This window comes from Astatotilapia calliptera, chromosome 14 (genome assembly GCF_964374335.1).
Source record: "Astatotilapia calliptera chromosome 14, fAstCal68.1, whole genome shotgun sequence".
In the NCBI taxonomy this organism is placed as follows: Eukaryota; Metazoa; Chordata; class Actinopteri; order Cichliformes; family Cichlidae; genus Astatotilapia; species Astatotilapia calliptera.
The window spans coordinates 15,298,774-15,745,418 of NC_137435.1; the positions used below are offsets into that span (position 1 = coordinate 15,298,774).

At 40.6% G+C, this 446,645-nt stretch overlaps 11 protein-coding genes and 1 long non-coding RNA gene across 30 annotated transcripts; 8 read left to right on the plus strand and 4 right to left on the minus strand.

Moving 5' to 3' along the window:
- Positions 1-452: 452 nt before the first annotated feature.
- Positions 453-67,677, minus strand: LOC113036528 (muscleblind-like protein 1). Of its 12 annotated transcripts, XM_026192931.2 has the most exons (11): positions 67,412-67,672; positions 44,283-45,293; positions 22,336-22,506; positions 15,329-15,553; positions 12,389-12,628; positions 10,407-10,460; positions 9,440-9,590; positions 7,603-7,638; positions 6,689-6,780; positions 6,304-6,373; positions 453-4,166 (listed from the first exon to the last, which is right to left on the minus strand). In XM_026192931.2, the coding sequence occupies exons 2-10, from the start codon at positions 44,454-44,456 to the stop codon at positions 6,317-6,319; spliced, it is 1,200 nt and encodes a 399-aa protein (XP_026048716.1). In that variant the 5' UTR covers positions 44,457-45,293; positions 67,412-67,672; the 3' UTR covers positions 453-4,166; positions 6,304-6,316. The 12 variants fall into 12 exon arrangements, with proteins under 12 accessions (XP_026048716.1, XP_080144463.1, XP_080144460.1 ...); XM_080288337.1 differs by lacking the exon at positions 7,603-7,638 and having other exon boundaries at positions 67,412-67,675; XM_080288334.1 differs by lacking the exon at positions 6,304-6,373 and having other exon boundaries at positions 67,412-67,674.
- A 32,294-nt stretch (positions 67,678-99,971) lies between these two features.
- Positions 99,972-102,678, plus strand: LOC113036846 (succinate receptor 1). Its single transcript, XM_080288457.1, has 3 exons — positions 99,972-100,188; positions 101,363-101,442; positions 101,684-102,678. Exons 2-3 carry the CDS (start codon positions 101,440-101,442, stop codon positions 102,635-102,637), a joined length of 957 nt encoding a protein of 318 aa, XP_080144583.1. The 5' UTR covers positions 99,972-100,188; positions 101,363-101,439; the 3' UTR covers positions 102,638-102,678.
- A 1,306-nt stretch (positions 102,679-103,984) lies between these two features.
- aadac (arylacetamide deacetylase) lies at positions 103,985-116,757 on the minus strand. 2 transcript variants are annotated; one of them, XM_080288458.1, is made up of 5 exons: positions 116,171-116,757; positions 114,602-114,830; positions 113,985-114,054; positions 111,976-112,147; positions 103,985-106,364 (listed from the first exon to the last, which is right to left on the minus strand). In XM_080288458.1, the coding sequence occupies exons 1-5, from the start codon at positions 116,309-116,311 to the stop codon at positions 105,750-105,752; spliced, it is 1,227 nt and encodes a 408-aa protein (XP_080144584.1). In that variant the 5' UTR covers positions 116,312-116,757; the 3' UTR covers positions 103,985-105,749. The 2 variants fall into 2 exon arrangements, with proteins under 2 accessions (XP_080144584.1, XP_080144585.1); XM_080288459.1 differs by lacking the exons at positions 111,976-112,147; positions 113,985-114,054; positions 114,602-114,830; positions 116,171-116,757 and adding an exon at positions 108,678-109,216.
- A 19,467-nt stretch (positions 116,758-136,224) lies between these two features.
- On the plus strand, positions 136,225-147,847 carry igsf10 (immunoglobulin superfamily, member 10). The gene is made up of 8 exons (XM_026193445.2): positions 136,225-136,349; positions 137,475-137,865; positions 138,467-139,231; positions 139,466-141,244; positions 141,353-142,918; positions 143,184-144,087; positions 145,086-145,452; positions 145,542-147,847. Exons 1-8 carry the CDS (start codon positions 136,299-136,301, stop codon positions 147,090-147,092), a joined length of 7,374 nt encoding a protein of 2,457 aa, XP_026049230.2. The 5' UTR covers positions 136,225-136,298; the 3' UTR covers positions 147,093-147,847.
- Positions 147,848-161,624: 13,777 nt separating this feature from the next.
- On the plus strand, positions 161,625-164,471 carry p2ry12 (purinergic receptor P2Y12). Its single transcript, XM_026192506.2, has 3 exons — positions 161,625-161,771; positions 162,087-162,343; positions 162,804-164,471. Exons 2-3 carry the CDS (start codon positions 162,092-162,094, stop codon positions 163,647-163,649), a joined length of 1,098 nt encoding a protein of 365 aa, XP_026048291.1. The 5' UTR covers positions 161,625-161,771; positions 162,087-162,091; the 3' UTR covers positions 163,650-164,471.
- Positions 164,472-173,861: 9,390 nt separating this feature from the next.
- Positions 173,862-177,064, plus strand: p2ry13 (purinergic receptor P2Y13). Of its 4 annotated transcripts, XM_026192356.2 has the most exons (5): positions 173,862-174,133; positions 174,434-174,455; positions 175,058-175,261; positions 175,378-175,767; positions 176,111-177,064. In XM_026192356.2, the coding sequence occupies exons 3-5, from the start codon at positions 175,076-175,078 to the stop codon at positions 176,603-176,605; spliced, it is 1,071 nt and encodes a 356-aa protein (XP_026048141.1). In that variant the 5' UTR covers positions 173,862-174,133; positions 174,434-174,455; positions 175,058-175,075; the 3' UTR covers positions 176,606-177,064. The 4 variants fall into 4 exon arrangements, with proteins under 4 accessions (XP_026048141.1, XP_080144846.1, XP_026048142.1 ...); XM_080288720.1 differs by having other exon boundaries at positions 173,862-174,455; XM_026192357.2 differs by lacking the exon at positions 174,434-174,455.
- A 3,620-nt stretch (positions 177,065-180,684) lies between these two features.
- On the plus strand, positions 180,685-189,414 carry mfsd1 (major facilitator superfamily domain containing 1). 3 transcript variants are annotated; one of them, XR_003274484.2, is made up of 18 exons: positions 180,685-180,884; positions 181,061-181,113; positions 181,443-181,555; positions 181,702-181,744; positions 181,880-181,947; positions 182,309-182,417; positions 182,548-182,650; positions 183,035-183,133; positions 183,990-184,101; positions 184,764-184,820; positions 185,013-185,169; positions 185,384-185,481; positions 185,606-185,718; positions 185,842-185,889; positions 186,077-186,143; positions 188,523-188,628; positions 188,834-189,025; positions 189,166-189,414. XR_003274484.2 is itself a non-coding variant. In XM_026193137.2 (17 exons), exons 1-17 carry the CDS (start codon positions 180,740-180,742, stop codon positions 188,891-188,893), a joined length of 1,551 nt encoding a protein of 516 aa, XP_026048922.1. In that variant the 5' UTR covers positions 180,685-180,739; the 3' UTR covers positions 188,894-189,414. The 3 variants fall into 3 exon arrangements, 2 of the variants coding, with proteins under 2 accessions (XP_026048922.1, XP_080145048.1); XM_026193137.2 differs by having other exon boundaries at positions 188,834-189,414; XM_080288922.1 differs by lacking the exons at positions 188,523-188,628; positions 188,834-189,025; positions 189,166-189,414 and adding an exon at positions 186,991-187,800.
- On the minus strand, positions 189,330-190,589 carry LOC113036646 (P2Y purinoceptor 3-like). Its single transcript, XM_026193057.2, has one exon. It carries the CDS (start codon positions 190,456-190,458, stop codon positions 189,469-189,471), a length of 990 nt encoding a protein of 329 aa, XP_026048842.1. The 5' UTR covers positions 190,459-190,589; the 3' UTR covers positions 189,330-189,468.
- Positions 190,590-190,985: 396 nt separating this feature from the next.
- Positions 190,986-422,432, plus strand: schip1 (schwannomin interacting protein 1). Its single transcript, XM_026191808.2, has 15 exons — positions 190,986-191,040; positions 191,270-191,357; positions 201,041-201,108; positions 202,158-202,244; positions 204,645-204,786; positions 273,221-273,285; positions 274,083-274,154; positions 274,385-274,520; positions 382,967-383,743; positions 411,227-411,345; positions 412,653-412,770; positions 413,391-413,588; positions 419,448-419,571; positions 420,248-420,341; positions 421,419-422,432. The coding sequence occupies exons 1-15, from the start codon at positions 191,018-191,020 to the stop codon at positions 421,468-421,470; spliced, it is 2,163 nt and encodes a 720-aa protein (XP_026047593.1). The 5' UTR covers positions 190,986-191,017; the 3' UTR covers positions 421,471-422,432.
- A 2,688-nt stretch (positions 422,433-425,120) lies between these two features.
- On the plus strand, positions 425,121-426,915 carry il12a (interleukin 12a). The gene is made up of 7 exons (XM_080288925.1): positions 425,121-425,191; positions 425,305-425,450; positions 425,577-425,666; positions 425,823-425,864; positions 425,973-426,116; positions 426,231-426,272; positions 426,409-426,915. Exons 1-7 carry the CDS (start codon positions 425,173-425,175, stop codon positions 426,550-426,552), a joined length of 627 nt encoding a protein of 208 aa, XP_080145051.1. The 5' UTR covers positions 425,121-425,172; the 3' UTR covers positions 426,553-426,915.
- A 428-nt stretch (positions 426,916-427,343) lies between these two features.
- Positions 427,344-443,558, minus strand: LOC113036647 (uncharacterized). Of its 2 annotated transcripts, none has more exons than XM_080288924.1 (17): positions 443,084-443,558; positions 440,758-440,789; positions 438,154-438,186; positions 436,873-436,944; positions 436,320-436,349; positions 436,121-436,156; positions 435,663-435,704; positions 435,519-435,568; positions 434,528-434,580; positions 434,207-434,433; positions 433,829-434,082; positions 432,257-432,382; positions 431,442-431,577; positions 431,267-431,314; positions 431,099-431,170; positions 430,664-430,951; positions 427,344-428,586 (listed from the first exon to the last, which is right to left on the minus strand). In XM_080288924.1, exons 1-17 carry the CDS (start codon positions 443,131-443,133, stop codon positions 428,558-428,560), a joined length of 1,578 nt encoding a protein of 525 aa, XP_080145050.1. In that variant the 5' UTR covers positions 443,134-443,558; the 3' UTR covers positions 427,344-428,557. The 2 variants fall into 2 exon arrangements, with proteins under 2 accessions (XP_080145050.1, XP_080145049.1); XM_080288923.1 differs by lacking the exon at positions 427,344-428,586 and adding an exon at positions 430,007-430,183.
- LOC145420134 (uncharacterized) lies at positions 441,018-442,021 on the plus strand. Its single transcript, XR_013901430.1, has 2 exons — positions 441,018-441,104; positions 441,871-442,021. It is a non-coding gene; the product is annotated as an uncharacterized LOC145420134 (long non-coding RNA).
- Positions 443,559-446,645: the final 3,087 nt, after the last annotated feature.

Genomic DNA, 446,645 nt, shown 5'->3' on the forward strand with positions numbered 1-446,645 from the left:
AAATTATTACTACTCACAATTCAGTCCCAAAGAGTCATTCTGACAGATTTCTTTATCGTTTACTGTAGAAAAACAGAGACATGTTGTTGAAATAGTGCTTATTTTTTCTTGAAGATATAACTGAGGGTTTCAGTGTGCGGTTAAACTTCTTAACAATGACAGAAAGGGAGGTTTCACTGGTGTGGCTCACAAAGGTCAAAGTGGCCTGTACGTGGCCAACAATGTAAAATAAGTTCGACATCCCTGGTTTAATACAAAAACAAAGATGAATATGTTGCGTTAAGCTTCATTTAACGCTTGTGCTACACACAGCCAGGACAGCCGCTCGCTGCTTGTTGTGCACAGAAACGAGCTCTAGCATTGTAATTTGTGTTCCCTTAAATTACCCAGAACATCCCAACCTTGAGCTCAAATGAAACGAGACATTTTAAACAAATTCTCCTTTACTTGAGTTCATTTGTAAATTTTTATTACATTTTTTTTATTCATAACAGCAAGAATCAAATATAGCAATGCAGGCCCCGTGAATAAAATGGGTCACGTACTTTTCTCTTAACTCCACACATCCATCAGTGTTGGCACAGCACACCACAAGCTATACTAACTACCTCCATGACTGGAATTATTGCATGATGCTATAGTTAATCAAAACCAAGGCAAACACAATCCTGTGAGATCCAGAACATACCACACCCCAACTCTTTATAATTTTTCTCATATTTCATTCAGATGATTGGATTTTATGGCTTTAGACTGTTGCAATCAGTAGTTTTCTCTACACACGCTTTCCAGACGAGGTGGCTGGTATGCAAACATGACGCATCCTTTCAGGGGGCCCGGAACAGTAAAACAAGCAGAAACAAACTGCAGCAGAAGACAGAATACATCATCTTAGCACTACAAGCAGAGAAAACAAACGACAAACCAAAAAAAGTTCAGTTTACATTATATCATAAATGTAAGCATGCGTGCTTGTAGAAGATGAGAGGTGACTAAGATGATCAGGACAAAATTTGAAACTAACTGGTTAATAACCAAACTACGAAGCAGTATATCATTCTGCAGTTATTCTTAAATTCTGACCTGATGTTGAACTACGATCGGGTTCGGTCAGTTTCATCTACTAGAAGCACAGCTTACATAAACATAAAGAACATACTTATAGCTATGGTGTTTGTGTTGCATGTATTTTAACTCTCCAAGTGGTGAAACTTTAGTGAGTATATTCTCAGGAATCTTTTTTTTTTAAATAAACCACTATTCTATTTTTATATTTTTTAATATATATTTTATTCCATTACATTGATAGAATATTGTATACTGTAAATACATCTTTCTGTGTAAATGTTTTCTTAATCAATAGTACTGTGTTGTGATTTCTTTTTTTAAACTGTATATGTATTTCCTTTAACATGCATTCCTCTCTGAGTACAGTAAAGAGACAGGACGTGTTGTGATTGGTTGGGCCTGGGCGGGCGTGGCCATGACACACACCTGTGCAGTACAGGCGGGTTGGGGGACCAGACAAACCCAGTCAGGCCCTTACCCTGGAGGGTAGTGGACGCCTCCTCCGGAAGGTTACCTGGCAAACTACAAGCTGCTGACAAAAAAGAAGAGCAACACTTGGCCTTTTCTGAAAGGGGTAGGAGAGTGAGAACTCGGTGCCCTTTTGATGCAAGCAATTTTGTTCAGCCTTTCATAAGATTTTTTTTTGTTATCCTAGCAAAATTCCTTGTCTTGATAGACATTATTTTTTTTATTCAAAATAAGATCTCAATATACATGATTCTTTCTTTTTTGACTATGTACAGAAGTGCAAAAAAGTCAACCATTATCACCTCAAGATTCCCCACCCCACCCTTGTTGTTTGCAGATGGCTGGGTAAGAAACGAGAGTTCAGACTCGGTTTCCTACTCGCCACATTCACCTGACCCCGCCAGCAACGCCCCCAAAAGTGATCAAATATGCAGCTTGTTTTCCAACATGGCCCAATTTCCAGGGAGAGTAAAAACATTAAAACAATAGTTACTATTTGAAATGGATACAGTAGAAAATAACATCTTTACTCTAAACATCTAAGAACTAGATTTTTATAATAGTCTTTTTTTTTTCTTATATGACTAGTTACAAACCTTACAATCATTAAAATATTACTCGTTTATTGGCGACGGTTGCCACAGCGACAACCTGGGCCTCTCTGTTCTATTATTTCATTACTGTTAGATACTCATATAAAACATCTTTGTTCAAAGAAGACAAAACAAAAAGACTAGCGAAATGAACAATATGCATACAGTTCAACAATATGCATAACATAGAAAATATTGAGTTTACAATTGTAATCATACGAAAATTAACATTACATGGAATTTTAGGGAACTGTGCATGAGGAACACGCAAACACACACACTGAACCTTATATTCATTATAAGAAAGATAAATATAATAAGCCAAACTGAAAATCTGAACTAATATCAAAAAAATCATCCAAACAAAACAATAAAACAATTGTTGTTGTCTAACAAAGAAAACCGCAAGAGAGTTAAGAAAACACAGACAAAAAAAAGTGACAGTTACATAGTGCTCTCTCTGTGTGTTAATATGGCGTGGATTAGGCAACTGGATGGTTCAAAATGGCATGTTGCATTGTGCTGACCCGATAATACATTCTAAGGCTTTGGATGAGTTATACAATCGTTTATATTCTTGCCACTTTCCCTGTACTATCCACCAATTGACTATGCCTGAAAAAACACCCAGAATATTAAAAAATAAAATAACATAAAGAGTTCTAGAGATCTACTCCAAACACTCGATCCTTCTTTGGGCTACATATTTTTAAGAATTTAGCCCCACTAGTCTATCCACAACACCTAACAACAGTGACACGAAAAGACTTTGGCTGACTATCTGAAAAACAGTTCTCAGGTAGACATAAGAACAAATACTCTTAAATATGTCTGACTTTATATACACTACACTGAATTTACTTTAACCTGTCTTAAAATATGAATAACGATACCAATGAAAAACAAAATCGGGTCGTACAGGTCGCGTATTTGCCAGTCGCACTGTCGATTTTGACTTCTGTCTCACAGCAGCGTGGACATCATCTGATCCTGACCCTGTGGTGTCATGATAACAGTTTCATCGCTGAGAGAGCTTCTTTGGTCTCTCACCCAGGCTGAGATCTCACAGTCTACTCGTCTGACGTTTAGAGTCAACAGACTTAATGGCCGCACAGAGCTCGGATTACGAGTCAAGTCATTTCACGTCTAAACAACTGACATCAACAACAAAGTTGAAGAAAATAAAATTAAAAGCTAATCAGTAGAAGATTTATGTAAAGCACACGATCCGGGGACGGTCATCTAATCAATGGGGCGATGGTGCTCTTAGGGAATCACGGACAATGACGGGCTATGACATTGGACACTTCATGCTGTCCAAAAGAGAAAAGAGACGTATTAAAGGGAGTCGTTGAGTTGCAACACTTTGTAACACTGTTTCTATACCATTCATGTAGTTTGAGATGTATGGCACTTTACAGGGATGCCTGCAACATTAAAGACATGTGCTTAAGAGATAGAAAGGTAGGCTACAAAGGTTTGAAAGACACCTCACAGACATTCAGTTGCTATTTTGCCTCTGAGTGCACTCATGTAATTTCCCTTATATCAGGTTTAACAAAATCAAATCATTAACAAAATCATCGTGCATGCATATGTGATTCAGTCAGATTATTTCGTTTTTCCTCAAATGAAATACAAGGTGCACCTTTGTGTAAACAAAAGACCAACAACCGATGAATAAACACACACAACGTAAGTCATGATTCTTGGTCAACAGACGTACCGATTCAGTCGACCTGTTCAGCGACTGCTCCACACATTTACCTTATGTTAACATTCAAAGTGTGTCTGGTGAATAAAGGTCAGTTGCCTCTACAGAACGCAAGGCAGTCTTTGATGCGATGTTGTTCTTTTCTCTTGTTGTGTAATAGTGTGCATGAAGTACACATGAAAACGCTTCTAACAAACTGTGCCTCCTATGTTAACATGCAGATTTATTCCAAACCAGTTCGGTCCTCCGTTTCGCTCCTGATGTTACGAGCATGGAGGGTGACCACTAATCTTGGACTTGACACCAGCACGCTCCAGCTCCATCTGAAAAGAAGTGCGTGAAGTACAGGAGGTCAGTTGTGAGCAACGGCAAAATGGCGAAGCAAAGCTAGTGAGTTTACTGCTGACTTAGAGTTCAATCAGACAAGAATGCTGATAATAAGCCTCAAAGTTTCTTTCTAAAATTTCTGTCTAAAACAAATGAATGTATGGTTTCCATAGTAACTGTGAATTACAAACTGTACTTGAACCACTCATTTGTTTTATTTATTTGTTTATATATACATATAAAGCACTGATTTTTTTAATGTGCAATCATATATAGAAATACAGCATGTAAGGCAAAAACTGATAATTTATCATTTTAACAACCTTGAAAGTCAATACTTGGTATGACCACCTTTATTCTTCAACGCTCTAAGGGAAGCTTACTTGCAGTTTCTTCAAGTAATAATAATAATAATAATAATAATAATAATAATAATAATAATAAATTTTATTTATAAAGCGCCTTTCAAGACACCCAAGGACACTGTACAATAGATAAAAACACATAATAAAGTAGTGTTCAGGAGTAGTTGTACAAGATTCCTGAAGGACAATAATGTGATCCAGGCTTTGGAAAACCACTGAATAACTGGAAAATGTTCCACTTGTTTTTCTATCTGTTGTTACTGCAGTGTGTTTGCGATCACTGCCCTGCTGAAAAGTGAGGCGGATGGTGTTGCACGGTGGATCAAAACGATGATAATTTCATCAGTTATGTTCTCCAACACCACAGGCTGAAATACACCTCTAAACTTTGACAGAGCCTCAACACTGTTTTACAGGTCCGTAGATGCTCACTGCTGTACTTGTCTTCTGACCTCCTCTTTGCATATTGATGATGATTTGAATCAAAAATTCAAATTTACTTTATAACAGCTTCTTGAAAACAATTCAGCAGATCCATTTATGATGGATCAGCTGAAGTGCAGCAGCTGTGTCAAACTCCTTGAAAACAAAATCTAATGAATGAGGGGTGGCTCGAAACTTTTGTACAATAATGTACGAAGTTATAGTTAGCGAAAATCAAGGCAAACAAAAAGGTTAAATGAAGATCTCTGAGGGGAGGCAGACTATTTCATGCACTGTTACTGAATATTAGAACCCATTAGCTGCACAATTGTCCAATATGAACATATTTCTTAGAAGCACAAGCTGCTTTAGAACAAGATGTGATATTTGACATTTTTGATGTTACTTATCTGTCATCAACATTATTAGTATTTTATTATTTCATATATTTTATTAACTATTTTTAGAGCTTTATATCGACACAGGTTATATCAATCAATTCTATAATACATTGTTTATGTTCTACTTTACTAAAACGCTTAAAGAGCTGAGATATTCACAGCTGTATTAAAAACAAAAGATTTTTTTTTTACGATTTTCATACTGATCTTAAAAAAATATGTAAAAGTATGCAAACACTGAGCGGCTGAAATTAATTTGATCTAGTTCAGCTGTATGATGACTATCATATCGTAAATCTCATCAGCGGGGAATCAGGAGCGCAAGAAAATCTGATGGATCACTGTGAAAACTTCCACAGTGGCCAAGTCATACAAGACAAACAGGATATTAATTCATCTCTGTTGGCTTGTGCTGTTTGATAGTGTGGAAGCTTATTTGCTATTCCTGGCATGTTGTAGCTGCTGGCAGCTTACAAGCTAGTTAATGTTTCCAGCAACCATTTAGAATCACAACTTTAAATATTGGCAAACATTACTGTATAAATTTCAACATGCAGGGAGGGAATGTAAACAGATAAGCACTAGACGCTCTACTTGGCAGCTTTTAATATATTTATTTATTTATATTTCATTTAGTTTTTTTTAATTCTACCTGTTTTGCTGTGTTTCTGTTGATTATTCTAAGCTAAGTTAAGCAGCTCCTGACTCCAGCTTCATCTCTAACGTTCAAATATGAGCGAAGACGTAATCTTCTCTTCTAACTGCTACCAAGTAAGTGAACAATTTTATTTTGTAAAAAAACATTTCTCCCACAACTCCCCCAAAAAACAAACAAAAAAAAGCTTTTGTAACTCTGTCACATCGGAGGTTTGGAGGTCTTTTTCAGAGAAAAAAGATTTATTGTTCGAATGCATTGTGTGAGGTGCTGGAGGTGCAGTACATACTGTTCTGAGACTTCTACATCTGGGTCACATACTTGTGACTAGTCAGATGGTCTGCAGATATTATTGGAATCTGATTGGGAGGAGAAAAGACAAATAGGGGAGGAGGGGGGAATGGGAAGACAGAGGGAAATAAACAGAAGGGTCTACTGCAATGAGGACAAAACACACTGGAACCACAACCGCTAACAAGCATAAGCATAGCGATCATGTCTATAATCACAAATTGAGATATTTAGAAATAACTAGCAAAGACCAGAGGTGATCCTTGTGCACCACTCATGCACTTTTCATTTCATTCACATTGAAATCGTACGATTAGAGGAGAAAAAGTCAGAGGTGATAGCAGAGGTGAAAGACTGTGAAAGAAGGCAGGAGAGGAGCAAACCTGATTGGCTGTTGCTGTTGCAAAGGGAACACTTGTGGCAGATGTGGTGGCTGCAGACACAGTGGCTGGGGTAGCACCGTGCATCATGGGTACTTTGAGGGGGAAAGATCACACAGGCAGTTGAACCAGAGCAGATTTAAAGCTTTTAATGCTTGACACTTCATTTGTATGTCTGTGTATAGAATGCTGATAAACATGAGATCTAAACAGCTTCAGATTTATTGTCTGCTTTCTAGCAATCTTTAACGTTTTATCTACAAACATCCCAGCAATTTGCGTAAACTCATAGCAACTCACCTGCTGTGGAAAAAGAAAAGAAACGTCAGGGAAATTATTTAAATAGCGGCTAATTGAAAATTGGACGAGCATATCATATCAGGAGGCAGCGTGTTATTTTCTTGGCGGGGAGCATTCAAAACTGAATAAGAGACTTCACTGGGTTTTGCAAAAATTACAGTACAATCAGGATTGCATAAACTTCACACAACATCTCTATCCTTTCTTCTGCTACCACTGATAAATCCTCATGTTTATATGGCATTTATAACCAGACAGTATAATGAGGCGCTCAAGAGGTTAAAGAGCTTGAAATGTAAGTTAAACAAAGCAGGGGTCAGGGGATTTTGAACTGCAACAAGCATTAGGTGACAGACAGATCTGTGGTGAAGCAAAAAGGTCTACAGTACAGAATAGTAAAGCACATCATTTCCAATTGAAATTACACAAGTATGCTCACAATCAAAATTTGCAGTTTACATTTGAATAGCCTGTGTTGAAAAGACACTGAATATCATTTTGAGTACATTTCAAAGTCTAAATTAAAAAAAAACAACTGTGCTCACTTTATGTGGTGAGTTAAATGAGAGTGACTACAATGGGTTCAAAGATCATCAATAAGGAAAGCTGGCACCTACCAACACTTGTTGCAGGTGTCATGCACAATATCGAGCCTGCCCATCATGCATTGCAACAGGGAGTGGAGTGAATAGGGGGGAGAAGAAATCAGCAAAATGCATTACAAGTGTTACAAAGTCAGACAATATTGGATTCATTCTGGATGTAAACATGTGAACTCTTTCATAGAGTGGCCACAGCTTATTATATGACAGCATTGGTTATTATTACGTTCATGGCTTGCAGTTGCTGTAACTGCACATACTGCATATTTAAGAAAACATATGCATGAAAGGTCTGAGTGGGAAGAGGTGGGAAAAACTGAAAAGAAAACAAAACTTGCTGGCCAACCCCAGTTTACTGTTCAACTTATCCATTAAACTGAAGGGCAAATTAAACGCTACCACTACCCCAATTTTCCTGTCAGGGCCATGGCAGCTGTTTGTACGGTGACAGGTTTGAATGGCTTGCTTTTTAAGCCCTCAAACAGTGTAGCTGTAGTGATCTGACAGTCCAATAGAGTGGGACATATGAAGATCTGAGGATCTGAATGTCTCACAGATGGGAATCGATGGCAGGCTATTCTTAGGCTGTCACAGGAGAATATGGGGCACAGTTAACGATGACTATGCAGTGCCCAAAGAAGAACATTTAAAAAAGCTGTCTGTGTGTGCGTGCATTTTGTGCATGCACATGTAGTGTACACCTTGGGTATAATTTAAACTGGCAGAGAGTGAAGAAGTGCCCCTCATGTTCCAGCAGTCGTGGATTGTCTTGCCCCATTTTTCAGAATTTCAGTTCAATTAAAGTCATATCTGTTTATGTTTTTGTTTTTATACCACACAAAACATTTTGAGCCCAAAATGTTGATTTGTAACTAATTTAATTAAATGTATATTTCCCATGTAAATGTAACATCAAATGTTCAACTTAATGAACATTTTAATAAATACTTAAATAAATAAAAACTTTGATTTATTTATCTCAGTTGCATCTTATTCAAAATTACTGCTTCCTGTTTATTAGAATGATCTTTTGAGCATGGTTTATATGTAATACTAAGGGTGTTTTCACACCTGCAGTGCTTAGTTCATTTAAACTCTGGTTTGTTTTTTCCCTCAGTGCGATCATTTGGGCAGATGGGAAAACAGTAATTGGACTCGGGTGTAAAACAATCGCACCAAGACCCTTTGGTTCCAAATGGACTCCAGAGCAGTTCGTTTTTCATGTGAACATGATCCGACCCAACTGCGTTCCAAGTTTGAGCTCAAAAAGTTCCCGTTACCATGTATGCTTTGTATTCTGAATGCAGCAAGGTACTATAAATGTGCCAAAGTCTGTGCAGGCAAACAACTAACCGTGAAATGAATATAAACTCTCCACTAGTCTAGAATGCAGCACCTTCTTCCTGTATTTACTGTTGTTTGTCCAGCCCCAGACTCATCTGGCCAATAAGCAGCCAGAATATTTTCACGTGGTTTATAGTGAAACATTTTGGTTCACTTGGATTTCTCCGTGTGTGAAAACAAACCAAACCACCGGGAAAAGCTACAAGTTTACAAACTCATGAACTGACTCGGGCCAGAGAAAACAAATATAGGTGTGAAGACATCCTAGCACTGCCTGCCTGCCTATAAATGAAAAAAAATAAACCTTTTGACTATTTCTCTTCCCACTTGTGACACCAAAGTTATGACCATGCAGTACATATATGTGCAAATAACACTGTGCAAGTTTTTCCCCCATCATTTCACACATTCAGCCAGACAGTGCAGATACCAAAACATAATCAAAGGAGTGTGGAATGTGAATAGGATAACTGCCACAAACACCAGTTAAAGAAGACTCGGACCTTACCTGATGGTATGAAGGCAGCCTGCTGCTGAAACTGCATGTTGGCCAGGGCCTGTTGGTACGGGAATACACCAGCATTGAACATAGTGGTGGCACCGTTGGCTTTTTCAAGTGCAGGTCTCTTTGGTAAAGGAGGCAAGACGGGAGGGAGCCCCTGAAGAGGGGACAACATCAAAACAAAAGGATGGGAGTGAGGGAAATCAAAGTATGGTAGCAGTGACATTCAGGACAGAGAGAAGAAAGAAATTCATTAGAAGATTAAATTGCCCATCAAAACAGCAATCAAATATATTGGCAAGCAAGCAGTGGACTACATTACTTCTGTCAGAGCAGGCGGACAGAGGTGCTAGCTGACAAAAAAATGTGTGACGTATATCTTACGACAAGCATAAAAGTACTCAAGATATTGTCATGAACCTTTTTACATGATTTTAGAATATTACAGTAGATACAGTCAATATTTTGCTGGCTGAGAACTCGAATTTTCCGTAAAGAGAACTTAGCAGCTGCTTAATATAAGCTGAAGCACAGATTGCTGGACCACCAATGGAAATGATGTAGTTAGGGAAAGTTGCGCTGTCAGCTCCATGATAATAGTAAACTATACGCCATGTTAAGACTGTCATGACACCTCTTTACCAGTTATGCATGCAGTATGGGAAATGACCAAGACATGCAAAGACTACCATAGCTTATACCACAATAAACTTTTGCATTTTCATGCTTTGAGATTCACTTAAGGTGATGAACTGACATTGGAAAATGTAGTGCATTTCCAGTTTTGAGCCACTGTCCTTATTCTTCACTAATGTGATTGGAATCTGTTTTTAATCTTAAAACGTCAAACCAAAGGTTACAATCAGTTCATCACCCTTAAGTGCTTTCTCATTTAGTTAGTTAAACACAGCTTCAAACTATATCTATCACACCACAGCTGCATGCCAAGCTAAAAGGTGAAAGGTCATAGTACCAGATCAAAAGTTGCGTCGAGGGGTCGCTTCATTGATTTGACAGCCGACTGAGTCTTAATTAGCAGGCAGCGAGCACATGATGGCAATGGGCCAATGGGGTTCAAGCGCATTAACAAAAACCAGCAAGCGAAGGTGCGTCATGGGGGCAGCAGTGCAGTGTGGGTTGGTGAGGAAAAAACAAAAACAAAAAAAACAAAAAAACAAACAAAAACAAATCATTGGAATGCAATATACAACAATTACAAGACTTGTGCATGCACATTAATGGCTTTAGGGTTACTGAAAAGAATTACAGCCCATAGCAAACTTTGCTGTCAGAAAAAAGTTTTTATTTTCATGAATGCGAAAATTCTATGCCAGAAAAGATTATTAGCCAATGAATGAGCTTTGATCAAATACATTCATTTGAAACAGATTATAAATATTATCTAATGTGATTCTGCCCTCTGCTCCAGATGCACTGCTTTCTTAAAGCCTGTGGTGGCTGGACCATGGCAACTGTACTGAAACTAATTTCCTAAAGTGTCACTTGACTTTTGGTCCTAGGCCCGTTTTAAGGGTCTTAAACGACTGCAGTTTCCAGTACTTGTGTGATTCTCCTCTTCCTGTGTTTTCTGTTTCATTCACATGATTTGAATATACCATAAAAAATCATTGACATCTTCAGATGTGTTTGTTCCTAAATTGATCCTAGGGTACATGTATGTATCCTATGTCCTCTTTAACAGGTGGGCCAATCTGAACAAAACTTTTGTATCACATACACTGATTATGAAATTGTAGATACATTTTAAAATGTTTTATTACTAAATCCTTTGTCCTGTCTCTGTCCCATCACCCCCAGCCGATCATAGCAGATGGCTGCCCCAGATGCTGCTTCTGCTGGAGGTTTCTTCCTCTTCAAAAGGATTTTTTCCTTCCCACTGTCGCCAAGTGCTTGCTCATACAGGGTTATCTTATTGTTGGAGTTTTCTTTCTAATATTATAGGGTCTTTACCTTACAATATAAAGCTAGAAAACACCTTGAGGTGCTTGTTGTGTTCTCTGTTTGAGTTTGTTTCATGTGTCACAACTAAATACTCAATGAAGACTTTGAAAAAGCGTCACAGGTCTGGCTATTTGTAATAAAAGAAAAAAAGAGGACAATCATTTAGTCTAATTCTATAGATACACTCTAGTAATAATTATCATTGTGCCATTATATTCATACTAATTGCCATTTTATATCCCAGGAAGTTACTACATTTTATTTGGAAAAGATGAGATTGGACATGATAAATGGCAGGCCTGCTCAAATTGTGCTGAATCAATTGAAATAAACAGAAATGAAAGGTTAACTGATATAAAGCTGACCCATATTTTTGAATTCAGTGAAGCACAATATTATCTACTGTACAGCACTTGGCGGAGCACGACCTTTTTACTGTCTCTTTAGAGAAACCGATCGCTGCATTGCGGAAACAAGATCCAAAATATGCCGCAGTCTACACAATTGTCTTCTCAGCAAAAAATGTTACACATCTATCGACTGTGAAAAAGCAAAATGTAAAACTAACAAAGCAGCAAAACAAGGAGGAGCAGGCGAGGGGAGGCTCAGTCACATACTAGCACGATTACTGCTGCTGCTAACAAAGCACACATTGACACAAGCTACATCTGTATCATTTTAGGGCGTACTGAGTCAGAGCTGCAGAGGCACAACGGAGACTAAAGGTTGAGGTTAAAAGCAGGGTAAAATGTACTGGCTCAAGCAACGCTGTCGATACATAGAAAATTATCTCCAGATTAGAGTATTTGTGGTGCAATGCTTCTGCTCCAAACGAAAAAAGAAATTATTTTTGGAAAAACTATACATTTTAAACTTTAATGTACATTAAATGACATTTAGCTTTAATTGCTAACAGCAGGTTGTGAGATTGTAATACTTGAATGTTTCTTAGTTTGATTTGCTTTTGGAGGTGTAATGTAAACAGATACCTACCATGGCTGCAGCAGCTGCAGCTTGGTTGACTTGGTGTTGGGCGGCTTTGATTTTGGCCTGCAGGTGAGCCGGAGGGTGAAAGTACTTGCACTTCTCCCTCGAGCAGCGGCCCTTTATGTAGTCCATACACACGGTGACTGTGTTGTCGTTGGTGTCGATCATGGTGCTATCTGCAGGATGGGCAAAGCGACAGTCGTTCTCCCCACGCGTGCAGTTACCCCTCTGATATTCCCGGCATACCTGGGGCAATGGTAAGGATTTGATCATAAACCTAACACACATACACAGTTACACACATAAGTTACAAAGTTACTGGTGAGTCCACGTGATAAAGCAATCCATCTGCTCTGTCATTTCAGATGGTATCAGACAAGGTAACCGATCTTAATGATGGGTTCGGCCATTAATGTTGATTGATAAGCAGAACAGATCCTAACCAACGTTTACAGACTCATTAATCACACCGCATTCATCCATTATTTAAATGAGAACTGTTTTTGTTCTTCCTGAGTCTGACAGAAGGGGGCAGCACTTGCATGAACAATTGGGAAAATGCCTTCTTCATTCTGAACGTACAGACTCAATGAGGCTCATGGGAAATATGAAGCTGGTTACCCTCGAGGGAGGCTGTAGCTGACGTAATTGTCAGCCGCTGGAACACAGTAGCAAACACACGCGCGCACACACACACACACACAAAAGGTGGGTGTATATATATTATAAGGCAGCACTGTTTTTTTTTTAATTTAGGCACTCAAAGAGCCTTGCAATAACTTCAGATCTCTGCTCTCGGCGCTCCATCAGACCGTTGAGTCTGAACTGGATTCGAGATGCAATCCTCCACCAAAAGAAATGCAATTTCATGGTGCGTTGTATTGATCTATCAGTTACTGTGATGGAACAAGCCATTTACTAAGTCTGTTTACCAGTCTCCCTGTCTGCGTGCATAAAGGATTTGATTTGTGGTGGACCGGCTGCCAGACAAAAGGCCACCAGCACAGTTATCTGCAAACTGCTCTGTCTCCAGTCCTGACAGCTCATCATCTACGTTCACTGACTGCTGTGAGTGATAGCGTTTCTCTCTTTGCCTGTCCCTTGTTTCTCGTGGGTACCTCTCCCTTTCTCAGATATGTATGCCTACACGTGCACACCACCCCACCACTGCTAACCAGTAACTACTGCTACTTGTCTTATTTTTTTTTAAACGAGAGACTGCCTTGTTGTCAGGCAGATATTGTAGAGGCGGGTGAGGGAGGGAGAAAACTTGGAGAGAAGGGAAATGTAAGCGTGGTTGACGAATATAGAGTAAAAAGACAAGGATGGAGATGGAGGAGAAAGTGAGAGCCTTTGGTGATGAGGTGTATGTAGGCTGTCATAGGAAAAAAAAAACAGGGGAGGACTGAATGATAGGATTTGATGTTCTCGGGACCAGATGTCTAACTATCCCCCTGAGCTACTTGCATCACCATGGTTGCAGGTGACCAACATATGACTTTATGCATGCTGACATGTTGCAGCATACCGTATGTAAGGAAAAGACAGCAAGACTTCTGGAGCATATTTTCTCAGGAAAACTGTCTGGGGCATTGTCTTCTAAAATTGGAATTTCTCACAGCCTAAAGGAAACAGTCCGTAACACATCAACTGAGCGGTATGTGTGTCGCTCCACAGAATTCCAGCTATGTTTACTTTGAACGACACACACTGGAAACTGAAATATGACTGGCCCCTTTCTCTAAGATATTTTTAGCAAACCTAGTTCCTTTCAAATTAAGAAACTAGGATATGAAATCTCCTCATCAAAAAGTTTCACCCACACATGCAGCCTCACTACGTCTCCTGCAGCCTGACCACCACAGATGCCGTTGACCAACAGGCCTCTCTATCTAAAAGGAAAACAGTGGAATGAGGAGAGTATTTCTGATTTGGTTGATAAATATTTCATATCCCTTTGCTATCGATCTTTTGCAGGACAAATCGTTTTAATCCTTAGTCTGAATCGAGAGGTGCATGCTCTCCTGCTCGCAGCGTCTTGCCTCCACTTATCCTTAACCTCTACAGCATGACTTGTACTAACGCCTCCATAAAATTCAGTCAGCGGCCTTTGCTTTGTTTCTGGTATCTCTGTCTCTGCCTGCTCCAACCCCTCCCCTGATGACCACAACAGGTCTACAAATTGATTTCCTATCTTCCGCCTCCATCTCTCTTTCCTGTCAGTAACCTGTTCTGTCGCTCTGCATGTTGTCCATTCATTCACTTGGTCCAAAGACTTACTCAGCCTCACCCCCATTAATTACCCAGCTACCCAACATTACATCTTAAATGTAACCTTCCTGCATTCTTGCACGCCTCCTGCCTGCCTCCAACGATTTCCCCATTATTCCGCTGCCACTGTTTCTCGGGTGGGGCTACATAATGGATGAGATTGACTTACTGTCCAATTAATGATTATCTGAACGCAGCTGGAGGAGGGGCGCTCATCAGGTTTCAAAGAACTAATTGCTTTCCGAGAAGAAGTAAAGATTTTTCTGAAAATGACATATGTACATTATAACCCGAGCTTGTGCCAGACAAAGTTATCCCCTTCGTATCGATAGTGTCAGCAATGGTAATGTTTGTGGATGCTTTCATTAACATCTCATTCTCTTGCTTAAGTCTGAGAAATAACTCTGTCTTGGTAATGGCATGTAGTTAGTGTAACAGAAATGGTGTAGATACACAGACGTACAAACAAGACTGTTAATATTGAATAGACAGATCCTACATCTGAAAAGCTTCTGTTAGAAAGGAGTGAAAAAGGTATTTCTCCCAATCGTTTTTTATAATCTGCGAGCGGCAAAGGAATCACAAAAAATTATGCAAATCCTCCCGATGTGCTTTCATATATTTTTTCCCCACTTTTTCTTGCGAATGTGTGTAAATGTTTGTGTTCCTCCTCACCTCCAGTCTGTCTGTCCTCATGAGTTTCTGTGCAGCAGCGGCGGCAGCAGCAGCAGCGGGTATGGGAACGCTGGGGTTGCTGGTGACCAGTACGGGGGCACTGGGCAAGATGTCAGCGGGCATCAGGCCGGGCGACACAGGGCCAAGGTAGGGGTTAAATGCAGCAGCCGCTGCTGCAGCAGCATTGGCATTGGTTGCAAGGCTGGGTGTGACTGAAAACATGGGCTGAGAGCACATGCAAAATAAGAGAGTTGGTCAAAATTGATCCACAATGATTTCTCACAGTCTATGTATAAAGATGCTACATATATAATCACATTGTTTCTTCCTCATATAATTATTACCTCTGGTGGATATACAGCATATGATGCAGAAGATTATCAGTAGCAAAGCAAAAAATAGGAACTCTGATTGTGGATGTGGAAGGAAAGATGCAAAAACAGATAATTAACAGGCTTACATCTGAGGAAAAAGAACATGGCTGCTCGTCTTTCATTTGCACTAACGCGCAGAGCAAGCGTCAGTATGTGGTGTCACCTTCTTCCATTGATCAGATTGAATCACATGCTTCATACCCCAGATAACACACAGTTAGCAGTACTGATGAAGGACGTCAAGCTGTGTGAGCATGTGAGTGGGGAGAGAGGCTTCACTGTAAGATAAAGTACTGCCTGTATGCGTTGTACTGGAGTTTGACAGAGAGAGGAGTATGCACTGCAAAGTTTTCCCTGCCTGATCCTGACCTCAGCCCCAGTCTAAGGATTGTCTTTTGAGCCCCTGCCAACAGGACACAGTGAGTAATAGAGGAGCGGCAGCCAGGGCTGTACTGATACATTCTTCCTAAAACCTCCTCACTGCTCAGCGATGACTCAGAAAATCAGAAATAATTCTTTCGGCACTGCCCTCTGGAATGTCTGAAGAGTTGTTTGCAATCATAAGGTGCTCTGGAAAAGCAGATGTGTCTCACTCCAGGTGCTCAGATATCAGTTTGAGATATTTGCAGCTTGGGGTTTGGATGGAATAAGCATGATGTCATCTAAAACATTTGCGGTCATGGGGTTTTAACTATGCAGTGATATCATCTTGCGAAGAGTTTGAAAGCTTACTAATAGGCCTTTTTTGGAACACGTCAAAGTTTCAGTATCGATATGAAATTGAATATTCGCATTAATTAACAAAAATGCTATAACAGAAACATCTATAATTGCATGCAGGGCTTAATTACAGTTCAGCAGTATTTGTTTTCACTATTCCCAGTAAAATGTGTTATCCTCTCTTTTTCAGGGCATGTTTGCTGTTGTTGTTTTTTGCATAACGGTGGAAAACCTAAAGTTAAGTTTTGCTGAAAAGTCCCCACTACAATTATAATGATCATGATGGTAAAATGTGACGTAACAGTCATTGCACAACTTTATTTATCTAAATTGCGGTTTTACCAATTAGCCACTGAACTGGTTATAATGGACTAAGAAACATACTATATAAAGACATTCAATACATATTGAAACTCTTTGTAAACAAGCTTAAATTCAGATTTGAATATTCTAAGATTTGTACGTCAGACGCACTGACCTAGTTTGACCTTTCTTTGTTGTAGTGCAAACACTTTGCCACATGAGCCATAACTTCAGCTCCTAAATATTTAAACACAGAGATGTGGCCAATTACACCCAGCCACTGGAATGTCATTGGATTGTGGCTTCATGCTTTGACTTATTTTATTTTCAAAGAGGATCTGTACTAAACAGGTCCTTTCCTACTGTGAGTGAGTGACAACCAGCTGTGACAGACCCGAACCACTTCACTGTGTTCATGGTCCAATGCATGAAATTAAAGTAGGTTACCTACATACACTGAGGAAGGATGGATAGCTGCAGATAAAAGAAAAAAAGGGAAATAAAATGTGGTAGAGATACTAAGGGTGGAAGAAGGAGACTGAGCTACAAACACAAGGTGAGGTTAGGAAGAATAAAGTCTGATTCTTAGAAAGGTAAGTACCCGGTTTTACCCTTTGATCCCTGTGCACAGAACATGCTCTATTTTCTTGACTTTTCTTTGTAGTGGAGGTCTAAAGCCATCTCTCCTCACTGCTGTCATCCTATCTCCTTCACTTTACCTACCTGTCTTACCCTGCCCATTTATCTATTTCGGCTGCATTCCCTTCTCCCTTTCTTCTTCTGCTGTGTCCTTCTTTGTCAGCTTGTCTTCCTGCTTCTTCTCTCGTCTTGCTTTCTCTCACCCCATGACATAAACAGAAAGGAAGGCTTTGCTGTTCCAGGGAGACCTATGCTTCTTTAAACCCCCATCCCTCCCAATGGGGCTCTCAACTCAGCCTCTCTTTTCTAGATAGGGTTGATAAGCCATCAGCTAAGTGTGCACTTGCAGATGTGCGTCAAAGCACACTGCATCTTTTGAACTCCTTTGAATAGTGTTAGACAAATTCACTCCAGTGCTCTCACTTAAACATAAAGGAACAGTGGAGATGACAGAGGAATTACTTCAAGCCTGACTGGCAGTTATCATTGTTTCTGTAAGGTTTCTGGATCGGTCATGGAAGGATTCATTTGGCTGAACGGGGCTGTGGCTATCACCTTGAACATCCTTGGAGCATGCTGCGCATACATAGAGCAACATCTTAACTCAATTTTGTGTGTGTATGTTACATGGCTTTATGGATGTGCTGTTAATCATTTAAAATAATTCCCTTCATTGCCTTATACCAGGACTGGCTATCCATCCATCCATCCACCCATCCATAGTTAGAACCTAACCCAACTGCCTATTTAATCCATTCATCCATCCATTAGTTTTCTATATTATGCAATGTACAAACGAAAGGAAAAGTAAGAATAAACTTTCATCAAATTAACTAATTCTGTCAATTTTCTTTAAGCTAAACATTTTTTTCAAACTCAGTCACAGAACTGTTTTTCATGGCTTTCATGTTTGTCAAGTTCATTTAAAGAACACTGAACAGACAAACAACCCTACCCACCGGCAGTCCTATGATCGGCCCGAGTGCTGATCATATGATTGCCCTTATGATCGGTTTACATTGGACAAATGCTACAAATATTTTTAGGGGGGTTTAAAATCGGGAAAAAAACAATGTTTTCAATAACCCTTACACACTGTTTATACTTCATACCTTTGTAATATGGTCCTATTTGGAATGTATTTGTTTTATTGAATGTGAAACTGGCAAGAACATTCTGGAACTGCTGGGATTTATTATATAACCACTAAACCTATAAACACTGTCTTTATTGTTGTCATTAAGCAAATCCTAGGAAATTACCAAGTATAATTATGAATGTTAATTTAGCAATAATAAACCGTTAGATGACAAAGCACACAAAATTGCTTATTGCAAATTGGTCTGTGCATTCACAGCAGTGGTAGGAAACTTTGTGTATGTGTCACACATGTATTCTACATGTGTGACTGTTTTTCCTATACTCACTGAAATGGCATGGATTCTGGTCCTTATGAGCGTCATGTCTGATCAATCTTGTGCTATTTCACATACAGTGCTTAACAAATTATCAGAACACCCAGTATAAAGTCTGTGTCACAGATGATCTTAATTACACAGCATAATTACCAAAATCACTGCTATCATGGTTTCTGTAGTGATTATTCCACCAGTAAACATCAGCTAATCAAAACTATGCTCCTAATGTTAAAATATAATTGCTGCTGTTATCCATAAATTTTCAAATGTAATGTTTTACAAAAGAGTTGAAAAAATAACTAGAATGTCATTAATTAAGATTAAGACGCAACATTTCAATTATTTACTTGCTGGACAAACAAAAATGTATGTTATGCTTGATTCATTTCTGACTTCTCAGAGAGAAGTCCAGTGTGCCGACTATTTGGGTCTAAAATGTGAATTCAGTTTGTTAGCTGTTCAATAAATACCAATAAAACAAGACAGCTTTCTGAAATATTTGTGTCTTTTTGTTGTTTTAATGACAAGTCGTCAAATAAATTTGTTAAGATCTGTAAAGTGGTAAGCACTATGTGCTGCACTGACACTCGATCGAGCCAAAGTTTATATTGTGCTGGCTACTGTGCCAAATCTGTACTGTGTAATTTTTTTGTGCCTGCTCACTGTCTTCATATAGAGTATGTGTGTCTGCTTCCCATCATTCATTGTTTCTACTGGTCATGTCAATGCAGAAGCTTCCGAGACAGCATGTTTGCATTGCACCTTGCCAAACCATTCACGCACAGTACAAACCACAGGAAATAATGGTTTTCAGAGGGCAGCGGTGCTGATGCTGATGTTACATTTCGGGCCCTCTACAGGAACCTGGGCAAATATGGTGGGAACGCAGCTCTCGTGACAGTGTCAGGTCTCATTTGAGCTGTCACTACTGTCCCATAAAAAATTCACACTGACATCATGTGTGCAGTTACACAGTTTCAAAATTCACTAAAACCACCATATTGACTCAGACTAGTGGACATAAAATCCATCTAAATGGATATGGGCCAAACAGAGCCCTCAACTCATTACCACCAAAGGACTGACAAACACAAAACACCTTACAATACTCATCAAAAGACTCAAAAACAAAAAAACTTACACAAATCCACTACAAACTGTATCTGGGAACAATATGCTTATTTGCACACTCAGTCACATAGTTACTGAACACACATCTAAATTATACTATATTTGCAGATTTTGCATCTTGCACATCTTCGTCTTGTCTCGTCTACAATATCTTGACAATAACTTGAACCAAAGGAAAAAATGGAGTCAAGCTAAGTTCAATGGATATAACTTTTTAGGAAAATTTAAACAAGAGTTTGTGCTGGCCTTTAATTCACTAAAATCTAACTTCTATCCTTTTTAAACCCTCATATAATTGTGAGTATTTTTCCGATATCAAGCAACATTTTAGACCCACTGCTATAAATGACTAAATTCAATTAACATTTCGCAGTTAAATATTTTTTACCTGTTGAAAACAGAACATTTTAGACATATGGTCATTGGTATGGGTATTTATTGTAATAATTATCCATAATTAAGCCCGGAATGTTCAAACCGTTATATTAATAGGTAAGTAACCGTAAGTACTCTGTCCACTGACAAGGTCCAGCAAATCAAGCCAACTTGCATATTAAAAATGGATGGCTATAGAGTGGTTATTCGTTTTTTAGACGTGTATTTCAATAGAATGTTTTATATGCAATGTGCAGTTAATTGCCACTTTATTAGGTACATAATTATTAATAGCTTTAGGCCCCATTTTGCCTTTAAAACATCTTTAATTCAACAAGGTCTTGCTCAGAGACTGTTTTGAAAAGTGCTTTGTTGGATTAAGATCTTGTGACTGAAGCCCATTGGAGTACTGTGGCACTTTAGTCTGTTTAAAGCGGGCATCAGCAGGTGGGTACACTGTGCTCATAAAAAGATATATTCAGGTAGGCTGTGGTATTTAAATGATGCTCAGTTAGTATGATGGGGCGCCAAGAAATTATTCGCTACATCATTAAATCACCACCACTGGCAGCTTGAAAGGTTGATAGAAGGGATAACGGATCTATGCTTTCTTGTTGTTTTCGCCAAATTCTGACCTTACTACCTGAAGGTCACACTAGATATTGAGATTCATCACACTGGGCAAAGTTTTTCCAATCTTCTGTTGCCCACAAGATTGGAAAAACTTGAACTTTGAAGCAGTACCCCATCTACTTCAAGGTTCAAAAGGTTGTGCATTCAGAGAAGCTCTTCTGCGTACTTTGGCTGTAGCAAGTGGTTAGTGGAGTTACTGCTGGATTCCTATCGGCTCAAAGAAGTCTGTCCATTCTCCTCCGACCTCAGGCATCAACAAGGCATTTTGCTGCTCAGTGGACATTTTTCACCCGGCACACAATGCACCCGACCCCTATGGCGCCTCCTGCGGGTGGTGGGCCTGCGGGAGGATGGGCCCATGTCTCCTCTTCGGGCTGTGCCCGGCCGGGCCCCATGGACTAAGGCCCGGCCATCAGACGCTCGCCCTCGGGCACCCTCCCCGGGCCTGGCTCCAGGGCGGGGCCCCGGTAACCCAGGGTAAACTGTTCCCTCAATATTCTTTTCATAAGGGTCTTCTGAATCGCTCTTTGTCTGGTCCCTCACCCAGGACCAATTTGCCATGGGAGACCCTACCAGGGGGCAAAAGTCCCCAGACAACATAGCCCTTGGGATCCCTGGGACACACAAACCCCTCCACCACGATAAGGTAGCGATTCAAGGAGGAGCCTCCTAGGTGAGGTGTTCCAGGCATGTCCCACCGGGAGGAGGCCCCGGGGCAGACCCAGGACATGCTGGAGAGATTATATCTCTCGGCTGGCCTGGGAACGCCTTGGTATTCCCCGGGATAAGCTGGAGGAGGTGGCTGGGGAGAGGGAGGTCTGGGCCTCTTTGCTTAGGCTGCTGCCCCCGCGACCCGGCCTCGGATAAAGCGGATGAAGATGGATGGATGGATGGATGGATGGATGGACATTTTTCAGAGAATTCTCTACAAACCTCCAGGGTTTGTAGAGAGGTGTAGAAAGGTGGACAAGAATATACCTGCTGCTCGGTCTGTGGCTTTTTGTCTGACTCAGGGACCACGGCGTTGTTCTTTGTAGACATATTTTCCTCATTGCCTTGTTTAAACCGCCAAAAATGGTGGTTTAAATTTCGTGACTCACTGACGAACCATTTTGTGGCATGCAGTCTAACGACATCGTATTTTGGTGCCTGCTCGGATCACTTGGAACCTCAGGCGAGCAGGTACTAAAAAAGGTACCTGGTACCAGGCACTATGACCTAATGGAAAACCCTGAAAATGTGGCGAACCGTGCCAAGTCGATCTGAGTAGGTACTAATGGAAAACTGACTTTTGACCATGTCTACATGCCAAAATGCACTCAGTTGATGCTATGTGATTGGCTGATTAGACATTTTTGTTAATGGGCAGTTGAACAGGTGTACCTAATAAAGTGTCTGGTGAGTGACTACTCACCACTGGTTGTAGCTGTGTGCCGGGCATCATGGCGTTAGCGAGCTGCATCTGCTGGGCCAGCATGGCCATGTTTTTCTGTTGGATGAGGTTGTTTCTTCCATTGATCTCTAGCTGGGTCTTTAGGTGAGGAGGAGGATGCAGGTACTTACAGTTCTCTCTGGAACAGCGGCCCTGATGGGATGAGAGACGAAGAGAAAGGAGGAGACAAGGAGGGCAAAATCAAGGGAGGGGGGTGGGGAAGAAAGACACATGGGAAGTGGTGGATTAGAATCCTGTTCCCTTTAACCACAGCCTAATGTATAGAAGTAATGAGCCTTGAATTAAGTCGCTTCCCTCCTATTTAACCGGTGCTGACCTCACATCCTTGACATCTGGGCCTGCCACTCTTTTTGCCATAAAGCAGACCAATCAGTTCTGCAGAAGATGTAGGCTTACTACCTTCTCTATTTTCTCAAGGTCCCATTGGGAGACAAATTAGCTCCAAGAGCAGAGATAAAGAGGATTAACTGTCTATCTGCTCCTTCTAAGAGATTGCTTTACACAAAGCAAACATTAAACAAACACAATGTTTCCGTGTGTCTGTGATAAAAGGAACACTTCATTGTCTGGAAATTATTTTTTTGGTTTCATTTGTTTATTATTTGATCAAAATCATGAACTTTGTGATCATAATTTCTTCAATGCTGAAATAACATCTTTAAATTAAGTCTAATTTTAAAAGTAAAAACAATTGCGTTGAATTGATTCAGCATTGTTGGTCTAACCCCAAAGAAAATTTGTTTTGGGAATCTAAATTAGCAAAAGCTCCCCAGTCTCCTCCATCCTACCACCTAAGAAGCTGTTCAACTTGATGCTCGATGTTTTAAAAAGCCCTGTGAATCACCATTGATCTCCACTCAATTCAAACAAATGAGCCATGTGTCAATATGGGACATAATTTCAGTAAAGATGAGGCGGGAGAACTGATGTAGGATCGATACGTGATTGGAGACTCCTGTGACACGAAACATAAACACATTATGGCAATCTAATGCTGTATTATGCTACTATGCTAGAGACTGTGGTCTGTGTCTGTGCGGACTCACTGCTGTGGGTGCTTATATTCATTCTGCAGCCAGCAGCCCAAAGGGAGGAGAGAATGTAATTTACACTCTCATAATGCCTGCTCCACTGAACACTCCCCTGGCTAGGTGTAATATCTTAGATATCTCCACCTCTCTTTCACTCCCCCTTTCTTCCTCATTCTCTGCCTTTCACATCAATCCCCATACATCCTGAGCCCCGTGCTGATATTTGCTCTCCTCATCATGAATACAGAGCAGCGCAAGTACCGACGTACTGCTGTGATCTGTGTATATATTCATGTATGTGTGCAGCATTTGTACTACTCCTTGCCTTTGTCAGCTTCTCTCTCTGTCTTCTTCTTGTGCCTCAACCACCTCATCAAAATGCATCCTCAATCCATCTATTCCCATTACTGCTTTATGTAAAAAAATTTTCAGGGGGATTGGGAAACCAGCCCTGCGACAACTCCACAGTGTCCCCTCCCATGGGGAATTAAAGGTTGGCTGTCATGCGACTGCTTATCTCAGTGAGATTACCTGCTGCTCACTGTGGCCTACTATGACACCTTCCTTCACAGCCTAACACATACACTCTCCCACTCTGGCTTTATGCTTAACACCTCCCTTCTTTCTCCTCCTTTCACTTCCTGGTCTTGCTCTGTCTCTGCCTCTTTCCCATTTATTCTGCCTAGCTACAGCATGAAAGGTACTTTGCATTGGAGAGCAGCAGAATGTCAAGACTTCATCCAGCATTTTGATTGGCTAAAAGCTGTGAGGACTAGCATTCCTAGCCTGACCATTGGCCCAAAGGCCCACATTGACAATGCTCCAAGTCATCCCTCCCGGTTCATCCCTATGTGGCTGTAAACTATTGATCAGTGTTAATTGGTTAATGTCTTTTGATTTTCAGGGTACATTCCCTCTGGACTCAAGCATGTCAAATCCAGCCGTGTGTGTGTGTGTGTGTGTGTGTGTGTGTGTGTGTGTGTGTGTGTGTGTGTGTGTGTGTGTGTGTGCAATCAACTGTGACAATGCAGCCCCTCAATTACATAAATTACAGCTCTATCTGAGGGCTGTAATTTATTTAAGCTCTTTTTCAGCGGGGTTCCCTGCATCAGTTTTCAGTGGTCAAAGCTCAAAAGGTTTTAAACACTTACACATTTTAACAAGCCATACTGGGAATAAGCTGCAAAATAATTACTTCAAGAATAAGAAACTTTTGTAAAGGTTTTTAAAGAAGAAAAGGTTTAAGCTTCTGGTAAACAGGTGGTGGAAGTGCTTTTCTATGACGAGCAAGAATGTAGATGATCTCATGTTGCCAGTTTTTTATCGAAATATTTATATAAAAAACAACTACCTGACATTCTGGTGCTTTTAACTGGCACCACTCAATCGTTCACTGCAGTCAAACAGTGTTATTTTCAAAATAACATGGACAAAATTCTTAGGTTATGTTTTCGAAAAAGGTATTTTCTTTCTCGAAGATGAACAATATCAGCAAATTACGTGGATCCTGATAAAGACAGAATCTGAATTATCGTTTATTGGCTACATTCAGAAAGGTCAGCGCCCTAATATATTCATCCCCCTCTATTTTCACCAGCAGGGCCATTATCTATAGCAGCGTTGTTGTTCTCCAAACAATGCCATGCATGAGCCCGTGGTCCTTGCCAATCATTGTCTGTGATGTTAATGTTTTGGCTTCTCTCTTGTGCCTTTTCACCTGTCTGCCTGTCCTCCATGGAGACGTTAATATGCTAACAGACTACCAGCATCTGTCTCTCAAGCACTCTCCCTACTGTTCCATCTTCTTCTCCTCTCATCTTATTTTTGTCTCTTCTGTCTTTTTCCAATTCTTCAGGTCCAGTTCTCTGCAACTCCCTGCCCCATTCTTTCTTCTTAAGAATTAAGCAAGTTTCACACGTTTGGTTCACTCTCCAAATAATGGAGGTAGCTATTCCTCAAATCCAGATTCTAACACTTGAACCAATTTACCTTCCCAATATTTTAGTTGAAGCAAAGAATAGTTAAATGGTTAGCACTTTAAAGACAGGAAATCACTTTTCACTATTAAGGTGTATGGAGAATAGAGCAATCTGTTGTTAAAAATCACCTTAGCCTCATTAAACCAGATTTCTCCCATGTTTATTATAGTTCCACACATGCAGGTTATTCTGGTTCGGCACCCAGTACCAACTTTCCAGCTGGTCTCCAACTTGACTATATAAAGGGGAGAAATCTCATTAGCTTTATCATGCACACCTGTCCGTTGAACCTCCCTGACACTGCCCCTTGAGCTCACAGTACCAAACCTCCCCTGCAGCTGAGCCAGCGACCGAACCTCCGCCACAGTAAGTAACAAGGAAGTCTTGGCCAAGATGTTCGACAGCTACACTGAGAGTTTCTGAAACCCACAGAGGCAATAAGTCATAAGTAATAATAAGTTATAAGTCAGTAGATAAACTGATTGATTTCCAGATTGTGAGTTTAACCCAGAAAATTGGAGTTTTGGTCGAGAGTGCAACATCCTCGACGTCTGGGCAACCACCTTCGGTTGCAAGGTGCAATCGGAATCCTTGTAGAAACTGCAGTTCCTCTCACACAGATTGGAAAATGTTTACAAATAATTGCTTACTAAAATGCTTGCTGACTTAATAAATACAACAAATTGTTACCAGATTCCAATCAATCTGCTCAAATGAGCAAAACTCGCCTGTGATGAGTCTCTTTCGAACAGTGGACTTAATTCATTTAAATGCAAGGTTCTGGTTATATTCCTATATAATAGCATGGCTGCCAAGTACCTATGTAGTTTCAGAGCAACAGAGACAGTCAGCAGACTGACTGTCTCTGTTGTTTTATCACCATCTTGACGTACCAAATTCTCTCTGAAAACGGCACATGACTGTGAGTCGTCATACACCAGGTCCCTAACTTTAACATGGCCATTTCAAGATCGCAAGTTTATTGCACACCGTTGTAATAATTCTGTGACTGAAGCCGGTACAAAGATTAACATATCAATTTGTGTCAGCATACAGTGATAGATAAGTGAGTGGATATAAAAAGATTTTATTCTGAAATCTTTAATCTTAAGGAGACCCTTGGTTGTGACTTGTGGGGCACAGAATTGATAATTATCTGCTTTTTGTTTTTTCCTAATAAGTGTGTCATGTATTTATAAGAAGGAATAAAACAATTTAATTTCAGGAATTATACAAACTATTACTGCTGTAGTAGTAGTAGTTGTTGTTGTTGTTGTTGTTGTTGTTGTTGTTGTTGTTGTTGTATTATTAATACCACTATTCCATAGCAGTAATTACTGTCAATATGTTTTTTTAACTGCTGCTTTATTTTGTCATCAAATGTAAGTGTATTTTTTGTCATGTCTCGCTCCCATCATCCCCTGGTTCTGAGGTTTCTTCCTGTTAAAGGGAAGATTTTTCTCCCCTTTGTTGCCAAGTGTTTGCTCAAAGTGAATCATTTGATCATTTTATTGTAGAGGATTTACCTTCAAATATAAAGTGTCTTGAGGCGACAGCTGTTGTGATTTGGCACTATATAAATAAAATTTAATTGAACTTAAAATGTATTATATACATAAAGGGATCAAGGGTCAAGACACTGACCCACATGTTTACGAAGTCATCGAATCACTATTTTTGCGTACATGTAAATGTTTCGGGGCGCTGTGATCTGAAACTCGCAATGTCGGTCTTACTTGTTGCCTGCGGTGCTTTGACAGCTCTCTGAAAGATGTGCCTGAGGAATTCCAGTGAATAAAACCTGTGGCAGAACTCCTCTCAGAGATTGGCAACAGAGGCAAAGACAAGAACAGAAGAAGTAGAAGGCAGACAGTCAGAGAGAGCTACAGAAAAGCAAAAGGGAGTGAGACAGACAGAGACACAGATGCAGAGTGTGCTTTTCATATTAATATTAATCAAAGTGGTCTGTGCAAGTGATTTCGGCTGTGCCTTTGTTGGCATGTATCTACAGTATATCCTCCAAAGGGCTGAATGGCACATTGCTTTCCACAAAGTCCTTCTGCGCGTTCACTCCCGTAATCACACACTGATTCTGAATGATCTTTTAATCTACCCATCCAGAATGACTCATTCCAACTTAACCACACATAATCCAACAGCATCTGATCTTTTCCGCATTTTCACTCTGTCTCTCCTCTCGGTGTGCCTGAGCTCCCCTCAAACCACGGCTGCACAGTGAACACCGTGACCAGTGTGACAACTGTAGAGCTTAAGTCTGGACGGCCACCGTTCCAAGTCCCTTTGCATTATTAATTCTCTCTCAGTGGAACTGCCTTTCCCTCCTGCTCCCAAAGACATGCATCAATCAAGAAAGTGCCGTCTGGTTGAGGGCTGTGGTGAGAATACACAAGCTCACATGCACACGCAGACACGCACTCTGGGGCATGTGCTTTCCTGACCAAAGGGTCCTGTTGGCAAGCATACGTCAGACAAAATATGACATCAGATACGGTACAAAGAACAGCCTGTCTGAGGACTCAGAGTGCTGCCAGACAAGCCAATGTTGTTAGTACGCACACACATACACCCCGCGCACACAGACACACGTACACACTCTAAAACAGAATTTTTATTAAGCAATACAGCTCAGCTGCAAACCACTGGCAAATCAGGCAGTATGTTAGTAGGTAAACCCGATGAGAAACATGTTTTTCGGAGACAAAAAACATCCTGTTTTCATTGCCTTCCCTTTTTCCACCTCTCCCTGTTCCATAGCTAATACCAGCCGGCTATATAAGTCTCATTATCTCGATCCAATCATTTATTAAATCTGGAACACCCCAGGTGCATTAGTATATTAGCCTGGATCAGTTAATGACCTTAAAATCTCATTTAACTGGGCAGAGGGATAAGCCGTTGAGACAACGACAAAGATAGACGTGTGGACAAAAGAATCACAGACAATGATAGACGAGGTGACGCAACACACCTGGTAGAAACTAGTAATGGAACATTACAGCGGACGAATACCGCCGAACGTCACGGCTGACGTAGAATCCGAGGAAAGCTTTTAGCTGCAGTGCTCAATTAGCCAAAACACCAATTACATTGCCCAATAGCACACAGAGTGTTAGCATGTTTTGGGTGGACGTTGGTACAAAATCATTAGCACAGGAAGTTAATGACGGGGCAAAATCATTAGCCCCCGTGGCTAATGACAACACTCTGCTGCTGCTGAGCTGAACTGCTCTTGTGATCTATTACCATACACGACGGACACATCTAACTCAAGCAGCTCATGTCAAAGGAGCATTTGACATTTTGATTCTTTTATTACTGGCTATCATTCTCCTTTTTTAAAAAAAAAATTAATATTATGCTCTGCATTAATCAGTCCTTTTTCAAGGTAAGATACAGAGAGAGCTCACAAATCCCAGTGCTTCTTTTATTTGCTCTGAATACACTGGCTAAATCACATCAATCAAAATATCAAAAAATAATGATAAAAGCCTAGAATTAGAATTTGGTAGGATTTTTTTGTTAAGATTGTCTGGATTTAATCGTGAAAAAAAACCCAGATCCCATGCAGGACAGATTTTGAAATTCTTTCCATTTTGCTGTGAGGAAATGAATGAAAGCCTCCAAACAGATGATCAAGAAACAGGTACTTGCTGAAATCACATGAAGTGGACAGAAATGTCTGAGGAATTACAGTGGCATTGCTATTTTACCACCAGTACTGACTTATTTCACAGTGGGCCACCCGACAACTAAAGGAGTGCACTGGAATTGGTTCAGAGAGTGTATACCATGTAATCATTAGACTCCCTTGAGGCCGGGCAAATGAGGATAAGGCATACCTTCTGTATCTGCTGCTGACCGGTCTGAAAGTGAACACCAGCATGGTTAAAAAAAGTCAGCATTAGCACCCAAGAAATAAAAAAAAGGATTAAATGAAACGTCAAAGTGACCAAGTCAGCAGCAGAGCCTTTTTTCATCTTTGCTCACTATGCTCCTTTACTAAAGTCACACAGCTCAGACTTCTTCATTTTATTTTTCACTTGCTTATAGGGCTGTTCGATATAACCATATATATCAGATGACGATATGAAAACGTCTATCGTTTCATTTTACGCTATCGTTTGTTTCGTGGTATCGCAAAATAAACTGTTTACGGCTATATTTTTTCATTATTTTGATGGTCACTGTAGTGGCTATATTAATTTCTTAAAGTTCTCTCTTTCTCTTATATTTAATATAACCACACTACAGACAAGCGCTTGTTTTTATGCGTTGTTGTTATTTCCACATAAACCTTTCACAATAAAGCTCAAGATCCTGTTGAGACTTTTCAAAATACACAGAATCACGTGAAAGATCTAGAGCAGGGGTCCCCAATCTCAGTCCACGAGGGCCGGTGTGCATGCAGGTTTTAGATCTCACCCTGGGTCAACACACCTGAATCACATGATTAGTTCATTACCGGGCCTCTGGAGAACTTCAAGACACGTTGAAAAGGTAATTTATCCATTTAAATCAGCTGTGATGCATCAAGGACACATCTAAAACCTGCAGGGACACCAGCCCTCGTGGACTGAGATTGGGGACCCCTGATCTAGAGTATTTGCGGATAAGAAGCAAAAAAGAGCCGTCAGGTGCTAAAAAGTAAACCTTAGACTCAAACAGAACAGGCTTTCCCCCGCAGCACGCTGTGTAATAAATACTCACAAAGAAAATGGCGGCCGTTACAATCTATGTCTAAAAATGTATAATTTCATGCATCGGTTAAAACACTCGACGCCCAGCTGGAAACACTTCCCGCAAGACGAGCTGCCCGAGATTCACAGAATTTACAGAAAATGTTACATTTTTGTGATTTATATCGTTATCGGACGATATATGTCTTAATATCGGGATATGAGATTTTGGTCATATCGCACAGCCCTACTTGCTTATAGAATCTGCTTTAAAATGCGGGATGAAAACGTTCAAATAAAAAAAAGTCTCTGTGGCGTCTGACCCTCTCGGCTGCATTATAGGTGGGAAGTGTTATCTTGGCTCCAGCGGGAACGTCATTGTAGAGTTGGGTAAGGCAAAGTCCCTAATTAGCTTTGTTCTCATTTAGTCTACAACGCTATCTCCCCTCAGACAGACAAATACACACATTTTCAAACACATATACACACATATAGACAGCAATGCAGAGAGAGGCGAGAGAGACCACCCCACAGCCCCTGAGATCTGGCCCTTCTTCTCTATTCCTCTTTCAATTAACCCTCTTCCTCCATCCTCTATCCGTTCATCTTTTTCTCTCGGCCTTTATCTCTCCTTCACTCTCTGTCTGAGCGTTCCCTATTCACAATCTTTAAAGTTTAGTCTAATTCAGTTTTATCTCCCATTCACTCTGTCAAAAAGGCAGGCAAAGAGCAGACCCATTAAAACAGGCTTAATGGAAGACTGTTGAACAGGCAGACAGGATTCAACAGCTTTTAGACCTAATTATTTCCTGCCCATCGTTGTAACGCTCGTTCTGCAGTTATACTGTATGGGCGTCACTGGCTGCTGGGGACAGACCTCTGTTCTTTTTTTGGATTTTCTTCATCTAAACCTTCCCCCTCTTTTCATATCTTGCTCTCCATCAATTTTCACTCTGCTTAAATTGCTTTACACTTATTGTCATTAAGTGTTCATTAAGAGGTGGGCTAAAGAGTTTTTGTTTTGTTTTTTAATTGTTTGCTTATGACTCTATTTCAAGGCGGGGCGAAAAAGATGGAGTTGTCCTTGTAAATGAACAAAAGATGCTTGCTGACAAAGAATGGCAGCTGCCTTTGGTTTGTGCTGTGATCTTTAGCAGCTACATAAAGTGGCTCCGAAGTGAAAACAAAAGATGCTGTTGGCAACAGGAGACGGGCAACAGAGAGCGCTGCTCTCAGCCAATGAAAACTGCATTTGACGTGGTCGCTGGAGAGCAAGAAAAACAGTTCGATGCCTTCTCTGCATAATGACCTGAAGAAGGCCTTAATATCAAATGACTGTTATTTTTTTATGAGTCAAGATCAGATGCAGTAAAGTCAGCTGGCTGGAATGTTTTATTCAGCTCTTCTGATGAGTCATGGGGGACATGGCAGATAATCACAAGACCACAACCTAAAGCTTCAGAGTGTGAAAAACTGAGGGCAAGTTGTCAAATGCTAGTAGAGACATCTCTTCTTACATCCATGTGTGGCACATCTTCATTCACGCTCACACATACTCCTTCAACAAAGGGTGTCACTGTACTGGCATCAGCAGCTAGTGTCATTGCCTTGAGGTTAAAGCAGATAAGAGAGGATTAGCATTCATTACTCCACGGAGTGATGATACACCCACTGCAAGCACACACAAAATGATGCACAGGCATTCTTAAAGCACACACACTCGAGGAGCGTAGCCAAATGCTTTTCTCCAAAGATTATATTAATAATAGAAGGGAAGTACAAAGGAAACAACAGTAATACAGCATGTAATCCTTTGTATCATCAACAACTGCAGAGCTGGAAATCCTTAAACTGAAGCCTTTGGGATACATGACGAGTTTTGGCATTGTTGGGGGAAAAGAAAAAGAAAATAAGCACAACAGTAAAAAGGAATTAGCTATTCAGTGCAAGATTCTTCTATTTCCATGATGGTTTCATGATGAAGTTACCCGTTTCCCATGTGCACTACCCAAGAGCACTCAGAACAAAAGTAAGAATTGTTTAAAAAAACAGATAGATAGGCGTCTTTCCCCCCCTCAGAATCTTGTCTTCTCTACAGGAAAGGAGCATTCAGCACAGAGTGTCTTTTTCCTGTAAAGAGCCAAAAGGGAGCAAAAGTAAAAGACGGACAGAAAGAATAGAAACAAAGACTGAGATGGAGTCACGGGTTAAGGATGTATTCTGTTGGGGTGATATATCATGTAGAAAAGCATGACACAATGTGTCTTAATTCTCTCCCTCACACACTGTGCACAGCAGAGCAAAGGGCCATCACCCCCCTCCGTCTTCACATAGCGCCTTCCGGCTGCACACTCATCCACATCGATCCACATTGATCAAAGTCGGCTTGTACCACTTCAGCAAAGAGCGGGGAAACGCTGGACAGGGTGATCACCTTCCCTAAGCCTCTCTCACAATGGACTCATCTTGTCAGAGCTGCCACTGCCACGTATTGTATCCCGCTGTAGTCGCAACACGTAATGTTGTCCATCCACAAAGCCAATTAGAAAGAAAAAAGTATGAACAAATTCTAAAACTGAACAGAATTTATAGAGGAGCTTACATGAAAAAGCTTGCTTGAGAAAATAAGGATCTGACTGCACTCTAGATGTCATTCAGATCAAATATTTGTGAGGACATGTAGTCCAGTCTAGACTTAAAATACCAGCAGGGAAGCTGCGGTGGTAGACACGGGGGTGACAGACAGCAAGCTGTCGGCAGACCCAACACAACACAGCTGCTGTAGCCCTTCTGATGGCTGAGCCTGATACCGATGTAATCCAGTTAAAGCCTCCTGAAGAATCACAATGTCTAACAGCAAGCCCTGCAGCATGCACTATAACAATAAAGGGATATTACAGACATTCTTCAATATTGCACATGCCGAAGAGCTGGCTGGCACCACTCCCGTTCACTTCCGCACTCCCTTTCTCTGTTATTACTTTCCTTCCATCTACACACCATCTTCCTGCACTTCCCTTTTCTCGACCTGTCCATCATTGTCCATGTGACATAATTTGATTTCTGTCCATCACTCTTTCATTGTCTTTCACTTTATTTCGTTGCTACACAGTCTCTTTTCCTTTCTGACGCCACCCTCGTGCCTCATCTGTGTCTCTGCAGGGATTACACTCTCGGTGTCTTTTATGTCACGATGATGCAACTGGTGATGCAGACATTTTCTGCAAATGACACCGTCTCATTGCGTCATCTCACCTTGTTCTATTTGTCACTGTTTACTTGTTTTATTTCATGTGTTCATTTGCTCAGGTTTGCATGAGTTGCATGTTTCCGGGTGGGTTTTACAGGTAGTCTTTGTAGGAAGAAAAGGAGAGAAGAGCCGTGCTGAAAGCAGCCAAACATCCGCTCCATAATGGTCATGAAGGATCAATACTGCATGGCGACAAAGTGCTGATAAACAGTGTGGTTTCTGTTAATTAGCACTTCTCTAACGATCTCTCTCTCTCTCACACATTTTCTCCTCCTCTTTTCCCTACTCTTTCACTTTCTGTACTTCCCTCCCACCCTCTTCATTCCCTTCCATTAAAACCCTTTGTTTCTCTGACTTGATCGCTTGGTCACTCCTCTAAGTCTGCTGACGCTGTCCTCCCAACCAACACTCTATCTCCGAGCAAAGAAAACAAAGTGAGGGGAGGAATCCGAGTTCTTTTCACAAGCGTGATGAATATCCCACTCCTGTGTTTGTGGCTGACGGCTCTCAAGGATGAGATTTAATGAAGCTCTCATCCAACTCTGATTATTTTCTAATTAAAGGAAGGAGTGATGAGGGCAATGAGTAAATTCATGAATGCATGTTTATAAATGCGAGGCAAAAAAACCCCAAAAAACAAAACGACAAATACGCCAATGACAGATGCCAAAGACAGTAATCACACTCAGCTGAATCTTGTTTACTGCGCTACATTGGGAATGGAGGTCATTTGGCAGGAATACATGATCGTAGCACTTAAACAAATTACAAATCTAGCACAGAAGTATGTTTAACATGTTCAGCAAAATGCGCATGCAGCTGCTGTAACTATTTTTTCTTACTTGCATTAATCCGGCTGGACTTCATGGCTAAGAAACTGGATATCTGCAAACATTTTTTTTAGGATGCTCGGGAGTTAGGAAACTTTAGAGGCAGTTTTTCATACCTCTTGTATTTTGCCATTCAGTGCTTATAGTTATTTGTCAAATGTGTTGCTTAGTTGGCCTTTTCAGAAGGTGAAAAAATAAAACCCTAATTAATATCTATGCTGTTTAATGTAAATGTGTTTAAAAGTCGTTGTTGTATTTCAGAACTGAAGGTTGTACAGAGAGCACAGCTAAGGTTTGGTTCTGCTAAGAGTAGTCACCAAGCGTAGCTGGTCAGTAAATCCCTTCAAAATATCAGGCTTAACCATTTCTAATTTAATATGTCTTCACATTAAGGATGTTAACCATTAGGGTTTTTTTGTCAAATGTTTGTGAAGATAATAATAATATGAATAACAATCAAAAAATACCTTTTTAATGAGTAATGCATATGTTGTTTTTATAAGTTATTTTTTTGATATCAACACTGATTGTTAGGATCTGAGGTTTGCTTACACAAATACATTTCTTGTCTTTCAGCGAGGCTTTGAAGTTTTTAGCAATTAGCCTAATTAGCCAAGACACTGTTTTGTTTTCATCCTGTAATCAAATGAGTCTATACTCCCTAAGCGTAACAATAAGAGAGCAACAGTATGCAGTATGGGCTCGATGTTAACACCAGCTGTTTAGAAGTAAAATGTTAATAATGACAATGATCCCAAACATAATGCCATGCATGCATGTTTGCAAACCTTGATAGAAAAACATATAACGGAACACTATGAGTTACGGATTGGCCTCCCCAGAACCTCAACATTATTGAAGCACTGTGGGATCATCTTGACCCTAGAATGAAATAAGAGGCAGCCAACATCCAAAGAGGAGTTTTGAATGTCCTTCAAGAAGCCTGGAAAATGAGAAAGCTTTGCTAAAAGAGTTCAGGATGTGTTAACTACTACACAACTGGAGAATAAAACTGTTCACACCAAATATTGACTTGTTAAAATTGTATAACCTCTGTTTTTGCCTTATATACTATGTCTTAATCTGTGTTTTTACATGTTTCATGTGACCCGGGAGCAGCTAAAAGCAGTTTGTTTCAATCACTGCACCTATTTCTCATTGTCCTGGAAAATGCACAGTACTGTAGATGAAAAACAATTTTCAAAGACACAACAGTTTGTCGTGTGGAGACATTCATTTCAATCCAGTTTGGTTTCACACAACACCACAACTATCAGCCTCTTATTGGAAGCAGTGCTGCAGACTGCCCGCACAACACGTCTGCCTTTGTTTCCACTTTGATCATCCATGATTCTAATTTCTCTGTTCCAATGCGTTGTGATTTGCGAGCTATCCTGCCGTGGCTTCCATGACGACACATAATCGCTTCAAAATGTCCAATGACACAACAGCGTGCGACTTGCCCAGCCTCCAGTTTCCTGCCTGCTCTAGCCTGCAATATCATTAACCAGGCACCAAAGCCACTCTATCGTGATCACCTACCTGAGGTGAATACTTATTATTTTTCAGGACCCTTTGTGCTTTACTGAGATCAGCGAGTGTGCTTGTGTCATTGTGTGAGTGGGTGTCTGCAGGCGAGAGTAAGTCTTTGTTGCTCATGTCAGTTTGTGTGTTTATGTGTTGGAACCTGAAAGTGAATGATTACACTTCAGAAGAGCTACTGCACGATGCCCGCACTGGTGCGATCGGATGAAGAGTGCGGGGTCAGTGACGGATAGAGAGAAGCGGAGATGGAGCAAAGACGGGGGTAGGCAGAATTACGGTGCAGCCAATCGACAGAAGCAGGAAAACAAGTTGGCAGATGACTCTCTGTCCTGGGGTGAATTAATGTTCTGTTGCTTCCGCTCTCCATTTACTTCACCCTCCACCCCCGTACACCTTACTTGTCTGCAGTCTAATTTAAATGTTTGTTTTATTACATTAACCTGAAAGAATTACAAATGGAGAGCTTTGAAAGGAGCCCGAAGATAGCGAGAGGTGAGGTCAAAAAAGGGGAGGAGGTGGAGGCGGAGGAGGGACAGCGATCAGCACACGCGGAGAAAGGCGATGAGTTAGTTTGGTGAGACGGGGGACGGGGATGGGGGGAGTCGAGACAGGCTAACAGGAATGGATCGCGCCATAACTGATTAGATATTCTATCCACAACAGCACTAGCAGCAGGAGCAGCAATAGCAATGGGACATCACGACTCAGCACGCAGATATCCTGATATTACCTTCAGACTCTCTAAATGTCCAGGGCCCTCCAGTTTGTTAAGAAAACACATGCAGAAGTAAGCATACGCAAGAATGACACACATATTTGTAGAGAAATACGCACAGAAAGCTCACAAGTTGAAAAATGAAGGGTACCAAAAGGTGAAAGAGGGAAGTTTCCATGAGCTGGGAGGCTATCCCTGAATGCCCTTGTATATATTTTGGCTCTGGTGTTGTTGTGTCATGTCTCCATGCTGATGCAGCATGTTTAAAGATGGATGTGTGTGTGTGCGTACGTGCGTCTATGCTGATGCAGTGTATCCACAGATGGATGTAATGGTGGCCTCTCTGAGGACAGAGAGACATTTAGAGGAGACGTTTCAAGGGAGGACCTGCTCATGAATATAGCCAGACAAAGTTAATAGCTGCTGGCTGCGTGTTTTCACTCCTCAGTTCATGGCAATGTGCTAATAAAAGTCTCTCTTAGGCCAATTTGTGTGAAAGATTATATATAGTATATCCTGCTTAGGAAGACCAGACAATATAAAAATGGATCTACAGAAATCATAAGAAACAAACAGAAGTATAAAAGTACTGATCCCACAGTGAGCAAAAGGGGACTTTGGGGTCAAACTGAAATATGTATCAGCTAGAAAATTAGCAAATACTCTCTGGTATGTAACTTGTTCTGCACACTTACTTGGTAAAAAAATAAATAAATACAGTCTAATTTATTTCACTCTAATTTTCTGCAGTGAAGCAGCCCTTGACATAAGTGTTTTTGCCACAGAGTGTAAAGTCTAATGGGAATCACTGCTAATTTTAGCAATCTAGGCTAACTAGCTTTCACTTCCTTAATTTTTCAAAGTGTAATGGGAGCTCCCAAATGCCAGGACACAGCATCTGCTAACAATGCTCACCTGTGACTGCCCAGCAACTGATTACTCAAAAAAAGAAGCTCGTTTACTAAAATATGTTAAATATGCAAAAAAGCATAATGATTGTAGACTACTGAAGTAATTACAGTGAAATGAGCAAACAGCCTGGAAACGAACTAAAAACTGCACTCTAATTAAAAAAATATATATAAAATGAATAAAACTTGTGTAAAAATATTACACCATAACTCTGGTCCCCGGAAGGCCAAAGATAACATTACAAAGACGCTTAAATTTTGTCCATCGTCTAACTAATAAAGCCCCAGACAAACAAATGTCTCACCAAAATATGATGAAAAGTGATAAAAGATAAAATCGCTGAGTGTGAAATGGAAATGAAAGTGTCTGGGATGCCTGTAAGGTAAAAAAAAAAAAAGAAGAAGAAGAAAGGGGAGAAAGAGGGACGGAGGGCGGGATGGGTTGAGTAGAGACAGATTAACAGAGGTAATGAGAGGAGAGGATGAGAGCGAAGAGCATGGCAGGAGAATACAGATACAGAGCAGATTAACTCTGTCGGAGTACGTTTCCTTTTCAAAGAGTTCTTATTCAATATACTGCATCCCTCTGTGGACTACACACTAACACACACTCACAGCTCTACTTCTGTTTTCTGCCAGGCTCTGATCTCAATATATATTGCCTAGCCTATTCTGCTGTTATCTGTTCTTGGTGCTTTCCTCTCGCCTGCTCTTGCTCACCCCTTACATTTTTGAAAACGTTTTCAAGGACTTTGAGGTATACAGTATAGCTATGTAGGTCACTATACCTTCCCAATGCTGCTGGCTTGTGTGTCTCCGCAATGTGGCGATGTATGTGTGACTGTTGAGTGTAGCTTTTAAACACTGATCACTGCGACAGGGACACCAGGTGATCATTGCGTAAATATATTTGTATATCGCAAACTAAGCATACAGTATTGATTCAAACACTTTACAACACAAATACATCAGCGTTGTTGGTTCAGAGGATAATGAGTTTACCAAAGCTGAAAAGTGGGGGGGTTTTTTCCCTCTGACTATCTTGCATGAATTATTAAGGTCCTTTGGGCAACTTTAAACAAACATAATAATACTCCATCTTATTTGATTAGAATGTGCCTCTTAGTCCCCACCAGTTGGTACATCAAAGTCTGTTTTTTTAAGTAAGGATTCAGCAGAAATAAGACCTTGTTGTAGACTACAGCCACATCCCAGCGACTCTGATAACAGCTGACCTTTTTTTAATTTTAACATGAGCTTCTGTGGGGGTTTTTCAGTGCCTACGAAGCTTTTGCTTTTTACAAGAAAATATTGTAATAACCTCACTTGTTGCTTGCGCCACTCTATCACTTCCTTAATGCACTTGAACAGGCACTCTGGTGTTTATGGCGGTAATAACACACATCACCATTGGTGTGATGATTGCAAGGGATTCTCTGTGTTATTGCAATAATACAGTCACCATATCTCAAGTACACGTGGAATCACTGGTATAATCTTGAATGCAAAATGTGTGCGTGGAACATTTAATTTGCTTAAACAGTGGCAGGACTTTATTAAGCTCAGACAATAACAGCACATTTACAGGCCAAACTTTCAGTTAAGAACTTGGCTGCGTTGGGTCTGACAAACAGCATCTTGGAAAATATACTTCATGCTCTGCTGAATGAAAAGATCCAGGAAGGAACGGCACTTGTATGCTCAGCTGTAGGCCGTCCGGTTCTCCGGTGCTTTATGTGACACATCACTGGGGTTTGGCTCGAGTGTGAAATGAACATCCCCTGGATTGCCAAATCTAAATATGTCCTTACCTAATAAAAGTCAGACCCCACACTGGCCATAAAACTTGGGACAAAGGGATTGCAGGACTTCAAACAGTGTTTGATCTTTCATTGCTGAACTTTCTCTTTGTCTATGTTAGTTTTCTTTTGCCTTTTTCTTTCTGGCAACTATAGTTTTGAACACAATGAGCAAGTCAAATTAAATCAAACCAGCGCCCCTCTATAAACACATTCTTTATAAGATGTTTTTTCTGGCTTTGTACAAAGAGGCAGAATTGAAACCCCTGCTGCCTGATTGGTTAATTACCATAAATCCTCTAACAGCCCATTATTCAACATTACATCAGAACAAAATTGCTGACAGACTGTTAAAATTGTGATATACTATATTTACACCATACGTTTGACCAACTTGAATGTAGGCCACCAAAATACTTGTAGCTCAGTGTAACATGCAAGTATTTTTACTTAACCAAAACTATTAATAATAAAAAGAAAAATATTAAATTGTGCAAGAAAGAGAGAACAACTTGACAGCACGCACTGCTGTTTTTCACATTTATTCACCACATTCAGGACACAATGCCCTTGAAGTTTACTCAGTGAAAAGGTGAGGAACAATTACAAATACACTCAATATAAATATAACTTTTTCTCTTCATAATCTTTCATGTAACATTTTTTTTCTGCCAAACCTCAAGTTCCACCAGCATAAATAAGAGAAGGGCAGAGAAAATGCATTACTTATACAACATTTAATGCTCCCTTCTTATCACAGAATTTCCTTTAAAAACTACTAATATATGTCTGTGAGGACTTTGAAGTTTGTGTGTGTGTTTGTGTAATGTTGTTTTCTTTGAAACAAATAATTTGATCATCCTCAGCGGGCTTGTTAGAATTCATGTTAATACGGAATAACAATATATTCCGTACAAGATGAAAAAAATCTTCGTAGTGAAATTGTGATTATAAAAACTCCCGCTCCCCAAAGAGCAAAACTAAACTTCCTCATGTTTCCTGTTAAAATAATGTATTTTTAAGAATAGAACACATTTTCAACAATGTATCATTTTGTAACTTTGAAAGTAGCTATTCAACACACACAAGCTTTAAAGGGTTCTAAACTTCTTATAGAAAAAAGAAGTTTTAATGAGAAAAAATTGCTGAGGAAGTCAACTCGCTGTCAGATAATTTTAGCACAGTCATCAGTAGCCAGTCGGAACCCCTTTGGCTTTTTTGGCTCACTCTCACCTGTTTCCCATCACAGTCCAATGGTAAGTTTATTGTATTTCGTCAGCTTAAATGCCCCCAGATTTGCTTTTTATTCACTTGCAGTGAAACCAGCTTTCTGTCCATCTGCTAATAGCAACAAGCTGTTGAATTCCTTCAGCAGGAGACAAAAGGAAGAGCATATCCCACTGTTTTCCATTCTCTCAAACAGTTACAAAAATACATTGTTTGTTCAAATCTTCTGAAACGGACTCTTTAGCACACGTGAGTACATCCTGATCTGGCATCTCTTTCTGTTTAAATGTAAATAATTTTAAGAGTAGAGATTATACAAGGTCACTCCAATGCCATGACATCTAAAGGGGAATTTCTGCACCAGGACATGGCATCAAGCTACTTCTGTGCTTGGCAGGCTGAACGGAGAAATTTTTCAATACGACACAACTGCACGCAAAGTCAAAAGTGAACACCAACTCACAGAAACTCACTGTTAAAAATGAGAACTCGGGTTGTAGACACGTCTGGTTCATTTGGAAAAACTTGAAAAAATGACCTACGTATTAGAGAAGAGTTTTGAGTATTTGAACAAAGTGGTAGATGCTGTTTGATTTATTATCGTAGACAACCTCTAAACAGAATGACGGCTGAAAACATTTGAAGACTGGTAAAGAAGCAATGCATTACATTATCAGTACTTCTTCCAATGGCAAATTAAAACTAAATAAAATCATTTTGAAGTTGTGCTGTGTACCTAGACAGATTCCTCATGTCTTTGTAAACATCGTATTCTTCGTTACTTGAGTCCAGGCCATGAGGGTCAGTCTCACTGTAATATTGGCCAATCATAAAGAGCCTCTGCCTCATTTCCTGTCTGCTTTTATCAGTCCATCCTCTGTTATACGCCCCGTAAATGGAACTTTCCACCATATTCACCACTGACAAAAACCTATTTTTGTGACATTGCTGAATGGCTGAACGAAGTTTGGGTATAAATAGGTATAAATAAAGGTATTATCATAAGAGACCAACTGGTAAGAATTCACAAGGCTCTGATGTGAAAATAAAATGTGCATTTACGGAATCTGAGAAAGACTTGATTCAATACATAAAGAAGATAAAATTAAGGAAGCTATCCATGCGTCTTTCTATTTCTCCTGCTACAAGTCCTCCTTTCCTTTGCTAGCCTGCATTGTAAAAGCACCGAAGGGCAGGTGGTGTGAAAAATTATCCAGGGGTGGGAAGCCACGTTTAGCACCATCCATCCCTTTACTCCTATTTTTCTATCCACATTCTCCTGCCTGTCCTTCCCTTATCCCCTTGCCCCTTCTCCATGCCTGGCTATGTATTATGAATTCATCTGCAGATAAAGCAGATCTATCATTCTGTCATGAAGGCAGGGAAGGGAGGTAGACTGTGGAATGCCCTGGCACTGAGAGCAGGGAAGGGCTGTGTGCATAGTGCTATGCTTCCTTGCGCATTCCCTGCTGCGCCTGCTCTTGCCCTCTCCAGCTCTGTCTGTCTGTCTGTTCTCATGATCCATACAAGGCCCCAGCTGCCCCCCTTATCCATTCTTGCCTTACCTGTACCAACTAAACCCACACAAGCCACCTTAGCTTCAGCCAAACAGCCCATAACTGTAATAACACAGTGCCTGGCTTAACAAGAAATCCATCCCCAGGTATAAACCAAGGCCTGCACTGCTTGACTAACTCTCAGCTCAAGTCTCCAGTTACACAGAATAACACCCTGCTTGCCAATCAGATAGGGGACAAATTACAAGACGTGCACAAGAGAGTACACAGAGCTCTAGGATCCAGAACGATTGTGCCCACTGGAGCCAAAATATAGAGATGTATCTCACCGATAGCTCTGCATTCAGCACATATAAAACATATGAAGTAATGAGAAAGCAGTTAGAGGCATGTGTGTGCATGTTGTACATTTGTCTTGTGTTTATCCCGTGTACGTTCACTTTTATGATCTTTCGATGCAAAACCTCTCAGCCATCATGTTTGGCTCTCAGCCACTGGACAGCCTTTACACCCAATCTCGTTAATGTTGATCAAATAAAAAATGAACTGCATATTCGATGTGTATGAGTGTTTATAACATTTTGCAGCATCAAATTTAAGAATACATCCATCCAATTTTCTTAACCAATTGAATTCCTATCCCAGCTGTCATTGGGGTAGAGCGTGGATAGAAACAATCATTCGCTCTCACAGTCACACTTAGAATCATATTTAACCTAACATGTTTTTTGACTGCAAGAGGAAGAACCCAGCAAACCGGCAGAACCAAACCCAGGACGTTCTTGCTTTGAGACGGTGCTAATCACTGCACTGCTGTTCCACCTACATATGTGTGTTATCAAAATGTACCTCCTTGACTGTCTTATTTTCTCTTCTTTTTCTTTAACTAAGTTCACACCTGACTTTGTCTCCTTTATATCAAAAGAAAAATGCCTGAATTAAATTACGTCAGCATCTCCTTATCAAATTAATAACATCTGAGATATCAAAATGTTTATGTTGGCATTTGTTCCCCTAGAGTATCTGCATTTCAGTATACAGAGTATAATGTCAGGATGAGGTGTTTATTCTTTAACTATGCTAACACTATGGTGGTAGGGTAAGTTTTGTGTCTTCTTAGTGATTTCCTCCAGAATCACCAAGAAGCAGATGTTTCTAGTTTGGACTGAACATTGTTTAGACTGATTTTGTTCTATTTGTAAAAGTATTAACATTCCCATCAGTCTCAGCTAAACTTTGTGTTTAGCTGGCAAACATTTGTATGCTAACATGCTAAACAATGATGGGGGCAGCTGTAAAGCAGACACATTAAACATTATCACTAATCTTAGCATGGCTCTAGATTCAGTTCTGCTCAAAACTGGCTCAAAATCAGAAAACTCTCCAACCACAGTGGTTAGCTGCCGTGAGCTAACACTCATGAGTCAAGATGCAAAACCTCTCCAATGTCTCCAGTCGCCAGAATCAAACCTTTGTCCTCTGTCCACCTTTCGTACCACTTACACTGACAACAAAAGCAGTTAAGCTTATTGCAAAATGTATTAAATAAAATTGGTTGAAAGCCTATAAACAGATTTGGTGACAAGCTACACTGCGACATAAATATCTGTGTCATTTCTTCTGGAAGTTTTAATCAAAACTTTACTCGCGCCTAGGGCGTTTTAATCTCTTTTAAGCATTGGATAAATAATTCTCGCCCCATTTATTATACCTTAATATATGTATTTGTGTTTTCTTCACAACATCTCAGCTCAGTCCATTTTCCTCCCTCTTTCCATCCACTCTGCCGTTTGATTTTTCTTCCCCTGTCTCGGAGAGAGGAGTTGCATAGTGGGAGTGTGTTGTCTCAGTGCCAGGGCAAAAATAGACAGTAAATTACAGAGCCTTCTGAGAACACCCCACTGTGCTGCATGACCTCAAAATAACACACACAGACATATACCCACAGACTTACATACAAACGTGAATTACACAGTATGCTGTCCTACTTCTCTATTTCCCATGCAGCCCGTTGATGTGACGATCACACAAAATCCTTTGCAACTTTGTGCCAACCAACAGTCCTGCACCAGAGTTATGTGCCTGCAAAGGAAACTCTGAGTCTGATTCACAGATGTTAATGCGATTATGGCCTCATCTCAGCTTACCCTGACACACAAACATACTTTTAAAAGTATTTATGCAGATCTATATACATTCTATTGCCAAAGTATAACCAAATGTAGTCATAAGAAGCACAGCAATAAAATAATATTTTGTGTCGATTTTGTAGACGAGTTAAACAAACTGATAAATTCTCAGACCACCCTTGTCAGCAGCATAAGCTCAAAAATAAAAATAAAAACTCCACAAAAACAAAAAAACAGGGCAGTGCTGATTGAACATCACAGGTGTTTGTCATACTCACCTTGAGAGAGTCAAAACAGGCAATGACTCTGCCATTTTCCACTTGACAGCTCTTGGCAGGGTGGGCGAACTTGCACTCACTGTCTGGTCGTGAACAAGTTCCTCTCTGGAATTCCCGACAAACCTCCAGTGTCAGCCACTTTGTGTCCCGGATCGGTGTCACATTCACCGCCATTTTAAACCAGGAAGGAGGGGTCGATTAAGAGTAATAGATATCCAGCAAATGCAGTTATGTCTATTTCTGTATGTTTCTAATAACACTGAGGCAAATGATGAGAAAGTACAAATAAAGGACATGGGAAAAAGGCAGACTTTACAGGTTTTCTCCCCAGGGTCTGACTCTGAATTTAAGCCTAAGAGGCCTTGCTGTCGTCTACCACCTGTGGCCCATCCTAAGAGTTTGTTTGGGGCTCCTTCAGCACCTGTCACCCAGGGCTTAGGCTGCTGACAGCCAGAGAGACCTGCTTTGTAATCGCTCTCTTTCAAACACCCACACCATGCACACCAGTTCTCCCTGTGCCTTGCTTGCTCCTCAGCTGAACTGTCAGGTGAGATGAATGGCAAAACACATTATCGATCGAGTTGGCCCATGATGAAAAGATGCATGGCTGGAGGAGAGAAGAAAGCAGGAGAGGAGGAGGAGGGGGAGAGGGGCCGGTGGAGGGGAGAGCAAAGAGACAATCTTCTTCTGCTAAAACGAGCCGATAAAAACGCTGTGTCTTCAGTATCGGCCTCTGTCTGCGGAGAAAGGTGGCGTGTTTGACTTCCACAGAGGAGGGCTGAGTGGCATGGGTGGAGAGAGGTCTGGCTGGCAGACAGAGGAAGGGATGGAGGGGAGGAGGGAGGTGTCAGTGATGTGGAGACAGCCTCAGCGGACAAGGCTGGCAATCATGGCAGTCCTGGTGCTCGTGGTGTGGCTGGCAGCTCCAGCAGACATGGACAGGCGCAGAGGCACAGGCGGCTTCAGCGGAGCCAAACAGCCACAGGGGTCAGCGAATGAAGGCACTTCTCTCTGTGGAGAAGGAGGGAAGAGTATCAGGGTAACAGCGCTTATTGCACATACATGCTCACAAACACAAGGCTAATACTCTTCCTCTCAAACACACACAATTGGATTCAGACACAAAGCCTCATTTGAACTTGCCTCCCATTCATTTTGTCGCGCACGCTCTCCCACAGTAGCTCTCGCAGACACTACCAGGCTCTCAGCTGGAAAATCAAACACCACATTGCTAACAGGAAAGCTCAGCAAAGCTCAAGCATTCAGGCACAGACAATTTATTTCAAAAGTCGACCATGAAGAAGAGAGAGGGGGGAGACAGAAAGTGGAAGAGGGACAATTATGTTATGCATCTTCGTCTGCATCAGTATTAATTAACATTTAGAATTAGCGCCGTAAACAAACAGAAAATAATGAATGACAAGTGAACAATAACAAGACAATACAAAGAAAAAAAAGAAACACAATAAACAAAAATCAAGTAACTATACTCTAAAATACTGCAGCCAGTATTTACACGCAGCTAATGGCGAGCACTCAAGTATCAAAGTATTGATTTGTGATTTAACAATCGGCCCATCCCCAGTAAGATTAAAAGTAGCCTATCAGCAAGCTAGACGGTCCCAGCGTCACTGCTGGAAGGTTGCCGGGTAGGACAAATGAGGCAATGACTTGATAAAGGTCGCTACAGAAGAGGGAAATATTTGGGACGTGCTTCTTTGTTTTACTTTTGTTAGACTCTTTTCTGCGATAGTTAAAGCATTTCATCTGAGAAAAAGTGGTTGCTGAAAGAACATGACTGTCCCTCAAATCTCCAACAGCTTACAGGAAGTGCCCAAAAACCGACATCCCACCAGTGATTACATCACTTCTAAGTCTCCCACACTTTAAGAGATGAAATATTTCTGTGACAGTGCTATCATGAAACAGTGGTATGATGTTTATATAAAGCATCCAACTCGATAGGAGTCCTCTGGTAACTTCAAAATGACCTTATTTAGAGTGACCTCTCAGTCAATCTCACCGTGGCCTGTGATTCACACAGAGGCTCTATTCCTAAATATGTATTCCTGGTATTAGGTAACGCCTCTTTAACTCCAAAACATGGTATAGTTTCAGTGGGGTTAAATTAGCATTTAAAGTGTGTAGAGGAAGAAAACTAAGTCAGAAAAAAACCAAGCAAATCAACTCACCAAAGTCTGTGTGGATAGATATCAAGTCTTAAGCATGACTTTAAAACTTGCTCTCAGGTGGTTGTATTAAATCAAAGCATTTATCTCACTGGGCTGTCACAAAAAAAACCCTTAATGATGCCAGATATTTAACAGTAGAGGAGTATCAAGGACCAACTTTTTTCAGATTTTTAATCAGTAGTCTAGCAATGTGGCCAAGAGTTAAAAATGACAGTTTGAAGAAAAATGAAGAGGTACATGACTTAGGAAGGGAAAAAGCATAATAAAATGAAAGTACTTGGTCAAGCATTGATTGCTCCTATTTGGGCCAGTCACTTCGTGAACTACTTTTTCAGCCCAAAGCTGATATTTTGGGCAGCGCGGATATGTGCAAGTGGCAGCAGAGTGAATAGAGAGATGACTACTGCTTGCCAAAATTAGTCTTCTACATCACCCACTCTTTCTTCCTGACCTTTCTGGTATCAACATATATTCAAACATTGTTTTTATTTATGCTGAAATCTCTAAGACACACATGTCAAGATGTGAGTCAACACTTCCTGTATGCAGACAGAAGTACAGGAAGTACAAATTAAGCATCAACAACTAACAAGTCAGGAAAACCACCGGTTACATTCAGGAACAGGAAGCCGTGCACCGAAAAAAGAAAAACAACTCTTTGGACAGATGAAATCAAGATTAACTGTTAACAGAGCGATGGGAGAAGAAAAGCTCAGAGATGGAGAGAAACGGTTTATGACCTGAAGCATACTGTAACATCTGTCAAACACAGTGGAGGCACTGTTATGGATGCTACTGGAATCGAGTCACTAGTGTTTATAGATCATGTGATTGCTGATAAAAGCAGCAGGATGAGCAGTGAAGTGTACAGGGATATACTCTCTGCTCAGATTCAGCCAAATGCTGCAAAACTAGTCAGTGCAAATGGATAACCCTTAACAAGAGTTTTCCAAGAGTTTTCCCAAGAAACCCAAGAGTTTCTTAAGGCAAAGACATGATATATTCCTTGGTGTCCTAATCAGTCACCTGATTTCAGTACATCAGAGCATGTTTTTCAATTATTAAAAGTAAAACTAAATGCAGAAACCCACAAGCAAACAGCATCTGAAGGTGGGTGCAGTAAAGGCCTGCAAAGCATCTCCAGAGAGGAAACACAGCAATTACTGATGTCCATGGGTTCAAGACTGGACATTCATTGACAGCAAAGGATTTTCTTTGAAATGATATAAAATGATGTCCGCCCAGTTACTTTTGATCATCTAAATATGTGATATAAATGTATAAAATGGCTCTAATTCCTAAGCATTTATTGCAAAACTTTTGTTAAACCCCTTAAATTAAAACAGAAAGTCTGCACTTCCATCACATCTTGACTGCTTGATTTAAAATTCAAAGCATCACGAGGTCAAGCAAAGGCTTAAAAGAGAATTCGTAACGACTTTGGAAAAAAGAACCAGAAAATCGAAGGACCCAACTAAATGGTACTTACTGACTTGGCAGCAAATGTCGTGGGTACGTTGTAGCTGCTGGAGCTGAAACGAAAATATTGTGAAGATGAACTAGAAAAAGCACATCCATGATACTTTAACTTGTTGTTTGTCTTTGTTTGTTTGTTGTTTTGCAGGCTATATAAATGTGGACATCTGAAAAAGATTACCTCATTACCACCGTTGTAATTTTAAAACGCTGAATCTAAAACATTTAAAATAGAAGAAAATGCTTGTCACACTGAGATTAGTTGCTCATCCTGTAGATTTATATTTCCCCTTCCCGCTGTGGAGATGATCCAGTGTACCTCAAGTCTTTATTAAGGCATTCGGCATCTGTGACTGAATTAAAATTAATTAATGATAATCCTGAAGTCTGGCAATACAGCAATGCTGAAACTGATGGTAAACCTTAAATTTATTGTACTGATGTATGTATTCACGCTATTTATTTATAGCACACTCTCTAAACCTGTCATGGTCCCTGTGCCTCACCATGTGTTTTTGTTGTTTTTGCTCTGTCTCTCTCTCTCTCTCTCCTGCCGGGGCGGTGCTCATTATGGGCTCCCGCCCCTGGCCCACGCACCTGCTATCTCCACACCTGCTGCCTATCGTCGCAATCCCGAGCCCTACTTAAGATGGCAGCACGGTGCTACTCGTCGCTGTATCGTTGAGCAATCAGTCTGTTTCTAACCGGAGTTTCTGTGTACAGATCTTTCCCGGACCCGGGAAAGTAAATAAATTCACTGTCTTCCTTGCAAGGATCCCTGGTCTGCGTGTGAGTCCGTTTACACCCCGTGACAAAACCTATTAAACCTTGGTATTAACTAATGCAGATTCTAATAAAACAGCATGATATCCATAGCTCACCCACGAGAATAACAAACTGTTGTATGTCTAAAACATATCATCAAATCTACAAGTTATAGTAGGAAATGCACCGGTAATTAACATTTATACGATTTGTGTAATCATTTTTTTCCTCGAACAGCTTCGAATTCTCCGAACTAAAGCCATTATCTTCTTTCCTCTTATTAAAGATGCACTAGTGCATCCGATGGTAAGCAGTGTGACAAAGTAGGCACCAAAGTACCTTTCCTTAGTATTTACAGAAGTCATCTGTCTCGTGTTATGGCTGCCATACAGACGCTTTCAGTTTGAACCTTTGCAGAGCAAAACCTTCACTTTCATACAAAGCAGCATACGTTTCTCCGAAAACATGTATTATATAACATGTATGTGCCTGTGCCAGCTATCCCATGTGCTCTGATTATATTTGAACTGTGAGCCAAGTGGCTATGATGTCATATTTAAACTTGATTTGCCAGACTACAGGACAGTGTTCTTCATAGGACAGTTCCTAAGCCTTGCAAACATTTCCATTGCAGAATCATACCCTATGAGTTAACCACCATAGCTGTGCAGCATTCCTACCACCATTTTTAAAGGACACATAACATTTTTGTTTTTCAAAATCCACATTAAAAATTCAAAGTTTCAACATTTTTTATTGTTTTCATTTATTAAAAGTAGTTTCAAAAGTGTAAATGTCTCACATGCACTATATTATGTTTATAATTTTTCAAAGTGTTGATCAGCATGACCAGAAAATGGACAACAGTTGTACTTTTCTGTAACCTAAGTAAACAATGTAACACAAAACAATGGAATCATAACTGAAGTGCATCAAAAACTATATTCCCACGTGGGGGATGATCCTGGGTCTCCTGGTTAAAAGTCTTGTTTTATTTGGTCTAAGCACAAAGGACATGAGACATCAGAGCATAACCCCACAGTTCAGTTGCACTGAACTCTCGCATATGCTCATATAAAAGGGAATATGCCTCATTTGCAAGGCTGCATGGTTAAAAAGAAAACAAACAGAGAATGTACATGGATTTGATTAGACAAACTTACCCTTGAGTCCTAAGGCAATGGCATGCTAGTTTTCTGTTAAGAGTTATGCTTTCTGCGGGTTCTGGAATATCCTAAATGAAACAGCTATGACAAAATAATATAGATGTAATGGGGCTCCACGTTTACATGCATTATTAGTGCCAGTTCCACATGGGGGAGGGAGTGAGGCACCTTAGTCGACTCTCACCTCAAAGCAGGATTAAAACTAAGAAGTAACAAATGTGAGAAATGACTCTGGCACAGAGGAAATATATAAATAAAGAAGTCATCAATAAACATCTTACCACGTGTGAATAATGCATGTGGCCATTTCCCATAGCCTGAGGCAGAAGATATTATTACACCATCAGATCAACTAGCCAAAGTAATAAGTTGGAGTGCAGAAACCTGGGGATGTTACACTCCCACAAAACACCCCGATTTCTTCAAACCCCAAACAGACACATGCACCCCTACACACACACACACACACACACACACACACATAGAGTTCATTAAAAAGAATAAAATATTGGCTGAATATTCTGTCTCATTCCAGGCCAACCCCAGCTGTTGACATGTGGTCAGCACAAAGCAGACTGTAATGCCGAGTGTCACCAGGGTTCACGTATCTCCTCGTTTAAAGAGAGCCATCTGATCTTGTGTTAATCTGTCTGGTAAAACGGTGCCATTCATTTGGCCCAACTCTACATTATTTCATGCATATGACAACTGACCAGGAAAAACACACTGATTTAGCTCAGAGTGACACCCCTGCTGTGGAAGTACTGACTACTAAGACCCTCTTACTAACATATCTGCAACACCTTTATAATATTGCAAAAGTAACACTGATTTGGCAACTTCTTTGAACAAAAATAAGACTCAACAAAAATAATATCATGTTATGTCTGTGAGAAGCTGCATGTAATGCTCAAAATTGAGAAATCTGTGACCCCATGAGCGACTCAGCCTAATTTGCCTCTGGGGACAACAGCCAATGTTTTTGTGGCTTTCTGTTATCCAAATATTTGAGTCAAGATTTCCATTTTTGTCCTCTGGTCATTGTTTCCACATCCAGATAAAGAACAAGAAGGTAATAAAAAGTTACAGCTCATGGTTTCTGGACGCTATATCCAATTTGCTTGCCACACGCAGCTTTTATCTGCATGCAACCACAGCCTGCTCACACATGAAAAACTCAAGGTAGGCTACAAAAACCTGAAAATATTCATGTAGCAAAAAGATTAATTTGTTAAGTAGCTATTGGTAGTAGTAGAGACTTATCCACTATTAGCTAGAATTGAATGAAAAGATCACCAAATTTTTTGTAAGTCATTCTGAGCTGCACACCAATATCAACTAGCAGTTGTGGCATTTCACATAAAAATGCAAATGTCACACTGCAGGTGGCACCACTGAAAAAGTCAGCAGGGTTCATCCTCTGGGCACCATGAATGTCCACGTAAAATGTCATGAGACTTAAATCAGGAGTTGGCCAGGATGTCTGAGCCAAAATGGCAAGCCAGCCAATAAAACAGAAAGACAGGCCAAACAGAAAAACAACACTGCCATTTGTAGCATAGATATAATTAATTATACATTAGTTGCTCAGAATGATGTCAGTGTTATTTTTTATATAGTTGCATACCATAATATTAATTTGGACTGTTGAGCATAACACACATGAAACTGAGCTGTTAACTAAAGCAACATGCAGCCCTGCATCTGAGAGTAAAGAACAGACAAAAAGAGGAAGAATGAGGAAGATTTTTGTGAACGCAGGCCAGAGATCTGAGTCATTTATTCACTTTGAATGACTTCCAGAAAAGGGGAAAAAAAATAAAACCAAAGGTGAAGAAAAGAAAGCTAGAAAGCAGGTTCCTTCATGTTTGATTTCCTACGGATGATCTACCAAACACAGTTCACTGAGAAACAGAAGCTTGCTGGAAACTAAGAGAAAATAATATGCTTGAAAACATAACTCCCCAAGAGAGTCACAGGATAAACTCTGATCTATTAAAGTGCCTTCGGAGTTGCTGTCTAGCATTTGAAAAGTCTTGTGTGTTCATGCAGTATAAGTTGATGGTTCAGCCACTCTCTAAGTGTTACAAATTCAGCCAAGAGTTCAGAATCTGTTTTTTATGCTCTTTCTCTCTGGATTTTGGGAATACAGCAGGTTAGAAACAGGGATTTTTATCTTCTGGCTCCAATTTAATTGTTCAGTAAGTTTACACTGCAGGTATTAAGGAAGAAGTTGGTGGCGTAAGAGGCGAGGACTGGGAAAAAAGAGAAGGGGAAATTCAGTAATGTGAGAGGTTAAAGGGCGCTGACTGCAGCAGCAGCAAAAAGCAGATGCTGGACGCTTCATATTACACCGCATCACCGGCTGACCAGGATATCATCTATAAACGACCTGAGCTGCCCTTTATACTGATAGGCACATCAGGGAGAGCCTGTATGGGGTGGGGAGGCTGCGAGAGACAAATAGAGTAAAGGAGACCAAAGGTGGTGACAGGAAAAGGCTAGAAGCTGGAAAGGGATTGATAAGAGGCAAACAGGAGCAATTAGTACAAGTCTGTAAGAGACAGAGGTCGGTGTCTGGTAGTAAGACAGGAAAATCAAGGTGTGAACTGGCAGGTACGCAAGAGGAGGAATCAAAAGGGAAAGCTGGGAGGGCAAAAAGCAGAGTTTTAAAAAGCACGCCTGGCATTCTGCTGTGATATCATTTCAACATTTCTCATCTCTCTTCATTTCTCGTACCCTAATCTCCACCTGTTCTCCTTTTCTGTTTCTTTACACATGCATGCTTCAGTGTTTCACTTATTTTTCTCTCCCCAAGTCTTTATTCTTCAAACAAATCTGCTCGCCTTCTGCTAAGTTGCACTCGCAGTATCATGTGACATAAACAACTCTGTGAACGTGGCTAGTCTTTTAATAGTAGCTGTCCTCGTTTTATTCGCCCACTGTCTCAGCCCCCTCTATCTCTCCTTCTCGCTGTCTCTATACTCATTCCTTGTTCACACAACACCTTATGCTGCAGTACCACCAGTAATGTGCTGCAAGGTCACCATCGCCACGGCAACTAGATAAACCATGCTTAAAGCAAGGACAAAGTGGTTAATGGTGTCAGGTCCAGCCTCATATCATAGCAATATAAGGGAAAGACACAGAGTTTTCAAATGACACTGTGACATCGGGAACGGCCACTGGGCTGTCCATTAATGAGGCTGCAGTGGTTAGGAGCAGGGGTAGCGCAACGGCAGGAGACAACGCCTGTATATATGCATATAGCTTTGCCGCAGGAGTGTCAAGCATAAGGTCCGGGAGCCAGAATCGGCCCGGCAAAGACTCCAATAAGGACCATTGGATGTGAAGGACATTGATTTTGGACTGGTAACTGCAACTTTTTGATATAAAAGTTTTAGACAAAGTTATTAACTTACAGATTTCTGTCATTTTACTTCTTACGATACATGTTGACAGAGTTCTTTAATTTAATACAACAGCATTTCAGCATCCATACATTCTCTTCCGCTTATCCTTTTTAGGGAGCCAATCCCAGCTACCATATGGCAAGAGGCAGTGTACACCCTGGACAAGTTGCCAGTTTGTCATAAGTCTAACAACCACTCGCACTCAGATTCCCACCTCACATTCACACCTAATTTGGAATGACCACTAACTGCATGTCTGTGGACTGTGGGAGGAGGCCATAGTTTCCGGAAAGAACCCAAACAAACAAAGGGAAAACATGCAAACTCCACACAGAAAGGCCAGGTGGTGGAACCGAACTCAGGACCTTCTTGCAGTGAGGCAACACTGGTCTGGTCTTTAAACCACACATCTATTCAAGCAGTTTCAAAAGTTGGTTTGGTTATTTCCTCCCCCAGAATGGTGCATACTATTTAAATACATTTTAATAATGGAAATAACAGATACACTGTGCTGCAAAATTGAAATTTAATGTGCTATGACTTAACACACTTGATTAATGGTGTCGTTTCTGACCTGTTTTGAAATATTGCATGAGGGATTTTGTTTTCTGAATACAAGTTATATTGAAGGTTTACATGCAGTCCTAATTAGAGAGGAAACTAATTTCCTCTATATGAAAACATCAAATGTCACAGTGACAACAAAAAATGGATTGTTGCCTTCAGATGATCTGCAGTTCTGCAGTGAGAATGCTGACAGGGAATGGAAAGAGAGAGTATATTTTTCCCATATTAGCTTCTCTTCATCGCCTCTATATAAGGTCTTGAATAATCAGGTCAAATCTTATTTTAAAGACCTGATAGTACCTCGCTCTCAGACTGCTGGCTTACTTGTGGTTCGTAGGATATTTAAAAGTTAAATGGGAGGCAGAGCCTTTAGCTTTCAGGCCTCTTAAGTTTGGATTTGGGAGACAAACACCCTCTCTACTTTTAAGATTACACTTAAAAACTTTCCTTTTTGATATAGCTTAGAGTTAGGGCTGGATAAGGTAACTCTATAAGCCAAGTCTGCTGGGGACTTCCTATGATCACTGAACTTTTTTTTTTCACTTTTATTATTTGCTATTAGATTAACTATTACATTAGTTATTATTGATTGATTGATTGATTGATTGAATCTTTATTTTGAACATGTTGAAAAAGTACAACAAAATAGAATTAAGAGACAAATGAACAAAGCAAAACAAAAGGAAAATGATCAACCACAGCTCCAAATAACTTTCATGTTCAAAAAGGAGCAGGAAGAAGCATAAGCTTATTTAATCCCACCCCTTTTCCACTATCTAGTATCAATAGACTACAGAAATACCTCCTTGCAATTACATTATATGACATGTGTATTTTTTTTAAATATATATACATATATGTTTCTATCTATCCATACATACGTATATACACATACGCACATATACACATTTTCAATAACCCCATTAACACCTCAAGGATACACAACCTACAAATATATACATATACCCATACCAACATACCCGTGCACCCGCACACACATGAAAATATTAGACAAGAACACCCTATCAAATCTCTACCTTTTCCCTGTACCCTGTAAAAACCATATCCTTAAACCGCTTTTTAAACTGCGCCATGCTTGGACATTGCTTCATATCTTTACTTAGTCTGTTCCACAGCTTCACTCTACACACAGAGATGCAAAAACTTTTTAATGTTGTACGGATACGAGGATGTTTTAAATTTAATTCCTCCCTCAAATTGTATCCCCGTTCCCTTTTAGAAAACATTTTTAGAATATTGTCAGGAAGCAGGTTATTTATTGCTTTATATATATAATTTGTGCAGTGAGAAAATGAACCAGATCTGTGAATTTTAGAATTTTTGATTTTAAGAATAGTGGATTTGTATGATCTCTGTAACCAGTTTTATGGATTATCCTTATGGCCCTTTTTTGTAATATAAAGATTGATGATAGCGAACATTTGTAAGTATTGCCCCAAACCTCTGCACAGTAATTCAAATACGGTGCAATCAGGGAACAATAGAGAATGTGGAGTGATTTGTGGTCCAGAATGTGTTTTACTTTACTCAAGATTGAGACACTTCTTGAAATTTTGTTATGTATATGATTTATATGAGACTTCCAGTTTAATTTATCATCTATAATCATGCCAAGAAACTTATGCTCAAGTACTCTTTCAATTTCCACACCATCTAAATGAATCTGCACTTCTGCATTTCTAAGGGAATTCCCAAATAAGATTATTTTAGTTTTACTTAGATTTAGCGATAGTTTGTTCCTGTTAAACCATTTTTTAATTTTGCACATTTCTGAAGTAATTGTATCCAGCAGCTCCTTTAGATTCCCCCCAGAACAAAAAATATTTGTGTCATCTGCAAATAATACTAATTTTAATATATCAGATGCCTTACAAATATCATTTATATAAATAATAAATAATTTTGGACCCAGTACAGAGCCTTGTGGAACACCACAAGCAATGTCCAAGCATGATGAGGAATGGACACCCAGCTTCACAAATTGTTTCCTGTCACTTAAATAATTTTTCACCCATTGCAGTACAACCCCCCTAATCCCATACCGTTCCAGTTTATTAATTAATATGTCATGATTGATTGTGTCGAATGCTTTCTTGAGATCCAGAAATACTCCAGCTGCATACTGTTTCTGATCTATAGCATTCGTAATCTCCTCAATTGATTCGATTAATGCCAGAGATGTTGATCTTTTTGATCTGAATCCATATTGACTGTCAGAGAGTAATTTATATTTATCTAAGAATTTGTCTAATCGTTTATTAAACAGGTTTTCTAGGATTTTGGAGAATTGTGGTAGTAAAGAAACAGGCCTGTAATTTGTGAAGTGGCGTCTATCCCCAGTTTTATGCAGCGGCACAACTTTAGCTATTTTCATTTTGTATGCCACTTTTCCCGTCTGAAATGATAAGTTCCAAATATATGTTAGAGGTCCTACAATTCCTTCAATGACCTTCTTGACGATTTTCATGTCAATATCATTACAATCAGTGGATGTTTTATATTTACACATGTGTACAATGTCAATTATTTCTTTTTCCTCCACTGATGTGAGGAACATTGAGTTAGGGTTCCTATCAATCAGGTTTTCACTACATTCTACTGATGGCAGTGACTCAGGAATTTGTTCTGCCAGTTTTGGTCCAATATTTACAAAATAATGATTAAAGCTGTTGACCTTATCAGCAGTGTTTTCCATAATATTGCCATTGTCGATAAAGTATTGAGGATAACTTTGTTGTCCAGAATTATTTTTAATGATACAGTTTAAAACATCCCATATTCCCTTCATATTATGTTTATTGTTGTTCAATATTTTACTATAATACTCCTTTCTACATACACGTATAATATTGGTCAACTTATTTTTGTATTTTTCATATTTATTTTCAGCATCTTTTGTTCTTTGTTTTAGGAATTCCCTATAGAGTGTATTTTTCTTTTTACATGCGTTTTGTAAACCCTTGGTGATCCATGGTCTATCTGAATATTTGTGCTTTCTGTTGTATTTTATTGTTGGACAGTTTTTATCGTACAACTCCATGAATATTCTTAAAAATATGCCATATGCAATATCAATATCAGTTTCTTTGTACACATTGTCCCAGTCCTGATTTAATAGATCGTTCTTAAATGCATTCATAGTTTCTTCTGTCCTTACGTCTGTATCTCAGTTGTTCTTCATGCTGATTTTTCTTATAATTAGTGTCATAAACTGCAAAAACTGGTAGGTGATCACTGATGTCAGTAATTAATATTCCACTCACAATGTTGTTTTCCATATTGTTAGTGAAAACATTGTCAAGTAAGGTGGCACAATGTGGTGTAATTCTGCTAGGCCTGGTTATTTTAGGATGTAAACTCAAACTGTACATAGTGTTTAGGAATTCGTCGGTCATTTTATGCTTTTTCGGATTCAACAGGTCAATATTAAAATCACCACAGATAAACATAACTTTTTGATTTGTTTTAGAGAATATTTCCTCTATGAAGTCATTAAATACTATATTAATGTCTGGTTCTCTTCCACACTGTGTCTTCTGTCCTCTGTCCCTCCCCTCGTTGCCCCTCCCTGCGCCTGGTTCTTGAGGTTTCTTAAACCTCAAAGGAAGTTTTTTCTTCCCAACTTTTGCCAAGTGCTTGCTTTGGATCGTTTAATGGTTGGGGTTTTCTCTGTATTATTTTAGGGTCTTTACCTTACAATATGAAGTGTCTTGAGGCTACTGTTGTTTTGATTTGGTGCTATATAAATAAAACTGAAAACTGTGCATTAGTTTGATTTTAGGCAATTTTCTCTTGAATCTACAGTACCTCAGGAAAAATAAAGCCTTTGCTTGGTTTCCTCCCTCTCAAGCTGCTAGAGGAACAGTGATGGGCATCTTAGTCATGGCACAAGTTAACTCAAATACCTTGCCGGGGTTTAACTGAAATTATAGGGCTCACACATGAACCCTGTCAAACAAACGCAAGCTGGAGATTTGATCCGACAGTCTTCAGCTGAGTGTTAGTCATTGTGGAATGATACTCCATTATGATGACGGTTAGACAGATTGTACCATCAGGGTAATCTTATACCTCATTCTGATGCTGAGTTTGCGACACTCATACACACACACATATTAGCACTGCAACAGCAGGCCTGCATCAGCTAGAGGAAACACAATTGTAGTGATAAACGTAAGGTCACCAAGTGCATTTATAATCAGGATACTACCATATGAGTGATACGTATGCATATGCACATCAACGATCTCTCGTGCACTCTCTCTAATTCACACACACACACATTAACCACACAGTCTGTGACTCCCTCCTTTAGCTGTAAGACAAACAGAGGGGAGGGGAGATGACAAGGGGCAGTCAAGTGGCACGTGTGCAAGCTGTCGTCTGCACTGTGGTATCAGCACAAGTGTTTAAAGAGCCTGACATGCACATAGACAGAAGGGGTGAGGCACTTGTAGCACACTCATATGACTTGGGATGTGTGCGATCATATAGATTTCATGGTTAAGATATGTGGTTTGATATGCTACACAGGGAGAGGGGATTACATGCAGTCCCCATGTACACATACATTGTGTGGATGTACACATTGTCTTCCTCCTTTACTGCAGTACGGCTACTTTGCTGTGGTGATGCCAGCCTGGTGTAATGCAGCGGCAGCAAGGGTGTCACTGAGTTCATGGACATAAACCAACCCACTGCCAGACCAGTCTGCTCCTCTCAGGAATAGCAATGGAGGTGGTGCGTGTGTGAGTATATGTGTGCAAAAAAGTATGGGTGGGAGGGTAGATTTTGAAAGATTGGAAAATGCTGAGAATGAGAGGAAGAGTCACAGACCGAAAGACTGATAGAGACAGTGAGTGATAGAAGAAGATGTCCAGGGGATATAGATTTAATGGCTGGAAAGGTGGAAGACAGATGCTCATGAAAAAGGAAAAAACACCTAAATTGTAAATTCACTTGGCATCTCAGCATGTGTCATTTCAAGCACAGGGCCATTTTCAGCAAATGCACAAACACAATTGATGTCACTGACATGACTGTTCAGTTTAACAATGTCTGTTTCGCTTTGAGACATGTCAGCCTCGAAAGACAATACAGGCAGACAAGTGAATGCAAAAGTTATAATAAAGAAAAGCAGCACAGTTAAAGTGACAGACAGATGGAAAGACAGGGAAGGGAAAGGTGGCATGGCCTGAGAAACAGAACAGATATTTTGCAAATAATGAGAGGAGTGAGGAAAATAAGCAAAAGGTAGAAAAGGTAGAGCAAAATGAGAATTATTTATGAGCTACTTGGCTGTGGAATTCCTTTACAGAAAAAAAAAAAAAAAGATTAGTAACTGTGAGATGATCCCCGATTAGGAATGGAGGTCTGAAAAAGCTTAATAACATAACGTAAAGTTCAGTAGATGAAGATTATTAATGCTAATGATTTGACCTTCTGGGACTTTTTTCCACATCCAAGAGTCTGGCATTTTTGATCAAATGAGGAAATACCAAAGAAGTGCCCCTCTCAGAAGAAAATATCACCACCACACCCACATGCGAAATGCAGGATCCATGGCTTGTCATCAGATCTATATAAAGATCTAGTAAAGCGCTATATAAATACAGGCCATTTACCATTTACCAGATCAGCAAATCGGCCAAACATGGGGATAATCTGTACTCTTCAGCTGTCTCTGACCAGTGATTCTGTTTGACACCTTAATCTGTAGAAACCACAGAGGGCTGCTCTATGGAGCCAACTGTATTTACTATAGATTACATCTTCCACTAGTGTGCATTAGTCCGGTGACAGCTTTGCAGACTGCAGGGAAAACAGCAATCATACACCATTGACTGACTCACTGTGACTTTGCCACTCGCCAAATGGCCTCGTAGGACTTCCCCAACCATTTGTCTGAGTGGCTGTCTATCTGCCACTTACACGCTCTGTGTCGAATATCTGAGGCTTGGAATTCAAAGTCGTGTCCGCTCACGTTCTTTTGCTTTCACCTTGATCAAAGCATCCACACTATTTTCTTATTTTCTGGTAACTGAATAATGCAAATAAGAGTAAGGGTGAGTTCATGTTGTTATGCACATACACTTTAGCTTTTTCAAACAAACACACTGCTCATCTGCATTCAACAGACTGCCCCGTGGCTGCTGAAGACAGCAGGGAGATGACATCACTTCGAAAGGACAGAAGAGGTGGTGGATGAAACTAGAAGGTGGGGGAGGATGAGAAATGAGGACAGACCTTTTCTACATTTTTTTTTTAAATTGCAAAGAAATTCACAAACGCAGGTAATCAAGCATTCTCTCACTCTCCCTATTAGAGCATCTTCTTGTCTTACACACTCCTAGTTGATCAGTCAGAGTTATGCGTGCTGTGTAATTCAGTATGTATCTGAGTGCCTCCACACGCCGCTGTTCTATACCCTAATGACCTTGTAGATCTGCAGAGAAGTTCTTTCAACCGACTCAGACACTGAAAGAGAAGCAAAGCGAGAGCCACAAAAAAAGCAGGCAGACAGAATAAAACTGAAAGCTGCAGGGAGAGACAGAGACAGAGATGTGCAATATGAGAAAGTAGAACTGTGAAAGAGAGTGGCAGGTGTGGAGATAATGATTGATAACAAGCAGCAAGGAGTGTGAGTTTGGTAAATAACAAAAATGTGCATGTGAGCTCAAATATGGTACTCGTTTTACTTCTACCACTATACATAGCGGTAGGTGTGCCGCCCACAAACAATCAACATTCAGGCATCATTGCATTTTTTCTTCTTCTAAATTTTAAACCTGTATTTTCAATTTTGTGAGTCACTATCAATTGCCATGACACCGGAGCAAGATACCATTAAGGGAAAATCACCTCGCAGCATCAAAATAAGTCTTTTACCGGTAAACCACCGCAATGCTTTTATTGTGTTTTTATTGCTCTGGAAAGTGAAGGTATAGTTCTAAATGTGAGCAGCTATAAGCTGTGCCTTTGATAAATTAATATTTTACCTTCTTTTTGATAAGTGGGTTGGTGTTTAAAAAAAAAAATCAGAAAGTTCGAAAGATTTCACAGAGAATTTTAGGTGCGAGGCACTCATGAAGCTTAAAATGAAACCCTCCATTCTGTCATCGAAGAGACATCATGCACCACAACCCCTTTTTGTGCAGTGTGGAAAATGTATGTAGATGAGTGGCAAATGAGATGTGCATGAAGATAAACTGGGAATCACATTTTTTAACAGAAATTATGCACATGTAATAATCATAATTTCATCACGATTGCTCCTCGTTTCCTAACCAATCCTGGTGCAAAGATAACAGCATTTAATGTACTTTTCTTAACGGATATTGTGAATATTTTACATTACACACAATATTCAACAGATTTTTTTTTTTTCTTTTTTGCACGTGCGTTTGTGTGTCAGTCTGAGTAACGTTCAGGTCATTTCCTGAGGGCAGCTGCACTGTAAACACCAGTAGCCTTGCTTTTGTACAGAAGTGCAGGACTGTTCTCGAGTCAGAGATTGAGTTGGTGTGCGTGTGCGCGTGTATTTATGTTTCTCATTCAGGTATCCATCAGGGTGAGAGCATATTTAGCATTAGTGTTACCAGCAGTTTTCACACAACAGGGACTTTATTGCAGTCCAAAAATAAGACAGACACAGTGTAAACGAAAAGGGAATGTGTGTCAGTGTGAGTGTGTGCTAACTACTCTGCGAAACATTAAACACCAACCTTACCCATTCTTTTTTGTCTGCTCAGCTCTTTTCCACATTTATGCTCTCGCAAATCAAAACTACCACACATTAGCAGTGAGGCGCAGTGTCAATCTGCACATGTACACACATAATTAGAAACACTCATAAAACTCACTCAAACACCCATCAACACATCAACACACTCAACGTCCAGATGGCGAATAAAAATTTTCAAAAGCGAGTCACGGCAGAACAAAGGAGAAAAAGTAAGAATGGACAACTCGGTCTTGTTAACGCAGAGTAGCACGCAACCCACACAAACACACACACTCACACAGACACACACACACATATAAACTGAGTAAACAGCAAGACTTACTGTATCTCTGCATGGACTCATCTGACTGCTGCTGAGGGGAGAATGGAAAGCGAAAACCTCATGCTTGCTTCGCGGCACTCCTCTCTTTCACTCCCTCTGCCACCGCCCCCTCCTCCTTCCTTTTTCCTTCGCTTTCTCTCTCCCTTGCCTCTTTTCCTTCCTCCTCCTCCTCCTCCTTTTCTTCTTTCCCTCTCTCCCTCCTTCCTTCTTGGCAGAGCCTTACAGTATTCAGATACACCAGTCTCCATATAAGGCAGCACAGCTAAACATGTCACACATAATTTATCCACAGCAGGCTGCAAGTTCACCTTTCACAGCCCGTGCTTGGATCGTATGCAATGGAGGGAGGGAAGGAGAGAGGGAGGGCAACGCAGGGGAACAGACAAACTTCTGCTGTCAACAGCCACGTTCCTACGATTTGGCAGCGCGAGGGAGAGTGCACGCATCCGTGTGCACGTGTGTATGTTAACAAATGCTGACAATCAGACCGTGAAAGTGCTACCGGAGACCGAAATGCAATTCACCTGCACTGTTCCGACACCTCCCTCTCTGTCTCTCCACCATCTGTATCTGCAGTCAGTTAATCTTATACAGATGATGTTTGCGAGACCTGTCCACCCGCACGCCCCCTCCTCCACCACCACCCTGCTCTCAGGAAAAGAGAGAGAACTGCAAAGGAGGAATACACAGAGACTTGAAAAAAAAGACAGGAAGAGTTATAGTCTGAAAGAGGGAGAGGCAGCAAGTGAGAAGGGTGAGATAAAAATAATATGTCAACAAATAAGATGCTATCCGGAATGCTGTCTGGTTGCAGCAGGGAGAATCAGCGCAATTCCCTCTGATGATGTGTCAGGTTTTGCAATCGATGGCTTCAAAAATACATAGTTCCTGACCTCTCTTCTGCCTCTCTCGGTTGAGTTTTTCTCTTTTTTTTCTTTTTTGAACCTCATAGTCTTTCTAACGGTCTTGAAGAAAAACAAAAGCACCATAAAGATAGCTGCTGTGAAAGGCAAGAAGAGGAAAAAGCAAGGAATAAGAGAATGGGAATAATAATAGCTGCACTTGAGAAGCCGTGTTGGCTGTTAGCTTTTTCCTCCCTCCTCCACAGCTTCAGTCCACTCACAGGACAGCAAGAGTCACAGCTCTGTTGCCATGGCTTCTAACTCCATCAAACACTACGTCAGGTGCATGTGTGTATGTGTGTGAGCATGTGTGAATATCTGGCTTTGTTATTGCAGAGGTGCGTGTGTGTGCGTTCATGCATGTGTGTGTGCGTGTGAGGTGGGTGTTACCGAGTGACTCAGAGCCACATCACTGACTTATAGCAGCAGTATTTCATCCTGTATATTATTTATTTGTGCATGTGTGTTGGTGTGTGCGTGTAAGACAGTAAGTGAAAGGTGTTGACTGAACAGCAAGCTAAAGCCCGCCTTCAAAGGCACCTATGATGGATCTCTGCACTGCTCTAAGTGTTTAGCTCCAGCTTCTATAAATATTTATCGGTTCGTTCATAGAGTCAAAGCAACACAATACAGACACCAGCAATATGGAATTCAGATTTTAGAGATGGCAAGTCATTGTTCTGTGCCCAAAAAAGGTCCTGTAGTTGGCTTAGAGGACTATGCTCAACTGTGTCTCCAAATGTGTACATGTTGCACTGTGATCTTTTATAAATCAGGTGAACTCTAAAACACTAGGAGTTTTAGAGTTCACCATTTTTGCACTGGAAAAAGCATCATCTGTAGTCGGACTATGCATGCTGGAATAGTGTACTTATGATAACAGTGAGGAAGTTCAGTTTGGAATGATGCGCACTTCTTGCCCTTAATTATGAAGCAGCATGGGAAGGACAACCAACCCTGATCAGCAATTACATCACTGCTAGTCAGGTAATATTAACAGCCGCTGATGTTGTGGCTGCGTTTGGTGTTAATGTGCATAAAACAGTCATTTTCATCACAGAAGAATTTAGTACTTGATGTGTTTCAGAGGCTCGGCGAGTTGTAAATGTCCAATAAATGCAACAGTTAATGTGACACATTCAAATGCAGCGGTGTTACTTCAAATAAGTGCACAACTTGCCATATTTGATTTGAAACTATCCTGTCAAAATTACGCAAGTGTACATAGTGTAACTACTCATCTACCTCATTCAGAACACTCATCAACACTTCTGCAGGCAACATGGCAAATATTACAATGTTAAAATGATCCTTTCAAATGGAAGAAGAGTATTGTAGTTAGAATTGCTGCTTCACAGCAAGAAGGTTCATGAGTTCAAATCCAGGCTGGGGCCTTTCTGTGTTCTCCCCATGTCTGCGTGAGATCTCCTCCCACAGTTTAAACACATCTATGGGGTTAGGTTAAGTGCATGTGTGCACTTGTGTGTTAATGTGTTTCTGAAGTAACCGTGGGTATGGATGTTTGTTTGTCTCTATATATTAGCCCTGCATGAGATTAGCGACCTGTCTAGGGTGTACCTAGATGGATGGATGGATGGATGGATGGATGGACGGATGAATGAATGGATGGTTAATATTCATCTCGGTAAATTAGAGACACATAAAATAACTTAATATGTATACTTTGTCTACTCCCACATGCTCAAAAAATATTTGTCTCCTTAACAGCAAAATATTCTGTGTTCATTAGTCTTCAACTAGGATCTCACTGCCCCTTGCTGTTGGCTGGGTAGTGTAGCAATAGCTCTTGAAACAGCTTCCCAGTGCAGTGTGTTCAGTGTCAACCCAAGCAGTAACACAAGCTTCAGTGGAAGGCAGAGCTAAGTCTGTAACTGCAGGTTGAGGTGATAATGTTTTGTGGATATGTCATTAGGGGTGACATGTTTTACACTATTTTTGCAGCTTGTCTCTTTGCTAACAGAAAACTATTGATTAGTCTTATAAAAAGCTACTCAAACTTCAAATGTAAAACTGCATTTCTTACTTCAGAAAATCAACGGCTGTGCAAGTGTTACAGTGCAGCTATTTTATTTGTTCTTTAAAATGCAAGATGTCTGACTGAACCCTATTTGTAAGGAGCTGATGTACTCTGATTACCAGCTCCAAGGTATGAATCTCAACTGCATATGTTCCATCTGAGACAAAGTGTAAGTAGTATGAAATGGAAATAATCAAGTAAAACGCCGTTCTTTTAGAATTGTTTGAGTAAAAGGACTTTGCACAAGCAGCCTTCTAGTCAAAAGGGATAAATACAGTGATGAAAAAACAAGGCAGAGTGAAAGGTCTTGGACTTGCAGATAATTGCTGCAATTGCAGATAATTTATTGCACACTAAGGTTCCTGCTCACCACTCTGCTGATGTCTGTGTATGGAAGAGAGAACGACAAAAGACTTTTGAGTCACTGCTTTCGAACATAAGCCGTTACACGTTCAATCCTCTCTCATGCTGATCATATCAAAATGAGGTCATGGACTCGTGAACATGTGGAACTTGTGTTCCAGGTCAATAAAGGCAGGAATGAGGGAAAATCTTAAGCAGAACACCAGAGACAGCATCAATTGTAGTTGAACGAGCAGATCTGGACCCATATATCACTTTTGAGCCATGCTGCTGAGCAAAGCCAGGGTTGGGCCCAGACCAAAAGCCTTAAACCTTAAAAATTTTGCAGAAGCGAAAATCATACAGGGACAACCTGACATAGCAAGTCTGTTGTTAACCATTCCAGGTCCAATCGCAAATACTTAACCTTCCAGAAGTTCATCCTCAATCCGAACAGCTCTGTGTACAGGTACCAACATATTTCGGGGCCCTGCTAGTGTGACTGTACTGAAAATGAGGGAATCTTTCAACACAGAGCTTTATAACAGACCAGTAGTAGAATATTTGAATATCATTTGTTTTAAAACCTCTTAAACTCACCACTGAAATAGTTCTGGTATAACCACTGTTATTCAGAGAAATTTTGGATTTACTCTCACGATCTGAAACCACTATTCTTCAAGCCCCCCGCAAACTTTTAACGAAGCAGCTACGCAGATACATACATGAACAAACCTGGAAATAATCAAGTACATCTTTAAGCACCAACACAGCTACAGAGAAGATTAAGAGGTAAAGAGGATACAGTCAGCAACAGATAACATGGAGGGAGACAATTAATGAAAGCAACCATTATGAAAAAGAGAATCAACTCCATTTTGAATGTGACAGGTGGATTTTTTGCAGTGGCACAGCAAAGAGACTGGTTTTTGGCCAGTGCTAAATGGAGACAAGCTGAATATTCACAAGACATTTTTGTGCGATCTGCATTGTAGTTTCTTTTTTTCTGTTCTTTTTCCTTTTTTTAAATTTTATTTGCAAAATCTCTTTGCATAGCCTGTTAATGTTGAGCAAAAACAGATCCCATACCTACATAATTGTTTCCAAAAGGTGCAAGATACACAAATATAGTTCCTCGTGTCATAGCTCCTTTGAGGGCTCTTTTGTGATAAAGAGCACTATAAATAAAACTACTTTCAGCCATATTTCATTTAAACACAGAATTTGTATTTCTTCAGAAAACACATTCAAAAGTCTTTCTGAAATTATGATTTAATCCAAAATAACCAGTTTTACTGACTGATTTGGGGTTTTTTTGTCTTTCTACTTAACATTGTTGAAACATGATTTTACACTTGAGTCCCAGAGGGGAGACTTCCCAGTTGAGCCTGGAGGTAATAAAGTTTAAGAGTGTGTGCGCTAAGCTGATGCAATTGCGCTTTTCAGGTTGCCTCAGTCTCTGGCGCAAGAGATACGGTCACAAGCCTCTGTGACAGTTAAACCGCAAAATGAATACAAAAGCTACCCTTTTACCTGTCAGCTTACACCAGTGTCATTTAGGGCATGTATAGTAGACTACCTTAAAAACGTATACGTTTTACAACGTTGTATAATTGTTGTCTTTTTTATAGATAAATATATTTTTTGTCCAATAAAAAGATATGTTTTAGTATGAAATGAACATGTTACGCTGTTTCTGATGAATTTAACTGTCCAGAATGACAGTGCTTTACAATTTGTAATTTCCTGAAAGTTTCATCATGTTAACCAGCACTATCTGAACAGAAGCGCGCACAAAAATCGCATCCAGTGTATTGAAACTGGCTACAGTTAAACAAACCTGCTAGATCAAAGGAAAAAAGCATGCAAATACCAAGCCAAGTAACAACCAAAAACTGACATGAATATATCACAGGCATATCAACTATTTTGATTCCGCTCTATTTAATATACTCTTCCTCTTGAATAATCCAAGTTTCAGGTTTTTTTGAGACAGAATTTAGCAGCAGTCACAAGCAACAGGTAAAGAAGTTGTCGGGATCATAACATGTCAAATATTAATCACACCCTGGCATCTGTATAGAGCCACTCTTCTCTTCTCACTTGGCAGGGGCGAACAGAGAAACAGACGATCTCGAAAAACTCGGCGCTATCTGTGCGGTCAGAGCAAAGCTGTCTTACCTGCCTGGACGTCCGTGTATTTTCTTGCTTCGGTCTGGGTGTATGAGTGCGTGTGCGCTCACAGACAACCCCTCGAACAGGAACTGATGAATCTGCACGACTTCAGCCCTGCAGCGTGCGGTGCATTATGGGGTTTCAGTCAGGCTCTCTCTCTGCTCTCGCTCGCTCTCTCTCTTCCTCTCTGGCACAGTGTTAGAGGGGGATGTCCTCGCCTCCTGCCTGAAGAGAGGAGGGTGAACTCACACACGCTGTGTCCATACACACACACGCAAACACACACACACACAATGCAGAAGAAGCCTCGTGATGACGATTGCCGCGGCTTTGGTTGCCATGGCAACAGCTCCCCCCCCCCTTTGCTGTTGTAGTTCGGACTGAATATTCTGATAAAATACTGATAAAGAGTCAAACAAGAAAATACTTCACATGCTGAAATCTCCCTACATGCCTCGATTTCACATCTGCTTGGAGCCAGCTGACGCTGAAATGAGGAAAGACTCTTGTGGTCATGTGACCACTAACTGTTGCTTCTGCCTTCTTACGTTAAGAAAGAGTTGTGGAAATGAGTGTCTGCCTCGCTGTGTGTGTGTCTGTGTTCTGAGCATGCGGGTTGATGTAATGGTTACTGGAAGCAGGCTTCCTGTTTGCGGTCTCTTTCCTTTTCTTCATTGCTACTGCCAGTCCACTGAGGCCTGCTGCCCTTTGATAACACATTTCAGTCACATTATAAACAAGGGAAGTACAGCTGGATAGCCCAGTTAAATGACTGGGTGGCTACACATGTTCATGCAGGCATACAGACAGACATACAAAAAGACTAACGGTTCCCTCCACTATTCACTTTTCTGGAAGTTGGTTAGTTATTTAGTGCACAGATTTATCAACAACTGTAGACTGATAGACAGAAAATGAGCAGAAACAGAGGGCGAGCAAAGGAGCAGTATAAAGAATGAGAAGTAGAGGGAATGAGACTGAGGAAGAAAAAGAGACGAGGTCTCCTCTCTACCGTTGCCCATGGAGACAGAGTGGGTGGAAGGTCGTGGCTGTCCTTCAGGCCCTATAAATCAGCATATCACAGCTGAGTCCTGCAGCGCAACCATCACGCTGGTAACCCCCAACGCTCAGTCTTTAAACGTCTAGCTTCGCTTTTCGTTTATTTTGCATCTTCCACCGCACTCTCTGCCCCTCAATATCTCAGTCTTGGAGCAAACCACTCTGCGTCTAATCCATTTGACCCCAAATTAATTTTTGCATGTTCCAAAAACTTAGTAGACAACATTTAGAACAGAAACATCCCCACTATGTTCTCTGTCTTTTCGGTAGCCATGGGAACAGATAAGAACTGGGATCAGTGAGCATCGATTGCTGAAATTGTTTTGACAATAATTTAATCAGCAAGTTTGGCAGCAAAAGGCAGAAATCCAGGGTAAAGTCGAGGTCAGAGGCAACAGGTCAAAGTGAATTTAAGCATGCCAAGATAACTATATTGATTGAATTTAGAGATTTTTAGTTTAATGATATAAACTTTATATTTATTAACTCTACAGGTCCTTGTTAGAGCTGCATGATAATAAGACCTGTTCTTGGATTTTGGCAACAAAACTTTACACTTATGAATGCAGATGAAACCCTCAAGGGGGGAAACATAAACTAAGAGCGTTAGTATACTAAGGATTTATGAGATGTAAATGTTTATGATCAAATCATTATTTAAGTCCTTTTGTGCCTGTGTCATTTAGCTTTAACAACTTGGTGTGACCTAGGCCGAGCTAGCAATGCTCGACCATGAGAGTGACTCCTGGAGTAATTAATCACATGTGACTAATGTTTATCTTTATTAACTATGCGGTACATGGAGTAGGGAAATTATGACAAAACCTGAAGACAGGATACATGTACAATGGTATGCAGTTAAATTTGACAGTATAATGGATACCTAAATTACTACCAGCATTACATAGGATCCATACTTTGGTGTTAAATTTGTGGTGTAGAAATGTAATTACATGTAACTTCTATGTAGGCCATAATGATTGTGATTGGCCTGTTTAGTATCATCATTTTCTCTTATGCATTCCTGAATACTTTTTGATATACCTTTTGAATGGATCAGTGACAGAATAATAACCCCAGCCTCACTATAAGAACTCACAGACGGCACCAAATTCTCAAAACTAACAGAAAGGATGTGAGACAACATACAAATGAGTGAAAAAACACGAGGGATGCAAAAACGTTTGCTCTAAATCCACGAGAGAAAAATTCTCAGCATTTTATTGCCACTGCATATTCACTACAGAAGTTTAAATCAACAATTATAGTGTAAAGCTCTTATTCTATATACAACTATATACTCACGGGTTACCATGCTTCTCTGAGCTGCCAACTCAAACTCACCACTCTACTTTTTTCTTTAAGTATGCAGAGAACATGCCACTAAGTTGCAAGCTGCTCCTGCAGGCAATTCTCTGAGGGGCAGAAAACTAAATTAAATACACTGGGCTTTTCCATGGGTTTTCCATTTTTGCCTCTAGAAGAAGCACGTATCAGTACAAGCATTATTGCTAAACACTCAGGTGGTCTGTGTAATGAAGGGTCCTTGAAATTGAGGGACACTGAATCACCTGCTCAGATTTGAAAGCCAGGATGATTAGTCTGCTCTCTGGGACTAATGGTAGTAGCAGGTGTCCACAGACTCTGGGTGCCACATCTATTCATTAGAGACATTAACACTAACCCCACACACACAGAGAGAGCAGGAGTGAGTGAGAGAGAGGCAGAGAACTCACTGCTCATTGGAACGATTCATTAACAACACTTTAGCTCCCCTTAAGCGCAATAGCCATTGATTAGGTTTATGCATAATGAAGGTGGTGAAACTGTTTAATTATTGCAGCTCTTAGATTTTTGTCCACTTTGGTTTAGATTTTTATGGCACATCTGCACTGTAAACATCGTGCACCTGTCTACACTATACTTTGGGAGTATTCCTGTATACATTAGAGAGACTAATGTGTACAGGAACTACAACTTCATCAATTGCTCCTGATCTGTGCAAGCAATTTTTCTCCGTGCAGTATTGTTGCAGGGTGGGGAGGTGGGACTCTGTGGCAAGTAGCCTACTGCTTTAGATAATTCACAAATATAATACACCCACAGACTTTATATAAATCATGAATGTAGCCACTGTGATATCCCCCAAAGGCTTAACATTGGTGGTTTGGCTACAAGTTCGTTTTAGTTACTCTTTTTAAGCCAGAAGCCACCTCCTTTGGATAAAATGTCAAAGTTATTAGCTAACGCCAGTGAGCTTGGTTAGCAAGGTGTTTCCAGAAAACCAATGGCACAGACAAACATATTTGCTAATTAGTACTAAGTAGTGATGGCCCGCTTGAAGCTGACGCTCCGGAGCGTGTGTCGAAAAAAACAACACACTGGTTCAGAAGCACTGTGTCGAGGCTTGCTTCGTTTGGCAAAAGTCACGTGACCAGTGACGTCCGAAGCTTCATTACGCACGTAACTGCTTCGGTACCTGATTCAAACGGATATAAGGAAGTGAATCATCCACGGGATTCGTGGAGTGTGTTGATGGTGACAGAGAGCGAAGAGGTGATCATTCCACTGACAGATATGAGCGAGGAAGAGAGGACGTTCTGGCGTGTGGGAATATTTTGAGTTGATTTTGCTCAATTCATTTTATCTGCCGAAGTGAAAAACTTGAAATGTCCAAAATCATGTTTTCATAATGTAAATATCATTACAGCATATGACTTTAGGAACACTTCCATGTGAATTAAAGCTAATGAAGACTACAACAATGTATTTGACACTATACGTACATGACATTGCTACAGTTTAGAAAATCATTTTGTTTATTGTTTTTAGGTGATAGTCTGCAGGACCCAGGAATACCTGCATATCTACCTGCTTGCAGTGTGGTTCCTGCACTCCACAGCCTCTTCTGTTCCATGCAAGTGGATTTTCTCCAGGGCAGGAGAAACTATTTCTAAGAAAAGAAACAGACTCAGCCAGCGCACAGTAACACTAATCCTCTTTTTAACTGTAAATAACAAAAGGGCTACCTGACATAGATCATGTTTTTACTTTGCAAGTTCTTGATTAGGGATGGGTTTTGATTATCGCCTTTCTGATTACAATCCATGCTAAATTGAATAAAGTGATATTGATTCATTACAATCCTGTGTCGATTTGTAAATTAACGCCAGCATATCAGGTTAAACCCCACAACATGTCGTCAAACACCATGCAGCTAAAACAGTAACTGCGAGCAGGTTTACTGATTCTGCATACAAACGTGAACACAGAGCGCGGACCCGACGCGTCAGAGTCAGATTTTGATGTGTCGTCAGGTCCGCGCTGTGTTTGCCTCTTTTTTCTTCGCTGGCTTCTGCAGCTGCAGGTTTCATAACTCTCTGTTTACATCTCTAATTAAGTCTCACATGTGTCAGCTTTCTTTTAATAGATACGAAATTATGGATATATACTGATACATGACCAGAATTGTAATATTTCTGACTGAGGCAAAACTTTCAAGATTCCAATCAAATTGAATCGGATCCTGTATCGAATCAAAAATGATTCTACAAATCAGTAACGATGCAGCCGTACTCAGCCCCCTAAGCATTTTCCCTTTCCAGTTCACAATCAGTCTCCCCCCTATGTCAAAAATATGTATAGGACAATTGGCCTCGTCTAATATTTTGTATGAACCTGTCCAGCTGTCCAGTGATTAAATGACAAGTAGATGGAGGCAGGACTCCACAGCAGGGGCATACTCCATAATGTGCTGTGCGTTATCATATGTATATTATATATATTACTCACTTATTGTATTTACCAACATCAAGGAGTTATGAGCAAATAAAGGCCACACCATAGTGCATGTTTAAATAGGGAAAGTTTATTGATCAAAATGTATTACGCAAATACGCATTACATTTTTGTCAGCCCCCCAATCGAGAAAACAAAACCAATTACATGTTCAAAGCAATGGAACGGTGGCCCAATATCAGAGAGAACTCCACTCTTGAGTGAGCAGTGATGCTTGAGCAGTCCGTTTTATTTTGCAGATTCAAGCTGCTCTTCAAAATATTCGCCACCAGATGTCACCGGAGAGGACTGTGTTGAAAAGCTTCGAGTAATGAACCATTTTTCAATACAAGCTTCAGTGCTTCGGAAAGCTTCATTTGGCCATCACTAGTACTAAGTAAAAGCCTATTAAAAAATATCACTCACCCACACTGAAGGACGTTGAAGCGCTAACTTTCTAGATGGGTTGAACCACTTTGTCACACGATTCCATTAAACATGGTAGGTAGGGCCAGGTCAGTGATTGGCTAGCTGAGCAGCCCTAGCCAGGAACTAACTGGCTTCAGCTGCCTGGGTTGGGACATCTGTCAATCAAATTGATGAAATCCCTAAATTCAGTTTAGAGATGGATGAGTAATTAAGTATCTATAATAATAATTAAATATTATTTAATACTGTAAAGTTGGGCAGTTTAACGTGGAAGTCTGTGGAGATTTCTGATCTAATGGAGGCCACTGGAGGATCTGCAGTTTTTGACATTTCCTCGTTAGCTACATTTTTCATTTCGACATTTTATATTTCCTTGGAGATTACTGGGTACCCTGCGGACAACAATTTAGAATCATCCAGCTAATGCAAAAACTAAACAAAACTGGTGTTAACATTAAGTTATCACCAGTGTGTTAACTTTGCACAATTTGGATTGCAAATTTGCCTAACTTGTGAAGTCCATTTGGGCTTGTATCAGGATGGGCATCTAATATAAAAATCTTCCAAATTAAATATGTGGCATTATCTGCTGGATAGAAAAAGTGTCAGGGTTCTGGGTCAGGTTCGACCCAGCATTTTGAGTTCTTATGTTTTGGTTTATTTTTGAATGATTGTTTTGTTTCTCTGATACTATGATGATGATTATTATTAGAGTTCCATGTTTCTGTTTATCCGTGTTTAAGGATTTGTTGTTTCATGTATTGTTTGAGTTGCATGTGTTATATTCTGTCTGCGTCTTTGTTTAGTGGTTTCTTGTTTCCTGTTTTATTGTGAAGGTCTGTGTCTCATGTGAGTGTGTTCAGTTCTACTGCTCCCCTGTCTCGTTAGTCCAATTTCTCCCAGCTGTGTCTCCCTCCTGTTGCTCATTCCCTGATTACCACCCTGTGTATATTAGCCCTGTGTTTTCCTGTGCTCATTGTCGCGTCATACCATCAGATTATGCCTGTGTGTTTCTGGTCTCAGTATTCAGTGTTCACTTCATGTTTTGTCTTCATGCCAGCAATAAAGCTGAGGTTTTGAGTTGTATTACGTGTCCGAGTCTCGCATTTGGATCCTCCTCTCCATCCGCCTGCACACAGAGCCCTGACAAAAAGGTTTTGCTCATGGAAGTTAGAAGGTAACGTTAGCTTGCATAGTTGAGTGCCAGTCTGCTACCAGACAAAATAAACAAGTCTGGTTATATATCTGTACTGTGCAAACAATTTGAAAGCAAAAGGCTGCTCACAGAGCAGAAACTTACCTCTCATAATAAATGCGGAAAGAGTTGTAGTTAGTATTACAATAAACAAATATATTTTAAAAAGCTCCAGGGAACAAAAAAATGAGACCTAGGGTCAAAAAAATCCCTTTTAAGTTCCAGTTACTGAGGGCATTTTTTGTTCTTATGTTTGTGTTATGTCACACCTTTATTCTATTCAATGATGCTCTGATATGTCATTTCATATCAATGATATGACACATCAGTGTGTCACCTTGGCCCCAGCTAGCTGTGATTACCTGTGGAGTAGGTCATCTACCAATTAGAAAATTGGTGGATCCGTCACCGACTCCTCCAGTCCACATGTCGAAATATTCTTGGGCAAAATAGCGAAACCAGAGTTGCCCCCTGTTCATCCATCAGACTGTGAGTGTATGCTTAGGTGCAGATAAAAGTGCTGAATGTGTGCGTGACTGGGCTAATGAGACTTGTAGCCAAAAGCGCTTTGAGCACTCAAGTTGAATAAAAAAAGTGAACCAGACCATCACCTCAAGAAGAGTTTCAACTGACACGATCTTCAAGTGTGCAAAAAATTAAATCAGTCAACTAACTAATTAATCAAAAACCACAACCTGAGAGGTTGTTTGGATTTCATCTATTATTTTAAGTTTATAGTTGAATCCTATAGGTGCTGTCACTCTCAGCCCATTACGCTGGGGTTGACAATAAATATAAACACACAGGAACCGCAATTACAGGACTGTGGACATCATATGATAAAAAAAAAAAAGTTTGACGTCATGGTCATAGCAGAAGGGAAGTCATTATAGGAGTTTGGGATAATAATGGTCTGAGGTAATTACGGTAACACCATCGAGGCACCCCATCTGGGAATCTGGTAATGATGAATGGACTCATCACTGATGTGATGGACTCATTTTGTGGCTCTCTATGATATGTCACAAACTTTCACTGAGGCAGTTCCAGGAGTATTATGCTAATATTTCTCTCACCTCTTTCTATATGAAGACCTTTATAGACAGTGTTTGAGCGGTATCTGCATAGATGTTATTTCAAGCACATCTTTTTATGTATTTATGTCATTCAGGATGATGGGGGGAATTCTTATGCACATATATTTTCTATCTTTATTCTCAGCAATATTACACTTAAATGGATGATCTTGCAAAGGTTGATCAAAGTTTAAAAAATGAGAAATTTTGACACCGTTCATCATGGATCCAAATACACCAAGGTAGCGAGAAGGAACAAAAACATTACATGCAAATTTATTTAGGAAGCCTCCACTAAAACCATAGTTTATTCTGACAAACTCCAGGACATTTATATTTTAATTCTTTCCCTGCTATCAGGGGATGTAGAGGCTGTGCTGGACAGTTGCCATTTGATTTAGTCATCAGGGTGCTTTATTATATTGCTTGCAAAATGAAAAGACCCCTTTTTGTGATTACACCCGTAGAAGCAGAACAAAAATATTTTATATCATACATCTAAATAACACTGAACCTGTGATTAAATAGTGAGCGCTTAGATTAATCTGTAAACAGCAGAACGTCTAGTCAAGACTTGAGTTCCAGTTGCTGATGACAGTCTGAGCAGGCTTTTTAAACAATATATCTGACAGCAAAATAATATTTACCCATTTATTTTTAAACACATCTTCCCTCGTCTCTCTCAGAGAAATGGAGCGGGGATGGGCGAGGGGTTCGATGTCTGCCTCTGTATTAATCAGACTCTTCCCGCTGAGACAAACTCACACCAAACAGAATGAACAAGCATCACTGGGATGAATTCTTTTAAAAATTCATTTACATGCAGATTATCAACAGTGCCACTGCTGTATCATCCAAACAATATGAAGGAGGCTATTGTAGAACAATCACAAATCAAAACCAAATAAATACAATTATGTTTTGTGAAGTCTACAACAAAACTGTTTTAAAACTGTTTAAAAGAGACACAAATGCACAAATACCGACTGCTAATCAGTCTTTTTCCTGCCAGAAACTCAAAGAGAATACCAGAATGTTGTCATCACCCTTAAATTAAAGGTTGTTGAACCTGAGTAAGTTCTGCTTACACCAGTGAAATGTCAAGAAGAAAAAAGCAGCAACTCTCAAGAGTTTGGCAAGAGTCAAACTTCAAATTACCAGTAATTCTTTCAAAATTAGCAACACATTTTCACAAAAGCAATTTTTTTTCAGAGCTGATATTTTCATTACTTTTTGTTTTTATCTGACAAATGGTACTTTAGTTTAGTGTGGGTATAAATTATTCAAAATCTGAGAAGTTGCTGAAAATACATAAGCGCACTATATATCCCTGTATGAAAAAGAAATGGAAAAGTGCATAGCAAATGTTTATATGAATCGTACCTACTGAAAACATTAACGTGGGCCCTTTTGTCAGTAAACCATGAGCCACTTTCACATAGGAATTCATCAGGACAGCAAGTTTTCCAGTTTTTTTGGAGGGGTAAGGGAGTTGGTTGTTTTGTTTGTAGAAAACTTAACTAACACACGTGATGCCCACTCAATGTATATATTACAAATAACTGGAAGTGCATTCTTCCAGAACTGACAGTGTTCAGTGTCACAATACTAATGCCTAGATTCTTTCCCCCCAAGAGTTGCACGCATTTTGTGTGAAGGTTTTTAAAACTTTTAGTGGGTAGTTCATTTCACTATTGTGAGTATGTTGACCACAAGGACCATCAACCACACTGTAACTAAAGGACAACAAAGATAAATAATGGGTTAACTATGCAATCAGAAACATAAGCATTGAGTAGACAAATAACCCTGCTTGTTCCAGTTATTCAGTCAGATCTGCTCACCTGGTTGGAGTGCTACTCAAACAGAATAATGTAATCTTGTTGCAACCTTGCTTGTTGCTGCTTAACTCGGAAAAAAATGTGGAGACACAGAATTATCAGTTACCTAACAATGCTGTTAGAAAATGCTCTGCAACAAATTTAGACTCAAGCTAACCTCAAAATAAATAATGAAATGGGGCTCTTAAAAAGCTTTGTGTATGGGGTACAGTAGGAAAGGCGCTGTATGCGAAGGAGGCCTTGATGTCTCAGATAACGTAGGTTACTCTTCGGTTTGATCGAAGTATACCTAAGGCTACTGAGAGAAGAGTTAGAATTCTGAAAAATAAAACACACCCGGGCAAGCACAGTCTGAAGCACACAGAAGAATGGATGCATGCACATAAAATATGGTGGGAGTGAACAAATCTCAGCAGATTGCCCTTGGTAACTTGGTGTTGGTAAATATTAATAAGGGCAATCTCTAGACTTATTGCAAGTAGCAGAAAGATGTGTAAATGTGTGAGATGGCAAGGGAAGGACAGGGAGACATAATGAATACTGAATAGAATGCTGAAGAAAGAGAACAGATGCTAAGACACAGAGACAGACAGGTGAAGGATAACAGAGGAAAAACAAAGCTTTGGTTTCATGACAGTTTAGAAATAGTTGAGAAAGAAAAGAAATGCTTTGGTCTAAGAGATGCACATACCTTTTTCAACTAACTGGCTATTATAGTATGTTACAATGATACAAAAAACTTTGTTTATGTGCAGATTTTATCTGATTAGTAATGCGTGAACAAACACTGACTTTCTCTACTAATGGGCTTGAATTTGAAACCCCAATTCTAGAAGCTTTTCAAAACATGTGAGTTTTTATTGCTTCATTTATTTCATACTTTGAAATGTGGCCAAATTTCCAAGAATTCCAAGTGAATTTGCAGATAGTAGTTTGAATGCATAAATAGCCTGTGCTAATAAATAGATGATTTATTCTGCTCGTTTCAGAGGGGGTGGGGTGGGGGGGATTTGGGATTCTGTTTGCAATACCACCTATTTAATATGAGATAAAAACCCAACAGGCACAATGAGTTTAAGTATATTCTACAAAAAGTGAAAATGGCAGGAACATACTGGAGCTGATGGGATTTATTATAAAATCTTGTGTAAACATTACAGCAGTGAAACACTCGTCATAGAATCTCACCATAAAAAAATGTCATAACTACCAACTATAATTATTAATACTAATTCAACATTAATTAATATTTAGAATACAAAGCATAAAAATTATAAGGTAATTGGTAGGAAAGCTGTGTTGCATTTGTGTTTTCCACACTCATTGAAATGGCACTGATTCAAGCTTCTCAAAAATCACCATTGTCCTTGAACTGACTTACATAGGTGGATCTAAAATGAATCTGAACAGATATGGGTTCAATTTGACCCAGAACAGTCTTGGTTTATAAAAATTAGTAGCAACTGTACAACTATGTCCAATTTGTTTCAAAATTTTCTTTTATTTCTGTGTTTTGGGTAACTTCAGGATAATTCATCTAATTTGAGGCTAAAAGAATAAGATTTTATTGTCAAAACAGGCCAAATTTGACTTAAACTGTATGTAAGAGTTAAACTGTTAGCTCTGTTGTAATCAGAAAAACCTAAGAAAATCATCTCCAGCAGCAGCAGGCAGTATAAAAGATGTTCTGTTTTATTGGACAAACAAATGTGTTGTGAAATAATTTTGCCATGGATAATTGTGAGTTCTTGATACACACTGCACACATTTGTAATGCTATGATATTTACCAAATGAGGTGATTAGTGATTTAGAACACTTATTATTTTTTTATTTTTGCATTTATTTTACATTACTCAATCCGAGCAGCTTACCCGGAAGGCATGCATTCTTAGTTAACAGCTGGTTTATAACTATGGGGAAAGCCTGATGGACAATCAAGAGCATGCCTCCTTTGTGTAACATGTACTGTATACTGAAATCCGCTGATCTTCCACATGTTCTTTTTCAGTAGTGATTTACTGTTGCCTTTAGGGTCTCTGAGAAAGACTGTTTTATCATCCCTTTGAACATCATGCATATTTAAACATTCTCATGTATGCACTGTAGTGTATGCCTGCTACCAGAGGAGCACAGGCACATTATATAGATAGATAGATAGATAGATAGATAGATAGATAGGTAGGTGTGTGTGTGTGTGTGTGTGTGTGTGTGTGTGTGTGTGTGTGTGTGTGTGTGTGTGTGTGTGTGTGTGTGTGTGTGAGAAAGCAATGCTTTCTTTCTTGGCATCCTGCAAAATATTCTAACAGACAAATAGGTGAAAAGCCAATAATCTGTGCACAATACAGTCACAACATGTATATATGTCTCTTTTAGCTAAAAATAAGTCTGCTTCTCAGAGGTGCTGGCCAGCCTAATAGACTAATTAACTCAAATCTCTGGAGTACTTTGATAGTCAAAAGAAATGTAAAAATAAATAAATAAATCACACAACACTTTGCATTGAAACCATGGACTTGCTGTCTTTGATGGTGTGCATCGGTTTATGTGGATTTCCTTAAAAAAAAAAAAAAATTCTTTCAACATGGATCCAAACATGCAAATTTCTGTCACACACACATTCCCTGACGGAATGATTTCTCACTTTTCACACCCTTTTCCCCTTTCCTTTGGAGACAGTAATCCCCAGCTGCAGCACTAATAGCATTAGCAGAGCATATCCAATCCCCTTATAGTACTCTGCCAGGGAGCTCAGACCTACCCTGAGACAGACACTCTGCGAGACTACATTACCCATACTCCTCAGGAGTTACCTGGTTACCTAGTCCAGTTTGGTTTGTAAACTAAGACAAATATTAAACACAAAGTAGAAGGCATTTTATACAAGCTACTGTCTACTCTCAGTTCTACCACAGAGGCACAGAGCACCAGCTTTAGTATCACACAGTTACTGCAGTTGTCACAAGTTAGGAACACTATGGAAAAAGACAGCACAGGATAAAGAGGGCTAAGTGTAAAATAAGGTAAGCCCTACATGTTTAAGTTTAGTCATTATGCAGCTGTGTGAAAAATGATACTGAAAGGCTGCAGCGCGTTAAAATCAATCAGTGTTTTTTTAAATGTAGGTCCAGGGATGGAACAGTCAAAAAGCTGCTTAAGGCTAAAGAATCTCAACAATTTTAACACCGGTACAACATTTTGCACATTTATGGATCCAATCCCTATTATTACTCATAAGCAATACAGTTGCATCATTTGAGACATGTTTGCTGCAGCAGTGAAGCACAGCTTTTACTTTAACATTGAATGATCTCCTTTTCTCATTTGTGGTGCACTCCTCTTAGTTTTGCAACCACTTGGGAAGTAGCAAATCAGCATGTTACATATAAACAACAGGTGACTGTGGCAATCTGCTAGAATCCAAGGCAATCTCAAGGAGCTTTTTAGTTCAACAACATATTTCCCATTTGCAAGCCATTACATGCAGCGACAGCAAGCGACACTCACCAGCTAGCTGGAGAAAATAATTTTTTTTCTGTATCCACTGGTGGCTACTAGGGGGTCATGGGCTGGTCTCCTGGCTGGTATGACTGGAGCTAATATAAAGGGTTGGAAAATGTGTGTAAGAAAGAGCAAGAGAGCCCTTTTGGACATGATCATTTTCCAGTGAGACAAGTTTAAACTCTCATGGATTTAGCACCGAGATTTTTAAATTACGGTTCTTTGTCTAATCAAACTAATTGTTAGTATGGGGTCTTATTTGTAAGCAACTCACATATTATTACATATACATATTTATTTGATTTCGCATGCATGACAGACCAGATTTTTTAAAAAAGATTATGAAAAACACGCCTTGCATATTCATGTGTTTTGAATGAACAAATGGTATGAAATAATTTGAATATAAAATTCCAGACCGGCATTAACAACAGCATCATTCCTGAATTATTCATGTGCACGCAAACAACACAAAGCACTGTATGCACATTTCTGCGCAGACATACTTTTACTCACAAGTGCTCTTTTTTGTGCTAAGAGAAAATAAAAGCAGACAAATAGGAGAGGATGCTGAAAACAAACCCTGTTCCCAGACACAGCCATCTAAGGCAGAGCAGCACCAAGCCAAACAGCAGAGAACTTGTCTTCCTTCATCCCAGCCTCTGTAAGCCAGCTCTCAGCTTCTTGACTGCAGCTCCATCTCTCAGTCCTTAACCATTGCTCACAGTGAGTCATTGACTTAAAAACAGGCTGCAGTCTGCCACGGCATCAGCTCATAAGTAATCATTCTACTGTGCAGTGTAAATATTGGTGTTTATAAGTGTTCTTTCTTACTTTTTTTTTGCATGTGTCCAAGGAAGGATAAAGAAAACTAAGCAGATATGGGAAGGGAACACGGAAGATACAAAGGGGTTAGAAATGAAAGAAAGATTGGGAAAAAAACGAGGGTTGTGTGTCAGGCCTAAGAATGAGCTGTAACCTAATGAGTCTAAATGAAAGCTGACTGTCTGAGCTAACTCAATTCTTTGCTCTGCTAGTCACAGTTCTTAGCTTAATGATGTTTGCTGCAGACTACTGATGCAAGAGCCAATGGTGGATTGTCTTTTTTGGTCATATGTTTTCCTGCGTGTGGCATCCCTCTTCGCCACTTGCATGTGTAGAATGTTGAACTTGGCTCAGGGAGCACACGTGATGACATCACCCACACTGTGGAGCAGACATCCATTTAAGATATGTTTACCGTGCTTAAACCATTGGCATGCCTCTGTCCCTGCTCGTGTAAACACAGAATGCGGCTGACCATGTGCCCGCTTGCGTACCATGTGTATACAGCGTTTACACAAAACAGATAAAGAAATAAAAACCAGAGTGGGGAGTGCGGGTAGAGGAGGCAAGGCTGCAATCTGTGGCGATTTGGTTAAATATGGAACAAAGAGGAAGCAGCGCAGGGGTGAGGATGTTCCAGGGAGGTCTCTCTGCAAAGGGTATAACAGATTTGGAAAAGGAAATGTGTAGTGTGTACACAGAGGTGAAGAGAAGACATAGTTCATGCTCAAGAATGCTATAAAGCTGTTTGTATAGTCAGCAGGCCAGCCCAGCCTAGGTGTTGAAGCTTTTTTGTACAGAACGTTGGCAAAAAAAAGAGAGCAAACGCAAAAGAAATTGTGGGAATTGAATAAAAGAAAAATAAAGGATCTATAGAGAGAAATATGTCATGTTATAAGTCAGAGAGAGTTTTTAACTCAGCGAGAATCCAGGCTCAGATTAGTGGAATCTGGGAAGCTTTCTTTAGAATGACATGTAAACCTCCTCCTGCCCTACTGCGCCATTTCTACCCGTTCAATAGTCTTTGTTTCAGTGTGCTTATCAGCAGCACATCTGTTTCACATGTCATGTGATTCCAGAGCAAATTTACTATATCTTTCAGAGCCAGGTTTGTGTGTGTGTGTGTGTGTGTGTGTGTGTGTGTGTGTGTGTGTGTGTGTGTGTGTGTGTGTGTGTGTGTGTGTGTGTGTGTGTGTGTGTGTGTGCTCGTGGATGTATGTATGTGCGTCTCCTGGCCCAATATCACAAAGACAGAGAGCAATTAAGTCATGCACACACTGGAGGGGGACACAATTTATGGCTCTCCCCTGACTTTTTATTGCTTGAATTCTTCTCCTTCTCAGCTCAGCTTGTTAGCAAAAATAAATAAATAATTGAAAAAGCCTAAAACCTGGTTGGATGTGCTACCAACAGGGTAATGAACCCATAACTAGCATTTCATAAGATTCAAGACTGGAAAAAGGAGATAAAATTGGATACAGATGTGAGAAACGATGAACTCTGCAAACTTTTTTTTTTTTTAGGTTACTGTATTTCTGTGACATAAGCTAAAGCACTTTGACAGTGTGCGTCTTGTAGTAGAAAGTGGAGGTGGGCTCTGCTACCAGAGGGCCATGAGTAATGTTATTTCCTTGTACCATAGCTACAGTGGCTTACTAACCCAAGCTTAACGATACGCGAGGAGCCAGAGCAAACCTCTGACATAGGGAGGTCTTGTGTTTTTGTGAAAGTTTCACCCCTCAGTTCATATTAGTGGATTTTCTTCTCCTGTGACCAAGGTCTAAGGAGAATTTGGTTTTTAAAAAAATACACAAAGCTAAGTAATGTGTGAATGTGGTAATATACAGGTGATGCAGGTAAACAAACTGGCTTTTTCATGGTAAAGAAACTCGTTTTAATAGGAAATATATTTCATATCTTTGGATTTTTTCACTGGAAGCAATACTGCATGTAGCTGGTTTTTGTGTCTGCAAACACAAAAGAGCAAAATGTCCATTATCTTGAATTAACAGATTGAATTTCATGACTATTTCATAAAACTGCCATGAAACTGTGCTGGTGTTCCACTACAGAGGCAAAGGGACAGAGCATATATATATCGTACAAATTGTGCTTGTGAAGAAAAATGAGTGCAGTGCCACTGTGGTAAAAGCACGCTATCCAAAATCTAATAATCTGAAGTTGACGTTTGAAGGTTTGCAACCTTTAAACAGAGCCAGGTTTTAGGAAAAAGTACTGCTCCCTATACAGATAGACTGAACATTAAACCTAAAGTGAGTCTACAGTTGTACTGTTATCTACAGATGTACAGTAGTGTGCAGAAATCTTCAGCCACACTTCATTTCTTTATTTTGTTTCCAAACTTGTATTTTTTTAAAATGGTCTTGAACGATTTGTTCACCAGGCTTTCTGAACGTTTGTACATTGGACATTGGCCAGTTGGCTTTCTCCTGTTCATTATCAGAGGTTCCTTTTTCCTTTTTGTTAAGGTACTTTATAAAGCATAAAAAGGCACTTAACACAGAACACAAAGGCTACCAACAACATACAACTATGGGCACTATGCACGTTTCAGTTCAATTTTCTTTTATTTATATAGATTAAGTTTATATAGTAAGATTTTACTTGCGCAACAGCTGTTGCCTCAAGGCACTTTCCATTGTAAATATCATGCAGAGAAAACACCAACAATCAAACAAACCCCTTTGAGCGAGCCCTCGGCGACAGTGGGGAGGAAAAACTCTTTTAACATGAAGGAACCTTTGGCAGAACCAGGGAGGGGCAGCCATCTGAAACAAACAGTTGGGGTTGATGGCAGAAAGACAAGCGAGGCAGAGATTAACAATAACAATAACATTTGAAATTGAAAATTTTGATTCAATTCATCGTCATCAATATGTATGGACAAAGTCAGGAGAGAGATACAACAGTGAGTGTCTAAAGTTATCTGTATAATACATGAACACATTCATACTTTGGTGCACCATGAAATACCATCTGGATTGGCACCAGCTTTATACCAGCCTGGAGATCTATTCCCAAAGACTACTCTATTTTACATTTTCCTAGAAAAGCATAAAGGGGTGAGGGGTGACTCAAGACTTTTGCATCTTTTGAATCTGCTCAATACCCTAACTTTCAGGTCTTTCAGACATTTCAGGCAGTCATGCATTGCTTCTCCCCTATATCTTCACCTTTTGAGGATTGTCCAGGGTTTTTCTTCAAGTTTACTTTATGTCTGGTTTATTCTGCTCCACGATCACGACTGTCTAAACCAACTCTGACAGGATGCAGTCACTATCTCGCAGTGAGATATGTGATCTATGATGTTGCTTCTCATCAGTCAGACAACCAAAAATATTTCAGTTTTGCATATTTTTTGCAGTAAAACTTTGCTCTTTATTCCAAATTGTCTCACTTTAACAAAACGCAGGGACTAAAGCTCCACCGGGACAAATGTCACAGCTACTGTAGTGTTGACAAAGACTAGTCTGGCTAAGTCTATGTCAACAAAACCTAGTAAGTTTTTCATCTCAAGATAAAAAAAACAAAACAATAAAAATAAAGAATTCATTCAAAGGATTAAAGACTTAAAATGTAAGCGTTTATGTGAAATGTAAGCAACATAAAATTATCCCAATGCCACTTTTCCCCATTGGAGACATTGGGGGTATGTATCATAACCATCTGTATACAATGTTTGTGTAATTATTTTCATTACAAGCAGAGACAAAAGTTCCACGCTGGAAGATTTAAGCAGTCAGTGTTTGCCATGTCCCCCATCTGTTAGCAGCAAGCTAATATTGCAAATGTGCCCTTAGGTAAACTTTACTGACTTCTATTTTTTCCTTTATTTTCTAGGTATTTACTCGTGAACTGTTTTGACCTGATATTTGTATGAGAGTCAAGGAACCTTGCAGTTCATCTGAAATGGCAATATAAATATTTCAGTTATGAATAGAAATGCGTGCTGACAGACGTACCCAACGTTGCCATTCACAGAGAGGTGCGGCGTGTGGAAAATTTAAAACAAAAGTACTGTTTGTATGATTTTTCTAAAGACAAGGTCGTGTTTTGAATTACAAATCGAGTGAGGAATTGTGGCACTGACAGAGCAGAGATTCTGCGCGGGGTTATTTTAGTTTTCCATCTGAGCAAAAATCTAATTTAGCTCCATCTCTCCTTGACCACATACCCATGCAGACTCTCTCTTCACAGTGCAACATAACTCAAGGACAGTGAGTCAGCCGGCCAATATGAGCCTAATCAAATCCACGGTCCCGAAATGTGAGCCACCGTGAGACTAGCAGAGAGTTGGGATGTCACAGGGCAAGACCTTCGCCCCATCTACCTGCTGACAGAGGCAATGACAGAGGGCGCACGAGCAGAAATGGGAGAGATGGCTTCCGTTTGTTCTGTTACCATTTTTTCTATGTATGTGTGCATTATACATATCTAAGTATAATAAAAGAAACCGAATAACTGTTCCTGACCACAGCACAACCATTGAAAATCTTAATGGTTTCGTTTCTCCTGGTGAGCACCTCCAAACATCATCTCTCTCCATATTTCCTGTATTTATTTTCTTAGAGCCAAGCAGACCAAGAGAAATTCCTGTGGGTGTGCTATTTAGGAGAACTTTTGACCACTTCAACAATGGCTGGCAAAGTGAGCCCCGTCATCAAGTGCCAACACATACAAACCAGGAAGTCAAAGACCCCACAGAGGAAAGTCGTAATTCTTCACCTCTGACACGGATGCCTTTTATAGTAAGATATTTAGACTTTAAGCTGTCAGGCTTCATATTGTGAATTCGGCTAAGTGTGAAACCTTAGTTCCTCATGTTACTTTTTATCTTGTCAAACTGATGTGAGAATACCATCCACCTTCTGCTCAATGCAATATTTTCCTCCAAGCGCCTGTTGCGAGCTCTGTGTTCTTAAGCGTGGAGACAGATTTCAGTGAAGTTCTCTGTGGAGCCTAAAAATTTCCTCATCCCCTGTCACTTTGTGACACCAATTAGGAGGTTGCTGGTATGACAAGCCATTGGTCCATTGACAAAAAACCCTCTCTAGCTGTGTTTATGTGAGCTATGATTGATTTTATACTATAGCATAGTGAGGGAACGAAAGAACAAAAGTAAAGACCGTTGCAATGATGACGACAGAGAAACAAGAAGAATCCAGACAGGAGGAAAAAGGAAACAAGCTGAAAGTTAAAAACTTCTGATGTCATTTTCGGAAATAGACGTGGGTTTTTTTGGTTTTTTTGTCGGCCCACTTGACTGTCAGCTGACAGAGACACTGGTCTCCAGTGAAAGAGTGATAAGAGAGCTGGTGTGCTCATTGAATACTCCTGTTATGAGCACCTGCTGTCTAGAGCAATGTACATGGCTTCAGAGTCATCACAGCAGTTTACAAGACACTCGCTGTTCTAAACCATTACAGTGGGCTTTACATAATGTAACCTGTTTCACGGCTCCCAGGTTCCCCATCACCAGCAGCAGCATGATGTCATCAAGTCAAGATGCATAACAGGAGGACCATTATTTTGTGTGCACTGTGGATATGTTCACATCAGTAAAACTTGCGATGCCAGTAATGAAACAAGAGAAGATCCTTAAGAGTGTGTGTGTGCATGTGCTTGGAAATCCTCCACAGAAAACTCACACCTGCCAAATGAATGATAACAATTCATGTGGACTCTGAGCACGAGGAGGCAAATCATAGACAGATGCTGCCATTTAGAGTGCACCCCTGTGTGTGTGTCACAGTAACTGGCAGCTTAATATGGGGAACAAGTTTCGTAGCTAGTGAAAAATCTACAAGCTACTGTTGAGGATAATTGAAAGCAGGTTGCTGCTGACAGTCCTGACAGTTCACCGTCAGAGAACATATGTGCAACCTAACCAAATGTTATCTGAAGCTGTACTGTAGGCCATGAGCACAGCAGGACAGCATTAAAGCGGAGAGCTCGCATGACCGTAACAGCATACAACCATAAAGCGTCTGGATATAGCCACAACTTAACCTTGTGCTTGACTAACTCTAAGGGCTGCCGATAAGAGATTGAAGTGAAAATGTGTAAAGGTTATACGCAGCACTTAGCTGAGGCTGAGAAATTTAGCTTTCAGCAACGTTTTCAGTGACTAGCGAAGCGATTAGCAGACAGTTAGCTGACCTGATGGTGGTTTTGAATTTATGAGTCCCAGTAGACAGAAGAGGCAATCATATCAGTAACGCTGAGAAAGCCTTACACCAGCATACACCACAAGCTTCTGGAACTGCAGTGACTGAAAATGAAATAGATGCACAGCACAGCAAAGAATGCCAAACGTTATCAAAGGAGATCGCGGTTCGCACTAAGAGCGTCTGCAGGTCTCATAAAAGATAGATATGGCAATCGTGCTTATTTAATTATGTTCTGTGTGAAAGCAAACCTACAAAAGTAATTAGCATATTAGCTTATTAGCATAGCATATTATTACACATTTTCATACAGATTTTAAATATAAAAAAGCATAAAAAGTAATAGTGATCTATATCTAAGAGAAAGCTGTCCAGTTGTGGCATCAATATGGCTTCTTATACAAAAAATAAAAATGTGCATTAAATTACTTTTTTTTTACTGCTTATGCGTAAAACTATAATTTTCAAAAATATCATTTTGATTAAACAGCTTGTGCATAGAGCTGGATTATCCATTACAGAAACATTTTTTTAAAAGTGTTAATTTAGAGCAGCTGTGGCATAAAGCTTACATTGGGTGGTGGGCTAATAAATTACATTAATAAATGGTAAGCGTCTGACATGGATAAAACATCCTGAGTCTAAACAGCTCTGAAACTGCCCCCATTCTGTCGCTGTGGATTCCCACTTGAACAATTAAAACAAGAAGTGTTTGGAGGCTTTGAACATTTTTAAAATTAGCTTGCGTAGCTGGACCTGCCTGTGACCCCAACAAGGGGACAGGAGCAGGTGAAGCCCCCAATCTCCCCTCTGTCTGTGAAGGCCAATTTGTGTGCTGCTCAGACAAACACTGAATGAATTACTGAAACACGGCCTGATCGTGCCTCTGAGAACATTTTGGAAATTGAGGACTGGAAGAAAATGAAGGACATGATTTAAAAAAAAGAGTTAGGTAAGGCTGAAATGATGATAGAGGAGAAACATTGAAATAAGACAAAAAGGATTCAAAAGCGCATTTATGTAGAGAAAAGTTTATGACAAACTCAAAGGTTTTGGACATATTTCAAGAATTGAGGTAATTTATCTCTCATCCTCACCTCTGTAATTTCATACATGTTAAACCTTTACGAGACAATTTGCTGTGTCGAATTGTGATCCAATTAACCCACTGTCAAATGTGAACCATGTCGATAATTAGTGCAGACTTGTAGTGATAAAGCTCTAAGTGTGTCACCTTCCAGAACTAGGACAGCCGTGTAAGTTGCAGAGACTAATGGGAACACTCACTGAGAATCAGCCTGCATGAAGCAGACATTCACTCACCTCACTCATGTTTTACTGCACCGTGAAAATGTCCTTAAAATTATACCAATTGTTGTCAGACCAAACAATATGGCCTTATTCTATCAACAGATGTGATTTTTTTTCCTTTTGGGCCACCCACTCCTTTCTCTTCCCTTTAGTCATTCTTGTTTTCTTCATCTTTGTGTTTCTTTGTGTACACACAAATACCTCAGGGTACATTTGGGACTAATTGGTCGTCTCAGGTGGAGAGCGTTCGTCTAAGCAGATTAAGTTTGTCTCAAACAGAGATCAACTAACACAAGCATACACACAAATACAAATTATGAGAGCGCTATGACATTGCAGGCAGATGCACCCTCTGCTCTGTTATCTATATTCTTACTGACTCTCATTCTGTCTCCTTCTGCATTATTTTACTGTCATTCACTATCCCACAAAAACGCATCTTTATGATTCTTAACTTGTTCATTTTTAGCTACAAATGTTGATACTTTTTTAAAACTAAGTTCTTTGTCTATTTCATTGTTGTTCTATCTACACAATTCTATCTATGTATTTCTTTATAAACTAAGGTAGGACACTTGGAATTTCAGCCCGATATATGAGTATTGACTTAATGCTGCCCTCTGCTGCAAAAAATTGGCATCATACAATGTTTGCTGAGGCTGGTACACAAAATTTACAAATGTAATTAAACAATGTTATGGTTTGTACACAGTTCCTGTGAATATGAACACAGTCTGCTTATCAGTGGATCTCATTTATATAACTTACAACATGCAGCTTGTCTTTTGATGTCCTGTAAACAACAAACACAACATGAAGCACATATTTACACTTTCATGGTTTCATTTTACTCTGCTTCAAAAGCACGTACACGGCAGGTTTGAAGGGGACAGATGCATTTTGTTGTAACTGCATTCAGCATTCAATAACATCCAGTTAGTGCAGCAGCTGCACAGAGTTGGCAGGCCAACAAGAGGGGCAAACAACAATAAAACTAATGTAAACCATATAAAACAATTATGCTACAAGAAATTCAATTAAATTGTTTCTCTTTTTCCCGTTTCTTGTAGCAAAATGTCTTATTTCACTCCAGGATACTACAGAGCACCAAGTTGTGCATTGGAGAGTCACTTTGAACTGTTCAAATCACAAAAATCCCAATTCGTGGTCAACGTAAAAACACAAAAAGTTTGTCATACAGACTGCATTTGCATGAGATGTCAAAAACCCTTCAGCTGCACATGCTGTCATGAAGATACGCAAGACTTACGTTTGCTTAGGCCTGCCACCAGAGAGCACTCTTCTCCTACACAAAACAGCAAATAAAAAGATCTTGAACTATATTAAATATAAGAAAAGCATTATTGTAAAAATAATAATGTGACTGTTTCATTATGCTATTTAAACAAAGGCTTGCACGCAACAATGTAAAAGAGATGAGAAGGGGAAAAATTATTTTCATTAATATGACTTAATTAACTTTAAGAAAACTAAGTAAAGCATATTTTATGCGTATCATTATTTAAAGAAATAAATAATTTAAATAAATTAAACTAAAAAGAAAAGCAAGCGGGGGGGGGGGGGGTCTGTTTTCTCATGGTTGACTTTGGATAACCATGTCTTTTATGTAATCTGGAGAATAAAAATGAATTCATAATTCAAAGATGATTATATAGCCACTGTAAATATAGGCAAAACATAACGTGATTTTTCTCACGTGAGAATTAAAACAGACTTACATCTTTGCCCTAGCGCTGGCCTCCGCTAGAACAAACTGAACACTATTAAAGACAGGAATGCTGAAAGATTACTTTTGATCCCGTAACCAAACAAACCCCTCACAGTCCCTGCCTGGGTTTCATAAGGACATGCCAGCTGTATTATGTCTGGCTTGCTTTATCTGGAGTTAAAGGTTTTCAATAAAGGCCCAACCTGACTTTGTCTCACACGAATGTGTCTTATGATCTCTCAGCACTATGTCATGTGCTTTCAAAAGGCTGCTAAACATTGTAAGCTCTGTTGCCAAAATATACTGTAGACTCACCATCAGGCTCAACATAATCACGATTAGTGTGTTATGTAACCACAGGACAGGTGTTGAATACAATATGCTGGAAAATGAACAAACCAACAATGTCGCATTAACATATTAGCCATTTGATTTACTCTTACTGATGATGAGAAGTGTTTTTCTTGATGTGTAGACAGCATTTTCATATAGGCTTATTTACATTGTGCCAAGTCACAAAAACAGTCATCTTAAAGCACTTTATATAGTAAGATTAATAAACTACAATATTAGACATAGACAGACGAATGGATTGGAGAAGTCCCCTAGCAGCTTAATCTTTAAGCGTTAGCTGATCCAGACCTAACTGAACTCAAACTGAAAACTGGTTCCACAGGAAAAGAGCCTGTGAACTGAAAACTATGACGTGCTCTGCTGGGATAATATCATACTATGAAGTCTTTAAGATATGAAAGAAGCTGATTTTTTGGGAGACGGATCTTGCCAGTAAAGAAACAGGATCTCCCTTTTTAGACCCTGCTAAGCACTTTTGCTGCAGCGTTTTGGATCAGCTAATGACTTATCAAGCTACAATAGTCCTGCATAGAACAAATGAATGAACTAGTTTTCAGCATCAGTCTGAGACACGATGTTTCTAATTATGGCAATACTGTGTAGATGAAAGAAGGAAGCCCTAGATTTGTTTAATGTGCAGATTATAGGACATATTCTAATCAAAAAGACACACACAGCAGTATTGGAGGCCAAGTCTGAGTTTTTATGGACAAAAATAATATAACTTCACTATTTGTTTTTTGTTTGTTTTAGTTTTTGATGTGTTGTTGTTCTGGATGAAAACATTTTTAAACACTGCATATGTGCCACGCAGTGAAAAAGAACATTATCACATGAAAGTATACCTATACTGCTTCCTTGTGAATTAAGAGTCTGAGTAGCTGCTAATGAAATGCACTTGTGAGCAAGTGTGAGCACAAGTGTGAGTCAGGTGGAGCTCCTCTCTTACTGTCTTTGCAACTTTGTACTGAGTACTGAGGTCTTCGCGAATAAACTCTGAATTCATTTCAATCAGGCAGTGCTCGGGCAACCCCACTGGCCTCTGGCCCCAAGGAGAGGTGCCGCTTGTCACCAAAGTAATCTCAAGTCAGATGTTAAGCCAACAGCTGAAGTTTGGCCCAAATTGTGTCATGCAGCAGGCATTGATCCCACAACAGCAAATCTACAACAGAATGGCTGAAAAAAAGAAAAGTATCAAGGTGTTGGAATGGAGCCCTGCATCAGACTGGTGGCCTGTCCAGTGTACCCACACTGCAATGAAAAAACAAGACTTAATTTCTCATGCACTGCAGCCCTGAAGCTTTCTTGATATTGCCTATGTAGCGGCGCCAGGAGGGGAGGAAAGGATTTGGCTGAGGCAGGTTAAAGCCGAACTTACATCCCGTCGACACACACCAAATGTAGTGGCGCAAGGGATTGCAGAGGAGCGAAACACCACCAACCTAAATGCTATTGTTTTCGTGGGGTGTAAAAAAAGATGATTAATAGATGTACCAATTTTCACAATCACGCAGGTTTGTTATCTGGAGCACCGGTGGGGCAAAGAAACAAACAAAATTACTAAAAATACTTTATTTGATAATCATCAATAGAAGTAAAAAGGTTAATTAAAAGGACTGCCTTTGTACAGTAACAGCCTGACAAACAGGTAAACTAAATATAAAGGGGGAATACCGCCCACTTGGAGGCAGACTACAGGGAGGAGTGCCCAGTGTGCCACCCGCTACTCACCCGTGCGACCTCACCGCAATCCTCACTGCAATCTAACCGGTGTGTTATACCTATACCCCAGTGTACACACATGCATTCTTTGGAGGAAGGGAAACCACCACACGTGCCTAGTCTCCCACAAACGGCCGGACCTTCTCAAAAGAAAAGGACAGAAGAGTTACACAAAGTAAACAACTAAAATAAACAACAAATACAGATTCTATCCTAGAGTCTCCTTTAAACACACTTTAAAACATCACCATCAAGCGTAAAATACCATCACACAAGGGGCAAATAAATGCCGACCCTAGTTGGAATAAACCGAATTAAAAGTAGAAACAGGACAACAAGTAAACAAGACCATAAGACAAGACAGCAGTGGTTTAGCATGATCCTGTAATGAAACAGAGAGAAGCAGTAGTCAGGGTCCACCCTACTATGCCACATTATAACAAGCCCGTAAGTGTCAGGGTCCTGGGACATGGCGACCCAGGATCCCTGAGCAGTTATGTATTATATTATTATTATCATTATTATATGTATTTTGGTGTTGCTGCTGCTCTTCTCCATGCCTGTAGATGTGTGTGTGTGTGTGTGTGTGTGTGTGTGCGTGTGTGTGTACGTCTGCGGGTATGCTTGGAGGATGGAGCTCAGCCACCTGCAGGCCTGAGGGGTGTGGCCCTGTGGAAGGACTGGCCACACCCGAAGCCACACACCTGCCGCTGATCAGGGCTCGTCGGGGGAGCTACTTAGGAGAGTCTTGGAGCTCCCACCGACGCGGGATCATTGCATGAGACTCCACGTTAGTCGTCCTGTTATTGAGTTAGTGTGTGTGCGCATGCCCGCAGTTGTATGTGTCCTGACGGCTGCGTCTTATGTTTCCCGCAGGAGCAGTGTGGAAGACACGAGAGCAGCGAGCACCGGGGGGTGCTGACACGGGAGCGGAGAGAGCACAGAAACACGGACTATTCACGGGGAGACACGACACTGGAGTCTGGGAGAACACGGGGATTTATTGTTACGTTGTTTCACTTTGTAAATAAACACTGTCTATACATAGAGCACCGCGCCTGGGTCCTCCTTCCCCACTCCTTCCACGGTGTGCCATGCCACACCGTGACAGAATGATCCCGCCACGTATGGACCCAGCGGTCTCCGAGGAGAGGCTCAAGAGGGAGGTGATGGACAAGATTTACCGCATGTGTGAGTTATGGTGGGAGAAGCCTGCGGAAGATTTGCGTCGCGCCGTGGAGAGGCGGCTGCAGGAGATGCTTTTTAAATTCCCCTGGCTGGTGGACTCTCTTAATTCAGTAGTCCTGGACTTTCTGCTTTCCACCCTCCACCTCCACTCTCCTCCTCAGGCTGCTCACCTGCTCGGACAGCTGGTGGATTCACTGCCTGAGACGCCGGCCCCGACGTCAACACGGAAACGACGTTCGCGCCGTCAGCGTTCCTCACCGCAGCCGACTTCTCAAGAGCCGGCTGAGGTGAGTAATAAGGACACTTTTCCATTTCCCTCACCATCTGTTTGTTTTTCTGCAGTGGACGATGACGCTGCCGTAAGCCTTCCGACGGTGCAAGCAACATCACCTCGGTCAGAAGGCTCCACGCCACTCGCTGCTTCACCATCTGCAGCTGTAGCACCGCCATCGTTTCATCTGCCTGAAGCCACCATTTCAACATCTTTTTCACTGCCAGCCGGCGAGCCGGAGGAGCCCGCACCGCCAGCTGAGGAGCTCGGCGAGCCGGAGGAGCCCGCACCGCCAGCTGAGGAGCTCGGCGAGCCGGAGGAGCCCGCACTGCCAGCTGAGGAGCTCGGCGAGCCGGAGGAGCCCGCACCGCCAGCTGAGGAGCAGCCCGGCGTGCCGGAGGAGCAGCCCGGTGTGCCGGAGGAGCAGCCCGGCGTGCCGGAGGAGCAGCCCGGCCGCCACGTCCTGCAGCCCGGCCGCCACGTCGGGAATCGTGGGTTGTGCTGAGGCGGGTGCTGCAACGCCGCCGCCACCGGACCCGTGGCCGTCCGCCGGAGCTGCTTCGTCGCCGCCGTCGGACCCGTGGCAGGCCGCCTGGGGAGCAGCGCCGCCGCCGTCGGACCCGGGGCAGGCTGCCGGAGGAGCTGCAGCGCCGCCACCGCCACTGGATCCCGGGCAGGCCGCCTGGGGAGCAGCGCCGCCGCTACTGGGCCCAGGGCTCGCCACCGGAGGGGCAGCAGTGCCGCCGCTACTGGAGCAGTGGCAGGCCCCCAGAACTGTTTTTCTGCTGTTGCCGGACCCGTGGCCGTCCGCCGGAGTTGCAATGTCGCCGCCTTTGGACTCGAGGTAGGCCCCCTGAACTCTTTTTGTTATGTTGATGGGCCGCCTGTGACTGTTTTGTGGCGTTTTTTTTTTTTTTTTTCGTTTTGTTGCTCCGCTGCTGGCTGGGACTGTGACCTTGGGGGGGTTGTTTTCTTTGGTTGTTTTTGCTTGTTTTGGTTCTGGCCCTCCGTCCTGGTTCCCCCCGCCGCCCGCCCTGGGTTGGTTGTGCTGTTTTTTGTTTTGGTTTTGGGGTCGTCGGGAGCCGACCCTTAGAGGGGGGGTACTGTCAGGGTCCTGGGACTGGGCGACCCAGGATCCCTGAGCAGTTATGTGTTATATTATTATTATCATTATTATATGTATTTTGGTGTTGCTGCTGCTCTTCTCCATGCTTTTGTGTGTGTGTGTGTGTGTGTGCTTGGAGGATGGAGCTCAGCCACCTGCAGGCCTGAGGGGTGTGGCCCTGTGGAAGGACTGGCCACACACCTGCCGCTGATCAGGGCTCGTCGGGGGAGCTACTTAGGAGAGTCTTGGAGCTCCCACCGACGCGGGATCATTGCATGAGACTCCACGTTAGTCGTCCTGTTATTGAGTTAGTGTGTGTGTGCGCATGCCCGCAGTTGTATGTGTCCTGACGGCTGCGTCTTATGTTTCCCGCAGGAGCAGTGTGGAAGACACGGGAGCGGAGAGAGCACAGAAACACGGACTATTCACGGGGAGACACGACACTGGAGTCTGGGAGAACACGGGGATTTATTGTTACGTTGTTTCACTTTGTAAATAAACACTGTCTATACATAGAGCACCGCGCCTGGGTCCTCCTTCCCCACTCCTTCCACGGTGTGCCATGCCACACCGTGACAGTAAGAGTCTTGTTACCACTCTCTAAGGGTGTTACTAAATGAGCAGCTTTCCTGCAGTGCTTCCTGCGACCTGGGGAAGATGATGTGGATTTGAGGGCATCCCAGCATTAGCCCGAGTAGTCCTATGTAAAGGGGCCACACCATTCTGGACATCAGCAATACCTGGCAGCGGATCTGTGCAAACCACAGGGGACATTGAGGGTTCTCCAAACATCCTGAATTTTATGACTGCCTCTAAGCCCAACTTCCTTCAGATAAACCAACTGACCTTCTCGCAGGGGAACTTCCTTTACACGCTGGTCGTGGCATGTCTTACACCAATTAGCTTCAGGGATTTGCGGGCAAATGACCCATATAAACATTAGGATGGGTTTGCGCATCTTTAGCCGACCGTCATCGCTCACACTCCTGGCACCACTGTTGGGTGTTTCCATACATCCCTATCCATTGAGAAAATGACAGGCCATTGAGCACCATTGAGAAACCACATCTACTGTTCTCTGAACACCCTGATAACCATGCTCCTGGTGCAGCTGCTGCAAAACCTGACCCTGATGGGACTTGGGTAACAATACCTGCAGCGTCTCTTCTCTCCCAGGATGACAGACCATCCAATATAACATGTCATCCCGCTCCACTAACCTATGCCATTGCCTGACCAACCCAAGGGTCAGCCTTGAAGTGCAACCACATTCCTTGGCATCAGGCCCCTGTCTCCAAAACTGCAGAAACTCCCAGATCATGGGGTCAGTCACCTGCAAAACATGAAGGTCAGACAATGCATACCCAGGGAAGACTGAGGTAGTGGCTTGGACAACGGGTGTTACTGGTTTCCTACCAATAACCTGGGGCAAAGGGTCAGGTACTACAGACTCTGAGCCTAAGTGAACGGCGAATATGTTTCACATGACTCAGGTTAAACATTAACCTTAACCTCGGCTCAATGGTTCAGGGGGCGGAAGTTTTCCTGAATGGAAGAACAAACAACATTACTTGAACTGGCTTGCGGTGCTGTACCAGCTGACTGAGCAGGCATGACTGTGGGCTCACCAGGGCACTCTCTGGCAAAATGCTCAACCTTCTGGCACTGTCTGCAAATTATGGCCTTATTACGTGAGGCAGGATATGGTTTGGAAGCACTATTCAAAGCAGCAAGACCCCTTGCGAGCTGATTCAACTGCTCTTGCTGACTTTTAAGAATCTCTTTCAACTCCTGTATTTTAGATTCATAGGGTGCAATACCTGCCAGACTACCTCTAAAAGGGACCTCCTGGACACTGTGCTGAAATCCTAACACCGGGGGAACCGAGTAACTTCTATTCCTACTGCCCCTTGGCATACCTCCACGCTCCCATAATATAGCCTCCCGACGAACATCCATCAAGGTGGCAGTAGGGTGGCCGCGGACATACTGCTTTAATTCTCTTTGCAAGAAACAATCATTTTCAACAAACTGATCTTTAAGCAAGACATCTTTGTTCAGCAGATCACGAGGGGACTGTTTCACAACCCTATGCATGAGACACATAAGAACATGTGAAAATTCCTGTAATGTCTCTCTCTCCTGCTGTCATCTTGAAAAGAAATCCTCCTGCAGAGAAACATATGACTTAGTACACCCATACAGTTCCTGTAAAATAGTCAAAATCTTTTCACGACCATCTTTCTCCTCTGGAAGCTGATATTTAATCTCTTCTCTGGGCTCGCCTTCCAGGTGATCATAGATAAACAGGGTTTGGTCGGCTGGTGAAAGATGTCGTACCCTCAAACAGGCCTGCACCTCTTCCACCCACTTGGCAATACCTATTCCAGTCTTACCGTTGAACCATGGGCACTACCTCTCCCGAGGAAGATAAATCAGTCTCTCAGTCACGGGAGCTTAAATAGCAGAATACCCATGGGTTAATGAACCCGTAGAAGCAGCACTGGTTCCAGGTTGCTCCGATTCTCGCTTTTGCCGCATCTGCCGATTTTCTGCTTGCAGCTGAGCAACCAAGTCCTTTAGCTGTGTGAGCTCTTCCAGATTGTGGTGGCATGAAGGAGGATAGCGCGAACATCCACTCCTCCCCAGCTGATAATTAGAGGCCGTTGTAAGAAACAGCCATGCTTCACTACACCTACATACAAATGCATTTGCAGTGTCAGACATTGCATAGTCTACCAGCTGTAGGGTTGCCAACTCCCTGAAAAATAAATAAGGGACACCTCGTGGCCAGGGCCGGGCGACCCAGTTGTCTTCACCCTTCCCAGTGTGGTGAATTTTCTAGCTCTTTTTTTGTGTGTGAAATTATTTTTTTAACCATTTGACTTGAAGTTGATTTAAGTAGATGCATATTCTATTTTTTGTGATATGAACACATGTGAAACAAATGATCATTTAGCCATTTATTTTTAGCTCAAAATGACAACATTAACACAGTAAAACAGGTCTCCTTCTTAAACAGAAGCCTGTCATGCTTAACTTTTGAGAATATAAGTAAATCTTTCTTTAAAAGCTCTCTGTCCTGCTTAACTTAAAATAATAGAAAACAATAGAAAGAAAAATATTCTTGTAACAGTGCACATTTAGTGCATTTAGTACAATTGGCTTCAGTTGAGGTATTATTTCAGCTTTTCTAATGCTAATCAGCTGCTCCTGTTTGTAAACCCACTTGCTCCCATGATTACGCATCATAACTCATCATCATTATTCATCTATGTATTACTTTTATGTATTAGTCATCAATTTGTTGTAATCATCTATCCTTGCAGTTGTTTATTACACAAAATAAATTATATTATCACACTTCTGGCCACATAGCGCAGATATTCACTGCACATGCCCATATTAACGTTTTCCAGCCAGGTGTTTTCCTTTTCCCATTCTTCCCTTTCTCTGAGGGGAACAAACATTGCTGCTCTAATGCTGGGCTCACACTGTGCGGTTTTTGGCCCATTTTGAGCCGATTTTTGAGTGATCGGACCGATTTTGGCCTTCATCGTGCGTCGTGTAGTATACGTGGGGTAACGAGAAGTGATTAACACCTCACGACCAGCTCCCGATCATCAATCGCTCGTGAGGGTGTCACCACAGGCGCTCACACTGCTCACGCGCAAACGTAAACGTTGGTGAAAAAGACGGCGCAGCACGGCTGTGCAGCGTGTGATCTGGACACAAGCGATGGAGGCACAACTTGTAGAACTTTGGAAAGCTCATCCGAGCCTTTTCGATGTGGCACCACAAAATTATCACGACCACAACAACCGTGAAAATAGTTGGATCTACACTGCTGCTCAATCACAGCTGCCTGATCAATGTTTTTCATTAGCAATTTAGCAAAGTTGATGGTAGTGGTGTGTCTGTGTGAGTGAAAGACAGAGAGAGCGAGCGACAGATTTTCTGTTATAACCTTCATTTTATGGACGCACAGTGTGAGCACTCAGGTCAGGCATCAGAGCATCGGGCCGTATAGTGTGAGACCTGCATCGTGACCTATGAACGTCTAACCCCTGTGAGTCAATCGTGCAGTTTGAGCAGGAGCTGAATAACGTGACTGAAAAAATCGCACAGTGTTTGCCCAGCTTTAGGTGTACTGTCGTCCGAGACTTGCACCGCAGTGTCGGCGTTTGTTCCCCTGTTGACCATGCTTCTTGTTGTGGTCATCTGTTGTCTTCCGGTATTTTCTCCGCAAGCGACCTTTCCTCGACCAATGAGATGAGCGGTAATCTGAATTGTCATACTCGAATTGTCATAAGTGTGCTGTCAGCTCATTGGTCACAAAGCAGGAGAGGGGCTGGGAATTATGTTTTCAAACAAAGCGTTAATTCCATAAACATTTATAGACTACTTTTGATTCTCACTGTATTACGGGACAAAGTGCGTCCCTTATTAGCTCAATACGGGACGTGTACTTTTGTTTCGAAATACGGGACGATTCCGTATTTTAAGGGACGGTTGGCAACCCTAACCAGCTGCCTTGTAGAAAATCGTTGTGATGCCCACTAGCAAGAATTTGAGCCAATATTGTATTAGCACAGGTAATAGTCCCATGAATTCATGCCTCCAACATGGCCTACTCAAGTAGCACACTTGCTCAAACTGCATACAATTTATTTAGAAGTGAGAATGTGGCATTTTCAACATGTGCAAAACCATGCCACTTTATTAATAAAGTGCTTGAGGATGTCATGCTAAAATTATCCACACTACTGATTGAGTGACTGATAGTGGAGAAGAAAAATTATTTTGGGTTCTACATAACACATTATAATACAGAAAGAGGAAGTGTGAGTTTACTCTGAAGTGAGTAAAGAGTTATTTTGAAAATCATGCTCTAACTAAAAAGGAACTCAACTATTGGTTGATGCAAGATGTACGTGACTGAAATTTTTGCAGCTTCTTATGAACAAGTATAACCATACAGTGACTCAAAAATACCTTCTAGAAAACATTTCAGTGCTCTTAGAACTTACGCCTTTAACGTTTGAACAACAAATTCCAGGGAAATAGCTCTGTATACTAAAATAAAGTAGCATTGGATGACTAGACAAAAAACAATGAAATAAAAACATTTTTGATTAATTTTTTATGAATTTTGCCATTTTAGTCAGGACTGCCAGAAGCCACCAAGCAAGACCATCAGCTCAAAGGAGACTGTAAGTAAAATTATAGAATCATGCAATGAGTGTGATTTCACATTTTAACACATTGTTGCTGTTTTAACATAAAATGCATATAGCTTCAACTTTTATTAAATGGATGAAAATATCTTCTTTATACACTGATGCTGTGCTTTAACCAAATCCACTGATGATGTGTTTTTCAGATTTAAACACATTGTTGCTTTGTTTACATATAAAGAAGACAGTCTCAACTTTAGTTAGGCGTGGCTGAGAAAGGGTGAAAAAAATCTTATTTTCACACTTCTATTGATATTGTGGTTTAACCAAGACACACACACATGATGTGTTCTAAAATTATAATTTTTCAATATGGGAAAATAAGACCTTCAGTAACTAACTTTTGAGCATCAATAACATTGGAGAATGTACTGTCGGATAATCCGGTGGAACTCAGTGAACCTGCTCTGTAACTGTATGCGGTCTGTCACATCATGGCTGAGTCACTGTGGGTCATAAATGATTCACTTTGCAATAATTTTATTTAGAAATTATCATTACGAATGTCGGAAAGGGAAAAAAAACAGTTGCACAAACTGACATGTTGCAACAGTGGTTTCCTTTTCCCACACTTGAGTTCAGTGAGCTCTTCAGAACAACTTATTATTTTACAAATGTTTGTAAAGGCAGCCTATGGGATCAATTCATAGATAATAATAATATTGAATATATTACAGTGATGCAAGCAGTCGTGCATTGTAATCAGACAATATAAATATTCAAGCAGAAATATGTGTTGACAAAATAGACTCAAATATGTTTATTTTATTATTCAGATTAGGAAAGATTTCAAATAAAACTATACGAGTCTTCATCAATTGAATGCAAATGTTTACATTTTTTTCGAAAATTCAGAAGAATTTAAACACTCGATTTGGTTGAAAATTTGAAAAATAAAATTTAAAAAATTCGTTTTTTCCAACCCTTGTTTCAATATCATGCTGGTAATAATGGAGGAGAGCTCATCTGAGCTTTTGATAAGAAAATTATATTCTATATAGTCATGTTTTCTTGGGCGTCCATCATATTTCCACGCTGTAAATGCAAATAACTCGCAAAGTGTTTGTGTACTTAAACCATAAATGAAATGGCTATTTATGTCATATTCGTGGCACCAGTACCCTGACTACTCTGTGTTTACTGTTTCCAGTGTACAGAGGGAGGTTGCACCTGCTCACTACCGCACATCATATCCTCGCTAACAGCAGCTTTCAAAACAACTACACCATGGTAAGTCTTATCTTTACAAATATAATGTGTATTGTGCTCAATGTGTTCAGTTTGAGTTAAGGAGATCTCCTTAAAGTTTTCTTTTCCAGAATGTAAGACTTTGATATAACTGACTGGATAAATTAGTTTGAATAAATAATTTACTTTGTTTTTTCTCTCATTTTGCCCCAATCCTCGCCTTTGTCCTCTTCCTTTCTCCTTCTTTCACTCCTGTCTTCTCTGTATTCCTCTTTTGCTACAGGTGCTTAATTGTACGCAGATAGTTGAGGCACTGGAGACCTATTACCTGCCAACATTTTATGGAATTGAGTTCTCTGTTGGTTTCCTTGGCAACCTGCTGGTTGTACTTGGTTATATATTTTGTTTACAACAGTGGCAGAGCTGCAATATTTACCTCTTCAGTCTTGCGGTTTCAGACCTTATTTTCCTCTCCACATTGCCACGCCTCTGCTACCTTTATTCAAATCACAAGGAAGAGAGCAATCTCTATGTTTGTGTTATCAACCGCTACGTCCTGCATGTAAATCTTTACTCCTCCATACTCTTTATGGTTTGGCTCAGCATGGACCGCTTCCTGCTCATAAAGTATCCAATGAGGAACCATTATCTGCTCAGGCCACGAACAGCTCTGATTGTTACAGGGTTGAGCTGGATAGCTGTCAGCATTGAAGTTGCCCCAATGATAACGCTGATGGTGCAGGACCTAAAAGAAAAAAATTGGACCATGTGCCGAGATTTTGGCAGTCTGAAGGGAGATATCAGTGTGCTTGGCTACAGCTTGGGGCTGACAGTGACAGGTTATATTCTCCCTCTGTTTGGACTTTGTGTTTTTTCCTACCAAATAGCACACCTACTGCGTGTCCAGGAAAGGGCTCTGCAGCGCAGCACGGCATCATCATACAAGCGGCCTCTAAAGGTGGTTGCATCAGCGGCAGCGCTATTTCTGGTTCTCTACACTCCCTACCATGTGCTTAGAAATGTGTCAATAGCAACTATGCAAGGCTGGGCAGGACTGGAGATTTGCACACGGATGCACATAAAGAGTATCTATATCTTGACCCGACCTATAGCCTTTTTTCACAGCGTAATCAACCCCATCTTCTACTTCCTCATGGGTGACAAGTTCAGAGACCTCCTAGAATCTAAGATTAGAAATATAGTCAGCAAAACAGTGGTGCAAAGAAACCCTTCATGAGTAAACTACAAACTTACTGTACGTAAAAAAAAAAAAAAGAATATCAGCATAGCATCCATGTACATCAATGAGACCTACTTTGTAGTTTCTTTATTTTATTTTCTATATTTCTTTTTGTATTTTCCTCATATCACTGCTTCCTTTAGTGATGCACAAATATATATATATATATATATATATATGTGTGTGTGTGTGTGTACACACATATATATATTATATTATTATTAAGTAATAAAAAGTTGTAATAGCATATTCTTGAAGTAAAAGTATGAATGAAAGTTTGTCACATTTGCTGAAACTCTTAACTTTGCATTGCTTCATCATTGTTACATCTTATTTGGGAATGTTTGCACATTATAGTGCCATATAGCTTCTTAAGCTAATAAAGACTATTAAAAACTGTCTGCTCTTTTATTATTACCTAGACTTCAACATTTTCTCCACAAATCATTAAAGGGAGTATTGGTTAAATTAATATATATTTAAATGAATTTTGATTAAATAACTGGACAAAAGTTACAAAAAGGAAAAAAAAATTTGCACGATCTACTAGAAGCAAATGCCGTAGTCTGAGATGAGCTGGGTGTGGAATGACACAATGAGTATCAATTACACAGTTTCAGTTCCTGTATTCACTTAATAAACCATAGTATGTAAACATCTGGCTGACATAGTCTAAATCAACAAGAATGATTTAAATTCGAACAATTTTGGTCTGGTCAAGTTGGTCTTTCCCATGTAAATGCTGCATGTTCTCCATGTGCCAAAGAAATGCATGTTAGGTAACTTGATTATCAAACCTAACACGATAAAATCCAACTAGAAAAATTGAATCATAGAGGCGTCTCATGCAAGGATTTTATGCCCATCACGACTAACCACACCATGCTTGACCTATCATTTTATTTAGCCTGGACTACCTTCCTGATATTGAGACAGAGCAAACAGGAAAAAAAGAGATGAAAGTATGCCAGGACAAATATAACGCCTGAAGCTCTATATTACTTATAATATGATTTGGTGATATACTAAAACAGTAAATTCTCTGGGAATATTACATTTCAGACCACCAACGTCACAGAGGCATCATGGGTATCATTTACAAAGGTTTTATCCTGATTTCTGTATGTTGAGTACAGTTATTTAATTTAAATGCCGGAATGCATTTCAAACATTTACTCTCAAAATCCTAAAATCAATGTTGTATTTGACATTTGAAATTACAGATTAAGCTATTAAGCTTCATGAAAGTTTGATTCTTGCAACATTTAATTACTGGAACATTTTGTCATTGGTGAAGATGGTGTTAGTGCTAGCAAATCAAGTACAATTAACCAGGAGCCAAAGTAAGGATCAAGTAAATTTATTGTCATATAGCTTTAAAAAAAAAATGCACCTAACAAAGGAAACCCAGGACAAATAATAGAAACTGTTATATTGACAATTGAGCAAGTGGAGCTGTTTGAGGAAATAAGCTAGCTTTGTCTGTTAACTTGAAATGTTGCAATGTGTTTTTTTTTTTTTACCAACAATGTTGGTAAGAAAAAAAAAAAAGAAGCTAAAAATCAATGAAGACATACTGTGCCCAGTTTCATACACATTTCAAAACTTTCAGACCAGAAAGGCATAGTGTTAACTGCAGCTTGTTATTTGGATATCTCCCATATGTACAGAAGTCACAGAGGTGGTGTCACTCAAGAGAGAGGAAACAGTAATGCTCTAATGACAGGTGATCAGTCTAAAGTCACCTCACCATTGCTAAAAGAAAAAGCAACTCAACTTCTTGTGTATGTTAGAGATAAAAACAAAAGTCAAAGACAAACAAACAACTGTCATAAAAACACAATCAGACGTGCATAGAAAGCCAAATTACCAACTCTTTAATCGCACCTACATACTGTTCACCAAACTGGCAAATGGTCTTGTACTTACAACTCCAGCTAAGTGCCCTAGCCTTTGAACCATTGCTTATTGCGTATGAAGCAAAAACAACTCTACATGCTACATTCCTGATATGGCGACTTTATATTTATGACTCTATGTTCCCAAATGAGAGCACTTTCTGGTTTTCCAAATGTAAAGTAGTTTATTTACATAATGTACTACCATAAAAAATTATCAGCTCATATTATAGGAAGTGAGACTTGTAATAATCGGTAAAGGTTAAGGCTCCAGATATTTTTCCTCTTTTTTTGCCATATTGCTTCTTTACACTGAGCTAAGCTTTATAGCAAAAATGTGTTTATGCGTATGGCGAAGCTTTTCTTTGCAGCATGCTCTTTATATACAGATGCCAATATTCTTCATGGAATGTGGATTATTTTATTTCACTGCCTGTAGCCTTGAAATGAAAATATTTTAAAGCACAAAGCAAGTAGATGAGTTTCTGATGAGGATTTGAAGTTGTTTTTTTCCCCCTTTTATTAGATTAAAATGCCATTCATTCTGCAGTTTAAATTAAGGGTATTGCCATAAGCAACTCTATGTGCACCATTTACATGTAAGGGATACACAACAAAAGGAGTCATTCTTTTTTGTTTTAAACATGTTGCGATTATGCAAGCCAGTGTTTTTGATATTTTCTAACATCACCTCAGGCTTCAGTGACCTGCAGCTTGGATAAATGTTAACTTTGGCTAAACAGACTGTTGTGAAAATTCTTTTCTGCTGTGTCAAAACTTACACTGGATTCTTTAAACCTCTAATGGAATATTTCAGAATTCTCAGTGGTATGCATTACTTATTAAAGCCATAAGATCAAACTAGATATGAGGTGCTGTGGATGGAAAACCATAACAGGCCAAAGAAAGTCCACAGATATTTTTACCCTCATATTTGCCTGTTGAGCCAAACACAACACTATTATTGTACTTTTGTGATGCCGTCATGTGTTGTGCTGCATTCAAGCCACCCTATTTGGAAAGAAAATGTTCTATCCTCTCAAAATTTTGCTCCCTACTCCTATCAATTGCAACAAAACGTACAAGTTTCTCAATAAATACACACAAAAACAGAAAAGGAGACACGGCCAAGAAACAAAAGTCTACACCCAATCAAAACATTCTTGCATTGTGAAGAAATGCTGGAATAACTACTACTGATCCTCAACCTTTTACAAATTTTCCTTGAGCCATTTAATATAGTTGTCTGTCATGCGACGTGCAATCAGGAAGTCAGTTGGCCACACGGTGAACATCAATGCTCCGTGAAATCCTGTGTCATAATGTTCATGTGTCACCTCAACGCCAGCAGCACGGAGCCGTGTGGCATACATGATCCCATCATCTCGGAGAACATCATACTCGCACGTCAGAATGTAGGCCTTCGGCAAAGAGCGTAAAGCTGCGTCAGGAACAAGCAGAGGCGACGCCCTCGGATCAGCAAGAGATCGAGATGGTCCATCCATTGCAACTGTTCCCTTGGTAACTGCGGGAGCACTGTAGTTGTACTTCCTATGATACGTTTCTGGCAGAAAAGCACTCCAGTTGACAAACTTCAGCAGGCTTGAAGACTCTGGGTTGTTGTGGGTGTTGGCCATCATTGCTCTAAAAAAAGCTTTGTCGCTGGTGAAGTACTCACTCCAGAAACGCACCATAAGAGTGCGGGGCAGAATGGGCATGTACTGATTCTGCTGATATGAAGGTGTGTAAAGGTCCAGAGCCTGCAACACAGGATAGATGAGTGCTTGGGCCTTTAACTGAATCTGCTGAGTCGGCTCCTTTTGTAACTGTTTTGACAGAAAGAGAGAACGAAAGAAGGATTAAAATGTTAGCCCAGAAATGCATGTGTCATTGTGGTTGACTCAGTTCACTTCAGTATTTTCTCTTGGGCTTCAAGTGTAATGACCTGTTAACTTCAGTGTTGTAATACCTACAAACCTAAATAGCGGAAGTAGCAAGCATGTTGGATTAACACAGCTGCCCACAAAAACAGGTCCTTGACCAGCCTTCATGCCTTTCAAAGAAATAACACTTCTGTTATTTATAAGCCTAAGAGCCATTTTTGATAATACAGTTTCACACTCAGTGCTTTTTCTATACTTAAGCACCTTCGCATACACACTCACTCAGGGTTCAGTTTCTTGCCCGGAGATACTTTGAGTGACATTTCAAAGTAACTTGGTATTGAGCCACCACGCTACAGCCGCCCAAAAGACACTGCTTTGCAGCGGACGCATTAGATGTAACAGTTCTTATTTATCAGTTAACCACTTCAATTGTTTTTAAAGGCCAAATGATATACAGGGTACAGGTCGTATGATGGTTGTATTTTAGGTGTTTTTAAGAACCAAGGTTCCTTGGTTGTTTTTTCCTAAAAACAAAACAGTGATGGTATTTGTAAGGTATGTGAACTGTACGAAAGTTGAAATAAAGTATCTAAGAATTGATTCGCAATTGTCAGGGTTCCTGGGTCGGTGACCCAGTGTTTTCAGTTTTGTTCATGTTCAGTTTATTTTGCCACTTCCATGTGCTCACTTCCTGCTTTTCCTGTGTCAGCTCGTCTAGTGTCATTAGCCAGATTATGTTCAGCTGTGTACTCATCGGTCTCTCATTATCATCCTCATCAGTCTGTGTATTTAAGCCCTCTGTTTCTACTCGTTCACTGTCGTGTCATTGATGTTATGTTGTCCTTCCTGTGTGTTCCCTCAGTTCAGTCCGCCATTCAGTTGTCCAGCCAGTCAGTGTCCGTTCACCCACTCCTTATAATAAACCTCACCTACCTGCCAGTCCTGCATTTGGGTTCCTTCTTCCTCGCCTCCACGCAACGCCTGACAGAATGACACGACCCGTGCCATGAAGACACGATTGGAACCCAGCGGACTCGGACCTCTACGAGCGGCAGGAGGTAGCGCTCTCCTTGTGGGCGGAAAAGCTCAAGGAGAGACAGCGGCTCTTCGCGGAGCGAGAGCACGTCTTCGAGGGTACTCGCTTGGCTCTGGGCGGGCCTCGGAGACGCCGCGTTCACCCACCTGCTACCTCCCATGCACCGGAGCATCTGCCGCAGAGTGTGGGCGTTTCATGCCGCGCTTCGGCCGCTCCCTCTCTCGCCACTCCGCTCCTCGTTCACACACCCGCCGCCTCATTTGCCGGACCTCCACCATCGCCACGGCACAGCGGCTACGCCTCCCACCTTGGGTCAACGGAGGCTACCGCGCCAGAGGCTCTGCTGTTTACCCCGGCCGCTTCCTCTTCCCGGAGAAAGCGGCGCACACGCCGCCATAAAACTGACTACTTTCAGCCACTCCCGATGGTGAGCTCCAGTGCCTGTTTTTCGCACTCACCATCTGATTATTCACTTAAAACGCACAATAGACTCACTTCTGATTCATGGGGAGTCTCCCTCCTAGACGAGGACGTGGACTGGGAAGAGTTTTTCTGCTCTGCTCCAAAGACTGTAAATAGTGGTGGCATAAAAACCAGAACAATCCCCAATAAACCTGCCAGTAACACACACACCGTCACTATTTCCACACCCGTTACTCAGCCATTTCCCACCAGCATGGCGGCCCAGATTCGGCCTTCCCCTTCAGCCGTTTCACCTCCTCTGATGGCTAGGGCCCAGTCTACACCCACACCAGTGCCAGCTCCCAGGAGGAGGGCAGCTGCGACCCAGTCTACCTCCACACCCGCTTCTGTTTCTCAGGTGGGGGTGAGTGGTGTCCAGCCACCTCCCGTGCCTGTCCCAGCACCCAGGCTGAGGGCAGCCCGAATCCAACCTGACCATCCCAGAGGCCCAGCCGAAGCTCTCCAGCCAGTGCCCTCATGCTCCGGAGGCTCGGAAGAGCTAGCCTGCTTACTCATCAGCCCACCACTTCATCCACCACCTGATCCAGCCTTTCACGCACTAGCTTTATCCCTGGTTAGGCTGGCTGAAGTGTCCCCTGCTCAGGCACCAGCTTTACTAGCCCAGGCTATAGCTTTATCTCCCTCATTAGCTCAGTCTATAGCTCAGCCATCAGCTGTACCAACCTCAGCTCAGCCATTAGCCTCACCGACCTCTGTTTATCCGTTAGTCTCCTCAGTCCAGTCAGTTCACTCACCTGCCCTCCAGTCCCCTGTAGTTCAGTCTCCTCCTGTCCTCCAGTCTGCTCCTGTCCAGTCTGTAGTCCAGTCAGTCCAGTCTGCTCCTGTCCAGTCTGTAGTCCAGTCGCCTCCTGTCTCCCAGTCGCCCGTCCACCATCCCGTTCAGTTCCCGGACCTGCAGCCACAGCACCCAGAGCCAGCTGTGAGCTCTCCCGCTCTTCAGCCAGGGGTTTCCGCGCCCGCTGGCCCGGCCGCTCCTCAGCCAGAGGCTTCTGCGCCGCCTGGTCCGGCATCAGACTCAGCCGCTGCCTCGCCTGGTCCGGCCTCAGCCTCGGCTTCTGCTTCGCCCGGTCCGGCCTCGGCTTCTGCTTTGCCTGGTCCTGCCTCGGCTTCTGCTTTGCCTGGTCCTGCGGCTGCCGCGTCGTCGCGCCAGCCATGTTCTGGACGTCATCGCCGGCGTCTTCCTTGCGGCCGCCCACCGGACCTGCTCAGTGGCCGTCATCGCCGGCGTCTTCCTCGCGGCCGCCCACCGGAACAGTCTCATCTCGACCGCCGCGGCCACCCACCGGACCGGCTTAGTGGTCGCTGCCGCCTTCCACGTGGCCGCCCATCTGAACTGTCTCGTCTCGGCCACGGGCCACGTGGCCGCCCACCGGTGCTGTCTCGGTGTGGCCTCCGAGACAGTAAATAAATACAGTTTTTAAAACAGTTGAAATTCCCATAAATGTTAACAGCACAGTTAATCTTCAATCAGGTTGGAGGTAGAGCATGTGACAGCCTGTGGGTAGAAACCTTTGAGTCTGTTTGCCTTTGATCTGATCGACCTGTAGTGTTTACCAGAGGGGAGGATGGAAAAAAACGTGAGTGTCCAGGGTGCGAGGGGTCCTTGATGATGATACTGGCTTTCACTGAAGTCTGCCAGTATAAATTTCTCTGAGGGGGGTTAGTGAAGTGCCAATTGCCCGCTCTTCCGCCATCACCACCTGCTGCAGTTTCCTCTTATCCTCCACATTACAGCAGTAGGTCAGAAGGCTCTCGATGGTGAGCGGTAGAAGATCTCAGATCGCTTTGTTCTTCTGAAGTCGATTACCATCTCCTTGGTCTTGGCTGTGTTCAGATGTAGGTTCTTGATATAAGGCTCATTTGTGCTGGAGGTTTCTTTCTGTTAAAAGTTTTCTTTTTCTTCCCACTGTTGCCAAAGTGCTTGCTCGTAGGGGGTTATATGATTGCTGAGTTATTCTCTGTTTTCTTTGTATTAGTGAACTTACCTTACAATATAAAGCTCCTTGTTGTGATTTGGCACTATCTATCTATATCTATATATATATATATATATATATATATATATATATATATATATATATATATATATTAGGGGTGCAACGATACACAAAATTCACGGTTCGGTTCGGTTCGATACTTTGGTGTCACGGTTCGATATTTTTTCGATACAAAAAAAATGTTCATGCCTTTTTAATTTTTCATTTATTAAAATTATAAATTTATATTTTAACTCAAAAGTACAGTTTTTAAATTTAAGCCTAACCCTTGTGCGTGTTTTTTATTTTGACAGCGAATGCGCACCTGCGGACCACTTATGTGCAGCCCTGGTTATATAGTTCGTCATATTGCAGCCACAGAAATTATTTTGTCCATGAAACCATAAAGCTGCACTTTCTTTTTGCCTTATAGTCTGATTTGTCATAACTTCTCCGTTTTGTGGTAAGCTTTTCTTTGGCTGTCACTTCTTCACCCTGACCTGTCTTATTTGGCTCAGCAGAACTAAAATATATATCTGTCTGTGAAGGTTCTCAGTCATCCAGGTCATCGTAGTCAAATATAAATCCTGCTGCTTTTACACACGCACTCACATAAGCTCAGCGATTCTCTGCGCAATCAACCTCTCACATGTTTAAGCTGCGGGAGATTTCACTTGTCATGTTTGCATAGTAAGCTAACGATTAATAAGACGATGTCAGAGGAATTGGTGCACAAATTATCATCACTCACAGATCAGTGCTGTCGCTCTCTATACACAGTTCGCACGATTGCAAAGTGAAAGCAAAAAAACAAGCGCAAATTCAAACGCGATTTCAATATGTCACATATTGACAGTGGCTCACAGATGCCAATGACATAATTACCCAGCTACATTTCTGAAAGAATGCAAAAGCATTGACATATATTTTTCCTTCCTACAATAGCCCGACGGGCAGGGCAGAGATAGATTTTGGTAGCCCGACTGAAAAAAATCGCTAGCTCCAGGACGTCGGGCTAGCGATATTGCGAGCCCTGTATCTGATTGAGGAATCACTCATCTTTGGAAAAGAGAGTTTATTACAGAGAAATGTCTCTTTCCAAAATAAAAGCTATACTATCCGCTTCTTCTGGGCTATATTCTCAGCAGCATAAGGAGAATCATGTGCTAACAGCTGTCTAAATGACTCGGCTAAAGTTAGTAGCATGCTTGTTGTTTTGGTCTTTGCACTAGGATGATGTCGGTGTAAATGTGCAGTCATATTCGTTGTGTTCCCACTAGTGCTTTCAGGTTAATCTCGTTGAAATGACCTTAACGCCACAACACGGCAAATCTCCGTTAACGAGCTACCGCCGATCGCCCCGTGTGTGGGGCTAGACAGCCAACACGTTAACGAGCTAACTGCGCTAACACACTAGCTCCCACCCATGTAATTGAGCATTGCATGGCACATCCAACATACTGTTTTACTTTAGTCCATGACTCGCTTACCTTCAGGGTCATACGTCACATGAAAACCATAATAATTCCAAACGCCAGATCTGAATGAGGGTGGGGGAGGTCCATGTGTCTTGCTAGCTTGCCCTGCGCTCTTCCTTCTGACTATGCTGTCTGTGTTGAGTGCTCAGTGGATCTGCGCTCGACAGTGCAGCCTAGGCGGAGTAGTCGAACGCAGATTCACTGAGCGCTCAACACAGACAGCATCGTCGGAAGGAAAGTTGATAAAATAAATTACAAATGTTGTATTGTTCGATACATATGCGTACCGAACCGAAAGCACTGTATCGAACGGTTCAATATCGATACGAATATCGTTGCACCCCTAATACATATATATATATATATATATATATATATATATATATATAGAAAGAATTGAAAAACTTGAATTGAATATAAAGATGCCAATACTTAGATCGAAGACAGGAACAGTCTTCTGTTTCAGGGTAAGAGAATACTATTTATCACACAGTCACTCAATAACCTATTCTTCTGCCACTTCATGAACAGGAAAACAGATTCGATGTTAGAAACAAAAGTAAAAAAAAAAACAGTACCTGTTGGGTGACTGCAGCTGCCAGGTTCCCCCCAGCACTATCCCCAGACACAGCAATGCGTCCAGGGTGCACATAATACTGGGCCAGCACCCCCTTCTGGAGGAAATGTTTGACCACACGGTAAACATCCTCATAGGGGATTGGGAAGTGGTGCGCTGGAGCAAGGCGATACCTGAGCAGAGTTAACTATTTAAGTCATGTTTACAGACAATATTTGAGCAAACAAAACACGTTGGAAAAAAAATTTAATTATTTTTAATTATTTAATTATTTTTAAGACAAACAGACATCTTTTAAACTGAATAGGCAATAAAGAGACAGAGTATAGAAAGGTTATAAAAATGAAACGAACTTATTGCCATTTAGTTATTAACTTGAACTATAACTTACATAATGTGCAATGGATATAATATTTATGTAATGAAAAACTCAAGGAAAAGGAAAAATAATAATAAAAAAAGTATATATCTGGTTGCATAAGCGTGCACAGTGTGGAGATACAGAAATTCTTTTATTGCTGCCATATAATCTGCATCATTATAATTGCATTAATAACATTCTTTACAGCATTATTTCATCTAATATTTCTGACAGTATTGATACTGCATTACAGTTGTTTATTGAAGATGTCCATTTGAGGATCCTTCCATTGTGTTAACTTTTATTACAAGTACGGTTAGAAGTATTTTATACACATTGCATATCTGTGCTTATTTTGAGTTGATGTTCGGTTCATTAAGGCTCTTAAGCTTCACTGGCGTGACTGTCCAGGTGATACATGCTGAGGGAAACTAGAACATAGAAGGATAACTGCAATGCATGCTTACAGTACATATAATACATATAATCTAGGAATGTGTCCGGCCTGAGGCCTTAACTCATTTGGTGTCTTACTATATTTTATTCTACTTGGTAACAGATGATCAGAGTCGATAATTAGCCTCAGAGACCCTGAGGGCTTGAAGTTTATTACCTTGTATGGAAGGTGTTATAGAAAAGAGAAGCTCTATGTCTGCTTATAGCTATTAAAAATGTACGATTAACTGTGACTAATGTCTGGAACCTATTTTAATCTGTCATTGACGCCATGGGGGGGCGTGTACCCACAACATGTATTTTGGTCAGAAGACATATGTTGATGTTTTCTCCGGGCTGTTAATAAACTCAACGTTTGATTGCACTTTTCTGGGGCCTCCGTGGTTTGTGACACTGCTCTACATTGATTGATTTCGCGACAACAGCCAGCTATAAATAGCCCATGTCCAGAATCAAACAATCACTTCACAACTACAGCTGCTGCAAACTGCTTCTACGATGCTGAAATATGGTTGACACAATAAACGGTTTTGTTTTGCTCTGACCTTTGCAGTGCTGGTGTCATCTCTACAAGTATTTTAATCTATTTACCAAATGTTACGCATGGCTGACCCTGAGACTCACTAATGCTTCAATTACGCATTGAACCACTGGCAAAAAGCAGAAAGGAATTCAGATGAGCCAGATAAGGAAATACCCTACACACCCCAAACCCATACGCTGTCCACTTTACTACACAGTGGGTTGGTTTCATGACTATGAAAATCTACATTTTAAGAGGTAGAAATACCCATATCTAAAAAGATGTTTAAAAGGTGAAAAAAATTATTTAGCGGATAATGTTAGTATTAGCAAACACACACACAGACAAGGAGCCGGGTGTGCCAAAGAATAGCAGTGGAAGTGCTATGATGGGGAAAAGGCTTACAGAGTCCCAAACAAAAAGAAAAATGGAGAGCTTAACAGCATCATCACTTCAATCTAGCCTGTGACTAATGAGGGATGACGGGGACGTGACAAAAGAAAATTGTGTATGAGCAACAGGGGAAAATTCGGGGGAAGAGGATGAGATCTATTAATACCACAAACAAAAAAGAATTTAAATAATGCCATAAAAAACAAAAAACATGCTGCTTCAGCAATACCTCTTTTTTCACAACAATATACATGACTATAAAATACGAAATACTTACTCCACTGAAAGAACCACAGCATCGAGCTCAGTGACGACTTTTCTGGCCAGGAGATCATATGGACTCATTCCTAAGTAGATAGTAGAAAAGCAGGATGAAAAAGACTTAAGTAATACAATACATCGCATTAAATTTCATAAATTTGATGCTACAGTAAGAGAGATGAACCTGGCATTCAGCTTAGCAATACTTCCTGGAAAGATTCATGTTACTGTAATTGTGAAAGGCCTTTAACAGATTGCACGAGCAGCGTGAGATGTGTCAAACTGCATGTCTCGTCTTTGGATTAGCAAGGGTAACCACCCCCTGAGGTCCCCACCGATCTTGCAGAAGGCATGTTATTTCCTCAGGAAACTGAAAGCTTTGTGATTTGTGATTCACAGTTTGTTCATTATTTATGATCCTGTCACAGTCCAGCCACTGGGAGTCGATATGAAGCTGTAATGTCATGAACCGCAATCAATCAATCAGAGAATATCACCACTACTCTCTTGAAATAACAATGGTAATATTCTGAGATGAACACACAATGTGTTCATCTTTCAGTTCACCTTTAAAAGCCACAGAGTCATTATTCAGTGTGATAAAGGAGAACAGAGCCCAGCCCAACTACTTACTGGAACTCCCCAGACACCATCCTCCACCGTGCAGGTATATGATCGCTCTCCTGAGGTCTGTGTCACTACCTCGGTGCTTTGGCTGATATAACACCACCTCTACTCCATCAAACTTTTCTTCTGTCACCTTGACATGCTCATCAGAAACAGGTGCAATCTTCTCTAAAAGAGTAATGAAGTACATTACCCCCATGTAGTCCTTCAGGCCCAGTAATTCGCTTATGTCTGCCTGGAAATGGAGAAAGGCAAATGTAAGGTGTAGAGAAAAACACATCACATAATTTGTTAGTGTTTGTGAAACATGACCCATCTCTACTACCTTTTGTACAAATGATAATGTTAGGATAAACAGGCTTATACTATGTACACTTATGCCAGCCTAACATCCATAATATTCAAAACAGAAAAGGTCAAATATGCCAAACTTGTGACCATGATAAGGAGGAAGCGAGAGAAACAAGGAGTCACAAGAACGCTGTCTGGCAAAATGTCAAGTCCCCTAAAGTTAACCGTTGAAAGAAGTCATATCTAAATGAAATAAAAGCATGACTGGTACTCCATTATGTCTGCTTGCTGAAGCAGTAGAAAGCTGGCTTCAGGGTAATCAGCTGATGTGCCCACAATAACCTAATCAGAGTCATCTAGGACGAGTACCATCAGGAGCTCCTGTCAGGCAGTAGTTTTATTAAAAAAAAACAAAGAAAGAAAAAGAAAGAAAAAAAAAACACAAGAGGGGTCCCTTTCTTGACATTACAAAGACCAAAGTGATGTGTACTAAACATTTTAGTATTAAATCAAAATTCAGGATTTTGTTACAAAATGGTCATTACATCTCCAAAACAGATGATTTTTTGTAACTCTCATGTTCTCATGTTAAAAGGGAAAAATGAGATACCACTATCTCTAGTTTAATAACAGAATTGTCCTGTGGTGTTCGAGGTAGTAGACTGCACCTTTTTTCTAACTGCATAATAATCAATATTAAAAACAAGTGCAGCACTAAGATTTACTTAATACTTAGGATGTTAATAAGAAAAAAAGGTGTTCCAAAATAAATCCACTAACCATTATATTAAAACTACACTACTACTGATGATATGGTGCAACACTAATCTATGCAAACCGCATTTGAAGACAATAAAAAAAAAATCCACCTCTATTAGCCGTAGCACAATGGGCTACAGTAAACCACGGGCGTCTTATCCGTCATAAACGCAGACGGGTTCCCTTGATAGGTTCTATTATTAGAACAGGTGAGCAGGACTATACAAAACATGGATTAGCATCTGACATAATCTGGTGTAACCAGCATGTGCATCTACATCAGCAAAAAAACAAAACGTTTAACCTGCCACCTTAGCTGCTCAGAGAACAAAGGCAGTTTACCTACCGTTTCTCAGCTTATGGCTACATGACATACATACAGTGCATTAAAGTGATCAGAAAGGTGTGTTCATACATCCACAATACTGAAGAGCCTACACTCTTTGGGCTTGTATTTCAGTAACAGCAGAGCAGATTATCAAGATAGACGGCAAGAATAGTTCTTTTATTTTTTATTTTTCTTACCAGATGGCTGAGACTTCTAAAGAAAGAGTTGGTCAGCATGAGTTTCCATCTCTCTTCTATCTCCTCAGGAATGGGCTCGTAAACGTAATAAGCGGTGAAAGAGCAGAAAGCGACGAATAAAATTATGCTTCCCAGCCTCATTTTCCAGCGTGGGTCCCTGGCCACAAACTGCGGGGTGCAAAACAAACGGGCTGTTGCGCTTGTTTTAAGTCACTTCGCTTCGCGACTAAGCTTACTCACGGAATCAATTCTTGGATCCACGCGAGCTAAATTCTACAGCGAGCGCTCGGTGTCATTTTGTGGTCATCTGTGCGCAAATTCTGAGCTTTTCTCGATGCTCCAGTGGGCTCCTTAGTGCGTGTCTGTCTCGTGGAGCAGCAGAATTAATTGAAGTGTCAGTGATATGGAGACAGGAGCGCGCACGCTGTGTGCTCACGAGGCAGGAACCGTCCCACCTTGGCCTACAACTCAAATTCCTCAGGTGCCTTCTAATCGCTAGATTACACGGGGCGCGCGACTAAACTTTATGCTAAGATGCACCTGATGCACGAATGTCGTGGCTTGTACCTCAAACATGGCTGGTGGATTCAGATTTCCCCTTTTTTTTTCATTTTCCCTTTCACTCTTTCCATTCCCCGGCTACAAGTTTTCCAGTTGACTTTATATGAGGAGAAAGTCTGTGTAGCTTCTATATGGACACAGCTAAAGTCTGTTGCAGATTTGGTTGCAAGGCTGTCCAAGCTAATTATATAATTGGTGACGGAGCCAACTCTGTCTGCTTTCTTGGTAGGACTGTCAAAAGCAACATGACTCTCTGATGCACTCACGTTTGCAAACGCTGCAGGAGGGACGATTTGGTGCTTGCTGCAGCAATGGGAAGAAAAATGTGCAGATGCAGGACTTTTTGGTTTAGTTTATCTTATTTTCATGGGTATATCTTTGTGTAGAAAAAGTGACAAACTGGTTCAACAGAAGTGGGGCGTCACAAGAGATGTACTCGAGACAGATGGAATTTATTAAAACAAAACCGTTCAAACCAACACTGGAGCAATGCCAGTAGTGAAGGCTACCCTAGCATGTGCACTGTCAAGTTTTCTGAACACAAAAGAAGGCTGATGCCAGCTGGATCATCCTGGATCAAGATGAGAAAAAGAAGATGAGGGCCAGCCTTCATTACATTACTTCATTGCATTTGGTCAAATAAGAGACACGGGGAAGCTGAGGTCAGTAAATAATGAGGAGCCCCTTTGCTGTCAAAGTTGCAAACTCTAGCTGTTTATGTTTTTAAATGAAATGATCCATATAATAAATCCATATCCTAAAGCCTTGGTCTGAAATAGTTTGATTTCTCTATAGGGTTCATCTGAGAAATTATGAACTATATACCTCCCCATGACTTAGAGTTGACCTCTCTGTTATGATCTTTTTAATTTCTTTTAGTTGAACTGGAATTTAAAGTTGGCTGGTGTTAAGGTGCAGGTATGTGTCTCCTTCCATCAGCCGTCAAACTCAATTGAGATAGAATCTGCACGATGCAGGGCGTGACAGTGGGTGAAAGCATCCATGAGACCGCTCACTGCTGAGCAGTGGAATACTAAATCTCTTCTCTGAATACAAAATCACACTTCAGACACTCAGGGATTCTCCCTGGAATTCCCTCCCTCTCGTTCGCCTCCAACAACTGGCCTCATCTCTGCTTCTGATGGAGACCACCTCAGATCACTTGTAAATCTTTCATGGAGCTCTCTCCACTCTTTGCATCTTGTTAATGGGGAGGATGGGTGTCAGATGATGTGGGGGTGGGTATGTTGTCTTCATCTACGTATAGTCATGCTGTGCAGTGCTATGCCACGTGACTCTCCAACACCCTGCTGCGTGTATGGGTAGCTTAAGCAGATATGTACTGAAGTGTAGGAATATGTGTTCATGTGCTTGCTGGTGTAATCAGTGTAAACTCACATAAATACATATGAATGTGTGTACACACACAGATGGGCACATTCTTGGGATTACCAAATCTACAGAGGCACTTCAAATAGTTATAATTAAGGAACTCAATCCAGACCTCCCCTGCTTATAAGTATGAGTGGCAAACTTTGTAACTTTTTAAATTGCAGAGCCCCTGCTGAGGCAAAGCAGCTGCCCTGCATGACAAGAGGCGTCTGAAGGCACTTCATTCCAGAGTCCAGAGTGAGATGAGTGGAAGGAACATTTATTTGATATAATAATCAAAAAATAGGTCAGGTTGCATGGCCAACTTTAAGCAACTAACCTCAAACAAAACCCAAATCCACAAGATTTTTCCAATCTCATTAAATGAAATCATCATATATAAACATACCTGAACACAAATATTAAACACAGATATTAAACTTGGGCTCTGCTAACTCTTAATTCGAGCTTCCAAAGTTGTTTTCATGCAAAACAATTGTTTTCAAAGTGTGTTACTTAGAAATGTAATGCCCAGAAAAACACAAAAAGCTTTTTGGACTGTGCTCTTGATTTTGTTTTCTTGCAGTTAGTTTTACTGCATATATTATTTTACACACACACACACACACACACACACACACACACACACACACACACACACACACACACACACACACACACACACAGCTGTCATATGTAGTTAAACTGTACCCAATAAACTTTGATTTTTATTGTTCATTTCACCAAATGTGTCTTATTCAGGTTCATACGTGTCATGAATGTTTTTCCATGGAAGACTGAATTGAAGTTGGACAGAACAGAAGTTGGAGGCAATCTTGAAAGAAACGATGGCCAATTTTAAACCAAGATTTTTCTTTCTTCAAAATGTGGCTTTGCTAAACATTTATTTTAGCTAGGAAACTGAACATTTGACTGATCATAAAACAAAATAAATAGTATCTGCTTGTACAAGTAGAGCAGTGGTACTAGGCACTACATGTCTGGGCAATATCTTAAATATTTGTTAGTGTCTGGAGTAACGTACAATAAAATTGTGTTTTTTCATTATGTGTATTCGTCTAAACACATGCAAAAATGCATCTATTCTTAGCCAACAGGCTCAACAGGGTCAAATAACTGTCTCTGATTTCAAGCTTTAGGCCAAAAGCAGAGGCACAACCTTGGGAGGTTGCTTTGTGTTGTTGATCCACCCTAGTCACATAGTTATCATTTATGGATTGCTGGCTTCATATGTGAAGGGCTGAAAGAGCTGTAACTTGTCAGTAAAGACTGACCTACAAAAGCCATGCTTGCATAATCTATCTAGAGGAATGGAAGAAGTATTTTGCCACAGAGTGAATAAGATAATCAGCATCTGACTTGAGTGAAGTGAATAAAACGATAATATTTACATGGAACGTATGCTCTGTCAAAGGTTGTGAGGAGTTAAACGTTTGCCCCTGTTTCACATTAGAAATAATAAACAGTGCATTCCAAAACAAACTCATTGTTTTTTTCCAAAGCTCATTTTGTTTGCACCATAATACACAGTTCCACTATGGTTTTCTTTTGTTTTGTTTTTTGGGGAAGCAGCATCTACACAAACACTTTCTTACTAAATCCTTGCATGGCAATATTTGAAATATTTCTTATTTTAAACAAATCCAGAGAAAGGATCAAAATCGGGAACAGAATTATCCTCCTGACGAGCAGACCTCTATTGCTGCCAAAAAGAAAAAAGTTACTAAAACAGTTACAACTAAAAACTTCCCTAAGCAATTTTCTGTCATTACAGTAAACATGAACAATGACATTTAATTTAATACAATTGTTACGGCCCCTGGCCTCAGGTGGCCCCACCTTCCTCTATGGAAATCAAAGCGTTCCAGGACTCACGGGTGATTGGCTGGTCAGGGACTTATGCCCGCCCAACTTCATGCAGATCAGTGTGCCAGACCACTCACACCATTGGCTGCTGCAGGAGCATCATCAACCATCAAATGCTCAGCAACCCAAAGGGGTGGGTTTTGTGAAAGCTGAGGCCTGTAATGAGGTCCATGGTTGTGGTGGTAAGGTGCCGGACCCCTGTTTCGAACCATTCATTTTTGATGGCTCAGTATCGCTAACCGACAATCCCTCTGATTTAAAACCTGTGCGTATTTTAAGGGACACTGGAGCTTCTCAGACTGTCATCCTCTCGAGTGTTTTACCATTTTATGCTGAAAGTGAATGTGGTTTTAATTCTGTTCTACGGGGGATAGAGATGGGTTACGCTCCCAGACCAGTTCACAGAGTTTTTATCAAATCAAAACTTGTTACAGGATTTTTTCCCCGTTGCTGTTTGCCCGGCCTTGCCAATAGAGGGTGTGGCCATGTTGTTGGGCAATGATATTGCAGGAGGGTTAGTGCTCCCTTGTCGGGAGGTTTTAGACAACCCCCTAAATCAGAAGACTTCTGATGTTTCCGTGCACCCTGGGCTGTATCTAGCCTGTGCGATTACTCGAGCACAAGCTCGTAAAGATACTGATGTTGCCCTCTCTGATTCGGTGTTGATGTCCTCATTTTGCGAGGAGAATGATGTACCAACTAAAAGAAACAATGTTCTGTCAGCCCCAGACTCAGTGAAACCTGAGGAGCCTGATCCATTTCCAAAGGTCTCTTCGCTACCCTTGACTAGAGACCAGCTGTCAGCAGCTCAATTAGCTGATGAAACACTGCAGAGCTGTTTCAAATGTACGGTAAGTGATGAGCAAGTCAATAAAGCGCAACAAGCCTATTTTGTAGAACATGATGTTCTAATGTATCAGTGGTCTCCACCAGGTGCAGAAGGTGCAGAACGGAGTAAAGTCGAGCAGATTGTCGTGCCCTCTGTGTACCGGCAGAAAATCCTGGCTCTTGCCCATGAAAGCCAGTGGTCAGGACACTTGGGCATCACAAAAACATACCAGCTACTATTAAAGCACTTCTTTTGGCCTGGTATGAAGTGTGATGTTTCTAAATTTTGCCGCAGTTGCCATGTATGTCAGATTGCAGGTAAACCTAATCAGGTCATACCCCCAGCTCCGTTTTGTCCCATTCCTGTAGTGGATCAGCCATTTGACCATGTCATAGTAGACTGTGTGGGTCCACTACCTAGAACAAAATCAGGAAAGCAATACGATCATGTGTGCAGCTACCCGTTTCCCCGAGGCTGTCCCATTACATAAGGTTACAGCAAAATCAGTTGTTAAGGCGTTGACAACATTCTTTTCCGTGTTTGGCCTGCCAAAGGTCATACAAACTGACCAGGCCTCAAACTTTCAATCTAAGTTATTCAAACAAGTGGCTAGCACGCTAGGTGTCAAACATATCGTGTTCTCTGCTTATCATCCTGAATCGCAACGTGCATTAGAGCGGTGGCATCAGACCTTAAAGGTGATGCTACGCAAATAAGTCTGAAAAGAGCTGGGATGAGGGAGTTCCATTTGTGTTATTTGCTGCCTGTGACGCTGTTCAGGAGTCACTTGGTTTTAGTCCTTCTGAGCTGGTATTTGGCCATAGGCCACGCGGACCCCTCAAAGCTCTGAAAGAGGCATTTTTGAGCCCACACGGGGCGTCCAACGTAAATGCAAGCAGGTATGTAAAACACTTCCGTGAGCGTTTGAACCAAGCCAACGCTCTGGCTAAACAGCACCTTGCTGTTTCACAGAGGAAAATGAAACGCCATTATGATAAGGCTTCTGTTAGAAGAAGCTTTCAAGTGGGTGACCAGGTTCTTGTACTCTTGCCTGTTCCGGGCTCAGCCTTGTCTGCTAGGTATAGTGGCCCCTTTAAAGTCTGTGAAAAGAGAGAAGGAGACTGATTATGTAATTTGCACTCCCGACCGCAGACGCAAAACACGTGTCTGCCACATAAACATGTTGAAATTATACCATCCTCGGTCGACACCAGAGCCTGATGGCATCTGTGCACCTGTTGTAGCCTCAAGTCACCTAGAGGAAGGAGGGGTGGACGAGGTTGATGGTTTAAAACTAAGTTATCCCACCTGTTCTAGACCCCGTCTGTCTAACTCAGAAATGCTTTCAGCATTGCAGAGTTTGCTTGAGCATCTGTCTTCAGAGCAGCAAGAAGACATAACTGTCTTGATTAATGAATACACCTGTTTATTCGGGGATGTGCCAACTCGCACTACAGTGCTAGAGCATGATATTGATGTCCAGGAAGCTAAACCTATTAAGCAGCATCCTTATCGAGCTCATAAACGCTTCCTCAAGAGACAGGAGGCTGACTATTTGCTGCAACATGGCTTAGCGAAGCCCAGTCAAAGCCCCTGGAGCTAACCTTGTATAGTGGAGTCTAAGCCAGATGGCTCGCCCCTTTTTATTACAGACTTCCGGAAGTTCATGCAGATTAGAGTGTGCCAGACCACTCACACCATTGGCTGCTGCAGGAACCTTGAATACGACGGACCAATGACGCGGCTGCCTGCATTTACCTGGGAGTATAAAAGGCTGAGGAGTCTTTATTTGTGGGGGACTTGTTGATGTGAACAGACTCCGTAGACTGTCCCTCCTGCCTTTGCCTTTGCACTTTGCAACCTTTGTGTTGAGTAACTGCCTGTGAGATGTTTAGGTGATTAGTGTTCTACTGTTGTTATTAGTGTTATTTGAATATATGAGTTGTTATGTTCGTTTAAATCACCCTATTGCCTAGTGAGTTGTTTCACTAACTGTTTTCAGTTGTGTTAATAAACCTTATGTTTTTCTTTTTATGTAACCCTCCTGTCTCTGGGCTCATTTATGTTACATCCCCTGTCGCCTAGCAGAGCCGGGTCGTAACAACAATGCGTAAGGTGGGGTCTTTCTTTTAGTTTTCTCTGAGGTCCCTGATACACATGGTCTTTGGGGACTGTACAGTGACTGTAAATGAGCTGTTTACCTAAAATGTTGAACTTTAGTTTTCATCACTTTTCACCAGATCCTCCCTATGTCTATATCGACCAACGCTGCAGTTTATTATTTCCACACTGCGCCTCATGATCATTGGACTGGGTGTAGGAGAGACCAGTGGATAAGCTCTTTATCAGTGCTTACCTATGCAACACTTCTATCTTCAGGAATGTTGGCCTCTAACCTCAATTCCACGTGAATTTCTCCTGTTATCACCAGACACAAGGATATCCAAGGGGGGTTGCATTCAGCTACACATTGACTAAACAACTCAAAACATAGATAAAAAGCTCTGTATTACAACCCGGCTCGAAATGACCGTAACAAGAGCGGGGCGTCCCGTGACTTCCCACGCCCAAACAGACACAGCCACAGCATCGGACTTTTAACAATAGTTTATTCACAACAATGGCACTCACGGTAGTGGGAGTGTATAATTTGAGGTGAGCTAAGGCCAACACAACAAACAAAACTCAACCTAGGCCCACGTAACACTCTGGAAAACAGAATAACTCAGCCATTGCCTGTTTTAACCAGTTTTGACAAGTTATTTGAACTACAGCCCAAACATGGCGGAACATAAAAGGTTTGGAGTTTACATCATGTCTGACATATTAAAACTGGAGTCTACATCTACATCAGCAGCTTTATGAGGCTGTACTTAAGCACTATCTAAGCCCTGCTAATGTCAGCACACTAACATGCACACACTGATAATGATAATATTTGAATGCGTAACACATTTCTGTCTTCCATTTTCTCCATCTTATCTGTGTATGTTAGAATATGAGCAGGACTAAGCACAAAGTACTTTGCTGAGGACGATGGAAGAACCTTATCCACAAGCATTTGGTGATTAAGCTAAAATATAACAAAACTCGAGTTGTTGATTCCACCAAGTGACAAGTCAAAGATCGCAAAATTGATTATAATTCATCTCAAGCAAGGCATAAATACACTAAAATGAATGACAATACATCCAGTACCTGTAGGAAAGTCACATTCAAAGGCACAAATGTAGACCCAATGGAGCTAGAGGGAAGGTTGAGGAATCATATAAATCATATAAATCATTTAAATCGCAACTCCAGAAAAAAGACAGATGATGTTGCTTAAAATATACTGTTAGTGTGAAAACATCCAGTATAGATTGTAGTCATCAGAGAAAAAAAGTAGGAAAGAAAAGAAATGTCTAAAAAAAAAAAACAACTAATTTCCTGGTAGCTGTCACATAAAATACAAAGCACCATCTGCTATCAGCTATCTTTGTACAACATTGGACAGAAGCCTATTTATAAAAATATTTTATTCCATGTATCGCACTACATAAATGATGGTCATGACTACTCAAGCAATACTTCTTAAATGAACTTTTACAGGAAAATTACAAATAGCTGCAGTGCATTAATACTTAAGGTATAAACCCTGCTTGATTATTGACTTTTACTCTCCAGCAGAGGGTGCTCTGTCCTAAATCAACTACTGCCAGGCTTCAACACATTCACTGAGTAACATTTTGCTTTGCTTGAGTCAAAATCAGCTATTCCCCAAAAGTGTTTTATGAGGAAAAACTTTTAAAACTTCTGCAGGAGGTAAAGCGTGTCCAGAGTGTAGCTCACTTCTCACCGTATAACGTTTGGGATAGACTCCACCCAGCCTGCGACCCTGAACTGGTTAAAGAGTGAAAAAAAAGCACTTTCAATGTGCAAACAGCCACAGGGAGGTGTCTGTGCAATGTGCAAACACATCTGCTGCTAAAGGCACTGTCACCTCTTTGTCAACATATTTAACACTACTGAATGGGCTCCTAGGAGCCCACATGAATAATTAACTGTAAGAAGCAATCAGACTAGCAAAATAAAAGTAATAATACTCTTATTATTTTAATAATACAACAATATTAAAAATAATAATAATATTTCCTGTCTGGATGTTACCATTCAGATGATGAAGGTAACAATGGCATCTGAAATGGTTGAAATGCGATGATATCAACACATGCTATCACAATGATGTAATATCATTAGGAACAAACTGATTGACAAAGTCATACAAAATTGAAATGATTAAAAAAAATACCTGTGAGATATCTCTGCATGGACCCCATTCGGTTGGATAAAACAGGGTTTAAACAGGGTTAAACAGGTGCAGTGTCACATAAAATCCCCCGTTTCAATCATCTTAGTAGTTTCCAAACTTTTACTAAGTCAACAAACTGGATTTTCTGTCGTTCTCCAAGGCAGATGGAAAGATAGGACCATGCTTTTACCGCTGCCTGAAAGTGAATAATATGATCCTGTGACTAATCCCATTAACTGAAATTCTGTTTAGTAAAGTATAAGGTCATGCAGGATAACAGGTTGGCTCATCTCTTCCTCCTTTGGACCTCGGTGCCTTTTAAATGTCAGGATTCCTGGATGTTTCTGGATATTCCTGTTCTTGTGAGAGAAAACTTGGCCATCAGTGAGGACAAAGAGATATTGGAAGAACTACAAGGTCTGGAGGATCAATAAGCCACATGTTCAATTTTTATGTCCTTTTGGCATCCTTGGAGACACAATAAGGCCTTTAACTGTGGATGCGTGATATAATTTACAAGCCCCTCAAACACAGACAATATTTTTAGTATTGTTCTTTCAGAGTTTTGTAAGGTATCCAGAACCTACATTACAGCTTTATTTTGTAGTGTCTCAGACTGTTTTGATTCAGCTGTAGAGCTCTAATCTTGCAAACTCATCAATGATACATCTATGTCTCTTTACAGACTTAACTTCTGAACCTTCCCAGTATTTGTGATGGGTTTATCGATACAGATTGTTATAGGGCATCATTATATATTCAGGAAAGTGTTTGTGTCGTTATCTTTAGTGGCTAGTTAAGTGTTATCTTAAATGTAAACTTATTGTGGAGGCAGGACAGGTACAGTAAGGCAGTACACAGCAAACAGTAATTAGCTATTGAACTGAGTGAATAAAGATAAAAAAAGGACAAAGTGGGGAAACTGCAGATGTTACGGTGAACAAAGCAAACAGGGAAGATGAATGCAAAAATAAACAAATCATGAATCGGAAAACAACCACAAAATTTTGTTTAGTCTGAAGATCAAACCCTGAAACAGACACTCGAAAGAAACTGTTTTTTAAACAGGTGTTGCTTTCACTTGCTGCATGACTCAAACTGGAGAGAGGTTACATTATGTGGACGTTTATATTGTGTAATTTATGGTACAGTTGCTCAGCAAGTTTTCTACTTATTATATAACCTGCAGCATTTTGTAATCCGCGTACTTTTGGTTTCAGCAGTCGTTTAATTCTTTACGTGGCTGTGAAAGACTCACATTTTTGGTCATGGTTTTAATTTTATGCAACTGACAAACTGCAAGCTGTTTTCCATTAATAGCATTCTTATTCAGTGAATTAACTCACACATGTGTTCAGTGTGATGCTTCTCAATATATGCAGATAAAAAAAAAGAAATGTGACCCATACCTAACAGCTTGGCCCTTGATATCCTTTAATGGCTCCAATGGAATGCAGTGGTTTTATTGGGGCCACTAGAGCCCAAAGGACCACTAGGTATGGAAATATAGTGGGATAAGTAAGGTAGCGGGGGTTGTTTTTGTTTTCATAGTCCTGGGGCATTAGATCAAAAACACATGTTGTTACACTTGCTTCACGATTGGTTTAGTTAGTAGCAAAACATTGTACATTAGAATTACTACACGCAAACAAAAGAAGGCAGGATGTGTGCACCACTGGGTCCTGCTACACCAGCACAGGCTGTGTAGTTTTTTTTGCTTGTCTGTGTGACCAAGAGTAAGAAATATGGCATGCTACAATGATTAAGCTGCAGAACTCATGGCGTGCAATACAAAAGAAATACTTCATTTAAATAGGATCGCTAAGGACAACTGATCACTGCAGTCAGAAAGATAATCAAAACCTGAAACACAGAACTTTACAAGTCTGTCAAATAGCAGTTTGTATTGCTTGCATCCTTCTATATATCACAATAAGGTCACACACATTCACACATGCTAACATGCTTGGGCGTCTATATATCAATGATGTCAAGCACATTCATATGCTTGGACATACTGACCATCAATTGCTGGCCACATACACACAGCACAAGCACAAACATAACAGGCATTTTTCACAAGTTTCCAACATCAAACCTCAAAATGATTCAAGGGATGATGTAACATTTTGACTAAATGAGTTTTACCTTGAAAACAAAGTAAAGTGATAAAGGTAAATGGAAAATATCAAAGAGCTAATTATTGCCGATTATTCTTCTTTTCCCTTCAGTAACAAATAACTTGCAGATTATTAGATCCTGACTAAGAAGAAGAAGGAGAATCGAATTACTATTAAGTTAATATGTGATCAGCTCCTGAAGTTCCTGCCATGTATAGCATATATAAACTCCCACATATATAACCTACACTTTATCAGGTAAACCTTACTAGTACCAGGTTAGACCCTGTTTTGCCTTCAGAACTAAGTCTTTGCAGCATAGATTCGTTCCTCAGAGATTTTGGTCCATGTAGCATCACACATGTGCTGTGTGAGATTTGTTGGCTGAAAGGCAGGCAACAAATTTCATTGTCATATTTAAGAAACAAGGTCCAGATGATTCATAACATGGCGCCTTGTCCTGTTGGAAGCAGCCATCAGAAGACGGGTAAACTGTTGTCATCAGACCACACAATGTTTTTCCAGTCCAATTATGGATGAACAAATGTGAACTGTAGCCTGACAGGTGTGGTCTTCAGCTACTGTAGTCCATGTGCTTCAAGGCTCAGTGTGTATTTCAGAGATGGTCTTCTGCACACTTTGGTCTTAAGGGATTGTTTGAGTCACTGCTGCCTTTCTCTCAGCTCAAATCAGGCCGGCTATTCTCCTCCAACGTCTGGCATCAAACAATGTATTTTTATCCAGTGGATTTTCTCTTATTTCCTTGTAAATCCTAGAGATGGTTGTATGGGAAAATCCCAGCAGATCGACAGTTTCTGAAACACTTAAACCAGTCCATCTGGCACCAACAACCATGCCATGTTGAAAATCACTTAAATCACCTTTCTTCCCCATTCTGATGCTCCGTCTGAGCTTCAGCAAAAAACGACACATGGAAAAAACAATAGTAACAATATGTGAAAGATCCTAATCATTTATAACATGACTAATGAAGTTAGTCCAGAGCGGAAGTCTGAGCTACACAAAACTGTTGTCATATTCAATAATAATAATGGATTTTAATTTTTTTTAAAAACCCAGCAAGAGGTCACGGTTTATAATAAAGGGATGCTGACAGAAGATACAAAAGGTCAGCCTGATAGATTAGAATTACGTCTCTGGTAAAATATTGTTTACAGATTTCTGTCTTACGGAAAAAGCAATTTAAAGCTAATTAGCCGCTAGTCTGAGACAAGTACGGATAAACATTACTATGAGGAACAAATAGTTGTTGACTAGCCAACATTAACAAACTGATGACTGATAAAGCTGAAAATAATCAAAAACAGCCACGTGTGTTCATGGTACTATAAATGCTCATCAAAGCATTATTTCAGCAAAGTCCATTTTCAAATAATCATGATAGTCCATGAGGATACAATCCCATGATAAAAGCAGTGCTGCAAAATCATCGAATTTGACGGTGAAATCCTCCATAAACCAATTTTTCAGAAGGAATTTAAGTTTCACATCTGTTCCCTGTTCACTTTTGCAGTTTTACTCGTTTTGATTCCCCTCAGCAGGAATGAGATAGTAGTGGACAGACGAATACAGATGTGCACATAACACAAAAAGGAGTATTAGAAACAGGATAAAGTCCAGCAGAGTTCAAAAACATCCTAATCAGGAGTACAAAAAATGATTCTGACAGCAGAAGCCAGTCCCAAACAGGCTTTTGCAATATTGAATTTAAGACAAAAGGATCTGAGTAAAAAATTATTGTTGAATTGTTGTGCCTCATTATTCTAAAATCTGTTTTTACTCATGAGGCCAAAATCCTTCTGTCTTTGTTTTGCTGTGGTCACAAAGACTAAAATACTCACTAACAGTAATCAAACAATCACAGTGCAGTTGTGAAACGAGAATATACTGCTGATCGTAAAGCAGTAAAACACAGATCCATTAGGAATTTATTGAGCAGCCTGCTAAGAAACTCCAGCATTTTCTTGCTATCGCAAGCATCCTGCTGCGGCTAAAACGCTTTTCATTATCGCTGAGATGTAATTGCTTAGTGTAGATCAGAGCTGGCTAGTTCAATGCCAAACAAAGCAGGATTCTAAGCGTATCAGTGATTAGTAAAGAAATACCACCAAATTATTTTTAAAAAGTGATAGCTGAGCAAAAATGTCAGAGATACATAAGCTGCAAATGTATATCCATCAAACACATCAGGTGTACAAATCTCAGATTTATGAGTTTTTGTAAACAAAACTATGCATTAGACTGAAATTTAAAATCTCCAAATTTAGTCAAACAAGTCATTCTAATTTATCTCTGTGTGTGAGAGAGCGTGAAATACCTGTCAAAGAGACTGTTTGGAAATTCTGTTGCTCTCATACCATAAGGTCATGTGATTTCCTCAGTGCTAGAGTGTGACTGACACTTCAGAGCTAACTTTAGCTACCTGACCCTGGCCTGGAGTCAAAGGCTCAAGGTAAGCGTGCATGTGCACAAGAAGACTAATGTGTTAACAGTGTCAGAGTCTGAATGGCAACAGAGAGCATGTTTCTTCACTCATTATATATCAGCCGCATGAACTTACAATAAACAGAGGATTAAACCATCAACAAAAGGCCCTACTTTACCTTTACCTACTTTATCTTTACAGATAAAGCAGACGGTAAAGATGCTAAGAATAGCCAGAAATCTCAACTTATGTTTGGAAATTGTAAAATACAAAACATTGAGAACTATCAAATCCTGCACTTATCTGTTAAAGCATATCAAGCCAACGTTTGCTTTCTATTTCAGGGAGGATTTCATTTAGCACATCTTGACTCACAAAGGGTAACATACTGAATAAATCTGTGAGCAGATGTTTTAGCTTTAAAATAACACAGTCATTTTTTGCAAAAGAATTCATTCATCATTATCTAATAAAAGGGTGCGGTACAATCACAAGTACTGAGTGTAAAATGTACAATGCTGACAGGAAAGAATGGTTGTTTCTTTGTTTTGGTTTTTTTAAAAATGCTACTGCTGAGGTATCTTTCATCAGACCACTGCACTTAAACTGTTCCAGAAAACCTCATTACAGTAGCAAATGTAGCAAATCACCTTCATGTTATCTATGCAGATGATATGCAAACTTGATTAATAAAGTTGCTATACAACAAGAGACTTTTACAAAACAACAACAAGATATGGGAAACGATAGGGCTCTCCGACTGAGCCAAATATCTTCAAACCTTCCATGTCATGACCCATAAATGCCAAATGTCACGTCAGCTTCACAGCAGACAGCTGTTAACAGTCTGACAAATGTTACATTGGTCAGGCATGTCAGGAGAACTGGGCTCGCTTTCATCAGTGTTGTTGAGAATTTGTGAAACCTGAGTAAAGACCTTGTCCAGGAGTGAAACACAGAACTGAATTCCAGTGCAACAGATTTTCCGAAAACTCAGACAACACACAAACTAATGCACTCTACACCACACACTGTTTTTGTTCTCAAACAGGATATATTTCATTTTCTTACATACATAAACACATTTATCAGCTAATGGAACTGGAATTAGAATTTCACTGTTACCTACTGCTACAAATATAAACATATATCTAGACTTTTCCATAGCTTAAATAAGGCTGGAACGTCATGTCAAGTAGCTAAAGGATAAGATTGAACAAAGTGTATGAGGAATGCCAGAGTAACAGACTGAAAATGACTTAAAATAGTAGATAGCTTACATCTGACAAAGACAGTCAAGGACTCCACAAAAGTGAAATGTCACCCATTTCAAATCATTTTCCTTGTAAATTTATGTAGCAATTTGTTGACAGTATCCAAATAAACTTAAATGACATGGGGATGGATGCCTCCCAACCCACACTGGTCTGGAAGGGTCAGATGAACAGATGAGAAAAAAAAGAAAATGTTCTCCTGCATTGCTCCATCAAAGTAAGAAAAATAACTGGCTATCTGTTCTTATGTCTGCATGGCCTGGATTTTGTAATCCCTCCTTTTGCTAAACTCTAGGTTTATGCAACGATCAATCTTTCCGGTCTCCCTAATATACAAAGCCTGTTTGACACTAAAGCTTTTCAAGACCTCTCGGTGTGTTTACTGCTCTATAAAGCACACCTGCAGATAGATGTGTGGACACATAAACATCAGTTAATTTGCATATCACAGACACACAGATAGACCAGATAATTAGAGAGAGTTTCATTTTTAAAGCAAACTACATGCACAGATGTATCTAAAGTAAACATTTCTTGATACAGAAAAACAGAAAATATGCTGAGTTGTTATGAGGAAAAACATGTCAGGGGTATAGAGAGTGTCTCATGTCAGGCGATATTGTTTTCAAACCACACTATTCCTGTCATTCACCCCCTCAGAGGAGGGCCCCCAGTCAAAACCAAGCATTGAATGAGAAGGACTAAAACCAATGCTGTGTGTTTCCAGAGATTTCTCAGCCACCAGCTACCACAACATTTCTCCACATTCCCTTTAGCCTACACTGAATATTGAGAAAAGACAGCAATATGTCATTAACCATGGTGCTTCTGTGTGTATAAACGGAAATTTTCCATTAGCTGAACATTATTAATTTAAAAAAAACATAGTCTCAAAAAACCACCTTTAAATCTTACTTAGCCTCTCATTTTAAGCACTTCGCTTGGAGAACAATACAGCTGCCCTTGCAGTGCTCCTCATCTGGAGTGAATTAAAGCTCAAGAGAAACAGTTTCCTCAGCCAGAAGAAGGATGGAGTAAGCTCAACTTTCTGATCAGTAGAATCACAAACAAACAAATCCTGTTGTACTGGCCACATGGCTGTCCACATGCAAGCACAGGCTGTTGTAAACTATGCTCTTCCCATCATCTCCCCTATTCAGCCCACTAAGCCTCTTACCACTATCCTTTTCCATGTCTCAGAAGAGGCTTAACTTCTCAGTTCTAATGATGACTTGGATCAAGACATAATTAGCTCAAATATGTGTCTGCCCAAAAGAGAGAATAAGAAATCTGTTCTGTTAGCAGATTAAACACACTTTAACTGGGTTGGACATGAAACTCGACATAATTTAATTAAGTCGTGTTTGTATAAGATTACTTGTGAAAGACGAGAAGAGAGGCTCACTAACTCCAATCGTTACAGCAGTAGGGAAGTAAATCAAAAGTGTAGGGGTCAACAGAGTGGGAGAACACAATATCAGTACAATCTAACCAGTTAGTAAATCAAACGCACACTTACATCTATCACATAGTGACAGTTGCTCGGCACTTTATTTACTTCATTTAAGTTAGATATCACAGAGAGAAGAGAAGAGAAGAGAAGAGAAGAGAAGAGAAGAGAAGAGAAGAGAAGAGAAGAGAAGAGAAGAGAAGAGAAGAGAAGAGAAGAGAAGAGAAGAGAAGAGAAGAGGAGGTGTTTGTGTCCATGTGTGATGGTGTGTTATCCAGATGTACAAGTTAAAAAACAACACCGATGGAATATGCCAACCTTGCCTGTGACCAATGAATGGGAAGCCCTATATCTACACAAATAACTAATCCACAAACACACAATCATCTCTTCGTCCTCTGTGGTTCTAAATGAATCTAAAAGGTTACACAGTGCAGTGACTCATTAGTTAGTTCACAAGTATCTGAAAACGAAAACCAGTCCACTTTGTGTGAGTAGTTTCTGATAAACTGAGCCAGCTGCTGAGTGTCACAACCATAAAAGCTTCTTTTATTGCTCAAGATCTTAAGCCATTCATCATTATTTTATTAGTATGATAATATATTTTATTACATTTTTATTATCCGGTCATTAATTCATTTTGTTTGCCCTATGAGAAAAGATGGTATCTGATACCTGGTGGTTTCTGAGCAGTGGCTACAGAGATAAAAAAGTGGCAAAAAAGCACAATATATCCACTTTATCTTAACAAGAGAACAGATTATAACAGTAAATGAATGACAGTTTGTGTGCATTCTGTATAACTTCAGTGACTTTTGTGATAAAACACACTAGTTAAATGAATGGTATGGGGGGTTTTTTTTGGGTTTTTTTTGCCTTTGCGTGTCAGAATAGTGATTTATGTGTGGAATTTATCATAAGAAAACCCCCCAAAAACACACACAAAACCAATTTATTCAAATGACCCATTTGATAGGAGAGGGGGAAGCGAACCGGCTGCTGCTATAATGTGTAACACATTGTGGCTCAAATGTGTTTTAATCTGACAGAAAGACTTTCACAGAAAAGAGTTTGTGGAGTATGTGTGGACAAGCTTGGGGTACGTTTGGTCCAAATGTAATCACAGAAAAGCAGGATTCAATGAAAATATGAAAGAAATATACAATAAATCATATCAGGAGAGTTTCAGATTCTTCAAAAAGACATATGACCTCCTTCTAAGCTTGGTCATATGAGTCAAAAATTATTGTCTTGGCAGCAGTTAATATTTCCAATATCATCCCGAGTAACTCAAGATGAGGAAGAATTTTGTTGGCCTTTAACTGTCTATGAGATCTTTCAAACAAAGCAACTCCCTGCATTTTTATTTGTAGTTTGTCTAGAACTGCATTACTGCAGTTTATAAAGGAGGAGGAGAAGGAGGAGACTGAAGCGTGTGCTCTGCTGCAGGCGCTCGCAGAGAAATGACTCTAGTCCCTCTGTGCTTACAGAGTGTGCTCATCTAAGAACTCAAACTGGAGAACTACTAAAACTGAATGTGGACTTTAAACAGTTTGACTAGGAATTTCTAATTCGTGCTTCTGCAGCAATTCCGGTTTCTACAGATGTTTTAGTGCGGTGAGAGAAACTGTATACAGGCTATCTTTTTTTCATGGTTTAAATTCTTCTGTCTGCAGATATTTTACTTCTGCAGAGTTATTTTTCTCATTGTTTTTATTTTATTTTGCAACTGCATGGACACATTTTGACTTGAATGCGTATCCTTCCCTAAGTTTTCTGCTTTGATAGCAACGAATAGCAAAGACGGAAATTAAAATATACAAGAATAGAATGGAACGAATGAAGGAAATGGCTTGGAAATTAAAGCTATTTTTTTCTATCTATATATCTTCATCATTCTCTCTTCAGGTGGTTTTCATTAATGGTTCACGACAAAGTTTTGCTCTAATTTCCTGTGCAACTGAAGCCCCCAACTCTGTGCACAATGACTGAGTGTGTGTGCAGCTCTTCATACCTGCAGAGGTGGTTGCTAAAGACTTTGTTGTTCCTGGCTGCTGCGCTGCCTTCAAGTGCTGACTGTCCCAAACCATGCGCCTGCGATGTTACCACTGAAGTGCACTGCACCTTCAGATACCTGACTTTAATACCTGACCACATCCTGCCAGCTGTTGAAAAAATTAACCTCGGGTAAGAGTTGAAGTACACATACTCTTGGTGAAGAATTACTGAGTGATTTAAACTGCAGACTTTGTAAAAGAATAGCATTACAAAAAGTATTTCTACAAGTCAAACAGGTTTAGTCTAATAACTAGACCACATATAATTACTGTCTGGAAAAGAAATAACCTTTCAGAATTGAGATAAAAAATGTTTATTTAAAATGTCATTGACTCAAGAAAACACAACTTTATAGCTTCAATTTGTGAAGCTGGTTAATCAACAAGCAAATATTAGCTCAGGTTAGGTGACAAAGCCAATCTTGCCATTAGCTAACAAGCAATAGCTAGCAAGCATTAGCCATCAACAATCTTAACCGGAGAACTTTAGCAGTGTTTAGTTTTATGTGCTTTGAGAGGCTTAGTTTCTCAAAAAATAACCAACAAAAAAAAAAACAGCAAAGAAGTAAATCACCACTCTAGTCGGCATCCCATTGCCATTGTCATCCAGCTAGTAGCTGTTACCACAGCCACTAAATGAATTCATCATAAAATTAATCATCATTCATCACCAAATCGTCTATTAATGCCTCTGGCTGTTACTATGTTAAAGATTCTGAAATACATGATGCATAAACAGAGCTGCCTTACCTCTATCCTGTCTGTGGTGCCCTGGTGCTACTTCAGCCTGCTTGGAAAGCTATTTGTCAATCAAATGACACACAAGTGCATTCAATTATTGTACCTAATTAGACCTCATTTCAGAATGTGACCAGGCCGGAGCAGAGTATTTACTGCAGACATCCTGAGATGTCGTGGCAGGATTAATACAGGCAGAATTAACAGTTAATTATGTAGTCCTAATTTCCTCTACAAGTGTCATCTCCAAGGGCACGTCATGTTGCCTGCTGACACATACAGAGTGAACTCAAACATTACTCTGTACACACTATAAATTGTTTTCATTAATATGTATCACAATATTAGTAATCAACAACCTTTACTGGCATTGTTTTAAACTTGTCTTCACATGCATGTATGTTTCAACATGGTAAAATGTGGCCCTGACCTAGCATGGCTAGTACTACCATCCATCATGTGTTTGAAGTAGTGTAACATGAGAAAGAGCCAAGGTCCCTTACCCCAACCCCCAAACACAGACACATGCAAAAACCACCTATAAACAGTTAAAAAGTACTTGAAATTTCATGTATACTGGTTCCTGCTACAAGAGCTTTCTCTGAGATGCTTTAGTATGCACACAGCCTCTGTTTGGCAGGATATGGTATCAAAATCTGAATAATTTATTAATCCCAAAGCAATTATATAATTAAAATTATTAAATTAATTATTAAATTAAATTGCCTGAATGAGGAACAGGTAATATAGTCAGCACAATACTAATGTCCAGTATGTCAATACTGAGGGCAATATATACCTATAGTTCACCTAGTGAGGTGTTTTCACTTATTTGTCCGAGTAGACAGGTTCTGGATTAGAATGAATGCTTTTTTTCGCTGAGATCTTTCACCAGCATTGCCCACCTTTTAGGTTATATGTGCAGAACTTCAGTTGCATTTCAGTAATATTTCTGCAAAGTATATTTGAAGGCTCATTCAAAATGATGATCAGTAACCAAAGCTTTTTCATTTCTATGCCGTTAGGTACAACAGCATAACTATCCTGAGAGAAAATGATCTTTCAGGGCTTGAAAACTTGGAACTGTTGTTGCTGCACAGCAACATGATACACACTACTGAAGACAGAGCCTTCAAAGACCTTAAGTCATTACAGGTAAAATCCTTTGTAAACAAATTACTCGCAAACCTCACTGCAACATCCAAAATATATCTTTGTGTGACAACCCTAATTTTTATTTCATTTTGACTTGTTATTATTTTCTAGAGTAGATTTTCTTATTTCAGTTTATATTTTAAATTTGAAAATGTGTTGTTTTAGTTATTTTTAAATAAATTAGTTTACATGTTCGTTTTCATTTTTGAATGGAGGGCATATGTCAAACACAAGATTGGAGAAAATCAATAATGGTACTGCAATAAAAATAAAGAATTTTTTGAAAGCAGTTGAAGACATCTACAGTTTCAATAGACATGACTCATCAGTTGTAGTTGCAAATTGCAGTAAAGGTTGTTTTTAGTTTGGTTTTAGTTTACAAAAATAGCCTTACTGCTGACATCATATAGTTTTAATTCAGTATTTCTGTGATGACATACACACATCAGTAAGTAGAGCATGCCTACATAAATATGTTTTTGTTTGTTTTCTGGTTTGTTTTCTGGTTTTTAGATAATATCTGCTTGGAGGGATGAAAAGTTCACAGCTGATTTTCTTTACTATGACTGTTGTCTCACATTTCCATCCATAATTAGTTCAAAATGACAAAAAATTTCAAAAAGCATAAAAAGACGACACAAATGCGAGGGGAAAACAATAAGAGTTGTCCAATTACAGCACAGGGTTTTCACCATGGCAAAATTGATTAAGAAGTATCACCTTTGCTTTTGCAAATCTAATTATAAAGTAATGAAATTAAAAAAAATAACTCAGGCACAAGTAACTGTGTTTAACCAATAACAGGCAGTATAATTCAATACAGAATTTCAGTGTCACAAGTCCAAACTTGTAAAAACAGAGTTGTATCAACTCTTTTGTGGTTCACAAAAAGTAAATGCCTCATGTTTCACAAAGAATGTTGAGTGATTCACAATAATTTTATATGTCTGTGTGTGTTATGTGAAGGATGGTCCTTGATTCCTTGCACTTTTTCAGACTAAATAAACAGTCTGACAATAATTCATGTTATGTCTATAAAAACAATGTAATTGTGTATTGACATAATAGCTTTCAGTTATCATTGTTTTGACCACCATCTCTATCTTCCTAATTGTGTTTTCCAAGGTCCTGAAGATGTCATACAATAAATTAAAGATTATCAACAAAGAGACTTTCAAAGGCTTGGATAGTCTGCTGAGACTCCACATAGACCACAACCACATCGAATTTATAAACCCTGAGGCTTTCTTTGGGCTTACCAACTTAGAATTGGTTAATCTGGAGGGTAACTACCTCCAGCAGCTCCACCCGGACACATTTATCACACTGAGACACAGCCAGGTTTTCAAGGTATCATCAGTAAGAACCATCCACCTGTCAGACAACCTTCTGACCACTCTGCCAGCAGACATTTTTTCAGGCTGCAGTCAGTTAGAAAATGTCTTCCTCCATGGCAACCCCTGGAAGTGTGATTGCCGTATGAAGTGGTTCTCACTTTGGGCACAAAGAAATACAGGTAAGGAGTGCATCTGTGCTTTGGACAATTCCCAAAGTACTTAGAGGCATATAAAATTGAACCGTGGTTAACAGCTAAGAAAGTCACTTACTGAATCTAAACAGTTTCTTTTTCATTAATGCCAGAGAAACTTTCTCTAAACCTCTGTAAGCCGATATTTGCTACCAGCTTTAATAAGACCCATCTGGTAAAACTGCTAGCAGTATTTGTGGTTGTACTCAGGTTTGAGCATAGTATGTTTTTCTCTTAAAACCTAATAGTGCATGGGATTGTATCCCAAGCAAGACAGGCATATCCAAGAGAAGCATATAAATCTTTGCAGAGACATTACAGGAAGCAGATATCATATAATCTTTTCATCATGAGGACCATAGAAAACAATGAAGACATAGAAGAACTAAAGTTATACATTTTATTTATGACTTGGCAAGCACGAGGGTTAACCGAAATGTCGCAATTCTGTATTGTGATTATGACCTTTTGCGGTTCACAAGTTTTATTAGCCAGTTTTGGTTTGGCTGGAACATAAGTTTGAAAGTGTGATTTTTTTTTTCTTCCATGAATCCATCTAAACATTGCACTGCTTAATAATTCTTTCCAGGTGTGCTGAAATGCTGGCGAGACAGGAGATATCCCAGAGGCCTATGTGCTGTTTGTGAAAATCCTTTGCTTTACCACAAAAGGCCTCTATCCCTTCTACCCAACAATGCTTTTACTTGCACCAAACCTTTGATCCAACCCCATCTAAAGCAGAAAAACATCAGCCTGGATGAAGGGAACTTCTTTCCTGTTTCCCCCAAGGACTTTATTGCCCCATTAGGCTCAATACAAATGAACCTGACCGACCAGTTTTACAATGATGCCAGTCTAACCTGCACTGTACAGCGGCCCACTTCTTTTGAGAACCTGACTCAAACCCTGGAGGAAGGAGAAGGAAACAATGTCACCATGCTTACCACTTGCATAACTACGTATTTGGTGTGTAATATTAACCATGAACACATCCAGCAACTGTGGCAGATCTTAGCCACCTACAGTGACTCTCCTATGAGGCTAGAGAGAGGTTTAATGTTGGCCACAAGCCCAGAAATGGTGTACCGATATGCTCAGATGAAAACAAAGGATCTAGATAAAGAAATAAACACAAACATTAAGGCTGAGATTAAAGCCTCTCCTGCATGGTTAATGCAGGGAGAAGTGAGCTTCCAACTAGACCGCACTGCTACAACCTTCTCTACCCTGCACATTAAGTACCAGTCTGTGGTAAACCTACGTTTGGAAAGCACACCATCTAAGAGGGACCGGTATTCCTGGGCCATGATCAAACGAGATAATCAAACTAAGACTGAGCACACTGTACTTACAGGTGGGAGTCAGAGATTAACGCTTAATATACTAGCTCAGAGATGTGACTTTTACTTAGGTCTGCACATACCAGTAACTGAACTATTTACTTATGTATGAAACTATACTGATCATTGCACTAATAAAATAGGAAGCATTTAAAAAAAATGAATTCAGAATTTCAAAGACTAAAAAGTCTTTTCTTTTTAGCATGAAAACGGTTATGATATTATCAAATGTTTTCCTCCTGACCTAGGTGGTGTGGTACAGTTGAGCTGCCATATCCAGGGTGATCCAAAGCCTCTCTTGGAGTGGATTTTACCAGATGGAAGCAAGGTCAGAGCTCCTTATTCCAGTGAGGACAGGAGAATAATAATTACTGCTGAAGGAAAGCTCACTCTTCGAGGTGCAGATACCTCTGACACAGGCCTCTACTGGTGCATTGCCACAAACTACCTGGATGCAGATATCCTCATCTTTCGAGTGACAGTTCTGTCCACTGATGTGGAAGAGGCTGAGGTCAATGGTGTTCAACTCTCTAGGCCACTGGGTGAAAAGCTTGTTTTTGACTGTAGCTCCTCGGGGAGTCCTGAGGCCTCAGTGTCTTGGATTCTGCCTGACCATTCAGTGCTTGACAAGCCTCATGGGAACAGAAACATTTTTAAGAATGGGACATTGCTGATTCAGGGTATCACAGCAAGGGATCGAGGATTTTATAGGTGTTTAGTTGCTAATCATGTTGGAGTTGACCTACTCGTTTCTCAGGTGACAGTAACAGACAAAGGGTCCGTGACAGCAAGTGTTTTCAACAGTGAGGGATCAGGGATGGTGACGGAGTTTGCAATGGATTCTAGCTTGACACAAAACACAGTCAAACTCAGTGAGATACACCACTCCCAGCATGCTGACAGAACTATCCAGGAGTCCAGGACCATTACTTCAGATCGGCCTTACCCCAGACACAGATCACGTGGCCGAGTAGGTTTTGGAGGTAGACTGGGACAGAGAAGGAGGGGGTCAGTCCGCAACAGCCACATCTGGAGTAGTAGGGTCTTTGATAAAGCTTCCAGGAAAGTAGACCCGCAGAAGTTTGCAGAATTTATGAAAAAGGCTCAGGGTGGCTCAAAAATAAAGAGTGATAGAGAAAATGAGAAAGTAAAATATGAAAACACACATATTGGTTATTCTGGTGACAATGAAATTGGCTCTGGTGAAGCTCAAGATGAAGACCATCTCATTGTTCTCCCAACAATAGTCCAACCAACAACAGATAATCCACAAAGAATATTTGCTCAAGACAGGCAGACTGAGACAGTAACAACCACACAAATTGGTGAGGGACATATTTTAGCAACAAAGGAAAATGGCATGGAAAATAGATTCAGCAATTATATTAATTCAACTAAAATAATGGAAAATAGAGACATGGCAACAACAGAGCCATATATGCAGTCTACATTCACTACAGATCCAAGGTTAGTTGAGACAAACAACTTTTACACCCTTGAAAGAACCAGCATGCCACCTTCGAACCTACAACCAGTCACTCTCCAACCTACTGTGACAGACACTTCACAAGAAACCCAACTAGAGTTATCAGGAGAAGCACCTGCAGAACCAGAGACTTCGACAGAGGGTGCTTTTTCTTCAACTACAGACCCTAATGTTACTCCAATGAGAGATGAACCAGGCCCAGTGGAGCTAGTCCTTCACACAGACCCTGAAAGCCAAACCTCATTTACAGCAATCACAGCTACAGACAGACAGCAAGACAAGATCATTTTCCATACAACCCAGACAATAAAATCCCCGCGCCTGCCTGCAGGATCTACTATCATCTCCCGGCAGCACATCCATATAATCCCACGCCAAAGTAACAGAGGAAAGGTTGGCAGGAGGAACTTTCAAGGCCGCAGAAGAATCATTAAACCAAACAGGATCCATGACATGCAGTCCTTTATTAATAAACTTAAACAATCCACCATGAATAAAGAAGGGAATGCCTCTGTGCCATATCAAATTCAGTTGACCACAGGTAAGAAACCATGTTCTTAAAAACCCTGTTGTTTTGTACTTCTGTGTTGCATAAATAATCAGTCATGAAACAATACGTATGTTTTTAACATGGTTCTTTTTTTCTCAGCCTGTAACTATAATAAGGCAGCAACCACTGATTTGGCAGTGGTCACACCAACAGCATCTTCTAGTCCATGTTTACACAAAACAGAGAAACCTGCTTATATGCAAAAAACCACAAGTCATTACATGACTTCAAATGCCACATTCAACAAAGCAGAGTCTAGATCAGAGACTTCCAATGAGTACATAACGTTTGCAGTTGCCCCTGAACTGGATCCTACAACTAAAGTCCCAACCACAACCACTACTACATCTACTTCTAAGATCATTCGGGGAAAAATTCCATGGAACAAGTTGTTTGGAAACAAAGGAAGGGAAAGGATGCTCAGTAGGCTTAAGAAGCCATTAACTGCGAATAAAACTTCAACTACGACTGAAACAAGAGGCACCCTAACCACAACCATTGCTCCTACGCCCATTACCTCTGCAAACTTATTAGTTAAAGCTGATAGTTTGTCACCATCCAGACACACAACGAGTAGTTCATTAGATGATGATTATGGAGATGCATCCTCTGCTGATTTCCAGTTCACAACACTGGGTCCCAGCTTGGACTTTATACCTGTTACTAGTTATTCTGGTTCCTCACAGTTTTATACCACTGCAGAAACACCACCAGAATTACAGACTCTACCCTCGCCACCCACTGTCAAAACCACCCAGCAGGAAAATCTTGATGTAACCTCATCTGGGTCTGGAAGACTGTCTGACAATTTGCTTATAATCAGACAGAGGCCTGGTGAGACAAGAGGTAGACTAGGGCGGAGAAGGCGGCCCAATAGGAGAAGAAGACCCCTAAGGAAACCTGGAATTCCCAAAGTCCGACAAACTACAACAACTGAGGCAATAACTACAGAGGCAACAACCATGGAATACACAATGGAGGCAACCACACTTTTTCAACAAAGTGTTTCAGAATATAATCCCATTTACACACAAAAAGATGCCAGAACCACAGTATTGGGTACCACTGAAAAAAGATCTGAGGAGAGTGACCTATATGAGGACTTTGACTGGACATCTAGTGGTTCATCCAGCTATCCTACCACCATGACACCTCTATTTTCCTCTGCCACTTATGATCCTGCTACTACACTGATACCGCATACAACTAAGCGGTTTTACACAACTGCTCAGACAAGATTCCACAGCAACATCAAACCACCAACACAAAGGAATGGTGACACCAATCGCAGTTTAGTGTTGGAGAGAATTAGACCTACCGGTACTCGAAAAAGCAGTGGTACTAAAGGCAGTGTAGATAACTCTGATACACTGATCCTTCTAACAGCTCAGCAAGGCTACATGATCAGTACCCCCGTTCCTTACATTACAGACAAGGATTCTGCCACCTCTACTATTTATAATCAAGTCTCGGGATATGATGCTACCAGTGCCGGTAATGCTGGTTTTGAACCCACTACAAAGGTCATGTCAAGCAAACCCAAGATAGTGGGTGGAAATGCAGCTAGCTTTACTGTACTGTCTAACTCTGATGCTTTCCTGCCATGCGTGGCTGTTGGAAACCCACAGCCAGTTATAACATGGAAACGATTCTCCTCCAGCACAGGTAGAAAAATGATTTCATTCATTCTTATCATTAGCAGAACCAAAATGTGATACATATTAAGATATGGGAGTGACAGTATTTTTGGCATCATGTAGAAACAAAATTTGTTGTCAGGTGCAAGTAAAAGCCATTTATAGAAAACGCTGCGATAATAAAGTAACAATACTGTTTAAATTTTGTCAGTTGCTTTAAGTGATTTGTGTAGAATGTTTTAGTGTTTGTAAGGTAAATATTTCATTGTCTCTGTATTTCTTTTGTCCCACAGGAAGAACCATTACCATTAAAGAGAGGATGGGCAAGTATGAGGTGTTGAGCAACGGCACGCTGTCAATCCCAAATGCCAATATTAAAGATCGAGGCCAATACTTCTGTCTAGCTGAGAATGACCATGGATCAGATAAACTTATTATCACCCTCTCAGTGGTAGCCTATCCCTCTCGCATTTTAGAGCCAAAGATGCGCGAGATAAAATCTTATGCAGGAACCACAGTTGAACTGAAATGTAAAGCAGAGGGCCGGCCCATGCCTGTGATATCTTGGATCTTGGCCAACCGTACTCAAGTCATGGGTCAAAACACTGAGAAGGGAAGAGCATCAGTATCTGCTGTGGGGACTCTGGTTATTAAATATGTGTCTGTTTATGACAGAGGTCATTATAAATGCATTGCCAGTAATCCTGCTGGAGCTGATACTGCTACAGTCCGACTGCAGGTGGTGGCAGCTCCACCAGGTATCATGGAGGAGAAGCGGCAGCAGCTACAAGCTATTCTTGGCCACAGTTTACAGTTACCCTGCACTGGTCATGGTACACCTCAGCCTAGTGTTCACTGGGTTCTCCATGATGGGTCAATGATACAATCTAACAGGCCTGTAATCGATACACGGATATCCATGTATGAGAATGGGACGCTTCACATTAAGGATGTGACTCCAGCAGACAGTGGAAAATATGAATGTATTGCTACCAGCTCTACTGGTTCAGAACGAAGAGTCGTGACTCTGACAGTAATACTACAAGAATCTGCTCCTCAGATATTGGAGATATCCAAGCGCTTGACTGAGTTGTCATATGGGGATCAGTTAAGACTAAACTGTTTGGCAACTGGAAACCCTAAACCTAGGATAATCTGGAAACTACCTTCTAAAGCTGTGGTGGACTATTGGTACAGGTAAAAATACGTTCATTGGTAGAACAGGTATTTATTGTATTATCTTTTATATTAAAGTTACAAAATTCTAATAATTCAATGTGCATGATTTGCATAAATATTGCTTAGAAAAACTGTAGTGGTTTAGTGAACATTCTATGGAAGAAAGTGGATAAAAATCACCAAAACAGACTTATTTTTGCCCTTAGCCTCTCATGAAACAGTTAAACTGTTGAAAACAATTCAGTGGCATACTGTTATGCTTACCAAAGTAAGCACTGATTGTGAATAGAGTACATGCATTTATATTTTTTATAGGTTTTGTTGCCTGCACTGATTCATTGAATGTCCCTCATAAGTACACATAAAAACATGTAATTCTCTCTAAATGTAAAGAAATGAGATGCAGATATTGACTATACTTATTCAGAGCATAACTCAGCACAGTCAAATGAAGACTGAAGTGAAAATATTTTCAATACAATGGTTCTCTTTCTATGCTTCTATTAGGATTGAAAAAAAAAACCCGACACAAAAGTCATCATACCGAAGGGAATTGGAGTGTATTTCATTTATATTTTTCCTAATTGTTAGCTTGTTCAGTGTGATAATAATGCAAGCATGTCTTACCTTAATTTTACGTCTTTAAAAAAGCATTGTACGTTTAAACCACATTTCTTATACCCCCAATACCTGTTTATATAAACACTTTGTGTGTTGGTACATTGTCATTTGCAATGTCTAACACCAGAGAGAACAGAAAGACTGAGGCAATGTAAAACAGCTACTGATTTAATTGCTGTATCTCCCCAGTGGCATTCTGTACACATTTGTTTGATGTAAGCAGATAAGACACTTTTCCACTGTTACCGTTTTGATTTTAGCTGTTTGAAAAAATATATGAAACCATACAAATTTATGCGTTTTGCTCTTAATAAGCATAGACAAGGAATTCTGCAAATTATCTTAATGCCAGGTTTGTAACTGTCTCTCTAATTTTCTTTTATTTGTTACTCCAGGGTGGGCAGCAGGATACAGGTCCTTGATAATGGTACTCTTACTGTTAACACTGTGAGTGACAAAGATGCCGGAGATTATCTCTGTGTGGCCCGAAACAAGATTGGTGATGCTCTACAACTCATGAAAGTCAGTGTATCAATGAAGCCAGCCAAGATAGAGACTAAGGTATACAGCAAGAAGCAGGTACCCTATGGAAAGGACTTAAAAGTAGACTGTAAAGCCTCAGGGGCACCAAAGCCAGATATCTCCTGGGGTCTACCAGATGGTACAATGGTCAACAGTGCTTTGCAGTCTGATGCCAGCAGTAGAGGAGGACGAGAACGTCGCTACACTCTGTTTGACAATGGAACTCTTTATCTAAACCAGGTATTGAATTGGATCAAACACAAACTGCACAAACATATATACATATATATCATGTTTATATATCGTGTTTTCATATCATGTTTCTCCAGGTTGGAATGTCAGAGGAAGGCGATTATACCTGCTTTGCTGAGAACCAGGTTGGCAAAGATGAGATGCATGTACATATCACTGTAGTTACAGCATCCCCTAGGATGCGTCCATCCAGCCAGACCTATGCTAGAGTGAAGCCCGGAGGAAGCATCCTCTTTGACTGTGAGGCAGTTGGAGAGCCTAAACCTAAGATATTGTGGATACTTCCCAATAACGATGTAATAGCAGCATCACATGAACGCTACTTAATGCATGTCAATGGTTCTCTGGATATTAGGGATGTCAAGGTAATTGATGCAGGGGAGTATGTTTGCATGGCTCGCAACCCTGGCGGAGAAACCAGAAAAGTCTACAAGCTTGAGATAGGTGGGAATCCACCAGTGATCAATGGCTACCATCAGAACAGAACAGTCATTAAAGAAATAGTGTCTACATATTCCAGGAAACTTATAGATTGTATGGCTGAGGGGACTCCCAGACCTACTATCACTTGGATTATGCCTGATAACATCTTTCTAACAGCACCCTACTTTGGAAGTAGGATTAAAGTCCACCAGAATGGGACACTTGAGATACGTAATGTCCGCCCTTCTGATACAGCAGAGTTTATTTGCTTAGCTAGAAATGATGGAGGAGAGGCAGTAATGGTGGTGCAGTTGACGGTTACAAGTATGCTTCGAAGGCCAATCTTCAATAATCCCTTCAATGAACGTATTGTGTCTGGGAATGGGAAAACCACAGTTCTGAATTGTTCTGCTGATGGGCAGCCAATGCCAGAGATATCATGGACTTTGCCTAATGGAACACGGTTTATTGGTGGAACCAATCATGGTTCTCGCCACCAAATAAACAATGATGGGACTTTGGTCATCCGCAGTACTCACAAAGAAGATGCTGGGAAATACCGCTGTGGTGCCAAGAATCTCATGGGCTACATAGAGAAGCTAATAATTTTGGAGATTGGGCAGAAGCCTTATATCCTGACAAGGCCCAGGGGTATCATACGCAGCATATCAGGGGAGCCCCTCTTCATTCACTGCCTATCTGATGGGAGTCCCAGACCAAGAATCTACTGGACCGTTCCTGGTGGTCACACTCTTACTCGGCCTCAAGTCCTCGGACGCTACCAGTTGCTAGAAAATGGTACTCTTATAATTCAGGACACTACACTCCATGACCGCGGAAACTACATATGCAGAGCTCGAAACGATGCTGGTGAGGCTGTACTTACTGTCCCCGTTATTGTCATTGCCTACCCTCCACGGATCACAATGGGGCCCCCCTCCAATGTGAGGGCAGAGACTGGGAGACCTATTCAGCTCAACTGTGCTGCTACTGGGATCCCCAAGCCAGAGATCACATGGGAGCTTCCAGATCATTCAGTTCTATCAGCAGCAGAAAAGGGGCGGCCTATGGGTAGTGAACTGCTCCACCCTCAGGGTACACTAATCATCCAGAGGCCCACACCCTCAGACTCTGGAACATACAAATGCCTTGTGAAAAACCACTTAGGTACAGATTCAAAGGTCACATATGTACTTGTGCTGTGATTAAAAATAATAGCTGAAGGTTGACAGTATATGCTAATGTAAATATTAACAGACACATATTGTCTGCTCACTACACTACCTATCATCTTGTGGATTAGTGAAGATCAAGGCATGTGTAATACAGAAGCTGATTATGTGAGTAATTAACAAAGCACAAAAAAGGAATTTAAAAAAAGAAACTCCTGCTTGCTTGTAACATTGGAAGCTGGGGTCTGGAAAATCAAAGTACTCATTTAGGGTAGTCCTAACGAGAGCAACAGAGCCAAATCATAGAGCCAAACCTAAAGTAATTTCTCTGACCTGCTGTTGGACATAGTAGCCAAACAGGAAAACAGAAATTAGAAGGGGGGGGGGTTGGTCTTCTCAAGAGGTCATAATTCCCTTTGGACATAACAGCAAATTTAAAAAAAACAACAGAATATGTAGTAAAATGTATTTTATAAGTAATTCAGTGTTTTTAAGTGGGAAAAAGGGTTTATTCAAATATATATATGATACTTGTCTTACACTGGACATGGTATATTGCGTGCGTGCGTGCGTGTGTGTGTGTGTGTGTGTTAATTAAGGTCTATATAGATTCCTATATGTCTATTTGGAACACAATGGAATATAATACATATTACCAATCTGTTGTGTTGTACATGAGAATTTACAGTAATGTTATACATTATGCCAATAATAAAGTCCATGTATATCTATTTGCAGTATCTCCTTAATTAAAGTATGGGGAAAAAACATGAACTTACAAAGTAAAACATGGCTCATGTCTTTTTATGCTACTATTTTCTCAGTTGGGGATAAAAGAAATACAAAAGGTATTAAATTATAGGGCACCAAAAAGTCACAAACAGAAGCATATTCAGCTCTGGAATTTTAAGTGCAGGCCAGCTATGAAAATAATCCTTCACTCTCTTTGTCAGTGGGCAGGATCCACAGGGGAGCCATTGATATTTGCTTGTCATGCACCCTGATTTTACTGTGCTCCTGCAAATTAAACTGGAAGGTGATGAGTAATGTTAAGACAGAGGAGGTGAACTTAACATGAGCCTGCCATCTGAAAATATATATTACATGCTATACACCTTATGCAAGGCTTATTATGCTTGCTCTCTAACCACACTTACTTGGCAAATGTCAGCTGATTCACACCGTCTCCTTTTTCTAAAGAAATAGATACATGGTATTTTAGTCATGCCCTGTACCTTAGGAACAACTGGAAATAATTTCTCAGTGAATTACTCCAATTTTGAATTGCCCATAATGATGCATGCTTTTCAATAGGAAAATCTTAATCTGTACAACACCTCATAAAGAATGCTGTATCTTCTAGTAAGTATACTTCACCATTTGTGTAAAAGTAAAAAGAAAACAAAAACATCAAAGTTAATTATGAATCAGTCTAACATGTTTTGAAATGCTGTATGCAGCTACTGGCCATACCATACCATACCATACCATACCATACCATACCATACCATACCATACCATACCATACCAGCATGGCTGATAATGTTAAACACCACTTTCAACATTGGAATGTTCAGTACCTGCCAATAAATGCAGTTTTTAGATTTCAGAGAAATAAAAAAGGAAAAAATAAAATTCCAAAGTTTAAAGCCAGTCTGCACAAGTGTGATATAACCCGGGCAGATATGGAGGAAAACGGAATTGTCCTCCATAAACTCTGGAATGTGAGGTACTCGCTGTGTGATTTGAGAGAAAAGTGCTTTCATATGTGAGTTTGGTGACAAACAGATACAAATCACAGTAGTTATGAAGGACCACCTATTCTTTACATATGGTACCTCAATGTAAAAGACAGTTCATCATTCACACCGGGTGCCCTGTTGAGATGTGGACGGTGAAAAGTTTATTTGTTCAGTTCTGGTTTTGCAGTTCATGTTCAGGGAATGATGGAGTTTATGTTCCACTGACTTGGATATTTATGAGGATTTTGAACATGTGATTTTCTCATTTTCTCCTTTTCCCTTGGATATTTAAAGGAAGAGGGTGGAAGTCTAACAAGTATCATTTAAAAATAAGGTTTTATGAGAAGCTACTGAGAGGAGGACTGGGGTTTTTTGTGAAATTCACCTTCACCAGGTCAAAGTCACTTTTTGACCCAATTGCTGGCCATAGCTTTTGTAACTAGACTTTTCAAGCATGAAGCGCTACACTACGGTGTTGCGAGAAGATAAGTAGAGCCTGTTTTTACTCTCAGTGGGGTAGGTGGACTTATGGCCACTGCTTGGCCACCTTGAAGACTGTGGAAAAACAGAATATACTCAGAATCAAATGACCTGCTAGAAATGTTGTGGCAACTTGTAACAGTCTACTTATAATACACAACATTAATATACACAGTTAGATTTAAAAGTGTCACGGACTTGCTAACTACCATTTAATGCATTCACAGGTGAACTAGAGCATTTTTCTTATTCTGTACATGTAGTGAATCTCCTTTTGGGATTTTCACCATTCATTTTCTTTTCAAGAACCACCAGTACATATGAGTATCCTACCACAACATCTGTGTGGTAGTTAATCCGTATTGTCATCTTAATATTTAATCAAATTGCACCTTATGTGAAAGCTATTGTTCATATTGTTAAATCCATAAATAACTATGCTCTGACTCTGCTGCCCGTTCTCACAGTGTGGCATTTCCTCTCATCTCGTATCACTTTCACATGATATGATATTGGTTTGATAAGAGATCTAATAGACGGTGTTTCCAACCATCATCACAATCCAACACAGGAATGTATTTTAAAAGAATGATGTTTCATTCCTCAAATATAGTTGCAGAGACTTGGAAAATTGTTATATTGCTCTAAAGCTGGTCTTGCAACATGTGGCAATCCAGAAGCTTAATAACTCGTTACACATCTTTCTGTATGGGAAATCCCTGCAATAGGAACTGACATTTAAAAGCAAGAAAAGGAGCAAGTGAAAAAAAGTGTGAAGGAAAAGGGATGTTTACAGAGTGGGTAGATGAGGGAAACCAGAGAAGGGTGAGACATAGTTTTGGTCTGTGGTATGAATTCCATACTTAAACTAGAATGCTAGCAGCATGAACATGGAAACTGAGATGTCTGGAGAGCCCTGCTGGGTGCTGACCAACAGCGGTTTCAGACAGTACTCTTCTGTTAGCTCACAGTCTGCTTCACTTCTTTGAAGCTGCAAACTTGGCAACAAGTAAAGTCCCCAGAAAAAATGTAGTCACACTCCTGCTGATATTTTGCTGCCTATGGGTGGAAAACCCTTTCAAAACAAAAATGTAAAAAAAATTCTCATTCTGTTACACACACAGCCTTTTTAGCCTTGTGGGAATACACACACACACTTGCTCATACAGTCGATTGGTGTTTCTGTCAGTATCTGAGCTACGACTAGAATTTCACACCAGCAAAGTAGAATCCACACATCCACACCACACCATCCATTTTTGCACCTTTCTTCAAGGTACAATCTGTCATTCTGGGATGGTGGTTCCCTGAGTTATTGCTTTTCAGTGTTGTGTTTAATCATCTTTCAGTTTGAGTTAATATTTAATATGTAATTAAAGATTACAATAAGGTAAGCACCTGTAATTCAGATGAAAAGCTCATATAATTATTCATCTCTACTTTCAAAAGCCCTAAAAGTTTTCTTTTTCTTTTTAAAGTGAGCCTTTAGTCACTACCTAGATGCAAAGTATTTGCACCAGGGAAAGTACATAAATCAGCTTCAACCATAAACTGGCTGAAGTTTTCAGAAAGTGAAATGTTGAAAGCAAGAGGGTCCTAACAAATTTAGAAGTGTCTGGTGTGGTACAGTTTTTATATATAAGAACTTGTATACAGATTTTAATGAGACCATATTCCACAGTGTTTATCTTGAGGGCGGTGGAATCTGATTATGGATGCAGATGTGGTACTTTGGTCCCCAGAGAATAATCAGATGGACCAGTGCAGCCTATTTCTGTTTACCTAAGCATTTTTCTTTCAGTTATACAAACACCCAACTAAAAACATCAAAGTACCTCTAAATTATTAGGTCCCCAAGGGGACATGTTTTCAAACGAGCTCTTTCACCCAATTAGACGGCATCAGCAGTGTGGCACTGCCACTTTACGCCTTAGGCTGATGCTTTTTTTTAACTGGTGGGTGGGTCAGCTACATAAGTCTTACAATGCATAGGGGTATTAGCATATTTTCAATCAATGTGCTGTCATTATGCTACACAGAGCTTAACTGAACCATACCAACTGTATTATTTTAAATTCTTTCATTATTTTCTTATGTTGCTCAATCATTCCTTGAATTTTAAGCCTACTGAATGTTGCCGTTTGACTGGCTTCCCATATTCTTTTTGAACCCTAATTATTTCCAGTAGAAGAAGACCAAGACAAAGCTGGAGGACTGCTGTAAAAGAGTCATATGTTTGCAAATTACGTTCCTTTACTTAGACACATCTCACATCACATGACAGCATTTCCTCGGTGCCTCTGGAGCTAAAGCTTAATTTACCACTCTCCAATAAAGCCAGTGTGTAATTTAGATGCACTCTGGAGGAGCTGGAACACAGCTGAGGAAACATTACACAGCTATAAATTAAAAAAAGAACAGCACCAGCAGAAGCTCATTACAAAACCTGAAACCTGCTCCAGTTTACTGTGACATTGATGGTTTTCTATAAACATCTATTTTCACTGTTATGTAAGGTGTCAATTTTTTAACTAGCTACAGATTCAAACAACCTTGATTTTGTTAGAGAACACGAACAAAAAAGGTTTATTTTCCAGAAACACACTACACCTTCACTGACCAGTTCACCTTCAGTTCTAAATGTGAATTAGAATTCTTTTGCTGTCATTATACAAAGTACAACACAATGATAAAGTGGCTACACCTTGCAAAAAAAAAACAAAAAAAAAACAAAAGAGAAAAGCAAAGAAAAAAACATACAGTAATTTACACAGTAAATATAAAGACATACCACGTATGGTGATGAGATTATGGATAGTGACAAAAAGCAGGTGCATGTATTTTGAAGTTTCACTGTGATTTAATCAATAATGGACAATATTACACAGAGTATTCTAATAATTTAAGATATTGCTCATTGGGAGTTTTCCCTTCCCACAATCTTCTGAGCTGTGTTGATGATCTGCTGAATCCTGCTCCCCTCTGCTTCGGTACAGCCCCTGTACCATGCAGTGATACAGCATGTCAGCACACTCTCTGTGGAGGAGCAAGTCTCTGTTGTGTCTTTCTTGTGACTGCTGAGGTATTTGGAGTTCAGGATAGGTCAACAGAGATGATGGTACCCAGGAATTTGTGGCCATTGCCACAATTGATGTTGAGAAAGCTTCAACTCAGGGCTGTTCCTGAAGTCATAGGTGATTTCCTTTTTTCCCCTTTGCTCAGTGTCAGGTTTTTGGTGAACTCCAAGCTGAAAATTTCAGAATCTCATCTTTGACATGGCTTGGACATGGACATGGCTTCTTCTTGTAATAAGATTAAGCCACATGTTATCTTTTGTCAACCAACCAACAGATGGCATCAATAGACCCAGTTATGAAAATCTATGTCGTTCCAAATAGTGCTGAGAAAATACATGTAAAAATATGTAAAGGATTTAAATCTGAAAATCCTTTGAAAACAAATATAAGTGTCCCAGAAAATGAAATAAATTGGGTTCTTTTTATAAAACATGCAAAATGTCAAGGTTTAGTTATAAACAATTTTACATGACTTCATCCAGCTCACCTACTGTGGCTAGTCTGCCTCACATAAATGGTACCCTAGCAACCTCAGAGAGCACAATGACATCACAGGGAAAACAAACCCTCAACAGCTCTGAGTTCAGCAGTCGCTGGTAAAGTCATCATAAAGGCTGCTTTGGACACTCTCTGAACGTTTTATTGCTTTATATCTCATGTTGAAAATAAATGATAAACTTGTTGGGGTGATTTTGTTTCAAGTACAATGATGAAAATCTGCTTTCTATTTAGTTTGCTTTAAATATCTGGAATCTATGGGCTTTGTAAAGTGTTGTTTAAGGTTTAAAACATATTAGTATCTAATTCGTGTTTGTCTGTGAAGGTTCTCAGTCATCCAGGTCATCGTAGTCAAAGGAGCTTGCAAAGAAAAGCGTCTGGACTTCTTTAAGTTACTTGGAGACGTTTCACCTCTCATCCGAGAAGCTTCTTCAGTTCTAAGGTCAAATGGTGGGGAGTCCCAGATATAAACCTAGTGGGAGTATCCCCCCACAGAGGGACAAAAGGACCCCCTGATGATCCTCTAATCACATGAGCCAATGTGTGAAAACGGGTGTGGGTCCCAATCAGCCAGAGTTTCGGGTGAGCTCATTGTGAAACCTGACCCCACCTTATCATGCAATTTCCTGAGGTCAGATGGCCCAGGATGTGAGTGGGCGTTAAGGCGTCTGGGGAGGGAACTCGAAACTGGATTATAGGTGGCAGACAGTTGGTTTCGTCAACCCCCGCTTCTGTTCAAAGATGGTCGCTCACAGTGGACATAGATGGCTTCTTTCACTCCTCTTTCAAACCATCTGTCCTCTCTGTCCAAAATGTGAACGTTGGCATCCTCGAAAGAGTGACCTTTGTCCTTAAGATGCAGATGGACTGCTGAGTCTTGTCCTGTGGAGGTGGCTCTTCTATGTTGTGCCATGCGCTTGTGAAGTGGCTGTTTGGTCTCTCCGATGTAGAGGTCTGAGCATTCCTCGCTGCACTGTACAGCATACACCACATTGTTAAGTCTGTGTTTAGGCGTTTTGTCTTTCGGGTGAACCAGTTTTTGTCTTAGTGTGTTGCTGGGTCTGAAATACACTGGGATGTCATGCTTGGAGAAAACTCTCCCCACCTTTTGACCTTAGAACTGAAGAAGCTTCTCGGATGAGAGGTGAAACGTCTTCAAGCAACTTAAAGAAGTCCAGACGCTTTTCTTTGCAAGCTCCTTTGACTAATTCATGTTTGTTTGTTACACTGGGCTTTTAGCACATCTAGCCCCCACCTTTGTGGGGACCAGATGTGACACTCTCTGGCCTGCCCCTTGGCCTGCCTGCTGCATTCTTTGTGCACACAGGTCTGTGCTGAGCACACAGAGACACTCTGTCAAATATGCCTGGTATCCCTCACTGGCTAGCTTCTAAAAGAGAGCTGTTGTTCATATTTTTCAAATCTCATGCTATTCACCCTGCTCTCCTGGTCAGTGGGTTTGGAGATTACCAAACAAACTTTAGCACCCTCATGAGACTTTAAAAGTAAAAAAATATGCCACTGCTGACCAGAGATGGGCAGTAACGCGTTACAAGTAGCGCGTTACTGTAATCTGATTACTTTTTTCAAGTAACGAGTAAAGTAAGGGATTACTATTGCAAAAATGGTAATTAGATTACCGTTACTTCCCGTAGGAACGCTGCGTTACTGCGTTACTAAAACCGTGATTCTTTTTGCGAGAATGTCTCATGACAGTGACGTAAGCGAGTGCGCCGTTAGTGACAACAGCTGTGTGCAGATCAACAGTGGATCACATATCGATTGTGGGAGAGAGTATGAGCGTGCAGCGTTTAAAGCGTGGAAGTACTGACCTTACCTTTGAGTTTGATTCTATAAAAAGTGACAAAAACATTAGCGTCCATCATGCGTGGGAAGAAAACTTCTTTTTACAGCGAAAAAAACCCCTAAACTTCCGAGCAAGCACCGAGTGCGCTACGACGTAATGCGCAACTGACCGCGGCACACCTGCACCAAGGTAAACCTCCGCCTACCCTCAGTCCTGCTTTACAGGTGAAAATAGAGCAACAGGACTGCTAGTCTTTGACTTTATTTATTTTCTGCTGTGTTTTACTTGCATCTATTTGAAAGAGTGAGTGTAAACACAAAAAATATTTTATTTTATGCACTGGAATGTGTAGAAAATAGGTTTAAATGTTAAACTAATTTATTCAAGTCAGAGAATGTTGCATATAATAAAATGTTTGCTTGATGCATAAAGTTAAAAGGTTAAAACTAATAAAACAAGTTAAAAAAATCGACTTTTCCATTTGATTACATTTTGTATGATGGAGTATGCAGAAAAAGTAGAATTGGGCTGAAAGCTCTATCGCTTTATCACCTATTCAGGTTGTAAATCGTGTTTTTAAAAAGTAACTAAGTAACTAAGTAATTAATTACTTTTGAAAATAAGTAATCAGTAAAGTAACGGGATTACTTTTTGGGGAAGTAATCAGTAATTAGTTACTGATTACTTTTTTCAAGTAACTTGACCAACACTGCTGCTGACAGGTGCGAGCAGCAAAACACATAACAAGAAATGTAGATATGTGTTACCACTTTGTATTCATAGCAGCTTTTTCCTATTACCTGGCTTATAGCAGGCCTTCTTGCCTCATTAGTACATGTAAGCAGATTGGTTCCTTAAACCGAATCATCAGGAGGTTGCGTAAGTGATAGCTAGTGATGTTGGGTAAATTCAGTTTTGATTTGAGATGAGGCTGCTACATACAACAGCTGAGCTAATTGTCATTTGACTTTCTCCATGCATCTTGCTGTGTAATCACAATGTCAAGTAGTATCAACACAGGAACACACATTAAACCACCACTGATTGTGCTGATTATTATGAATAATCTGGGTAGTTTTTACATAAAAATACTCACCTATATCAGTAATGACAACAGTTACTTGGAATTTTAAAAAACTTAATTGAAGAAACAAACAAAAAATGTTTTAACAATTCAAGACAACACATTGCAATTATAGGTATTGTAACAATTCATAAATGGTTATACTTGTGGTCATGGGAGGCATGAACTAGGCCACATAAGTAAGAACTGTAATACACAGTGTAAGTAAACAGCTGTACTGATGGTTTGAAATATGCATGTAAGCACTTTTAAAGGTATAACTTTACATTGTTATTAATTCTATATGTGACACCGAGCACAGTTACAATCATGTTGCATTTACTCTAAGATATATAGTTACAGTGTCATTACATATGTATTCAAAATCTGGAAAAACTTTTGTTCAGCACTTCTGTTGGTGCATCAGTCCTCATTTATAAGCAGTCGTACGGAGAACAACACTTCCACTAAATTGTGACAAATGGATGGATTTGTGGAAAAATCTGTTGCGCAAGCCAAGTAGTGTTTCTGGGTCATTCAGTGATGCAAATGCCAGACCTCAGACATGAACAGTGATTTGTAGCAATGCAGAGACAAATGCTGTTGCTAGGAAAACATCATAGGAGCAACAAACTGGAGCCTGACATGGAATGAACTACATCATTCACCGGTACAAACTCGGAGCCAGTTGGATCCACTGATGGTCTTGTATTCATGCCATTTCAATGCAGACAGTCAGCACACCTGTACTGGACACATGGGGATAATGAGAAATGAAGAATGTGCTTAAGTTAGCAGTATGACTCTGAGACCATTTCATAAGAGTTTTATCATAAATATGTAATGGCAGCAAATATTGTTTCATCCTTGATAAAAGCTATATATGCTGTAGCTCACTATTTTTAGCTAGACCAGTCTACCTCTATATGATCTCTATATGATCTGTGTCAAGTTGGTCAAGGTGGATAACCATATGGAAGGCAGACCCACGGGAAACTACACAGAGCAGCACACAAGTAGGAGTGGTAGCTAAGAAAAACCTTACACTGTCAAAACAAACTGTAGCCCACACATTTCAACTTTGTGGAGAGAGACCAATTTGAAAGCCAGCCAAAGAAAATGCATACATATACACATGCGCACATAAAGGCAAAAGACTGTGTCAAACAGACCACAAGCAAGGACCACCCCCACTGTTTTTCTTTCTCTCGCGCTGTAGTAAGAAGTTTTTGTCTAACGTCTTTAAACCTGTCATCATGACAAAGTGATCAAACATACAGTAAACTGTTAGCAAAGGTCAGAGGTCAAAGTTCAGCGTCAACTTGCCTGTGCATCAACCAGGCAAGGGGAGCATCTTCACACAGCTTTAAGACCTCGTTGTTAAAAGTTTGATATTTTCCTGAAAACAAGACTTTCTTCCATTCTGTCCAACTCCATTCAAAGTTACCACAACCTCAGAGGTCTTAAGCTTTTGCCTAAAGCAGTTTTTCTCTATCTGCTCTCAAGTTTTTACCACAGGGTGAAAAGAATAGTTTGACGCTGCTGGTATGTTAGCAGTGTTTACGTTTGTGGTTGATCGGAAGACTATGCGAGTGAACAGAGGGGGATAGTGTTGCAAAAAGCTCAAGTCTTGTGTTATGCTTTGTGTTATGCTTTTTCCTCTATTTTAGGTTTTGTTTTCAAATATTTAACTTTTGTAATTATCTATTAATTACTTGATATATTTGAAGACGTGAAATAGTGTCTGTTCAATGGAATTGAATGAATAGTCACTTGAAGCAAACCTCTGATAAAATTCTACAAAGTTTATAAGAAACTGTCAGTTGATCACAACCTACATGCTAAAGACACAAAAGTCGCCATGATCTGTCATATCTGCAGGTGTAGGTGCATGCCAGGTAGAGTTCTGGACCCAAAAATGCTGGACTGAACTAAAAAATTGCAGCTTTAATGCTGGAAAAACAGGCCACCCAAAAATAAAAGGCAAAGGACAAACTAAACAGGCACAAAACATAAAATAAACTGATTCACTGACAGGAAGGAAAACAGGTGGACAGAACAAACACCTGCTATGCATGAGAACATGACAGCGAACATAGACAAGGGAAACACAGACAATATGTACACAAAGAGGATAACGAGGGAAGCAGTCACAGGCGGGAGCACAACTGACACTAATCTGAGTGATGTGACAGGGGAAGCAAAACTGAACATAATACACAGGAAGCAGGAGATTATCAAAATAAAACAGGAAGTACAACCACTGAGACTAAGACACGTGGGTTTGACATGGGACCGGAGAGAACAGAAGGACGTGGGTACATGACTGCGAAGGCTGAAAGACACCGATATGAGACTAGGAAGACTGAGCTCCAGAGACACAAAAACAGACTAGAACATAAACCAAAGCAAACACAAAAACTGGGTTGAGTACCTGGGACCATGTGGCTGTGTTCGGTGGGGATTTTCTCCTCAAGGCTGAGGGGTTTGCTGAATGAGGATTTGAGGCAAAATAATTTGGATTCTGTTTATAGTTTATGCATCTGAAACTGTCCAATAAACATTTTTCAGACATAGTTTTGACCAATATTCGGAGACAGTGAAGTTAAGTTAACCAAAACTGGAAATACTGCAAAGTCTAGTTGTTCTTAATTGTGGTGTGTTTTTGCATAACTGCCATTTTTGGTCTGCATCTTTAACATGTGATTTTGCCCATACAGTTCCCATACAAGGTTACAAAAATGACCTTTCTTGGAAGTAAGCTGTGATTCTTTTAAATAAAACTCTGCAGTGGGTAGTGCTGACTAACTTATGTCAGACCTGAGTTCTAAATTTTACATTTTATATCTATGAAAACCAAAGCCGAAAAAAGTGGGGAAACCAAAGAGACAGACAGATTAGTGTTAAACTGAAAAGAAGCATATGTAGATCCTGGGTCCAATCCAGGAGAACGCATGCTTGATTCAGTCCTGATCAAACCCAGATGTGACGAGAACATAGCTGCAGAAAACATGACTGGATAGAAATATGGCGGATTGGAAAAATGACCTTACATATAATATTTTAGTTTATAGAGAGTTTAGAAAGTTTTATTTGACTCCACATGACTAATAGATGTAGGCAAAACAAATTTAGAAAAGCATTTCTAGGAACTGAATACTGCTGATAATGCCAGTCTTATTCCAGACACAGGAAGTTGCAGCATTGTCATGCTAGCTTCTGGCATTCAGGAAAATGAAGGGCAGAAGGCATCAGAGTAATGTGCTAAACAGAGAAGTAAATATGGGCCTTTATAGCCAGTGCTCATCAGCAAATCATTCATGAAATTATAAAACACACCTTTCTAAATATCGAGCACAATATTCTGAAACTGTAACTGGACTGAACATCATTACTTGTGCTTATTATTTTTTAAATACTAATATTTACAGCTTAGGTTTTAGTGAGTAATTTTCTTATTTACTGTGTTTTTAAGGTACAGAAAATGTTTCTTTTAAAAATGTTGTTGAGCATGTGACATATAATTAAGATTATTAAACTTAGAACCCTTTAAAGTCTTCAAAACCCTTCATGAAAACAAATGCAGGTCACAAAACAGTATGGCAAGGCGGAGATGAGAATGGTTTGTTCTGGGGCGGATTATTGCCATCAAAATGGTAGTTTTGCCCAGATTTTTGTACATCTTTCAGTCAATCCCAGTGTGCATTCCCCAGTCATATTTTAAAAAGCTGGAATCTATTGTATCCTCCTTTGTTTGGTCGGGTAAGGTTCCTAGAATTTCCAAAAAACATCTTGTTAAACATAAGACTTGTGGTGGCCTTGGACTCCCAAATTTTAGATTATATTATATGGCTGCACACTTAAATATTTTTTCATTTTGGCGAAGGTGTACTCCAGGTGCTGATTTGGAAGGACAACCTTCATGGTTGATGATGGAACACCTGTCTTGTAGACAAACTTGTCTTCCAGCCCTGCTTAATAGCCCGATAAAAGTGAAGAATATGGCAGAAATCCTGTGATTCAAAATTCAGTTAAGGTCTGGAACCAACTATTGGGCACAGTAAAGGCTCCTAAAATGTATTTGGATTCTCCAATATGTAACAATCATGCCTTCAGGCCCGGGCTGGAGGACATCACGTTTGTGACATGGCAGGGAAGAGGGATTTGTTCTCTCAAAGATATTTACATTGATGGACATTTTCCATCTTTTCAGCAATTGAGGGTGAAATTTAATCTTCCTAATTCACATTTTTTCAGATTTTTACAGTTAAGACATTTCATCAAGGCATCTATTCCACAATACAATTTGATTCCTCGAAACTCAGTGCTTGACAGCTTCATGTCAGTTGAGCCCTATACTAGAGGTGCTGTGTCTCGCTTTTACAGGGCCTTACTAGATATATACAGTCCTTCATCTAATACTTTTAGGGAGCAGTGGCAGGAAGTCCCATGTACCAGTCATTAGCCTGATGGATAAACTTAAGTGAAATATACTCTGTCTTAACATTCATGTATGCTGTATTACCACCTTGTTGACTTGCTGTCCACCTTCTATTGTGTTCTTTTGAAGGTGATTGTTGTATACTGCTCAATTATAAAATCAATAAAAATATATTGAAAAAAAAGAAGAATGGTTTGTTCTACTATTTATTTATTTACTTATTTGTTTATTTATTAAAAGGGTCGTGATGTTTGTTTGTTTGTTTGTTTGTTTGTTTGTTTGTTTGTTTGTTTGTTTGTTTGTTTGTTTGTTTGTTTGTTTGTTTGTTTGTTTGTTTGTTTGTTGTTTTCTAAAAGGCATTTGGACCAGACTTAAAATATCTCATCACAGATGGCTGGTGTTTCTTCAGGCTCTGACTCCAGAAGAGGGAAGTTAGAAGGTGAGCCTCTCTAAATGGACACGTTTATTTCACATCATGGAACACGGTTATAACCGTTGCAATCAAAATGACATGGGAAGGCACTGAGTTCAAATTCTGAATGGAGCTCTGAGCGGTGGAAAAGTTTTACATCAGTGAAGCAGCTGCCAAAAACCCCTTGATATTGTTTCACAATGGAAGAAAAGGTATTACTGCCATATGCCTCCCAGCCGTTCTTTTTTGTTGTTCTTTTTTATTTTTTCCTGTGTGTGTGTGTGTGTGTGTGTGTGTGTGGGTGTGTGTGTGTGTGTGTGTGTGTGTGAGAGAGAGAGAGAGAGAGAGAGAGAGAGAGAGAGAGAGAGAGAGATTTTCCATTATCAAAATCTAAGCAACGCAAGATATTTTCAATGTTTGCTGAAAAACTGTAAACATGCTATATCATATTTAGGTGGAAGCTAGCGAGCTAACTCCCTGCTAACTTCTAACTCCGTTAAATGCCATAATTGTTACACCTGGTAGAGCAGCCACACTGATCATTTTATTACATACGAAAGAATTTAGACAGTTTTTCAACTCTCAGTGATCAAGCAGTGATCATTTGACTTATGGACCTGCAGCGGAGTTTGGGCCCAGACACAGCTAAAGACCGGATAGTTTTATAGAGAAATGTAAATAGCTATTAATATGTGTTGGTTATAATACAATGTGTTATTTGTCCCCTGACTGCAAAGACTTGGGAGAACAATTTAATAAAAATAAAAATTACTGCCTGAAAAAATGCCTATACAAAGTAGAAGCAGTGAAAGTTACAAAATAGTTGTAATTTAAATTAAAGGAAGCTAAAAAAAAGGGGGGGGGGGGGGGCGGGGGGAAGCTGATTCACTTGTATTATAGTTTTAAAAAATGGATTTATATTCAATTTAATGAATGTTTGTGTCTGATTACATAACTCTGGAAATGACACATGACAGGAAAGTGAAAGAAGAAGGCAACAAGGATAACTTCCTGACCTATACATCACTAGCAACTCACGCCCTGTTTTTCAAAACTTTGAAACTAGGAGGACCAGACAGTCTATATCTGGTAAGAATTGGAAGTATTAAAGAGCGAGGGACCATTAAACCCAAAAGACACCACGCTGGGACTTGATGTGGATTCACTGACAGAACGCAGGAGAACTTGTCAGGTGAAAAACAGAACCTTACAGCCTATTTTTAATAAAGGTGTTTAATTTAATGTTTAGCAAATTTTGAAATAATTCTGTAGCAGTCTTTGCTAAAATATACAAAAAACAGGTGTTAAAAATTGTGCTGGTGTATTGCACAGTGTTTGTTTTCATGAACATTGTGCAAAATGGCATCAGCAAAACAACGCTGTTTATTTCTGATGTTTTTAGCCACTTCCTCCATACAGCATGTGGCTACACAAAGATTCACTTTTTCATGATTAAGATTCTTGAGCAACTTAAAGAAAAACAACTTCCTCTCCCATTTTTTTTCAGGCAACATGGAGAGAAATACAGCTTTCCCCCTGTTCGCTGGCAATCACAGCCACGCCAACAGCACTTGCTCCCGTGACAATGTTTTGAAGAATGTGGTTTTTCCCATTCTCTACTCCTTTCTTTTCCTGGTGGGAATGTCACTCAATGGTATGGCAGTGTGGATATTTCTTCGCATCCCCTCGCAGTCTCACTTCATCATATACTTGAAGAATATTGTGGTTGCAGATGTCATCATGACCTTCACATTCCCTTTCAAGGTTTGCCACGCTTGCATTAGCAAATCTAAATGGGTTAAGGATTCATTGATGGTTAATTATAAAATTATTGGTATTTCATAGGTTATTTGTAAGTATTTTAATGTTTTTTCTCATCGTTTTAAGTTCTAAGAAATGATTATGAGCCTGAGTTGTAAATATAATTAAGCAAACAAATTTGCTGTTGGTAAGTCAGAATCATGAGTTCTGAACTACAAAGAAATCAAGCAAGAAGTGATTAGTTTTAAATTGTAAGCCCCTAATGAATAAACATCTATTAACTCTAAAGATCAGATTTTTAATAAGAGAGTTTCCTGTGAGAGAAAATTAAAAGACAGACAATTTATGAACCATAAATTTCAGGGTAATCCAATGAAAATAGGTTCCATCAAACTTAGAGATAGAATTTGTGGTTTGAATGTGGAATAGGTGTTTGACAGCACAAATGTTTGTGTTTCTGCAGGTGTTGTCAGACTCCAACATGGCGTCCATTGGCCTACGGATATTTGTGTGTCGAGTTTCCTCCGTGCTTTTCTACCTCAGCATGTATATCAGCATCCTCTTCTTTGGCCTGATCAGCATTGATCGCTGCAGAAAGACCCTTAACCCATTTAAGGGCACTAATTCAACTCGGCTGAAACATCGAAAACTCCTTTCGGGGGCCATCTGGACTTTCCTCGTAATTCTCTGTCTTCCCAATGTAATCCTAACAAGTAAAACCCCGACTTCTCGATATTTCCAGTGCAGCAAACTGAAGACAGAGGGGGGGCTACGTTGGCATGAGATAGTAAATCATGTCTGTCAAGTGATTTTCTGGGGCAACCTGTTAACTGTGATAGTTTGCTACACTCTAATCACCAACGAGCTGTACCGTTCCTACTCTCGCACAAAGTCTCACAGCACCGGAGGCTCGATATCTCAAGCTGCAAGTCGGGGAACAGTTAGAAAGCCTCACAAGGCCAAAAGAAAAATGAATGCAAATGTGTTCCTGGTTCTGGCAGTGTTCTTTGTGTGCTTTGTGCCATTCCACTTTGCCCGAGTGCCATACACAATAAGCCAGACCCGAGCCAAAAGCTTTGACTGCAAACTCAAGCTCTTCTTCTTTCAGCTGAAGGAAAGTACACTTTTCCTCTCATCCCTGAATTCTGTCCTGGATCCTCTCATCTACTTCTTTCTCTGTAAGTCCTTCAGGACCACTCTGTTTAATACCCTGCACCTACGTCCTGGTACTTGTAGCTGGCTAACAGGAAGAGGATCAGATACCGACATGTGCAGCTCCCCTCAGGGAAACTCCACTGCTAGTACATAAAATCACTGGACCTGAGAAAGACATGAAGGCATTTATGATGACGTATAGTAAAAAAGTCAACTAAATCCAAATTCAACTGTATGACATGCTGCAAGGGACAGATATAGTGATCTAAAGCCTGTCACTGGCTGTAGAAGAGTAAGCCACGGCCCATATTTGTCTTTATTACCAACTCATAATATTACAAAAATACTAATAGCATTAAACCATATATTTGATTTTACACAGTCTTTGAAAACAATGTGAATCAGCATTACCACAATGAGAAGCTGAAACGAATCAACACATGTTCGCAGTGTTGCCGATGTTTGCTTTTCTAGTCTTCTTCTCTGTCACTTTTTCTTACTTCTTCTTTCTACTTCTGTTGAAGTTGGACATAACATTTTGGGGATTTTTTTTTATTCTCACACTGTCAACAAAAGAAGAATTGAGAAGCAGTCATAATACTAACTTTAAGACTTCCAGAGAATATCTTACTGTGAAACTATAGCAAAAATCTGTATAATGAACCCTAAGTATTATATGCAATCGCCTTTTAATATACTGTGATGTCTTTATGCTGCACGGGGGTGCTTGCTGCTTGCATTAGCACTGAGTGAGATTTAAGGATAAGTAAACCATAGAGCAGATTATGCAGTCTTGTTATTATTGCTATTCTGAAGCATTAAATGAATTACAACGAAACTAAAGTTGGAATGGACATATCAGGGATCTCCAAAAACAAGCGCTGCTTTCTGTCATAACTGCATAGCAAAAAGATAGTTGTTTAAAAGGTTTGCAGAAACACATTATGAAACAAAAATAAAGGAAGTCAAGTGTTGATTACAGCTTTTCTGTGGCTTTTTCTCACACAGGCTACTATTCAACCCTGCATCGCTCTTTTGTAATTATTGTAGGACTGTCTACTTCTATAAAAATCTATTTAATTATTCACATTTCAAAACAATACCCAACTCAATTTTTTAAAAAAAGTCCAAAAGAGATAATACACATTAGTAATAAATGCTTGTAATAAAACAACCTCGATTTCCATCTTCATAAATCACTTCCCTCTGGCCTGAAAACACAAGGCCTACCAATATGTGTCATTTGAATCTGCTCACAGATTTGCATCTCTCTGGTTGAAAAGGCACATAGACACTTTCAATTCATTTTTTACTGCATTAATCTTTCATGTTGTGCAGTTTGGAGTTAAGGACTTGACCATTCCTTGTGGTGAGTGGCTTAACCCTATTTTCACTATTAGCTGAAGCTAAATATATATGTAGGACTGGTTAACATCAGAGTGATAAATCGTTCGTATGCTTAAATGTTGTTTGTTTAAAAAGAGCATAAGGTCTCTTTATGACTTAACAGTGCATTTGTATAGCTTCAGTTTTGTTTACCTGTGTCCCTGCGTGTCTCTGACTGAGAAAAACAATCAGGTCTGCTCACTCACACAGGACACGCGTCGGCTCTTCATGAATTCAAGCTGAAACATATTTACTGACATACATGTGTAACTCACTGAGAACAGAATCATGTTATTGCCATCACCAGGAACCAAACTGTCAGTAAGTACTTGACATGTTAAGGAACCTATGAAGCAAATGGTTTGTATTAGGCTGAAAGGGAAGCGCCTCAGTACACTTCACGAGATAAAGTAAGGTTGTGACTCAATGCATCTATAGGTGATTGCATGTGTTATGTACTGCATTCAGTGAGGCAAAAATAAAACCTTCAGTGGCAAAACAGCCATCATTCAGGATGCATTCAAATAGTGTGGGATAGCATTCAAAAACAAATCCAAGTAACAAATGTCTTCTAAACTATAAAAAATGTAAATCATGTCGAAGTGGGCAAAGTGGAAAAATTTACACTGCTACAAGTAATCTCGTTCCAGCTCATTTCACGCCCCATTCTCCACGTCAGACATGTCGGCCTTTGTGTGTTGTCATATCGCACATGAAATATCGCACTCTTGCATGATTCGCAGCTTATTTGTGTTTGCTTGTTGCACATACTGTAAATGCAGGCGTAGGTCCCCTCTCATGTCCAGTACTGCCATTCACTTAGCATGCACCTGGTGCATCGCATTAGTAATATTATAAGCTCTGAACTTAAAGAGACGCTGTGAGCATATGTCTGCTGCTACTTGCGTCTGTACAATTCATCTTTCAAATCATTGCGAGACAAGCCAATAACCTCTGGAGGGAAACTTCACAGATTTGGGGAAAAGAAGCATACATCTTCCTGTAGACAGCAATGTACTGCAAGTGTATGGAACTCCTCAGCCAAAAAACATCCAGGCTAGACTAGACTGGATTTCGACCAGACTAGAAAGCACTATGAGAGCAACTATGCACACAGTAACTACAGTTAGTCTGCACATCTGCAGTGTAATGAGGCCTTAGTGGGAGAGAAAGGTTGGTTTTGCCAAAAAAAAAAAAACAGACAAATGCTTAGTTTGATTTTGACCCCTATGTATTTTTTACCAGATATTGACGATGTCAAACAGCACAGAACACCTCTCCTCTGACTGTCGCTCTCCCAGCCTGGTGGCCTTCCACATAGTTCTCTTATATCTTTTATTCTTCATGTTTCCTATTGCATTATTACTTAATGGAATAGCAGGTTGGGTGTCTTTACATCTAGACTCCACTTCTACCTTCATAGTGTATCTGAAGAATCTGGTGGCTGCTGACCTTTTCATTACACTCATGATCCCACTAAAGGCAGCCAGCATGCTTCCGGGTGCAACAGTTGAGTTTAGGGCTTTCATCTGCCATTATGCTGGCGTCTCTTTCTACTGCTCTTCGTACACAAACATTGTATTAATGGGTCTCATCAGTTTGGACCACATTGTTCGACTACGTGGAAAAGTCCTGGGGCAAAATATGAAGTTCAGTGTAATAATGTCCACCTTGGTTTGGATTCTGTTGTTTGGTGGTACTGCTATTCCAAATATCTTTCTCACTGACCAGGTTCCTGCTACTCAAACTGATGATTTATGTACGTCTTTGAAACCCCCAGCTGGCAAAAACTTCCATAAATATGTGGTTTTATTTATGGAGATTCTTTTCTGGTGTGTCAACATACTGATTGTGTTTTGCTATATCTGCATTACCATGAAAGTGTTGCAGTCCTTCAGAAACTCTGGGAGCAATAACAGACGGGGAAAGAAGAAAACCAAGCTGCAAGTCTTCTTGATCCTTCTTATTTTTTGGGTGTGCTTTGTGCCACTCCACATAATATTCCTATGACACAAAATGAATTCTCTGACACTGATGTCTGCACTCCAACATGGTTAAAGATAGTCAGTGAATTAGCCACCTGGATGTCTGCTATCAGTGCCTGCCTAGACCCTCTTCTCTACATCTTCCTGTGCAAGGAGTACAGAGGAAAAACTAGTGGAGATGAAGAAAAGTATCTGTGCTGGTGTTCATTCTAGTGACAAAAATGTGATGTCACAGTAAACAAAGTGGGACAAAGGCTATTTTCTGTATTTGTGAACCTTTAAAAACTGAGATATAAGTATTTGATCTTTGGTAAAAAAAAAAATAAAAAAAAATTGGGTGAGTGTTTTATGGTAAATTTATTAAAATCTGACTTACTCAGAAAACAAAACCATAGCACGCACTTTTGATCTTTAAAGTTTGTATTGTACCACCCTCTAGTGCCCCGATAAGGATCAGCATCTATTGAGAGTGAAGGTCCCCCAACAGAAATAAGACAATGCATAGATAGATTAATAAATGTTATGTTGCTTGCAAAATAAGTACAATGCACTGTAAATTTACAGTTCTATTCTAGCTAATCAAAGACTCAGCAAATCTCAATTTGCCTTTTGTTTTAATCAAAGCTGTGTGTTTTTTATACATACATGTGCTGGTTATTCTACATATGTATATAAATATACAGTTCAGATTATTTCGGGACCACTTAAATCACAGACTGGAGCTTTAACAATGAAATATTCAAGTTGAAAATCTTCACTTAGATTAATTTTGAAATTTGTTGAGAACCAAAATCATCAACTCTGGATTCTAAGGGCTGGGTTCAAAATCACACACACACACACACACACACACACACACACACACACACACACACACACACACACACACACACACAATTCAAATTTTTAAAAAAAAATGTTTTACTTACATAAACACGTAAATTCAGTTTCTTATTTTCCCGATATATATAACAATAACAATATATGTTTTTATAAGTTTTTTATAGTTTTCTAAAATATTTGTGTCTTCTTTTTTTGTGACAGCTGGACTAATTAATGTGTTAAGCAATGTACATCTTCTTTGAATGGGTGAATATGTGGATGCTTAGACAGATGGATAGATAGATGTAGTTTATCATTCATTTCAGTGTTTTAACTCAATTATCATCTGTTGCTTTGTTTTTCACACACCATAGAAAGATAACTCGGCTTTATATAAATGCATTTTTGCCGCACAAAAGAATGTAATTGTGTCTTTTATTATAAGAGCTAAAGTGCTACTGCTAAGCGCTAACCACAAGAATTCTCATAAATCTTTTTTCAAGATATAATAAGATTACTGTTAAAGTGCACTATTGAGTTGTCAGAATGTAATTCATGTAATTCTTTTGTTAGAGTTAATTTCTTATTTAGAGACTTTTATAGCCTGTGTAATTTTTTTCAAAATCTTTAATCGTTCTCTAAGGAATAAATGTGTATATGCAACTGTGTCCTCTTTGTTCTTCAGCACAAGTCCGCTCTCAGCACGATGAACTTTCTTGACAGCTGTTGCATTTCCTTTTGTTTAAGAAGACAACAAACTTGGCTGTAGGGCTTTTGTGTTTGCTTTAACATCTGATATCATGCTTTGGTCACTTGCTACATGATTGTCAATTTATTTCTTGAACTAACTAGTGCAATAAACAACCCATCGATGCAAATGCAATCAGTCTATTAAAAACACTGTAATAATATTTTTTCAGAAGAACGCTTATTTCCTACATCGGCAATAAAAGTCAAAACTATGATGAGTGGAGAGTAACTTTGAGGATGACGAGTTACATAAAACACGGGAGTTAGAGGTCTTTTCTATACACACCCATAAATGCTTCAATCTAAAAGTGAGGCAGATGTAGTGATGTGTGAAGTCTATATGCAGGCACTAAAAATCATGGGTCACCCTGACTACACTGGTTCACCCCATTGAATTTCAGGTCTAATCACAGTTTACACTGCGAGCTGGATTTATGGCATCTGTTTTGTTTCTCAGCAGAGAGCAATAAGCTGTTATTGTTTTTGCATGTGCTCTGATAAATTACCAGACTCACAGCTGAATTTGTTTGCCATGAAAATCAACAGTATTTCTTAAGCGCCTGCCATGTCAGTGCATTGTCAAGCATTATCTTGTGCCTTAGAAGAACCACTCAAGTCATCAACTGTAAGTAATTCTCAAGATGTGCTCTTATCTTTATTTAAGACTATAGTGTTCACTTTGGTAGCATAATCAGGGGTGACAAAAATAACCTCTCAACTAATTACTTCTCAAGAGCAGTGTAATAACACTGAATTTAGTCTACAGTTGTACACTGAAAGGATTTTTCTGTTCTAGTTTAGAATAATTCATTAAATATGTCCTGCATAGCAAAGTTAAACAGAGACTTTTCTGTAAGAAATATATATGTTTCTAAACCAACAAACATATTTAACCATTTAAACAATGTATAGAGTATTTCTTGGATTAGTTGTGTTTCTATCAAATCTCCTTTGTAAAGGCTATAAAGAGAATGAATTATCCTGCCAGGATAAGGATGCATATAATCTGTAGCATTTGGATTATAATGTATTTACTTTTTGATTAGCTTTCATAACTGGGAATTCAGAACAGTAATTAACACTGAATACAGTTATTGAAGGACGTCATTTATTTGTAATGGAAAATTGAAAATAAAATACTGGTAATAAATAAATGTATTTAAAACAACATAATAATACACCACTGCTTTTGCCCTGTTTAGCCTGCAGCTTGGACTAAGATAAGCAAGAGATAATGGATGTCACGTGGGATGCAGCCTTTCAGAGTAATCAGAGTGAGTAAAGAACTCAAAATATCAAAGTAATTAAAAAAAAGTCATGAATTGTTGAACATTAAAGTGGACTTGACACTTTACATGTATTAAGGCTAATTTACACCATGGAACCCTGCTCTAAAGACTGTCACTGTGTCACTGTAACAGAATCACTGGGTTGGTTTGTTGATTGGTTGCAGGTAATAGACTTGAATTAGTTTATGTTAGCTAACAGTAACAAAGCCAACAAGTGAGTGGAAAAAAAGAAAACTAAAATTGGAAAGCAGTCTATGCAGGGCTGTAATAAGGAATTTTAAAAAACCTGCAAAAAAAACAAAACAAAAAAGGATGCGCTGTTTACTTTAACTCTGTGTCTTTTAAGCAGTAATTTGTTTTTAGTTGCTGTCTAGCTGCACTGAAATGCAAAAATCTGTCTGTTAAACATGATGTTAGAGTTTGTAGAGCACTTTACAAATGAGGACCCTGTGGAGGAGATCCTGTTTGAGTCAGGTGCACCGAAGTCAGAAACTTGATTTTTCCTGTCATTTTTCCTATCCACTGGTGTACTAAGCACGGCAATACCCTGATGTTCACAACATTCGATCAGTGCTGTTTTATGCAATAACATTTTGTGGAATCTCAAACACATCCAAACAGTTTACAACATATCAGGTTACTACATTCACCACAAATAACCCTATAAGTTTCTTACCAAAGCATGATCAGGAATCCTAACATAAAAAAGTCCAAATCTAATTGAAAGAGAGGATTGTTTCCCTGCGGACACGCTGGTGGATATAAGGATTCCCAATTTTGCTTTGGTAAATGGCCTGTATTTGTATAGCGCTTTACTAGTCCCTAAGGGCCCCAAAGCGCTTTACACAACCAGTCATCCACCCATTCACACACTGGTGATGGCAAGCTACATTGTAGCCACAGCCACCCTGGGGCGCACTGACAGAGGCGAGGCTGCCGGACACTGGCGCCACCGGGCCCTCTGACCACCACCAGTAGGCAACGGGTGAAGTGTCTTGCCCAAGGACACAACGACCGAGACTGTCCAAGCCGGGGCTCGAACCGGCAACCTTCCGATTACAAGGCGAACTCCCAATTGGATCCTGTGCAGTAAATCAGCTGTTCCTAGGACTGCGCTCTTCTGGACAGAGATCTCCGATGTTGTTCCTGGGATCTGCTGGAGCCACTCGCCTAGCTTGGGAGTTTGGGGAACTGACTGCTCCGATTACCCCTGGGACCACTGTTACCTTCACCCTCACATCTTCTCAAGCTCTTCTCTGATCCCTTGGTGCTTCTTCAGCTTCTCGTTTCCCTTTTTCCTGATGTTGCTGTTATTTGGTACACTACGTCGATCACTACGGCTGTCTTCTGCTTCCTGTCTACCACTATCATGTCTGGTTGGTTAGCCACCACTATTTAGTCTGTCTGTATCTGGCAGTCCCACAGAATCTTAGCTCGGTCATTCTCCACCGCCCTAGGCGCGTCTCCTATTTTGACCTTGAGGTTTCCAGGCCATACTCGGCACAGATGCTTCTGTATACTAAGCCAGCTGAAACACCAAACTGAATGTCAGACTCCAGCTTGGCTCTCATCAACACAATCCTCATTTATAAATGCTCTACAAACCATAACATCATGGTTAACCGGTGGATTTTCCCATTTTAGTGCAGCTAGCTAGCAATGAAAAAACAATTAATGCTCAAGAGACAGACAGTGAAAGTGGACTTTTATATATAAATATAAAACTTATTGCTGCAGTCAAGGGCAGCATAAATTTGACCTCCTTACACTGCATATCAGTTCCAGTTTCCTTGTTTTTCACTCAGTTATTGGACCTGTCACTAGTTAACTTACATAAACCTATTTAAGTGTCTTAGCAGCAACTAAACAACTAACTAACCAGTGATGTCACTTTCTGTACTGGCACAAACTGGCACTAAACACATCCTGAAAGCTTTCACTTTAAGCACTTAAATCCAACTACACAGACAGTTTTAAATCTATAACAGTTTTTTTGTTCAGTAGCAATGATACATGTAGTGTTTCATGTCCATTCAAGTTGAATGCATTCAAGGAACAATCTGTTTAAAATTCATACGTTACTAAACAGAGTATATAGGGATTTTCTTTTCTGGAACTATGGCCGTTTAAAACATGTTTTCCTTCTCTAGGTGGAGCGATGCCAACTGAGACAGCTCAAAATGATTCAAAGTGCCAGAGTTTCACTTACAACCCAAATGTTATCCCAGCCCTCTACTATCTGATGTTCCCTTTAGCCTTGTTGCTGAATGGTGTAGCAGCCTGGGTGTCCCTACACCTTAAGTCCACCACCACCTTTGTGGTGTATTTGAAAAATCTGATTGCTGCTGACACTTTAATAACCTTGATTGTCCCATTCAAAATTGCATCTGACTTGTCGGGTGCATCACAAATTATATTCAAACTGTCATGTCGTTATTTCAGCGTCGTTATGTACAGTCTAATGTACATATGTATTGGTTTGTTGGGTTTAATCAGTGTAGACCGTTTCTTCAAAATCATGACACCCCACGTAAACTTTGGCCAGAATGTGACATTTAGCAAAGTGATAGCAGGCTTAGTCTGGATAACAATATTTGGAGTCTCAGGTTTACCAAATATAATTTTAACTAATAAATCACCCAACTCGACACAGGTCATTACTTGTATGCAAATGAAAGGAACAGAAGGAGTTGTATATCATACAAAAACAGTGATTTTTGTCAATATTTTCTTCTGGATTGTCAGTTTGGTCATTGTGGTTTGCTACATCTGCATCACAAACAAAGTCATTGAGTCATTTCGAAACTCCGGCAGCAATAACAACCATGGAAAGCAGAAAATCAAACTACGTGTTTTTCTTGTTATTATTGTCTTTTTTGTGGCGTTTGGACCATATCACATAGTCAGGATCCCATACACGTTTCAGCAAGTCAACTATGCCAGTAATTCCTGCTTGTTTGAACTGAGCAAATTTGCCAAAGATGCCAGCCTTTGGCTTGCCACCACAAACACATGCATAGATCCACTTCTCTATGTCTTTCTGTGCAGAGAGTTCAAAGAGAAACTGGTATCTTTGATGGCAGATGTTGCCATCTCACTTAAATTGGCTTCAGCACCAGACAAACCAGACACCACTTTGCAACAGACTAAATTCTGATAGATCTTACGAAATAGTATCCCCGATTAGATCGGCTCAGATGTTATTGCTGTATTGAACTTAATTATTCCTGTATTTATTAACATTTAATGGCATTATTTACTCTTTTAAATCGTGTAAAATTGTCCTTTTAGTACTAAATGTACCACATGAAGAGTTTGAAAAACTGTAACATGAAACGCAACAGAGTGAAGTGGTATTTTCATGCATATTTTATGTAAAGGTAGCACTTTAATCAGAAGGCGAATGGAGACAACGCAATTATCATGCAAATCATCTGTCTTTCATGTAGATGTTTTGTAATGACTGTGGTTAAAGTAAATAAGGTTCATGGCAATAAAGAGTTTGTCTAAAATACATTTTTGTATGATGTTAAGCATGTATGCAACAAGTTTATGTCCTACTGCATTGCTTACTAATTATTAATCTGCTAAAATATATGTCTGTATAGTCCATCTGATCTCACTGAGCTTTTACTTATATATTTTTCTTTGTGTGTGCCAAACTGACTGTTGGCTCATGGAATTATATTGTGTTTATCTGTCATGATATGTATCTACATGTGTGATGTGTGTTAAGCAACAACATCATTTGGAGACTTGTAATAGAAACATTTCTCAACTTGCTTTTGCAGCTGTCATAATTCTTGGTTCAAATCCAAACAAAATCCCACAGGAAGTTATTTTTGCAATGTTCTCAGAATGTCCTATTTTTAACAAGAAAGTGAGAGTGGAAGGGGATGGTCAATCAGTCAGTTGTTGTTGTAATTTGATACTATTTACAGAAAATACACGCTATTTCAAACAGGGGCAATTTATAATAATATCATTTACTTCCCAATTTTTTTTACATTAATGCATCATGGTAGAGCTTGCTTGCTTTCAAGTGAAGTCAGTCAGAGCAATGTGCAAGCTTTGCATGTTACTGTTGCCCACTAAAACCACAGCTGGTGGAGACTTTTTGAAACAAGGCGTAAGTATTGAACATTAGTTGCGAGGTGGAGCGAAGAGCTGTAGGGTGCAAGAGGTCTGCAAATAAGTCTGTGGCTGTGGTGTTCGCCTCTTAACAGCTACTAAGTCTGACGCAAGCTAGCGGAGGCAGAGGGACTGGCACGGAGTAGAGCAAGCCTCTCAGCAGACAATTGGAACAGGAAGCAAGGAAGGAAAGGGTCTTTCACCCGGAGGAAGACTGGCAAACTCATTGGGATTGTGACAAGACAGCCACACATTAGCTCCAGGGACCACCCATTGTAAGAGCATCAAACACACACACACAAAAACACTTAAAAAGAGAGAGTCAGAAGGGGAGGAAATACCAAGAAAGACATAAAGATTCAAGACTCAAGCCAGAACCAGTATTCCTGGACTGATTAAAGAACTAAAATAACAGCAGGAGGTTTTCAGTTTTATTTATTTTTTTATTTTCCTTCATTATTTCCTGTGGCTAAGAAGAAAAAAGAGGAATTTGATATTTCACTTCTTCCTTTTTATGAAACATTGTATTTTCCGTTGCATTTTGTCATTATTCTTCTCATGCCCCACCTAAACAGACGATAAAGACACAAAAAGAAGGTAAGACTCAATTACTGGCTTGTCATGTACATCTTGCAGATAAATTACTTTGTGAAACTGGGCACAAATACTTAATTTGCCTAACAATGTAACTTGCAGAAAATCTAATTAACATTTGAGTGCACACTAAACCAGACAAAGGTTTGAAAGCAGTGTGTATTAGTTGCCATAGTCCATGTGTATAACCTCAGTGCTATTCTTCAGAGCAAAAAGAAGAGAGGACATAGGGAATATAGAATGAACAGAAGCTCAGACTGTGCATTTAAAGTATATATTAAGTCTGTATCTACATGACTACAACAAACAAAGTATTGGTATTTTTAAGTAGAGGGTAGGAAGCAGCTGTAACATTCAAAATGATCTGATAATTCCTGTTGTCAATTTTTTTGTAACTCTTGTCATATAAATGAATAAACATCTGTCATATAAGTAATTATAATAATAAAGTACTTCAGCTACATTTTCTTAGGGACTTTTGAGAGATAGACACAATAATGCTATAATTATCTCATATTAATTGTAGAAACAGCATATTACAGTGTTTTTATCATTTCTTATGATGTCTCTGTCATCTTTTTTTCACTCTCTCATCCTGTCAAAAGCCAACTAAGGATCACAGTATGAACAACACCCTGTCCAACACCACCTCCTTCAAGTGTGTTCGGGATACCAGCATAACAGCTGTGGTTTTCCCCTGCCTATACAGTGTCCTCTTCATAGTTGCTCTGATACTAAACTCCCTCGCTGCATGGATCTTCTTCAGTATCCGAAGCACTTCAACATTTCTGGTCTTCCTAAAAAATGTGGTAAGACACCAAGGCTTTTGCTTTGTAGGTTTACTCTCCGCTGCAAAGTAAGGAAACAACAACAACAAAAAAAAAACAGCATTACAATAACAAGGTTAAAATTTGCTCAACAACAGGTGGTGGCTGACTTGCTCATGACTCTGACCATCCCTCTGAAAATCTTAACGGATGCAGGTGTGGGTTCCTGGCAGCTACGCGCCTTCCACTGCAGATACTCTGCGGTGCTCTTCTACATCACCATGTACATCAGCATCCTCTTGCTGGGTCTCATTAGCTTGGACCGTTACCTGAAGATTGTCAGGCCCTTTGGGAAGTGTGCCCTTCAGCGGGTCCGTGTTGGTCAGATACTAAGTGCAGCTGTTTGGGTGGTAATGCTATCATTAGCGTTACCCAACGTTATTCTAAGTGACAAGCCGCCACGGCCGTCTGGAAACAGACTGAAGTGCACATCCATGAAGAGCCCGGCTGGCTTGCTGTGGCATGAAGGTTTCAACTACTTCTGTCAGGTAGCTATGAATTAAGGAAACACTTTGAAATTTAAGTAAACATTCATATTCAACCTCCTTCCATAAAATTTCAGAACCAGCTGTTCTCCTTTAAATGTATCCCACAGATGACACTGCTGTCAGCTTTTTAATGTTACTCATAAGCATGTGTGTAAGCAAATTTCGCACAATAGAGAAGTGTTGCTATTAATATATCTGAACTACACAATCAGCTAATTTAAACAGAATACACGATGTCCTTCTGCAGTTATTAGAATCTTACTGCTACTGCTGACCTAAATTAATTGGAGAAAAGCTGTGAGGTGCTCCTCTGATTTCCCCTTTTCTTGTTTTGTTTTTCTAGGTTATTTTTTGGGGGACGCTTGCTTTGATGGTAGTCTGCTACACATTCATCAGCAAGAAGGTTTATGAGTCATACAAAGCCTCAAAGAGTAGATCTCGGGGTGCCAGTCGCAAAACCAAAGCGAAAGTCTTCGTTGTAGTGGGTGTGTTTTTCATCTGCTTTGCACCATTTCACTTCGTCCGGGTTCCCTATACCCTCACCCAAACACGGAGCGCAACAAGTGACTGCAAGGCTCAGAATGCCGTCTACTTTGCCAAGGAAACCACCCTGTGGCTTTCAGCAACAAATGTATGCCTAGACCCGCTTATCTACGTGTTTCTATGCAAGGTGTTCAGGAGAAGACTGACTGCTGCACTCTGTATTAAGTCTCTCCAAAAAGGTTTTGACTCAGCCACATCAACGCAACTTGAGATCTCACAGATAGCCTACAGTAAAAGGCTGTCACACAACGGCACGTCAGAAGCCAGTGAACAGTGCACTCTGGGACACAATTAATAACACCCTGGAAGAATGTTTATTTTGTATATAGTAATTCCTCCTAATAAGACGGTTGTAAAAAAACAAACAAAAAAAAACATGTAAAAACGAATGCAAGTTTATAAGAAACTGATGAGTAGACAATGTGTCAAAGAAGGAAAGCCAAAAAGTCTCTGTGAGCTACGACTACTGCTTTTCATACAGTACTAACCAAGTTTCTTTGTTTTTTGCTAAGTCATCCATCACATTTCCTTGCTTGCACTTGCTGTCATTTACACTTCCTCTTTTCTAATCTTACATAAACTGCACTTTCCCTTTGCAAAAACTTTGACGTGGTGAAGATCTTGACAGCACAAGGATTAATAACAAGGGACTGAATAATCATTGAAAAGAAGAATAATAGACTTTAACACACTCTGCTTCCAGTAATTAAAATGTTACTATCAGTTTAATAAAAATTATATTTTTCATGCTGCAGTTGCACAGTGTTCACTTTTATGTACTTTTCTGAGGCTAACAAAGCTCACACAAGCATCATTGGTGGGTAAGCTAAAAAGCAAGCCAAAACATATACAACAATAGCTACATACAAATAGATGAGGTTTGAAGTTAAGTTTAGGGGGGCTACCATGAGTCATAAATATGTCTTGAACTAGCGTTAGTCATGAAATTGAATTTGTGTATTCTTTATGTTGGCTTCTGAACACAGACGATTCAAGTATGAGAGATCGTGAATAAGAGATCATGATCTTGACAAAATGTTGTGTCTGCATCAGGTGATAAAGTGCGCTGTTTGTTAATCAGAAGGTCAGTGGTATGGTCCTTATCTTTAGTCTGCTTAAACTGAATTGAAAGTGAATATTAAAAATGAAATAAAACCAAACATAATGGCAAATATAAAATTGAAATATCTGTTTTGGGAAACGTAAATACTGGTGTTAGTCAGTCTGTCACATCTGGTACTTAAAGAAAAGATGCCAATTAAATAGAAAGAAAAGGTCAGTGCATTATGAAAGCTTGACAGGAATATGGTTGAGAAACACAGACCTTCAAATAACTTTTCATGGTGTTTAATTATTTGAATTATTTGTTTGTTTGTTTTTTGCTTGCACACTTTACACTAAATGATAGATGACAATATTTACCTATCTAATATCAGTGTTATTTCATATTTGGGACATTTTTTGAAAAAAACAATGAAGGTAAAAAAAAGAACAATGAACAACACCCTGTCCAACATGAGGACAGAAACGCAGACACATAGCGCATTGCAGGAGATCAGCTATTTGATAACAACCACTGCAACCCAACTAGAACAACGCCCAGCAATGCTGCAAGAATTTCCAAGTATAGTATACTGCCTTTCACAATGCTGCAGCAGCTTCTGATGAATTTTCAAATTGAACAAGGGATGGGAAAAAGAATACAGATCTGGAATTAATGGACTTTTCCCCACACTACCACACCCCGAAGATGGGCTTCTGGACATTCACAAACTGGTTCGGCAGAATTAATGTCACTTCCCACCTGATTTATAATCCAGTCTGCATGTGGGTTTGATTAATATAATAATGAAATATGATCTTTCTCCACCCCACCCACTGTCGGTTACGATAGAGGCTGATATTTGGGCAGGAAATTAATGAGCTACTGAGTGGGGAGAGTAGCAACTGCAGCCGGGGGAAGGACCATTCATCACCTTCAGATTAAATCCTCTGACAGATGATAGTAGTGAATTATGAGAAATACTAAATTACATTCATGGAAATTAAATAAACCCCCCAAAGATAATGTTACCTACCCATTTCCACAGAAACAGAATTCTATGACTAGGGATCTATAACATGAGGTAGGGACTGACATTTACTTGCATGGTTGTGTAGCTCACATGTCAGCAAAACCAGTAATGTCAAGGTCTGCACTGACAGACCGTGTGAAGGCTGAAATGTGGACCCAAAAGCAGACATGTGGAAACAAAACTTGATTTCAACTAAACATGAAACACGAAACATGAAACATCTAGTACCTGAGCTAGACGAACAGACGACAAACAAAGGGAAACTCACACAATATATACACAGAGAGGTGACAACAGCTGGGATGAATGGACATGATGACACAGGGGGAGTAAAACTAAACACACTGAACACAGGATGAGAGACTGTCAAAATAAAAAAGGAAGCAGGAAAAATATGGAGCTGAGCGCGAACACACTTGTCAAGTAATGTTTTCATGTTAGAGCTGCCAACAGTTTTAAAACACTCACTGTGATTTTAGGAAGTTTATTAGACAATTAAATATGTTAGGATGATATATTTATATTGCACGGATACATTTGGTTACAATAAAGTAAAAAAAAATCTGAAAAAATATATACATAGAATCAGAATCAATTGAAGTATCTCGGGGTCTTGATCACGAGCGAGGGGAGGAGAGGAGAGCAGGAGATCGCCAGACAGATTGGCGCTGTGGTGCTGCAATGAGAGAGCTGAGCGTAAAACATCGAAAGGAGCCAGTTGAGGTGGTTAGGGCATCTGACAAGGATGCCTCCTGGGTGAGGTGTCGGGGGATGTTCCACTGGGAGAAGGCTCTGGGGCAGACCCAGGATATACTGGAGAGATTATATGTTGCAGCTTGATTGGGAACAGCTTGGTGTTCTGCCACACAACCCGGAATTGGTGGCCAGAGAGAGGGAGGTCTGTGCTTCTCTGCTTCAGGCTGCTGCCCTGAGACCCATCCCCAGATAAACAGAGGAAAATGGATGGATGGATGGATGGATGGATGGATGGATGGATGGATGGATGGATGGATGGATGGATGGAGTGATATAACATTGGGGGTTATTAACAGCATTACTCTGATAAAGAGTGTGATTACATTATCACATCATATGAGAGTTTATTTGCCAAGAGTCTGTGTCCAAAAATGTTATATCCACTTCAAAGACACTGACTCCTCAACCTGTATCTGTCTCCTTTCACAAAACAGTGGACAGTCAGCCTACACTCACTACAGATGAACACCGGGTACAGTTTATGAGGTGACCCGCTTGAGGGTAAAAACATAAAATACCACAAAATATCGAATTGGCACGAGTCATGCCGTTTTCATCAACGTGAGCATTCTGCTCAGCTCTTTCTGATTTGCATAAAAGATTTATAGTCCAAAGTTGGGCTGTTATACAATTGAAACTTCATATATCAAATATGTTTCAAGATGATCGGTTGACCCCCTTTTAGGCTTTTTTTTTTCACGCTATGAAATGTTTAAACATGAAAATCTTGAAAACTATTAAAAGATAAAATCCTGGTCTGTCACTGGTCTGTCTTACCATCAAATCAGCGTCTGTAATTTGAGATAAATGTCTGAGTATTGGTTTTTGAAATACAATTGATCATATTTGCTCAATCTAACGTGTAAGTGTAATGAAAATAGCATTTGTTTATTTTGTGACTATCAGCGCCCCCCACCCACCAAGTTTTTGTAGTTTGTAGTTTTGTATAGTTTTTGACATGTTGATGACATGTTGGGAATCACCTGTCAGGTCACCTGACAATTCAATTCCAATATAGGCGATTTAGCTTTATTGCTTTATTCTTCCATCTCCTATGAAGAAATATAGTCTTTACAATTTTTATTAACCTTTATTCTCACCATCTTTGAATCCGGTGACCAACGAAACTAGCTATCACAATAGTTTAAGCTTTTAAATTAAAGTGACTACTTTATCTGTCCAAAAATACTGCCACACTTTTTACTGTAAAGTTTAAAACCACTTGAATCCGCTTTCGTTTCTTCAAAGAAGAATTTTTAAACGCAAACTCCGCTCTTCTTTTTCAAAACATCCCTAAAAGACCATCTTTCGTTTTTCAGGGAAAGGTGATCTCAACAGTAGCTTTTAGCGTCTAATATTTCATGCTACATCGTGACAAACGTTACTAAACCTTACTAACTAACCGTTTGTGCTCACTGTGTAAGACGAAACCTCGTCTGTTATTTACACTCATCCCACTCCGCTCAGCTGACTGTGCGCGCTCCCGAGGCGTACGCCAGCTTCACTGCGAACATAATGCCACGTGACGTGCATAACGGGTCATATGACTGACACTCTTAGGTCTTCCTCTCTGCTGTGAACCTCACAAATAATCGAACATGGCGGATTTGGAAGAGCGGCAGAGATTGTTGGGAGACGAGGACAGGGGCAGTGGACCCGGCAGGCCCATGCTCGCCATCTGCGACCCCAGCCGCTTACTGCACCGACTGGTTGTCCTTTTTTTTATGTGCTTCCTGGGATTCGGTAAGGAGTAAAAGGCGGCACGGCGAGCTATTTGGGAGATTTGGGACTAACTAAAGTTAAATACTATCAAGCTACTGTAAATAATGCACGTTGTTGTCTGCTTATTATGTATGAAATGTATAATAAATGCAATAGTGTCACGTCTGAGCCCCGCTAATGTGGGTGCTTTGTTCCAGGAAGCTACTTCTGTTACGATAATCCCGCTGCACTCCAAAGTCAAGTCATCCAGGTATTTCACACATAATTCAAACTTTTACACCAGGGCCTTAAAACCAAATGCAGACATTTATTTTAATCCCACACTAACAAGCTTTTGGAGATTTATTTTTATATAGAACAGAGGTTATCTTTTAAAGATCACCATACTCTATGTAAACAAAAAAAATCTACATAATAAACAACAAGAACAGTCAAATAAGATTCCTAGTAAATGGTGTTACACAGATTTATTCAAAAACCTAGAGCCTACTGTGCATTGTGCTCAACACAAAATGATAGCAAAAACTAACACAAAGCGAGAGTCCAATGTCTGTTGTTTTTCTTCTGTGACTCGCCCAGGATTTGCATCTGACGACTGCAGACTTCATGCAGTTGTACGCCTGGTACTCCTGGCCTAATGTAGTCCTCTGCTTCTTTGGGGGATTTCTGCTTGATCGGGTCTTTGGTGTCAGGTAACGAGAAGAACCAGTCGGTTGTATGTTTTTTGCCAACTATGTGTTGTGTATGTATTTTCACCCAAAAGACAAAAGTGAATGCTCCGTATGGATTTTGTACATGTCGTCTTGATTGGTATCTTTCCCCATGTTCTTGTTTACAGGCTGGGAACCATCATCTTTTCCCTTTTTGTCTGTGCTGGACAGGTAATATACTCTTGAAGTTTCAGAAGAATGCAGTTACAGATATACATTCTGTTTAAATCCATATAGCTCAATAGAAAAAATCCTTGGGAAAACTGTGGTGATTAGATTGTTTTTAACTTTTCTACCTCTGCATAGGTGGTCTTTGCTGCTGGAGCATGGACAAATCAATTTTGGCTAATGGAAGCTGGACGATTTATATTTGGGTAATAAAACCAAAACAAACTGTCTTCTAGTTAAACCTTTTTATTTTACTAGCATGTAAAAACGTAAAAAACAAACAAACATTGGTCCTTTTCTTGTTTGAAATAGTAATAAAAAACATGCAGTTTCTTATGACACTGATTCATATCAGCTTACAGAATATGAATGATATAGTCAGAAATACCATATATGGGGGATTCTTAGCGAACCCGAACACACATCAAGTCGCTAAAACAAAGTCAGTGTGGTGTTATTCAGTCACATATATTTATCCGTCAAGAGACATTAAAGTCTGATTCTAGGACTCAGGTTTTCAGTCTTGTTGCTTACATGATCCCTTCTATGTTGTCTTTTCTTGGGTAGTATTGGAGGAGAGTCTTTGGCAGTAGCCCAAAACACATATGCAGTGAACTGGTTCAAAGGCAAGGAGCTCAATCTAGTATTTGGCCTTCAGCTGAGCATGGCTCGCGTGGTAAGAACGCTCCAAATGAAAAAGTGCATTTATACAGGCTTTGAAATACTTGTATTTTTGTTTGTTTTGATATTTTCAATGAGGTAAGCTGTACAAAATGCATGCCACTGACTTCTCTGCTCATCCCAAGGGCAGCACGGTGAACATGAACATAATGGGCTGGATTTATAACAGAGTTACAGATGCTGTTGGCTCGCCTGGACACGCCGTGCTGGGTGCATCACTCTTGATAGGTAAATGTTTTACAGTTGCACTTCACTGAACCTGACTTGTCAGGTGAGTTTTACACTCTCAGACTCCAGTTACACCCCCTTTATTTCCTTGTTTGGTAGAAATGCTACACCCTTTCTTTTTTACTTCTAAGTTCAAGTAACACAGCTAGCACAAACCAACAGAGAGAAGTGATATAGAGAACTAAAAGTGCTGCCGGCTGTTCCAGACGAATCACAAGGAACAGAAGAAGTGCCAGTTCTTGTAACGTTATCCTCTGACATGCAGACGTTTCCACTTTTGCACAACTTGCAGTTTTGTGTTGTTTCCTGCTGCTTCTAATTTCACTGAACATGTTTAGTGGCAATAAAATGATTCTGATTCTCCATTTCTTTTTCTCCCCTTAGCTGCCATAACGTGCGTGTTTTCCCTAGTCTGTGCCTTGGTTTTGGGATTCCTTGACAAAAGAGCCGAGAGGATCCTCAACAAGGAACAAGAAGGAACAGGTAACATCTTCCCATACTTTCTCCCTCAATTTTGTGTTTTCCCTCTTTCACTCACATCAGTGAATGAATACTAGAAGTCCTTCCACAATCGTTGCAGATTGCCCCCGTGTGCAAAGTCAGATTTAGTTTTTGTTTTGTTGAGCTCTAAAACCAACTATCTGGTTTGACTCTACTTTCTCTGTTGTGTTGGACTTTTTGTTGTTGTTGTGTTGGTGGCAGTTATAGCCAGAGGTGATTTTGTGGTTCTAACCCTAGTCACATGACAAAAATAACCTCTTGAATTTATTTACATTTAAAATGTCAAGAATATCCACTTGGTCTTTAGGTTGAAATTACCAGAAGTTAGTTGTCAAAGGTCTCTCTGACCTCTCAAAACCTTTTTTTTTTTTGGTTGCAATGGTTGCATTGTGTGGTTTCATTAGTTAACCCATTTGCTGGCTTGTCAACAGTTTAATTTCTCAAAAATTTTCAGCAGAAGCAACATTAGCAAGTTGAGTTGGCATCGCATGATGTCACCCTATTAAAAGGGAAATGAGAAGTGAGAGCGCTGAAGCCTGAAATGCATCCATGTGTATCCTGCCTAACTCATGAAGTAATTATTAAAAAAAAAAAATCACGCACATCAAATATGATAAAATAATGAACTGATGGCATTTTTGTATTCAAATGGTTTAGTCTGCAGAATCATGGATGAAAACTACTACTCGGCGGGGAAGAAAACGTTTAAATTTGGCATGCTGTAGCATTTGTCAATAAGGAAAAAGGTTGACATGTGTTAAAGAAGCATTTATTCTTTTAGAGTTGGTCAAAGCAAATGGTGTTCTCAGACAGATTTGTTTTTTGTGTTGCATGTTAGCCGAAGTGATCAAGATCACGGATGTGAAGCATTTCCCTGCAGCCCTGTGGCTTATCTTCATCGTTTGTGTAGGCTACTACGTGGCAGTTTTCCCCTTTATTGGACTGGGACAGTGAGTACTCCATACGTCTGCACTCTTCCTCTAACACCATGTTTCCTCCAGTGGTCCTTATATTGCTTTTATAGTATATATACTGTCTGCAGAACGCTGTCTGCTCTGTGCATCCCCTGTTTCTCATGAAATACAGGAAGCAGCACACGGATCCAAACATCCAAGTGCATTATCTTTGTTTGTTACTGGTGTATTTTATATGTTATTCATTTAATGTTAAAAGTGACCTGATTTAGTCTTTCCTAAAGTCAACATATCCTGTGATGTGCCCATAACCATTTAGCTTTGAGTGAAGAAAGAACTCCCACTCTAAATAATGCACTGTTATGGTTAAAATGCTTGATAAGAATTAAATAAAGAACCGTCATGAAGGTAGTTGTTCAACCTCACAATGTTGTGTTGTGATTAAACTACAAAGGGAGTTTTTGACAAATAGATTTGAAGTGAAAGGACACAATTGCAGCCATTACAAAATGAATTTCCTTCACTGAAAGGCGTTCTCAGATCACGTAGCAACTGACATGGATTTGCCACAATGGGTCAGCGCTAACTGAGCGGATGGCTGCTATGAAAATTCAATCTCTCCTTTTGTTGTCATAACAGCCAAAAAGCTAAGCAGTGCTTTGTACTGTGAACGTATCATCTTGTCTTTTCATTCGCAGGGTGTTCTTCATTGAAAAATTCAGCTTCTCCCCAGCTCAAGCCAGAGCTGTCAACAGGTAACTCAGCTTAGGTGTTGCCTGTTGGGCAACTGAGACCAAGCTACCTTAAGATATTAGCACTCTTTATATTCTGCAGTTTTTGTGGCGGGTGAATTTCCTAAAATAGCGTGTTCTTCATTTAATATAAGGATATTCTTTATATAATGTTTTAACATGAATCATTCATTGTCCGTTGTCTATCTTTCCTAGTATTGTGTACATCATATCAGCCCCTGCATCTCCAGTTTTGGGCTTCATGGTTGATAAGACTGGGAGGAACGTGTATTGGGTATTGCTTGCAGTGGCAGCAACACTTGCCGCTCACATGATGCTGGCCTTCACTTTCTGGAACCCATGGATCGCAATGGTGACTTCCCTGGCAACCTTTTACACTGCACTTAAACATTTTGCACATTCATAAACCGTTATAGTATGTCTTGAAAATTGAGTCTGTTCGTGTGGATGAACTAAAACTTTTTTTCAGTTGGAGAATTGTTTTATCTCGTGTCCAGTTAACTTCTTTGGTTTCAGCCAACTGAGAAATTGTAAAGTGAGATTCTGTGCATTTGCTTGATTTCCAGTCCCTGCTTGGCGTGTCATACTCCTTATTGGCCTGTGCACTTTGGCCCATGGTGGCTTTTGTCGTGCCTGAACATCAACTCGGGACAGCCTATGGCTTGTATGTGCCTTTTTTTTTATCATTAAGACTTAAATTATACATATTCTGCTTGTTTGGGCCACCCATTAACATATAAATATTGCTATATTGACACTGATGTGTGTTCTCTGTCTTTGCACATTAGTATGCAGTCCATTCAGAACCTGGGACTCGCTATCATTTCCATAGCGGCAGGGGCGATCCTCGACAGCAAAGGGTACCTGGTTCTGGAAGTGTTTTTTTGCGCCTGCATTTGTGGTCAGTACTTTTATGTCTTTTTGTTTCCCTTTTTTTTTTTTTTCAAAGTCTTGTTAGACACTTGTGAGTGCCATTGTTGGTTATGTCTTTTTTTGCATTGGTTTTCCTTCCACTTTCTTGTAGTTGGACTGATAGCCGCAGTGTTGCTGTACTTTGTGGATTACATTAAAGGTGAGAAAAGACTGGAGTGTTGAATTGTCCCACATTTTCACTCCTCTCTGTTTTGTGTTTCTTTATTGTCTCCGATTTTCTTCATAAGCTTTCTCATATGACATCTTTTCACTTTACTCTCACACTCTTTTCCTTACCATCAGATTCACTCACTGCTTAATCTGCCTATTTCCTTCTCTTGCTCCAGGAGGAGATTTGAACCTGTCAGCCGCAGCCAGAGCCAAACTCAGTAAAGAAGCCAGTTCAGATGCAGAGTGAGTAGCTTTGACCTTCCACACACCGTCAGTGCTTTTCCACCCACTTGCGCATCAATTAGACAAGCATCTCAGAAACGTATTGAACACTTCTCTCATGCAGTCAAGTGACATAAACACATTGTAGGTAGACAGAAACTTCCAATATAGACACAACTAATAGTTTTAACTACAAATAATAGTTAATAATGTATAGAGGTTATAAAACATACCAAAAGTTTTGGTCGATTAAACTTTAATTTGTTCAGAGTGGTTGTTACAGAGAACAGGGTTATGGACTTGCTAGGGATATAATACAGTGTATCAATAATGTTATGATTTCTTATTATCCACGCTTAAAATGCAAGAAACCTGTACAACATGTATTTTGTATGTATTATATATTATACATGTATTACACATATAAAAATGAAGCGGACTGACACAGACTTTGTTGTTGGTTCTGCAACAAAGAGAAATTTTAAAGGTAAAAATCCTTTATTAGGTTTTAGTTCAAAAGTTTTTTTTTTTAATAAACACACACAGGCAAACATGTTTTGAAGCGAGTCTTCTTTAACTTCAGGAAGTCATTTTCTATATTAGCTGGCTGGGTTATGTGCTTCGGCTTTCATATTCATTTGTACTGACACGTGCATGTTAGCTGTGGTTGGTTTATTTTGTACTCGCAGCACTGAATGAAACCAATACTTCTACTTTCAGTTCACAGTTACAATTAGAAAGAACAATGAAAGTCACATGTTTTCTGGACTCATGTAGAACCTGACTAATCTCTATTTTTATGTGTGTGTTATGACTTGTGCAGACTGATTAATATCTCCTGGTTCATGCCTTAATTGATATTTTCCAGATGATGATGATGATGATGAGCGAACACACATGGTCCTGGGCTTCAGAGCCAGAAGGCTGCAGTGTCCACCCCTGAGCTTTCAATCTGCTACCATGGGGCAGGACTGCGGTTCTGACTCCGCCCAGTGATGTCATCTGTGGTTCTTCACACCAGAACTGACTGTCTGGAATTGGGACTGTTGCATAACCTTGCATAAATGTCTAAATGCGATTTTACGGGACACTTGACAAACGACATATCCTACTTAATCCACAGTTACTCTCCAATGTGTCAAAGTTACTTTATTTCTACTTGGATTCACTCACTACTGACTTTTTGTGTGTGTCAAAGTTCAGCATGCTTGAAAAATATTTGAATTATCAAAAGATGACATTTGTACTTACAGCACAGAGTGAAGGGGTCCTTTGATTTTATCATGTACTATTTATTGTTAATTTAGCTTTTTAACATGTAAAATGGGGTAACTGATTTTAAATGTTTGGGGTTTTGTTTTTTTTGTTTTCTTGTTTTTACAAAAAAAAAAACATTTCTGCACAACTGTTATTAGCCTGGTTGCAGAAAGCTCTGCAGTTCATTTATGTACATACCATTTGTCACAATTACTAACCAAAATCAGTCTTTTTGGACTGTGCTTGGGCACAATGGGCTCATAGTCAGTTCTAATATGTTTCATTGACCTTTGTGTGGCAGGTTATCTCAAAAAGAGCAGAGCTTACCCATGTAATGATATTCACAGTCTCAACTTTTATAAACTCTTCCATTAATGTGACCTTTATTTATTTAAAGAGTCAGATCAGTTCCACGCAAAAATTGTGTTTTATCGATTGTCTTTATTGCTCTTTTATCAAGCTCAGGTAATTAATTCTTTCTAAGCACTTCCCCAAATTGATATTTGCTTTATCTTAATGGTGTAACAACATATTCAGCTTAACACTGACCATTCCAGTAATGTGGGAGGAGGATTTTGTGTTAATGGCAGGGTCACGCACTGTGGATGATTAACATTCACTACCTCAGTTGGGCAAATGAACCCTTATTCGAGTCTTAACAAGAATTTCATACATACATAAAGACAGCCAGTACAATTAATAGTACAAAAAGGGAAGAAAAAAAAAAGGTAGTTACACATTTAAATGACTATACTCAGAAATGGCTGCTCGGTCAGCTTGTTTGCTCTGTGGTGTCGGGAACTCACTGCAATTGTTTAACAGAGAAAACTTGTATTAAACTTTAACTGACATTGAACTGTGTACAAGATGACTGTGAAATGGTACAGAAAAATTCAAAGTTATTGAAAAGATCACATTTGATGCCATGAACAATGACATTCAATTAAACATTTTTTTTAAAGCATCCTTTTTTTTAAATTTTTTTTTATTGAAGTAGTTCTGTAATACTTTTGTGTCCTTTTCTCTGTCTTCTGCAGCAGACTGGGTGACTAATCCTATTGTAATATTTGCATAATTGTGTTCATGTTAGTGTTGGCTGCAGAGATGTTCAAAGTGTCTATGTTATTTTATTTTTTCCTGCAGGAAAGAAAGGCAGCCAAGTAAGCCGACACAGGGTGAGCTGGCTAGACTGGCACCCATGTCTGCTTTTGGCTTACGCAACCGCTATCTCTCCAGGCTGGGCGCACAGGTACACAAACACACACACACTTTATGCAATTCATATTCAAAGAGAGCCATTTATTAATCCGTTCAGCCTCTTATCTTTACAGTGATAGAACATTATGTTTTTTCTATTATTGTTCTGTTTGTAGGCTTTGCTTCTTCGCTGTTGTAACTTCCACTGTGGGGGTTTTTCTTCTTCATTTAATCTGTCCTGTCTTCTCTTCGCTCAGATCCCAGACCACTTCTCCAGCCATCTGTCATCACTTGCTTACAGGAGTGTTCTGAAATGATGCCCTTCATTCAGCTGTCTGCTGCTCCAACACTGTCACTCTGTGCCTCGAGACAAGTATATGCTAAAATAGACGATGCTTTAAAAAAATGTCCTATTTTCAATGGAAATTTGAAGCGCTTTTTACCTCCAGGTCATTTTTAATCTTCACTTGAATTACTGTTCCGAGTGTTCGCTGGTGTGTTTGTTTTATGGCTACTTAATGTCACTGTTTGGAATATTTTAGACCTGTCTTATTTTCCATTTTTGAACTGAATATTTCTTCTCTTTTAGAAATAAGATTCTCTACATACGACAGAGGGCACCAGTTCCCACAAATGTTTAATGTCACCTATGATCACAGTGTTGCTGCTTTCTATTGAGCAGTCTGTTGATTGTGGTGTTGCTCCAGTTTTGCAAGTTAATTGCAAGATGACCTTAGTATTTGCATAATAATTGCACAATTAGTGAAATTTTGTATATTGTTTAGTTATGACAAATGCATTTTTTAATTTAAATCAATAAAATGAAGTATAAAACACAGAGAATGCGTTTGTAGGATAATTTAAATCACTGTTGTCTACCGATCACATCCCTTCACGGATTATACCCTTCACACCTCTTGCTGACCAGACACACAGTGGGCTCCACTCTTTTATTCCTCCTCCAGAGCCAGGCTCTGAACTTCAGACGCTTTGGCTGAGAACTACAGAAGTAGATGAGAGGATTTACGCAGCAGTTTAGCACGACAACCGGTTTCCAGACTTTAAACGTGATCATGGCCAGGTTCAGCAGATGACAGTTTCCTGGCATGTAGACTCTGACAAACATGTAGACAGTGCGGACAATATGATACGGCACAAAACAAACGGCAAACATGAGGCACACAGTTAAAAGGGTATACAAGCACTTTTTGCGCACACGCTGTTTCCTGGTATTAGAAATGCAGTCCGCGGCCCCGCAGTACAGCACCTTTATCATGGAGCAGTAACAGGTGACCACGACCAAGAATGGGATCAAAAAGCCCGCTATAACCAAGAACAGCCCATATGGAAAGAACATATCAAATTGCGTCGGGCCGGTCATTTCAAAGCAAACAGTCATGTTGTTGATCACACCCGTGTGCGCAAACACAAATGTCGGTGAAATCTCGGCATTGGCTAGAATCCAAATGGACCCTGACGCAAGGATGGCGAACTTTCTGGTCCTGAGGCGCACAGCAGCGATGGGATAGCACACCCCGATGAACCGGTGAACGCTGACGCAGGTGACAAACATTATGCTACAGTGGAGGTTGACCAGAAAGACAAATCTAACAGTTTTGCAGAAGATGTTGCCGAAGGGCCAGAAGTTTCCCATAGCATCGCTGATGATAAGTGGAGGAAGGGCCAACACGAAGAGGAGGTCCGCGACTGCGAGGTTGGTCAGGTAGATCACCGTGTTGCTCCAGCGGCGCGTCCGACAGATAACGCACCACAGCAGGACGCCGTTTAAACTCAGGCCAAGCAAAAAGACTAGGCTGTAGGACACCGGGATAAGGATCCTTTTATAGTAGGTGGACAGCGGGCAGATTTGGAAGTCCTCCATCCAAAAGGCCAAATCTGATGGTTTGATAGGCCCTACAGCAAAACGACCCTTAAAGGAGGCCTTTTAGTATTTAGGCATCTTTATACCTCACCTCTTCGGTTCTCACCTGAGTCTGTGTAGGGTGGCGTGATATAAAATATCAATCGTGCTGTTTGTTTAACTTGAGTCCAACCCACACCCTGGAAGTTAGTTGCTAAGAGCAAATAGATTGGCACACCGTGAGCAATTCCCAGCAACCTCCCCCCCCGCGCGCGCGCGCGCGCGCGCGCACACACACACACACACACACACACACACACACACACACACACACACACACACACGAGATAAACCGCGCAGAATACAGCGATTAAAGTCGATCGCCAAGTTAAATGACGCCGTGTCAACACACGCGGGGGGGGGGGGGGGGGCGCTGTATTGAAAAGCAGAGGCGGGGGGCACGCGCACACCCTCAGCATCCCATTGGCTGCGAAAATTTTCCAAGTGTGGTCGCTCACCGGCTGCTCCCGACTCTAAGTGTTCACTGCATCTCTGTCTGACTGCGGGTGGAGAGCTCGTCATGCTGAGGAGCGGCACGTACAGGTTAGTAACCCGCGCAGCGACTCGCCTTAGTCCCAAATGTAAAGCAGCAGTGTTTGTTATTTCGGTTAAACGGGAAGCTCCGGTAACGGCTGCTTCAAGCACTGATGAGTGATTTTAAAACCCTACGTATCGGTACTCTCTGCAGCTGGACACAGAGTACAGGCTCCTCGCATGACATATTTCATATTTTTGAGAGTTTTGCATTCTAACTTGAGTGATGTCCTTCCAGAAATGTTCACCAAGGAGAGGAGGTGAGACTGCGCAGCGGGAGTCTGGCTCGGGAGAGGAAGCACCTTGCTCTGTGCATCAATAACCAGGTAAGATGCAGGCTGTTAGTATTGTTGTCATTACTGTAAAATAGATTATATATAATTGTCTGGTGCTGGGAAAGTCATGTCTGTGGATGGATGACAGACTGTTTTTTTTTTTTTCGGTGAGGGAACAGTTCAGTAATGATGTCATTCACTTTGTCATTCTTTTTTGGAGCGCTAAGTTGACGCTTTCACTGCTGGGCACCACACACTTCTAGGAGAGGAGAGAAGACGGTGTATGTTGCAAACATCTATTAAAAATGTCTTTCATTATCCGCTTTTGGACTTCTGTTGCACTTTGGAAAGACATTAGAAAAGCACCAACATTATGCACAATGGAAAATCTTTTCCAAAACTATATTAAAGCCGTTTTTCTCCCTTGCTCTCTAAGTGCTTTGAATTCTGCTTCCCTTATTCACCATTTAAAATGGTAAAACTGACTGAGTTCAGTTTGGTTTAGGAAATTGCTTTTTTTATGTTGGCTCGGGGCCACTCAAAGATTATCGTTGTGGCCGCAACTAAAAAAGGTCTCATTAATACTACATATAGCGCCCTTCATTATAAATGACTTCATTTTCAGAAAGAAATAGTCATATTTCTATAGCCATAGTTGAACTGCTCAGCTGAATGGGGCTGGCATGTGTTCCTCATTTCAATGAGTCCTGAGCTCATGTATAGAGTTTAATAGCTCTGACATCTGGTTTGAAAGGAGCAGTTGTTGCAGTTGACTTGCTAATGTAAATTCTGTTCTGCTCGAGTCATCTTTAACAGACTGTTTCCATTGTGTGCTCGAGGTGAGTGTATAGGTGCACAAGTTCACCTAGGTGTAGCGAGCCCCTGAATATTTAATGTCGGTGATGTAGTGTTGCGCATTATCGGTGGCTGGGGATATTGAGCCTGTGAGATCTGAAAGCAGAGTTCCATCATACATTTTTCACTTACTCTGCAATATAGTATGATGGTGCCCCCCCCCCCCCCCCCTTTTTTTTATTTCACATCCTCCAACACTTGCTCATTTTGACTTCAGATTTTATCCTGATGTGTTTCTACTGCGCGACCTGACAGCTGAATTTCATCATCACTTTTCCAAAAATGACATTTCTAAATTGATCTAGCTCAGCTCTGTGACATGCCACGTCAGGGTGGATTCATGCAAGACTGCTGAGGAGGACGTGAAGAAGCTCGGTGAAGGACCAATCAGTAATTGGCATTAGATATATATGAGTGAGGATACAAATGTGGGTTACTGAGGCTGCTCCACTTGCTCCGTGTGCATGAGTGATTCAGATTCATTGCCGAGGTGAGAACCCCGTGAGAAGCGCATTAATCTATCTAGCTATTACCCCGTAATCAATGGAAAAGCTGAATTTTATGGCTATGGGTCCGTGTTGCTAATCATTTTACAGAGAGATTATTTAAGCAGCATGCCAATGGGGTCACATCTAATGAGGTTAAGTATAAAATATAAAAGGTGGAATATTTGATGCACCACTCACAGTTGGAATTTTGAAATCTGTTACCAGTATCATGCATGAAACTTATAATTCAATAAAAATCAAGAAAAAAATGTCCCAATGTGCAGTCTTTTTAATGAATATATTCAACAGGAGCTGAATATCCATGGATTTCATTCAGATCCTGTATCGCGGTACAGGGCAACAACAGAGTCTTGCATTTTAGGCACAACTGCAGCATTCTGTTATGCAGAGGGTTGTACACAGTACGAGTGTGGTGCCAGGGAAGGGTGTCATATTTCAGAAGTGCATTACTGTATCTCCCTGAGTGGGACAGAGCAGCGCTGAGTGCTGTTTGCGCTAGCTCACTCAAACGCCCCGCGATTGAGTTGTAATGATGTGGACGAGCAGCATGAGCTTGCACGCTGATGGACAGATGTGTTCTTTGCCCACCCCAGTGTTCGTATTCACACTGGAATTTAGTGCCACAGGTAAATAAAAAAAACACCTCTCCCCACCTCACGGTAAAACACACAATTATCTGCCAGTTCTGTGGTGATTTCCATCTCATCCCTTTAAAATGTCCCTGAAGGCTGGTCAGGTCTCAAAGTGTGAGCTTACGGTCTTTGATCACTGAAAGAAGCCCCCTTACCGATGATGGCCTTGTCTATATGCACTCAGAACTTTCCTCACCATATGTTAACCGGAGCAGCTCTCCGCTGGTTAATAGTACCGGCTGGGGAATACTCCCAAGTGCTCCATTTTGCATTTTGATGGGGTGTGTGATCATTTTCTCTCACCTCCTTCATCTCTTTTCATCACACCCCACCCACTTCATATCTTCTTCTTCTATTTTTTTTTGAATAACCCTGTGCTCACTTCTTCTTAATTGATAGGCTCTTGCTTCCCTCATTGTACCTTACCATTTTCAGCTTCTTGAATGTTCTGCATTCTTCACCGCAGTGCCATATGCTCAACACAGGCAGTTTTGAAGGCTCATATCGAATAAAGTATATTCTGAGTGCATCAGTGCGAAGGAGACGAATCTGCCGCCCAACCAAAACAGCTGGTCAGCAGAAAATTGACAAAACTAACAGTTTTGAGATCTGTCATCACGTGTCGAGCAGAATTACCTCGCAGCAGCAAAAGACGGCAGATCAAAAGAGGAACAGATAGTTAAAATATGTGCCTGTTCAGCCTTAGTGTAAATGCTGTGTGATGGCTCTTCCATTAGAGTCATTTCTTTTGATTTATAGATATTAAATCTGTGGATGTCTTTCAAATAAATAGGTATGTATGAGGGTTTTTTTTTTTTACTTTTTAATTACAGCTCTTCATCTACTTTTTTTGTGTTGCTGTACCTGATTTGCTTCTTCTAGCTTTACTAGATCTACTCCAGCCAGATATTGATAGCTGTGTAAGTACAGCAGCCTAGGATTTATGAGAATGTATACATTCAGCTGCACCTGCCAGTTAAAGGTCTCTACATGTTATAATATAATCAACATGTAACTATTTTCACACGACACTTTCATTTGGATTTGTTTGTCTTTTCTTTTTTCTCTCTCCTAGTTTTCTTGTACCCCTTTCTCACCTCTTAAAGGATATAAAGCTTTCTATATAAGGATATTTATTGCCACTCTTTTACTGCATAGCTATAATACTAAGAGAAAACAAGATTTCAAATTACGTAATCACAGAAACACCTCAGTAACACTATCATCTCTCTGAATGCTTTTTTTGTACTTGGGGACTCAGACGAAAGAGTAAATGTTGACTTCCATATTACTCCTCTCATGCACTGCGCATGTAAATTGATTTCCAATGTCACAATTAATGAGCACCTCCAGTGGTACAGCCCTCTTGATTGGGTATTTCCTCGAGCTGATCGGCAAGTCGAGCGACAGCTAAAGAGTCAATAGTGTAATGCAGATGTTTCGGCGCATCAACACACTGTAATGAAATCCTCTGAGATCAGACTGAGGTGTATACGTGCTTGCATACATGCTGCTGTGCACGTATGCAGGTGCATTAACTGTTCTAGTGCAGTGTTTGTGTCCACGGGCTTGTGGAGGGGGGCTTTATCCTGTGGAGAGACAATGCTAGACTGAAGGGCACAAAGGCCCGACCATCTCCCACAAGTGTTTTGTGTACGTGTGCAAGTGTTTTAGTGTGGCCGTTCAGTGGTGCCTGCCATCGATCTTTGTGATAGAACTAGGACGCTGAGAAATAATGATTTTAATAACTCATCAATTAAAGGGAAGCAGACTTTCTGCTATGTGCTGTTGTTTTCTCTCCCCTTTATCCCACTTTTCCATCCATCTCCCATTTTTCAGCAACTTAATGCTTCACTTTACCTTGCATCCAAGTCTATTGATTGCCCTTATTTTGCTATCGAAAATAATGTGATAAACTTGTTTATATGCACAGGAGCAGCAGGTTTCACTAATATCCCCGTTTCTATGCAACCATGTATTCAGGTGTTGATTTAATCGATTGCCCTATAGACTGCAAGCAATATCCCTCCCTTGATATTTCTTATGTAATTGTAGAGCATTTTATCTCGTTCAGAAACCCAAGAGATTACAGTTGGTGGTGAATAAATAGTAGCTGAAAAAACAACAACAACAAAAAAACATAGCTTCAGTAAATATTAGTAACTAATAATTGTCTCTTTAAGCTGTGATTTGTCAGCTGATCTTTATCATAATCAGTATCATGAAGAGTAATTATTTCTGATCTCAGTAGTATCCATATATTTTAGCATATCAAAATTTTTATATTAACAAATATTGTATAAAATATGCTAACACATTCATTCCATTTAACACTGCCATTGCCATTAGTCATGGATTCTTATGTTGGCTAGAGCATCTGGATGGAGTCTTCATTTGATACGGCATAACACTTGTTGACACACTTATATTTTAAATCCTTTGCCTGGTATCTTGAACACTTAATCCATAATTGGCTTTGGTTGGTAGATATGCATAAACATTTAGAAGAGTCAAACTATTACAGTAACAGCACACAATGCCTGTACTACATGTACCGAAATGTGCAAAACATACAGAAAATGAATGTGCTGTGACACAAAATTTTGCTCAAAAGATTTGATTTTGTATGTATTGAATGCAAAAGGCTGCAGTTGAAATTATGAACTTTAGGATGTCTGGCCTGAGAATATGTTCCAAAGTAGTCTTTTTCTTTCCCCAACAAGTATAGTATAAGTTTGTGTGGTGATGTTCAAACTGGGGTAGTTCTGTAACTGGACAATGCCAAGACTACATACTTTAAATAGTTTCTTGTCATCTCAAAGGGCATATTGTCGTCTAGAAAGAATTAAATTTGGAAACACAGGTTTTCCCAGACCTTTCAAATGTACATTTTGTCTTTTAAACTCAACAGAATGAGTTGTATGAGAAACACTGACATATGAAGTTCACACTGCCACAGGTGATCGTGTATTTTAGTGTAATAGAAAAAATATTTGTTGGTTTGTCTGCAAACTACTCCCACACAATCAGTTGTGCAACCAAACTTTTCACACAGGTATCTAAAAGGCCCCTAAAGGTTCTTACATATGTAATCATGTTGCCTAGCAACCACTATCAAGCAATGATCCATTAGTAGTGTTTATGCACCTATAACGCCTTATAAAAGAGTTGTATCATTTTAATTTCCTTGATTTAGCCAGGTTTATTTTTATACTCATTGTTGATATTTCTACATTTTACAATTTAGAGTATGAATATTATGTTACATCATTTGGCACATTAATTTATGAAGTAAGGTTTATTGTATTTAAAGATGAGAACAAAAATGTAAAGTTGGATGAATAACTAGATAAATGTATTTAAGGCGTGTGAATTAGTTCAGCCTACAAAACTCACCATTTTTCCAGATGTATTGCCAGTCCCATGCCCAGATATAAGACGTTTTCATCAGAGCATTCGGCATAAAATCGAAATCAATCAAATCATCAAGAATGAGCTTTCCATACCAAATTGGTCATGGTCTGGTTTAACAACAACTGCCTCCATTGCTGTTAACTATCAGGATGCAAACTGTGGTCCTGTTGGCCAAAGACAAAGGAAGAAGCGAGGCTGAAAGTGTGTTCTGAGCCAGAACAAGAGAAACGAAACGAAAAGAAGAGGCTGGAATATGGAGATGAGACTAGGGATTTTAAATGTAGGAACCAAGACAGGTAAAGGGAGAGAGTTGACTGATATGATGGCGAGGAGGAAGGTAGATGTATTGTGTTTGCAAGAGAAAGGCTCTGGGTAGTGAAGAGTTTCCAGATGACTGGAAAAATACAGATGAAGCCGTAAAGGACACTGCCAAAAAGGTGTTTGATTCTTTACAGAGGAAAGAAGACAAGGAATTGAGGAAAGTATTCAAAGGAAAAGGTTAGAAAAGATAAAGTCTGATAGGCTGGGAGAGGTAACAAAGGAAAAAGCTTATAGTGAAATGTGTATGAGGTTGAACACTAAGGAAGGAAAACTTGTATTGATTGGCGAGATGGCTGGAAAGGATGTTAGGGTGGTTACAGATAGAGATGGGAACTAACAAACGAAGGAAGAGTGTTGAAAACAAGGAAGGAGTACTTTGAGAAGCTGATTAATGAAGAAAATGAAAGAGGGGGACAAATAGAGAAAGGTTAGTGCAGGAAGTGCAGAAGATTTGTAAGGAGGAAGTGAGGACAGCTATGAAGAGATGGAAGGACTGGTGTTCCAGAAGACATACCTGTGGATGTGTGATGGTGTCTAGAAGAGAGTAGAGATGGACCGATCCGATATTACGTATCGGTATCGGTCCGATACTGACCTAAATTACTGGATCGGATAGCGGAGAAAAATAAAAAATGTAATCCGATCCATTAAATATCACGAAAGCACCTCACAAAACTTGCAACACGCCGTAACTCACCTCAGAACGTTAGCATGTCGGAGCAGTATGCATCACGTGATAGAGCGGCTGTGGCATGCGGGACCTGTTGGTGGTCTGGATAGCATTTGGAGCTTCGCTAGCAACCCGGCATTTCATCTCCGACAAAGTTATCCCCGAGAGAAGTAAAGCAAGTGTGTAAGTCCATCTCTGAATGTTTGTAAAGCATTCCTGCGTTAAGCTTAAAAAACGACTGCCTCTTCTTGCTGCTATTTCAATCATGAAACTGCTTAACGATCAGCTGATCGGCTTTTCTGTCGGGAGTCAGTCTCTCTTGTTTGCTTTTGGCCCACTTTGCACCAGAAAGAGGAAACCAGCGGCTGAACAACAGCAGCACGTTTAAGCTCTATAAGCTGTTGTTAGAATGTATTTAATATTACTTTCTACTCGAGGATCTTTTTCTACGTAGCTGACGGCTGGTAACTGTGCAGGGGCGGATCTAGCAAAGTTTAGCCAGGGGGGCCGATAGGGCATTAACAGGGAAAAGGGGGCACAAAGACATACTTTTCTTTCTTATTCTCATTTAAAATGTCTAGCTTTTAATAAATAATTATCTGACAGCCAAAGTTTTAATTTGATGCAAAATGAATAGAAGTCAATTACTGTATATAGTAACTATTAAGTCTAATATAAATACCCTAGTAAGCTATAGTACTTTTTCCTTTGTGAAGGTACCATCTGTGCAGTCTGCAATTTTGTTGAAGAAAGATGTTGAATCTATTTAATATTTCTTGAAAAATAATTGATTTCTGTGCATTTTTTTTTTCCACACTGCATCAAATTAAGGTTGATTACGTCGATTAAGCATCATGAGGTGGAGCGTGAGGGGTGGTTCCCTATTTTTTATTTATTTATTTTTGTTGTTGCTGGGAGTTGGAACCCTATTAGTTAGGTTGCTTAATATTTACGCTAAGTACTCTTTAAAATACCAGAATAGGGAGGATGGTGTAGGTCTAAGTTTATTAGATTGATCAGTATTGCTGAACTATGAAATATTTTTTTTGGATACAGGTATAACAGAATAGCTTTAGTGTAGTTGTTGTTTTAAACTTGAGTATGAACTTATACAAAATGCAGCAAGATATTTAAAAAACAGTTTTGTTGATTAAAAAACACTATATCGGATTCATATCGGTATCGGCAGATATCCAAATTTATGATATCGGTATCGGTATCGGACATAAAAAAGTGGTATCGTGCCATCTCTAGAAGAGAGGTCAACGGACATTTTAACCAGAATGTTTAACACAATCCTGGAGAGTGAGGAAATGCATACGTATTTGCAACAACACTGATAGAAACAGTGCTGTCTTTACTTCCTGTAGCTGACACAGTGAGGCAAAGAGCTCCTCTCCTCACTAACAACTAAAGAAGTTAATGTTTATGACACTGAACGACACTTTAGGAAGAATTTCAGTCGTCAGTAAACCTCCTGTTTCAACAACACTGAAGTTTTAGACAGTTATCATAAATGTTAACCTGTCTGGCACACACAGTAACATTAGCCACTTAGCAATTATCACTTAGCAGTGAGGGAACCATAGCTGAACTTAGCATAGAGTCCAAGACCTAAACAGAGCAAATGAAAGGTGAAAGTCTGGAGCAGAGCAGCGGTTTCAGGACTGATGAGTAGCGCTGAGGATGCAAAGAGCTGCAGAGAGAGAGCAGCAGGCAGCCGCAGGCAAGATGATGAAATGTAACTTTTCTATTTTTACAGTAATTTATTAAAATGTGTCACCTATTTTGATGTAGCAAACTGTGTGGTCAGATTTAAAAGTGAGTGCTCTGTTTTTCACAACTTATTTTATTATTATTATTATTATTATTATTATTATTATTATTATTATTATTATTATTATTATTATTTTAAGTATAAGTAAAAGCACCCTTTATCCATAATGTATTTGTAACTTTTCCATAATGCTCTTCTACAATAATTACATTATTTAGATGTTAGGTATTGTGCTGTTTGCTGAACCCTTAGTTTATTAGTATGTTCTAAAATATATTTTATCTTCAGGGTCTGCAATGAAATTATCTAAATAATTTGTGAACTGGATAAAACCTCCAAACCAACACCTTTAAACTTGATCTTAATCTAATACCTGTTTCAAATTTGTATGGAGTCCTGGCAAAGTCGGTATCGACTTTGCAATTGCAGTATCGTGACAAGCCTAGTAATAACTACAGAGAGATAAAGTTGATGAGTCATACCATGAAACCGTGGGAATAAGTGGTTGAAGGGAAGGTTAAGGACAGGGGTGATGATCAGTGAGCAGCAGTATGGCTTCATGCCATGAGAGTACTATAGATGCAACTTTTGCTTTAAGAATTTTGATAGAGAAGGTGAGAGGGGTTTTTTTTGTGTCTTTGTGTATCTAGCGAAGGCTTATGATAAGGTACTAAGAAAGGAACTGTGATACTAAATGAGAAAATCAAGAGTGGCAAAGTGTGGTGCAGTACAGCAAGACATCAGTGAGGTGTACAGTAGAAGTGTCAGTGAAAGTTCAAGGTGGGGGTGGGTGTAAGCTCAGTGATGAGTGCTGAAGCCCTTCTTGTTTGTGGCAGCGATGGACATGTTGACAGATGATATTTGCAGACAACACTGCCGTGTCTAGTGAGAGTGGGGAGCAGATAAGGAGAGCCTGGAGAGGTGGAGGTATGACCTGGAGAGAAGAGGAATGAAGTCAGTAGAAGCAAGACAAAATACATATGTGAGAATGAAAGGGAGACAGGCAGAGTAGTAAAGAAGTAAGGAGTAGAGGTAGTGAAGGTGGGTGAGTTTAAATGTCTGTGGCAGACCATTCAAAGCAACAGACAGTGCATGAGACAAGTGGAGAAGAGCTGCCAGGGTTGTTTTTTAACAGAATAAAAGCAGCAAGAGTGAAAGGAAATGTTTACAAGATTGTGGTGAGACCTGCTATGACCTACTGTTTAGGAGAGTGGCTCTTCTTAGCGGATACCCGGCTAGTTGGCACCTGCATACGACATATGCTGCTATGCATCAGCATTATTCCAACTTACAAATCTGTGTTAATCAAGTGACTCAAATATGCGCCCTTATTTGAGGTTAGAAGGGACTGATAGCAACAACAAATTATAAATCACCTGATTTGACTCAGTTATGTAGCTATGCCAGGCAGTATGTGTGTAGGTGTTATTAATTACACATACAGATAGATATACTACATATTTATTATCATACAGCTTTTCCACTGTCATATGCGTATTCCATTAACACTGAGAATTATAGACCATGCTGACATATTGATGTTTTTCAACTGCCAGGAAGAAGTGAAAAGGTATCATCGCTACTGCAACCACAGCGGAGGCCAAGCTGTTCAAAAGATAGAAAGGTGAGACCCTGTACAGAAATCTGCCTGTTCATAAATGAGCAAAAAACCCCAAAGCACACGGCATTCTCCACAATAGGAAAATGCAATGTTGGATTTTAAAGCTATCAGAACCATTTTGCCATAACAGCACTTTATTTCACAATTCCAAAAACATTAGGCAGCTGTGTAAGATGTAAATAAAAAAAATGAATGCATGAATCTGCAAACCTTATAAAGCCATATTTTATTCAAAATTGAACACAGATTTAAAAGAATGTACCATGTACCTTTTAGCATTGATGGTACCTTTCCACATATGCAAGCTGCGACTTTCATAGGCACTTGTGCCCCCCCATACCATCAGAGATGCAGGCATTTGAACTGATTGCTGATAACAAGCTGGTTCTTCTTCTGTACGTACACATGTATTCTTCTTTAAATGTTCCTATGTTGGAATTCTGTCATGACTTCCATGACAGAATCATCTGTTTTTAATACAGATCTGCCTGAAGAACCTGAAGCTCATTGACATTCCAATATTGACTTTAGGCTGTGCCTCTTGCACATAGAGATTTCTCCAGATTTTTGGAATGTTTTAATAATATCATATAATGCAGATGATGAGATATTCAATCATTGCAAATGCCGAACATTATTCTAAAACAATTCAACAATTTGTGCATGCATGTTTTTGCAGATTAGTGAGCATCTGCCATCTTTATTTTTGAGAAACTATGGGTCAAATTACTTACCTGTTACGAGTTAGTCTAATTAGTTACATTACCACTTAATTTTCCAACCTTTGTTTGCCCTCATGCCAGCTTTTTGAGGCATTTCCATCAAAGTGGGATATTTTTCTTTAAATGTGGATTTATGACATTTGCAAAACATTGTTTGCTTTTATGTATGTTTTTGAAATTGGGGTTTCACTAGCCTAGTATGTGCAGTAACCCCTGCAGTAACAACTTATCATTTTTTAGATGATTTGCATACACCATGTTCTGTGTTGATGCCAGTATTTATATTTCCAACCTCACAATTATTCTTTATCTGCACTGTTATCGTTGTAGAAGTTGTCCACGTAGGAGTGAGATGGAGGACGACAATAGCCTTCACCGCCGTGATCAACAACAGCACCTAGAGATAAAGGCTGCTGTGTGAGTATCACTTTTGGCTGCTTTATGTATTATTATGATTATTTGTACAATACCCAGTCATAACAATAGATTCTTACAATATGAAAGGCTTTCATTTTGAATGTCATCCATGTTCAGTTCCTTTCAATTCATTCTGTTCTTTGGGGTCATGGACTTGTGGGGTCAAGGGTCACTTTGAAAGCATTAACTCTTGTCAGCTTTCATCTACGCAGTTACACACTTGTAGGTGCGACAGGGAAGAACAGCTCTGGCTTCAGGCTCTCACTTCATTGGAAGCCAAGGATAGAAAAAAAAACAATTTCTCTATAGGATAAAAAAACGTTGACAGATAAGGAAAAAGTGTTTGGATGAACTCAGAGAAAAGTCAATGAAACAGGAATACACGGAAATGGAGAGACTGAAAAAGCAAAGGGAAAAGGAGAAGCGAAGGAAGCGAAGGAAGAAGAAAAGGTAGTGGCTTGGAGCTAGAAGATGTGGTTTAATTCAATTTGTTCCATTTGCCTCAGCTGTCTCTCTGCTCCACTGGAGGTGAATGTGTTTCTCCATCGGGTAATTGATCCTACACTCCATCCTGGAGTCTGCTGTTGAGGTGACTACTGGGATGAAAGTGAGCGGAAAGTGAAAGATGGAGAGAAAGCTGTCTGTAGGTTGGAAACATAGGCTGGGAGAGGACAAGGTAAAAGGAAAACATAGACAAAGTTAAGCAAGAAACTGAGGAGAAAGATGTTTGAGAATGGCCAAGAAGGAGAAGTTGTCTTGGAAATTCAAAGAGCTAAATAAGAAGATGAGTTAAAGAAAGAGAGACAGAAATCTGGTGTGATGCACTTGTTTACTTAATATCTTGCATCTTGGCAATATTCCTTCAGTTTTATGAAGAAACAGAACTGGAAGTGAACTATTTCACTTCCAGTTCTGTGTTCACTGTGTTTGTGCTTTTTTGTTTGTTTGATTTTTTGGTGAGCATTCAAATTTAAGTTAACCTTTATTCATAATGATAGCAAATTAAAAAAAGAAGAAGCAAGAAACCTGTTTTGGCTCAGTCTTACAACTATGCCAGACAGACAGTATATATACTCACACATATACTGCAAATTCATTATTGTATGCTATCATACAAGAACAAGCCCAGCAGTACTGCAGATGTGCTTAAAGCTCTGCACCAAAGCTGTTAAATTTGATAAAAATTAAGTGATCGGAGAATAAAGAATGAGCTGTGTTACATTTCTTTAATGGGTAATTGTTAGACTTACTTCTTTACGCCTTCTTAGGTATTTCTATGCTCTCCAGCCACTTTGTTAAGTAAACTGAATTACTGCCAATCACGTGATACCAACAAAGGTATTTCGAGGTTGGTTGACCTCCTGAAGTACAAACCATGTATCAGAAAAGGTAATAATGTGATTTGATTTGATTCAGAAAATTTTAAACTACTTCACATTTATCTCAGGTTTATGGTCAGACAAAGAGAAAATAGTGAACATCTGTTGATGTTAAAGGAGAATAGACAGACTGTGTTGATCTTACAGTAATGCTACAGTAACAAAAATAAGACATTTATACAAACAAGGTATCAGAAGAGCATTTGTGAATGCACAGCATATCCAACCTTGAAGCAGATGGGCAGCAGAAGACCACACCGGGTGACACTCCTGTTGGCTAAGAACAGGAAGCTGTGGCTACAATTCACACTAGCTCACAAAAATCGGACAATAGACGACTGGAAAAACGTTCTCTGGACTGACTCTTTCTGCTGCATCAATGAGATAGTAGAGTCATAATTTATGTAACACATGAAAGAAACAATTCAGGTGGGTAGTCCTGGTGTAATAGCGTGGGATATGACATTAAGTTTACTGTACTCAAATTGCCTCCACAGTCACCAGATCTCAATCCAGTAGAGGACTTTTTGGATGTGGTAGAATGGGAGATACAAACCATGGATGTAAAGCTGACAAGTTTGTAGCAACTGAACACTATCATGTCAGTATGGACCAAAATGAGGGATGTTTCCAGCTCCTTTGTGAATCTATGCCATGAAAGAGTCAAGAAAATGTTTAAGACAGATTGGTGTCCAACTCTGCACTAGCCATATATCTAATGAAGTGTCCAATGAATGTTGTTGTCTTTTTTACATTATTTTTCTTATTTTTAAAGTGAGTAAGAAAAAACAACACTTGCTTGCCTTTGGTTATGGCAGCACAACATTGTGTATTTTATGCTCAGCAGCTATCACTCCAACAATCGTTCATCAAACATCCTTGAAGCAAATACTTAACATGGCTTCTAAAAAGTTTCAGCAAAACCATTTCCTTTCACGAAGAACTCCAAAATTTAACACCCTTTTTTTAAAAAAAATGCAAGATGTCTCAATAAATACATTTTGCTGACTTATGTCACCAGGATCCAGCGTGCCTGGCGTGCCAGTATGTCCCGTAGAGAGAGCTGGCAAGCACAAGACAAGAACCGAACCAATGATCATTGGAGAGAGACTGTGCCTTCAGAGAGCCTCCAGGAACCTGTGATGACCACCAATATTTCACCGGTGAGACTGCGAAAACAAAATCAGACAGCCATATGGTGTGACATGAGAATGAGCCAAGTGCTCAGAGATGTCTTGAGTGAGTGATCAGCGGTGATCTGTTGTTACAGTAGAGAATGAATAACAAATGGGGGGAGAGGATGCACGGATGGGTAGACTAACAAAGACGAGAGTAAAAAAGAGGGAGCGAGGGAGGGATGTTTACCTCTAGTGTCATTTGGGGGACTGCAGGGGTGTAGGTGGATGGGATGCCAGCTGGCACTGTGCCCAGATCTGTAATTAGCCGTTAATTAGGTAAATTTTCAAAGCTGGTTGATTGATTAATGAAGTGCCTATGCCCTTGTCCTCCCCCATCTTACCCCCACACTCCCCCCAATCTCCTCAGGGAATGTGGGGGTGCATTAAACAATGCTCACAGGGCATGGCAGCCAAACAAAAGCCAGAGAAAAAAAATAACTGCTAAACAGCGAGAAGACAAGGAGAAAAGAACAAAGACAGTCAGAAGCAGATGCAGAGATAAGGAGATGATTGCAGAGATGAAAAAAAGATGCTTTTAGATCGCCTCAACTTCTAAGTGACACATGTGGACGCAGAGGCGCGCACATTAGTCTGCTGCGCTGATTCCCCAGTCTGTGTCGGCTCTCACAGTTTAGTAATCACACTGAGCCACACACACACACAAGCTACCCGCGCACTCCTGCCCACGTTCTTTGCAGAGACTCAGCACAGGGAAAAAATGATGTCATGTCTCCGTACTCACTAGTGTGTGTGGGTTGCATTTGTTTCCCACTCTCTTTTTAAGCAGTGTTAGAGGAAGCAAGAATCCCTTAGCAAACAGATGGGCTAGTATCCTGGTGAGACTCAGTGAGTGTGTGCATGTGCTTTGTTTATTAGGTTGTTTGTTCTGGTTGAAAGAGTTTGTTGTTCATTAAACAGCAGCAAAGTGTCTCGCTAATTAGAAACTTGCTGTAACTTAAAAACCAGGATGACAAAGAATCCCCTCTCTTCTTGAAAAATCAAGTATGTTACTCTTCACTATTGCAATATATTTAATAAATAAATATATTTTTTTATTTGCAAATTTTATGTTAAAATATGCTGGACTCATGAAAACGATGGACTGTATTATGCTGCTAACACTTTAGTCCTATATTATAATAAATTGTTATACAATTAGAGGAGACGTTGAATCGAGTTAAATACTTTTACCTTAATTGTGGCTGTTAATGTTATTTCACATCGACTGAACAATTGAAATACTTGTAATATCACCAAGCAGCCCACACCTATGCACGCTGTTGTTAAGTAACGCTTAGTCAGTCTTTTCCTCCACTACTTCAAATCGAATGGTGTAAAGTTTACCAAAAAAAATCTTTTGAGATTAAACACTTTTGCTGAGAGTGTTTACTGTGAGTCACTCACTCCCCAATCTGCCTTACCTTTTTCAGTTTGAAGCTCTATTTTGGTGGAGTAATGCTGGACAAGCTGTGCTGAACCTTTGCCCTCTGTACCGCCTTGCCTTGCCTTCTCTTGCACCTCCGCCCACAGCACACTACACTCTTAACTCCATTTTTTTTCTTCCCCTCTCTGCCTTGTCACCACTCTCTCTGCATCGTTTTCTCTCTTGCTTCGTCTGTCCTCATTCAGACTGTATCACTCTGCTGTGGCTCTTGTGGTCGCTGAAGGACAGACATTCATCAGCATAAGGCCAGGGTGCCATGCTATGTGTGTGCGTTTGTGAATGTATGTTTGTGTGGTTCTTCATGTTGGCTCATGTGGGCTTGAAGGACCTTGCTGCTGGCCTGTAGGGGAGGGGGAGGTTCAAACATACTTCAATATCATAGTTCCATGAAATATGCATGAACACACACACATAGAGGAGACACTGCAGCACTGTGGTTTTTCCTTCTTTACTTCTTCCAACATTGGAAAACCTCCTAGATTCAAGCTCACCTTCCCAGTACCTCCCAGACCCTCAGCTCTCTCGACCTCCTTGAAACAAGATGTTACATCTCAAGGGGTTTATCCAGATACAACAAATTTCAAGTACTTGTACTACAGTTGAATATTTCCATTTTATGTTTCTTTTTTTTTTTTTAAACTTCTGATTGGCACACAGGCTCACAACTGACTGGTTGCTACACATAGCCCATGCGTCATGTAATGATGACTTCACCTCCACTTAGCCCATACACTTGTATTAATTAAAACATGGACATTTGAGGATCAGTAAATGAACCTTTCCTGCCAAGGATAGTCAGCTGTTTTTAATGAAACACATCTTTTTTTCTCCAGATGATCCCCCTTGGGGGCACCACACACACACACACACACACACACACATTTTTATATATATTTTATTCAAAGTTAAAAAATCTCAGTCTCTGGTTTTCTGCTTCCTGGTCAACTCTACTGACTTCCTTGACCACATGAATTGTCAGGATAAACAACAAACCTTTTTTTTGTTGAGCTGGCCTGAGTGTACTCCATATTAAGCATGCAGTTATCAATCGTCATTTAACTTCCAGAAACAGTACTTAAAACACTGGTGTCCACCAAAGTGCTTAACATGCTGAAGGCAAAATCACACTATTACAAGTCATGTTTCTACCAGCCTTCGGGCTAAACTAACATTCTGTCTGTAGACATATCTGGGCAAATTTGAGAACTTACCTGGGAATTGATTAGCTTCACTTTTGAATGCTGATGAGGTCGTGTGGAGTAGTGAAAGCAGAGATGCTAATTCAGTGATATATAACAGATCATTATCTGCAAGCTGGAAACAAATTATGTCTCTGTGCTCCCGCTTTATTTGACCATAATTGTAGACTAGTATTAGGTACCTTGTACAGTTTGTTCTGCATTTCAAATATGCTTTAAAAAGTTTATGTGTACATTTACATTTGAGCATCTATATGTGCTGACTTGATTGCACGAGTAGATCCCCATGATTCACAGCAGAGTGTGGCCCTCTGGGATGGTTTGGTGAGGTTCGTTCAGTCGCACAAACCGAAGATCAAAGCCAAAGTGTTGAGATGAGAATGGAGATAAAACGCTTCAGCTCGGTTGCTGTCATTGCAGAGAAAAAGATACAGCTGGTGGGCGCCTGATGAAATGATTTAAGTGATGTATAGTTAAGAGGCGAATAGGACTGTGAGGAGAAGGATGAAAAAGAATAAAAAGCACAGAGCTGACTGTATTAAAAAAAAGATAAATTACATAACATCCTCTATGCTTAGCTGCATTCAGCTTGTGCGTCCATGGCTGCTTGTCTGCTAACTGTGTTTGTGGACATTGATCTCCTCCTGGCTCTGTGACATGTTTGCACTTTTCCCCTTCCTTTTGTTCAGCCCAGGTGGAGGGAAAGTGTCACTGTAAGCATTTCTGTAGCCTGCGTGGGAGATCACTCTCTCATCTCTCACCGCCAAGAATCCAAAGCAAAGTGACGTCTTCATCTATGCCTCCACCTCTACCCTACTTAATCCCTTTTCCCCACCCTCACTCTATGTCATCCCTTGCTTTCTCTCCCACTGCCTTTCCATGCACAGTTACACATTCACATTCACAAATGCACCCTATGCCCTCCCCCTGCCGTGCACACACACACACGCGCGCACACACATCCCTTGGTGTTTCTCCTGACAAATTCTAACAAATGTTTTATTGGTGTCAGTTGGTGTCTCATTTGAATTGAATTTATACACCTCTGCTCCAGAGTTGACATCGATCGGGTTTAACTCATTTAATAGCCATGACATTTGCCTATTAGCTTATTTACTGTCAAAACAGGCCCAGGCTCAGCTGGCTTCCTGAGAGACACTAACTCTTGCATTTGTATCCGTTAGGGAAGAAAATGTGATTGCTTGTGCAAAATATAAACTCAAGAAGAATGTTCAGCCCTGAAATACACACAGAGATGGACTAAAATGAATGTGCTTCATCTACAGTTAGGTGCATAATTTGTTGAGAGTTTTGTAGCTTGCATCTGTACACCACCACAGTGCTTCTTAAATCAAGCAGTCTGCATGTGATTGAAGTGCTGACTTTCCTTTTTAATTACAGCCATATTTATACATCATCCTCCATTTTCTGAGGTTCAAAAGTAATCGGACAAGCTAACATAATTTTAAATGCAAGAAATGTTTTTAGTTCTTGAATAAAAATGATTTGTCGTCAATGTTTGCCTTAAGTCTAGAAACTATGCATACTTATAAACAATGTGGGTTGCACAGCATGCACAAGACTAAGCTTATAAGTGAAGCTGTGAAATAGCCACTGATTTTGTGAATGCCCAGCGGGAAGCTATCTTAAAAATTCATCTTGGCTATGTGACAGTGAGATAAAATGAGGAGAAGAGAAGGCTAATTTCTCCAAAGGCAGAAAGAGAATGATGGATGACTGAAAATCTGAAAGGATTAGGAGTTAGAAGGTAGATAAGATGCGGCAGATTTTGGAGTGATTATGACGATAATAACTGTGCCTTTGAAGCCTTTATGACTCTACATTTGCGTGGGTATGAGATCAAGTGTATGCACGGGCACAGGTATGTCAGTCAAAATGTCTGATTCCTTCTTTGTTGCTGTTTCTATGTCTTCATACGAGGTAGATGTTAACTCTTACATCCGTGGACCTGGAAAAGTACTCGTAATTACACGCTCACATCAGCTTGTGTACACACATATAAACACAGCAACAGTCTTCAGTGGCACATTAAAGCCCTTCCAAAACAAATCAATGAAAGCTGTTACACAAATGAGGAAAAAGATGACAAATGAACAAGAGACAGACAGTAAAATGGATGTCGATCCAGAAGTAGGAGAAAAACGCTAAGTATCGTGAGGGAAAAGGGAGTCCTCACTTTTTATTTTTGCATATCCTTTTTTTGTGAGCACATGGTCTTGAATCGCTTGATTGGATATTTAAAGCAGGCTGTGTGCAGCATTTAGATGAGAGCAATGGTTTACAGCTGGTGTATAGCGATTTGATTAGATGCTGTAGCTCACTGCAAACGCCCCACAAGCTTCTAATTGGTTATTTATCTAGAAAACATGCCATTTAGCTGACATTACTTAAACTAAACAAGCATATAGTGGCATGCGTGCTCACATGTAGTCACGCACAGACAGAGATGTGGCACACACACATACACACGCACATATATATATACTATAGCACAACACAAATCTGCTGAAAGCATCTCCAAACCATCTGCAGCAGTAATAACAATCTGGTACCTAAGGCTATATGCTCTACTGTTCATTTCAGCACACTTCTCTTTGCACTCACACCTTTTCTCCGATTGCTCTTTCCCCCCCTCTATTGCAGGTCCCAGTTTTTTTTCCCATCATCACTCTTGCTTACGCTCTTTCTCTTAAGCATGATGTTTTGTCCCCCTCTTTTGTCCCACTCTTTAGCCTATCACATACGCTGTTAGGAGAGGAGGGGGGGGGGGTCGCTGTCTTATTTAATGAATCATTTCAATGTAAGCAGCTATCTCCTGGAAGTTTTCAGTCTTTTGAATATGTGGCTTTACAGCTGAAGGCCCCATCCAAAGTTGGGTTTCTTAATGTTTACAGCCCTCCCAAATACTGCACAGACTTTTTTAATGACCTCAGTGAACTGCTGTCTGTGATCTGTGATGATTTCGACTGTGTAATTATTGTTGGGGATTTTAACATCCATGTGGACAACCCTCAGGACAAAGGGACTAAAGACCTGAGTAACACTCTGGGCAACTTTGGGCTGACTCAGCATGTAACAGAGGCCACACATAATAGAGGACACACTCTTGACCTACTGATCTCCAAGGGCCTGAGCATTTCAAAGGTTACTGTGTCTGATGTGGGCCTGTCTGATCATTACTGTGTTTTCTTTGAAAGTAAAATCTCAGCCCACACAAATATATCAACAGCAGTGATCACAAAACGGTGTATAACTGAATACAGTAGTGCAATTTTTAACCAGGTCTTCCCATTAACACCTGACCTGTCCAGAGGGTCAGTCAATGAGCTCGTCAATATAGCTTCAGTGCTAACATGTTAAATGTAATAGACACTATTGCTCCCATTAAGGTGAAGGTTATCTCTGGAAGGAAAAAGTCTCCCTGGAGAAACTCCAAACTGGTGAAAAATGAAAAAAGAGTGTAGGAAAGCTGAGCGCAGATGGAGAAAAACAAACCTCCAGGTTCATTATGACATCTATAAAGAGAAACTTCACAATTATAATTTACAACTCAGGAGTGCAAGGAGGTCCTACTTCTCTGACATCATCACTAAAAACAGCCATAATGCTCGGGTCTTATTTTCTACAGTTGACAGGCTAACAAACCCTCCTGTGTCAGTGGCAGCTGAACTTCATTCGACCATGGCCTGCAATGACTTTGCCAAATTCTTCACAGAAAAAATCCAAAAGATTAGACAAGCAATTGGTACATCAACAGCAGATCCAGGATATGTACTGTGTCCACCAAAAAACTGTTTAAACACCATGAAACAGTTTCACCCTATTAACAGCAAAGACCTGGAGGACATCTTAGGTCAACTGAACTCCTCCTCTTGCTGTTTAGATGTCCTGCCAACAAGTTTTTTCAAAAAGGTCTCAAAGACTTTAGAGTCAGACCTGTTACAGATCGTCAACTTTTCTTTATTATCAGGTGTGTTTCCAGAATCACTAAAAACTGCTGTAATTAAACCTATACTAAAAAAGGACAATCTTGACAAGACACAAATGAACAACTACAGTCCGATCTCAAATCTCCCATTTTTAAGTAAGATCATTGAAAAAGCAGTTTCTCAACAGTTCAGTTACTTCTTAAAACAGAATAACTGCTATGATGTTTTAGACAGAACCACAGCACTGAAACCGCTCTGACCAAAGTGTTTAATGACATATGTCTGAATACAGACAGTGGAAAAATGTCAGTCTTAGTTTTACTGGATCTCAGTGCAGCATTTGATACAGTTGACCACAACATATTACTCAAACGACTGGAGAACTGGGCAGGTCTTTCAGGAACTGTACTAAACTGGTTCAAAACATACTTAGAAAACAGGAAATACTTTGTATCAATAGGTAACTTCACATCTGAGCAGACAAGTATCACATGTGGAGTTCCCCAAGGTTCCATCTTGGGACCCTCTCTGTTTAACATTTACATGCTCCCACTGGCACAGATTATAAAGAACAACAAAATAAACTATCATAGCTATGCAGATGACACACAAATATATATCACAATGTCACCAGGAGCCCGAGGCCCTGTGCAGGCTCTTGGTAAATGCATTGAGGAAATTAATGGGTGAATGTGTGTGTGAATGGGTGGATGACTGGATATGTAAAGCGCTTTGGGGTCCTTAGGGACTAGTAAAGCGCTATATAAATACAGGCCATTTACCATTTACCATTTAATGACTGGTTGTGCCACAATTTTCTCCAGCTAAACAAAAACAAAACTGAGGTAATAGTCTTTGGCGCCAAAGAAAAACGATTACAGGTCACCAGAGAACTTCAATCTATACATCTAAAAACCACAAACCAGGCGAGAAATTTGGGTGTAGTGATGGATGCAGACCTAAACTTAGAAAAACACATTAAGACAATAACAAAGTCAGCTTACTATCACCTCAAGAATATTTCAAGGATAAAAGATCTGATGTCTCAAAAGGACCTGGAAAAACTAGTCCATGCATTCATTTTTAGTAGGCTTGATTACTGTAACAGCATCTTTACAGGTCTACCTAAAAAATCTGTCAGACAACTACAGCTCATTCAGAATTCTGCTGCTCGAGTCCTCACTAAGACCAAAAAAGTGGACCACATCAGTCCAGCTCTGAGGTCTTTACACTGGCTGCCTGTCTGTCAGAGGATAGACTTTAAAGTTCTGATGCTGGCCTATAAAGCTCTGAATGGTTTAGGACCAAAATACATCAGTGACCTCCTGACCCAGTATGAACCATCCAGATCCCTCAGGTCATCTGGATCCGGTCTTTTATCAGTTCCCAGAGTCAGAACCAGACACGGAGAAGCTGCATTCAGCTTTTATGCTCCTTATATCTGGAACAAACTCCCAGAAAGCCTCAGATCAGCTGAAACACTCAGTTTATTTAAATCCAGGTTGAAGACTCACCTGTTCTCAGCTGCATTTGAATAAAGCACCAAATCCACACTTTAAGCTTAAATTTCAAAACTTACATTTAACTACTGATTTTATCTACTGTTCTGATTTTATCTGTTTTGATTTTATATACTGTTGTTTGTTTGTTTGTTTGTTTGTTAATTAGTTAGTTAGTTTGTTTGATTGTTTTAATCAATTTTAAATCATGCTTTTTATTTGTTTTTGTTTCTAATGTCTCTGTAAAGCACTTTGAATCACCTTGTTGTTGAATTGTGCTATACAAATAAACTTGCCTTGCCTTGCCTTGCCTAGGCTCAGTTCTCAAGGCCAATGAGTCTTCCATAACGAGATCCCCTGAGGAGAGAAGAGTAGTGTAAAGAGCAGCGGGGACAGCAAATGGGAGGGGAAGAGCTGGGGTTTGATCTCCTTTCTGACCTGCACAAATAGTGCAGCCTCTAACTAACCTTTCACTACCACTTCTCTTTCTCTCAGTCTCCCTTAACCCACCATTTACGTGTTCCACTCCCCTCTGTTCAGGAGCCATCTATCATTACTGTCCATTGACCCGATCAGATGCATTATAATCTTCTTCTGACAGCACTCCTGCTGTGTTTGCAATACACTGCACAGCGAGAACGGCTGAGGAGAAGCGCAGACAGTTGTCCTTACAGAGGAGAGGGAGTCTGGGGTAAAAATCAAATGGGTGCATATCTAAAAGTGAGACAAAACGTTCTTAGGAAAAAAGGAGCTTTTACAAACACTTATCCACCCATGTTCTGGAGTTTGTCACAAAACTGATTCTTTAAAGATTGATTTTCTGCTTTCAATAATAATCTCTCTCCTGTTATTTGAGTTCACTACAGATTACCCAAAGTCCTTATTTCATCGACCAAGAAAGTCAAGCAGAAAGGAATGATGTGCCAGTCAATGACTGTTAAACTAGAGTTACCTCCCTGATATCATAAAGTCCGGGCTGTGGCAGCTAGCTGCTGTTTGCCTCATTAGTATGTGCGCTAACAGAGTGGCAAGCTGCTCATCCTTCCTCCGACAGCGTTTTAGCAGTTTAAGCGGGAGTTCAATAAAAGTGACTCTTAATGAAATGCTCTCTGGCCATTTAGGGAGACATGGTCTCTGGCAATTTTGTAATGGTTGTCTTTACACAATCTGTGTACTTTCATTGACTTTTGGCGTATTTGTCAAGGTGCACCTTTCAAAAGAAGTATACAAATGAGCGGCAACCAGCGTAGTCTTGTGTCAGCATGGCATGATGGATATGTTGTAATTATAGAACATATCCATCATGCTCCCTGCTTTATACCTAAACACAATTGGTTTAGGTATAAATGTAAAATGTGTAATTTTATTTCTGTATTGCTAGAGTTAAACTTAAATTGCAGGAGATTTTTTTTGAAGAACTCCTCAAAAGCTTCTCATTCTCCACTTTCTTGCTTCAGGGCTCAGTTGATTCTGTGTCAGTGTTTTCGAGACAAGATAACATACTGAAAAATGTGAGATGGTAGCTTCTGCACAGTTAACAGTTACTGATTCATCCGGTATTGTAACATTGACACTTGTGACAACACACGAATAATATCATAAAAATGTGGCTGGGTGTGTGAAGCTCGCTCAGGTACGCTCAGGCGATGTCCTCTGTGTGAGTTTCTGACAGCTCAGTCTGCCCTTTCTCGTGTTTTTTGATCAGAGAGTTAGGAATGAAGGGGCAAGGTGTTGCCCTTTTATTTGATGCATACATTATGCACCAATAGTTTTCACTGCATCACAAATAAATAAATAAAGCAGCACATTAAAGAAGTCAAAGATCTAAGATTCCTCTGGATCAAACACCTTTTTCTTATGCAGACCATGTGTACGAGTTGATGAATATAAAGTGCTTTAATGTTGTCGGGCTGTAAGCATGCTATTGTTAGGTCAGAAATCTTCTCAGCAAAGAGACTCTGCTTTGAAGTTTTGCATTTGTCTATAATAGTTTATTAAATCTTTGAAGCTTCTGTGAAGACGCTTGTGTTTGCATATGCATTCATACTAACTGTACTGAATAGAGCTGTGTGTATGTGTGGACCGGATCCATACATACATGTGTATGTGCACGTGTATAATGTGCACTCACATACAGAGCACCTGTCTAGTTTCCTCTGTAGCAGTTTAAACATGGGCCAAATGTGTCCTCACAGTTTTCTAGCGTCACCATGGTAACAGTGAACTTGCTCAGAATGTCCTTATTTACTTATGCAAATGACTTCCTGCAGCCCTCCAGCCTGTCAATCAAGATTGCAAGCATATTGGAAAAAATATAGTTAGAAAGGTGAGAACTTTCAGTCTTTGCTACAAGCTTATGTAACCCTCACTTAGCTCCAGTTTGTATAAATCAGTGCCTCCATATTTTTTTGTCTTCTAATGCTGTGGTAAATCTCATATTACCTAACGGACCCTTTGTTGGGTTTCAAGTTGAAGCTTTTCTCTCATTTATCCATTTGCATTTATCCTTTAATCCATCCTGTTCTTTGTTGTGTTTCCTAATGCTGCTTCTTAATGCTACTTAATTGTTAACTGTCTGTGCCAGTTTCATGCTGATTCATCTGCATTATGTAATTTGTTTGCAAGATACAAATAGTGGGAATGTTTTGTGAAATTAAAATTGTCTGTCCCGAGCCAGACTAGCTTACTTTTTCCAATACTTTGCACAAGCTACCAAATATCTTTCCGCTCTCGTTCCCTTTTTTGTCTGTCCTTAGCTTTCGCCCTCCTTGAGGTTTTGCTTGTTTATTTTCTTCTTCTTGTGACTTCTTCCAGCTGCTTCGTCTTTTGCTTTTATTTTTCCATCTGCATTTTGCTCACTAACCCACTATCCTTTGAAATAAGAGAAAGGAGAGTCATTCTGATTCTTTAAATAGTGCCAATTACTTCTTTTATATATGATCTTCTGAAATAATCATATTTCTTGAGCATTTCTTTAACAATATTTATTTGTTAAAATGATTTTTTTTTTAAATGCTGTATTATGGTCAAGGCAATACTAGTATAAGCTACTTACAATCTGACATTAGATTATTTCCAAGTCAGGTGACAGACTGCCCTTTTTGATTTGGGAATGAAGCACTGCCCCAAATGAAGGAATTAAAGATGGATGAGATGGATTTGTGGTATGTCTGAAATGTTAATTGGCTGACTGTAAGCTTGAGCAGTTCAGCAGTCCGATTTTCTGCTTTCAAAAGATCTCTTATTACGCTGGTCAACAATTTTTCAGACGTTATCTGCTTGAGAGGATGAGAGGTGAGCTATTTTTTTTTAAAGATTTTGAGGTGCTCAAATATGACAGTTAAAATAGATGATTGGCTACCATTTCCAAGATTTCCTGCTCTTTTCTCTTTGTACATGTTGCCCTTGGGATTAATTTTTAGTAAATACAACATCTCCTTTCACTGCTATGCCGATGATATCCAGATTTATTTACCTTTGAAATCCGATGTTTGCATGAAGTTAAAATTTGGTTATCACATAATTTTCTTACATTGAACGAGAATAAGACCGAAATCATAGTCTTTGGTAGTCACACTCCGCTAGACCAGTTAGCTGATGCCTTAGGCCCTCTCGCTAGCCATCTTTCGTCCACTGTAAGAAACCTCGGAGTGTTCCTGGATGGCTCTTTTAAACTCGAGAAACAGGTGTCCACTGTGGTAAAAAACAGCTTTTACCAGTTGCGTCAGATTTCCAAAGCAAAGCCGTTCCTTCCTTTAAAGGACCTTGAAAAGCTTATCCACGCATTTATTACATCCAGATTGGACTACTGTAACTCCCTCTACTCGGGCCTCCAACACTCCTCTCTTTGCCGGCTCCAGTTAATTCAAAATGCAGCTGCGCGTCTTTTAACAGGTACGAGAATTCATGAACACATAACTCCAATTTTAGCCAAATTACATTGGCTCCCTGTTAAATATCGTATAGATTTTAAAATTCTTTTGTTCACTTTTAATATTTTGAATAATTTAGCGCCCAGTTATCTTTCTGATTTACTCCATTCATACAATCCCAACAGAGCACTTAGATCGTCCAACCACAGGCTCCTAGCACAACCTAAGACTCGAATGAAGTCGAGAGGCGACCGGGCCTTTGCATCCGTGGCACCCAGACTCTGGAATAACCTCCCCGTTCATATTCGCACTGCTGAGTCTATCCAGTCTTTTAAATTACGTCTTAAAACTTATTTTTTTACTTTGGCTTTTGATTCTGTCTAGTTGGCTGTTTTAGCTTGTTGCGTTGTTACCTATTGTTTGTTGTCCTCTTTTATTGTTTGTTTTAACTGTCTCATGTTTTTATTGACTGTGAAGCACTATGGTCAACACTGTTGTTTTAATATGTGCTATATAAATAAATTTTGATTTGATTTGATTTGATCAAAGTTTTTATTTTAACAACTGTGTTTGTTAAATAGATGAGTTTTAATTCTGAATTGTTAACTTTTTTCATTTGTTTATGGTCAATTCATATGATAATATTTAATCTTTCTTCATTGTGTAACAGTTTAAAAGAGATATATAGTTACACGGAGAGATAAGAGTTAATATGAAACACATATACATCATATTTAATGGAAAGCACAGCAGAGCTATTTCAGTTCACAAAAAAACTGGACTGAAATTATTTAGAGCCCAGCAAGCCCAACCAGGGAGGTCAAGATGTTGTGTCAAGGTGGCATGTTGTGACTTGTGATTTATGTCTGTGGATATCTCCACAAGCAAACTTATTTTATTTGGTAATGTAGTGCACCAGAACAGGAAATGCAAAGGTTATCTGCCTTTTGGTGGTGCAAGTCACGTTATTTTAACAGCATAGTGTGAAAGAAAATGACAAATATTACTTGTGAGACATATACTTATTTAACATTTTGACAGTACAGTGCCATGAAAAATCGTTTTCCCTCTCCATGATATATTTGTTTTTTTGCACACTTACGGTTTGTAAGTCATTAAACTTTCAATATTAGACGAAGATAACCCAAGCAAATACAAAATGCACATTTTGAATGATGATTTTATTTATTATGGGGAAAAAAAACGTTGACTAGTGTAAGCTGATAGCTTGTTCTAATCTTACTCAGTTTTACATGTTGTGGTTCAACATGAGAAAAGCCGTGATATGAAACTGAGTTTCAGGACAGATGTCGTCTGCTCATTGTGAGTGTGTTAGACTTCATTTCATTACCTTTTTCTGGCTTTCCATTTATATTAGAAATATACAAAGTAACATTACCATCTTTCCAGCCAGCATTTGTGAGGACATAGATGACATAAATAAAGGCTGTTCATCAGTAGATAAAACCTGCCAGAGTTTCTGTGCAGTGTGAGCTCCATAGTCATTGATAGTCATTTGATTGTACAGTCAGTGACAGTTTCTAGACCTCTGCAAATAACTCCTTCCATATCTGATCACAGTCACTGTGTCAGCATTTCAGGCCTGTCCAACAGGGATGAGATCCTCAGGCAAACCTAAAACAACATAGAGCAAGTCTTTGTATCCCTTTGCTGACTGATCTAGAGGAGGTGGCTAGGGACATGTCCACTGCTTTGGTGACCCCAAACCAGCAGAAAATGAATCACACTGTGAAATAACAACATGGATTTTTTTTTAATGGCTTGGGAGAAAGATCCTTGACATTTTGGGTTCTTTGACTGGATGATTGCCACCGGTGGTTGTATGTTATCGATTTCTCGAAGCGGAACCAGGTATCCTCTTTGTGGAGCAGTTTCACAAAGCTTGTTTGGCGATAGCAAAAACGAGACACTCTGGGTCTATAGCTGTGTGTGTGGCCAATGACTATTCATGAGTTACTGTTCAGTCTGTGTGATCGTCATGGTGTGGTATGTGTGGAGAGAGGAAGAGAGGTTTACTGTTTACAGTTTTAACATTTACTGCGAGAATGAGCTCATGTTTCTCTTCCTGCTGTCATTTAGCAGATGCTGTTTCTTGTCAACAGTGAACAGAGAGATGAGCAGAATTAGTATCAAACCCACGATACTAAGACAATAATGCAAGTGGCAGAAAGACAGTAAACAAACACTGACAGAAAAGAGACAATGGCATCTGCTCTAACTGAGCTGCAGAGTGAGTGAAACCTCATGTCTCTGATGTACAAAAGATCCTTGTTTTTTAATTATATATGTATTTTTTAAAGTTAAACTTTATTTTCATTTCATATTTTTCCATTTTCTTTTATTTAATAAGGAGCCTATTATTGCACATGTATCATGGCCATATAAAATATAACGTTTCATTTCCTTTTTTTTCTAGCCAACTACAACCTGTCATAATTATGTAATGTATATTTTGACATACAGAGCAGGCCTATTATAAACATATATGTACATATATATATAATCAGTCACACCCCGAGCGCTCACTTTTCTCAGGATCTGTTGTGTATAGCAAGAAAGGCGTGTGTGTGTGTGTGTGTGTGTGTGTGTGTGTGTGTGTGTGTGTGTGTGTGTGTGTGTGTGTGTGTGTGTGAGAGAGAGAGAGAGAGAGAGAGAGAGAAAAAGTGAGAGTAAGTTAATTTCATGCAGTGTTACCTCATTTTGTAGCATAAAAATTAGGATGATACATCATTATACATATTCAATGAGAAGCTATCTTACATGCATAAGAGGTTGTCTGAGGGATGAAGAGATAAAAACCTTTGGTGATAAATTGATTTTTATGCAGTTTTCAGGGAGAAAAATGTTTCAAAGATAAAAAAAAAATTCAATTTCTGGCCACAAAGAACTCTTTTTAAATTGGTTAAGTTGTTACCCTTATACCACGTAGCAGTGTTGAGATTGCATTTTGAGTATCCGGCGTATCCCCTGGAGGAGTTTTATTTGACACCACCCCCCCCCCCCCCTCCCCCCATTATATTGTTTACTCCTTTAACTAAGTCAGTGTTTAGGAAGACAGAAGAATGACAGCTAGCTGCATTTAAAAGCACTGTTACTTCTTATTACACTCATGCACTCATATAAATAGTCATTATCTTTTAGCTTCATTGTTTTTTTGTTTCTTTTACTCAAAAACTGTATTTTAGTGCAAAACAACACATTATTTTTTTTGTAAAAGTGACATCTGCACTTCCAAAATGAAATAACAAATTTAATGCATGAGTAGCCCAAGGCTATTGAAAATGATTAAAGATTTGCAAAACTATTATGTGAAGAGCATGAGATGATGTTTCTTTTTGTGTGCTTTTCCAGCTCTATTTCACATTGTGACTTTTGTAACTTTCATTTCTTTTGCTCTTATACTCTCTTTTATATTTTACTCTGTCATTTTTCTTTTCTCTCTCCAGATTTCAGCCAAAAAGTATGAGACCTTATTAAATCATTTCTGGTGCCTTGTGCACCTTCCGCAGTGGCAATGCTGGACAAGGTCAGAATACTGATAAATGGAGCACACGTGTACTCGGGCAGCCAGACATTTTTTATTTCAGGCCATACAGCTCAGATAGTGTGAGGGAAGCAGATCGGTGATTTCATGTGTTGAAATAGAGTCTGAAATTCAGCGCTGCCCCGCCTGCACAAACCCAAGCATTTATTAACTCCTCGTTAACCTTCAATGAAGAGTGTCTTTTTTGCTTGTGGTACAATAAAGCATCCAGTATCTATCTCTTAGATGTCTTTAATGTCACCTCTGTATTTTCCGCTCTGTCTGACACAAAGAGGACAAACATTGCACACCGAAGCAGAAGCCCCACAATGCTTCACCACCTTAAATGAGAATGATGCTTCGAGATAAGCTCTGAAAGCCGCAGAGACATAAAAGATACAAAACTGGTTCTATAAATAGTAGCAGTCTGCACAGATCCTCAAAGCAGTAGTTTTTTCGGGGAGGAAATATTTTTTTCACTTGCTTATTTTACCACAAAGACTGGAAGCTGCTACCCTGGCTCTGCCAGAAAGTCTACCTGCTGAAACCTCTAAAGCTCACTAAAGCCTTTCTCACACATGGCTCAACATAGCTAGTTTTGTGAATCGGTTAAAGTGACAGCCTTTTGTCATTCAGACTGAGGTCACCTTTACATCCTTGTTCCTCAGTGCTTCATTTATACACAATTCAAAAGGCATGCAGACTCTTGAAAATGTTTTCACTTTCATATTTTTGCTTAAAGGTACTGCCGTATATGCGAGTGCTGACCCTTCCCATCGCCTACAGGCTACAAGAGCGCTCTCTTTTGGGTTGGGTTGAGATAAAATGTTATTAACGTCATATAATTGTTGTTTAAGGCATGCCCCAGAGTTATCCTGTTCTTTGCAAGCTAAACAAAGCATAAGACAGTCATATATTTGTGCCTGCTTATTTGTATCGCTGCTACATGCAGCTCTGAATTGTGCCATGCTGAAAATGAATATGGCTGAGCGTGTATTGCCTGATTACCATCGCAAAGGGATCACATTGCTCATTCATACAAGAAAGGTGCCGACAGCCATATGTAAAGGAATTAATAACACATTATTATATGTTATACCTTTTTATTTAATTCATACAAAAACCTTGAATGTCTTCATTCAAGAAATCATAAAAGTCATTTAAAAGCATTCAAGGATATAAATATCAAAACACACCATTAAAATAGCATGATTCATTTTACTGTTACACCTCACTGTGTAGCCAAATGCACTTGAGCGAAATCAAGATAATTCAGCAGCCTGTTAGAAGTAGGTTGGCTGTATCAGTGACAGCAGGGCTGGTGCCTGTAGTAGCATGTGTAGAAGCTATGTAATGGTTATATTTAGCATCTCATCTCCCAGACGGTTCTCTGAGCACACACTCGACTGGCACAGCAGCCTATTCTGGTGAGAACTGTGAACACTGGGAACAGTTAATGCCGTTCTGGCCCAGACAAAGCGATATCGTCGGGAGTAATCTTTTTTTTTTTTTTTTTGGACAAAAATTTTACTACACATTTCTTGCCTCTGTGTGAATGATGAGTTTTCCAGCATCTATCAGTTCTCAAGCCTCACTTCTAATACAGATACTGATTTCCCTCTTTTCTGTAACTTTTGAATTCCTGTGTGTGCGTGTGTATTGTCTTTTTTACCTTCTTTCATTCACTCCCAAAGCTCGTTTCCCTCAGTAATCTTCCTGCCAGAATGAGAGTTGGAAAACAGGCTTTTTTTTTGTGACAGAGTGTGTGATGTTCCTTGTGATCCCTCCCAGTGTTTGAAGCTCAGACTTTCCATCCTGCCTGCAAATCCTGACTTTCATAGTATTCGTATGTAAGCAGGAAAATGGGTGAACTGAGGCATTGATTCCCCCCCCCCCCCCCCCCAATATATTCTGTATAAACATGAGAAACATTCACATGCACTGCACACAACGAAAATTTACTTGCACATACATAACTCGTATCTGAATGCACGAATGCTGCAGACTTTTTGAGTTACAGGTATGCACACAGGATACAAGCTGACATCTGTACATCCTGCTGCTGCTGTTTGCTGCTGAAACACTGGGGCTTACTCCTCTGCATTATAGATGAGGAAGCTGTGAACAGCTTGTTTGCTTTCTAAATTAAGTTTTTCTCTCCTCTCTTCCTCTGCTTCTGTCTCTCCCTGGGTTGCTGCTCCTTTTGCTTTTTACACCCTGAGATGAGCCAAAGCCTCTGCATGCCAGGGTGTTTTGCTGTTTTCCTGCATTTTTGTAAACGTGTAAGCAGCCTCTCTGCTAACAATGGGTATGAGAAGGTCTCATCTTTAATGTATGTTGCCCTGTGTATAGAAAAGTAACACCCTCAGAGCCAGAGACTTTCCTGCTGGCTAGCCTGTAGTGGATTGGAACTAAGCACATACTCACAAACATTCGTACAGCCATCTATTAGCTATATCCGTTTTAACCCATGGAGGGTAACAGAGCAGCTTGATGGTCAACTATTAACCATAGCCAATTAACCTAGGATGCATGTCTTTGAGCTGTGGGAGGAAGTTGGAGCTCCTTCAGGAAATCTGCAGAGCCACAGGGAGAACATGCAAATTGCACTCGAAAGACCTCAGCAGACCAGCAAGATGTAGCCCAGAACCTGTGAGTGAGGCAACAAGCTCAGCACAGCTGTGCATTCCCACTGCACAGAGCTTTAATTCTCCTGTACAATGCAAGACTGGATCAAGTGTGATCTCTCTCTGACTCTTTTTCTCTCTATATGAGTTTTTCCTACATTTCCTACAATTAGAGTGCACTAAATAAGGGTTCAAAAATTTAGAGCATCCTAAAGTCAGCAGAGAAGCTGAAGTCATTTTATTTGAATATAATGTAAATAACTGCTTCAGCTGTTTGCAGTGGTCTGTCTGGAGTCACTTGTTTCTGATACTTTTGAAATCTTCTTCCCTTGCATCCTCTTTTGTCACATCAGCCCTCTCTCCCTTTCCCATAGTGTCTACATTTAAAGTCCTTACTCTCACCTCCACACTACAGCCTTTCATTCTCGCTTACTGGCCTCTGAAAACACCTCACCTCTTCCTCTGTCTTTAGCTATCAGAGATAGAGGAGGAGAAACATTTCCATCAGCACTCATCCAGTATAGAAATCTTACTGATGATCTGCATGTTAGTTTTCCTGACACTACACTCCCCATTTATCCGGGCTCGATCTCTTTGCCATAACAAACACGTGCCTTGTGTGCTCGCTAGTTGCTTTGCACTTCATCTAAACACATTAGCTCCATCCAAGAACCATATATAAAAAAAACATTGAATCCCAGCTTAAAGAATCACTCATAACATCCATGGACAACATTACACCCACACTTTAAAGCTACAGTACCAGTCAGAAAGTTGGACACTCGTACTTATATCCAAATGAATTCAAGTCTGCTTTTCATCGTCTTTTTTTCTATTTTTCTCTATTTCTCTGTTATTGCTATATTAGATGGCAATCAGATTCATTTAAAACATGAATTGGGTAAACAGAAAACTTTCTTTTTGTACACTCTGTTCGGATTATTTCAGAAAAACTGAATATTGCATAGAATATAATGAACTAACAAAATTAGACCTAAAAACTGCAGAGCTATTCCAGTGACATTTATTAGCGGTAAATCAAATGTTAGACTATATGCTGTTCCACTCTATTATCTGTTTTACTTAGTAATAATAAGTAATAACACTTTCCTGGAAAGTTGACATTTATACTTCTCTCCTGTTGTCAAACAAATTCAATGGCAGGATTACCTTAAATTATGCCTGAGTTTCATAAAAAGAATATTGTAGCTGAAATGATATTCAGACTATGTTCAGTGAGTCGCATCTTTCATTTCAACCACAAACCGCAAACAGATGCCCACTGTGACTAATGGGATACTATCTGATTTCTTAGATACTGTGGCATAAACAAAGCTCTGACGCACAAAAAAGAGATTAGGAGTGTCTGTCTTTCTATCTATCAGCCTTCCTGTCTCTTGAGCCTGTCTCTGTCTCACTGTGGTTTCTGTTCAGCTCTTACTGGGGTCTAGGTGGGCGGATCAGAAGTTCTAGCACTTCTGTACAACCTTTCGCCGGGCTGTCTTTCCATCCTTCTCTGGTTTAATTTTCTCTGTTCAGACTTTGACTGAGCTCGGTCAGAGGCTATTGATTCACAGAGAGACGAAAAGGAAGGTCAATGAAAGGCAGCAGAGTTGCTTGAGAGTTGATGGGAACTGTGAGCATGCACACACACACACACCTGCTGTGCTTTTCCAAGAATGACTTGATTTGTGTTTGCTTGTACTACACATACAAGCACAAATGAAAGCATTGCCTCTTCTTAGATGGATGGCAGTGATTGTGCTGTGCATGCCTCTGGATATATCTCTATCATCAACAGACTTCAACATGAGGTAGAGCTCTAACCTTGCCTGCTCATGTGTCATGTGTTCACCCAAAACAGAGCGAGAGAGTGAGGGAGGGAGAGAGAGGCATAAAATGAGATCCAGTAAACATTATAATTGTGTGTGATATCTCTCTCTTGGAGCATTCTCTTGTTCCCTAATCTGTTCACATGCCAGGCACCTGGACTTCCCTGAATGTCAAGGGGAAATGGCTTATCAGCCCCCCCATCCATTTCTTTTTCTCCCCGTCTCACTCTCATTCCTCTGTCCAGGCAGTCTGTCTGTGTGGCTCCCAGAGGGAGGCTACCCAGAGGTCAGATCTCCCTCTTCACCTTTTCAGTTCCTCTCCAACTTTTTGTCCAGCCTGCCCAGTGGGACGGAGGGTCGCTGGCTGACATTTATCTCCATGGATATGGAGTATGCTCTCAGAATGGGAAATGGGTTTTTCTCCTGCAAGGCAAGAGCCTAGAGAGAAGTATATTTTCATTGGTGTCATTTGGTAAAGAGATGGAGCGTGGACAAAAGGAGAACTCATTTGATTTTGATGTGCATCCAAATTGCTGCTGAAGAATTGGCTTTGCTGAAGCACCGCGCTCTCTCAATGATCTGACTTCATGTTTTCAGTGTGTATGTGCGCAAATTATGTTTCTTTGATGCTCCATGGAATTACTGTAGCTGACTTGTTTGTCAGCACATACAAATGGTGTTTAGTAGCATAGGCAGTGGCAGTTGGTAATAAACTACATCAGTATGACTACTTAAAATATGTTTCAAGATGTCTAGAAATGAGAATATAAATCGAACTGAGGGGATGTCCTCTGTTTTCTTCTGGTTATTCGATTAGAAGGGAACTAGAATGGATTCAAACCTCGAACCTTCTTGCTGTGAGGACACAGCGCTATCCACTGCACCACCACGTCGTCAGAAACATTATTAATAGGCCCATTTGTCACTCAGTGCAACTTGTCAGAATCAGCACCAACAATTCTATACATCTGTAACTTAATTGTAGATATCTATAATGAAAGCTTATAGAAAAGAATGGCAGCTATGTCACCATGATATAGCAAACATAAAAGCAGCAAATCATCACTTTCTGACAAGCTGATATTTTCTTGAAGGAACAGACAACATATTTAATTTTTACTTGAAAAAAATTACAAGGAAGCAGAAGAGACGAACCTCTCATGTGGTGACATATTGTTTGCACTGCTGAATGCTGTAATTAAATTTTTCACAGTGATAGTGTCTTCAAACAGTTACAAAGTTAACACGTTTGAAAAGGGCCTGCTTTGCTCATTAGCAGCTGGGAATGGATCTTCTCACAGCAGGGAGAAGATGAGGGTCTGCCAGATGTAGATTTTGATTATTTGACCTGAGCTCTTCTAGGACTTAGAGGCACTTTGTAAGGCTACGTCCATCGTTTTCTCTCCGTTTTGGCCTCCCGGCCACACTGAGACGCTCATTTTCGTTTTCGCTCATGGAAAACGCTGCGTTTTCAAAACGCTCTTGAAAACGCATACATTTGAAAACAGTGCTTTCGCGTTGCAGTGTGGACAGCGAAAACGCAGACTTTCTAAAACGATGATGCACGTCACATGTCATATGATGCAGTCATGTGACCAATTAAACTAAGATAGCGGAGGGCATTATACAGCAGTTATTTTGTATCCTCTCAATTTTGACAGCCCTATTAAAGATTAATATCAGTCTTTACATGCTCCAAATTCTTTAACTCTAACTCGCTTTTGCAACTTTGTACTTTTGTGTTACTCGCAGCAACAACTCCATCTCATTGTTAGTCCATTTAAAAAACTCGGTGCTTTTCCTCAACATTTTGCTGTTACGTTTTAAAGAACCGGAAAGTAAATAAGTGACAGACTAACTGAGGCAGGTCGAATCTTCTTGCGATTCACGCATGCACAGGACTGGAACGTAAGCGTTTTCGGCCGTTTCAATGTGGACGCACAACTCTGTGAAAACGACTGAAAACGCTAGTGTGGACGCGGAGCATTTTCAGATGAAAACAACGTTTTCGAATCTATCCGGGCTAGTGTGGACGTAGCCTAAATGAGTTGCTGGTGTTGGAGGTAATCTTTCAGAGTATCACTGTGTTTCTATAAATGTGAGCTGTACAAAAAAAGGTGCCTGTTTACTGGTCGTCTTTTCTTTGTGTGCCTGTGTGTGTTAGTATTTTTAGACATGTGGTGCAGAACACAGTGGTAAAACAATTACAGTTCATCATCTAGAGCTTATCCATTGTACTGCTGCAGATGGTAAAGCTGTCAATCTACTGCAGATATGGCGTTTAACATCTACAAAACACATGTGAATTCAGCACGGTCCCCTCCCTTTTTCTACAGGATTGTATTGTTGGCTAATTGAGATTCTATACCAACCTCAGCTCTGTGTGCATTGCTTTTATCAGTGGACTTTCATCTCACCCCGCTTCATCCTCCATCCTCCCGCCTCGACCGAGCAGTCAGATATCACAGCCTGCCCCTGAGCCCTGAGCCCCGCAAGCTGCCGGGGTGGCCAGCTGCTCCCTCTGGCTCTCTAACACCACTAATTGAACCATTTCACTACTGACGATGAGTTGTATGCACAGCAGTATGGGACAAAAGCTTCAACAGGTTTTTATGTGCATTACAGTTCTCGTGTGCAAGCAGGTGTGAACGTACAATCACAGTAGAAAGGGTAGATCAGAGCGACGTTGTTAAGGCTTTGTTTACAATGGAGATAGTCAGAATGGGTTTATCGGGTAGTAAATCAGCAGGCAGCTTGTGTCTGGGGAGCTTTTAATTAGATTTGTCCAATTTTCTCACTTGCACCGACTCCCGTACACGTTCTTTCCTTTTGAATCTCTCGATCTCTTATCGTTCTCATTCACTGCATGACACACTCGCACCTCTTTCATGTGTTACTTGTGCTACGAATGTGTAAATATGGCAGGTACATAAACACTGACAGTTTAAAGGCGGTTGGTTAAAGAGACTGATATGTAAAACGGGTCACGTCGACTAGGACGTGTTCGTATAGCTGAGCGCATAGATCCGTGTGTGTGTATGAATATCTGCTGACATAAGCTATGTGCCCTCCAGCAGTTCTCTTTGCTTACCCAACTCTTATTAAAGCAGTAAATACGGCCAGGACATAAATTTGACCTCATGATTTAATTCCACTCTCTACACTCCCTCTCTCTCTCTTTCTGTTTGTGTGTATGCGGGCATGCTGATGCTCGTTAATATAGCATTAATGCTGCCTTCTAATTACAAGAAGCCAAAAACTGCTGGGGGGCGAAGTTTGATGCAGTCTATTTCAGGGTGCTCTTTTGAAATATGCCCACCTTTCCATTTCTCATCAATCTAGTTTAGAGGGGCTGATATATTGCTACTGTGTGAGTTTTTATGAGTGTGTGCAATTGGAGTTTTATGTAGATGTTCTTGGGCGGTTAAAGAGCCAAACAAGCTGCAGGTGTTAGTGCCTCTTATCCTCCCCAACTTAAAGGCACTCTGGATAGTTGCAGAACAACCTGATATAACAGAGCGCACCAGGTACACAGCCTTCTATTTACAGTACTGGCCCTTTTCCAGAACACTACACCAAAGATGATCAAAAACCTGAAAAAGATGAAGTTGTAAATATAATTCATTCCCTCCTTAATTTTACTTTGAGATATATATCTAGCAACCTTTCACTGCTCCACATAAAACCCCAAATGACACGATGACTTTCCTTGTGGAATGTTATACTGCGTAGAGGGAAAACTATATATTTTGTTTTTGTAATTTTGTGTCTGTGTTATGCCACACATCTGGTGCAGCTCACATGCAGATGCATTTAAGCGTTGTTTGGGCTACTTTTGGTGACTGCAGCTAAATGATGGCTTTGTCCACTGTTGAGTGAGCCATGTGAGCCCCACAAGTCAGGAGCTAGGCTTGACAGGTATCACGGCCAATCCTAGGAGGTTCTGAGGAGAGTGTTTACTCCTTTTACCACCCTGTTTAAGTGTTATCAAGCTGTGGGACCAACATGAACATCAATTTTCTTTTAATTTAAATACCATTATGGAAGTTTTATTGGATTTTATTGGGTGTAATGCAAGTAGAGATAAGACAGGGCCTTGCAAGCGGCGATAAGGGGAGTGGATCGAGAGAGGAAGTAATGACACATGGGATGTATATGAACATCTGGGGGAGGGATGAGGACAAGTTTTAATGTTATGTCAGATTTGTATAAAATATCAGGTTCAACTTTTAATTGGGCTGATGAATGTTATTATGTGGTACCCAAACACATCCTCCTTCTCCATCTCTGCATCATAAACTTTGCCTGACTAAGTCACACACACACAAAACTAGTTTCTTTTGTGAATAGCTGTGAAGGAGGTTTCTGTAACTTGTGAAAAATGCATTTGGGGCAGTGCAGAGAAGAAATGGGATGAAAGCACAAAGGAAAGAACACTTTAGCCACACTCCTAACCCGCCCATCATGCCTTTCTTCTTTCCTTTAGTCTGAGACGGAGTGAGACAGTGAAAGAAAGCATTAGAAGAGGTGTGAAAGGAAGAAAGGGTGAAATCTGGACTCCTCAAGGCTTCAAACAGGAACACGGCTTTCATCACCTTACAGATAGAAAGAACAGAGTGATTGTTCTGTAGAATATGATCATATACTTGCACTGAAATAAGGCCGACCGAGTTTTGTGCAAGAGACATAAAGTTAGCATGTGGTATTAACTTAACCCATGTTTGGTATTCTATTTTGTATCTCTGGATATTACCTATTGAGTTATTACTGATTACAAAAATTACCTTTTTTAAATTTCTGCTTCTACAGCTGTGCTCATTTCACTTCCTGTTCTCTCCTTATCTCTTCTCCATTCCTGTCCCGTGGTTACCTGGGAAACAGTTTCCTTTGCAGTGAGAAAAAGAGTCAAATTTAGTTAATGTTCTCATCCCCTACAGGGCTGACATAAAAAATAAAACAGCATTGAATGGCATCGACATGTTTCCTGCACAAACTGGGGTGGCTGTAGCTCAGGTGGTAGAGCAGGTCATCTACTGAAGGTTGGTGGTTCGATTCCTGGCTTCCCCTAGTCTGCATCCCAAATAACCTTGGGCAAGATACTAACCCCAAATTGCTCTCTGATGCATCCATCTGTGTGTGAATGTTAGCTATAAAGCACTTAGATAAATGTGCTTGGGTGAATGCACAAGTTGTGTAAAGCACTTTGAGTGCACAGATGACTAGAAAAGCGCTATATAAGAACCAGTCCATTTACCATTTACAAACGTGTGCGACTGTGCAGCATTCATTAGGTGCTTTATTAAAATACGGTTTCCCCCCGGTGTCCATAATTTGTAGTGATTTTTAGTTTTTCAATTCCCGACATTTTCTTGGTCATACCTTCCTTGGTTTTATTAATAAGCCACAGTCTTCTATTGGACACATGTCGTCTCTGACCACACATTTTGAGCCCAACCGTACAATTACTTTAGCCTGTCTTCAGTTTCTCACTTTTCATTGTGCCTGTTGAACTGTGATCGGAAGCAGGTAGTTAAAGCTGTGTAAGCATAAATATAGAGAGTTAAAAAGAACAGTTTACCCCAAAATCAAATGTACATGTTTCTTGTAACTTCAGCCAGATCATTGCAGAAAGAGGCATGCACCTTCTTGTGTCAAAAGAAGCTTGTGACATTGTGACAGGATATGAACCTGTATTATTATGCATCTATTCACTTCTTTTGGAAATCAGAAAATATGGCTGGGTTAAGAGATCATCCAATTACACACTGGGAAGGTGTGGTGGGGGAGTGGGCTCATGTCACTGGCAGTAATAGTAGAAAGAGGCTACTCACTGAATAAAGGTATTTTCCTTGTGTGTATGCATGGTTATTCCTATGTTTATATTAGGGCTGCTCAATTAATCGAATTTTAATCACGATTACGATCTGGGCTTTCAACGATCATTAAAAATGACTGAGCCGATTATTAGCCCCTCCCTCATTTATCCGCGACACCTTAAAGGCCGGTCCGTGAAAATATTGTTGGGCATAAACCGGTCCGTGGCGCAAAAAAGGTTGGAGACCGCTGATTAAGAGGACCCGAGGTAAGCTCGGAAAGCTAAGCAGAAGTTATTTGGAGAGTGACTGCCGTTGGTTGAAAAGAGAGTTTAAAAAAAAAAAAAACTTCAGTGGTGTTGCACACCATTTTATATTATTTTTTTAAAGTCATTGTTAACCCTTTAAAGCCGGTCAGAGCAGCACGCTCCGTTTTGCGTAACTATTTTTAAATCCCTGTAGAACCTGAACCGTGTAAGCTAGCGCAATAATTTGTTTTGCATATGAAACCGGAGGAGTTGTACTTACATCTTATGCCATCAGCTTGTCCTCGGTCACGGTTTCCTTCCACATATAGCTTTGCAAAAATTGCATAAAAAGCGCTTGCAGGAACAAAAACATAATATTCCAGAAACACGCTTTGCCGTTCCTATCAGCTGTTCGTAACACTTCCCACAGTGAAATGATGCACATGCTGTTTTCTTTGCAAATTTGCATCATAGGATTGTTTTTTGTTTTTCCTGCAGTATATAAAAATTGCTGTATCTCCAAAATAAAACTATGAAGACACTCAAAATAAATTTCCTGTTGTTGTAAACTATTTTTTGCAACTTTATTGTATTTAAAGTTTTGAGGGATAAACCTCTTAAATTTCTCCAAGTAGAAATATATGTAAACAAAACAAAAGCGATTTTCGATTTTTTTTGTACTTTATTGCACTTTTTTGCAATTTATGTAATTACTATGGACTTAATGCATACATATTATTAAAATATGGGCTATAACAGTTGTATTGATGTATAGCAACTTGAAATGCTCCCACAAATGGCACTACAGCATGTAAAAAAAATAAAATAATATAAGCTCTGGTGGACTTGGTTCTATAGTAGGTCTTAAAGGGTTAAATAAATATCGTCAAATAATCGTGATCTCAATTTCAGTGAAAATAATCGTGATTATCATTTTTGCCATAATCGAGCAGCCCTAGTTTATATTACACAAAGAAGCAAGTGGTATTGATAAATGAATTCCAGTAGCTATTAAAATCATCTAGGTTATTGTTTTTTAGTGCCATTTATCTTTCTTTGCAGATGCATTCGGATAGTAAGCGTTGCCACTGAGATATTGAATTTTTTCTTCCTCTGTTTCCAGTTCAGGAGGATTGTTTTCTTAGAGACTGTCATTGTGATCAATATGGGTTACCCATATTTCAGTGGTGATTCAACTGAAATAGCATTTCCAAGCAGTCAAATTGATGGAGACGGTGCAATGCTTCAACTCATGTATGAAGATAATGTTTTGGTGATGTTTATTCAGAATGTTTAAATAGCTCAGTAGAGCAAAGGTGGCATGTAGGTAATTATGTGCGGTGGTTAATGTGCAATGTGTGGTGCAGAAACTGTGAGATTGTGAGAGTCATAGAAAATATATTATTGCGCATGTGTCCAGAATTAAAATTCCCAGATCTTTTTCATAATTTTAAAATAGTTGTAAAAAAAATGCTAATTTTAAGTAAGAACTGAAATAATTTTGCGAGAGATATCCTTTATTATTACTTTTCAATACAAATAGTTTTTTTTTTTTTTTTTTTTTATCCTTCTGTTTCTCCTGTGTGTGTTTGTTTGTGTATGTACGTGACAGGGACCCAGTGTGTGATAGCTGAGCCCTGTCACCCACTCCCACAGTGAGGTGAAATGCTTTTCACTGCTCGCTGCCTTTCTTTTCCATGCTCCTCGGGCTGCATGAGCATCCAGGTGGGACAGCAAGCAGAGAATATTGAAGCCCCATAGCTATGTGCATGTGTGTGTGTGGCGTGTACAGGTATGCATGTCTGTTTTCCAGCATAGCTGCGTGCACATGTAGTGTGTAGCTGCATGATTTTCAACCAGCGGAGTGTATCCAAAAGCTGAGGCATCCCTGTAGGCAAGCTTTCACTATCCAGCAGTCCCGTCACAAGCCTTTCTCCGTCCTGCTGCTACTTTTACAGGATTAGAGCTGCCACCAGTGGCTCTTCTGTTTGTGTGGCTGTGTGCTTCACAGTGAAGATAGCAAAATGATTGAGCAAAGTTGGAGGCAGCAATATCCATCATTTAAATAATGAAGCTACTTTTTTTTATTGAGGTGATGGCAGAAAAAATTAGCTTTGCAGCATGCTATCCCACATCTATATGACAGTTGTCCTATTGGCCATCATTGAACTGTCTCAGTCGCTACCTTATTAACTGTAGCATGCAGCTGCATGACTAATAGACTAATATTACACTGATAACAATCCTTACTGTGGTGTAATTGCATGAGGCAATTTCCATCCGCATTAGCCCATCTCTCCTGCACTGATAAAGAGCTGGGAAACCTTCCCATTAACTGCCTAGAATTAGTTATTAGATCAACAAATATCAGGCCTCAGAGTTGTTCATGAGATCTGTCAGAAATATATTAAATGCAGATGGGATGTGTCTGGCACCTGATCATCTTTCAGATACAGAGTGTCTCTGTAACAGTTTTTAGAAGAGAGAAAAATAAATTTTATGACACTCTACAAGTGCCGTTAAATCAGTAAAACCCAATTTGTTTATTTAAACAAGTAAGAGTGTGAATACAAGATGTCTTCCACATTTTTACAACACATCATTTAGTCATCCTTTCATCATGATTCATCATTTCACCCAGCTTGAACTGTTCATTCACATGTAGCTTACAGTTACATAGCAACATTGTGTACTAATAATTATCACGGACACCAACATTTCCCCATGCACAAACATATACTTAAACTTAGCAAACTCTTCTGGGAACTTAATATTATAAAGGGTATTATGGTGCATCATGTAGGTTGTATACAAGTGCAACCGTTTTAAATTTGAAGCTTGATTCTTGTTCTCCCCGTGTTTGCGTCGGTTCCCTCCGGGTACTCCGGCTTCCTCCCACCGTCCAAAGACATGCAGCTTGTGGGGATAGGTTAATTGGAAAATCCAAATTGTCACTAGGTGTGAATGTGAGTGCTGTTGTCTGTCCCTGTGTGTTGGCCCTGCGACAGACTGGCGACCTGTCCAGGGTGTACCCCGCCTCTTGCCCTATGACAGCTGGGATAGGCTCCAGCGCCCCCCGCGACCCTGAAAAGGATAAGCGGAAGCGAATGGATGGATAAAACAAAGCCTTAGTTCTCAATCAGCTCTGTGGAATTTAGAAGAGTGGCCAAAATGTGCTCGCTCTCCAAAAGTCTACAGGGCAACCTGATCCTCACAAAGACAGCCAGGCAATTAGACACACACATGCACATGCACACATCACATTTCCTCCCACGGCATGGCGACGTTTGTCCGTTTGGAGAGCAAACATTAGATTCAAATAGTTCTCAGAAAATGGCTGCAAAGCTGTCCAACTTTCACACTCTCTCACACACATTCATACATTTACTGAGATAAGCGATGGAGCTTATCAGTCAGGAGCACAGGCTGAGACATGGTAGCCAAGTAACCTGTCTGCTACCTAACAGGAAACAATAAAGATATTCACAGAGCACAAATGAACACGCAAGTGTGTGCGTGTCCTTCACCGCGAACACAATGACGCAGATACAGTTTGGGAATCATGTCCGTTTTGAATAATGACCCATTCACCAGCGCAGCCAAAGATACATCCCCGATCCAAGTTCATTAACCTTTTAAGGATTTTCCCAAGTGTTTTTTCAGAATTCTCCTACACAATGCTGCAACATATTGGAGACATCATAATGTAGCAGTAACACCAGATCATATTATTTACAGGCAACACATACACACTGCAGGTTGTGCTGCCCATAATCATAATGAAGTGTGGTAGCTGAGGTCAGATGGGCTGCTCTAAATTCTAAGTGAAAGGGCCATGGCAGGCATGGGTGGAAATTTCTCCTCTCTTACTCCAATCCTGATTCAGTTCTTAGTAATAAATTCTAGATGTTGATTTGCGTACACGTCTATCCATAAATCTTAATGAGGCAAAGAGCACTTCTAAATATTAAAGTTCTCACTGTAAGGTTTCAGTATTACCTGCTGTTTGATCTGACTGCTATTTACAAAAAACAGGCAGGTATATAACTTATACTCTTATTATCCTGCCTCATGCATAAAGGGCAGCAGCATATAAAACGAATGTCAGATCATAATACAGATGTTGTAAAGCATAGCACAGAAAGTGTTTTCAGCATTTGCAAACACACTCACATACTCTGTGATGTACCCTGCTCACTGTTCATTACCCTAACAGAACAACACTCTTTTTTTCTGCTCCATCAAATCACATTTTTTCTGCTAATTATTCAATACTATATATAGAGGAATTAGTGTTTTCTTGTATTTTCTACCATCAGATTAGCTTTGAAGCAAATGATTGAATTCAACAACTGCAATCGCATTGAACTCATAATCCTTGTTATGCATATCAGACTAGCAGTCACAGAGACATTTATTATTCGTTTAAAATTCAGGGATTGTCAAAATAAAGCAACAACGCACACACAGACACATTGGAGCTCTTTTAAAGACATCTGATTGGTCAGCCTAGTTTAACTTAAACCTTGAGACCTCATTTGGAAATACCCACAGGCGTGACAGAGAGAGTGCACGCCATATGTAAAAGATTAAAAGATTCTATACCAAGTTAACATGTAACTTGACTGCCCAGTAAAATAATACATCTGGTATAAAACTGCTCTGAAAAAGAACTTAATGCATCTCCTTCCACATTGCCAGCTGCGTGACTTCTCCTTTTTAAACTCTCTCAGCGCTATAAGCTCAGCTGTCCTCTTATCCCCCGAGTGCCACTCTTTCATTTAATGCCTTCTCCATCGCTACGTGGTGATTCATGTATTTTGGCCTTTCATTCAAGTTTTAGGTCACTAAAAATGAACCTTTTTTAAAAACTCCTACCAGGGTGAAGACATCGAGAAACTCGATTGACACTGTACAGACAGGAAAAAGAGTGTGATACTCCAATCTGTTGATATCTTTTTAAACAGGTAATACTGTAGCCCACCTGTTTTTGGACTTTATTTATTGGTTGTTGTATTATCCTAGACATGCTGGATTAATTGAAGATGGCGGGCATGATCACAGCCGGATTGGCGTCCTCGCGGTGGTGCCGTGATGTTTGGCGTTAAAACTCCAAATAATTCTGGTTATAGACCTTGTTTGGTCAAATAAATAAACTAAGATTGACATTTATAAGAGACAAAATGGCAAAGATGAAGAAAGTCGAAGAAGATCTGGAGGAGATTAAGCATTCACTTAACTCGTTGACGTCGGAAATTGAAAAAGTAAATAAGCAACAAGGAATATTAATGTCGATGATGGACCAAATCAAAGAACTAAAAAGCCTGATTAAGGAGAAAGATAAGACAATCCAGTTTTTGGAAAGGAAGGTGGACAATCTAGAACAGCAGGCTCGACTCGAGGAAGTGATTATTACGAGTCTGGAAACTAAACAGGACTTATGTGAGAGTCACCGAGTCTGGGACTGGTGCAAAAAGAGGAGAAGACGCGCCCCCGATGGAGGAGCTACAGTCGTTGCAACGGCAGGTTGTGGAATTCTTTTCGAATAAAAAACTTCCCCTGCATAGTAATAATATATCTGCATGCTATACCCTTCCTAGAAGGCACACTAATGCTCCTCCAGCAATTGTAGCGAGATTTGTAAACCGTAAACACAAAGTTGATTTGTTGAGACGGTCCAGCCTTTTGAAAGGAAGTGGAGTATATTTGAATGAACATCTTACAAAAAGAAATGCAGATATTACTAGACAAGCTCGCATTTTACGGAAGGAGAAAAAGATTCAAGCAACCTGGACCAGGAACTGTAAGGTGATGATTAAACTGAATGGAACTCCAGAAGAAGCCAAGGTTATAACGATTAAGGATCTTGAGGAATTGGACACTTATACGTGATAATATTATAAAGATAGGCAAATGGTTACGACCAATTATGGCTATGAGCCTAAAAACAATTAGTTCATCCTTTACAAGAACAAATGCTACTTCGGGTGGAAAAGGACAAAAGGAAATTGTAAATTGGACATGGAAGAAAACAAGATCAACGGACTTTAAAATATGTCGATAAATGAATGTGCAATTGCTAAGGATCCCTTTCTTTTTTCTTTTTTTTTTTTTTGAGGTTAATAGATAGTTTTAGAAGAATTATGCATAATGCTTGACGACTCAGATCATAAATCATATGATTTTGAAGTAGGTATTGACCCTGAAAGGAATGTGCTTAATACAATTAATGTCACATGTGATTATTTTACAGAGGAGCAATTCAGGGATAAGTTTGATATAGCCAACACATTTTCATTAATTCATATTAATTGCAGAAGTCTTTATAGAAGTTTCGCTTCAATTGAAGATTTTCTGTATAGTTTGAGAGGCAGGTTTCAAATAATTGCTCTGTCTGAAACATGGTTAGATGAGAATATGGGTTGTCATTTCTGTATTGAAGGGTACGATTTATACTTTGTAAATAGAACTAAGAAGAAGGCAGGAGGGGTGGCACTTTTTGTTAATTGTGATTTGAAATGTAAAAAAGTTGAATGTATGTCTGTGGCTATAGACGATTTAATGGAGTCTGTGACAGCGGAATTGGATATAGAAAGAAGAAGTAATATAATTGTAACGTGCATATATAGGAAACCGGGGTCACAGATTGAGTTATTTACAGAAGCAGTAGAAGACTTATTGAGTAAGGCTAAGGGAAATAAGACTTTATGTTTGTGTGGTGATTACAATATTGATCTTTGTAAAGAGGCAAATGATAAGGCTGCGTCAGATTTTTTTGAATTATTATTTGGTAAAGGATTGTATCCTTTAATTATAAAGCCGAGTAGAATAACCGATAAATCAGAAACACTAATTGATCATATTTTAATTAATAGTTTGGAGAGTAATATTATGAGTGGTCTCATCATAAATGATATAAGTGATCATCTAACAGTCTTTTTTACTTTTGATTTAAATATGAAAAGAAAGGAAGAAGTTGGTTTCGTGAGTCATAGAAGGTTAAGAAATAACGAGGCAATTAACAAGTTTAGACAAGATCTCATGGAAGTGGACTGGAAGGAGGTTTATGTTAATGAGGTCAACGTTGCATACGGAGCATTTTTAAATTAAACACAAAACTAAGAATGCGGAAATGAAATATAAAGTTTATAAAAATAAGTTGGTATTAATATTGAGGAAAGCCAAGAAAGACTACTATAATAAACTTTTTCAGGAAAACAAGAATAATATTAAGGGCATTTGGAATATTTTTAGTATTGGGTAACAAGAACACACCCTTAGATCGGCCTAATTATTTTATTAAGAATAATCAAGTTGTCGAAGACAAGACTGAAGTAATAAACAAATTCAATTCCTTTTTTGTAAATGTTGGACCTACTTTAGCAAATTTAATTGGGAAAAATGACGATCCAGAATATGAGGAAGCCTGGAAAGGAGATAATAGAATGGTTAATTCTAGAGATGGACCGATCCGATATTACGTATCGGTATCGGTCCGATACTGACCTAAATTACTGGATCGGATATCGGAGAAAAATAAAAAATGTAATCCGATCCATTAAATATCACGAAAGCACCTCACAAAACTTGCAACACGCCGTAACTCACCTCAGAACGTTAGCACGTCGGAGCAGTATGCATCACGTGATAGAGCGGCTGTGGCATGCGGGACCTGTCGGTGGTCTGGATAGCATGTGGAGCTTCGCTAGCAACCCGGCATTTCATCTCTGACAAAGTTACCCCGAGAGAAGTAAAGCAAGTGTGTAAGTCCATCTCTGAATGTTTGTAAAGCATTCCTGCGTTAAGCTTAACAAACGATATATGGAGCGACTGCCTCTCGCTCTCCGGCTGCTACTTCAATCATGAAACTGCTTAATGATCAGCTGATCGGCTTTTCTGTCGGGAGTACGTCTCTCTTGTTTGCTTTTGGCCCACTTTGCACCAGAAAGAGGAAACCAGCGGCTGAACAACAGCAGCACGTTTAAGCTCTATAAGCTGTTGTTAGAATTTATTTAATATTACTTTCTACTCGAGGATCTTTTTCTACGTAGCTGACGCTGGTAACTGTGCAGGGGCGGATCTAGCAAAGTTTAGCCAGGGGGGCCGATAGGGCATTAACAGGGAAAAGGGGGCACAAAGACATACTTTTCTTTCTTATTCTCATTTAAAATGTCTAGCTTTTAATAAATAATTATCTGACAGCCAAAGTTTTAATTTGATGCAAAATGAATAGAAGTCCATTACTGTATATAGTAACTATTAAGTCTAATATATATATATATATATATATATATATACATACCCTAGTAAGCTATAGTACTTTTTCCTTTGGGAAGGTACCATCTGTGCAGTCTGCAATTTTGTTGAAGAAAGATGTTGAATCTATTTAATATTTCTTGAAAAATAATTGATTTCTGTGCATTTTTTTTTTCCACACTGCATCAAATTAAGGTTGATTACGTCGATTAAGCATCATGAGGTGGAGAGTGAGGGGTGGTTCCCTATTTTTTATTTATTTATTTTTGTTGTTGCTGGGAGTTGGAACCCTATTAGTTAGGTTGCTTAATATATATGCTAAGTACTCTTTAAAATACCAGAATAGGGAGGATGGTGTAGGTTTAAGTTTATTAGATTGATCAGTATTGCTGAACTATGAAATATTTTTTTTGTATACAGGTATAACAGAATAGCTTTAGTGTAGTTGTTGTTTTAAACTTGAGTATGAACTTATACAAAATGCAGCAAGATATTTAAAAAACAGTTTTGTTGATTAAAAAACATTATATCGGATTCATATCGGTATCGGCAGATATCCAAATTTATGATATCGGTATCGGACATAAAAAAGTGGTATCGTGCCATCTCTAGTTAATTCCATATTCTTGGCTGATATTACCATAAAAGAAATAGTAGCAATTGTAGAAAATTTTAAAAATAAAAAATCTACTGACTGTGATGGTATAGACATGGTTATAATTAAAAAGACTTTAGATTGTATAAGTATTCCTCTTTGCTATATTTTTAATCTTTCGCTACAATCAGGAGTATTTCCTGATCGAATGAAAGTGGCAAAAGTGATGCCCTTATATAAATCAGGAGATAAGCATAGTTTTAACAATTATAGGCCAGTGTCTCTTTTTTCACAGTTATCAAAAGTGCTTGAAAAACTCTTTGCGCAAAGACTTGATAGTTTTATTGAAAAATATCAACTAATAAATGAAAATCTATTTGGATTTCGTAAAAATAGATCAACAGCATTAGCATTGTTGACTTTCATTGACGATATTTCATCTGCAACCCATAATAATAAATATACAGTGGGGGTATTTGTTGATTTAAAAAAAGCTTTTGATATGTTACAACATTCTATTTTGATTTCTAAATTGTATAACTATGGTGTGAGAGGAGTGGCATTGAATTGGTTAAGGAGTTATTTAGAAAATAGGTTGCAATATGTACATTATCTCGGCAATACCTCTGAAAGATTGAAGATTGTATGTGGCGTTCCTCAAGGTTCTATTTTGGGACCTAAACTTTTTAATTTATATATTAATGATATCTGTGACGTATCAAAAAGGTTAAATTCTATTTTATTTGCAGATGACACAAATTTTTATTGCTCAGGAGTGAATTTGAAAGATTTGGTTGAAATTATGACTTCTGAGATGTTAAGATTAAAAAAATGGTTTGATGTAAATAAATTATCTTTGAATCTGACAAAAACGCAATTCATGATATTTGGCAATGGTCTAAAGGAGAATGAAGTCATTATGTCCATTGATGGAGAATTGATTGAAAGAGTTACTGAATTTCGTTTTTTGGATGTAATAGTAGATGAAAGTTTGACATGGAAATCACATATTGAGTATATTAGAAAGAAGATGGTTAAAAGCATTTATATTTTGGGAAATGTAAGAGATTTATTAGATTATAAAACAATGCACATTTTATATTTTTCAGTGTTTTTCTCATATTTTAGTTACTGTGTTGAAGTTTGGGGGAATACATATGAGAATACTATAAAACCTCTAAACTTATTACAGAAGAAAGTGATACGAATGATTCATAATGTTAAATATAGAGAACATACAAATAAATTATTTATAAAATCAAAATTATTAAAATTAGGAGATTTAGTGAAATTACGGACACTATTAATTATGTTTAAGGCTAAAAATAATATTTTGCCCTTTAAGTTACAAAGAGTATTTTTAATGTGTTCAGGGGGAGAAGATAGCAGAAGGAAATTTTATTTTAAGCATCAGTTAGCTAGGACTACACAAAGATTAATGAGTCCAACGGTTAGGGGTATACGACTGTGGAACTCTTTTCATTATAATTGAAAGAATTGTATAAGTTTACATTGTTTTAAAAAGTGTTACATGTTTAAAATGATAACTCAATATGAAGAATGCGAATGAAATTGGAGTTCATTGAAAAAGGATCCATTATAATTTTTTGTTTTATTTATTTTAATTTTATGTTTCTCCTTGTTACTATGTGGAGTGGTATATTCTGATTGTAAATTTGTTGTTTGGTTTGGGTTAGGACCGGAGATAAATGTTAATATTAGTTTGTTCCCTGATTTTTGGTGCCCACTTGTAATATAAGTTGGATTGTAGATAGGGGGCAGGGTTTAATAAGAATATTTTCTTCTTCCTGCTCCTTTTCACACATGGTTGTAGTGCTTTATTGATAGAAAGTGTGGTTGGTTTGTTTGATCTGTTGTACCAAGTGTGAAATAAATAAATGAAATGAAATGAAATTCTGTGTGTACCCATCTGGTTTGGCAACTGTATGCACTTCAGATGCCGTCAGATCAAAGCAGGAAATCTTAACAGAAATGGGAAAAAACCCACAAAATTTGAAAATAGATATTTGTCCTTCTTATCAGAAAAATTGCCTTCCAATATGCTGAAGTTACTTTAGGTTTTTTGCTTAATCAAACACTTGTTGCCTACTACAGTTTTAACAGAAAGGGGTACACATCAGAAGTTTGCTTACATTTGCTTTTTGTTAGGGTTTTTTTTGTTGTTGTTATTGTTTTGTATTTTTTAGGGTGGGGGTGTTCCATCATCATATTGAGCTCTTTTGGCCAGTGTATTCTCACTGAGGGTTGTTATCCAGAGCACTGAGCTCTCATTTCATCTGTAACACAGACAGGCACTGAAACATGGCATGGGCTCTGTTAGTGCATGAGCATGGACAGTGTAGGAATATGTGAGCATCTGTATATCCCTCCACCTGCGAGTTGTTGAGTGGAAAGATGCCATACTGCGAATAAGATGGGCTTGTCAGCAGCTGCGTTGTGGCCCATTGAACATCCCCTCTCAATGCAGCCAGCTCATCCCTTCTCTTTCCATCTATCCTTTTCTGGCTTTGCTCATTCCACTTGCCCTCCATTGCCTTATTCACCCTCCCTCTGTTCTCCATAAACCTTTCTTGCAACCAACTCAATGCCCATCATTCTTCATTTCACCTCTTTTCATACATCTTGCAGGCCTTCCCATTGACTCCCTTTTCCTACTGTGATACCTCTTTGTATCCCTTTCCCTTTTCATGATACTGCCCTTATATTATACTCCTTTCTTTCCTGGTCTCTCTTTGTACTTCCCCTCTGGTCCTTGTCTTACAGTTTCTTTATTCTGCTCCATCTGCTTCTACATTCCTTTGGCGTGAACGACGTCTGCCTGTTATTCTTTCTATTTGGTTCTTTTGCTTCTTCCTCTCTTCACTATTTTTCAGCACAGTATTGTTTTCATCTCTCTTTCTTCTCTCTGTGCCTTTAACCATTGTTCCCATTATCCTTTTCCTCTCAATGCTTTACCTGCGTAAAAGAGAAAAAAAGAACCTAGATGTGCAGAAAATCCAAAAAGTGATGTTACAAAACACAGCACAAAATAATAGCAGAACTCAATAGAAAAAAAGAAAAAAAATTACATCAAAAAAGCCTCACACAAGGAAGTCATGTAGTTTTCACCTAAAAACCTGCCTGAAATGGTAAATGGCACTTTACTAGTCTCTAAGTACCCCAAAGCGCTTTACACATCCAGTCATCCACACACTGGTGATGGCAAGCCACCCTGGGGCGCACTGACAGAGGCGAGGCTGCCAGACACTGGCTCCACCACCACCACCAGTAGGCAACGGGTGAAGTGTCTTGCCCAAGGACACAATGACCGAGACTGTCCAAGCCGGGGGCTCGAACCAGCAACCTTCCAATTACAAGGTAAACTCCCAACTCTTGAGCCACAATCGCCCCAAAATTACCCAATCAAGGAAAGAAATAGATTTTTCAGACTTAGGCCCAGTTAACCTGGATCTACAGAGTGGTCAGTGACCCCTGGCAGATTGTTATGGAGAAAAATATATGAAATATGAAAAAATATGCAGGCAGTTGTTAGATAAAAATGTACAGTGCTGTACTGAAAAACCTTCTTACCATTGCTTTGGTTGGTAGCAGGTTGCTGTGATCGCAGCAATATTCACTACTGCTTTTTATTATAGATTTTAAATACTACCTAACTACATACATCACTGACACACGTCCAGAACACCAAACACCTGTTTTGAAAAGAAAAGTGCATGTGCCAAAGTTTCTAGAGAACATGACAGTTTGATAAAGTACATGCAAAGACCAAGGAGAGGATGGAGAATGGTAGAAAAATATATGTATAAATAATAAACTTTAATGGGCGATTAGTGTCATTCAGGTAATTGTCAATACTTTAATGAGCTATTATTATCGGCATTCACGACACCCGTGCTTTCTCAGCTAACGTCAAAATACGTTTTGATTGCAAAGGGCATTAAGTGGGAGGAGAGACCTGTCATAGCATCATAACAAAACAGATGGATGTCTGAAAGGAAAACAGACAGAATATCACAGGGTCTTGTCTTTTTTATCCAGGTCCTATAAGATAAACTGATTTTTGTGGCTGGAACACTGAGCGTTTCCACATCAATAATAATTGTACCAGGTAATGTTTTCAGCATGAATTATTCTACAGTTTTTTTCTGATATTATTAATAATAATAATAGCTAATAATAACTGGCTTGGAACATTAAGCATCACAGTAAACTGAAGTTCCCATTTATTACAACAAATTGTTTGTTTCTTGTGGATAACTAATAATAATATAATTATTTGTTATTCTCTTAGACAGAATCCAGTATATTAAATTGATCTCTAATCGGTGACAGATAACAACTGTCACAAACTGAGAACCTAATCGTTTCTAAGCATTTTCCATGTGACTGATTGCTGTAACATCTTACACCACCACCCCTCCCCCGCTCATCTCAGATCACCTCTTTGCTTCACCTTCTTCATTTCCTTCTCTATCTTTGTTTTATCTCCCTCACTACCACCACCTCTAACCTTCCCTCTGTGTATTGTCTAAGCCGGCCTCTTGGCTCTGCTTTAATCTGCTTCTGCCCTGAACATCAGTCAATCACCAGCAGTCCAGCCTGCCACCTGTCTCAATTTCAGTCAGTACATTGTGTAACACTTTACCTTCAGCTGGTCCTTCATCTTTCATCCTATCTGTTCCCCCATCCGTTCTCTCACCAATCACCCGTCTCTCCTCCTAATTTTCTAATTCTTTTTCATATATATCTTAAGTGTTCTAAGAAAAGCACACACTTTTTAATCACCTTTCTATATGTGTTTCTACAATGTCCACATTCGTCACTTCTGTTAATGAAAGTGCCCGTTAGCTCTGTGTGTTTTTATGCTTAAAGTACATTAATGATTTGTTTAACCTTAACATAGTCCCGCCTTCCAACCTATCTATCTATTTAATCAAGATCAGCATTGACCATAGAGGTGGGTGGTGACTGACTACTTCATCCATGTTATATTATTATTATGCAGGATTGAAAAATTATCTATTCCATATATACTTGACCTTGAAACGAGGCTAGTGAGATCTGAAGCATAAGAAGGGTGCAGACAGCAAATAAAGCTATCCATCAGGGGGGATGGAGGCAAACAGAAGCAGAGCTGTTTGGGGTGAAAAGAGTGATGGGTGGAGATGTGGGGGAAGAGAAATGAGGGGACGAGGGCTGGCGGACATGTGAGAAGACAGAGAGGTCTGGTGATGGGCAGAGGGCAATCCATGGGAAGAAGGAAAGGATGGGAGAAACAAAGAGAGAGGGATGCTTTAAGGAGATTAGCTTTTTTAGATAGAGTAGATGAGACAGAAGGGGATTGATGATGGGGAAGTTGGAGCTATAAAAGCAAGAAAAGAGAAAATGTGAGCGCTCGTGAAGAGCCCGTAAATGCTTACAGGGTTTGTTTTACCCCAATCTGATTAATGAGGTTGTTTACTGGCTGTAAACAGTGCAGGATCTAGAAAGTGCAGATCAATTGAATGTCACCCTTAGAGAAAAAACATAGCATGCTCCATAAAGAGCAATACTAGCCCCACCATCTCTGCTCAATCGCATCCACCTGACAAAAGACACAAATCGAATGACACACAAAGTGTTTCTCGAAACAAGGATTACAGTGTTTGATTTATCAAATTGTGCCTCCTTTAATTATGATGTTTGTGTACAGGTGTAAGTGTGTTGGAGTTCTGGTTGGATGCAACTTGACCTGTTTATGAGGCACCATGACACAGGATTTATTCTAAGGGATAAATGAAAACCTAGCAGGAATGAGGCCTAGGTTGATGTAGGTAAGATGGATGGAGTGATGAAACGGTCAAAAGCAAGGGTCAGTAATCACGCTGTGGTGCACTTTTCCAACATTACCGAAACCCAATATTTACTATGTGTACTGAACGCTTGACATCAATACAGCCGCGTATAAACAAATGTAGATTTCATCTGTGCCACCTTTTGATACACTTGTTCTCAGAGAAATTTAAATCAACACAGAAATCCATTTTACTGCCACTCTCCTCACAGCTTATTGCCATCGGGGTTGTTTGCTGCTTTGCCAAGTAAAGCTTGAAGTGTGTTGCAAGACTATTGACTGCAGTGCAGCCACAACTCGTCAATTGAAAGTATGCCCAAAAGGCGGAGCCGGTCTGCTTAAAATGCACTATTGGGCAACATCTTCAAATCCCAAAGTGATGTGAAGTGGGAGAGGCTATTTCTGACAGCCAGTTGTTGCAGAATATGTTCTGAAAAATAAGTTGTAATTCTCGAAGACTTGTGGTTAGTCTACAGTAAATTTCTCAAATTCAAACAAGGTTTGATTTTTGGTTTTGTTGTTAAAACTGCTAAAAAGAACAAAAGATTTTGAAAAAAAGAAGAATTTAGCACAACTTTTTCACCATTTACTTCAGTATAAAGAACTCAAAAAAATTTCCATATAAAGAACTAATCCGTTGACTGTTGACTATTGACTTGACAGCTCACTAGACATCAAATATCTTGGCTTCAACTAGATTTCAGCAAAGCTAAAATTACATTTGCAATAGCTGCAATCACACTACGACCTTTACCATGAATGTTTTTGGGGGGGAAATTCCGTGGCCAGTGTTGTTTCCGTTTTAAGGCCAGAAGGTGGCACTGTGGTAAACTTAAAAGTATTGTATTTGCTCTTATAATGGACAGTATCATTTCAGGGAAACATCTTAAATCTGCCTAAAATTCTGTCAAGTGAGCTAACTAAGACTAAGCTAATTAAGACATCAGTCATACAGAGTGGTTTCGATTACTAGGGAAATGTTTATTCTGTGACGAGTTGGCAACTAATTGCTGGAGGTTGCTGGATGTCACCAGATAAAATTGGTTGCAAATAGGTTGCTGCACCAAAAAGCTTGTTGTGATTGCTTTGGTTTACAGCAGATTTCTATGGATTGCTGCAAGATTCTGACCTGTAAAGAAAAAAAGTTGTGCCTTTTGAAATGTGCAGGTCACAGTAGTAAGGCACTGTGCAAGTTTGTGTTGCAATTCTTCAAATGTGACTAAATGTTGAGAATACCAGTATTCCTTGGAAACTACTGGCATCTGCAAATCAATCACGGGGAGGTTTTTGGTGCACCACAACTTCATGTCTTTTTGCGACTAATTTCACTCTAGCGACTTTCAGCAACTCCAGAAACCACTTGCCAGCAGGCCGCAGAATACACACTTCTACTACACACAGTCTCTAGTAATGTCTGGATAAGTTCATAGAGACTGCCGCCGGCCTCCAGTAACAATTTTTTTTTTGCCTCATAATTGGTGGTTGCTAGATAGTTGTTGGCAGGTCTCTCGGCGCGTGTGACTTTGGCCTAACTCCGTTGAGAGCTAAAGATGTAGGTGCTTAAAAACTAAAACCACAATCTAAACCTTAAATAGATTTTACTTTAAACTTTCTTTTTCAGTTTTATTTAAAAAAGCAGCTATGACACCATATTTTGTGGTTTGAATTCCCTCCCAAACAAATGATTCACAGTTCATAGCAATAGAGCCCAAGGCTCAGACCTGTATCAAACAACAAACAAAAGACAATTTATCAAGAACTATGTTGGAAAAAAGTTTTATTTTAGTGTTCTTGGGCGAAGTGTGTAAACTATCACAATCAATTTTTGTTTTGGAAGTCAGTACCTCCAAAACAAAAAAGCTAGTCATCAACTTCAGGAGGTCCTGTACCTGCAGAATACACAAAAGCTTCTAAACACCATTTATTTTATCATATTCTATTCTACTCTAATTTAAATTTGAAATGGGAAGATGGACTGGGAAGATACGTCCTACTAGACAAAGCCGCTTTGACTTCATAAACTATACGAGATAGACTGATGTATCAAAAGTGGTCACGGTGGAGTCAGAGGCCAGAATTATACATATTTAAACAGGAGGGTGAAGTACTGATATATCATGGGGCAAACAAAGTACATTGGTTGACTGTATTGATGTGTCTTGTAAACAGAGATAACCTCTAATTAGTGTTAAGTAACATGCTAATGAAAGATTAGAACAATATTCACCAAAACCAGAGGAGAAACTCACTGCATGTGATGTATCATACAGCCAGAGCTGTTATTAGTCAGATAATTGGAGGGATTGTTGCAAAGCAACAATCACACTATATGTTATTGTCATCAACCATTTTTCTTCTTCTCACACCATTTGTCATAGACAGACCGTTCATGCCTTAAAATGACCAGCTCGACTGTGTGCTGCGTGCTTCTATTCAGGATTTTTAAATTACTGTTTCTGAAAAATTCCAGTTTTTCTAGTGACTTCCCTCTAAACTCTCCTTTACTGACATTGTGTCAGAGTTACCACTCGCTCAGTTCTTCCTTGTATTTTGAAGGCTGTGAGTTCAAGTACAGCATAGGCTATTTTTCACAATGATGTGGGGTTTTTCTTTGTATGTATTGTATATTACACATCAACACACTTTTCAGAAAACAACCTCACACTATCATGGTGAGTCACAGCAAAGTGCACTGTGGTACAGTTTGGTTTTTTTACGATAGACACAAACCATTTTTTTCTGTTGGGAAGTTGAGCACTTTAATGTGATGGGACTGTTGGTGGTGTTGAACTTAAAAACAGCATGTTATAATTCATGTTGACCTCGCGTTGCCAGATTCCTCTCCCTCTCTCTTTTCTTTCCTTTAATTGTTCCACCATTGTTTTCAGCCCCTTATCTCTCCAGATACCCTCCTTCTTCATCCTGTATATCTCGCCTAGCTGTTCACTTATCTTGGTCTTCTTTTGAGTGTTGCTATAGTTACTGATGTTAGAGAAAAGGACAACTGGTGTGAGGCAGCAGGGGGCCGTGAGACTGAGCGATTTAAATGAAAGCCAGGTTAGGACCTGCTGGAGTGCTACATGTTGTACCCAAGTTTAACGCACACACGGATGCATCCAAACATTTGGAAACACAAATAAATACAAATAAAGGGAAAGGTCAAATTGTAGAAGACACTAATTAGCACTGCATTAAAATGAGGACTATCTCCTGTCTTGTTACCAGAAATGAGCCATGTCTCTGGAGTAAATTCTCACATGTGTGACCTTGACCTTGTGTGGGTGGAGGCAAAGATGGAACGCTTCATTCTGCTGGTTTCATTGTTTATGGAACTTAAATACTAAACAAAAGTCTTTCATTCTCACTGCCCCATCTGCCCAGGCCTCCTCCTCGCCTGCCTTTCCCTCTCATTTTGATGAAACACAACACTTTTCATTTCTACTCCTCCATTCCACCTATATGCTTTTCCTCCCACTTTGCTGTCCTCACCATCTCTTCTTGACATGCTTTCTCGATTCACTTCGGCTTCATCTGTCTGACCCTTTCCTATCAGTTCTTCTTTTTCTTAACCTCTTTCTATGGTCTGTTGCTGCCTATACATTTTCTCCCTCTTTCTGTAATTTAGATTTTCATCACACTTTGCTCTCTCTCTGTCTCTCTCAGACTGCCTTTCATTTTATTTCTTTTGATGACTATCTCTCTTTTTCACTTCCCCGTCTTTGTCTCACCCCGTCTCTGTCTCTCTGCACCGCTTCAGTCTCTTTCGGGCTCCCTGCCTCACAGACTCACAGTTCTCCTCTATTAGCATTCCCCCAGGGTGGCTAGACTCCACAATGTGTCGTGTGTCACCTCACCAAAAGGCAAACAATAAAGAAAAATGAAATGTGCCTTTGCATGGAGGAGAGAAGTTTTGAAGAAGAATAAGGAGAGACAGACAAGGTGGGGGGGAAAGGCGCTGTAATTGAATGAGACAAAAAAAGACACAGACAAATCTGGTCATCCATATGTATGAATGGTACAGAGACCAGACAAATGGATGCATATGAGCCGTGAGTAACTACCCATTTTCCTCTTTTCCAATAAAAAGCAGCCCTGCACAGGTGTGGTGCAGTGCCGCACATCAGTGTATTCCTGCCCAGCGACACAATTTGCAGAAAATCCACAGAAAAAAGCATTCCCCTCAGCTTTGGTTTGGTTCACAGTTTGTTCTTTTAATATGAGACATGGTTTGGTATTGTTATCAGTGTAAGAGTCGTGGTTCAATATATGAGCGAGACGAGGCAGATTTTTTACAACTCAAAGTTTATCTGAAACAGTTTTGAGTAATTTATCATGATACATTCTCTTAATTATTTTTTGGTCCTTTTCTCTGTTACACATCACAGTAAACTGAATGTCTTTGAACTTTAAAATCAGAAAAACTCAAAGACTTGGAAATCGTGACAGACAAATTTCACTCAAAGAGAAACTGATAACGAAAAGATGAATAAGAATAAGACAAACAATGATGCATATTTATATGCAGTTTTACTGTTGCAAGTCTTCATGTAATTCCCTCTGTATGTGCCATCACACAGTATGCTGTCAGATATATTTTTATCACTATACCATCCCTCACAGCACAAAATGAGCGTAGCAAAGTGTACTTTTCAGATACGCCGTTTGCTAAACAATGGCTGACACTTACAACCCTGAGAAATCCTGTCATCGTGTAGGGTATTCATAAAATGCCCAAGAAACGTATGGAAGCTGTGAATATGAAATGCATGCATTATTCTCTGCGAGTGTGATCTAGTCTCGTATCTGATTTGGACCTCATGCTTGTCTCTTTACAGTAAAACACTGGTGACAGTCGCGCTCCTTTTTCATTTGCTGGAGAAAATATGTGTCCAGCGGGAGAGCAGTGTCCTAACTGTTTGTTGCTAGTATATTCATAAAAGGGTGCACAAATATATGCCTGTTTTCAGGTAATACACATAATCGTGGTGTGCACAGAAGTGGGAATCAATCTTCAAACTCAAAATCAAGCAAGCATTCAAGGTTTCTTTTTCTTACACGCGTACACCTCATCGAACATGAGAAGAGATAAGTCAGACTGTGATATAGAGGGTGTGTCAGCGTGCGTGTCGTGTGATGTAACTCACGAGTGTGAGTTAGTGACAGAGCGAGGAGGAGAACGGAGGTGGGTGACTAAAGGGCGAGATAAAGAGAAGACGGCCTGAAAACACAGCACATGAAAGCAGAGAATTGTCACGCGCCTTCCCCCTCAGGGCCCAGAGATCACCCCCATCTTCCCATCTTGTGACTTGAAAGACACACCATGTCCAAGCGGGTCTATCGGAGATAAACACAAACACACAATGATGCTTTTCCCCAAACTCACACATGCGGCACACAGACCACCCACAGTTTGACAGCCACACGCAGTCTCACAGAGATTGCAGTCATAAGCACGTCTGTCTCACTCATCTTTATACCTGTATGAGGTTTCCAAATTGCAACATCATCATTCGAAATTTTATCTCAAAATGATTCTGAAACATTTGAACAGGAGAGCTCAACCCAGGAGTGACTTTGCAAGACTGGAAAAAGCAATGGGGCAGTCGTTGTGCGTGGTTGTTTGTGTGCTGCACTAAGGTGCCCTCCGACAAATGTTCATGCCCACACAAACACACACACACTGACCTTCAGTGGGTACCTTAGTAGACAGGTGGTGGTGCCATTGCCTGTTGCTAAGCAATTACCAAGTCCATTACCCCTGCAACATGTCCACAATGTACATTTTTTTCCCATCTGTGTGTGTGTGTGTGTGTGCGCTTGTTTATGTGATCTTTCACTAAAACAGATGCAATCTACAAAGTGTTTCTTGCTATAAAACACTGACCCTTCTGTTATGCAATTCCCAATTTACATTTACTCATTCAACGCCTCTTAGGTTCAGTTTTTAAAGCTGTTTTTCGTAGTTGCAAAACAGATTCAGTTGAATTAATGCCACCTCCTGAATTTGGTCCTTTATTTGGTCATATGGTGAGCAAGTCTGTAACACAAAGCCATGAGATGATAATGCACCACAGAGATAAAGCATCTATGGTGCAGTATGAGAGCTGGCTGGTAATTCTCTTTGGGTTTATGTCCAAGTGAAACATTCACATTGCTAATGTGCACATGCATTCAGTATTACAGACTACACGTATCATACACTCACTTTATTAGTTACACCTTGCTAGTGCAAGGCTGGAACTTCTTTTTCCTTCAGAACTGCCTTAAGTCTTTGTGGCAATGATTAAGCAAGGTGCTGGAAACATTATTCAGAGACTTTGGTCGATATTGACATGACAGCATCATATAGTTGCTGCAGATTTGTCAGCTGAAAATCCATAATGGAAATCTTCTGTTACATCACATCCCAAAGGTGCTTTGTTGGTTAGAGCTGTTGGCTTTGCAGGGCATTTGAGTACAGTGAACTCATTGCCATGTTCAAAAAAGAGATGATATGCAGTTTGGTGTGTTTTCCTGCTGGAAGCAGCCATTACAAGATGGGTCCACTGTAGTCATAAAGGGATGGACTTGGTCAGCAGTGATACTGAGGTAGGGTGTTGTGTTTAAATCATGCTCATTTGAAACTAAGAGGACCAGAGTGTGCCAAGAAAATATCCCCCACACCATTACACCACAACTGGCAGCCTGAACCAGTGATAGAAGGCAAGATTTACCACCAGAATGGCAACACAGATTTCAGTACCCATCAGACCACCAACATCTTCCTCTTCTGTAGCTTCGAGGTGCACATGTTGTGCATTCAGAGCTGCTCTTCTATATACCTTGGCTATAACACATGATTATTTGAGTTACTGTTGCCTTCCTGTCAGAGGTCAGAAGCAGTCTCTGACCTCTGACACAAACAAGGTATATTCACCCAAAGAACTGCTGATCTCTGCATATTTTTTTTCTTTTCAGACAATTGGGTTTGAACTTCACCAGGTCATCTTGACCTTAACCTGAATGCATTAAGTTGGTGCCATGTGATTGGCTAATTAGATGCAGCTGTCATGCAAAGTCATTGCACGCCTTTTCTGCATTCTCTGTTGTTTTTTGGTTTTTTTTAAAGCAGTATATTTATAACATCTTCAGTTCATTTTCTTTATTTGTAAGAGGATGGGAATTAGGAAGTGAGATTTATTATTTGCACATTTGGTCCGTGTGTGTGTGTGTGTGTGTGTGTGTGTGTGTGTGTGTGTGTGTGTGTGTGTGTGTGTGTGTGTGTGTGTGTGTGTGTGTGTGTGTGCGCGCGCGCGCGCGTGTGTGTGTGTGTGTGTGTGTGTGTGTGTGTGTGTGTGTGTGTGTGTGAAAGAAAGAAAGATGTACGCAGCCTGATATACAACACACTAGCTAAATGCAGCAGCATGTGTTGGCTGTAAATAACCAGCAAGCTATTATAAAAGGTTAGACAACTGCAGCTGGTGCAACACAGTGCAGACTGAAAGACACAGATATATACAAGAGCCACCTTGATCCGCTGCAGGTACACAGACAGATGAACAGACACCACTAGATGTTAAACAATTCAACCCTTCCTCTTCCCTTCACTCTGCCTGAAAGAGACTGAATGCGATTTGATCTTTAGCATGAGATAGACAGATACCCTCCCCTAACAGTCAGCCTATTCGAGGAACCTATGTTTGCCCCTAATGCAGAAATGATTGGTGCTTGATGTGATTACTTTTCCCCAGTATTCAATTAAAATCACCCCTCTCTGAAAAAGGAAAAAACACATTGAGGGAAAAAGCATTACTTACCCTGTCTGACTGCTTCCTCCTCCCCTCCCACCTCTTTCTTCCGTCAAGTTCATTTCACCTCTGCTCGTTCAGTAAAGGAAAGGGTAATTAAAGTTGAACTTCTCCTGCACTAACATATGCCGAGAAGTGATTGTGTGCACAAATAGTACTATGTGTACTTCAAGAACAATCAAAAGAAAAATGCACATTTAAGAACTTTTTAGGTACTTATGAACTTATTGGCCAATAATTATTATAACTCCCTCCACCCATTTTCACCCCTTTGTTTGTTTTGTTCAGAATTTTGTGTATTTGTTCATTCATTTACACAAGCCAAAGAAAAATAGAAAAAGTAGACGTCTAGCCCTGCCAAGCGAGCAGCGCTTGTCTCAGTCAAGCCTTTTGATGTGATTCTGAGATCCTGAGAGTCGTTTGGGCTCCCTAATCATTCAGTAGATGTCACAGTTGTATTAATCCATAACGATGAGTAGCTGGGATGGCAGTTATATGCATGATTGAAAATCACTGCCTCTGGAAAGCAGTTTATGCATAATGTGTAGTAGTTCCAGTGATGATCTTATTACTTTGTGTCTGATTTATATGTACCCAAATTACAGTAGTATTTTCTTTGAACACGAAACTAAACTAAACCATGCATGAAGAAAATGACTTATAGGAGGTTTTAATGGGTTTCTTGAGAAAATAGAGATTTCTGTAATATGCTTATTGACTTACTTGGTAATAGTAAGAAAAGGAATTTCCAAACCAGTCTCATGTCTGTATGCTAAATACAGCCATTATCTAAGCACAGCACAGAGAGCTAAACTGCCAGTCTATGAATGTTGATTTTTTTTGCACCGATTGAAAAAACACATTAAGAAATCTTAACTGGTGAATTTGTGCTCAGTGGATTTTATTACTTTTGCACGTTCTCCTTCATTTCCATCTTTCTGTGAAAGCTAATTCACTCTCTCCCGGCTATAGCTTCACTCTAAGGCCAGTCCACAGCCTGTACATCTGCCTGGCCACTGTGGTTTTGTAGGGATCGTGTTTTGCGAGCACACAAAGCGGGATGGTTCTTATACTGTAGGCAAGAAAGCTCATTCATGTGTTTAAATCAACATTTTGTATAGCAAGATAATGAACTGGCGATCTGTCCATGTGGTCCCTGCCTCTTGCCCTGTGATCTCTATATAGGATAAGCTTTCCAACTTTGAACTGGATAAATGGACGTTCATTTTATCACTTTTTAGCAAGTTTCAGAGTGTAACCAAACAGTCGAAGTTCACATGACAGAACTTACCTCTGTGTTTTTTTATTAGGTATGTTTCTAACTGTTTGGTGCAGCAAAATAGTTTTCATCGTGATATTTTTTATATTCACGACTATCTTTCACTTCATGCTACGACTTCATTTTACTATTACCTGCGTGTCTTTCTTTTTCATGCTCGTACACATGTACTCATCTTGCTCCTCCCTCTCTCTCTGGGTAAGGGCCCTGTGGTAGAAGTGGTGATTTATGGTTTATGGCTTCTGGCTCCAAATGGGATGTTTTATTCAGTGGTGGGAGGAAGTTGCTGCCTTTCTCCACTGCATTCTGGAGAGTTGCGTTAAAACGGCGTTAACACAAGCACACACACAAACATGCGCAATTTAGAAGGATGATTTACCGCCAACACTGACATTTCTGCTTTAAGTTTAGACATGTTAGACGAGGAAAGATGAACTGAGCAAGATGGACAGATTGACAGCCATTTAGGGAGAAGAGAAACGGAATAGAGGGTAACTTCTGTAGCTACTGTGGAGTTGACCACAGTGTGTGAGTACGGTATGTGCTTAAAGTCAAGGTCACCCCAGCGGGCTGCATTTCCATAGCTGTTGCCAGCTCACATGCTGACAGCTACACATAGATTTGTGGGCAGAAATGGAAATTTTTCAGTTTCTCTGTTTTTTTCTTTCTTTCTTTATTTGCATTCACATGTGCGTCCAAATGTGTTGGCTCGGGTTAGGATGCAAGAATGTAAATGTGCATGTTTATGCATCTGTCGAGTGGATGCAGTGGGAAAGATCATGCTTCTGAAAATAGTGTGAATATTCATCAGCTGTGTACTGGTGACGGTTACCCATGTACCTGTCTCTCAGAGTCTCTGGTGGTTGCAGCTACACATAGACACACATCTATAATTCGGTGACGTTTGCTATATTCTTCTTCTGCGTCGGGATACTTGTTCACTGTCTCGTTTTTATTCACACATTGGATTCATGCATGCTTGAGTTTATATTGATGCCGTGTGTTTGTTTGAGGGTAGGGCATCCACTGATTTATTTATTGCTTCTGTCCCTTAGAGACATCCTGTGAGCAGGATAGACTGCAGCTTGTCTCCACTCTGTGTTTATGACCTCCAGTTGATGTTCTTGTGGCAGAGCTCCCAAACTCTATGCTTTAATTCCAGCAGAGATCCTGCTGGAGAGACAGGTGCACTAAACATGACTTATCCCTCACCTGAGTCCCCTACGATTGGACGCTAATTGAACTTCTGTGTACATCTGTGTGTGTGCATGTGTGTGTTTGCTCGTGCTCCTGTGTATATGGCCATGACTCTGCTATTGAAACGCATGCACTTTCACACACATATATCTCCGGAACTAATTTCAACTTCATTCTCGTTGTGTGATCTGGAGAGCAAAGACAAGTCATGCAATAGCTCAGCATGGAGCCGTAAACACAGCAGGTGAAATGGTGCTCAGGGAGCACACAACTCTCCCTGAGCTCCCCAGGAATATTCAGATAGTTTTCATTTTCCACAAGATTGACTCTGGTTGATGGCCACTCGGTATGAGATTGGAACATAGCAAAATAAAATTAGGGGAGCCACACCAAGAAAGGGAATGTGTGTTTGTGTTTAACATAAACATTCCTCTGTCTCTTGTTGAGGCGAGTTACAAGCAGATGGTTTTTACGAGTGACAATATGGATATTTTCTTTCTGGCTGTATTGCTTTGACAAAGGGGGGGGGGGGTTAACCTGTTGTCCAGCTCATTTGCCAATTATTTTTCGTTATGCCATAATAATGTATTTAGTAACCTGCATTACCTGGCCAGCTTGTGTTTTTTTATATGCACTGCAGGGCAGAATAACAGCGCGTGAGACATGCTGGAATGAAGTCAGCGTTTAAAAAAAAAAAACACAGACAAAAATGTCATAGTTATTTGAAATAATGGCAAGAAGGACAGAATGTCATATAGAAAGCCAACAAAATGAGTGAGTTTTTGATGGAAAGCTGAGGATATGGATAAAAGATAATTGGTTGTTCACAAAGTAAGAGTATGGAAGCTTTGGCTTGCTGTCTAAACTGTAGCTGACCTTTATTGAAGGAAAAATATTACTGAGTCCACCTGTCCTTCAAAATCATTGTGTTTTTCTGTCTTTTCACTTTTCTCCATGCCTTTATGCCCCTAACCTATTTCTGGACATCTGTGTGTTTGCAAGTTCTTTTAATTGTGTGCGGTACGCCTTTTCCCGTGTTGTTACAGCTTCGCTCGTAGTGATAAATCTAGTTATAGTGTTGCCATAGGGGCGGATTGCAGAGAGACAACCCCCCCTATTAAAGCCTACTATTCTTAGCTCAAGCAATCACAGCACTCTCATTATTACTCAATAGGATGGAGGCATGCAACTCATCATCTCTCATCATCTGTACATCCCCGGGCAATAAATGCACACATTAAAACTTTGCACATGCACATTCACATCCTCTGCTTATTATATACTATTGTAGCTGATATGTTTTTGTATTGTTGCAGAAGTGAAAGAAGCAGCAGGGTGGGGGGGGGGAAGGGCTTCATCAATACTCATTGTAACATGAGTCCCAGTGCTCTTATAGTGCCTTAGTTTTTACATTCAGCAGTGTGAAAGTCATTTATCTGTTTTAGATAGTCTGATGCTTTTATTGTGTTGTAATAATAATCTACAATGAGGGAACCTCTGGGGATTATTAAAAACTATGTTAAGATACAAAAATACAGACAACTTGGACTTAGACTTTCCAGCTTGTTCCAACAGCACAAGTAACAGGAAGGAAAGGTAAATCAGGGATGTAATTAGAGATGTAAAAAAAGCCAAAATGTTATACTATGTGCAGATGGTTACTATATACAGTAAATTACAGTAACAGTTTTTTATATGTACATAAATGCAGGGGGGAATGATAGTAATATACCAATATTTTTAGAGAGTTTTCATCCTGTGTCTGTATGTACAGCTTGGATGCTGTTGGAATGAAATACCTATGATAGCCTTCAGTCCTGTAACAGTCTACTGTTAAAGAAGCTGCTCAGAGGTGTTGTCCATAATGAATATTAGCTTGGCTAACATCCTCCTCTCACTAGGGCTGCCACGATTAGTCAACTAGTCACGATTACGTCGACTATCAAAATCGTCGACGACTAATTTAATAGTCGACGTGTCGTTTGAAGCTTTGTAAGATCCCAAAAGATGCAGGAATAAGTAGTAGGATTTAAGAGTGTAATAATGGACTGAAACAGAAGATGGCAGCACTGCACGTACAACGATGCCAGCTGCCGTTAAACCCCGAAGAACAAGAAACTGTGTCCCAGAATCGCGGCCCTGCTCAGTTTCCAACAATGGCGGCAGCTAGTTAGTTTTAATATTACTCTTATTATTCTTTCTGGGTCACAAAATAAACGTTTAACATATTTTCAGGTGAGAATGTAACTGTGTAAGCCTCAAATTTCTGCTCAGTTTATCAAGACACCACATATTTTCAAAAGCGCTCCGATGTTTTCGGAGACGTCTGTTACCCACTAGCTCAAGCTAGCTAGCTAGCTAGCCGGAGTTCAACGCTCACTAGAGCCGGTGAGAACACCGGACTCCCGGCAAATCGTTTTCAAGCCCGTTTTTCGCTACTCAGGTTAAACATGATATATAAGTCACTTAGATACCTTAAAAATGTTATTGTTTGGCTTTTTTCAGTATTTTATTTGTTCCTGAGTAAATCGGTTTGGCTGAGATTAAAGTTATACAGTAGTTTTTACACAACTGATTATCAGAAGTGTGAGATGCTGGAGAATATACTCCGGTGTCCCGTTATATTTGTCATGGTCCTGCGACCATGACTCAGTGACTTTATGTTTATGTTCTTTATTGTTATTACTTTCATTATTATTCATGGCTGTTTTGGGATGGTTTGTGTTTGGGATTTTAGACACTGGGTTCTGGGTTTGTGCTCCCTCTGTTGGTCCCTGGTGTTAGTGTTCCCCTGTCTCGTCAGGTTAATCAGGTCCAGCTGTTTCCCCCACCTGTGTGTGATTTCCCAGTGTCTCTTTGTGTACTTATAGTGTGTGATTTCCTCTGCTCCTCGTCGCGTCGTCTGTGTTCATACCCTGTGAAATCCCCTGCGTGCTCTCCCTGCTGTTCTCCCTTCATGTTCAGGTTTGCCACTCCTTTGTGTAGTTTCACCCAGTTTAGTTCATCCTTAGTTCTGTTTTGCCATCTCCACTTTATGTTTGATATTGTCAATAAATCACCTTCACATCTGAGTAAGTGCTGCATTTGAGTCCTCCTTTCCACTCTTCACACGGCCGCTGCCCCGGACCGTGACAGTACGACGCGACCACAAGATGGACCCAGCAGCGCTTAATCCGTCCAGGGAGCTACGGGAGACGCTCATCGATGCCACACAGGAGCTGATCGACCTGTGGCTGGAAAGCCCGGGTGGCACGTCCCAGCGCGCTATAGAGAGGCGGCTACAGCGTCTGGTGACCGGTCTCCCATGGCTGCTGGACTCGCTCTGTTCGTGGGAGCGGGAGTTTCTCCTTTTGGACCTTGGACTTCACCCCCCGTCTGCATTCACTTTCGAGCAGCCCGATGCGGTGAGTCAGCGGGATGCATTGCTTTCCCCAGTTTCCGGGACTTTGTTTTCTGGGGCTATTCAGAGCGGGATGGGAGACTGTATGGATCGCTTACCTACCTTCGTGGTAACGGATCCTTCCCAAGTGGGCGTGTACAAACCCGCTGCAAAACTGACAGACTGTGTCTCTGCCGCTCCTTCTGAGCCAGGACTTTATTGCCATTCTCCGGCTCAGTTCTGTGTCCAACCACAAGCTTCCCAGTCTGTAGCTCAACCATTAGCCTCCCTTAAGCCACAATTTTCACACTGTTTTTCCACCGCTGTTTCTGAGCAGGGAGACAAACTGTTTCACTACGGACCTGTTCCTCAAAAGCTGGCAACAATAGAGACTATTACTCACTCCGGGGCTTCCCCAGAGGCTGGGTTACTGCCCTCAGCTTACTCTGGACCCCTGGAGGCCAAGATGCCGGCTGTGAACTGCACCGGGCTGTCACTGCCTGAGCAGGGTCAGTGCTCTGCGCAGCTGCAGCCCTCCGTACGTGCGCCAGAGGCCCACGTGCCTACTGGTTTTGTTTCATGTGTGCCGGAGGCCCACGTGCCTCCTGGTTTTGTTTCGTGTGTGCCGGAGGCCCACGTGCCTACTGGTTTTGTTTCGTGTGTGCCGGAGGCCCACGTGCCTGCTGGTTCTGCGGCTGTTTTCGCTGGGGGGCCCAAGGAGCCCGTCCAGCCTCCTGCTCCGCCTGCTGGGGGGCCCGAGGAGCCTGTCCGGCCTCCTGCTTCGCCTGCTGGGGGGCCCGAGGAGCCCGTCCGGCCTCCTGCTTTGCCTGCTGGGGGGCCCGAGGAGCCTGTCCAGCCTCCTGTTTCGCCTGCTGGGGGGCCCGAGGAGCCCGTCCAGCCTCCTGCTTCGCCTGCTGGGGGGCCCGAGGAGCCCGTCCAGCCTCCTGCTTCTCCACCTGTGGCTGCTTCTCCACCTGTGGCTGCTTCTCCACCTGTGACTGCAGCGCCGCCTCCTGCAGTACCACCACCGGCAGTGCTACCGCCTGCTACGGCCACACCTCAGCCTGAGGATGCATCCTCACCTGGTCCGGCTTCATCCTCAGCTTCATCCTCGCCTGATTCTGGTCCAGCTTCATCCTCACCTGGCCCAGCTTCAGCTACAGCTTCGTCCTTGCCCGGCCCGGCTTCAGCTACAGCTTCTTCATCGCCTGGTCCGGTTTCATCCACGCCTGGCCCGGTTTCATCCACGCCTGGCCCGGTTTCATCTCCAGCTTCATCCACGCCTGGTCCAGCCTTCGTGTCTGCATCCTCGTCTGGTCCAGCCTTCGTGCCCGCATCCTCGGCCACAGCATCCTCATCTTCACCCACTGCGCCTGGTCCAGCCTCCGCTTCGGCATCCTCATCAGCCTCGCCTGGTCCAGCCTCCGTGTCTGCATCCTCATCAGCCTCGCCTGGTCCAGCCTCCATGTCTGCATCCTCATCAGCCTCGTCTGGTCCAGCCTCCGTGTCTGCATCCTCATCAGCCTCGTCTGGTCCAGCCTCCGTGTCTGCATCCTCGTCAGCCTCGTCTGGTCCAGCCTCCGTGTCTGCATCCTCGTCTGGTCCAGCCTCCGTGTCTGCATCATCGTCTGGTCCAGCCTCCGTGTCTGCATCATCATCTCCGCCTGCTGCGGTCCCGGCTTCCGTGCCCTCAGCCTCGCCTGGCCCAGCCTCGTTTGGGTCTGGAGCTAAACGGCCGTTTTCTGGACCGCTGGCTAGGCTACTGGCCGGGCGCCGTCACCTGAGCGGCCGCCGTTGCCTTCCGCACGGCCGGCCCCCGGACCCTCTTCGCCTGAGCGGCCGCCGTTGCCTTCCGCACGGCCGGCCTCCTGAACCTTTTGTGCGCCTCCACGGCCTTGTTCGTGGCCGGCCTCCTGAACTGTCCCATCCTGGCCTCCTGTGTTATCGGGCCCCTGGCCCGCCACCTGAACTGTGTTTTGGACTCTGCTCCCCTGTGAGTTTTTTTTTTTTGTGAACATTTGTTTGGGACTCTGGGGCCTCCGTCTTTGGTCTTGGCCCGGTCCCTCCGTCCTGGGCCCCCTGCCGCCCGCCCGGATCTGGTGGTGTGTTTCTGTGGCTGTCGGGGGCCAGCCCTTGAGGGGGGGGTACTGTCATGGTCCTGCGACCATGACTCAGTGACTTTATGTTTATGTTCTTTATTGTTATTACTTTCATTATTATTCATGGCTGTTTTGGGATGGTTTGTGTTTGGGATTTTAGACACTGGGTTCTGGGTTTGTGCTCCCTCTGTTGGTCCCTGGTGTTAGTGTTCCCCTGTCTCGTCAGGTTAATCAGGTCCAGCTGTTTCCCCCACCTGTGTGTGATTTCCCAGTGTCTCTTTGTGTACTTATAGTGTGTGATTTCCTCTGCTCCTCGTCGCGTCGTCTGTGTTCATACCCTGTGAAATCCCCTGCGTGCTCTCCCTGCTGTTCTCCCTTCATGTTCAGGTTTGCCACTCCTTTGTGTAGTTTCACCCAGTTTAGTTCATCCTTAGTTCTGTTTTGCCATCTCCACTTTATGTTTGATATTGTCAATAAATCACCTTCACATCTGAGTAAGTGCTGCATTTGAGTCCTCCTTTCCACTCTTCACACGGCCGCTGCCCCGGACCGTGACAATATTATAGATAGCAAGGAGCAGACGGCTGAGTTTATTAAACTCACAGATCACAATCTGCAAATTTCATTTAAATTTAATAAACTATCATCTTGTCTTTATTTTTAGTTAGCACATACCTTAACCCTTTACAGCCGATCGGAGCGGGCACGCTCTGTTTTGCGTAACTATTTTTAAATCCCGGTAGCTCTGCAACCAAGTAAGCTAGCGCAATAATTTTTTTTGCATATGAAACTGGAGGAGTTGTACTTACATCTTATGCCATCAGCTTGTCCTAGGTCACAGTTTCCTTCCACATATAGCTTTGCAAAAACTGCATAAAAATCACTTGCAGCAACAAAAACATGATATTCCAGAAACACGCTTCGCCGATCCATCAGCTGTTTGTAACACTTCCTATGTCCATCAGCGCGAACTATCACATGACCGCATGACCTGCCCGAAACCGGAAGTGACGTCATTTTGCGGAAATGTAGTTTTTTACGATCGGGGCCTTATGAGCTTGTGTTTTACTTGTTATGTGTTTTAAAAAGTTATGTTTGACTTTATGACTTCCTGTGTCGTTTCTGGGATGCTTAAGACTCATATTGCACTGCTGGAAATAGTTTATTTTGATGCATATGCTGTTATTTTGCAAATTTGCACTATAATATTTATTTTCGTTTTTCCTGCAGTATATAAAAATTGGTGTATTTCAAAAATAAAACTATGAAGACACTCAAAATAAATTTCCTGTGGTGGGAAACTATTTTGTGCAACTTTTTTGTATTTACAGTTTTGAGGGATAAGCCTCTTAAATTTCTCTAACTAGAAATATATGTTAAAAAAACAAAAACGATTTTCAATTTTTTTGTAGTTTATTGCACTTTTTTGCAATTTATGTAATTACTATGCACCTAATGCAGACATATTATTAAAGTTTGGGCTATAATGGTTGTATTGATGTATAGCAACTTGAAATGCTCCCAAAAATGGCTCCACAGCATGTAAAAATATAATATAAGCTCTGGCGAACTTGGTTCTATGGTAGGTCTTAAAGGGTTAAACACTTAAAGCTGTAAGCTAATGATAGTTATATAAGAGCAGATGCACGCTGGTGCAATAAGCTGTACGTTTTACGTTCAATGGATGCATGATCTGATTAGTCGACTAATCGCAAAAATAATCGGTGACTAGTCGACTATCAAAATAATTGTTTGTGGCAGCCCTACCTCACACCAACCTTCTCAGTGGAGTCAAGGGGGCTGTCCAGGACAGAGCTGGGCTTCTTTACCGAGCCTTTTCCTCTCCCTCTCCGTGCTTCCACCTCCCCAGCAGGCAACCACATAAAAGACACCAGAAACCATCACAGTGTCATAGAACGTCCTTTACAGTCTAGTTCAAGGCCATTTGTTTTGTTATGACTAAATTATTTAATGTGTGATAATGGCTAATAAAAAGCATTTGAAGCTTATAGGATGCACACAGTAATTGCACATCACTTCAAATGTGACGGCTGGTCGTTTGCAGACATTCCACTGGTTGCCTAGGTGACCCTCTAACGTGTTTGCTGCCAGCTCATATTTCAATCAACAGTATTCTTCACTCTCATCTGTAGTTACTTCAGTCGTTGCCTGGAAATTGAGAACGTTTGTCTTGGGTTCCGCCCACTTCCTGCCGCCATTGGTTATTTGACCCATAGTAGCTTAAAGTTGCAGAATATCATTTGTTTTCTATAGTCTCTGGTCACAGCATCATTCCAGTCTATATGCAATTTAATGCTTTGGAATATAAAGTATTATTATTATTTTCAGAAGACTAGATTTATTTAAGTTGCATGATGTTATTGATGGGCATCCATCTTTAAGGACAGAGTCAAAGTAATGAAATGCATGATAAAGAGAGATGAATGGTCCTAAACTTTTCAAAAAGCTCTGAGAGAACATCATAGACAGTTCTAAAAAGAAAACATCTGGGCCGTGCTGTCAGTGTATCATTCTGGTGATCTGTAGCAAGTGTGACGTGAGACTTTTTATCCACCTTATCTGAGGCTCATCTCTACAACTTTGCTCTGCAGGATTTAACTAGAAAAAACTTTTTTAGATTTAAAAAAAAACTCTTAAGATCTCTGGATTTGTCTGAGTAGTTCAGAGAAACAGAATGAGACACAGAGAGATAATGAGAAAGAGAGCCGGGAGGAACAAGCGGCACAGCTCCTCACCTCTCCCTCTCCCTGCTCCCACTGTCATGAGAGTGTGTTCGTGGGTGTGTTGGACAGGCGAATGGCTTGTTTATGGGCAGATTAATTGCTTTTATGGCCTTTTTTCACCCCGTGAATGGTGCTGGGTGTTTTAATGAACACCCACACTCCCTGCCTGCCTCATAAGCCTGGTATGCCATTCCCACTGCTGATTTTTAGAGCAAAGCCAAGCTTTAGATAGAGCCCAGCAAAGCTAATTGCCTAATGCTCACTCCACAGTAAGGAGCACAGTTGCGTGTGTGTGTGTGTGTGTGTGTGTGTGTGTGTGTGTGTGTGTGTGTGTGTACGACTGTGCACCGTGCCTTCTTAAGAGGCCCAGCACAGGTGGGTGGTTCAAGCCGAGGCCCACAGGGCTGAGGGTGACCAGCAGCTAACTGGACCGTGACTTTAATAATTTCCTGCTGAGCTGAAGAAAAGTGAGCCAGGCTTTCTGCAAGCTACTGTTAAGCTACTGTCATGGACACAAAGATGTTTAAAAAGACCTTTCAAGAACAAGATACAATGATATCTTTGAGCAGAGGCAAGCATTTAGTAAATACACTGAAGGAATTAAGACGGGATAAAGACATTTAACATGGCAGCTTTACATGGATCAATTAAAAACAGTAATGGAAAGTCTCTACTTGCTAGTTCCCTGCCCCTTTTACTTCTTGCTTCATCACCTCTAACAGTGCAATTTTGGGTTTCTCTTTTCTACTCTGTTCTTTTCTCCTCTCTTCCGCTACCTCTTTCCTCCTCTCATTAATTAGGTTTGCAGGATTTCTCTTGCTTTTGGCTTTCTACTTCATTAAGCCTGAACAGCAGTGGACCATTGCTAATGGACAGTCTCAGCTCTAACTCACAACTAAAGCCCAGCGTTAATTGTTTGCTTTGTGTAAAGTATATGTGTGTGCAGCTGTATTTGCAAGTACTGAACTGTGTGCATGTAGTGTGAGCACAAAGGCTGTAAAGAAAACAGGCTTTATGTGTCATTTATTTGATTATGTGTTTAGAAAGTTGCAAGAAAAACAGCATGTAGACTTAAGCAGCCATGATGGCCCTTGATTTATCTCACCTTTAGAAGTTCAGAATAGCAACTTTTTGTGTTTCAATCACTTTTGTAGTTAAAGAGGTGTCTTGTTAATTAAGTGCGACCTGGTGAAATTACTCCAGTAACATCACCCTGGTATCTCAGCTTTGGCTTGGACTATACAAATTTAAAACATAAAAACCGAACAGTTAACTCTTCAGGCTTTAACTGTTTTAACAAAAGATAAAAGCGAGTTACATTATCAGTCTGGATCCAGTATCTTTATAGTTTCATGTGATGGAGTTAGAGTCACAATGACTTGGTAGAGTTTGCAGCCTTTACTTTAAGTGCTATGCCTAATCATTTTAATGCACTTTAGCGGTCTTTAACATAACGTGTTCCGGCCTTGTTCAGATGCAAAATAAAGATCTGAATAGAACCATATCACCTGAACTAAAAAGCCCTTAGGGAGCTCACATTCCTTACTCTGCATCTCTTTTACTACTCTTTCCACAACTACCTTTACAATCCTATTAAGCAGCAATGCCGATCCTTCCATTTGACCATAATGCCCAATAAAAACAACTTTATGGTTGCATACATTTACCTTCAGCTCTTTGCATATATATTGCTCTTCATCCAACAGTGCAGTCGTTAGTACTGTGGTGTTATGCTCAGCTGCCGTGGAGGACAGGTAGTATTGATTGGTGCTGTAAAAGGAGGAACTGCTTTACAGTGTGTTTGTTCTGGCATGTTAACGGCTGGCTTTACCGCTCTGATTATGGCCCACCGGGAGCCTGTTAACTACACATTGGAAATGCTGCTTGGAAAAAAGGACACAAGGAAGCGACAGTGTACATTTCCTCAGGCTGTGTGTGGCTTCACAGTGAGACAAAATGAGTCCCCTGCCTGTGTCAAAGGATACATTGTTGTACTTTGATCTTTCATATCTGGTTAAAAGTTCAGACCTAACTTTCTGACAATTAAGATCATTTCAAACTTGGCTGATTTCATCAGTCTGTCTGTCACAGGACACCTTCATGTTGTAGTGTTGAAAGTGATGCAGAAATGTTACGAGCTGTGACCTTGTAAGACTGTCATTTCTCCATTAAAAAAGGCATGAGATTAATGCGAAGGAGTCTTAAAGGATCTTTATACGCTATTATATTAGTATGTCAACATGTAAAGGGCACAGTAATATCATATGACTCAACTTGGGTGTGCTGTGTTTTGTTACACTGAAAGTCGTGTTGCCCCTCATTGGTTTGCGCCTGAATGCCTGCATTGCTAACAACATTCTCTCATATGAGTGCAGTTTTTGCAAATAAATTGATTGTTATTCTGGTGCGACAAACCCCCCACAGCTTGTGGTCTGAGTCTGAATTTCTAATTTGATAAGTGCAAAGAAAAAAGATACACTGCATGCACAGAATTATGTTTTTCCACAGTGGACCAGTTCCTGCTCCAATCTGACACCACACAGATGCTCAGTCTGTTGCCTCGACAACTGGGGACCTCTGTGTGTGTCTGTGTCCCTGTGTCTTTGTGCATGTGTGTATGTTTTGCTCTCAACTCTTCTCACCTCCTGCAGCTGGCATTGCTCACGGTGTGGTCCTTATCCACTTAACTGAACTCCTTTGACATTTTAGGTTCAGCTAAATCATTTTAGCTTTTACCCCCTTTAACTCTCTTGCTTATTAACAGCATCATTCCATCTTCATTTATTACTGTTTGTGTTCGCTGGCAGTGATGTGATTTTTCACCTTTTCTCCATGGTATTACATCTTTAGGTTGTCTCCTTGCTCCATTTCCTCCTCTTGCAGTCCGTCCTCTCCGTCTCTGACACCGTCAGTTATTAACCTAACTCCCAAGGCAGAATGAAGGGCTCTGTGTCTGTGTGTGTGTGTGTGTGTGTGCAACAAAGAGTGCCATAGAAAAAGTATAGGCCACCTCTAGTTGCAGGGTCACTCGGGGACGACATTGCCAGTGTTTGGACACCGAATCCCAATGGACACTGGGAAAAATCTGCACATACACACACACACACACACACACACACACACACACACACACACACACACACACACACACACACACATGGAAGCAATAAGACACAGTGCCTTGTCAGGAATAGCTAGAGATAACAGCACCTGTTCTCAGGTTTTGCTATCACTCCCACACACAAATGCAGGGTGTTCCGACAGGTTCTGTGTCCCTGTGGCAGAAGAGAGCGATGAGGATGTGAGCCTGATGGCAGAGATGGCGCCGGCTGGCTGGCTAGGCCAAAGAACCCCAGGGAGGTTTGACTGATAGAAGCTGCCTCCAAGCTCTTTGGCTAGCGTGTCTGTTTGTGTGTGTGTGTGTGTGTGTGTGTGTGTGTGTGTGTGTGTGTGTGTGTGTGTGTGTGTGTGTGTGTGTGTGTGTGTGTGTGTGTGTGTGTGTGTGTGTGTGTGTGTGTGTGTGTGAGAGAGAGAGAGAGAGGGAGGGGTCTGTGTAGCACCGCAGATGGTATGACAGTATTTAAATTAGTTAGGTTACCATCAGTGGAAGACCACATCATGACAGCTTTTTGGCTGAAAGGTGAATGGAATAACTCCTAGCCTCAAGGTTATTAAACTGGGGGAACCTCCAGCTAGATTTAGCAGGAAATAATTTATGCATGTCGTTATTTGTTTGCTTGGTGGCTGACATATTGTTGATAGATACACAGTCATACATCAGTTTCTGGGATTGAATTAATATGAATGTGTGTTCAGTCAAGCACTGGACTAATATTTCAATTACTGTTTTATACCATTACTACACAGCCATTAGAGGGACACAGTCTGCAGTACATCAAAAACAAAAAACATACATCGAGCTTTGACAATATTTTTATTTTTTTTGACAAATTATCCTGTGTAATATACTTAATCTTGGCTTCACTTGAACCAACAGTTTTATGACTTTATCAGTCATAATTAATATAGTACAAAACTGTCTAGCACTCTGAGTTTTTCCTTTTTTATGACAGCAATGAAGCACATTGTTCTATTTATTCTACACAAATGTGTGTTGTCTGTTGTGATTTCATTTAATTGAATATGCTTATCCTGCTTTGTCTTAATTAATTACTTAATTTTGATCTATGATTTGAGCATTTAAACTGACCGTGATTACCTGGTTAAATCACGTGTGTGAATCCCAAAACATTGATTCTATTCATCTGGACGTAGCGTTTTCGTTGTGAAAAGCATTTCGGTACTTATCTAAAGTGACTTCTTCAGTCTCAGAAAGACAATCTCATGCTCCATCTCGTCTTTATGAGACTGAAGAATCAACTTTTTGGGATTTCCTCACCTGGATGATTGAGTTTGCAAGACACGTGTGTAAGTGTTAGTATGTGTTAATGGATCAGTCAAGGTACAAGAGACAGATTTACACTCGTACAGGAGAGATGAAGGCCACTTCCCAGGAAGGCCATTTCTCTCTTCTCCGTGCTGCTCTGGCTAGTTGGCCTTGGTCCAGCTTAATTCTTTCTCAGCACACAGGCCAGTTCTTCCGCCTCCACATCCCTTCTTTCCTTTGCCAAGAAAGAACCTTTCACCAATTTTCTTCTTCTTTAATACCTTCAGCAACTTCCAACTACATCATTTCAAGAGAAAAGTCATGGCTGTCTAGTTTTCTTTCATACAGTGAGAGAGCACGTTTATGCAACATCCAATATAAAAGAGCAAAATATGTAAATTACCTTAAATATACAGCACTTCTGATTGATTAATCTTCTGTTCCCAGTGTGCAAAACAACACAAACATCACCACAAAGCCTTCTATAGTCATTTTTATGTTTCAATTCATGTCAGGTAGAGCCATTCTTTATAGTCCCATTTTAGAAAATGTGATGTGCAGCCAGGTATTAAAGTATTAACAAGATAATAAGGCAGGAACTCCACAGAGAACTGTAACACAGAAAAACAATATTGTAAAAGCAAAACAAAAAACACTAAAATAATTATATAAAAGCAATAAAAAGTATAAAAAACAATGTAATATGTGTAGCATCAGTTACCACAAACCAGCCTGTCAATACCACCTTAAAACACATTTTAACAATTGGTTTTGAGCCCATGATATAATAAGAAGGGTTATGGTAAACTGCCTGTTTAAAAAAAATGTAAACACTCCCAGGTTGTTAATCAGAAATTTTGGATATTACAGAACATGAATCAGCTGTTTGAACATCTTTCAGCCTGTGCAATTTAGTTTGAAACACCAAACTTTGCATGTGGGAAACAAACCATCCATTGAACTAAGAAGAGTTTAATTATAAGTCTTTCCCCTTCATATGGCCAGGATGCACACTCCGCAAGTAGCTGTGGCCAAGCTTTAAAGCCAAATATATAATAAATGTGTAGCCATGTGAGTGACTGGTAACCAGTCCCTTGAGTACCTCTTGGCCTGTGACAGCTGGGATAGGCTCCAGCCCTTTGTAACCCAAAGTTGGATAAGTGCCTGAAAAAGAAAGATAAACGATGAATGGATGGTTGGGTGATTATGAGTAAGTAGTGTTCTGTCATGATAGCTACAATCTGAAGGGCAAGAGCTCAAACTCTTAGTTCAGAGTTGCCAGTAAAGGGTGTCAATATTGAATGCATTTGGCCTTCCTAGACACTTTCTGCCCATCCGTCGTTTTTGACATGTCCTGTCAAGCTTATTCTTAATGGCCCTATGACCAATTCTCAATACCATTTCAGGTGAAGTGTATACCTGTATTTTCATCTATTGATTGATCTTTACATAGATCCGTACACACACGACAAAAAAGACCTCCAAAACAACTACTAGTCCACTGCACTCTGCTTTGTCTGTCCTTATTCCTAATGCCAGTATATTTCTCACAGTGTGATTAAATCGCTGACTTTCCTCTTTATCATCTCCACTAATTGTGTGCTTTCTCTTCTCATTGCCTCCCTGTGCCTGTCTTGTTTTATTTTCATTTATTTTCTCGGAAAGTTGAGTTAAGGAGAAAAGACTGATGAAGGAAGAAAGCAGTGGGGATAGAGAGAGGAGGCGAAGGAAGGGAAGATAATGAAACAGGTCTTGTGGTCTGTATTTGGCTGCCTTTAGCTCTATTTCCTCTGTTGTTATTTCCTGGGAGTTCAAGGTCTCTTCTGCATCAGCATCTCTCCCTGCCTCCCTACTCCATCCTCTCTCTACTGTGCCTGACTTTACCATAAATCCACCAATACACAGGTTCACATATACACAAACACTCACACCAATCAATACAAGCCTGCTTGGCACTGCCAAAGCCTAAAATGACTATAGATTTTCTGTCGACTCTGCCACTAAATTATGCAAACCTCTGGTTTATGTTCCGGTACATTTTTGGTATTCCTTCTCTAAAACTGGGATAGTGGTTTTCCATGCAGATCAGAATGGAAAGATACAGGTACGGATAGCAGGAGAAAATACTCAAACAGGATCTAATAAATTCTTATAATAGCACATTGAGCTTTTGGTTTGGTACACAGTAACTGCAAAATGTTTACTGCTACAGGTCTTAAAATCAATACCATGTATTAAAGTCAATGTAAATGTCCCCCTGAGTTCAGGATTGTGTTTAAGTGATGAATAACGCACTCCTGATGTTTGCGTTGCAGTTTTTGTTTTTCAACCTCCCATACGCACAAGCAAGGATCAAAAAACAGTGATGAGAAAAATGACGTGAAGGATGAGGTACTACAAATACTTAAATGCAATTTACCGTAAATAAACTACACCTTTTTAAATAACTTAATGTTGATCTATTGTTATGCTAAGTACGGAAATAAACTTTAAATCTAAAAATGAAATTCAACAAATTATTGAATGCAAATAAAAAATGGTAATTAGGCATCTTAATAAAAACGTAATAATGTGTTTTACTATCTTTTTAGATGTTTTTAGAAAATACAAATTTTAAAATGAATTCCTAACAAAAATAATTATAGATAAATATCATTTCAATTTAAGAGTTTGCACATACTAGTGTGTGTGTGTGTGTGTGTGTGTGTGTGTGTGTGTGTGTGTGTGTGTGTGTGTGTGTGTGTGTGTGTGTGTATTGTTCAGTATTACTGATGAATGTGTGAGAAGCTGTATGTTTCTATGGACATTTACAGTGTAAGGCAAACACATGTTTTTACTGTTTAGTGTCATTCTCTATGTTTTGAGTGAGGTTACGACCCATTTAACACGACTATTCTTGCACTAAACTTTTCAGTTTGCATGCTGATTAATTAGTTTTAGTTGTACTTTCTTCTTTTCAGTAAAACAATAAATAAGGATTCAATTCTGTGTGTCAGCTTGTGTTAATGTTTGTGACGCGTGTCTCTATGTTAGTGCCTCCTTGTGTGCTTGTAAGTGTGTGCGTGGATGCGTGTGTGCGTATGTGTGTGTGCTGAAGTAGGCTAACAGTTTGTCTGGTCAGGCTTGTGACAGTACCATCAGTAACTCGAAGGGGAAATTGAAATGATCGCCTCATTCAGTCTCCCAGCACCTCTATTACTCAAAACCACACACACACACACACACACACACACACACACACACACACACACACACACACACACACACACACACACACACACACACACACACACACACATCTCTACTCATTTATACTCTGCTTATCTCTACATCATGTTGTTTAATTCTCTGGTATCTCTTTCTCTAGAGAGAGAAAGTGTTTAATTGGATTTCTATCTGTGAAACTGGTGGATTCTATAGCATAAAACCTACTGTCTTTCCAGGGAATTTGGAAATGCAAAGGTGACTTCACTGGCTCTCAAAACAAATGACAGTTCAGGGAGGTCTGGGTTCAGTGGAGCTGCAGTTGTGCTTTCAGTGAACCTTATTTCATTTGAGTAAACGGAGAGGAAAAGACAATGTGGGAAAAAAAGAGAAGGGGAGGAAAAAGCTTCTTGAAACAGTCATTGATCACTAGTCAAAGTCCTTGATTCTGCCTAATGAGCTGCTTGTTCCTTCTGGGAGGCAGAGAAATGAGAAAAAAACAACACTGCCTGTCACACTGAAATTAAGCAAACAGCCAAACAAGATATTTTTATAAGCCTAGTTCTATAATATAGTAAGACAGTGGTTCCTACACTGTTTTAAATGCACTATTTATGTACTACGTTTGTGTAAGTAACACTTCAGAAGGACAGGACACTTGCATAGTTATTAAGTGGGGAACTTATATATCAACACATATAATGAATATTAAACACCTTGAACCAAAGCATCAGCTAACCACTTGAGTGTGGTGATTTGTCTTAGTGTGGTCATACATGTGCGAGCTGCAAAAATATTTCTTTGTGCAGGTTTCTTTACAGCCCACTTTGCTATTTAATAGATGCAATATATTCTTTCGTGCATAGGTCATTATGCAGTAATGAATTAATAACAATAATAGCCAAATAAAATTGAAGTTTGCCCATAAACACACATCCACAAATACATTGGGATGACGCTGATAGATGCTTGGTGCCCTGATGCGACTCGCTTGGCTCATCAGGAAGAAATGCTCCACTTAAACATTGTTGCTCCTTTGTAATTGAATTAGTATGTTCAATTATGTAGAGGCAGGCCTGTCCTCATTATAAAGCACTATTAAAACTCAAGAATGGAGCCAAGGGGAGGAGAGCAGCTGGCGAGGACTGGAGGATGGAGCTAAAAGTAATTTTAGTAGAGGAGTAAAGTTTTACTGCTCTAATCTCCAATGTGATTGGCACATCTGTACAGCTGTGCCATTGCTACATCAATGATGTCCTTTGCGACTTATTTGCTCTGCCCTGGTCTCTCTCTCTTTCTCTCTGTGTGCTTCTGATCCAAATGCCTGGAAAATGCTGAGCCAGCTCAGATGGCCGAATTTTTTCAAAGCTTACTTTACTAACTTCTCAAGAAAACATTTAAGTGAACCAAAATGCTGCCAAACCGCATCCCTCAGGGGTCCCTGATCTCAGCACAATGATCACACATCTGGCACACATTCATTCATAATTGTGCACGCACACACAAAATGCTGGGATCTCCTCTCATCTTTCTCATCTCATCGCCTCCTCCTCCTCCTGTTCCCAGCTGCTTGACTCTGTATTTGTCCCTCTTGTGTATCTCTTACACAGATTCATCTCAAGAGCCTCCAGAGTGGATACAAGCATGTTAATAATGAAGGCTTCCAGCTGCACAGGTGAGTTTGGTTATATGTGCACACATAACCGACCCAGAGTAGTCCTATATATTTATATTTATGACTTAAAGTCATAAATATGACTTTAACTCATAAATATGATACGAGAGTATCATGGTGTGTTTTTAATGCACAGTATTCTCAGTCGCATGTTTTCCTCTTCAGATACACTAACTTGTGAATGATTCAGCAAATGACGATCAGGTTACGGTTGATATTTTCAATCGAGACTGTGGCTGCTTCTGTTTACTCACTCATCCCAGCAGCTCCACCATCACATGCAAACCCATGAAACTGTGCTCAGAATTTCTTCAGAAACTCCTCCATCGCAAGATTTTCTAACTGCAGGATGTTGCAGACAGCAGCCCTGGTGCAGACCTGCAATTTAACATATTGAAAGAAGAAGCTGCATAAGCCACCTGTGTAAGGAATTCTGATGTCAGCGATCAGCAAGGGGCTAATCCAGTTAATTTCTGTTTTATTTATTTCACTCTGAAACAGTTGCAGATTAATGGAAAGAAGAAGAAGAAGCATCGGGGGGGGGGGGGGGGGGGTGTATCTCTATCCCCTTTGCAGCATCAAATCACACCTTAGGTAAACCTTATAGTAATAAGCACAGAGACAGAATGATTATCCTGCTCTTGTTCTGCTGCAGTTTCCCTATAGGAGTGATTTACCACTGTTTAATTACTGATAACGTAGACTGGACCTGTATGGATGTATGTGTGTGTCTTTGTGTGTGTGCTGTTTGTTGTTCTTTGAATGTCTTTACCCCTTTCCCCTTTTCTTCTGCTCAGTAATCACCTGACTATGAACCTAGACAACAACATCAATGTCAACCTGCCACCAATTGAGAACAAGGTGTTGATGTGAGTATTTCTTTTATCTGTCTAAAAAAGGACCATTTGCAGACTTTTGTTTTAATTGCAGTCATTAAAAAAACATTTAATAAAGTGCTTCATTTCTTGTGTATAACTACTATTATGTTAATTTCCATCATTGCGTTCATGAGATTTGAACATTTTTGTGCCTGTTTACCTCTCTGTAGCTTTCAGTGAGTCACAGGTCAAATGAATCTTTCTTTATCTTTTACATGCAGTATTCAGCGGGCTTGGCGTGACTTCCTGCAGCGACAGGAAGTGGAGAAAAGGAGCCCTTCCCCACCGTCCCTCTCCTCCTCCGATAAGATGAGCATGTCAATCAGCATGTTGACCCTGTCAGACGGCAGCACCCCAGTAAGTCACGCCCATGTCAAGCAAATGTTCTATTACAAATGTATGGCTTTAAACAACATGCTACGTGTGTGATAGCATTTGAGGAGGCTGCGTGTCTGAGCGTGTGTGTGTGACAAATGACTAGAAATGACTGCCGTTAGTCACGTGTTGGTTGGTGCAGTAGTTTTGTGTTGTATGTTAACAATATGTAATACTATATGCAGGCTTATGTTAGAAGTGTGTGACAGTACAGTGGCAAAAGAAAATCCTTTTGATTTACCTGTTTGTTCTGCACTACTTGTTCATAAGATCTTATCTGAGCTTCAGAAGTGCAGTCAAACAGACACATTACACATTTCCATTAACAGCTTGGATTTAATAACTGATAACAGAAACTTTTTGGAAGCGCTAACTTCAACCTAGCATCTGTAGATTGGTAGGGTAGGGTCTTTACTTTACAACATGTTGGAGGGGACTGCTGCAGTAATTTGGTGCTGTATAAATAAAACTGAATTGAATTGATTAAAGCTCGACAATGTTTTCATTCAGCTCAGCTAGTTTTGCTTTTTGTTCATATATATTTTTATGAAGGCAAAATGTCTGGCCTCTAATTTGGTCGCACTTCAATGTGGAACTTAGTTGTTTAAACCTTTGTTGTTTTACTTGAGTTTTAGGGATATTCCATTGCTGCATTACCAAACCTTTCCTTAGGAGGGACCGTGACATGTAGGATTTCATTTCCCCTTTAACATGGTGAGCAGCAAAGTAACTCATAATTACTAGGCTCCCTCTACTGTACTACTCTGGGATGAATGCCAGATGTTGTGTGTTCTCTACAGTGTAGTTGTGTAAAGGTTTCTTTCTTTGGTTTCTTTGTGCCGTCTTGTTAAAGACACACGAGCAGAGATGTTAGTTAGCTTATCTGGCTGCTTTAAGCCTTTGGGTGTGACTTTGGGGTGTGTGGTTTACCTCGTTTAGTATTTTGTGTCATTTTAGCAGCGTGAGTAAAAGCAGTCACTGTGTTGACTTTCTGATGCTTTCCAGCTATATGCAACCAAATCAGTCGACAAGTCAAAGTCAAAGTCAAAATAGCTTTGACCTACACATTCCTGTTTTGTTTTATTGAATGGTGTTGATTGTTTTTCTTTCTGCTTTAATTTGCTGTGTAGAAACAAACAGTATATTTTAATTTTATTAGATAAAATACAACAGTGTTTTGGATTTCTTCTTTTTCTCACATGAGACTTTATTTTTACATAAATACAGAAAGTTCACAAATTTTTCTCACTTTTCTTGTCAGTGTTTTAATATGTTGCTCCAAGTTATGACAAGCCTTTTGTAGAGACTGTGAAACTGTGCTCGTAGTCCCACTTATGTCCACAAGGGGGCAGTATCTTAAAGCCAGTTTATTTGCTCCGCAAACTTAGAACCAGCCGCTATCAAAGAGTAAATATACGGGGATGTGGTCTCTCTTAAACACACTCTCAGAGCAAGCGCACGCTGAGAATAGAGAGCAGCCGAAATGCCATTCTCATTCAGCACATCTTCCGATCTTCCATTTAACCAGACCACAGTAAATCCCTGGGATTTTCTCTACTGCTTCTGTTGTGGTCATTATAATTCTGTACTGACGTCGTCTTCAGGCTTCTGGCTGAATAGCAAGTGTGTGTACACTCCTCTACTAATCTCTGAGCCTGAAGTCAACAGGCAGGTTAAATCTCAGAGACGGCTGGGAGAGTTCTGCATTTGAGCACACTTAGGTGGTACTTGTCCACTCAGTCACTACAGAGAAAAGCTTTTACACTGAAGAAGATTTGGATTTGGATTCTTGAGGACAAAAGGGGGTCGAGTGGGTTATGAGTGAAGAGAATACAGAGTGCTGTGGAACAGAAATACAATCTGCTGGCTTAGAAGCTGTCAGGCGACCTATAAGATTCGCAGCTGGTGGTTGATGACGTTATACGCGCGCATCCATCCTGAATGTTTGCGTATAATGCCATCAGCCAAGTTTGTACACACGACAACAGCACACAAACACACACAAAAGAGACATCGTTTATGTGGTGTGGAAATGCTTAGCTCAGTGACTTCAACCTGCTGACAAGGCCAGATGATCATCACCAAGAGAGAAAGACAGCGCGGGAGCGTGCGTGTAATAGACCCTAAGGTCACGGGAGACGGAGGAGAGTGGCGGAGAGGAAAGGCGGATGAAAAACAGACGTTGCTTCACCGGTTGAATGTGCTGATGTTGTAGATCTGCCCTCCTCTGTGAGAAAGGAAGAGTCAGCTTTTGCTCTCTTGTGATTTCAAGAGAATTGATCGCAATAGCCCAGCGAAATCTGCGCTATTATGTTGAAGCTGTCTCGCTTCACACAGGTTCTCTCGCTTTTTGACCTTTCCCTCCCTTTGTTTAGTCGTCCTGTCTTTACGGTAATGTTTTAGCTGGTTGTGACATCTCCGCCCTGTTACATTTCTGTTGACCCAGCTAATCATTCTCAGCACACATTGGTGTTTGTACATTCATGGATAAACACACACGCACACACATATGCGGGATGGAGTCTTGAGACACGGTGACGTGGAAGCCATCGCTAAAGTGATTGAGTTTCTAACCTTTGTGACTACAACATCAGTCTTTGACAAAACCTTGCTGCATTACTCTGCAGCCTGTGTGGGTGGGTGTTTTTCTTTTTTTTCCCCACCCTTGTGTGTGTTTAAGAGAGATGAGTGTACTGTTCTCAGCCGAAAGATGTGGTTGACATGTGACTTTACTGTGTAAATTACTTTTCGCACTGCAACTTGGCTCACTAATTGCCATGGCAATCCTGCAAAATCGAGCAGCTCTAGATATCTCTCTTTATGATCGATCCCTCTGCTGTGTGGCAACGCCATCGAGGGTGGCAGAAATTATAGGTTTCATTAAAGGGGAACCTAACAAAACTCTGGCTTTTATGCTGAGACATGAATCAGCTGTCTACATTTTATTGTTTCATAATATTGTGCTGCATCAACACGGCTAGCCAGACCACCAGCAAGTACACACACACACACGCACACACACACAGGCACGGGCACATGAACACACAGTCCAGTGCAGCTTCAATTTTAGACTGTCTAGATGATAGATGTCTTTTTATAACCAGACATCAATCAATACTGTTTTGGGACTGGCTGAATCTGTTTTTTATGCCTCTAGCAGTGTTGTTGCTCAATTACTGGAGAAATGAGAATGAAAACAAACATCCAGAGATCTTAAAAATTAAACAAGAGGTTTGTTATTTTTAAGTTTAAAAATTTAAGGGCTTTGATAGAGGTTCTAGTTCAGTTTTCTTCCTTGTTTTTTTTTTTTTTTTAAGGTAATTTGTGGGACTGTTTTGGAGTGTGGGAGCTGTCCTTTACTTTGGTGCTGATCCATGCTCTTTAATGTAGTAGCAGAGTTTTGACAGTAGAGGGAGGGCCTGTATCACAGTCGAGTTTATTGGGTTTTCTTTTTAATACATACTAGATTAATACAACATCTTTAAGATCTAGCAGAAATATAATAAGTCAAATACTGCAACAGTAATTAACTGCTCGGTAATTACTCTGTAAGTACATAGAGGCCTAATACTTTTACATAAATTCAACATCACAGTGTGAAACCAGCATATTATAGTACAATGCCACTTGGCAGAGAATAGTCATTTACCTTAATAGACGAAATAAGCTAGTGTTCCCGAAAAATATAACTAAATATATAAACTCTGTGTGTGTGTGTGTGTGTGTGTGTGTGTGTGTGTGTGTGTGTGTGTGTGTGTGTGTGTGTGTGTGTGTGTGTGTGTGTGTGTGTGTGTGTGTGTTGGCTTATGAAGGGCACAGAGGGCCAACTCAGTCCATCTGGCCTGCTAAGGTGCAGGGAAACTGAGCAGAGGAGTGCCGCCTTCTCTGTCTGCCAGCTGTCATATGTCTCCATCTCTGCCCCCTCCATCAGTGCTCTCTTAACACTCTCCTCCTCCTTTCATGTGATAGTTTATTTAGTTCTTAGAGTATTTTATGTCTTTCTCTTTTTCCATCTCAGTCTTAATGGCTCTCTCAGAGCGTCCCTGCATCTTTCTCAGTTTCAGTGTCTGTTTTTATCATTTGCTCACCCACATACTGTTCTCTTGGCTTTATCAGACCAGGCAGCAGCAGCAGCTGTGGAGGCCTGGAAGTAGAGATAAAAGAGGTTAGGCAAAGTTTAGGGAACTTTTGTGAGCTTACTGTACTGTCTGCTCTTTATGTACAGCATGAAGTAGGAGATGGCTTCAAAGAGAGATTAATCTTTCAGCAATATAGCACTACCTATTTAGGTCTTCGGTTTAACCTCTTGCATGTTTGTAGCTGTCCTTAAATAACCCCGACTGCTCTGCAGATGACTCAAATTCAATATTACACAAAGCACAAGAACTTCAGCAGATTACTGAGCCAGCAGGCTGCACAGTCTGTACCCTGTGTCAAAGCATTTAACCCCTCACATTTGTTTCACCCATTTAATCCAGTGCAGGATACAAATAGTTTCCCCGTCAGTGAGCTCACATAGTTTTAATGACGGATCCTTTAGTTTACTGCACAAGTCAACCTTTCTTTACTGTATGTAGAGGAAAGCAGCAAAGATCACCTACTGTGTTACACAGGTAGAATGGTGATTACCCAAAGACCTCAGTATTGTTATTGTATAAATGGCTCTCCCTCGTGTTTACTGCGGCTTCATTCTGCTGTATTTACTGTATATTAAGCTCATAGTGCAGCATTCCCTAAAAGGTACCTTCATGCTGCATGAAGTATGAATATTTTTAAAGCATTACTGAAACTGTTGCCACAAAGTCAATTAAATCAAATCTGTTTCTTTGAAGCCAAATATCCCCAATTTATCTTGAAGAGCATCAAAGTTTAGCGCATCACCTGCAATGTTAAACTCTTTGAACAGGTGAAAAAAACGTTACAATTATCTGTTATACTTACCAACTATTTGGATATTTTTCCAGCAGTTTAAAAAAGTTATTATTTTAACGAAATGATTCACTGATTGATACAGGGGGGGGACTCCAGTTTCCATCACGACATACTTAACTTTGTTTTTAGAATAACACAGTTATTCCTTAATCACCACACTGCCCGCTAAGTCAGCAGTCTTTTGCATGCTGTCACCTTCCCAAACATTTCCTTTTCCCAATAGCGTTTCTCTGTTCCCCTCTACTGTCGACCAGAACATCCCTGCACTGATTTATGGTAATTATGCAAATGAAACATAAGGCTTTGGAAATTAATGCTAACCCCCACCAGTCTCTTCGTCACTTGAGGACGGGTGTATCTGGAGCCAATGCTTTTACAATCCTGTTACTGTAATACCAGGGACAATGCAAAAAGGCTAGGTCAGGAGATTAAGGATTGCCTTGAATTAGTTTAGGTTTATTGAAGCCTCATTGAGGCAGTTCATTAGGGAGGAAATTGATTGAAAAGGTATCCTATACATGGGTTTATACTCTTTCTTAGTCCTCGGGAGTGATGCTGGGTCTGTGGGCTGCAGATTTCATTGACATAATCCCTCTTGTCATAATCTCTCACCTAGATGAGATGTGCCGCATAGTAATCGTGTAGGTCTGTGTGTGCTGGCTCTTCACTGTGTCTGAGGTGCACTGAGTGATGGGCCTGACAGGATGCAAAAGACTGCTGTGACACACCAGCCATGGTATTGATTGACAGAATCATTAGTGACCCCGCACCAGTCCATCACCGTCTTGTGCGGAGACGGTCTGGTTCTTTATCTCAACGTTGCTGAGTTTTCTTGGCTGTAACCAAGTCAAACTGACTTAAAACAATCTGAGTCTCTAATATGTGCTCCAGCTCCAGTGTTACAACCACCCTGCAGACATGTGAAGGACATTCATATGACTCTTATAATTATGTATAAGGGAGATGGAGCCTTCTGCGTAATAATATCTAATGGAGGGCACCGAGGTCTGACTCTCTGTTAATCACCTGCCAGCAGCATGTCAAGTCAAACATGGGCCCTTTCTCACCTGGGACATGTCACATCATACACTCCCTGAAGTGTGTAATGCATATTATGGCCATGTGACATTCTCGACACGATGCGTGTGTTTGTGTGCGACTGTGACGGACGTGGGACTGAATGAACACCGACTCTCAATTAGTCAAACGTTGAAGTTATTTGATAGGTGAAATTCTAAAAATCAAAAATACGTGAGTTCACAAACTGCACGATCATCATTGGGGTTTAAATAATTTTGACGTATTTGCAGAACAGTAGTTTGCAAATGGTAACAGCCCTCGCTTCAGTGTGACGTCATGTTGCATTTGTGTTGTATATTAGAATCCACAGGAGGTCACTGTTCTGCTTTGCTGGGATAGACTAACCCAATACCTGGGAGGAGTCCAGGTCCAGTAAAAAAAGCAGAAAAAAAAACCTTTATCAAAATGGATCTAGTGTTTACTCTGCAAGGTATTCATTTTATTGACTATCAATTACTTTATCGATCTGGATTCAAAGGCACACAGTTTCAGAACACCCTATCCAGATCTGCAGGCACGCTGATGTTGTTGCTGTGTAGAGGACACTCTCAGTTTGTAAACACCCCCCTTCCCCTTCTGTCTGATAATGCCAGTCAAGGGCCTCTTCTTTTAAATTAATAGCTCATTATCAACATATTTGTAATTAAAAAGAGAGGTGAGCTGCTTTTTTTTTTTTATTACACTCTCTTATCTGTCTCGCTCTACCTTTCTCCCTGCGTCCCTTCTATTTTGCCTCCCTTTCCTTTTCTCCTTGAGCCTTTTTAATTTCACAACACTTTGAATTAAATATTAAAGGGTTTCAGGATGACATCAGACTTGCGAACAAGCTGCTGGGTTTTTCTAGCCCGCCTTCTATTTATAAAATGTCATCCCTCCCTATTTTTTCACCCTTTTTTTCCCCTTCCAATTTCATTCTCAACTTCCTTTACATAAATTGGTGCTGTCAAAATGTGCTGGGATGAAAACAGAAGAAAGATCATGATAATAACAGAGTCTACAAATAGTAAACAATGGTGGCTTAAACTCCCTTGAGACCTTACAGAGGAATTTACTCCCAGCATTTCATTTGAGTGACTGCATTGATATTACATGAAATGTAACGCATTGTATGGTAATATCAAATTATTGTTATCCACTGCTAGCTAATATAAACATTTTCAGGTTGTGTTACAATGATCTAAATAAACAACTACCTTTAAGAAACCTGTGAAAACTACACATTGATGTAGAAAATATTGTGCTGTTAACTGCAGGTCACTCGGGCCCCAGCAACTGATGTGCTTTACAAATCCCACTTTCACATGGAGACGTCAGTATTAACCAATGCAAAGGGAGAAGAGAACAGCAGCTTTGAACAGTATTTGTGCAACAACACGGACAAGCAAATTGAGACGCGTTCCCAAACCTTCACAAAGTCAAAAGATACTCACACGTGCGTCATTCTCTGATAACATTTTAATATAAAAAAATACATCTGCTTGAAAAAACCTAGCATGTTACAACATATATCATTAAAAGGAGCAAAAAGCACCTTCTTTCCTTTCCCCTTTTCTCATACCAAGAGTGCCTTTCTGTCTTTACTGATCCCACAACCACCATTACGGTATTTCACTGATCTCCTGCTCGCTCCATAAAACAGACGTAATTGATCATCAAAGCCTGATTGGAGACAGCGATGATTTGAAGTGCAACAGACTGATACAATTATTCATTATCTTAGCTCTAGAATCTATTGATTGGGGCTTTGCAGGGGTAATCAAGAGCAGCCACGCGCTGTAAAGTGTGATACTTTATTCTGAAAAGTGTCCAACAGTAAGTAGATGGACACAGGACTCAATTTAATTCTGAAAGCTGATAAGCATGATAGTGGTTACAAAGAAAGCATCTAATATTTTTTTTGAGAGGACTGGATAAGAGGATGAAGAGAAGGAATATGGATTATCATCAGTGAGATAAGAATTTTGTAAAAAAAAATCTATAATAATAATAATAATAATAAATATAATTCACAGTAAATCGCTTGTGTTGCTTTTTTCATGTTCTGTGTAATTTTTTTTTGTTGTCTGTTCTGAACGAATAAGAGCTTGCTCAGTATTTATCCAGAGCACTGGCTCTGGATTTCATTTCATTTCATTTTGGAATAAAGTGTGTATTCAGAATCAGAATCAGAATCAGAATACTTTATTGATCCCTGGGGGAAATTATTTTTTGTTACAGTGCTCCATTTTAAACCAACATTAAGACAAGACAGACAATACGCTAACTAAGAATAGTACAATATATACATATATATACATACATACATACATAAGTCACTTATAAATAAATATTTGGAAAAGAAACATGTGTAGTTGTAGCAGCAAACAGTGTGTTAAGTGGATGCGTTGTACAGGGAGATGGCCACAGGCAGGAATGATTTCCTGTGTCGTTCAGTGGTGCTTTTCGGTAATCTCAGTCTCTCACTGAACGAGCTCCTGTGACTGACCAACATGTCATGGAGTGGGTGGGAGGTGTTATCCAACATTGTCTTTATCTTGGACAGCATCCGCCTCTCCGACACCACCTTGAGGGAGTCCAGCTCCATCCCCACAACATTGCTGGCCTTACGGATCAGTTTATTAAGTCTGTTGGCATCTGCGACCCTCAGCCTGCTCCCCCAGCATGCAACAGCATAGAGGATCGCACTGGCCACCACAGACTCATAGAAAATCCTCAGCATTTTCTGGCAGATGTTGAAGGACCTATTAGCACATCAGCTGCTACCTGTAGCTCATTAGCAGTGCATTTGTGCTGCCTTTTAGGCGACACTGAAAAATAGAGATGAAGATGGAACTGCGTCTATTTTCCTGTGCCACAAGTTCTGCCTACCTATAACTAGCGCTAGTAATGGAAATGTTTTATTAATAGGGGAGTTCATGCTCTCTGCCTCAGACATAATTCATGCTATTCATGCATAAGTGCATCACACATACACGTGCACATGTATGCACATAGGAAAGAAAGAGGTAATTAAGAGTATGTTACCGTAGCGCTCATTTATACTTGACATGATTTTACACATTCATACCTCAAGAGCTAGAAGATATCTTGAGGTGTGTGTGTGTGTGTGTGTGTGTGTGTGTGTGTGTGTGTGTGTGTGTGTGTGTGTGTGTGTGAGAGAGAGAGAGAGAGAGAGAGAGAGAGAGAGAGACACAGAGCGCAAAGGAACAGCCTGCAGCACGTTTTATATCCAGCCTCATTTACCAGATTCCACTCCTCCATTATCAGCTGGATCATTATCCTCTCTCCGCCCTGCCCTGGCTGCTCGCTTCAGCTGGGACTCAAGGTGGCACACTAAAACATCAACGCATACATCACTTACTTTCACCCAGAAAGCTTAGTATTCTGCATTTCTTTTAAAATGTGAACCTGAAAACTGAAAATAGTTCACTTCTGGGTGTATATGCGCACATAAGGGTGCAAAGTTTTCGTCCCGCTGCTGTTGTATGTGGCTATGTGTGCACGTGTCTTTTACTTGTGAGACGAGTGGTTTGCAGCTAAAGTCGAGTATCGAGATGGAGCGATACACGTCTAAGATTAGATAAAGGTTTCAGTTCTGCCACGAGCACGAAACCACTCAATGTCATACCGGTCGTTATCTTCTTTCATGTACATGTACTGTATAATGCTTTGCTGAGCATAATAGAATGCATTTTATGTGGCATAGCTAGTCATACGTACTGTAGGTACTCGTGAAAGGACACATTTGTCTGTGTACACCGGCAAAGATTACAGGAAGTGGAGCATTAACTTTTCAACGACTGGCTGTTTCACTATGATAATAATTACTTAGAATAGATCACCGAAGTGAGCGAGGAAAATCATTTTACTTCTGTACAGAGAAGTCCTTTCTTTGATTTTGTACACTTGCTGCTTTTTTTCCTGTTTCCTATCAAGATGGCAAAATTCCCCCACTCAGACAATGAGTCTGTTTTCACAGCCTAGTCTGAACTTATATTTCAGAGAAGTTCTCCGTGTTGTTATTCAAGGTGAACAATCCCACTGCTTATTCAGCCCTGTGAGATCCCACTAATAGTCACAGTGACTGCTGAGGCGTGGAACGGTAGGATACACTGAACCGACTTTGGAAATATAAAAGACTGCATGCATACCAGAAGTCAGTTGTTGTGTGTGTGTCTGCATACATTTTGGTGTGTATGTGCTCTCTCAGATGTGACCATCTAAGCTGTGATTTTTATTAAAATACTGAACATGCAGTCTGTTTGAGAAGGAGAGAGTGAGAGTGAGGAGGGGGATTTTGTTTCTCGGTTTATTGCTTTGGCATTTAGAGACAGGAGAAATCCTGAGGAGAAGAAGAGAGGGGAATGTATTGAACAGAAGGGAGATAAAAGGGGGAGAGGAAAAGCCTATTCTTCTTCCCACTGAGTGTTCTGGTCCCCAGAGAGAAACAAACTGATTTGTGATTAATGAAAAGATGGAGAAGAGGCTTCCTCTCCTTCTTTTTCTTCCTCCACAGTCCCTTTCTCTTACTAACCTAAATCTCTCACCCAGAAAAATCCATCTTGGTAATGATGTATGTGTATTGGGAATGATTAGAGAGCAGATAAAGAGGGAAATCAGTCAATAAAATAAAGACAAAAACATTTTATAATGTTATCATCGCACAACCACTTTGTGCCCCATGGGAATAATGTGCAATCGTGAAGTAAAGACCTCACCGCTTGGAAAAGTCACATCTCTCTCCTGTGGAGCTTTCTCTCCACTTTCACAAGTGAGTGTAAGTTTTGTCTTCTAAGTAAGCTCACGAAACTTTCTACCTTGCTGAAACTACACATTTGCTCCACAACTTAAGATTCGATTTTTTTTTTTTTTCATTTTTTAAGTGAGAAACTTTGATAGAAGACATGACCGTAAAGGGAAAGAGGGAGATCCTGAGCTCTATGGAGCATTTTCATGTTTCATTAGCTCAGTGAAAACCAGCTTTGTTCCCTATCATCACACAGTGCATATTCCTGTGCCGCACTGACATTACAGGTCATCACTTTGCCCCAGTTATTCATCCTATGACAATGACGAAGGAGGAAGGTCGTTTTTTTAATGTATTCTCAAAGCATTTGTAGGAGAACATGGTTGAAAAAAAGTATGTGAAAGAGTTGTAAGACGTGCGGAAATGGAACAGGGGTCAGCCAAAGTATCATAATTAGAGACACCTGGAAGATCGGAAACCAAGGCGCTATACTGCACCTGCCTGTCACAAGGGAGACTTCACAGCAACCGTAGTGCAACTCCTCGTTCACATGACATTTCTCGGGGAAAGCAAACCATTTTTAGTAAATCAAGAGTGGGGACAGGAGGATGGAGGCGTAAAGGGAGAGATGGTAATTAGGAAGAGGAGAAGCTTTTCTGCTGAAAGGCAGAATGTTGAGAAGACGAGCTTTGATTTTACGCATAAATTCATGGAGTGCCAAGGTGAGCGGGTGAAACTAAGTGCCATCAAGGGGTGTGGCAGCAAGCCTACTGAGGCAGATATGAGGAAAGTAAAGCAAGAGATTTTGAGCACTTTAAACAGGATAAAAAAAAAATACTTTTGTGTCTCATTGGAGCTTAATGCAATGTGAAAAAAATAAAGTGAGAAAATTTAAAATATCCATCCATCCATTCATTGTCTTCCAACTATCCTTATCAGGGTCTTGGGATGCCTGTAGCCTATCCCAGCTGCCATAACACGAGAGGCGGGACACACCGTCGACAGTTCGCCAATCTGATGCAGGGCTAACACAGAGACACAACCATTCACACTCACATTCACAAAGTTTTTTGAGTAAACAACAAGATTTTAGCGTCAGAGACATATAACTTTACATTCACAACTTTCAGCTGCTCCCTTATTTCCTGCAGCAGATTCAACTCCATATTTGGTTTGGCACAGGTTTTTATACCAGATGCAAATCCTTCCATTTATCCCGGCTTTGGGGCCTAGCTTGTGGATAAATGGGAGGGCTGTCAGGAAGTGTGTCTGGTGTTAAAATCTGTGCCAAGCCAAAAATGTTATTGTTAGCCTCATAGTAATGTTGTGATTAGGTGAAGAAGAAGAAAATATAAGATGCCAGAACTAAAGATTAATAAGTAAACAGGTGAGAAAATTCAGAAAGCTCAAGTAGGCATGATTTTGTGGTAAATTGACTGTTACTTAAATAGTGCTTTTCTCTCAAAATACTATAAGCTTCATTCATCCATTCACACACATTTAATTTAAGGTGACATTCATACACTCACACTCCAATAGATTAATCGGGGGCAACTTGGCGCTCATCGTCTCGCCCAAGGATTCTTCAACATGCAGACCAGAGGACCCAGAAATCAAACCGCTCTACCTCCTAACCCAGACTGCCTTAGCTACTAAGCTTAGTGTTACTAAAGTCACCTAAACTGGCCACTCATTGAGGATTTTCAAGGTCATGACTCAACTACCATAATGTCTGGATATATAGTATACAGGTAATTAAATAAATGTTGACACTAAGTGTTTCAGTACAGTAAGGTTAGGTAAAGATTTTGGTAACGTCACTGGTTACTCGCTGGTTTCTGAAAGGTTTCCACTTTTGCTTTCTTGTGTTTGACAAGTCATTCATTCAGTCATTCAGTCATTCAGTACCAATGAGTGGCATTTGCATACCAGATAATCCTCAAAATAGACTTAAGTTTATATTCAATATGATCTGAAATGAGTGAGGTCAAGACAGAAAACCGCAGGCATGTGACCACTAACCATGTGATGTTAACTGTCTTCCTTTGGGTGTTCATAATAATCTTGACAATGTAGGATCAGTCACACATGCCTAGAAACCAGCCCATGACTATCTGGCAACCAGCAGTCAAGACAGAAAAATTAGTGTCCTCCTGTGAGTGGTTGATGAAGGTTGATGGCATTTGCTGGGAAAATGATTGCTAAAGCCCCAGTTACACAGCCCCATGAACCAGTCACGGATCCCCTGGTGACTGCTTGTCACTAGGGAAAAGTCACTAGGTCATGGCTTGTAGTTGTAGTTTGAATAGAAGAGACAGACTTGTCTACACACGCTGTTAAGATGTGACACAAATCGAAAATGTAGACTTTTGCCTTCAAAGTGAAAGTTGTGCTGTATGAAGCATGTGGCTGCAGTGCTTAGACATAATTTCTGGTTTGCTTTGTACATTTTCGACTTGTAATTAGCAGGTTTTGCATCCAAACATGAAAAACCACAGCCAGTTCTGGCAATGTGCTAACAACCAAAGCAATCACTGGGAGATTTTTAGTACAACTAGCCAGCAACCTCCAGGAACTACTGCCAACTAGTCGGGTAACACGTGGTTTTCCCTAGCAGCCACAGCTGTCGCCATCTGGTGTCTTCATATAGAATGCATGAGTATATGCATGTCATTGTCAAAGGCAGGAACAGACCTGAGCTTGTAAAACTTTTAACTTCTCTTAGTGTTTATTTTCCCCCTTCTCACTACATTTAAATGTATCTGATATGCCTAACCTGCATTTGTTCATTTAAGCTAACAGCTACACTTAATGCACAGAAATGTGTAGTTTCTGTTTAAAGTTTCTGTGTATTTAGGAATTTTGCAAGTGTTGCCTCAAAGACAGCACGTCTACTCTAAGTGTATCCTGAGTGACAACAGGCATTCTGCACCAGACAATGTTCAATGTCTGCATATTTGCATCAGCTGTCTAGGAAATGATGCATGCAGGATTCATAGAGCAAACAAAGAATGGCTGACAGCTTTGATATGACAACGCTTTTCCTCTCCTATGGAGCTCCACGGTTTCAAAATCACTCATTCCCTGAGTTCATGAACTGTGGAGAAAAAAACGGCATGTGCAGGAGAGAGTACGACAGAGAGGACAGCAAATGTAAGGAAAAGAACAGAAGTCTTCCTACAGAGTGCTTCCTGAACAATTCTTCTGTGGCTTCCCACTCCTGTGAGGAACATAGGGTTTGCTGAGAAAAGAGATCACATCAGTATTAAATCGAAGGCATTTTAACTGCTTTGTAGGAAGCAGAATTAACTTGGGGCTAGCAGAGGTAGAAAGTTCACCAGGTACACGCAGGGAGAAGCTAACTAGTTTAGAGAGAGAGTTTTTCAGTTCCAGTAATGTTTTATTAATTGCAGTTATGAAAATTAATATCTCACCAAATATCAGAGCTTTAGGCTAGTTTCTGTCCAATAATTCTCTTATTAATTGAAAGGCTCTTTTTCTGCCCACACACTGTTTTGTTCTTCGGTGGGGATAAATATTTCATTTGATGATTTACATTTCCAGGAGGCAACTATCTCCCCTCATGCCATAAAGGCTAGAATATGGAAATGGCCTGAGTCGCTTTGGCACAGTCAATGCATTCGAACTGCAGAACATCAATCACAATATATACACTTCTATACCACCATTCCTTATTTGCATATGAGTCTTTTACAAATTCAATATTGTGCTCTCACGAGTACTGTTTGAACGGAGAAATGCACTCTGCATGCATAATGCATCACAAACATTTTCTTTTAATTGAACACAATTGTTTCAAGTTCCAGTAAGACTCACAATCACAGCACAGACACAACATTTCTCCGAACAGTTCAGCAATTTGTTGAATATAAGATGATTTAATATATTTCTGCAACCACAGGACACAAGATCAGTTTTCTGGAACAAACATGAGCAGTAGCGCTGTCTACTGGAGATCATCAGTACTTATATTTAATTAAAAAATAATAATTAGTAATTAGTGTGCTGTTACAGATCAAGACTGATTTACTATGTCAAGTTAAGATGCAGTTTTCATGACATACCCCCAAGTGCTGGCACTCCGGTGATGTACCAGCATCTGTGATGTGGTTATAGAAAGGAAGCCACTTCCATTAATTAGTATTATATGTGGACAAACTACCAAAATAAAAGCACTACCAGCAAGGCTATTATTGAAAATAAGAGGGGAAAAAATGAGGAGCAGCTGAGGGTGGAGATCGCTTCAACAATGACTTCACCACATTCTGTAATAGTATGGGTTTTGAAATAACATATTTCTCTTGCATACATTCGAAGCTTAGGAGCTACTGACTGCCAAAACTGCGGACAAAGGAAAAGGTAAAACAATGATCTGTGTACCCTTTTGTCTACGTATACTTTGCACATCTTTGGAGCATCTCTCTTTTTCTTGTTTTATTAAACGGTATGAATAATGTCTGTGCAATATTAGAATGACAAGGGGTTTGAACAGTGTGTTAATGCACTGCTGTGTAATACCTAAAATGTATCTAAAGCCCCTCTCAGCTCATCTATAACTTCTCTAAAAGGACACCCCTTTTTGCTTGTTCATACTGAGCCAAGCAGAGCTGACCTAATGCCACAAGAGAGATTTTTAGTTAGCACATCGCTGCTCTGGAATCGGACTGTAGAGATGCAAGTAATCTCGGTGGAGTTATTTCATTGTAATAGAAGAACACCAAGCAAAAAATCTTCCTACCTCAGCTGCAGTTTGATGAAGGGGTGATGTTTTGGTGCAGGGGGAAATGAAACTTATACTGTATGGCAAAACTTACTGAAGCAGAAGTCTCACTCCACGAGATGAGAGTGTGACATCCTTACATTAACACCCAAGTTGCGATAATTACAGCAGGCCTACAAGAAGTGTTTTACAGCTAGCAAGTTCATTATCAAGGCAAGCCAGCGAATATTCATATTACATGTCCAAGTCCTGTATGTGTGTATGTTACGCTTATACACGTAAATGTTCTGTTAAGCGTAAAACTGCCGGATCGTGCCTTCACACACGTCTGGCCACGACGTAGCCGTGAAAGACAGTTATGCACTAAGATTAGAAACACAAAGTCTTATTCGATCTTTGTAATGAGAAACCTGTCCTCATTTCTATGCTACTGATTTGTGGAGAGACTGGAGAGGTCCATGTGCGGTGAGAAAAGAGCAAAAGCCAATCAATGTTTTCAAAGTAGAAGAGTGCACTGCGGCTGCTCTCTCCTAACAAAGAAATCGCCCATAAACCCATGCAAAGAATTGAAATGATTTATTTATTAGACTTGCTGTTTAAAAATAGTTCCATTTTCATCATCGTTACACGGTGTTTACCGTATCAACTTTAAAGCAACATGTTTTTGCAATTTTGCAGTAATGAAAACCAAAACAGGTGTCTCTAGCAGTTTGAAACTTTACCTAGGAGGGATTTTCCATAAACAAGTGTCATGTCAGTGAACCAGTGTTCATCTCTTCACAGCTAATTATCTTGTAGGAGACGGCACATAGCACGGTGCTTGGATCAGTTTCAATGAGCATACTGCATGTGCTAAACCAGGCGCCGTAGGAAGTGGAAATCACCAAAGGACGCAGGGAAATCTCTTTGCTACACTGAGGCATAGAGTGGGATTAGCAGTGATGGGTTTGACTTTGCTGTAAACAGGCTGAGCAGTAATGCAGTTGTATTAGAACAGTTTCTATCACAGGCTGCTGAAATCGCCTCCGATGCGATGTGGGTGCATTATTGTGTCCCTGACGTACGTACCTTTGATCAGCTGCGATATTTAATTACACTGAAGAACACCCTGAACATCTGAATTTGTTTCCACTTTGTTTTTGTTTTTTCATTTACTCCCCTATGCATTTATAATAGAAAACAGCTGGGCATAGCATAGGGAGCAATAAAGTGTCTTATCCCGAAAGCCTTGCTATCATAGCTGTTTGCATTCATGTTGAGCTCTTTTGTGCAGTGTGACACTTTATGAACACAGATGTTCACTGAACGCAGAGACAGACAGATTAAGAGGATAACTGCTCATTTACAAATTTTGAAATTGTTGAGTGTTGTCTCAACATATACACAACATTTACTACGTAGCAACTAACAGCTGTCAGAGATTAAAGTAAAAGGGAAAAGATGCCAAAATGCACTCATTTCTCACCAAACCCCAAGTCCATTTTTACGTGGTAGCTACAGCACAAGCGCAAAGGGTGGAGACAAGATGTGAGTTATTGAATTTGTAATGAATGGTCTCAATGACACCACTAGCTGCCAGATTGCATATTTTAGCTCAATCCATCACTAACGGGACATTTTCAAATCTTACCCTGAAGCTGAAATATGAAAATCACAGCCACTCTGCCTGGTTTTAAGACTGAAGCCATCAATCCTCTGGCCCCCATCTTTTCACAGCCTTAATTACATGGTATCTCTTGTGCCATCTGCCCTCCTGTCCAAGTCTGGTTGTCGTTCAGTATAAAATGAGTGAGATGAGCCTGTTCTAATTAAATAAGAAAGAGATAGACTGGGGAGATTACAAGATGTGTGTGCAATATGGGCTGGGTGGAAAAATGTCTGTACTTGGCAGTTGGTGTTTATGAACTGCTTAGCTGTCGAGTCATGCCACATTTATATAGGATAACTGAAACGAAAGATATGAAACCAACCTCAACAGAAACATCTGTAATAGACAAATGTTGTATGTTCTGCTATCAGAAACCTGAAATACTGCCGTATTTCATGCTTCAATGTGTGTAATGAAGGCCACCCAGAGGAACTGCTGCTACTACAGCTCATTCAGTAAATAACAATTACACATGTCGACACTTGTATGAGCACAGCATAAGCATTTTGTGTTAGCAACTGTTTTTTTAGTGTAAGATAATTAACGCATATTGTACTCTTACCCTCATTTCTTTTTGCTCCGTCACAGCAGTAGAAGGTAGAATTCGGATTCTGTTTCCCTTCTTATCCGCCAACAGTGTGACTTATAATTGGTGGAACTGATCAAATGAAATGAGTGAGCTGATGCAGTACAGCGCAGTGCAGAGCAGAATAGTGTCAGACTAAAATTGCACACGCACAAATGAATGACATTTATGAGATCAGACATTTACATGAACTCTGTCTCGCTTGCCAGCTCTCACAGAAGGCAGAAGGCACCTGCAGAGAGAGGAAATGGCTCACTTTTTGTGCATTTGGGAGGCTGGGTGTTACTGGAAATTTCCTGAAAACAGCTTACTCATCCCTGAAACAATATATCTGTTATTTCCGTCCTGTTCGTATATCCCCACTGCACCAACTGATTCCCCCCATTTGGTGCGTGCAAACATGTGTAGATGGCTCTTACGGGAAGGTGTAGGTCTCAAGCCTTGCAAGTGTTATCTCTTTAACAGAGCATGGAGCACCCTGTGGCGCCGATCAGCTGGGCAGCCATCTCTTCCACAGCAGGACATGCACTGGTCAGAAATACTCGCTGCTTTGCTTTTCTCCGAGGGTTAATCGAAGAGCTGCAGGTATGCCCTAGGGGGAAACAGGTGGAAAGAAGGATTAGGTTAAAGACAAGAGATCTCGTGAATGTGCGTTTATTGATTAAAATGACTAGTTGAGTCTAGTTATTTGAATCAATCAAAGCTGATTCTGTTAAACAGAATCAGCTTCTGGGGATTTCCTTACCTGGATGATTGAGCATGCATCAAGAAGTTTTTCTAATCAGTTTATTGAGGGACATTTCTCCTCATGCATACCATCCAAACCAGTGCTTTGTATTGCTCTTGCTCCAAAACAAGGTCAAATATTATATAAAGGTCAGAGTGATTAAATTTTACCTGTGGTTCATACCAAGTTCATTGAATACATGAGACTTAACTCACAGGGTAAGATCAAATGTCAAACTCCTGAGTCCTTGACCTTAGATCTCCTCCCAGTGGCTTCACTGATTTATCTTTGTTGATGACCTTGCAAGGAATAAAAAAGAACATCTCAGTTTTCTTTCTTGCAGGTGTGCTTTTGTGTCTGGTGAGATATACTGGTGTATCTTCCAGAAATTCGGAAGTACGCGGATCCCGTGTCCATCTCTGCCTTCCCCAGAAAACTTCTCTGCCTCCTTAGGCTTTGTGCCCTGAGCTGAAGACACAAACGACCGCCAAGGCTCTGTCAGTTTCACAGCAAACAGTCGCTTGTCACTTCACAGTGGTGAAATCAACTCGGATAAGAGGATTATGTGACTGAGGACAACTGAACAGAACATTTAGTGTTGGCGCCAAGAATCAGCTCGATCAACAGCTAAGGGTTATTAGGCAGCTTGCAGACTTGAAGTCCTCGCTATCTTTCATTTACTGTCCTCGACTCCTGCCGTTATCTTCTTCTGCCCCTTTCTCCTGCTAGAGGTTTTCTTTTCCTCTTTTCTTACGCCCACTTATTTACTCCTCTGTTATATCTGTAGCCTTGCACCTTTCTGTTAAGATCACTTACATCTTGCTGTTCGGTTATTCCTCTTCTTCCATCCTTATTATGGTTGGTAATTCATCAGTTTGCCAGCATGAGAGTAATATTGCAGTTTGCATTCATCAGAAACTTGTATAAACTGTTATATGGCTGGTAATAACACTACGTGTGTGTACGTGTTTTCTCTCCTCTTATTAGGATCGTCAATTTTCCAGCAGGAAATATATGTTCACCTCTCGTGCTTTAATGTGTGTGGAATGGCTGAGTGCTGTAAAAGAGAGCCATAATTGTACCACATCAGAGAGAGCGAGGAAAGTGACTACCCCCAAAGGACCTGCAATACAAGAAAAGATACTTACACAGAGAGGAATGCAGTGACACAGTCGCTTATCCGATAGACCATCAGTCACACCACTTGGATGGGTGATCTTGGAAAACCCTTGAAATTCAAAGGAACAGAAATATGGTTTGTAAAGTTTAGGTATTTCTGTTTTTATTGTATTACATTTTTTTTATTTGTTAATCCAGGGGGAACATTGTGGTTCTGCTCTCATTCCCAGCTGCAGAATGACTTTTAATGCCAGTTGGTCTTCATTTCTGGCAAAATATTTTACCTTGAGGGAGAGAAAAGAGCTTAATGTCTGGCTCCCCGCTTCTTGTTTTCACTTTTTATTTGTGTGAGCAATAAAATGATCGCAGCAGAGCTTGATGTTAATGCTGTTATTTGTTTTAACCACCAGAGATATTTGAGTTTAGATTTAGGCAAATGATCGTTTGCTTACAGAGCACGAAGCTTGTCTCAGTTGTAGCACAACCCAAATATGCCATAGAAAGTGAGACATGAAATGCCTGCATTAGAGAGTACTGAATACTCTTCATTAAAAATAAAGCATGGAGGTAATCTTTAGCATTGACTAAACTGTCAGCTACTGTTTTATTATTAACACTTGTTTTAAAACTGCAAGAGCTGCCTTGTTCAAGAGGTTTTGTTTAATGAAACAAAGCAAGAGGAAGAATTTCAGATATTCAAAGGAGCTTGCAAAGAAAAGCGTCTGGACTTCTTTAAGTTACTTGAAGACGTTTCACCTCTCATCCGAGAAGCTTCTTCAGTTCTAAGGTCAAATGGTGGAGAGTCCCAGATATCGCTTTTCTTTGCAAGCTCCTTTGACTACAATGACCTGGATGACTGAGAACCTTCACAGACAATTTCAGATATTACCGAGCATTGCTTATTTTTTTAACACAAGCAGCTCGTCTAAAATGCAAGAGGTTGGTAATCAGGGCTCCCTGCAGCATAAAAAAGATGAGCAGTCACCCGTTCATGACAAAATATGGTGAAAATCCTGTATTAAAGAATCTTACGCAAAAGTGCTGAGGGCAGGGGCGATTCTGGGATCAGAGCTTTGCTGAAGCACCCCCAAAAATGGGCTAAAATCGCCCCTGGCTGAGGGAAAAAAGATCTTGTCCAAGTGTGCATAAGAATTCACAGATAAAAATCCACCATGAGATAGAATCATACCAGCTATAAAACCACAGAGCTCTCAAACAGCAGAAGAACAGAACTTCATTGTGGCCTTAACTATCCAAACAGACATTTTTCGTTATACAGTGTGTCTCACATTTCAATGATAACAGGGACACACACATATAAACCAACAAGGTGAAAATAATACCCACTACTTCAATCCAACAGTTACATCTTTTAATACAGAAGAAAGAAATGCAATAGAAAACTTGAGGCTATTTTGGAATGGGATCACCTTAGCTGCAATGGCAGTGAGCTGTCTACCTTTGAACGTATCATTTGTTTATACACCAGGTAAAAATATCCAGTATGGGGCTTTAAGAAAACATTATAAAATAAAAAGCAGCATCTTAAACGGGACAGACCATACCAATTTTCAAGCTTCTGTCCAAATTTTAAACTAAGCTCAGAAAGAACAAAAAGGCTCCCGGGTTGAAAACAGTACCAGCCTTTCTGTTGCAAGCATAACAGAATTCCTGCCAACAAATGGACCAACTTTATCATTCAGTCTCCATGCCCTGCTTTTCCCAACCAGTTTGAAATAAGTAATTTCCAACTCATAAGCTAGCTTTCCTCCCAAGTGCCTTCCCAACTCCCTCTCCAATGCACACTCATTGCATTCGTCCAAACAGCCATTTCCTAAGCTGACATTTGTTTTGATGCAGTGTTACGAATGCGGTAACACTGCAGAGCTCTCTGAGTTAGTGTTTAGTGAATCAATCCTGTTTCATTTAGCTTTGTCCTTAGTGTTTAAGGGGACTCTGGAAAACACAACTGTACTTTGTCGCAATGCCAAGAACCTTCACTAGTCTATCATGATGACAACACATTAAGTTAAATGCATTAACCCAGAGATGGAATAAAAGTCAGAGCCAAGGAATCAATCACATAGCAAATGGAATAAGTTTGTTTATTTGTTAAGACAAATGATAGGGAGACAAATGAGAGGGTGTAGCCAATTACAGCTGATTCTGTGTGAGGGGAGAGAAAAAGCGGTGCGTCAAGTAGATGAGCGAACGTTTAATATTTCATCTTAAATGTTCACCTTAAAGACTGATACCCTATTTCACAGATAAATAGCTTTTACACAAACAATTATACATCGTTCAATAAGCATTTAAAAATAAAAGGCTTTTTCTATTGCCAGCGATCTGGTTCAGTGATGCTTTTTTTTGTACATGTGCTCAAGAACACATTCACACACATGTCTTCTTTGAGCAAGGCTTTCAAATTCAAAAACCTTGCGCTGTCTTGTCTGTGATGTTTTGGCATAAAAGATCCCGTCATTTCTAAGCTCTAGTACGCACTCAGTCAGACCCCAACAAGCCATTTACTCACTCAGTAGGGTGCCAAAGGTATTCATTCCCTATTCCAGCAGCATTTGTGACTCCAATCATTTTTCAGTTGTGTCCTTTTTTTTTTGTCTAATTCAGACATGATGCAATGAATTTTGGAATTGGTATCTGAAGAGCTAAAAACAGCAAAATCATCACCTTTTCCTCTGGCTTTCAGCTCTGCAGTGTTTTATGCTCAGTGCAAACATGGGGGGGGGGGTGACTTTCTTCTATCCTCTCTTCTTTTATGTGAAGTGACATTCTCAGGACAATAATAACTAAAAGGCTTCTCGAAACCAAAAAAAAATGTCATCTATGGGTGGAAAATTATTTTCAGATTTTCTATCTTCTCAACCCAAGAAAACCAATTTCTTCTTTATTGTCATATTTCCAGCAAATGAATTGAGGGTTTTTTTCTGTAGCGGTGAAAAAGTTCTAATCCTTATTGCTACAGGGAGAAAAATAATTGAGTCAGGGAGAGGTCAATAGACATCCGTGCAAAGATAAGGCGCACGCACATAAGCTGGTTTTGTACTGTACATACATACATACAAAGACACAAAGTAAAACAATACATTCGCAAGGAGAAGCATAGACATGTACCCATTTCATTCAAAAAATACACACGTTTATCAATGTCATTTCTTTTGGCACTGACATACCCACAGCGATAGTGGTAACATGTCAATGTCTGTGTTCACCTTAAAAGGGTAATATTGTAACTTAATTCTTCTTATTTAGAACAGAATATCCATCTGGGGCTGGCAAGAATGTATTTGTTTTGCAGGTGATAGTTATAAAGCACACTACTTGGAAAATGGGAGTATTTTTTTTACAAATTTTTACAGCAATCCAACTATTAGAGAAGCAAATGAGGCTGACAGGCCAACAGAGAGATTCGTAAAGCCACTCTAAATTTCCATTGTCTCCAAAAAAGCATCTAAAACTAAAAAATATTCTCTCTGGAGTGATAATAGGCAGATTCTTTTCATTTTCACTTTGAATAAACTGGATTCAGTGATCAACAGGACAGTTTTAACTGATAAGTACTTATAAAAATGGGCAGCAACAAAAAATGACAAATCTGCAAACTAACTAACCAAAAACACAGGTATTGTTGTATTGTGGGATAGTACATGCTTGAGTGTCTTGTAAAAATGCCACGCTTTATTAGCATGGGGCACCAACATCCCCTCTGGACCAGATGTAAACAATGCTGTGGCCTTCCTTAGTAATATGTGTGTAGAGATGTGAATAATCATCAAGTGCGAGCCCCTGGCTGACTGTGTTGCCAGGGGAAATCAAGCTGAACAGCACGCAGTAGGGACCCTTCCATTCCATTAGCTAAAGTACAGGTGGATCAGCCCTGCCTGACTCCTGCTCCACAGAGGCAAATGTGTGTTTGCCCACGTTTGCAGACTACTGTGCACAAGCTTGTTTGATGCCCGTGTAGCACGGATACTGGGACAGCTATGGCCTTGCTATACTGCCTGCCTTCAGCTCCCCAATATGCAGCCATTAATCATTGAGCAAACCCTATAAATAACTTCTAAAGGGATTTCTGTTGTGTAAGAGTCTGCGCCTGTAATCAAGCAAAAGAAGTACCCCTGTGGTGTGTTTTTGTTGCTGTTGTTATTCTTATTTTTATTGTTTTTTTGCTTTTCTTCTTTCTCTGCCTTTTGAGGCGTAGAATGGAAGGTTATTGTCAACAACGTCATCCTTAATTGTCCTCGCCTCATCTCTCTGATGAGCACCCTCTTACTCTTGTACAATAATACTTTATTTAGTTGACAGCTGCTAATAGCCATGTTTGGAAACATGCATGTGCACATCTTGATATTCATTTTTTGTGATTAGACGTGTGTGTTTATGTGTTTGTGTGCATGTGTGCCTGCGCTCTTCCATATGCTTGAATGTGGCTGGTCTGTCTCTGCCAGGTCTCAGTCATTAGGATCGTATCCAAGTCACACGAAGCTGAACCTCTCATCTCTCATTTAGCCTGATGGACACCCACTTGGGTAAGCACAGAGGGGAGGCACGTCCTGCTCTGTCTGTCCTTCTTACTTTCTCTGTTTGTTTGAGCGTGCAGGACTATGCGTGCCTGTCCCTGAACGCTCAAGGGCACTGAGTGTAGAAACTTCCATTAAAATAAAGGCTGAAAAAAATCCAGTACAGAAAACTTGAGCCTTTCTATCATGTAATGTCATTAGCTCATGTTAAGGAAATTGAAGATTTTTAAAGATATGGGCTTTTTCTTTTTATAATAGATGTTGTAGCAGCACTTGAACTCGCAGAGCAAGTGCATTCTTAGGTTAAGCTTAGCATTTAAAAGCTGTAAAAGATATGAAAGGTTGCAGTCATTTGTTATAATTTCCAGCCTAAAGTTGTTTATTGAGATGGGAAATAAATGCATTTTTATTATTCATCCTGTAAAATTTGTAAAAACAAATTAATGAATAAATAAATTTTTAAAAGGAGACAAAGAAAAAAAAATGAATAAGCTCCGGTGTGAAATTTATGGTTTTCAGTGTTTTTATCGTTAACTCGGCTTCCCTGGGTCTTTTCCCGTGTGTTATGGATAAATCTTCTTTTTTTTGGTACCGGTACTGATTTTATTTTGTTGTATTTATCCGTGACACCTTAAAGGTCGGTCCATGAATATATTGTCGGACATAAACCGGTCCGTGGCCCAAAAAAGGTTAGGGACCCCTGCTGTAGTAGATCACTTACAGATTCTAGACATTAAAATGCTCAACCTTAGAGCAGAAATTCACATGTTTTGCGCCAAATTTACTCAGAGGGGCAAGTTAGTGCTGTACTTAAAAGTATATATATAATAAGTTCTGACTTAAAGCACTTTGTTTCAATAGCGACCAGCAATCTTCTCAGAGTGGCGCAAATTAGCGGGTCCAAAAAAGCAGGGTATGTGCAGTCTGCAGGCCAAAATAATAAGCTGTAAGCGCAGGTTTTCTATTGTGTTAATATGGCAATTTATAACAGAGGCAGCTGGAGAAGAATCAATATGTTAGCCTAAGTCTTCTGTTAGAAATTTCTGGGGACTCGTGCTTGGTTCTGTAGGTTTAAAAACAGCTGTTCTTTGACTAAATCAGGACATGTCTGATTTTCCTTATTTGATTCGTTTTGACAGACCTTCAGTTTGGTTTGTAACAGATTGATACCAGAGTGAAGTCAAAAGAATAAAATGGTTGCTGCGTGCGTTCACACTGCTAAGAACGAGCATGTGACATCTGCATACCGCTCAGCTCGATGTGAAAAGTAACCTGGCCGTGGGTAAAACAAGATGCACATTCTTTTTCTCCCTTAATCTTCAGCTCAGCTCGGCTAAGCTCTGCTCGGTTTCATCAAAATGCCAGAAATATGTGACTCAGGTCTAGCCAAAGTTTTGGCACAATGCTCACAGCTTTGAGCAATCCACTCGTGCCAGTTACTCACTCATTCTGATAATCTCTCCCTTCCCTATTAAGAAAGAGCACTTCTAACAGTAACTACCACAACCATACATAAAAAAGACGTTCTTCTTTTCAGCATTAAATTCAATGGAAAAGTTTCTTTCATGCTGCTGCAGGCTGTTAGGATCTGGCTTTGGGGCTCAACTAATTTGAGTCCCTAAACTGTTTGTGGTGCATTTTTAACACTGTTGTCTAAAAGCCAAAAAACACTACTGCACAACTATTTCACTGGATGCTAGGAAAGGAACAGATGCATCCAGTGTTGCGCGCTAATTTGCAAAAAATAATATTCATTTGCAAAATGGCAAAATTCAAAAGGGTAGTCCATAAACCAGTGGGTGATGTCATGGTGGATACTTTACCCCAGTCTTTGCCCTACAGTATGCTAACCAAATCTCCTGGCTGTATCTTTATTAACAGGCAGATACGAGATATGAAGTCAAATATTAAATATAATTATTATGAAGAAAGGGAACAAGCTTATTTTCCAAAAAGGTCAGTTAAATAAGCCTTAATCACTTCCATTTAGCTCAGTAGCAGGATTACCGACCAAGAAAATGCTCATATTCTGACAGTTACCTGTCCTCAGTGTATTATCTGGCCCGTATTAGTGATAGCACAAAGCACAACAAAAGCTTCAGGATGATCTGCCATCAGCATAATTCATAAAGCTCCTCGGGCATATCAGTGTCAAACATATGCCAATGCTGTTTAATTACTAGACTGAGATAATCCACAGGTAATTACTCCTTTTTATTAATTTCCATTTTTAATGTCCCCATATTCATTCATTTGCTTTGTTGCAGCTGCCGGGAGACTTGGATGGAAGGCATTATGTATTTAGACAGGTTTAATTTAAAATTTTGTGTTTTCCTGTTGCATGGAAAGGAGGAATTGGACTAATGTAAATAATGTGGTAATTTGCCAAAACCTAAAGCCCCAGTATATTCTATCTCCACATGCAGCATTCTTGGCTTTGTGCCTCAAGCACTCATGTAGCATCCCTACATACAACCAAGTCTTGGTTTTAAATGCATTCATATCCTTCTTTTTCTCCATTTGTTCAATTTTAAAATGCTTTCTTCATTTGTGTTGGTTGAGCTTAGCCATCAGGCTGAACTTTTTAATTTTAAATGGGTGGACCATCTTATTACTTAGCCTAGATGCATTATTATGAAATATTTTGAAATGTTTTCCTGAGGTTGTTTATTTTGTTTTATATTTCCCTCTATACAAAAGAAGCAGACTTTAAGTCAAGAAAAATGGCCTCGGGCATACAGTATTTGGCTAAAAACAACTAGAGAACTGTAAGCACATTGGCTTAAGAAAAGTGAGAGAACACAAAGACAACAAAGTAATTTAGGGGAGAAAGGTTGTGGAGAAGAGGGGATAACAGGGTCGTTATGTTTCACCACAGAGTACATTCCTTGGACATCATTCTCCTGCTTCCAATTAAGCCCTCCAAAAACAGATCTTTGCAGACAGGAGGAAGGCACTCAGCTAAGACCCTGAATGTCTCCCACTGGTCCAGTTTCCCCAGATAAGTAGTGGATCAGTGCAGCCCCAGCGCTGCTGTGTCTGAGGCACTGGTACCTTCTTTGTCAAGTTGAGGAAACTCCAGCTGTTCTCTTGCTATAAGGAACTGAGGATGCATCTTTTTCCCGGATAAAATGAGCTTGCCTGGAGGGAACAAGAGTTTGTGGATTTATAGCAGGCACTTTCAGCACAAGCCAAATGGTTCACTGATATAATCAGGCTCAGACACAGCTACTCTATGCCTTTTGTCTGTCACATATTCACACATGCAGATATCCACGGCAACCTTTTTTTCCTGTGTATACACACACACACACACACCACCAGCACGAGCACAGTTTACCTACCATCCAATTGAACATGTGTAGTATCCCATATGGAAAAGAAATAGAAAAAACTTGCATCAGATGTGGCCTACTTCATATAGTGAATCATATAAGGCTTATATGATTTACTCATGAAAGTGGCCACTTTCATATATAGTTTCAGTAAGTCTCCAAAACATACAAGTTTCATTTATATAATTTTTCTAGGGATCTTATATCTTATCTTATATCACACAAGACAGAAACAAACTTTATAAGATTTATATATATCTTTTCCAAATGGGATGCTTCCTCTGCCCGTATAGTATTCAGTATATGTGTTCATACTGTACAGATATCATCAGCTTAGACCAGCCATGTCTGTGTTTTTTTTCCCCAAAGGATCAAACATTTCCTTGTCTTGCATCATTATAAAGTTTTTCAAGGTGTGCGGGAAGCTCAGCCGTGACTTGGCGCTTTGTTGATGAGTCATCCTAATCATTCCCGCCGTCCCTTGGCTCTTGCCATGCATTCGTGTGCCTGCATTTACATTATATCCTAATAAGTGTTTCCCCGCAAGATATCTGAAACTTTCTTTCATTGTCTTGAAACCTCAAAATGAATACAAATGTAGATGGATTTGATCAGTGGAGATGCCGCTGATTTAAGTTTCCTCGATGTGCTCAGCAGCGCTGGATAAGAATGAGGTGCTTGTGTGTGTGTGTGTGTGTGTGTGTGTGTGTGTGTGTGTGTGTGTGTGTGTGTGTGTGTGTGAGAGAGAGAGAGAGAGAGAGAGAGAGAGAGAGAGAGAGAGAAGGTGTTGACATCAAGTACACTGTGTGTCCTGTAAGATTGTTGCTAGGATGCACATCTCTCAGAAGGAAATGAAATCTGGATGATGTTACAGAGGCAATCAATTAATCCTGCTTGAAGTCAGGACAGAGTCACACGCCCTCATGCACACATGCACACCAGTGCGCACACACACGTATCTGATTGGTCTGTATTTAAAGTTGTCATTGGTGCAACTCAGAGTGGATTGTTGTATCATCGTGGCATATTATTCGGTTTGTTTTATGCCATGTTTTCTTACTTTTTTTAAAAATTCATAGTAATCTGTTTTGTTGTCCTCTGTTGGTAACTATAATTTGAAAAGTGCTACTCAATTTGAACCTATGACCTTTGCTCCTGAATTTCTGGGGGTATATTTTTGCAACAGGTAGGGGAGTGCGTTGCTGCAGGAGCAGCAAGAACAATTGGCTATATTCAAAGTTGAACTGCAAAGTGAGAACTCCCACACAGTAACACAGTTAGCGCTGAGTTTATGCAGCAAGTCATTGGCCTTATTGAACCACAAAACTGAATGAATCTAAAAGCTAGACAGCTCTAGTGGCTTATGAATAATGATCTCTAAGCTAGGTAATTTGATTTATCATTGCATACTTTTAGCCAGAGTCTACTTTTTCTTCTTTGGTAAATTGATTCTCAAGGTTAAGAGACAGCAGTATGATAGTACTCTGGAGTTTGTCTGAAATCCTTTTTTTTTTTCTTTTATTATAACTACAATGTAAGAGGCAGAGGTTAACAGAAGCATAAAACATAGAAAGCACGGTGAACCAATCTGACATAAACACAACAGGGGTATAAATGTATATATCAACATAAAGCAGGAGCACAGCTTATTTTTAAAATGTTTTAATAGATTATTTGATGGTGCATTGCTGTGTGTCCTTTACTCCTTCGCTTTCATGATACCTTGTATATTGTGTTTTGCATAAATTCTTAGCCAGTTCTCTTAATCAACAGCTTGTGATGCTTTAGCCACATAAAAAGCATCAGTGTGGCCAATGAACCGAGACAGGAAAAAGAAGTGGATGGACACAGAAACGGTTTTAGTGGCACTCTGTTGGACTACCAGTTGCTGCTTATGGGGTTTATAGCAGCTGGGGAAGTCTTGTCAAAGAAATAGTGTGTTGTAATTCTTCTGACAAACAGAGAAACACAATAGTGTCAAAGCTCAATGGCTTTTCTGTGTCGTGCATTGTGGGATGGATTTTGCTGAGGTGTATGTATATATTGGCAAAGAGCACAAGATAAACAGTGAATATAAGAAGTGCTCGTTCACTAGCATATCCTCCCAAGAGTGAGGATCTCTTTATACATGACAGAAATATCAAAGGCCTGTTTGATCTCACCACCGGCTTTTCACCCTCCGAAACAAATCGACACGGTTCAGTCTTTTTTTCCCCCCTTTCTGAATAGCTGCTTGTTGGAGTTTTGATGATGAAATGTTGCAGTCTGTTCAATCCCTCATGCTCTGAATTTCTCAGCTCCTCCCTTTGGTGTTCTTTCTTTTACCAGTTTTACTCTCTCAAGTCAGGCTCTCTTCTTTAAAGTTCAGCATCTCTCCTCGTGTGGATGTGCAGCTATTTGTATCTGGATGAGCTCTGGGCCAGCAGTTTCTGTATGGGACAACATCCTTAGGAATCAAATGGGAAGAAAGAGGAGAGAAGGGAAATGGAGAGCAATATGCTGGCTTAGTTAATTCGAAATGTGTGCTATCACAGCCCCATCCAATCTTACTGCCACACACTCATACTGTTACAGGCTCTTAACCATTCCGTCTGGTCCAAGTTACTCTCAGTGTGCTTAATGTCCACCAATTAGGCCCAGGCTCATTTTGGACTTGGCATGTCTTATTATTTGTCATTTGTCCCATCAGAGCTGTGTTGCTGGACTCATAACTGCTACTTAATTGGCTGGGAGACAGAACACTGGGTCTATATGGGTTCTTATGCTGGTTGCTGACTGATGATGATGGCTAGTTTGGGACTGAGAAAGCCTATCTGTAGGGTAATGGAGTCTGAATGGATGGTGCCCTGCAGATGTCTTGTGCTTTCTATTTAGCCCATATAAGCCCTTGTGTCTAGACTGGAGGTGCCTATTAGAGATGTGCCAAATACATGGTGGTGTCTATGCTCTTTGATTAAACCTACACGTAGAAGGTACAATGCTGCAGTACTTCCTTTTTTTGTGATAGAACAGACAGAGAGCACTTTGCTGGATGGACACGTCAACATAAATCTTGTTTAAATAGGACAGTTAAAGAGTAAAGACTGTAATAGTGGGCATGGAGCCATTTTAATTCCTTTTGGAACAAAGTGGGTGACGAAGCACTCTTTTTTTATCAGAGGGCAAAAACCCTCTAAGTTGCAAGCCACTTTGGTTAATCACAGGTCGTTTCAGATGGAGAGCTTATCATTTGGTTCCTCCAGAAACTAAAACACACATGCATTTTCCTCCAGATAATAAAAGTTGGATTTAAAACCAGAAAATTCTCCAGGAAAAATATACTGCAGCCTGTAACCTTCAGGTATTTTATGTTTCATGAGACTTATATGTCTCATCATGTAGATATTACACTATAAATTACCCATGAACGTGTGCACTTTGCCCCTTTGCGGAATTTGCTCATCACGCAATGACTTCCTTGAGCAAAAATATTCCATCTTCAACTGCATTAATGTTATATGCAGTGCTGGAAAACAAGGTGAATTCTAAGCCAACTTTTTCAGTGGTTTTAAATAAGCAGAGAGCCAGTGTCTTGTCACCTGGAGCAGATGGACAACACCTCTGCAGATAAGACCATAAAATGCGACAGATAAACAGCCAGTCTGATAAGACCCATTGAATCGAGCTTTGAATAACTGGCTCAATGAACACGCGGAAGGATGAGCTTCAGTTGAAGAAAGACTTGATATAATGTGGAAATTTTAAAAACACACACACACGCATAGGCAGTGTTGGCTGTTCCTGGAAGCCAGTATGTCCCTGACTACATATTGGAAGAGGAAAAAGCGTGAGAGAAATAAAGGAAGGATTGGTTAAGAACAAGGGGTCATGATTGCTACAGCTTGTATGTAGTCAGGCTGAATCTGTTAATTTCACACTTCACTTCCATGTCGACTCGCTCCTCTTTGGCTTCATAGTCTTACAAGTCCCGTTTCATTAAGGAATATGAACATATTCTCTAATCCACTTTCCCATGTACTGTAACCATAACAACCAGGAGATCTTTTTTCTTTCTTTTTTTTGCATGTTTTTCATTTTATTTGACTTCAATCTTTGTTTTTCCTTTTTTTCTCCCAGTTTGGTGAGGCCACTTCCCCTGAACTTCCGATTTTTTTTTCTTTTTTAACTGCAAAGGCTGGAGGGCATAGATAGTCTTGTACCTCCACTTACATGCACGCTGTTACCAGCTGCTCTTTTCTGCCTTCAGAAGGCTGTAATATGTCCAGAGATTTCCTGGTTGTGGAGTAATAAAGAAATGGGTACTACTGTGAAATAAACCCAGATACTAGGATGGGCAAGTGCTTTTCCTAGGCCAAGCCACTTTACTGCAGCATATCCTTAATGCTTACTAAAATAATTTCATTTCCAACTTTGATTATGTGCCACTCTTTGATTATGTATGGTTTATGTTTAATGAAGTTTCTAATCCCACATTTGTCATTTTTATCAGCTAAGCAAAAAAAAACTTTTTTCTTCTATTCAGTATGCATTTGATTGTCATTTTGTGACCTGCGTGTATTGAAAACATACTATATGTATGTGCATCATTTCTATGTGGACAAAACAAAGGAAACTATGGCAGTAATATGGTTCTCTGTGGCCCTGCTGCAGCCCATAGTGACAATCTGAAAGACATTTGCCTTACCTGTGTGCAGTTAGGCAGTTATATAAGTGTGTCTGTCAGTAGTTCTACCATCCACTAACTCTTACTATTGTGATATTCACTCCACTAACATGAGACAGAGGCATTCAAGGGAGAAACTGGGATTCTGCAATAAGAAAAAGTGAGCAAAGAAAAGAGGAATACTGTAGGTGACAAAAGGAAGCATATAGACAGAGACACACACAGTAAAAGCAAGCTGTGTAAGTAATACGAAAGCCACTGTTATGGAACTAAAAAGCAAAAAGGTCAGCTTGTCTGTTTGAGAGAAGCATTCTTCTGGGCTCTGCTGCTCAATCTTCTGTCCTCGCTTGTTTTCTGCTTCTGTTTTTATCTGCCTGCAATCTCTGCCACACTGCAACGAGCAGTTGGTTTACATCAGAGACACCTGTATTATGATCAGGAGCACTGAAGGGGGATATAAGACATTATAAATTTGATTTCACAGTGTAAGAGAGATTTATCAGACTGATGGTTTTATGTATCAGTATACATAATGCAAAGGGGTAAACCCAGATTCTACCAAAAACAACATCATGTCTTTGTCTCCTCTGTAAACTCCTTTCATCCCATCTTCACTACTCGAAAACTGACCTCTGCCAGACAGACAGCAGATGGGTTTGGGGTTTTTTTGGTTTCTTTTCTGTTGTGCTCTCTCCCTCGTTCTCTTTCTGTTCCTTTCTTTCACTGGTGATGTCACTGATGCAGAGATAAATATGCTGCTTTAAAGACCATCTCACTGCTGAGGGACAGTCCGCAGTGCGGAGAGGAGGGAGTCAGAGGAATGCTTAGCAGAATCAAACAATGTGTAATAGACAAAAAAACTTAGTTCTAACTAAGCTCACAATGGTGATTCCTACTTGCTGTGAAGAGTTAAGAGTCTGTGGTATAAGTAGGCATTGATATTCTCACAGTGCTTTAGATATGCATCACTAATAATCGCTTACAGTTTATTTATTATGTGATAGTAATAGTAATCTAGAGTATTTCCATATGCAGTCACATACATCACTGGCCACGCCCATCAGCGTGCACGCAGGCATTCATAAACTTCTGCAAACAGCCAGAGAAAGAAGAAGCCAGGCTCAGTGTGTGCAGATGTCTTGCAGTGTAAGTGATTTATTGCCCGCCAGCTCATTCCTAGATGAATTCTCCCATGAATCATTGCACCTGCAGTGGTGATGGCACACAGGGCAGTGTCACTAGCCGCTTTTTTTGCTTGGCTCTATACAACTTTGTTTAGAAGGATTTGCTATTTCTACTCTCTTTATTCCACTTGACTAGCCTTAACTACACACATACACACACGAGCTTGCTGAGTTTTTCGTTTTTCTTTTTAGCATCTTTTTGACCATCTTGCAAATAAGTAGCCAAAAGTATGATGAAGATATAGAATAGATTGTATAGTGCAAGAATAAGCAGGGGGGGGGGGGGGGGGGGGGGGTTAAGATGCCAAGATACTAGCCATTGATATCCAGGCCCTACAGTATGGTTGTCAGTCAGTGGTGCTTAGAAACCTATCTGCTTGACCATGGCCATGTTTGTGAGCAGCCTTATTCAATATAATAATAATAATGGATACTTTATTGATCCCCATGGGGAAATTACTTGTTGTTTTTTTTCTCTGCAGTGGGCAGCCCACTAAGCAGGCGCCCGGGGAGCAGTGTGTAGGGACGGTACCTTGCTCAGGGGTACCTCAGGGTAGCCGTTAAGTGGATTCGAACCACCGACCTTCCAATCATGGGGCGACCACTTTACCTACTGAGCTATCCCTGCCCCTGGGATTTTTTTCACTTGTAACGCTTCTATTTTTAATGGTTATGTTTTGAATCTTTTTATTTCCGGACACTGTTCTTAACAATTTTGAGGTTTGTGGCTAGCATTACCCTGAGCAGAGTACTGGTACTAGGGCTGGGCGATATGACCTAAAATCCATATCATGGTATAATTTTAAGCATGTGCGGTAACGATATATATATCGCGATATATTCTTTTCTTCTGTATAACATATTTTACACAATATAATGCACACTTAAAATCCTTTAATTTTCTCAAAATTCGACAGTGTGACTTATGTATGAATTCTGGTTGTGTCTACTGACCTCGAACCGATTTTATGTAGTAAATCTGTCAAAAAATGTTTTAGTATGACTTTGGTAAGCTATGAAGGCGCACTGCTTGATGGATTGCCGGAGCATTACGGCTGCCGTAGTGAGAAGCATCGCGGAGTAATCTGGGTCCAAACGTCCGTCCTCTTCAGGTCCCAAAGTCATATGAGCACTGCGGCATCACTGAGAGTTAAAAACTGTCTAAATTCTTTCATCTTTAATAAAATGATCAGTGTTGCTGCTTTACCAGGTGTAACAGTTAAGTTTAACATCCAGGCATCCAAAAAAACAGATTTTATGAAATTCAGCGGAGTTAGAAATTAGCAGGAAGTTAGCTCGCTAGTTTCCACCTAAGCATGACATACCATGTTCTGACTGAGAGATTTCTGAAAAAATTAAAATGTACAGCTCTGCTATCACTTCCAACATAATTGAAGGCAGAAAACTAAACAGCAGTGACGCTTGAGGGTTACTGAAGTTGGACTAGCTGGTATACAATGATGTGCTACGTGATTGCTAGCAAAACAGCTACGTTAGCATAACATTAGCACATTGAAGATGAAGGATGAATGCTAACTTTTTTCCACTTGATAAAAGTTAACGTGAGGGTTTCTGGTGGTTAGGGACAAATGCAATTGCATGGCAGGATGCTGTAAACGGACCAAACTTCAGTCAGGAGAACAACTGAGATAATCCATCCACAATACGAGGTTAGTCATTAATATACTGCAACAACATGAGAATAGAGCAGCTGCGAGAGAATTCAGCATTAATGAATCAATGGTAGGGAAGTGGAGGAAGCGCAGTTTTTGGCTTTCCCCATATTCCGAAAGTGCTTCGTCTCTTTGCCATTACTGCCGCCCGGCATAATTTGCAGATGATGTTGTTTGCAGCACCCCTAACTGGTATCACTTCAATTAGGTTTCCAAAGAGAAGAAGACAAAAACTAAAGGACTTAAGGGATTCAGCATTCACAGGCCGCCATGATTTCTACCAAAAAAAAAAGGAGAATGAAATTTAAAAAACACTCTTCTTTATCATGCCACTGCACCCTGGTGTTGGTGTTGGTGTGTTTGCACATACCAATTGTAAGTCTCATAGAGTGTATAATATTCACACTGTTGTTTTGCGGCCCATAACCTATTTGCTGTGTCGTCAGCTGCTATGTTCTCGTCCTGGGTGTAAGTGCTGAGTCGCGTTAGTGTAAGCCCAGATAGACTACAGGCCTGCACACATATTTGTTTAGAAAAACGCAAACGCAGCCCAACTTGGACACTCTTGTCAGAGTTTGTAGGGAGTGGGAGGCTGAGGAATTTGCTGAAGGATTTTCTGCCTCTCCGTCTCTAATCACAATACTAATTAAAGTTTACTGGCTAATTGTGGCTGAGATAGTGTTTCTGTATGTTGCCTACTTCTCTGTGCTAGTGCCTGGCAAATTACAGAGCTAATGGTCTATTGGCCAGCTCTGCTGTGGACACAGCTCTAATGCATGAACAGTAAAGTGATGGATTACAGTCTGTGTTCATCAGTCCTGGTCCCACTGGAGCTTCCCATGGGGTTCAGGTTTTTGCTCCTGCCCAGTGATGAAACTTGAACACTGAAAATCATCCCACTCCCTACTAGCCACAGCAGTCAATAGCTGTCATTTCATGCTAGCTCATAAGACTTCTTATCAACCTGTAGTATTACACAGCTCATCCACAGACACCCATATGCTTGCACGTGACACAGATTCCTTTCATGCATGGCCACTTCCCTTCAGTCAGGTTAGAACGTCGACAGCTGGTACTGACAGTCTCATATCCCGAGGCTAGTGCTAGGTGTGTGTAATGTTTGTGCATTCATCAGCCATAACAATGATTAGCAGGGTTAATTGGGCACAGTGAGGCTCTGATTATGCTGCAGGATAACAAGGAGCTGGTGGAAAGCTGTCAGAGTACTACTGGAGTGTTGAGGTGTACCCGAGTTCTGTCCTTGCAAATCCCTGCAGATCAAGTCAGGGAGACGCACAAATCTTCAAACGAGGACTGGCTTTCTGCGTCTTTGTCTGTATGCTCTAACTTTGCTTTAACTTTGCCCGTGGAATATCACTTATGTTTTGTGCAGTACACTGCCATATGCTTCCCAGCTAAGGACACTCAAAATAGTGGCATTGTAAAGCGCTTTGGGTGCCTTGAAAAGCGCTATATAAATCCAATCCATTATTATTATTATTATTATAATATTGTTATTAAGATGCTAGCGGCCTTGCAGGCAGCTGCACTCTCGAGCAAAGAGAAGGACTTGCCAACAGCACAAAATACAAACTGCATACAAGCATCATGTTGTATTCCCAATCCCACACACCAGAATTCCTTTACTCCATCATCATCCTGCCTGCTGGGGGCTCGGCTAGATAACAGGGTTTTCAAGGAGCATTCCAGAGAAACGAAAGCACAAAACATCTTTGGAGATGCTTTTATTCAATACATACAGGCGCTCACATATTAACGAAATGATCTAGTGTGTGCCTTGGATGTGGAATTCTGCTCCATACAAAAGCACAGGGGCATCTCTCTCAGAAGCCAAGCCTCTCATAAGCACAGTTTCTTTTGAATGTTCCTCTGTGCATGTGTCTTCTTGCATGTGTCAGTGTGCTTGTGTCCTTTGCCTTTGTAATCGGATCTCTGTGATGTCTTGACTGTCTGACGAACCAAAGCCCTCTGCAGGCAACAAATGATAAACACAAGGGTAAAAAGAAAGAAAGAGAGACCTATTTGAATTAGGGATTCATCTTTCTTTACTGCATACTTTGAAGCTTAGGACAAGCCTGATGATTGGATCAAGGATGCTGTAAGAAATGGGATAAAGGATGGGAGGGGAGTGGTGGGAATGAGATTTTCCCCTCTCTGGGAATGTTCTAAGATTTCTTCATGCCTGCACGCTGACATTGACATTAAGCTTGTCATCATTAAAGAGCTATTCTGCGATTCTATGTGAGCAATAGGAGCGCATATTATCAAAAGTCCTCATATCTCTATGACCGTTGGACATACTCACACACGCACGTTGAGGCATGTATTCTTAATTGCAAATCATTTTTAAGTCCTCCTCCACTGTATCAGATTCTTGATTGAATTAGATCAGCATGCTTTGGCCTTGAGAGGATTTCTCCACATGCATTTTGTATGAGACTGTAATCGGCACTGTTACTATCACTCCTGCTTTTCAAGAAGAAGCGGATTATTAGTACAGATTACAGGAGACTTTTTAAGATATTCTTCAAAAAAAAATCATGTGCTCATATGCCACCCACAGCGTGAGCAAACACTGGTGCCAGAGGGAAAGAAATGATAAAACGGCAACAAAAAGCTGAGAAGAAAGTATTATGCATAGCTACTTGGCATCGTTTCCCCTCTCTGATATATAATAACTTTGATCCAAGCTGTGAGATTTTTCTTCCAATTTTAGCCCAGTTACTCTCGTTTGTGCTGACCTGAGCCTTTTCTACATATGTCTCCACTTTAACATCCGCTGTTAACTACGTGTATGTGCCCTTACTGCAGTGCCCTGCCTCGCCCCACTGTCTGGCGTATTGATCAGGACGGCTTTAAGCTCCCTGCATTGAAGCTCCCCGGAGCCCAGATGCTTCACACCACTCTGAATGTGGACTAGAAAGTAGTGGTTTGTTTTGGCCTTGAGTATTAAGCAAAATACCTCTATACATTGATGCTGCTGATGAGTACACATTCCTCTGTAAAATGCTATCACTCTTTATTCAAGCTCAGTGTGGTATTTTGTTTGGTTTTGTTTGTTTTTTCCTTGGTTTTGGCTCGGATCCTGTCTTTCATTCTGTTGTCTGTGTTTAATTTTCTGGTTAGACTACAAGACCAAGAGCGAGTTTATCTCTCCTCTCCCTCTCTCTGTCAGATCCCCTTGGTGAGTTTGTACCTGCCGCCTGTCTCTCTGTGTGCCTTGAACTGTGCTTTGGAGTAATTACCTGGAGAGACAGAGAAATGAGAGGGAACACCTAACCTTTAAGTCTTTATCAGCCCACAGGCCTGGAGAGGAGAGCACAAACACATGCAACTGAGATAAACACACTCACACAGAATACAGTAATGACACATACAAAGTAGACCTGCAACAACTCTTTGAGCAATTCAGATATACCTGATTACAGAAAATCCTCAATGCTTCATGTCATTGCGGTCCAAATTGCTTAATGGCTCAGTCATATTGGAGTAAATGATAAGATGGCAACCTCCTCGTAAAAAGGAAAAATCTGTGGTAAAATCGCACTGAGTCAATGAGCACCGATGCTCTTGAGCCTGTTTCAAAGGTTTTAAGTCACAATTCACTTTATTGTGCCATTTATTGTGTGCTCTGATGGGTGGTTTGACTTCTACTTTTTAATAATAAGCTCAGAGCATAAACACCTTCAAGTAGGTTTTCATCCTCAATAGGTTGTGGCTGGACCCGTCATATAAGCAGTTAATGTGAATTTCTGTCTAATATGAACTTCTGTGTATGTAGACAGCAACAGATCTGCAACAGTTGACAGCAGATTTGCAATTTTTGACAGTTTGTCACAAACAGACTGTATATAATTGCCAACTTGAGCCCATTCAATCATACCCTGATAACCAGACTGATAGTTGACCAGTTCCGTCTTGACGCACCAAAGTTGCTTTGAAGATGGCAACGGCTGCAGGTGGTCGCACACCTAGAACCCATCTTCAAAGAAACCATTTCAAAGGCAACGAGATTTGTAAGTTTAGTCATGCCATGGTTTGCAGCCTCTGTATTTTGTAGTGTGACTATAGCATTAGGTCATCATCCTACTTTCATCAATAAGATTCTTGCCCAATGACACACTTTCCCAGTCTTCCACTGCTGACACCAACACCAATCTGTGAGCCGGGGATGACACCCTACCTGAAGACATCACTGTGTTTGAGCTCGGAGCTTATTATTATTTAAAAGCAAAAGTCAAACCACTTGTCAGAGCACACACAACAAGTGCTTTCTAATTAGTGGTGACATGATCGTGTAGTGCCAGCCATTTTCCTTAGTGAGTGGCGTCCATCCAGTATGTTAGCTGGTGAAGCTCACACTAGCACATGGCACGAATTAAAACTTTTGAAACAGGCTCAAGAGCATCACTGCTCACTGACTCAGTGCTATTTCATTAATTTTCTAAATTCAATTGTTGAGTAATTGAAGATTAAAAAGACAAGATTTCTTATCCAATTAATCCATGGAATGGCCAGTAGAAAACTTGATTATCAAAATAACTGATCGCTGCAGCACTGACACCAGTAGAAGTCTAAAACTGTGTTGTGCTGAGTGATGACACACCATTCCAGTGAGGGATTTGGTAACATGAGCCAGGCACATATGGCGGGGCTTAATTAGACTTGCCCACAGATACACATAATTGATCATGTAATCGGTTAATTAATGTGGCCCCGCCCCACCCCTTGTTTGTGCCCCATGAAGCCCATTTGCTTTTACAGGTCATTAAAATGATGAAGGGATGGAAGTGGTTTGAAATGAACATAGGTAAAGAAATAATGAGTCTGCAGCGGCTTGTGTGGAGGAGTGTGTGTTTGGAAAATGCCTGGAGACCGCTATCTGTTCCTCTCATTCCTTTCACAGGCGTTCGCAAATATGAGAATACACATATGCAGAAGAAATCTGCAGGTAACTTTAAAGAGTAATCGTCTGCATCTACTCCACACGGCCTGTTTCTTCCTTCATAGCATTTGTTTCTCACTCTTTTACATTTTCTTACTCTACATAGCTAGCTCTACTCTATTTGTCAGTTTGCCACTGATTCTTATTCATATGGCAACTGTCTGCATAAACGTGTGTGGACGCACAGACACACTTACACACACAAGTCTGAGGGAGGCAGGTGTGTGAATGTGTTGACAAATGAAAATTAATGAGGAAGAAAGTTTCCTTTTGCAATGGAAAGAAATCTAGCTGATTATTCAAATCAGACTTGGCTTTGTAGTGAAATGAGCTTGGCAGTCGTTCAGAGGAATGAGGCCGTAAAGAAGGAGAGAGAGATATAAGAAACTCACAAGGAAAAAGCCAAACCATGCCATGTGTCTGATAGTTTCCCTGAGGTGGGTGGAAGAGGGGGCTTGGTTGCTTTTAGGTGAGGAGAAAAAGGGAATTGTTTGTGTTGTTTTCCGGTTAGCAGCACAGAGGAGAGGAGACTGAAGCAGTGATTTAACGCACGACTGCTGTCTCACTTCATCAGTGTCCTGTCATCTTCCACATCACCCTGCCTTAAACGCTACAAACCCACTGCTTCATCATTCACACAAGAACCGTGAGTTGTAGAAATTATAAGAAAGCATACAGCTAGTCCAGCCTTCTAACCTTTAATGCTCAATTCAGAAAACATGATTTTTAATTGTAATTTGAATGAAGTTGTCTAATTCAGTAGTTTTCTTAAACATCTTGTTTTCTTTCTCGGTAATTAAAGGTTGATCCGCTTAAGTTTGCAGTGCTTTCCAGTTCCCGGTGACACTGGTTCACAAAACACTCTTAGTATCAGATCCAATTAGCTGGTGGTCAGATCCTTCTTCCTGAAACATTTTCCCAAATTTGATAAACTCTAAAGGTTAGAATAGCAATTTATCTGAAAGTTTTTCAATTAGCCTGAAAGTTTATCCTTAAAGGACACCTATTACATGCACACTGATACATATATTATGTTACGTGTTGGACGTTCATATTGCAGCTTCAAGTAATCAGTTAAAGTATGTAAAAGTGGTTCTGAGCTGAAAGCTCATGGGTCAGGCTGCTTTGCTTCCTTTATATCATCTCGTGTTTCTGGCAAAAGCTGAAACCACAGTCCTCCTGGTAAGTTGCTGATCACATTGTAGCAAAGCAGTATGAGTAGTGTTAAAGGCATTTATTGCAGCATAGAAATAACCAGTGGTGTAGAGAGTTACTATACAGTTGCTTGGAAACAGCAGAGTTAAAACTTCCTAGCCAGATTATCTTTAGTATGTCCTGGGAGTCGACACTTTACAATTCACTTGGCATTTTACGGTATTTCCCACACGTACATCTATTAACTGGGGTTTAGAATGAAAACATTTTATGTATGGTTTGTGACTGCAGGTAATGAGCGTAATGTTTACCAAACAGAAACATCAGACTGCAGTATTTGTTGCTGCGAAAGTTCATGCAGGTTAAATTCAAGCTCAAACACATAATGATTTATTTAAGATGTTGTAAAATTTCATCTCATGAGAAATATTGTTGCTAAGTACATTTACCATTACTGGATAGACTGTTTTGTCAAGTCTACATACATCTGTGCAGTACTGACCAGGTGGTAGAGGCATAGTATCCACTCCCAGTCACTGCTGTGCATTACTGAGTTTCAAAAGTTCCATACTCTCTAAAATTATAGTAACATACTGACTTCCCCATTAACTAAAAGGGATTATATATCTTATTTCTCTATTTTTAAATGTCCTGCGTGTCCTAGTGATACCATCCAGACAATCTGATGATTGCAAGCAAAGCAAGAACTATTTGTAATTGAGCAGTGCATTAGTATGACAAAGACATTGTTTCATAATAGAATTTGTGCTTTTGTTCGTAATCTTATATACTTAAACATCTCTCCAGCTGCTATGACCCAGTTTCTCTAGAGGAATCATTAAACTTTTATCCTATCGAAACTGCTTTTGGAGCAAAACCTCCAGGCTCTCCAGAGCTCACTCCAGATCACACCAGCACACTGCAGCCGCATTCATCCACACTGGCTGAAAAACCCTTCCACAGCTTGCTACTTTAACAGCCCACTCAGTGGATACAGAAGACAGTGAGGACTGGAAAAGCAAAGGAAAAGTAGCACGAGAGCAGGCAATCATTATAGCTAGCAGCAGTGCAGAATGACTAATGACCTATCAACCAAGTGAGACAAAGTAAAACAGGGAGGAAGTTTGGGTTAATGTGTGGAGGGTTATTTGCACATTTGAGTGCTCGGCCTAATAATAAATATACTGGCACAGAGACTCACAGAGTGCTTCACCTGCCTTATGTTGAAGTGTTGTCATATTGATTAATGGGAGGCCATACAGTCGATTTGTAATAGCATTATCAAACAACATTATCTAACGAAATATATCATCCCCCATTTGTATGACACTTAATTCTGGTTAGATATGTTGGAATATTAGTTTTGCACACCTGAAAGACGACGTAATTTCTAATCCAGAAATCTGGAAATATGCAAGTTTTTGCAAAAAGAGACAGAAAGCATCATTTACTAGATGTTAACTGGGGCAAAAAGAATAAAGTTTACATGAAGTTAGAGGAGAAGAGAGGAGATTTGCCACATGTGTTGCATACTAAGATAAAATGCTTGAGGAGAAAAAACAACATGATACAAGAAAGACAATAAGAGGCTGACTTTGAAAAGATTTGCTGTGTAGAAGTCAAGCAAGAGATATGAAAGAAAAGAGAATAAAGATATTAAAGCCTGAGCAAACCAAATATTACCCATTGAAATCAATGATCCCATTAAAGCCTCCAGCAGCTGTTCCTTGTTAAACAGAGACTGGTCGGCACCGCTTCACATCAAAGTATTGACAAGCAGTACAGCTCCTTCTTACCATAGTGGATATTAAGTCAAGCACCAAATGATTTTAACATAAAGTTCTTTTTATAACATGTTACGTACACAAATAAATTAGGCAAGACTTTCTGCAATCACTCAAAACGTCTTTCCTCCTTATGTTTGGGTTTTCTTTGTGTCTGCTTTTTATCTCTGACCTGCGGTGACAGTGGTGTTGCTGCTGTGCTCTCGCTGACATAAAGAAGCACACTGAAAGTAAACTCTTCGATAATTTCCTCCTCTTAAAAATATCACCGTTTGAACCGGCGTAAGTGCATGTGAGAGAATGTCTGCTGGTCTTTATGAAAGAGAGAATTTCATGCATTGCTGGTTATAATGGGAGCAAGAGGGCAATGGTGTGGGCTAGAAGGGAGGGCTGGTGGAGATGAATTATGAAGATGGACCTGGAGGAAAGGATTCATGCTGTAATTTATGCAAATACTACTCGCCCCTTCACACTTGATCCTTCCAGCTTTTACAGCATTCCCTCATTTCAGAACCCAGTGGACACAGTTTTCGACTCATTGCACAACATCGATAGTTGTTGTACGTTTAACAGTTACAAATGATACTTGTTACTCGCTGGGAGCCGTCTTTGTAATGTTTTAATTTGATGACAAGTGTTACTTCACTGGGTTTTGTAGATTATGGCGAGATGTTTTGTACTGAAATCAAAACTTGGATATTTGAAGCAACAGCTCTACACAGTATAGTACGATTGTTCAGTCTGTGAATCATCTTTATTTCTCGTATACATATTATGTAGCTTACAAAGACTAGACCTACCTAAGAATGACTTTCATTGTTTTTACCTTTAAGAGCACCTTACAGTTCCCTGAGTTCATTGCGTGTTAAAACGATTCACCGTGTCGTCTTCGTTTCTTTAACTACTGGTTTTTGTCTTTTTGTTCTGAAAATCGAGGTGCTTTGAATAATTCCATGTGGAGAAAAGAAACTTTTACACCATGCAGGGCTCATTTTTATGCAACACAAATAAAAGGGCATTTTCTTCCTTTCAATTAAAAAACTAATTAACAACTAATTATAATGACAATGACTCTGGGACTTGGAGTTTATTATTTGTTTTTGTTAAACCTCAAGGTGATATTTCCAGAGGTTAATAACAAATGCAATAACTTGACACTTTACCTCAGCAATTACAATTGCTAATACACTATCATTTTAGTGCCTTTGTATGGCTCACACTTCTATCATTTCTCTGTGACACACAAGTGCCTACCTTCCTAATCATCCATTTTTCCACATACACTAACACAAACAGACACACAGCTGAGAGACAGAGAGACAGACAGAAAAGCATCTCCTTCTCTCTGCACCTTTGACCAAATGACAGTGGCCATGCTGTCATCCATGAGAGAGGTGTCTCTCCTTCAGAGTCTGGTTCTATAAATCACTCAGCAGCAGGACACTTGCTATTCCCCCGACACAAACACATCTGACAATCAATTCATCACGGTAGTCTGGATACACTTAGGGAGGAGGGCATCACCAAACTTGTGCTTGTTGGGAAAATAGAATTTAAGGGTTTGTTTTTTTACCACCTTAAGCTGTGTCTACCCTGGAAGTGACGTGGTAACCAGAGACCATATAAAGTGAATGACATTTGACAATTTTCAGGGATCACAGGCAAAATTACCGCTGGCGACACAAAGTGGGCAGGACCTGAGGTTAACCTTTCTCAACTTCCAGGTGAGTGTTTGAAGCGACTGCCAATGAAAGTGCGAGTTAATAGTGATTGATATATGACCTAGTAATATAAACCTGTGCTTTATCTAGGCAAGTGGAACCTGGCATGTGCGCAAGCAATCAGCATTCAGCATCAAAGACATGTGCAACGAGCAGATCTCTCGAGTGTGAATGCAGGTTAATGGCTCATAGCAGAGGAAAAATAGGACAATACCATCCTAGTAAACGCCTGTGGTTTCCTGGTGATTGCTTTCAGTTTCTTCAGTTTCCGTGCAAGTAGCTGTGTTAACCAACTGTTAGGCTGTGAGGGTGTTGGACATTTAACCTCTGGGCTAGACTTTTGATCACAAGGAAACAAACAGTCACGGTCTGACTTGGACTAATTGTAACTACTCACAGACAGACTGGAAAAGGTTTGCAAATAATAGCCACCTAATGTATAACTGCAGACAGATTGCCAACACGTTGGTATCAGATGGACGGTATCGGGTTGTGCATCAGTGAGTTTACCTCATTTGCAATGGGTCTCTTTGAGGCAGGGGACTAAACTCAAAGATGGATCTGACTGCAAGTGACACGGCTGCGCTGGCAGACCGTGGGGATGTGGGGAAGGAGGACCTAAACGCTGGACTCTTTGATGAATGCAGTGCGTTTAGTTACAGTGACGTAAAGATAATCCACACAACAATAAATCCCTGTGCGTCCCCGACTCCCACTCCGTGTCTTCTCCAAGTGCCTGTGCTCTGTGTGTTGGCTCCCTAGTGCCCGTGTACTCTGTGCCTGCTGCCCTCTCGTTTCTGCACTCCTTCCGGGAAATCACAGAGGCAGCCGTTTGTACAATCAACTTCACTGGCAAGCTCACACTCACAAACCGACTAGCTGGAGAACTGACGGCAAGTCTCACGCAACGATCCCACATCAATGGGAGCTCAGCAACTCTCTAAAGTAGCTCCCACCAGACAAGACTGATCAGCTGCAGGAGTGAGGCATCATCATCATCATGGGTGCGGCCAGCCACCTGGCAGGGCACACCCACCAGGGCTGATGGTGCCTGTAAACTGTCCTACCTGCACACACACACACACACACACACACACACACACCTGCAAGCAGGAAAACTATGGACAGCAGCACAATACATCCAATATACATATAACATATAATATAAGTCCAAAACTGCTCATGGACTCTGGGTCCCTCAGACCCTGACTGCAAGGGGTTGCAGACATGATCCTCATTTTCAACTAGGGCTGCCACAAACGATTATTTTGATAGTTGACTAATCACCGATTATTTTTGCGATTAGTCGACTAATCAGATCATGCATCCATTGGACGTACAGCCTACAGCTTATTGCAGCAGCGTGCATCTGCTCTTATATAACTATCATTAGCTTACAGCTTTAAGTGTTTAAGGTATGTGCTAACTAAAAATAAAGACAAGATGATAGTTTATTAAATTTAAATGAAATTTGCAGATTGTGATCTGTGAGTTTAATAAACTCAGCCGTCTGCTCCTTGCTATCTATAATATAACGGGACACCGGAGTATATTCTCCAGCATCTCACACTTCTGATAATCAGTTGTCTGCTTGACGTTTATTCAGCTGTGTAAAAACTATAACTTTAATCTCAGACAAACCGATTTACTCAGGAACAAATAAAATACTGAAAAAAGCCAAACAATAACATTTTTAAGGTATCTAAGTGACTTATATATGTTTAACCTGAGTAGCGAAAGACGGGCTTGAAAACGATTTGCCGGGAGTCCAGTGTTCTCACCGGCTCTAGTGAGCGTTGAACTCCTGCTAGCTAGCTAGCTAACTTGAGTTAGTCGGTAACAGACATCTCCGAAAACATCGGAGCGCTTTTGAAAATATGTGGTGTAGAAGAAATTTGAGGTTTACACAGCTACATTCTCACCAGAAAATATGTTAAACGTTTATTTTGTGACCCAGAAAGAATAATAAGAGTAACATTAAAACTAAGTAGCTGCCATTGTTGTAAACTGAGCTGGGCTGCGCTATGAATTCTGGGACAGAGCTACTTCTTCTTCTTCGGGGTTTAACGGCAGCTGGCATCCTTGTACATGCAGTGCTGCCATCTTCTGTTTCAGTCCGTTATTACACTCTTAAATCCTACTACTTATTCCTGCGTCTTTTGTGATCTTACAAAGCTTAAAACGACGCGTCGACTATTAAATCAGTCGTCGACGATTTTGATAGTCGACTAATCGTGGCAGCCCTATCTAAAGGCAATGAAACTAGAACAGTATATGAGTATTTAATTAGCTGTCTCTGGCAGTCAAAATGTAATTGACTTGGATAACCATGTAAGTGCTAAATGATGTAATATAACATACACTATTATAAATCTGCATGTAAAACCTTCCACTTGCAAAGAAAAGGTCTTAAAAATACCCCTATGATCAACTTCCCTCTCTTCTCCCTGAAGATCAGTTCACAAAAACTGCTAATACAACCCTGAGATTCAAAACATGTTAAACCAGCTTCATATAAAGAAGCTAGCTTCAATCCAACACACATAAGAAAACACAGACACACATAGCAATCCAGTCTGTTAATAGGCAGAGAAAGTCAAGGCCTTAAGGGTTAAAGGTTGCAGGAAAAGGTTTGTATTCAAATGAGGATATTTGCAGTAGGTGCAGACTTAAAGGATCGTGTGCTGTTTAAAATTACTAGAAGCACCCATCATGGGTCAAGATGTCAGTATTCATGCATTACCCCATCACCTGAAGGTTCCAGGAAATATGCATGAGAGGTTAATAAGGGCAGATTTCTGGTCTTATTTGTCTGCCTCTTTGTGCACGTGTCTGTGCCCTGCATATATTGCATGTTTGGTGTTTATTCATTACTTTTTCCCAGTATTTCTGTCTAAACACTGAGTGTGTACTTCTGTATGATTGTGTCTTTGCTGCTGGCCCACATGCATGTTTGTGTTTGCGTGTGTTGGTTATCATCGGCCGAGCACAGCATTTAACGAGGGAGATGGGAGGAAAATAAATATAGTGGCTTTGAAAATGATTTCATCTCATCCTTTTATTGCCTCTCATTTCCATCCATTTATTGTGTGGGAGAGAGTGTATGGAAGCACAGAGAGGGAGAAAATTTGAATCATTACACCCCAGTGTCAACATTAGTTTGTCCTCCTTTATGCCTCTGTTCAGCTTTATTCGCTCCTCTTACCCCAGCTGTGCACGGTGAGCTCTGTTTGTTAACATTAGGACAACTGCAGTTCAACAATAATACAGTTTGTGGAAAATGTGTGTCCTTTTAAGTGAAAAACAAATGAGTACACCGCAGATCACTCACATGTGTAAATTATGCAAATTGTGAAAAAGTTTTAATGTGGCATTCTTCAGCATGACAGGCAGAATGTACAGAATGTGATACTTTAACTAGCATGGAGTTTCAGAAGCATACGTGATAGTCAAACCATGCATACAAGAAACTGAGACCACTTTTAGAGTAAAATTTGTGCCCTCTCAAGTGTTTTGGTTTCAGTAGTAAAACAGAACTTTTCTTTGAAGGTGGTCTCAGTTTCTGGTTTCTTCACAATATCAGCATCTTCCACGTAAACTCCCAGCAGTCGTTGCAATCCGCTGGTGACCGAAGCAAACTCAAAGAGATTTTTAGGCCAGCACTTTCTCTTCAACAGATTTCACCTGATTTCAGCCATTTGGGAAATAGACATGTTTCTATAGTGTCCAGAGGGGGGTGACTTAGCCTGTGTGACTGAGGTCTTGTTATTTTGTTCATTTGTTTTGTAATGAAGGCATGTAGCTTAATACTACGCAAATATCCTTCCTTGTCTAGAGCATGCTGCCTTTCCCTTTCTCATATTGTTGATTGGTATAACATTTACTGCATCTAAGAAGAAGCTGTTTTTACATGAGTCATCCAGTCAGCGTGGTGGAATGTGTGTGATTGTTTGATTGCCAGTCTAAGAGCTCATAAGCTTTCCAAGTACCAGATTGGTGTAATTTCCTTCCTCTTTTTTTCCCCCTACTTAAAGTAGTAGAGCATGGTGAGGCATTGTGCTTTCTGTTATCATCCCTCATATGCTTTATTGATTGTTATTTAGTAATAATGTTTTAGGGGCAGGGTGAAATTTAGGTTTTGGATTGAGGTATTGTAGAGTTCCTTTACTTTACAAGTAAACTGCCCTGATTTTGCCCACACTGGTCTTCACATAGAAGTGAGGCTTCAAAAACTAGAAGATCATCCTGATGGTTGACAAGATAAAACAGCTTTCTAAAAAATGTTTTACACAGTGACTTCCTTAAGAAGGCTGAAAGAAAGGTTTCTTTCCGGTGTGTTTGAATGGACTGGAAATCCAGAACCATGTGTATTCTAAGGCAAAAAAGGGTTATTTTTGTAATTGGCTTTAAAGCAGCAGACTTGCAAATCTGACGGCTGCTTGTGCCAGGAAAAAGGGCATGTGACCACAAATTACACAGAAAATAAGACATTGTTGCAGGTGAGGGAGTAAAGAGGCGAAGAGAAAAAGAGACCGTGATTGGGAGGTTGCAAAAGGAAACCTCATCCTTTACATAATGCTTCTGTGATTTGTCTCAATTATGACTTCAGTTCAGTGCAAGAAAACAAATCTCTTATTACTTGCTGAACCATAGTTACACATTGTATTTTCAGTGTATGTTTAATTCCAGAGAGATTAAGATAAGATCGTTCCTTTTGTCTGTGGCTGCTCGTCTCTTAATTAAAGCTGTTGTGTGTGTGAGGTCAGAGCCTACAACATTAGGGTTATTACCCCACGGAGCTGAGAATCAATGCGGTGGGCAAGGAGCATTCTTTTTGTCCTTTAACTCATCGACTCTCATTTACCTCCACCCACCATCCATCGTCACCACCCAGTAAAGCGTGCACAGAACGACTAGAGGTGAATTAATAAGACTTTCAGAGTGTGCGTGTTTGTGTGTGTGGAAGTGGATATATGTGTATATATGTTCACTTTCAGTAAATAGAACAGTATGTGATATTTATGTTGATAATCTTCTGCTCTTTAGTCTCCTTCAGTCACTCTATTTTTCCTCAAACACAGCACCTGCAGGCTCACTGCCTGTTACCTCACACTGATACCACTCTTACGCCTCGGCACAGCTGGAGGTGAGGAAACAGTACGTGAACATATGAACCATGTTTCCCCTCAAGCCCCTCTCTTGATCTATCCTACATGTTCACCCTATGTTCACTCCTCTCCTGCCCTCTGCAGCATTTCTGTATTTGTCTTTGCAATCAAAATGGGAATAACAGGGCACCCTTCTAACCTTTTTTCTCTTTTCATTTATCAAACACAAATCACACGGTCTGAGAAATGACACATTTTTTATTATCTACACCCCCTCTGTATCTGTAACGCTCTCCCTCCATGATCATTTTGTAGGTGTTGGTATTATATGATGTGAGGTGCGGCAATTAAGAGAGTGGGCAGGAGGCTGAGCTCTTAACTTGTCTCCTGGTATATAATATGTGACATGTTTTACAGCCATCTGCTGTCTTCAATAACACCTCAATCTCTCTCGGAACAAAGACACTGCTGAACCTCCGAACCCTAGCAATCTTTGTTAAGGTTAATAAATACACACACTCAATACTGCATGCTTCTTGTATTTTGTATGTAGTATTTTGATTCCACTGCAGTGACCCTTGGGTTGCAAAATTGTGAAATCAAACAGGTGTCATTTCTCAATCTTCAGTCTCAGTAGCAATTAAACCCAGTTGTAGGCAAAGGATTGATATCTCACTCTGTGCAGTTTCACTTAATATTTTTCTCTTTTAATCATATGATTGATGGTCACGCAACATCACTATGATATTATGAGTCACTCAAATCGCTCATGCAAGCAAACTAACAGAATAATGTAGTGACATTAGCAGCATTTTGCACGCACACGCATGCACATTAATTTGTGCACGTGTTTTTGTTGACTACAAGGTTATGTGGGAGAGGAGTGCACACATATATTAGCCCTCAACCTCATCACGTATTCTGCGGCAGCCTTGCAATGCAGTGTCCCGGGACTTTTTACAGACCATTTTTCTTTTCATTGTTGGGAAATATCAGCCATTATGCAGGGCACGGGGTATCAAATCTGACTTTTAAATTGTATACAAACACTCATCTCCCATTCGGTGACATCTCCTTTCCACAGCGTGCCCTCAAAGGATTTCTGCTCTATTTTCTCTGTTTGCTGTCTCCCCGGGGAGGACTCATATGAAAGGTGCGTGGCCCAGGGACATGCTCTTTTAATAGCCCACCACACACACACACACACACACACACACACACACACACACACACACACACACTTAAAGTCTGAAGTCATCCATAATGCTACAGTACAACCTTTTCATACACATGCACTCATAAGTGCACACACAAGCGCACACTTTCTCCTCTGTTTGCCCCGGGACATATTGGAAGAGGAGTCCTTTGGGATCTGTGTGGAGAAGGATAACTTTGACTGGATAAGAGGAAATGATTGAATGTGTGACCTTGGAATGGTAACAGAGACAAGAGACAAGCAGGTAGATTTTGATTAAAGGGTTGCTCTAGGTGAAAGACAAGCTTGGGTTTAACAGTGGAGAAGAGTGTCAGGGGATGGACAGGCGTAATAGTGAGAGTCCTTCAAGAGGAGCGTATACGGGCTAAAGTCAGAGTTTCAGGAGATGCCTGGGTCTACAGAGGAATAGCCCGTATCTGTTCATTTCTTTTTCTGCTTCTGGGAGTGCAAACCTATTCCATGCATATTCATCAAGATTCTTTGTCGTGAAATCATGATTCACAATTTGCATCACAAATGCATCAAACCTTCTAATGAGATGCAGCAAAAGAATATTTTTGGAATTAGTTCCTCAGGAAACTTACTCACTGGGTCTAAATTTATCTCATTGTTTCATAACTTTTGGAAATGAAATTCAAAGCTGGATGCAGGAATAAGGTTTCAAGCAGGGTAGAGTTCTGTGGGCATTGCAGCTGTGTTACGTCACTAAGTGCCGATGTTTCTGTTCCTGGTCCCCCTTTGAATATTTCACACTGCCATTTGCTCCTGAGTTCCTTCCCAGAGAAAGGGAACCAGAGTAAATTGTGCTGTGCCAGATCTCCCCTCTTCTCTTTACCCTCTCTCTCCTTCCTCCCTCTCAACCTTTGTTTCTCCCTTCTCGCCTTTCTCTTCACACTTAACGTTTCTTTTTCATAAACTTCAGTCCTCTGCTCTCCATCCCTCGATTCCTCGCTTATACTCAGACACCTCCTTTCCCATTTATCCTGGTCAGAGACATAATAGGTTAGAAACATGTATGTGATGTAATCCAAACAGACTGCACTTCCCTCTCAGGAATACCTCTCCCTCCACCTGCGCCCTGCAGTTTCTTTTAAGACACAGTGAGCCTTCTAGTTCATATCCCCATGTTTTTGTGGCTTGTCTTCACCTTTTCCCACCTTTAAATAGAAGATCTATGTTCGATCTGCCCTCAGTTCCTTAGTAAGGACCTTTGATACCAATTCGCTGTTGTGATGTGAGATGAGCTGCAAGAAAATGAAGATAAAAAAGCCCAAATCACGTAGTTCCTTTTCGCAGTGACATTTAGCAGTCTTTTGCCTGTAACTTTCTTTCTAAGTGTGGGGCAAAAGGTGAATCTCTTCATTCAGGATGAAAATGTTGTTTTTGACACCATCGTAGCAGTTGCTCTGTAGCAAACCTTACAGCTATAATACTTCAAATGTACTAGAAATGAGTGGCAGATCATTGCATAGCTGACCTTGTGAACCGTGGTGGCCCTCCGGGCGGCAGACAGGTGCTGGGCTGATCAAAGGCTGCTTAAAGGCGGTGAACTTTTGTACCAGCATATATCAAAATTCTCTTCTTTCCGTCAGCCATTTGCTAACTTTCTCTTCCTCTCTGAGGAAGAAGCCAGCGAGTGTGTCTTGTCAAAAAGCGGCGACACTTTTATCTGTTCAAGTAAAGAAGGGAAAAAGAGTCGGGATGGGGAGAGAGGGAGATGATGTGGAATCAGAAAATGTGTTTATGCATGGACAAAGAAAAGAATGAGAAACCAATAGAAAGAGAACAGCAGGGAGAGAAGAGATGGAGGGGAAACGAAAGATATTTTAAGAGCCACAAGAAGCATATTCGCTTAAATATTGACAGCAAGGAATGTTAGATTACTTCTCTGTTATCTGGCAACTGCTTTCTACACAGTCTCTCTTTGCTTTCCCTCATAGTGTCACAGCACTCACCCTGTGCTTAGACACAGATGTTTGACCTCCATCAAGAGTCCTCAGTTGTCTCCCCTTTCCATTTTCTGATCCTTTTTTCATAATAAAAACCCACTCCTTAGGAAAACGAATACACAACACAATTTAAAGGAAGCACTTTCTCACGTATTCGTATTCATTATGTGCTAAACCCAAAAGCAGTATTGCTATCTACATAGCAGGGTTATCCAAATTCAGTGATTATTTAAGTTTATTAATCTACCAGTAAAATATATTCATGATCAGAGTCTGTTGTATTGCTTATATTAGCTAATGTGGCCAAATAGAGTTGAAAGGATTACATTCTATCATCCCCATGTTGCTGCAGTTTGTATTAACACCCCATTCCAGTGGCTTACAAATGCTTGCCACTCATATTAGCCTCATGAACCGCTATATAACCTAAATATTTAGCCCATGCACTGTGAATGTGTTGCAACGATGCCCATTGTTCTCAATCTTTTGGAAGCCATGAGACTGTAATTATGCTTCAGTAATCTAATGGCTCATTGACACTGTGCTTTCCTGTTGCAAAGGTCTGAGCTAAGCATTGGCTCAAGTGGATGCAAAAGGAGGCGCACTGCACACAGGCTCAGCGGTGAATTATAAAAAGAAACGCATCTAAGTTTATTCATTAGCACCTCGGCACATGCTGACAGCAAGAATCCCTCGCAGTGGTTTTACACACACATGCACACGGCACAACATACCCACACACATTTGTTCCCAAAAACAAAAGCCTCTGTCAGTGCTCCATGGTAGCACAACTGCAGTGCTGCACAGCCAGATTTGGGTCAAGTGCTGGATGGTAGCCGTATGGCTGTGGAGCTGAGTTGTGGCTTTTTAACAGATTGGATTTGCCCTCTCATCTGCTCATGGATGGGTTCTTACTGTGGTTCACAAAATGCTGTGAGCGTGCAGATTGAGCTGAGTGAAGCATGAGAGGAACGAGAAGAGATGGAGTTGGATTTTGCCTTTCAGGGAAATTGTGGAATGTTTCCAAGAAGACATGAGCCTCGGTGGTGTATTTTAATGTGTTGTATTTGAAAATATAGCGGTCCAGTGCTTACCGTGTTTTGATTATGGTGAATGAATGATGACTGAACACCACAAATAGCTAACAGTCAAAAAAACTAATCTGAATTTCATATTTTGTAGAAAATTATAATTGCTGTTTGCAGGACAATGCTTTACGTAACACTCTTTGTTAACAGCTTTCTGTTAACAGATGCTGTCTTCTCCTGATTATGCAGTTTTATTTTAGCTTCTAATCTTCTTACTCTATTCAGGTTAAGCAGTGCTAGTGCACAAATTATATTCTGGGTTACACTATGAAGCTGACAGGTAGTTTCTTAAAGGTCCAATATTTTTGACTTATTAATAGAAAAGAACATTGTACTCATAATTATATACTGTACAATGATTAGTTTGTAATTACATCTTACAAGAAATTGATGCGTTCTTATGAACTTAGAAGAAATTTATTAACAATACATAGAAGTGGGCGTCAGTTTGTGGAAGTCACCCTCTTGATTACTGAATGCCAAGATGGGCATTGCAGTTCAGCCTGATTGCATTTTATGTCTGTGGCTAGAGAACGGCCACAGACATAAATGTAGTAAGCCTTATAAGTTACCTTTAATTTAAAGATCACAAATAGTTCTGTTGACCTGTGTATAACATTTTTACATTCTCTTCCTCCATTGCTGCTTCCTGCCCTCCCTTATTTCCTCCTCTTCTTACTCACCTCCAGCCTCATCTCCTGAACCCAAGTCAGGGCTTGCATAACAACGTGCATAAACATGTTTATTTATTCCCAATTTTGTGGCAGTCACTCGCTGTTAGAAGATTAGACATGTAAACGAGAGCAACCACTAAGCTAAAATTATGCTAGCGGCCAGTGAACATACAGAAGCCTGCTGCCTTTGACCTGACAATTAGTGATAAAAGTGCATCCAGGTTTATGTTATTATAGGGCACATCAGAAATTTCATATACATTTGTTTTCACTGTCTTCATATAATTCAAGAAGTATTTCAGGAATTGGGTGCTGTTAAACTCATTTCAAGGCCTTCATCTCTAAATCATTCTTCTGATGATTTAGTGTTTCCAATATTACTTTCAAAAAGTGTCCACATAGCCGCTCACCAGGGACACATTCATTCTTGTTTGACCTTTAAACTTGCCACAGGCAGGAAATGTCATTTTCACTAACCCACTAACATGTCTAGTGCCATTTAATTAATAACAGTGTTCATTTGTACAATTCACGTATCCACACATACAATTATGCAGTCGTTACTTAGGTATATAGGAGAAATATATTTCATGGACGTGGTCTTTCTGGTATCACAGACACAAACACAGATGCACATGCACAAACTCATCATCATTTTCCTAACTTCTCCCTGGCAGGACATCAAGTTTGTCTGATAAACACTAATGCCATCTCGCCGCAGAAGTAGATCAATCTATCAGAATGCCGCTTCAGTTCCAAACTGATACTGTGATCATATAAAGTTATGTTATTATAACGTTCCTGTAAAAAAAGGAAATGAAAAGATGGTAAGTGTCTTTTCTCCGTGTCAGAGTGTCTGATAATCAGTCTCTCTCTGCTAAAGCCTTGACTTCCAGGGATTAAGTAAGACAGAATGAAAGTGTAGAAAGTAAAAGAATAAAGAGGCTGTAATTTAAATCCACTCACTAAAACCATGAGCTACTATATTTCACCTCAAGGTTTTTATATGTAAATGGAATTTTCTATCATCTGATTCTCTCCCCACCTCCGTGACATTGCAATAATGAGCTGCACTCATGCCAGAGTTCACATCAAGTCTTCAGGCTGTTTGGTGGGTGGTGGAACACACAGAGTGCGCAGAGAGGAGCTCAGTCAAAACTGTGTGGCAGCGTTTCGAAACCTAAGAAAAGCAATTCCGTTTGTGCTCTGTATTTTTGGCAGAACATTGGCAGTTTGACTTCACACTCACACATACAGCGATCTACAAGAAAAGCCCTATAGAAAAGTGGACCGATTTTTATTTCTCAGAACATTCAGAGGATGTACAAAGGTGATTATTTTTTGAACCGGTGTGCCTAGCAGGACATTAAACCTAAATCACTGAACTGATTTTCATGCTCTTTCATCACTGCATCACTCTCCCGCACACCAAAAGAAACAAATGAAAAAAAAATGGGTTGTGTGCCAGTATTTTAATGTATCATTATCACTTAAGCAGTTCAGATTCTGTGTGTGTCCAGTGTGTGTAATGAATTACAAAAAAAAGTGCTTAGTGACAGGCCACAGCAGCTACAAGCTGGAATATGGTTTCCTGGGAAACCTCCTCTCATCTGCTACATTAAATCTCTGTTGCGTGTTCTATAAAAAACAAACCAGAGTTCAGCCTAATATGTTTATTTTACTGGAGTTTTTATATCACTATTTGCTCTTAGACAAGTATTCACCTTGAGACGTGAGAGTTTATTTTATTGACAGTGTCTTACTTTTTCTAGCTGATCATCCTTTATATTTCATAAAATTCTTCCATTCAAATTTAGTATTTTGTGACAGAACTAATGAGCACAAAGTCCACAGATGTATTCTGTCACCCTTTATAATTCTCTTACAATATTGCATGCGTCACATGAAATTTATTTTAAGTGAGTGGCCTGTTGTTTTTTCTCTGCTCAGGAGAAGATTGCAGTTAGTTGCCCATGAAATGTAGAGCAACAGCTTAACACAAGTCCATATGCACCAACATCTGGGGCTGAAAACTGAAGCCAACACAGTTGTGTGAAAGACCTGAAGTTCCTTGAATTGCTCAAAAAGGGAGTCAATCGCCAAATAAGTCTTAGTAATATTACTGTAATACACGAAAGATATGGATATTTTCCCACTAACTCATCCTCCACAATTAGGAATTATGTGACCAAAATTAATGCCCAGGTTCTTATTTGTAGCAGATGGGCTCCAGGACCCTCGTTACCCTGATAAGGATAAGCGGAAGAGGGTGGATGTACTAACAACACTGTTTGCCCAGGTCTATGAGCATGGGTGGTCTCTGCCACCCTTTTTTAATGACCAGTCAAAGGTAAGCTGCAGAGAGCTAAGTAAGCAGCATAGAAAGCACAAGTACAACTTCTAACTTCTAAATGGATTGCCAGCTAGAAGCTGTAGCACGCACACTCCAATCCATCTACCCATTCTCTTCCACTTATCCAAATCAGGTTAATGGATGGACTGGTGTCTTTCCCAGCTGTCACAGGATGAGAGGTCACATATCGTTTCATTATCTGTAAAAGAAAATTATCAGAACTCATTAAGAAGACTTAAAATCAAGGCTAAGCTTCTGTTTAGGCTCAAGAGAGAGCCTACCACTGTTTATTAATGTGTGTGCTTTAGTCATGAATTGGTATTCATAATATTCTTCTCATGGAGGAAATGTACTGAATGAGCAGCCTGACAACATAAAAACACCTTTTATATTTACGTGTAAACTAGAGCATGAGACATTTAATGAAGCCATTACAGTTTGTTTAGTGAATGCTAACTGTGTTAATGCTAATTGTTTTTTATCTTGAGTTTACTGCAGCTGTAGCAGCATTATTTATAGCAGCGTTTAACCGTTTTGACACAGAAAAGCTGGACAGCAGACAGAGGTTGGTCAGAGTCCTCGTTTGTGTGTCGGGCGTGGAGGCGCGCAGATGTTGATTTCTGCCGTTTTTGACTGCTGTTTTTCAGGTTGTAGAAGATATCAGAAAACATCTAAAAAAAAAAAAACATTTGTCAGAGAGATGATGCTACCATCTGAACAAGGACTCAAACCTCTAGGTTACTATTTGTCTGCTCTAACCTAGAGTCTTTGTCTCAGTCAAGTTGCTAACCCAGGTCTGGGACTGGCTCAGATTGAGAGTTTTATTTAAATCTTACCACTATTAGCAGGCATCTTTGTCTTCACAATGCAGCTGTAGTCAACGGACTGAGCTTGCTAAACCAAGCTAATTAGCGTTGGCCTATAAGTTAGCCTTCCACCCTCCCATCCTAAGACCATCATTTAAGATGGTGACAGTTAATAGGGTGAAATGGAGGCTTTGGAATAGTAGTCCATAAACCTTTATGTAGATTACACAGGTGAACACCTGGATTTCTTGCCTTTAAACGTGCTGCAAATAAGGATACATAAAGGTACATACATGTGTTTTGCATGTGGGACGTGTGGGAGGGGTTAGCAATGATGTTTTTTAGGATTGTTGTTGTCCTACCTCATTAGCATCGATGCTATACAGTCTGTTTATGGAGCAAAGCCAGCTGCTTTTACCTTTTTTGTCATTCTGTAGAAGAACTAATAATAGTTACATGTCTCACTCAGCCTGTTCCTCTTCTATTCTGAGCCAAACTCTGTATTGACAAAGACAAACTTTAAAATTGATCTGCTGAAAACCTCCCCTTCTCTTCTATCCCACAGGAATGTTAAAGCAGGACAGAAAAGCTTATTTCTCCCTTCCTCCTCGTTTCTTTTTCATTGTCCTCTCTGCATTGCTGCCCTGGACTGCCCTGCAGTAATTCAGAACTTTGACACATGCACCGTCTTCGTGCAGCTGTCTTTCTCTCTATGTGTCTGTGTATGTTAGCAGCTATAATGTGCAGGGCGTGACTCTTTTACAATACGTTCAATATCACACCACAGGGCTTCGCAACCCAGACAACAACTCTAATGATGCAGAGAGAAGGAGCGAGATGGCAGGATGTTAGAATATATGGCACTGAACTATCAGTGCAGAGTAAACCCATTTGTCTCCCTCTTCCCGTATTTGCAACACCCCCTACAGCCTATAAAACATACCACACTAAACATACCCACGCACACTAACAAAGAAACATTATAGCTTCCAAATTCCACATTATCCATCCCCCAGAAGCTGAACAGCTCATATTTCTAGACATGCACTATTCTCCTCAAGCTTTGCTTCAATTGTCAAGCCAACAGGGCTTAAAAGGGAAGACAGATCTACATGATTTGGACTATTATATTTGTAATCTTGTAAGATCTGTGAGATCAATGTGCTAACATAAGCTGCAGAACAATTTAAAACAATGTCAGGGTAATTTCAAAAAGTCTGTCTAATACAGCTTAATAATTAGAGTCAATATCAGACATCGATATCAATATTTTGCCATTTCTGGTGTAGTACGTTACAGACTGGGAAGAAATGAAAACATTGTTCAGTGACACAAGGCTGCAAACTGGGATCAGATCAAATCCAGGCTAATATTAGCTTTTTATTTATTATGCAGACATGGCAACACATTAAACATGCAGATTATCAAGAAAAGAGATTTCCATACTGGATCGGTCGGGGCCCGGGTTAACAAGGATCGCCTTTGGTGCTGTTTGACAACAGGGTGCCGGTGGAAACTGTGACACTGTTGGCCAAAGACAAAGGACATGCAAAGGTTTGGTGTGACAGAGGAGGATTCTAGGGATTGGGTGAGATGGAGACAAATGATTCGCTGTGGTGACCCCTAAAGGCCCCGGGCAAAGGAGAAGACATGGTAACATGTCTCTCTTTCGTGTACCTCTTCGCAAGATAGCAGTCAATTACTGCATTTCCCAAAATGACCGTTATGCTGTTTTCTCCCAGGACATAAGTCGTTTTCCAAAAAATATAACAAACAAAAAGAAATAAGTCAAATCATATGACAGTGACTTCATAAGATTTCAGCGAAACTCAATAATTTAATCCCTTTTTAATTTGCAATGTAATGATCCATAAACAGTAAGTGACAGTTACTGTCATCCCAAAGGACATACAGTACAGCTTGAGCCTTTCAGTTTTAAGAGCCTGTCAGGATTAACTGGCATGCTGCTCAATGGACACCCACAAAGTTTTTGAACACATTTGTGATTTTCTCAACACAGACCGGGCCAGTGAGAGTCTGACAGGCAGTTGGAGTGAAAGGAGACGTGTGCTAATATTTGCTTGGTTATCCATTGATCCATGCGGATGTGTGTTGAGGCTTTGTAGATTAGGTGGCCTGCCTCGGGGCTCTGTGGAAATCAGCAGGATACACACTCATATCAGATTGTCTTAACTGATTTCTGCTTAGAGGGAGATTTAATCTCACTGTCACGAGCCTGACTAATAAAGGTTTTAAAACATTGCCAAGTTGTTAAAAGTACTGAGTGATTAACAGTAGCTCCCAGATGGTAGCTGATCCGACCTATATGCAATTAGCAGTTATACTGGGGTATAAAGTTTTTAGCTGCATTCAGAGACTCGGTTGCAGTGGTGCGATTTAACTATCCAACGTCTTCAGTGATTTTTGCGTAAATGCTTATAAACCCTGATCATTTGACAAGTCAGGCTTCTTACTTTTCCCTTAATAGTGATAAAACTGCCCTTGGGGTGTATTATCATGGGAGGGAATATAATTATTGTGTTTGCTACTTAGTAATGTGGCTTTGATCAAAGGGGGTTTCCAGTGTCCACAAGATTGCTTGAATAGCAATAAACACATGCACAATTACCATTTCCATTTCAGGCTCAATTGAGAACACATTGAGTATGCGATGGTCAAGTGAGCATTGGCCTATAGGGAAAGAATACACAACTACAGTATGGTGTTTTATGAAAAATAGAAAGTAACACCACTGTAGGGCTTGGTCTCCTTTACTGGACAGTTGGTCGTCCTTAAATAGAGAATGAGTGTTTCATGCTTTCCGCGTGTGTGTGTGTGTGTGTGTGTGTGTGTGTGCGCGCGCGCGCCAAATGCAAAAGCAGGACAGACTCTGAGTACCTCTCCACTATTCTCTTTCACATACATTCCCTAGAGATGTATATAGGCTTGTTTTAGAAAGCAGAAAAAGTAGGAAGAGCGAGAGGAAAAAGCTGATGAAAAGTAGGGATATGCTTTAACCCTTCACTGCAAAGAGAGTTATATAAGCAGAAAAATAGACCCTTGTATGTTTTCAGTCTCTAAGCTGACTCAGTGAGAACAATCCACCTGTACCTGCATTCTTCCTTTTCCTCATCCATTCCACTTCTTTCCTCCTCCTTGCTTTTCTTCACCACCCACGATCCCGCTCTCACATCTTCTGCTTTATACCTGCTTGCCAAGTTTCCTCTTCTCTCGCCCACCTGAGCCCAACACCTGTGTGAGCAGTGAGTTCCAGGAAAGAGGGCCAGACCGCCATGGCAAGCAGCCTGTCAAGAAGTTCTCTCCTGCTGCAAAGCTACCTCACACAGCCAGCCTGCCTCCCTCTCTGGAGGCCCAGATCTACCCCAGAGATTGTGTTTCTAGGGTGGGTTCTTTAAGCTGCGCACCTTTGTTGCGCTAGAGACTTTCCTGTCTCTCTGCACTTGCACACATATTCACACGTAGAGCCGAGCACACACACTAACACAGAAACACATTGTGCTCTTGGAAAACCTGTTCACAAGTGTGGGCTGCTTAGTGGTAGTGAGTCGTGATAACCCTCTTACCGCCACCAGATGGCCTGCTCTCACTCATCATTGTAATGATCTGGCAGCCAATCACACGCTATGTAATATTCATGAATGAAAGCAAGGCTGGGTGGTTGAGTAAAGTGTTTAGTGAGGGGGAACAGACATTATGTTTGCTTCTCTAATTTTTTGAGATTGAGAGCAGTGTCCCACATTTTATGGTGTATGGTTCCTTGATGGCACCCGAACATCGACTCAGCACTAAGTGATTGTTCATTGGTTTGTTAAGTGTAAAGTTTAATTTAGCTGCATTTGTCAAATCAAGCTGAGTCCTTGAGCAACATTACGCAAAATACATCTCAATAAATAAATAAATTGTTTACTATCCCTTAGCTGAGAAACATTTTTCCACCATTAATGATGTTAAGGAAATGATCAAATGTAAAATAAACAAAAAACAATTAAAGGCTACACATAGAAGAACGACTTTGTCTTACAGTCTTGGGTTAGAGTTTTCATTTGTTGGTTTTTATATATGAAGACCAAACTCAGAAATGTCTTTGATAATTCCAAGTCACTGCATTCAGACATTGATTTATTTATTTAAAAGAGCATTTAGGAGGACGATTAAGAGGAACACAGCTGCGTATTAATAATCAAAGCTACTGAGATTTCCTTGTCCCTACTCTTAAGTATATTTTTCCAAAAAAATGAACACTGAGCATCATGGCACTGTCAGCACTGCTCTACTTTATATGTTTAATAAACATAGAAAGAGCAGCAACTAATGTTGTTGGTTTATTGAGTCAGGGCACTTCAGTACAAGCTGAAATATTTTAACTCTAGTGACAACTGGGGACAACTGGCACATAACCAATGATGAGTATTACTTTCTTTTCCTACGGTAGCTCAGTTATGGGGGTGGATGTGGCTCAAGCAGTAGAATGGAGCTTCCACCAATCAGAAAATCAGTGGTATGATCTCCAGATCCTCTAGTCTGCATGTTAAAGTAACCTTGGGCAAGATATATACAAAGCAGTAGAACACACTAAAAAGACAACAGTCTGGATAAACGCAGTAGGACCTTGGACCCAGACGCAGGGTTGAATCGCTAACATTTAAAACGTTGATTTCATTTCTAATACTTTGGTTCATGATATCTGAAAAACGAATGTCAATCTAGTTAACATATTTTATCTGTTAATCGTTAAGTTTTCTTTTCAGCTATTGTGATTATGTTAGCATAGTGATGCTAGCGTTTAGCTTTTTAGCTAATTAGCATTAAGCTTCTATTGACCAATAGAGTTGCCCTAATTGGGTTATGTTGTGATATTTATAACTGTATAAAAGAGAGAAAAGAAACAACATGCAAAGCTTTCAATTTCAGACACTAGAACCAGCTAATGGGAATTAAATTTTCTGTCAGCTAATAATTCAATGAATCAGTCAGTCATTTCAGCACAGTTCAATCATCCGGATGACATTGTATTTACAATTATCATGCTAATTTATTTTTATTGTGTTAAATTTAATTTCAAACATGCCCAAACCCAGCAGAGAGCAAAGCAATGGAACATGACACTGCTTTGTTATCTCCGGCAGCCAATTAACCTCATCCACTCTGCTTAGGCAGCCACACAAATATGAATAAATACACAAACACACCAGCACAAAAGTACACATAAACAACGTAAAGCTGTGGTGTTATCTGTGATATGCAATTAGGCGAATATTTACCATTGTGCTGATGATAGCAGCAGTGACTGTAGTATTAATCTATTAGTATGCACAGGCTGTGATTTGCTCTGGAACACTACCTTGGATTGTTAATCAGAGAGAGAATAAAGTGTCTGCTGCTGTTTTTTCTTCCCTCTCAATTCTTTGTTTCTCTCTTCTCCTTTTATCTCCCCAAATAACATCCCCTTTTCTTTATTGCATTTGCTTTTCACATCACATTTTTTCCACTCATGGATATTACTCATTACCCCCAAAATTTCCATTTTGTCATTTTTACATACTCAGCCGCTAATTTTATGTCAGCAATTGCTTCATGAGTCTAGAATATTTTGTTTTGAACTCTCTCCGCTTTTCCTCCTCTTCTTCCTCCTCCTGTTGCTCCCCAACTCCCTGGTGTAATGACTCATCTAATGAGTTGAAGTCCAGCAATTTCAACCAGGCCACTGGCCACACAATCACACACAAAAGGGAGACAAGCTTGGACCTAATCTGTACACTGCAGCCAATCATCTCCTGCAAACCAAAAACAAGTGGTGAGATGGACGGGGAGAGCAATAGGTGAAGAAGAGGAGAAGATCAGTGACATAAAGGCAGGACAAGGTAATAAAGAGAGACCATGAGAAAACAGTGTATGTGTGTGTGGGTGGTGGGAGACCTTGTACAGGAAAAAATACGTTGAGAGAGAGTTTGAACCTCATAGTGTTTGCACACATGTATAATCAGTCCCCAAGCCTACTTGTTATTCTGCTTGGTCGTCCAGCTTGAACCTATTGTTAGCTTCAAACTGCACCATAGAAGTTAATTTAATGAAATAAAATAATTATTCCTGTTGACTCTTCTTTGAAGGACATCACATCTACAGGGATCACTGTAGAAGACCTGCTACCTCCTTCTTCAGCCTCTCTGTCATAAATAAACACAAATTCCCCTCTCTGTCTCCACATTCAGTGAGTCATCGGTGATGTGTCAGAGCCAGATCGATACTGGGTGTCTCTTGCACAGATAGAATGGCAGAAACTCCTTGGAAAGGAGGAGAAGTTAGGCTATGAAAATGTGTTCTGTCTTGACTGCTAATATTCCCATTGATGTATTCCCCAGGGCCATCCTTAAATCACACGCCAAGACTCACAAGTGAGAATTTGAATATCGACCTTTTGCTGTAAAAAACATTTGTCTTTTCAGGGCTTGTAAAAACAACTTAGGTGTCTATTTTACATAATTTAGGTTTGAAACTATAAACGTGAAACAAGAAAATGTTGTTAGGTATTGTTTTCTATATGATGCTTGATGGCAGTCGAAGTGCTCTGTGGTGTGGCTGTCAGAAGGAGAACGTAGTTCTATTACGCCTTCAGAAAAAGTTTTCATCACACTGTGTTCTGTCTCCTTGATGCATAGTTTTTCTAAAGTAGTTTCAGACCTATTTTGTTGTAGTTATGGAAACATATGGGCAAAGTGAAAAAATTGCAGCATATATGAGACAGGTGAAAAAAGAGTCAGTTGCTTTATTCAGCCAACCACCCACTGCAACATCATAGCAACAGGACTTACTTTAAAGTTTACAGCCCCAGCAATACAGAAAGATTGAAATCAGTTGCCAACCGCCTAGCAACCACCAGTTGCTAGGGAAAAATGAGTACTGATAAATGACAGGTGCTGTGAATTCAATAGCTAAAGCCCCATAAAGGCAAAAAGAAAAAGTATGTGTTTTTGGGAACGCTTTGCCAGTGATCGCTGAGGTTGCTGAAAGTCACTAGCATGAATTTGGTCTCATAGTGGTATACGAAAAGATATTTTTCTTTGGTTGCTAACAATTTGCCACGGTCTCCAGTAGTTTGATCCGGTCCGGACCAAGAAGCTGTCCCAGAAAGTTATGATCTAAAACCTGACAGGGTGCATCTTTTTTAACTGGTAGAGCTTTTCTGATCTGTACAGTAGCAGTTCATTGGCTGAAGACATGCAGAGACTAATTTGGTGCTAATTAGGCCACATGATACCACTCAGCCAATCAAATCTGTGCATCCCAGGCACTAAACACTGGGACTCTACAATGCTGACAGCTGAGAGTTAGTAGTGATAAATGCAGAAAAAAAGAAAGGGAGAAATACAGATGACTATCTGGAGAAACGGAGGGACAAATAAGGAACAAACGGTGCTGTGAAAAAAAGAAAAGTGGACAGTGAAAATAGAGCATTGGCTCCACACTCAACAGTGAGGCAGTTTTCTCCACAGTGACATAATCGAAACTAAATGTCATTCCCAGCTCACCAATGAGCACCTCCACATGTGTGTAAGAATGGCCCTGACTCCATTCAAGCCCAGGTTTAAAATCCTGGCAGGGCAAGCTGGAGCTCAATTCCCTCACTGAGTAAAAAAGGGGGGGACTTGATTAAAAGAGTGGAAGAAAATGATCCTCTAAAACTATTCACAACTGTTAAACTGCGTTAAGATTTATTATCTGTAAAGTTGTTTTAGACCAGTGAGGATGTGAAACAGAAAAGGGGAAATTCAAGTTTTTCCATCATCCATCCATCCTCTTCTGCTTATCCTTGTCAGGGTCATGGGGGGGCTGGAGCCTATTCCTGCTGTCTTAGGGCGAGAGGCAGGGTACACCCTGAACAGATCACCAGGCTGCCGCAGAGCTAACACATAGCGACAGACACACATTCACACTCACATTCACATCTACATTCACACCTATGGGCAATTTAGAGTTACCAATGAACCTATCCCCACTAAGTAATCCCCACTATTTTTCCTCCCTTTGTTTCATTTTTCTGAAATTCAAATTGCTTAGACATTCTTATCATTTTGCATCAAGAAATTTTTTCTAACTGGATCTCTTTACATTTTAGTTGAAAACCCCTGGTCTATGTGTATTGGCCACTATATAACCAGCAGTCATCAGCAGTCATGTTTCTAGGCAAAGAATGGAAGCCCATTATTTCATTTCCTGTTTACACTGTAAATACTTCACTGTTTTGATATAATTGATGACTTTGTCAGTTTCCCATTTGCTGTTTCAGAAGAAATGCTTAACACAGAGCAGTCATCCTTCAACTTATTCATCCATCCATTTTTGCTAATTACCTATCTAATGTAGCCTTATGGGGTGGTTGTAGTGTAGTACAGTTGTCACAGCATGAAGGGCATAGCACACTCAGGACATCCTTCACATCCACACCTTTGCCAATAAGCCTGATAAGCAGGTCATTGAACTTGATTTATTTATCTATGGCCATTGTTATCACATGTGTCCCATATCTTTTCATACATTTCACACCTGGCTGCCTGCACATCAAAAACGTCTAGCAAAAGATCAATACAACATTTATTTAATTAGTCCATCCTGCCACAATCTAATGCACCTCAGTGTCTGTCTTTTCGATCTATTCCGGGAAGAAAGGCAAGTCTTTGGTTCATCTTAAGGTCATGTCAAACTCTGATTGACCAGACACTTTACCATCTGTTCACACTTCTCTACTTCCCCCCTTTTTCTCCTGTGTTTGCATGGATTTTTTTTGTGTGTGTGTAATCTTTGTGTTATCTGTTTTTTTATGTGAGAAGTCCTTGTTGTTAAATCCATTCAGTCAATTGCAGGCGGCCTGAAGCCATCATTTGCACATATATCTGTGTATTTCACTTGAGTGTCGCTTTGCAAAGAGCAACCCTCAGTTGAATCTTGAGACCCTAATATGGTTTATTTGTGTCTGAGGAGTGCTGATATTACAGTTAATTTCTAGATGTACTTTCTGAGCATGGATTTAAGTTGTAATTAAATATTCCCCTTAGAGTAAGCGAGCAGCTATTTTTCATTTTAGTTGAGAAACAAAAAACACGTTTTCAAAAAATCCATTTTGAAAACAATCATTCAATTTCTCTTAAATGTATTCAGCCTAAGATTTTTTTTGATTAAATGAATATTTTAAATTCAAGAGTTGTTTATAATAGGCAGCTAGCATTCTGGCACCATAAACAAATAAGTTGTATTCAAATTTATGACATCACACGCTACAATTTCTCCTGCCACAACAAGTTGTTTTGACCATTCTAACTCTAAAACTAATCACTTGTGATCAAAATAGATCATAAAATATTATATAGTGCATAAAAGTAAATAAAAGATGAATTTGTGCATTTTGTGATTTATCTTACCTTTTCAGAGAATTAATTTCTATAGTTTGTTGGTGCTTGTTCCATCGTTCAGTGGGTTCCCAACCAAATCCTGCCCATTATTTCACCAGAAAACACTCCAGTCATAGGCCTCAGTTTATCACCCACAGTGACCCTGTTAGTTTTCACATTCATGTCTGACAAGATAGCAGGTCAACAAATCCTGAAATATGAACTGCAGAAATTAGCTTACAGCACATTTTCAAGCAGAAATAAACCCCCAAAAATCTGTTAGAACCAAAGTCAGAATTGCTCCTTTTCTAGTTTCAGCCCCGCTCTTTAAAACAGCTTTAGAGTGTCTCCCCCTTAACTACCACACCAAGCACCACCCCCTCAAGCACATTACACAACATATTGTTTGTTAAACCACATGCATTTTTATAAATTTCTCCTTGTGCCTTCCATCTATAATGACAGTAGCTTTCTTGAAATTAATGAGATGTATATCTCTGTCGCTCATTTATCAGTTATAGCTGACAAGCAGATGTATATATTGCACATATTGCTTTTTTATATGGATGGATAATACAATTCAACCAGATTTAGCAGCATGTTTCCTTTTTTAACTGTGCTTAAAAAAGGCTAGCTGTTAAAGTCCCCAGAACCACTAAATAAAACCATTTCTGTTCTTTCTCTGAAACATTTACCATATTAACCATTTACTTCATAACCTGACTCGTAAGTCCGAATAGTTAAACAGCATTCTTTGGATTTACATGTTAAATGTTGCTTATTTAGCTTAGCTGGGTCTAAAGCTTTGTTTGATAGCAACCAAAGATTCAAAGCAAGTACATCCCTATAGATTGTACTAAAAATGGTATTTTACGTCCAAAATCAGAAGCCAGTTGTTATCATTGGGACATCAGTTAGGACCACTTTGTTCACTTTGTTTTTCCTACTTTACACACAAAGTGTATGTGTGTGTGCATGTGTATTCGTGTGCTATGATGCACTTGGTTATGGTGTAACTGAAAATTTTGGTCATTTCTAACATTGGTCAGTTGTCAACAAAGGCCCATCCATAACAGAAATAACAATGTTTCCCTGACCTTAACCAAACTGTTTTATGTAGTGCCTAAACTTGATCAAGTAGTTTTTATTGCCAAAAGCAGTGAATGAAACTGAAAGCACAAACGTAAGGAGACAAAAAGAAAGTAACTGCAAAACACAAAGGTCCCAACACGCACAAACTAGCACGTCCTGCTGAGTGTGCCATCATGACCCCTCCAGCCTGGTTGCATGCCTGTTAAATGTGGCTGTTATCTCTCACTGGACAATATAACCACAGTCAGAGCGTCAGAGCACTGACGCTAAAGGACGTCTGGCGCATAATGAAAAGATGAAGGATGCACTACAAAAATGAACAAATAAAGTGTTTATAGCGTGATACATAAACATATACATGATTAAGGTCATGGTCACTTTAATTGATAGACAGGTGCTGATACACCGAGCTACAGCCTAAGTCTGAGTTACTGAAGTAGTTTTTGGAGCCTTTTAATGAAAAATAAGTGTGATGCATTATTAACTGCAGTGTGTGTGTTTTTTGTTTATTGAATTTCCCTTTTATTATTTTTTTATATATATAAATGGTGCTTGTATGTATAAATGCATATTTTATGAGTACATACTGTTGCATCATTTGTGATCAAGTTTTTAAATAATTTTTCCCAGCTTCTTGTAAAGATGTTAGGGACACCTACAGGTCTGGGAAATAAATGCTCTAAAAAACATGGAAGATTAAAAAAAACAAAAAAAACAAACACACAGGCCTTTGAGTTGAATGAAAAGAGAAAAATAACGTGATCTGTGGTTCCCCACATATTTCAGATGTGACTGTTTATCAGTAGTCCTTTTCATACCTAGATGGGAATCTGCATCATCACTGTTATCATGGCCGTCTTTTTTTAGACAGTCATTTGTGCATCACATGCTGTTCTCCATTGAGCTGGAGAGGGAGAGCACATCAGCTGATGTGGAAGTTGTATCATGCTGTTTAATTCATTCAACCTTTTGGTTTTTTTTAATTTAACTGTTTTCTAGTGTCTTCTAACTCTATAGCTGCAGCATAGAGTACATGCACACACACACATCTACAGCTACCATCTTTTTCTTTTCATTTCTTCAATGCTGGCTACTCTGTGCCATTGATTTGTTCTACTGATTTATGGCAATGGTTGAAGGGCTCAGTCATTCTTTACTTTCACTTTCACATGAGCAGACATCTATATACTTTTGTATACTTTTGTTTGGCTACACACAAACAAACACATGCTGTATTTTACTGTCCATTTTAGAGAATCTGGGGAGAAGAAGTCTGTGTGATTCAGGTTCTTTATAGCCTACAGACTTTGTATTATGCAGAGTGCAGCTTATTGTTCACTGTGTGGGCTGCGCAGCTGTGCCGCAAGTAAAAACAGCAACATATAAATGAAGACGCAGACAAAAGACAAGTATTGCAACTTTTTTATACCAGATGTTGTCATATTGTGAGTCTGAAGGCTTTAAACTGAAAGGCAGAAGGCCTGGGTCAGGCTAAGTTCATGTGGCAGATTTATCCCAACCAGAGAAAGATAAAATTCCTTTCATTTTTGTTTATGGGAAAATAAAAAGGCAAGGAAAAGTCTAATGTTGCCAAAAACAGGATTGGTTGAAGAGATTGGTGATAACACACACCTGGCTTTTTGTGTGCACTAACACTGCAGCTGCAAAGGTTTGACCTCGCATTGATAACTGAATAAGGAAAAACTAAGTATATTGCATTGTGGCCAGACTAAATGTTTTTCTCTGTCTCTCTCTGTTTAATGATTAAGGTTTGATTACTCAGATTTGTAAGAAAGCTTTAGTTAAAGATTCAAAGAGTGCAGCCTCATGGACATAAAAAAAACTGTGGCCTTACATCTATAAAGCCAACTAGTGAGTCAATATTGACCTTTTTCCTCAACAGTTAATCCCTGACTCCAGGCCACCCAGGACCTGAGTCCCATGAACTCATCAAACAGCTCTCTGTCACTTCACCTTTCTCTCGCTCAAGCTTTCTCTCTTTTCATGCCTCATCCTCTCATCTCAGTGACTGATGTTGCAGTCAAACCCCAGCTACCTCTATGACTGTCTCCCTATCCATTATCACCCCCTTTACCTTCTCATTTCCAGTTTTTTAAACCCTTTTATTTTAAACCACGATAACAGCAAAATAGTCTTTTTATGTTGCCACTCGTGTTTCATCTCCGTCTGGCTGTTGCAGAGTTCAGATTTTAATTAATGTGAAGTTATTTGTGAAATTCGGGGTCAAATGCAGGATAATTCATGAATTCAGATCTCGTCTGTGTTTATATTTGAACTAGCCAAAAGTTCCCTAACTTTCTCATTTTTGTGCCGATGTATATTTTTAGTCAAATGTCTCAGGTTATGTGAGCTCTGTCTGCAGAACTGGATCCTGGCACATTTATCTGACGATCAATGTATTGACAAGTAATGTAACTGTAGGTTACTCGTACAGAAAGAAAGTTTAGCACAATAAACAGTTGATAATTTGTCAAAACGAAGAAAAAGAGCACCTCATTCGAGCTGCAATCTTGTATCAGGTTGGACCTTCGTTTTAGATTTTGATGGCATAGATTCCAAAAGATTTTAGTGACAAATTGCTGTAGAATCTCCTGATTTGAGCTTTGTGATATTATCCTGCTGGAAGCTGACTTGAGAACGTGGGTGCAGTGTGGCTGGTTATTTGAGTTACTGTTACGGTCCCATTGGCTCGAAGAAGTCAGGTCATTCTCCTCTGACCTCTGGCACCAATGGGCTATTTTTTCCCCAGATAACTGCTGTTCACTGGATGTTTTGTCTTTTTTGCACCATTCGCTGTAAACCCTAGAGTTGGCTGTGTGCAAAAATCCCAGTAGATCAGCAATTTCTGAAATTCTCAGACCAGCCAACAGCATCAAACACATAACATTTAAAGTCACTTCTTCCAAATTCTAATGCTCAGTTTGAACTTCAGCAGGTTATGTAAAGAAATGCATTAAGATGTTGCCATTAGATTAGATTATTAGAGATCTGTGTGAACAGGTACTTGAATACAAATCTTTAATCCATAAGTGGCCTGAGTCTATATTGAAAAGCTACTATGGATGTAAACACCCATCCGCAATCATTATCCTTGTTATTTTGAACTACAGCATCTATCTAGAGTCCAGCAGATGAGCCTTAACCAGACCTGTTTGTCGTTGTCTGGCTCTCAGGCTCCTCTGTCATGAACTGTTGTACTGCCGCTGAGACTGCGGGTTTTGTCATCTGCTAAAAATAATGTCACCCAATTAGCACTTTGTAATTACCTCATCACCCAGATAAGCCTGATGCTGATTGGTTAATCAAAAATGTGTGTGTAAGTATATGTGAGGATGTGAAATCTTGCAGGGATTTTGTAACCGCTGATTTTCAGCACAGTTTAGTGTCAGTGTGTTTTGAGTTACTGAGCAAAAGAAGTTCACTTCCTCCTTAAAATGATGTGACACAAAACCTTTATGGAACCAGACACATTTAGTGGGAATCAAAAGGCATTACTGGTTAATGTAGATACGCACACACACACAAATACACACATTCACAGAGATATGTTTTCATCAATTTGTCATTACCAACTGTTTAGCTCATCAGGCACTGGCAAAGTGGCCATCTCTATCAGATCTGCCCAGATATCACAAACACACAGTAATTCAGCTCAAGGTGTTGATTGTGCACATTTCTGCGGGTATCTGTGTGAACATGTGACATTCTCTCAGTCTGCAGGCTTTCACCTCCCTGAATCAATCATTGTCCACCCTCTAATGAGGGTGAAAGAACAGACTCATTAAAACACCTCCATTCTCCCACTGATAGACCCAAACAGAGTAACAGTTAAACAGAAAGAGAAAAAACTCTCCGATAATCTTAATGAAATAGAGAGAATTAACATATGGAGTGGGGAGAATGTGAGCGAGGACTGCTGGCGAGATAGATACCTGAGATACAACAAGAGTTAGAGGTGGAGAGGACAGACGGAGAGCTGAAGAGCTGGCCTGAAAGATAGACAGAGGGAGGGATGTGGGATTCCTGGAAGGCGATGAAGAGCGCTGAGTTTGTCGGGTGCACATGAATGATCATTGCATTTGTGCAGGCCTCCTCCATAGCAAATGGAGAAATTGCCCAGATTTCCTCTTTTCATGTGTTGTGTTTCTGATGCAGTGCCAATCCGTCTGCCTGGCCAAAACTCTAAAGACCCATATTTAATCTGTTCACTTCTCCCTCTCTCCACTTTCTGTTGTTCTCTCCTTTCTGCGTAAGTCTTGTCAAGAGCTACTTTAAGCCCCTCACGTTCAGTGTAAGCAAAAGATTTTTCATCTTTTTTATAATAATCCCATGAACCACATAGTGTCGCCATTTTTTTAATGTTTGTGACCTCACTGTGTAACTAAATGTATAACTAAATCTTTCGCTAAAATGACATCATTGTTCACAGAATCTTCTTCATTTAGATGCTGTTTGTAAATTTCCCTGTTGTCTTTCACATTGCCCTTCTTAGACCTCTGTGTGTGTGTTTGCTTGCCTGTGTGGAAGGTTAGTGGATGGGAGGTGAGTACATGCTGCTATGGATGGATGGCACCAGGCCCAATATTACCCTGTGGAAGACAGAAACACTGTACCACAGGATTAACCACTCTTTAAGCCCCTGCGTCTGGGGCTGCTGCACTCTGTGCTCTTTGTGTGTCTGTACAATTTTGTGTTAATGTGTCTGTACATTTGTGTGTGAATGTGCATATTTGTGCTGGCACACCAATGTGTGCGTGCAGAAATGTCTGCTGCTAGCAGATTAGCACAGTGTGTGAAAACAATGGCCAAGCTTTGAGACAAGAAAAGCGAAGAGGAAAAAAAGCAGGAGAGAAGAAAGAGAGGGGAGGGAAATTGCCGAGTGATGAAGAAGGAAAAGGAAATATTGACTGATATTGGGAAATGACTGGATGAATAAGAGAAGGGAGGCTTTAAATAGGAATGAAAAGAAGGTGCCTCTCAGCACTGAGTCAGTGAGGTTAGGAAAGGTTTGATGAGATTTGAAAATAGAATGAGGAAACTTGAATAGCAAAGATATTTATGAGCAATCCAGGCTGAGCTTCAGATAGAAGTTTAGAGACCAGAGTGTGGAGAGGAGGAGATGGATGGACAGATGATTGCATAAAAGGCCACAGAGTTAGGCTCACTTATCTGCGAGGCAGCAGTTAAAGTGCCTGGGGCTTCCCTATCGCTTCCCTCCCTCTCTTTTTTCAGCCCTGTACCAAAGCAGCCTGCTAATTCTCCGGGATTCAGCATCTCGTCGCTTGTTATGCATGCGTGCACACTCAGATGTCTGCTTAAACATTCATAAATTCGCAGTGTGAAGCTGTACATGTGTGATAGATTTGTCTTTACATGAATGACACACACAAAAACAAACACACACACCTAGTTGCTAACATCCATCAGTGTTGTCCCCAGTGTTTCCTGCTCTTGTCCACGGCCAGCAGGTGTCACATCGAGAGGAAACTTGGCTCATGCTGAACGGCTGGCTGTAGACCAGGCTGTCCCCATGTCAAATACACAAACACCAGGACTCACACACTGTGCTTACACACAAATATACACTTGCTAATGTACACACAGAAAAGGTGACAAACACTCACAGCTGCTGGCATGCCTCAGTTTTCTGACAGGCCGACAGAGGACTGCTGGCTTTACACCCACACAACTGTGCAACCCACTGGCCTTGAGCTCCATCAATCTCTGTAACATAAAGCATAAGCATGCACATAAGCCCACTGGCATGCAGATTGTGAGAAGAGAAGAAATATATAAATTATATATAAATGAATGCATTGTATTATAAATTGTTTCTTTACATTATGGCACATCCCACCTTAACATCCCACTCTCGCTGCCACTGAGTTACAGCCCTCATATACTGTTGTAACTCTAAACAGTAAGCTTGATTCTGTTAATTTCAGGTCTGACAGACTGCGCATATTTTTGTGTAATGCTCTAGGCTACTTCCACACTTCTGCATTCACCACCCACATCTCAGATTTTGCTGGGCAATTTAACTTGTCTCTGCTTTTACTGAAATCCCATCAGTGCCTGAGTAGATGGGACTAAGGTTAGGAGCATCTCCAACTGTCTCTAAGGCAAATATGGTGTAACACACAGATGACACCAATACTCTTATCAAGGCTGTGGTAAACTGAATAACCTTAGATGAGAGCGTGCTGAATTTATTTCTTCATGAGATTATTTATTTTCCCCGTGCTTTTGGGAAAAGGTTTTATTCATCACTCGGTCCTTCATACTTGAGGAAATGGGCTGCAAGGATTTAGGGCTCGTAGTTCCCTCTGTCACCTTTTTGACAGCATACTTTAAGCAATTAAATGGAAATGGAAATTACATATACAGGACAAGAACATTTCTAATCTCAACAGGATGTCAGGACAGAAAAGCCCGCAGCTGTTTGTTTGTTCAGGTCATTAGCATCAAGTCGGAACTGTTTACAGATGTGCAGGAAATTAATGTCATGCCAGAGGTCTAATGTGGCATAGTTTAAATGCACAGTAGATAAACATTACTGATGTTTCTATCACCATTTGGTCATATTACATTTTCCTCTGCACCTGTAAGCTGTAATTGTTTCTCACTGCTGGAAAACTCTGAAAACAGCCCGAGCCTTGCACCATGTCAAAAGAAAAGTGATAATGGGAGTCTGCTGAGCTAAGCTATTACATTATTTTAATCCAGTTTAACTGTGTCTAATCAGATCATTTTAATCCCCTTGTATTTCTGCTATATTACGATTTACTGTATCTGGAGGTATCCTGTGCTCTCTGTGACTGACATGTTGTTATCAATGAGCTCTTAAATCCCTTTTCGACCTGCTCAGTGTCTCATGCTAACCCACCCACATAAAATGACAGGTGTCCCACCTTGGCAGCTCACCTTGAACGGTTAGTGGCTCCCTCATTATGTGCCATTATGGTTTGGAGGGATATCTGGCAGAAGAGCAGAGCACGGCTAAAGCCAGAAAGTGACAGCTGACAGAAACCAGCCAGCAGACCATGAAGAGGAAATCTTGTTTCATTTAGTAGAGAATATGTGGTGGCGAGGATCTTTCTACCCACTGTTGTGGTCAGTGTTCTTGTGTTTATTCTGGAGCCTGTTGTTGATGTTGTTTTTGTCTGACTCTTGGCTGGGGAACAATCATTCAGGCTCTTCATGCAGTGTATTTGATGGACTGACTGTGTGCAGCTGGGCAGGATGATAGAGGAGAGGGAGAAACCTGCAACTGATTGTTAACTGAATTGAAATGCAACTGAATCCTGCTTTTAATGGGATGAAAATGCCCTTTGCATTAAAACACCTCCATTCGCAATATCTTTTTATTATTCTTTCTTCTTTTTTTTACTGAACTATATTTAGTAAAAAACAAAAGCATGTTTTTGTTTGTGAACTATAACATTAACACAAATTAACACAAGGAGAAAGGAAATGAGTACAGTCGCATCATCTTTGGCAAAGTGAGGAAGGTGATCAAGAAGCAGCTCAGTGTCATTAAGTGTCATTTAGCTGCCACTTCTGATGTCATGTTTTTGTTTCACCAAATGACAGAAAAGGAAGGTGTGTTTAGGTAAGCCAGAGCTTGTTATTTCAAAGGTAAATGGACGATGAAGGACAACTGTGGCAAAAACCATGTAAACTTAAATTGTTCATGTAATTTGCTGCTGTGACTGTAGTCTAAATATCCATCCAGTTACACACACAAAGAAAATAAGTGTGGTCACTTTGTCGAACGATGGTGACAGAAGATAAATAATTAAACACGCGACAAATAATCGCATCATGTGGATATATCATTTAGACAGTAAATGTGCCAGTAGTGTTCTGTCGGGGCAATAATGTAAGCAGTGCATGCCCAGTGACATCTAAAGGTACACATCTACCGGTCTCTCTCCCTTTATTTCCACCAGCGTTCTGTCATAAACGGTTTGCATCCATCATTTAAATTACTCCTATCTTGTGGCTGCAGCTGGCTATTGTATCTGGAAGCAGGCTTAACTCCGCTTGACTACAATCCATTGGAATCTGGAACATCTGTCGTTATCATCATGTGTCGTCCCCACAAAGGGGCAGGCTCTAAGGCTAGAAACTTTGTAGCAAATGTTTCACTGTAGATAAACCTGTGGTTTTTGGCAGGAGATTGATGGAAGGCTAGTGTGCTTGAGAAGCTTCTGCTAGCTCTGTTTTCACCCTTCTTAGATCGGCCTGTGCGTTGCATGGAAACAGAAGGAGCATTAGCAAGTAAGTGAGTTACATTGTCATTTATCATCTTAACAGATTTTCCTCATACTAACCTCCCTGGGAAACGTGATGTATATTTAGCACATTTACGAGAACCGTCCTGATTACAGAGAGGAAATGTCCACTCCTAAATAAAACGGGCAAGTTAGACAGGTGTACATTCCACCAGCACTGTCTGAATGGCATCACTTGGTTGAACAAATGTTCAAAGCTTAAGCAGCTCTTTTGCTAATACACCACCTTAATTCATGTATTAATATTTTTAATGCCTCTTTAGATACTGACAGTGAAGCACATCACATAATACTCAAGCCTTTCAATTCAGCTGAGATTTTTGTTATTTTATCAATGTAGTTTAATTTAGTTTTTTCAATCAAAGTTTAGGCCTGTTTTTCTGATATCATTGTACTCTGTTTATTCAGAGAAACAAACACTGGACAGCTACTATAAACATTTAAGAGGATAGAATATGATGTATTATTGCAGTTTTAATGAAATATAAAGTATTTTAAGAGACCTTAAATATTCTCATCCTTAGATATCGGCAGCAAGTCATTATCTCTGCTTGGCTTTCTGTAAAAGTCACCCCTTAAATTTGAATCCTTGTGCTTTTTTTTAAAAATATTCTTATACAGAAGTCAAGTGATAGTGGAGATTTTATAAAGCGTCGCAGGAAAGTGTTCAGTGTATGTTTATTCCAATAAAAAAAATATTAGTATTCCACTACAGGTAAAAACCACCAAAAAACACAACAATGAATCAGAGCTGCTGGTTCTTACATAATTATTTAATTTCAGTAAAATAAATGTAAAAAAGAAAAAGAAAAATCATAAAGCTAGTTATGGAAATATATATTGTTATTTGTTCATACACTTCATCCACATCTTGTGCAACATTTTAACTAAAATATACTATGTAATGTCTGCAGTACGCAGAAGACAATGTGATAGACAATATAATAGTTAGTCTTTTCCTTTATTCAGCATAGTTTTCCTTCAAGAATTATGGATTTCTCAATCTCACACAAAACAATCATTTGTCTTTGGCTGTAGATGGATGTAACATGTAGGGATAGAAAACTAAAAAGTGGGAATGAAATGATCGACAGAGGCCTAGTATGAGGGAGAAAGAAGAGATTGAAGGTGAATACCAATGCTCTGTGGTCCAGATCAAAGTGCTGGCCTCCTCTTATCCTTCTGCTCATCAGTTCCCCATCCTCACTCTTCTTTCCACACTCACTCTATCCTCCCCTCCCACTCACTCAGCTTTGCTGTCTCTGCTCCAAATCTTTTAATGCCTTTAAATTCATCTCTAGGCATTCGCCGCTTCTACCAAATTTTCCTGCTTCTTCTTGGTCACTTCCATCTTTTGCCCACCCCTGAATTCCTTCTGTTTTCTCTTTCTACTCACTTCGGCCATCTGAGGAATGGTCTACACCCAAGTTATCTCCTCCGTGTTACCTCAAGCCTCTATCTCTCTCTCTCTCTCTCTCATTGTCCCTGTCTCTCTCTCTCTGTGTGTAAGGGATTGTGTACATTCAGTAGCCCAGCTTTCTCCAAATAGCCCATAAATCATTGAGGTTTGGCATGGCGGGAGGAGATGGCCAGCCAGGGCAGAACTATTAATGCAGCTGAACCACACTTATCATTGTCCCTCTCTGCTTCTCACATCCTGTCCCTCACTGACTTTCAGTGATGCTTCCCTGTTAAAGCACATATATATGTAACATTCTCTGTTGATCATAGACAGTGAGTATAGTTAATTTAGTTAAACCATCACCTGCTAGGATTAATTTGAATTAAAAGATCAGTAAATAAACAGATCAGTCAATTCAAATTCTATATTGTGCCTATAGAGACACTCCTGCACCTAAGCAGGTTTTCCACACAAAAGTTCCAAAAAGTAACCTTTCCGAGATGGTTGCTCCTTTTATTTTCCAAGAAGCAAACTGCTTGGAAAATACAGAAACTAAACCTGTATTTGCCAAGAATGTTCCTTCTTGTCATTTCAGTCTGCTGGATGCATTATCCACAAAAGACAGAAAACAAAGGTTTTCGTAGGCTGAACCGTAGACTTACCCTAATGCATCTCTTTATTATGCTGTAGCTCGTTAACCAATATAATCTTTTTAGACACCTCATTTACATTTCAACCCCCGTGTTTATGGAGCCAAATTTTTCTCTGGTTCAAAATTAATTATATTAAGTGCCAACTGACCCACTTTTTTAAAGACCTGTGACCTGATCCAGAAAAAAAACAGACAATCAGCATGCTTATGAAAGGAAGTAGTTCATACAATATCAACAAAAAGAACCACTACTGAAATCTAACATGGCCAGATTATCATGGAGAGGGGGAGATTCAACATTGTTTACATGCTTCATTCAGTCATTCACGTCGCTTTCCATTGCAAACCAAATAATGGTCCTCCACTCAATGACACGTCGCAGTCTCGCTGCAGCGAAGCCAGCATGTTGAGCTCCAGCTGAGCTCCAGTCAGCCAACAGATGGATTATACTCCGTCACCGTGATGCATGGCATTCATTTACCAGTTTGCTGAATGTATTATGTACTTACTCATCGGCATTCATTGCTTCTAAATGCCTCTCTGTATGATGGCCATTTAAAAAGGCTACAATACTACTGTGGGGTTCTCCACGCCTAGCTGAACCCCTTTTGGGCAGAGGATGGGACACCATTACTGAGCTGCAATCCCTCATATCCCTCCCTCCATTTTCCACATTAAAAAGAGAATGATTCGGATAAATTAATGAACCCGTACATTTACAAGAAGAAGATAATTTGAACAGGTGCGCCTAAAAATCTGATATTGAGCCTCGCTCTTTCATTTACTGCATTTCATCTGTTTTATTTCTGGGCAAGTACCTCCCCAGAAACCTTCAAGGAAAAAAAACCTAACTACCATGCCGCAAAATCCCACAGCACCCAGCTGCTGGGTAGTAGAAAGTTTGTGACCCATGTAGAGAACAGAAGAGAAAGTACGGGAAGAAGCGAGGCAAACAGTTGTGATTCCTTTTATCTCCTCAGCTTTTAGAAACATATGCTCTGCTTTGAGCTTGGGACAGACACACTTATACACTGGTCTAGATGTGTCAGTGGTATGCAAATTCACATTCATTTAAATATGTGCTGCTCATCGTCAAGTCATGGTGTCCACCCTCTGACACTGCAGCCAGCCCATCTGTTTATTCAATACATATTCATGCAGTATACATCCATCCATTAATAGTTGCTTTCTTAGTGTTGGCCTCTCCTTCTTCCTGGCCTCTTTTTTCTGCACTTGTAATTGTGCAGCCATATTAAAGTTTTTACATTGAGTCTTAGGAGTTTCATGGGAACACGAAGAGAGATTACTGATATTGTTTAATTTCCCTGGGGTCCAGTGTATTCGAAGAACCCAGAAGCGTATGGCCGCCTGCCTGCGTGCTTACGTGGACCAACTTACATTTGTTTGCCTTTACATATGTCTTTGAGTGTTTTTCTTGAAAACTTAATGGATGAAGGGATGAATTTTGCCAAGCTGTCTCAGTTTTACGTGTCATGGATATTGCTCTCCGTGAGTTTGTGTGCAAACATAAAGTGTTTCGCTTTTTATCCCACATTCGACAAAAGGATGAGGAAATTTCTGGCGACCTTTCTGTGGTTACTGAACCTGCCAGCATGTGCCTTTCAGCCACCTGTGTCTTCTCATATAGCTTGTGTCCCATAGGACTCAGATGATTGATATGTCAGGCAGTTTGCTGGTCACCTCTCCCGTCCTTATGCCACCGAAGTCCCATCCCGGTAGTCCAAGGATGACTGATTTGTCAGGCAATGTCTCCAGACATATTTTTTTCTTTTTTGCAGGGTCCCATGTGAGTTAGTGAGTCAGTTGAACAGACTTCTTGGAGGGATCTTGTCACCTTTCACACTACAGATGATAAATGCTATGTTTTCTCTGTATTTTCTTTCCTTTTCATTTCCCCGTTGTCTCCCTTTTTATTGTCTTGATCTTGATCTCTTTCTTTCTCTCTCTAGAGCCATCTCAGTCTCTGAATCTCAAATTAGTTGTTGACTGAACACATGCAGAGTTATGATGTATCTCAGATCTAGTTGCTTGTTCTGCATCAAAATGCATTAATACACACTGGGCTTTTTATACTTCTGTGTGTTTTTGTGCATGAGGGCCGTAATGGTGTCTTGTGCACTGTGTCGTATGTAAAAATTCAATACGTACTGGCATAAACATTCCTAAGCTTGTGTAATTTGATGTAAATGAGAAAGAGTTCAGCAGAATGAGTTTTGCCTGTCCACCCTGGCATTGCTAGCATATCAATGTGCTGGGTTATTACCAAGACGATGACAGATCTGTCCATCTCTTCCCTGATACAGAACTCTGAGGAGGAGGAACCTTTAAGAAAAAGTTGAAAAAGTAAGCTACATACAAAATGAAATGTGGGAGACGGGGTTGAGATTGACTAGTTTGAGTTAGCAGTCGAAAGAGATGAGCAGCAAGGTGGAAACTCAAAACGTATTCTTTATAGTTGACGGCTCTGAAGGTAAATAGCTTTTCAGAACTATAGGCAAGTAGAAGACTGAAGGTGGGTTACCAAAAGTAACATCTCTCATCTTTAGAGTGTAAGGCAGCGATCAGGAAGCAGAGCTGGACCTGTTCATTAGCATGGCACACACATTCTTCAGTTCTTCTTCCTTCTCTTTTCACCCTTCATTTTGACCTCTCATCTGTTGCCACAGTTTGACAACATTGACTTTCATACCACGGCAGCATCCTGCTGATACTGTAACACAGAAGAAATACTTGGTGCTGAATTCTTACAGTGCTGCAGTCAGATAGTTATGCTGCACAGGAGAGTCAAGCTGGAACAACACTGAGACTGAGAATGAGGCTTTGCTGGCAGACAGGGCAAAGGTTGATGACACACAAATACACATCGATGCAGTATATGCAGTTTCTCTCTGCCTGTCTGATTATGACCTATTTTCCTTCTTTGCTACTGTTATAACAAAAGTTCTCACGAAAAAATGGTTAATTACTGATAACTATTTCACAGCCTTATCTAGCATGAACGTGGACACACACATTTGAACCATGCCTCCGTTACAAACCACACTCATGTCTTTATTTGTGTGTATTATTTTGCATGTCACTTTATTCAGGCTGAGTTTAACTAGCAGCTGCTCTATGCATCTTTACACACAACCCTGACAAATGGCACAGAGCTACCAACGACCACACTACAACAACACAAGTACAGACCAATGCAAATATCCTCCAGACAGTGGGTGGTAGCCGGTGGCAGTTTAAGGGAAATTAATGAGCTCTTATAATGAACGCATCAACTAACCTGTGTGCTGTTGCCTGTGGGAATATTACAGAAACTCTGACACACACACACATACACATAAGCACACGCAGCCCACAGGGAAGACTACATCAACACAAAGAGATGGAGACTGCTCAATCACTATGGTTACACAGATGGGCCCCAGAGAGAGGCCGGCCAGCCTAGAGTCTGGAGGCAAATCACGCATAAACACATGTAATACAGATAAATTGATAGACCACGTATATTGTCACATGTTTACTGACACAGTCGGTATCTCTGAATGAAAGTGCAGAAAAAGGTGTCTCACTGTGCCTGCCTGCCTGCCTGTCCTGTCTGTTTTTGTGTATTTAACTGAGCCTTTAGGCCCTATAGAATATGGCTTATAACAGCACGGCAGACACAAACTCTTTTCTCTTCACACTGTAAAGTTTCATTGTCCCTTTTCTCATCAGGGAATTGTAGTAGAGATAGCATTAAAGTGAACGATATCGCTGGTGTGTGCTCCATATCCACAGGGACAGCCAGAGAATAAATCGCTTTGAGGAAAAGGGAAGTGGGGCAAGGGGAGATGGTTTAGGACTTTTGTGTATTCACTCGCATACTGTATTACATCATGGGGTTAAAGCACATCACAGACTATAACTCTTCTTAAGTCCACACTGTCTTATCTATTTCTCTGTTTTTTCTGTCCTTCCATTCTGCCATCCTTTTCCTCCGTCTGTCCCCAGTTGATCCCTGAGGGGACACGCGTTGTCATCCCTTCCATCTCTGAGGGCTCTGCAGCCTGACAACAAAGCAGCCTGTTGTCCCCCAGGGGCCAAGAGTGCAAGAGAAATAGAAAGTTACATATAGGCTTGAGGAGGGAAACGGAAAGAGATCTGGCTGAGGCTGAAGCCAAACTAGAATTCATGAAGAGGCACAATGTGAGCATTCACATGTGTATATGAATGTAAAGTGCATGCATATAACAAAAATCCTGTTTACCCATGGGTAATGCGGTGAGATAAATGTGAGCTATAGCTATTCAGCATGTGTGAGCTATGAGGCTTCCTCAGTGGGTCGCTGCTTCAGACACATGGCTGACTATTCTTAGCATCGAGACAAGACACTGAAATACTACCTACTCTTTACTGGGCTGCAGCTACACCTGTCTGCTCTGGAACTGAGGCAGCCACACACACAAAGAGAGCAAGCCTTGACATATATGCTTATGCACTGCTTTTTAGGCCATGTCATTTATTATGAATCATTTTTCTGGTTCTGTTATGTTTATCTATTCACATCCAATTTGTCAGTGCGGCTATCAGCGCCGTTATTCTTCCTCATTTTTATCTTGTCACCTGTCCATGCATCTTCTCTGCCACTTTATTCAGTATTTATTCATCATCATTATTACAGAACTGGGCAATATATCAATATAATTGGCACTGTGATGAAAATAAAATTCAGTATAGTCTGGAACTGATTAACATTAACATGCAGGGATCCTCCAACTGTGAAACTAATCTGAATAAAAAGGCTGTTTGGGGGGTTTTTGGGTTCTTTTTGGAAAACTTAAACAGATGTTTTATATGCCAGTGGTCCTTTTTTTAAAAAATGTATTTATTACTTTTTTATACTTATTGTCAGATGAACCTTTCCAGCAAAGGGTTAAAAACTACTGGAATAATGTCAGTTTCAGTTAAAACAATATCAGCCCAGTTATGGCCCATGGTATAGGATGTGTGCACACAAGAGCCAATAGTTACAGTTATAGTTATTGGTATAGTGGGTCATAATCAAAGATTACCAGCAATGCACCTGGCAAAAATCACCACATCCTAAAAAAAAAAAAGAAAAAGTAGCATGACAGAAATTTTTGGGGGAGGGCTGGTGCTCCACAGTGATTCTGTCACGTCTGTGAGGTTGAGCACAGAGTGATCTGCCAGCTGGTGAGAGCTTTTTTCTGCCGCTTAGCCGTGTACAACTGTGTAAACATGGAAAAGCAAAAGAGGAATGAAGTTTCTTTAGCAAGGTAGAACTGTAAATTACAGTAACACAAGCCAGTAACATATACACACAGCTTCAGTTGCCATCATCTGCTTACATTGCTACCTTGTGCTTCCATGCTGATGTGGAGGCGAGATTGATTGGGGGGGCGGCACAATCTGTCATGTCACAAGAAGGAAATATTTTATAACATTGTAACTGACTATTCTTGGCTAATCTACTCTGAACCCTGTATAAGACAAGATGGTGACAAATTAAGGTGTTCATGGGGACGCAGGAAGGGAGAGGCTGAGCCCTAGACCATGAAATGTCAATGAAATTCAGCGTCTTGTAGCGAGGATGGGTGAAATAGCCATAAGCATTGCAAAGTGGGCAGGTCCTAAGTTGAAGTAGTGTCAGTTCTACCAGAGCAAGTGAAGCGAGGACTAGTGGACGGCAAATAATACCCATCATTTTTATATCAGCGGTTTTAAATACATTAGAGGTTTAACTACTGAATGGGAGCCACGACTGTCCAGTAGCAAGCAGCCATCAGCTACAAGTGACAGGCAAAACGCTTCATATGTGCACAGGGCTTTAGTTTGCTTTGACAAGTCAAAACATTCTCCATTAAAACGTCTATCATGAGGTAAATGCAAAAAAAGAGAGCTTAGGAGAGAAGTTCAACCCTGTCGGCACTTCACACCGCTGTGCTGTCACCGTGTCAGGTAAGTGTGAATGGCGAATTGTTGTTTTCAGAAAGAAACAAAAAAATAACAAAAAAGTTCACACCAACAAACAATAATGGTAAAGAGGTGTGGAAAGAGGAGGTCTGACCCCCCAACAAGCTTGTCATTTTATACCTTTAAAACTTTCTGCTAAACAGATTATTAGACACATTACATTTCATTTTGCAGTCATTTCCCAGTCTGTCAGTAGTAATTGCTGTGTTTTATTGTCCCTGTATTGTTGGGGATAAGGTTATGGTAAATAATATTTGAGTTTCACAGTCCTTTCCTTTATTGTTGTATGGTATATACATTTTTTATATTGCCTACATTCTCGTTATTCTCCGTTACCCTCTGTCTTTCAGCTCGTCACCATTCAGCCTGATATCCCTTTCCTCCATAGCTGCATCCCTTCTTATGAAAACATTATGTAGGGCCTTATAGTGCCTTTTATGCCAGCTATATTTCCCTCATATAGCCTTCTCTGCATTCTTGTAAAATGTTGTTTGCAGTGAGTAAAAGGCAGGATGGCGAAGACGATGCAGCAGGCCGAGTTAAAGTAAGTCTAGGCGTGATCAGACCTGGGGAGGTGGTGGACTCATCGTCAGCGTGTGACACGGGGACCGGCTAGTGCTGCCAGACAAAACCAGTCATGTGAAAAACTAATCTACCTATCCATTTGTCTGAGAGCAGCAGAGGTAGACGGAGGTGGTATAATTGTGCTCAGTGTTAGAAGGATTGCCAGCCGCTTTTTGTTTCTCACGGCTATGGAGGCCGGATTTCACAGCCCATTTTTACAGTGCTCAGTTCGCTCTCTAAGCTGTTTTAGATTGCGCAGACATGCTGATAATTGAATGAAAAACAGGTCCTGCGTAGGTAGGAGTGTGTGCATGTGGGGTTTAAAGCCTGGCTGCATCTTATGAGCAATAAGCTGTTGTTTGTGATCCTCTGTGGACGCATAGCAAATGCATGTCTTAGTCAGCAGACTGGTGGCTGTATATTATAAAACTGCAATGGGGTAATTGACTGAAAGGAGGTGAGACAGAAGAATATGGCTGTAAGATATAGCTTTATTGGGAATAACATATTCATTGATGATACCATCAAAATTTTGCACATTATATCTTAATCCAAAGTGGATATGAGTTTGCACTTTCATACAATCTGTAGGATGCAAATGTATCGCCCAAGTCAATAAAACGTATGACTGTATAATACCTTTGTATCACATTAGCATCTTTTTCCTTCTTTTTGCCTTTCTGACCAAAGAGCCCAGGTAGTTAAAATGTTAATGAGTTGGATCAGTTTAATAATGTCACCATAGCTGGAGTCATCAATCATGGCTTCATATGAGGTGCTATATTGCTGACATGAATGCAGACTCGACGCAAATGAAGCCATTAGGCTACGCCCCCAGCTTTAAAGAGAAAAAAACGTCGTCTTTTTATCGTGTTTATACTTTTCTTTGTGTGCATCTATCATCTATCTTTCCTTCTCATTCCTTTATTACCTTCCTTTCATGCTTCTGTTCCCTGTCAACTTCTACTGCTGCTCTCCTGCTTGTCTCTTTTAAATGTGCATCTTCTCTCCAGGCATTCCCTTCTTAGTTTTGCGTTGTAACTTGCTGCTGTTTCTTCCTTTAATATCTGACAAGGCCCCCTGTGCTGAGTTTTTCACGTTTTTTTTTTCCCACACACAGCACAACACACACATACCACATACACAGACACGCGCAAGCAGTTGTGTTGCAGTCTTTGTTACTATGACAGTACTGTCTTTTCCATCTAGGTGTTAGTTTAGATGGGTTGAACAAGATGGCAGAGCGTATATCCACCTCTCTGGTCCTCGTTGCTGCTACTCTGAGTGACAGTGTGATTATGGATGAGTATGTACCACATGTGTGTGTACCTTTGCTTGATACTCGTGTTCTAAATACATTAATTTCACATTTTGAGGACCTATGTCCTTTTGAAAATCACCATATTGTAACTTATTACATTTGAGGGGAAGGAGATGATTTATCTAGGAGTTAAGTTTATTTCATTTATGGTTGTGGGCAGGGTATGTGTAAAAAAAAAAAGAAAAGAAAAGAACATAAGCCAAATGTAATATCGATTGAAACATGACGATGTGTGTGTGTTCAACTCACTGAAGCATGGACTCTACAAGACCCCTGAAGATGTTCTTTTTTTCCCCTTTAAGTCATTTAAGTTTCAGGGAGCCCCACAGACCTTGAATAGATTTCTGTTCCTTTTGTCTGGTCATAAATATGCTCAGTGGGTGCTTCATATGGTATAGCACATAGTGAAGTGGCCAGTATTGGGTTGCATTCAGAATAGCTTTAATCCTTCATGGCACAGAGTCAACAAGTAGCTGGAAACATTCCTCTGAGATTTTGGTCCATATTGACATGATAGCATCACACAGTTGCTGCAGATTTGCCAGCTGCACATTCATGATGCTAATCTCCCATTCCACCACATTCCAAAGGTGCTCTTTTGGATTGAGATCTGGTGACTGTGAAGGCTATTTCAGTACAGTCAACTCACTGTCAAGTTAAGGGAAGCCACTCAGGTAGGATGTTTAAATAATGCTCAGTTAATATTAAGGAACCCAAAGTGTGCTAAGGAAATGCCCCTCAACTCATTACACCAACATTAGCAGCTTGCAACATTTGCAGGATGGATCCACGCATTCATGTTTACTCCAAATTCTGACTCTACCATTCAAATATCGAAGCAGAAATGGAGACTCATCAGAGCTCATGCAAATTGATGCCTCGGTTTCCTTTTTTAGCTGACAGAAGGGGCATCCGGTGTGGTCTTCTGCTTTTGGAGTCCATCTGCTTTAAGGTTTGATATCTTATGCATTTAGAGATGCTCTTCTGCATATCTTGGCTGTAACAAGTATGTAACATTCTCCTCTGAATCTCTGGCATCAGAGTACAGCACAAGACAACTGCTGCTCACTGGGCATTTTCTTTTTTGGACCATTCTCTGTAAACCTTAGGTGGTTGTGTGGGAAAATCCCAGTAGAGCAGACGTTTCTATAAGACTCACACCATTTTGCAGGTCATCTGAACATGCCTAAATACACTGAATTTCTGCCATGTAATTTGCTAATCACATATTTGCGTTACCAAGAAATTGAACAGGTGTACTAAGTAATCCCAGACCTTGACTGAACTGTTGTTATAAGATTACACCAGTCACTACATTTGTGAATTTGATTACCAGGAGATTCCTGTGTGTCTGTACCTGGAAACATTAAAGAAAACATTAAGTTAATATTTTATATTTACAGTAGAGGATAATACTTTTGAAACTGACGTTTCCCCCCACTTAACATCGTTACACAGTGACAAAAGATTTATTCATATAATCTACTTTTACATGGTAAATGGTCTGTATTTATATAGCGCTTTACTAGTCCCTAAGGACCCCAAAGCGCTTTACATATCCAGTCATTCACCCATTCACACACTGGTGATGGCAAGCTACATTGTAGCCACAGCCACCCTGGGGCGCACTGACAGAGGCGAGGCTGCCGGACACTGGCGCCACCGGGCCCTCTGACCACCACCAGTAGGCAATGGGTGAAGTGTCTTGCCCAAGGACACAACGACCGAGACTGTCCAAGCCAGGGCTCGAACCGGCAACCTTCCGATTGCAAAGCAAACTCCCAACTCTTGAGCCACGATCGCCCCTCTGACGGTATAATATCTTTCCACAGTACATGTATAGAAAAGCAAGTACACACTACACATGCTCTACTCTTTAGGACTAACAGTTTCCATCGAGCTGAGGTCAGCAGTTTGCACTGTTGTCACATTCTAAGCCTAATTAGTCTGTTGAAAATGTATAATCCCAGTTTCTCAGTGCAGTGAGTTAGTTAGTCACACTCTAATCTTTCCCTGGCGCATCACTAATCCACATAACATACTGTGCATCTGGATTTTCTTTCCTATTACTTCTGTCAGCATTTTGTCCATGTGTGCGATGCTATTTTGTTCATCTTCATCTCTGTGCCCCACACCTTCTTTCTGAGAGGCTATGCCCAGGTCAGGTTGACATTACACACCCAGGTTTCAGTCCCAGGAGAATGTCTGTACAACTTGTATGATAGACAACAAGTTGAAATCAGAAGTATCAGGAGTAGCTGACTGATTGATTGAATGTAATCTGTGTGCCACATGGGCACTCAGCCAGTCTGTTAGAGCCAAATTTTCTGTCTCACATGCTCTTTTCACTCAGTGACATGCAAATAATAATAATAATGGTATCCTGCCTCTCTCCATTAAAATGAAACTACCATAAAAATTAGAGACTGTTCATTTCTTTGCAAGTAAGCAAACTAACAAATTCAGCAGAGGATCAAAATAATTATTTCCCCCATTGTATACTTTAATATACTTTTTTAAATGAATGAACTCAGGCCTGTTTTTCAGGCACATCCACACATCACATCCAGTACAAACATATAATTTTGTACAATATGATGTATTACTGTAGTTTAGACAGAAAATAAATATTCTCAGTCTTAAATATCTGCAGCAAGTCATTAGCTCTGAAATAATTACTTCCCCCACTGTAAGTGTGCCTGTGTGTGCAGCTTTGTCAACACTTGTGTGTCCCATGTATCCTATACAGCATACAGCATTTCTAATTAGTATGTGATCGATAGCTGGTTGTTGTGATGCTGTGCATGGGGAGCCGTGTCGGAGCAGGGAAACAGTGACATTTCAGCGGACAGGGATTACTCTGTTGACCTTATTGTTGTGATTAGAATTCAGCCTCAGCTCCCCCCAGAGATGACCTCACCTTATTCCACACTGCACCGGGATGCTGGAGGTTATTCAAAACTTACTTCTTTCCTCCTTCCTATTCCTCGCTGATGTTGTAAACCTCTGAAACACACACACACACACACACACACACACACACACACACATATATATATATATATATATATATTATTATTATTATTTCTTTTTTTTCTGTTTCCTGTTTCTGCTTTTTTCCCTGCTTCTTTACATGTTACTCAATCTAATGCTATACTTTCAAGATTATGTGTCAGAAGATGTTCAGCTTCTATTAGATTGTTACTCTTTTTTGTGTGGCATTGTGCAGAAGGGCTTGTGTGAGTGTGTGGACCACAATATATACATATATAAAAAGACTCAAGGACAAACTGTACTTTTGTAACTTTTTATATCCTTTTTCAGCAAATCAATGCGGCATGTTATTTATATGCAGTCTATTTTAGTTAACCCTTGCGTAATCTCCAAATACAAAGCACACACAAAGATACTCAGGCAAACTTGCATTACTCTTTTGAGTTCATCTTTTTTTGTTTCCACATAACCTACAAATAAACACAAGGTGAGAAACGAGAAAAGATAAAAGAAAAGAAAAACAATGCTTTTACAAAAAAGTGTTGAATATTTTGTTTACTCTTCTCATCGGTTTGTTTCTCCTTGTTGCTAGTAGGAATCACAGCTCTTTCAGTCTGTGCCGTTCCGTGGAAGCCTTTATAGATGTAAAGAAAAAGTAAAAGTGGAGCATCATGAAGGCATGGTGTTGGATCAAAGCCATTCATGAATATTAGCTAATTATTCACTGACCAAGGCATTGCTGGTGGGTTTTTTAAAATATGCTTTTTACGTCTTTATAACCACAGACACAATCTCAGCCACTGCCACTGAATTGCAGCAGTCATATCAGAAGCTGAGCAAATAAAACATATTTCTGAAGTTATAGAGTTTATGAGGTTAAATAGGAGAAAATATGTTTTTGTTATGCGACAGAACTACAAAGTTCCCACTGCTTAAGACTGATGTACAATTTTGTTAAAGTACAGTACATGGTATTCACAAATGCTTTTAAACCCTTACATAGTGATCTAAGGCATGCAAGATATTTCTACTCTGGTTATTTGGTCCAATTCCCATAACAACAGGTGGGTTCAGAAAAAGCACAGTTTGATTTTGCAGGTTTGAAACAAATAATATGACTAACTGAGAGGATAATCAATGATTACCACGTGCTGAGAGAAATTGGTATGCCACTCTTCTAAAACCATTTGCACTTACTGTATTGATGTGCTTATAAGCAAAGCTGAGAAGCACTCACTTCAGTGGCATAAGCCACTAAAACTTTGTTTGTACTGCAGCTTGTTTGCTGGAGCTCACTCAGTGGTATTTCTTAGTACATGATGGTGGCATGCCCATGACTACTGAATTGTGGTTACCTGTCTGAGGGTAATAACTGCAGCATGGCAGTTCAAGGTTGCATCATTTTCACTACAGGACCATTGGCTGACTGGCCCCGAGTGGCACATGAACTAGGGGGAGGGGGTATAATGGAGCACCACCAGCAGGTGAAGGTTGCAGAATTGCGGATTTAGTTGCAGCCTTTTGGTTCCGCTAAGAGGAGGAGGCTGCTGGTGGCGGGAGACATACAAGCCTGTCACACCGGTTTGATGTCCGCTCTGCTTATCGGGGGGTTTCCAGCTCAGAGACATAGCTATGAAGCTATGTCACTATGGAGGACAGGAGAAGAGAGGTGAGGTGAGGTCATGGCATGCACATATATTGGATCGAGGGAACAGATAATGGTATAATGGTTACAGTAGTGAGAGAGGAGGACAGCTGTGGAGCAATGGCAGTAAAAATGGAGATGGAGAGGTGGAGGGCTGGATGCCACCAGGGGAGCGTTTCGGGCATAAGAATTCCTCTGTAGCCTCCCACTGCTGCCAGCTTAGTGATAACATGCATGACTACACCTAAGGTGAAAGGAGATGGGAAGATGAGGCGAGAGTCAGGGTGGGAAAAGCGGGGCAAAATTGACAGATTCAAAAGAGCAAAGTGGTCTGAAAGCCTTCCCCATCCTCCCTCCTTCCCTCTCTTGCATCCCTGTCGCTTCTCATAGGGGAGCCTGCTAAGGACCTTAGCGTCCATTAAAATTGCAGCATGTTTACATAAAATGAACACAGGCTTGTGCTGTCTTTACCTCCTACCTCATCTCACCCTCCTACATAACACACACGTACAAAAACAGAATTCTGTTTATTCACTGATGTACAGCAAATGCTTTCAAATGTAAATTAACATGCAGTTTAAAGCCTTTATCCTCGATCCTTCTGACACTGTACAGACCTGTCTCTCGTAAACTCCCAGTGACCCCCTTTCCTGTAAATTAAAACAGTCAGAATATGCTGCAGATCAGAAGCTCTTCCACATTGCTTATAATCATTTTCCTTAGCTGGATAGTGTTGTGTACAGTACAGTAAACAGCTGCAAAGTCACGCACATACACAAACACGAGCGCATGCACATCGTTCACCTATCAGCTCCCGTATTAATGTCGTACCCTGTTGCGTAGCTTTTGAATGATTCAACACGCTCTATCGCAAGGTCCATTTGCTGTCTGATTCCTTCTGTCAGGGTAGTTTTCTCGATATTCTGCTGATGATGCCCTACTGCTTGCTCTCTCTCTGCCAGGGAGCTGTGGGCTTGATGCCCTCATGCCTATTTACCCTCCCAACCTCTTCAGCAGCATCTGATGGTGCATAGAGCATCAGTGATGGCACAGAGAGTCTGGAGGGGAGAGATGAAGAGATGGTGAATGTCGAATACAAAAGAGCAGAAAGAGAAAGGAATGAGGCCATGGATGATGAAAAAAAGACATGAGTGCTTCATTGATGAAGGAAGAATGTGACAAATGAAAGGGAGTAGTTTTACGAGGGGGTGCTCATCGTGATAAGGCCCTCCTTGTGGTGTATTCTCTGCCAAATGGCTGAGGTGCTGCTTTTGGCAGTGCCTCTAACAGGGCATGCCTCTCTGCTGGAGTGGCGGGCTACCATTATGGCTCTTTCAGTGGTTCAGGTTGAACTAACCCTGCGTACTTAATGACTTTTATGTGGAGAAAATGTTCAAACCTTGAAGTAACTTTTTTTCTGCAGGTGCATTTGATGAATGTATTTTAAACGAATGAAATACATGTCATAGCATCACTGAAATCACGAACAGAGGAATTCTGCTCATGGAAAGCAGTCCTATGATTATCTGCCCTACTAGTTCCCCTGCTGTTAGTTAATAGCAAAACTAAGATGACCAGAGGTTTGTGGACATCTGTTCTTTTTTAACCCAATCTCCTCAGATTGTCTTTATTAACAAATGACAGATGTAATTACAGCAACCAAACCACAGTTTTCTGGTAGTTTTCTGGCAATCCATTCACTGATTCTTCCATCATCCGTGCACTGTGGTCGTGGATTAGCTCTAATCATCGCTGTTGTATTATGTAATCCACTTCAAAGAGAAGTCCATTATAATTTAAACTACTATAATCTGATCTCATTTCCTCGCTGTCATCTCAATTACTGTATCATTAGGCTACTTTCTTAAGGCATATTCTGTGTGTGAGTATTTTGCAATTAAATTATCTGTTAGGTTCTGTTAGATTTTCAGTAGTTACAGGAGTCGTTGTGATGCAAACACGATACTGCTTTTTGTCAGCTGGTCCATTTAGGGGTCACCACAGCAGATCATCTGAATCCATCACACCCTCTGTCCCACCAACCCTCTCTTTGCAATGTCTGCAACCATCTGTCCTTTTCTCTGTTCCTTTCACCTGCATGTCCACTGAAGTCTGCTGCAATCACCATCCTAACCTCCCTGCGGACACTTTACCATTTCATCCAGTTTACTTCAGAATTTTACTTTCTCTTCAGACTGATGGAGCATACGCATCCACCTTATTTAATATGTATACCCCATCCAACTTACAGTGTGGGGCATACACACACATGCTCTTTTCACCTTCACAATATACTCTTACTCTTACATACTCTTCCTTAAAGATTACCTTTTCTTCATTTCTCTTTCTCTACACAGTGATAGAATAGTTTGGATCCATCTCCAATGCTCCCGGCGTTGCTTCCCTTCCAAGTGCTCTTCTGCACGTATCGACCTTCCTTCTCTCCATCATGTCAGCCATCATCATGTACCAACATTTAACCTCTATACAGATATTTGGTGTGACAAGGTACTACTCCCTGAACACAGACAGAAGAAGTCAGTTCCACCTAGATTTTACCGTGTGCGCTTCGTATTACCATTCTTCATAACCATTTTGAGAAAATTCAAATGGTTCCTGAAAGTAATTTGTAATTTTACGTTTAGAAAATAAGTCCATTAGGCCTGTATAACTCTTGGTCAATAAAGGGTTAAAGTCCCTAAACTCACTTCCACACTCGTGCCTTTCCTCCTATCTCACTGCTTCATCACATGTCTTAATCACATCACGTCCTCTTGCTTCATCTTCAGCTAACAGTGGCCTTACCCTAACCCTGCCTAACATTAACCCCTCTATATCAGTTTGCAATGGTACCCTGTTGGCCAGCAGCACCAGAGGCTCCAACAGCTCCGGTTTAGAAATCTCATCCTTGATGATCCACATGTTTGTGCCAAAGACATGAAAGAAGTGAAACTGCAGCTGTCAGTTCGATAAGTGACTTGTAATGCTAAGTGGTTTGATTGGTCAGTAAGACAAGAAAAGTGCTGTATAAATGCAATCCATTTACCATAAATGCTGTACAGTAAGTGTGGAGTGATGATATGGACCATTAGCTGTGCAATACTCTCCTTTTTTTGAAAGTCTATGATCTCCTGTGGGGAAGAAAGATTATTACATCAAAAAAGCCTGCTGACTACCGTTTTTAAAAATGTCAAAATACATCCATTCACAGATGCTGAATAATGGACAGCTCAGTATAAGTTTAAACTTCGTATGTATTTCACAAATTTTTTTCAAATTTCTGAAACTAAGATTAGATTATAAGAAAAAAATGTGTTAAAGATCCTCAAAAGTGCAGTTTAAGGAAGCTCTCATAGCATTTATAACATAAAGACAAACTAAGTTACCGTTAACTGTGGTGAAATTTTAGATTAAAATATTGAAGGAAAATTTGACCCCATTATCCTTCACGGGACGAAAACCAATCATTAGAGAGCCATTACATGGATATCTAATGCTGCTTTGGGGGAGAAGGAGCAGGGAAGACGTAAATGAGTTTGTGCACACTAATAGGCTAAGGGTAATCATTTTGATTTGCATGCTTTTAGGAATTTGGAAAAATAATGAGATAAGCTATCAAGTGAAAGAATATACACAGAAGCAATGCTCCCCAAACAAAAATAATATATTAAACAAAAATCAATTAAATTTTGGCAAGACATGATAAGAGAAAAATTAAACCAATCCCCTTTATCAAAGCCAGACGTCATTGCAATTACGAGACTTAGAAGATGGAAATGAAGTCCAGTTAGGAATGTTATTGAAAATGAGTATCAGGATTTGTATCGTCCAAATGCCAATGTTCTCCTACAACAACTTGAAGAAGACTTTTAAGGACACAAACTATTAATATGTAAAAAGTATGAAAGGCATGATGCCCTGCAGCATATGCATCAGAATAAGACTTAACCATCCGAGTCACTGGGAAACACATGGCTCTTCTCTGTAATTACGGTAATAAACAAAGAGGCCCAAGATTGCAGCTTGTCTGTTGAAGAGGCTGATAGTTAAATTAAATGTAAAGACTGCTTTTGGTTTTACCCGATACACAGTATTTGAACACTGATACACCACAACAGTGGATTTCAAATCAAACATTCAAGGTCTGTTTAAGTGCAGACTTTCAGCTTCATTCTAGGAGTTTAATAAAAAATTGGAACAGACTGTTGAGGAAATAAAGTTATTTTTATACCTAGCCTCCCATTTTCAGAGGCTCAGAAGTAACTGGACTAGCTAACATATCAGGATTGTTTTTAATGCTTAAATGAAAATCCTTTGCAGTCACTGATTGCCCCAAAATCCTGGACTCATGGACATCACCAAATGCTCTCTCTTCCTTGGAGATGGTCTGTCAGGCCTTTACTGCTGCTACCTTTGGTTGCTGCTTGTTTGTTAGTCTTGGAATTGCCTGTGGGTAACTGAAAAACATCCTCTGTTGAGCTTAGATCAGGTGACAGTCTTGGCCATTGAAGAATATCACATCTTTGCCTTGAGAAACTCTTGGGTTGCTTTTACACTCTGCTTTGGGTTATTATCCATGTGTGCTGTGAAGCACGTTTGGTTGAGTCTCATCAGTGAGTATAGTCCTGTACACTTCACAATTCATCCTGCCTCTTCTATCAGCAATCACCTCATCAGTAATTACTACTGACCCAGTTCCAAAAGCACCTATACATGCTCATGCTATAATGCTGCCTTCACCAGTTTTGACAGATAATGTGGAAGGCTTTGGATCATGAGCCGTTTCTCTCCTTTGCTGCACTTTTCTCTGTCCATCCTTCTGGCACAAGATCATATTGGTTTCTGTCTAAAGAATTCTTTTCCATTAATGTGGAGGCTCAGAGTCTAATCTGACCTCTTATTCTTTAGTGTAACCAGTGGTTTGCACCTTGCAACCCTCTGTATTTACATCCATAAAGGTGTCTCTTGACTGTAGACTTCGCCTACCTCCTCAAGACTGCTCATTTGATTGGATATTGTGAAGTTGTTTCATTTAACTGTGGGAATAATTCTGCTATCACTCACTCACTCTTCTGCTGATCAGTGTCTTCCTTCTTTTTAAGAACGATTCTAAATCGGTCTGCTTCAGTTTTTGCTGTTTCTCCAAAAGTTTATTTTTTTTCAGTGATGGCCTCCATCACTTGCATCAACATCTCTTTGGGCCTCATACAGAGAGTTCCAGTGAAAAGTCCAAAACTTCAAGCTCAACGCTTGGCATTAACTCTAGATCTTTTATCTACTTAATTTATCAGTTAATTGCTCATCAGTTAATTATCCGATTACTTTTGAACCTTGGAAAATGATATATGCAAAACAAGGACTGCTGAAAGTCTCCACTTTAATCGTATCTCGCTTGATCAGTGTGGTGATGTGCAGAGGCAAAACTACAAAAATTATATATTTGTCTAAAAACTTCCTTTTTTTGACTAAAATCAAAAAAGAGAAAAGGGGAATCTGTGTTTAAAGGACTGCTGAGAGGCAATTAGCACTCAAGCACAGATATTTGTCTTAATGCTGATAAAATTTTAGAATCATTCAGTGTGTCATTAATTTGTGAACTTTGGGGTTTAGACAAAGTACTTAATTACCTGCTTTAATTACCGCAAGGATTCTTGGAATTCGTGTGTGGATGGACTCTGGTATACATTTTAGACAGAACCGGGTTAAACAAATATGATTTATGCAGAAAAAACACCTTCCTGTGTTTGTTGACACTTTTGTGTCAACTTTTATTTTGTCTAAAATTTTAAAATGCATAATTTTTCTTATTTTTGTTGTTGAAAAAACATTTTGGAAATACTGCTTTTATAGAGGGTACTTTAAACTAATGTAAATGTCTGGGTGATAATTGATCGGTCATGCCAGATAAAATAGGTTGCATTTGGTCTCGCTGAAGGTTTCGCAAATGTTAAAAACACAATGTTTACCCATTTATTTGAACCTTTAAAGTTTAAAGCTCTTAAGATAATACTTCACACTGCAGAGTAAGTTACATCAGCGACCTGTCAGATGTATTGAAATCCCAGAGCCACCTGCTGCCACCTCAAGACAAGACAGTATAGCAAGGACACTACAGCTGCTGTTCTTCTTCTTTGTCATGAAGGCACATCTCACGCTGATACAGTGTATTTCATTTCAATCAGTGATTGCAGCTCTGCCAGTTACTGCCTCTGTCAAGTAGTATACAAACAGGACTGGGCCTGTGTCATTGGATCCCCAATTCTGCCTTCCTGTGGTTCTTATATATCTTATAACAGTGATATATACGTTTACTATTAGTTGTGGTATTTTTCTGTTATTACGAATGATTCTGGGAGACATCAATAACCAATTTAGACAGTGTACCATTCATGTATTACTGCAACTTTCTAATTAAGTATAGCTGACCTTAAGAACACTTTGGATGCATTCAAAGGGTATAAGCTGAAGGTCATCAGTGCTCATTTTAGTGCCAGACTGGTTCTAAAACCTGCAGACTAGTGTGAAATACATGGCCTGTTTTCGACTGGGTGAAAAAGATTCACTGCAAAGAATAGAATAGCCTCCTTTTGTCATATCACCCATCAACCTATTTCCTTTCTTTTTCCAGCTCATTCAGTCCTTCCTAGTTTAATTTGCTCCTTAAATCACCTCCCGCTGCCTCTCCTCTCTCTTCCTCTCCAATCTCTGGATGTTTATTCGTTTATGAGAGGAGGTTGGGAACAGCAGGTGCGAGGCCTGCACAAAACACCAGAGAAGTGATTGAATTTGGTGTGGGCAGTAAATTGTGTGGACATATGCGCACTGCACAGCGTGGAGATGGGCACAGGGCAGTGTGGATGCATATCTCTGTCTGGCTGTATTGCTGACAGGGCGCAGAAACCACAGAGTAGGGGTGCCAGGCGGCATCAGAGAGCGAGTGAGCGAAAGAGACTGAGGATTGGGACCTGACATAGTTTCAGAGTCTCTGTCTCTATAATCTGACTCTTAAATTGTCGTGGATGTTTTCTGCCATGTTGCAGAAAGAGAAGAAGAGAGCTGAGTGTGTTTTGGGGAAAAGTAAAGAGGAGTGAGAGCATTAGGACCGTCATGCAAACCTTCAAGTGTCTTCTGTGGCATTCAGGAAAATGTTCTCCACAGTCCTGAGCCCGAGTCTTTCCACGGCCCCACAGGACGCCTCCCCTGGCTGAGCTAATTGATCAGATTACAAACCTTTGCTTCTTTCACTCTAATTAGCATTAGTGCGCCGTCAACTAAATAGGTCGGGAGCAGGTCTCGGTCCTCGACTCTTGCAAGCGATTAAGATCTTTTGCCACAGCGGTGACTATGGTCATAACTTCATTAATGACTTGGATGACTTTTTCCAACTCTGCTGGTCGCAGTCCCCCTGGGGAGGTTACGTCTGAAATTTGCTTCCCTGCAGCATAACGATCTTTGACTAGATTTAGCAGGCTTCTAGTTTTACTTTGTAGCTGTTTAGATGTATGCCAACCGTATTGGTTTTGATTAATCATGTTTGTTATCGTGATCATCCTCTCACTGATAACTATGGTGTTAGAAACTATCATTTTCATCAGCACAAGCATGGCTGTAATCATTCTGATTTCGCCAGTGATTATCATTAGAGACATTCTCATCTTCCTCAACATCTACATCTCTGTAATTGTCTTCCTCCTCCCCCTCTGTAACACTATATACTCTTCCTTCCTCACATTTATCACTGTCTGAGTTCCCACCCAATCTCTCTTTATGGTTATGGCCATATGCACATATTCTGGTCTTTTCTGTAATTGCTAGTTTGGATTTAAAGCTTCTTTATGAATGCTAAGCTGTGCAAAACACTGTCTACCACTGTGAGCGAGCCATTTATCCTATAAACCAAGCTAGATTAAACAAATTTGGTCTCAGTTTGTCCACACTGCACATGCTACACTGCAGACTGGAACCTGACGTGCTTCCCATTTAAATGAATCTAATAGCTGTGAGTGCTTGTATGTACGTTGGACAAGATGTTGCTCTCACAATTCATTTCACACTTCGTTAGCAAGTGAAATTGTTGGTTGGATATACAGTATAGGAGGGAAGATCAATATATTACAGTCAGGTATTAGCGCTGCAGTCAGACACGGGCATCGGGGTTCGACAGATTGTGTAAACACCATTTCAGAAACACAATACGAAGTGCAGGGCTATGCCTCACAGCACACATACACACACTTACATATAGTTTCCTGGGAAATAAAGAACACCCAGAAATTCACAGACACACTAACACACACAGACTTTTTTCTTTCAGTCCCCCAGTAATTTGAATGGAGTAAATCATCATTGTGTTTGGGAAGGAGATTGATGGCCAGGCTCAATGGTTTGGCCACCCATTCTATTTAGAACAGCGGGTCAGTCGGCCAGTTACGGATCCAACCTCTATTGTTGCCACCTGACATCTCTATTCATCATCACACAGTCTGCATCCTGCCGCTGCTGTCTCAAGGCACAAACTGCTTTGTGTGGTACTTTGTGTGCATGTTGCAGGAAATGTGGCAAAAAGATGTATGTACTCAGAGGCTTTTGATGTATTAAAATGAATAACGGTGTAAATAACTCGTCCTTTAATGACTTGGGGTGTATTAGAACTGCACGGGAGAGTTTAACGCTTCATTGTGATGTAGCATGTATGGAATACATGTTATTTTATTATCTGCTCCTTTTGTTGCCTGCCTAATACATTTTGTAATTTAGGTTCTGTAAAGAAAAAATAATATTATTATATAACTTTTACAATAATGTGATGCTTATATTTTGAATGATCAGATTTAGCGTGTACTGGAGATATTCTGGTCTTGTTGTTTTCTTTTGTTAATAGGTTTTTAACTGATTTTCCAGACAATTTAGTCTGAAACGCTTTTTATTTATATTGCAGAATTGAACTGTAATTTGAATAGGAGTATGCCTCAAAAGTAACACATCACATCAGTGTTTTGTAATTTATTATGTATTTTTTATTACATTTGACACAATATTTAGGTTTATATTGAAATTTGTGTCCAGTGTTGAATTAAAGTTCATTTTTGGGGGGGATAAGATGGATAAAAGGAGACAGGAGAGTAGAGAGACGGGGATGACATACAGGAATTGGTCTGGGATGGATTCAAATCAAGCTCCTTTAAGCTTAAAGGCTGCCCAGTCATCGTATTACAGCAGCTGCTCGTGGAGTTATTTTAACACTTTTTCAAACATGTTCAAATTTAGTAATAAAATATTTCAGGCTTTGCAGGGGTTCCTTCTTTAACTTCAAAACCATTTTAAAAACAATGTGAGCAGTGCCCAGTAGACTTCTGGCGGGTGTGCCCACCAAAGGTCTGCTCACCTGCTGGTTAAGGTTTGAGTTAGGCTTGCAGTGTATGTCATTATATGTCTGCCCGTGCCTTGTTAAGTGATAACCTATAATTTAGTGTCTCGAAAATAGTGCGTCATTGTCCAGCTGTTATGATGTTGGGGTATGGGCAGCTTCCACGAATCCACCCAACTACATACGAGTGTTGCACATTGTTTCCTTCCTCCTGCAGTTGACAAACAGACTCATCGCTGCTGGTGTGACCAAAAAATTGAATTTGAGTGTAATGAGATCTCTAACAAGTTGAGCTAATTTTATAAACTCACTCAAATGACGCCAACACCAAAGAACATTTTACTTTGGATGTGTTAATAGACACTCTTAGGGAGCTGCAGCAGTTTGGAAATATTGAAGTCTTAAACATTTACAATTTTTGCTGTGTTCTTGCATGTTTGATTATATTCTCCCACGTGACTTTGCTCATATTTGTTCATTTATTTGTGATGCACAGTCACTATTCATAGAGCTATAGTTATTTATAACATTTCCTGTTTTTTCATTGTTATCATTTTATACTGCTATGCAGTTTCTGTGTAAATGTCACAACTTATTCCCTGTGACAGAGAGCAGTGTGTTTTGAAGAGAAGCTGTGCAATGATAATGGCCTTGCTAGATGTGTTTTACTGAAGACTGCTTACACTTACTTGCTTCAAGTTGCCTTTGTTTTCAACAGTTTCCACTAGCAACCTAAGCTGAGCTGCTAATGTTTTTATATAGTTACAGTTTTGAGGAGGAGGTAACAACATAGCCCGAAGTATGGGTAGAAATCTGCATATGTACTCACCGTAGTAAAGAGCACAACTTCTTGACACAAAAGCTTTAAGTGGGTAGTAGAAGTGTGGACAGGGTATGAGGGAAGTGTAAAGATTTCATGACAGCCAGGATTGTGTCTTCTTCACCTAAAAAAGACATGACACTGTGAAAGAACTGTGTGTTGAGTGTCTGGCCTCTTTTTGCCCCGTGTTACTCATAACCAGGCAGGACATTTCCCATCTGCAGGTTGTACCACAGTCATGTTTCTGATGCTTCATTTTCTGTCAGCTGGCTCAGTCAGAGTTTGATTTCAGGGTGAACTCCCTTTCTCAGTCCCCGAAAAGAAGGAAGTGAGAGGGAGAAGAGAGAATCCTCCAAGGTCACTTTTGGTGTCTCTCCACTGGAGTCAGTGAGTTCCTGACAAGCCAGAGACAGGTTCAATTTCTCGCTGACTGTCAGGAGCTCCCTGTTTTTTAAATGCCTGTGAGACAGATATAAGCAGAGGAAGATGTTGCCTGACTTTTCAGTATTATCTGAGGGGCATTCTTTTCTCCAGCCTTATCTCTCTGTCAGTAATGGGCCTTCTGTGATTCCTGCCAGATATCTGCTACGGATGGACTGGTAGGCTGGCAGATAGAGCAAAGCTTTCCCAGATACTGTAGATCTAGAATGGGCTGTTTTTCCACGTGTTCCTGCCCCTCGGTGATTGGTAAAGCCGGGTGACCGGCAGTTTGACAGGCACCGCACCTCTGCTTCTTAGTAAAGTAGAGGAGGGAAAAACAAGAGTGGGAGGAATGAATGATCTGAGGCGATGGAAGTGTTGCATGGTGAACTATCTTTGACCACCCCCTCAATCAAAAGTACAGAAAAAAAGGCATCTTTTTTTTGCCAGGTGTGATGAGGACATGCATCACAGAGCTTTGATGTGACAGATCATGGACGTCTTCATCTGGCCCTCCTGGCTCTGAGCTTGTTGCTGCTTTTATTGTTTTGTGGAACAACCCACTGAAGGGTAGGATGCCATGTCAAAACTGTTTTTAGAGTCTTTGACGCTAAAGAGGAATGGAAACTTCAAAGACAGCAAACTGTGTGTGCCTGCGTGAGTGCAAGAGTGACCTAAACAATGCTGCCCTCCTGTTGACAAATTAATGATAAATTAATTGCCTGGTGAGCATGTGAACTTACAGTCTTCAAATTCTCTACAGGATAACCCCAACCCCCCCAAAGCAGTTTATCCGCCTTACAGGCTCTGAGTTAACTCTACAACTCTTCATTTTACTTGACTATGACCGATTAATGTTTGGGGAATTAGGGAGGAAATGCAGAGGGGTGGAGTGGAAGGGCTGATAAGAGAGTTGAAAGCAGCAGTGGGGAATGGAGTGGTACCAATAGGCAGGACTCCTGCTGTCTCCTCTTTAGGGAGATCCCTACTAGTGCTGTCCCTACTGCAGTGTAAGGACAGGCTCAGCCAGGGGTCTTTGAAGTACTGCTCTCTTATTATATGGATGAACTCCTTTGTGCTACTATTATATATGCAACGCACCATATCGGAAGACAGCTCCCATCCTTCAAAAAAAACTACAAATCTCTGCAGAGCCCAGCCGGCCGTGCAGAAAGGCTAAAGCTGTGAGGGACTGAGAGATTCTCAACATCATTGCTGTAGTGCTTTTATATTTTCAGATGTTTGGCTTACCACTCGAGAGACACAGAACAGCCTCTAATCAAAACACTCATTATAAAAAAGCTTTGGACTGCATTTTACTCCTGCGGTGGTTGAGATTGGGTTATCATTGACATTTAGCTTGATCTCGATTTCGTGCTATGTAAATTACCAGCTGCTGCAAGAAGAAACAGAATGCAACATGGAGATATCATGCCAAGTTGGTGTTAACCCCTCTTCAGCTCTGACACCGCAGCTGACATCTGTGTGTGTGTGTGTGTGTGTGTGTGTGTGTGTGTGTGTGTGTGTGTGTGTGTGTGTGTGTGTGTGTGTGTGTGTGTGTGTGTGTGTGTGTGTGTGTGTGTGTGACAACTCATTTGACTGGTTTAGTGACTTCATACATACCGTCCCTACGAAGGAAAAAAGTAAATCAATTAAAATAAAATAAACATTAATACAGATTAATACATGCCAAAAAAGAAGTGAGCATCTGCTGCAATCACAGTGGAAAGTTGTCTTACATCCATCTGACTGATGTCGTTAATTATATGATTTAGTGCAATTTAGAGTTGTAAGTAACAATTATTTTCATTACTGATGATTTTTTTCTTGAAAATGTGATTGCCCAGGAAAATAGAGCTGCCACTGATTTTTTTCTTTGTCTATCCAACAGCCCAAAACACATTCAATGCCTTAATTCTTCATGGCATATATTCAACAAGGTGCTGGAAACATTCTTCTGAGATTTTGGTCCATATTGGCACGACAACTTCACACAGTTGCTGCAAATTTATTGGCTCTACATCCATGACGTGACTCTCGCATTCCACCACATCCTAAAGGTGCTCTACTGGACTGAGATCCAGTGACTGTGGAGACCATTTGAGTGCAGTGAACTTCATTTCATGTCCAAGAAACCAGTTTAAGATGGCACGTTATCCTGCTGATACTTAGGAGCCCAAGATGTGCCAAGGAAACATTCCCCGCACCATTTCATCACCATTAGCAGCCCGAACCGTTGATACAAAGCGGGATGGATCAACGCTTCCATGTTGTTTAAGCCAAATTCTGACCTAACCATCTACATGCTGCAGTGCAGAGTCTCATCAGACCAGGCAACATTTTTCCAATCTTCAACTGTCCAATTTTGTTGAGCCGATATGAATCAAAGCTTCAGTTTCCTGTTCTTAACTGAGAGGTGTTGGACTCGGTGTGGTCTTCTGCTGCCCATCTGCTTCAAAGTTGCACATCTGTGTTCGAGGATGCTCTCCTGCATACCTTGCTTGTAACGAATGGTTGAGTTGCTGTTGCCTTCATATCACATCTTCTCTGACCTCTGACCCCAATAAAAGAACTGCCATTCACTGAATATTTTCTCTTGTTTGGAAAAGCTGTATAGATGTGAGCATACCTGAGGATTCCCGTAGTGCAGCATAGCCATATGCAATCAAGTGTTTGGTAGTCAACTTGCACTTTTGTGCTGTAGCTGAATAAGTATTTATTTTTACAGTAAAAGTGCTGTTATTACAGTGTGTTTTGACTTTGCTTATACCTTTAATGGCCTTTTAAACACGTTTTGCGTGGCTCTCTGGCTGTGGGGCTATGCAGACTTTAGTGTAAATCACCTGAATACTCCCCTGTGTGGCATGATCTCAACACAAACTGAATGTTATAACCTTCACGAGGTTGGATTTATTGCCGGGCTGTTGCATTGGATTGCACTAGGTGTACCATTAAAATGGTAATTCAGTGTAAGATGAAAATGACAGTCTTTGCTGTAAATGTTTGAAGCCAAATAGAAGATGTAACAACAGGGTGTGGGGGGTGTTCTTGATATCCTTGAGTTTTATAAGGGCTCTAAAACAAGTCTGAAACTATTCTATATTCACAACACCAGAAGTATGTTTAATAATTCACCTAGATAGTTTCCTCCTTTTTATATCTCTCCATCTCGCTCACTCTCTTTCTTACGACCATTTGCAAGGTCAGTGGGTGCAGAAGGTTGGGCTTTAGTTGTGTTTTTCCGTCGTCACTCCTCAGAGTGGCAGGCTGCGACAGACTTAAATAGGGAGGGAGAGAGAGAGAGTCTCCACAAATATAAGATCTGTGTCTGTCGGGGAGCAGCGGCATGCTTGTAGTGCGCTTAGTTTTTAAGTCTTGTTTCTGAGTAATAACTGGGCAATAAACGTTGTGTGGAATTTCTATAACGTGCGCAAACCCACAGTGTAAGGGGACGCACTTTTACTCACAGGCTATTTATTTCCCGGCTGACGTGGGAGCGAGAGAGCGCTGGCTAAACTGTCGGCTGGGCATCTCTGCGCGCCGGGAAGAAGAGGAGAGAAAGCAGCGTTGACCTGCTGGGATTTAAAGACATCCGCGTTATTGTTTGTATTTTCTGTGAGGTCTCAGACTCCGGCTCTCTCCTCTGTGGGTAGACTACACACTCAGTTGCGATGACTGTACTGAATTATCCGCCGGCTGTCTGTAATTTCTCCAGCGAAACCAGCCCCACCGCCACCCGCCCTTAGAATAAAGCTGCTGTAAAGCGAGTCAGCACCGTCGCCGTTGTCTAACAGCTGGGATTTTACACTTTACCATGTCTTGAGACGTGGAAGGGAAGCTGCAAAGATGATGACAGTGAGTATGGATTCGTTTAAATGACAGTGATGTTGCATCGAGACTACTTTTAGCTCATCTCCCGGCTTCGGCTTTAATTTTGACCGATAATGGTGGTACTGAGTAGGGGTCAGCTTGGTCACAGTAGCGGGTGACATCCGCGGTGTGATTGTGTGATATCTGGGCGTTTCTGTCACCGCTGTTGCCGGGGGCATCGGGTTCCTCCTGGGACTTTTTTGGGAACATTACATCATTTGAGTAGCCTATGAATGACTGTGCAAATTGAAGAAACACATGCGGGTTGCCTTTATTTATTTATTTCTTATGACGTGAGTGCTGTCTTGTTCCAGTCGGTGTTTCTGTTTCAATAAATATGTTGCCAGATGTAATCGTGCGGCTGCCACGCGTGGAGAAATGTCACTTGGTCTGAGCTCGACGCACGCAAAAGACTGGGCGTATGCGATGATGCCCCTTTGGAAACGACCGACAGAGTTGTGAGAGTAGTCTTTGGCATAAATTAAAAGGCCAGCCCCCACACCCACCCCGAACACCCAAACGCCCGCCCGGCTGCTGCGGGGTGGAGGGGAATAGGTGCAGCTGTCAATTTGCATGTATTCCCGTATTTTGTTGGCCGAATCCAGCCTATAGTCTGCCTGCGCTCGCTTAATCCCACGGCGGATCAGCTTTAGCAGCCCCAGTCTGCCCTCATACAGCGCCTTCCGCCTCTTTCTCTATTCTATTTTCTCTAAATACTTTACATGATTAAATTATTTTTAATCGGGCTCTCGTGACCGTCGTGTATCGACGCGTTAACGCGCAGACACCCGGCGGTGTTTGGAGGCTACAGGAAATGAGAATTAACACTTGAAGAAAAGGATTGGTGACCGAGATTTTGAAACGCGATCGTAGCTTGGATATAGGCTACTCTGCTTCTGCTTAGCGGTCTTTCCACGCTGGGGAGGAAAGCCCACCCAGTTCCTAAATCTATTTCTTTACTTATAAAGGGTGGCGAAACCAAAATGAAAGCCTGGTGAGGCTTTTCATGAGCAAGCCGGTAAGGTTGTTGTCTTCTGTAAGCTCCTGATAAACTGATCACGAATCCGAACAGCCTTGCTACATTTCCAAGCCTAAATGTTACACTGTGTTTTACAATCTCATAACAGTGACGGATGGCGCACTGGGCTGCTAAAAACGGCTCTAATCAATTACTATAGCATTAGCCCACAAGAGCGCAGGTATAGTGTCGTGCGCCCTTAAGTCCTCCCCCTTCATTTGTAAACACAAAGAAGCTCCTGGAGCTTTTCATGCCAGGAAACTGATTATGGGATGTTACATGTTGTTACTGTCTGGGAAATGAAACTAATGAGACGTTCTTGTGCTGAACTTGTTCATCACGCAGGGAATTAATACTAAATTTGCTCTCCTTCCAGTCAAACTGAAGGTCTCAACACCTCAGTGGCTATGCACTACACAACCAAAGTTTTCTTTCATAACATTGCTCTAACTAGGTAAGAACCACCTGCTGTGCTTCATGACAAAAATCTTATATTTTGTGTCCCCACTCCTGTATCTGGTGCAGACAGCATCCCTGCAGCAGCTCCTCTCCTATTCTCTTTGACCTGTTAGTATTTCACGCAGAAATGCAACGTCCTCAGCGGAGGGAGGCTTTATTTTTCTACACCACATCAGCACTTTTTATATCTAGTCTCTAAGATGCTGAGTCACATTCCCCCCCCCCCCCAGTGTAGATATTTTCTGCATGGTGTTGTGATGCCTGGTGTCTGCACAGGTGTGATCCAGTGGCCATGTCTCAAGAAAGCTTTTTGTCATTAAGATAATACTGTGTTAACATTTCTCTCTCATTTGTCTTCTGCAAGAGGCAAAACTACTGCAAGTCCTTGTGGTCTAAACCAGTAATCAGCAATCTTCATAATTAATTTCAGCTCATAATGCGGTCGCGTAGGAATGTGTCGTTAATTTCTCTTTGCCCTGGGAGAGATTTTGGTGCGCTTTGCTTTTCATTATGCTTTAAAAGTGTTGAGGCTCCATGATAATGTGCTCCTTTAGAGACAAGACTAACTCTGTGAGAGAAGGCTCAGGTCAAGTTGAGATTTGTGGACGGCTGTAAACACCGTCGACGTTTTCATTAGCTGGGAACTAATCAGTCAGGTGGAGATTGGGGCGCTGCGGGAGCATCGCAGTCAAGGTTAGAGATCCGCTCCAGACTCATCTGTTCGTGTCACAGTTTGGTGTGTTGTGTACTGACATGTCGTTGTCACTCACTCTCAGCTCCTCACTGTTTTGTCCCTGTGGAGCTTAGCAGACGTAGGAGGGAATGGCAGCATTTATTATTCTGACATCTCTGGCCGCACAGACTCTGCCTTCGCTGTGTCTATGTGTGTCAAGCCATTAACGCATACACATTTAACAATGTACAGGAATGTAAAAGGAATGGGATTATCTGTTAGGCAAACAAGCAAGAGTAGGAGAGTCCAGAGCACTGCGAATTTAAGGCGAGAGGAAAACAAGTACAAAAGAGACAGTGACTGCAAAATGTTGTGCAGAAAGGAAGTTCCCTGCAGGACAGGAAGTTTTTGTGGTTGCCCGACTCAAACCACAATACCCGTGTGACTAATCTAAGTCTACACACTTCCCTAAATTCTTTTTGACGCCTCCTTTTTTTTTTTATGTCATTTCACTGATTCTGTCAGACCAACAACATGGCCCATGTTCCCTGTACCACATTTTTCTTTAGGGTACTGTCTCCCCAGTCCTAAATCTCTTTCTCTGTCTCTTCTTTTTTCATTACAGGATTATAGGGAGGATGGCATGGACCTGGGGAGTGACGCATCCAGTCGCTCCAGCTCAGAGTCCAACTCCAACAAGGTCACACCTTGCTCCCCTTCTCTTGACCTGGCTACTTTAGAGGACTACAAATCCTCCCCCTCTCTGGACCTGGTTACCTTAGAGGACTATGAGGAAGATGAGGACTACCAAGAGTATAAGAAGAAGGTGATAGAAGAGTGGGAGAGTGAGTATGGAGAGGACTATACCTCTCCACAGCCCTCTGGTGAGGGGGACGGCAGAGAAGGCATTGTGAGTGCTGACAGTGCTGGTGAAGGCTACAGGAAGACAGTGAACAGTCGCAGCCTTGCTGAAGAATTCCAGGATGTCAAGACCATCCCGCCCTTACCGGCCCCCAGTGGACGCACCGCCACGTCATCCGCAGCCGTCCCCGATGAACTGAAGCAAAACGGCAATCTGATTTTGCCTAGGAACAACCAGCCCCAATCTCCTGGCACACCGCAGGCAGGCACGGGGACTCCTAAGTCCAGCCACCGGAGCACCAGTCAAGGCAGGGGGAGTCGCAGCAGTGGCGGAGGCAGCGGTGGAGGAGGAGGAAGTGTGGGGACTGTGGGGATAATGCGAGGATACAGAGAAGAGGAAGGGGTAGAAGAAGAGCCTCTGCCCACCATGGACTGGGCAGCCCTGGAGAGACACCTGGCTGGGCTGCAGTGCAGAGAGCAGGAGAACCATAACCTCAACCAAAACCAGAACCACAACATGGGCAAGACCAACTACACCTCAGTGAGTGTGCAAGGATTTTTCTTTTTTGTATGTTATTTTTGGGAGTTGAGATTTTGTCCTCTTTTATCTATGTGTGTCAGAGGTCATCAAACATAGCGCACCGATGGGCAGCTGTAATCCAGCAGTTATCTGTGTCAGACGGACCCAGGAAACATGAGGTCAGGTTAGCTGGAGGAAGGTCGAGAGATTAGTCAGCTAATGTAGCGCTAAGCTATGTGGCCCAGCTCCTATCCATTATGGAAGTCTGTACAGCTGGAAGGAAATGAAGTGGGGCAGCAAAGCAACAGGGTTTCAGTTCATCTTACTTCAGATTCAACTGGATGTCCAAGAAGTACACAGATTTAGCTGAGACAACTTTAAAACTATAGATCTACGACTAAGAGTTCATACTGATGAGTCCTGACAGCATTGTAACAACGATTTGTTGCTGACCTTAGAGAGTTACGTCTGTCTAACCTAATTTCTACAAGTTCTAAAAAAAAAAACCAGTTGTGGCCATGTAGTGTTTCTACCAGAAGAGGTCAGTGTTGCGTTGACATTAAGCAGAGAGGTGCCGTAGGCCTTTCATGCCTCACCAGCAGCACCAGCAGGAGAGGCTGTCATGATTCACTTACTAATTTATTGCATTACTCAGTTTAAATCACAGTCTCAGCCAGAGCTTCATGGTTTGTTGTCAGTTTATGGGTCCAAAAGGGTGTAACTTTAAAATATTTAGGGTGGGAGTGGGAAAAAATTGTTTAGAGCTGCTAGAGCTCCATCGCCAGTTGTCACAGAGTAAAACTAAGTGAGGGCAAATGAAAAGGCTGGATTGGTGTTCTCTATTGATGTGCAAGCACCAAGGCATTTTCCCCCGATGCTCACACATAATGGCTGCAACCTAGTGCTATTGTGAGTGTGTCGTGTGTGTTGTGCGTCTTTGTTTGTCTCTCCTGGAGGCCCTCTCTGTCTCCCTGAGGCATGTCAGGAATGCAGCGGGAGAAGTGGGGGATGAGCGGAAGGAAAGAGGGAATAAAAGGACAGGAGGAGGACCGGGCAGTTCAGGGCCACATTTGTGTCAATGTTCATTACCTGCTGTCCAGCTTAAAGTGGAAGATCACCTCCTTAGAATGGGAAAAATCTGCTCCCTCTCTCTCCCTGTCTCTCGATCCCCTCAGGCAGTGGGCTGTGATATAATTGACCCGGGTGGAGGAAAATCTCTCAAAAGAGGGCCTCTGTGTCCACATGTAGCTACTACTTTCTCCATGCAGCTGCACAAGCACATGAAATCATGCATATGCTCCTCAGACATTTTGATCTTTGCTTGTGCCTTAGATATGAGTGCATCGAGGCTCGGAGTAGTAGATAAGAGATCAAGTGGTCTTGATGATGATAGTGACACAACATCCAACTATCTCTCCAGGAAAAGCCTGAGAAAAACCGGGCCTCAGATTTCAGTGCTCTAGATAAGAAATTGGAATTAGTGTTGTAATCCCACCAGAGCAGGGAGCAGAAGTGAAACACTGGAAAAGGCAGGAGATATAAAATAATATATCCTGGACAATCCCACTCTGCTTTTGCTATTTCTGCAGAACTATACCCATCAGATTTGACCACATTCATTAAAAACTAATAATAATTTGATGGTTTGGTTCCTTTAATCTTTCATTGTATCTCCAAGCTTCCATATACAGTAAAGGCCAGACTCTGTTAGCAAGCAAAAAAAAGGAGTCAAGTGCAAATTTGACACTCCCAAAAGATATCTTCGGTTTATTTCTGTGTCTGGGGTTGTTCAGATCTCTTAATTCTGAAACCTGCTGGTCTTGGCCAACACTCGGAAGAACAGAGAGACTGGTGCTTTTAAAATGTTGTTAAATATTTAGTCGTTCTGTCAAGCAGAACCCACCAGTGAACCAGTGCATCAGCTGGTGCACACAGGGGTGGGTCTGTCTGGTATGTCGCTGGAGGTCCAGTGGGATGGAGATATTCATGCTTCACTTGAGCTTCAAAAGCATCTAAGCCTTCAGAAAAAGACTGGGACGCAGTAAAGTCCACAACTAATAATCTGTAGCGGTCACTTTGTGTCTGAAGACTGGGTTAGTTAATGTGCTGTAGTAACAGAACTGAGTTTTGCTTCTATATATGTAAAGAAATGCGGAAAACATTCAAGTGTCAGTAAAATCAATGGTGCACTGAGTGCACCAGACTGGACACATAGAAGGCTTTTCTGCAAATTTATCCTGCTCAGTTCTCAGTGTCTTTGCTTTTCTGGTAGAAAATTACAGCTGAATAGTTGTATTAGCTACTACTAAGCTGTAGATTTATGGAAAATGTGATGGCTGCACTGTGTTCTATGCCATGAAAAGCTACAGTTATTGAGCACGTTGTTTTATTTCCACTTTATTTTGTATTAAGTCTTGTTGTTGCAGGTGTGTTTACTTAGGGTGTGGCTTTTGGCTCCTGTAATCTCAGCGTCTGCCTTTGGGCTACAGGCGTGGCGTCCGGAGAATTCATGGTGATGAGGGGCCCGGTGGATTTTTCAAAAGTTGTTTCTAATTAAATCTGGAGGCACGTGGCAAAGAGGGCTCCGCAGGGACCTCAAGTACACTGGGGGTAAATTACCTCTAACCCTGCATTTAGCTCTGCACTCCTGAAAGGTGAATGATAACATTAGTCTTCCTATCCGGACTTGAGGTTAAAAAAGCAGAAATGGGCTCGGGCTACATGTATGGTTATCCGCATGCAGAAATTTGCCTGTGTGTTTTCTGAGGTACGTGCTGGAGAAGTATTAAATCTGTGTCTACAGGCTAGTTCTTTTTCAATCTCAGAGTGCACACACCCAGACTTACTCACACAATTTGAAAACACCCCACGGGCAAACTGGCAAAAAAGAAAAAAATATAGGACCTGTGCTGAGACCTGCACAAGCTTAAAAGTGCGAGCATGCTCTCTCTCTTTCTCTCTCACACACACACACGCACACACACACACACACACACACACACACACCGTCATGATAAGGCTGAGGCATTTACTTCATATGTTTCACAGCATTTTGTCAACTCAAATGGTAAAATGGTAAATGGCCTGTATTTGTATAGCGCTTTACTAGTCCCTAAGGACCCCAAAGCGCTTTACATATCCAGTCATCCACCCATTCACACACACATTCACACACTGGTGATGGCAAGCTACATTGTAGCCACAGCCACCCTGGGGAGCACTGACAGAGGCGAGGCTGCCGGACACTGGCGCCACCGGGCCCTCTGACCACCACCAGTAGGCAACGGGTGAAGTGTCTTGCCCAAGGACACAACAACCGAGACTGTCGAACCGGCAACCTTCCGATTACAAGGCGAACTCCCAACTCTTGAGCCACGATCGCCCCAAACTCAAGGAAAACCAGTCTATGTTTTACTTTAGCAACATCCTGATTTGAATACTTGACACTGAGTTTGGAAAGCTGTAACAGAAAGCTGTTTTTGGAATCTCTCTCCCCTAACCCTCAGCCTGCCATGCCCCCCCCCTCCCCTCCCCCCCATATTACTGTAGGGTCTTTGCCTTACAACATAAAGCACTTTGAGGTAACTGCTGTTGTGATGTTGCACTATATAATTAAAATTGAATTGAACTTAATAATATGTCCCGTGAATGTGCTCCATCCTTGTGTAAATTCCCAAGAAAATTGCTACAGTTCGCTTCTAAATCGTTGATAACGTAATCATAAATGGCTCATTACTGCATAACTATCAGTATGTGTGAGATTACATATTGCCAACAGTTATCTTAGGACAGATGTGATGATTCACCTTTGCTCCTCCCCAGCTGTCAGAAGAAGTAATAGGGTGATGAACAGAACCTTGTATCGCAAGTGTCGCTCAGGCACACCATATAAAGAGTAAAAAGGCCACAAGCCAGATGAAACTGTACAACTGTGGAGTGCTTTGCCCCAGAAAAGCACTCAAGGGCCGTGGAAAATAAAAGAATGTGGAGGAATCAGAGAGAGGTTAGAGAAAAGAGCAAAGAAAGAGATCGCTTTCTCTTTTTCTCTTTTTGCACTCTGTGTTTATGTACAAGTTCAGCAGTTGAACCATTCGCCAGCCTCCACTAACAACTTAACGACTACCTTCACCCACAACTCAGACTGTGCCACGTATAGAGGGAGAGAGGCGGCGGGTAAAAGACTAAAGAAATTGCAGGGTTTGGGAAGTCACGAGCACATTTATAAAGGCTATAAATAGGTACAAACAATCTGTATAAAGAGGTTGCACTAGAGTTACGTCTTGAATGGGGGAAACAAATCGGTGAGGCCTGAAATGAGCGATAGCTGTAATAAGCAAGAACCTGTCAAAGTGAACAGGAGCTCATAGGACGTGCATAAGTCCAGAATTGTGGTTTGAATAAAAATGGAGGCAGCCCAAATAGGAAAGGATAAAAAATGGTTAATATGTAAATGAGTTGGAGGAAACTTTAGAGATTGGGGGCATGGCTCTAACCAGGTGTAGAGAACTCGTGGTGGAGCACTAGTGTCTGGTTCAGCCTCCATGGCTTAACACTGCTCCAGCACTGTGTTTGAGTGTGTGTCCATGTGCAGATACCCGCTGAAACATGCCCAACCCTCCACACACCAAAGCTCGTACACACACTCACTCATTATACAACTCACTGCACTGTCTGTGCTTTAAAGTAAAGCAGTCTTCTGTCTCCTGTCAGTCCACACATGCACAAACTCAGCTCACTAAATCATATCAAAGGATATATTTGTATTCTCATAGTATCCTGAAAGTCTGCCAGTGCTGGCAGATGCTTTTTTTTTTTCCTTTTTTCTTTTTTTTTTTTCCGTGGAATATTTTTCATCTCAGCTTAACCTTGGATTCCTCACAGCAAGTCGGGCATTTAACTCAGGTAAAGAAGAATGTGATCAGTTTGTAAAAGTGTGCTCTGTTTCCAGCTTCTCAGACTTTTCCGTGTTTATACATTGTGATGTGGAAACAAATCTTTCATGCACAAAGTTGAATGAGTTGTTTGGAAAGCAGCTTTAAGTGTATTTATAACTGAGTGCACGACATACTTCTGCTGGGAGATGTTGTTTTTTGACTTTGTGCGTTGCTCAAAAAGTTCAATATTTTGAGTATAGAACCAGAACAGAACCAGATGCACATCCATAGATCTCATTTTCCTTTGAATGAAGTTGTGACCCTTTAACAAAGAGCAGGTTCATGCTGCCTTCTTTGTTGCCCCTTTTTTTTGGTCAAAACACAATGTGCTGCACACGTGTGTTTGAATTCTGTTTTAAATAAGCAAATGTTTGCACCATACAGCTGCTTTGAATGAAGGGGCAGAGAAAGTTTTGTGAGACACAAAGCCCTGCTAAAAGAACTAGCCACGACAAAAAGCCAGGCAATCAAAAGCTTTATGTTGCCTCTGGATAACCACGTCTTCTGTCTGCTCTGTAAACACAGAATAAAAGACTGAGATAAAGTGCAGACGGTTAATGCATTTCACCTGTGTTATCAGTGGGCTGTTTCTTTTTCTTCTATTTTTTCCTGGTGAAAGAGGAAGGGAAGCTGACAGAAGCAAAACACAAGAATAAAGTACCTTAAATGGGTAAAAATCAGTGATTCACAAGAACAGTCAGTCAGTTAGCTCTAACACTAATGGTGATTCAGCTTGTTCATTCATCCTAATGTGCCTCTTGGCCGACTGTCTACTGAGTAGGCCCACACTGACCCCACACCCTCAAACATCCAACGACCGGTGAATAAGTGAAGTCAGTTTGACAGTTTAGTTAGTCTGGTATACCAAAATCAGATGTTTTGCTGCTTAGATTTATCTACCTGCAAAGTCTACGCACAAAGGCAACACAAACATCGGAGATAAACCACACGTTACTAAGTTCAAGTTTCTTAGACGGCATGCATGGGAGTGGTGCCTAAACTGCTCTTGTCTGGTGTCAAAGTACAGCTTAATGAGCTGCCTGATAACATCTCCACAGAACCAGTAAACTGACACAAAAACACCACCTATGTGTATTTATAACAATACTGTGATAGTACAGATGTGGCTAAACTGACAGAGACGGGCATCCCATCTGGGTACTTAAAGTGGAAGCACTACCAGTTTGGTTGATGATCCAGAGAGTGATGTCACCCAGGCGAGCAAGCAGGAACTAGACAGAGGCACCGCTGTGACTGGAGATAAATGGCACTTTTAGGTGGAAATTCACAGCCTACAGCTACACATTCCTCTGCCTCTTCTGTCTCACACTGATGAACTCACAAAAGCTCACGCGAGCACACCCTTCCACTGATTTACTCACTCGTGACTCACCACAGTGTGAGAAAGGTGGATAAAATGCAAAGTCAAAACCTCTCTTCAGCATGTGTTATATCCTATCCGGCATGGAAGTCAGCTTAGGCTCTGACTCGTTTTACTACACTGCTGCAAATCTTCACCTTCTCCCCTTTCCCTCGCCGTTTAAAACGTCCCCTGTCCTTCACTACTGTTCCCACTCCCATTCCAAGCTAATTGTTTTCTTCCTCTAGCTGTCAGGAGGCATTATAGCCTAATGTTTTCACACAGCCAAAGTAACAGCAGGACACCATTTCCCCCCTCCTTGCTTGGTTCCCCCTCTCCACCCTATATGAAAACTATCAAAGAGAGGCGCAGGCTGTGAGTGGCAGAGCGTGCTGTGGAGGAAATAGAGGTTTATGTAGCAGCGAGGAGATGGCCTCCAATGTCATAGCTTTGTGTCAGAATGCATACAACACAGCCACTTCAGAGCTGAGCCGAGTACACACATACACTACACACAGGCTGGCTGTATAAGTAAAAACAGGGCTGACGGAGATAAAAAAAACAAAAAAAAAACAAAACAAAACAAGGTTTGCTTTAAGAAAAGAGGGTGTTTTGCTCCCAGTAAAGGATTGAAAACTCCTATCCATCACCTATCCATCTCTGGTCAGAGATGGATGCACATATACAAAGAGACACGTAGTAGCCTGTGTTTCTGTGCATTTACATGGGTGGAGCTGAAACATGAAACACTGGTCTTCTCTGCTCCTAATTATAGAGCGTGTGCTTGGGTGTATGTGTGCATGTGTAAGAGGTAGAGATGTGGGCTGTAAACGAAGTCTAAAAATACGAAACGTGTTTATTCACGTCTGCAGAAAGAGGCAGATTTTAAAAAAGAGGTTTTCTGTCTCCATGGCTGTGTGTTATCTAAGCTGTTAGTCTGTTCATGTGAGAGACAGAGAAAGAGATATTGTGCCAGGCCATGCTGAGATCTTCATCTGTTGCTGGAGAGCACAGAACATTTTCATCCCTTCACATACCGACAGCAAAAAAAAACACATTTCATCAGATTAAGGGAGGGCTGCAGCTAATGACTGACCTGCTGATAATTTTCTAATGAAACACTTCATTGTGAAGGTTGTGAAGTTAAAACAAAGAACAAAAATAAAGTTTGAGCCTGTGGTGTCCCTAAAGCAAAAGATGACCTCTTTATAATGCTTTTTTTAATTGCTCCAACCAACAGTAAACATCATCAGCCAAGACAGAGGCAAGTAGAAAATCAGTAGCTAAAAGTGGGGGAAGGTTTGGACATTTATGCTTTTCCAGTGTACATTACAGCAGTGCAGTGGTTAGCGCTGTCACCTCACAGCCAGGACGTTCTTGGTTTCAGGATGGTTTTTCAAGGACATGCTCGTCAGGTAGACTCAAATTGGCAGTGGGTGTGAGTATGACAGTGTGTGGTTGTTTGTGTTTCTGTGATGGGCCAATGAGACATCCGGGGTGTATCCTGCTAGGATATTCACTCATTCAAACTCCAGAGTGACTGACTGACTGGAGAGATTCACAGAGAGCATGTTTACTTTGTAATTGGATTATGGCAAAGCTGGCTACAATAGATCTAGAGCAGGGGTGTCAAACATAAGGCCAGGAACACAAATTGGCGCTAGGCATCAGATGTGACTCCAATGTGGCCTCTCTCACCCCTGTAAGTGGTCTATCCTTCAAGCTCGGGTCCTCCACCAGAGGCCTGGGAGCTTGAGGGTCCTGCGCAGTGTCTTTGCTGTTCCCAGGACTGCGCTCTTCTGGACAGAAATCTCAGATGTTGTCCCTGGGATCTGCTGGAGCCACTTGCCTAGCTTGAGGGTCACTGCACCGAGCGCTCTGATTACCACTGGGACCACTGTTACCTTCACCCTCCACATCTTCTCGAGCTCTTCTCTGAGCCCTGGGTACTTCTCCAGCTTCTCATGTTCCTTCTTCCTGATGTTGCTGTCATTCAGTATCGCTACGTCTATCACTACGGCCGTCTTCCTCCGCTTGTCTACCACTACTGTGTCCGGTTGGTTAGTCGCCACCACATTGGGGCGACTGTGGCTCAGGGGGTTGGGAAGGGTATCTGTAACCGGAAGGTCGCTGGTTCGATCCCCGGGCTCTCTGTCCTGGTCGTTGTGTCCTTGGGCAAGACACTTTACCCTACTGGTGTTGGCCAGAGGGGCCGATGGCGCGATATGGCAGCCTCGCTTCTGTCAGTCTGCCCCAGGGCAGCTGTGGCTACAACTGTAGCTTGCCTCCACCAGTGTGTGAATGTGAGAGTGAATGAATAGTGGCATTGTAAAGCGCTTTGGGTGCCTTGAAAAGCGCTATATAAATCCAATCCATTATTATTATAATCAAAGTGGGCTGTATGTGGCCCACAATGTAAATGAGTTCATCACTGGTCTAGAGTGAGGTAGTCATCAATCAATAGGAATTAATCGAGCTAAATGGCTGAGACAATTATTTGCGGCTGTTTTCAGACGAGGGCGATCGTGGCTCAAGAGTTGGCAATTTGTCTTGTAATTGGAAGGTTGCCGGTTCGAGCCCCGGCTCGGACAATCTTGGTCACCAGTAGGTGAAGACACTTCACCTACCGGTGATGGCCAGAGGGGCCGATGGCACAATATGGCAGCCTCACTTCTGTCAGTCTGCCCCAGGGAAGCTATGGCTACAACAGTAGCTGCCTCCACCAGTGTGAGAATGAATGAATAGTGGAATTGTAAAGCGCTTTGTGGGTCTTGAAAAGTGCTATATAAATGCAATCCATTATTATTATTATTATTATTATTAAAATAATAGATTGGTCAGATGAGATGAAAAGATCTCCACAGGGAAACACTGGGAAACATTGTCCTCTAACACAACAACAACCCAAATCATAGTAACGATATGCTCTTAGTGAAGAACTACCTCCAGAAGACCAAACTGAACATTACTAACTAGTCTGGACTAGTTAGTAATGTTCAGTTTGGTCTGCCCCCCTCCCCCATATTTATTCTAGACTATTTTGCACACACCCTTAAGAGAGGGAGGTTAGAAAATCTGTTCTTTTCTGTGTTTTCAAGCCATCTTTTTTGCTTTTGCCATTTTCTATCTGCTGCCAAGGAGACATACCATGCCATAGTTCTGTCTCAGCTGCTTGTTATTCTCTGTGACTCACAACTGCTGTTTCATAATGGACTTCATCATTGCACAAGTGTAACTGGTGGTCAGTTAGTCATTTAGTTCGCTGGTATTTGAATGTTAATGCACTGATGCGCCTTTAAAAATGCAAGGCAAATATTAATACAGGCTAGTGATCACAGCAGGCCCTGTCTTTCCACCACAAACCGTAGGCATAGAGTCCTCATTAGAACAACCTCTAGTGGCTGGTCGTCCACACACACACGCACACACACGCACTCCTTGGCCTTCCACATCAGTTCCTCCCTGTCAGAGTGAGCTCATTACCGCCAGAATCTGGCCCTCACACTGAGCCAACCTGCTTTGCTATGCAGTGTTTTTACACTGGCACAAAATGTCAGCTCGCTAAAAGCATCTGTGCTCCTCTCTTCCCGCTGAGCCAGAGGGAGGGGGCGAGGGGGGGTAGCAGAGAAGGAGCACTAGGGGGAAATGAGGGGGAAGATGGAGAAAAGTGGCAAAAGAAATCAAATGTAGTTATGCTGAAAGGCCAAAGACAGAGAGGAAGGAGGGGTAGATGGCACAGCAGATAAAAAGAGAGAGGACAAGCTGTTTGTCGGAGAAAGAGAGGAGGTGTCATAGCGTGCTTGAGACTCATGTATTTTCCATGAGCTCTGCAGAGTGTTACGGGACATTATTTCCCACCTACAGCACCACTTCCTGTCCGCTCTGTATCCCACTAGTTACAGAAGAATGAACAGCAGTATTATTCACTCAGTGATCATTTACTTATGATGAAGTATTCACTCCTGCTGTTTTCCTGTACAGATATGCCCACATCGCAAAGCTAAATACACACACACACACAAGTGTTGTTTTGATGTGCAAAATGAGATGAGGAAAAGAAGAATGAGCGAAGAGTCCTCAGTGTACACAACATACTCTCGCAGCAAGTGGCACACACAACAGCAATTCCCTCTGCTCTGTGCAGGCATAAATTACATATGACTGTTAGAGTTTACATTAGAATCAGCAGGCAGCTATTGTATTTTAGCAGAAAGTCACTGCTGGTGGAGATCCAGTGAGTTAGTTTTAGCATCTCATAACGTGGCCAGTGAGTGGGAGGCAAAACTGCAGTCTGCCCGACTCAAGTTAATAATTTTTGTTCTGGGTTTTCTTTGTGGTGTTTTAGGTCACTTACATAATCACAGCTTTTTAAAACTTTGTTTGTTCTGTGTGCTTGTTACTCTCTGTGTATATAATTGTGTGTGTAATTTGAGAGTGGGGGTCTTCACAGTGTGCAGTCTGGATGGAGTCTGATATTGTTTCTTTTCTTGGTGTGAATAAAGAGATGCTCTCTCCGTCTCCACCTGTGCTGTGACTCAGATTGTAACCTTGACAACCCTGTGAAGGTCAGTGGGGGGTGTCTTCAGACAGACTGCTGCCATGGTGACAGAGGAGGGGAAAGGGGGTGGCTGTGGATTCCTCTATCAAAGCTAGGCTCGTGATGTTGGACATCAAAGTTGTTTCACTGCTTTGTAGTGTTGGCTGGATGCATATACTTGTGCAACAGAGAGTGAAATGACTACATCTGTATTGGAAAACACAAGAGCATCTTGAGGCTCCACATACTGGACTGAATCAAGTCATTGACTCATTGCTTGTGGGAAGTTGTTTCATGCTGATGTTCTTTACCTGTGGAGCCTAAACATAGGCTCGCACTCATGGTTTCACTTAAAATGAATATGTTATACAAAAGTCGGTGAGAGAGAAGTTCAAATTCTGACAAGCGTCATGGGAGCATCATCCATCCACCCATGTATCCATCCATCCATCCATCCACCCATGCATCCATCCATCGGTTCAAAACAATTCTTCTAAATTTAAATATATTTTACTGATTTTTATTTTTATTTCTTTATATATTTATTTATTTATTGCTACAGGGCAGAAAGTAACTACCAAAGCAAACCTACAATAGCTGTTCAGTTTTTAGAAAGTTCTGATCAAGCTGCAACCTATTCTAGGGCTGAAAAATGAATCTGTGTGCTGAACATTGTACTTTAAAGCTGACTCCAAAAAGCAAGCCAATCTCCACACAGACTGTTATAATTGCCAGCCTAAGAGCACAAATAAATACGTTTATGCCCAAATGCACACCAAAAACTGCCTGGGTTTCATTACAGCTGCACATTGAGCACATTTCTATATCTTTTTTTCCACTCTTTTGAATTGTATAACAGCTTAAAGTTGTTTGCTTTAATGCACATCTGGAAGCTGTACTATACACTATAATTTGGGATGTCCTGACCCTCTTCATATTTAGCCACTTTGAGCTTGTTTAATGCATGCTTGTAAGCTTAAAAGTGCTTTTATGAGACCCATTTGGTATTCTATGAGAAAAAAACAGGTTTATCATACAAAGATAATTATATCATCGGTGAGTGTCACAGTATGGGCGCTCTTCCAGCCCTCCCCAGCCCTCCCCAGCTGGGCACCGTGCAGAAAGCTAACCCAGAGCCAATGATGCGCAGGCTTGAGCAGCGAGATCAGAGCAGGGAGTTCATCGATCCACATCCAGGTCATTAAACCCAAGAGTGGTCTTATCGGAAAAGCAGCGTCACCCAACAAAGATCAATATCGGATAGAGAGATTTGGCCTGGAGGACGGATGAGATAACAGGGTTAGTGAGTGGCTAGCTACCTTCCCACAAAAGACAAACATGAAACTTGAAACAGATGCATGTTGCAACGGCATGAGAATCTCACATCCTCCAAACCGCTGTTGGAAGTTTTTCCACTTCCTCTGATGGGAATGTTTATAATGGAAGAAAGCAGATACTTACTGTAGAGTCCAAACAGTTCTGTAGCTTCAGTATGCTGGTTTGTGTAGTTTAAAGCTTAAAATGACTATTTTAGAGTGTTTGTGCAGTCATTTTAAAGTAAATAAAAGTGGGGTTACAGTAAAAAAAACGAGAAGAACACATCCATCTCACTGGAATTAAAAACAAATAGATGGAGATAGAGAAGGTAGAGATTATCTGAGGAGGTTGACCTGCATGTGGATTATAGACCGGCCATCTGCCACTGTGGGATTATAATCTTACAACGAGGGAGAGAATGACAATGAAGGGAAGCTGAAGATGAACATGTATACTTTCACACAGTGAGGCAAAAGTCACAAAAACGTGTGCATAAATTAAGCGAGAGACCCACTGCTTCACTTTAAATAAGGAATGTTTGGGGAGGAATAACTAAATAAGTGAATGATTTGTGTCTTTTCAAACATTCAGTGCCAGCTTTTGATACTTTCAGCTTTCGCATACTTTCTGATTACAACACATTTCAGGTTGAGCTTTTATTCGGTGCCACTTTGTGCAACACACATGCAGATTAAGATAAAGGTTAAGGAATGAAAGTCTCTCCACTGCCCTTGTCTTTGGTCCGCTTTCCGTATCTGGTATGACTTTATATAAAACAGCTGAATGACATCCTGGCCCAGACCCACACCACCCGCACCCTCCCTCATCCCTTTTCCACAATCCCCTCTCCCCACTGGGCATACATTCAGCCCCACAGCTCCTCCCCCTTTTCAGTCCAAAGCAGACAGAGAAAGGCGAGCGGGAGTGTACTCTGCTTTTCACAGCGTCTTTCCCTCCCTCTCTTATTCTCACACCCCTCCTCCAGTCTCTCACTCCCCTCCCTCTTTCAGCTTTGGGGAAGCAGCGATCAGACCCTGCCCTTTTCTGTTAACAAACAGACAGAGCAGAAAACAAGCATAAAGAGACAGAAAAGCAGAGGGTGAAGACTGAACTGACTGACAACGAGAGGCAAGCAGTGGTAGTGACAGATTTTTCTGAGTTTGGATCAAACGCTGAGTGGGATCGCTCCTCTCTTCTCCGTTGGAATACCACTGCAGGGCTGGGAATCTTATCCCAGTCCCGCTCCTGTTCCTCCAGCTCAGGCAGCTCCGCTCTAGGATGCTGTGAAGGATGGTCCACCAGGAAAACTGTTCGTACCAGGTATTTGTCTGACCAAAATGACACAACAAACATTGCTGTGCTTCAGCTGGCAGTCTTACAGGCGCAAATTGATGATGATTCTTTTTATTTTGTTACGTGTAGCGTTTTACAAATCGTAAGTTTTCCCTACAGTGAAGCTTTAAATGTCACATTTGAAAATAGGACACTCAGCACACATGTGCAGGACTTGTGTGTCACTACTGAGACTCAGACCTGTGTGGGAGTGTTGCTCTGTCTTTTGCAGTTACGTGATTGTGTTGTGAATCTGATGGCTGTCTGGTTGCTAAGAGAGAACTTGACTCCAGGGAATAATGTCCTAACTCCCATCCACCTCCTCGTCATACAACCCCCATAACATGGAAGCATGAGTTTTGCATGGAACTGCAAGTTTATATTCTCACAACTAGCCGCTGTAAAGGATTTTCAAAGCTGTGAGATTCATATAGCGGCGCAACAATATTCGTTGTATGGTGCAGAAAACATTGTGATAAATATTTAAATGATAATGCGTGGAGGGTGTGATTGTGTGTGGATTCATGTTTATGGCCGTGTGGGTGACCCTGGTGGGACATGTGACAGCAGTGTCCCACTTTATCTAACTAAGAATTGGGAGAAATGAAGCATCTGTGATTAAAGGCAAGCATCACATCACAGCTGTGCATCCGGTTTTCTATAACCAGCTCTTCTCAGGAAGAAAATCTGCAATGCAGTGAAGATGGAGAGTGGAAACAAGCAGAGAGGTAGATGAAAGGCACAAGAAATGAGGGGATATGCCGGGGGAGGCTGCGAGGAAGGAAAAGATGGAGCTTCTTTGATGAGAAGAAACAAGTGCAGAGAGTCCCAGAGAGATGGATGGGCCTTGTGGGTGTACTTAAAGTGTTTCATCAACATGTAATATGGAACTTCAAGATGAAAACTCCATATTCTGTCCTTTAACCGCAACATTTTGCATTTAGCTCAAATTCACTTGCATGAAACCTTCAGCTGAGTTGATCAAGCGTACTCCCAAGCGGGTTATTAACAGTTCCCAAATGCTCAAGTCTCTACAATTATCCACATTTGTGCAGTCTGATCTCTTGGCTGTTTCATGCAAGTGCTCTGTATTCTTAAGATTATCTTATGGAATCAATAAACTGCCCTTAAAAAGATATAATATTTGTATTATTCCCTATGCGTCCTCCACATATCAGTATTTGCGTGTCAGGAGGGTGGATTTGCGCTCGTGTTGGGTTAGGGAGCAGTTGTGTAATGGGATAAGGATTTCCTGCCATGTTTGTGGCAGATAAAGGCTCGATTGAGTGACTGAGAAATGGCAGGAATGAAGGAAAGAGCACAAGATAACCAGAGACGCCAAAGGGATAGTGGAGATGACAGATGAAAGACAGAGATGAAACAGTAAGAAAATTGACACCTCTGGCTGAGCAAAGTCCAATAAGAAGTGTGCAGACAGCAATGACGAACAGTCTTCCAAGGCAACTATAATAGATAATACACATGAAAAAAAATAATCATAATCATCTCCAGTAAAGAGGAAGGGAAAATTAAGGAGATGTTAAAAAAGTTAAAAGCAGAGATGGCTTTAATGTGGCAAAAATACTGGAAAAGAGCGAGATGGAGAAAATAAGAGAAAGAATTCGAGCGGTAAGCGGAAGAAGAGGTTCAAGCTCTTCTGATAACAGCTACTCTCTAGAGGCCTCTCAATTAGACTGGTAACCTGGCAACCAGCAGGCAGACAGCGCCCCTCACACACACAGAATAACACACACACACACACAGAGGGTTGGTAAGTAGCAAAGGGCAATGGCGAGACAGGATTGAAGAGAAGGAAAGAGTGAGGGGTGTGATGTGACATAAAATTGTCAGAGAGTAGATGAAGTGGAAAATAGAGAGAGGTCAGTGTGGCCATGTATGTGCCCATCTCTTTTTTTAAGATCAGCATCAGTGTTTTGTCCTGCTTTAAATAAGGTGTGGTCCTCTGTGTTTGGAGGTTAGCAGTTTAAATCCTCTTTTCTTCCCTTTGTATTCCCCACATACCATATCAGGCAAGCTCCCACTTAATGTCTGATACCATTAGCCAATTAGGAGGCAGGCTGACCCTGGGAGAACAAGAAAAGCAGCCATTTAACCCGCAGTCATCTGAAGCCATCAATCGATTAAGGTTCTAGTTAGTTTAAAGTCCAAAAAGAGGAAAACATTGTCTCTTTAATAACCAATCATCTGCTAGATCTCCTTTATCTCTGTGCTGCACTTCATTTCATTAAGTGTTTAAGTGAGCCAAAAGCACGCAGACCCTCTGTGTGTTTACTCGAGTCTGAGGTCTCGGTATGCCGCCCTGTTTTCAGATTCTCGTGTAAATCTATAAATCTCGCAGCGCCGTATTGCTGTCAGCAGCAGCAGCAATAACCAGTAGGGTGAAGGGTGATGGGGAGGTTTATCAGCTTGGCCACAGTGTGTCATCCTGGGCTGGAGGAATATTGTCAGCTTGCCAAGGCCTGGAGGTGTGGGGGGGCACACATGAATGCTGAGTACTCCTACGCGTAGTATTTGTATGTACATATGTATATTTATGTTGGGGCTACATGAGCTCATGCAGTTTTCCAAGCTTGACTGGAAAACGATGGAGAGAGTTCAAGTGTAACTGTATATGAGGTGTGGCCTAATGAATTATAAATGAGAGTACAGTGCCGTAGATCGCACTGGTAGATCATTCCAGCCTGACAGAACCAATCGATAAGTTGGTGCAATAAGCAAAAATCTATGGAATTACTGTCAATATTGTTTTCCATAGTACACTAGGCCATAGACCTTAATACATTATGTTTGTATAACGTAAGTGAAAGGCATAAGTTTACACAGAGATAAACATATGTATTTAAACTTATTCCCTTTTCTCTGCTAATACTAACTTGAGCTTTATGTGCTTCTTTTCAAGCTTTTCAAACTTAATGCACAAGCATGTGATGCTGTACAACTTCTTTCCAGTGCTCATGTTGCTTGTTGGGCATGTTTCTGATTTATTTTTTAATCAGTCCTTTAGCAGTACTGGCCCTAAGTCCAGTAAATAAGTAAATAAGGCTTAACTTTTGGACTTTAGATGCATTTTGGTGCAAAGCAGAGGTCTGAGTCATTGTCGGTTTTAAAGCCTTCTTGCTGACAAGATGTGGTCCTGATATATTTATTTGATTCACAAGCACAGTGTTTCTTTGTAATGTGGAAAAACTGACACTGATAGTTCAAAACTTCATTTGTTTTTCCTAAGACGTGTCGAGCTCTTCATCATGTGTTTTGGATTTTTGGATGTGGACGTTTTCAGACCTTTTCTTTGTAGCCCGTGTGGAGGTTTTACTTGTGTGGCCCACTTGAGATCAAATTAGGTTGCATGTGGCCCTTGAAATACCTTTCGATTTATCTGGCTGACCTAAATACACCACTGTTTTGGCAGGTTATACTGTAGGTCACACTAAACTCAGGACAGAGCCAACACATAAAAGGGAAATGTTATGAAATTATATTGAAAAAAATACTAAAAACTTTTGTGCATATCGTATTATTAACATAAAACTCATAACTCATATTCCCTTGCCTATATGGACAGGAAGATCAGAAGGGAAAATAAGAGCATTTCTTTCCCTAAAAGACACCCAGACCGTATCATTTTTGGATTAATTGCATTGCATCATGATGTATGTGTCTGGGATTGCATGAGTTTTGAGTTCCTTAACATCACTCTAACAGTATGTTTAATGTTGTGCAATTTACCAGAATTGGAGCTCCCTCAAAAGCATGCCTCAGTGTGAGTTTTGCAGACTTCCCGATGGGCTGCCCTGTGTTCCTTTCACAGCCCAATTTGTTTGGAACACAGAGCATCACCATGGAGAAATTCTTACCACGTTGCTATGGTAGCAGACCCCGTTCTTTTCCTCCTCTTTCCAAAATAAGATCAGATGAGAATATGTGGCGTTACTTTCAAACGTGTCAGTAAAACTGGTATGATAATGACATACAGATATTAGAAAGATGATAAACAGTAAAGATGTGATTCTACAGCATGTGCACAGGCATGCGTTTGTTACTATTATCTTTGTGAGGACATTGGAATATTATGTATTTCCTAAAGCTAAACCTTTATCCTAAAGCCAGGTCTTACCCCTTCAACACACCTTGTGAAGTGTGTCAGAAAATGACGAGCAACCAGACTGTCCTCACTTCCTGCAAGTGTCCTCACCCCTAAGTTCTCAATTCTGTATTGGTCCTCACAAAGATAGATATACAAGTACAGAAACACACATAGCGCCACTGGCCTTGGATCCCAGGCGTACAGGAGGTGCCAGGAACCCTCTCCCACAGTCACCCTCTGTTCACTTGGAACAATAAGCCTTTCTGTGTGTGTATGTGTCTCTCTGTCTTTCATACTCGCTCTCACAGCTGACCATAAAGTCAAGTCATCACCTATACTAGAAGAACTAACTTGCATGTGTGCAGCCTCGTGTGTGTGTCCTAAATGTAGCTTAAAGTACCCACAGTTCACTTCGCCTTTGAACTGTCAGTAGGGAATGTTTGCACTAGTGAGTGGATGTGCGTTTGTTTGCCTCCTTTGACTAGGTAGACCAGGTAACCAATTCCTCCCCAGCCTCCTATCACACTTGAATCAGCAGTGACTTCACCTTCACGATGAAGTCAGCCTCAGTAATGAAGTCGAGATCCAGCGGGGCAAACTCTGCCCCACCCTCTAACTCCAAACAGGCCGCTCTCGCTGACGGCTACCACTGGCTTTATCAGCCTGCGCATGTATGTGTGTGTTGCATGTATTGTCCCCAGCAGCACCCCAGTGTGGGTGGATTCAGGAGACAGCCAGACAATTCGCTGTACTCTGCCCATAATCCACAGGGATCAACACTGAATCAAATCCACTTCCTATTTTTTCCACTTAACCCTTCTGCGTGTGTGTGTGTGTGTGTGTGTGTGTGTGTGTGTGTGTGTGTGTGTGTGTGTGTGTGTGTGTGTGTGTGTTCAAAAGCTCTTTGATGTTATCATCCAATTGCATTATTCCCCAACTGTCTTCCTCTTTGATATTTTTTCTCGTGTTATTCTCATCTGCGCGCTCTCTCACTCTGAGCAGAGAAACAGATGAATGTGACTCATGTTCATCAGTACCACTTGGCATTCTCCTCCCTCTCGTCTTCTCCTCACAATCCTCGTGTCCCCCTTTGTCCTTGGCTGGGTATTTTATTTCTTATCTGATATCCTTGTCTTTCATTTAGATCCCTCACTGTTTAGCGTGATACATCATCTGAAGCCACCTGTAGGCGGTGGTTTAATGCTTCAAAAATAAAAAAAAACCTCTATTTAACTTTCATGTCTACTCTGTTTGAGATCAGGGTTAGCTTGTCTAATTATACAAAGCTTTTAAGGGTACCATAGTTTCACTTGTTGTTCCTAATACATAATAATGATTTTAAAATACTGCTGCAAATATATCGTGAATATCTTAAGCTGTTTTCCCACATGAATTACAAAGAATGTTTGAAAGATTAGAGTACGTATAATCCAGTACACACAAAACATGAAATACAGTAAACAAAACAAAAAGTTACCTTGAATTGTGAGGAAAAAGGTTCAAATTACAATGTCAGATGGAGCAAATGGTCATTATGATCTTCCCCCCAACCTGCTGAGGGTCCTGGGCAATTGTGCCCTTGAGATGACCCTCATTTCATACAGATTCTGAAGGTAACTAAGGATGGCACTGGATCCTGCATGGTCACTAATGCTGTTTGATACACCCTCTAGCTAGCTAACACCCTCCACCTTCAATCAGGCTGGAAATCTATCCAAGTTATCTTATTTCTCATCTAGTACACTAACTACTGGAAATGATCCTCGTGGCCTGGGAAGGCCTTATAGAGTATACGAGAAGCAGCACACATGTTACAAGGTAACATTGCATGTGTAAAATACCTTTCACTTCTGGGATATTTCAGATTTCCAACTTTGGAAATACAAAGTTTGATGTATCTTGTTTTCCATTAAATAAAATAAAACAAACCTCTAAAATACAACTGTGTATTGAATGCATTGTGCCTGAAAATTTTAACAGGAAGGAGTAAAAACAATAACATCAGTTGTAATCTGTCAGAGATGTGCTGACATTTCGTCATTATGAAGTAAAAATATAAGTGAGTACCAGATTTGTCATTCTAAGTTCTTGTCGTACCGGCCATTTTTCTGTGTAACCAGCTGACGGTGTGTGTGTGACTGCGTGTGTTTGTGTGAAGTCATGTTCCCTGCAGTGTGAAGCTGCAGCCATATCTGGATATAATTTTCTGTCTGGGCGGCTATGACAAATATATGAGTCACGGGTCAATAACGTCTCACAAAGATGAGATCATTACACACCATGGAGAGCTCAGATTGAAATTGTAAGTCACCGATACAAGGCACAAGCAATCTTTGTGTGTATGAGTGAGTGAGTGACTGTGTGTGTGCTTGTGTGCCAGACTAATGGTCTATTGTGCTCTGTCAGGGTTTATTTAGCTGACCGGGGCTGTGGGGTTTGCTGGCTTTGGAGTCTGGACCAGGCACTATTTTTACCTTAGCAGGAAGGGAGTACACCACCTTCTCTGTTACATATGCTCACTCTTAAACATTCATTCACCTTCAGTGTATAGTCTGATTTGCAAAGTTTTATCATACGCAGAAATCCTATGTGGGACAGACTGGGAAGAAATATAAAGAGCGAGAGATGACGTCCAGGAGGGCTTTTAGACACAACAAAAACCATCGAAAACACACATGGGCGAGCACAGTCCCCTACACACACATACTGCGGATATCCCTGTCCCATCGCTGAGGTGTCTCTTTTCAAACTGGTGGTGAGCAGCTGCTGTCCTCATGTCAGGGCATGAAGATGAAACAAACACCCGTCTGAGTTTCTCTCCTCGCTCTCTCTCTCTCTTTCCTGTCCTGAGCTGTGAGAGGCTGCCCTGGCCAGAGGGTGGAAGGTAGGGAGGGTCTAAAGGGGCTTTACCTCTGACAACTATGCTTTTTCAGTCCTGTGGGAGAGGCGGAATGAACCTATAGACCGAGCGTGCAGAGTATTCAGAAAGTGCAGGGAAGGAGAAACAGCGTCACAACATGTTAGGGTAAGACGAGGAGAAGACACCAGTAGAGGAGTAGATAGGGGTCAGTTGACTGGGATTATGATGCATTTTGACTGGACTAAAGCTCAGGAGTCAGTGTGGACTACAACCTACTGACTGGGACGTAGAAGGGAAAAGACAGGAAAACGGAGAAGGAGAGAAGGATGAGGGAGGCACTGGATAAAACGGATGTATGTGGAGGGGTGGATGATGTCATCAGGCAAGCCTCCAGTCTCTACCTCAGTGATGATTATAAAGAGGTAAAAGAAAGTATGGAATCAAATTTTGATCATTAATTGCATGATTTGAAAGTGTGTGAAGTCAGCAGGTGGATTATTTTAGGTAGGTTTCTTCTACTTCGTGTCTGCCAACTTAAACCACTGAACATACTTTTGTTCTGTTTTGTGACAAAAATAGAAGTTCAAACTTAATGCAAAGTGTAAAAGCGCTACTACAGAGTTCGGAGTTAACTCAGTTCCTAATGCAGCCATCTGTAATTTATTTATAATCAGTATGAAATGTTTTATTTGTTTAATCCAATCCAATGAATACACTAAATTGTGCGTTTCATGATGGCCCATTAACCTCACTGTGAGTAAAAGCCTTCATAAAGTGACTCCACCAAGTTATTCTAGACCTTTAAAGGCACTTATTTGGGAAGTTATTTGGAGGTCTTAATTTAACTTTAATGGTCATGGGGAGAAAAAAAACTACAGAATCTGCTTAAAATCTGATAAAAATGCTTCAAACGTTTTCCTGATTTAGGCCCAAAATAAAGTTTTTAAAAGCTCATGTGCCCTGAAAGTTAAACCTCCACCTCGATCTTTGGTGGAATTTTCCCACAGATTTCAGTTCAGGGATCCTTTGAGTGTTTTGATGTCTTTATAATATAATAATGTCTCTTACTGCAACTGGCTCAGAAATAGTCCAACGCAACACTGCACTGTGTAAGTCTGACATCACTAGTTCAAGGATTTGCTCTAGAGAGAGAGCTAATGGGCTAATAGTTTTTGTTAGTTCCCAGTCTCCTCGGTGAACTAACTCACCTTCATACTGAGCAGAGACGTGATAGTGAGTTTCAGCTTCTGATTTGATTTTCAGCAAGAAAAGTAATAAAAAAAAATTCAAAATGGCTGAACTTTCCATTTAATCCACTTTTGCGTGTTGTGCACAGCTGTGAATGCAGCTCAAAGACCGAGGCTGATGTAGTTTGGGCTTTTAAGCACTTACGTATTCGGGCCACTGTTATGACAAAACAGTATGAGTAACCAGGACTTTATTCTGTAACTCTGCTGCACTTTGCTCTACAAATACTCGGCCCTTCTGCTTGAAAGAATGCTCTAGTGTCACATGGTGGACCCATTGTCCTGTCCAAACCCACTTCATGCTCCTTATCTCTTCTGCCTCCCTTTGTCAGTCTCCCCCCCCCCCCCCTTCTTTTTTTCCTTTCTCCCACCAAAACCCTCCCCCACCTCTTTTACCCCACATGAACATTCATGTGTAGCCCAGTGCCACTTGTTGAGTTGTTCCCTTCCAATCTGAGTGACAGGAGCAGCCTTGCACTGACCTGCAGCTGAACTATACGGGGGGTCAAAGGTCAGGTCTCTTATCTGTATGGAATGTTCCACTGCCTGGACAGACGGGTCTCAGATAGCATGAGAATTGAAGACAGTCTTACACACACAAGCACACACCTCTTTAGAGACATTTAAAGAAATCTGTGCGCTTCCTCTGCTGCTGAGATGAGAATATCACTGCCGTGTAGATGGGAAGGCTCTTCCAGTAGTCAGTCAGTTTAGCCTACAGGGTGTAAAGCTGTCCTCATAAAGCAGATGCCATCCTCAGAAAGTCATTGTATAACTGTATGCCAAGAAGACCACGAAGATTTGACACTTTGTTCACTTTGATTTATTTAGGGGTTACAAAATCTCATGTGCTATTTTGCTTTAGATATGCTTCTAAGTAGCTATGCTGTGTAATGGATTACCAGCTGCTGGACATGCACTCACTGTTTTCGAACTGTAATTGTACATTACAGTGGTACAGACAGTGCAGACAAGCAAGAAAGCAAAAATAGAAATGAGCATTTTCCCCTCGATGTTACATTTTAAATTTTAAATATAGTCAAGTTGATCCAGTTTTACTCTAAGCCTGCAAGAACATCTGTGTGAAATGTGAAAGTATGTAGCACAGTCATAACAACTGGCTCACACAGAAGACTTTTTGGCCTTGTTTCTGTTTGTAAAGCTGAGGGTTCAGCAGCATCCCACTGTTAGTCCTGGAAAATATATGTGAGTGAAGTCATCCCCGTTTGGATTCACACCATCACACAGAAATTTCATAACGCAGCAACGCACACGCACATCGACACAGCACCTTCGCTGAAAACAAGCACCCAGTCATGCCCAGGTGTGCTCCACTGTCGTGCATTTACTAATAATATACATGAAGACCTGACGTCTGTGCTCACAAGAAGTGCATGTGTGATAACAGTGGGTTCTTGTTCTCAGTCAGGGAGTAAGGTCCGGGTCACTGAAAAGACTCCATTGTGCAGAAAAAGAGAGACCACTTTGTAAGGAATTGTGTGAAAAGAGATGAAGAAACCTTGTAGAGCACTCCTCAGCCAAGGCCAATACCATATGTCTCAAATTCAACAAAAGTGATCCCCATCTGTTCCAAACTTTAATATGCACTTCCCTTGCTCCACCTGTCCACCAAGTCTCCAGACACTCAGCCTTTAGTTTTTTGGGTTAATCTTGATGAAAAAAAAGATAAAGTATGCAGCACTGATCACATTCCTTAGCCTTCGCAAAGGAGTGAAGGGGTTTATAAGTTTTAAAGAAACACTATCTACCACATATTTTAAGTTACAGTAAAAGAAGGCTTTCAGAGACTGAAATCAGAGAAAAGTCAAGCACAGCTGTACTGATTCATGCACATCAGCATTTACATGTAAACACGTCTCAGATCTTAACCACTGAAAAAATTCTGGCCATGAGAACCAACAATTTTGTGGGAGGCAGAAGGAGGATGCTCTTTGCTGGTGCGGATAATTAAATTCATCTCCCTTCTCTAATATAGATTTTCAGGGAAGATTTGAAGGCTCAAAACAAGCACCCTGTCGTCCACTGCCAGGCCTAAATCACCCTCTAGGCCTGCGGATGAATGGTTGTACTGCAGAGTGGAGAGGAGGAAATGCCTTTGTCAATGAGGGTTTTTTCAGCAGAGGAAATTGCTTGGTGATTTTGAGGAAAAACAGAAATTAGTCCAATTGTGTTGGTCCCAATCTAATTTGGAAAGTGATGGCTCTAGTGTTTAGGCCAGGAACTGATGGAGGTAGTTAGGATGATCTCTCATTCGGTGTCTCTTACTCGTTTCGTGCATTAAAATGTTAATGTAATGGATCCAGCAATTTTCCATGTCATCATCAAGTGGAAATGCTCATTTGCGCTTTGTGGATTTTTAGTTTTTCTTCTTTCTTTGGGAGGATATTTAGCAGAAAAATTACAGAGTAAAGCGCACGGAAGAATGTTTGAATAGCAAACCTAATGGAAAGGGTTTGTGTGCCTGGAGCCTGTGACTTGCAAGGTTTGCTTGTCATTCAAAAGTCACACCTGTAAGAGGTGGAAGTGAATATGGAAACTGTGACAGGATGTGATAGCTTCCTGCGTTTGAAAAGTATGTAATTAAACTGATTTTCAGTCAAGGGAGAAACTGAAACTAATATGAAATATTAACATTTAAAGAGAAAAAAACATGCACATTTTTTTTCTGCCCATTTCACACTTCCTCTTGTTAGTTGCATATTCAACACCTTTCTAAAAGGTTTATGGATCTCTCATGATGACTGTTTTACCACCTGCACGCACACACAAGTGCACAACGCAAACAAGCAGTATAACAGATGACGCCTATTCAATGAGAGGAAGTTGTTTTGTCAGGCAGGTGTCAGGTGCAGAGCTTTGCAGAGCCACATCTGCGTGATGTAGTCGTCTACTGTCACCAGGGGGCGATGTCAACAATATAACAGCCAGTAATGTGGGCAAACAAATGTGAAACCAATATGTAGTGCGTTATGGTGCTCGCCGAAGAAATGAGAATTTGTCAGGGTAAGTTCACCAGATAAGAACTTATCAGTCACAAGTCGTTAGCCAGTGACCACGCAGTGTCAGATCCACACACCTCACATTATCACCACCAGCAACACGCATGTGCGTCTCCATAGCCTCTGGTTGGTTGGATTGTAATAATCCTTTCCTCTGTGTAGCCAAAGAGCTATGCTTACGGACACAAACACAACAACATTAATCCGGCTTTAATCCAACTGCAGATCAGTGTTACAGTTTGACTCCCAGAGATTTTCCCACTTCTTTATGGAACGTAATGTTGTTTTGTGTGTCTTCATATCAGTTTTGACAGTGCATCACGACTATACCTGCCAGGGGCGTAATTTCCAGGGGGGTTAGGGGGGTTATGACCCCCCCAATAATCAGACCCAGCCAATATAACCCCCCTAATAAAATTAAGAATTATCTTGCATTAATAGGCTGTTTTCTTAAACCCGCTGGTCTGCTTCTTTCCTCCTTGTTTTATACCATATAATTACCAAGTGGATATCTTTGTGTTCTGCAGTGTTAGTCAGACAGACAACACGAATGTGAAGATGTAACCTTGAATGAATTGAAGGATTTCTCGGCTGACTGAGAAAATATTCAGATTAAAAACAGCCCTGGCTTTCCTGTATTCATTGTTTGCATTATATAGAGTCGAACCAGCTTAAGAGTATAACAGTAAAACTCATAAGCAGTGCTGTTAATTATTGCTCTTGAATATCATCAGTAACCAGCGTGTCCTTGGGCATCCCTGTTGCACATTATTGCAGCATATGCTTTGTCTTCTGCATCACTAATGTATTTTAAAAAACTCTGAACTCTGATGACTGGACATTAAATGTAAATCTGTGCTGCTGAGCTGAATAGTAAAACATTACTAAAAACTGGATAAACACAAAGCTGTTAAATAGATCTGGATCTTTATTTCCACCTACATAAGGTCTTCAGCATGTCTTTACCTGTTGTTAAGGTGACATTAATAACATCCAAAATATCCCCTGAGCCTTCGTGAAGAATTCCTTCCCATCCCTCATTTTAGTCTTTTCTTAGCTCTCACCACATGAGCGGAGCATGCAGTTACCGATGCTCAGTGAGCCTGCTGCTTTTGATTCTTACCTTTGCTTGGAGCTACTGTTCAGTGGAGTAACATGAGTGACAGCTTTGTTGCAGTCAGTATGAGTGATGTGTAGTATACGTGTTTGACCTGCACTGTGCCACACAGGCTGCTGTTGCACCTTTGAAGCGGTGAATTGAAACTTTCAAGTGTGTTCTCCAGGGAGTGTCTCAAACAGAGCAGTGCCAGGTCCGCTCCTCAACATGCCAGTGCATGTTTATGTGTGTGTGTGCTCACTGCACAAGGAGCGTCTTGCGGCCTCTTGTGTGGAGTGGGATTATGTTAATATGTTAATTTGTCCTCAGTGAAGGCACTCTCACCAACGCCTGCACGCAATTGTCAAGAGAGATAGGCAGTGAGAGAGGAAAGGTGGGAGAGAAGGAGTTGAGAAAATGAGTGGGAGAGCGGTGAAGGTGTGATGTGCGATTTGGAGTAGCGTAACGAACAGAGTGAACGCAGAGAGATCGTTTGATGGAAGGGTTAGGACGGGCCTGAGGATGAAGATGAAGAAGAAAGCATGTAAATGGAAACAACAAGACAGATGAGCAAGGTGAAAAGTTTTAAGATGGTTTGCATGAAAATAGGAAGGAGATAAAGTAATGGACAAACTCACAAAGACAGGAATAGTGACTATCAGTCAGGCAAACACCACAGGTATCTCTTTCCTGCTTAGCACATTCTCACCTCAGTCTTACGCTCTCCCTTTTGCCAATTTGCCTTTTCTAAGACAGAAATACAGGCCAGAAATATGGGAAAGAGAGAGACTACAGACAGAGCAGGAATGTAGCAGTTACATGATATATATCTTAGCACAGTACCCTGGTTCCCATAAGACATTAATATGTTATCATTATGGATAGCTTTGCTGTGCACAAACCAAATAGTTGATTTAACCTCAAATCATGTAAAGCTTTGTTTTGTAAACCTTTCCCTCCCTTCAGGTCCCCAGACTCCCATTTGAGAGAAGGACGTTTAAGCACTGCAGTGTTTGGGGCAACTGTGTATCAAACAACCTGCAAAAAATTCTGCAGAGCTTCAAAATCCTTCAAAAATGTGACGCCACAGTTTAAGTGGGTCACTAGTAGCGTGCATCTCTGCCTGCTGTGTTCACCTGTTATCAGCAGAGGCGAGATGGGTAGCTGGTGCGATTTTGTATGAGCACCACCTGTGCTGAAGCTGTCCTGAGCTACGGGAAGAGGCAAGACAAGAGAAACTCTGAAACTGTGTTGTTTGGAATTTCTTGCACCTTTAATTATGCATGAAATGTGCATTAGAGTAATTTCTCAGGGGTTTATTCTATATAAACTCTTGCACGTTGTCTGAGATATCAAGTGTTGTTCTCTGAATCAACAGTACCACCTCCTGGTGAATCCTGGTACTGTCAACTTCTGAAGCTCTAATATTTCAAAAACAGGTTGTTGTTTTTTAGTAAATCAGCCTACACCATGCTTTGTATCAAAGTTGGCTAAGACAGATGCTGCTATAGATATGCTTGCATCTTTGGTTTGTACAGTCAGAAAGTGATCAGGGTGGCACTGCTTTCTATCTGTGCATGTCCTGCGGGATGAAGCTTACTAAAGGGGAAGACACTTGGCCTAATTTCGAAACTGCAATATCAGTCATCAAAAAGATCACAAAAAGTAACCAAATCCTGTTATTTTACTGTTGCAGGCCCAGAAGAATGAGCGGGAGTCTATCAGGCAGAAGTTGGCCCTGGGCAGTTTCTTCGATGATGGGCCGGGCATCTACACCAGCTGTAGCAAGAGTGGCAAACCCAGTTTGTCCTCAAGGTAACACAGCTGACATCTCTCGTATAAGCATGTGACTAACACTTGGAAAGTGTTTGATTGTGTGCGGTTTGTTGTTCGTTCGTTTGTTTTGTTGTTTTATTTTGAAGTGTGTGTGTGGAGGGTGTTATGCGGTCACATAATTCTCTAAATGTGAAAGTGCGCTGAATCAAAATGTATATCTATCAAGTTCTCTTTACTGTCATTGGCAGCTGAGTGGGGTAATGTCATATAGTCAGACCTTGTGGTTTTTCACTTCCCAAGAAAATACCAACGTGTGTATGCACAGAAACACACACACATACACACACAACCTCCTACTTGTACCTTACTGGAACTGCAGTGCTCATCTTATCCCCGTGATTCGAATCAAGTGGATTTCTCATTATTTGTGGTTAATCGTCAAAGGGCAGTATTGTGCAAAATAAGATGCACTCATCAGTTTGACATTAACACGATGTTCTCGAGAAAACCCTGAAATGAGGAGCTTAGTACATTTATGAATTTTTCATATTGGAGTACCAAAAGACTGTTTACATCTTATGACACTGTCTCAGGCATTTCCATCTCTTTCTACTCAGTGCTAATTGTCAGCTGATATATTAACCAATGCTAATATGTCTGAGCCAGATTTATATTGCCAAGCACTATATATATATATACATATATCAGCCAGGCCCTACACTGTTTATTGCTGAACTTCAGTGTATCGTCTCCTAGTTGTCAAAAAGTCACTTTAGTGGTCTGTGCAATTCAGAGAGTGTTTTGATTCTCCTTCTCTCACTCAAAAAACCAACCAGCCACTCAGGTCCTATTTTTATTGGGACTGATTGGATCTATGCTATGTAATCAATCACCTCTGTTTGTAATTACTCTATTGAATTAAGCAGATTATTGATCCACAGTGGGATGGAGCTACACCTTGCGACATTCTGTTCTTCCATGGCCCAGGCAGATTGCAGCAGACCTATCTGAGGCCACCTGGATCGATGCAAAGGGGAGATGATTAAAAACAAGAGCTCTCTTTAATTTTATCTTCAGCTGGCACTTTTCTCTGCTCATGAAGGGCACTTGTTTCTATTGGGATCTTCTTTCTTATTCCCGTATTTCTGTGTTTTAGCACATCAAGGTTTGTGTTTGCTCTCTTACACTCGCAGCACTCTTTGTAAGAGCAGCAGTGCATCAGTGTTCATTTTGATGTTGCTCCAAGTCTGCGTCAGTCACTGCAGAATCAACTAACAAGTGAACCAACTTAACGCCCGCTTTGTGCTAATATTGTTTTTCTCTGTGTTTTCACGCCTCTCTTTCAGGCTGCAGAGTGGGATGAACCTACAAATCTGTTTTGTCAACGATAGTGGCAGCGATAAGGACAGCGATGCAGACGACAGCAAGACGGAGACTAGCCTGGACACACCTCTGTCCCCTATGGTATGCACAGATGCCCACACGTCCACCACTGAAGCCCGTGGCAAAATTCAAAAATGGAGAAGAAAAAAAGGACTTAAATCCTGATATCACTATGCGATGTAATGATGATGTGAAAGTAGCAAAGTGTAAAGATTTGATTGTATCAACGGAAAATCAAGCAATAATAAGAATGAAAGCAGATTAGTGGGAGGGATAGTGTGTTCAATATGAATCAGAGAGATAACTGGCAGTTTAGCACCTTTATGAATTTCTGTGCTCGTGTTTTCTGCGCTGTTCACCAGTTCACAGTTCCAAGGAAAAGCAATTTGGTAGGTGCTCGCTGAGACCACGGATGACTGGCTGCAATAACCTGTTATCACACTGAGACATACTTAACAAAATGAGAGGGAGAAAGATCAAATTTGAGCCTTGTGTCGCACCCATGTGCATAATGACACTCTCATCAGTGTTAAAATCTGCATACCAAAATGCCAAGAAGTCATGAGCGTTAACTCCTTATTACTTCCTCTTTCTTGTGTGATCCATACGTTATTTTCCCTCTAACTTCCAATTGTGTCTCCTCTCTCCTTCAATTATCCAATTCCCATTTTGCCTACTCCCTACCTTCCTCCTCCCTGCAGTCCAAACAGAGTTCTTCCTACTCGGACAGGGACACCACAGAGGATGACTCGGAGTCTCTGGAGGACATGGACTTCTTGAGTCGACAGAAGAAGCTGCAAGCAGAGGCTAAACTGGCCCTGGCTATGGCCAAGCCCATGGCCAAGATGCAGGTGGAGGTTGAAAAACAGAACCGCAAAAAGTCACCAGTGGCTGACCTGGTCAGTTCCAGAAATCCGAGGCTGTCTGTTTAGCTGTTTATTCATTTATTTCCTTTTTTTGTGTGTTACTCATACAATCTTTGACCTTTCACAAGTCATGGCATGACGGAGTGGTGATTAAGCTCTACACAATTATTATTAGACTTAAACTTTCTTGATTAAAATTAATTAGTTTTTTAAAAACCAGGGTGATGATGTTGTCAGTGTAATTTACATTTTCTCTTCTGGGGTCCAAAGTGGCCAAAACATCATAAATATTATTATTACAGGACTAAAAAGACCACTTTTAACAGTGTATGGATCTAACAGCTGACTTCTGACTCACTCAAGCGGGTGACTTCTTTAAGACACTATACATGCTGGAGTGACCCTTTTTAACTAAAGTAGCAGCTGAAAGATGCTCGTGAAGCTCATGTGAACAACCTTAGTTACTTAGAAGCTTTTCTACTTTTGCTCAGAGAAGGTTTAGAGTATGTCTAGGCCATAAATAATTTTATTTATCCAAGAGTGAAAGCCTAGAGAAAGTGAAAAATGAGCAGTTTAGGTGATGTCCCTGAGGACTGACACTTTTACTGTTTGCTGATAATCAGGGGAAGACGCGTCTTGTAGCCCTCTACATGCTCTCTCTCAGTGGCACTTTTCTGACACGGCTTACGCTGGGATGTAATGGAAACAAATACCAGTCAAAGCCCACCCACCCCTCCTCTGTTTCCTCTCCTCTTCTTAAAGAGAGGAAGGTGATGACAGCCCTGCTCATCATTATTTCATTCATTTATGTCTGCCCCGCTGCCTCCTCCGGAGCACGCACGCCAAGGGACACTCACACATCCACGGTGTCACAGATGCACACTTTGTTTCCACGCGCACTTGAAGTCAGAACTTTTTTACTTATTCAGAAACGAGAAGGGCAACTCGCCCGGGTCCATCTATAATTCATATGCCAGAAAGCATCGACTTTGGTGTTCAGGGATGTAGCAGTGCTCAGCAGTCAGAAGACATCACCGTCACACGCGGACACGACCCGCAGTGAATTTTAAAATGTTTTAAGGCTACAGCTGCCCGCCTTCTCCGCAACACCAGAGATCTGTTAAACTGCGTTCATTACAAATGTAAAGTGGTGAACGGTGATTCCCAGCTAAGAGCGCTTTTACCACAAGTGGTTCATCTGCAGGCCTCAACTAATTTGAAAAGTGTAAAATTATAATTTGTTTAAAAAAGACGTCCTTTAAGATATCATTACAAATTAGTGTAATGCGTATCTTAGTGAGCTGAGGCAGAGGAAGTCAGAATAAACTACACCCTGTTTAAATTCTAAGGTTTTACATATTAAAAATAATCTGGTCCTTAGCCGTTCTAAAATTTAGGTAAATACCTCAGGTGAACAAACCATGACATGTTACACTATGTATTTAATATAAAACTGAGCCAACATGTCAAAGCAGTGTGTGTGAAAACGTAAGAACACCCTTAATGCTTCCATAGGAATTAAAAGTGTAAGCAGCAGCAAGGTGCATGTGATTAACGTCATCAGCACGTGTGAACAAATCTGTGAAGTTTCAGGTGTAGGTTAGAGAAATGCCAAGGAGGAAAGACGTAAGGAATGACCATGCATCATTCTAAGAAAGATTATTCACAAGTGGAAAATACTGAAGGCAGTAGTCAGTCGTCTCAAGAGTGGATGTCCCAGGAAATTCACCCCAAGGTCAGACTGTGCAATGCTGAGAAACTGTAAAACCCCCAAAGCCACAGCTCAAACTCAGTCAGTTAGCATAATAAATGTTAAAGTTCATCAGGAAAAACACTGAACAAGTACGGCTTATTTGGAAGGGTTTTGGGCAGCAAGGCTCTTCTGTCTTTAAAAAGAAAAAGGGGAAATGCACTTTTTCAGTTCAGTTTCATTTATATAGCTCCATATCACAACAGCAGTCGCCTCAAGGCGTTTTATTTTGTAAGGTAAAGACTCTGCAATTATACAGAAAAAGCCCCATCAATCATAAACAAACAAACAACAAAAACCACGACAGCGTGGATTATGTTTGCAAAATTACAACTGAACGAACCACAAGACTTGTGGAACAGTGTCCCTTGGACAGATATTTGGCCACAGCACTACATTTGGGAAAGTCCAAACACTGCAAATCAACACAATCAGCACAAACACCTCATACTGTTAAGTCGACCGTGAACTCCTGTGTTTCCCAAAGTATTGTAGATCTAAATAGATCATTTCTCCAACAGCTAAAGCTTGGCATAAAGCAGGTGTACAACAGAAAGGCTGAAAAAGAAATGACTCAAGGTGCTGCAATAATCCCGTGAAGGCCTAGTTTGTACTATGCCCTGATATGTAAAACTTATTGTTATACACAGCTTTCAGTAACCCCGAGTCAGGTGTAGACTTTTAATGTTTTATACACCGTCTGTTTATAAAACCTTAAAGTCAAGACATCTTGAAGAAAACTAGCTTTTCCAAAGCAAGACTGGGTCAAGATAATTAAAGTAGCACTAAAACTCTAAGGATAAACAGGTGAAATAGTTAATCGCTAAATCATTATCCTTCTTTAGCTCTGTGTGGATAAACTAAAGATAAACAGGTGAAATATTAGTTAAAGCTAATAAAGCTAAAGCTACATTACTAACAAACAGTTAAAATATATACGAAGAGTTTTAATATATACCTACAGGTAACAGGTTGAATAAAAAATTAAAGATAATCCATAAAGATTTCAAATATGAGCTAAAGCTACTGCGTTTATAGCTAATACCAGATGCTAATACTTCATTACCAACTGAAAATACTACTGGATAAACAACAGAAATGATACGCTAAAAGTAAGTGATGAAGTTTCTGATGAAGTGGCCAGACCTGCCACTGGGCAAGAGAAAAGAACGGAAGCTGTGGCCTGTGCAGTGAGATTACACCTAAACGTCTGTCTGCTGGTTAGAGAGTCGTCCTAAAATTTCAAGCAGAATCACTGAGAGAAAGTGAGAAAATGAGTAAGAGGGAAATGGGGGCAATAATTTGTTTCCACTGTAAAGCCTCTAGTTTCTTTCTTGACTTCATTCACAAAGCTTTACAGCTCCTCAATATGACACAGAGTCATCACAGGAAATTATCTTTCTGGTTTTGAATATTCAGATGACAATTAGCAGTACGGTCAGTCTACCACAGAAACTCAGAAGTTGAGTCACGACTAATACCAGTCTCAAGCCTTTCCCATGGCCCACGCATGCTGACATCACATTTCTCCTTATGTCACTCTCAAGTGACCTTCTTGTACATAGCCAATTTCCCGAAACTGAAACTGACGCATGACAGCCTCATATATACTTGCTCCGGTAGTAATGTGAAAGTGAAATGAGACTACCAAGAAGAGCGAGCCCACGCACCCCTTACGAAAAGAGAGCATGAGTGCGTTCTCTTCGCGTTTATCTCCACTGAGGCTGGAGGTGAAAGTGGGCCACGACCGAGGAAACGGGCGCTGGATGCAAAGATAAAGAATGCAGACTGGTTGACACAGATTGTTAAGAGAGGCAGAGACAGAGAGGAAATGATCCGCCCAGGTGAGCCTCACTAAGCACACGTGATGCTTTAGTGCTTTATTGCATCTGAAGGAACAGGTGCTAGTGCAAGGAGATTCTGATATACACAAAACCAGCAGAAAAAAGCCTAAAAAAGTTTAAAACATATATATACATGCACTAAAATGCTACACAGATTCTAGCATGTTAAAAGTAATAGTGAAGGGAGAGTTTAAATATCTATTTTCTCATCTCTTTCTCGTCACTCGTCTTTGATTACGTGCTCGATGTTTGCACTACAGGTGCAACCGACTGTGATTTCTTGCTAACTTGCAGCATCAAAAGGTTCCAAGAAAAGAGAGGTGATATAAATGTAAATTAGACATGAGATGACTCTGTGAAGTAAAAATAATTCAGTGGTCTCACTGTTGGCCCCTGCTGGAGAGACAGCAACCCACAGAGACACCGAGTTCATGTGCTGTGGACTTGTATAAGGTGCTGTCAACATGTTTGTGAACAAACAGTAGCGCCTACTTGAAATCCCCCACCTTTACTGCCGCTCAAAGGAAAAACAAAGGGAAATATATCCTTTTGTTTCAGCAGGGAAGCAGGAGCCTGGGATGCATTCATTCCTTTTGCAGAATGCAAACAGAAAGCGTTCAGGCAAAACAGCTGACTCTTTTATTTCCCACTAGGATTCAGTTTCACTGCCCTTATTCTGCTGATAATTCCTGACAGTGTGGGTTTAACCGGGTTCACGTTTGTTTTTCTTAAGGTTGTTTTTTGAATACAAAAAAAGTGTAAATCTAATCAGGCTCAGATGTCAGAGTCTGGGAGCAGTGAATGGCAGATCAGATATTCATAAGATTGAATGAAATCTGCCAATGTCTGAAGTTTAAAATAGAGATTCAAGGAAACATAATTCAGAACTTGTTCAGGTTCGGATAGTACAGAGTCTGTTTTGTTGGAAGAGTTAAATCATTTGACACAAACACTTAAGCAACTGGAAAACAAAACGAGCATTCGTTGTCATCCAGAAGTCAAAATGTTGCATTATTAACTCAAAATTTCAAATCAACGTTCAGAGTAAATATGTAAAAAAATGAGAAAATCCATTGAAATTTTGAGATATTGAACTGAAAATTGATTTTTCTGGTTATTTTTCAGTGGCAGAAACAAGCTCCCACAGTGAAGTTACAATAAACTCAGTAAAACTGAATTTATAATCTTTGGTGATTTAATAAAACTCATTGGAGTTTATGTTGAAATTGAAGTTACATAAGTTAAATTTTATACTTCTATAAGTTGTAAAATACCAGCTTTAATTCTATGGGGTACATAATGTATTTCATGTGTGTTTGGGTAAATACTTACAGAGCTATTACCTATTCAGTGTTCATACTGTACTTTAAAAGAGATTGTCAAGAAAAAGAAAACACGTCTAAACATTAAAAGCCTTAAAATATAGCGAGCTGGTAATTCTTAAGTTTATAGTTTATTGCTGCTATCAAAACGTTATTAAAGTTATGAGTTAAGTATTTGAAAACAGAGCAAATGAGCAAATTGCTGGAGAGCAATTTCTGTGTTCACAAAACAATCAGTCCTTCGGTTTCTGTCGAGGAAATAAATGTGTAGAAAAGCTGCGGTGAGGAACTGAAAACATGTACAGCATTTACCATGTTTTACCATAGAAATATAATTAACCCTTTAAAGCCTGAACCACGAGATAATTGCCAGAAAAATCACATTTGTTTTAAAAAAACTGGAACGTTCATTGAAGCCTCTGAAAAATTTGAAATAAAAAAAATGAATATCAATTTGAATATATGAGTTTTCGCTACATTCGGCATTCGTTTCTTTAAACTGACATAAACATATAAGGGGGTTAAAAAAATCACTGATGATGTAGAGGTCTCGAAAACTGACGTATCAAATATGATACACTTGGCGTTACAGCGATAAAACGTATAAACATAAAATATAAGACGATGAGGACGAGCCACTTTCCAGTGGCGTGAGGGTGTGAAGGGCAATTTGTTTCTAGGTCTGTGTGGTTTAAAGGCTCGGGATCATGAGCTGCAGTCACAGCCTTTATGGAGCTTTTTGCACGTTGGATTTAAGGAATATTAAATGCATCAGTTTTCTGTTAATTTGATCAGTTTGTCATCTGTAAACATTCAAATATAAATTTTTTAAAAAGTAAAGAAGTCAGTTGTGCATTTTGTGCTTTGGTTATTAGCGTGAGGTTTCACTATCCAATTAGGGAAAACACATTGTCTAACAGGGTTTTCTGCTCTTGTTTTTTCTCCCCTACATAACTCTGTGTGTCTATTTCGGCAGCTTCCACACATGCCACACATCAGCGAGTGTCTAATGAAAAGGAGCCTGAAGCCCACAGACCTGAGAGACATGACAGTGGGACAGCTCCAGGTTATAGTAAACGACCTGCACTCCCAGATTGAAAGTGAGTTGACCACACGCCCAGAATACAAACAGAATCACGCTGACCTCTGCTTTCACTTGCAGAAATGAGCAAGAGATAAACTGGGGAAAAACATGCACATACATAGTGACCCCTACCCTTTTTAGTGGATGTGAAAGTACTTTTATATATAAGTTAGTCACTTCAGAGAGTTGTACCAGTTAACAGCTTCCCCTGAGCATTTACTGTTACTGCACGGTACACATCATTGATCCCTGTACTGCTGGATGAATAATCTCGCATCTTACATAAAAAAGTTCCAAAAATCCCCAGGAGTCCAAAAGCACGAGTTTGTTTTTACTTACAAAGCAGACTTTCCCCGTTGAAAATGTCTTTAGTTTATGCTTCATATTTTCTGGCACTGAAGGGACAATAGCTGTAACATGTGATATTAAAGACAGCGAGAGCAGCGGGAGTGTGTGTGGTCAGACTGCTGATAAAGTTTTCAGTGGCCATGGTATGAACCCATAATGGGAATTTGAGGGGATCACTTCCAGTGTTTCTTGTAGATTTAGTATCTATTGTTAGGATCACAATGGAATACTGGTATGATCAGTTGTGGTAATTGTGGTGTTTCCCTAGTTTCAGTAGTTTGAATATGAAATTATGCTGTATCATTGTGGTCAGTGTCTGTTCCGCCTCTTATCGATCTCTCCAGGTCTCAACGAGGAGCTCGTACAGTTGCTACTGATTCGGGATGAGCTACACATGGAGCAAGACGCCATGCTGGTTGACATAGAGGACCTCACCAGGTGGCAAAGCACTTTTCAACTATTTATTCACTGCACGTCCCACTATTTATTTATTTTTTTAACTTATAAAAAAGAACGCAAGGGATTCATTCATACGCAGATTTTGCAAACTTCAACGGCTCTCTCAGTGGCTGTAAAAGTCTTTGCGCAACTTCTTATCACATGTGAAGTAGTTCTCCCTGAGAATTGTAAACACTTGCAAGCTTTAATGTCTTAAATGTGCAGAGTTCCCCTTTGAGCAAACATTACTCAAATGTGAGTAAGTAATCCATTTGTAAGGGACTGTTTTCAGCTGTGCATGTAGCTCCTGAAGTAAAACTAATGGTGATGCATGTGAAGGTGAACATGCCACCCCAATGCACCTGTGCACCTAAGAGATTTTAGTAGATTTTCCTTTTTTTTAAACCAAAGAAGTTTTTTTACATTTTACACTAAGAGGTCAAGACTTTTCAACTTTTCAACTTAATAAAAAGAACCTCAGCGATCTAACAGTCCCTTATGAGCAAGCACTTGGGGAGACAGAAACTTCCCTTTGAAAGGAAAAAACCTCTGGCGGGCTCAGCAGGTTAGCCAGGGCATGTGGGGATCAGATATTCAGCTTTAGCTGTTGGTGTTGTTCTCTGTGTGTAACCGTTTCTGTCTGTCTCTTTGTTAGCGGTCTAGCATCCACAGTTTTCTAAATTTGGTGTGATGATCGATACCAATTTGTTGTCAGGGTGGTACCAAATGCAAAAATCATAAAAACTTTATATTATCCACAATTTTTATTAATCATCTTCAAACTCCCCAATAACATACTAGGCTTTGGGGGACATGAAAAAAAGTCAAGAAACCAATTTGAGTAACTTGTTGTATGAAAGGGCGTGGAGAGAGCAGACTTTGTGTTTTTAGTACGACGCTCTGCAACGTCATAACAGGCTTGGCTCATCATATTGTGACAAAGTTTTAGTGTGGCCCTCGCTCTTCAGGGGGAGTTGCCCTGCTTGAGTGCTCTTGTTTATCTTTGGATTTGTTGAGTCACTTAATTCATCATTTAAGTGTCAATATAAATATAATATAAAACTTTTCTCTTTCCAGGCATGCCGAGAGCCAGCAGAAACATTTGGCTGAGAAAACCCTATCCAAATAAGATGCCCCCCACCACCCCAACCTCCACCCAAGCACCCCCCACCCTAACACTCCCCACCCTCACCTACAATCCGCTTCCCTATGCCAAGCTTAGTCCCCTGCTCCCAAACAAGCTTTCCCCCTCCAGCCATTCCACCTCTGCCCCGTGTCGATCCGAACCCCTCCCCGCTTGTCCTAAGTACTTTGCTCCTCGCTGCTTCCCTGTCTGCTCCCGAACCTCCCCATCTCCCTTTCTGTCCAACTCACTGACTTCAGCGGTAGCAGCAGCACAGAAGAAGGCCGCCCTCGTTCATTCGCTTCTGTGGTTTTCTCCCAGCGCAAAGGACGGTGTAGCACGTCCTGTTTCCTGGGAGAGGAGGCAACTGATTGTGTGTCGTCATGGATTCTGTCCCCCAGCTTCCTGTGCAGTGATCGGCCTCGCTTTGCTCTCGTTTCTTTTTTTAACTTTCTACATTCACCACTAAATTATGACTGTTCAAGCTCAAAAATTGTGGAGAAAAAAACAAAACAAAATAATAGTGAAAAATTTAGTAGAAAGTCAGTCATGAGATTTAAAAAAAGAAGAAAAAAGAAGAAACAACGCTGTATGAGAAAAAAAATCATGGAAAACTAACTTCAGACCATTTTAAGTTGGACGGTAATTTAAAAGTATTTCAGAGTCGACCCGTTTTTATTCTGCACAAATGGTCGTTTTCAGCTGATGAGAAATGTTCGTTTGAAGGTGCTATAAGAGTGTAAAAGGAAAACATGCCTGCCTTGTAGTGGAGTTGTAGATTTTTTGGTAATACGTTCACTCTAATTGCTCTTCAACATTTTGTGAATGTTGATTTTCTGACACGAGTCATTTTAAATGAATAAGTGTGTTAATATTGTTTTCATCCTACTGTATTCAGATACTTTATTTGAGGGAAGAAATGTTTATGTACAGATATGTAAAATAAAGAATAAACTTTGTTTCATATATGGCGGTTTGCTGTGCACTTCTACTTGCTGCTTTTGCTGCTGCTGCATAACATAGAGATGAAATTGCGCTTTCAGTTGAGCTTCCTCCTTGAGTGCAAGAACTAAAACCTCACAATAGCAGTGAGAGTATATGACATCACATCACACGTAGTATGACTCAACTCCCTTTTTCGGTCTTGCCTCATCATGACACTCGTAGTTCTCACTACGAGGGTTATTGGGGTTGCGTTTCTGCTCTTAAAGGGACTTCATATCAATTTGGGCAACCCCTTTTGGGTCACATTCAGGGATTTTTGTTTCTCAAGAAAAAGGACAGTTTGTGGAATTAAAATATTTAACGAATGGCCACTTGTGGTCCAGTGAAAGGTAAAAGGATACAGAAATAGTTCTATATGACTTGTAGGTTTGGTAATGAATACAGTGTTTTTACTTGGAAAATCTCCCCTTCTTACTCTCGGATCATATATCTGAGCATATGTTGTATTGTATAAAGTGAGTGATGGTAAGTTTAAGTCTGATGGTCCAAAGACAAAGGCCAGGAAACTCCTCTCAACCACACGATGACCACAGTTTCAGAGAATGCACTTCCCTTCAAAAGTGGGTAAGCACAGTAGACGGCAGTTTCTGAAAACGAGTGAGAGAGGAGAACAAAAGTAGTGCTTTGTGTGTTTCAAAATTTCACGTTACTCTCATTTTGAGTCTTGTGTAATTCTCCGATCCTCTGTGGATAGATAGAAAGCAGAACGATAGCTCATAGCATAGACAGCATCTAAAAAGAGTTCAAAGTTAATTTGTCACATATGAAATAGACATTAAAACAGTCTCACCTTCACTGTTGTTCTGGAGGTTTTGATCATATCCACAACCTTCCAGGGTTAGCGTTAGGATTAGCCTCAGTGAAATGTGTATTTAACACAGGTTAAATACACATTTCACGGAACATGAACACTCATCTGTCTGTTTCATCTTTTTTGTTATTTCATGTAAAACATGAATAAATAAAAATGGATAGATTAACTTTCCTTTCACGGAAAAGTAAAACCAATTTAAGAGAATTTATTTAATTAAATGTTTCAAGTAGTAGGGTTATTTAACAGTTAACTTTGATATCCAAACGCCACCTGAAAATTATCTTCTTGTAAATAATACCTACAGTCACTGTGTCACGACACAAAACTATTTTAAAAACTTGCAAATACGCAGTTCAGAACTACATTCATGGATACTGGGAGCATTCATATCATTTGCTGGAGTGGTTAAAGGGTAATTTATAAGTAAAAAGGAGCTGATATATATATAGAACATAATCTAAGTGTAGAAGAAAGTACCCATTCTGAAGAACTTCTCTTTTAAACTTTTTCTTGGACTTTTATTATCCAGTGAATTAATTCTCTGTCCCTTAGCAGCATTTTAGTATCATACTGGTGGGACTACATTGTCAGGCGGCTACACTGTGTAATTTAAATGTTATTATTTAATATTTTATGCAAAGAAACTGTAGCTTTAGCCGATATTTCTCTAATAGATTTGATAAACAGCGCTATGGCCAGGCTACCGTGTTACCCTGCCCTGTGGGGATTGGTTGGCATTGCTCATTGTTTTCCAAGTTTGAGCATGAGTGAAAACAAAGCAGACATAAACCACAACCACCTCCTCCTCAACACGAGGAAAATAATAATAATAATAATGCCACCTCCTCTTCATTGACGTTATCAGTCAGTTGGTCAAGAACATGCGTAATTAGTCATGCCTGAATGGACACCCGGTTGTATCTGTTGGGGAGAACGTCCGTGGAATTAATTACCACAAGTGAATGAGGCGCTTACTCACCTAATGACAGTCCACTGACAATTTACCACCACAGACCACAATGTTGGTTTGGCCCCTGCTATGATTAGTTTACTATCAGCCGCTCCTTTTTACCAACAGTTGGGTTATTTTATTTCTGTTTTTTATGATTTATTCTGCATCCAGGTCTGCAGGAATCAATAACTGTGCACCTCACAAGCACAGACTGCTGCAGTGAATAAAATGGTACACGTGCACTGCATCTTTATAACACTGCACACTTTCTGAGAACAGGCTGCGCAGTGCATGCGCTTCAATGTACTGAAAATTTTGCTTAAAAAACTAATTTCCCTTCATCGTCATCCATCCGTGTTGTTTTGATTTGATGCAAATATGCAAACGCCGTCACTTGACTATACTTTGATATGTTGTGGGTAGGGCGTCGTCAGCTTCCAGGACTGTGGGCTATATATAGTCTGAAAGTAAAGGCACTGGACATGGATGCTGAACGAATCTCAGCTTGTGAGTATATATAGTTTATCGAAAGTGCCCCTCATAGATGCTTCTTGTCAATCTGCAACAATCACATCGGCAAACTCCTTGTTTATTTTCCCCTAATATAAAAAAGATCTCAACGATTACCTCACTAGAAGGCTATTCATCATTGTGGACTTTTTTACACCTTGGTACATAGGAAATGCTCTCATAAATCGCGCATTAATTTTTCCCAGAGCTGGGTATTTAAGACTATTAATCAAAGAGAGAGAGAGAGAGATCTTTTGTTTTTCTTTCAACCATACAAAAAATTACATAATGATGTATGCTTTTAGTTTTAGTTAAGGGAATCCCCCCCCCCCAGCTATTAAGTATATAAACCCCAGCATCATACGGAGACTGAAACAGTGCTGATTTACCAAGCTCTGACCAAGTTCCCTATCTGATCAGCAGTCTTATGGCAAACATTCAACTATGTAAGTCAGATAGGCTGTTATTTAAATTGCTCTGTTGCGTGCTCGTGCAAACTGGGTGTCGTAATGCCCGTGTAGACTCGTGCGTTGACGGCTGTTTCTCTCTTTCCTTGCAGACGTCGCCAGCTGTGTGCTGCTGCTGTCCCTGAGCTGGCGCACATCCGAAGCTCTCCCGGTGCCCGCACCGAGCCCGGGGACCGGCGGTCAGTGCGCCGACTTCTACAAGATGCTCCTGCTGAACATCTCAAAAGCTCTGGACAGCGTGAGTACAAATCTCAGCAGCGTGTGATTTTTGCTTGATTTTCCTCCCTTTTTTTTCTCGGTATCTGTGTCGTTTATCCGTGATTATTCTACTCTGTAGCAATAATTTCTTTACTGTGTATTACAGATTTATTTGAGTGATGGTATCCAATCGGAAAAAATTGAGATGAGGAATACTGGGGAGACCGTACTGGCCTGTGCACCCACTCTGACTCAGGTGAGCCTTTTCTCAAAGCAGCACAGTTTATGGGGACAGCTGACAGCTGTCATAATTTCAGTTCAGCTTTCACTGTGTTTTAATTGGTTGGGCAACTTCAAATGACTGTAGTGTAAACATTGCTGATTTTAAATGTCTGTTTGTTTTCCTGCACAGAACTTAGGTTGCGTGACACAAAGAAATTCTTCCTTCAGTGAGGTCAGTGTCAGACACACTGTATATTCTATAAAAAAAGAAGCTATGATTCATATGCATGTGTTGGTATTGTAGCTGAAACTGAACGGGGTTTTCCCATTGTTTTGACAGACTGAATGTCTGAAGAACATAAAGAAGGACCTGCTCTACTATCACGAAGCGATTGCATCTTACCTCACAGGTCCTCTCAAAAATCGTCCAGAGGAAATTAGACTTCTGAGCCCAATCGTGGAAATCACAAAGAATCTCACAGAGGTGTGTTTATCTTGTAATTTCTTTTTTAAAATTGAGACATCGAGACTTCAAGGTGAAATAGTTTGAATCTCCTGGGAAGTACTTGTCTAACTAAATATTCCTCGGTTTATACAGAACTGCTTTCCGCAGCTGGACGTAGAGAACCTGCCCTCAAAGGTATTTTTATATTCTTTGTTCCATATTTACACCTTGTCTTTCAGTCTTTAGGATCACTGATCTTGAGTATTTGGGGTTTCTTTTCCTGAGACCTTATTGTCCTGCATTCACACTCTATCCTCTCCTGTTGTAACAGGATGCCAAAGTGTGGGGCACTTTGGCAATCCAGTCCTACAACAACCGGCTGGAGATGAATAAGATGATGAAAGGCTTCCACATCAGAGCCATCACTATCAACCGAGCCATTGGCTACATCTCCTCGGGAGACCACAGGAAGTAAACGTCCTGCAACCTCTTCAACTTCAGCCTCATCAAATAATAGCACAACAAATATCAAATCTCTATTATCACATCAGAACAAGCTGTCCTAATTAGTCACTACCATCTCTTTCAACTACTGACCAAGTTCTACAATGTACCTGCTGCACAACTGTCTGCACTGAAGGAAGTTTACTCAGGCATAAGCTAGCTGGTTCAACTCCAGTATCTTCATTCAGTAAGTGCTGAAGAATGTTCAAATTATCGTTACGCTTAGGTGTGAGTTATAATGATTTTATTTATTTATTTATTGCATCTATTTATTTATTTGATCTCCAGTTGTATTATTTATTGTTATTTAAATAAAGTATTTTGTTATCAAGCATCAAAGTTGAAGTGATTTTGATTGAAACTGTTCACCATCAGTTAGAAGTTAAGAAATGCAGTAAAAAAGAGACATGTAAGACACTTTTGGTTGTTTCCTTCAGTCAATAGCGCTTCGTTATTTCATCTCTTCTGCCAAGGCTACTGCCTGTTTCAAAATATACAAAAAGTAAATGAAGGGAACACCTGAACAATCTTAACTTTGATTTTTGTCTCGAGCTCGAATCCTACCCTTAAAGAACAGATGATTTTGTTTTCCACAGTATTCAGTTCTTCATGATCTGATTTGTTTCCTTTTATTTGAACAACGTTCTAATAATATTACGTAAAAACTAAGCAGCTGAAACTTGGTGAGACACGATCAAAAGCAGGAACTATTCTGTTTTGGTGTGAATTCGGATCACTTTCCTTAAAATGATGAAACAAACAGTGATTTCACTTGTTTTATGAAAAGTCTTTGGAGATTCTGACATGGTTTAAAAAGAAAAGGAAAAAACAACAACAACAAACACATTTGTAACAGGGATAAATTGGACTGTTAGTGGTATTTTTCTTTTAAGGAAACAACCCTTTTCTCTGAATGAAACATTGTGGTTTTCTCAAATAATGTTTACAAAAACATTTGCAATTGGTACCTGAAAGATTTCCACAGATGTTCCTGCTGATTTTATTGTACTTAATCGTACCTGAGGTCTAGATCTGCGAAATAATCCTCAAAAAACTGAATTAAAATATACGTTTCTTAGTTTTAGCTGCACTCACACAGGTAAAACACCTAAATTTATCCCTGAATCCCAACATGCTGCATTTTTGTTTTTCATAAAGATTACACATTTGGGGGAAAAAAAAAAAAAAAAAAGAAAAGAAATGCATTCAAGCCTCCGGAGGGCAGGACGTAATTCCCAGTTAAACATAATCAGCATCATTTCCTGGTCCTCGTGCACAGCTGTTTTACAGAGTCACGGTTATCGCATCAAATAAAGGACATGTAGACAAAAAACAGACATAACTGGCTTTAAAAAAACATGAGTGACAATGAAATGGAATCTATTTACAGGAAATAGTGCGGACAAGTTTACAAAAACACAAACTAGTTTCATAGTTCAGTCTGTAATTCTGTGGACAGTCATTTTCACGTCCACGTGATATAATGCCTAATTGTTTTATAAAAATTCCCACAAGCCCAACATTCAAAAGTGAAAGAACACACACAAATGGATGGATTTTTCCAGATGTCTTTGCAGTTTCAACACTGCAGCACCAAACATTTACATCTGTTACTGGCTACATAATTAGCTACTAAACATCTCAATGACCTCTACGCCTCTACTGGTCATTTTTTTTACCTGCTTAAAGATAAAGGTAAGCTAATTTATTTCTGTATCCTTAGATACAGCACAGTTGGTTCTGTACTCACCACAGAACCCAAGAAAACTACAGCTGACCTAAAGAAGGGAAACAAAAGGAAATGATTCCTTTTTATGAAATGCAGAACTATAAACAAATCAGTTTCATATCTAGAAAATATTCAAAGAGAAATGCAAACTGAAGGGAGACGTTAACTCTGCTCTGTTGTGTTCCTGAGATCGTTTCTTCCCGCCGATGATATCCAAGAGTAATGGAATTCATTTTCATTTTCCCTTTCACTTTACCGCTTCGTTAACCATCATATCTGAAAACAACAAACAACAAATAATGAATTAAGATTCTGTACCATCCTTTGAGTTTGAATTTTCAGTGCTCTTCACCTAAAGAGTGAAAGAGCTGCTGAGACAGTAATATTTGTACTGCAGTACATAGAATCGGTGGGATTGTCATGCATACTTTATTTAGGTAAGTAGCAAGAAGTTTCAGCTCATCGCAAACACAACTACTCTGATGAGTTGGCCTCTGGGAGCCTGTCCCATTCTACGGTTCCTGGAAATGAGCCTTTTGTATTTCGGGTTCCCCTGTCCTAACCGTGATGGGTTTTAGAACAGTTTTTTGGTTAGATGCCTGAAATAAAGTCAGTGACTAACAGAAGCTTGGAGTATTTTTTACAGTTTGTTTTAGAGTAAAAGTTGTTCGTTAACAAGCGGTTTCATGATCCTTCAGACATTCACGTCATCACACTGAACATGCCTAAGTTATAAACTCCGATGTTAGGATTTTACTTTTCTCCAAGAATCGCAAACTTGCGAGCCTCATTTGGTAAAAGATTTTAATTATTTACACCTATTAAAAAGTAAAAATATACTAAAAGAAAAAACCCAAAACACATAAAAGTACAAGAATTGGTCAAGATTGTCTTGCTGAATGAAACATGTACAGTCATAACCTTTTATTTCCCAGTTTTGTTTTGCAATTATCCACGAAGTGGAAAAGTCCCACTGTTTTTTTTGTTTGTTTGTTTTCAAAGGGAACCAGGTGTGGTCCTCAGTCCCAGGGTTAGCCTACAAAAATACATCAAATAAAATATGTCATCTCACTAGTACTGTATTTTTCTGGGCTTTTGGTGTATCCAGGGGATATCTGGACTAAGATTTTCCTTTCCACCAGCTAATATTTGTTTGACTAATGCAGAAAAACAAGATAAATCATCAGCAGACCATAGCTGATGGTTATCTGATGCATTTTCTCAAATGGCATCCATCTTTTGTGCTCCGTGGAAAGGACTGTTTATCTGCATGTAACCGAAGCTTGCTCAAACATTACCAGCTTATGCATACTGATAACAAAAGGCTTGTCCCTTTTGTACAGATTCTACATGAGCCTGTGCAGATGGCTATTTGTATACACTGCTCTAAAAAATGAAAAGGAACACTTTTTAATCTGAGCAAAGCATCAAGTCAGTTAAAGTTCTGGGATTTTGTCCTGGTCAGTTAATCAGCAGAGGGTGTTGTTAATCGGTTTCAGCTGCTTTGGTGTTAATGAAATAAACAACAGGTGTTGCAAGAGGAGGAACAATGAGACAACCCATAAAACAGGAATGTTTTACAGGTTGAGGACACTCGCATTTTTTCCCTCCTCAGCTAGGGTCAGTGTCACCGCTGGTAGCAGTTGGCCATACCTGGACCCAGCAGGTCAATACGTGCCTTTGCGATTGACCGGCAGAGTCTCAAGAGCATGGAGGAGATTCCAGGAGACTCTTATTTAGCAAGCTTACCCTGAGCACGTGTGAGAGAGGCTGGAGAAGCCGCGGAGAAGGTTATGCTGCTTTTAACGTCGTTCAGTTACCCGTTAACCGGTTTGGTGGTGGGTCAGTGATGGTCTGAGAGACGCACGAACCTCTGCAGGTTAGGCAACGGCACAATGACTGCAGTTAGATATCAGGATGAATTCCTTGAATCGTATTGTCACACCCTAGACTTGTGCAGTGGGTACTGGCTTCCTCCTGCTGCCCGATCACACGTGGAGAGGCTATGTAGGTGAATGCATTTATACCCCTGACTCGCTGCCTGACTAAATCCAATCGAGCACCTCTCAGGTGTTCAGTGATGCCCTAGTCCAGATATGGGAAAAGATCCCTCAGGATACCAAGCATGTGTGGGTCATACAAACTACTTCCTGCAATAAAATTTTGGTAACACAGACTAGTCTGCTGGATTATTTTTTTACTTTGATTTTTGGGGTGTCCCTGAATTCAGCCCTCTGTAGGTTGATCAGTTTGATTTTCCATCTAACAACAATTTGATTGGTTGACTTTTACATGCCTGCTCTTCACGAGCATTCATCACCATCTTAAATTGTTTAGGTTTGCAGTGTTGTACCTTGTAATGTCTGATGAACCTCATTTGGCAAGTCATCCAGCTCCTTCACACTTTCCAAAAGATTCCTAGCCGTGGCTTCTCCCGAATTCCTGTTCTTCCACATCAACAGCATCTTCAACTTCTGCATGGTCACATCTGTCTCTGCTGTCTGGATATTATCCAGCTCCTTGGAGGTAACATCTAGAAAGATAGCCACCTGTTTCCACTCCTTCCCGAGCCGCTTGGCCACCTGTAGCAGCTGCTTCTCTGACATGTCCTGGCCCTGAGTGGCCGCTGTTTTCACTCCATCTGGAGAAAGATGCACATAAACACATGGGTATTTGTTTTTAGTAAGATTTTAGGCATATCTGGAATAGTTCAGGTGTGAACTGTTGACTTGGCCATAAAGTTGTTCATGAAGTTTTGCTGAAATCACAGTCAGACACTTAAAGATACCTGGCTCGTCTTGCATTCGAGTTCTTTTAAAGGCTAGTTCGTCTTCTGAGGGGCTGCTGCTTCTCTGTCTGCCTATTTCAGAGACAGATATAACATCAGTTAATGTTTTCAAGCTAAAAACGTGCTAAAGTCTAATCGGATTACAAAAAAGTGAAAGAGCCAGCATACTGTTTGTCCTTTTCCGCGGCTTCTTCTCAGTGTTATCCACACAGTCACCTAAGGGAAGAGCAAAAGATGGACGTGGACCAGTGAATCCTTTTTGGTTTATTCGGTTTTCGGTCAACATAAACACAAACTTCCAAAAGACAAAAGTGTCTCCAAAGTAAGACTCATGCACCGGTACCTTCTCTGATGGTAGCAGACCATACAGTCTCCTCAGTGTTAATCTCTATGAGAGACAATTTAAATGGAGGGTGCTGCTCAAAGAAAGCCTCAAAGTAGCCCTTCATCTTAGTGACTGCAAGGGTGAATTTCAGTTCCTGTACAGAGACACACAGACACAACTTAGCTGTGTAGTCAGTGAAATACAAAAGCAAAATCTTATAAATGAGATCAAATCAAAAAGCACCTTTGGACAAGTCTGAACTACTTCTAGCTCTCCTGCTATTTTTAGATCTTTCTGTGGAAGTCCAGTTCTAACCAATGTGTCTTGTGCAGACATCAAACTTCACTGTCAACCTGGCGAGACTTTCCCGTCGTGGATTAGCAAAGATAATGAAAGCTGGCTTTCCAGCTATGGCCAACAGACCAAGTAGCATTTTCTAGTTAAAGAATCCACAGGAAAGGAACATGTTTGTCTTTCTTTTAGCCACCCAGATATTCATCAGGTTGTTTGTTGTAAATTTGTCATTGCAGACTCTAATGCTACTCTAATCTCCTCAAGTATCTGAGGGAGAACATTTGATGAAGTCTTCTTCTCCAAAAAATAATATTTCGTATTAGAGTCACCATTTTTGCACCAAGGAGAAGAAGATCCAGCTTGCCTTGCTGGCTGAATGTGGACAGAATGGGACTAACACTGAGCAATCAAAAATAGCAGCAGTGCTGGAAGCCGCCCTGAGGTGCACAAGGAGATCACATTGAAAGCCCAAATTTAAGACGTGTAAGGTTTTTGCTTTTTGATCCACGTAAATTGCAGATTTGTTGAGAGACACACACCTGAGGTTTGATGTCTCCCTCCGGCTCGCTCAGGAGACGATACGTTCCCTCGTCCAGCTTGCACGTGGGAGGCTTTACTATTTCAATGTAGCGAGTCTTGTAGCCCCGCACCTGATTCTTTATATCCTAGTTTTAAAAAAAACATAGCTGGAGTTCAGTTTGTAGGCAACGATGACAGAGAAGTTACTAAACTGAGGGCGTCTCATAAGGACTCAGAGTTCACGGTGAATGACGGTAGGACAGAGCGACGGGAAAACAGCAGCAATGGAAAAAAAGACATCATACGGGGAAAAAAATAATCAATGCATTTTTAGAAATAGCCCTTTTTTTAGGTTATAATAAATGAATGACTATTCACCAGCAACATCCTCAAAAACAAACACACATGCTCACAAAACCACAAACACTTCCTGAGTGAGTTCAGTAGTTCAAGTTTTTTAAAAAAAAAAGAAAAACACCAACAGCTTTACAGCTTTAATGTCATGTAGCTGTCATATTTACACGGTACACTTACAGTAACACAAACACTATTTTGGCCACTGACATTTTTCTTTTATTTTGATATGACTCTTTGTTTTAAGAAGATGAATACTCGAATCATTTCCCTGCACAAACCCTGCGCTTCACTGTAAATAACTAAATGACAGTTGGTTTACTAAGGCCGGTAGCACAAATTGTAGCTGAAATACAAAATCCTGGAAATCTGCACCATTGAAGCTGTTGGCAGTTCGACTAATTAACAAAAAGTGGAAGCTACATTTCGAACAAATTTCTACAAAATTTCAATGGTGAGGTATTTTTCTGGAGTTTCGTCCAGAAAGAATTGGCCGTGACTGAAAAACACAAGGAGACTTTTGATGGTCTCATGAATGGAATATTTCTGTGTGCTGCTCCTGCAACGAAGGTATTTTTGCTGCAGTTTTATTTTTGAACTCTACTCAATGTAAAGAAAAATTCCTCAATTGAAACACAGAATTTACTTTTCACTTTAAGAGAAACATCATGAGAAGTCGGTCAAAGCGTTGGCCGGTCGTGTTCTTCTAAAAGTGGGCAGTTAACGGTTTTATATCTATACACACACATACATATGCATTTTCTATAAATGTGAAACTGATTACTGTCCTCAGTCGTCTGGGTTTAGCATGTGCATTTGTTAAACATGTGTGTTTGTGGTCAGGCATGATCAGAAAATAACCTTGTGTAACCATGTGCATGCTGCGTTAGTGCAAGGTAACTGCAGTATTTCGTTATGGAACAGAAACAGATACTGGGAGGGGAAAGAAGTGCTGAATCCCAGTTACACTTTTAAGAATGAAAATAAACAAGGCACTTTTTTTAAATCGTGTCACTAACAATTGCCAATGCCCGTTTCAAAGAAGTGTGCTCTAACTGGATGTTGTGGAAATGAAGACAGAGATAGAGAAAGAAAACAGGATCCTGAAACCCGAGGAGGGTTTGGTTAAATTTGACCAAATTTCCAAAACCATATGTCAGGTTTGGAAATACACCGCAAGTCTACTGACAACCAAAACAGAGCTGGTTGGAGATCTTTCTAAAAAAAACACCACTTACCTTGATGTCAGACGCACTGTTTGTGCCCAGATAAACGTGGAAGCTGTAGCTGTTGTTGTCAGTGGTGAGCTGCTTGTAGACCAGAACCACCCCATGATGCTCTACAGCCTGGCTCGTCTGAATGATGGGACCAACGGGCGATAGGGACGTCACATTCCACTTAACGTGGCTCCCTGAGTGATCCACTGTAGGCTCGATGACTGGACGGTTGCCCTTTATGTGCAGGACACTGAATGTCATGTCATTGTCAGTATCTGTGATATAAGACAGAAAAACAACATTTCACATTTAAACTGAGTAGTTATTGTTGTACCGAGTCAGAACTCTTGCTTCATTCACACAGCGTAAATGTGCTGGGTGAATGCCCTACGAGCTTACGAGCAAGGCAGATGGAGTGTGGGAACTGGATGGACTTGAGGACAGACGCGTCCTTATTGACTGTGTCCACATTGAAGATGGGTCCAGCAAACTTCCAGGAGTCATGTAGAAAGGCGCCAAACTTGGACCAGGATAAGACAGAGTACCGCACAAGAACGCGCTCGGACGCTTCAAAAACCAGACCAGTGACCGAACACTCATATGTGCCCTCTTCTTCTAGCTGCACCCTGAAAGACACAAACACAGAGTCAGTGATGCTGAGCTATCAGAGCTGAACAAAATAAACGTGAGCATGATGCATGGAGACAATGTTCCACTTACTGCAACCGCCCCTTGGACAGTCTCTTCGGGGTAACGAGCTCACTGCCATGGCTCTGTGAAAAGCAAACAACAGCAAAGCACACAGTAAGGACAGAAACAGGTAAAAGAGTGTGCTACAAAGCAAGATTAATGGCTTAGCAAGCCGTCTCAAGCTTAAAATCAGAGTTTTCTGTGTCATAAAAGTGTTTTTTTTCCCCAGCTAAAACACCGTATTATATTATGCCAAATATAACCTGGTCAGCAGCAGGTTATGTTCAGAGTTTGGGTTTAAAATCAGCTGAAAGTGCCAAGTTTAGACTGATTCTTCTCTTCTCACAGAATGATTTAAAAACTACTGAATAAAGTACAAACCGTGTGTCTCATTGCCACAGGAATGTGCATGTGTTAGTTTGGTGATGAAGAAAATGTTTTAACGTAGCTACTAAAACAGAGAAAACACATTCGATCGATAAAACTAATTTCACTTTGATCTGCTGACAAACTAAAGCCATCTCCACATCTCCATTATTAGGCTTTGGAACAATAAGCTTTAAGTTTCAGAGGTCTAATGTGTAGCCGTCACCTTAGAAAGAAACAGCACAGGGAGCGTTTTCAGGGATGTGTGATAAATCCCAAGATTAAGGATTCTCTGCAGCTTTAATCTTTGTCTTATTTTCAACAGTGTTTACAGTGTTTTACATCATCTGATAATATTTCTGATTGGAGTGGGCTGCACTCCTGGGGTAATTTTGTGTGTAAAAGAGTGATATGACCCGTGAAACAATCCTTTTTTCAGGCCTGAAGCTTAATCTGATAACTGCCGCCTTGACACCCGTTATCTCTAACAGGGGTTTCAGGTTTTGTCGAGCCAGCTAACGCACAGAAAGCCTGGCTGTGTTGAACTTTGTTCAGGGTGTAACCCTGTGATGAAGACAGAATTAAGGGTCAGACGAAGTTAAACGGTAGCTGTAAAATCGCATTTTGTCAGATAGCACCTGGTTTCTGAGCTCACCTGTTGGACGGCTTTGCATTTTTCACAGCATGACTTGAAGGGCCTCTCATCTGTCAGCACACATGGCAACAAACGAGAGGTTATTCATGAGCCGGGCAACACTATCATGAGTGCAGCGTAGCGCATTACTTGGCATGGGCTTACCTTTCCCATTTAACACCCCTGCTTCAGGTCCAGCACCTGCCTCTGTGAGGTAAATGGATTCTGATCAGCAACTATCACATGAGAATCTTACAGGCTGAAATCCAATTTTAAGCCTCTGAGATATCCCACAAACAAATTTTGCAGCCAGTCCCAGGGTGTGTGTGTGTGTGTGTGTGTGTGTGTGTGTGTGTGTGTGTGTGTGTGTGTACGCGAGTGTGTGGATGTTTGCGAGAGGGTGGAGTGTGTTCAGTTACATTTTAGTTTTGATTCCTTAATTAAAAAGCCAGCTGAATCTGATATTTGTGACATAATTATGTAGTACTACTGCCAGTAAAACACAGTTGTGACCATAGACTACTGAGTCATCGCTAAGGTTTAGGCAGCTCCTACAAGCAGGCACGAACATCTACATGTACACAAACAAGCAAAATAAGAGTTTATTTCCTGGTGTGTCTTACTGTTTATAGAGTCTCCTGCATGGGCTTCTTCATTCTCTGGATAGGAAACAAAGCAAATTGAAGGATTTATAGAAAACTCTTGAAACCAAAATGCAACACATCAAACAGGCACTTCTGTTGACTTTAAACTCATTCATTTAATCAGCGGCAACACGAGGAGCCATGAAGTAGTGACTCTGGTGAGTCAAACAGATCTTACCTTCCTCTTCTCCATCCCTCTCAGTGCCTCCTGTTGAAAGATTAAATGACAAGGAAAAGAAGAAGCAGGAATATTAATGGAAATAGTTCAACTTTTTGCAGCATGCATTCATTTCCTGGGACATCTTTGAGAAAAATCGGCACTTTATAAACAACGCCTAATATAAAAGATACCACTAGCAGCTCGTTAACTTAGCACAAAGGGCAGAAGCAGGGAAAGGTCAAAACCAACTCTGCCCACAGCACCTGTGAAACTCACTAATTATAACAATTTATCTTGGGTTTTTCCCCCCACCTGATGACAAAACTTCAGTACGTCACTGCCCCAGAGTGTCATCTTAGCAACAGTTTTATTCAGATTAAACAACGTGTCGCTTAACGAGTTTTAGAGGAGCTGGAAGAATAAAGAAAAGGTGTTTAAATCTATCCAAAGCAAAGGTGACACTTGCTGTCTGGATATTCATATTACCAAGGAAAACAAGAGTGTGATTTTTCTCATTGTCCTTTCCAAAAAGAAAAATTATTCCATCAAGTTATGAAAATGTGGCTCTCACCATAAGCCTCATCCTCCTCTGAATTGTTGTCTTCGTCCTCTGAGCTCTCGTCGGTGGATGTTCCTGTGTTTTCTGTTCAACAAATCGATGTGCAGAGTATGTGTTAAAAGAATTTATCTTTAATAAAAAATAAAAGAGATTCATGCCACAGCTGGCTAAACATACAGTGCTGTGAAAAAAGGCTTGAGCACCACTTATTTCTTTTTATATTGCTTCCAGGGAGCCATGCGGTCTAGTCTTTTTAAAGTGGACTATGGCGACGGTTCTCCTGGCTTCCTGAAAGTCTATCAAAGATCTAAAAGACCTAATTTTCACTCTAGTTTTGTAACTTTATTTTCAGAAGAATGTTTTTGTTTGCTACAACCAATTTTTAAATTGTATATTTAGGACCTTTGTCACTAGCAGGCAGCCACAATGTTGTACCATCCCTTTAGGTGAATCTACAAAACAAATGTTTACACAGTTCAGCAGACATACAACAGTATTTTGCACCAGCAAGGTGATTCTCAAAGAGCTATTAGCCAAAGATTTGACATATTTCATCATGACGTACTTAAAAACAAATATGAGGAAACTGGCCAAAAGAAGTGGCAGAGCTAGAAAACCATCTATAGCGGATTAACTGTATCTGAAATTCACGTCCTTAAGAAATAAGAAAAAATACTTAAGAAAGGGGAAACAGGAAGAAAAACTTGGGGTGTGCTAAATTACACAAGAACTGCAAGGGCAATAGAGGCAACAAAATTTGAAAGATTTGGTTCAAATCATCATGTGAACAGAAGAGATGCTGTCATAGGGGATTTTTGCCAAAATTGATGGAATTACAAAAGCAGAAAAGTATCATCAGACTTTGATCCATCATGCTATGCCATCTGGAAAGAGTCTGGGGGCACAGCTTGACAATGAAACATATACATGCCAATGTAGTAAAAGCAAACCTGGATAGAAAAACACAGAGTGAAACCAGCATCAGTCATGGACTGGCCCCCCCAGAGCCAAAGAAGAGCTTTGGATGTTCTTCGAGAAGCGTGAAGAAATATTTCTGAACACTACTTGAAGGAATTACAAGAAAGCTGGGTCAGAGAGTTCAGGCTGTGTTGAAGAATAAAGCTGGTCATCCCAAATACTGACTTTCAACTCTATTTTTGCCTCAAATGTAGTATTTCCATGTGTGCTTGAACGTTGCAATAAACTGCTGAACCCATTTCCAATTTTGTAAACAAAATATAAAGAAATGAGGGGTGGCTCAAGACTTTTGCACAGTGCGATATTTGTGCTTACCTGAACCGCTGCTGTCATTTTCTGCCAGATTATCTGTAAACAGATTAGTGAAAACGTTGAGACGGCTGCTGGTTATTTAGAAAAATCTGATGCAATAATTTCAAAATGTGAGAAAATCCAAAAACATTTATTTCCCCCAATTTTATTACTCACTACTACACATATGTCATTGTGATTGTCATTATGGCATCATCACTACTACGGAAACTAGAATACTTTAAATGGTTTGATAATCAACCCCCTCTTTAGTCATACTGCCCAGGACCCTGACAGCTGTCAGAGAGAAAAAAGCTGCTGTTGTTTTACCAGAAAAGCAACCATAATCCTGCAGTAAAAATAGAAACAACCAATAGTATGTAAATCGAGGGAAAGCTAAATTATTCAGACCGTTTCTTCTTCTACTTCCCCCACAAAGAAAAACACCTATTTAAGAGAAAGTAAGCCTCAAGCGCTCAACACTCACATGATTTAAAAGTCAGAAAAAAGAAAAAAAAAAAAAACTAGAGTGAAGCATGTGATGCATCACAAAAATAAGTACAGGATTAGAACAGGTGCAGCCCCAGTGAGAAACCTCCAGTTTTAGTTTACTTCTAGGTTCGTGCAGTGTGTGGTTTTAATTCATATTAGTCACCAAAAAGCCCTGAGCAGGGCTGAAGTACACCAGCAGTTTTTTATAGATGCGTCATTCACGGCAGCTGAACCGCAGCACCCCGTGAACAAGCCTGTGATAAGTGCAATGCATTAACATTCTGGCACATTTACGTAGATGGGGTCCAGAGGAACTGCTGCTGCTTCTCTCTTCCCAGCAGCACTGACTGTCCGTGGACCGGGCCATGTGGCCGAGCGCCAGGCTGGCTAATGGATGGAGCCCCTCCTCATCTGGCCCAGAGAGTTTTATCTTAGACTAACAAGCAGATGCTGTCTTTGCAGCTCCGCTCACAGCGCCTCCCTCATCAATCTCTCTGTCTCACTTTGCTCAATCTGTCTGCCTCACCTCTCCCTGCACTTTCTTCTCCATGCCTCTCTCCCTTGTCCTCATATGCCTCCTATGGCCCATCTCATTCACTGCAGCTGTTGCTGCTGCTGCTGTCTCACAGCTGAGCCAGCGGGCATCCCTCTTATTTGTCGTTTGGGCATGGCTGCTTCCCTTCATCAGGCTGACAAATAAGGTGGAGAGCAAGTGCCCGCACAGATGCACACATGCAGATGCAATCACAAATATGCAGAGAGTGCTAGAGGCTGTGTGCAACCTCAAGGATTTGGTTAGTATTGAAAGGTGTTAGCTGCCATCTGCTGGCTGAAAACCATAATACAGGAAAAAAACAGAAAGAGGTTAATGGGTTCTTTTTGTGACTTATTAACTGACTCATTACTCCACCAGTAGATTTAAAGCTATCAAAATAAGTCAGCTTTGTCAGATCCATACTGGAATTCATGTTTTGGAAATATTATTTGAAAGACTGTAGATGTTTAGTGAATCTAAATATACATTTCTCCTACTTTAAATAAGACTAAACTACCAAACACTGGAAATGTGATATCCAATCCAGCTTCGAGTCAGGATCAGACTGATATCGATTTACAGTGTACCTGATATCAGAATGGTAACATACACTCGCTGGCCAATTTTTAAGTACACCTGTTGAATCGCTTGTAACCACAATCAGCCAATCGCCTGACAACAAGTCAAAACATCTAGGCACGTAGACACGTTCAGGATAACCTGCTGAAATTCAAACTGGGCATCAGAACGAGGAAAAAAGGTGATGTACGCGGTTTTAAACATGGAATAGTTTTTCAGAAACTGCTGATCTTCTGGGGGTTTCCTCACATAACCATCTCTGGGGTTTACAGAGAATGATCCAAAAAAGGGGAAAATATCCAGCGAGCATCAGTCCTCTGGCTGAAAATGCCCTGTTGATGTCAGAGGTTAGAGGAGAATGGCCTCACTGCTTTTTGCACCTCGTTACACTCGAGCTATCTGAATGCAAAATGGGCTGCAGCATCATCTCCCCGTTAGCTTAGAACACAGGATTGGACAAACATTGCCTGGTCTGATAAGTCTTACATTCTGCTGTTACATTCAGATGGCAGGGTCAGGTAGGGCGAAAACAAGATGAAAGCATGGATCCATCCTGCCTGGCATCAACACTTCTGGCCGGTGTAACATTTTCCTGGTTGGTGACCATCCCTTTATGACCACAGTGAACCTTTTTTCTCCATATTAAAAAGCTCAAATTATCTCACACTGGTTAATTAAACATGACTGTGAGTTCGCTGTACTGAAATGGCCTCCACAGTCACCAGATCTCAAGGTAATAGCGAAACTTTTGCATACGGTGTTACAAGAGATTCAAATCATGAAGCAGCAGCTTTCAAGCCTTTCATGCAAATGATATGGAAACAAGGACAGCAAACAGGAAAGGTGAGCCAGCTGGGAAAATATAACGAAAGGACGAGTAAAACAAAATACAAGAAGTGATAAATAGATGAGGATGCACACTTTTCAAATAGCAAGAGAACAACTGAGAGCTCAAAGAAAATGAAAACATGAAGAGCTGCTGAAAGAGAGGGCAGGAAAGCAATGAACCGGCTGGTGTTTACCTTTGTTCTCAGGTGCGGGGATATCGCCGTCTCTGTAAGGCAGAAGAGATAACATTCAGACAAATATAAATCAAACAGAATTCTCCAGCCGTGTAAGATTCAAAGTGCTTTTTTATTTATTTTTGTTTTTAAAAATTGTGCAGCTGCAGGATCACGCAGTAGCCGGTACTTCTCCTTTTCTGTACGGCTGAGTAAATCAGTCAAAGAGGAAGTGTGTGGCTAAACGGCCTGCATCACACTTTCTCACGAAACTCCCTTCTCTCAAACGTTTTCAAAGCAGTGTTGATAGCAAAGGAAAGAGCTGAGGAAACATACAGGCTGGGTCTGTTTCCCATTCAACAACTCAGGTTAGACTCTTTTCATTTATGGCTTTATCATAAGACAGCATCAAGCAGAGCGTAAATATGGCTGTCTATTTTCAGGGCCATTGTGTAATATTATAATCATACAATGTTAGCTCGCTAATTATTGACTTTAAGCACTTTGTTACTTTGTCCTACACATTTTTATGCACATGACAAGTTTTATCAAATATAAGCAAAAGACTGATAAACAGATCGCACCACACTAAACATCACTGCAAGCATCTGCAGTATGGTACTGCTCCTATATTCTTCTTAATGCTGCAATAATATATTCAGTGACAGCACTCAGACTTAGATATTAGATACCAGTCTTCCTGACTGTAAACACCAGCCGGTTCATTGTAAACAAAGCCAGACACGAACGCTGTCCAAGTGTTCGTATATGCTGTGTGAAGACTGGAGCAACCTGTTGATGCAGTCAGAGCAAGACGAAACACGCCTGTTCAAGGGTAAAAAAAAAAAAAAAAAGCCAACCCCACAAGAAGAACGAGTTCACCACCAGCATGTGTTAAAAGAAAAAATAGGTCAGCCTTTGTTTTTTCCTGTCTCACTCTCGCTCTGCTGCAATTATATCCAAATGAAGCAAATGAATCAGGAAGCCTGGATTATTACCAAAGATCAAGAAGTGATACTTTATTTCTTTTGCTTGGCGGCTGTTTCGCCTGATAAGGAGCTGAGGCTTTCCTTTGTTTTTAAACATCTGTCCAGGAAGCTGAACTTTTTTCCTCTCTCTCTTTCTCTCTGCAAGGTCATCTCATCAGCGCCTCTGCCATACAGTCTCACAACAACACCACTGGGGTCATTGCCATGGTAATAGTAGTCATCTCTTCCTGTATGAGTCCTCATGCCTCCTATGATCTTACATGTTTAGAAATTAAAAACATACTCGATAAATCAAACTTCTGTGTGGTTTGTCTGTTTGTTTCTGCTTAAAGATAAAGCCCGGATCATGTCACAGTCGCAACAGCTTCCCACAAACAGCACAGAGAGGAGTGCGTTTGTGTATAGATAAACAACTGTCACATAGCACCAGCAGTGGAACAAAAGAGCCGCCCTTTGTCCCGGTCATTTATTGTCCAGACTTTACTGCTTTTATTGCATTTACAGCAAGTTAGAAATCTCTAATCAAATCATAAAGTGAAAGTTGGCCTTTTCCTGCTATAGCCTCACAAACAAAGCTGGAGTTGGAATAATTTCTATCACATTTAACAGATTCATAGATCTTTAAGGTCTTTTGGCATCTGATCATGTGTTTGGGGACTTTTCCTGCCAGGTGGGGCGTGATGCCGTGCGAGTAACTCAGTAGCTCCGATGACAATGAGTCATCAGTATCACTTCACCTGTCTGTGGCTCACGGATGAACTGATGGTGAATATAACAGAATCACTAAAGACAACTGTATGAATTAGAAGAGTACAGTCGGTTAAAACCCGCCGAATAATATCTCAAAGCATCACCAAGCCGCGTGGGCACTGTCGTGTTTCGTTCTGCGCTGCACTTTAATGTGAGGCTGTGCATTAACGTGAACGAAAACCGATGTTTATTGTGTGTTTTTAATTGAACTAAACTGTTGCATAAGCTTTGCTTTACAGCTTCAGCTTTGGCACGCGCTACCAACTCGCTCGGTGATACGTTATTGTCACACACAATGTTTAACAACAGAGCGGCGCGAGCGCACAGACACCAACAAAGAGATTTTAAACAGACCGTGTTTGCAACGAGGAAGCGAAAACTAGGCAGACATATATTGTTGTTGTTATTGTTTCATGAAATGCACGAGCAGATGAGCCCCGAAAAGACTACAGCGACAATGACTCCCACTTCCTGTGCGTGGGGGACGAGAGGCGAGATTTTTAGCTCTGCATCCACGCCGATTCGCCCAAAACTGTTCACAATTGAAAAACACAAACCGCCGCGGATCGCGCACAGCAACGCTTTCCACTGATCTAGTAACAACTTACCCATCCTCGAGGTGGCAAGCCGCACCGCAGCTGGCCATCTCCGCCACCATCCTCCGTCTGTGGCCCCGTTATGCTTTCTCTTCTTCACTAGCGTGCAGAGGCTGCGCGTAAAAACACCTGGGAGGCAACATGAGCCTCTCACCGGCGGCGATCGCGTTCTGGGTTAAAGGGCTAAGCATTTATTGGGGGAGACCTCTTTGGCTGCATTACTTATTTCACATCATGCGTCCCCCAGAGTGTAGCATTTCCTCTTTATCGAGAAAAAAATAACTCGGTTTGACTCCCCCGGAAAAAGCGCTCACTTTCCTAAAATCCACAAAAAGGAAACATCAGAGTCCCCTTTTGTGCAGCCTAAATGTGGGATGTGTTGCTTTCTTTCACAAAAAAACGTGCTTGTTTGTAAAAAGAAAGAAAAAATACAGACCACAGATCTTCACATCATAGGACCACCCGAATGTCTTTAGAGCAGCGCCACTCTCAGGATCAGCGCTGCTGCGCAGTTATTGCGCATGAATATGGGCGGGCCTGCAGCATCCCGCCACAGTGCAGGCTTTGTGGAGTCTTGTTGATGATTGACTGCCCCACGCTTAACGCTTATTAAATAAGCGAGCTGCACAACCTGTGCGAAAGAAATGTTTACTGCTGGAAGCCTCAGACTGTCTGAATATGAATAACGGAAGATAAAAACCACACCGCTTAACTTTCAGGACATGCACAGAGTTTCCGCATGCAGAGGCCACCTTTTTGCATGAGTAAGCACAGCAGAGGGTCCCCTGAAGCGATCCCCAAAGATATTGAAAGAGATAGAAGGTGATGATGATGATGAAGCACAGTTAGAGGTTTATTCTAATCATTTATGTAATAAGTAAAACAAAGTGTATAATGAGGATAGTGGGAGCTGGACGGTTACTTGGTTTACTTCAAAATAAAACAGGCATTTATCTGAGAGACGTTCATTGCACTGAAAGGAGCAACCAGCTTCCCGTGATGCAACTAGGTCACTTTTGAGCGGGAAAAAATACGCCTGCATTACAGAGAGGTAACCAGCAGATGTCGCATTAGACAACAAAGCAAAAAGCACATTCCAACCTGATTGATGCACGCCTCTGATGTGAGGACTGATCACTGTCATCATACCATAAAGTTACAGTGGAATCAAATCAGAGAAGGTCAGCGTCCTATGGTGGATCTCGGCTAAGCACACTGGCCAGCAGAGAGAGCAAAAAAAGGGAGGAAGGGCGCTGTGTGTCTGTGAGATGTCCGGTGGGAGGAATGAGTGAGGGATGAAGGGCTTTCTTATTGATCTTCAAAGCACCTTTCTCCTCCCTCCATCCACTCACCGAGTTTGACGAGTGGATGTGTGGTTTATAGGCAAGAGAAAGGAAACACAGAGAGGGAGAGATGCCACAGACTAATGGGGGCATTATCCTAGTCTCAGAGTCTAAAGGGAGAGATCAGCTACTCCTCGCAGGGGTGAGACGATATCCCCAATACCTCAGGAAATCAGAGGAGATAAAGCAGAAGTGGTGGAAAAGAAGGGTGAGAGAAGTAGAGGACAGGAAAGGTCAACTTGATGAGAAGATAAGAAGAGATGGGGGGAAAGAGAAAATATAATAGGAAAAAGGGGTCAGTTAAATAGGTTAAGATGTAAATCATGAGAGCAGGAGGCACAAGACTTAAACCATAAACTCAATTTGTCACTCGAGTTGCAAAAACGTATAATTTAATATAGGCTAGTCTGGTATGAGAGTTCATTCGTTCATTCGACCTGACTTGAGACAAAAAGCCAAAGAGGCTAATGTCAAGTTACAACAGCAGTCGCCTCAAGGTGCTAGATGAAGATTCAACGACCACACCTGGTGTGGTTTTACGCTGACAGAGTTAGCTGTGTTAGCGTTCTACAATTTACTCTTTTGCATGTCAAAAACCAATGCAGTATCAAAAAAATGATTATTTTGAACTCATAATGCTGCTGCAGTAAAAGTTGTTAAGACATTTGACCTCATGGTGGAGCTAGAGCAGTGGTTCTTAACCTTGTTGGAGGCACCGAACCCCACCAGCTTCATATGTGCATTCACTGAACCCCTCTTTAGTGAAAAATAAAATGTGATTTTTTTACTGGTGCACAAAATGAGCCATGCATGTCATGGCGGAGGCTCTGCCGAACCCCTGAGACCGGCTCACCAAACCCCTAGGGTTCAATCGAACCCAGGTTAAGAACCACTGAGCTAGAGGAAACAAGAATATCAGTCAGTGGGACACATTGTGGGAACCATGAAATGCATCTATCAAATAATATGTCAGGCCGTGTAGAAGTTACTGACATATTTTAATGGTTAGATGGAAGCTTTGACCTCATAGTGATGAGGAATATTTAAAGTATGACGAAAGTCACTCAGTATGTTTCAGCTGCTGGGGATCTTGCCTGAAGTTACAAAGGGTTATCTGAATCCAGACTCAAAAAGCTCCGTGGAGCTTTTTGAGTCTGGATCAGAGCGGTGGAGTGATGGACCAGGCAACAGGTGACAGAGCAATGCTGCCATCTAAAACGCCTCATCACCAGCTACTAAAAATGCTGAGCTGTTGCACAGAAGCACTTTGGGCATTCAGTGTGGATTGTTGCCATTCTGGTAATTGCGCTGTTGTAACTATTATACTAAGCAGGGAGGGGAGGTTAAAAAAAATCAAAGCTTTGAGTCTTGATCTTAAAAATAGGTACTGGGAAAGCATCTGACTTTCATTCCTCTGTGACTCAGTTAAGACAGTGTTTCACTGTATGAGTGTATGTGTGTGTAATATGACAGGGCTTTTTTAATATAGACCCACCAACCAGTTTGGAAACCATGATGCCACACACCCTCGGGGGGTAATACGAGCCCTCGACGTGCCGACTCATTATCCATCACGTAGATACACACTCAAAACAACACACACACACACACACACCAACCTGATGAAGCACATATGAAGATGCTTCATCAGGGTGGAGGGAAACTCCTACCTTGGCCATTTTGCCAACAGGGCCAGTTTATCACATGGAAAGATGCAAAGTTACTAAAGAGCTGTAACAGCTGAAGGCCTGCATAAAGAAGCTAGAGAAAGGGGACTAGGTACAAAGAGAAAAGAGGAGAGAGACTTGGGAAATCGTTCAGCCATGAGAGCGTTCAAAGGAAATGTATGAGCCTAAAATTCTTCCATGTGTAATGAACATAATGAATTTCCCATTTTAAAGCATTAAAAAAAACAGCGTGGAGCTGTTTTACTCAGATGCAAAGCTTCAGATCAGTGAGGGAAAATGCCTTTGAAAGTCTAATCTGAATAAAGTGCAGATAACTCCTGGACTTAGAGCTAATGCTAACTGCTTGTGACTGGACTGTGAATTCACTTGTGACACACCCCTCTCCCGCTTTGATTTCCTGCTCAGTATCTGAGGTCTATATTTGTTTGTTCTTTATTTTTACATGCAGTGTTGTTTTTCAGTAGTCACCTCTCGCTGCTGCCATCGTGTTGCTTTTTCCTTCCTCTTGGGTAAAAATGTTCTATGAGCACCACCAGGGTATTT

What these genes read in the sequence shown, in the direction of transcription:
- LOC113036528 (XM_080288334.1), bottom strand. Translation starts at nt 44,456, where the DNA reads ATGGCGGTGAATGTGACACCGATCCGGGACACAAAGTGGCTGACACTG. An exon ending in CTGCAGCTGCTGCAGCCATG is followed by an intron (nt 10,461 to 12,388) that starts GTAGGTATCTGT and finishes CTGCTAATTAAG; the next exon opens with ACTCAGTCGGCTGTCAAATC. An exon ending in CAACAGCAACAGCCAATCAG is followed by an intron (nt 4,167 to 6,688) that starts GTTTGCTCCTCT and finishes ACTTCTTTTCAG; the next exon opens with ATGGAGCTGGAGCGTGCTGG.
- LOC113036647 (XM_080288923.1), bottom strand. Translation starts at nt 443,133, where the DNA reads ATGGTGGCGGAGATGGCCAGCTGCGGTGCGGCTTGCCACCTCGAGGAT. An exon ending in AAATGACAGCAGCGGTTCAG is followed by an intron (nt 436,945 to 438,153) that starts GTAAGCACAAAT and finishes TTTGTTGAACAG; the next exon opens with AAAACACAGGAACATCCACC. An exon ending in TCGAATGCAAGACGAGCCAG is followed by an intron (nt 430,952 to 431,098) that starts GTATCTTTAAGT and finishes ATCTTTCTCCAG; the next exon opens with ATGGAGTGAAAACAGCGGCC.
- aadac (XM_080288458.1), bottom strand. Translation starts at nt 116,311, where the DNA reads ATGAGGCTGGGAAGCATAATTTTATTCGTCGCTTTCTGCTCTTTCACC. An exon ending in TTAGAAGTCTCAGCCATCTG is followed by an intron (nt 114,831 to 116,170) that starts GTAAGAAAAATA and finishes CTCCATTTCCAG; the next exon opens with GCAGACATAAGCGAATTACT. An exon ending in ATGGTGTCTGGGGAGTTCCA is followed by an intron (nt 114,055 to 114,601) that starts GTAAGTAGTTGG and finishes CTATCTACTTAG; the next exon opens with GAATGAGTCCATATGATCTC.
- mfsd1 (XM_026193137.2), top strand. Translation starts at nt 180,740, where the DNA reads ATGGCGGATTTGGAAGAGCGGCAGAGATTGTTGGGAGACGAGGACAGG. An exon ending in CTCGGGACAGCCTATGGCTT is followed by an intron (nt 185,482 to 185,605) that starts GTATGTGCCTTT and finishes TTTGCACATTAG; the next exon opens with TATGCAGTCCATTCAGAACC. An exon ending in TCTCCAGGCTGGGCGCACAG is followed by an intron (nt 188,629 to 188,833) that starts GTACACAAACAC and finishes CTCTTCGCTCAG; the next exon opens with ATCCCAGACCACTTCTCCAG.
- LOC113036646 (XM_026193057.2), bottom strand. Translation starts at nt 190,458, where the DNA reads ATGGAGGACTTCCAAATCTGCCCGCTGTCCACCTACTATAAAAGGATC.
- schip1 (XM_026191808.2), top strand. Translation starts at nt 191,018, where the DNA reads ATGCTGAGGAGCGGCACGTACAG. An exon ending in TGACCACCAATATTTCACCG is followed by an intron (nt 204,787 to 273,220) that starts GTGAGACTGCGA and finishes TCTCTTACACAG; the next exon opens with ATTCATCTCAAGAGCCTCCA. An exon ending in GAAGGCTTCCAGCTGCACAG is followed by an intron (nt 273,286 to 274,082) that starts GTGAGTTTGGTT and finishes TCTTCTGCTCAG; the next exon opens with TAATCACCTGACTATGAACC.
- p2ry12 (XM_026192506.2), top strand. Translation starts at nt 162,092, where the DNA reads ATGGAGAGAAATACAGCTTTCCCCCTGTTCGCTGGCAATCACAGCCAC. An exon ending in CCTTCACATTCCCTTTCAAG is followed by an intron (nt 162,344 to 162,803) that starts GTTTGCCACGCT and finishes GTGTTTCTGCAG; the next exon opens with GTGTTGTCAGACTCCAACAT.
- igsf10 (XM_026193445.2), top strand. Translation starts at nt 136,299, where the DNA reads ATGATACACACTACTGAAGACAGAGCCTTCAAAGACCTTAAGTCATTA. An exon ending in TTGGGCACAAAGAAATACAG is followed by an intron (nt 137,866 to 138,466) that starts GTAAGGAGTGCA and finishes AATTCTTTCCAG; the next exon opens with GTGTGCTGAAATGCTGGCGA. An exon ending in ACGATTCTCCTCCAGCACAG is followed by an intron (nt 142,919 to 143,183) that starts GTAGAAAAATGA and finishes TTTGTCCCACAG; the next exon opens with GAAGAACCATTACCATTAAA.
- p2ry13 (XM_026192355.2), top strand. Translation starts at nt 175,076, where the DNA reads ATGAACAACACCCTGTCCAACACCACCTCCTTCAAGTGTGTTCGGGAT. An exon ending in TGGTCTTCCTAAAAAATGTG is followed by an intron (nt 175,262 to 175,377) that starts GTAAGACACCAA and finishes GCTCAACAACAG; the next exon opens with GTGGTGGCTGACTTGCTCAT. An exon ending in GTTTCAACTACTTCTGTCAG is followed by an intron (nt 175,768 to 176,110) that starts GTAGCTATGAAT and finishes TTGTTTTTCTAG; the next exon opens with GTTATTTTTTGGGGGACGCT.
- il12a (XM_080288925.1), top strand. An exon ending in GTGCACCCACTCTGACTCAG is followed by an intron (nt 425,667 to 425,822) that starts GTGAGCCTTTTC and finishes TTTCCTGCACAG; the next exon opens with AACTTAGGTTGCGTGACACA. An exon ending in GAAATTCTTCCTTCAGTGAG is followed by an intron (nt 425,865 to 425,972) that starts GTCAGTGTCAGA and finishes TTGTTTTGACAG; the next exon opens with ACTGAATGTCTGAAGAACAT.